This window comes from Mobula birostris, chromosome 1 (genome assembly GCF_030028105.1).
Source record: "Mobula birostris isolate sMobBir1 chromosome 1, sMobBir1.hap1, whole genome shotgun sequence".
In the NCBI taxonomy this organism is placed as follows: Eukaryota; Metazoa; Chordata; class Chondrichthyes; order Myliobatiformes; family Myliobatidae; genus Mobula; species Mobula birostris.
In genome coordinates this window covers 43,604,543-44,027,616 of record NC_092370.1, presented here as the reverse complement: position 1 = coordinate 44,027,616, position 423,074 = coordinate 43,604,543, and the positions used below count along the sequence as shown (strand labels likewise).

The following is a 423,074-nucleotide window of genomic DNA, read 5'->3' as shown; positions in this document are numbered from 1 at the left end:
ACACCAACCACAACAACAAACATTGGGGTTTCCGGCAGCATCTACGGTTAGCATAAGGAGCTGTTATGACATTGCTAGGAGCAGGAGATTCATCCATCAATACCCACCGCCACCTACGAGGCGACTGTACCAATAGAGCTTCCGGAGGGGTCCATCAAACACTGCACACAGCAATCTACTGGTGATTCCAGCACTGAAAGGGGCCTCCATTGACACCAGTGTAGAGCGACCTAGCACCACCCACAGCCACCAGCTGAAGCTAGTTTCAGTATTAAGAGCTACCAGTGCAGGGCAAAAATGAACCTACAAGGTTTCAAGCGGAGCACAGGTAGACTCCCCTATATCATCTAGCAGAGAGCAGGCAAACTTCCAACACCAGCCAACAGAAGGCAGACAAATCCTCCATACTAACCAGCAGAGAGTAGGCAAACTCCCCACTCTGACCAGTAGAAAGCGGACAAACTCTCCCACACCAATCAACCGAGGGCGGACAATATCTGCCACACCAACCAGCAGAAGACAGGCAACCTCCCCCATACCAACTGGCAGAAGGCAGGCAAACTCCCATTACAGCAAACAGGAGAATGGGCAGACAATGTCAAAGCTTTCTCAGGTAATGCCCCAGAACTGATGTTAATTTTCTTGTAGTTCAGTTTTGTAGGGTGTGAAGTGGCTAATGAGGTCAATCTGAGATATACAGATGGGGTACAAGGTGCCGGACAGGACAGTGGGTAGGTAGTTAGGGAGGTGATGCATTCTTTCTGCTCTTTTCACAGGGTCTTCTTGTGCATCCGATGTCCAGCCTTTCAGGTTCCAAATGCTCCTTCTCCACTTTGATGGTCATGGGCATCAGTTTCAGTGTGGATGTTGCACTTTTTCAAAGCCTTACCACATTCACATCCTCAGGGCTAAGGAAATTTGGCATTTCCCTAATGGCTGTCACCAATTTTTACAGATGCATCATAGAAATCATCCTATTCCAACACATCACAACTTGGGATGGCAACTGTTCTGCCCAATACCACAGGAAATTGCAGAGAGTTGTGAACACAGCCCATCATTACAAATTAGCTACCCCTCTGCTGACTCTGTCTATACTTCCCACTACCTCAGAAAAGCAGCCAACATAATCAAGCATCCCTTTCACCCCGATCATTCTCCCTTCTTCCCCTTCCCAACAGGCAGAAGATACAAAAGCCTGACAATGAGTGGCACCAGATGCAAAGACAGCTTCTATCCCACTCTTATCAGACTCTTGGACAAACCTCTTATAACTGTAATGCTATATATCCTGTATTCTGTTTTTCCTTTATATACTACCTCAATGTATGGAATGATCTGTTTAGATGGCTTGCACACAAAAGCTTTTCACTGTATCTTGCTATGCATGACAATCTAGCTTCCCCTCCACTGACTCTGTCTATACTTCTCACTGCCAATTTCCAGTGCTGTGTCTAAGGTCACTTACGGTGGTTTGCTAATCCATCTTATGAATTTGGAGGATTCTGTAGTGACAATGTCGGTACGTTTCCATGTTCTGAAATACCTGCTATATGTAGTTTATGTCTCAGAAGCAAATAGAAGGACAGGAATCACCGCCACCAGTAGCCCATGATTTTTGTGCAGGTTGCAGCTCTTGACCTTCATGTACCTTTTTCAAAGGCATAGAAGCTGGTGGTGAATTTCACCATCAATATCTACCTTGCTGAGAGGTGGCTCCTGAGAATAAGGAATGAGCACGCAGAAACAAAACTATCATTTGTATAGTGCAGCACAATAACAGGCTGGGTTGACCTTGGTTTTGGGGTATAGACACCATAGCTTTTCATTTTTTCTGATCCTCAAATACTATTTTCCTTAATTAACCAAAGACTGCACACATACTTTGAAGGTGATGAGAATTTTCCTCACTTACTTGTGTGCTGAGCGGTGGTCTTGAGATATGAGATGTTGCCCACGTTATCCAGTATCTCACCATGAACCAGTAAAAGCTGATAGGTAATCTCACAGAAATCTTAAAGGGTTAGCCACTAGAACCAGCAGAGTCTAGTGCAGATGCTGATGTCCACTCTGTCTATGCTTCTTAGAATTTGTACACCTCTGTTGGGGAGTTAGAAATAAGTATAAAATTAAAAACATTTCAGAGAAATGAATGAGATGAGATGAGATCAGAATGAGATGATTCTGCAAGACCTGATGACCTGCATATGACAAATTGAAAAAGGTGGCAACATAGATGGTGATGGACTGGAGATCGTCTTTGTAAATGCATCGATTTTTCTGTAGTTCTCAAAGCTTGGAAAGGGGGAAATGCAATCCCATTGTTTAAGAAAGGAGAGAGAGAAAAGACAAACAGTTAGTTTGATATCAGTATTTGGGATAATATACTAAATTTAAAGTGTTGTACTAAGAAAGTGATAACAATGCACAAGGAAACTAATAGGAAAAGGCAGAGTCAAAATGAATTTGTGAAAAGAAAATCACGGTGAACAAATTTATTAATTTTTTTGTAGTTGTTACTAATAGAATAGATAAGAAGGAACCAGTAGCTGAGATGTATTGCAGTTTCAGAAAGGTTTGATAAGATACCAAACAAGAAGTTATTATTGAATTGGAGCTCATTGAATTTGAGATGCTGGCTCAGATTGGGGATTGGTTAACAGACACAAAACACAGTGTAGAATAAATATGTCATTTTCAGGTTAGGAGACGATAACAGTGAGATGGAGGAACTGAGCGAAATACATGTTAGTAGGGAAGTGGTGTTGGGTAAATTGAAGGGATTAAAGGCAGATAAATCCCCAGGGCCAGATGGTCTGCATCCCAGAGTGCTTAAGGAAGTAGCCCAAGAAATAGTGGATGCATTAGTGATACTTTTTCAAAACTCGTTAGATTCTGGACTAGTTCCTGAGGATTGGAGGGTGGCTAATGTAACATAGGATCTTGCAAGGCTTTTCATTCGAGACACTCCTGGGTGAGTCTCATGAATTTCCTCCACAATCTGTGAACGGCCAGGGGGATGCATAATGACTCTCGTGCACCCCCCCCCCCCCCAGAAAATGCAGCCATCCTGCAGACTGAGATCTGTCTTGCATTTGGCATAATGCCTCAGTTCCTCTCCTTCCACGGCTCTGGGCCAACCTTGTAAAAGAAAAGTCTTGACTTGGGACAGGATTGGGTCCCTCTCTGTCCACTGCCTGATCTGGGTCGCCTTTACAGGTGTCTCTGACAACCTCTCCAATGAAAAGTCTCTGGAGGCACACATGTAGTAACAGGTATCTCAGGTAAAGGTAGTCGACTCAGTGCATCGGTGTTTGCATTAACCCCACCCACTCTGTACACGATAGTATACTGGTAGGCTGACAATGTAAGAGTCCAACGCTGTATCCTGTCTGAGGCTAGCGGTGGGATGCATCTAGTCTCACTGAACAGGCTCATCAGTGGTTTATGGTCCATATAAATTGTAAATACGTATCCATAAAGGTACTGATGAAAGCATTTGACCGCAAAAACAATGGCCAGACCTTCTTTGTCTTGCTGTGAATATTCCTTCCCAGCAGCTGTCAGGGTATGTGAAGCAAAACCAATAGGCTTCTCCGAACAGTCCTCCATTCCATGTGAGAGAACTGCCCCGACTCCATAGGGCGAGGCATTGCATGCCAGGGTGATCTCCTTGTCTGGGTCATAGTGAACAAGCAGCTTTGCTGAGTGGAGGAGTCCTTTTACTTCCTTGAAAGCTTTCTCCTGCTCTTCATCCCACTGCCACTTAGTGTCATTGTGAAGCAGCTTATACAGTGGGTCAAAACCCCTGAGAGGTCAGGAAGAAACTTGCCATAATAATTCACCATGCCCAAAAATGTGTTCCGTGACAATCTTGGGGCTTTGGGCCTCCTTAATAGCTCTCACTTTGTCCTCCACAGGGCAAAGCCCCTCTGCTGTGATCTTGTGTCCTAGGTAAGTCACACTCGATGCCAGGAACACACATTTTCCGCGTTTCAACCGCAGCCCTGCGTCTGAGAGCCTCTTCAGCACCCGTTCTAAATTGGCAGATGCTCTACCTCCGTAGCCCCCATGATCAAAATATCAAGGTACCACTGCTACGTGCGGAATCCCCTGCAGCAAAGTGTCCATTGTCCTTTGGAAAATGGCAGGACTGGACGCCACTCCAAACACCAGGCGATTGTACTTGAATAATCACTTGTGGGTATTAATTGTGACGTACTCCTTTGAATCCTCGTCGAGCAGCAGCTGTTGGTAGGTGTGGCTCATGTCCAGCTTTGTGAACAGCTTACCCCCTGACAGGGTCGCAAACAGGTCATCCACCCGTGGCAATGGATACTCCTCCAGCCTAGAGACCTGATTCACCGTAAGCTTATAATCCCCACATATCCTCACCGTTTTGTCTGCCTTCAAAACTGGAAGAATGGGAGCTGCCCACCTTGAAAACTGGATAGGCTCAATGATGCCCAGCCTCTGTAGACGTCCCAGCTCCTCCTTGACTTTTCTAGATGTTGTGTGGCTGCCTGAGCCTGTTGAGCTTTCCCCTGCCCAGGCTTAATCTTACCCTTTGAACTGCTGCACTTTTTAGCTAAATTTTTGCTACAAGCATGGCGGACAGTGTCTTTGAATTTGCAGTCATTTGCATAGTGCGTCCCTCCACACCGGAAACATTCCACCCGCTTTGCCTGTTTACCTGCCTCCCTCCTGACTTGGTGCACTGCTGCCAACTGCAACCCCCCCATGTCCTTTCTGGATATCCTTGACACTATTAGCAGCCACCTCCATGCCTTGGGCAATCTCTAAGGCTTTCTTGAAAGTCAATGGTAGGGTTTCCCCTAACAGGCGGCGTTGTACGCCGTCATCATTAATGCCGCATACCAATCTGTCATGGAGCATGTCTTCCAACACCGCTCTGAAATCACAATCCTCTGACAGCTGCCGAAGCTCGGCCACGAAATTGGCCACAGACTAACCTGGCTTCCTGAAATGACTATGAAACTTAGATCAGATTATGAAGACACGCAGCCCTCTTTTATTGTCATTTAGTAATGCATGCATTAAGAAATGATACAATATTTCCTCCGATGTGATATCACAAAACACAGGACAGACCAAGACTGAAAAAACTGATAAAATCACATAATTATAACATATAGTTACAACAGTGCAACAATACCATAACTTGATGAAGAAGTCCATGAGCACAGTAAAAAGTTCAAAGTCTCTCAAATGTCCCACATCTCATGCAGACGGGAGAAGGAAGAAAAACTCTCCCTGCCATGCCCGACCACAATCCGTCTCTGAGTCATCCGAAAACTTCGAGCCTCCGAATCAGCTGTTCGACACCGAGCACTGAGCACCATCTCTGTCTGAACGGTTCGACCTCAATCTCGGTCGCCAACAGCAGGCAAAGCCGGGGATTTTGAGACCTTCCCTCTGGAAGATTCCCGACCGCACAATAATGACAGCAGTGAACAAGCGTTTCAGAAATTTATCTAGATGTTCCTCTGTGCTTTCACGTCCGTCTCCATCAAATCAGAATTGTCCACGGCCCCTATTTAACGGATACGATATCATTTTTCACCAGAGGGCTGCACTCACGCGGCGCGCTGCTCTCTCTCCTCCCGCCGATGGACTTACGCCGTTGGACTATCACAGAAGGTTTCGGATTTTAGTGGTTCCCCACGAGCTTGACCAGTTTGTCATATGGAATGTCCTCTGGTTTCCGCAGCATGGCTAAATTCCTTATTAGCTTCGCCCCACACACACTCAGGAGAATAGAGCGCTTCTTAGCCTCCTCAGTAATTCCATTAGCACAGAAAAAGTGTCCCAACCTTTCCTCACACTCCGGCCAGTCCTCCGTTACTTCCACAAATTCACCAATAGTCCCAAACGTAGCCATCCAAATGTGAGGCCCCTTATTGGCACTGCTGCTCCTGTTCGAAACATCCACAAAACCAGTTAACTCGTCGCCAAAAATATGTGGTAACTTCTACTTTGAAAAAGGCACACTCGATAACTTCATGCCCAAAGAAACAACTTTATCTCGAACATCAAAACTGTTACGTATATACAGAGGCTTTCACAACCCATATGGCATGGCAGGAACACTATATACAAAGCACACCAGAAGTAGAAGAATGGAAGTAAAGCCCCCCATTATCCTAATTAATATTAACTTACTTTTAATAATGCTCACATTACAACATTATTGAAGGCCTTTTGAAAATCCAAATACACAACACCCACAGCCTCTCCCTTATCAATCTTATTTGAGATTACCTCAAAAAATTCCAATAGGTTGGTGAGGCAGGATCTTCCCTTCATGAAACCATGCTGGCTTGGACCTATCTTGTGAATGAGGTATTTCATAACCTTGTCCTTGAAGATCGACTGCGATAACTTTCCAACTACTGATGTCAGACTAATAGGTCTGTAATTTTCTTTTTGCTGCCTCCCTCCTTTCTTAAACACAGGAAATACATTTGCGACCTTCCAGTCCTCCAAAACCATGCCAGAGTCTATTGATTCCTGGAAGATCATTTCCAATGTCTCCACATCTCCAAAGCCACCTCCTTCAGAACCCGTGGGTGCACCTCATCCGGTCCAGGAGACTTATCCATTCTTAGTCCATTTAGCTTCCCAAGCACTTTCTCTCTAGTAATCTTAACTGTACCTAATTCTATTCCCTGAGACCTCTAACTATAAGGTATGTTGCTAATGTCTTCCACTGTGAAGACTGATGCAAAATACTCATTTAGTTCCTCTGCCATCTCTTTGTTACCCGTTATAATTTCTGCAGCATCATTTTCAATCGGTCCTGTATCTACCCATGTTACTCTTTTACTCTTCATATATTTAAAAAAAAACTCTTAGTATCCTTTTTTATGTTAATTGCCATCTTCCTTTCATAATTCATCTTTTCTTTCCTAACGACTTTCTTAGTTTCCTTCTGTAAGTTTTTAAAAGTCGTCCAGTCCTCAGTTCTCCCACTAATTTTTACTTCCTTGTATGCTGTTTCTTTTGCTTTTATTTTAGCCTTAACCTCTCTTGTTAGCCAATTTTGTGCCATTTCAGGGAGGGGAGGGGAGGAGAAGATGGTGGTGCAACGCAATGTGCGCGGCTGCTCTGAAATTATATCGTATTTGTAAGTAGGAAGCTGTGCACAATCCTGATTTGATGGAGACAGACATGAGAAGCACGGAGGAACATCTGGAGAAACTTCTGAAATTCCCACTTCGCTGCTGCTGCTACTGTGCGATCGAGAATCTCCGGAGGGGAAGGCTCCAAATCCTTTGCTTTGCCTATTGCCTGTTGCCAGGGGCAGGGTTGACACGCTTGGCAGAGATGGTGCTCAGTGTTTGGTGTCGGAGGGCTGGTTGGAGGCTCGAAGTTTTCGGACGGAGTCAAGAGTTGGCTGTGGCCAGGTGCTTCTAGGGTGCTGCATCGGCAAGTTTGCGGCGCTGGAAGCTCATGGCAGGGAGAGTTTTTCTTCCTTCTACCGTCTGCGTGAGATGATGGGACTTTCGAGAGACTTTGAGACTTTTTTTTTACTGTGCCCATGGTCTGTTCTTTATCAAATTACGGTATTGCTTTCCACTGTTGTAACTATATGTTATAATTATGTGGTTTTTGTCAGGTTTTTTCAGTCTTGGTTTGTCTTGTGTTTCTGTGATATCATTCTGGAGGAACACTGTATAATTTCTTAATGATACAATAAAAGAGGACTGTGTGTCCTCATAATCTAATCTAATCTAATCTAATTTTTCCATTCATGATTTTCTTTTTTCTTGGAATATATTTTTCCTGCACTTTCCTTTTTTCTTGTAGGAATTTCATCCAATTCTGCTCTACCATCCCTCCATCTAGCTTACTTTTCCAATCGACTTGGGCCAGTTCCTCTCTCATACCACGTAATTTCCTTTGTTCCACTGAAATATCGATACACCTGATACCAGCTTCTCCTTTTCAAATCTGAAACCGAACTCAATCATATTCTGATCACTACTTCCAAGGGGTTCCATTACCTCCAGCTCCTTAATCGCCTCAGGTTCATTACACAGCACCCAATCCAAAACAGCTGATCCCCTGGTGGGCTTATGGACAAGCTGCTCCAAAAAGCCATCCCGTAGGCATTCTACAAACTCCCTCTCCTGAGATCCAGTACCTTCCTGACTTTCCCAATCCACTTTCATATTAAAATCCTCCATAATTATCTTGACATTTTCCTTCTGACACACTTTTTCTATTTCCAGCTGTAACTTGTAGTCCACTTCCGGCTGCTGTTTGGAAGCCTGTATATAACTGCTATTAGTGTCTTTTTACCCTTGCCATTTCTTAACTCGACCGATAAGGATTCTACCTGTTCTGATCCTATGTCCCTTCTTTCTAGTGATTTGATATCATTGCTTACCATCAGGGCCACACCACCCCCTTTACCTACCTTCCTATCTTTCCTATACACTGTGTATCCTTGGACATTCAGCTCCCAATCACATCCATCATTGATGATAGTGGATAAAGACAACGACAATTTTAAGACCCTTTTAGATCAGGTACTGTGGGATCATTTCGTACATCGATGAGGTAATTAGATATGGAGGAGCTTATTGACGTGGCATGCAGGATAGACATTAGTATAAGATGACATTCAAGAATGTCCACCAGCTATAATATGGGATATAATTCTTACTTACTCACTTTCTCATTCTTTCTTGCTACTTTCAACAAACCCCACACAAGGACGCTCATCTTTCTCTTGCACACTTTAGAATTATGCTGTCAGATTTATTGTTCCTATCAAAACATATCCCTTCAAATTTCTCAGCATAATACTTCATCTGTCATATACCTTCCATTCCAGCAGCCTGTCTAGGGCTTCTTACAGTCTATTACTCTCATATCACCACTTTAAGTGCATCCATCCTTTCTAGTGCCCCATCATTAACAAACTTCAAGGTTCAAAGTAAATTCATTATTGAAGTACATATATGTCTCCATATACTACCCTGAGATTCATTTTCTTATGGGTATTCACAGTAAATATAAAGAAGCACATTGAATCAGTGAGAAACTACACACAAGGAAAGACAGACAAGCAACCAATGTACAAAATATATCAAACAGTGCAAATATAAGAAAAAAAACAAAATAATAATAATAATAATAATAATAATAATAATAATAGCAATAAATAAATAAATATTAAATACGCTTTGTATTAAGAACCTGAGTTGTAGAGTCCTTGAGAGTGAGTCCATAGGTTGTGCAATCAGTTCAGTGTTGGGGTGAGTGAAGTTATGCGCGCTGGTTCAGGAGTCTGATGGTTGTGAAGTAATAAAGTTTCCTGAATCTGGTGGTGTGGGACTGAAGGCTCTTGGACCTCTTTCCCGATGGCAGCAGCGAGAAGATAGCATAGCCTGGATAGTGTGTTCCTTGATGATGGATGCTGCTTTGCTACGGAAGTGCACCTTGTAGATGTACGCAATGGTGGGAAGGGATTTACCTGTGATGGACTGGACTGTATCCACTACTCTTTTAGGTTTTTCTATTCAAGAGCATTGGTGTCTGTAGACCAGTCAGAATTTCATCATCTTCCTTGACACAGACAACTATAAAGTACCCATTTATGCCACACTCTCTGCCTTCAAAAACAGATTTCCTTTTTAGTCTCTGGTCAGCCCCATTAATATACTCTCAACACTCTTTCTTTAAGCTTTCTTTTTGCTTCTTATTATGGCTCTGAACTTTCCATAAGCAGTTGAGATTGCTTGTGTTAATAATTGGGCATCAGAATCAGAATCAGGATTAATATCACTGGCATATGTCGTGAAATTTGACATTTTGTGGCAGCAGTACATTGCAATACATAATAATAAAAAACAATATATTACTCTCAGTACATATAAAAATAAATTAAATAAGCAGTGCAAAAATCAGAATCTGAATCACTTCATTGCCAATATGTGAAACATGCCAGAATTCGTTGTGGTTTGGGTTCCAAGCATAAAACACAGACAAAACAACAGACAGTTTACAAGACAATAGTGCAAACAGCCATGAGCAATCAACAGTTAGTATAAGTATCAAGAATCAAACTTAAATAAATGTGAACATATGAACAGACTAAATAATTATCAACAGAACAAGGAGGACAGGAAAGACCATTTAATGGATGTTGTGCAGGGACAGTCGGGGTATTACACCAGAGTGAGCTTTGTCGACAAGTTAGATAGCTACAGGAATGAAGCTTTGGAGATGATGTGTAGGCCTGGTGGTGATAACATCTTCCTGATAGTAAGCTGATGAATAGGTGACTGCTCGGGTGGGAGGAGTCAGCAATAATTTTTCCAGCTCTTTTCTTCACTCAAGCAATGAACAGGTCTTTTAATGTTCGTGGCTGACAATGATCTTCTCCACTCATTGCAAACTGGACTTGGAGATGGAGGAAGCAGCAATAAACCAAACAGTAATAGGGGTGCAACACACATCAAAGTTGCTGATGAACGCAGCAGGCCAGGCAGCATCTCTAGGAAAAGTACAGTCGACGTTTCAGGCCGAGACCCTTCGTCAGGACTAGAGGTGGTACAACACTCTCAACGATGGCTGAGTAAAAATTCATCAGGATATGCCCTGGGATGTTAAATTTTCTAAGCTGGCGTAGGAAGAAAAATCTCTGCTGAGCTTTCCAAGTCATGAGTGTAACGTGCTTGTCCCTCTCTTTAGCAAGGAATTGGTAAAGAGGGGGAAAAAGTACAGAGGTAATGTTCATGGGTTTATTGTCCATTCAGAAATCTGATAGCGGAGGGGAAGGAGCTGTTCCTGAAACATTAAGTGTGTGTCTTCAGACTCCTGCACCTCCTCTTTGACAGTAGCAATGAGAAGAGGGCTTGTCCTTGTTGATGAGGGTCCTTAATGACAGATGCCTCCTTTCTGAGGCATCGTATTTTGAAGATGTCCTGGATGCTGGGGAGGCTACTGCCTAGGAAGAATCTGGCTGAGTTTCAACTTTCTACAGCTTTTTCAGATCCTGTCCAATGCATACCAGACAGTGATACAACTCGTTAGAATGCTCTCCTCAGTACATCTGTAGAAATTTGCAAGTCTTCTTTGGTGACCTACCAATTCTCCTGAAGCTCCTAATGAAATAAAACCATTGTCATGCCTTCTTTGTAATTCTATCAATATGTTGGGCCCAGCATAGATCCTCAGAGATGTTGACACCCAGGAACTTTAAATTGCTCAGTCCTGATTCCTCGATAAGGACTGGTGTGAGTTCCCTCAACTTTCCCTTTCTGAAAATCCACAATCAGTACTACTGATGTTGAATGCAAGGTTGTTGCTACGACACCACACAACCATTCATAGGCTCTTTATTACTCCATCAGTTTGGTTGTGTAGAGAGCTCTGACTTCACTATTCCTACTCTTCTTCTTCATGAAAATGAATTTAAAGTGAAACATCTCCACTTTATCCAGGCAAGGTCTGTTCTCAGGCATTTTACAATTACTCTTTTTCAACCAATATTTTTCAATTTTTCTTGTTTTTTTTAAAAAATTTATTCAATTTCCTGGTCTCAGCTCAACTATTATTATGGATGTGGGTGAGGGAGAAATGAAGGAGATGTATTTCAAATGGGCTTCATTCAGGGTGGTCTAGCATCATATCCATGTGCAAATTAAGAGGAACTGGAGTTATAATAGTAAGAACTTTCATCTGTAGCAATGTCTGTGATGTTAAGTTTGAATTCCATATCATTCTACTTCCTAAAAGAGAAATTGCTGTAGAGTGGAATGAGTTAAGGCAGAAGGCAGTTTGTCTTGGGAGGCAGGGCCGCATCTTCTCTCTGGGCACTTTGCAGCTTGCAGGATTGATACTAACATTGAATCCCTCAACTTTAGTCACCTCACTTTTTCTGTATCAGAACTGAATATCTCTACCTGCCATAGTTTTAATTTAATTTTTTTTGGTTTTGGTTTGGCCTGCTAGATGTCCTTTACAGTCCTATCATTAGTGTTATATAAAGAAGCTTAATCTAATTTTAACTGCTACATTAAGTCATCTGGTCTCACTTTATCAAAGACATTTCTTTTCATCTACACATTTCCTATCCACCTTCTTTGCTACCTAAACTACAGTAGCTTTTATTCTCCTTTTCCCAATTCTGAAGCAGGGTTACACATCCGAAACGTTAACAGTTTCTCTTTCCACAGATGGTGTCAGCACGGCTGAGAGTTCTCAACATTCTACTCCTTAATGCAAAAAAATGTCCCATTTTAATATTAAGAATGAATAATAAAATAATCTAAAACAGAAATATTGGTTGAGGTGTGAACTGTAGTTAAGATACATAGAGAATTCCCCTCATTAGCTTCAATCAATAATTTAATTCCTCTGAAAGAAGAGACAGGGCTTAAGTTTTAAACATCTCATTCCAAAGACAATAAAACAGGCCTTGATACTGTCAACATGGATTACTCATTTTAAATCTGAGCATTGGGTTTGAACCAAAACAGTTCTGAATCAAAGGTAAAAGTACTACAACTAATTTGGTTCACCTTTCTGAATTATTCCAGATATTGCTTTCAGTACTGCAGATCATAACTTCTATCTCAGACTGTTCTCCTCCAGGGAGACACTATCATCATTATGTTCAGTAAAAACTGGCTCCCATGACAAGCATGTGCCCCAAGCTTTCATTGCTAATAAGGACCCATGACAGTGTTTGTATTCCTTCTATCAGTTACTGTTATATGATTTATTTTCTGATCCATTAATTTGTTAACTGGCATTTTCAATAACTTGTTTCAAGTAGGTTTACAGGAAATATAACTGACAATGGCAATACTGAAAGAAGGCATCTGATAAAATGATACAAATAAAATGAACAAATAGCAGGAAATACCATATCCACAAACATATAAAAATTGAATTTCAACCCTACATTAATCAGAAGATATTTAACTTATATCTAGGCCATAATCAGTAAATATATATATGAATTATTGACCTTTCACTGACAGATTGAAAGTGAAAACTAATATTACAGCTTTTTTAAATTAAAGAGATTTTATTTACCAGAATAAAATCAAAAGCAAAACTACATTTACAAGATCCTGTAACCTGCAGCAAAATAAGCAAATTGTTGGAGGAACACAGTGAGTGGGTATCTGTGGGGGTTCATGGACAATCAAAGATTTGGGGTCTAGACACATCAAAAGGACTGGAAGGGTGGAATGGAGATAGCCAGTAGAAAGAGGTGAGGTGAAGGGAGGAGAGAGAAGTGGTGGGACAAGAGTAACAATTGCTCAGGTGAAGAGGGGCTGATTTGCAGGTGGGATTGTTGGGAAGTCAAATTGGCAGATGTTCCAAAGGCTGGTGTTTGTACCTGTCCTCCTCCGGGTGCGTGGTAACTTAGAGAAGCAGCTGTGAAGAACAGCAGTGAACAACGTTTACTTTTAAAGCTTGGAAACTGTGCTGCTTAAGCTAACAAAACCAGACCCAATATTTTATATTAAAGGAAGTTGTCTTCTAAAACCCAGTTGTGATTGCAAGTTCTGAAAGAAGAGACTTCCACACCCCATGGTTGCAGCACCCATTGAGGGACTTAACTGTCAACTTGAGTCTTTTCACTGGCAAGTTCCAGCAAGCTAAGAAACAAGTACATATGAAGTTATATTTTTAAAAGCCCTGCTGAAATCAATCTCATTAGACAACTGGCAAATTGCACACAGCTTGATGCCTTCAGGTTAAATGTAGAAGAGGAACCACCCACTGTGCGGTCACTTTGAGTATTTTAACTTCTGATCCACTTCTAAACTTGCTCTCTTCCAGTGAGACCAACATACCAAAACATCATTGGCGAGTGGCTAATGTTGTTCTATTTTTCAAGAAAGGAACCAAGGAAAATCCTGGAAACTATAGACTGGCGAGTATCACGTCAGTGGTAGAGAAGTTGCTGGAGAAAATTCTTAAAGTCATAGAAAACTACAGCATAGAAACAGGCCCTTCAGCCGATCTAGTCCATCCTGATAGGGATAGGATTTATGAACATTTGGAAAACCATGGCCTAATTAAGAATGCCAGCATGGGCTTGTAGGGGGAAAATCGTGTCTTACTAACTTGATTATGTTTTTTGACAAGGTGACGATGGTGATTGTTGAAGGTAGAGCTGTGGATGTTGTCTACATGGATTTTAGTGAGGCGTTTGACAAGGCTCCTCTTGGGAGGCTTGTCCAGAAGATTTAAGATGCATGGGATCCATGGTGAATTGGCTGTTTGGATTCAAAACTAGTTTGCTGATTGGAGACAGAGTGTAGCCGTTGAAGTGGTGTTCCACAGGGATCTGTACCGGGACTTCTGCTATTGGTGATGTTTATAAGTGACCTGGATGAAAATGTAAATGGGAGGGTTAGTAAGTTTGCAGAGATGCAAGCATTGGTGGTGTTGTGGATAGTGTAGAAGACTAGCAAAAAATACATTGGGTCACCAATATGGATGGAGAAATGGCAGATGAAGCTTAGCCAGGCTAAATGTGAACGTCTGATCTTGGCAGGTTAAAAGTAAAGAGACAGTACACAGTTAATGGCAAGACCTTAACAATGTTGATGAACAGGGCAATCTTAGTGTCCAGGTTCATAGCTCACTAAAGGTAGCTATACAGGTTGATAGGGTGGTTAAGAAGGCAGCTGGCATACTTGCCCTCATTAGTCAAGGTATGGAGTTCAAAAGTCAGAAGTTATGCTGTAGTTTTTTTTTAAACTCTGGTTAGGCCACATCTGGAGTATGTTTTAGTTTTAGTTGCCCCATTATAGGGAAGATGCTGAGGCTTTGGAGAGGGTGTTGAAGAGGTTTACCAGGATGTTGCCTTGGTACGTACAGTAATGAGAGGTTAAACAGAGAAATATTGCAGCAAACTGTTGTGCAGAGTGACTTGGGAGTGCTTGTGCATGACTTGCATATGGCTGGTTTGCAGTTATAACAGATTATCATGAATGCAAATAGAATGTTGGTCTTCATTGCTAGAGAGTTTGAATTTAAGAGCAAAGAGGTAATGGAGGTTACTGGTGAGGCTGCATCTGGAGTTCTGAATGGAGTTCTGGTTTCCTTATTTAAGGAAAGATATACTGCCATTGGAGATGATGCAGACCCCTGGAGCCATCAAATGCCCCTCGTATGGTAACCTTTTCATCTCCAGTATCATATACAGGTGCACATTCCTTTATCCGAAATTCTGAAATCCAAAAAGCTCTGAAAACCAAAGTTTTTTCGCCAACAGCTGACGTCACTCAGGTGTGACATGGCAGCACTAGCAGAGGCCGCCAGACGTCAGTTGTGGCTCAGCGCTCGTACTGGTTACACATGCATTTGCTGTTCGCTGATATTTTGTGTTCACTGTTGACTTTGTGTTTAAGTTTACTGTGAAAATGCCAAAAAGAGCTGCAGATACCCTTACGGGTAACAATGAGAAAAAGAGAAGGAAACATCTATCATTATCAATAATGCAGAAAGTGGAGTTATTGCAAAAGTATGATTGTGGTGTGTCTGTGCGGCATCCTACTGAAGAAAATAGTGTTGGAACTACCACTGTATATGATTTAAATAAACAGAAAGACAAGTTACTGAAGTTTTATAGTGACAGTGACGTTCTACATTTATTTCAAAGTCATTTACCATATGTTTGATTCGGTTTGTTTGAAGCTGTATATTTTTATGTTTTATTGAATGTTTTTGTTGGAAATAAAATTTCTTCTTGTCATTATTCCCTAAACAATACAGTATAACAATTATTTACATAGCATTTACATTGTATTAGGTATTATAAGTAATCTAGAGATGATTTAAAGTATATGGGAGGATGTGCGTAGGTTTGGTGGGCCGCTGGGTCCTAAAGTCTACCTCATTGAGACTGGTTAAATAAGGGACTTGAGCATATGTGTTTTTTGGTATTGGGGGAGGGGGAGGGGGTGGGGGGGGGGTCTGAAATCCAAAAAATTCTGAATTCCGAAATGCAACTGGCCCCAAGGATTTCAGATAAGGGATTGTGGACCTGTATGTCTCTGGACCCGGTCTAATCCCAGCGCAATCTTCCTTAGATTAGGACCTAAAACCGCTCACAATACTTCAAAAATAATCTGACCAAAGCATTATAAAACATCAGCATTACATCCTTGCTTTTATATTGTGATCATCCGGAAATGAATGCCAATGTTGCATTTGCTTTCCTGACTTCTGATTCAACCTGCAATTTACCCTTTAGGGAAATCCTGCACTAAGATTCCCAAGTCTCTTTGCACCTCTGATTTCTGAATGTTCTCCCTGTTTAGAAAATAGTCTATGCCTTCATTCCTTCTATGAATATATATCACAATATACTTGCTATGCTGTATTCCATCTGCCACTTCCTTGTCCATTCTTCCGACCTGTTCTTTCTGTTTGTTTTTTAAAGCTACCCAATCTTCTAGCTTCCTGCTAAATTTTGCAATATTTCATGTCTTCCTTTCATGCTGTCTTTGACTTTGTCATCCTTCCTTTAGAATGTTGTTTCTTCACTGGGATGAAGTGATCCTGAGTCTTCCAGGTAAATTGCAGATACTCCTGGCATTGCTGCTCTACTGTCCTCCCCGCTAGGCTCCCCTTTCAATCAAATTTGGCCAGTTTCTCTCTCATGGACAGTAGTTACCTTTACTTAGCAACAATACTGACACATTGGATTTTAGCTCCTTCCTCTCTGCAGGGTGAATTCTACCATATTATGATCACTTCCTCTAAACATATCTTTATCTTAAACTCCCTAATCAAATCTGGTGCATTACACAACACCAGAACCAGAATTGCCTTTTCTTGGGATCCGGCGCCAATCAAAATTTCCCAGTCTAATTGCATATTTAAGTCCCCAATGATGCTGCAACATTATTTTTCTTATGTACCTTTTTAAAAATCCCCAACTGTTGTTTGTATATCACTTCCTAGTGACTCATAGAACATAGAAAACCTTCAGAACAATACAGGCCCTTTAGCCCACAAAGCTGTGCTGAACATGTCCTTACCTTAGTACTACCTAGGCTTACCCATAGCCCTCTATTTTTCTAAGCTGCATGTACCTACCTTGGAATCTCTTAAAAGACCACATCGTTTCCACCTCCTCCACCACCGCAGCCGGCAGCCCATTCCACGTACTCACAACTCTCTGCGTAAAAAACTTACCCTGATATCTCCTCTGTACCTGCTTCCAAGCACCTTAAAACTATGCCCTCTCCTGCTAGCCAGTTCAGCCCTGGGGAAAAGCCTCTGACTATCCACACGATCAATGCCTCTCATCATCTTATACACCTCTATCAGGTCATCTCTCATTGTCCGTCGCTCCAAGGAAAAAGGCCAAGTTCAATCAACCTATTCTCATAAGGCATGCTCCCCAATCCAGGCAACATCCTTGTAAATCTCCTCTGCACCCTTTCTATGGTTTCCATGTCCTTCCTGAACAGAGCACAGTACTCCAAGTGGGATCTGACCAGGGTCCTATATAGCTGCAACATTACCTCTTGGCTCTTAAACTCAATCTTCAGAGTCCTGTGTATAACTCCAATCGGGGTCATTTTACCCATACAGTTTCTTAACTCTGTTCTCAAGGATTCTATGTCTTCTGATCGTATGTCACTTGTTGCCAAGGATTTGCTAATCCAGGGAGGGCCTGTAAAAATCTGTCCCAAGTTGAGTTACTGGAGAAATTGCTGGTTATGTATATTCAAGTCTCCACTGTAATAGGATGGATCACCCAACCAATTCCAGTTCTGGAGTCTTTACCTTCACAGATGCTTCTGAGAACTCTAATATGACATTTTTAGTTTGACTACATTTCCCTGTTAAACTGAAGATCTCATTGCTTCTGAAACCAAGAAGCTGCAGTCAGTGAATTGCTATTGGTAATTGTCAGAGATGCCATACTTAGGAAGGGGAAGCTCTGGAAATTTACTCACAGGGCAATTCCCCTGAAATGGCACATGGCATGCTATTTCATCACTGGACAGGAATGAATTTAAGGGGCATACAAACATAAAGCCACTCAGCCCCTCATACTTGCTCTGCTATTTACAAAGATCATGGCTGATCTGATTGGAACTGCAACATCTCACTTCTGTCAACTCACCTTAGGGTAACTTTTCGCTCCTTTGCTTATCAACAATCTATTTACCTGAAAAATATTCAAACATTCATCTTCCACCATCAGCATGGAAAGAGATCCAAAATCTCAGAAGTCGTTGGTCTGATGCAAAGTTTAGACTGTTACACATTGTGTGTAGCAAGAATGACAGAGGGGTATATAACTAAGTGTTTTTACTGAGTCATATTAAGTGCAGTACATGTTGTGGAACTTACATTGTGGGAACTATGAACTGGGCCCGCCGAGAAGATAGACATGTACACTTGAAAGTGCCCAAAGGAGAGTGTCTCCCGCATGCTGGAGGGCCAGTAGATTCAATGCGTGATCGATCGGCGGTATGGACACTCGTCACATTCCTGCAATTGATCTGATACGGTATATCACTCCTCTCATAGGTGGGAACCACAGAGGAAGGGAATAAATGAGGTAAACTGAAAAAAATGGTGAAATGTCTATCCCGCCTGGTAACGATGAACTGGCCAGAACACTCTCATGGACCGCTGGAGGGTGCAACTACTCTCTCTGTGCCTTCCTGGTTAGCTGATGTCCATGGCAGTGGACTGAGAATACCTTCTCTTGATGAAGAGTCCATTGATTTATCTACTGGGATGCTGGCTTTTCAGCGGAGCTTTCCTAGGGCACCACCAGATCGCTGGCATATACGATCCAAATGACACCTAACAACCTGTCTGTCTTTCAGCTCAAGTCCTGTTACTTGGCTGGGACAATGCCAGAGGGCAGCCGGTAGCCAGTTTCACTCCTGCGAGATTCCACTGTTTCTGGCACCAAGCATTTGCGGCCTGGTGTACATAATGTGTTTTTGTTTGGCTTGCTGAAAACTTGCTCCTCGGCTGGCTGTATCACATCTGCTCTCGGTAGTTGGTCGAGTTCTCCTTCTCCCTTTGGGCCCACCCCATACGCCTCTGGGCCAACCATGGAAATCATCAGCTGGCAGTTTTCCTTAGCCACTGGACCGTGGTATTGACCCAAAGCACCAGCTTGGAAAACCTGCTGGTGCTTTTGTAATGGAGAATTCAATACACGGTAACCCTCTCCCCATCCGGTTGATACAAGGCAGCACCTATGGCATCAAATTAGACCATTGCTCTCCCTGACCACATGCATGGGTAAGAGAAACAGGTCCCCTGGTGAACCATTTCTGCCATAAAAACACCACGCACATCCACGCTCATTGCCCGTTGTAGATCCAGAACACCGGGTTCTGTGGTTGTAATTTTAGAATCTCATGCAAGTTGAAAGTATATCAAAGTACATACAGTATGTATGAAACCGCAGCTTCCTTGGACTGCGTATGTCTGGGGAATACACGCTCCAGTCCTGCCATTTCTGTGATATTAGGATAGCTCTCCCACCTCAAACACCGGTTTGTGTGAACTTTCCCTTTTCTGGAGAGAGTTTCTCCCCGGCTTGTCTCACAGGGACACTGGACAGTACCGTCGCCGGGAAGAGGTGCGCCATAGGCATCCCCCACCTGAAGGTGATCTCCCTCTCCGAGGTGTTCCTGACAATCACTGTCATCCAGTTCACCCGCCCAACCGAGGACTTCTGCAGTTCAGCCTCACCAGTACCCAGGCAGGTAAGCCTGACTCCTCTTTGTGGTCTTCCAGAGCATCCACCCCAAGAGGGCCTCGGCACCAGATATTCTGTGAAATCTGGGGTTTTCCATCACTCGAGCCACTTCCCCAGGCTGTAACACGACTGGTTTGAACTGAGTGCACCACATAGTTCCTTGTTTATGCTCACCATTCAGCCCAATGCTTCCTCAAAAGCAGCTCCGAACACAGTGTGTATGGACAATGTTTTCAGAACGCTCTCTCCAACTCTCTTGCGGGCTTCCATGAGTCTCCTCACAATAGGAATATTTGTTCCCACAAGAATTGAAACTCCGCCCTTCTTGAATGGGTCTGGACAAACCAGCACTAATGTATCAAGGACCTCAGCTACTCCCACATCTGCCTCCGAAAACTCCAGCTTCAACGACAAGTAACCTTCATACAGGTCGTCATCCGTACTAAGACCCCAGATCTCTCGTGCACTGAGTGGTGTCAATGGTAAATGTGTCAAATACTGGCTGTAAAATGAACAGACAGCAGAGTAACCTGAGGGATGGTGGCAAGTATGGCTCTAGCATAACTAACCTTGATCCATAGCAATACACTGGAGCTTGGTCCCACTAAGCCTTCAGGAATAGGTTCTTTTGCCTTAGGATGTTCCTTGATATATTGATTAGGATGTGTTCCCCCCAAAATGCCAAACCATTTCCTCACTGGGTCTCTTCTAGGTTTCTCAACGTCTCTCTCCACTTAGGTACCCGCAGACTCACTTCCGAAGGCTTTCCCAGCCTTCACACTCCCGCCTGAAGTGTCCCTCTTCCCCACAGTTATAGCAGACAATACCGGTCGCACCCTTCTTTCAGGACACTGTTCGCTAGCAGCTTCTGCTTAATCTGTCCCCTCAGTGGGTCCCACTCCCTGTCGTCGGCTTTGTCATGCACTGTGGCCGCACCCAGCGGTCACAGCTGGAAAACCTCAGTGCTAAACTCTGTCACAGCTGGGACACCTCAGTGCTAAACTCTGTCACAACTGGAACACCTCAGTGCTAAACTCTGTCACGGCTGGGACACCTCAGTGCTAAACTCTGTCACGGCTGGGACACCTCAGTGCTAAACTCTGTCACGGCTGGGACACCTCAGTGCTAAACTCTGTCACGGCTGGGACACCTCAGTGCTAAACTCTGTCACGGCTGGGACACCTCAGTGCTAAACTCTGTCACAAGCTCCTTTACCACCCCCAGAAGTGGGCTGTTAGAGGTCACTTCAGCAACGGACCCTGTTGATGGAGGCCTCCCGTGCCTCCGTCACATTCTCCTCCTCCCCTACTTCTCTGATCAGCTCAACAAATGGGGGAGGGGCTTGAGTCTTATGAGACAGATGGAGACTCCAAGCGATCAGGTTTTGGGACTGTGCACCTCTCGCCACTTGGTCCATTCTCAGCTGGTTCACCTCAGCTGTTTGAGTTGCTCCCCTACACCGCAAGCAACTCAGCTGTCTCTCTAGCCGAAACATATTGGTAAAAGTTTCTCCCCGTTCTCCTGAAAACACCCTCTTAAGTTCCATTGGGCTTCTGATTGTGCCAAAAACATTTTCTAGGGCTTGCATGTAGCCCGCAGAGGTAACAAAGGGGTTCTGTGTCTTTAAGGATCTCATGCACCTCTTTCCTGTCGGGGGTGGGCGTCATCCCCGAGAACATCCTAAGTTTATGATAACTCGAACATTGCACCTGGGCACTTTGCTATTTATTCAGTTTTCAGTTTTCGTTTATTGTCATTTAGAAATGCATGCATTAAAAAATGATACAACGTTCCTCCAGATTGATATCACAAGAAAACACAGGACAAACCAAGACTAAAACTGACAAAGCCACATAATTATAACATATAGTTACAGCAGTGCAAAGCAATACCATAATTTGATAAAGAGCAGACCATGGGCATGGTAAAAAAAAGAGTCTCAAAGTCCCGATAGCCTCATCATCTCACGCAGGCAGCAGAAGGGAGGAACTCTCCCTGCCATGAACCTCAAAGCACCACCAACTTGCTGATGCAGCACCATTGGAAGCATCCGACCGCAGCGGACTCTGAGTCCGTCCGAAAACTTCGAGCCTCTGACCAGCCCCTCCGACACAGCCTCTCCGAGCACCATCCTCTGCCGAGCATTTCGACCCCGCCCCAGCCGCCGAGCAACAAGCAAAGCCGAGGACTCGGTGCCTTCTCCTCTGGAGATTCTGGACTACACAGTAGCAGTAGCAGTAGCAGCGAAGCAGGCATTTCAGAAGTTTCACCAGATGTTCCTCCATGCTCTCACGTCCATCTCCATCAAATCAGGATTGTGCACGGCACCCTACTTGACAAATAACAGACATCACCACCGGAGTGGCCGCTGTGAGCTGCGTCGTGCCGCCATCTTCTGCCTTCCACTCACCTGGGAGGTTAGGGCCAGTATCAGCTCAGAATGCTCACCTCTCACTGGAGGACTCATTAAACCTTCCAAATCAGACCACTCCTTCCCCTTGCTCCACAGAAACAAGAGCAACTTGTCTTTAAAGTCTCCACCCCCAACTATGGGAAAATCTGCTTCCAATTCAGTACTCTCATCTACACTTCCCTCCTCCCGGAAAGTATGAACAGCCCATGGCCCCCCCTCTCTCGGGGCCAATAGTACCACTGCCATTACGTCAGCGCTAGTCTCAACTGAAACAAAGTCTTTGCCCGCCATTTTGTCAAACCTCCGCTCCATGATTGTGCCTGTTCCTAATACTTTAACGGTACTCAGAGTCCTAATCAACAATTCATTGGAGCTAGGAATGTCTACCCCTCTCAATACACACACATTTGTTACCGGTAACTCCATGGATTCGCACCACCACTCAACCCCTGCAGCGTCCATAACCACGTATCTTAATCACTTTACCAGTACACAATAGTTCAACACAGGCTTAGACACAGAACCCATTGGATCAGTGCTCAGGGCATCACATAGCAACCAACAAAATCAATCTGGGACGTTACCCCCACAATGAAAATGCAGTTTCCTTGGGCTGCATACGTCTGGGGAACACACTTTCCGGTTCTGCTAAATCCGTGAGACTGGAATGGCTCCCCCACCCCAAACCCCGGCTTGTGTCAATGCTGTGTAATTTGCTACCCTGTTACAATCTGGTGCCAAGAAATAACAGACAGCACACTGCATACAACTAAGGGAATTATGTTTATGAATGTTAACTTAATAGAAGGGCTAAATGAAAAGAAACGAAAGCAAGAAACAAAAAGGGCCCATTATAATTAAACAGTCAAATGTTGGAGCTCAAATCTTCCAAAAGTCATACATACTCACAGATCCTCAGTAGACTTCTGCTTGCTCCATCGAATCACAGTCCCCCACTGGGTCAAATAGATAGATAGATAGATAGATAGATAGATATACTTTATTAATCCGGAGGGAAATTTGGTTTCGGTACAGCCGCACCAACCAAGAATAGAGCGTAAATATAGTAATACAAAAAACCTCAGCAATCAAACAACAAAATGCAAACTATGCCAGATGGAAAATAAATCCAGGACCAGTCTATTGGCTCAGGGTGTCTGACCCTCCGCGGGAGGAGCTGCACATTCGATGGCCACAAGCAGGAACAACCTCCCGTGCCACCAAGTGTTGTATCATGCTGGAATGTGGCCGAAGTCCAACAGTAAAATGTTCAATATCCAGTCTGCAAACACGTTCCTCGATCGTAATATACCCTGGATGCACCACCCGCTGTTAACCAGATCAGTAAGCACGCAACTCCTTTACGCTTATCGCTTTCGGTGCACTTCCGGTCAGCCAGAACGGTATTACCCACTGAACTCCTCTTCTCCAAAAGTCTCTGTTGCCTCAACCCGGTCCTCTTTCCTCGGCTTTGTTACCCCCCTCTGCATTCTCTGTGTGTTTTCCTCCGGATTTCAGCAGGGGTGTCTGCCGCTCTGTTAGCTAACCCGGCCGGGATTTGCTGGTCTATGGATTACACAACGCGACCTTGCTTCTGTCCCGCGCGTCGGGAAATCCTATGACTGGTTCTCTCCAGCATCTTCTTTCTTCATCTCCCGCCAAAGACCCCAGCTCACACCGGTGTCAGGCACAAAAAAAACCCTGCTCCCCTGATTGAATGGCTCACATTCCCAAGCACTGGTTATCTCTAACCATAACCCAAACACTGCTTCTACAGAAAGACTATTACGTTAGCAGTGAAACCTTTACCGGGGCATTACATGTATATGTCACCATATACAACCCTGAGATTAATTTTATTTGCTAGCAATCACAGTAAATACAAGAAATACAATAGAATCAATGAAAGACTACACCCAACAGGATGGACAGGCATCCAAAATGCCATAAGACAACAAACTGTGCAAATATAAAAAGTAAGAAAAATATATAATAATAATTATTATTGTTGTTCATTTGGCAAGATATCTTGGTCTGAAACTGATCTGGAACATTTACAAAGAAAAAGAAGAACTGAAATGACCAATTTCAGAAAACACCATGTATACTCAAATGCTCTTAGATTAATACTTCCTAGGACAGAAAGGGGAAGAGGAATAACAGACATTGAAAATCTACACAACAGTTAGAGCACAACCCTGAGCAACGAAGAAATTATCACTATTAAAGAAAAAGTTAACCAGTGGAAGAGCATGAACCTCATTGAAGACATCCCCATGATCTGAGCAGACTAGATATTGACAAGGAAGCTTCGAATGCCTGGGTCAGAGTTGGAGACATCTTCACAGAAACAGAAGGTTTCCTTGTTGCAATATAGGACCAGGTGATTTACACAAAAATGATCAAAAACACATAATAAAAGCCCAACGAATTCAAGACGATAGATGTAGAAAATGCCAAGAAAAAATAGAAACAATTCAACACGTTACAGGATCCTGTAGCAGTTTAACTCAATTTGATTACTTACACAAGTGCAATGAAATGGAAAACTTCATTCACCAAAGTTTTGCTTTAAAATACAAGCTCAAAAAAGAAATCATACCTTACTATAAATACAAGCCTGATCCAGTTTTAGAGTCAGAATACCACAAATTACTTTATGACTGATCCATTATTACAGATAAGACAATCCATAATAACCATCCAGCTATAATAATACAGAATAAACAACTTACTTTGTAGTTATAGCCATTCCAAACACATATAACTTACAGAAATCATTAAGTTAAAAACACCAGAAATATGCTGAATTAAAAGAGAAAATTGAAAGAGTTTGGAAAATGAAGGGTATACTTTATATGCTCTGTCTCAGGATCTCCCAGTGGCCACACATTTTAATTCCGCGTCCCATTCCCAATCTGACATGTCTATCCACGGCCTCTTCTACTGTCAAGATGAAACCACTCTCAGGCTGGAGGAACAACACCTTATATTCCATCTGGATAGCCCCCAACCTGATGGCATGAACATTGACTTCTCAAACTTCCGCTAATGCCCCACCTCCCCCCGTACCCCATCCGTTATTTATTTATATACACACATTCTTTTTCTCTCTCTCCTTTTTCTCCCTCTGTCCCTCTCACTATATCCCTTGCCCATCCTCTGGGCTTTCCCCCCTCCCACCTTTTCTTTCTCCCTAGGCCTCCTGTCCCATGATCCTCTCGTATCGTACACACAAAATAATCTGCAGATGCTGGGGTCAAAGCAACACTCACAACACGCTGGAGGATCCTTTGTTCTATGCCTACCCTGAAGAAGTTTAAATCCTCTCTTCGACCCCAGCATCTGCAGATTATTTTGTGTTTACGATTCGCTACTCCGCTGTGAAGTCTCTTCGAGGTATGCCTACCCTGAAGAGCTTTAAATCCTCTCTTCATGGAGCCTCTGCCCCTTTCCCCTACAGTCCCGACGAAGGGTTCAGGCCCGAAACATCAACCGATCTTTTCCACGGATGCTGCCCGACCTGCTGAGTTCCTCTAGCATGTTGTGAGTGTTGCATCCTCTCATATCCCTTTTGCCAATCAACTGTCCAGCTCTTGGCTCCATCCCTCCCCCTCCTGTCTTCTCCTATCATTTTGGATCTTCCCCTCCCCCTTCCACTTTCAAATCTCTTACTAGCTCTTCTTTCTGTTAGTCCTGATGAAGAGTCTCGGCCCGAAACGTCAACCGTACCTCTTCCTAGAGATGCTGCCTGGCCTGCTGCGTTCACCAGCAACTTTTATGTCTGTTGAGGGTATACGTTATCCTACTAGTAATACCTACAACTGGTATCATCCACAATAGCATTAAACACTGAGGGCTAACAGCAATATTTATGTAAATGTTCAGAAAGCCACGATACTAAGCACCATTAGAATAGTCCAAAAGTTCTTAGCAATTGAGAAATGAGTTTGTTTGGTTATGCCCGCACCTTAGGTTTTACCAGCTTGAGCTGAGAAAACGTGTTTTAAAATTTTTATAATAATAATATTAATAATAATAATAGAGTCCCTAGCAATTGAGAAATGAATGTGCTTGGCTATGTCCATACCTCAGCTTATAGACCATTAGACCATAAGACATAGGAGCAGAAATAGGCTGTTTGGCACAACGGGTCTGCTCCACCATTCAATCATGTCTGATCCTTTTATCTCCTCCTCAGCCCCACTCCCTAGCCTTCTCCCTGTAACCTTTGATGCCTTGTCCAATCAAGAAGCTATCAAGCTCTGCCTTAAATACACCCAAAACCTGGCCTCCACAGCTACAAGTGGCAACAAATTCCACAAATTCACCACCCTTTGGCTAAAGAAATTTCTCCGCACCTCTGTTTTAAATAGACGCCCCTCTATCCTGAGGCTGTGCCCTCTTGCCCTAGACTCTCCAACCATGGAAAACATCCTTTCTACATCTAGTCTGTCTAGGCCTTTCACCATTCAAAAGGTTTCAATTAGATCCCCCTCATCCTTCTAAATCTCAGCGAGTACAGACCCAGAGCCATCCCTAGAATTATCCTTGTGAATCTCCTCTGAACCCTCTCCAATGCCACACGTTTTCTTAGACGAGGAGCCCAAAACTGTTCACAGTACTCAAGGTGAGGCCTCACCAGTGCCTTATAAAGCTTCAGCATCACACCCTTGCTCTTCTATTCTAGACCTCTTGAAATGAATGCTAACACTGCATTTGCCTTCCTCGCCACTGAATCTACCTACACGTTAACCTTAAGGGTGTTCTGCAAAAGGACTCCCAAGTTCCTTTGCATCTCGGATTTTTGGATTTTCTCCCTGCTTAGAAAGTAGTCTGCCATTTTTCAGTCGGTATATTAATCTCAAGTTCTCTTTCCCAGTCAGATTTAATTTTATTAGAGGCATCAGGACATAAATTCATAATTATATTATATACAATTGCTATTACACCTTTCTGAGAAAGATTTAAGTCTAAGATTTTTTCCAAAGTGTCCATTGGGTATGGGTGTGGAAAATTAGGAGAGACAGTAATTAAAAAGTTTCTAACCTGTAAATATCTAAAAAAGTGAGATCTGGGTAAGTTATATTTATTAGAGAGTTGATCAAAAGACATAAAACAGTTATCCAAGAATAAATTGTGAAAAGATATTATACCTTTGGTTTTCCAATCAAAGTAAGCTTGATCCATCATGGAAGGTTGAAAAAGAAAATTTGATATAATGGGACTTGCTAGAATGAATTGATTAAACCCAAAAAATCTTCGGAATTGAAACCATATACGTAAAGTATGTTTAACTATTGGGTTATTCATTTGTTTATATGATTTAAAAGAAGTAAAAGGAAGTAAAATTCTTCAGTTGGTAAATTCATCCTCTGTATGTGCTAAGCATAGGTTGATACAGTTAAAGTAGTTCACAGGGCTCATATGTCCAAAGATAAACTACCTCGTTATTACTCATATTAATCCAATATGTGACAGATGCCAGTCTGAGATTGCTTCTCTAACTCACATGTTTTGGTCATGTCCCTTGTTGGAGAAATATTGGAAAGATATTTTTGATATTATTTCAACGGTCCTAAATATAGACTTACAACCTCATCCAATTACTGCTATCTTTGGACTACCAATGATAGACTCAAATAATTTAACCTCTTCATCACGAAGGATGATTGCATTTCTTACTTTAATAGCTAGAAGGTCCATTTTGTTGAATTGGAAAGAGATCAACCCTCCTACAGTATTTCATTGGCTTTCACAAACTATGGTGTGTCTGAATCTGGAGAAAATTAGAAGTGCAGTTTATGACCCTTCTATTAAGTTTGAAAAAATTTGGAGGTCATTTATTCAGCATTTTCATTTGATGTAATTTGATCATTTCCAAACTGGTTTTATTTCTCTGTACTGTTGTTGGAGGGGAGTGGAGGCGTCGACTGAGGTTTTCTTCTTTTCCATTTTTAAGTTGTTAGTTTTGCCCAAGTCTTTTAGTTTAGTTTAGTTGTTTTTTTTTTCTTTTGGGATGGGTTTTTTTTTTCTCTTTTTCTTTCTTTTTTCTTTTTTTTTGCTTTATATTATCCGTGATCAGTTCTACATGTATGGGAGTTTTGGTAATTTCCACTATTTGGTTTTGCAATTACTCTTTTTTAAAATGTAACAATACATCTCATATTATCTGTATTATTGTTATGTTTTGTTTCTATATTTTGAAATTAATAAAAAGATTGAAAAAGAAAGAAAGTAGTCTGCACATTTTTTCTACTACCAAAGTGCACGACCATGTATTTTCCAACATTGAATTTCATTTGCCACTTTCTTGCCTAAGTCCTGTAGCCTACCAGTTTCCTCAACACTACCTGCCCCACCACCAAGCTTTGTATCTGCAAACTTGGCAACAAAGCCATCTATTCCATCATCTAAGTCATTGAGATACAGCATGAAAAGAAGCCCGACCCCTGCGGAACATCACTAGTCACTAGCAACCAACTAGTAAAGGATTCTTTTATTCCAACTCACTGCCTCCTCCCAACCAGCCATTGCTCTATCCATGCCAGTAACTTTCCTGTAATAGGATAGGCTCTTAACTTGGTAAGCAGCCTCATATGTGGCACCTTGTCAAAGGCCTTCTGAAAGTGCAAATACAACATCCACTACATCCACTTTATCTATCCTCCTTGTAATCTCCTCAAAGAATTCCAACAAGTTCATCAAGCAAGATTTTCCCTGAAGGAAACCATGCCAACTTCATCCTATCTTGTCCTGTGTCACCAAGTAGTCCATAATCTCATCCTTAACATTTGACTCCAACATCTTACCAACCACTGAGGTCAGGCTAACTGGTCTATAATTCCCTTTCTGCTGCCTTCCTCCCTTCTTAAAGAGAGGGGTGCAATTTTCTGGTCCTCTGGCACCATGCCAGAGTCTAATGATTTTTGAAAGATCATTACTAATGCCTCCACAGTCTCTACCACAACCACTTTCAGAACCCTAGGATGCAGCTTATCTGGTCCTGGTGACTTATGTACCCTTAGGTCTTTCAGATTTTTGAACGCCTTCTCCCTTGTAATAGTAACTGCACTCACTTCTCTTCCCTCACACCTTTTGACTTTTGGCACACTGTTAGTTTCTTCAGTAAAAAATGATGTAAAATGCTCATTTAGTTCATCTGCCATCTCCTTGTCCCCCGTTGTTATTTCTCCAGCCTCATTTTCTAGTGGTCCTATATCCACTCTCATCTCTCTTTTATTTTGTACATACTTGAAAAAGTTTTTCTCTATTCATTTTGATATTGTTTGCTAGCTTGCTTTCATATTTCATCTTTTACATCCTAAAGATTCTTCTAATTTCTCTCTGTAGGTTTTTAAAAGCTTCCCAATCCTTTATCTTCCTACTAATTTTTGCTTTGTTGTTTGCCCTGTCTTTTGCTTTTACATTAGCTTTGACTTACCTTGTTAGCTATGATTATACTATTTTGCCATTTGAGTATTTCTTCGTTCTTGGAATACATCTATCCTACATGATCCTTATATTTCCCAGAAACTCACACCACCGCTGCTCTGCTGTCATCCCTGCCAGCAGCTCTTTCCAGCTTACTTTGGCCAACTCCTCTCTCAACCCACTGTAATTTCCTTTACTCCACTGAAATACTGCTATGTCAGACTTTACTTTCTCCCTATCAACTTTCAAGTTGAACTCAATCATATTGCGATCATTGTCTCCTAAGGGTTCTTTTGCCTTATGCTCCCTAATCACCTCTGATTCATTGCATAACACCCAATCCAGTATGGTTGATTGCCTAGAAGGCTCAACAACTAACTGCTCTAAAAAGTCAACTTGTAGGCATTCAACAAACTCACTCTCTTGAGATCCATTACCAGCCTGATTTTTCCAATTGACCTGAATGTTGAAATCTCCCACGACTTTCATAACATTGCCCTTTTGACAGGCCTTTTCTATTTCCCGTTCTAATCTGTGATCCACATCCCAGATGCTCGTTGGGAGGCCCATATATAACTTCCACCAGAGTCCTTTTACCCTTGCAGTTTCTTAATTCAACATCTTCCGATCCTCTGTCATATCTTTCTACCAATTTGATACCATTTTTTACCAGCAGAGCCATGCCATCTCCTCTGCCTACCTTCCCCTCCCTCCGATACACTGTGTAATCTTGGACATTCAGCTTCCAACTACAACCATCTTTCAGCCACGATTCAACGATGGCCATAACATCATACCTGACAATCTGTAAAAGTGCAACGAGATCATCCACCTTATTTCTTATACTCCATGCATTGAGATAAAACACTTTGAGTACTGTATTTGCTACACTTTTTGATTCTGCATCCCTAATGCACTGATACTTGGCCTGTTGGCTGCGATCTTGCCCTGCCATCTGCCTGCCCTTCCTGACAGTCTAACTGCACGCTAGCTTTGCTTTTTTTTTTACCATCCTTGCTGTGCTGAGTCCCTTCCCTCTGGTTCCCACCCCCACCCCCGCCATATTAGTTTAAACCCTCCGCAACAAGCTTTGCCAGTTTAAGCTGTGAAAAAATGAAAATAATAATAAATAAATAAGTAATAAATATCGGAAACATGAGGTGAAGAGGCCATGAAAGTGAGTCCATAGGTCGTGGGAATAGTTCAGTGATGGGGTGAGTGAAGTTAAGTGAACGTAAAGGCAATCCGCTTGCCATGGTGACGGCTGATCCTGTATGCAGCTGACTTGTGTGGAGCTAATGGTTGAATTCTGCTGTTTTCTTATGGTGCATTCCTGAGGGAAGCGCACGTTTTCGAGACGGAACTGGCAGACTGTATTTGATGTGTGCAAGTGGGCTATTGGGCACGACTTTCACCACAGCAATGGTAACTTTGTGGAGGTGTACGTGATCTCTGTGGGAGAAGGCAGGGGAGTGTGGTTGACTGGAAGAATTGGATCAGCCCATGATTGAATGGTGGAGAAGACTTGATGGGCCAAATAGCCTGCTTCTGCTCCTATATCATATGGTCTTATGATGTCGCAAATAAACCACCTCTACAGGCTATTTTTATGTGGCTGTTTAATAAGCTAAGTAACCAGGATAGAGCTATCTACCTCTTTATTAAAGATATTAAAAACTTAGATAACAATGGTGGCTGGTACAATGATGATGTGTGGCTTCCGGTAATGTGGCAGGGCACTTGGACACAGCAGCCTCTCTGAGTCCAACAAATGGAGCAAATGTGTTCCTCAGAATGTTTCTTGTGATCAGAAGACCCTGTTGGACATTGATAATATAAGTTACTGCAAGTCCGGTTCTTTGGTTCATCGGTGACACCAACGGCATTGCCTGTTACAGACACCATGGGGGAAGGCACCGGAGGCAGGCGGCAGATGCGCCGGAATCTGTGCTGGGTCGGGGGCTGGCCCCTGTAGACCAGCACTCCTGTCTGTGCTACTCTTCAGTTTGCACTCTGTGTAAGACAAGCTGGATTGTGTTCATCTGCAGCAGAGCCAGCATGAGATGAGGAACTGCTGTATACTTGTTCTTGCAGAAACATGGCTCCAGGACAACAACCTATGCATCATCAATCTTCAGGCCGTGCCACTTAGAGATTTGTGCTAACGTTATTTTTTTGTGACTGTACATGCTGTGTAATGCATGTGACTGTATGTACTGTGTTATTCACCTTGGCCCTGGAAAAATGCTGTTTCATTAGCTGTACACGTGCATAGTTGAATGACAATTAAACTTGAAATTAAGTTTGATGTATCACATCACATGCTAGGCATCTCTCAAATCTCCTGTACTTCTGAGAGAGGGGGAATGTGAGAGAGGTGGAATGAGTGGGGTAAAGAAAGAGGGAGAGAGTGGAAACAGGCACCACCTGTGACAGTGGTTATGATCCTTAGATAAGGTTATAATATATTAATGACCACAGTTCATAAATTCTGCAGACTTAAGTAAATCTGTGCTGAAATTCTGGATTTTGAATTAGAATTGCACTGAGGCACTTCTCAATTTCTTAAACCAAAGAGATTCTGTAGATGCTGGAAATCTGGAGCAGCACACACAAAATGGAGGTCAGGCAGCATCTGGAGTGATAAAAAGGCAGACTTCCCTCTCCGTAGCAGAGCGATCTCACCAATAACGGGCACGTTGTTTGGCAAGTTAATGAACAGCACAGGCCTTCAATAAAGGGAAACCAAAGCTTATATATTTAATTGAGAGCTCTGTAAAACTGGATTCTAGGATCAAAATAGAGCAGTGCAGGTGGGTAGCTCATTAGTTGTGATCACATTGTGGGGTGGCATGGTAGCATAGTGGTTAGCACATAGCTTTACAGTATCAGTGACCTGGGTTCAATTCCTGCCACTGCCCCTGAGGGGTTGATATGTTCTTCCCATGACCACCTGAGTTTCCTCTAGGTGCTCGGGTTTCCTCTCACACCCCAAAGATATATCAGTTGGTCAGTTAATTGGTCATTGTGTATTCTCCCATGATTTGATTAGACTAGGATTAAATCAGGGTTTTGCTGGGCGGTGTGGCCGGAATGGCTGGAAGGATTTATTCCATGATGCATCGCAATAAATAAATTAAACATTGCTCAGACTAAAATGGATGGCCACATTAAAGGCTATGTTACATAATTTCTACCATAAATTAGAGGGCATAACTGATAACTGATTTGGCATGTCAACAAAAACACTCAAAAACTTCTACAAATGTACTGTGGAGAGAATTTTGACAGGCTGCATTACCGTCTGGTATGGGGGGGTGCTATTGCACGGGTCTGAAAGAAGCTGCAGAGGGTCCTAAATTTAGTCAGCTCCATCTTGGGTACTAGCCTACAAAGTACCCAGGATATCTTCAAGGAGTGGTGTCTCAGAAAGGCAGCGTTGGGACCACTTCTTTTTATGCTGTTTATCGATGATTTCGATAATGGAATAGATGGCTTTGTTGCCAAGTTTTCAGATGATATGAAGATTGGTGGAGGAGCAGGTAGTGTTGAGGAAACAGGTAGGATGCAGAAGGACTTAGACAGATTAGGAGAATGGGCAAGAAAGTGGCAAATGAAATTCAATGTTGGAAAATGTATGGTCATGCACTTTGATAGTAGAAATAAATATGGGGTCTATTTTCTAAAAGAAAATATTTTCTGAGATGCAGAGGGGCTTGGGAGTCCTTGTGCAGAACAACCTGAAGGTTAACTTGCAGGTTGAGTCAGTTTGAGGAAGGCAAATGCCATGTTATCATTCATTTCAAGAGGTCTAGAATACAAAGGCAAAGATGTGATGCTGAGGCTTTATAAGGCACTGGTGAGGCATCACCTGGAGTATTGTGAACAGTTTTGGGCCCCTCATCCTAGAAAAGATGTGCTGGCATTGGAGAGGGTCCAGAAGTTGTTCAGAAGGATGATTCCAGGAATGAAAGGGTTATCATATGAGGAAGATTTGATGGCTCTGGGTCTGTACTGGCTGGAATTCAGATGAGGGGGATCTCATTGAAACCTTCTGAATGTTGAAAGGCCCAGACAGAGTAGATGTGGAAAGGATATTTCCCATTGTGGGGGATTCTAGGACAAGAGGGCACAGACTCAGGATAGAGGGGTGCCCTTTCAAAACAGAGATGCAGAGAAATTTCTTTAGCCAAAGGGTGGTGAATTTGTGGAATTTGTTGCCACATGCAGCTGTGGAGTCCAGGTCATTGAGTGTAATTAAGGCAGAGATTGATAGGTTCTTGATTGGACATGGCATCAAAGGTTACGGGGAGAAGGCCAGGAACTGGAGTTGAGGATGAGATAAAAAAAATGGATCAGCCATGTTTGAATGGCGGAGCAGACTCGATGGGCCATATACCTAATTCTGCTTCTATGTCTTACGGTCTTATGGTCTTATATCAGTGTGAGAATTGGAAGAGAATCTGGTGATGTTGTGCATATACTTTGTTGGACCATAAGACCATAAGATAGAGGAGCAGAATTGTTGGAGAGTCTTGGGGGGTGTGGTGGAGTGAGTAGCACCCGAGGGTTGAACTACCATTTTAGGGAATGTTCACTAATCTTAATCATTCTGGTGAGATGATTCAACTTCATATGGCCCCATCTCCAAGTCCATATTGTTAAACGCCTGGCATTGACAGCAATCAGCTCCCACTGCCTCTGTGCCTGATACTGAAGGATTATCTGGCCCCTTATCAGCACTTAGCATTCCTTCAACACAGGCCTTGAAAGCAGCATCCAAAAATCTTGAACAGTGCCTAATTCCATGTTGCAGCAATTTTTGAGCAACCCACATAAAACGCTGGAGGAACTTCAGCATTTATGAATGGGAATAAAATTCAATGTTTTGGGCCATGAGCCTTCTTCAGAATTTTTCAGTTCCCCAGATCAGATTCACCCTCTGCATCAGCTACAACCTCAATGCACTCCACTATTAAGAAGTGCAGGCTGGTTTTAACCAAAACTAGCTATTCATGTTAATCATTCCTAACAGATGTATTTAGCCAATCAACAGCACCATTCATACTGGGTGGAGAATGGCAACACTGAACAGGTAGCACAAAGTTATCATGCTTCCAAATTGCAAATGGTATATTTGAGTTAACTGTGAGTCACAACTTCTATGTGCGCAGCCATTGGCTGATAAAGTTATAATTGAACTTAAAATCTTCATCATTCTGTTCCTGTCAATTATTTTGTTGGTTAGCAATCTTTCAAAATGCACTCCTCTAAGAAAATTAACTAAATTGGAGTGCAAGTTTTTACCACATCTAAAATGGTACTTTGCAGATATATGCTAATACTGAAATACTGGAACATATTAAAATAAATTGAAATTCTTTCAGATTAAGAGACATATATTTAATACAAATTTATCATCTGGAGGGCTGTATTGCTCTAATATATTTTCCAGTGTGGCTTTAATAAACCGAAGGAAGATTTATATCGTATTTAAATTAAAATGTCTCGTACTTCACATTCTATATCCCTTAATGAAATACAGTACAATTTAAATTATTAAAATTGGTATCAAAGGAAGCAAATATATTTTGCATAAATTGTGTAAAATACTATAATCTTTATTCATTCCTGAGATGGGGGGTGGGGGGGGCGAGGTTCGCGGGAGAATATTCATATGACGAAGGTGCTTTTGCTGTGCCATTAGGTGGAGAAAGTTAGAATTTTGACTGAAAAATATTTGGAATAATACTTGTTCCCTTGGGCTTGTTTTCTTGTCCTTCAAAGTGTTTGGAATTGTGTCTTTAGAGGCCTGCAGGTTCATGTCCCAGAACCTTATTGAGCCTTCAAGAGAGATAACACTCGTAGTCTTTTTCTGAGTAATAGCCCTGTTAGCTTAGTAGACAACAGCTTCCACCTGTTCTGTTTAAGAACATAGGCTTTGACTGGGTACACAATGAAAACACCTTCATCACATGAATCTCCTGTGAATCTCATCTCTCCTCAGATCCCAGGAGTGAATAAAGTAGTGTCTTACCTTATTTATCAAAAATGTACTTTGGTTCCTTTGATAGCAACCGGCTTTAAATTTGTCCTGTGTTTTGTGGACAGGATGCATTTATAACATTTTAAAAAATTTGGTTGGCTAGAAGCTGGTTGTGTCATTGTACTGTGTTCAACTTGCTTGAGCAGACTGCTGCAGCTTGATCTCTTAGACTCCTCAATGAGCCAGAAATTCCTCTGAATTAGCACTAAGTTGGGAGGGTAAAGGTTACAGAATATAGAACAGTACAGGCACAGGACAGGCCCTTTAGCCCATGATGTCTTGTTGACCTTTTAACCCTCCCCTCCTGCATCACCCTCCATGTGCCCATCTAAGAGTCTCTTAAATGTCCCTAATGTATCTGCCTCTACCACAATGCCTGGCAGCACATTCCACACACCCACCACTGTCTGTGTGAAAAAAAATTACCTTTGACATCCTCCTTATGCTTTCTTCCAATCACATTAAAATTATGGCCCCATGTATTAGCCATTTCCACCATGGGAAAACATCTCTGGCTGTCCATTCGATCTGCATCTCTTATGGTCTTGTACACCTCTATCAAGGTACCTCTCAATGTAGGGCCATGAGGTTAAGGATGTTGGTAGATAACATTCACTTGCTTCACTGCCCCTCGGTGGCTCATGGATGCAGAGTCTAGAGCTGTTGAATATATTCTGAATTGATTTCTTCTTGCGTGAAAGCCTAGAAGAAAGTTAGTTTCACCGTAACATTCAGCGTGGAAACAGGCCGCCCAGTTCAGCTCATCTGCACTGACTAATGGTTCTTTTTCCATATTCATCCCCTCTGTCATCACTTGGTCCATTGCCTTCAATTCCTAGGCAATTCAAATGGTCATCTAGATTCTTCTTAAATGCTGTCAGTGACCCAGTCTTAACCACTCTCTCAGGGAGTGCATTCCAAGTGTTCACTGATCTCTGAGGGAAGGAAGTCCTCCTCCTGCACCCTCTTAAACTCTTCCCCCTTACCCTATACTATGTTCTCTAATCTTATCTACCTCTGATATGGGGAAAGTCCTGCAGTCTACCCAGTCTATACCTTCATAATTTTATATATCTCAATAATGTCCCCTCTAAACCTCCTCCAGTCCAGGGAGAACAGAGCTAACTTCTTTAGTCTCTCTTATAGCTGAACCACCTCATCCTAGGCAACATGCAATATCCAATCAAACCTTCTAGCACTGTCATATCCTTCCTATAGCATGGTAACCACAATTGCACGTAATAGTGTACATAGGTGAGATTTGACCAATGTTTTATAAAATTGGAGCATATTTCTCTATTTAATGTCCTGGCTAATGAAAGTTGGTGTCCAATGTGTCATGCTAACCACATCATCTACCCATGTTGTCATCTTCAAGGATCTAAGGATGTACTACAAAGTTTCTCAATTCCTTAATACTCCCCTAGACCCTTCATTCACGGTGTTTGCCTCAGCCCAAAACACATTTGTCTGAATTAAAACCCATCTGCCATTTTAAAATTCGTTTTATGAACACATTAAACTCTCTACAGAGCCTAACATTACCACTATCAACAACTCCACCAATTTTGCTATCATGTGTTCTTCGGCCAAGTCATTCACCTATCTTATAAAAGCAAGTGTCCCAGCACTGATTCTTGCAAGACACCATTAGTCACAAGTATCCAATCCTGTAGAAACAGGCCTCTGAAATAAATATTTGTTTCCAAATGCCAAACCAATTTTTGTATCCAGTTTGTCAACTTGCCCTGGATCCTATGGATCTTAACATTTTGAACCATGTGGGACCTTGTCAAAGGTCTTAAAGTTCACAGTCGTGAACAATCTATAGTATTGAACCAAGTAACCAACGGCTTCTGAATTAGACTGTGTGAATGATGGTACTAAACTCTTTTTCTGGCAGTTCACAACGTGGGTTTGCTTCAGTATCTACACATGCTTGAAAAAAATAAATAGAAACATAGAAACATAGAAAATAGGTGCAGGAGTGGGCCATTTGGCCCTTCGAGCCTGCACTGCCATTCAGTATGATCATGGCTGATCATCCAACTCAGAACCCTGTACCTGCCTTCTCTCCGTACCACTTGATCTCTTTAGCCACAAGGGCCGTATCTAACTCCCTCTTAGATATGGTCAATGAACTAGCCTCAACTGTTTCCTGTGGCAGGGAATTCCACAGATTCACCACTCTCTGTGTGAAGAAGTTTTTCCTCATCTCGGTCCTAAAAGGCTTCCCTTTTATCCTCAAACTGTGACCCCTAGTTCTGGACTTCCCCAACATCGGGAACAATCTTCCTACATCTAGCCTGTCCAATCCCTTTAGAATTTTATACGTTTCAATAAGATCCCCCCTCAATCTTCTAAATTCCAGAGAGTATAAGCCTAGTCGATCCAGTCTTTCATCATATGAAAGTCCTACCATCCCAGGAATCAATCTGGTGAACCTTCTTTGTACTCCCTCTATGGCAAGAATGGCTTTCCTCAGATTAGGGGACCAAAACTGCACACAATACTCCAGGTGTGGTCTCACTAAGGCCTTGTACAACTGCAGTAGTACCTCCCTGCTCCTGTACTCGAATCCTCTTGCTATGAATGCCAGCATACCATTCGCCTTTTTCACCGCCTGCTGTACCTGCATGCCCACTTTCAATGACTGGTGTATAATGACATCCAGGTCTCGTTGCACCTCCCCTTTTCCTAATTGGCCACCATTCAGATAATAATCTGTTTTCCTGTTCTTGCCACCAAAGTGGATAACCTCACATTTATCCACATTAAATTGCATCTGCCATGAATTTGCCCACTCACCTAACCTATCCAAGTCACCCTGCATCCTCATAGCATCCTCCTCACAGCTAACACTGCCGCCCAGCTTCGTGTCATCTGCAAACTTGGAGATGCTGCATTTAATTCCCTCATCTAAGTCATTAATATATATTGTAAACAACTGGGGTCTCAGCACTGAGCCTTGCGGTACCCCACTAGTCACTGCCTGCCATTCTGAAAAGGTCCCGTTTATTCCCACTCTTTGCTTCCTGTCCGCCAACCAATTCTCTATCCACATCAATAGTTACCCCCAATACCATGTGCTTTAAGTTTGCACACTAATCTCCTGTGTGGGACCTTGTCAAAAGCCTTTTGAAAATCCAAATATACCACATCCGCTGGTTCTCCCCTATCCACTCTACTAGTTACATCCTCAAGAAATTCTATGAGATTCGTCAGACATGATTTTCCTTTCCCAAATCCATGCTGACTTTGTCCAATGATTTCACCGCTTTCCAAATGTGCTGTTATCACATCTTTGATAACTGACTCTAGCATTTTCCCCACCACCAATGTTAGGCTCACCGGTCTATAATTCCCCGGTTTGCTGCATGAAGTCTGCTGCATCTTTAAGTTGAAACTGAGGGCCCAAACATTATTGCCATGTATATTTTGAAATCAGAGCAGGTAGATTTCAAATCCCAGAACAATTTCATCATGTAGCTTGCAGAACTGTTGCACAGATATTATTACTTCAGTTCAAGACTTGGTTGTTACTTTGATTTAATTCTGCTTATTGAGACTGAATTTGACATACCTTATTGACTGCAGTTTTGTAGTGGTAAAAACTACGTTGGATATTAATAAAATCTGAAAATACTCCAATCAGAAACTAAAATCCAAAACATGAAGTTCAATCCCTACATCTGAGTCAGCCCACGTATGGTTAGCATACTCCAGCCCTACCCAGAATTAACCAAGGGGCTTTTTCTGACAATCCAGTAGTTTCATTATCACCATTGCTGGAACTAGCTCTTTAATTCCAGAGTTATTTAATTAATTATCACAGTTTAAATTCCCCAGCTACCATGGTGGAACTCAAACGTGTCCCTGGACCGTTATTCAGGCCAGGTGTTCATATTAACGGCTGTATTAGAGAGTTCAACGCATAAAGTTTCAGTCCTCCTTAAGCCATCTCCAGATTATAATGAGAGGAAAGCAGCAAATTCGTATTAAGGTAATTGAAATTCCTGGTGTTTTGAATGAGAAGTGCTAAAGAGGTAAAATAAAAAAGCTGTCATAATCCATCTGGTGCTTTAACACCCCAAGCTAAAGACGTCTGTTTCAAAAATAACTTCAGACATTGACTTGGAGCCAGTGTCACGTCTCATTTAATAGTCTATTAATTGACTAGAAAGTTGAGAGTATAAGAACTGTTAGTTACTTGGGGGATACTTCAACTGGTTGTACATTGGTTAATATATTTACATTCCTTTGTGCCTTATTTTAATTAGTTGTTAAACTGTTTAAAATAAATGAATTAAGGAATGCTAAAATAGTGCACAAAGGAATTCTAGACAAGCTCATTAACCAGTATACAGCCAGAGGACATTAAACTCCCTGAATTAGAATTGGTCCAATTGAATTAAAGGTGGAATACTATGTGGGAGTTTATTGTACAAGCCAAAAATTGGAGCCTGCAGAGCAGTAACCAGCTCAGTGTGTTCAAAACAATCTGAAACACAGTGTCAACAATGCTGTTCTCACGTTATTAATATAGTGGGATTGTCCCATCAGACTTCATCTTGTCCACACTTGTAGTCAAACTGAAAACATCACAACACTAGAAGAAAGATCTATGGTGATATAGAGAAGCAAGAGTAAGTGCCAATTGGCACCTTTCATGAAAAAGAGCTAATCTGTACATCTTGTTTGTCAATGGCTGTTTTCCCTTATGATAGATAATAAGCAATAAATGCCTAAACTTCAGATCCAGATGTTAATGATTTTTACATAGTATTTGATTTTTTATTGGCATAAACAATTTCAAACACACTATCATCTTTATCTAGTTCATACACGAACATACCTTATCCAAGAATGGCTGTCAGTGGTGCCATCACACCATCTCAGTAAATGACTGTCTCAGCAAATGAATGTTGTATAGACTAACACACTATGTAAGCATGAAATGGTCAGGCTGGGGTCCAGGTCATCAGACAAATTCTGTGAACCAGGTGGCAGCGTGGGGCAATATCGGATGAGCAATGTGCTACAGACCAGCTCCAAATACAAACCACCCTAGACGTGTGGAGAGGTGATTTAGCAACTGATGAGCACATTAACAACCTGGTCCCAGCAAGGGTGAAATTTGTTGCAGAAAGAGATACTTGTGGAACTTGAACGTGATGATGTGAAAGCTTGTACTATGACTTTTGCCCTCTTCTAGAGTGATATTTCTTTCATTATCATGCACATACTGAACTGACCAAGAAGCCACTGCCACAAAGAGGTCCTTGGTTTTTTTTCTTGGTAAGTATGAAGCCTACTGATGCCATGATTCATCTTTCAGTATCCAATGCCAACTGGCACTTCATTCATGCGAAATGTATGGTTTAGTCTTTGAATTTCATGCATTTTGTATAGAGTTACTTCAATATGAGCAATCTGCATTGTTAGACAGTTATTATCTAATCTTCAAGCATTGATAGAACTTGATAGATGAAGTTACCTGTTAATCTTCTTGTTGTTCTTCAAACTTTCTTTTTAAGATAAGGTTAGCTTTATCTGTCACATGTATATTGAAACATTGAAGCATATAGTGAAATGTGCTGCTTTTCATTAATGACCAACACTGTCCAAGGAGGTGCTGGGGGCAACCCACAAGTGTTGCCATGCTTCTGGCACCAACATAGCTTACCTACAATCAACATAGCTTGCCCACAATATGTATAAGGCTGGTATTCATCTTCATCTTTACCTTTATTCGCAGGGCAGTGTTTCCCAACCTTTTTTTAGCCCAGTGCCCCCCATGAAGCACGCGTAAAAACATCTCTACCGTATGCTAACATGAGAAAAATTATTCTGCTTTAAATTTTTATTTATCTTCAAACCTAGTTTACACAGTATCTGTGCGCTGTACAGCAGCTTCGATATCAATGTGATCCTTGAGCTTGATGGTCTTTAACAAGAACTGAAATATTTGGTTCAAGCTGTGACAGCAAAAGCCTTAAGTCCTCACGTGTAATAACGTCCAAGCAGTTTCTGTTTTCTTGTGAGTATGTGGTTCACTGCACTGAAGCCCCTTTCAATGAGGTAGGAAGGTGGAAATGCAATGAAGAGCAGTTTGGCTCTTCTACAAAGACCAGGAAACTTCATATGATAGTGTAGCCATAAACAGCAAAGCCGACAATTTTGTAAAGCATTTTGCTTCTTCATCATTCTGAATTTCGATAATTTCTACATGCAAGCTCTTTCCTGTTTTTCCACCTTGTAAAGACACGAGTTAATTACCCAGTCTGGAATTTCCAGATCGTTCAAATCCTTGAACTGATTCTGAAAATCCTTCTTTAGTGACTGCAGGTGTAAGCAGTACTCTTGCAAATCACCATCTGTGAAAGAGAATTCTATACTTTCCATATAGGGAAACTGTGAGAACCTGCTTCTCCCAATGTTTTGCTTATATATTTCTGATTTTCTGATAAAAGTGGACACTGTATTTTTTGCCTGGATTAAATTGAAATTCTCACCCTGCAGGTTCAATTGTCATACAGATCAGCTAGGTATGTCACATCTCTATGAGGAATTTCGATTTTGTTTCCTAAGTTCTTGTCGACTTTCAGTAAGTATTCAACTAAAGTGTCAAAAACATCAAAGAAATGTTTTAAGCAGCAGCCTTTTGACAACCAATGCACTTCAGTGTGAAAAAGCAAGCATTGTTATCTTGGCATAACTGGTGAAATATCCTACTATTTAATGGATGATTTTTAATTTTCTTGATAGCAGATATTACAAGAGTCATACCTGAAAAAAGTCGCTGGCTGAGGTTTTTGGCTGTGAGATGTAGATGACGAATTACACAATGGATTACAAACAGGCTTGGAATTTCTTTTTTCAATAAACAATAGACAATAGGTGCAGGAGTAGGGCATTCAGCCCTTTGAGCCAGCACTGCCATTCACTGTGATCATGGCTGATCATGGTTTACAATTCTCTGCAGATTACTTTGATCCTGTGCAGTAGCCAGCCCACCCCACTTCACGCTACCATATCAGACAGTGATGCAGCCAGTTAAAATGCTCCCCATGGTACATGTGTAGAAATTTGTGAGTGTTTTAGGTGACTTACCAAATCTCCTCAAAATCCTAAAGAAATATGTTGTACCTCATTTATAGAAGCATCGATACGTTGGGTCCAGGCCTGGTCCTCAGAGGTACTGACGCCCAAGAACTTGAAATTGCTCACATCTTTCCACCACTGATGCTTCTATGAGGGCTGGTGTGTGTTTCCTCGTCTTACCCTTTCTGAAGTCCACACTCAGTTCTTTGGTCTCACCGACATTGAGTGCAAGGTTGTTGCTGCGACCCCACTCAACTAGCTGATATATCTTGCTCCTGTCATCTCATGAAAGTGTCTAATTTGAGTAATTAGGAAGAATACTAATATATGGATCTTCTTCCCCCTTATCCCTGTCATATCCCAGCATCATGTTCCTTCATAGAGGGACACACACTGCAGCTTGCTAGCATACCTCCCTGTGACCTGCCTCCTGCTAACCCAAGCTGCACATGTCTCAAGTTGGCAGTCTGTGCTCTCAGAGTGGCCAGCAACAGCTGATTGTCAGAACACTCAGTTCTACTTTCTCATGTTCAGTTCTCTAACGTAGAAATGCACAAGGTGAATTCACACTGGGAAATGCCACTAAATTTCTGGTGTGACTTGAATTACCCAGAAATGGTTGTTATCACCTTTCATTCTTGGAAATGTCTGTTTTGAATTGTGTGGCACTGAAATAAATAGTGTTTTGTGATTGAATTTCACTTTCTCATTAACACACAGACACATGTGCCCAGCAGTTTCTTGACCTTCAATATGTTAGTATTGATATCTTGTACTCAACTATTTGATGTGGTTACCACGGCAACACACGATCCTTATTTTCCTTGTGTAAGGTGCTCCAGACAAACAGTATTTTGCCCATCACATCTTTGAGAATTGAGCTCTGAAGACCAGAGAAGAAAATTCCCAGTTTGGAATTCCCAAGATGTGGTTAGGCTGCTTCACGACAGGCAGCAGAAACACAGACCAGGTTTCCAAGAAACTGGCAGTTGCCAAATTTTGTATTCTAAATCGAGAATTTAATCAAGAAATACCCTTGGATTATGACTGAGTCCCCAAAAGGGGTTAAGTTGGCATAAATGTAGTTTACTTCTGTAGAGGGTACATGCTCTCCTACTTCAGCTTCTTTTACGCCACTGATTTAGCTGAAATCAGTTTGTGACCATGATGATGTTACAGGCTGAAGCTTTTACTTCACTGTTATTGCAACCGTTCTATTGGCATCATTTTCCATTTTCAGCCTCAACCACAGCCTCTACATCTATGCCATTGATTAACTCTTGTGCTATAAACAACCTTGACATTTGTCTCCTTACAAGCAGCCACAAAACAAAGAAACCCAATAGAACCCATTAAAAAAAGATCATCAAACATCCAAAATGCAGAAAAAGAATCGTGTGAAAAAAAGTAAGCAAGTAACATTCAGAACTAGAGTTCAGGAAAGTGAGTCCGCAACTGCAGCCATTACTGCAGCCAGTCCAGGAGCTCGTTAGATGTAGGTCACATCCTCAGTTCAACACAGAGATGAGTAAAACTCCGAGCAGCGAGCTGAACGTGGCTCTAAAACCCGACCTTTCCAATCTGATCTGGTGCTTAAATCGGCCAAATAGCGGGCATTCCTGTCAGACCTGGGCCCTGCTGCTTCGATACGATCTTGGGCCCAGGCCACGCCACCTGGACCCGGCTCATACCCAACCTTTCTGATCTGGCTCGATGTTTAATCGGTCAAACATCAGCTTGTTCTCTGCTTTCGGGCCCAGGCCCTGTCACCTCAACTCTGCCTTGCCTCAGTTCTGCCATTTTGAATTACCTCCAAGTCTAACTCAGCAATGGCCAAACATTGGCTCAGTCCCTTCTCTTGAGTCTGGGCCTCGTCACCTCAGTTTGGCTCATACACACCACACCACAACCCTCTGTGCCTTCAAAACTTCAGTTCACATCTTAGAAATGCCTGGTTGTACGGGTGGTTCGAAAGCTCAGCTCTGAGGGGGAAGTCACAGGCTACTGACTGCAGTGATCATTTTTGAGGAAAAAAGTGTGATTATTAAAGGAGTTAATAGTTTTATTTGCTGAAAGCAAGACTTCACTGTGCTTCACCAGCACCATCTTAAACTGGAAACATTTGAAAACTTAAAGCTACTGCCTTCAGCCTCAACCGCAGCTTCTATATCTTTACCATTGATGGACTCCTGTCTCAAGCTTATCCAAAATTTTGCTCTTACTTTGCAGCTGGCTACCTATAAATCTGCTCAGATTTCAATTTATTTGTTAAAACTCTTGGCTGTCCCTCCTCAATGTTCTAACTTTCAGCTTATCCAATTTTTTTCTGTTATACTGTACTGTGATGGTTCTAGGTTTGCTGTCCACAAAATACTGAACTGTAATGAAAAGCTTAAGTCCTATCTGATATACTGTAGCAATGGGTACCCTCAATGAAGGGAAGTTATACTTTAGCCACCTACTTTTCAAATGCTAGATCACTTCCCTGTTTTTCCTCCATGGTGAGTTTAGTTGACAATGTCCACTTTTTCAGTGGTGTCCCCACCAAGGAGGAGATACTTCCAGCTAACAAAATAGTCTAAACACAGTTAAATTTAGATAAAAATCCTAAAACACATTTAAAACTCTCAGAGAATTTATATCTTGTGAAAGATTTCCAAATTAGAAATGATTTCTAAAACACAGGTACCATTCTAATAAACTAAAAAGACATACTAACAAGTTGCAGATGAACGAGTCATCTGTCACAGAAATCGAAGGCAGATGAATGGACCCTAGTCCAACCCATCTTTTTGTCATTCTGCTTATCAACCATTGACCATTCGTAAATAACCTTACTGCTCACTTACATATATACTTTTTTTGCCACTTTACAGGCATGTGATATTTTTTCAGATGCCTTTTTCACATAGATGGTCTAAAAGCTTCTGGCAACAGAGATCCCAAACACCCAAAGGTAATACTTCGAATGCTGACTCTCTGAATACACAGATCTCTCAGCTATTGACAAATCAGCTATTTGATGTGTGATGTGATGGTATCGGTCTGGTCTGTAAACTCCTTTGAACTAAATAACTTAGCCAGTGTTGACTGGTTTGAACAGGCCAATTAATATAACCCCATTATCTTACAGGGTGGTGGGGTGGAGATGTATCTCTACCAAAGGTGGTGTAAGGCTCTCCTTCTCTCCATTAGCCTGCAGGTCACCCTTGAGCAAGGTGTAGCTTTTCTCCCCAATCAGGGTCATATGAAGCTATGGGTGCAGGTGGTGGAGGGTCATATGGGCAGCAGGTGCATATCACAAGTCCTGGTTGTATGAGCACTGACACCAGGCAGACAATCAGTGAAGAGCATTTATTAAGGCTGGGGTCAACCATCTTGTAGAGACACTGCCCAGATGGCAAACCACTTCCACCAAGACCATGATTGTCCACGTTTTATGACACATAATGATAAAGATGATTAGTTTACACTGGATCCCTAGCACAGTTAGCCGCTTGCTCTGAGTCAGTAGGTCCATGCTTTATAAAGAGTGATGTTTGTTTGCAAAGTTGTCTGTTTAACATAAGATTAATTATTGCCTGCAATTTACATTAAGAACTGAAGACTGGTTCTTGTTTACAGCAGGAAGTTGAACAAGAAATATTGGTTGGAAGTTTAACTTACTCAGAAACAACTCTTTGGTCTCAAAAAATGTCACCTGCTGTGTTATAAAGCTAAGCTTGGCAAAAAGGTCCCTCAGCCCGAGGTAGTGAATATCCAACAAGTGATTGGTACCAGAACCACTCATCATTAGTATTTTCTGAGGTGTACTTTGAATCTCTGACAGACATCTCAGATACATCCTTTCTTGTAATTTTCTATTCCTGGCTTTAAGAATCATCTCCTTGAACACCATGTTCCTTTACCCTTCTGCTATACCTAATCATGGGCAGCAGTCCACTCACTTGGCTTCTACGTTTTGGAAACCCCTTTTAAAATTTCATTCGCTTATCCAACTACTCATCCTTCTGCAAGAATCCCTTAAAACCAAAATACCTCCTTGGCTTGTATCCATGTTTAGCCATATCTTTGCTGAGCATTTGGGGACAATTATTTATGTAGGAAAATACATGTTTTGTTTGTTCTTATGTTTAAGCTGCATACAGAAAGGAGATTCATGTACAATCAGTAACTATGGTCAAATATTTTTCAATTCATTTGAAAAAGCAAATTTCTAATTTAAGCAAACATAGTACAGAACAAATTTCACCAACATATGCCAATGATATTAAATCTGATTCTGATGTAGATTTGCAGTTCAAAGCAAAATATTTTGTTCTATTTCATGTAACTATTTCCCTTACAATATTCTTTGCATGCAAATAATTGGTACTTTTAAAACATAATTAAATTTATTAATTGTAAAGGCATAGTCCTCTCCCTCAACTCAGAACTCAATTGCTGTTTGATACTTCTGTTCCTTGGAATGGCGAAGGATTTTTCAGTAACCAGGTAGAGTAACAAGTGTCTGCCAGCAGGGGGCACTCACATCTCATGTATTAAATAAATTAGAATCCAATAAGCACAATCAGGCTAACATTATATAATCAGCACCTTATCTTGTAAAATCTATTAACAACACTCAAGGGAAAACACATGTCATTCTTCTTAATTAACAGTTTGCCCACTGGCTGGTTTTGAAGTAATGGTTTTTCAGAGTTTGTAACTTAATAAGCTAAGCCTCCTGTGAACTATTTGTTTACATTGTTCAAAACATATTCTCTTGCCAGAAATGAAGAATTAGGAAAATATAGAATATTATTAACACTGCTGCAGTTAAAGGAAGTTATAAAGAATAATACAATAAACTTCAGACTGACTGCTCAAGGGTATGGGAACCTACTGTAGGGAAATGAACAGAGACAGCAGATGGTCAGAAGTGAACTGTACAGTGCATGTGGTCTCAAGTTGGTTTGAGTAAAGGATGTACAAGTACAGCAGAACCACAAATAGGCACTGAGTTAACAAGCCTCTCGTCCATATGCATCTGTAATCTATCCCAACCATCTGTTAGTTTTATACAAGCATATTTCCCTTCATACTTAGAAATTAACATGAAGATGTGTTGGGTTGCTATGAGGATGTTATCAACATGGAAAGGTAATGATCACCCAACCACACTGTAATGATGTTTGCCCAGGTTTCAAAGTTAGTAGGCAAAACATTTGCATTTTCTCATGCACAAACATGCAATTTATAGGGAGAGAACTGTGAGAAAGTGTCTTTTATGAGATTATACTTCATATGACAGGGGAATTGTAGCATGATGCTTTTCTTGCGAGGACATAGATCCATATCGTGGTCCATGGGAATTTGTTCACAGATTATGTATATCTTAGTTGTTGGGAAACAGAAAGTGTGCTGAAATAACTCAACCACATTGTGCAAAGCAGCCAGCAAGTGAACTCTGCTTCCATAATTATATAACAAACTTTACTGCTCCTCCCCCTTAAAAGATGGCATGAATTCTGGAAGTTCACCAATTAGCTAGAAGATAATGGAATAGTAAGAAAATGCTTTAATAGAGCGAATTACTATTTTGTCACATTGTCTACGTGGTGCATTCCAAAACACAATTACAGACTAAATCAACTTATCTTTGGACACAAAGTATAGTTCTACTCATAAGACAAGAGATGTCCTGCTCAAGTCAAACCCAGAAGAAGTGAAACACTTCTACAAAATAACTACATAAATCTAGCACATTTATAATTATGCAATACCATGGTTATAAAGGGTTGTTTTATAAAGAATGTTGGGTCCTAAAGTTGTTTTATAAAATGTTTAAGGCCTTAACGTTTTGGAGGTGATTTTATAAAGGAATTCCAGATTCAGATGGGGATAGACAGGTTTGTTACTGAGATGTTTCTTTTGGTGGGGGAATTTAGCACTAAGATGAATAATTTCAGAATTAAATTTGGTGCATTTAGAACAGAGAGGAGAAAAGATTTCTTCTCTCAGAGTGAACCTTTGGAATTCTCCATTCAGTTGTGGAGGCTGAATTATTGAATATAACCTAAGATCCTGATGGATTTGTGTACTTCCAGAGAGTCAAAGGGAATGGAGAACAAGCAAACAACAGGAATTCTGCAGATGCTGGAAATTCAAGCAACACACATCAAAGCTGCTGGTGAACGCAGCAGGCCAGGCAGCATCTGTAGGAAGAGGTGCTGTCGAGGTTTCAGGCCGAGACCCTTCGTCAGGACTAACTGAAGGAAGAGTGAGTAAGGGATTTGAAAGTTGGAGGGGGGGGGGATCCAAGATGATAGGAGAAGACAGGAGGGGGAGGGATGGAGCCAAGAGCTGGACAGGTGATTGGCAAAAGGGATACAAGAGGATCATGGGACAGGAGGTCCGGGAAGAAAGACAAGGGGGGGGGACCCAGAGGATGGGCAAGAGGTATATTCAGAGGGGCAGAGGGAGAAAAAGGAGAGTGAGAGAAAGAATGTGTGCATAAAAATAAGTAACAGATGGGGTACAAGGGGGAGGTGGGGCCTTAGCGGAAGTCAGAGAAGTCGATGTTCATGCCATCAGGTTGGAGGTTACCCAGACGGAATATAAGGTGTTGTTCTTCCAACCTGAGTGTGGCTTCATCTTTACAGTAGAGGAGGCCGTGGATAGACATGTCAGAATGGGAATGGGATGTGGAATTAAAATGTGTGGCCACTGGGAGATCCTGCTTTCTCTGGCGGACAGAGCATAGGTGTTCAGCAAAGCGGTCTCCCAGTCTCCGTCGGGTCTCGCCAATATATAAAAGGCCACATCGGGAGCACCGGACGCAGTATATCACCCCAGTCGACTCACAGGTGAAGTGTTGCCTCACCTGGAAGGACTGTTTGGGGCCCTGAATGGTGGTAAGGGAGGAAGTGTAAGGGCATGTGTAGCACTTGTTCCACTTACACGGATAAGTGCCAGGAGGGAGATCAGTGGGGAGGGATGAGGGGGATGAATGGACAAGGGAGTCGCGTAGGGAGCGATCCCTACGGAATGCAGAGAGAGGGGGGGAGAGAAAGATGTGCTTAGTGGTGGGATCCCGTTGGAGGTGGCGGAAGTTACGGAGAATAATATGTTGGACCCGGAGGCTGGTGGGGTGGTAGGTGAGGACCAGGGGAACTCTATTCCTAGTGGGGTGGCTTTGCCTCCAACTTTCACCCTGCCCTCAAGTTTACCCGGTCCATTTCCGACACCTCCCTCCCCTTTCTAGATCTTTCTGTCTCTATCTCTGGAGACAGCTTATCCACTGATGCCTACTATAAGCCTACTGACTCTCACAGCTATCTGGACTATTCCTCTTCTCACCCTGTGTCTTGCAAAAACGCCATCCCCTTCTCGCAATTCCTCCGTCTCCGCCGCATCTGCTGTCAGGATGGGGCTTTTCATTCCAGGACGAGGGAGATGTCCTCCTTTTTTAAAGAAAGGGGCTTCCCTTCCTCCACTATCAACTCTGCTCTTAAATGCATCTCCCCCATTTCACGTACATCTGCTCTCACTCCATCCTCCCGCCACCCCACTAGGAATAGGGTTCCCCTGGTCCTCACCTACCACCCCACCAGCCTCCGGGTCCAACATATTATTCTCCGTAACTTCCGCCACCTCCAACGGGATCTCACAACTAAGCACATCTTTCCCTCCCCCCCCTCCTGCATTCCGTAGGGATCGCTCCCTACGCAACTCCCTTGTCCATTTGTCCCTCCCATCCCTCCTCACTGATCTCCCTCCTGGCACTTATCCGTGTAAGCGGAACAAGTGTTACACATGCCCTTACACTTCCTCCCTTACCACCATTCAGGGCCCCAAACAGTCCTTCCAGGTGAGGCAACACTTCACCTGTGAGTCGACTGGGGTGATATACTGCGTCTGGTGCTCCCGATGTGGTCTTTTATATATTGGCGAGACCCGACGCAGACTGGGAGACCACTTTGCTGAACATCTACGCTCTGTCCGCCAGAGAAAGAAGGATCTCCCAGTGGCCACACATTTTAATTCCACATCCCATTCCCATTCTGACATGTCTATCCACGGCCTCCTCTACTGTAAAGATGAAGCCACACTCAGGTTGGAGGAACAACATCTTATATTCCATCTGGGTAGCCTCCAACCTGATGGCATGAACATCGACTTCTCTGACTTCCGCTAAGGCCCCACCTCCCCCTCGTACCCCATCTGTTACTTATTTTTATGCACACATTCTTTCTCTCACTCTCCTTTTTCTCCCTCTGTCCATCTGAATATACCTCTTGCCCATCCTCTGGGTCCCCCCCCCCCGGTCTTTCTTCCCGGACTTCCTGTCCCATGATCCTCTTGTATCCCCTTTTGCCTATCACCTGTCCAGCTCTTGGCTCCATCCCTCCCCCTCCTGTCTTCTCCTATCATTTTGGATCTCCCCCTCCCCCTCCAACTTTCAAATCCCTTACTCACTCTTCCTTCAGTTAGTCCTGACGAAGGGTCTCGGCCTGAAACCTCGACAGCATCTCTTCCTACAGATGCTGCCTGGCCTGCTGCGTTCACCAGCAACTTTGATGTGTGTTGTTGGAGAACAAGCAGTAATGTTGAGTTCAGGCCGCGACCAGGTCATTCCTGGGTTTATTAAATAGTGCAGCAAGTTCAAGAGAATGTGTGACCTATTCCTTCTCCTATTTCTTACATTATTGTATGTTGTTAAAACTTACTTGATCAATTGTATCTTCATTATCATAAACTCATTATGCACAGCAAGAGAATAGTCAGAACATCGTTGCTTGCTAAATTTTTAGGTCTTCATCTGTCAACAGCATTCCATTACCCCTTTCCCTATAGCCCTCTGAGAGTTTGCCTAGATATTTCTCCACAATGCTCTCACAACAGTCAGATTTGAGATGTTCAAACTGACTTGAATAATGGAGTCCTGATGAAGTGTCTCAGCCCGAAATATCTAGTATTTTATGTTCGTTCCTCTGGATCCCCAACATCTGCAGAACCTCCTGTCTTTATGAGCCATCAAGGAAGGTGTTGTGTTATATGAAACTATTGTCTCCTTCACTTGCTCCTTCGGAGATAGTGCTCTGAGTACCCAAATTTGGAAAAACTTGATATATCAAGCCAAGCAATTTGATTGTCATCACAGTTTGGGATTTGAGCAACTTGGAATTAGGAGTTCCGAACTTAACCAATTCTCCCAAATGGAGATGCTGGTCCATCAGGCACTTGTATAAATTTAACACAGTAGAGCAATATCCCATCGGTAATAATGAGAACAATTGGTTTAGAGTTTGCTCAGTATTGAAACCACTCTCAGTTTCTTAATATATCCAGATGACATATATGAATGTCTTGTCATGTACATTTGTTTTCAAATAATAAACCAAATGAAAGATTAAATTATACACTGCTTAAAATGTTGCCTACCTTTAGTCTTTTCTTGTTTGGGATAGCCGGCTTCAGGATAGGTATCATCTTTGTAATCATTCAATTAAGGATTATCTTATGGAAAGGGAAAAACACTTAGTTGAAATGGTAGCTACCAAGATTTAACAGGAAAGGATGTAAATTGATGGTAACATGTCGAGGTGTTTTCCTGAACTCAGTTAATAAATAAAGATGGTTGTGCAAGACATTTTTAAGCCTGGTCATGTTAGGTTTTGCTGCATTGAATCATCATATCAGAGCAGACTTAACCTCCAGTGTACGACCTCATCTTACAAAATTATCTGTTTTTGATTTAACTAGTATCTTTTGCAGTTAATGAATTTACATTTATTTATGTTTGAAAGATACAGATTCGTTTTAATCTAACCCAGCTTTTAGGTGGCTTTCAAACCAAGAATTTTTGGTTATATAGAGTTGAGGAGGGTTTTTTTGGGGTTCTTCAGATAGAAATCTTATCAATGGTTTATCAGCAAGTTATTTCTGCTCTATGTAATTCTTTCCTTCAATGAGAGCACTGTTTGTGGTGTAAAAAATGATGGCGGTTTTAGTCAAAGTAAGCAGAGAGAAATGTTTTTCCATTGACGGAAGGCTCTCTGACCAGAGGACTTTGAGTTGCAGTGATGTGCAACAGAAACAGGGGGTCTGTGATGTTTTTTTTTGCACAAAGAATAGTTGTGACCTGGATTTCATTGCCAGCAAGGGTGCTGGAAGCAGCCTATCAGGACCATAGGGAACTGGATAGGGAAATGGGAAATCACTGTAAAGTAACAGAAGAAGCATAGAAAATGAAGCTTGACTGGATTGTTCCCCGAAGAGCCAGTACAGACTTTACAGGCCAAATGTCTTTTTTGTTTGTTTTAACAACTCCATTGTTCAACTCCATTTGTTAATGCTCAAACAAGAAAAAATATTTGTCCCAGGAAAGGCCAAATTTAAGATTTTCAGTCTTATTCCTGCGTGTTGTAAATTGCCACTGGATGCCCTGATATTTCATCACACCATTTCAAGCTTGGACTTTCAGCAAATTCTGGCTGAAAGGTGTAGGGGAAAATTTTATAATTATCAGTGATGTATTTTACCAAGATCAGGCTCAATTACTTGACTAACTTTATCTCTCTTTTCAAACATGTTAGTTTCCTTATGTTATATTTTCATAAATTTCAGCGCATTTAAGGGTTTAAAATGTTTAATGGTTGTTACATGAACCAGCCATTACTCATTTGCAACATATAAGCATCTGTTAAACTCTTCAATTTCTGACCAGGTGACACAGAAGTTATTGGCACTTTAGGAAAGGTGTTAGTTGCTTCGAGCCATCAAGCTGAGGTTAGTTTGCTAGCTGACAATAAAGAAAATGTATTTAAACAGTAATAACTGCTTTTAATATGCAAGAAAAAAACATAACTCCAACTGAGAGCTTTTAATTATAAAAATGATTCTGTAATTATAAATTGCTTGTGTGTAGCAAATAATTAGGAACAATAAGATTGCTTCTTAGCAACATGTTGATGATTACTATTCAAAAGTTCATAATGTGAGAGAAGAACTTGCAGTCTTATTAGGTGGTAGAAAATTATATATAAAATCTGTTTCCAGAAACACATGGAAAATTACAACACAACAGTAAGCATGGGATGATAGGATGATGAGTTGAAGGAGGATATTAATGGATGGACATCTTGTTTTACAATCTGGAGCAAAAGATGAAAGGAAAGTTCCCTTGTAATAAATATCTATCAAATAGAGAAATGAAGAACAATGCTGAACACAAATGTGGAAATGTCTGGAGAGCAATAAACAGCGAGTAAGATTAATGAGGTTGTGAGGGAAGAGCTTTATGACGTATTAGCCAAAAATACATATGCACTAATTATAAGCAGTAAGTTACACACAGAAATATTAATCCCAAACACTTATATTGTAACCATATAAAGTTTTTGAAGTTTGTTGCACTTTTGGGACCACTTGAATATGATACATGGGACACTAATGAGAACAAAGCTTTCAAGATCAGATATACATTCTGTTCGTGTGTTTAATTGCTGCTGATCCCATTGGTTCAGTATATAAAAGACTATTACTGTATTCCACTTACAATGTGATTATTTATCGAACATCTTTTTTCCCTTGAGTCACCATGCTTTTGTAATAAATGGAAGATAATGAATACCTAAAGTCAACATTTACATCTTTAACTGGGCTTTCCAATCTTGACTGTAGTCCAGTGATTCCTCCTGAATTTTTTTTTATTTGCCCCAGTTTTGGATTTTGGGCATCAATGCAAGACCATAATTTATTGCCCATCCTCAGTTGCTCTTGAGAAGGTGATAGTCAGCTGTCTTCCTTAAAAGCTACTGCCCTGGTGTATGAATTTGAGTAGTCCTGCTAGATACAGGAAGTTTTGGGATTTGACCCAGCAATGGTAATGGGATGATGATATACTGTATAGCATATTTCCGAGTAAGTATTGCATGTGGTTCGGAGAGGAACATGCAGCTGGTGGTGTATCTATCCATCATAAATCCTTATCTTTCTTGGAAGAAGAGGTTAAGGGTTTGGGATGTGATATTGTAGTGGTCTAAGTACTGTAAGTCACTGCAGTGCATTTTATACATGGTGCACACAATGTAAAGATGGTAGAGGGAATAAATGTTTAAGGTAGGTTGCCCTCAATGAGCTGCTTTGATAGTGTGGAGGTTTTGGACTCTTGCTGGAGCTGCACTCATCCAAGCAAGTGGAGAGTATTTCATCACATACTTAACTTCAATGAAGAAGTCATTCATTTCTCAACAATTTTCACTCCTAATCTCACAGAACGCTTTGGGCTCACCACCCATAACAATATCCATCAATTAAGACCACTACCTATCCCCTACACCCTCACACACTGATCAGCACTTTAAATAACACAATCACATCTCACAGCTACTGTGCATTATGTTATTCAACTATGAAATGGATATACAGGTGTATTGAAGACACACACTTCCCTCTTTTCCTAGAGAAGGTTTTGTATACCACGTAACAGCAACAGTAGCTTGGTTGGCTCTGAGCAGGAATCCATTGGTTCATTGGCCTACAGGTGAGAGCATTGGCAACCACTGATGCAGATGTCAGAGAACCCATAGTCATTGTCCAGGTAGAGATCATTGAAGATGATGCTTTGTTTGTACTCATTTTTCCTTTTTTAGACCCATCCCCATATGAAGTTAGCATTCATAACTACTAACTCAGACACTATTCTAGAGATTGTGACCGTAAACTATCTGCGTAGAGTCACTGAACATGAGTTTTAAGCAGGCAGGTCAATGTATAAGGCTAACTGTGGCACAATTCCCTATCCTTAATTTCTCATATTAGGAACTCAGAGAAGCAACCTATATTTGGAAATTGGTGGAAAAGCATAACAAAATGCTACAGCCATTTGTAGGCCTGTCTAGAACTCTGCATGGTTGAATCCAACTTTGCGTGGATCTTGGAATCTCTTTTCCAGTATGGAGATGCTGCCAGCTGCACTTTAACCCTTACGAAGCCAACCATCTTCTAGTAACTGAGATCTATCTTCTTCCTCAATCAGAAGCTGCAGTTACCCTTTGTCTGGGAGTTGCAATGAAAGCATATGGTTTAAGTGATCATCCCCAAATAGAAGGTGGTGAAGTGGATAAGGAGATTAGGAGCATCTTGTTGAACCCCTGCAGTATGTTTATTCAAGGTGCACAGATACTGCTGTGAGGCAGAGATGGCATGATGTTAACCTAATGATGAGGGAGCAACCTAGAGACATGTCCAAGTCCAGCTGATGTCAGACTTGGAGAGTAATTTGTAACTCTCCATGAGCTACTGACTTTGACATATGTAGAAGTCAGAGGTTTAACAAGCAGACAAACAAACTGTACCACGTTCAATTTGTTGTTACTGTACACTTCAGTCACTCTATGTATGCCTGTGATGAAGAGAAGAAATGAGCGGTGGATCGATTACTGGCCAACCAAGCAGGCTACTTTGTCCTAGATGAAATGAAGCCTCGAATGCTGTTTTGAAAAGGCTTTTTTTTAGTTAGTTTGTTGAATTCTTTATTCCTCCTGGTAGTACATGTTGGCTCTGATGTACTCTTATAGCTGCAGGGAAGTCGATGTCAAACCCCAGCATTTAGATGTCTAGGGGTTTGGCAGCTGCATGATATTGTATGTCATGGAGAGGTGTTTAATATATTTCTTGTTGCTCAGTTTACTTACTTATTCTGACATAGAAGGAAGCCTTTCGCCCATTGAGTCCATGTTGTCTCCCAGCTGAGTATTTTAATGCAATCTATTCCCTCTCAAATACTCATCAAATTCCCTTTGATTCTTTTACCTACTAGAACATTTCTGCGATATGGGAGAAAACCCGAGCACCATAGAGAAACACAAACTGACACAGAGTGAATGTGGAGCTGGGTCCTGGAGTTGTGAGTAGGAGCACTAATCACAGGAAACAGTTGAGGCCAGTTCATTAGCTATATTTAAGAGGGAGTTAGATATGGCCCTTGTGGCTAAAGGGATCAGGGGGTATGGACGGAAGGCTGGTACATGGTTCTGAGTTGGATGGTCAGCCATGATCATACTGAATGGCGGTGCAGGCTTGAAGGGCCGAATGGCCCACTCCTGCACCTATTTTCTATGTTTTCTATGTTTCTATGTAACTACTAAATACTGAACCATGGTGCTGCCAAGTGATTTGCCACGTAGAGTGAGCTGCTAAAATATATGCTTATGAGTTGTGATGAAAAGTGGATTTAAGGTAACACCTATAGTTTGGAAATGTTGCATGTCTGGCTCAGACTGTCCATTTTTACATCAATGCACCTTGGTTATAATAAACTGCACTATTTTTGAAGCATGCAGCATCTTGGTATCAGAAGGCTATTACAGTTTAGGACCTCAGGTACACTCTGTCCACCAATACTCTGTTGGTCATTAGAGTTTAATAATGTGTTTCTTTAAATTTATTTTTAATGTGTTACCATATATTGTGCAAACCTATTTTCGGGTAAAAAGGAGCTTGATTTCAAAATGTAATTGATTTGTCAAAACCAATAAAGAAATTTACTCATCTGAGGTTTGCCATCAAGCCTTCAATTGCATTAGTCATTTAAAAATCATTTATGAGTTTCTATTGCTGTTTGTGCAGTAAATTCCTGACATGGTTTGAAAGTATTCTAGGCAACCACGTCATTTAACACAAGAAGTATAATCTTCCCCTGAGCAGAATGATAGTTAATTATTTCTTGCTGATCTAGATTGATGTGGTTCTGCAGTAGTCTTGGACTTATATAATTGGTTTTCCTACTTTTACATTCAGTACTGCAAGACTTTGAAATGGATATTCTTGCTCCTGGTAGACATAGCACTGCCGCTAATCAGGTTCGTCCATTGGTAAAATTAGTTTGGTTCAAAAAAGAAAATAATGCATATGTAAAAGCAGAATTATTTGGTGTTGTATATTGAACCTAACTTTTACTTGTTACATGAGAAGCTCAATGATGGAATGCCTGTGGAGTAATTTATATGGAACTCAATAAGGTTCCTCTTAGAGACAGCCGAATTTAAAGGCGTTGAAAGGGAGAGAAAATTATTGACCTGGTTAGAAGATTATTTAGGAAGATAGCGAGAGTAGGAATGATGGACCTTCACTTGGACTGAAAGAAATTGACTGTTGTTGACTCAGATTGGCTAGTTAAATATTTATTGACTTAGTAGTGATATTAACAGAATGATGATTAGCATGATAACATAACTGAGAGCTGGATGATAATACAAAGACTGGGGGTATTACAAATATTTTAGAGGGAAGTATATTTATTGATAGATTAATTGAGTAGGCAAATAGATTTGAAAACAAATAAGTATTCAGTCATGTATTTGGGACCCAAGATGTGTATACAGGTTTCGCCCGCTATCCGAAAGTAGAACGTTCCTATGAAACCTTTCGTAAGCCGAAATGGCATAAAACGAAGAAGCAATTGCCATTAATTTATATGGGAAAAATTTTTAAGCATTCCCAGACCCAAAAAATAACGTACCAAATCATACCAAATAACACATAAAACCTAAAATAACACTGGATGCCAACTAAAAGAGACCACTTTGCTACTAGTAGAACCAATAGTAACATCGACAGCTTTCAATGTTCTTTCTCTCTGCGTGTAATTAGTACGAATGGTGGACACAGGCAAGTTCAACGCACGCACAATGTCTTTATTTCATTCACCATGATCGAAACGCTTAATTACGTCCAGTTTTACGCTAAGCATAACACCCTTACAAGCTCTCTTAGGTCTTTCTGATACCTTAGGACACATCTTGTTAACCGATGCACAAAATAAATCGAGATAAAGCACAGATGCTCACAGACACAGTTCAAAGCTATGGGGCTTGGTGCTGAGATGCTGAGTGTAGTTCCCGGGGAAGGAGCTTGGCAGTGCCACTCTCGCTGCTCAGGGCGCGTGGTGCCTCTATAACGGCTCGCTGCAAAACAAATGCTGAATGCCATTTTCGCTTTTCACCTTTCACCTCGTAAAAGCAAAAATCCTCTTCAGATTTCTTTCGGTTAGCGAAAACAGGTACTAATGTAGACCTTTCGTAGAAGCGAAGTGGCGTAAAGTGAACTTTCGAAAAGCAGGGGATGCCTGTATCTGAATATTATCAAATGAGTGAAAATTTAGGGTGTTGATTCAAAGGGATTTAAGGTTCATTTAGACTGACTCATTCAAATATATTTGGTAAGTAGCAAAATAGTCAAGAAAGCTATTAGAAAGTCACCCTCTTAGTGAGCCTTCTTAATTGGAGATTATAGAAGGAAGGTTTGGTTAAACCACATCTTGAATATTATGTACAGTTTTGGCCATTTCACCTCAGAAATAATATTTTGGTCTTGGAAATAGTGCAGCACAGACTATCAAGGTATTCATGAAAAGACCATAATATAATAAGATCTAGGAGCAGAATTAGGCCATTTGGCCTACAGAATCTGCTCATTTATTATCCTTCTCAACCTCATTCTGCTGCCTTGTCCCTGTAACCTTTGACACCTTTACCAATCTCCTTGATACTTCCTTGATTGGTAATATACCCAAAGACTTAGCCTCCACACCCTTGTGGCAATTTATTCCACAAATTCACCTCCCGCTGGCTGAACAAATTTCTCCTCATCTCTGTACTAGAGGGATGTTCTTTTATTCTAAAGCTGTGTCCTCTGGCCTTAGACTCTGCTATTATTGGAAATATCCTTTCACTTCTACTCTAGCTAGGCCTTTCAATATTCGGTATGTTTCAAAGAGTTCCTCCCCTCATTCTTCTAATCTCCAGCAAGTACAGGCCCAAAGCCATCAAAAACACCTCATACATTAACCCATTCATTCCTGGGGTCATTCTTACATACCTCCTCTGGGTCCTCTCCAAACCAACACATCCTTTCTTAGCTAAGGGCCAGAGGTGAGGTGTCTGAGCCATCGGGCTCTCCTGGGGGTGGCATAGTGCAGTTGTCGCGATTGAAGATTTAAAATGGACTGAGGAGTCTGGACTGTATACATATATATTTGTCTGTTTGTGTTTTGTACATGTGACGACTAGGCCTCAAAACCAGGGTGTTGCCTAGTGGGTGTTGAGGGCCAGTCAACAGATGATATCGATGGGCTGGGATGTCTGTACTAATATCTATCTATATATATATATATATATATATATATATAATTTTCTGCATCATTGTATTTTTTACTGATATTTCATGTGGGTTTCTTGACTTGTATGCATCAAGCCGCAGCATTGCAGTGGTGGTGGGGAGGTGGGCCTTGGGACTCTTATTACGTGACTGTGATCTTGTGTGTGTTTACTGTGTATGACTGTTGGTAAAGTGTCTTTACATCTTGACTCCGTAGTAACGCTGCCTTGTTTGGGTGTGTTCATAAGTATTCATACGTATTAAACTTGAATTGAATTGAATAGGGGTTCCAAAACTGCTCATCTATACTCCAAATATCATCTGACTAATGCCTCATAAAGTCTCAGAATTTTATATCCTAGTCCTCTCAAAATGAATGCTAACGTTGTGTTTGTCTTCCTTACTATCAACTCAACCTTAAAGTTAATCTTAAGGGAATCCTGCAAGAGGGCTCACAAGTCCATTTGCTCCCCTAATTTCTGAATTTGATCCCCATTTAGAAAATTGTCTATGCCTTCTACCAAAGAGGAAAAATGTAGTTGAGAAGAGCTATACCTGGAAGTTTTGTGAGCTATGTGTCATCAGCGCCATCTTCATTTCCAATTTGCTTGGTATGGAAACAGCAATGCCCTTGAATGGAAAAGCCTAAAAAAGTAGTCGGTCCTGATAGTCCATCACAGGTAAAGCCCTTAGCATCATCGAGAAAATCTGCAAGCAGCACTGTCGCAGGAAATCTGCATCCATCGTCAAGGACTCCCACCATCCAGGCAATGCTCTCTTGCTGCTGCCATCAGGAAGGTGGTACAGGAGTCCCAGAATCCATACCACCAGTTTCAAGAACAGTTATTACCAGTCAACCATCAGGCTCTTGAACCAGAGGGGATGACAGCGCTCAACTTCATTCACCCCCACACTGAAATGATCCTCCAGCCTATGGACTTACTTCCAAGAACTCCTCATCTCATGTTTTTGATATTTATTTATTAATATTATTTAGTTTTGTTTTCTTTTTGTATGTGCAGTTTGTCATCTTTTGTGCATTGGTTGTTTGTCCATCTCGTTGTGTGTAGTTGTTCAAAGTTCACTTACTATCACAGTATGTATAGAGTATACAACTTAGAGATTTGTCTTCTTGCAAGCAGCCACAAAGCAAAGAAACATAATAGAACCCATTTAAAGAAAAGCCCCACACAACAAACTTGTGAAAAATGGAACAAATTGCGCAAACACCAAAAAGTGATAAATAGCATAGAGAACATTAATCATCAAACCACAAAGTCCCCGAAAGAGAATCCACAGCCACGAGCCACTGAGGCGAACGAAGCCGATCCAGGAGCTGATGCACACGGCCACAGTCACCGAGTCAGTCAGTTCGGTGCTGTGTCCCTCAGTGGCTTCACGGCACTGCCACAGATCCATTTCCACGCTGAGACACCTTGATTCTAATGTGTTTCTTTATATTTACTGAGAATGACCACAAGAAAATAAATCTCCTGGTTATATATGGTGACATATAAGGACTTGAATAATAAATTTACTTTAAACTTAGAACTTTGAACGAAGTGCATGACCATACATCTCCCGATAGGGTATTCCATCTGCCACTTTGCCCACTGCCCTACTCTGTTCAAGTCTTTCTGCAGACTGTCTGCTTCTTCAACACTATCTGCCTCTCCACCTATCTTTGTATCATCCAGCAATTTGCACACCAAGCCATCAATTCCGACATAAACCAAGTTTGTATTCCCTGGAACGTATCCAGTTAAGGAATTAAGGCAGTGATATTTTTAGGAATTTAAGAAGAATTGGCAGGATGCTGATGGTTAAATGTAGGACATAAGATTAAAATTATAAGACAAAACTTGGACTTTAAAATAGAGAATGATGGATTTCTGGTTAATAAGGAAATCAAGGGATATGGGAATACTGCAAAAAAAGATACGGATGTAGAAAAGCAGTCATGACCTCGATTCTCGTAGAACATACTTGAAGGGCCAGATAGCCTACTCTTGTTCCTAATTCTATTGCTACTGTACTATTCAGAGATTGGGAGCCTCATATCCCTAAATGGACAATGGCTTGCTTAATGGACTTTTCTCTTGAGTCAGACAGTAAATGGTATTAGTGCATTCCACTTGACCCCATTATCCAACTGATGCTACAAGAGATTATATTACTGGAATGGAATGGAGTCATGGGTAGTAATGGATGGAAAGCAAACAGCAGTCAGGCATTTTCTACTAGACTTCTGCCTGCAGATGCCTACAGAACAACTTTGGTTTTCCTTGAGGAATAGCAAAGCTTCCAATTAAGAATTGCTTTACATAGGGTGGCATGGTAGCATAGCAGTTCGAGGAATCTCTTTCCAGGACCAGCATTGACCGATTGGGGGTTCAATTCCACTTGCTATCTGTAAGGAGATTGTACGTTTTCCATGTGACCACAAGGGTTTTCTCACACATTCCAAAGTTGTATGGCTAGGGATAGTAATCTGATGCTGGAAGCATGGTTTCACTTGCAGGCTGCCCTCAGCGCAATCCTTGAACTGTGTTGGTTGTTGATGCAAAACAATGCATCCCATTGTATGTTTCGATGTTGATAAGACAAATAAAAACATTCCTTTTTTTTATCATTACGCTAAACTAAACCACTTACTTTCATCAAACCAGTCCTGTTTGGTAAAGATCTGGAAGTTTCTGTGAGGCACTTTCAGAGAAGAACAACATTTGACGGGTCCTTAAGAGCTTTGTCATTAATTTTTGCATGCAATATTTCTCTTGATATCCCATTTGGTAAAGATCTTGAAGTTTCTTTCTTGGCATTAATTATGGTTGACTTCAGGGCAGCTCAGGCTCCAGTCTTTGGGCATATTAACAAGTTGTCTGTGAGGCTATAAGTGAAACAATAAGTATTCCAATGCCATTTTTATGTCTATCCCATCATTGTTGACTGCTAAGAGAGGGATAATTCTTTGTACTCCATCTTTCAAATCATTTTCAGTCTAGTATATGTTGTACAATAGTCTAAATATAAGGGGATTTGCAAGCAAAGAGCAGCATACAGACAAAGGAAGCTTGTAGAACACAATGAATGAAGTTTTTGCAACCATCTATGTCTAAGGTTATGTATCATAGTAGACCTTGATGCAAGGTTGTTTTACGAATTAAATATTTCATAGAACAAGATTCCTTTTGTGGTAACCAAAGTGTACCTGCTGCAGGGTAGACTTCAGCATAGTTCTTGGAAAGAGATATTCCTTAGAATATAGCCTCAGATACAGATTTCACGAGAAAAAGCCCAATCTCTGCGAGTCCATCTTCACCGGTGGCTGAAGATGACCTGTCCTGGGTTTGGAGAACTGTGAATGTTGTGCAGGTGGGAGGGAGGTATGGGGCTTGTTTTGCTGTTATTGTTTTGTTTTTTGTTGTGGTTTGTGTTGCGCTGCTGAGCATTGTGGGCATGCTACGTTGTTGGCACCAGGATGTGTGGCAACACTTGCAAGCTGTCCCCATTACATCATTAGTTTCTATTAATTGTTAATGCAAATGACTTCTTTCACTGTACTGTATGATTTAATGTACATGTGATAAATGAGTGAATCTGGATCAGTTATAACAGCATGAAAGGAACATTTCTGGAGCTTACATAATTAATGATGTAATGATGGGAGCATTGTGAGCATGCTATCTACTTAGGAGTCACCCTTGACAGATGCCTCACTTTCAAGAACTACATCAATAAGACAAAGGCAAAAGTGAGTGCACGAAACAACATCCTGAATAAGCTCACTAACACAAAATAGGGAGCAAGCTCGAAAACTTTGCAAACCAGTTCACTTGCTCTTTGCTATTCCACTGCTGAAATCGCCTGCCCTGCATGGGAAAGGTCTACTCATGCTAAGAAGATGGATGCCGTTCTGAATGCAAGCAGCCGACTTATCACAGGTTATTTAAAACCAACAAACACCAAGAGCTTATATATCCTGGCAGGTATCGCTCCCCGATACAAGAAGAACAGTAGCCAGCAAGAAAGAATGACTCTGTCAAACATCAGATGAGAGGCACCCTCTACATGGTCATACACCTACACCCAGCCACCTAAAGTCAAGGAAGAGCTTCATGAACAGTGTTGTTCCATTATAATCAACCCCATCTGAAGCCCGCATCGCCTTGTGGAAAGACTGGCTCGCCAGTCTCAAACAACCCCCAACGATGGAAATCCTACCGGATGAAAGCCTTCCCCCAGGAGCTAATTGCAACTGGGCAACCTGGAAGTACCTTAACAGACTTAGGACTGGTGTAGGTCATTCAAAGGTGTCAATAAGCAAATGGGAATATACAACCAGCACGACAACTTGTGAATGTGGAACTGAGCCACAAACTATGCCACATCTCCTGCAATGCCCATTGCTAGAGGAACCCTGTATTGTTGCAGATCTTCCTGAATTCAATAACAAGGGGTAAAAATGTGTCCAGTTCTGGCTGGGCCGTGTACAGACTGTCTGTGGACACGATAAGAAGAAGGGAGCAAGTTCTAAATCATTGAATACATCACCTTGTTGAATGCCTTTGTGTACGACAATTATACTCAAGCAAGTGCAATTGTGTTGTATTGACGTGTCGTGGAAAGGATATTGACTGGCTACATCACAGTATGGTATGGAAGTGCATAAGCCCTTGAACAGAAAGTCCTATAAAAAGTATTGGGTATGGCCCAGTCCAACACGGGTAAAGCCCTCCCCACCATTGAGTACATCCACAAGGAGCATTGTTGCAGGAAAATAGCATCCATCATCAGGGACCTCCATCTCCCAGTAATGCTCTCTTATTGCTGCTACCACCAGGTTCAGGAACAGTTATCAAACATCAGGCTCTTGAACCAAGGGGGATAACTTCACTCAACTTCAATTGCCCTGATCACTGAAATTTTCCCACAACCTAAGGATTCACTTTAAAGGTCTTTTCATCTCATGTCCTTGACATTTATTGCCTATGTATGTATGTACTGTTTGTATGCACGCATGTATCTCTCTCTCTTTTTGTATCTGCACAGCTTGTTTTCTTTTGTCTACTGGATGTATGCCCAGTTTGTGCATTCTTTCATTGATATGATGGTCATTGGATTTCTTGAGAATGCCTGCAAGAAAATGAATCTCACGATTATGTATGGTTTTGTATATGTACCTTGATAATAAATTTAATTTGAACTTCGAACTCTTGAACTTTGTATTTTCATTTTCTTCAAAATAATTGCTCACACACGTCATCTGTCCTAACAAAAGCTACATTGCTGCTGCAACTTTCCTTGGAAGTCAATCAATAGAAGTGAAGGTAACAATGTCAAAACTAAACCTGAGAAATGATTTCAGAGTCAGGCCATTAACAATACACTTTGTGATGAGAGTAATCTTGTACTGTATACGAAAACACAATAATTATTGAGGTCCATGAGATTCCTTTTTTTTCTCTTCCTTATTCATAAGTGTTCTGTGCATTATATACAATCAATGGTAATAAATAATTTCCAGGTCATGGATTTGGAAAATGGAAAAAACCTCATTGGTAATTTCCAGAGAGAGGTGAACATTTGGATTGAAATTGCACTGTGTAATATTGGTAAACGATTACTTTTTCTATTACTGTTTTATCAAAACACACATCTATATATAATCACTTGAATGTGTTCATGACAAATATTCCATAGCATTATTCCAATCCTAAAGATAGAGCAGAAAAAGAGAGATTTATTTTGCAAAAATGCAATGTCTGACCTGGCTCTCTTTGTGCTAACACCGGAGAGTTGAAATACATAAAGGTTCTATTCTCCAGCACTAGCTTCCATCACTTTTTTGAGAACAAACAGATGAAAGTTTACATTGTGACTGGAATTTTATCATTTGCTTTTGTTACTGATCATCATCTCATTTTCTAACAAGTTGCAATAAGCAGACCAAAAATAGGTAGTGGCCCACATGCCCACACATTTTCAGAAATTGTTCATGAGAATGATTTTATATAATTTACTGTCAGTTGTTTTGAGTTATGTTTTATTTTACATCAGCGCAATTACGTAATGTTGATTGTGCAGTAGAAATAAATCATAATTATGAGTGTTTCTATATCATGATTTAAGATTAAGGCTTTTTTTCTTGTACTAATTTCATGTAATAATTATGCTAACCATATTCTACACATTTATCTTGTTGGCTGGAATGGTAAAAAGGCTATTTTCAGAAAACTGTGCTAGCTTTGATTGCCATTTGTAGCAGTTTTTGTAGTTTGCATCGAACTGCTGCAAAATGTGGTTTTCTCTTACATGAGGTGACTAACAGCAATACCATACTACATATAAATGTTGTTATTCTTATACCTTTAAACCACCTACGTATTTCCTGTGTTTCTTATCAGCACAACAATCAACCATGAACTGACATTTTAGCTTGTTAAACTTTATAGAATAGACAGAAAAAAAACAGAAAAAAAGCAAATGAAGGCGACTGTTTCTTTGCTGCCATTGGATCTGATTAAAGGCTCCCCAAAACTGCCATTCAAAAAAAATGGTGCCCAGTTGTATTAAAACAACTGGCAAGCAAAAGGATGTTAACCTGATTCACGGGAATGGCAGGTAGTTCTGGGAACATTGTCATTTACATATATATATTATATAAATAATATATAAATGAACTCAAGTCAAAACTAGACCATAAGACCATAAACTAAACCTTGCATTTTTAATTTTTTAATCTCCAAGACACCAGGTAGTCCTGTACTACTTCTAATAGTTTGACAAATGTAATTCATCAAGTGATAATTTAGATTTACCACTTTACCCACTACCCAGCTATTCTTGTCACAGAGCTAGGGAATTGATGCTAATCCAGCTGCCCATTCGGTAACATAACAGTCCACACCCGGGAAGGAAAAGGAACTTTTTCAAAGTAACATTTTTTTTTGTATAACCTTCACATGCTGATTTGTTCAAATGCATCTTTGTATATCTAATATAATTTCTTTGGATCAACGTGAATTTAAGCTTTAATTTTTTATTCTTCTCAAGCTCTCTGGTAAAACAATTTATTACATTTATATTTTGTCAACAAATACACAATGCACTTGATGTAGAAGCTCCAATCTTACTGTCAAGTTCAGGTATTTAAAGATCAAACCAAAGATGGGATAAAAGAAGAAAAGGTTTGAAACACTCAGCAAGATATGTAGCATATAGTGAAAGGTCGTAGTTCTGAAATATTAATTCCGTTTTCTCTCCTCACATGTTGCCTGACGCATCGAGAATTTCTAATGCCTTTGTTTTAAAAATTTCCAGATTTCTAGCATTTGACTTTAGAAAACCAAAGTTGGAATTTGAAAGATTTTGCACGAAGACATCAATCAGAGAGCTCAGAATCAAGGTAGTGATAGGCAATATGCTATCATGCTATGTCAACAATACAGCTAATAGTTCTTATAACTATGGAAATGGTGAGGTAAGCCACTCTCAGAGAGAATGTAGGGATCTGGACAGCCTTTCCCTACTGAGGTGGACCATGCAGGATTGGTGGCAAAAGGAACATTAGGTCTTTGTAGTTATAGAAATACACGTGTTTGTGAGAAATATCGTAGTGTTATAATTATAACTTTAGTAGAATATAAGAAACATACGTGCTATTTTTCCAATTTGCCTTCTCTGTTGCTGTGGGGGGGGGGTTGGCTTTTCAATTGCATATGAATGAATGGGAGGGTATGGTTCAATTGGTGCTACCCCCAAGAGATTATTGGAATGAGTTTCCCACTTGAGTGCTGTTGTGTGCTGTGAGAATTCAGCCAGGGACAGAATCTGAAAAACCTGCCCTTTCAAAGTAACTTCACTTGACATAGTAAAAGCAACACACACAAAATTCTGGAGGAACTCAGCAGGCCAGGTAGCATCTATGGGAAAGAGAACAGTCCACGTTTCGGGCCAAAACTCTTCATCGAGACAAGAGATAAAAAGATGAGTCAGAGTTTTAAGGTGGGGTGAGGGGGAGGAAAAAACACAAAGTGATAGGTGAAACCTGGAGGGGGGTGAGGGGTGAAACAGAGCCGGAAAGTTGATCGGTGAAAGAGATACAGGGCTGGAGAAGTGGGAATCTGAGAGGAGAGGACAAAAGGCCATGGACAACAAAAATGGAGGAGGAGCACCAGAGGGAGGTGATGGGCAGGTAAGGAGACAAGGTGAGAGAGGGAAAAGAATGGGAAATGGTGAAGGTGGGTGGCACTACTGGAAGTTCAAGAAATCGATCAGGTTGGAGGTTACCCAAACAGAATATAAGGTGTTGCTCCTCCAACCTGAGTGTGGCCTCATCATGGCAGCAGAGGAGGCGATGGACTGACATGTCAGACTGGGAATGGGAAGTGGAATTAAAATGGGTGGCCACCGGGAGATCCCACTTTTTCTGGCAGATGGAGCGTAGGTGCTTGGCGAAGAAGTCTCCCAATCTACGTCGGGTCTCAGCAATATAAAGGAGGCCACACCAGGAGCACTGGATGCAGTAGATAACTCCAATAAACTAACAGGTGAAGTGTTGCCTCACCTGGAAGGACTTTTTGGGACCCTGAATGGTAGTGAGGGATTGCAAGGATAAGTGCCAGGAGGCAGATCACTGGACAAGGGAGTTGTGTGGGAGTGATCCCTGTGGAAAGCAGAAAGTGTGGGGGGGGGGGGAAGGAGAGATGTGCTTGGTGGTCAGATTCCGTTAAAGATGATGGACGTTCTGGAGAATTACATGCTGGACATGGAGGCTGGTAGCTTGGTAGGTGGGGACAACAGGAACCCTATCCCTGGTGGAGTGGCAGGAGGATGGGGTGAGGGCAGACATGTGAAAAAATTGAAGTGATGTGGTTGAGGGCAGCATTGATGGTGAAGGAGGACATCTCCTTTGTTCTGGAATGAAAACCCTCATCCTGAGAGTAGATGCAGAGGAGACGAAGGAATTGAGAGAAGGGGATGGCATTTTTACAAGTAACAGGGTAGGAAAAAGTATAGTCCAGGTAGAATCAATGGGTTTATAATAGACATCAGTAGATAAGCTGCTCCACAGACGGAAACAGAAAGATTGAAAAAGGGGGAGGGAGGTGTCAGAAATCAACCAAGTAAATTTGAGGGTAGGGTGGAAGTTGGAGGTAAGTTTGATGAAGTCGATGAACACTTGACATAATTACTGGAGCTAACAAATTGTCCATTAGTCTTCTGATTTTTTTGTGCACTCTGACTAGGAGATGCTCCAGCAGTTATCTGGAAGCAAAAAGCTGAGACCATTGGTTAATTATATGCACATTTAATAAGTGGTCAGCAGGTCCAGAAGAAAGAAAATATTATTCTGAGTTGATGCAGATTTCTGTCACAACTAGGTGTGATACCCACATCCTCCAGAATCACACTCTATTATAATGGCATTGCCTCCAGTGTGTTCAAACTCTCTTTTGTTCAAGTTGGTGCTGAAAATCTGATATAACTCCACAGCAGGATATGTTTGCTGCTAACAATCATCTTGACCCTGATCTGAAGTCCAGTCATGTGTATCCATCTACATTCAAGTCTCATTATCCAACAAAGTACAGAAGTAAACCTTTATCCTCTGATAATGAGCACTGCATAGTTATGATTTAACTTGTTTCACTTTAATGAGTTGCCATCTTGAATTTGCCTTCATTTCAATGGCAATGACAAACTTCAGGATGTTCAGTTAGCATCTTAACATTTGAATACTTATTAAAATATTCTTAAATTCATTAATTTTATATATGAACATAAAGTAATGATTGACAAATAAAGTTCCTCCAATCTATCCAATCCAACACACACAACTTTCACAGTCTGGCACAACCCAAAAGGTCCTTAATAGAGGTGAAAAAATATCCCTAAGACAATTTGGGAAAAAATTGAGAACTTCCTCTAAAGCACATCTAATTAGTCAAACCTATCCCAGGAGATAATTCCGGTCCTTAATTTCCTGGAATCACTACCCTTGTTAATATGTTTTGTTTAAAGGAATGGGTATCTATCAATTGAGACCATATCCTGTTTTAAAGTCAGCTTCTCTCTGGGAAAAGAATTACAGTCTGCAATCCAATATGGATTTTATTTTGTATAACTCAAAATTGTGACCGTGATTCTTCTTGACCGATATTTGTAGGACAGATTGTCAACTAGAACACAGTCTTTTGCCATTTATCATCTATTAATGGCCAATTTTCTTGAGTTTTCTCTCAAAATTGTGAGAATTACAATCCACCTTCATTAGAGCCTGACAGACTTCAAGAGTGGATGTCAGGACAGTGGGGGTGGAAAGGGCAAAGGGTAGCTTTGAATGGCTAAGATCAGAATTCCATATGAAAGGAGTTTCCACTGTATTCATCAATCTGGGGGTCATATCTTAGAGCAGTTATAGCAGGGGAATAGACACACCCAATTTAGAGCCATAGAATCTTTGGCACTGTGCATGCCTCTTGGTAATAGGTTAGGCCTATGCCTGACAGTCAGGTAGTATTCACATTCACTGGCCGGTGGCTACTTTGTCCTCTAGGCCACAGGCAGCGCAAGCTGAAGCTTTGCCTATGGACCACCCTGACTGCTTTGTAACAGCTCAACTTGCACTAATGTTTTTGCATTATATCCAAATGTCCTTGATGATTAAATAGATTCAGAAATAGTTGGGAAAATAAAATTTATATTTTTAAAGTAAATATTATTAATGCAAAATAGTAAATTAGCTTAAATACTGAATTAGTTGAAACATTAATATTAATTAAAATAAACTGAAAACCGAAACCATTCACCTTTTCAATGAAGCTGAGTGGCCACCTTAAAACCAATAAGGCTGAGTTAAACATGTCAATTGGCATAATGCTGAGGAGCCTCCTGCGAAGTGTGTACGGGGTCTCTGTTTACGTTATTAAATTACTCCCCAGAATCACTGGTGAGACAAGGGTCAAAGGGAGCAGGCAGCCTCACTGCTTCTAATCTGAAGTACACATTATGTTTTCATAGTGCATTGGGTAGGCACTAAAATCTGGAACGTGTTGACACACTGGGAGCTGCCTGTTCTGTACTGAAGTGTCAGGAAGTGTAGAGGAGACTTGATCTAGACAAGGAGCACCTCCATTACTAATGGCCCGGAGAAGTTCGGATAGCAGAGAACGGAAGCGGTGGTGAAGCAGCCCAAGTTCCTCAAAATCCTGGTCCATGTTAGCGGACAAGTTTATCCATAAGATGCGTTTCTTAGTGAGGGAGGTGAGAGGAGTGGTGATTTGGCTGCAGTTTCTGATGAGCTGGTGGTAGAGGTCGGAGAATCCTAAGAAGTGTTGTAGCTGTTTGAGGGTAAAAGGTTGTGTGCACTTTCTCTGAGCTGATGATTATGCTTTGGGGTGAAAAGACATAACCCAGGAAGGAAATGACTGGGATGTGGAACTGGCATTTGTCTAACTTGCAGTACAGATGGTTTTTGAGGAGATGCTGAAGGACTGATCGGACGTAACAGAGGTGGCCTTGGGTGCCCTTGGAGAAGATCAGGATGTTGTCAAGGTAGATGAATATATACCTGTGTAGCAGGTCTTGGAGGATCAAGTTGATGAAGCCTTGGAACACGGCTGAACTGTTGGAAAGCTCGAAAGGCATCACAAGTATTTGTAGTGGCCAGTATGTGTTATGTATGGAGTCTTCCACTCATACCCTGGTGGATGCTGATCATGTTGTACGCACTCCGTAGTTCCAACTTGGTGAGTGTCTGGGACCTGTGGAGTGTTTCAAATGTGCTGTCCATCAAATGGAGATGGTACCAATTTTTAATGGTGATGCCACATGAGTCAATGCAGGGATGAAGACCCTTATCTTTCTTCTTGACAAAGGAGAATCCTGCATCGGCAGGGTATTGGGATGGTTGAATGAAGCTATGCTGTAGTCCTTCAGCGATGCAGTCATTCATGGCTTAGAGGGAGAACAGATGATCTTGGGGAGGGGTGGTGGTGGGGAGGAAGTTGTTTGGACAGTCGTGTGGTCTGTGAGGCAGCAAGGTGCTGGCCTTTCTTTATTGAAAACAATGACTAAGTCGTGGTATTGCTGTAGGAGTTTGTAAAGGTCAAGGATTTCCTCCTCCTCCATGGATTTACGGGGTGAGGTCGCAGGCAGGTGGTCCTACAGGTAGGTTTTCAACTCAGCAGTGAACTGGACGACTAGGTGAACCGAGGGTCGTGAGTGGAGTGCCAGGGGCAACTCAAGTTGAGTGGAGTGTTGGATGAGTCGATCAGGAAGAATTCGACAGGCTCATGGTGCTCTCCTATATTCAACTGCACAGGCCACATGCACACTCTGACCATCCGAGACATCAAGGGACATCTGTCAGTGGCCAAGATGCAGAAGGGGTGAGTGGTAGTCTTGGTAGGGAGTCTGAGTTGCACACTGAGAATGGTCCAGAAAGTTGCACCGGAATCCACCAGAGACTGCCGTTTGTTAGAGCCGTTGGGGTGTGGAGGAAGACAAAGAGAGTGAGTTGGGCTACGGTGCTGGAACAAGGAGTCAAGGGGAGCTTACCCGATAGAAATCCCCTTGTCTCAACTTAGTGGTTCCATTTTCCAAGACGTAGTGCCATTTGATGCATGGGTGATCAGCAGCACGCTCACGCTCTTGACGAGTTAATGTGAAGAGAGAGAAAAAATACAAATTGTGCAAAAGAAACAAAATGAAGCAAACAACATTTAGAATGAAAGTCAGTCCTCAGTCAAGAATCCCAGAGCAGCAGGAACAGGCCCCAGTCCCAGCCCCAGCCCCAGCACCGTGCAGCGCTGAGCAAACGTCGTGTAGCAGCAAGTAGAACCTGCCCAAACCTTTGGCCCCCTCACCCTGCCTTTTCAATCCATTTGGCCCAGCAATTAAATTGTCCAAACACAGGGTCACTTCTCGCTCCAAGATCTGGGCCCTGTCACGTTGATATGTTCTAGGCTTGGACCCCCACCGCCACATTTTGGCTCGTACCTGACCTTTCCAAATCAGCCTGGCACTTAGATCGATTAAAGCTCGCTCTTGGTTTAGACGGATGGGCCTCAAATCCACCTCCCTTCTGCTCTAACTTTACACCATTCTGTCCATCTCAACTTCACCTTGAATATGCCTCAAACTCGCCCCAACTTCACCTCGCACCTGCACACTTCGACCATATTAATACTTTATTAATAAGTGTTTAGTTGTATTCCTTTTGTTAACTGCCAGCAAGTATCCTCTCATCTTCAGTAGTGCCATCTTAAACTATTATATTTACCTCATGACAACAAACTGTAATCTGTATAGGGTCCATGACCTCCCTGCTGCACTGTATCACATTTGTAGGTTCTGTGTCTGTCTCTCCAGTAAATACAGATGCAAAAAATCCATTTAAGATCTCCCCAATCTTTTTTTGTTCCATGCATAGATTACATTCTGATCTTCCAGAGGACCAATTTTGTCCCTTGCTATCTTTTTGCTCTTAATATACATGTAGAACTCCATAGGATTCTCCTTCAACTTGTCTGCTAGAGCAACCTTAGGTCTTCTTTTAGCCCTCCTGATTTCCTTAAGTTTTCTCTTGCATTTCTTTTACACTTTAAGGGCCTCATTTGTTCCTGCTGAAGGGTATCGGCCCTAAATGTCGACTGTACTCTTTTCCTAGATGTTGCCTGGTCTGCTGAGTTCTTCAAGGATTTTGTATGTGTTGCTTGGACTTCCAGCATCTACACATTTTCTCTTGTTTCTTATTTGTTCCTGTCTACCTATACATGCTATGCAACTCCTATGTTTTCTGAACCAGGGCCTCAATATCTCTTAACCAGGGCTTCAATATAAAACCAAGCCTCCATAAACCTGTTATCCTTGCCTTTTATTCTTTCTTTTTTTTTTGAAAGCGTGTCATACCAGATATTCAGCCATTCGTGTCTGGCACGTGGTGTCAGGGTTAACCAGGTCACATTATGAATGTTCCTGGCTCGACCTTTGTATTATTTACGAGGCCGAGTGGCTAGCTGGACACTCAACCCGGCACGGATGGAAAGTGTGCTCGGGGGTGGCCCGACCTGGATTCGAACTTGGGAACCTTCGCTCTGGAGTCCGGAGCTGATCTCACTTTTATTCTAACAGGAACAGACAAACATGTACTCTCAAAGTTTCACTTTTGAAAGCTTCCCACTAACCAAGTACACCTTTGTGAGAAAACAACCTGCCCAGTTTTCACTTGCCAGATCCTTTCTAATACAAAAATTGGCCTTTCTCCAACTTCGAATCTCAACTCCAAGATCAAACCAATCCTTTTCCTTAGGTACTGTGAAACTAATGGCATTATGATCACCAGATGCAGAGTATTCCTTCACACAAATTTCTGTCACCTGCCCTGTCTCATTTCCTAATAGGAAAACAAGTATCACACTCTCTCTAGTTGGGACTTTATGTACTGATTAAAGAACCTTTAATCTTTAACGCCCACCTTTTCTATGTGGGCACGTGGCCAAGTGGTTAAGGCACTCGACTAGCGACCTGAAGGTCGTGAGTTCAAGCCCCAGCCGAGGCAGTGTGTTGTGTCCTTGAGCAAGGCACTTAACCACACATTGCTCTATGATGACACTGGTGCCAAGCTGTATCGACCCTTGCCCTTCCCTTGGACAACATCGGTGTCATGGAGAGGGGAGACTTGTAGCATGGGCAACTGCTGGTCTTCCATACAACCTTGCCCAGGCCTGCGCTGTGGAGAGTGAAGACTTTCCAGGCGCAGATCCATGGTCTTGCAAGACTAACGGATGCCAAAAAAAGAACCTTTGCTGAACACATTTGACAAACTCTTTCCTATCCAACCCTTTTACAATATGGGAGTCCCAGTCAATATGTGAAAAGTTAAAAATCACGTACTATAAAAACCTTATGTTTCTTTCAACAGTTTGTGACCTCTCTACAAATTTTCTCCTCAAAATCCCGCAGATTGTTGGATGGTCTATAATTTAATCCCATTAATGTGGCCGCACGTTTCTTATTCCTCAGTTCCACCCATAAAGCCTCACTAGATAAGCTCTCCAGTCTGTTCTGACTGAGCACTGTCATGACAGCTTCCCTGACCAGTAATGCCATCTCACCCCCTTTAATGTTTCCATCCAGGGGGTCAGTGTGGACATGGTGGAGGATTACAAATACCTGGGGATACGAATTGACAATAAACTGGACTGGTCAAAGAACACTGAGGCTGTCTACAAGAAGGGTCAGAGCCGTCTCTATTTCCTGAGGAGACTGAGATCCTTTAACATCTGCCGGACGATGCTGAGGATGTTCTACGAGTCTGTGGTGGCCAGTGCGATCATGCTTGCTGTTGTGTGCTGGGGCAGCAGGCTGAGGGTAGCAGACACCAACAGAATCAACAAACTCATTCGTAAGGCCAGTGAAGTTGTGGGGATGGAACTGGACTCTCTGACGGTGGTGTCTGAAAAGAGGATGCTGTCTAAGTTGCATGCCATCTTGGTCAATGTCTCCCATCCACTACATAATGTACTGGTTGGGCATAGGAATACATTCAGCCAGAGACTCATTCCACCAAGATGCAGCGCAGAGCGTCATAGGAAGTCATTCCTGCCTGTGGCCATCAAACTTTACAACTCCTCCCTTGTGTGCCAAGTGACAACTACTTTAAGGATTGAAACAGCTTATTGCAATAAATCGCAGAGCTAGCTAATGCTGATGGCCAAGGCTCCTCCCAGTTTGCCCCAGCTCAGACTCATTTGCCACTCATTTGACACCCTGAGCCAATGGGCTGGTCCTGGACTTATTTACTGGCATAATTTACATATTACTATTTAATTATTTATGGTTTTATTACTATTTAATTATTTATGGTGCAACTGTAACGAAAACCAATTTCCCCCAGGATCAATAAAGTATGACTATGACTATGACTAATCTCTCCCAGTTTCCTATATCTAAACCAACAGAACCTGGGACATTGAGCTGCCAGCCCTGCTCCTCCTGTAACCAAGTCTCACTAATGGTTAAAATGTCATAACTCTATATGCTGATCAATGCCCTAAGGTCATCTGCCTTTCCTAAAATAGTCCTTGCATTGAAATATAGGCAGCTGAGGACATTAGTCCCATCATGCTCAGCCGTTCAATGACTGATTTTGTATGTTGGCTAAACATCTTTCTCCACAGCCACTTCATTATCTATGCAGGCACTCTGGTTCCCATCCGCCTGCGACTCTAGTTATCAATCTCAGTGGTAAAATCTTCATATTGATTGCAAGTGGGGGTTTTATTGTCAGAGCTTACCCTACCCAGTCAAGAGAGAAATGACGAAGACAATCTTGGCCCGGTCCATAGAATACAGAGCTGGAGCTCGAAGCGTAATAGGCACTGGGGCAGGAAGTTGCAGCATCGGGTTGGGATTCTATCAAAGTGTTTGGGCACCAGAAGGTGTGGGGCTCCGAGAGAGGAGGTTGACTGCTAGTGCAGGGTTGCTGTACTGAGATGGTGAGTTGGTTGAGAGTGGTGAGCAGATGGTCGGAGAACAGATACTTACAATGACAAGGCAACAAGGTATCTGTAGATCAGGAGCAACTGGTTGAGGCTGTCTGGTTCATATGAGTGAACAAGGATTATGGATGAAAGCTGGGTTTAAATCAGCAATGGGTGAAGAAGTTGGAAATGAGTGGCAAATGAGTCTGAGCTGGGGGAAACTGGGAGGAGCCATGGCCATCAGCATTAGCTAGCTCTGCGATTTATTGCAATAAGCTGTTTCAATCCTTAAAGTAGTTGTCACTTGGCACACTTTTCATAATGTACACCAATAACCTGTTCCATTCCCACAGACGAAGTATTCCTGCTTCTATTCGAACTTTAGAAATTAAAGATTAAATCATATCTTCTATCAGAGAAGCATTATTTTTGAATTCTGTGAAAGAATGATTAGAAAAAAGAAGGACATTGTGAATGCACCAAGGACTGAATACTCCGACTGATAACCCGAGAAATCATGACCTTATTAGATCTCAGCTTCATTCTGTATATCCTTCAGGCAAAATATCAATACTGCTTAGGCAATCGCAGAGAGCATTTCATTTACTTGAACTGTATGAATGACATTCTGAGCTTTTTGATATTAACAGGAAAAGGTATTTTTATTAAAAGCAACCACCATGTCTTATAGTTGAGACCACATAGAAAATCTTATCACTTAGAAAGTAGAGAGTGGTGGGAACAGGTATAAACATTATGCAGATTTCAGGGAGATAGCTTCTAACCAAAATCTCTGTGTTGTTTGATGACTGCTACTTAAATGTGTAATAATATAATCATCCCATGACTGAGTCAGTAAAATGTTACACATAATAGTTCATTTCAGGCAGATTGAGGTTGATAACGCAACTACACAAAGTTTTGTTTTTTAAATTTTACTGTTAAAATCACTTTCAGGAAAGGACGCTGCTCACTGTAACCTCTATCCTCACCCCCACATGCTGGTAAATATGTAATAGACATTGCATTTAATCTCACAGAACATAAACCGAAGTAGGGCAAGAGAAAAAAAAACACATCTTTGATTTATTATAGATAAATCCTATTGTATTTCTCCATTTTCCTGTAAATGCCTGTATGCAGATGAATCTGAAGGCCGTAAATGGTGCCATATGTGTACTTTGATAATAAATTTACTCTGAACTTTTGAAATGATGATTTACCAAATCACTGATAATTCTAGCAATGTTGTCCAAACTCAGAAAGAATTATGTTGACAGTTGAAGGAAGTAAAGCTTGTCAATAGGAAGCTATCAACACAGGTAACAAAAGGATACGTTGTTAAATTCAAGTGATCAACTTTCCAGGAGAGGGCATTTTAATATGATCTGATATTTCTGAACATTCCATTCTAAGTATTTGTTCTGAGTAATTCAGCAGAGTTTCAGGTTTGGTCTTGGTATACCTCCTTATTCAAATCTAGATATACTCCCCCACAAGTACTTAGGGATGTAACACTCCAAAGAAAATTGAAGTTGCAGGTTTTTCACATACATTGTCCAAAGAAATACCTCAGCTAGTATTAAGGCACAGGCTGATACTATTAGCACACATTGTGGCAGAAAAGATGGCAAGAAATAGCAAATAGGCCGCCTTTACTAAGGAGAACGTTACATAATTCTCAGATGGTCTTTTTGATAAAAAGGCTAAAATTTGTTAGGAGTAAAATGAAACTTTGAGAGAGGAGCATCAGATTAAGCTGAAGGATGAATACCTTGTTAGAGAGATAGGGTGCATCTCTTCCAATATGGACAATAGACTGACATTTCCAAAGTTCAATGTTCAAAGTATATTTATTATCTAAGTACACATGTCACCATATACAACCCAGAGATCATTTTACATAGAAACATAGAAAACCTACTGCAGAATACGGACCCTTCGGCCCACAATGCTGTGCCAAACAGGTAGTTACTTTAGAAATTACCTCGGGTTACCTTTAGCCCTCTATTTTTCTAAGCTCCATGTACCTATCCAACAATCTCTTAAAAGACCCTATTGTATCCACTTCCACCACCGGCACCAGCAGCCCATTCCACGCACTCACTACTCTGCATAAAAAAAAATTATCCCTGACGTCTCCTCTGTACCTACTTTTACGCACTTTAAAGCTGTGCCCTCTCATGATAGCCATTCCAGTCCTGGGAAAAAGCCTCTGACTATCCACACGATCAATGCCTCTCATCATCTTATACACCTCTATCAGGTCACCTTTCATCCTCGTCACTCCAAGGAGAAAAGGCTGAGTTCACTCAACTTATTCTCATAAGGCATGCTCCCCAATCCAGGGAACGTCCTTGTAAATCTCCTCTGCACCCTTTCTATAGTTTCCACCTCCTTCCTGTAGTGAGGTGACCAGAACTGAGCACAGTACTCCAAGTGGGGTCTGACCAAGGTCCTATAAAGCTGTAACATTACCTCTCAACTCTTAAACTCAATCCCACTGTTGACGAAGGCCAATACACCGTATGCCTTCTTAACCACAGAGCCAACCAATGCAGCAGCATTGAGTGTCCGATGGACTCGGACCCCAAGATCCTTCTGATCCTCCACATTGCCAAGAGTCTTACCATTAATGCTATATTCTGTCATCAGACCTACCAAAAGGAACCATCTCACACTTATCTGGATTGAAATCCATCTGCCACTTCTCAGCCCATTTTTGCATCCTATCAATGTCCCACTGTAACATCTCCAACCTTTGTGTCATCAGCAAACTTACTAACCCATCCCTCCACTTCCTCATCCAGGTCATTTATAAAAATCACAAAGAGCAGGGGTCCCAGAACAGATCCCTGAGGCACACCACTGGTCACCGACTTCCATGCAGAATATGACCCATCTACAATCACACTTTGCCTCCTGTGGGCAAGTCAATTCTGGATCCACAAAGCAAAGTCCCCTTGAATCCCATACCTCCTTACTTTCTCAATAAGCCTTGCATGGGGTACCTTATCAAATGCCTTGCTGAAATCCATATACACTACATCTGCTGCTCTACCTTCATCAATGTGTTTAGTCATATCCTCAAAAACTTGTAGAATGCCTTAGAGTTTTCTTTAATACTGCTTGCCAAGGCCTTCTCATGGGCCCTTCTGGCTCTCCTAATTTCATTCTTAAGCTCCTTCCTGCTAGCTTTATAATTTTCTAGATCTCTATCATTACCTAGTTTTTTTTTTGGAACCTTTTGTAAGCTTTTCTTTTCTTCTTGACTAGCTTTTCAACAGCCTTTGTACACCATGGTTCCTGTACCCTACCATCCTTTCCCTGTCTCATTGGAATGTACCTACGCAGAATGCTGCACAAATATCCCCTGAACATTTACCACATTTCTGCTGTACATTTCCCTGAGAATATCTGCTCCTACTTCCAAGTTCCTGCCTGATAGCTTTATATTTCCCCTTACTCCAATTAACCGCTTCCCTAACTTGTCTGTTCCTATCCCTCTCCAACACTATGATAAAGGAGATAGAATTGTGATCATTATCTCCAAAATGCTCTCCCACTGAGAGACCTGACACCTGACCAGGTTCATTTCCCAATACCAGGTCAAGTACAGCCTCGCTCTTGTTGGCTTATCTACATATTGTGTCAGGGAACCTTCCTGATCACACCTAACAAACTCCACCCCATCTAAATCCCTTGCTCCAGGGAGATGCCAATCAATATTGGGGAAATTAAAATCTCCCATCACAACAACCCTGTTATTATTGCACCATTCCAGAAGCTGTCTCCCTATCTGCTCCTCAAAGTCCCTGTTACTATCGGGTGGTCAACATAAAAAAAACACTCAGTAGAGTTATTGACCCCTTCCTGTTTCTAAATTTCACCGACAGAGACTTCAGTAGACATGGCTCCCTCCTTTTCTGCAGCCATGACACTATCTCTGATCAACAGTGCCACACCCCCACCTCTTTTGCCCCCCTCCCTCTCCTTTCTGAAACATCTAAAGCCTGGCACTTGAAGTAGCCATTCCTGCCCCTGAACCATCCAAGTGTCTGTAGTGGCCACAACATCATAGCTCCAAGTACTGATCCACACTCTAAGCTCATCTGCTTTGTTCATAATGCTCCTTGCATTAAAATAGACACATCTCAAACCATCAGTCTGAGCGTGTCCCTTCTCTATCACCTCCCTCTCACGCTGCCTATAACCTTTCTTTATTTATGAGCCAACCGCCTCTTCCTCTGTCTCTTCAGTTCAGTTCCCACCCCCCAAGCAATTCTAGTTTAAACTCTCCCCAATAGCCTTAGCAAACCTCCCTGCCAGGATATTGATACCCCTCGGATTCAAGTGCAACATGTCCTTATTGTACAGGTCACGCCTGCCCCATGAGGTCACTATGATCCAGAAATCTGAATCCATGTCCCATACTCCAATCCAGCCACGCATTTATCCTCCACCTCACTCTATTCCTATACTCTCTGTTGCGTGGCACAGGCAGTAATCCCGAGATTACTACCTTTTTGGTCCCGCTTCTCAACTTCCTTCCTAACTCCCTGTAGTCTGCTTTCAGGACCTCCTCCCTTTTCCTGCTTATGTCGTTGGTACCAATATGTACCACAACCTCTGGCTGTTCTCCTTCCCACTTCAGAAACATCCCCAACCCTGGTATCTGGGAGGCAAACGACCATCCGCATTTCTTTCCTGTGTCCACAGAATTGCCTGTCTGACCCCCTAACTATAGAGTCCACTATCACTGCTGCCATCGTCTTCCTTTCCCTCCCTTCTAAGCCACAGGGCCAGTCTCTTTGCCAGAGGTGCAGTCAGTGTTGCTTCCCACAGGTAGGCCATTCCCCCCAACAGTACTCAAACAGGAGTACTTATTGATAAGGGGGACAGCCACAGGGGTACTCTCTAGTATCTGACTCCTTCCCTTCCCTCTCCTGACTGTTACCCACTTATCTCTCTCCCGAGGCCCCGGTGTGACTACTTGCCTAGAACTCCTCTCTATCACCTCCTCACTTTCCCTGACCAGACAAAGGTCATTGAGCTGCATCTCCAGTTCCCTAACCTGGTCCCGAAGGAGCTGCAGCTTGACGCACCTGGCGCAGATGTGGCTGTCCGAGAGGCTGGGAGTCTCCCAGACATCTGACACCCAGTACAAAACACCGGCCTCACAGACATACTTCCTATTCTTATTCTTCACAATTAACTTACCTCACCTTGACCCGTTATCACCGAAGCCCTCCTACTCTGACTCCCTCTACTCAGGTGCCTGCTCTATAAAGCTGCCTCCTTTTAATTTCTTCCCACCGGTCTAACTCACCGATGCCGATGCGCCTGCACAGTCATGCCTCGATCAAACCACCAAAGAAAAAAATGCTCTGCTTTTAAATTCTTCCCACCAGTCCAACTTGCTGACATCCATGTGCCTGCTCAGTTGTGCCTCGATTTCCTTGCGAGCCTACAGAGCAGTAAATCCAAGGAATATAATAGAATCAGTGAAAGACCAAACACAACAGGACAGGCAAATAACCAAGGTGCAAGAGACAATGAACTGCAAATACAAAGGAAAGGAAAAATAAGTAGTAATAATAATAAATAAACAAGCAAAAGATGTGGAGAACATGGGATGAAGAGTCCTTGAAAGTGAGTTAAGAAGTTGTGGGAACAGTTCAGTGTTAGAGAGAGTGAAATTGAGTGAAGTTAACCCCTCCGGTTGAAAAGACTGTTGGCTGAGGGGTAATAACTGTTCCTGAACCTGATGGTGAGAGTCCTAAGGCTCCTGTAACTTCTTTCTAATGGCAGCAGTGAAAAGAGGGCATAGTTGTGGGGAGGTCCTTGATGATGGATGTTGCTTTCCTGCGACAACACTCCATGTAGATATGCTCAGTGTTGGGGAAGGCGTACCCGAGATTGACTGGGCTGTATCCATTACTTTTTGTCAGATTTTCCATTCAAGGGCATTGGTTTTTCCATACCAGGCTGCAAGAGACTTGTGGAATAGGTGAAGGACAAATGAAATTCGGCATTACTTGGTGATACAGCTCTCCTCTATGTTTTCTTATTGAAAAATTTCCTTCCTTATGCAGATGTTACACTGATAACACTACTTACTATTTGCTGCAATGTTTGGATTTACATGCTGTTGCTAAGTGCTCTTTCTTCTGACGCAGTAAATATTTTGGTCCACTTTGATGGAACAGTGCCATTTGTGGTGATGAAACTGTTGCCTGAATTGAACTCTCTCTACTGCTTTTTGATTGTAGTCTACCGTCACATTTGTTCCTGGCAGTGGGTGGAGTTTTTTGGCAATCCTCATTGTTATTTCCACTGATGTTTTAATCTTATTAGACTCTGATGTTTAACAAATTTAACTGAAATTGATTTATCAATTAAGCCACAGATAAATCTATACGGCAGCTCAGGTTCAGATCACACTAAACATTGAAAATAGAATGTACAGCTCAGAAAGGGCTCTTCTGTTGACCTAGATAAACATGCTCCATGATCAATCTAACCTTTCCCTTCTACATAGCCCATAACCCTCCATTTTCTTACATCCACATACTATCCAAGAGTCTTTTAGTTGTCCCGATCATCAACCCCAGCAAGTGTTCCAGGCAGCCATGGCTCTCTGTGTTAAAAAAAAACTACTAATGACATCTCCCCTATCCTTTCTTCCACTCACCTTAAAAAGATGACCTCTGGAATCATGTGTTTCTTGTTGATCCCTTGTCTACCTCTAGTACAGACCAATGTCACCCTGGGGGGAAAAAGTTGCAGCTTCTAGAAAGTTTATTTAAATCCATGATAGCTGCCAACTGCTTTGTCCATTTTCTGATTCCATGTGCCATATATATAATAGTCTTCCATCTCATAGGCTGAAATAATCCCATGGCTACTGTACCATCTCTGTGAAGGGAGAAACTCATGACAGTCACAGGGCTATCAGATGACAAGCACACAATAAGTCTCAGGACAACTCCTTGTGAATAAATTACCTTTCTTTCACTCATCCACAGCAACCATTAGTACCTGTGCATTTTAAAAAAATCTACTAATGCAAGAATACTGATAACCAGAAGAAACACTTCCATTTTTTTCTCCCCACATTGTGCATGAATCATGTATTTCTTGTTGACCCTTAGGCAGCCTTGAACCACACTTTATATCAATTCCCATTAAATGACAATGGTGCATCAAAACACCTGCTGTTTAATTCTCCCATAATCAGTACTTATGTACTCCAAACCAAGGAGTAATCTAATTTTCAGTTTAGTTGTGATTGCCCACAGATTTATCAACTCACTGTATCCAGGAAATACTCTGATATCTGGTCATCCAAACTGAATTTAGTTTCTATGGTGTGTGGAGTATATATGTTTGCTTTACATGAATGATACACCATTATGTAACATATGTGCTGGAGATATATGTACACTCACTTATAGATATTCCATATGCTTTAAACTGTTCTTAGATATTAAATGGAATAAAATTTTCTTTACTATCATAAGAACATAAAGCCATGAGATATAGGAGCAGAATTAGGCCATTTGGATTGAGTCTGCTCCACCATTTCATCATGACTGACCCATTTCCCCTCTCTGCCCCAGTCTCCTGCCTTCTCCCCATATCACTTCATGCCCTGACCAATCAAGAATCTATCAACCTCTGCCCTAAATACACATAAAGACTTGGTCTCCACAACTGCCTGTGTAATAATTCCACAGATACATTTGACTTCAGCTACTCCTTCTCAAATTTCAGGGTGTATTTGATTATATTCTGATCACTTGTCCCGAAGTATTACATAGAACACAGAACATAGGAATCTACAGCACATTACAGGCCCTTCGGCCCACAATGTTGTGCTGACCATGTAACCTACTCTAGAGGCTGCCTAGACTTTCCCTAGCACATAGTGCTCTATTTTTCTAAGCTCATGTACCTGTCTAAGATGCTCTTAGAAGACCCCATTGTATTTGCTTCCATCACCGCTGCTGGCAGTGCATTCCACGCAGCCACCACTCTCTGCGTGAAAAAGTTACCCCTGACATCCCCTGGGTACCTATTTCCAAGCACCTTAAAACTATGCTCCCTCGTGTTATCCATTTCAGCCCCAGGAAAAAGCCTCTGGCTACCCACACGATCAATGCCCCTCCTCATCTTATACACTTAATTCTTTTGGCTGAAGCTATCTAATCAATTCTGGTTCATGGCACAACACCCATTCCAGAATAGTGATTTCCTAGTCTGCTCAACCACGAGCTTCTCTGACAAGTCATCTCGTAGGCATTCTAGAAATTCAGCACCAACGTGAGTTTCCCAATCTACCTGCATATTGAAATCTCCCATGACTATTGTAAGACTGCCATCTTGGCATGCACTTTCTATCTCCCATTGTAATTTGTAGATCATATCCTTACTACTGTTTGGGGGTCAGTATATAATTCCCATCAGGGTTTTTTTTACTTTTGCAGTTCCTTAGCTCTACCCACAATATTTCAATGCCTTCTGACCCTATGCCACGTCTTTCTAATGACTTGATTTCGTTTTTTACCGACAGAGCCATGCCACCTCTCTGTCTACCTGCCTGTCCTTCCGGTAGAATATGTACCCTTGCACATTCAGCTCCCAGCTATAATCTTCTTTCAGCCATGACAGGGAGATCTCATTGAAACCTACCGAATGTTGAAAGGACTAGATATGGTGGGTGCGAAGGGGATGTTTCTTGTGGTGGGAGGTATCCAGAACTAGAGGGCACAGCCTCAAAATTGAGGGGTCACCCTTTAGAACAGAGGTAAGGAGGAATATTTTTAGCCAGAGAGTAGTGAATCTGTGGAATGCTCTGCCACAGATTGCTGTGGAGGCCAAGTCCGTCGGTATATTTAAGGTGGAAGTTGATCATTTCCTGATCAGTCAGGGCATCAAATGATATGGTCAGAAGACAGGTGAATGGGGTTGAGTGGGATCTGGGATCAGGCATGAGCCATGATGGAATGTCAGGGCAAACTCGATGGGCTGAATGGCCTAATTCTGCTCCTATGTCTTATAGTCTTATGGATTTATCTTAGGTACTGTAGACTGTAGATAAGTTTCCCATCTTAATGTAGCTGCACTATTGTGAGGCACAGGTTTACAAATCAAGGCGATTTATCAAAGTTAACATGTCAGCTGAACTTACGACATAACAGTCGGACGTTTAATATGTATTTGGGACCCAACAAACCATGATGTTATGAGCATTGTGAAGATTACATCAGGAAGACCTCTGAGAAGAATTAATTGTTTAGTTACTATCCAAAATAGTCTCCTACAGTGAAATGAACTTTGAAATTTTGTTTATGCTTGTCAGGCAAATCTAATGGTTCAGGTAGCACACACAGAGAAAAGGATCCAACTAAGGATGTCTTTGGACTTTATTTGATTCTTCTGGACCTTATTGTCCCTGAGGCTTCATTCCAGCAACACATAAACCCATAGCCTCTATCAGCTGGCTGTGCAAGAGTAGCAGTGCTGCACATTGTTCCCCAAGTTGCCTTATTGGGTTCAGATTCTGCAACCTCTTACTCAAATATGAAATTGGTCAATAACAGTAGCACCTAATGTACTCAGAACAAACTGTCAACCCATTCAGTAACTAAGCTGTTTTTCCATTGGATGTTGTTGGAGGCATCATCCATTGACAAGAACTTTGTTATTTTGAAAGCAGCACTTGCCTAAGAAGACCATAGAAACATAGAAAACCTACAGCAGCATACAGGCCCTTCAGCTCACAAAGTTGTGCTGAACATGTCCCTACCTTAGAAATTACTAGGCTTACCCACACCCCTCTCTTTTTCTAAGCTCCATGTACCTATCTAAAGGTCTCTTAAAAGACCCTATCGTATCTGCCTCCACAACTGTTGTTGTCAGCCCATTCCACGCACTCACCACTCTTTGCATAAAAAACTTACCCCTGACATCTCCTCTGTACCTACTCCCAAGCACCTTAAACCTGTGCCCTCTTGTGGCAGCTATTTCAGCCCTGGGAAAAAGCTTCTGACTATCCACACGATCAAAGCCTGTCATCATCTTATACACCTCTATCAGGTCACCTCTCATCCTCCGTCGCTCCAAGGAGAAAAGGCCAAGTTCACTCAACCTATTCTCATAAGGCATGCTCCCCAATCCAGGCAACATTCTTGTAAATCTCCTCTGCACCCTTTCTATGGCTTCCACATCCTTCCTGTAGTGAGGCAACATTACCTCTTGGCTCCTAAATTCAATTTCACAATTGATGCCTTCTTAACCACAGAGACAACCTGCGCAGCTGCTTTGAGTGTCCTATGAACTCGGACCCCAAGATCCCTCTGATCCCCCACACTGCCAAGAGTCTCACCATTAATATTATATTCTGCCATCATATTTGACCTACCAAAATGAACCACTTCACACTTATCTGGGTTGAACTCCATCTGCCACTTCTGAGCCCAGTTTTGCATTCTATCAATGTGAGTGGGTGGGCCAGTGAAAGAGTGGAGCTTTGAGGCTTTGACTCGAGAGGCTTTGACAAGAAGAGATGGAGGACGAGCTTGCTCCCAGTTAGGCTTTGCAATGCCTCCTGAGATGGTGATGTGCCTCTCATGTGAGATGTGGCAGTCGTGGGGGAACTGCCCTCTCCCGCAGAGTCACATCTGCCAGAAGTGCATGTGGCTGGGCGATCTGGAAGACCATGTAAGGAATCTGGAGCAGCAGCTGGATGACCTTCGACTCATAAGGGAGAATGAGGCAGCCATAGGTGAGAGCTACAGGGAGGTAGTCACACCTAGGCTGCTGGAAGCAGGTCATTGGATGACAGTCAGAGGGGGTAAAGCGAAAGTGAGCAGACAGGTAGTGCAGTTCACCCCTGTAGCCATTCCCCTGAATAATAAGGTTACCGTCCTGGATACTGTTGGCGGGGACAATCGACCAGGGGTGAGCCACAGTGGCAGGGCCTCCGGCACTGAGTCTGACCCTGTGGTGCAGAAGGGTGGGATGGAGAAGAGGAGAGCTGTCATCATTGGAGACTCTATAGTCAGGGGAGCAGACAGGAGATTTTGTGGACGTGTGAAGGACACCCGCATGGTTTGTTGCCTCCCGAGTGCCAGGGTCCGGGATGTCTCTGACCAGGTGCACGACATCCTGGTACGTGAGGGAAAGCAACCAGAAGTCGTGATACATGTTGATACCAAAGACATAGGCAGGAAGAGGGATGAGGTCCTGAAGTGTGAGTTTCGGGAACTAGGCAGAAAGCTGAAGAACAGGACCTCAAGGGTGGCGTTCTCAGGTTTGCTGCCAGTGCTACGTGATAGTTATGGTAAGAATTGGAGGAGATGGCAGTTGAATGCGTGGCTTAGGGTGCAGGGGGCAGGGTTTTAGATTTTTGGATCATTGGGCTCTCTTCTGGGGAAGGTGGGAACTGTACAGATTGGATGGGTTGCATCTGAACTCGAGGGGGAACAATATCCTTGCAGGTAGGTTTGCTAGCATGGTTCGGGAGGGTTTAAACTAATTTGCAAGGGGGATAGGACCCGGAGCGATTGAGTGGTGGAAGAAGTGCATGGAGTAAACCAGATCTAACATATAAAGGGGCTTTGAGGAAAGAGAAGCAGAATAAACGGTACGAAGGTAGTAAGGTAGAAGGGCTGAAGTGCATGTACTTCAATGCAAGAAGCATCAGGAACAAAGGTGATGAACTGAGAGCTTGGATACATACATGGAATTATGATGCAGTGGCCATTACAGAGACTTGGCTGGCACCAGGGCAGGAATGGATTCTCGGGGTGGAAGGGAGAAGAGGTGGCATTACTGGTCAGGGATACTATTACAGCTACAGAAAGGGTGGGTAATGTAGCAGGATCCTCCTTTGAGTCATTATGGGAGGAAGTCAGGAACAGGAAGGGAGCAGTTACTCTAATGGGGGTATTCTATAGGCCCCCTGGTAGTAGCAGAGATACCAAGGAGCAGATTGGGAGGCACATTTTGGAAAGGTGCAAAAATAATAGGGTTGTTATCATGGGTGACTTTAACTTCCCTAATATTGATTGACTCCTGATTAGTTCCAATGGTTTAGACAGGGCGGAGTTTGTTAAGTGTGTCCAGGACAGATTTCTGTTACAGTATGTTGACAGGTTGACGAGGGGGAATGCCATACTAAATCTATTATTAGGTAACGAACCGGATCAGGTCACAGATCTCTCAGTGAGTGAGCATCTGGGGGACAGTGACCATCACTCCCTGGCCTTTAGCATTATCTTGGAAAAGGATAGAATCAGAAAGGACAGGAAAATTTTTAATTGGGGAGGGTAAATTATCAGGGTATAAGGCTAGAACTTGTGGGTGTGAATTGGGATGATGTTTTTGCAGGGAAATGTACTATGGACGTGTGATCGATGTTTAAGGATCTCTTGCAGGATGTTAGGGATACATTTGTCCCGGTGAGGAAGATAAAGAATGGTAGGGTGAAGGAACCATGGATGACAAGTGAGGTGGAAAGTCTAGTCAGGTGGAAGAAGGCAGCATACTTGAGGTTTAGGAAGCAAGGATCAGATGGGTCTATTGAGGAATATAGGGAAGCAAGAAAGGAGCTTAAGAAGGGGCTGAGAAGAGCAAGAAGGGGGCATGAGAAGGCCTTGGTGAGTAGGGTAAAGGAAAACCCCAAGGCATTCTTCAATTATGTGAAGAACAAAAGGATGAGAGGAGTGAAGGTTGGACTGATTAGAGATAAGGGTGGGAAGATGTGCCTGGAGGCTGTGGAAGTGAGTGAGGTCCTCAATGAATACTCTCCCTTCGGTATTCACCAATGAGAGGGATCTTGATGATGGTGAGGACAATATGAGTGAATTTGATGTTCTGGAGCATGTTGATAATAAGGGAGAGGAGGTGTTGGAGTTGTTAAACTACATTAGGATGGATAAGCCCCCGGGGCCTGACGGAATATTCCCCAGGCTGCTCCATGAGGCGAAGGAAGAGACTTCTGAGCCTCTGGCTAGGATCTTTACGTCCTCGTTGTCCACGGGAATAGTACTCGAGGATTGGAGGGAGGCGAATGTTGTCCCGTTGTTCAAAAAAGGTAGTAGAGATAGTCCGGGTAATTATAGACCAGTGAGCCTTATGTCAGTGGTGGGAAAGCTGTTGGAAAAGATTCTTAGAAGTAGGATCTATGGGCATTCAAAGAATCATGGTCTGATCAGGGACAGTCAGCATGGCTTTGTGAAGGGCAGATCATGTCTAACAAGCCTGATAGAGTTCTTTGAGGAGGTGACCAGGCATGTAGATGAGGGTAGTGCAGTGAATGTGATCTACATGGATTTTAGTAAGGCATTTGACAAGGTTCCACATGGTAGGCTTATTCAGAAAGTCAGAAGGCATGGGATCCAGGGAAGTTTGGCCAGGTGGATTCAGAATTGGCTCGCCTGCAGAAAGCGGAGGGTTGTGGTGGAGGGAGTACATTCGGATTGGAGGGCTGTGACTAGTGGTGTCCCACAAGGATCTGTTCTGGGACCTCTATTTTTCGTGATTTTTATTAATGACCTGGATGTGAGGGTAGAAGGGTGGGTTGGCAAGTTTGAAGATGACACAAAGGTTGGTGGTGTTGTAGATAGTGTAGAGTATTGTCGAAGATTGCAGAGAGACATTGATAGGATGCAGAAGTGGGCTGAGAAGTGGCAGATGGAGTTCAACCTGGAGAAGTGTGAGGTGGTACACTTTGGAAGGACAAACTCCAAGGCAGAGTACAAAGTAAATGGCAGGATACTTGGTAGTGTGGAGAAGCAGAGGGATCTCGGGGTACATGTCCACAGATCCCTGAAAGTTGCCTCACAGTTAGGTAGGGTAGTTAAGAAAGCTTATGGGGTGTTACCTCTCATAAGTCGAGGGATAGAGTTTAAGAGTCGTGCGGTAATGATGCAGTTCTATAAAACTCTGTTTAGGCCACACTTGGAGTACTATGTCCAGTTCTGGTCACCTCACTATAGGAAGGATGTGGAAGCATTGGAAAGGGTACAGAGGAGACTTACCAGGATGCTGCCTGGTTTAGAGAGTATGCATTATGATCAGAGATTAAGGGAGCTAGGGCTTTACTCTTTGGAGAGAAGGAGGATGAGAGGAGACATGATAGAGGTGTACAAGATAATAAGAGGAATAGATAGAGTGGACAGCCAGCGCCTCTTCCCCAGGGCACCACTGCTCAATACAAGAGGACATGGCTTTGAGGTAAGGGGGGGGGAATTTCAAGGGGGTTATTAGAGGAAGGTTTTTTACTCAGAGAGTGGTTGGTGCGTGGAATGCACTGCCTGAGTCAGTGGCAGAGGCAGATACACTAGTGAAATTTAAGAGACTACTAGACAGGTATATAGAAGAATTTAAGGTGGGGGTTATATGGGAGGAAGGGTTTAAGGGTTGGCACAACATTGTGGGCCGAAGGGCCTGTACTGTGCTGTAGTATTCTATGTTCTATGTTTAATGTCCCTCTGTAACCTCTGACAGCCCTCCACAATATCCACAACACCTCCAACCTTTGTTTCATCAGCACGTTTACTAACCTATCCCTCCACTTCCTCATCCAGGTCATTTATAAAAATCACGAAGAGTAAGGGTCCCAGAACAGATCCCCGATGCACACCATTGGTCACCGACCTCCATGCAGAATATGACCTGTCTACAACCACTCTTTGCCTTCTGTGGATAAGGCAGTTCTGGATCCACAAAGCAAGGTCCCCTTGGATGCCATGCCTCCTTACTTTCTCAGTAAGCATTGTATGGGGTACCTTATCAAATGCCTTGCTGAAATCCATATACACTACATATACTGCTCTACCTTCATCAATGTGCTCAGTCACATCCTCAAAAATTTCAATCAAGCTCGTAAGGTATGACATGCCCTTGACAAAGCCATGCTGACTATTCCTTATCATAGTATACCTCTCCAAATGCTCATAATTCCTGTCTCTCAGGATCTTCTCCATCAACTTACCAACCACTGAAGTAAGACTCACTGATCTATAATTTTCTGGGCTATCTCTACTCCCTTTCTTGAATAATGGAACAACATCTGCAGCCCTCCAATCCTCTGGAACCTCTCCTGTCCTCATTGATGATGCAAAGATCATCGCCAGAGGCTCAGCAATCTCCTCCCTCGCCTCCCACAGCAGCCTGGGGTACATCTCATCCAGTCCTGGCGACTTATCCAACTTGACGCTTTCCAAAACCTCCAGCACATCCTCTTTCTTAATATCTAGATGCTCAAGCTTTTCAGTCCACTGCAAGTCATCACTACTATCACCAAGATCCTTTTCCATAGTGATTACTGAAGTATTCATTAAGTACCTCTTCTTTTTCCTCCAGTTCCATACATACTTTCCTACTGTCACATTTGGTAGGTCCTATTGTTTCACATCTTATGCTCTAGTGGTGGAACGCGGTCACCTGCCTCAGTAACTATTGTCTAGTAGCACTTACATCCACAGTAATGAAAGGTTTTGAGAGGTTGGTGATGAAAAATATCAACTCCTGCCTGAGAGGTGACTTGGATCTTCTACAATTTGCCTACTGGTACAACCGAAGATGCCATTTCGTTGGCTCTTCACTCAACCCTGGAACATCTGGGTGCATACTTTATCGACTACAGGGCAGCATTCAGTACTATCAGTAAGATTCAAGACCTTGGCCTCAATACCCCTTTGTGCAATTGAATCCATGATTTCCTCACCTGCAGGCCCCAGTCAGTCTGGCAACAACATCTGTTCCACAATCCCCATCAGCATGGGTGCACCACAAGGCTCTGTTGTTAGGCCCCTGCTCTACTCACTTTATGCTATGACTGTGAGGCTAAATACAGCTCCAATACCATATTTAAGTTTGCTGACAACACCACATTCGTTGCCCGAATCAAGGTGGTGATGTCAACATATAGGAGGGAGATTGAAAATCTGGCTGAGTGGTGCCACCACAACAACATCTCATTCAACATCAGCAAGACCAAAGAGCTGATTGTTGACTTCAGGAGGAGGAAACTGGAGATCCATGAGGCTTGCCTTATCAGGAGATCAGAGATGGAGAGGGTCAGCAACTTTAAATACCTTGGTGTTATCATTTCAGAGTATCTGGCCTGGGCCCAGCATATAAGTGCAGTTACAAAGAAATCACCGAGTGCCTCTACTTCCTTGGAAGTTCGTGAAGATTTAGCATGACATCTAAAACTTTGACAAACTTTTATAAATGTGTAGCAGAGAGATTATTAACTGGCTGCATCACAACCTGTTATGGAAACACCAATGCCCTTGAATGGAAAATCCTACAAGAAGTAATGGATATGGCCCAGTCCATTACAGGTAAAGTCCTCCACAACCTTGAGCACATGTACAAGAGTGCCTGGTGCAGGAACGCAGTATCTATCATCCAGGACAACTGGCACCCAGGACATGCCCTCTTCTTGCTGCTGCCATCAGGAGGAAGGTACAGGAGCCCCAGGACCCACACCACCAGATTCAGGAACAGTTACTCCCCTTCAATTATCAGGCTCTTGAACTGGCGGGGGGGGGGGGAACTTCACTCAATTCCACTTGCCCCATCACTAAACTGTTCCCACAACCTATGGACTCACTTTCAAGGACCCATCTTAAGTTCTTGATATTTATTGCTTATTTATTGATGATGATGATTATTTTTTCTTTTGTATTTGTAATTTGTTGTCTTTTGCACATTGGTTGTTTGTCATCTTGGTGGGTGTGGTCTTTCATTGATTGTATTATGTTTCTTGGATTTACTGGGTACGTCCACAAGAAAACAAATCTCAGGGTTGTACGTAGTGACATATTTGTACTTTGATAATAAATTTACTTTGAACTTTGAACCTTGAAGTCAAAATGCAGCCCAGCAGTAGAAATGTAGTTTGCCACAGTGGAGGGTTGTTATATTATGGTTTGAGATATTTACACCAAGCATTTTGTCCAGACCTAGGAGAATGAAAGACCAGCTCGGGTTTAGGGAAAACACAATAAATTATAAAGGCCAGAGATTAAAATTGTCGACAGTCATAGCAGACTGCACTGACAGAGTAGCGTTATTAGCTAACGATTGCCTAAGAAAACAGGTGAATTGAAACAATATATTCGGTGTCCAAGCACATATTCTGAAATCATGCTTGAAAACATTGTTACACAAATCTGATGAGATCATTAATGATGTGTTCACTAGCATTACTGGCCATCAGGCAGATCAAACCTGATGTCAAACCAGGAGATTGAAAATCTCAAAGTCTGTCTTATTTATTATAAAGACAAGTGGAAGCAGAGCTGGACAAACAATAAAACACAGAGTCTTAGTGAAAATGACTCATAGTAATTGAGCGACCCCAATCATGTTAGTACCCGAGGCTGACATGACAGCTGGATTACATGGCACTATAAAATTTGTCTCTACAGGGAGTTAAAGATAAATTTAACTCATTCTTGACACTTCAAGAGCTCTGTACAGATTTGGAGGTAGTCACATCTTTTAAGGTTAGATCTGTTGTACTCATCCAATCTGTTAAATGCGGTTGAGAGCCAATGGTACCTCTCCCTGTGAGTGCCCCTAAGAGCTTGAACTAACACCAAGCTGCCGAAACAAAAGACATGCCTGATAGCAGCAAAGAGATTTGACACACTGTACGTTGTTGCCAATGTAACCAGGAACATCTTTTCATCACCAAGGCTAACACAGAGGATTACTTACACATTTTGGAGGAGGTTAAACGCCTTTAGCAGCACACTGTGAATTAAAGCAAATGTGCCTTCATATCTGAGTAAGTGTCAATGGGCTCCAGCTGGTGATGCCATTGTGAAGGACAGGTCACCAGATAGTATGGCAGCACTTCTATCCTTTTGGCAGGAGATAGGAGGGGATGGGAGTAGAGTTGTGTCAGCCGGGAGTGAAAATCCCACACCTGAAATCAATGTCGATATCACCTCTTGAGTGATGTTGAAGTGAGTCCACAGCAATATAGAAATGGCTCTATCATGCTTTCATATTCTATCCTCTGCACATCCCACAGAGAACTTAAGCCTCCGAGGAGAACAGAAAAGATTGGTTAATGTTTTTCATCTTTTCTATTCAGGGTGACACTGACAGGAGTAGGAGGGACACCCACCATAGGATGGGATCACTTTTGACTGGGGCACTTCACATCGCAGGAGGAAGGAATTCTGCAACCGATGGGCAGCAATGCCATCGAGCTCCAAACCACTCCATTGTAAGTGCACAATTCACAATCTTCTCAGCATGCTCATTAACGGCATGATCATTGAATCCATTTGACTTCATCAGCAGGAGACAACTTTATCACCATCTGTGCAACACAAGTAGATAGGGTAATAAAGATGGCATACAACATATACTTGCCTTCATTGTCAGGATGTTGAGTGTATCAGGAAGTTGTGTGAGAATGCTCAATTCTGAAATCAATGCCAAAATCCCATGACCTCTTGAGTAATATCAAAGTAAGCTTTACACCAATATAGAAATGCAGCCTAACTAAAGTTTAATATGTCTGCCACACGACTTCCTAACTTTCATCCCAACCAGTGAAGGTATGTATGCTTGCTTACCATATCTGCCTGTGTTGTCACTTCCAGGAAGCAGTAGATTTGCACCTCAAGATCTCCCTGCATATCAATACTCCTGCCATTTACTGTATAATGACTTCAACATCCTTGGCCAGTGGACAATTCAGACCTTCAAATGCTTGCAACATCAGTTTCCGCACAAGAGACTTATAAATAAGATACGGATGCATGGAGTTGGAGGAAGTGTATTGGCATGGATAGTGGATTGGTTAACCAATAGAAGGCAGACAGTTGGTATAAATGGGTGTTTCTCCGGTTGACAGTCTGTGGTGAGTAGGGTGCTGCAGGGGTCGGTGCTGGGCCCACAGCTTTTTACCATTTACATTCATGATTTGGAAGAGGGGACCGAGTGTGTAATGTAGCAAAATTTGCTGATGACACTAAACTGAGTGGAAAAGCTAATTGTACAGAGGATGTGGAGAGTCTGCAGAGGGATATAGATAGGTTAGGTGAGTGGGCCAAGGTCTGGCAGGTGGAATACAGCATTGGTAAATGTGAGATCATCCACCTTGGAAGGAATAATAGAACAGATTATTATTTAAATGGTGAATGATTGCAGTATGCTGTTGTGCAGAGGGACTTGGGAGTGCTTGCTCATGAATCGCAAAAAGTTGGCTTGCCAGTGCAACAGGTTATTAAGAAGGCAAAAGGAATGTTGGCCTTCATTGCTAGAGGGATTGAATTCAGGAGCAGGGAGGTCATTCTGCAACTATACAGGGTACTGGTGAGGCCGCACCTGGAGTACTATGTGCAATTCTGGTCTCCATACTTGAGGAAGAATATACTTAGAATCTGGACCACTTTTCAGCTGTCAGTAGCTTGTTCTGCTATGTTTTCTGGGTAATTGCTGCACTGTAATTAGAACGTTGTCCCAGGGATTACGGAAGGCATTAATGGGCTGTGGTCTGGCAATAGGTGTAGTGAAGCTAGAACAGGGACCTGTCAGAGGGGTGCTACATGCATCCATAATGCCCAAGAGGACTCTGATGAGGACCGCACTCCTAGTGTTTTCAGAAAAAAATTGACATGGATTCACATTGCAATTTGAAGTGTGTGGACAGGTCTGACTTGGCTGCATGTGAGAGCTGTGAAAGAACATAAAGGAGATTCTTTGGAGACCAAGTTTTGCTAGAGGTCATTGATAATGATACTGCCCTGTTTCTACTAGTACAGGCATTAGATGCTGCCTAACCTGTTGAGTTCGTCCAGCATTTTGTGTGTGTTGCTCTGGATTTCCGGCACCTGCAGAAATCCTCATGTTTATGATTTGCTGCTCCACTGTGAAGTCTCTTTGAGGGATGTCTACCCTGAAGAAATTTAAGTCTTCTCTTCAACAGGAGATCAGTGAGACCCTCTCTCACTGCTTCCCCTCTGTGATCTCTGATGCCCAACAACTGTTCAAACCAGACTTGCATGTATCATCTTCTAGCTATCCTCCTTCCTCCCCCCCCACCATCTTTCTATTCGGTCGCCTTCCCCCTTCATTTCCAGTCCCGAAGAAGGGTCTCAGCCTGAAATGCTGACTGCTTGTTCATTTCCATAAACGCTGCCTGACCTGCTGAGCTCTTCAGCATTTTGTGTGTGTTGCTTATTGATAGTTTGTCTACAATGAAGTACAAATTATTCTGAAGCCTTTGGTTGCTGCTAGAGATTTTTGTGGTTAGGATTTACTAGCACCACAGGACTAGTTTACACACCACCTCTACATGCACAACAAATCCATTGAGGATTATTGGATGCAGTTACTACATTCTTGATTTGCAGCAGCAAGGTAAGTTCATATTGCATACTTGTCCTGTTTATGGGCACTTTACACAGTTGGCACTTCAGCACAGGAGGGTGGGTGATAGAGCGCTAAACGTAGAAACATAGAAAACCTACCACACAATATAGGCCCTTCAGTCCACAAAGTTGTGCCAAACATGTCCCTACCTTAGAAACTACTAGGCTTACCCATAGCCCTCTATTTCTCTAAGCTCTATGTACCGATCCAAAAGTCTCTTAAAAGACCCTATCGTATCCACCTCCACCATCGTTGCCGGCAGCCCATTCCACGCACTCACCACTCTCTGCATAAAAAACTTACCCCTGATATCACCTCTGTATCTACTCCCAAGCACCTTAAACCTGTGTCCTCTTGTGACAGCCATTTCAGCCCTGAGAAAAAGCCTCCGACTATCCACATGATCAATGCCTCTCATCATCTTATACACCTCTATCAGGTCACCTCTCATCCTCCGTCTCTCCAAGGAGAAAAGGCCGATCTCACTCAACCTGTCTTCATAAGGCATGCTCCCCAATCCAGGCAACATCCTTGTAAATCTCCTCTGCACCCTTTCTATGGTTTCCACATCCTTCCTGTAGTGAGGCGACCGGAACTGAGCACAGTACTCTAAGTGGGGTCTGACCAGGGTCCTATATAGCTGCAACATTACCTCACGACTCCTAAATTCAATTCCACAATTGATGAAGGCCAATACATCGTAGGCCTTCTTAACCATAGAGTCAACCTGCGCAGCTGCTTTGAGCGTCCTATGGAATCAGACCCCAAGATCCCTCTGATTCTCCACACTGCCAAGAGTCTTACCATTAATACTATATTCTGCCATCATATTTGACCTACCAAAATGAACCACTTCACATTTATCTGGTTTGAACTCCATCTGCCACTTCTCAGCCCAGTTTTACATCCTATCAATGTCTTGCTGTAACCTCTGATAGCCCTCCACACTGTCCACAACACCCTCAACCTTTGTGTCATCAGCAAACTTATTAACCCATCCCTCCACTTCCTCATCCAGGACATTTATAAAAATCAAGAAGAGTAGGGGTCCCAGAACAGATCCCTGAGGCACACCACTGGTCACTGACCTCCATTCAGAATATGACCCATCTAAAACCACTCTTTGCCTTCTGTGGGCAAGCCAGTTCTGGATCCACAAAGCAATGTCCCCTTGGATCCCATGCCTCCTTACTTTCTTAATAAGCTTTGCATGGGGTACCTTATCAAATGCCTTGCTGAAATCCATATACACTACATCTACTGCTCTTCCTTCATCAATGTGTTTAGTCACATCCTCAAAAAATTCATTCAGGCTCGTAAGGCCCGTCCTGCCCTTGACAAAGCCATGCTGATTATTCCTAATCAAATTATGCAGGACCTCTCCACTCCACTCCCTTTGCAATTTTTGCTTATTTCATTCTGAATTCCTGCTAAAACATTGTTTACATTTACTTTGTACATTTACATCATTTATTATTATATTGTAATTTGTCCTTTACTGTGCCTGTTATCTTGTTTATTAATTATTGTACTGTCTTGCACTATTTTGCGCACTTTTTGTAGTCCCGTGTAGGCCTGAAGTCTAATGTAGTTTTGTGTAGTTTCACATAGTCTAGTGTAGTTTTGTGTTGTTTCAGGTAGTCTAGAGTAGTTTTGTGTTGTTTCATGTAGCACCATGGTCCTGGTGGATCGTTGTTTTGTTTTTACTGTGTACTGCAAGTCATTGCTGCAATCACCAAGATCCTTTTCCATAGTGAATATTGAAGTAAAGTATTCATTTAGTACCTCTGCTATTTCCTCCGATTCCATACACACTTTCCCACTGTCACACTTGATAGGTCCTATTCTTTCAGGTCTTATCCTCTTGCTCCTCACATACTTGTAGAATGCCTTGGGGTTTTCCTTAATCCTGCCAGCCAAGGCCTTCTCATGGCTCCTTCTGGCTCTCCTAATTTCCTTCTTAAGCTCCTTCCTGTTAGCCTTATAAACTTCTAGATCTCTAACATTACCCTAGCTCTCTGAACCTTTCGTAAGCTTTTCTTTTCTTCTTGACTAGTTGAAGGGCATATAAGAGAATATAGAGCAGAGAAATAAGTTGGAGAATGGAAGTTACAGAAGAAGGTTGGTATGTATGTATGCTGTAACCTGAGAGAAAACCAAGTCTATATTTAAGTCAAAGAACAGGGAGGAGTCCATTATCCACTTGGCCCAGGTGTTACTGCAGAGCTTGGAATTCATCTTTTCCATTATGGAATAATGGTCACTTTCATTGGTACTCATGCTGAACACAACATGTTTTAGGGTCTGATGGCTGAAGTTATAGCTTCTCTTGCAGAACAAACAGAATGTGCATTACTGTGCAACGGTCTTAGGCACATACTATATATATAGCTACGGTGCCTCAGACTTTTACACAGAATCAGAATCAGGTTTATTATCACCGGCATCTATCGCGAAATTTGTTAACTTAGCAACAGCAGCTCAATGCAATACATAATTTAGAAGAAAAAAATGATAAACAAATAAGTAAATTACAGTATATGTATATTGAATAGATTAAAAATCATGCAAAAGCGGAAATAATATATATTTAAAATGGGAGGTAGTATTCATGAGTTTAATGTCCATTTAGGAATCGGATGGCAGAGGGGAAGAAGCTGTTTCCGAATCACTGAGTGTGTGCCTTCAGGCTTCTGTACCTCCTACCTGATGGTTACAATGAGAAAACAGCATGCCCTCGGTGCTAGACATCCTTAATAATGGACGCTGCCTTTCTGAGACACTGCTCCTTGAAGATGTTCTGGGTACTTTGTAGGCTAGTACCCAAGAAGGAGCTAACTAAATTTACATAGAAACATAGAAACATAGAAAATAGGTGCAGGAGTAGGCCATTCGGCCCTTTGAGCCTGCACCGCCATTTATTATGATCATGGCTGATCATCCAACTCAGAACCCCGCCCCAGCCTTCCCTCCATACCCCCTGATCCCCGTAGCCACAAGGGCCATATCTAACTCCCTCTTAAATATAGCCAATGTACTGGCCTCAACTACTTCCTGTGGCAGAGAATTCCACAGATTCACCACTCTCTGAGTGAAGAAGTTTTTCCTAATCTCGGTCCTAAGAGGCTTCCCCTTTATCCTCAAACTGTGACCTCTTGTTCTGGACTTCCCCAACTTCGGGAACAATCTTCCTGCATCTAGCCTGTCCAATCCCTTTAGGATTTTATACGTTTCAATCAGATCCTCCCTCAATCTTCTAAATTCCAATGAGTACAAGCCCAGTTCATCCAGTCTTTCTTCATATGAGAGTCCTGCCATCCCAGGAATCAATCTGGTGAACCTTCTTTGTACTCCCTCTATGGCAAGGATGTCTTTCCTCAGATTAGGGGACCGAAACTGCACACAATACTCCAGGTGTGGTCTCACCAAGGCCTTGTACAACTGCGGTAGTACCTCCCTGCTCCTGTACTCAAATCCTCTCGCTATAAATGCCAGCATACCATTCGCCTTTTTCACCGCCTTCTGTACCTGCATGCCCACTTTCAATGACTGGTGTATAATGACACCCAGGTCTCGTTGCACCTCCCCTTTTCCTAATTGGCCACCATTCAGATAATAATCTGTTTTCCTATTTTTGCTACCAAACTGGATAACTTCACATTTATCCACATTAAATTGCATCTGCCATGAATTTGCCCACTCACCCAACCTATCCAAGTCACTCTGCATCCTCTTAGCATCCTCCTCACAGCTAACACTGCCACCCAGCTTCGCGTCATCTGCAAACTTGGAGATGCTGCATTTAATTCCCTCATTCAAGTCATTAATATATATTGTAAACAACTGGGGTCCCAGCACTGAGCCTTGCGGTACCCCACTAGTCACCGCCTGCCATTCTGAAAAGGTCCCGTTTATTCCCACTCTTTGTTTCCTGTCTGCTAACCAATTCTCCATCCACATCAATACCTTACCCCCAATACCATGTGCTTTAAGTTTGCACACTAATCTCCTGTGTGGGACCTTGTCAAAAGCCTTTTGAAAATCCAAATATACCACATCCACTGGTTCTCCCCTATCCACTCTACTAGTTACATCCTCAAAAAATTCTATGAGATTCGTCAGACATGATTTTCCCTTCACAAATCCATGTTGACTTTGTCCGATGATTTCACCACTTTCCAAATGTGCTGTTATCACATCCTTGATAACTGACTCCAGCAGTTTCCCCACCACCGACGTTAGGCTAACCGGTCTATAATTCCCCGGTTTCTCTCTCCCTCCCTCTTTACGACCCCCTGCAGCTTCTTTTGGTCTTGTGCTGTAGCCCCTCCATACCAGACAGTGATGCAGCTTGTCAGAATGCTCTCTATGGTATATCTATAGAAGTTTTTGAGTGTTTTTGTTGATGTACCAAATCTCTTCAAACTCCTGGTGAAGTATAGCCACTGTATTTGTCAATGTGGAGTAGAGAGGGAGTTTGCAATTCTTGCGGGAGCAATGGATGCTAAGAATGGTGAGGGAGGGGTGATGGGCAGGTGGCAGAGGTGTGTCCTAGGCAGGGGATGGTGTAGGTGCAGACACACCCAGCCCTGAGACACCAGGCAAGGTCATTTGATTCCAAACGATTGGTTTATTGGCTCTCTGGTGTTTCTTGCTCCCTCCCCTCTCTCAGTCCACAATAGAGACCCATATCAGAATCAGGTATGTCGTGAAATTAGCTATTTTTGTGGCAGCAGTCCAGTACAATACATAAAGTTACTACAGTACTGTATAATGTCTTAGGCACCCTAATTATATACAGCATATGTGCCCAAGACTTCGGCACAGTACTGCACCTTTCATTAGTGATGTGGCTGTAACTGCAGAAGTCACACTGCTGTTGCCACAGCTCAGGACACAAGGGATAAAAGGGGCCTGGAGGACCTTAGAGGAGTCCATTAACCTTAGTGGGACCGCTGGAGCATCACACCACAAAAGTGGCAATGAGTGCTAGGCATCACTTACATGATGGCAATATTCCTGCAGTCACCCTTCACATTTTGTTACCTATCTGCCAACCAGCACAGACTACAGCTACGTATTCCTAGATAGTGCTGTCCCAGGCCATACCCTCTGGAACATCGCTCTTTGAGATTGTTGCTATCTCCTCTCTTGAATAGTTTTCACCATCCATGCAGTTGGGAGAACTGCCTCCCAGTGAACTAGGGAAAGACGCAAAGGGAGTGATTTGTTTATTTTTAAATGCATTCTGTTCTTAATTCAACTAAAAACATTGATTGGAATGTGCATTTTGGCGATCTTTATCTCTGTGTTGTCAGAAAGGGGATGATGTAGAACATGGGGTCCTTAGATGCCTTGCATAATGGTATTTGGTCCATGGCATAAAGAAGGTACTGAACCCCTAATGTAGAGAAATGGTAAGGAGCATAGGACACTTGGTGAAAGGTGAGGTGCTGGTGAAGTTGCTGATTTCAATCATAAATGACTTGATTACATCGAACCCGGCAGAAAGTCAATGCTTACATTGTGTCATCCCTTTGTGTGTTTTTTTTTTACAATTTCTTTGCCTCCTGATGTTCTTCCTTCTCCTCACTTTCTTGTCTAATGTGGCAATGCCTGCAGAATGGGCAGAATGAGCAATGTGCAGTGAGCATCACCAATCTCAATATCACCTTGGTTGAAACGCTCCTCCCAAGACTCAATGAGGCAGAGAGGTTGCTTGAAGACCAATATACCATACTATATAAAATTCTATTTGGCAGTTTGGCTTTCAGGATCAGCTTCATGGAATATACACCTGCTATACTGGAGTAAGTTCACTTCCATCGGGTAGACCTAACTGGAAACTGATATTTATAAGAAACTTGCTTCAATATATGTTCTTAAATGAACAGAAAAGTGTATTGATACCAGCCAGACCACTTCTAGTGGGATACTCAAACTTTAGACAATTATGGTAAGCTTGCCAAAATATCAGAAATTGCGGCCTCAATCAGCAACTAATCTTTAAGTATTTCATTATCTCTTTAAGTGAACTTTGCAGGGAGTTCTTCATGCCATTGAATTTTGTGATTAGCTCAGCCAAAAATAGACAATGGCAGGGCCAGTGTCAAAGCATTGTTTTAACATCGTCATTAATATCATCAGCTGTTAACTTTGCACATTTCTGACAGCTGTTAAGTGTGTTTGTGTAAACCCTTAAAAATATAGTGACTTTTCATTTAATGTGAGGCCATTGTTCACACAGCTGTCTGCCTTGGAGTCAAGACAAAGTGCATCTGGACTCTCTCTTTGAGTCAGAATCAAGAGAAAATCTACAGATGCTGGAAATCAAAGCAACACACACAAAATGCTGGACAAACTCAGCAGACTGGGCAGCATCTATGGAAAAAAGTACAGTTGACGTTTTGGGCCTGCCGAACTGTGCTTTTTTCCATAGATGCTGCCTGGCCTGCTGAGTTCCTCTGGCATTTTGTGTGTGTGGCCTTTCTTTGAGTCACTGCTCAATGTTGTACTTAATGATGAATTCAGTGAGAATATGAACAGAAAGGTACACTGGTATTTACCTACAAAGTTTCTTGCTCATGTCAACGAGTACAGATCACCCCACAGTACATGAGAGTCTTCTTCTTGTTACCTGCTGAAGTGGCATCAGAACTGACAAGTAGGAGTGCAAATAAGGCTGGGGAAATGCCATAACCATTGATAGTATAATCACAGAAAACTCTTCCAATGTTGTCATGCACAGGAAGTATAAACAGTGCATTACCATGAGGAAGTTGCGCAAATGCATAGAAAATGTTGATAAAATTCCTGCTCCAAGTTTTATCTGCTACTTAATTTCATAAGATACAATTGTTCAGAAGGAAGTAAATAAAATCATAGCACAAAATCTGCAGATATAATAATTATTGATCAAATGTTATCTAATGTTTAAAATTATAATTAAAAATATACGACTGAGAAAAAAATTGAATTTTTAAGTTCTTCAGTTCATTGAGAACCCAGAATTATCTATGAGGAACCAATAATGCTGTTATGATGTAAACTGAAGAGTGAATAGACCTGACAAAGAGGAATGTGTAAAATAAATACCACAAATACCATCAATCATTTTCTGAAAAGGAGAAACCCAGATTTGAGTTTCTTATTTATTATTACTGAAGAAACTAATTCAATGTAGTAAGCATAATCACACAAATTGAGAAGGGTTGTGCCAACACAGTTAAATGGCATCCCAAAATATTTTTCAATGCTTACAAAATTACTTACAAACACCTCTATTTATTATTTCATAAATAGGCCCAACAGTTTCCATTAAAAAAGATTAAATATAGACATACAGTATGAAGAAACAATTATATATAGCCATATGTCAGGTTATAACTTAGCTCTCTCCAATCAGTTGCTGTATCTAATAAACACCAGAGAAGCATTTGGCAGTTTAAAAAAAAATTTACACAAACGTATAGAGTGACGTAATTACTAACCATGACACCATAGAAGATACAAAAACATCTATGTAGTACAAAATAAATGTGTTTTGCTTTTTAACACTTAAAAACTGTTCATGCTAGTCTATGAGACAATTTGGGGTGCTTAATAAAATTGTTGGAAGCAATTTTGCAAATATATAACTATGAAACTGTTTTCTTACAAATTAAGCAAAAAATACTAATCTTGCCAATCTGGTCCCATTAAATGATATAATTTCACTGGTCAGTGCCAGTATAAAGTTACATTTAGCTAGGAAACCGTTTTATCATTTTATACTCTAAGAGAGTGCAACACAGACCCTATTTACAAATTTGCTATGAGTGCTCTATCCATCAGTCAAAGTTTTCACTGGTTAACTATCAACAACTGATGGGAGGTCTAGGATCATGATCCCAGAATGACATAAAATTGCTAAGGCAGTTCACTACAGCAGCACTCCACAGCAAAACCAACAGTAAGCAAAATGATCCAAGTTTCCTTCAGAAATGAAGAGGGATGTTTGTCCAATAATAATCTTCGATGGAAAGAAGCAACATGATGTCTTGTAAATGGCCAATCCCACAAGCTTTAAGTGCAAGCTCAAAGATCTAAGTGCTTAGCGACTTGTTCTTTAATAAGACACAGAATTGCCTTGATACACTCCATTTTTGAAGACTTCCCTGCAGTCATCATAGGAAAGAAGGTTATATCCTCAGGTGAGGTACAACGTTTTATCCCTCTGCAAACTGCTACAGAGAAAAGAAGAGAGAATTATTGATTTTTGCAAGAAACAAATGGAAGAATAAAAATTAAAACCGTAGTACAGCTTTTTATGCCTACTAAATATGAAATCACCCTCAGATATCATACATTATAAAAGTTACTATTTGTCAAGAGAAAGAGTAGTAATTCAATGTTTGCTGACTGAACAGTTATACTTCCTTTTAAAATATTGACTGGGTTGATTCCATGCAATCAACTTCATATCATCTTTAAAACTTGGGCAAAAAATAAGAATTGGAAGACCAATTCATAATACAGGTTTCAGCAAGAAATCTACAATTGCAAAGTGCCAGCCAAATGAAGCAATGGGCTTCATTAATGTGAGTGCTCATTTATAGTTATAATGTCAAATCCAAAAACAGCATGTTAAATGTGCCAGGACCCTCAATGGAGCCCTTATTCACATCAAATTTCAGCATTATATTTGTATGTTACATCTGATGTATTATTCCACGATGTAATATTAACAACATTAATCAATGAAACTAATTTCTTATAGATTAAATTATTAAAATGATATTGCAAAGTCTTTCAGAATTCACTCAAACTTAGCAAACATAATTTTTGTTGGAAATTTTAACAACTGATCTTTTCCTTAGTATAGACATTTAATGAGTTTATAACCTATTTTGATGATGATGAATTTGAGGGAAAAATATTGAAATCTTCATGGATCTTATATGTCACATAATACGCAGAGATTTCTCACTTTAAAATTTCAACCAAGTTGTACTGTAGTTGTTTCATCATGTAACTGTGCCATGGTGCTTTCAAGTCAGCAAAGCCAAATTTGAGCTCGACTATGCAGATAACAGCATATGTTCTATTTGTATTTAGCTGCAGGAAAGCTCTCTTGTCTCTCTTATCCCCAGCATTTGGACTTTTTACAGGAAACTGATAGGTTTAATGCTGCAATTATTTGCAGGAATAGTGCCATTTTGTGTACAGAACAATAGATGGATTGAGACTATTTAAAGCAGTTTACTTGCCCTCTGGGATGGAAGATCAGCGCATTTCATTTTAAGGTTCCAACAAAAACCCACTAAAGTTTTAGCAATGCTGAATGATAGTGAGTAGGCAGGCAATTTAAGGCAAACTTCTGGAAGAGGAAAGAAGGTAGGATAGAATACCCCCGTGAGGAAAGAATTCTTTCCCTTTTTATCAATGTTCTTGCAAGAAACTGTGCAACAGAACGTTCTTACCGAAATAAGTCAAATGCTTCAACCATAAAATTGCAAGAGTAAATCAGGGCCAGAATCACATTGCCAGTAAGCTAATATACCAATCAGTCTTGATGCTTCTGAATTTTCGGGCTGGAATAATAAGCATCATCCACATTTTGGGGAAGTCACAAGCCAAGGATATTTCAGAAGGTTAACATTTATCTCATTCTCCCTTATTCTAATTCAGGGAGATTGCTGATCTGCGACAAGTGGTAAGAAAAGTTATTCTCTCACCATTTGAATGCAGGCTCCAGTGACCACATTACATTGTGAGTAAGTTCATCTGAGTTACAAGATACACCATTGTGGTGAGTAATTCCACTCCAAGAATGTAGACAAAATGCAAGGTCACACCCACCATATCATGATGGGCATTACTTCATATAAAAGTAGCAATCATGATACGTTATTCTCAATCAGAAAGATATGCTTTTCTTTTTCAGGGCCACAGCAAATAAAAGCATATTTGGGGACAAAAGGATATTTACGAAGGAGGGGCATAGAGTCAAGAGTTATTCTGTCGCCACTTGATGGCAAACTCCAGTGACAAAACCAAGCACAAAAGAACAAGGTATAAAAATGAGTCCTGAAGAAGGGTCTGGGCCTGAAATGTCAACCATCTATTCATTCTGTAGATGATTTCTAACCTGCTGAGTTCTTTCAGAATTTAGTGTGTGTGTTGCTCAAGGTATATTAATATGTTTCCTGCTGGTGTCTGCAATCTGATTAAGCAGCACACTGGCATCCTTCAGCTAGTACAGCCACCGCCTCACAGCACCAGAGATCTGAGTTCAGTCCTGATCTTGGGTGCTGTCAGCATGGGGTTTGCACGTTCTAAGACTAAGCCATTTAATTTATTCAGGAAAACAAGACTGTGTATAAATGATCAGCAATGGTCCAATGATGCTTAGCGAGGTACATGGACCTGGAGGCACAGGATTGAACTACTTCAGTTATGGAGAGCCTTTGGAGAGGCTGGCCTTGTTTTCCCTGGAATGAAAGAGGTTGTGAAATGATCTGGCAGAAGCAAATAAGATTAGGAAATGGATAGAAAGGGTTGGTAGTCAAAATAATTGTCCCTTGGTATGGCTATCAGAACCAAAAGGGCGAAGATTTAAGGTGAGAGGAAGTGAATCTGAGGGGTGCACAGTATGGTTGATATCTGGAATACACTGTTAGAGTTGGTGGAATCCAATACAACACTCTGGCATATCTTCTCTCCCTCTCTGGCTACAATTTCACATCTTGTGTTAATATTTAATTGCACATGTTATTATAAATGTTAATTCTATTGATAAAAATAGTGGGCTGAAATCCAATGTGACTTCATATGATTGTCTGAACTGAGAATCAGAACCAGGTTTATTATCACTAACAAATGTTGTGAAATTTGTTCTTTTGCAGCAGCAGTACATTACAGTACATGAAATATATTATACTATAAGTTACAATAATCATAAAATTAAAAAAAATTCGTGCAAAAAGAAAGCAAAAGTAGTGAGACAGTGTTCATGGGTTAATTGTCTGTTCAGAAATCTGATGGCAGAGGGGAGCTTTTTAATAGCAAATTGTGGAATCTTTATGGAATTTAGCCCACTCATTTGTATCAATAATTTTTCAGAAGAGTAAATCAATATGTGTATTATCAGTTGTGATTGTTGTGAATTCCATCCATATTTCCAGTGTTCTGTGAGGACGAAACTGTAACCCCTACACTGGATTGATGCTTGCTAACACTGAACCTCTGGTCTCCTGACTGCTTCACATCCTGGTAAACAAACTGCAAATATCTACAATATCTCTTGAAGATTCAGATCTTGTTTGTCAGAGTGTTCTTTTATCCAGTATAAAGGGGTTAAGGCATTCAAGTAAACACAAGCTGATTCAGTTGGATAAAAGCAGTTCAAATGGAATAAAAGCATGCACACTGGAATATAATGTAAATAAATACAACTTTAATATATAATGGAACAGGAAATGTATATAATCCATTGACAATGTAGACAAAAGGTCTGATTACATTTATTGATGTATATGAAAATATAGCAAATAAACCTGATGGCAGTTGGGATTGCACTACTAACTGAAACATGACAAAATAATTTTGTACAGAATTCCTACTTCTCTTCAGCATCAGTGATCAGCAGGGCTCAGCACAGACTGAGCAGACTTTGCTAATCATGTGACTTCTTTCCCAGCTTTCCTTTATGAGTTGCTTCTAGATGATAAAGCAAATAAGTGGAAAATGCTCCTTATCCATAAAGAATATTGTTTGTAAGCTTGGGCATCTTTTGCAATAAAAAATACATATATCAGGGTGAATTAAGGAAGCATATGAATGATAATTCCACGCGGCTGATCTCTAGGTTGAAAGGGCCAAAGTTTTACTTTGCATCTAAAAATATTATGATATTTAGAACTCCAAGTCATATGATAGTTACGGATCTGGAATGCCATTCGATGCATCTTATCTCATCCATTCAAATTGAACACTGGAGTCCCATGATTGAAGCATTTGTTACGTGGTATTGGGATTTTTTGCAACTTTTTCTGAGACCGCTCTCACCGTATGCATGTATATGAAAGAAGCCTTTCCACTGTCAGCCTGAAATTTGTTTTTTATTGATTTTAGCATAATTTCTAATATTCTATTGACACGGTTTAATTTATATTTCAATTTTCTAGGTAATGTGTGAAAAGAGAATAAACAGGCATTTTGTGTACCATAAATACAATTGTTGTTCTGAGTATTATAAACACGTATGCATTTTTCTCCACTTCGTGCTCACACATGGACGCTAGAACAAGCTGCAGTACTTTACTGCCAGCTGCCCATATGCACTGTATCTACCAGCATGTTTTTAAGGAAGTCTCCAGAGTATTTAAGAGTGTTAAAAGTCGGTCATCAGCAAATGAAGCAAGATTAGCTGACAAGAATCAGGTGGACCATTATATGGAGATGTAGCTCAATACCTATTTTAAAATAATTTCCTAGCATTTTCCTTAGGCTTCTCCTGAACTGTCATGGTAATTTAGGTGAAAAATGGCTGGAAATTCTGAATGAATCATATTGAATCTGCTGAAGCAATGGCAGTCAATGAGAAAAACCCAAAGGAAATTCCCATTAATATATTCTATGATTATATTTAGATTTCCATTTATTTTTATGCCCCAATTTATAACAGAAGCTTCTAATGCTGATAAAGAAGGTTCTAACTATAATATTTGAAGCTTAGAGAGTTTCCATTAAAAGTGTGAACAGAGGAAATTTTAACAGATCAAGTTGTAAGGAGATGAAAAGATATGTATATGTCATATTCGTACATGCATTTTAGTTATGCCAGCTCTTGTTTAAATGCAATCTTGCAGCTTTAATTGCAAGACATCACACAATAAAAGATATTGTCCTATTAAGTAGCATTTTCTCTTGCACTAATATCATTATACCTAATAATTCAAACTGCTCAAAGATTAAAAAAAGGGTGCTGCTTTTTTAAATTGTCCCTTATAATTCCAAAAAAAAGTTAGCAACTCTTGTGGATGACCTGCTTTTCCATTGCATTACCATATAGATATATTTACTCAGCTGATCCCAAAATATACTTGCCTTTAATTATAATCTTTTAAAATATAAAATTTCAACATATACCTATTCCTTTATACATGCAGAACAAAAAGTTAAGCATGCAGATATAACTCATTGACCCCATTTAAAAAAAGAAGCCACAGCTGTCATTTTATATGAAACCACTGGCCACTAACCCATTATTGCAGTAGTCATTCCAGTCAACACTCTGTGGTGGGGGATTTCGGCAAACTGAGCGGACGCAGTCCATTGTTGGAGTAGCAACAGGTGCAGCTGTAGATGTTGAGTTGATTATGTTCTGAAACTCAGATTGCAAGAACCCCTGAAGCAGAAAATAACATGGATTTTCAGGGTTGTCAGTCACAAAATAAAAAAAAGAGAAGTGAATTCACTGAGTTTTTAAACAAATAATTATTCTGAATAGAGTGGTGGGAGTGGAAGAGAAACAAATACATCCAATTTTATTTTTAGATAACAAAATATTTACAATACTAAGGGAATGCATGGATTACTGAATAAATGTTGATCTTTGAAGCATTAAATGCTCGCTATTTTCATTCTGTAATTACTTTTCAAGCACCATTAATATCAGATGTTATGTTATCCTAACGCAACATATTGGTTTACTATATTTGCTATTCTGTAGCATTTCCTCGTCTCCAGCTAAGAGAAAATATTTGATAGTGCTCATAAGCAAATCATTCACTATTCAGGGTGAACATTTAAAATTTCCATCTTAGTACTGAAAGCAAGTAAATTCAATTTAACAGATGACTTTATAAATAGAATAGTTTCAGTGAATAAAGCAATCTACTGATAACATTAATGATTCAAAGAACTTCATAGGCTTATAGAGTTATTCAGCACAGAAACAGGCCCTTCTGCCCAATTCATCCATGCCAACCATGATATCTATCAATTATAATCTTACTTTCCTGCATTTGGCCCGGGTTCCTCTAAATTTTCCTATCCATGCACTTGTCCAAATGTCTTTCAAATGTTGTAATTGTACCTGCCTCTACCACCTGCTCTGGCAGCTCCTTCCAGATACCTATCAACCTCTGTGTGTAAAACTTGTGCCTCAGATCCTTCTAAAATCTTTTGTCTCTCATCTTACACTAATGCCCTCTGGTTTTAAATTACTATATCCTGGGAAAAGACCATGACTATCTATGCTATCAATAAGCCTTATAATTTTATAAACCTCTATAAGTCAGACTTCAGTGTCTTCACTGCTAGAAATCAGTCCCAGCTTATCAAAATGACCATTAACCCGCAAGCCTTTCAGAACAAACAAAATTCCTGTTAACGTTTTCTCCAATCTCTCTAACTATGGTGTGGAAACACTACAGAATGCAATTCTTCATGTGCAGCCTGACCAACTATTTGTAACATTGCCTCCCAACACCTAAAATTAATGATTCAGTCACTGAAGAAAAGGATACCATATTACTTCTACACCACGCTGTCTACCTGTGTATTTGTACCCTTAGGTCTCTCTGTTTTATAACATTCCCTATGGCCATCCATTCCTTGCATATATCTTGGCTAATGTAACTTCTGAAAGTGCTTGTCTGAGTTAAATTCCATCAGCCATCCCCTTGTCCACTTTCTTATTTATACAACTTTCTCTGTTGTAACTTGAGACAACCTTCTTCTCCATCCACAGTACCGTCTGTAATAATGTATCATCTGCAAATTTCCAAATTATGACATCTTTATTCTCTTCCAAATCACTAAGATATATTATATAGACAATATTTATTTGCGGCCTTACAGAATCCAAGCTAGTCTGTTAACCTAATATGGACCTCAGATAAGTACAAAATAAATAACATAAAAGATGGCTCATAAAGCTTTCAAAATAAATACTGTATGTAATTCTGGAAAAGATGTTTCTTCCTGATTTTGACACCTTAGCTTGTGATCATCTGCTTTTGCATACTGAATTCATTACTTAGGTGTCAATGCCTTGGCTCTCCCAGTTTGTGGTATGTCTGCAGAGAGCAGCAAAATGATTTGAACATAGTAACTTGCTGCAGCACAATCAAGGCATACAGTCTTGCATAACCATGCCTATTCAAATAACGTCTCATTTCAACCTCTAGGCTACTCAAAGTTTGGGACCAATATTCTGATTATTTTTAAGCCTCTAACTTTTCATTTTCTGTCCAATTTATGTCTTTGATCAAGTGAATGGAGTGAAGAATTCTGTAGATGCACCTGAATAAAGGTTAGCAAAACTTTAGGGAAATGTTCTGGCAATGAGGTCTTCTCTGATGCATTGAAGCAGCAGGTTGGGTTAATACAATTAATCCATTCCAATGTATCCTGAATCTTTAATGGCATTATTGTATTGGACTTGCAAATAATAAACTGCTAAGAGAGTGTGTGTGTCATCACATAACCTCACTGTTTTGCGAGCGGCAGAATAACGTAGAAGTACAAATAAATGCAGTGTGTGCAATTTAATAACTTAGTCAAAACCAAAATATATTTTGCTCAGCAGAAAAACTGAGACAGAAAGAATTAAGCAAATAAACATACTCCAGTGCAAGAACTCTGTGTGAAATGCAAATGTGACAAATTGATAAGACGCAAGCTCATGTAGAAGTGATATTAAAATGTGATGAGTTCTCAATCTCATCAGATACAAAATATATTTTGACATGAAGCAAAAATAGGGCAAGTCAGTTTATGAGTCACTTTGAGCTGCTTTTTCAAAATTTCTGGTTTTGTGTTCACTGGATAGAGAAAGAACTGGATGAGGACTCTGCTTCTCAGGCTGACACTGATGATGCTTTTGTTGCAGATGGTAAGAGATTTGATGAAAGCAAAGACTGAAGAACTACTTTTAACACATTGTTTAGCTTCCTAATAAAATTTGCCGTTCATCACAGTTTGCCTAAAATGAACAACTCTAGTCATCTACTTATTAAAACAGAATAAAATATTTGGAGTTTTTGATTTTTTTATAAACATACATAAAGCACAAGTAGGTTAACAAACAATTGAGCTGAATCAACTTTAAGAGAGAAGAAAGGATGAGGTGGAGTGCTTATTGTATTTTTTTTAGCTGTCATTACTATTAATCTTGATAAATATAAATGCAATGGTAGTTAATCTCTGGAACATACATTTGGCTCTGGCTGAAAGAGCAGGCAGCAGGTGGCCGGGTATTTTATTTAACTCTATCTATTCATGTATTGTTCTCTAAATTACTCTCCTTCATTCACTCACAAAGGCACCATCTGCTTCTCTTTTATCTTCAGAGTCTCAACTAACCAAAATTCAGCCTAACACAGCTTTTGTTGGAAGTTCATGTAAAAGAAATACCACCAAAAGAAGACCAAAAATAACAATTCCATAGAAAGCAGAACAACAGAGAAAATATAAAAAGGACATAACTCTACATAGAAACATTACAAATCCAGGAAAACAACAAAAAACCTTACAATTACAGATAATTTTAAAAGGCATTCTATTTACTGGAGGAAAATTTGTTTTTAACCAAATGCACTTGAAGAAGTCACTGAACTCTTAAATATTTTATGTGCTGTAATGAGATGTCCTTCAACAGAAGTGAGATTTCATTCCTCAAAAGTACTTTTTAGTTAAATTATGTGAATAAATCCATGCCTGTTTGGTTCTATCTTGAACTCTTGAAAGATCAGAGTTATGGATTTAAATTTGATCATATCTTCTCCTTTTGGACAAGATTACAAATAAAATTGATGTAGTTTCTGCTCAAAGACTCATTCTGACCAAATCAGTTGTGCCAAGTAAACAGCAATGACTGTTCTCTATCAGTCATTCATGAAGTCTGATGAAAGATAAATTGAGCTGAAAAATTAATGCAAAGTAGTCTAATTACACAATGCTGGACACTTTACAGTTTGATCCTGCAGCAACAATTAACAGCTGGTTTTCTCTGATTGGTGGCATCCATGCCTAGAATTCTAAATTTCATTTTCATCTGCTAGACTGGAATCAAAAAGGGGGCCCAATAGAGATTAATTTGGTGTCAGAGGGGACATTTGCTCTGTAATTAGATTTTTGCGTCCTAGCAATTTGCTCTGCTGCTATACTAAGTCTTATGAAGCCTGCAGCAAAACAGAACACTGATCTTCATCTCTGCACTTTACTGTGAACTAATTTCATTTCCTGCCTATCTGAAGAGGTGTTTTCATCAGACATCAGGGTTTTTGTCTTCGTGGCTGATTTATTCATCAATCTCAATGTGATTTTGTTTCTTCTTACAACCTTGAAATTACATCCAAATCCACACACATCTGTTGATTACATGAGAAAATTGAAAATCTGTCTTTGTAATATCATACGAAAATTTTTCCACAAGGTTATACAGCAAGCCGACAGATATTAATGATTTCATTTTTGGAGCTTCTTTTCCTTGCAGTGAACAGAATAACAAGGAGAATTGGTTTATCTGAACAAATATTCCAGCCGTGTGATTTTAATGTCTTTGGATCTGCAGCATTCTTAAGCTTATGTGTAAACCCCTTCGGGATTTTTCTAAATGTTATTCATCATTTGTCAATACATTTTAATAATGATATATGACCTCGAAAGTAAATGCCCTGTACTAAATATTTTGTATAAGATGATTTTGGGCATGTTGACCAACACTCTGCTGTAAAACATTCTTTTTGTGCAACAATAATTATAATGATTGGAAATGGCAGTAGTACTGCAATGGTATTTCAAATGCAATTGTTTTATAAAAGATTTAGCATTTTGAAAGCTTAAATTATTATTCATATAGAAGTATTTGTATCTGTGAAACTAAGCCATTAAGAGTAGACAACTTCAGAACTGATTTACAACTAGGGCTTGGGGAGTCAGAAACAACTTTATCACCCTGAACTGAGTAGGAAAATAAAATTTGTCATGGCTCCATGCCACGACCGTCTTCAATGACTGATGGCAAAATGTATAAATATAGGAATGAGGTGGCACAGGTAAGATTTTGATTCCTCCCACAATTAAATATCTTACTACTTTTCACCACCCGAAAAAGAAATAGATTGCATAGAGGGAGAGAGAGCTTAAAAGAAGTAAGGGGTTAGTTGGCACATTTTGCGTCCCACAGTTCCCGATACCACATTGGATTGCACATAATTATACAATTGGCAAGATTCAATAAAAAGAAATTAGGTTTATGTGGAACGGCCAATGTGTGAGTGGGGAATTTGGGCGTTGGCTCATTGAGGCTTTGGCGAGGAGTCTAGGATGTAGGATGTAGGGAGATTTTCCTCATTATCTTTTCTTTCTTTATTATTGCACATTTAGAGCAGTAGGGTGCCAGATAGGATAGTGGAATGCTCTTCTTGTGGGATGTGGGAAATCAGGAAGACCGCCAGTGTCTCTGATGAATACACCAGCAAAAAGTTCATACAGTTACAGATTCTAACAGACCACGTTAAGGAGTTGAAACTGGAACTAGATGAACTCTGGATCATTTTGGGGGCTGAGGGGTTGATAAATAGGTTAAACAGGGAAGTAGTTATACCCACAATGCAGGGCACAGGTAATTGGGTAACTGTCAGGAGGGAGAAAGGGAGCAGGCAGCTAGTGCAGAGTACCCAGTGGCCATTCCCCTCAACAACAGGAATATCACCTTTGATAGCGTTGGTGGGGTGGGGAGACCTAGCAGAGGAATGCCACACCAGTCAGGTCTCTGGGGTTGGGGATGTCTTTAAACTAGAGTTGCAGAGCACCAGAGCAGCAAGTGGACTGATTGTGGAGAACGATGTTGTTAACACTACAGAGCCCGGAATCAAAAAGTTGAGCATGGTGGCACCAATGTTTTGAGCTGTATACGCTTCAATGCAAGGTGCCTTGTAGGAAAGATGGATGAGCTTGGGGCATGGATCAGCAAGTGGAATTATGACATTGTAGCTTTTAATGAAACTGGGCTGCTCGAGGAGCAGGACTGGCAGCTCAGAGTTCTGGGGGTTCTGTTGTTTTAAACATGATAAAGCAGGAGAGATTAAAGAGGGAGGGGTGGCAGTACTAGTCAGGGAAAATGTCACAGCAGTGCTCAGACAAGACAGACTGGAGGACTTGTCTAGTGAGGCTTTATCTGTAGTTTGTTGGCTCGTGGCCAAATGGTTAAGGCGTTCATCTAGTGATTTAAATGTCGCTAGTTCGAGCCTCAGCTGAGGCAGCGTGTGTGTCCTTGAGCAAGGCACTTAACCACACATTGCTCTGCAATGACACTGGTACCAAGCTGTATGGGTCCTAATGCCCTTCCCTTAGACAACATCAGTGGCGTGGAGAGGGGAGACTTGCAGCATGGGCAACTGCTGGTCTTCCATACAACCTTGCCCAGGCCTGTGCCCTGGAAACCTTCCAAAGCGCAAATCCATGGTCTCATGAGACCAACAGATGCCTATATATGTGTAGAACTGTGGAATAAGAAAGGGATGACCATATTAATGGGATTATATTATAGACCATCCAACACTCTGCAGGATTTGGAGAGGCAAATTTTCAGAGAGATCACAGACTGTCGAAAGGTTGTGATAGGAGGTGACTTAAGCCTGAATGGGAAACAGTTGGTCAAATGTGTTTAGGAAAGTTTCCTTAATCAGTACAAAGAAGTACCAACTCGAGAGAGTGTGACAGTAGATCTCTCATTAGGGAATGAGACAGGGTAGGAAAAGGAAATTTGTGTAATGGAGCACTTTGCACTTAGTGATAATAATTAGTTTTAAGGTAATTATGGAAAAAGATAGGTCTGTTCCTTGGGTTGAGATTCTAAATTGGAGAAAAGCGAACTTTGATGGTATCAGAAAGGATATTGCAGGTGTGGATTGGGGCAGGTTGATTTCTGGCAAAGGTGTGCTTGGTGAGTGGGAAGTCTTCAAAAGTGAAATTTTGAGAGCTTGTATGTTCCTGTCAGAATAAATGGCATGGCTAGTAGGTTAAGGGAACCTTGTTTTTTGAGAGATATTAAGGACTGGTTAAGAAAAATGAGTAGGTGCATAGCAGGTATAATTACGGAACAAATGACTTACCTGAGGAGTATAAGAAATGCAGGAGAAAACTTAAGGAGGAAATCAGGAGGCCTAAAGGAAGACATGTGGTAGCTCTAGCAGACAAAGTGAAGGAGAATACCAAGGATTTCTACAGACATGTTAAGAGCAAAAGGATAGCAAGGGACAAAAGTGGTCCTCTGGAAATTCAGAGTGGTGATCTATGCGTGGAACCGAAAGAGATAGGAAATTTGTTAAATGGATTTTTGGCACCTGTGTTTACCCAGGAGACAGACACAGAGTCTACAGATGTGAGGCAAAACAGCAGCAAGATCATGGACACTATACACTCCGTTAGCCGTCTTGAGGCAAATTAGGGTGAATATATCCCCAGGACCTGACAAGGACCCTGTAGGAGGCTAGTGCAGAAACCTTAGCCAGGGGTGAGGTGGCAGAAGATTAGAAGGTAGGTAATATTGTCCCATTGTTTATGAAAGGCTCTAAGAATAATCCAGGAGATTATAGGCCAGTGAGCCTGACATCAGTCATGGGAAAGTTATTGGATGATATTCTAAGGAACTGGATATATAAGTATTTGGATAGACAAGGACAGATTAGGGATAGTCGGCTTGGCTTTGTGCGCAGTAGATCGTGCTAACCAATCTTATAGAGTTTTTCGAGGAAGTGACCAGGAAAGTTGATGAAGGCAAGGCAGTGGATGTTGTCTACATGGACTTTAGCAAGGCCTTTGACAAGGTCCTGCATGGGAGATTGGTCAAGGTTCCGATGCTCAGCATTCCAGATGAGGTAGTAAATTGGATTAGACATCGGCTTCATGGGAGAAGCCAGTAGATTATTGCCTCTCTGACTGGAGGCCTAGATAAGCAAATGACACTAAGGTTGGTTGGGTAGTGGACAGCGAGGAAGACTATCAAAGCTTGCAGCGGGATCAGGACCAGCTGTACAAATGGGCTAAAAAATGGCAGATGGAATTTAATGCAGATAAATGAGAAGTTTTGCACTTTGGGAGGACCAACCATGGTAGGTTTCAAAGCTGAGCGATCGGGCACTGAGGAGTGCAATAGAACAGAGGGATCTGAGAATGCAGATCCATAATTCCTTGAAAGTGGCATCAGAGGTACTTAGATTATGGTCATAAAGAAAGTTTTTGGAATAATAGCCCTCATAAATAAATGTATTGAGTACAGGAGTTGGGATGCTTTATTGAAATTCTATAAGACATTTGTGAGATCTAATTTGAAGTACTGTGTTCAGTTTTGATCACCTACCTATAGGAAAGATGTAAGTAAGATTGAAGGAGTGCAGAGAAAATTTACAAGGATGCTGCTGGGAACTGAGGATCTGAATAAGTGGGAAAAATTGAATAGGTTAAGGCTTTATTCCTTAGAATGTAGAAGATTGAGAGGAGATTTGATAGAGGTATAGGGTCAAAATTACGATAGATAGGGTAAATGCAAGCAGGCTTTTTCCACTGAGATTGAGCGAGAATACAACTAGAGGTCATGGGTTAAGTGAAATGTGGAATGTTTAAGGGCAACGTCTTTACTCAGAGAATGGCGAGAGTGTGGAATGAGCTGTCAGCAGCGGGGGGAGCCGTGGGAAAGGTGGTGGAGAAGTAGTGCCAAGGGTGGGTGGTGGAGCATGTGCAGGCACACCTAGCCCTGAGACACCATGTTAGGTAAGTTGATTCCAAACAATTGGTTTATTGATTGCACAGAATATCTCTCTGGTGCTTCCCACTCCCTCCTCTATCACCCCCTTTTCCTAACCATGTTTCCCCTCTCCCTGCCCCCTTCCCACTCTCAAGTCCACAAAAGAGACCCATATCAAAATCAGGTTTATCATCACTGACATATGTTTTTACTTTGTGGAAACAGTACAGTGTAATACGTAAAATTACTACAGTAGTGTGTGAAAATCTCAAGCACCTAGCTATATACAGTACATATGCCTAAGACTTTTGCACAGTATTATATCACTAAATCATTGATGACAATGATTGTTCTTGAATGAAGTTGGTTAGCAGGTTGATAATTCTGTTTTTTTTTCCTCACTCTACCTTCCAGCAATTAGAAAACTCCACTACTTAATTCTCCATCATTTGTCTGTCTCCAAACTGGTGAAAGCTACTCAATAAATATTGAGACAATTTAGCAAGTACAGTCTACAATTTAATAGTTAAAACTCAGGAAACTGATTATCTCACCATCTCACCATTTGATTTACATCTGAAATACAAAAGTCCTTATTTACTTACTGCTGACAGTTACATTGCACTGACCTGCTGCATTGGTGGTGAATGCAGAGGAGGTTGAACCTGCATTGGTAGCTGGTGATTTCCTATTTGCTGAGACATAACAGAGGTCTGCTGTTGGTGAAGCTGGTGCTGCTGCATTGATAGCTGGTGCAGTGGTGGGCTGATCTGAAGAGATGGAGGTGGAGAGATGGTCATATTTGCTACAGAAACAGTCACTGGCATCTGACCATTGGGTTTGGGAGCAATGCTCCGTGACAAACTGGGATGCATGGTGGATATGTGAGGGTTCATACCAGACTGTTGATGATAGGCACCTGAACCAAGGTACATTGGAGATGGAGCTTGTGAGTGAGCAGAAAACACAGGCTGCTTTGAATTCATTATCTGAGAAGCCTGGGATGTCTTTGTATCAATAGGCTCACTGTAACTCTGCAGACAAAAATACCAAGAATGGTTAACCATTGCCTAGAAATATCAAAAAAAATACAATTTAACATTTTCATAGAATCAAGGGAAATATACGCACAGAAGGATGCTTTTTAGCTCACTGGGTCCATGCCAGTTTAAAACTGTTAATCTACCCATTTCCACGTTCTAGCACTGGGTCTTGCAAATTACAATTTGTCCAATACACATCTACATATTTCTAAATATGATGAAGTTTTTTGCCACTGCCACTCTCTCGGGCAGTAAGTTCCAAATCTCTTCCAAATCCTTGATGAAAAATCCTTTCTTCTAATCCTTCAGTCGATTTTTTAAAATCTATTCCCCATGATTTTGACACCTAAGGGAGTTAGGGCCTTTGCCTCTTATCCTATTTACATCGCTAGATTTTGATTTTCAGTGTTATATAGAAATATACTTTAAAATTATTTTAAAGCACAATGGATCAATTCCATAATGTTTTACATGTTACTGCTAGATTAAAAATAATCAACATGATTCAGAAATAACATTCTTGAATATATCTTACATGATTTCAACATATTGTTAGTTTCAATTTTGAGCCATTTTCCATTGAAGGCTTTTTTTTTGCAAATTATGTCCTTGCAAATAAATGATCAACCAATGATACTAGACAAAATCCAGAGGTTTTGCCAGTTGCATATTTTAAAGCCAAAGACTTAAAAACAAAAACACAAATATACACAGGAATATTCCAAACAAAACATTTACTAAAAAACCAGAACTTAGAACTATAAGCCATGATAAACTATAATTTGCAAAAATACATTATTTGCCTAATTCTAAACACATAGAGAAATAAGAACTTGATATTTCCTGAAATGGAAACATAACAACTAGAGTGACATAACAGTGATAGTGTGGAGGGTTGTTGTAGTTTGCAACAGAACATTGACAGGATACAGAGCTGGGCTGAGAAGTGGCAGAAGGAGTTCAACCCAGAAATGTGTGAAGTGATTCACTTGGAATGTTGAATGTGAAGACAGAATGTAGGGTTAATTGCAGGATTCTTGGCAGTGTGGTGGAATAGTGGGATCTTGGGGGCTACATCCATAGAGCCATCAAATTCCCATGCAGGTTGATAGGTTGATTAAGAAGGTGGATTGTGTGTTGGCCTTCATTAACGAAGGGATTGAGTGCAAGGGCCAGGAGATAATGTTGCCTCTCTATAAAGTCCTGGTTGGACCAACATTGGAATATTTTGCTCAGTTCCGGTTGCCCTATTATAGGGAGGATGTAGAAGATTTAGAGATGGTGTAGAGGAGATTTAACAGGATGTTGCCTTGATTATAGAACGTGGTTTATCTCTTTGGAAGGGAAGGAGGTAACTTGGTAGAGGTGTACAAGATGATAAGAGGCATAGATTGAGTGGATAGCCAGAGAATTTTTCCCAGGATAGATATGGCTAATATTGGGGGCATAATTTTAAGGTAATTGGAGCAAAGTAGAGGGAGGATGACAAAGCCAAGTTTTTTTCTACACAGAGATTGGTTGGGGCATAGAATGCCCTGCTAGGGAGGTGGTAGAGGCAGATACATTAGGGTCATTAAAGAAACTCTGAGATAGGTACAGGGATGATAGAAAAATGGAAGGCTATGTAGGAGGGAGGAGTTAGACAGATCTTAGAGTGAGTTAAAATGTTAGCACACATTGTGGGCCAAAGGGCCTGAACTATGATACAGAGTTTTATGTTCTATAAAACTTAAGCAGACTTTTGGATGCCATGTAGGGCAAGGGGAAAGAAAAATACTTGAAAGAATGACAGTGGTGTTACAGCACATTACCTTGGAAACCAGACTAGCTCTGTAAGCAGCTAACTGCTTGAGATACTCCTTTTTGGCAGCTTCAGTCTTCTTCTTGTACACCTGTAAAAGACAATATAAAGGACTATTAGCAGATGAAAGCATTAGCTGGCTACAGTACAAATTCAACAAATTTATCTTTCTAGCAGTAAACCCTAGAGGTGTCAAATTAGATTAGCAAACCTGTAATTTTTAATGAAGTCTTTGAAATACCAGCTAGTGAATTTATATCATACACATTCCTCTTAAGTTTTCTTATTTTTCAAAATTGTTAAAAGGAATAATCTTTGAATACTGTTATCCAATAGGTAAATGACTATAATTTGTCAGAAAAAATAACCTGTTGAAAAGAAATTTTATTCTTCATCATATTAAGTTATACCTGACAACAGCAATCTGAATTTGTTAATGCCTTTGGCAAAGTAAAATGTCAGAAGGTATTTCACAAGAGCACAATCAGACAAAATTTGACATATGTAGTCAAATCAGAGTTATTAGAACAGCAGTACAAAAGCTTGGTGAAAGAGGAGGCTTTAAGAAACATTTAAAGCAGAAAAGTGATTCAAGGAAAGACTTCCAAATCTTATGGTCTTTGCTGATGAAAAGAATTAAGACCAGGGCAGCAATTAATATCAACTGACATACAAACTCTCTGGATCGGTGGGTTTTAGAAACATAGAACATAGAAACATAGAAAACCTACAGCACAATACAGGCCCTTCAGCCCACAATGCTATGCTGAACATGTACTTACTTTAGAAATTACCCAGGGTTACCCATAGCCCTCTATTTTTCTAAGCTCCATGTACTTATCCAAGTCTCTTAAAAGACCCTATTGTATCTGCTTCCACCCCCGATGCCGGCAGCCCATTCCACGCACTCACCACTCTCTGTGTAAAAAAAACTTACCCTGACATCGCCTCTGTAACTACTTCCAAGCACCTTAAAACTGTGCCCTGTCGTGTTAACCGTTTCAGCCTTGGGAAAGAGCCTCTGACTATCTACATGACCAATGCCTCTCATCATCTTATACACCTCTATCAGGTCACCTCTTATCCTCCATCGCTCCAAGGAGAAAAGGCCAAGTTTACTCAACCTATTCTCAAAAGCCATGCTCCCCAATCCAGGGAACATTCTTGTAAATCTGCTCTGCACCCTTTCTATAGTTTCCACAGCCTTCCTGGAGTGAGGTGACCAGATCTGAGCACAGTACTCCAAGTGGGGTCTGACCAGGGTCCTATATAGCTGTAGTTTTAGGGACTTCTGGCTCTGGCTTCCTCCTGTCCTTTTTTTCTTTATATTTTCTCTATATTTATAGCCATCCAAATTGCGTACTGTCAGTTTGGGTGGACTATAAATATGGAGAAAAAATAAAGAAAAAAATAATTGCTTAATGTCAGTAAGGAATTGAAAAATTTGAAAAAATCTGCAGATACCAGAAATCTACAATAAAAACTGGAAATATTGGAAATATTGAGCATGATGCTGCCTAATTCATTGAGTGTTTCCAGCACTTTTTGTTTTTATATCTGACTGAAGAGTTGAATGCATTGATGGATGTGAGGTCACATACAGATGACATCAGGTAAGGATGGCACATTGCCTTCCCTGAAAGACAATAATGAACCAAGAGGAAGATTAATGACAATTCAGTAGTTTTGTGATTACTGTCATTTATTTTAATTTCAATTCCAATTGCTTTTGATTACTTGAGTATAACTACTACAGCAGATACAGTATGGTGGAAATCAAAATTACACAACTACTTGTAGATCAATGGTCCAGACCAGTGATTGCTTATCTAGGTACATGACCTCTTTGTTGTTTGTCACTTGAATGTTGTTGTTTAAAGGTGGACAAATATTGTAATTGGTGCTTTTTTATATAGCTAGTTCTGAGTTGTGTTAGGAAAACATTTAACTTGAATTAATTGTACAGGCCAACACCAAATACAATCTATATTTCACTAATTTAGGAGAAGCATTAATTTAGGTGAATGTTGTTTGATTGATTAATTTGAGCACATCTACAAAGAGTGCTGCCTCAAGAAAGCAACATTCATCATCAAAGACCCTTACCACTCAGTCATGCTTTCTTCTAGCTGCTGCCATCAGGAAGGGGGTATAATAGCCTTAGGTCCCTCAACACCAGGTTTAGGAACAGTTATTACCTTTCAACCATCAGGCTCCTGAACCAGAGTGGTCAATTTCACTCTCCCCAGTACTGATTCCACCACGTATGAAAGGACACTGCGATTCATGTTATCAATATTATTTATTTCTTATTTGTTATTGTTATTTGGTTTTCTTTTTGTATTTGAACAGTTTGTCATCTTTTGCACATTGGTTGTTCATCCATATTTGTTTGTGAGTAGTTCTTCATTGATTCTATTGTGTTTTTTTTGTATCTATTGTGAATGCCACAAGCAATTTGAAGTCACAGAGTCATAGAGGCAGAGAGTGGCAACATAGAAACAAACACCTCATTCCATTGAGTCCACACACCAGCCCATCAGCCCATTTCCAAGAAGAGGTCAGCTTTCTTTTCTATGTTTACTGTACATTGTTGGCTCTATTCTTCTCAGTACAATTTTTTCCTGAAGTACAGTGCTCTGCAAAGGTCATAGGCACACATATATACCTAGGGTGCCTAAGACTTTTGCACAGTATTGTATTTGTCGAAGTGGAGCACGGAATGAGTTTGTAAATCTGGCAGCAGCAAAGGATGTTGGGAATGGCGAGTGCGAAGAGCCGCAGGAGCGTTGTGGGACAGGTGGCAGGGGCAGAGGCTGGCGTGGGTGCAAACGTACCCAGCCCTGAGACACAAGCCAAGTTAATTTGACTGCAAACAAGTGCTTTATTGAGCATTACAGGATGTCTCTCTGGTGTTTCTCACTCCCTCCTCCTTCCATCCCCTTTTCTCAACCATGATTTCCCTCTCCCTGTCCCTTTCTACACTCAGTCTACAATAGAGGCGCATATCAGAATCAGGATTATCATCAGTCATGTATGTCATGATATTTTTTGGCAGCAGTACAGTGCAATATATGAAATTACTACAGTACTGTACAAAAATCTTAGGCACCCTATGTATATTTGTGCCTATGACCTTTGCACAGTACTGTATTTTAGAAAAAGAATTGTACAGAGAAGGATAGACCCAACAATGTACAGTAAGCTTAGAGAAGAAAGCTGAGCTCCTGCTGGAAATGGGCCGATGGGCTGCACTTTTGCACACTACTTCGTCTATGCAGCTTGTTCTCAACTTGTTCTCCATAAACTTCTAATCTCATCCTTGTCTTGTTTTTTTTTGTTTTTTTGTGTGCATTGATGAATGCCATGAGGCATTTTTATATTAAAATTGTAATTCTGCTTATAATGTAGCTATGGCTTGTACGTCCCATAGCGTTACCTATCTTCTTCCAAAATACGAACATACAATAAGAGATCCACTGAATATGGCCCTTGTGGCTAAAGGGATCAGGGGGTATGGAGGGAAGGCTGGTACGGGGTTCTGAGTTGGATGATCAGCCATGATCATACTGAATGGCGGTGCAGGTTCCATGGCCGAATGGCCTACTCCTGCACCTATTTTCTATGTTTCTATGTTTCTATGTTTTCTCAGTATCAGTCTTGAGCTTGCTCAGCAACAGAGCACACACAGAGGCCAACAGGTGGAGAGAGCATAGCGCTTTATCAATACTGAAGGGCTCTCGAGAGTGCAAAATCCAAAGTTCAGAGGTGAAAGTAAATTTACTATCAAGGTACATAAATGTCAGCATATACAACCCTGAGTTTCATTTTCTTGCAGACATATTCAATAAATCCACAACAGAAAAACAACCATAATAGAATCAATGAATGAATGCGTCAGCTGGGTTTTGCCTGTGATGGACTGGGCCGTACCAACTACTTCTTGTAGGATTTTCAGTTCAAAGGCATTGATGTTTCATACCAGGCTGTGATGCAGCCAGTCAAATACTCTCCACCACACATCTATGAAAGTTTCTGGAAGTTTCAGATGTCATGCTGAATCTTCTCAACTTCCTAAGGAAGGAGAGGTACTGCCGTGATTTCTTTGTAATTGCACTTACTTGCTGGCCCCGTGACAGTTCCTCTGAAATATTAACACTGAGGAGTTTAAAGTTGCTGACCCTCTCCTTTGGTCCTCCAATGAGGACTGGCTCATGGACCTGTAGTTTCCTCCTCCTGAAATCAATAATCAGCTCCTTGGTCTTGCTGACATTTTCACAATTGCACAAGGAGGTATTTAGGCCAATGTCTTGAAGCATATTGATTAGTTTTGAGGTTATGATAGTATTGAAAGCTGAGCTGCGGTCAATAAAGACCATACTGATGTATGTACCTTTGCTGTTCAGATGTTCCAGTGTTGATTGATTAGCCAATGAGACAGCAACTGCTGTTGACCTGTTGCGCTAATAGGCAAACTAGAGTGTATGCAAGTCATTTTTCAGGCAGGAGTTGATATGTTTCATCACAAACCTCTTAAAACACTTCACCACAGTGGATATCAGTGCTACTTGGCAATGGGCATTGAGGCAGGTTACCACATCCTTCTCAGGCACCAGTATGATTTGAAGCTAGCCTGAAGCAGGTGGGTAGCTCACACTGCTGAAGTGAGAGGTTAAAGATATTGGTGTACACTGCAGCCAGTTGATCAGAATAGGTCTTTTATGCTTGGCCAGATATGCCATTTGTGCTGGATGCTTTTCATAGGTTCACCCACTGAAGGATGCTTGCATGTCGGCCTGAGAGACTGAAATCACAGGATCACTGGGGTTTTGGTAGTTTGTGTTGATTACTCCATGTTTTGACCTTCAAAGCAAACATAGAAGGCATTGAGCTCATCTGGAAGCAAAGCCCTGTTGTCACCTATGTTGCCTGATTTTACTTTATAAGAGGCGATAGTATTCAAGCCCTGCCACTACTGTTGAGCGTCCTTCGCTATTCAGGTTTAGTCTGGAATTTCCACCACCCATAAGATGGCTTTCTGGATATCATACCTGGACCTCTTGAAACTTTCTTCATTGTCAGACTTGAATGCCTCTGATCTGCCCTCAGCAGACTGTGGATCTCATAGTTCACCTAGGGCTTCTGGTTGGGGAATGACACTGAATGATTTTGTGGGGACACACTCGTCTACAACATTTGTATGAAGTCCATGACAGCTATGGTGTACCATTCTGATACACAGAAGAGTTCTTGAACATGGCCTAATCCATGTTCTCAAAGCAATCCCATAGTTGCTGGTCTTCCTCCTGTGAACACCTTTTTATTGTCCTTATCTCTGGAGCCTTGCTCTTTAGCCTCTGCCTGAAAGCAGATAAGAGACGGACAACTAAGGGATCAGCTTTCCCGAAATGTGTTCTGGCCATGGAATGGAAAGCATACCTTATCTTTGTATATCAGTGATCTAGTCTGATGCTACACGTGACTGTGCCACTGATAGTTTGTATTTAGTTTTCCTGAGACCACAAGTCACTTTAACATAATGTTAAAACTGAAAGGGATTCTACAGCTTCATTCTGGGCATGGACACGGAGTCAGGACATGCTTGACAGCATAGCAACTTTTTGCTCTGTGGAGCAAGAACGGTCCCTCAGAAATATGAGTAAGCATAAGCTGGGCTGCTGACAATAGCAAAGACCCCCTGGAGAAGGCCACCCTGAGCCATGGTGGAGGAAGTCTGCGAAAGGTAGTGCTTGGGTGACAGTCAATGTGGTTGATTTGTCCAGGATGGTAATGAACCTCCGGAATTTTGTTGGAGCTGCTCTCTTTCCAGCAAGTGGAAAGCTATTCAAATGTATTTCTGATGTATAGTAAGCACTATGGGGAGTCAGGCAATGATTTGCTAGCCACAGAATCCAGATTCTCTCCTGTTTGAGTAAGCATTATATTTATGTGGTTGACCCAGCTGATTTTTTGATCATAATGACCACTCAGAGGTTGACGATGAGAACCTGGGGAAGCTGAATCCACTGAGATCCCAGGAAAAATTGTTAATTATTCTTTCAGAGCAAATGTTACTTGTCATTCCAGACCTTGCTGCATTTGGGCATAAACTACTTCATCATTTCAGGAATTGTGAATGTAATTAACAGGTCAATCATCATTGAAGGCACCCTCAAATGGTTTAGAATACAAGAGTAGGGATGTGATGTTGAGGCTTTATAAGGTACTGGTGCGGCTTCACCTAGAGTATTGTCTACAGTTTTGGGCCCCTCATCTTAGAAGAGATGCACTGGCGTTGGAGAGGGTCCCGAGGAGGTCACAAGGAAGATTTCAGAAGTGAAAGGGTTATCACACGAGGGAAGTTTGATGGCTCTGGGTCTGTACTCACTGGAATCTAGAAGGATGAGGGGGGATCTCATTGAAACCTTTTGAATGTTGAAAGGCCTAGACAGAGGAGATGTGGAAAGGGTATTTCCCATGGTGGGAGAGTCTAAGACAAAGAGGGCACAGCCTCAGGATAGAGGGGCATCCATTCAAAACAGAGGTACAGAGAAATTTCTTTAGCCAGAGGGTGGTGAATTTGTGGAATTTGTTGCCACCTGTAGCTGTGGAGGCCAGGTCATTGGGTGTATTTAAGGCAGAGATTGATAGGTTCTTGATTGGGCATGGCATCTAAGGTTATGGGGAGAAGGCCAGGAAATGGAGTTGAGGAGGAGAAAAAAAAAGGATCAGTTATGATTGAATGGCAGAGCAGACTCAATGGGCCAAATGGCCTAATTCTGCACCTATGTCATATGGTCCTATGATAGGAGTATGATTATTAAAGAAGCAATTAAAAATGGTTAGGTCAAATTCATTGCTATTAGGAACGGCTGCAGCAATGTTCTTGGGATAAGGTGAAAGGCATCCGGCAAACAATTTGCCGCTCTAACACACCATTTTTGTTATTACGTGGCAGGACTCCAACAAGCGTGGAGATTTCCCATTAATTTCAGTTTTACCGGTCTTGCTTGATACCACATTTAATCAGGTGCTGTATTGACTCTTTCATAATCTCAGGAATTCAGCTCTTTGTCTATGTTAAGTGATAGTACAGTCTGGAGCTGATTTCTGTTGATGAAATCCGCTGTGTGTATGGATTAACAGTTCAGTAGTAAGTATCACTTCATAGCATAGTTGACAAAACCTTCCAGCACTCTGTTGTTAGCTGAGCATTAGCCGATGGGGCAGTTATGGGCTGGAATGGATTTAGACTTTGTGGAAAATGGCCACTTTGACAGATATATGTCAATATTGCAGCTGCACTGGAGCATCTGCACCCTGTAGGCTTCAACATTTCTTGATATCGTATGGAGAGAATTGGACTAATCGAATAATGATTCTGTTATAGTGGGAACTGGGGGCAGGTCAAAGTATATCAAGCACCTCGCTCTTCTGGATGAAGATAGCTTTGGTTATTTTGGAACATCCATTCACTTCTGGTATTTGAAGACCCATTCATTTCTAGTGTTTGATAACTCCTTTGAGGTAATTTGATTTCTTATGGCACTCCATGCAAATTTTTGGAGCTTGACTCCTGATATTAATCTCCACGTCAATTTTTTCCCATTATATTCTAAGCATTTGTCTCTCTTTAGAAAGGGGAGATCCTTTCTAATTTGAAACTTCCATACCAAGCCTCCAATGTAGTACTTAAGAATTTTAGAACCTGTTCTCTTGCATCAGTCTTCAAAGATTTCACGCATGCTTTGGTTATAGATCATTTCCTGAAAGCTGGTCAAGTCAAAATAGGTTTCCTCTTTAAATAGAGAAGATTTGCTTTAAATTATGCTCAGTAACTCAGGTTACTGTATCTCTGCTGAAGTGGACAATGTAAATTATGATTAGAGCCAGCAAGTGACTGTAATCATATTGAAAATGATGGGTTACCTGTATTCCAAGGTACAGAATAGATTAATTCCATATTGTAATACCTGCATGTATCTTCAACAAATGTTGGGTTTATTCAGAAATGAGCCATTGACTCCGCTTGGACAGCAAGAATAATATAAAGAAATGATGCCAGGCAAAGGGGCTCTAGCTAGGCAGGCAAGAGGACCAGAAGGCCAGAACACACGCAGTAACAATGACAGCTTCTTGCCATCAGAGTAAGTAGCCTGTAACCCTTTCCTTTGCAGAAATGGGTTCTTCAACGTCTGAGACAAAGCAACAACTGAATCTGAGATTAGATCACATATTAAAGAGTTTTAAATTGAATTTATGTAAGGAGTGATCAAAATATTATACCGTTCGCTCTCTGCTTATCAAAAATATTGCTTTAGCTGCACTGAACAGCATTCTGCAAAAGCATTGTTCTTGCTCATAAAACCATAGCATTGTAATGTGCTTGGAGCCACTGTTGAAATGAGCAGGAAACTATCAGTCAAGAGTACTATTCTAATCGGGAAATTAAAGTGAGCATTGTTTTAGCATAAACTTACATGGCATTAGGTGGTGTGAAGGTGGTTGGGTAGAGACAATAGGACATGGTTTGCTGTAGAGCCATTTTCATGCATTAGGCCACCTCCATATTGAAACCGATTTAGCTATGTAACATGCAGATGATCCTTAAATGACTGATAATCAGAAGAATTTTCCTGCTAACAGCATTAGTAAAGTGCTCTTAGTAAGAAAAGCAGCTCTTCAGTATTTGAGAGGAGAATTAATTCCTTTCCTCAGACAGAGTGGGTGTAGAGTTAAAATTTAGCAGCCCGATTCCACACTTTTATTCCAAACACAAGAAATTCTGCAAATGCTGGAAATCGGGTCGACACACACAACATGCTGGAGGAACTCAGCAGGCTAGGCAGCATCTATGGGAAAGGGTAACCAGTCGACGTTTTAGGCTGAGACCCTTCATTCTGATGAAGGGACTCGGCCTGTAATATCACCTGCTTACTCTTTTCCATGGATGCTGCCTGGCCTGCTGAGTTCCTCCAGCACTTTGTGTGTGTTGCTCCCCGTCTCACTATTACTCCCAGGGCTTGTGCAAATGTTGTAATTATAATGTCCTATTGGACAGAGGGTGTGCGGTACATGTTTTATCAAATAAAACTTAATTGGTGACAGGAAGAGGACTAAAAAGATATATTAAATTATTTTAGTGGGGATAGAGGTGTGAAACAAGGTGGGTCTCTGGCCCTGGCTAAATTCCTGACTGAGCCATTTACCAATCCCTCCTACATTTCTGTATGTCGGATACCTGAAATCTTCTAGTCCTGAAGTTGGTGAGCTGCAATGGAAACCTCCAGAAGACATGCAATTCACCAGATGTGTGTTAATGAAATTGAGCACCTGGAATGATATAGTCCTCCCATAGGAGGAATTGGGCAGTCATTTCATTCACTACGCAAGCCAATCCTGATGGTTCAATTATTCCTGCAGCTAATTCTGATAACAATGTTAAAAATTCACCTTCAATAATGATGCAAAACTAGTACAAGCAGATTAACTAACAAGAGAAAATCTGGAGATGCTGGATACAAAATGCAGGTGGAACTCAGCAGACCAGGTAGCACCTATGTAAAAGAGTACAGTCGATGTTTCAGGCCAAGATCCTTCATCAGAACTGGAGAAAACGGATAAGAATGTGGGGGGAGGGGAGGAGAGGAAGAAGTACAAGATAGTAGGTGATAGGTGAAATGGGGGTGGAGGTGAAGTAAAGTGCTGGGAAGTCAATTGATGATAGAGATAAAAGGCTGGAGAAAGGGGTATCTGATAGGAGAGGACAGAAGCTTGGAAACCATGTGGTACAAGATGGCAGCGAGGACATGGTGAAGACAGGCTGCCCTCTAACTCTTCGACCATGTGCTCCCCCAGACCAGCTACCACAGCCACGTATCCTTCCTAGGAACATGTCTTTGCTGCCCATCTTGTACCACATGGTTTCCAGATCCATTTTCAAGCTTTTGTCCTCTCCTATCATATTCTCCTTTCTCCAGCCTTTTGTCTTTTTCACCAGTCGACTTCTCAGCTCTTTAGTTCACCCCCCCTCCTTCCTGGTTTCACCTATCACTTACTACCGGGCATTTTTACTCCACTCCCCCCACCTTCTTCCTCGGACTTCTCATCCTTTTTCTTCAGTTCTGATGAAGGGTTTTGGCCTGAAAGGGCGACTGTTTACTCTTTTCCATAGATGCTGCCTGGCCTGCTGAGTTCCTCCAGCATTTTGTGTGGTGTTGCAAGCAGATTAACTGCTCGTTATACTGTACACCCCACAACAGAATAATCAAACAGGTGAGTATTGGACAGATTCCCATATATTCCCTTCTACAAGGTAAATTTTACACCTAATGGCTGATTAATTTTTCTGAGATTGCATTCAAAATATTCTTTTAAGATGCCACCAGATTTGAAATTTTAAGTCTATTATCAAATGTTGTATAAACAATAACAGTGATTACCAGTGTCACTTTTGCTTTTTGGTCCAATAAAACAAATTTAATCACTGATGGACATTTAGTGCTGATGCTGATGTGAAGTGCTTATGAAACAAAATGGCTCAACATCACCACAGTGCTTTGCTTTTGTGGATGAACATGGATTTTGTCCATTTATGGTACCTGAATACACAAGCTCAATGTGTAATGGCCATATGTTTTCAATATTAAGTGTGATTAGTTGAATCACAGAAAACATAATTCTTTAAAACACTTGCAGTATATGGATGTTAAAATATATTGCAGTAATCATATATCTGATCTCAAGTAAAGCGAGTCGGTAGAAATAAAATGAGAAAGCTGTGATCCCTTGTCTGTCTGCTGTCTGAGCACCGATGAAGAGTAAATGATTTGATTGACTTGACTGGACATAATATTAATGGAATTACTGACAGCACAGAGAAAAAGACATTGGTTTCTGGGCTCAAAGGATTTGTCAGCTGCCTCAGAAGCATGATTCTAGCTCTTCACAATCTTGCTGCTCCTAATTCAGCAGGACAGGCACATAATTAAAGCAAATTAACTATTTACAAATGCCACTAGTACCAGGGGAAGGACAACATCAGCAGGAAGAATAAGTGGGAAATTAAATTCTTCTCACTCTGTCAGCTCTGCCCTCATATAGCATATTAGCGGTAATTTCGTGAAGTATCAAACGCTGAGTAAATACCATAGGTAAAATAATTAGGTTTTTCTATTGAGTTAAACTGTTTGAGTTAAGGTTACTGAATATAAATTACGCAGCTGAAAGCAAGCATATGCTGCAGCACTCAACAATTGCTGATGTTACCTGATCATTAATTTGTGGATCAGTAAATTAATCCATGGCAATCAGCTACTTCTGCAGCTGGTTTTATGGTTTGAAATAAAGAAAATCACAGCCTGTAAGAGGGGGAATGCTTTCCGATATGACCTTTAACTGGTTATCTGAAATAAACCACATCAACTGTATACTAAAGAATTTTTAATGGAATTAATTAGAAAGCATACTTCAAGAAAAATATGAGCTGCATTGGTATGACCACAGATCTCAGAAAAGAAAATGAGGAAGACAGCTAAAAAATATGTTGCATTATACATACAAGATGGAGGATAATGTGAAGGAGGAAAGAGTGAAGGAGTGGAAGAGACTGGAAAAGAAGAAAGTGATGGAGGAAAGGCAAAAGTGGAATGGAGTATTTGGAGGCCGTGAAAGAAATAGGTAATTGTGGAGAGGAGATAGAATTTGAAAAAAGTACAAATGTGGAAAGGAGTAAAGTTAAGAATTTGTTACAAATTGCATATTAGCAGCCGAGTGTGACGGATTGCCTATGCAAACCATTTTTTTAATACGAATGTTTATATTTGTTTTTCTGAACAGGGTACAAGCTGATTCAGTGAAGGATCTGTGACTTAAAATATGGATTTTCATTTGATTCTATCTCATGCTGCCTTTTGAGCTGATCCTAATTTGCTTTCACGTCGTGGCAACTGTCTGAATACTAGACAATTCTTCAGGGCAGCATTGTTTCCACTATTTTGTGAAAGCTGCATTTGATTCTCATTACTTGATTCAGTTTAATTAAAAACATAATTGTTAATATCAGTCAAATCTAACAATTTATATGACAAACAAAAGAGCTTTCAAAGCATTTTAACACTTTACAGTGCTTTACCCATGGTATTTATTTAGCCCTTTTTAGATTATCTATCTCAAAATAAAGGTACTGCACTATAATTTTGAAGGTGGATTATATTTTGTGTTTATTTGTACCACGTAAAATGCTCTACTACTTTTACAGTGGTTTACTGCATCTAGCTAATGTGGAGTTAAGCACACAAATAATGACTTAATTGTAAAACTGTAATACCAACATGATGTCTCACGAGCACAATCACAAGTTGCAAAATTAGGAAAACAATATTGCAATTTAATACTAACATTGCTAACAACAGGGCCTCACAATTTTCCTCCCATAAACTGTTTCTATAAGATGGAAAGAGTGTATAATTACATATTAGCTGCTTGAACTATTTTTCCCATGGTTTGGCTAAACTATGTAAAAACAAGGCAATTTAAATACATGGAACAGCACATATCAACATAGCATAGATCTGTCCAAATCAGAATCAAGTTTATATCAACGGGGAAATTGGATGTTATGTGGCAGCAGTACATTTCAATGCATAATTTATAAACTATACTTTATAATATATTTTATAATATACAGTATATACATAAAATAAATTAAGCAAGTAGTGCAAAAAGAGAGCAAAAAATAGTGAGGTAGTGTTTATGGGTTCATTGTCCATTCAGAAATCTGATGGCAGAGGAGAAGAAGCTGTTTCTGAAAGCATTGAATGTGTGTCTTCAGGCTCCTGTACCACCTCCTTGATGATGGTAATGAGAAGTGGGCATGATCTTAGTGATCAGGGTCCTTAATGATGGATGCCACCTTCTTGAGGCATCACCTTTTGAAGGTATCCTCGATGCTGGGGAGGCTCCATGATGGAGCTGGCTGAGTTTACAACTTTCTGGAGCTTTTTCCAGTCCTATGCAGTAGCCCCTCCATACCAGACGGTGATGCATCCAGTTAGAATGCTCTCAACAGAGAGCATTTACCACCGAATCTGCAGGGCAAACACTTATAAGTGATGTTGAGGTCTAATATGGCCTACCGTTAGTGGGCACATTCCACAGCGTAGATTACTGGATGTATTCATAAAGTTTTGCTCAACCTTGGCCATGAGCAGAATCTAAAATTGGAATGCAGATGGCTTTCCACTGTCAGGTCCTAGTAACAAGTTTGCATTTATGTTATGCTCTCCATTTTGCTGGTCTTTCAGTGCCAGCTGATCACCATGGATCTAGCAGCACTTTCCAGCGAGCTATTTCCTACTTGTATTTAAATTTGATTTGATAATGCTGCCAGTATAGTGCATTAGGACGTTCTGCCATAATAAAGGCAGACTAAGTTATTCTTGTTAACACGGCCTCACGTAAATCCTGGGGGAGCAGGAATTGTTGGTTTTTATATGGTTTTATGTCACAACAAAGGTTCAGAAGGTGGGCAACCTTGACATTTGCTGTTCCAGCAGACAACCTGTTCTTTTATCTTCAACACCTTGTAAAAGGCATTCGAGCATTTACTACCACCCTGGAAACAGGCACTAATCATGGATTTAGCATAATTAGATTCCAAGCTAGTTATCTCTGCTTTCATAAATTGTAGAAGAATACCAGAACTGCGGTGGATTACATGAATATTTCTTTACATTCAGGTGATGTGACAATAAGACTAAGACACAATGTTATTGCTATATTTTAACACATAAATAACTTGAAAAATTAAATGCTAAATATGTTTCAAAAAGCTTAAAACACTTCTATTTCTGCTAATATATCAACAGTGCACTGCAAACTTGTCAAAGCTGTCAAAAAGGAACACTTTGAGTGATGTTTGCCACACAGATTTTTCCAGGAACCAAGCCAATGTAGAACCTCCCAGAGGGGCTATAATGATGCGAACAATGCAATAACATAAGAAACCAGGAACAAGAAATGACTGTTCATCCCATCCAACTCATCTGCTGTCCAAATTTAAAATACAACCAGGTTAAATCATTTACTTACTTGCCATGCAAAGCACAGCGTTCCTTATTTTAAAGAACCTGCATTCATACTGCATTAGCTACAGTCTCTAAAGATTTCAAAATACTTCACATTCAATGATTTGACACCTACATATTCCTGCAATGTACACAAACACAACAACAAGCACGCAACAAAATCCTGCAAAAAAAGAATTAAATGGCCAACCAGTCTGTATTATGTTGGTTTTGAAATGGGCTGTAGGAGCTCTTATGCTCTTCCTCAAATAACGAATCTTATATTTTCCCCATAAGTGGGTAGGTGGGTGGGCCTTGGCTCAGAATTTTACCATCACTGAATGAACAGCATTTCCTCCCTACTACATATTTCTGTCATTTTGACTTTTGGAGTGAGTGTCCATGCACACAGCCATATTTCTTGGCTTAACATTTTGTTCTCCCAAGCATTTAGAGTGAAATATTTTTAAAAAATCATATATGGGATGTGGGCAATATTGGTTATTCATAAACACAAGAAAGTTAGCGGTTGCTGGAAATCCAAAGCAACACACACAAAATATTTTTTTTTATGGTTTGATACAGCCAAACATCAACTATGATGGTGTTGAACTGGATTTATATATAGAAAAAGAGTGGTGTATTTCCTTCAGTAAAGTATGGCCAATTGTACAATGTTTTAAAATGAATTCAAAGTTTCAGACTGCAATTGTGGGCCTTTGAACTGACATTCCTTGGATTTGCTAATCTTGTAATATAATCATAACACTACCCTCTCTAAAATAGTTTGAATCCATAAACTGAATTTAAAGGGGAGAGGGTCCTAATTGAAGTAAAGCCGATGCATCATAATTAACAACATTCAGTGACTGTTAGTGAGTAAACACAGCTGTGATGTACATGTTGGAACCTCCCACAAATGGTAAATAAAGTAAATGCTCGATTAACCATATTTTCAATAGGATCTGTTAATGTTGCAGTATTAACATGGGCAATTAATCTTCTAGCATCGATATCATAGGATCTTTGATTTTTAACTGTGAAGTATAGGTAGAAGTCTCATCTAAAGGTAATGAGTCTTGAATGAACCAAACCATGTTATTTGAGGCAGAAAAGTGGTACAGCTAGCAGACCTACTGCCTTGCAACTCCAGCAACGTGGGTTCAACCTTAACCTCCTCTGCTCTCTGGGTGAAGTTTGCACATTTTCTTTGTGACTACATAGATTTCCACTGGGTACCCCATAATAATCACATGTCCCAAAGAGAAAAGTGTGTGTAGGTTGGTTAATTGGCCCAGGTGAATTGAACCTAGTGTGTAGAATATTGGGGGAGTCGATGAGAGTGGGTTGCATAACATGTGATTAGTGTAACTGGTGGTTTGATGGCCAGTGTTGATAGCCCAAAAGAATTAAATGAAAAGCTATAGTTCCGAAGAAGAGAGAGTGTGATACTGAATCACCTTAAAACAGGGCAAATGACAGAAGTGTATGTAGGGGAACACTTTAGATCTAGTGATCACAATTCTATTAGTTTCAAGATAACTATGGAGAAGGATAGGTCTGGTCCTCGGGTAGATTCTAATTTGCAGAAGGTCCAATTTTGATGGTATCAGAAAGGATCTGCCAAGTGTGGATTGGGATAAGTTGTTTTCTGGTAAAGGCATGCTTGGTAATTGTGAAGCCTTCAAAAGTTAAATTTTGAAAGTACAGAGTTTGTATGTTCCTGTCAAAATAAAAGGCAATGCTAAAGGGTTTTTAGGGAATCTTGGCTTTTGAGAGATGTTGAGGCCCTGTTTAAGAACAGGAAGTGCATAGCAAGTATAGGCAGCAAAGAACAAATAAGGTCCTTGAGGAGAATAAGAAATGTAAGAAAAAACTTGGAGGAAAATCAAGAGGACTAAAAGAAGGCATGGCTTTGCTCTGGCAGACAAGGCGCAGGAGAACCCCAAGGGCTTCTGCAGATAGATTAAGAGTAATAGGATACCAAGGAACAAAACTGGTGCCCTAATGATAAGTGTATCATCTATGAATGGAGTAGAAAGAGATGGGAGAGACCTTAAATTGATTTTTTTTTGCTAGGGAAATGGACAGGGTCTATAGAACTGAGGCAAAACAGCAGTGAGATCTTGGAGTATATACAGATTACAGAGGAGGTGGTGCTTACAGTCTTGAGGCAAATTAGGATAGATAAATTCCTAGGGTCTGACAAAGGTGATCCCTTGACGTTGTAGGAAGCTAATGCACACATTGCAGGGGCCCTATCAGAGGTATATAAAACCTGCTTAGCCACGGGCGATGTGCAGGAAGATTGGAGGATTTCAAATGTTGTTCTGCTGTTTAAGAAAGGCTCTAAGAATAAATTGGGAAATTATAAGCTTGTGAGCCTGACTTGAGTATTGGGTAAGTTACTGGAAGGTTTTCTAAGGAACTGGATATATATTTGGATAGATGGAGACTAATTAGGGATAATCAACATGACTTTGTAGTTGGTGGGCCATAGCTAATCAATTTCATAGAGTTTTATGAGGAGGTTACGAGGAAAGTTGATGAAGGAAAGGCAGTAGATGTTGTCTACATAGAACTTAGCAAGGTCTTGCATGCGAAGTTGGTCAAGAAGATTCAGTCACCCGGCATTCAGGATGAGGTAGCCAATTGGATTAGACATTGGCTTTGTGGGAGAAGCCAGAGATTGGTAGTAGGTGGTTGACTCTCTGACTAGAAGCCTGTGACTAGTGGAGCTCCACAGGGATCAGTGTTGAGTCTTTTATTGTTTGTCATCAATATCAATGATCTGGATGATGATGTAAACTGGATCAGCAAATTTATGAATGATATCCATTATTGAAAGTGTAGTTAGCAGCAAGGAAGGCTATCAAAACTTACAGCAGGATCTGAGCCAGCAGGAAAAATGGACTGAAAAATGGTAGATGAAATTTAATGCACACAAGAGTGAGGTGTTACACTTTGGGAGGACAAATCAGGGTAGGACTTACACGGTGAATGGTAGGGCACTGAGGAGTGCGGTGGAACAAAGGGATCTGAAATGCATTGTGAAGAGAGCTTTTGGCATTGTATTTATTGTGAAGAGAGCTTTTGGCACATTAGCCTTCATAAATCAACGTATTGAGTATAGGAATTGGGATGTTATGTTGAAGTTGCATAAACGTTGGTGAGGCCTAATTTGGAGTATTGTTTCCAGTTATGATCACCTACCTACAGGAAAGATATCAATAAGACTGAAAGTATACAGAGAAAATTTATAAGGATTTTGTTGCGTCTTGAGGATCTGAGATATAGGAAAAGATTGAATAGATTATGTCTTTATTCCCTGAAACATAAGAGAATGAGGGGAGATTTGAAAGAGGTATACAAAATTATGAGTGGTATAGATATGGTAAATGCAAGCAGACATTTTCTACTGAGGTTAGGTGACTCTAGGAATAGAGATCATGGGTTAAGTGCAAAATGAGAAATGTATAAGGGGAACATGAAAGGGAAGTTCTTCACTTGAGAGTGATGAAAGTCTGGAACGAGCTACCAGCAGAAGTGATGGATGTGGGTTCAATTTCAACATTTAAGAGAAGTTGTGATAAGTACATGGATAGCAGGTGTATGGAAGGATATGGACGAAGAGGAGATTGATGGGACTAGGCAGAATAATAGCCTGGCATGGATTAGATGGGCAGAAGGGTCTGTTTCTGTACTATAGTGCTCTATGACTGTATCTCCTGCCCTAACATAAAGTTATATTCTCTATTCCAAGTTGAATCACAACTATTTTAAATATTTAAAAAACATTATTTACTTACTTATTTACTTTTATCTCTTTTTTTGTACTTGCTCAGTTTGTTGTCTTCTGCACTCTGGTTGAACACCCAAGTTGGGAGGTCTTTCACTGGTTCTGTTATGGTTATTATTCTTTAGATTTATTGAGTATGCCCGCAAGAAAATGTATCTCAGGCTGTACGTGGTCACATATATGTACTCTGATAATAAATTTACGTTGAACCTTGAACTTCAATTAGGGCAGGGTTTTTTCACTATTACCCAGATTTAGGTGAAGGTAAAACTAATCAGAGTGTAAAATCGGAACAGGACACCCCAGCTGCCGTACCCCTATCATTTTCCAACATCATCAGACAAAATGCAGGATATCACTTTAGGAGTGATAGGCATTCAGAATGTCTTTCCAAATATGAATGGTTTGACACTAAATCCAAAGCATGAAGCAAGCAGGACTTCCACTTAACTCGACTTCAACAAACATTTCTTTATTCCAGAGAAATAATCTGTACTTGGCCTACACACAGAAACTTCATGAATTATTTAGGCATTAAACATGTAAATAGACATGAGCTAAATACTAATCAATATGACAAAGCGTGTTCTTACTTGTTTTTGTTCTTCACCTAAACCATCCCACATTGAGGCAACAATCTTTGAAACTTCACCAAAAGTGGCATTTGGGTTTTGACCTTTGATGGCTGCTTGAGTATCTCGAAAAAATAGAGCATAAGCTGACACTGGCTTCTGGGGTTCATTTGGATCCTTCTTCTTCTTCTTTTTTGGAGTTTTGGGTTTCTTTCCCACATCGACAGCTGCCCGCTTTTCAGCACCATTCATCTGTTTTATGAAAGAATCAGAGACTTCAATTAATCAATAGGCCCATTTGCATTTAAATTGATACAATCTTTCTTAATATACTGAGAAGTAGATCAACTATTATCCAGTGACTTAATAATGATTTTATGGAGTTTCTTGGCGGTATTATAATATTTTTTCCTATTTTATGGAAAGTTGCTTATGAAACTCTATTAAATCACACTTACATGTTGTGAATTTAAGTAGGTAAATCAAGTTAGAAAATGTCATTAGAAAATGAGTGCAGTACTCTAAATCCAGAGTACGAATCAAATATTTTTATCTATTAATGTGTTTAGAACTATCCTGTAATCGGCTATGCAGATATGTTGCCATTAATTTTTTTAGTTATTCTGTCAGCTGATGATATAGAAAAGGTGAGGTAAGCATGCCATACATTCATATGATAAGTTTAATCAATGTAATTTCTATCCACAACTCAGTTTTGAGGTAATGTTTTTGTCTTGACTGAGCACCCAGTAAAATGGAATAAATCTAATATGACCTACCTATAAGTTCGCAGTTATAAATAGACAACCACATTGGTTAATTATGTTACAATAATGTTAAATTATAATTTCCTTCATTGCAAGATGCCAAACATATAGTCTACATATGGCCTATCGCTCTCTAAGAAAATGTGATGTTAAATATATAATCTACACAGTTGCAATTCTCTTCAATACAACATGAAAAATCAAGCAATATCTGTATTCATATGATGTAAACAATGGGTTAAAATTAAAACAATTTTATGATGGCAAACCTTCAACAGCGTTTACTATGACAACAATTTGTTGAATTTTCATGCAAAATATACTGTGAGATGCTTTGTTCAAAGCAACTGGTATGATCATCTCCTAACATCGCTGTTTTATTAAAAAATCTTTGGGATTACTGTCCATAAGATAGCAATGCTGCAATTGGGTGGTAATTATGAGAGAAAAACACATTCACATTTTTGCTTTTGCTCCAGTGTAACATTTCATTCTTAAAAAAGCGTGCAGCAGTTTAATTTAATAACTAAATAAAATTGAATGTAAATTTTTCATCAGAACAACAATGTTAAACATATCCTTTTAGTAGTATTCGCTTTGTTTTCCCTGTCTCTCCCCTTCCCCTTCTGCAGCTGAAAACTGACTTGTTTTAGCTCTTTCTCAGTTCTGATGAAGGGTCTTCTACTGGAGCATTAACTATGTTTCATTTTCTGTACATGTGGCCTGACCAGCTGATTGCTCTGACATTTTCTGTTTCATTGTGAAACCCAAACTATAGCATAGCAGATACACCATGAGTGTCACTCTTAGATATATAACCGCTGGTAGATAAATAAAATGTCATTTCCCTCCTGCAGCAGAATTTTGGAAAATTTCATCAAAATGTATATTGAAAGGTTTCCTTAGGATTTTCAAGAGTGGCAGAATATTTTCCAAAAGATCTGAAAGCAAACATATTAAGTAAAAGATCGAGCAATTTTAAACTCTGCCTCATTGAATATTCAGTGGGAATGTGTACATTTTCAGCCTGTGAAACCAAATAAGGTATTAGAAAATGCTGAACTTGGTCTTTACTATATATTGACACATGCTCTTTCATAAAGTCTTGGAAATAGGAATCTTGGCTACTTTTTGATATCTCTCCTTCTTAAGAACATTACTCTACTGTTGTAGTGGTAGAAATAGAGTTAATTGAGAAAATCTGGAATCCTGCAATTCAATGTATGAACATGCTCTGCTGTGCTTGAGTTATACTGTAAGGAGAGATTGGATAGGCTGGGGTTGTTTTGCTTTGAGCAAAGGAGGCTGAGGGGGGACCTCATGGAGGTTAGGTAGAGCATAGATAAGGTAGATAGTCACAGTCTTTTCTGTATGGAATGGGAGTCCAAAATTAGAGGGCATAGTTTTAAGGTAAGAGGGGAAATTTAAAAGGGGATAGGTGTATGGAACAATCTGCCAGAGGTAGTGGTAGAAGCAGGTATACTTACAACGTCTAAAGGAAATTTTGGCCGGAAAGTTTTAAAGAGATTGGACCAAACACAGGCAAATGGGGTCAAGATACAGCATACGTGTTGTATGGCATGGATAAGTTTGGCCAAAGGGCCTGTTTCTGTGTTGTATAACTCTGTGACTTTGTTTTGGTTGCCCACTGAGTTCTTTAAAACAGTTTCATGAAATCTAACGTCAGACATTTCTCTCTGAAATAAAATCAACATTACTTTAGGATGCTACACAGCTTTGAAGTCCAGTTGATACTTTTATTTTCCATGAAATAGAAACTCACACAATTTGAAAGGAGGGTAGAATGTGAGAAAAGAATGATAATTTGTTTTTTCTGGTTAAAAAAGCAACACCTTCCCATCTAATCAAGGTTCAGTTTAAGGTATTTTCCAACCTGCTGTACAATACTGTGCCAAACTCTTAGTTATAGCTAGAGTGCATCAGACTTTTGCACAGCACTGTAGTAATTTTATGTATTGCACTCTACTGCCTCTATATAAAAAAAACAATTTTATGACATATGTGAGTGTTGATAAACTCGATTCAGATACAGTTCTCTACTGTAGACTGAGAGTGGGAAGAATGCAGGGGCAAGGGACTCGTGGTTGGGAAAAGGGGAAGGGAGAGGGGAGGGAGTGGAAATCATCACAGAGACATTCTGTAATGATCGATAAGCTAATCGTTTGGAATCAAATGACCTTGCCTGGTATTTCAGTGCTGGGTGTGTCTACAACTGCACCACCCTCTGCCCCGGCATTCCTTCTCTGCTACCTGTCCTGCATCCCCCCCACTGAGCTCCACCCTTGCCATTCCCAACATTCTCTGCTCCCACCAGATTTACAAACTCGCTCTCTGATCTACATTGACCAATACAGTACCGTGTAAAAGCCTTGGGCACCCTAGTTCTATATATATACCTAAGACTTCTGCACAGTATTGCAGATGGTGAGGCAGCTTCTGCAGAAAAGGTAACAGTTAATCTTTCCCAGTTGTACCAATGAGAATCTGAGCCACAACTTGAAGTTGCAGAAAAAGTGGCAAGGGTGGGAGTAAATACGGCAAATTGAATACCTGTGAGAGGGTCAGACCAGATCAAATGAATTAAAGATGCACTTGGTTAACTTCTTTTTGAACATAACATCTGATTTTTTGTGTTTCTAATAATATTGCTGTGGAATATGCCCAACAAATTGGGCTGCACTACTGGAGAAAGAAAAAAACTGAGCCAATATTATTGTCTGACTTTCTGGGGAAATTCCACAACCCTGCTATTAGCAACACAAAATGGCCCCAGAAGTGTATTTACTCCATAATTGTCTCATTAGCCTATTTGTTATTCAGCTTAAAATTACCACCTTTATTTCTCCTTCTGATGAAGGGACTCTGAATTGAAACATTGATTGCTTCTCTTTCTACAGATGCTGCCTGACCTGTCCTCTGTTTCAGCATTTGCTGGTTACCTACTCAATGTATTGGTAATAAAATTCAAGATAAAGAATGAAAAAAATGACATCATGTATTTAATTGAAAAATATGATTTAATTGTGAAAAAAATCAGGTTTTGTTAGCTAAAACTAACACTTATCTTTACCCATTTGCCTTCAAATTTACTCTTTTTCCCCTACTAAACTTTATGTGGTATTCTTTCCTTATTATAATTTACTTAACATTCTCCCGCCATGGGGGAAGGGGGTTTGTACCATTTGAGATTAACATCATTTGATGATTTGTATTCTATTACAGTAAATATTTCAGTTTCACTTTGAAGTAGTTTAATTTCTCAATGCATTAGCAATACAAAAGATCAATTTTTCCACAGTTAATATCTGGTTAGCTGTCACAGTACACATAATAGCACTTGTGATAAGCAAACCAAAGCTAGGTAAGGTGGAGTACAGTGGAACTGGTTTCAAATACAAACAGATTTGGTATGGGAATCAGAAACTGTGCACAGATTTTCATGAGAGTAAAAAAGAGACAATTTTTATTTCTGAGTGCTCATTATGCACCTTATTTCCTCCCCAGCGATGGTTGATCTGATCTGCCAATTTCACAGCCCAATTACTTAAAACTGAAGTTTCAATATGGACTGTTCAAAATGAGAAGAGCTCTATTTTCTAAAACCAGCATCTTTGCAACTTTTAAGAACATATGTTTTTTTTTTGACTGAGCCTAAAATTCTAGACAAATTCTACCTTTCCTTTACTAAGACTAAGGCAGAGAACCAGCAGTAGAAATAGTGTGAGTCGCCACTTTCAGCTCTTCAGAGCATTTCTCTGCAAGTTTCTCACCAGAGCTGAAGTGGGAAACCATAAAAAAAAGCCCTACATAATTTAAATGTTATTCTCTTCCCATCGTCAAAATGAAGTAGTGAGCTCTCCAAACAGTAGTCAACAGTGAGCACCTGTTATAAGGAATGAACAGACAATTCAGGTTGCCTTATTCTTTATAGTGTTTCGCTTTGTTAAGTTGTTGGCTTGACTTTGGTCGTTGCTCAGCGTAATTACATAGTTTTCTCCATCTGCTGATAGAAAAAAATGGTCTTTTTTTCTCTCTTACGTTAATTTTATAACATTGCTAGATGGACCATGAGCCTTAAAATCAAACTCAGGATTCCAAAGACTACTTTAGCTTATTAAGTACAAACTTAATGTCATCAAGCTTTAGCATTCAAATAACTTTCAGGAAGTGATTTCAGTTATTATTTCTTTGTAAGATAGTCCATTTTTGGAAATTAATGTTTTTCCACTTCACACACTTCTGTGGTTTTCAATTTCCCATACGACTTTAAGAAATGTGCAGGAAATTAAATGTGTTACAGGAATCTATAAAAAAAACTGTTCTCTCCTTCACAATCACCAGTACAACAAAAGAAAACTTCTTATTAAAGCCTACTTGAGTTTAAAAGAAATATGAAAAACTAATTAAAGATAATTCAGCATATGCATTATTACCACAAGCATGTGGAATAAATTTTCATGTATTTTGTTTATACCAGTTTTATGAACAGCAGCTAATAATGAAGCAACACACACAAAATGCTGGAGAAACATCTATGGAAATGAACAGTCGATGCTTTGGGCTGAGTCGTTTCTTCAGGACTGAAAAGGAAGGAGCAAAATGTCAGAATAAAAAGATGGGGGGAGGGGAAATTGGATAGCTAGAAATTGATAAGTGAAGCCAGGAGGGTGGGAAAGGTAAAAGGCTGGTGAGGAAGGAACCTGATAGGAGAGGAGTGTGGATCATAGGAGAAAGCGAAGGAAGGGTAGGCGGGTGAGAAAAAGTAAGGGGCCAGAGTTTGTGAACAGAACAAAAGGAGAAGGATAGGGAAACAATAGTTTTACCAGAAGGAGAAATTTATATTTATGCTATCAGATTGGAGACTACCAGACCAAATATAAGGCATGGTTCCTCCACCCTGAGGGTGGCCTCATTGTGGCACAAGAGGAGCCCATGGACTGACATATCAGAACGGGAATGGAATATGGAATTGGTCACCATGGAGTTCTGCTTTTGGTGGATAGAGCGGAGGTGCTCGACAAACGGTCCCCCAATTTACGATGGGTCTCACCAGTGTAGAGGAGACCACATCGGGAGCACCAGATACAATAGATGACCCCTGCAGATTCTCAGATGAAGTGTTGCCTCACCTGGAAGGCCTGTTTGGGACCTTGATTGGAGGTGAATGGGCAGGTGCAACACTTTGGATGCTTGCAGGGATAAGTGCCGGAAGGGAGATTAGTGCAGAGGGATGAATGGACAAGGGAATCATGAAGGGAGCAATCCCTGTGGAAAGCAGAGAGTGGTGGGGTGGAGGTAAAGATGTATTTGATGGTCTGATCCCTTTGGAGATGGTGGAAGTAGCAGAGAATGATATGCTGGATGTGGAGTGGTAGGTAAGAACAAGAGGAACTCTTTACTGCTAAGGCAGTGGGAAGATAGAGTGGGCACAGATGTCTGGGGAAAAGGAGGAGATACGGGTGAGGGAAGCATCGGTAATGGAGGAAGGTAACCCCGTTCTTTGAACAAGTAGGCCATCTCTGATACCTTGGAATGAAAAGCCTCACCCTTGGAACAGATGTGGAAGAGACAAAGGAACTGAGAAAAGGAAATAAGCATTTTTACGGGTGACAGGGTGGGAAAATAGCCATGAAAATCAGTAGGTTTAAAAAAGGTCAACAGTTTGTCTCCAGAGATGGAAACAGAGAGATCTAGAAAGGGAAGGGAGGTGTCAGAAATGCACAAAATCCATTTGAACTACCATTTTTGTATGGCAGTTACAGGTTTTATTATAGTTTACAATAATTATATTTTTCTAAGGACAGGGGTTTGTCCAGCTTCTTTTCTTAATTTTAGATATTTATGTTTAAACAGTGAGTGGGAATGATACAATTAAACTGGTTTGGAACGAGGATGAAACTTAAGAAAGTTAAATTAACAAAGATGACTTCACAGATGAATGGACTTTGGACTAATGATAGTTCTCATCAGTTTCCAAACACAGTCTAGCTCAGTAACTCCTCCAAGTCATTGTATTGGAAGCTTTACGTAACGGAGCTTTACACACCTTGGATGTCTCATCCACTTCATCTTCATGGACTGAGCTGGATGGTGATGGAGTAGCGGACTTGCTTCCTGGTGGGGATGGTGAGCTGTGTTGGATAGCATTTCCTCCCATATTAAGACCAAGTTGTGCACTGAGTTGTGACTGGTTTATAGTGGTCAGCTGACCACGTTGCATTATTCCCGGGTGCCTGATATCTGTAGATCGGATAGCAGATCTCATAATTGACATCTGTGGGTGAGCACTGTAATGAGTAGTTTCTGTGTTTCCCAGATCATGCATCTGGAAAAGAAAATGATGGTGGTGGGGAAATAATAAATAAATAGTACTGAAGAAAAACACACATTTTGAATACTGAGATGGATGGTTTTGATTACGCTTAAATCAATCTTGTATGCTTTACTGGCATAAATCCCACATAAATTTCAAGTATGCAGTTTATTAAAAAATAATTTAAAATCATACAGTGAAAAGAAACCTATACAACAATTGTTTGCTTTCAAAGGAAGCATTAGCGATTAACTTCTGTTTAACTGTATCTAAACAATACGCAACTTTTCTGCAAATTGCACAATATTTTAAACAAGCTAACAGATGTCTTACAATCACCATCTTAGAACACAACAGCCCGTTGCCTGAGGTGATATTTTCCATTACACACACTTTCAATACTAGTTCTTATAATAGAAAAAACTAGAAGACTTTGTATTGTGTTTTTTGTTTACTAGATCTAGTGTAATAATGAGAGATCATTTTGCTCATGCATTTTAAAAATGATTTCGTGAAACACTGTTCATTTCACAGAAACATTTCAGAAAACAAGATGTCTAAGTGATCATATGTATGAAATAGAATATTCTCATATCAATTGTGATCATGTAAGTATGCCATTAAAAAGTAACTGCACATACAGTAGCTCTATTGAAATTCTAGTCATCCAGATGGAAGCAAACAATGCAACTTAAAGAGGTCACATGAAAACTACTTCAGCAATGATCTTATCTTTGCTACATACTCATGTTGTCCGGGTCAGTAATGACTCCAAGCCAACACTATATGCTTCTGAGAGTAACACATATAAAGTAGGGACACAGAAAAGCTCAGCACAGAAACAGGCCCTTCGACCTCCTAGTCTGTGACGAACCATTTAAACTGCCTACTCCCATCAACATGCACCCGGACCATAGTCCTCCACATCCCTACCATCCATGAGTCTATCCAAGTTTCTCTTAACATCAAAATTGAGCTCACTTACACCACTTATGCTGGCAGCAAGTTCCACTCTCTCATGACCCTCTGAATGAAGATGTTTTCCCTTTTATTCCCTTAATTTTTTCTCTTTTCACTCTTAACCCATGACCTCTATTTGTAGTCTCACCCAACCTCAGGGGAAAAAGCCTGCTTCCATTTATCCTATCTATACCCCTCATAATTTTGTACAGCCCTATCAAATCTCCCCTCAATCTTCTACGTTCCACGGAATAAAGTCCTAACCTCTTCAATCTTTCGTTATAACTCAGGTTCTCTAGTCCCGGCAACATCCTTGTAAATATTCTCTGTACTCTTTCAACCTTATTAACATCTTTCCTGTAGGTAGGTGACCAAAATTGCACACAATATTCCAAATTAGGCCTCGCCAACGATTTAAACAACTTCAACAAAACATCCCATCTCGTGTAATCAGTACTTTGATAGATGAAAGCCAATGTGCCAAAAGCTTTCTTTACGACCCTATCTACCTGATGAAGATTCTGATGAGGTCCTGACAAAAGGTGTCAGCCCAAAACATTGACAGTTTATTCCCCTTGATAGATGCTGCATGACCTGCTGAGTTCCTCTCAACACTTTGTGTGTTACTCTGGATTTCCAGCATCTGTAATAGCCCTTATGTTTATTACAATGTTATTGACTGCTGCTCTAATATAGCTAATTCAATCTTTTGTGTCATTGAGCTCAGCACTCAGCTTTATCTAACGCAATGTACTATTTTTAACTGTCTAAAGTTAATTATCACTTCCATTCACACTGATTCCCCCCAAAACACGTCTCAAATAGCATACAGATCATACACTGTAGTGCTGAGACTATATGGGGACTCATGATATCCCATTCCAAGAACCTTACAGCCACTAAATCTTCAGAATATATTTGTTGCCATTTTTTGTCAGTAAACAAAGGGACATAAACAGAGCCCTTGCTTCAAGTCTCATTTATGTTGGGTGAGCAGATTTCACGGGAAAATGAACAAAGCTGCAAGTGACCTTAATAAATAAAATTTGTGGTGGGAAGAGTTGTTTCATAAACATTCGTATACCCGTTGGAATGTGCACGTGTGACAGCATACAGCTCAGGTACCAAAGTTCTTTGCTATGATAAAACAGTTGTAAAATTCCTTAAACAATCGATATTCTTCCCTCATCCAATTTGTCAAAATGAAAAATAAGGTCTTTAATCTTGTGAATATTTGCTCTAAACTCAAATCACAGACATCTTCTTACATAGAGTGGCTATACTTCTCATAGCTACTTGAGCTGATTGTCAGTAGCCTAGAAATAACCTGACAATTTATTTATGCACAATGCAAATGATATAAAGAAAATAGAGGTAGAAGATCTTCTAGCTCTCAGTCTTTCAAAATGCTTTTTTCTAATATTTACGTCTATAATATTTCCACTAATATGGTGAGGCTTGTTTTGAATATTCCACAGTGAGGGATTATGGATTCTTTTAGATTAATTGTGATCACAAAAAAAAAGGACTCTGTCTTGAAGGAGATTTCCAAAATAAGATAGGAGCTTCAAAATTACATAACAAGACAAACAACATGGATAAAACAAACACCCATAGGATGGGTTAATTAAGGTCAACCTTCCTCAGACCCTGTTCTGTTGCTACTATTAGCAATGGTACCATATCAACTACATCCAACAACAGAACAGTAAATCTTCACAAAGTGCTTCACACAGGTGCAATAGAAACAAATTTTGACTCACAGTCATTAGTCATAGGAAGTGATCATCAAAAGCTTATTTAACATCAATTTTAGGGTGCTTTTTAAGAAGGTAAGGAGATGAAGATTCTTTGTTGGGCCTATGCTCTCACTCAGCAATGTTCGATCAGTAGATCTAAAACAAAACTTAGGATGCAGGAAAGGAGATCACAATTTTTTAATATAATTCACTGTTAAATTTTTAACCAAGATCTAGATTCTAACTGAAGTCAAGCTGTTCCAGTACACCAATTCTCTGATACTTATCCAGAAAAATTAAATATTACTCACAATTTTTCCATACAAATAAGCAAAATGAATGGGTGAAACACAGGATCTGATCATTGCAATAAACTGCACTGATTAGAGACTTTACAAAACCGTCTGGCTTGGGCCTTTGGTGGGGCAGCAATTCGAACTAGGCACTCTGAATGCAGTAGTCCTATTGAGCAAGCAAGCAAAGGAGTGCTCCTCCTGTTTCTAAGGCAACAGAAATTTAAAAAGACACACACACATTTTATTATTGTTTAATATTTGTTAGGCTGTCTCTGTTGGTGGATTCTATAAGCTCTGATTGGGCAGTTGTGCACCCAGCAAAGCTGAAAAGTGCCAGACATATACTGCCAGGCTCAAGCTCAGTGTGGTAGTATGGGTTTGAAATAGGTATTAGAACACTTGGTTAGCACAAGGATTACTACTTGTGTTAAGAGACTACCTTGGAGACTTGTAAGTAACCAGAAATGTAGAACTACAACTACAAATTCCAAATGCCGCCCTCACCCACATCTCTTCCATTTCATGCACATCTGCCCTCATCCCATTCTACCACCATCACACTGGGGATAGGGTTCCCCTTGTCCTCACCTCCTACCCCACTAGCCTCCCCATCCAGCACATAACTCTCTGTAATTTCTGCCATGTCCAATGGGATCCCACCATCAAGCACATCTTTCCCTTCTCATCACCACCGTCCCCATTTTACGCTTTCTGCTGGGATCACTTCCTATGCCCTCCCTACTGATCTCCCTCCTGGTATTTATCCTTGCAACTGTTAAAAGTACTACACCTGTCCCTACACCTCTTCCCTCACTACCATTCAGGTCCCCAAACAGTTCTTCCAGGTGAGGCACACTTCACTTGTGAGTTTGTTGGGGTTATTTACTGTATCTGATGCTCCCAGTGTGGCCTCCTGTATATTAATAGGACATCACTTAAATTGGGAGAGCACTTTGCTGATCACCTATGCTCCATCTGCCAAAAAAGCATGATCTTTTGGTAGCCACCCATTTCAATTCCACTTCCTGTTCTGACATGTCAGTCCATGGCCTGCTCTACTGCCATGATGAGGCCACACTCAGGTTGGAAAGAGCAACACCTTCTATTCCATCTGGGTATCCTCCAACATAAATTTCTCAAACTTCCGGTAATTGCCCCCCCCCTCACCATTTCCCATTCCACTTCCCTCTCTCACCTTATCTCCTTACCTGCCCATCTCTTCCCTCTGGTGCTCCTCCTCCTTCCTTTCGTTCATGGTCTTCTGTCCTCTCCTTTCAGATTCCCCCTTCTCCAGCCCTTTATCACTTTCACCAATCAACTTCCCAGCTCTTTACTTCACACCCACCTCTCTCCCGGTTTCTCCTATCACTCACAACTTTATACTTCTTCCTCCCCTCCCCCTACCTTTTTACTCCGACTTCTCCTCTTTCCTTCCAGACACAATGAAGGGTCTCGGCCTGAAACATTGAGCTTACTCTCTTCCATAGATACTGCATGGCCTGCTGAGTTCCTCCAGTATTTTGTCTGTGTTGCTTTTCATTTCCGGCATCTGGAGACTTTCTCATGTTTGAGAAATTCAGAGCTCATGCTCTCCCTGATAACTCTCCCAAACTGTCATTCCTGTTTAAAAGTAGAGGGTCTTGGCTCAAAATGTCACTCTTTATTTCTCTCCATAGATTCTGCCTGACCTGCTACTTTCTTTCAGCTTTTTATATATGTGTTACTTTGGATTTCCAGCATCTGCAGAATCTCCTGTGTTTATTCCTATTTAAAACCCCCATTTGTATAATAGCACTCAATAGGCATACATGCACACTTTGTGACTTTTTGCTGAGCTTAAACAGTATGGAAGAATGTCACTACAATTTATCAGCAATTCTCTTACTGCTGCTGATAGTCCACAGCCATTTGTGGATGTCCGGTATGGAAGTGCTAGTTCAGTTCTGAATTTATCCCATTTATTCCATTTCAAGTCAAGTAAAGTTTATTGTCATTTCGACGATAAGCTGCTGGGACAGTACACAGTAAAAACAAAACAACCTTCCTCCAGGACCCTGGTGCTACATGAAACAACACAAAACTACACTAGACTACGTGAGACAGCACAAGGCTACACTAGACTACGTAAAACAATATAAAAACTGCACTAGACTACAGACCGGCACAGGACTACATAAAGCGCACAAAGCAGTGCAGGGCAGTACAATAATTAATAGCATGGAGGTAGATCACACAATACGATGGAGTGACATGAAGAAGGCAGTGAGATTCCTCCAGATGTCCCAGTTTCCTCCCACATTCCATAGACGTACAGGTTAGTAGGTAAATTGATCATGGGTATAATCCAGTGCCGCAGGCTCATTGGACCAGAATGACCAGTAACTGTGCTGTATCTCTGAAACCTAAATCTAAAATATAAGTGGAACTTCACTATCGTGGAAAGATGCATCTCTATCCAGTAAAGACTATAAGTCATAGGAGCAGGAGTAGTGCATTCCACCCACTGAGTCTGCCCCACCATTCCATTATGGCTGATTTGTTATCCCTCAACTCCATTCTCCTGCCTTCGCCCCATAATTTTAGACACCCTGACTGATCAAGAACCTATCAACCTCCACTTTAAACACACCCAATAACTTGACCTCCACAGTTGCCCGTGGCAATGAATTCCATAGATTCACCACCTTGCTGGCGAAAGAAATTCCTTTGCATCTCTCTTCTACATGGACATCCCTTTATACTGAGGCTGTACTCTCTGGTCCTAGACTCATCCATTATCAGAAACATTCTCACTACATCCAGGCCTTTCAATGTTCAAAAGGGTTCAATGAGATTTCCCCGCATCCTTACAAACTCCAGCGAGTACAGGCCCAGAGACAACAAACGCTTCTCATATGTTACCCTTATATTCCCAGAATCATCCTCGTGCACCTCCTCTGAAACGGCTCCAATGCCAGTACATTTTTCTCAGATAAGGGGCCCAAAACTGTTCAGTATACTTACATTCCAAGTGCGGTCTGACCAATGCCTTATAAGGCATTAGCATCACATCTTTGCTCTTATATTCTAGTTCTCTCAAAATGAAAGCTAACATTGCATTTATTTGCATCACTGATTGTTGAAATCTCTCCCCATTTAAAAAAATAGTCTACACCTTTATTCCTTCTACCAAAATGCATGATAATATACTTCCCTATGCAATATTCCAACTCACAAGCATGAGGAATTCTGCAGATGCTGGAAATTCAAGCAACACACATCAAAGTTGCTAGTGAATGCAGCAGGGCAGGCAGCATCTCTAGGAAGAGGTACAGTCGACGTTTCGGGCCGAGACCCTTCGTCAGGACTAACTGAAGGAAGAACTAGTAAGAGATTTGACAGTGGGAGGGGGAGGGGGAGGGGGTGATCCAAAATGATATGAGAAGACAGGAGGGGGAGGGATGGAGCCAAGAGCTGGACAGGTGATTGGCAAAGGGTATATGAGAGGATCATGGGACAGGAGGTCCAGGGAGAAGGAAAAGGGGGAGGGGGGAGAAAAAACCCCAGAGGATGGGCAAGGGGTATAGTCAGAGGGACAGAGGGAGAAAAAGAAGTGAGAGGGAAAGAATGTACATATATAAATAAATACCGGATGGGGTACGAGGGGGAGGTGGGGCATTAGCGGAAGTTAGAGAAGTCAATGTTCATGCCATCAGGTTGGAGGCTACCTAGACGGAATATAAGGTGTTGTTTCTCCAACTTGTGTGTGGCTTCATCTTTACAGTAGAGGAGGCCGTGGATAGACATATCAGAATGGAAATGGGATCGGCAATTAAAATGTGTGGTCACTGGGAGATCCTGCTTTCTCTGGTGGACAGAGCATAGGTGTTCAGCAAAACAATCTTTCAGTCTGTGTCGGGTCTCGCCAATATATAGAAGGCCACATCGGGAGCACCGGATGCAGTATATCACTCCAGCTGACTCACAGGTGAAGCGTCGCCTCACCTGGAAGGACTGCCTGGGGCTCTGAATGGTGGTAAGGGAGGAAGGGTAAGGGAGGAAGTGTAAGGGCATGTGTAGCACTTGTTCCGCTTACAAGGATAAGTGCCAGGAGGGAGATCAGTGGAGAGGGATGGGGGGGACAAATGGACAAGGGAGTCACGTAGGGAGCGATCCCTGCGGAAAGCAGAGAGGTGGGGGAGGGAAATATTCCATCTACCAATTCTTTGCCCATTCACCCAATCTGTCTAAGTCACTCTGTAGACTCCCTGCTTCCTCAAAACTACCTGCTCCTCCACCCATCTTTGTATCAAGTGCAACCCTGGCCACAAAGTCATCAATTCCGTCATCTAAATTGTTGGATATATAATATGAAAAGGAGCAGACTATTTTCTAGATGGGGAGAAAACCCAAACATCTGAGATGCAAAGGGGCTTGGGAGTCCTTGTGCAGTACACCCTAAAGGTTAACTTGCAGGTAGAGTCAGTGGTGAGGAAGGCAATGTTAGCCTTCATTTCAAGAGGTCTAGAATACAAGAGCTGGGATGTCACGCTGAGGCTTTATAAAGCACTGGTGAGGCCTCAGCTTGAGTACTGTGAACAGGTTTGGACTCCCCATGAAAGAAAAGGCATGCTGGCATTAGAGAGGGTTCAGAGGAGGTTAATAAGGGTGATTCCCAGAAAGAAAGGGTTATCATCCGAGGAATGTTTGATAGCTCTGGGTCTGTACTTGCTGGAATTTAGTAGGATGAGGGGGGAATCTCACTGAAACCTTTCAAGTGTTGAAAGGCCTAGACAGAGTAGATGTGGATAGGATGTTTCCCATAGTCGAGGAATCTAGGTCAAGAGAGCACAGCCTCAAGATAGAGGGGCGTCCATTTAAAACTGGGATGCGGAGAAATTTCTTTAGCCAGAGAATGGTGAATTTGTGGAATTTGTTACCACAGGCAGCTGTGGAGGCCAGGTTGTTGGGTGAATTTAAGAGATTTAAGAGATTGATAGTTTCTTGATTGGCCACGGCATCAGATTTTATGGGGAGATGGCTGGGGAGTGGGGCTGAGGAGGGGAGAAAAGTATCAGCCATAACTGAATGGTGGAGCAGGCTCAATGGGCGAAATGGCCTAATTCTACGCCTACGTCTTACGTCTTGTGGTCTAATAGCATTTGACAACAGAGGTGGTGATGGAGCTTATTTGACAAAACTGGCAATTATTCCCTGGGTGGGCACCTTGAGCATCCTTAGTGCCTTTCCGCAGAGTTTAAGCTTGGTATACTCACGTCCCATTCAAGACAGATCTGCAGCTATATTTTAGTCATGGCTACCTGATATAACTTCCCAACTTGAATCTGTGGTTCCAATTTGTTCATTTAGTGAAAAGCACTAATAAATATCACTAGTTTCTGATTGTCCACTGCTTATTTAAAGTCTTAGCACCATGTGCAGAACACCCTGAAGGTTAACTTTAGTTTAAATAATTTTAACTAAGTAAGTCTTCCTCAAGTAGGCAGTTTCAAGGTGCTTCTCAAAATTTCATAAACATTGGCGTATAATTATTAATAAAAGACATTCAGCAATAAAACTGACATGAATATCTTGAGTAAAGCCAATAACAGACTTAAATGCTCAATTTTCTTCTGTGCAGCATAAGCGGTTTACTTATACACTTCCGCTAATTCACCACAACAGTAGATCAATGAAAAGTGAAACTTTATTCATACTTAATCATCGTCACAGAGATGGCATCCCAATTCAAACATTTCAAACAATACTTTAAGACCTCCATTAATTTAAAAATATCTTAATAAGAAGGTATGGAGAGACACACAATATTAATACTTCATGCAGTCCACTAAATTTTAAGTAGCTTCAGATGTCATTAAACTAGCTGATAAAGCAAATGATTTTTATGTACTGACCTTGAAACAGGCAATATGAAAAAGTCATATTCCATGTTTGGGATGGTTGTTTATTGTTTGTAACATTTCTGTTATAAGTTTAGTTATAAAACAATAAAGTGTTCTATTGAACACATCCCTTTGACAGTATACTAAATTTATTATCTGGTGGAAATGGAAACCTTATAAGTATCATGTTATTTTCATTTTAAAATCGTTGATTTTGATCTCATTGCATGTTTGCTGTCAGCATTGATTGGAGGGTAAAGGAGCATGATTCACTGATAACAAATTACCACACTTGAGAGGGTACATAATATAATTAATTCATAAGCAATTAACAGTAACCCAGAAAATGTGTCCTTAAAGTAAAACAGATTTTCTCAAGTGTTTACAAAGTACTTTGCAATTTTTTGTTTGAAGATTTAAAAACCCAAGCCTGGAAATTCTAATATCTGATTGCCCCATGATTCTCATGGGATGAAACATGCCTTATGGATCCTGTGTGCAAATGGCATGCTTAATGGAGGCACCTGAACCTGTACTGTGGCATTCAAACACGTTTGGATGTCACTTATTTAAATAAATTTTTATGCATGCATTGACTGAAATGGCACAGACCACTACTGTAAATGTTGTTCACAAAATATATGAGGCATTAAATGGGGCCTGGTTTCGTTGATTCATTGCATGGATTTTGAAGCTTGAATCACCCTATGTAAGAGAGATTCTACTTTACAGTGTTAGCTTTCTCCTTGTGCCTACCACATTCCCTGTGTGTCTACTTCCACCACATCCCTGGCCCAATCACTTTCCCGATCTTCCTCCTTCCAACAACAGAAGATCATAACATCACTCCACTCTCTATATCCCACTGAACCTTTGGGGTTCTGAACCCACTTTCCTGAAATTCCAATGTGCTCCTTACAACAAGACACTCTGTGATCCAAAGCTATTTGTGTTCTTCCCCCTCTTCTGCAATGGAAGATGGAAGAGCATTGTATATACAGAATGGACTCTGCCCCCACAGCACTGTGCATGCTCAGAGGCTTAATCAGTTAGTAGAGACTAATAGATCTGAAGAATTCCATTTTCAATCATTTAAGTAGAAAAATTCTACGGTAATATTCAGGTCAGAAACTCAGTGGCACAACGAGTAGAACTGCTGTCTTACAGTTGCAGTGGCCCAGGTTTCATTCCTATCTCTACAGCTGCCTGTGTAGAGTTTTCATGTTGTCACTGTGACCATCTGGGATTCCTCTGCATTGTCTGGGGTTTGTCCCACCTCCCAAAGACATGTGGATTGGTAGGTCGACTAGACCCTCGTGTGTAGGTGACTGGTCAAATTTTGAGGAGTTGATGAGAGTGTGGGGAGAGTAATCTGAGATTAGTGTACATGGTGGTTGATGGTTGGTTTTCACGTGTGTTTCAAAAGCTGTATCTCTTGAAGTATGCTGCATAAGTTACTTGACAAGTTTTAGCTACAACAGCATTTTACTGGCTGTATGTCTATTTTCAATTATTCATGTTACGCTAGTTTCTTCTTCTTCTTCGGTTGTCCATTGATTTCGATGTTGACTATGCTGAGAGTTTAGTCTCTGCAGGCACATTTATGGGCCACAAGACCAGCATTGGATTGATGCTGTCTCCCACATCGGTTGCATTTGTGATTTGACTGGTCTAGCACCAAATGTCTGCGTTCATGACCTGCTTCATATTTCTTCTGCCTTTTCTCCTCGATAGCTGGGATTGACTTCTTGATGATGCAGTGCCAACTTCTGCTGTCCAAAGCATCTTTCTCCCAGGTGTTGACATTCATGTCAGTGTTCCTCATATGGCGCTTGAGCGTGTCTTGGTAGTGCAGCTGCTGACCACCATGCTTCCTCTTTCCCTCATGTAGCTCGCCATAGAAAAGAGCTTTGGATAAACGATCATCATTCTTGTGACATGACCAGTCCAACGCAGCTGAGAAGCTGTAATGAGCGATTCTATGCTGACTACCCAGCACGTTTGAGCACCTCCACATATGGTACCCTCTCTTGCCACTTGATGTGTAATATTTGGCGTAAATGCCTGTGTTGTGTCTTGGTCAATTTCTTGATGTGCTTCCAATACAATGTGTGCTATGTTATGCTAAATGCTAATTACTACACTTCCTATAATGGTGTGCAGTAGGATCATGTAACCTACTGAGGTCTTCTAAGATCATTTAGCAAATGTTTGTCTTAAATGCATATGTAGACAGGAACAAATTCAAAAAATGCAAATCGATAAAGAAAATCGATATTATACTGGGGATATCGAATTCAGTACAGCTTCCTCATTCATTTATTCAATGTATAAGTTCAACCAAACCATGAATTTATTTTGATAAATTGCTCTCTGATTGACATGAAGGTCCAGGATTGATGGACTCCACAGCAATCAGAGGAGATCAGGAACTATTATATTCATCACAAGGTCTGGTGAAATGTATATGCAAAGTAGTCTTCCATAGTTGGCGAAGTTTTAAGTACAGTGATTTAAACATCACAGCTGATGTTTCACTAATTCCTCATGCTTGTGGCAATACTTTGCAAATGGCAAACACTTAAAATTACAAATTTCACTTAATTGTGTGCAATTAACTGCCATGTACTTCAAATATTCTCAATGTGTTCTTGTACTGAGGCAGAGTATTCAACAGTGTTCTTTTCCAAAAAAATATTGACAGAAACTACTGGAAAGCATATTTGAATATATAACAATGAAAAACATTATTAATCCTTTCACAGATTCTGATATAGAAATCAGAAATTTATATATCAGGACTGATCCCTGTGGTCATTGCCTGTTTGCTGGTGATGTATAAATTTAAAATTGTGCTGAAGTTATTCAGAAGATATCAGGAAATCGTATGTCGTGATTGGCAAAGATTTTGTAAAGTTGATCTGCAATCTATCCAGCTGCAGTGTTCAATTTGATCACGGTGGCATCTAGGGCTGTTTCTAAACAGGCAATATGAAGTTAATTTGGGAAGAAATTGGCAGTAAGCGGGTAGACTAGGAGGATTGATCCCTGTGATCATTGACTCTTTGCTGGTGATGTTGCCGTTGGTGAGAAACAGATGTTAATACAATGAGAGTGGAAAATATTGGAAACACTCAGCATATTAAACAGCATTACTAAAAGAGACACAGAGTTTATGCTTCAGGTCCACAATCCCTTCATCAGAGTCTCTTCTGTCAAGGAACCTCAAAAGTACCTTGAATTTTAAAAGGCCAATTTCAATTCTGAGAACTTTTCATTTTTGTTCAGACCTATCTGTATTACTGTTAATTTCAATATGATCTATATGAAAACATTTGCTTGGTGGCTTTAAGTAATAACAACTATCTTGCTGTATCTGTTCTGGCCAGCTGTTCCTTACTACTGCACATTGTACAGCAGTTGGTGGATGGGGAAACCACTATGGGTAGCCCCAAGGCTCTGTTTGTTAGTGTTATTTACCAGCTGCTGCCTATGTGGGGTTAGCAAGTCGGTTTGGAAATGTGCCAGCTTTCTACTGCAGAAGTGAAGATATCCCTGTAGCCTTCCTATTTACCCCTGGCTGTTTCCATCTGACACAGCAGTGGCGAGAGTGATCCCCAGGGCTACTGACAGACACTGCTGGAGTTTAATATAACTACTAACTACAGCTGTATTTACATGCTAAAAACCATGTACTACTGGCAGTGACCAAAGCAAAATAAAACTATAGGCACCATCACTGAAAATTTACTGACACATCAAATTGTCTCCAGCATGCAGCAATAGATAACACTCTCTATATTGTATTTAGAGGTTACAGGGATAAGTGGTAAGAATGGGGTGGGTGGCTGTTGATTATGGGGATGGGACTGGGGGTGGATGATCATAGAGGATTGGATAATTGTAGGGTGTTTACATGGGGTATTGATGATTAAAATGGAGGTTAAAGGTTTTTGCAGGGGGGAGTTTAGTGATTGAATTATTAGTTGTGATTACCAAGGGGTTGATTATTATAGGAGTGTCAATAATGACAGGAATCATGGTGAATACATTGGGGCTGTGGTTTTTGACAGCTACACAGCATTTTCTGTTCTTAGTTAGTTAAAGAGCAATGCAAGGACTGCAGAATCTTCTACAGAGGGGACATGAGCTTGCTGAAGCAGTAGGTGTATGTGGTTAGGTTGTAAGATGTCAGACTCCTCCTGCCACTCACATAGGACTTCAAGGCTCCCGATACCACCTCCAGTACCCCTGCTCCATCTCGAGCAGTCACACTCGGGGACTTTTTGGCTTTTGTATAAAAGTTATTTTTCCAAGGCAGCTTTGAGTACATAATTTGAATATTGCCCTCCTGGCTGGCCACCTAGTAATTTCTCTGCATAACAAAACTCCAAATAGAGGGTCAGGTGTTAGGCCTGTGAATGATGTGGCCGGCCCAATGAAGCCACACGTGATCGATGTAGCCTGCCTAACGAAAGCAACTAAATGCTGAGAATGTTTGCCTGCGGGAGATTTGCTTATTATTCTGGTGAATTTGGGAAATTTTCTGAAGACAGAAAAGGGCTACCTAGACCAAGGGATAATTTACTGTAACCAACATCAGTACACATCTGGCGGGAAAGCAGAACAGCTGGGGGAAATGCACACGGTAGCCGGGAGAACGTGTGAACTCCACATGGCCAGCACCTGAGATCCGAATTCCTGAAGCAGTGAGGCAGTTACACTAGCTGCGGCACTACCCTGTTACCCCACTTCTGCTTTCGTGCATGGAAGAGGCTGGAGGCTGCATTGTATGGCTCTCCGAAATTCACTCTTACAGACACTTCTCTGGTGACTCCTGCAATGAGAAGTCCCTGTTGAGAGAGACTTCCTACTGCCCGCAGTTCTTGGACTCTTTGCTGTTCTTCAACAGCCTGTGTAGGATGCTCTGCCTCCCTCGGAGGACTCTCACTCTTGTCCCCTCCCCATTCCTCACCAATATTCTCCACTGGGTGATCTTGGTTTTGGCCTGTCATCACAAAAGGTAGAAGAGCTTCCCATTCATTGTGAAGATAAGCTGTACTCCCAGGGAGTGTTTGTTCATGTTGGGGTGCAGCATTGTGATGAGAAATACTAATCAAATGCCAGGACTATTGTAGAGCCTTGCTTAATATGGGCTCCACTGAGGCTGCTCTGCCATTTCATCACGGCAGATCCAATTTTCCTCTCAGCCCCAATCTCATGCCTTATCCTTGAACCCCTTCCTGTCCTGACCAGTCAAGATTCTATTAACCTCTACCTTAAATATACATAAAGACTTGGCCTCCACAGATGCCTGTGGCAATGAATTCCACCACTCTCTGGCTAAGGAAATTCCTCCTCATTTCTGTTCTGCCTTTATAAGGACGCCCCTCTATTCTGAGGCTGAGTCCTATGGTCTTAGACTCTCCCACCATAGGAAACATTCTCTCTAAATCCACTTTATCAAGGTTTTTCACCATTTGATAGGTTTCAATGAGGTTACCCCTCATTCTTCCGAATTCTAGTGAATATAGGCCCAGAGCTATCAAACGCTGTTCATATGACAAGCCATTCAATCCTAGAATCATTTCATGAACCTCCTTTGAATCCTCTCCAGTTTCAGCACATCCCTTCTAAGGGACCCAAATCACTTGCTTTATAATGTTTCAACATTACATCCTTGTTTTTATATTTCAGTCCTCTTGAAATGAATGCAAACATTGCATTTGCCTTCCTCACCACTGACTCAACAAGCAAATTAACCTCTAAGGAATCCTGCACAAGGACTCCCAAGTCCCTTTGCACCTTAGTTTTTTGTATTTTCTCTCCACTTAGAAAATAGTCAACCCTTTCATTTCTTCTACAAAGTGCATGACTATACATTTCCCAATACTGTATTCCATCTGCCACTTCTTTGCCCATTCTCTTAATTTGTCTGTCCTTCTGAAGCTTCTCTACTTCCTCAAAACTACCTGCCCCTCCACCTATCCCCATATCATCTGCAGACTTCACAACAAAGAAATTAATTCCATAATTCAAATAATTGACACATAACGTAAAAAGAATCAGTCCCAATACAGACCCCTGTGGAATACCATTAGTCACTAGCAGCTAGCCAGAAAAGGCTCCCTTCATTCCCACTCTTTGCCTCCTGCTTCATCCATGCTAAAATCTTTCTGTAATACCATGGGCTTGTAGCTTGTTAAGCATCCTCATGTGCGCCACTTTGTCAAAGGGCTTCTGAAAATTGAAGAACACAACATCAAGTGATTCTCCTTTGTCTATTTTGCTCGTTAATTCTTCAAATAATTCCAACAGATTTGTTGGGCAAGATTTTCCCTTGAGGAAACCATGCTGACTGTGACCTATTTGATCATATGCCTCCAAGTACCCCGAAACCATATCCTTAATAATTGACTCCAACATCTTCCCAACCACTGAGGTCAGACTAACTGGCTTGCCTTGATGAAGGGTCTTGGCCCGAAACGTCGACAGGACCTCTTCCTAGAGATGCTGTCTGGCCTGCTGCATTCACCAGCAACTTTGATGTGTGTAACGGGCTTATAGTTTCCTTTCTTCTGCCTCTTGCTTCTTGAAGAGTGCAGTTACATTTGTAATTTTCCTGTCTTTGGGAACCATTCCAGAATCTAGTTATTCTTGAAAGATCATTACTAATGCCTCCACAATCTCTTCAGCCACCTCTTTCAGAAACCAGGGATGTACACCATCTGGTCCAGGTGACTTACTTACTTTCAGACCTTTCAGTTTCCGAAGAACCCTTTCTCTAGTTATGGTAACTTTACATACTTCAAGCTCCCTGACACCTGGAACTTCCACCATGCTGCCAGTGTCTTCCAGTAAAGACAGATGCAAAATACTTATTCAGTTCACCGCCATTTCATTGTCCCCCATTACTACCTCTCCAGCATTGTTTTCCAGTGGTCTGATATCTACTCTTGCCTCTCTTTTACACTTTATGTATCTGAAGAAACTTTTGGTATCTTCTTTAATATTACTGACTAACTTACTTTCGTATTCCACCTTTATCATCTTAATGACTTTTTAGTTGCCTTCTGTTGGTTTTTAAAAGCTTCCCAATCCACTAAATTCCCATTATTTTTTGCTCCATTATATGTTCTCTCTTTGGCTTTTATGTTGGCCATAGTTGTGTCATCTTTCCTTTAGAATACTTTTTCCTCTTTGGGATGTATACATACTGTGCCTTCTGAATTGCTTCCAGAAATTCCAGCCATTGCTCCTCTGCTGTCACCCCTGCCGATGTTCTTTTCCAATCAATTCTGGCCAACTCCTCTCCCATGCCTCTGTAATTCCCTTTGTCTAGGTCTAGGTACGTCGCATCCGGAGCGGACGACTTCCCTCCACGCCTGTCTGACATAGTGGGGAACCATGTACGAGGCAAGTTACAGCAGTGATTTGCTATTGCCTTCTGCCGGGTGAGTTTCCAAAGAGATCACCAGCTCGTAACCCAGCACGATGGAAAGCGTGCAGGGGAGCCGGCTGGATTCGAACTCGGGACCTTTCGTCCCAAAGTCCAGCACTGATGCCACTACTGTTAGCTTCTCCCTCTTAAATTTCATGGTGAATTTTATCATCTTATGATCACTTTCCCTTCAGAGTTCTTTTATCCTAAGTTCTCTGATCAATGCTGGCTCATTGCACCAACACCCAATCTAGAATAGCTGATCACCCAGTGGGCTCAACCACGAGCTGTTCTAAAAACCCATCTCGTAGGCACTCTAGAAATTCCCCCTCCAGTAATCTAGCATCAACATGCTTTTCCCAATCTGCCGCATATTGAAGTGCCATGACTATTGTAACATTGCCCTTTTAGCAGGCATTTCCTATCTCCTGTTGTAATTTGTAGGCCACATCCTTACTACTGTTTGGGGGTCTATATGCAACTCCCATCAGGGTCGTTTTACCCTTGCAGTTCCTCAGCTCTATCCACTATGTTTCAACATAGATGGTCACAGGGAGGCCATGCAAACTCCACATAGGCAGTACCTCAGGAAGAAACCCAGATCCCTGTGAGGTAGTAGCATTAAGTGCTGCACCACCACGCCTCTTTACTTGAGGAGGAGTTTTCAAAGTGTTCCTTCCACAGATGTTGATTGCCTCTCTGTCCTTTACCCCCTTGTCTTTCTGTGGGCTGTAGATCCCATGCACAGTTACTGAGTTATTGAGCTCCATATGCTCCTTCCATCTACTATCTGTTCCTTAGTTTTTCTGCTGGAGCTCTGCGTTTAGGTGACTCTAGTGCTGCCTCTGTTCCCTTGAAGAACACAGTCAATTTTACTGAGAGTGATTCTACGCTACCTGTTTCGTCTTTTTTGTCTTCTTGTAGCCTTGAGCTGGTTGGACTCTAGCTTCAGACTTTTACGTTTCACCCCCCCTCCCATTCTTGTGAGTTAAAAATCACTCCCACCTTTGCAAAAGCTGTTTGGCTTGCATGTTGATAACATTTATTAACTGGCACAACTTATGCAGTGTAACCAGTTACTAAAGACTGCCTGTGGTTTGAGAAGTTCAACAGTTTATTTGAATGTAAATGGTCCAAAAAGTAGGTTCCTGTTTATATTATGCAATTTAACCATGAGAACAAAAAGCTGAAATTGTCTATTTGAATTTGCAATTCTCAACAATGCATTGAAACTACTGCATTGATTATTTTCACTGTATAATTTCAATCTTTATCATGAAGGCATTCAACTGTGAAATTGAAAAAGTGTATGCTATTAAGTGAATGTTACCATCTTTCAAGAGACAAAAAAAAGTAACCGGCTTAACCACTAGAATATATAATGATAATGTCTTCAAAAGCAGTTGAAGTAATAGCTTTTTAAATCCTTAATGTGTGGTTGGAACAGATATATGACAAAGACTGTTCTGTTGCTTAAAGATTCTAGAAACTGTTGTATTGTTTCTCTAAAAACAGCAATGTTCATGGAAAAAAACAAACTTTTCTTCAGTGAATGAGGTATTGTACAATGACTAGAATTCTAACAACACACCAAATATGAATGACAGGTATGTTGCAAAGAAACTTGCACTCTGGGTCTTGAGCTGGAATTCCAAGAAAAACTACTTGAAGTTCAGTCCTGCCCAGAGAGCTCAGCGTACCATGCTTTCTATTCCTCCAAAATTCATTCTGATCTGAAGGCAAGAAGATAGGAGTAGAAGAAGACAGAACATAAAGCACACTGGTGACTACATTGTGCATTCATTCCCATTGATTGGGAATGAATTTTAAGGCAACTCTGCTTCCAAAAGGGCATGATATAAACTGTGCTATAAGAAACCCCGACTACCCTAGTAGGGTCAATATCATAGTACTGAACTCTTGAATATATTAGCATTAAATTGATAAAATACAGACTTATGAATGTGAGAAGTGAAAATTAATGCCAGTTTATTAACTATATCTCTGTGGTTGGAGTTAAGGTACATTGGAATAATGTGGAAAAACTGTTATTTTTTGTTGATTATAGAGAATTCATCTACACTCCACCTCATTCAGTGCTCTGTTCCAATGGGTGCCAAAAACAGAACAGCCTACATTCTCTCAGAACAAGTACTTACATTCTAAGTAACGGATAATCCACCCACTCTAAACTAACCCTGCAGAAGAATTGTGTGTGTTTGGATAGACTAAGAAAGTAATCAAACCTTGTCATTGTCTAAAAATCAGAAGCTACCATGGCTTGGTACACAGCCGGCTTTACTAATTTATGGATGAAAGCACAAATATACCAGACAATAAAATACAGGAAATAGGACCATAAGATCTAGGAACAGAATTAGGCCCATCGAGTCTCTGCCACCATTCCATCATGGCTGATTTACTATCCCTTTCAACCCCATTCTTCTACCTTCTCTCCATAATCATTGATGCTATTCTTTAGGAAGAACGTATCAACCTCCATTTTAAATATACCCAATCATTAAATAAGAGAAAATCAGCAGATGCTGGAAATCCAACCAGCACACACAAGATGCTGGACGAACCCTGCAGGCCAGGCAGCATCTTTGGGAAAGGGTACAGTCAACGTATTGTGCCAGGACCTTTCAGCAGGACTTCCAGCATTTTGATTGTGCTGCTTTTAAATATACCCAATGACTTGGCATCTGTGGCAATGAATTCCACAGAATCAGCACCATCTGGCTAAAGAAATTCCTCCATATCTCTGTTCTAAAGGACATCCTTGTACACTGAGGCTATGCCCTCTGGTACCATACTGCACCCCCCCCACCCTGCCCCACTATAGGAAACATTCTCTGGAAATACTCAGTAGGTCAGGCTACCTCTATGGGAAGAGAAACACAAACACAATGAATGTTTAAACACAATAAAGTACCTCTACAGAGAGGATTTGACCTGAAATGTTAACTCTGTTTCTCTTGCCGAAGATACAGTCAGACTTGCTGAATATTTCCAATATATTTTGTTTTTATTTCAGATTTATAGCAACTGCAGTTCTTTTTTGATTCTCACTATTTCATAGAATAATTTGTTTTGTAACCATATTCAAGACCAAAATGGTTATTTTAAGTAACCAGCTGCTGCATGTTTTTTTTTATCTGCATGGTTCACATTTCTGCAAAATAATGTTTTTAAAGTATTGTGGTGAAACTGAAACTTCTACAACTAACATTTAATGGGCTGTGGTGTTGTGTTTGACCTGGCCTTCACTTTGCGCTTATCCCCACATGATACCCATGGTCATATTAACCTTTTTCAGTCCCTTGGACCTGGTAAGATTTGAGTCTTCATTGCTGTCATCACTTAATTTATTAACTGCTACACCCTGTTATTTTGTGTGTAATGTACTCCGGTCAATCGCAACAACCAACATAAACTTCTTCATGGTTATCTACAGCATAGAGACAAAAGCTAGGCAACGTTATATGTTAGTATGCTGTTGGGTTGTTAATCCCTTGCAATAAATCAAGCTTTTATACTTCTGGTTATTATTTCCTGATTTAAAAAAAGTTACTGGAGTTATTCCGATTGCTACTTTGTCGCAGAAAAGGTTAAGTGTTGTGAGAGTAAAGAAAGGCTGAGAATAAAGCATGAAAATGAAAATCTTTACAATGATGGGTTCAGTAGAAAGTGACTGTGAAAACACTCATTTCCCTTGTCAGTCACACTGTCTTCAGAAATTGACAATATTTTCCATTCCCTGGGGTGAGAAGAAGAAACCACCTAAAAATGACATTTACTACCATTTATTATAGTTGTTTTACAAGATGAATAGAGAACTAGAATTATTTCACAGGAATCATACATTAAGGATGTTTTAGTATTCTGGCTTTAATTTATTATTAATGATTGAATGATTCCACCACAATCTGAAAAGATCTGAAAATGTTGAATCATCCTGAGGCTAAGCAAATTGTTAAATATGTAATTATGTTTGCAAGATCAATTATCATAGATTTTAGAAATATATTTATTGAGAATTAATTTTCTTTAGTTCCCAAGAATCCAGTTTCATTTGTGTAATAGCCCGACTTATACTAAGGAGGGATTCGGTACTAGTCTGGAGCGACACTAGAGGAACTCAGTAGGTCAGGCAGCACCAATGGAGGGAAATGGAGAGTCAACACCTCAGGTCGATGTAGGGTCTCAAAGGAATTCAGGGAGACTCTAGATTGTAAGAAATGATGGTTCTGGCTGTAGTGATTATGGTGGGGGGGGGGATGGATATTGGAAGAAGGGTTTTAAAGTTGCCAGCATGGGGTGGAAATCAAAAGTGTGAAGTTCAGTTGGTAAGTGGGTGGGTTCAGGGCATCAAGGGTTGGGGTATCAGGAGAGGAGTGGGTGGGTAGTCAGGGACATGGTCAGGTCAGAGCCTACTGGTGAGGCCCTTCAATATCTGCAGTGACGGGGAGTGATAGCAAGTGGCAAGTACAAATTTTCAAAGAGACCTATATATAGGAAGATCTATTCACTGTACTCAACGAACAGAGAACAGGTCAATCTAGCATAATTTTTATTAAGAAGTATTCCTCTGTATCACAGTCCTGCACCATGTTCAAGTGAACAACATATTATGCAGGTAACATCAAAATGTAGGCTGCATCCTATTTGATATCAATGTCCATGTTTGGTTAACCCTGTGCACAGTCATATCAAATATGTAGAACCTGGAACAAACCTAATATTCTGAGAACATTATAATCAGTAAATGTAACTGCCATTTAAGTAACTCTTGAGCAGTGCACAAAAAAATTGTGAAAGAAAGTCTAGTTGCTTAGGTTTTGTGGATTTTCTACTGCAGTCCACCCTCCCTATGACCACAAACTATAGTCATGCATACACTTTCATTCTCATTAAACCATTGTACTGAACAATTTTTTTGACCAGCAGCTAGTGTCATTGGTTTCAGATTAAAAGTATTAAGTAGTTCAGAATGGCAAGGCCACTCCAAAGAAATGACAGAAAGAAAAAAATCATATTTAATTAAAATACAAACAAAATAATTTATAAAACAAAATTAGAGACAATTTGGGAAGCACTGGAAGATGGGTGAAAATTAGCAATGTAGGATTATGCTAGACCGTTCAAGCCAGTGTGCTGTCGGCTCATTAAAATGATTGTAGTATTCAGGCAGAACTAATTGCACTGTTAAGTTGATTGTTGCCTCAACACCCCACCAGCAAAGACATCTTCAAAAGTAATGTCTCAAGAAGGCAGCATCCATCATTAAAGATCCATACCAACCAGGACATGCCCTCTTCTCATTACTAACTTCAGAGAGGAAGTGCAGAAGCCTGAAGGCACACACTCAATGTAATAGGAACAGCTTCTTCCCCAACACCATCAGATTTATGAATGGGCAAAGAACACATGAACACTACCACAATATTTTTGCAACACACACAAAATGCTGCAGGAACTCAACAGGTCAAGCAGCATCCCATGGAATTGTATAAACAGTCGACATTTCGGGCCAGGACCCTTCATCAAGAAAAATCTCGATATTTTTGCTCTTATTTTGCGTTGCACAGCTGCTGTAAAACAACATACGTCAGTGATGATAAACCTGAATCTGACTCAATATTGCGAATGACTATCTCTGATCTAGCCTGCATTTTTTGAAGGTATTGCACTGTATATTATGGCTTGTGAAGTGGTGGGAGTAAGTTAAGCAGTGGAAGCAATTTCTTTAACCAGTCATGGTACAAGATAAGATCATTGGGATCCACACTGTTCTGATAATATTCTGGAGACAAGTTAAGGACATGGAAAGAGGAGGCAACCTTTTCCACTGTGGGGCAAACTGGTCTCCATGCACACGTTGCATTGGAAGAGACAGCTGAATGAATGAATACACGTGTCCATTCACCAAAGAGCTGGATGCAGTTTCCTAAAGAAGTTCAGAGGTTCCACTTGTATGATTAAGGTTGGTGAATGCATCGTCAAAGGTAGCATTTAATACCATCAGTACTATATCACCATACTGACTTGCCTATGCCCTACTCTCCATGTTTCTGCTGGTAAACACTAATCATATATCGAAGAGCTCAACTCCTGTTACAAATGTATGTACATGTAGTGCACAGTGTGGCGGAATCAGTTTAGCATCGTAGTGTTTTAATGCACACTGAAGGCTGCTAATTTTGCTGCCAATATATGTAAACTAGTTCCATGAGAAAACACAACCAAACTGTTAGGTTTCATGGCTAATTAAGAGGATATAGAGATGTTTCTTGTAAGTATTTTTACTTGTAAGCATCCTTAACAAAGAATATTCCATGCCATTTCACAGAAGCACAGTGTAGCACCACTTTTTGCAGAAAAGAGTTGATTTTAACTTTGGTTGGGTGATGATGTTTTGGGAGCAGCAGCATGCAGTGAACTACTCAGACATTTTGCCCTCGGTACGGCTTGCAGAAAATGCACATTCTGATCACGTGACTGGACGTTCCATTCCCTCAGTTCTTCCTGGGTTTTGCTGTACTTGATGTCAGTCAGATGGAAATAGTGGGATGCAAGAGCTGAACGATGTCAGGGCATACATCGTCATGGTACTTTTCAAGCCACTTTCGCTAAGGATAGTGGAGGGAGAAGGAGAGCATGGGAGCAGTTAGAAGTGGGTATAAAAGTCAAAAGTAGAAAATCCAATTCTTTAGTGAAAAGGAACAGTGGAAATCTGGAATAAAAAAATGCAAAGTGCTAGAGATATTTAGCAGGTCAGGTGCCACCTATGGTAAGAAGAAAAGTTTAATGTTTCGGGTCAATGACTAGATTAGTGCTATTGATCTGAAAGGTTAAGCCTGTTTCTCCACATGTTCTGCCTGACCTGCTGAATATTTCTGATGCCGTCAGTTCTTTATTGAGTTCATTAGTACTTACATTTTAATTAGTATGTTCTTAAAGTGTACTTTGTGATTTGGCTGATCAAAGCAGCCCATATAATGACAGGCAGAAAAACTAGAATATGAATACAAACCATAACACATAAATTCCAGATTCCTTTAGAACACACATAAAATATAGAACATTTATTCAAATAAAATGCTTGTCCTTTCAAATTCAGATTAACTTATTACATGTACAGTACATGTTACCATACAGTTCGACTACTGTCTCTTGATGTCATCAGAATCAGAATCAGGTTTATTATCACCAGCATATGACGTGAAATTTGTTAACTTAGCAGCAGCAGTTCAATGCAATACACAATATAGAAGAGAAAAAAAAATAAATAAGTAAATCAATTACAGTATACGTATACTGAATAGATTAAAAACGTGCAAAAAACAGAAATACTGTCCATATCATGGCATTATCATTTTTTGTGATCAGAACTGTCCACTGACAAAAAAATACAACTGGTTCCTTTCTGAAGAAAATTCTGATAATTTAGCCTCTAATATTGATAATTTATCAATAATTTATAATTTAGTTTCTGAAAAGTTCTTTCAAGATATTGGCATGTTTGATTCACTGAGCAATCACTTGTCATGCTGATTAGAAAGGAGAAGCTGAACTGAACGTTTACATTTAATAGACTCTTGTCGTCATTTTAAATGAGGACACTCAAACAAGTTGTCCTCTTTTGGACTGAATGAGCTTATTATGCCATTTTTACCAAATATTAAAATCTGTCACTCAGTGAGGCTGCAGTAAAAGGTTTTCTATGAGACGATATTGGGAAGCACAAATTAATTAGTGAGATGACAGAAAAATTAGGCAATCACACATTGCTATAATAAAGCTTCTTTCAATGGTCTCAAGGAACTGAATTGTTACTTATCTAGTATAACTGCCAAAAAATTGATAACATAGCCACTGAGTTTGCAATGCTTTGAAGTTAGAGAAAATCTTAAAGATTTGCCTCACTAACACAGTAGCAAAACTGCTTGGTTGCAGGCATCATGGATGAGTTGGTATATGTATTACAAAATTATTTCACTAACTTATTGAATTTATTATTTTATTAACTTTATTTTGCTTTGCTATTACTTTATTGTTACTTTTTATTACTTTTTTCAAGTAGGAAGATAGTAAAAATTTGGGAAATCCCCCTTTATACCTTTTATATTCTAGAATAACACACACAATCTAGTTTTCACTTAACCTACCAATGTGCATGTGATTGGTTAGAGTGATTGAAATGATTATTAAAACAGTTTGAATATTTTGTTTTTTGGCCATGGTATTTCAATGATGTGGTTTATGGTGGCAAATACACTTTATTGATATAAGATTTTACAAAAGCTTATGAGATAGAAAAAAGCAGAAGATAAAGGTTTGATCACAATAAGCGTAATTTAACTTTAAAGTAGGTATGAAATAATAATAATAGAGGTGCATGTGATGAATTAGGTTGCTAATACATTTACATCAAGCCTTCATTTCTTCTCCAAATATTATGCAGAAGGAAAATTAATTGTAACTTTTTAAAAATGAACCTCATATCTTCTATAATCATTTGATGTTATATCCCCTTTCATTACTGTTGTGTTGAAGATCTACCTTCACACAGGAGACTCCAATGCATAAAAACAAGAATGTTCTGGTTGGGAAATAGTTTCTTCCCTCAGGCCATTAGGCCTCTGAGCTTCCTTCCGCATCACATTCAAAGTGTCACTGGTTAATCTGTTCTGTAGTTTACAATATTTAATTTATATACTTTAGTTTATTTCTGTATAATTCATTTGTAGATTTTATCTTTACTTTCATAAGTTATTGTGTGTAATGTTTGTTATGTGCACTACTGCGCTTTACACCCTGGTTCGGAGAAATGTTGTCTTGTTTGACTGTATACATGTACCGTATATAGTTAAATGACAATAAACTTGACTTATTACAGATATTTTAGATTTGTCATATGTAGTATGTTCAAACAAGAAGGGATTAAAGACAAGTCATCTCCTGTTACAAAATATAAGCAAAAAGTGCTGGAAATACCCAGCAAGTAGCATCTGCGAAGAGAAAATATATTTTGGGACTTATTTCATATACTGATATGAATCAGTGAAAAATAGTTGGGACTGGTGGAAATTCATCAGATCTGTAATATGCAAGTTAGTGCTTATTGTCAAGAGCTGGTCTATTTGCTTAATTTTTCATTTCTGCAGCTGAAAATAAGGACGTGTAAAGGGAGAAGTGATGTGTGCAGAAAACAAACTGCAGGTAAAATTTTACAGAACAGTTAATTAAAAGGAAATGGCTAAATAAGAGGACATATATTCCTACAGCCTTCAACTGCGTCTCAACAGATGAATGGCAAAAATGTTTGGGAACGAAGAGAGAAGGAGAGGAAGAAAACACAAAAAAATTTTTGATTTATTCTTTAGTCTTCCATTTAAGATATATAAACATATAACTAGATCCAATACATATTTCAGTTATTTAAGTACTGACATGTAGCATAACACAACGTTTCTGATAATTGGATTTCTGACACTGAAATTCAACTGTTTTTTTAACCCTAAATCCTAAAATCGTATGCACAAAAAATCTTTGAAATATAATAGCTTTATGTAAGTAAATGCCCATTAGGTTAATAAGTAATACCATTAAATTAGTATGTGGATATTACACAATTCTTACAAGGTAGATGAATTAAGGGTCTTATGTGTGATGTCTTAATTGGTATACAAAACTTTCAAAGAATACGCTCTGGCTGTTTTAACATTTTGAAATGTTATACTTCTTTCACTTTCCTAAGCCAAGCTTGTTGACCACATTCATAACCACTCAATGTTACAAATAATCATCTTTTTAAATCCCTCCCTCATGGGTCTTTTACCTCAATAGCCAACAGGTGTGAAGATATCATATAACCACCTAATACATGGTTTTATTTTTGTTCCCAAGACTGATTTCCTAATCAACACACACTGAATGCTGGAAGAACTGAGCAGGTCAGGCAGCATCTATGGAAATGAATAAATACTGACCGAAAAGGAAGGGGGAAGATGTCAGAATAAGGTGGTGGAGGGGGTATGGCAGATATGAGAAGACGATGGGTGAAGCCAAGTAGATGGAGGAGGGAGTTTGAAGTAAGAAGCTGGGAAGCGATAGGTGGAAAAGGCAAAGAGCTAGAGAAAAAGGAATCTGATAGGAGGGGAAAGTGGACCATGGGAGAAAGGGAAGGAGGAGGGGTACCGGGGTGAGGTTATAGACAGGTAAGGAGAAGAGGTTAGGGGCTAGAGTGGAGAACAGAAGAAGAGGGAAGGGGGAGGGAAAAATTATATTACCAGAATTTGAGATCCCAATTTGGTTGGGTTTTAGAAAAGAAAGAATGGAGGTTGTTCTTTGAGGTATGACTCATATTAGCTCAACGTTGGAGGATACAGATGTGGACTTCCATGGCTCCATACTTCCATTCTTCCAAATTGGGTATGACCATTTTGAACATAAGTGGTTTAGACAAAAATATTAATTATTTTTAACTCTTCAACCTTTTCATCCTCAGGGAAAGATTATAAACTCTGAATTCAAATGTTCAAGGGGTAGTCAATTTGAAAAAAAATTAAGTGGTACTTAGACCATAAAACATAGGTGCAGAATTATGGCTGAGTTATTTTCTCACTCAACCTCATTCTCCTGCCTTCTCCCCATAACCTTGGGTGCCTTTACTAATCAAGAACCCATCACCCTCCACTTTAAATATACCCAATAACTCATCTTTGGTAATGCATGCCATAGATTCACCACTCCCTGGCTAAAGAAATTCTTTCTCATCTCGGTTCTGAGGTTGTGCCCTCTGGTCCTAGACTCTCTTACTATTTAAAACGTCCTCTGCATGTCCACTCTGTTTTAGCCTTTCAATACTTAGTAGGTTTCAACCACCACCTCCCCAACTCCCATTCTTCTAAACTCACTGCTAGAAAATAGTCTACTCTTTTATTCCTATTACCAAAATGCATGATCATACAATTCCTTACAATGTACTCCATCTTCCACTTCTCGGCCCATATCTCTAATCTGTTGAAGTCCTTCTGTAGACTACCTGCTTCTTCAAGAGTGCCTGCCACTCCATCTACATTTGTATCATCCAAAAGCTTGGCACAAAACCACCAATTCCATCAACCAGATCATTGACACATGACAGGGTCATCGACAATTAACATTAACGGCTTTGGAATACCACTAATCACTGCCCTTTATTCCTATCCTTTGCCTTCTGTCAGTCAGCTAATCTTAGACCATAAGACAAAGGAGCAGAAGTAGGCCATTCAGCCCATTGAGTCTGCTCCGCCAATTTATCATGAGCTGATCCATTTTATCCTATTTAGTCCCACTGCCCCGCCTTCTCACCATAACCTTGATGCCCTGGCTACTCAGATACCTATCAATCTCTGCCTTAAAGACACCCAATGACTTGGCCTCCACTGCTGCCCGTGGCAACAAATTCCATAGATTCACCACCCTCTGACTAAAAAAATTTTTTCGCATTTCTGTTCTGAAAGGGCGCCCTTCAATCCTGAAGTCATGCCCTCTCGTACTAGACTCCCCCATCATGGGAAACAACTTTGCCACATCCACTCTGTCCATGCCTTTTAACATTCGAAATGTTTCTATGAGGTCTCCCCTCATTCTTCTAAACTCCAAGGAATACAGTCCAAGAGCGGACAAACGTTCCTCATATGTTAACCCTCTCATTCCCGGAATCATTCTAGTGAATCTTCTCTGTACCCTCTCCAACGTCAGCACATCCTTTCTTAAATAAGGAGACCAAAACTGCCCACAGTACTCCAAGTGAGGTCTCACCAGCACCTTATAGAGCCTCAACATCACATCCCTGCTCCTATACTCTATTCCTCTAGAAATGAATGCCAACATTGCATTCGCCTTCTTCACTACTGACTCAACCTGGAGGTTAACTTTAAGGGAATCCTGTACGAGGACTCCCAAGTCCCGTTGCATCTCAGAACTTTGAATTCTTTCCCCATTTAAATAATAGTCTGCCCGTTTATTTTTTCTGCCAAAGTGCATAACCATACACTTTCCAACATTGTACTTCATTTGCCACTTCTCTGCCCATTCTTCCAATCTATCCAAGTCTCTCTGCAGACTCTCCGTTTCCTCAGCACTACCGGCCCCTCCACCTAATCTTCTATCCGTGATAGAGAATTTGATGTAAATCCATGGGCTCTTATCTTGTTTAGCAGCCTTATGCGTGGCATGTTGTCAAAGACTTTCTGAAAATCCAAGTAAACAACATCCGATGACTCTCCTTTGCTATCCTACCTGTAAGTTCCTCAAAGAATTCCAACAGATTTGTCAGGCAAGGTTTCCCCTGAAGGAAACATGCTGACTTCGAGCTATTTTAAAGTGTACCTCCAAGTACCCAAAAAAGTCATCTTTGTGTGCATCCATGAACATAATAATTCATGCAGTGTCTTATTAACTCTCTTGCCTGAATAAATCACAATATGTTACATGATATTCTTTTAAAAACAAATCTCCAATATGTTTATTGGAGAGGTTGTGCAAAGAATTCATTTAGTTGGGAAATCACAAATTAAATGTAATTTTGCATTTATTAACACAGAAATTTGTTAAATTTCTTAATGAAGTTAAATAAAGCTTAATTATTTAGTTTCTACATGAAAAGCAATCAATGAAACCCAGTTTTTCACAAAATTATATTTCTGAATTAAAAACGTGTTGAATTCCTCAATTGTGACATCTATTAGTAATTTCTTAATGAAAATAAAATGTAAATATCAGAACCTACAAACAATATGTACATGTGTGAATTGTTTCAATTCTCTCATTCAGAAAGTAAGGAAACCTGAAATATATCATTTATGTTTTTCATTTCTTGTTGAAAAAAAATACAGAAGATGGTTCAACGCTTTCAGTTTTTCCATTACTTTCAACCAAACCCTTTTTATTACTCGTTTTAGTAAAACACATTAAAATCAAATATCTCTTGTAGCAAAACGATTCAAGCCCCTGGAACTCAAATAATTTTCTAATAAAAAATGCATGAGACAAATAAATGCACTTTATGTTCCACAAGAAAAGACAGTTTCAACAGCCTAATGCACAGAGAAAATTCATTTTATCAGTCATCCATTTCATTCTTGGCTGCTGCTACAAGCTCTCTACTGTTGCTAGGTAACCATAATTCATAGTAGCTCTTAATGGATACTCTGCTACCACTGAGAACATTTAGGTGAAGAGAATAAATGCCTTGGGTGAATCTTGGAATCTTTCATTATGCATGTCATTCTATTTTTGTAATGCTATAATGCTGCAATGTTTCTGCGGCAGAAAACTGAGTTGTAGTAATTGCATATTTCACTGTAATATGTTTTGTAAGCAGAGCAGCACGCAGTTGTCTAAAATGAGCTATTACAAACATGATTGAAATTGACCTTTTCTGCTCTTGAAGCCAGCAAATAAACCCTCAGCTGTCTTGCCATAAGCAACACAAAGAAATAGACTAGCTTGTTTTTATAGGTATATTCAAATTTAAAACTAAATAAAACGAAGACAAAGATTCACTGTTTCTACTGAGATTATTTAAAATATACAGTATTTGCTCAGCTGAAAACAAACTAAAATATTGAAAACTGCAATAAGAATTGTTGGAAGAAGGTTTACTGTATAATTAATGATAATGGTTGTATTAGGCAATGCAAAGACTTTGGTTTAAAAGATTTGATCTTCATTAATAGTTACAACTGAACAAATTTATTTTATTTTAAAGCTAGTATCCTGGACATAATGTTCATTTGACACATAAGGATTTTTTTCTGCTTTGCATGGAACACTATTCAGAAAGAAGATACAGATGTCCTAATGAGAATTTTAGCCATGTTTAAACATCACTGCATGTTTTCTATCTATTGTTGCACTAATTGTATGTCATGAGACAGTTTACACATTTTAATTACACAATGTTTATCTTTAGTCAAAAGAGACAACACTGTGAATGCTTTCCAAATCTCTTTTGTTGAGGGCCAGTGGGTTGTAACACGACCAGAAATGGAAGCAGTTCTCACCAGACATTCTAGTGGGGGTTCACTTGATAATTAGAACAAGCCAGAGGCCTAACTTTCTTTCCCATTCCTGATCTGGGGCTGAAGTGGATTGTGGGTCTCCAGAAATTGCCTGGGGCTCAGACCAGCTAAGTGGATACAGAATAGAAACCAAACTGTGACCTTAATTTTAAGTATTTAAATACATCAAGGTATATATATTACATATATGTAATGTTTTGTTGCACTTATCATTCTTAGTAGAAAGAAATACTTTATATTATTTATAAAATATATTATTCTCTGTTAAAGAGCATAGTTTTGTAAGAAGGTATAATGTTAGATCAACTGAATTATTGTTTATCAGAATGCAGAATATTGTAATCTGAATAACTACAGTCTTTCATTTCAAATATAATAAGCTTATTGAATCTCAAGATAGTAAATGGTAACATGTAAGTACTTTGATAATATATTTACTTTGACTTTTTGACTTCGACTTTGCTTATTAAAGTGTCTGAATTTTTTTAAATGTTTGAGCTGACGTACTGCTGTCTCAATGAGAAATATCTAGAAATAAAGGTGATCTTCAAAAGGGCATGATGGCCTAGATACTTAGGTATTTATATTCAATATTGCCATGCACCCATGGAAACCTTGTTTTCAGTCCAGTAACATATAACAGCAGGTACTTGTAAATTCTGACTTGGTTTGTAAGCTCTTATGAGTCCGTGTTATAAATCTATTCCTTGATTACCCAACCTTCCTTACATTATGACAACTCTGGAGCTCAAGTTGGGTTTAGATTTGGATAAGATGATCATCATTTGAGATCACCATTTTGCATTGTGCCACATCTTGATGCAGTCAATAATGTTATCATAAAATCCATGCTGAAAAAGTCATATTACAGCATGAAGTGTGTTTAATTGAGTTGTACATGTAGTTACCCAATATAACTACTTATTTTCTACATTCGGGTTGTCCCAACATGTTACATTCTTAGAGAAAGTTTCCTTCAATTATGAAGTTTCCTGCTATTTTCCTTCAATATCTATTATGAAAAAGTGTACAAAAGTCTTAACCAAACATAATTCTCTTAATTAAATGGATATGCTAATAAAAGCTGCAACTATATTGGTACGATGAGAGGAACTCAATATATGTCACCTGAACCAGATGGACTAGACCCCAGGGTTCTGAAAGAGGTGGCCGAAGAGAGTGTGGGGCATAAGTAATGATCTTTGAAGAATCACTAGATTCAGGAATGGTTCTGGAGGAATGGAAAATTGCAAATATCACACCACTCTTTACGAAGGGAGGAAGACAGGAAATTATAGGCCAGTTAGCTTGACTTCAGTGGTTGGGAAGTTGTTGGATTCCATTATTAAGAGTGATGTTTCAAGGTACTTGAAGGAACAAGATAAAACAGGCCAAAGCAAGCATGGTTTCTTTTACAGGAAATCTTGTCTGACAAATCTGCTGGAATACTTTGAGGAAATAACTGCCAGGTATTACAGGAAAGATACTAGCATGGTTAGAAATTTGGCTGACTGCCAGGAGGCAAAGAGTTGGAATAGAGGGGACCAATTCTGGTTGGCTGTGGGTGACAAGTGGTGTTCCACAGGGGTTGGAGTTGGGACCAATTCTTTTCACGTTACATATCAATGATCTGGATAATGGAATTGATGGCTTTGTGGCCAAGTTTGAAAATGATACAAAGATAGGTGAGGGGCACATAGGGTTGAGGAAGTAGATTCTGCAGAAGGACCTAGGCAGATTTGGAGAATGGGCAAAGAAGTGGCAGATGGAATATAGTACAGGGAGGTGCAGAGTTATGCACCTTGATAGGAGGAATAAAGAAGTAGACTATTTTCTAAATGGGGAGAGATTTCAAAAATTAGAGTTGCACAGGGAATTGGGAATTCTGGTGCAGGATTCCATGAAGGCTAACTTGCAGGTTGAGTCGATGGTGAGGAAAGTAAGTGCAATGTTAGCATTCATTTTTATAAAGACTGGTCAAACCACGTTTGGAGTATAGTGAGCGGTTTTGTCCCCTTATCTTAGAAAAAAATGTACTGGCTTTGGAGAAGGTCCAGAGAAGGTTCACAAGAATGATTCTGGAAAGGAAAGGGATAATGTATGGGGAGTGTTTGATGGTTCTGGGCGTGTACTTACTGGAGCAATGGAGCTTTGAAGAATGAGGGGAGATCTCATTGGAACTTACCAAATATTGAAGGGCATAGCTAGAGTGGATATGGAAAGGATGAGCCATAGTGGGTGAGTCTAGGACCAATATAGAGTCATCTATTTATAACTATATAACCATATAAGAATTACAGCATGGAAACAGGCCATCTTAGCCCTTCTAGTCCGTGCTGAACTCTTACTCTCACCTAGTCCCACCGACTTGCACTCAGCCCATAACCCTCCATTCCTTTTCTGTCCATATAGCTGTCCAATTTAACTTTAAACGACAACATCGAACCTGCCTCAACCACTTCGGCTAGAAGCTCATTCCACACAGCTACCACTCTCTGAGTAAAGAAGTTCCCCCTCATGCTCCCCTAAACTTTTGCCCTTTAACTCTCAACTCATGTCCTCTTGTTTGAATCTCCCCCACTCTCAATGAAAAAAGCCTATCCATGTCAACTCTATCTATCCCCTCATAATATTAAATACCTCTATCAAGTCCCTCCTCAGCCTTCTACATTCCAAAGAATAAAGACCCAACTTGTTCAACCTTTCTCTGTAACTTAGGTGATGAAACCCAGGTGACATTCTAGTAAATCTTCTCTGTACTCTCTCTATTTTGTTGACATCTTTCCGATAATTCGGTGACCAAAACTGTACACAACACTCCAAATTTGGCCTCACCAATGCCTTGTACAATTTCAACATTACATCCCAACTCCTATAACTCAATGCTCTGATTTATAAAGGCCAGCATACCAAAAGCTTTCTTCACCACCCTATCCACATGAGATTCCGCCTTCAGGGAACTATGCACCATTATTCCTAGATTTAGAACAGAGTGGAAATTTCTTTCGTCAGTGGGTGATGAATCTGGAATTTATTGCCACAGACCATGGAATCTAAGTCACTGAGTATATACAAAGCGGAGGTTGACAGCTTCTTGATTAGTCAGGGCATCAAAAGGAAAATGGTGTTGAAATGGATAATAAATTACCCATGATGGAATGAAGAAGCCTCGATGGTCCAAACAGCCTAATTCTGCTCCCATGTCTTATAGTCTATCTCCCTCAAATACATTGAAAATAAAAAATTGAAATAATAGAAACTATTTATTCAATACTTAACAGGAGACGGGGATGATTCAGAAACTGAAAATGACCAAAGCTTTCAAGAAGTCAGTTTTGAAACTGAAGGGAGGAAGGCCGATTGGAAATAAGATTGGTTGGGAATCTGGGAATGGAAACGTTAAGTGCTACTGCAGTTGGGGGTGGGAGTGGCAGAAGTTTGGTGAAGAGGGAGAAAGAAGCATTAGAAGACCAAAGTAGAGGAATGATGCAGAGGAGTGAGAGGTGGCTGAAGGCATCTTAGAGTATTGGCTTCTCCCCAACACCTCTTGGATGCCCATCTCTGAACCCTTGGATTCCTGCACAGTACCTGTGAATTTTACATCTCATTCCACATTGAATTGAATGCCCCAACTCTCCTGCACTAAACTCTTTTGTGCCTTGAAAGCCTCTCTCATGTGACTTCTGCTGGCTTATCTGAAGGCATACAAAGGTTAGCAGGATTTGACAAGCAGAGCAAGGGGCTATGTGGCCTCCTCCCATTCACATATTGATCCTATAACTTTGCATGCCTGACTACCTAAACTTTAAATATATACATCTTATGCCGCAGTGATTACTTTCTACTGGCTTCAGTACAGATAGCAAGACAGGACACTGTTGTAGAAGAACTGTGAAGAATGAATTTTGATAGCTCAAAAATTCTTTTCTTACCTATGATTCTTAATTTAACCAACCAGGCCTATGACTTTATTTGCCTTATTTACAAAATAATGCTAAGGCAGCCCTTGCACAGAGCCATAGTTAAAAATGTAATGGATACCAGATCGGCCTCTACAGCTACCTGAGGACCCACCCATAGACAACCCCTTAGGAGTATATCATACTCGAGGGATTGCACTACATAATTCTGTAGTCCTAGTCCATTTTATGCTTTTGGTATAATTTCACCATACTCATTCCTTGTTCTCTGAAGCTGCGAGATATCATCGACAACACCTGCGTCGGGCGGCAAGGTCTCGGCTCAGTTCGCTTCCAGAAGTGGGGAAACGCAAGCATAAGGAACAGGTGAGACATGATACAGGCAGAAGTACGGATCCGCGAGGAAGAGAAGCGGATTTCAAAGGCAGTGGAACAAGGGTCCCAGGGTGCCTGGACAAAATGGGATCTGCCCAAGCGCAAGATCTCATGGGCAAAGTTATGGAGACTGGAACCCTTCCGTATTTCCTTCCCCTTGCGATCCGTGTATGACACCCTTCCTTCACCATTACATCTATACACATGGGTGATTAGAGAGGACCCGAACTGTAAGCTCTGTGGTCAAAAGGGGACACTGGCTCATATACTGTCTGGGTGTAAAACAGCTCTAACTCAAGGACGGTATAGGTGGCTTCTGGCTCTTGCTGACACACTAGAGCAGGAGAGATGCAAGAAGAGGACGGCTGGCACAGATTTCAGGAAGGTCATCACCTTCATCAAAGAGGGAACTAGGCCTTTCGTGACCTAACAACCAAAGCCCAATCTGCTGCTAACGGCCACGTCCTGGGAGATGAGGGTTGATGTGGGAAGGAGGTTGCAGTTCCCGGATGTGGTGCACACAACCCTACGCCTGGACATTGTACTGTGGTCAACCGAAGACAAGAAAATAATTCTGGTTGAGCTGACTGTGCCGTGGGAGGAGGGATGGGAAGAGGCCAGACATCCCACCTCTCCCTGAAGTTCCAGGAGCCTCCCGCATATTAATAGTGGCTCCCTGATGCCCGCAAATTATATACAATATCACGGTAATCCATTTTTTTTAGAGAGAGAGAGCGAGGGTAAGAGCAAGGAAGCAAGCGCGAGTGAGACACACCTGAGAGACAGCGAGCGAGAGCAAGGGCGAGAAAGCAAGCACGAAAGCGAGCACGAGTGAGAGTGGCCATGAGAGAGAGAGAGCGAGAGAGTTCCAAAAACAGTCAGAGTGGCAGAGTGTTCCAAAAAAAGAAAATATAAAACGTATGTCACCCCAGACTACACTAAAGTATACCTCTGCCTAGTAGGGGTCAAAAATAATGACAGTGTTGCTTGCTGCACTGTTTGCAACAGTGACTGTTCTATTGCCCATGGTGGGTTAAGACTGTATAAGACATGTTGAGGTGAGTTTAACAGGGGTCATTCATTCATTAGCATAGCTAACGTTATTTAAACTAGCTGGCCAGCTGCTAAGGAGCTACTCTATTGCAGACATCCCTCCTCTCCCGGAAGTTCCGGGAGTCTCCCACAAATTGATGGTGCTACCTCCCTGAAATGAGTTTTTGCAGGGTGGGATGTCTGGAAGAGGCCCACGAGAGAAAGGCCTTGAAGTACCAGCCCTTAGTGCAGGAGTGTAAAGACAGGGGATGGCAGGCATGGTTGTTCCCTGTGGAGATTGGCTGCAGAGGTTTCTCAGCCAAGTCATCATGGCGCTTGTTGTCAGATCTGGGCCTGGACGAAAGGAGCAAAAAACAAGCAGCTTGTAGGATGGGCGAAGAGGCAGAATGAGCCTCTTGTTGGATTTGGAGTAGGCGAGAGGAGGGAAATATAGAAACATAGAAAATAGGTGCAGGAGTAGGCCATTTGGCCCTTCGAGCCTGCACCGCCATTCTGTATGATCATGGCTGATCATCCCGCTCAGAACTCTGTACCTGCCTTCTCTCCATACCCCCTGATCCCTTTAGCCACAAGGGCCATATCGAACTCCCTCTTAAATATAGCCAATGAACTGGCCTCAACTGTTTCCTGTGGCAGAGAATTCCACAGACTCACCACTCTCTGTGTGAAGAAGTTTTTCCTAATCTCGGTCCTAAAAGGCTTCCCCTTTATCCTCAAACTGTGACCCCTCGTTCTGGACATCCCCAACATCGGGAACAATCTTCCTACATCTAGCCTGTCCAATCCCTTTAGAATTTTATACGTTTCAATAAGATCCCCCCTCAATCTTCTAAATTCCAGAGAGTATAAGCCTAGTCGATCCAGTCTTTCATCATATGAAAGTCCTGCCATCCCAGGAATCAATCTGGTGAACCTTCTTTGTACTCCCTCTATGGCAAGAATGTCTTTCCTCAGATTAGGGGACCAAAACTGCACACAATACTCCAGGTGTGGTCTCACCAAGGCCTTGTACAACTGCAGTAGTACCTCCCTGCTCCTGTACTCGAATCCTCTTGCTATGAATGCCAGCATACCATTCGCCTTTTTCACCGCCTGCTGTACCTGCATGCCCACTTTCAATGACTGGTGTATAATGACACCCAGGTCTCGTTGCACCTCCCCTTTTCCTAATCTGCCACCATTCAGATAATAATCTGTTTTCCTGTTCTTGCCACCAAAGTGGATAACCTCACATTTATCCACATTAAATTTCATCTGCCATGAATTTGCCCACTCACCTAACCTATCCAAGTCATCCTGCATCCTCTTAGCATCATCCTCATAGCTAACACTGCCGCCCAGCTTCGTGTCATCCGCAAACTTGGAGATGCTGCATTTAATTCCCTCGTCTAAGTCATTAATATATATTTTAAACAACTGGGGTCCCAGCTCTGAGCCTTGCGGTACCCCACTAGTCACTGCCTGCCATTCTGAAAAAGTCCTGTTTATTCCCACTCCTTGCTTCCTGTCTGCCAACTAATTCTCTGTCCACATCAATACCATACCCCCAATACCATGTGCTTTAAGTTTGCACACTAATCTCCTGTGTGGGACCTTGTCAAAAGCCTTTTGAAAATCCAAATATACCACATCCACTGGTTCTCCCCTATCCACTCTACTAGTTACATCCTCAAAAAATTCTATGAGATTCATCAGACATGATTTTCCTTTCACAAATCCATGCTGACTTTGTCCGATGATTTCACCGCTTTCCAGATGTGCTGTTATCACATCTTTGATAACTGACTCTAGCATTTTCCCCACCACCGATGTCAGGCTTACCGGTCTATAATTCCCCAGTTTCTCTCTCCCTCATTTTTTAAAAAGTGGGGTTACATTAGCCACCCTCCAATCCTCAGGAACTAATCCAGAATCTAAAGAGTTTTGAAAAATTATCACTAATGCATCCACTATTTCTTGGGCTACTTTCTTAAGCACTCTGGGATGCAGACCATCTGGCCCTGGGGATTTATCTGCCTTTAATCCCTTCAATTTACCTAACACCACTTCCCTACTAAACATATATTTCCCTCAGTTCCTCCATCTCACTAGACCCTCGGTCCCCTACTATTTCTGGAAGATTATTTATGTCCTCCTTAGTGAAGACAGAACCAAAGTAGTTATTCAATTGGTCTGCCATGTCCTTGTTCCCCATGATCAATTCACCTGTTTCTGACTGTACATTTGACTGTACATTTTTCTACATTTGTCTTAACCAATCTTTTTCTTTTCACATATCTATAAAAGTTTTTACAGTCAGTTTTTATGTTCCCTGCCAGCTTTCTCTCAATCTTTTTTCCCTTTCCTAATTAAGCCCTTTGTCCTCCTCTGCTGGACTCTGAATTTCTCCCAGTCCTCAGGTGTGCCGCTTTTTCTGGCTAATTTGTATGTTTCTTCTTTGGAATTGATACTATCCCTAATTTCCCTTGTCAGCCACGGATGCATACCTTCCCTGGTTCATTCTTTTGCCAAACTGGGATGAACAATTGTTGTAGTTCATCCATGCGATCTTTAAATGCTTGCCATTGCATATCCACCGTCAATCCTTTAAGTGTCATTTGCCAGTCTATCTTGTCTATCTTAGCCATAAAGTGGAAGCCAGGAGCAGATGGGCAGTGATTTAGCCACCACTGCCGGCCCACCAACTGGAGAGTGTCATGGTTAAGGGTCGAAACTCGGTGAAGGTTGGGAACCACTTGATAACATCTGCTCCTGGCTGAAGGCTACGGTTATCTTATGAGGTAACTGGAGAATGCACCCTAACAGGTGTATGTAACAAGACCTTTCAAATTTTTCCTTCCTCATTACCTTCTGAGTTTTAATTCACTCAGCAGTATTGACTGCAAAAAAACCTGACAACAAATCACGAACTGGTAGCCTGTTATTCACTTGTTTTTATTTACTCTGCGATACAGTGTGGAGTAGCCCCTGCTGCCCTTTGCACCATGTCGCCCCAGCAACCACCGACAAACCCAATTAACACTAACCTAATCAAGGGACCTACCTGGCCCATCTTTGGAATGTGGGAGGAAATCGGAGGACCCGCAGAAAACCCACGCATTTCACAGGGAAGGTGTCCAAAGACTCCTTACAGAACGATGCAAGTATCGTGCTAATCACTATGCTACCCTGTTGTCTGTTTAAAGAGTGAATATCCTAAACGACTGAATGTGCTCTCTATGTTTACTGGACAATACTTTTAAAATTTAATCTTTTCTTCTTGACTTTACAAGATAATGCTGAACAATTTTCTTTACTATTTTTTTTCCAAATAATATCTGCTGACATTCTGCCTGCAAAAGCAGCCTTCTTGAATATTCCATAGGTCCTTCCTCTCCTTAGTTGTAAAGCATTAAGAAAAAAAAAATGCAGTCATCATTCATCTGAATCCGCTGATGTTTTCAGAAAAGATCTAAAGAAGCATTTCTCTTTCGTCCCTCCGTGACATGGTGAGCAACTACTGATGTGACAGTTGTCAAAATGATTTTATCGTTGACCATGTGTAAAAACAGCCCAGCCTACACAAGAGTTATACACAAAGCAGGAATGTAAGGAAAAAAATGTTTGGTATCAGTCCCCTGATGATTTACAACTGAAAAGGCTACCACTACAAATTGGCAAGAGTTATTCTTGGTTAGATTAGTAGTGCATAATGTTATTACATGCAAGGCCAGATTGACAATTTAGATAATTTCCAATTGCCACTCATGTGGAAAATGTTTTATTTTTGCCGTGATTAACTAGATATTGACATTTTCAGTCACACGCTGTAGATAAAGAAACAAATATTAGAATTTATTAATAGCTAAGTTTATGTTTAAATTGATACCAAACAACATGGAAAAATTGTAAAGTACTAAATGGCTAATGTTCATAGAGCCATGCAATCATGGAACCATTATGATATGGAATACGATTTGTTTCACTGAGTTTATGCTGCTTCAAGTAGGATAATTCTATCTTCCCCATTTCCCAGTACTTTCACCATTGACCTGCAAGTAATTCACTCTCAAGTGCTCATGACAGTCCCTTAAAAACCCCATCACCTCTGACTCCATCATTACAGGGAGTGAATTTGAGATCATAAATATTTCCTTTTAAAGAAGATTGTCTTACTTCCCTTTTGTGCCTTTTGCCCTAAACTATAAATCGGTTTGTGAAAGTTAAAAAGGACAACTGCCGATGCTGGAAATCTGAAATAAAAAGAGAAAATGCTGAAAACGGTCAACATCTGTGGAAAGTGAAACGGTCAACATTTCAGGTCTGGGATTCTTCATCAGTACTGGGAGAAAGGGTAACAAATCAGTTGAGGTAGCAAAGAAGGTAAGGGATGGCAATGGGTGGAACAAAAGGCATTTCTCTGATAGGATGAGACTGAATGACCAACAGACTCATTCAGTATCCTGCAGGGTTCTGGAAGTTCTCATAACCCAGTCCTGATGAAGGGTCTCAGCCTGAAACATTGACTGTTTACTCTTTTCCATAGATGCTGTCTGGCCTGCTGAGTTCCTCCTGCAATTTGTGTGTGTTTTCTGGAAGTTTAATCATTGATAGCATTTGTGGAAATATATTTTAGGATATTAGAATTTCAAGCAATATGGGCATGGGGCAGGAAAATGCTGTTGAGTTATAAGGTTAGCTGTGATCATAATGAATATGGGACAGAATAGCCTGTCCCTATTATTTCTTATGTTCTAATGCTTTACTGGTTTATATATACGCATTATCAAAAGCCAGGTATCCTGCTTCATCAGAGCACCAGTAAACCTATCAGGCATACTTGGATTTTTCTTTAGTAACTGATGGGGCTCCTTTGTTTTTCACTCAACTCCTCCCTGGACAAACACTGAAGCGCCTGACTAAGAAAATCATCTCACTCCCAAATCCCTCTCAAATATCCAGTTTTTGAATAGAGGAAGAGAAGGAGAGGACATAGTTTGTCTATCTTAACTTGTCTTCCTTTAGTCCTCTTCACACTCGCAATTTTCCAATTCCAATATCTACAGATTCCAAACTATGCCATTGTTCCATGAATATTAAATGATTTTACGATCTTCTTGTGACCTCTAGCTATGCTTTTTCAGTGTTTTAGTCTTGTTAACTAGTTCATGATACCACATTCTTTGCAGGGAAATTGCTAGATTTCAGCTTATGAGAAAATGGAATGTATCACTATCAATCTGCAGTTACTCATTATTTGGATAAGAGGTACAATTTGCAAATGTATTGATTATTGAAGTTTCCAACTCCTAGCGGTCTGGAAGGGTTCAATTGATGGCTTCCAATTGGCATTGATAATACAGCAGTTTCAAATTGTTACCTGTCAGGTGTAGTTGATTTACAAGATGTGTTGTATGTGTATCTGGCAGAGGGTCACGGTTAAGCACAGTTATGTTTAGTGCTATCAGTTTGGAGTGTTAAAAGATTGGCATTTATAAGGAAGAAAGCTAAGTTGATCCATTTGTCCCCTATCAAGGTCATGTCTAAACTCTGGGCTGGTCTGTGTAGACATATCTTGGAAGTTCACAGATCCAGGGCTAGGAATGGCCAAGAATACTTAGCAGGTTTAATGACTTTTGCTTTCCTGTAGCCTGAAAGAAGAGCTATTCCTAAAGACGCCACATCCTTCTCCACAATACTTTGGAATCATACGGCTCAACTAAATCAAGGCCCACCTGGCTCCATCATGTGGTACAGCATGGAAGTGTAGTGGGGGTGGCACGGTAGTGTAATGGTTAGCACACTGCTTTACAGTACCAGAGGTGTGGGTTCAATTCCCATGGCTGCCTGTAAGGAATTTGTAGGTTCTCCCCATGGCGACATGGGTTTCTTCCGGGTGCTCCAATTTCCACTCACAGTCCAATTTGTACCAGTTGGTGGGTTAAGTGGTAAATGTAAATAGTCTCGTGATTAGGCCAGGGTTAAAATGGAGCTACTGTGGCACGTGACTCAAAGGCCTATTTCACCTGTGTCTCAATAAGTAAATAATAAATATATAAAATACATTGGAGTCAACCTACTCTGATGTACAGCACCCTCTCTACTCTGATACGCGGCGCCATCTCCACTCTGATACGCGGCACCCTCCCTACTCTGATACGCGGCACCATCTCAACTCTGATACGCGGCACCCTCTCTACTCTGATATGCGGCACCATCTCCACTCTGATACGCGGCACCCTCCCTACTCTGATACACGGCACCCTCTCTACTCTGATGTACAGCACCCTCCCTACTCTGATACGCGGCACCATCTCCACTCTGATACGCGGCACCCTCCCTACTCTGATACGCAGCACCATCTCCACTCTGATACGCGGCACCATCTCTACTCTGATACGCGGCACCATCTCCACTCTGATACGCGGCACCCTCTCTACTCTGATGTACAGCACCTTCCCTACTCTGATACACAGCACTATCTCCACTCTGATACGCGGCACCCTCCCTATTCTGATACACGGCACCCTCCCTACTCTGATACACGGCACCCTTTCTACTCTGATACACGGCACCCTTTCTACTCTGATGTATAGCACTTTCCCCACTCTGATACACGGCACCCTCTCTACTCTGATGTACAGCACCTTTCCTACTCTGATACGTGGCACCCTCCCTACTCTGATATGCGGCACCCTCTCTACTCTGATGTACAGCACCCTCCCTACTCTGATACACGGCACCCTCTCTACTCTGATGTACAGTACCTTTCCTACTCTGATACGCGGCACCCTCTCTACTCTGATGTACAGTACCCTCCGTACTCTGATACACGGCACCCTCTCTACTCTGATGTACAGCACCCTCCCTACTCTGATACACGGCACCCTCTCTACTCTGATGTACAGCACCTTCCCTACTCTGATACGCGGCACCCTCTCTACTCTGATGTACAGCACCCTTCCTAATCTGATACACGGCACCCTCTCTACTCTGATGTACAGCACCTTTCCTACTCTGATACGCGGCACCATCTCCACTCTGATACGCGGCACCCTCCCTACTCTGATACATGGCACCCTCTCTACTCTGATGTACAGCACCTTCCCTACTCTGATACACGGCACCCTCTCTACTCTGACGTACAGTACCGTTCCTACTCTGATACACGGCACCCTCTCTACTCTGATGTACAGCACCCTTCCTACTCTAATACATGGCACCCTCTCTACTCTGATGTACAGCACCTTCCCTACTCTGATACACGGCACCCTCTCTACTCTGATGTACAGTACCGTTCCTACTCTGATACACGGCACCCTCTCTACTCTGATGTACAGCACCCTTCCTACTCTAATACATGGCACCCTCTCTACTCTGATGTACAGCACCTTCCCTACTCTGATACACGGCACCCTCTCTACTCTGATGTACAGTACCGTTCCTACTCTGATACACGGCACCCTCTCTACTCTGATGTACAGCACCCTTCCTACTCTAATACATGGCACCCTCTCTACTCTGATGTACAGTACCGTTCCTACTCTGATGTACAGCACCCTCTCTACTCTGATGTATAGCACCTTCCCTACTCTGATACACGACACCCTCTCTACTCTGATGTACAGCACCTTTCCTACTCTGATACGCGGCACTCTCCCTACTCTGATACGCAGCACCATCTCCACTCTGATACGCGGCACCGTCTCTACTCTGATACGCGGCACCATCTCCACTCTGATACGCGGCACCCTCTCTACTCTGATGTACAGCACCTTCCCTACTCTGATACGCAGCACTATCTCCACTCTGATACGCGGCACCCTCCCTATTCTGATACACGGCACCCTCCCTACTCTGATACACGGCACCCTTTCTACTCTGATACACGGCACCCTTTCTACTCTGATGTATAGCACTTTCCCCACTCTGATACACGGCACCCCCTCTACTCTGATGTACAGCACCTTCCCTACTCTGATACGTGGCACCCTCCCTACTCTGATATGCGGCACCCTCTCTACTCTGATGTACAGTACCCTCCGTACTCTGATACACGGCACCCTCTCTACTCTGATGTACAGCACCCTCCCTACTCTGATACACGGCACCCTCTCTACTCTGATGTACAGTACCGTTCCTACTCTGATACACGGCACCCTCTCTACTCTGATGTACAGCACCCTTCCTACTCTAATACATGGCACCCTCTCTACTCTGATGTACAGCACCTTCCCTACTCTGATACACGGCACCCTCTCTACTCTGATGTACAGTACCGTTCCTACTCTGATACACGGCACCCTCTCTACTCTGATGTACAGCACCCTTCCTACTCTAATACATGGCACCCTCTCTACTCTGATGTACAGTACCGTTCCTACTCTGATGTACAGCACCCTCTCTACTCTGATGTATAGCACCTTCCCTACTCTGATACACGACACCCTCTCTACTCTGATGTACAGCACCTTTCCTACTCTGATACGCGGCACTCTCCCTACTCTGATACGCAGCACCATCTCCACTCTGATACGCGGCACCGTCTCTACTCTGATACGCGGCACCATCTCCACTCTGATACGCGGCACCCTCTCTACTCTGATGTACAGCACCTTCCCTACTCTGATACGCAGCACTATCTCCACTCTGATACGCGGCACCCTCCCTATTCTGATACACGGCACCCTCCCTACTCTGATACACGGCACCCTTTCTACTCTGATACACGGCACCCTTTCTACTCTGATGTATAGCACTTTCCCCACTCTGATACACGGCACCCCCTCTACTCTGATGTACAGCACCTTCCCTACTCTGATACGTGGCACCCTCCCTACTCTGATATGCGGCACCCTCTCTACTCTGATGTACAGTACCCTCCGTACTCTGATACACGGCACCCTCTCTACTCTGATGTACAGCACCCTCCCTACTCTGATACACGGCACCCTCTCTACTCTGATGTACAGCACCTTCCCTACTCTGATACGCGGCACCCTCTCTACTCTGATGTACAGCACCCTTCCTAATCTGATACACGGCACCCTCTCTACTCTGATGTACAGCACCTTTCCTACTCTGATACGCGGCACCATCTCCACTCTGATACGCGGCACCCTCCCTACTCTGATACATGGCACCCTCTCTACTCTGATGTACAGCACCTTCCCTACTCTGATACACGGCACCCTCTCTACTCTGACGTACAGTACCGTTCCTACTCTGATACGTGGCACCATCTCCACTCTGATACGCGGCACCCTCTCTACTCTGATACACGGCACCCTCTCTACTCTGATGTACAGTACCGTTCCTACTCTGATACACAGCACCCTCTCTACTCTGATGTACAGCACCCTTCCTACTCTAATACATGGCACCCTCTCTACTCTGATGTACAGTACCGTTCCTACTCTGATGTACAGCACCCTCTCTACTCTGATGTATAGCACCTTCCCCACTCTGATACACGACACCCTCTCTACTCTGATGTACAGTACCTTTCCTACTCTGATACACGGCACCCTCCCTACTCTGATACACGGCACCCTTTCTACTCTGATACACGGCACCCTTTCTACTCTGATGTATAGCACTTTCCCCACTCTGATACACGGCACCCTCTCTACTCTGATGTACAGTACCTTCCCTACTCTGATACGTGGCACCCTCCCTACTCTGATATGCGGCACCCTCTCTACTCTGATGTACAGCACCCTCCCTACTCTGATACACGGCACCCTCTCTACTCTGATGTACAGTACCGTTCCTACTCTGATACGCGGCACCCTCTCTACTCTGATGTACAGTACCCTCCGTACTCTGATACACGGCACCCTCTCTACTCTGATGTACAGCACCCTCCCTACTCTGATACACGGCACCCTCTCTACTCTGATGTACAGCACCTTCCCTACTCTGATACGCGGCACCCTCTCTACTCTGATGTACAGCACCTTTCCTAATCTGATACACGGCACCCTCTCTACTCTGATGTACAGCACCTTTCCTACTCTGATACGCGGCACCATCTCCACTCTGATACGCAGCACCCTCCCTACTCTGATACATGGCACCCTCTCTACTCTGATGTACAGCACCTTCCCTACTCTGATACACGGCACCCTCTCTACTCTGACGTACAGTACCGTTCCTACTCTGATACGCGGCACCATCTCCACTCTGATACGCGGCACCCTCTCTACTCTGATACACGGCACCCTCTCTACTCTGATGTACAGCACCTTCCCTACTCTGATACACGGCACCCTCTCTACTCTGATGTACAGTACCGTTCCTACTCTGATACACGGCACCCTCTCTACTCTGATGTACAGCACCTTCCCTACTCTGATACACGGCACCCTCTCTACTCTGATGTACAGTACCGTTCCTACTCTGATACACGGCACCCTCTCTACTCTGATGTACAGCACCCTTCCTACTCTAATACATGGCACCCTCTCTACTCTGATGTACAGTACCGTTCCTACTCTGATGTACAGCACCCTCTCTACTCTGATGTATAGCACCTTCCCCACTCTGATACACGACACCCTCTCTACTCTAATGTACAGCACCTTTCCTACTCTGATACGCGGCACTCTCCCTACTCTGATATGCGGCACCCTCTCTACTCTGATGTACAGCACCCTCCCTACTCTGATACACGGCACCCTCTCTACTCTGATGTACAGTACCTTTCCTACTCTGATACGCGGCACCCTCTCTACTCTGATGTACAGTACCCTCCGTACTCTGATACACGGCACCCTCTCTACTCTGATGTACAGCACCCTCCCTACTCTGATACACGGCACCCTCTCTACTCTGATGTACAGCACCTTCCCTACTCTGATACGCGGCACCCTCTCTACTCTGATGTACAGCACCCTTCCTAATCTGATACACGGCACCCTCTCTACTCTGATGTACAGCACCTTTCCTACTCTGATACGCGGCACCATCTCCACTCTGATACGCAGCACCCTCCGTACTCTGATACATGGCACCCTCTCTACTCTGATGTACAGCACCTTCCCTACTCTGATACACGGCACCCTCTCTACTCTGACGTACAGTACCGTTCCTACTCTGATACGCGGCACCATCTCCACTCTGATACGCGGCACCCTCTCTACTCTGATACACGGCACCCTCTCTACTCTGATGTACAGCACCTTCCCTACTCTGATACACGGCACCCTCTCTACTCTGATGTACAGTACCGTTCCTACTCTGATACACGGCACCCTCTCTACTCTGATGTACAGCACCCTTCCTACTCTAATACATGGCACCCTCTCTACTCTGATGTACAGTACCGTTCCTACTCTGATGTACAGCACCCTCTCTACTCTGATGTATAGCACCTTCCCCACTCTGATACACGACACCCTCTCTACTCTGATGTACAGCACCTTTCCTACTCTGATACGCGGCACTCTCCCTACTCTGATACGTGGCACCATCTCCACTCTGATACGCGGCACCCTCTCTACTCTGATGTACAGCACCCTCCCTATCTGATACGTGGCACCATCTCCACTCTGATACACGGCACCCTCCCTACTCTGATACACGGCACCCTCTCTACTCTGATGTACAGTACCATTCCTACTCTGATACGCGGCACCCTCCCTACTCTGATACGTGGCACCCTCTCTACTCTGATGTACAGCACCCTCCCTACTCTGATACGCGGCACAATCTCCACTCTGATACACGGCACCCTCCCTACTCTGATACGTGGCACCATCTCCACTCTGATACGCGGCACCCCCCCTACTCTGATACGCGGCACCCCCCCTACTCTGATACGTGGCACCCTCCCTACTCTGATACACGGCACCATCTCCACTCTGATACGCGGCACCATCTCCACTCTGATACGCGGCACCCTCTCTACTCTGATGTACAGCTCCCTCTCTACTCTGATGTACAGTACCGTTCCTACTCTGATACACGGCACCATCTCCACTCTGATGTACAGCACCCTCCCTACTCTGATACACGGCACCCTCTCTACTCTGATGTACAGCGCCCTCCCTACTCTGATACGCGGCACCATCTCCACTCTGATACGCGGCACCATCCCTACTCTGATACACAGGACCCTCCCTACTCTGATACACAGGACCCTCCCTTCTCTGATACACAGAACACTCCCTTCTCTGATACACAGAACCCTTCCTTCTCTGATACACAGAACCCTCCCTACTGATACACAGAACCTTCCCTACTCTGATACACAGAAACCTCCCTACTCTGATACACAGAACCCTCCCTTCTCTGATACACAGAACCCTCCCTTCTCTGATACACAGAACCCTCCCTACTGATACACAGAACCCTCCCTACTGATACACAGAACCCTCCCTTCTCTGATACAAAGGGGCCACCCTGTCCAATACATTAAAAAAAAATCAAGAAAACTGCAGGTTGTTGAAATTTGAAATATGAACAAAAATTGCTGGGTTATCTCTGCAGGTCAAGCAGAGAGAAATAGTAAACTTTTCACGTCTAAAACCATTCTTGTTCTGGTGCGCCTGCCATTCTCCATTTTAAACTAGGCCTACTCTGATTCATAAAGTGCTAGACCTATCCTATCCAGGGTTTCCTCTTTTTCTGTCAAATGCAGCTCATCTAGCAATCTTTGTAACCATCTACCTCACTGTTTGAAACCTTTTGAGTTCCAGCCATGTTTCCTTCTTCCTGGAATCCCACTCCATTTGCCATTCAGAAAGCAGCCTGCTGAGTGGCTAAATAGACTTATATAAACTTACATACTCTGGAGAATCAGACAATTTCCACTCTGCCCTGATATCAACTACATGACAACTGCTGACAAGTAAAATATGCTTCAGGTAACATCCTTAAGTGCTTTACTACATCAAACTCCCACAAAGAGCCGTATGATAATTTTATTTTAATGATGCTGGATGAGGTATAATTATTCACCAGGAGCCTGGTGATACATTTCCCCTTCTAGCACCACCAATAGTTATGTCTTTCCTCAGCCCTGTACTGAAGTGGCAATCCATATTTTTGTGCTCTGTTTTCTTGAGATTTGAACACAGAACCTTCTGACACAAAGGGTAAGGCTGCAGTTCACCAACACTGAAAGGTACAAACATGACCTCAGCCAAAGCGAGATACATGGACTCATAAATTTGGATGTATATGCCACTTGAACCATTGAAACTGCTCTGTCAATTTATAATCTGATCTGAATTTAACCTCATCACTGTATTCCTATCTAGCCCTGGTAACTTTCACTAATCTTACTTGTTGTGAATCTTCCTCAAAACATTTCAATGACTCATCTCCCACTGTCTTTTGAAGAAGAAAATTCCTAAGATACACAATCTCCAGATACACACAAAAATCACCTCCTCACAATCTTAAATGGATGATTTTTAAACAATCACCAAGTTTTGTAGCATGGAAACAGGCCCCCTGGATTATCTGGTTGGCAATATTCGCGAAGCACCCATCTACATTAATCCTATGCTAAGTACATCTTATTCTCACCAACTCCCACAGATTCCATTACTCACCTACACATTAGGGATAATTTATAGTGGCCAGTGAAGCTACCAATTAGCATGGCTTTGGGATCTGGCAGGAAACCAGAGCACACAGAGGAATTCCACAAAGCCATGGGGAGAATATGCGAAATTGACGCCAACAACACTGGAGATCAGAATCTGTTGAGGCAGCAGCTCTACTAGTTGCAGTGCCATGCCACTGATGAGCTCTATTTCTCGACTCTCCCACATGAGGAAACATTTACCCTCTCTATCTACCCTCTCAAGTTCCCTCAACTTTCTATTTACTTTGATTAAGTTGTCTCTCACTTTTCTAAACTCCAGTAGATACAAACCTAACTTGTTCAATCATTCCTTGGTAAGTCAACTTCCCAAATCCTGATATTAATTAATTTAGTAAACCTTCACTTATTTACTTCCAGCAGCCTTTCTTAAAGACAAAAAACTGACACTGTATGCAGAACTTCAGATGATACCTTCCAACTGGGCCTTCTGGAGCTCTCAGTTGCTTCCCATTTTAGTTCCCTCACACATCCTACACTGACATTTTTGTCCCCAGCTTCCTTCATTGCTGGTGAAGCTTAACACAAATGAGAGGAATATTCTCAAATTCTACCTGGGTAGTCCACAACCTGATGACATGAACATCAAATTCTTCAACTTCAGGTTAACTGCACTTTCTGTCTCTTTTGTCTCTTCTCCGGACCTACCTAGTTGCTGCTACGTCCACCATCAACCTGTTTATCCCCTCCTCCACCCACTCCATCTGCCCACCCACCTCCCTTACTTAGATCCACACTCCCCCTTCCTTTCCTATAAGATTCCATCATCTGCACAACATTGTTGTCTCCACCTCTCACCTCCTCCCTCCCAGCCTCTGTCACTGTTTCCACCCTTCGTTCCTCCATTTGCCTATCAACCTTCCTCACCAGGATCCACCAATCACCTAACAGATCTTGCTCCACCCCTTCCCCTTTGCCTCTTTATACTGGCTATCTCCTTTAGTCCAGATGAAAGGCTTCAACCTGAAGTGTCCAATGTCCATATTCTTCACAGATACTGCCTCACCCAGTATGCTGTTCCAGCAATTTGTGTATTGCTCCAGATTCCAACAACTGCAGTCTTTGTGTCTCCATTCAGCCTAACATTTTACTTTTTTTTTAAAAAATAGAATTGACAGAGAATGGTTTTGCACTGGAGTACAAGCTAAAATTTCAGAGAAGTACACTTGGCTGCCACAGCACTTGACAATTTCACTGTTTGGATATTTTAACCTGATTTGAATGTGATGGAGAAATTGACAGATTTTCAGCTGACTTCTTCCCCAGAATCTAGATTTTGAATGCAAGGTGCAACCATCAGGGATACTTCAATCATCAAAGAAAAACAAGATATTTTCCTTTATTTGTTGTTTGAACTGAGTGACCTTGTAAACTTTGTCTAAATCTAAATAAGGGAAAAATTTAGTTACATTATTATTTTGTACCTCGATTCATATCACTTGTGCTTTACTGTCCCTATGACAGGTTCTTCTGTATAAGTGATTGCTGTTGCTGAGAGCTGAGGAACTGCATTCATTCACTTTTCATTCTTTGGAATCATTCTTTTCTTTTTGTGTGTTGTGATTATTTTGAAAATTTGGAAATTACTCTTTGATGGTAAATCAATTGAATGATATCCTGCACCATTTTAATAGACATGTTAATTCATTTAGTGTCTTTTCTGAAAGAATGTAAAGAGTAATATTTTGACTGTATTATTTTAAGATTTAACTTTGTTGAATTATATTTATTCAATTCAAGGGCAAATAAAACATAAATTTGATAATATTTTTCAGAAGGTCATGAGGTATTCCACAAATCTGAAAAATTACAAATATATCAAAATGACAGTGTCGTGCAATAAACATTGGAGATGGATTATCAATTACTTGGGGAACCACTGGCGAGCTTCATGATTAGAAAAAAATAATAAACGAAGTACCTACCACAGAAAGGCAGTTGGAAAGCAGAGCTCCATCTTGGCTTAACATATTAGACACTGTTATTGCAGGAAGATTCATGTTTTGTGGATTGAACTGAAGAATCCCATTCTGGGGCACTGAGTGGCAGACTGAATGGTAGCCAGAGTCTGTGTCAGTCAGGTGAAGGAGTGAATGGTCCGGCATTGAAGGAGGAGTAATTGGAGGGATATCAAAATCTTCATCTCCAATGCTTGGGACTGGGTATGACTGTGGAAAGAAGCAGCAATTTTTATATTTTAATAATGATTGCAAGTTTTAAAAAATGGTTTCCTCAGACAATTTCAGTACTCACTATAAATTTGACTGAGAGATGAATGGAACTCATTACAGAATTTCTAACCACCAGTTACAATAATTGCTATCAACCAGAATTTATCATTTTAATTTGGAGAATGTTGTAAAAGCACTCAATTCAGGCAGAATAGAGCACTGAAGTTTGAATGCAATGAATTCAAAGCTTTCTATATACAGATCAAACCACACAGTCTGGAACCCAGATTTAACTTTGTAAAGTAACAAGAAAACTGAAATTATAATTGGAAATATCCATGTTATTTTTTTGAACCTAATGCTAATGAAATTCATTTTAAAAGACTGATAATTAAATTAGAAATCTGAAAAGTGCTTTAGAACTGCCATTGGCAGTAACACGAAATAAGCAGTGGCACAATAAAGACTGAAGTGCGCAAAAGGCAAATTAATGCTGTTGTGTATGGCGATGACTGCCCCATCCTTTAGGATATATTCTGTCCTTCCTATGTGGTCCCATGGGATTGAGGATGACTTGTTTCCAATCAAGTTCCTTTGGCGCTGATGTGACTGATGAAGCCAATGAGAGACCCGCGGACCTTATCACAGATGGGACAGGAGTGGCAGGTGGATAGTTTGAGGTGGTGTGCTCCTTCTGCTGTTTGTAATTCAGATGAAGGTGACACTGACAGGGCCCAGCTGACATTGAAATGCCTGATATAGAACAAGGACAAACACTTCTGAAGGAAAATGGATTGAACATCAGGATAGTTATGGCTCCATTTTACACCAGTCATGGATACAAGGAATTAGATTAGGTCACATAAGCTAATTTATGGTGGTTATGGCAACACTATCACTTTGGTCTAGCGTGTGAGTCTATGAACAGCAGGACAACACACACTGAATGCGAGAGGAACTCAGTAGGCTGGAAAACATTCCAAGGAAAAGAATAAACAGTGGACGCTTTGGGCCTAGAACCTTCGCCAGGACCTGATGAAAGGTCTTGGCCTGAAATGTCGACTGTTTACTCTTTTCCATAGAATGCTGCCTGGCTTACTGAGTTCCTCCAGCTTTTTGTGTGTGTTGCTTTGGATTTCCAGCATCTGCAGATTTTCTTGTGTTTGTGAACAACAGTACAATTGCCTTTCTTGTGCCTGGTGTCAGTGATATGTGGATGTAAGGGGTAGGTACCTGTGCTATGTGCCTGTGACACTGCTCCAAGTGTTTCGTTGCACTTGTGCATGTGACAATAAACTCAACTTTAAGTTATGACAAAAGCTGGGTAAACGGGTTATATTCCAGCAAGATAAGCTGGTTTATGAATGATCTGACTCCCTCTCCCACTCATTCGTTATTGCTCGAGGAAGGTGCAGGAATCTCGGGTCTTGTTCAAGGTTTGGTCAGCGCGACTGGTGGATTGGACCCATTTTTATAAGACTCTGTGGCTGATGTTACATGTTATTCTGGTTTTTGGGTATTCTTTTTTTAAAAATGCTATTTTGATGGGGCATTTCAACATTGGCAGGCTCTGCAGCCTGCAGTCAACAAACGATACAGCGCTCAATTGAACTGAAATGAACTAAACCGAAACCAGACAGTTTCAAGGACTCTGTAGTTTGAAGTTTAATATTCTGTGTGTTATTCAGTTGCTTTTTTGCTTTTGGCAAAATTTGTCCCTTTTTTCACATGATGGGCATTTGATGTATTCTTTGAACAGGTTCCATGGTGTTTCTTTGTTTCATGGCTGCCTGTGGAGAGACGAATCTCAGGCTTGTACACTGTATACGTACTTCGATAATACATGTACTTTGAAATTCTGAGTCCAGTTCCAGTGAATCCTGTCCCTCTGAGTTCTTTCCAGAAACCTCCCCACTGCTAATGTAAGGTTCTTTGGCTTGTACTTCTGGTTGCCTCACTACAGAAAGGACGTCGAGCCCTGTGAGTGGGTGCTCAAGAGGCTCAGCAGCATATTACCTGGATTGGAGAGTATTAGATATCAAACGGATGGTGAAAAAACAAAGGTAGCGTGTATTTAGACTGTCAAGAAGGGCAGGCAGATGATAGGACAAAATTGCAGCCAGCAGGGTGAGTATCAGTGCATTAGGGATGCAGAATCAAAAGGGGTAGCAAATGCAGAACTCAAAGTGTTATATCTCAATTTGAAGACAGAATATAATATAAATGGTAAGACTCTTGGCAGTGTGGAGGATCTGAGAGATCTTGGGGTCCGTGTCAATAGGACACTCAAAGCTGTTGCACAGCTTGAGAGTGTTGTTAAGAAGGCGTATGGTGTGTTGGCATTCATCAACCGTGGGATTGAATTTAAGAGCCATGAGGTAATGTTACGGCTATATAAGAGCTTGGTCAGACCCCACTTGAAGTACTGTGTTCAGTTCTGGTCACCTCACTATAGGAAGAATGTGGACATTATAGAGAGAGTGCAAAAGAGATTTACAAGGATGTTGCCTGGATGGAGGGTGTACCATATGAGAATAGGTTGAGTATACTTAGCCTTTTCTCCTTGGAGCGACGGAGGATGAGAGGTGACCTGACAGAGGTGTATAAGATGATGAGGGGCACTGATTGTGTGGATAGCCAGAGGCTTTTTTCCAGGGCTGAAATGGTTAACAGGAGAGGGAATAGTATTAAGATGCTTGGAAATAGGTACCAAGGGGATGTTAGGGTTAAGATTTTCACACATAGAGTGGTGGGTGCATGGAATGCACTGCTGGCAGGGGTGGTGGAAGCGGATACAATGGGGTCTTTTAAGAGCCTCTTAAATATGTACATGGAGCTTAAAAAAATAAGAGGACTATGCGCTAGGGAAATTCTAGGCAGTCTCTAGAGTAGGTGACATGGTCGGCACAATATTGTGGGCTGAAGGGCCTGTAATGCGCTGTAGATTTCTATGTTCTATGTTCAATGCATGGAGTATAAGAAATAAGGTGGAAGATATTGTTGCACTTTGTTGTACAAATCATTAGAAAGATGTGAAATTGGATTGGAAGATGTTGAATCCTTGTGGGTTGTGTTAAAAAACTGCAAGGGTAAAAGGACCCTAATGGCAGTTGTACACCAGCCTCCAAACAGTAGCTGTGATGTTAACTATAGATTACAACTCGAAATTGAAAAGGCCAATGTTATGATAGTCATAGGAGATTTTAACAAGCACGTAGATTAGGGAGATCAAGTTGGTAATGGATCTCAAGACAGCGAATGCCTCCGAGATTTTTTTTTTAAGAGCAGTTTGTTGTTGAGCCGACTAAGGGATCAGCTATACTGGATTGGGTGCTATGTATTGAACTGGAGCTGATTAGGGAGCTTAAAGTAAAGGAAAATTTAGGAGGCAGGCATCCCAATATGATTGAGTTCAACTTGAAATTTGATAGGGAGAAAGTAAAGTCTGATATAGCAGTATTTCAGTGGAGCAAAGGAAATTACAGTGTTATGAGAGAGGAGTTGGCCAGAGTAAATTGGAAGGAGGTACTGGCAGGGAAGACGGCAGAGCAGCAGTGGCTTGAGTTTCTTGGAAAAATGAGGAAGGTGCAAGATAGATGTATTCCAAAAACGAAGGAAGACCCAAATGGCAAAATAGTACAATCATATCTGACAAAGGAAGTCAAAGCTAATGTAAAAGCAAAAGAGAGGGCATACAACAAAGCAAAAATTAGTGGTAAGATAGATTCAGAAGTTTTAAAAAACCTACAGAAAGCAACTAAAAGAATCATTAGGAGGGAAATGATGAAATATAAAAGCAAGCTGCAACAATATCAAGGTGAGTAGAAAAAGATTTTTCAAGTATATAAAAAATAAAAGAGATGAGAGTGGGTATAAGACCTCTAGAAAATGTGGCCAGAGAGATAATAATGGGAGATCAGGAGATTGCAGATGAATAACTATTTTGCATCAGTCTTCACTGTGGATGGCACTAGCAGTGTGCCAGGTGTTAAAGGGTGTGAGGGAAGAGAAGTGAATGCAGGCACTAATACAGGGGAGAAGGTGATCAAAAAGCTGAAAGACCGAAGGGTACATAAGCCGCCCGAACCAGATGAACTGCACCCTAGGGTTCTGAAAGAAGCAGTGGTAGAGATTGATAGAGATTGTGGAGGCACTAGTAATGATCTTTCAAAAATCATTGGATTCTGGCATGGTTCCAGAGGACTGGAAAATTGCAACTGTCACACCACTCTTTAAGAACGGACAAAGGCAGCAGAAAGGAAACTATAGATCAGTTAGCCTGACCTCAGTGGTTCCGAAGATGTTGGAGTCAATTGTTAATGATGAGGCTATGGAGTAATTGGTGACACGGGACAAAATAGGACAAAGTCAGCATGGTTTCCTTAAAGGAAAATCTTGTCTGACGACCTATTGAAATTGGTTGAGGAGATTACAAGTTGGATAGATAAAAGGGATGCAGTGGATGTTGTATATTTGGATTTCCAGAAGGCCTTTGACAAGGTGACACACATGAAACTGCTTACCAAGTTAAGAGCCCATGATATTACAGGAAAGTTTCTAACATGGTTAGATCACTGGCTCATTGGAAGGAGGCAGCATTGGTGGGAATAAAAGGGTCCTTTTCTGATTGGCTGCCAGTGACAAGTGGTGTACTGCAGGGGTCGGTGTTGGGATCGCTTCTCTTTATGCAGTATATCAATGATTTCGATGGTGGAATAGATAGCTTTGTTGCCAAGTTTGCAGATGATACAAAGATTGGTAGTGTTGAGGAAACAGGTAGGCCGTAGAAGGACTTAGACAGATTAGGAGAACGGGCAAGAGAGTGGCAAATGAAATACAATGTTGGAATATGCACGGTCATGCACTTTGGTTGAAGAAATAAGACCATAAGATATAGGAGTAGAAGTAGGCCATTTGGCCCATCGAGTCTGCTCTACCATTCAATCATGGGCTGATCCAATTCTTCCAGTCATCCCCGCTCTCCTGCTTTCTCACCATACCCTTTGATGCCCTGGCCAATCAAGAACCTATCTCTGCCTTAAATACACCCAATGACTTGGCCTCCACAGACGCTCGCGGCAACAAATTCCACAGATTTACCACCCTCTGACTAAAGTAATTTCTCCGCATCCCTGTTCTAAATGGACATCAATCCTGAAGTCGTGCCCTCTTGTCCTAGTCTCCCCTACCATGGGAAATAATGTTGCCATATCTAATCTGTTCAGGCCTTTTAATATTCAGAATGTTTCTATGAGATCTCCCCTTCATTCTCCTGAACTCCAGGGAATACAGCCCAAGAGCTGCCAAACGTTCCTCATACAGTAACACTTTCATTCCTGGAATCATTCTCATGAATCTTCTGTGAACCCTCTCCAATGTCAATATATCCTTTCTAAAATAAGGAGCCCAAAACAGCACACAATACTCTCAGTGTGGTCTCACGAGTGCCTTATAGAGCCTCAACATCACACCCCTGCTCTTATATTCTATATCTCTAGAAATGAATGCCAACATTGCATTCATCTTCTTCACCACCGACACCGACTCAACCTGGAGGTTAACCTTCAGGGTATCCTGCACAAGGACTCCCAAGTCCCTTTGCATCTCTGCATTTTGAATTCTCTCCCCATCTAAATAATAGTCTGCCCATTTATTTCTTCCACCAAAGTTCATGACCATACACTTTCCAACATTGTATTTCATTTGCCACTTCTTTGCCCATTCCCCTAAACTATCTAAGTCTGTCTGCAGGCTCTCTGTTTCCTCAACACTATCCACTCCTCCTCCTATCATTGTATCATCGGCAAATTTAGCCACAAATCCATTAATACCATAGTCCAAATCATTAACATACATCAGAAAAAGCAGCGATCCCAAAACCAACCCCTGGCAGCCAGCCAGCCAGCCAGAATAGGATCCCTTTATTCCCACACTCTGTTTTCTGCCAATCAGCCAATGCTCTACCCATGCTAGTCATTTCCCTGTAATTCCATGGGCTCTTACCTTGCTAAGCAGCCTCATGTGCGGCACCTTGTCAAAGGCCTTCTGAAAATCCAAGTACACCACATCTATTGCATTTCCTTTGTCTACCCTGCTTGTAATTTCCTCAAAAAAAGTAGGTTAGTCAGGCGGGATTTTCCTTTCAGGAAACCATGCTGGCTTTGGCCTATATTGTAATCTCATCCCTAACAATCTATTACCATAACTTCCCAACCACTGCTGTCAGGGTAATAGGTCTATAGTTTCCTTTCTGTTGCCTCCCACCCTTCTTAAATAATGGAGTAACATTTGCAATTTTCCAGTCATCCGGTACAATGCCAGAATCTATCGATTCTTGAAAGATGATCGTTAATGCCTCCGCGATCTCTCCAGCTACTATCTTCAGAACCCAAGGGTTCATTCCATCAGGTCCAGGAGATTTATCTACCCTCAGACCATTAAGCTTCCTGAGCATCTTCTCAGTCATAATTTTTCCTGCACATACTTCACATCCCTGACAATCTTGAATATCTGGTATACTGCAGATGTCTTCCACTGTGAAGACTGATGCAAAATATGTATTCAGTTCGTCTGCCATCTCTGCATCTCTCATTACAATATCTCCAGCGACATTTCCTATTGGTCCTATATCTACCCTTAACTCTCTTTTACCCTTTACATAATTAAAAAATGCTTTTCGTATCTTCGTGTGGACTGTTTTCAAAGCGGGGAGAAAATCCAAGCATCTGAGATACAAAAGGACTTGTGAGTCCTTTTGCAGAACACCTTAAAGGTTAACTTGCAGGTTGGGTCATTGATGAGGAAGGCAAATGCCATGTTAGCATTCGTTTCAAGAGGTCTAGAATACAAGAGCAGGGATGTGATGCTGATAACTTTATAAGACAATGGTGAGGCCTCCCCTTGAGTATTGTGAACAGTTTAGGGCTTCTTATCTAAGAAAAGATTTGCTGGCGTTGGAGAGGATTCAGAGTAGGTTCACAAGGATGATTCCAGGAAAGAAAGGGTTAGCATATGAGGAATGTTTGATAGCTCTGGGCCTGTACTCACTGGAAATTAAAAAGGATGAGGGGGGAGTGATTTGATTGAAACCTGTCAAATGTTGAAAGATGTAGATCTGGAAAGGATGTTTCCCATAGTGGGGGAGACTAGGACCAGAGAGCACAGCCTCAGGATAGAGGGGCATCCATTCAAAACAGAGATGTAGAGAAATTTCTTTAGCGAAATGGTGGTGAATTTGTAACCACAGGCAGCTGTGGAGGCCAGGTCGTTGGGTGTATTTTAGATGGAAACTGATAGGTTCTTGATTGGCCACTGCATCAAAGGTTATGGGGAGAAGGCCAGGGAGTGGGGCTGAGGAGGGGAGAACAGGATCAGCCACAATAGAATGGTGGAGCAGACTCAATGAGCCAAATAGCCCAATTTGCTCCTATGTCTTATGGTCTTATGTTCTTCTGGTAAAGGGACATCTGATAGAAGTATGAAAAATTATGAGAGGTATGGATAGAATAGATAGTCAGAATATTTTTCCTAGGGTGACAAATGCAAATACTAGAGGGCATATGTTTAAGATAAAAGTGGAAGGTTTTAAAGGAGTTTTGTGATTTTTTTTACACAGTGAACGGTAGGTGATGGGGAAGGTGATAGAAACCAATACGATAGTGTTGCTTAAGAGACACTTAGACAGACACATGAATGTGCAGAGAATGAAGGGATACAGACCATGTGTAAACAGATGGGAATAATTAAATTGGTATCACGGGCAGTGTAGACATGGTGAGCGAAAGGGCCTTTTCATACACTGTACTGTTCTATGGTTTCTGGGTTGCCTTCCCACACTTTCCTAAATAAAGATACATTAGCCATCCTCCAGTCTTTCAGAAGCTCACCTATGGCTAACAAAGTCACAAAAATCTCTTTCAGGATCCTAATGATCTCCTCTTTTGGCTCCCACAATGTCCCAGTACATATCTGGTCATACCCCAGGGATTTATTCACTCGTATGTGCATTAAGGCTGCTAACACCTCCCGTTTCATAATGTTGATATGCTCCCCCAAAATCACCAGCTTCTATGTTCTTCTCCATGGTAAATGAAAAATGTTCATTTAAATTTCACTCAACTTTTGTGGCTCCATACATAGCACCAATCTTTAAAGCAAACTACTCTCTCCCTAGATACCGTAGTTTTGTTCTTAATATATTGAGAATATGTTAAAGATTCTCATTTAAGATCTGCCAAAGACATCTCATGTTCCCTTTGAGCCCTCTTAATTACCTTATTAAGTATATATCTGCACCCCTTATTCTCCTCAGGTGACTCACTTGATCCAGCTACCTAAACCCAACATATACTTCCTTCTTTCTCCGGACAACAGCCTCAATATTCTTCATCAGCCAGGGTTCCTTAGTCTTGCCAGCCTTGTCCTTCACTCTAAAATGAACATGTTGGTCCTGAGGCCATCTTATCTCATTTTAAAAAGCTTCCCACTTGTCAGATGTCCCTTTAATTGCTAGCAGCCTCTTCCAGTCAACATTATCAAGTTCTTGCCTAGTGTCATCAATTTCTTCTTTGCTTGTAGACAAGTTCTATCTTTTTCCATAACTTCCTTTAATACTAATAGAATTATGGTCACTGATCCAAAAGTGCCCCTTCATGCCACATCAGCCATTTGCCCAGCTTCATTTCTTGAGAAGAATTCAAGTGTAACCCCTTCTCTGGTACAGACATCACAATATTACTGCAGAAAACATTCCTAGATCTCCTTAACAAATTCAGGACAATCAGTGAGGAAGAGGATGGTGACAAGTATGGGCTGGTGGCATTTGTGGAATGAGGAGGGTGGTGTTGCTTTGAATATCAAACAACATTCTTCACAAGAATCCTACTGTCAGAAGATCAATACTTCATATTTCCCAGCTTCCTCTCCCTGTAGATTAACTTTCAACAATTCATGTACATGGACATCCAGGCTCCTCTGAATACCACTCTTTTCAATCTCTTATCATTTAAGAGACTCTGCTTTCCTGTTTTATATTCCATTATGTTACACCTATTAAGTCATCATTGTTCACTTGCCCTCGAAACATCATGTATCCTCCTCACAACTCACAATGCCATCCAGCTTTGCATTATCAACAAACATGCCTACATCACATTCTCCCTCCTTTTTGAAGTCAAGGGTTACATTTGCTATCAACCCACCCATGGGAACAGTTTAGAGTCTATGAAATGTTGGAAGTGTGACCAGGTTCATCCAGCATCTCCAGAGATGTCTCTTTCAAAACCTTGTAACGCAGGTCATCAGGTCCCAGGGATTTATCAGTTTTCAACCCCATTAATTTCTCCATTTAAATTTGTACTAACGTTAATTTTTTTTACAGCTTCTTATTCTCTTTAGACCTGTTGGTCTGCATTATGTCTGGGAGGCATTTTGTATCTTCTTTTCTGAAAACAATTTCTCTGCCATATCCTTATTCTCCAATATTATTTTTCTTGCTCAGTCTGTAAGGGACTCACATTGATTTCAGTACTTTTTTTCTCTTTTTGTATGAGTGTATCTGTTTTCACAGTTGGCATTTATGTTTCCTGTTGGATTAGTTTTGGAATTTAATTTTCTTTTTTTAAAAAATCAATGGCATGGTACTCACTTGCTAAATTCTAAAATGTTCCCAATTATCCCATTTAGTCCTCTTTTTAGTAACATTATAAGCTTTTCCTTTGAAGTACTACCTTTAACTTCGGTTGTTAGCTACAGATAATTTTTGTTTTTTGGTTTTGTGCCTTAAGATGATGCATATTATGCAAAATGTGTATCAATTGTTTATATGTTGGTGTACTGCTTGTAAATGTAGTTTTCCGATGAACTGTTATTAGCACCCGCTCTACACATCCAGATTTTTCTACGTTTAGATTTAAGAATACATGTTTGGTTTGAACTAAATTGATTTCAATATTCATATGAAGTTGTATCAGGTTCTGATCATACTTCGCTAAAGGTCTTGTAAGTGTATGATTATTAATTAAACCTTTGTCATTTCACAGTATTAAATCTGGAATAGCCTGTTTCAATCTCCATTTAGCGTAGCTTCACTGAGATCTGCTTCAGTGAGATTTGCCTGTGATGTTTAATACACAAATTAAATTTCAAAGAGACACTGAAACTTCAAACAATCTGTTGGAGAAACCAGTAGGTCAAGCAGCATCTGTAAACTGGGATGGGGAGGAATTGTCCAAACACTGCAGTACAGGTAATCTGTCTACATATGTGAGTCACATGCCCTGAAGAAACTGCAAGGCCTACTTACAAAGACCCAGCCATATTTAGCTACTAGGTTTCAGATACAATTCATTTGTGTGACATAAAGGTATATTGACCCACTGAAAAGGATTCCAACTTCTACACCATCACTCAACCCTTTGTCCCCCTTGGATCAATCCATTCCTAGATACATCCATGACACTTCACACATTCTTATATGCCCCTGGCCTATTCCAACTACTAGGAGTTGTCCCTCTCCTCCACTGAGAGGTATTCTATCATTTGATTTCTTTTCCTGGCAATTAAAACACATCAGCTGGGACTCCATGCCAAGAATATAGAAACTGATTTTTATTTCTCTAATTGCATAATTGTCCACATGATTCATTTGCTTTTTCTTACAAATCTTTTTTAGCTTTCTCCCCATCATCCTTTCACCCTTCAGTCACCCTTCATAAATAATTGTCCTGCCTACTTCACAGACAGTCATTACTATGACTTAATTTCAGACCTCTCAAGGAATCTCTCAGCCTGTTCCTACTAGATTGGTGATCATTTGGTCTCAATTTCAATTTTCTTTCTGCCTGAGCAGTGATCAGTTTCAGCAATATGCATTACATCTGTGGTTGTTATTCACATAAGCAATGCAACATGAGCTTCTTCCTATCTTTGTTGTCGAATCAAAGAACCACAACTTATCAGAAATCTGGCATGAGAGTAACAAGAGCAGTCCATTCAACCCTTGAGCTCATTCCACCAATTATTACATGGTTGAACTGCATCTCCAGTTCATTTACTGTCTTTACCTTCATATCCCTATGTAAAAAAAAATGTCACTTCTGAGAAAGAAAGCTGTTAAGTGATGTGTGAAAATTGTTAGTTAAGGGAGAAATTCTATTGAATAGTGTAATGATATTGTATGTGACATGATGGATTTCTTTAGAAATACAAGAATGCTAAACATAATTAGGTAGTGGATTCAAGGCACATTGAGAGGCACATCCGAAATTAGACTTATATTCAGGCGTGGAATTAAGAGATATGTGCAGTGACGTCAAATAGTGTGCAATACTTCATTAGTTGTTCTGAGAAAGGATCTTTATCCTGAAACATTAACTTGATTCCTCTTTCCACAGATGTTGTCTGACCTGCTGCATGTTCTGTCTCAATTTCAGATTTCTACCAAATGAAGTTTTTTTATTTAATTTTTATTCAGTATGCAATACTCATCTTGAGGTTTCTTGCATGAAATATAACTGCAAACACCTACAAATGGTACAGCTCACAACACAGTGTAACAGGCCTTATATGGGGGACAGAGACCTGTTTTGGTGTCATTTGAAGGGCTTGACCTTAACTGCTCCACATCTATACCTTCACCTTCAACCATGAGGGTGCCTTAAGGTTGTGGGTCACTGACCACCTACATGCCTTCTAGTTTCTGACATTTACAGGCATTGCCCCTCAGTCTTTCAAAATCCATCTGATCAATTCCCTAACTTCCTCCCACTGTTCTTACTGCCTTGTCACTCAGGTTAATTTTGCAATCTGCAGATCACCTCCCTGAGCCCTTGCCTGATTATATCCTCAAGTCACACTCCATAATCATCTTCCCTGACAACATCTTCTTTGTTCAGAACCAAAGCTGATTCCTGTCTTGATCACCACCAAAACTATCTCTCCTTTCCACCATTCATTTCCAAAACCAACTACCCTGACTTAATTTTCTTCACAGTGTAACCCTCTTACTGTCTCTGAAGAATGAACCTCTCAATGAAGACTGGTGTGTTCTCCTGACTTCCCCTTCCTCAAGTTCACAATCAAGATCAGGCAATCAGATGTAAGTAGCAGCCTATGGAGTTTGCATTGTATTACTTACAGAAACTGTGGGAGGATGGGAATACAAGAAATGGCTTTTAGGAGACCAGGAACAGCTTCTTACTTCCTATGTGCTTACTTCTGAGGGACTTTCTAAAGCAAGGCCTTAGCATGGAAAATAATTGTTTAAGAATGCTGTGTTTGCTATCTCCACTTTCAGGAGAACGGTGTTGTACAACTTTCACATAATGAGAGAAGACATCACAGTGCAGCAGCGTCTAGCTCTTGAGAGGGTGATTATCCTTGGTGCATGCCACGTTGCAGAGCTGCACAAGAAATGTCTTAAATGTTTAGGAGAACACTTTCCCAATGTCAGGAAAATTATTGATAATTTGCAGTCAAGCCAAGGAAATTAATTAACTATGTAATTTGATTCTTCGTGTGCTCTAGTTGGGCAAATCAGGATTTTCCCCAATCAGAGCCCTGGATGAACAATGAAATCTGGAATCTGCTGAGAGCCAGATCAGAGGCATTCAAGTCTAGACTTCAAGAATGCTACAAGAGGTGCAGATATGATCTCTGGAAAGCCATCTCTTAGGCAAAGTGGAGATTCAGGACTAGACTGGAATCAATGAGGGATACTCAACAGCTATGGCAGGGTTTGAATGACCTAACCTCCTAGAAAGATAAAGCTTGTGACATGGGGAGAAAAGAGCTTTGCTTCCCGATTAGCTCAATGCCTTCTATACGTGCTTCGATCACTAGAACAGGGAGGAACCATCACACACCCCTATGCCTTCCAATGGTCCTTTGGTCTCATTATCTGAAGATGACGCGTGGGCTGCCTGCAAAAGAGTGAATCCAAGGAATGGAATTTGGATGGAATACCTGGCCGTGTACTGAAGACTTATGCCAACCAATTGGCTGGGGATTGGACAGGCTAGATGCAGGAAGATTGTTCCCGATGTTGGGGAAGTCCAGAACGAGGGGTCACAGTTTGAGGATAGAGGGTTCCGCCTTTTAGGACTGAGATTAGGAAAAACTTCTTCACACAGAGAGTGGTGAATCTGTGGAATTCTCTGCCACAGGAAACAGTTGAGGCCAGTTCATTGGCTATATTTAAGAGGGAGTTAGATATGGCCCTTGTGGCTACGGGGGTCAGGGGGTATGGAGGGAAGGCTGGGGCGGGGTTCTGAGTTGGATGATCAGCCATGATCATAATAAATGGCGGTGCAGGCTCGAAGGGCCGAATGGCCTACTCCTGCATCTATTTTCTATGTTTCTATCTTCAACCTCTCGCTCTAGGAATGTGTGGTACCCACCTGCTTCAAGCAGGCTTCCATCATATTAGTGCCCAAGAAGGAAATGGTAACCTGTGTAACTGACTGTTGCCCAGTAGCACTTGGCGTCCACAGTGGTGAACTGTTTTGAGAGGCTGGTTTTGAAGCTCCTGCCTGAGTGGTGACTTGGATCTGCTCCAATTCGCCTGGCAAATTTTCCAATTTAGCAAATTGTCCTTTACCAAAAAAAGACCAGGGTAACATACCTGAACAACTGGCGTCTTGTCGCTCTCACCTCAATAATAAGCAAATGCTTTGAGAGGCTGTTCAAGATTACATATGCAGCTTGCTACCACCAAAACTGGACCCCCTACAATTCGCCTACCGACACAACCGATCGACAGACAATGCAATAGCCACTGCTCTACATACCATCTTTGCACATCTGAAGAAGAAGGATGCTTATGTGAGAATGCTGTTCTTGGACTACAGTTCAGCATTCAACACCATAGTTCCATCCAGGCTCGACAAGAAGCTCAGAGACCTCGGCCTTGACCCTGCCATGTGCAGCTGGATCCTGGGTTTTCTGTCAGATTGCCGGCAGGTGGTAAGAGTGGGCTTCCTCACCTCCACCCCTCCGACTCTCAACACAGGAGTCCCTCAGGGGTGTGTACAGGGGTTTTACTCCCTGTGTACCCATGACTGTGCCGCCACCCACAGTTCTAATCTGCTAATTAAATTTGCCGACGACACTACATTGATTGGCCTTATCTCAAACAATAACAAGGTGGCCTACAGGAAAGAAGACATCTCCCTGACACAGTGGTGTCAAGAAAACAACCTCTCCCTCAATGTCGCAAGAACAAAGGAGCTGGTTGTGGATTACAGGAGGAATGGAGATGGGCTAACCCCTATTAACATCGATGGATCTGGGGTTGAAAGGGTAAACAGCTTTAAGTTCCTTGGCATCCACATCAAAGAGGACCTCATGTGGTCTGTACACGCCAGTTGTGTGGTGAAAAAGGCACAACAGCGCCTCTTTCACCGCAGACAGTTGAGGAAGTTTGGTATGGACCCCCAAATCCTAAGAACTTTCTACAGGGGCACAACTGAGAGTATCCTGACTGGCTGCATCACTGCCTGGTATGAGAACTGTACCTCCCTTAATCACAGGACTCTGCAGAGAGTGGTGCAGACAGCCCAGTGCATCCGTAATTGTGAACTTCCCATAATTCAGGACATTTACACAGACAGGTGTATAAAAAGGGCCCGTAGGATCACTGGGGACCTGAGTCACCCCAACCACAATCTATTCCAACTGCTACCATCCAGGAAACGGTACTGCAGCATAAAAGCCAGGGCCAACAGGCTCCGTGGCAGCTTCTTCTACCAGGCCATTAGACTGATTAAGTCATGCTGATTTGAGTGTATTGTATGTTACATTGACTATTCTATTTATTATAAATTATTAAAAATTTCTATTATTGCACATAGACAGAGAAGTAATGTAAAGATTTTTACTCATATATGTGAAGGATGTAAGAAATAAAGTCAATTCAATTAAATTCAAAGCAACAGGTCCACAGCAGGTGCTATCTTGTTAGCTCTTCACACAATGCTGGAACATCTGTACAGCAAAGATCAAGATCCTCTTCAATGACTACTGCTCAACATTTAGTATTTTCATCGCCTGAAAACTAAGCAGTGAGATTCAAGATCGTGGCCTCTGTTATGTCTGTGCAACTACATATCAATTAAATAAAAGCATGCACACAGGTGATGGCTTTAACTAGTGTATTCACATTGCAGCGAGAGAGAGAGAGAGAGAGAGAGAGCGAGCATGCAAGCACAATACGCATGTGTAGACAACAGATCAATGGGCATAGGGGAGTCATTACTCTAAATTAAATAGATCCATACATTACACTTCCTCTCCCTTTAGATTAATGTAGCATAAAACTGTATATGTGCAAAACATCCAACTTCCCTAAAGCAAACCATATTCAAATACTCATGCTTTCAAGATAACGGTCCATAACTAACTTCACTATACTAAAGATTCAGTCCACTTTTGGGTGGCGCTCTGTTTCTTTCAGGATAGCACCTCTGGACCTGTGGAGCGGCATCAGGTTTGGCAGGTGTCTTGTCAAAGACAACATTCTCGGTTGCCAGAGTCACGTTGCTGTCAGTGACATGATCATCACCAAGAGGTAAGTCTTGTGGCTGTAATGTGTCCGGCTTGTTGGATGCAGTCGACTCAGTCATGGTCTTCCGTTAAGCATCCAGTATCTGGTCCACATGATGTCTCCATGTATGATCTCCAACATCCACTGTGTACATCAGTGCTCCAGTTCTTGTATCTATCCTACCAGGTGTCCACTGTCTTCTTGGTAAGCACACGTTAGGACTTCTTGTCCAACCTCGAAGCTCCTTGTTGATTCACTTGTCAACTGACTGAACTGTTTATTCCATACTTCTCTCTGTCGATCTGGTTTCAGGAGGCCTATCTGACATCTCAGTTTCCTGCTTATGACCAGCATTGCAGGTGCTTGATTTATTGTTGCACGAGTAGGTCCGATACATAAAAAGGAAATTGTCTGCCTTCTGCCGTACAGAAGTGTCATCCTTGTCCATAGCTTCAATGGACTTCTTAAAGGTTTGAATAAACCTTTCAGCTAAGCTGGGTGGTGAGGAGCTGACTTAAAATGTCTGATGCCACTTTTCTTCATGAAGAGTCAAAATTCGTCTGACATGTATTGAGGGCTGTTGTCACTCACAGTTTGTTCAGGTAAGTCATTTCTGGCGAAGATAGTCCTCAGAGTGGAGGCAAACTTTGCTGAGATGGGTGGATATGGCATCAAAGGTTACGGGGAGAAGGCCGGGAACTGGGGTTGAGGAGGAGAAAAAAAAAGGATCAGCCATGATTGAATGGCAGAGCAAACTCAATGGGACAGATGGTCTAATGCTGCTTCTATGTCTTACGGTCTTATGGATATCATCGGTATGACCTCCGGCCACTTTGAATGAGCATCCACAGCAAACAGGAACCTGGAGTCTATGAATGGCCCAGCAGAGTCAATATGTACTCTTTGCCATGGTGACAATGGCCACTTCCATGGGTGTAATGATACCGGTGGGGATGCATTTTGAACTTTCTGGCATTCCAAACAGCTTTTGGCCAAGTCTTCAATCTGTTTATCTATTCTTGGCCAATAGCTCCGGGTGAGACTCTTCACCTTGACTGTACCCAGCTGTCCTCCATGCAGATATTCTAACACTCTGGTATGCATCTTAGAGGAAACCACAACATGAGATCCACACATCAGCGTTCTTTGATATACCGATAGTTGGTCTCGTCTCACTGAGAAATCTGGAAACGTGAGCTGGCCATCCTTGTTTGGTGATTTCATGGACTTTAGACAATGTCTGCTCATTCCCTGTTTCCCTTTGTATTTCGGGATTTGTTACCTGCAACTGGTCCACCAATGCGATGTGGAACACCTCTGCTCACAGTATGAAGACTTTGCTTCTTCACTTGATAACAGTGGAAGATGTGGTCCACCAATGTGATGTGGAACACCTCTGCTCACAGTATGAAGACTTTGCTTCTTCACTTGATAACAGTGGAAGATGTGACAAGTCATCAGCATTGCTGTTTTGTTTGGTACCCTTGAACTCGATGTCATAAAACAGGACTCCTTGGAACAGTTCCCAATGTTGTAACTGAGTAGCAGTCATCACTGGAATTCCCTTCCTGGAATTCAAAATGGACACTGGGGGCTGGGAACCTGTTAAATGTGTAAACCTACGTCCACAGAGGAAGTGGTAAAATTTCTTTATTCCCCAAACTACACTAAGGGCCTCTCGTTCAATCTGTTTGCGATTGTGTTCTGCACTTGTCAGTGAAGTTGCAGAACCTGGGCCTCTGTACTTCCCCCTGCAATTGGATCCCCAACTTCCTAACTGGAAGACCACAATCTGCTCTACCCTCTGTATACACATGACTGTGTGGCTAGGCATAGCTCAAATACCATCTATAAATTTGCTGACGATACAACCATTGTTGGTAGAATCTTTGGTGCAACGAGAGGGCGTACACGAGTGAGATATGCCAACTAGTGGAGTGGTGCCACAGCAACAACCTGGCACTCAATGTCAGTAGGACAAAAGAGCTGATTGTGGACCTCAGGATGGGTAAGACGAAGGAACCCATACCAATCGTCATAGAGGAATCAGAAGTGGAGAGAGTGAGCAACAACAAGTTCCTGGGTGTCAAGATCTCCGAGGACTTAACCTGGTCCCAACATATTGATGTAGTTATAAAGAAGGCAAGACAGCGGCTATACTTTACTAGGAGTTTGAAGATATTTGGTATGTCAACAAATACACTCAAAAACTTGTATAGTTGTACTGTGGACAGCATTTTGACAGGCTGCATCACTGTTTGGTATGGAGGGGTTACTGCACAGGACCGAAATAAGCTGCAGAAAGTTGTAGATCTAGCCAGCTCCATCTTGGGCTCTAGCCTACAAAATACCCAGGACATCTTCAGGGAGCGGTGTCTCAGAAAGGCAACGTCTGTTATTAAGGACCTCCAGCACCAAGGGCATGCCCTTTCCTCACTGTTATCATCAGGTAGGAGGTGCAGAAGCCTGAAGGCACACACTCAGCAATTCACGAACAGCTTCTTTCCCTCTGCCATCCGATTCCTAAATGGACAATGTATCTTTGGACACTACCTCACTTTTTAAAAAATATACAGTATTTCTGTTTTTGCACTTTTTTAATCTATTCAATATATGTAATTGATCTACTTGCTTATTTATTATTTTTAAAAATTTTTTTTCTCTCTGCTAGATTATGTATTGCATTGTACTGCTGCTGCTGCTAATTAACAAATTTCACGTCACATGCCCGTGATAATAAACCTGATTCTGATTCTGATCTTGAAGCAAATGCGATCGAACGTTCATATCCATCTTTCGTAGTGTGTGACAAAATGCCATAAGGGGATGCCTCACATGCCAGTCTGATGGGCAGAGATGGGTTGTAATGGGTGAGTAGTTGGTTCATCCGATGTTATTTGCCTCTTTGTTTCTGTGAATGCTTTTTCACATCTTTCTGACCATTCCTGCTTTGCTCCTGTCTGTAACAGTGCATTCAATGGATGCAGCAATGCAACACTGTAGCAATGTTTGGGAGAAACCAGTGGTAACAGTTTACAAGGCTCAAGTATGACCTGAGCTGTGCCACATTTTCTGGTTTTGGTGCCTGCGGTACTGCTTCAATCTTTTCTTGAGACTTATATAAGCCAATGACATGTCCACAATATGAGATTTCATTCTTGAAAAACTCACCGTTCTCTCTTTTTGTGTGCAGACCACACTCACGCAGCCTGGTAAGCACTTTACCAAGGTTCTGAAAGTGCTCTTCATCATTTTTGCCTGTCACGATGATCATTGTGTTTCTGGGATATCTTGGAGCACTTGGTCCATTGGTCTTTGCCAAATTGCTGGAGCTAATGCGAGGCCAAAGATGAGATGATTATACTGAAACAGTCCCTTGTGAGTTGCAAAAATGTCTTCTATTCATAGCAGGGGATACCGCAGTACTAGGCTGATACTCTTCTTGAAATCCCCACATATGCAAACGGCTCTAGCCCTCCCTTTCTTGTTCACCAGGACAATGGGCATGACCCAATCACTCCACTCAGCCTTGGTGAGAATTCCAGATGCCTCCAAGCTCTGAAGTTCAGCCTCCACTTTAGGACGTAGTGTGTAAGGCACTGGACACACTTCATGGAATCTTGGTGTTGCTGCTATATCCAGTTCAATTCGGGCCTTCATGCCTTTGAGTTTATCAGTACCCTTCTCAAACACCTTCTTATTAGCATTAAGCAGCTGTAACAGTCTCTGGTTAGTACTACTGTTTGGGCTGCAGTTGCCTGTTGATGACACATTGAGATCTTTGATTGTGTGTCAGTCTGGTTGGATATAACTCAGCCATTCATATCCAAGAAGTACTGGCCTTCTACTTTTCAACACAGAAATTTTTGTCTGCTTTTTGTCTGTTTTGCACACTCCCTCTATGTGAATTTGTCTGTGACACTTTCTGCAAACTTTTTCTTTGAACCAATAGTCATTTGCATCAGGGGAGGATTTGCCATATTGATAACATTTTTGGCTTTTTGTAACATTCAGGGACATATTGTGCATTTCACATTCTAAACGACTTTTCTGTAGTTCTGCTGCATCACATTCTAAACGACTTTTCTGTAGTTCTTCTGCTGCGTTCTAAGGTTAGGTCTCTTTCTGACAGTAGCTTCTTTTGAGTGCTTTAACTGTGCATGTCACATACAAGCCTGTCCCTTAATGCATCAGAAAGTCTATTTCCAAAGTCACAGTATGGAGAAAGTTTGCACAGTTCTACAATGTATTCAGAAATGCTTTCATTCTTTGACTGGTTCCTTTTGTGAAATCTAAATCTGTCTGCTATTATCAGTGGTTTAGAGCTCAAGTGATTTTGTAAAATTGCGACAATTTCGTCAAACGTCTTGCTTGCCAGGTTTTCAGGAGTTACTAAATTGCATAAGAGCCTGTATGTTTTAGCAACCATAGAGCTTTCTTTCCTTCATCCACATTGTTTGCGTTACGTCACAGTTCAACCCTCTTGATATATGACTCCCAGGCTTCATTAGCACTATGAAATTTGTCAGCTTTCCTGAGTAAAGCCATCGCTATATTATTTTCCCTTTAACTTTGCTAGTTGTACATCTTTCACTGTGTACTGTGCAGTTACTCATGTGCTCCTTTGTTGGTGTCCATGTCCGTGATGGCCTTCTTTGTACTGTTTAACTCTTTCCTCTCACTGTCTCATCCCATAGCTGTTGGTGCACTTGGTGATATTCTCGGACATTTAGGTTTGTACTCATCACTAATTTGTCGTGACTGTGCAACTACCTATCAATTGAATAAAAGCATACATGCAACAGATAGTTTTAACTGGTGTATTCACATTGCAGCAAGACAGAGAGAGAGAGAGGACAACGTGCATGCATAGACAACAGATCAATGTGCATAGGTAAGTAATCAGTGCATATGTAGTAATAAGGGGATCCATTAATTTAAAGGAGATATATGCATAGATCACAGCCTTAATACTCCCTTGTGCAATTGGATTCTGGATTTCCTCACTTGTACACCCCAGTCAGTTTGGATTTCCAAAAACATCTCCTCCAAAATCTCCATCAGCACAGGAGCACCATACGGATGTGTACATAGCTCCCTGCTCTACTCGCTTTACACTTATGACTGTGCAGCTAAGTACAATTCCAACACCATAGACGTTTGCTGATGACACCACTGTTGTGATCAGCTTAAAGGAGGGAGAAAGAAAACTTGGCTGAGTGGTGTAATAACAACCACCTCTCACTCAATGTCAATAAGACTAAGGAACTGATAGTAGACTTCAGGAGAGCGAAACCATGAGGCAGTAATCATCGGAGGATCAGAGATGAAGAGAGTCAGTAAATTTAAATTCCTGGGTGTCACGATCTCAGAGGAACTGTCCTGGACCCATCATATAAATATAATTGCAAGGAAAGCACGACAGCGCCTCTACTTCCTCAGGAGTCTGCAGAGATTCGGCATGTCATCAGAAACCTTGGCAAACTTCTATAGATGTGTGGTGGAAAGTGTGCTGACTGGCTGCATTACAGCCTGGTATGGAACACCAATGCTGTTGAGTGGGAAATCCTATAAAAAGTAGTGAATTCGGTCCAGTACAACATGGATAAAACCCCCCTCGATCATTGAGCACATCTGCACGAAATATTGCCATAGGAAAGGAGCATCCATCACCAAAGATCCTCACCCAGGCCATGCTCTATTCTCACTGCTGCCATCAGGTAGAAGGTACAGGTGCCTCGGGACTCACACCACTAGGTTCAAGAATGGTTACTACCCTTCAACCATCAGGCTCTTGAATGAAAGGGGATAGCTACAATCATTTAAGGACTCTTTTATCTTGTTATTTCATGTTCATTATTTATTGCTATTTATTTATTATCTGCACTTGCACAGTTTGTTTACAGTTTACAGATACCATTCTATAGATTTGCTAAATATGCCCGCAGAAAAAAAACCCAGGATTGTATGTGGTGACATGTATGTACTCTGATGATAAATTTTACTTTAAGCTTTGAACTTTGAAATTAATGCTTTTAGGAAGGTATGATCATTCTTATTTCATTTTACGTACAAAATTCTGACAGGGTTAGGGACACAGTATGCATGGAGAATGTTTCCATAGCTAGAAAGTCTAAAACAAGGGGACATATTCTAGGGTAAGACATATGGGACTGAGAAGAGGACAATTCACTGAGAGGGTGGTAAACCTACAAAATTCTCAACTATAGAAGCCAGTGGAGGCCAAATCATTGAATATGCATACTGAACTTAAGAAGGGGACAGAGGAATCACCAGATGCAACAGGTGCATGGGCACAGAGCTCAATATAGCATTGAGATATACAAACAACCTTGATTATATCGTATAGCCCAGCAGATGCAAATGGTCAAATAGACTCTGCATGCTACTATTTTCAATAGTTACTTGTTTTCATGGTACACCTTTCCAAAAGGGTCTCTGGTACTTTAGTTGGAAAGCCAGTATTGCCCATAAAGATCATTATGTCACTGATTCATTCACAGGAAAACAACAGGAATTCTGCAGATGCTGGAAATTCAAGCAACACACATCAAAGTTGCTGGTGAATGCAGCAGGCCAGGCAGCATCTGTAGGAAGAGGTGCATTCGACGTTTCAGGCCGGGACCCTTCGTCAGGACTAACTGAAGGAAGAGTGAGTATACAGGATTCTTGTCTTCCTAAAAACCTACTCTTTCATGGTTTCTTGAAGTGTTTTAAGAGCTTCTCCAGGGGTAGACTTTCAAAAATACCCAATGATGCTTTATGTTTTGAAATTAGTGGTAAAGTTTAACACTGACCTGCTTATTTACAATCACGTGCCACTTCCAATCCAAAAGTGATCATGTGCAGAATTGTACACAAAATCATTATTCAAAAATAATTCTCCTCAAAATTTCTGTCTGTCTGAGAGTATTAAGCACCCAATACAGGTGCAGCATTTTTATTCTCGTTCTTAAAGTTGTTCCAATGACTACAATGAAATAGGGCAGAAAACAATGTCCTGATGATAATACCAAGGGTGATTGATAAGTTCGCGGCTTAAGGTAGACGGAGTCAATTTTAGAAAACTTAGCACATTTACTTTTCAACGTAGTCCCCTCCTACATGTACACACTTAGTCCTGTGGTTGTGGAGCATACAGATCCCTTCTTTGTAGAAGTGGTCCACAGCAGGGGTGATTGATAAGTTTGTGGCCTAAGGTAGAAGGAGATGAGTTATTAACTTCAAACTTTCTGCATTATCACTGAAAGAGTTGAACTGCACGTGCATGTAACGAAAGCGTCTTGGACCTCCAGGTGGTCCACAGCAGGGGTGAATGATAAGTTCATGGCCTAAGGTAGAAAGCGATGAGTTATACAGCTCTTGTTATATGCACGTGCAGTTCAACTCTTTGACTGAAAATGCAGAAGGTTTGAAGTTAATAATTCATCTCCTTCTACCTAAGGCCACAAACTTATCAATCACCCCTGCTGTGGACCACTTTCTGGAGGTCCAAGACGCCGACTCCTACAAAGGGATTCGTATGCTCCATGACTGCTGGACTAGGTGTGTAAATGCAGGAAAAATGAATGTGCTAGGTTTTCTAAAACTGACGCCTTCTACCTTAGGCCACGAACTTATCAATCACCCCTCGTATATAGAACACTTCACACTGCTTTTGGCAGGTGAATACCAAAGCAAACATTCTTAAAACAAGCACTCATATTCAGATTGAACAATTGGCTGGTAGAATAGTTGTGCCTCTAACAGTTGAATAAATGTTTGCATATTATGTTTGAACAGCAGCCAATCAGAGACCACGAGTGAGAGAAGAGGTGACCACACAAGTTAGCAAGTGTGCATTAAAAAGCAGCATTTCGGAGTTTGATTAACAGCCAATCAGAGACTGGGATTAATTCGCAAGGGCAAATAAAAATAAGGCAGGTGCAAGTAGAGCGGCCGTTGCAGCAGACAGCGTTAGAGTGGGGATTTGAAGCTTTAGCTCTTTAAGGCGTCAGCAAGGAGAGGCATGAGTGAGAGAAGGTGAAAAGCTGTAGGTAGATATCTTTTCAGTTTACTTATTGTTTCCTTCTTTATAATTGCATAGTTAGAGCAGTAGGGATGCCTGGCAGGATAATTGAATGCTCCTCTTGTAGGATGTGGGAAGGCAGGGAGACCTCCAGAGTCCCTGACGACTACACCTACAAGAAGTGCACCCAGCTGAAGTTTCTAACACTGCACTTAAAGGAGTCGGAGCTGGAACTGGATGAACTCCAGATCTTCCAGGAGGCTGAGAGGGTGATAGATAGGATATATAGTGGGGTAGTTACACTTTAGGTGCAGGACACAGGAAGCTGGGTGACAGTCATGAGGGTGAAGGGGTTAAGGAGCCAGTGCAGAGCAGCCCTGTGGCTATCCCGCTCAACAACAGGTATATCACTTCGGATACCACTGGGGGCGATGACAGAGGAAAGTCGCTGTGGTCAGGTCTCTGGCGCTGGTTTGCTACTGTGACTCAGTCTCTCTCTCTGGCTATCCACCCCATAGGATGATGATCGTTCCTTTCAGTCAGTTAGTGGGGTTTAATAGAGGATACCCCACTCCTCAGAAAGGAACAGCGTGTGCGTGAGTGGATTTTAGGTGAGTAGGGGGTTGCACAGGTCTAGACCCACCTTCTCGACATCCCCTCCCGGATCCAGCGGCATGGTGGGGTCTAAGACAGCTGGGGGAAGTTCAGTTGCAGTGAATGGCCAGACCAAGCTTCGATGCAAGGGATTCCCTTTCCGTGCTTCACAGCACGTGTTTGCTAGATGGCCGTTGACCCTACAAGAGGGTTAATCCGCCCTTTGACAGGTCTTGTTTTTGGTCCTGCAGGGTATCTAGCCTCCCGACTCACCAAGCAAGCCTGGTGACCATGCAACAGGTAGTACTGGGTTACATGGTACCAGTAGCACTCAGACGAGTGACCTGACCAGAACTGTGACTCAGTAGGCAAGGGCAGAGAAGAGGCAGGCTGTGGGGATAGGCGATTTGTTAGTTAGGGGAACAGAAAGCAGGTTCTGTGGATAAGAACAAGATTCCCGGATGGGTTGTTGCCTCCTGGGTGCCAGAGTCTGGGCAATCTCGGATCGAGTCTTCAGCATTCTTAATTTTGAGTATGAACAGCCAGAGTTCGTGGTCCATGTCAGTACCAATGACATAGGTAGGAAGAGTGGCAAGGTTCTACAAAGTGAATTCAGGGAGTTAGATGCTAAGTTAAAGTACAGGATCTGCAGGATTGTGATCTCAGGATTGCTACCTGTGCCACATGCTAGTGAGGACAGAAATAGGAGGATCATACAGTTTAACAAATGGCCAAGGAGATGGTGCAGGAGGGAGGGCTTCAGATTTTTGGATCATTGGGCTCTCTTCCAGGGAAACCTGTACAGAAAAGATGGTTTGCACCTAAACCGGCGGAGGACTAATATCTTAGTGGGAAGGTTTGTCAGTCCTTCACAGAGAGTGGGGTGGTTTAAACTAGAGTTGCAGGAGGATGGGAACCAGAGTGCCAGAACAGTTAGTAGAGTGGTTGTGGAAACAGATGTTGTTGAGACCTCGAAGTCAGGAATCAAAAGATTGAGCATGGTGGGGCTAATGTTCTGAGTTGTATGTACTGTTTTTCAATGGAAGTAGTATTGTCGGACAGATAGATAAGCTCAGAGTATGGATCAACATTGGAATTATGATATTGTAGCCACTAGTGAGACTTGGTTACAGGAGGGGCAGGACTGGCAGCTCATTATACCGGGGTTCCGTTGTTTTAGCGGTGATAGAGTGAGAGGGATTAAAAGCAGATGGGTGCCATTACTAGTCAGAGAAAATGTCATGACAGTGTTTAGTCAGGTCAGACTGGAGAGCTCATCTTCTGAGGCTTTATGGATGGAACTGAGGAATGAGAAAGATATGACCACATTACTGGAGCTACTGTGTATTATAGACCACAAAACAGTCCACAGGATTTAGAGGAACAAATTTGTAGAGAGATCGCAGACTGTTGCAAGATTTTGATAGTAGGAGATTTTAACTTTCCACATATTGACTGGAGCTCTCATACTGTAAAAGGACTAGATGGGCTAGAATTTGGCAATGTGTTCAGTAAAATTTCCTTAATTAGTACTTAGAAGTCCTAATGAAAGAGTGTTGTGTGACACTTGATCTTCTAATAGGGAATGAAATAGGGCAGGTGACAGAAATTTGTGTAATTTGTGTAGAGGAACACCTTGTATTTAGCGATCATAAGCCATTAGTTTCAATTATGGAAAATGACAGGTCTTTTCCTTGGGCCAAGATTCCAAATTGGAGAAAGACCAATTTTGATGGTATCAGAAAGTGTGGATTGGGGCAGGCTGTTTTCTGGCAAAGGTGTACTCGGTAAGAGGGATGCCTTCGGAAGTGAACTTTTGAGAGTACAAAATTTGTATGTGCCCATCAGGATAAGAAAAACAAGGATAACAAGTTTAGGTAACCTTGGTTTTTGAGAAATATTGAGGCTCTGGTTAAGAAAAAAAAGATGCATAGCCAATATAGGCAGGTAGGAAGAAATTAGGTACTTTATGAGTACAAGAAGTGCAAGAAAACACTTAAGGAAGAAATCAGTAGGGCTAAAAAGAAGGTATGAGGTTCTCTAGCAGATGAAGTGAAGGAGAATCCTAATGGCTTCTACAGATATGTTAAGAGCATAAAGATCGCAAGGGACAAAATTGGTCCTCTGGAAGATCAGAATTCTAATCTGTGTCTGGAGGTAAAAGAAATGGGGGAGACCTTAAATGGATTTTTTTACCTTCTGTATTTACTCGGGAGATGGGCGCAGAACCTGTAGAAGTGAGACAAAACAGCAGCAAGATCATGGACTTGTACAGGTTACAGAGAAGGTGATTGCTGTCTAAAGTCCAATTAGGTTGGGCAAATTCCCAGGGCCTGACAAGGTGTTCCCTTTAATGCCGTAGGAGGCAAATTGCAGAAATTACAGAGGCCGTAGCAGAGATAATTAACTCATCCTTAGCGACAGGAAATTATAGGCTGGTGAGCCTAATATCAGAGGGTGATGAGAGTGTGGAACAAGCTGCTGGCACAAGTGGTGCATGCAGTTTCAATTTCAATGTTTAAAAGAAGTTTGGATAGGTACTTGGATGGGAGGGGTATGGAGGACTATGGTCTGGATGCAGGTTGATGAGACTAGGCAGTTTAAATGGTTTATCATGGCCTAGATGGGCCAACGGGTCTATTTCTGTGCTGTAGTTTTCTATAACTCTATTAGAATCAGGTTTAATATCATTCACATATGCTGTGAAATCTGTTGTTTTTGCAGCAAGAAATGTCATCATGAGTAAAATTAACTACTGCTTGAGAAAGAACTTGGACCACCTCAATTTTCTTTCTGGCACAACAGGTCTACAGCAGATACAAACCCACTGGCTCTCTATTTAGCTTTGGAGCATTTTACAAACATACATTAGACTGCTGGTTATCAATCACAGCTCAGCATTCAACACATTATCTCCTCAGTGATAATCTACAAGCCATAAAACCTGGGCTTATCTTTCTGTCTACCATAGCAGTTTCCCAATATATGTAAATGTACATGGTAAATAAAATTGTTCCTCGATTTTTGCTCTGCAACTGGATCCTCAGCTTCCTCATTGAGAGGCCACAGTTAGAGTAGATCGATAATAACGTCTCCTCCTCACTGACAATCTGTTCTGAATGGTCCATGAGTCCATGAAGAGTACTTCATTATTTGTCTTTTTCCCTATTCCTTTACTTTTTGTAATTCAGCAACTTTTATAGTAATTTTTACGTCTTGCACTGTACCACTGCCATAAAACAACTAATGTTATGACACATGTCAGCGATAATAATTCTGATTCTGATTTTGATTCAATAACTGTGGCTATCAGTACCTCATCTTGATCACATAGACAATGCCACTTTTCCAACGTAGTTTGAAAGACCTCCAGAGATGACACTGTTGGGGAGCATTCTAGAGTTATGTGAATATAGCAGATATTAATTCAAACAAGAACCAGGCTCCAGTTTTTATTGCAAATGCAAGTAAGTTCAGGAAGCTTGCAATTAGTCTTCAGTTGTTGTGTACACTGCAAGCAGTAAATTGAACTTAAAAGCACAGGCTGATCCACAGACTAAGAGATTGCATATACAAAGACCAACATTTAGGTAATGGGGTTGTGTTAATTGACTTGCATGAAACCAGGCAACAAGGCTAAGTTATTTGCATCATTGTGACTTGAGTACAAGCTGGCAGACCAGGCTGATGTTGTCACAGGTACAGGCAATCAATAGTTTTTGTGTTCTTTCCATACTGTATTTCTGTGCTCAGAGAAAGCCCTGACAACATTAACTTCAGGTGTCTGGTTCTCTGTCATGAAAAGTTTTTAGAATATTTGGGTTAATCAGTTTCTCCCAAAGGTATTTGGACCTTTGGTGGTGTCTTATCAATTACAATGTGCTTACATTATGTATCTCAAGGGAACATTCTGTCAGCCCAAAATATTGAAGTAAACAATGTTATTGTAACTACTGATATTGTATTGAATCATCTGTTGTTTCCTTTGACCTTAAGGGTATAAGAACGTGATAGACCTTTAGGTTTATGAGCCGCTACCGAGAGGATCTCCAGTGTGATGCCTGTTTGTTGTGCTGCATAAAGACTTCTACATCACCAGCTTCAGTGTCTCTCCAGTGACTCCGGTCACAGGCACAACACCACAATTTAATTTTGTGCACAAGTATAAACCCCAGGTATATTCATTTACAAAAACTGCAAACTTTCCTATACACTTTCTGCTGAGGAAGTGTATGTGTCAGATGTATTGCGATATGCACTTTGACTCGAATCAATTTTGCATATTAATCTTCAGAGGTAATTAATCAGTATCACCCATTATCAACTGCCTGGCTTATATCACCATGTAATCACCTAATCACCACAAAGGTAAAAACTTTTGTCACCAGCCGAGGACTCTCTTATTAAAGTGTGTGCATGAATGTACAAACACATTCAGACACAGACTCACACACAAATACTGTCACACACATCTAAACATCCTAAGTTGTTTACCATCTGCTTAGTCTCACTTTTCCCTGCTTGACATTAAGGTCCGTTTTCTTTCCCCACACAAACTCTCATCACCAGTCTATATTGTATCTGCAGGTTTTTATTCTAACATTATTTACTGCCTGGAATCAAGAAGTGAAGAGGGCTACTGTAACACATCCTCACTTTTGTTCCACTCTCCTTTTGTTCTCCTTTTTTTCTTCTTCTACTTCTTCTACTTATTATTATTATTGGACAGATCCCCAGAACCAAGGATGACTTGTTCACACTGTGTGTCAGGAAATGTAGAGCAGACTTGATCTAAATGCAGAGCAGCAGAGATGACTTAACGGTGAGCGATCAGTTTAATAATAAACTACAAAATAACAAGCCATGCGGGGCCACAAAACAAGAGAGAATGAATACTTAACACAACAAGGCAACAGGTAACTGAAGGCTAGGAGCAAGTGGTTGAGGCTGGCTGGTTCGTAAGAGTGAATAAGGATTGTGGATGAGAGTTCGGTTTAAACAGGCTGCAGGTGAAACCATTTGTGTACAAGTAACACACAGGCGCAATTTTTACAGATACTCTTGTTGATAGTCTATCAGATACGCAAAAGTATGGTCACCATTTGATATGGTGAATATACCTCTACAGTATTATATTGTGGAAAGTTTGACTGAGTGGGAGCTTTTCTCTTTGGACCAAAAGAAGGTGAGAAGTGACTTGATATAAGGCACCGATAGAGTGGACAGCCAGCTTCTTTTTCCCGAGTGAAGGAATGTTTAGGAGAGATGTCAAAGGTTTTCACAGAGAGTGGGAGGTGTCTGGAGAGCACTAGTAAAGGCTGATATGAAAGGGTTATTTAAAAGACTTTTAGATAGGCATATGGATGTATGAAAAATGGGGTGTTATGGACTGTGTATGAGGGAAGGGTTAGATTGATCTTGAAGTAAGTTTATGTTGGTCAACACATCATCATGTGCTGAAATGCCTGTGCTGTGCTACACTGATCTCTGTTCTATGAATAGCATCAAACACATGGCTGTTAAGAAAGAACAATTACTGAAAGTGAAGAGATAGATGAAACCAGTTCTGCTATTTGTAGAAATGGATATACATGTACGTCATACTTCTGAATTTAATAACATTATGGACATTTATTTGTATGCATGGGTGTCTGTAACTTGGGCATTTGTAAAAAAAATACAGATGATTTCATTGTGGAAGGACCCATAGGCTGTGACTTGTCCACTCTAAAGCAGGAAATTAATTTGGTGGTTTTGCTGCTCTGAATGAAGGCCCATTAATGGAGAATAAAATGAACATCTGTAAATTGTCAGATGGATAACAATGACGCCTCTAAATGATGGTGAAAGAAACCTTGAATCAAGTACAGTGATTTTGATACTAACAGTGAGACAGGGGGAACTGAAGTTGTGAGGAGTGTGGCTGTTGTTGGGAATAGGAAGAATGGGTTTCCTTCAAATCTTGCCAAAGATATCTTGTTTGCCTATCGTTGAGACATTATACTGCACACGGTGTCCCTGATGTTTAGCAGTCTGAGCCAAGGTTAGTAGTCATATTGTTCTTCATACTCAATTGACTTGAAACTAGTAAACCCATCAATCAACAAGGTATTACATTCTTTCAACATTATTTGTTACTTAAATTCACATTTGTGTCTTTGAACCTTTCAACTTCTCTTAAGCTTTGGTGTCTGCCAATGTTCCCTCGAATTTGTAATGACCAATGTGCACAAAAATCTTGTGCTGTTCTATTTTTTGCCCAGTGACAACAGCATCTGCGAACTGAATAATTTCTTCAATAAAAATGGCATAAATAAGCCAGTTCATAGTATCACAAACTACATTGTCAACACCGTCCACATCAGAAACTGGGAAAGGAAATGTGATTGTGTACGATCATGACAACCTTTGTGCGCAGTTTAAATTCCTTTACCCAGTAGTAGCAAAAGATCTGTATGCGTGCACACACACACCTTAGAGGGAACATTGGTGTCCGCCAACCAGTCCCTACCCTCATACGTGCTAAGAAAGTGGATTCCAGTTAATTGAGCCATTGGTTAATCTGGACAGCCACTTATTTAAAATAACCAGGATTTCCTTTGTTTATTTGGGATTCCCTGCCACTTACTTGAGACAGAAAACTTGTCAAACAGTTTCTAACTCACCTCAGTCGCATGCACTCGTGTGGCCATTAGACACTAACCTGTACTTAGTGTGAACAATTTTTAAATAGCATCAGTTGCAGGTGTTTAGGATCAAAAAACTTTGATTTTGTAGCTAAAATCAGCTAATAGATCTGGTGCTTTTGTGATCTCCTAGGGGATTCAGAGAGTTGAGACTGGAATGTGCACTGGTGGTCACTGATACCTGACAGTGGAATGCGAACCCATGGTTGGCTCCATTTCTCTGCACCCGTTAAAGTATCAAGCAAGATTAAAATTGATGAGGATGAGATTGGAAAATGAATGGCTGTTCAGCACCGTCTGCCTGAGTTTGACTGGTCTCCCACTCGCTGCTGCAAGTGGAAGGTGGAGGAGTATTGGGTCCCATGCTGCAAGGTTCGATCTTCTTGATGGCTCGTGGCTGTGGACTCACTTTTCAGGGATTCTGGTTTGATATTTCATGTCTTCAGTGCTGAACATGGCTTTTGAGGACTCTGCAGTTCAAGTGTGTTTTGCTTCTTTCTTTATGCAATTTAATTGAGGCTCTGCGGCCATTTCCAGGCGCTCTGCGATACTCTGCTGTTTGATAATTTTTAATGTTACATCTGTTATTTACTCACTTTTTAATATTTGCATGATTTCATTATTTTTTTTTCATGTGTTGGGTGTTTGATGGTCTTTGGTGTGTGGGGTTATTCTTTAGACAGGTTCTGTGGTGTTTCTTTATTTTGTGGCTGCCTGCAGGAAGACTAATCTCAGGATTGTATAGAGTACACATACTTTGATAATAAATGTACTTTGAAACTTTGAAAGTTAGCAAGAAATAAGCAGTAAGACAATTCAGAACCGTTTTGTTCACAATAGTTTCAAGCATTCAGGCTTGGATATGCGAGAACTGGCTAGGAGTGAAAGCAAAACAATTTCACTACTTCAGCAAGTTAAGAACTATGAAGAATTTCAAAGTATGAGCATTCATCTTGAATGTTACAATGAAAATGAAGATTTGAAGGATGCAAGTTTCTAACTAGTGTCAGTTGCATTCACCTGTAAGACACTATACTGTGCTTGGGAGCAAACAGTTTTTAAATAGCGTCAGTTGCGTATGCTTGAGTTATGTTATTCATTTGGGCCGACTGGGGCCGAATTAAAAAGCAGTGATTTTTGACATGAATTCATGCAGGAAGGCAAAGAAGGCAGAACATTATCTGTACTTGGTCTCTGCGCTGATTTTGTTCATTTACAGTCAATCAAACAATCACCACAGCATACACTGAATGAATTCCCCTGTCGATAACTATTAGAAACAACTAGTTTTACAGTACGGTATAAAACTGAGTCCTGCTGAAGGGTTTCAGCCTGAAACATCTTTTCCATAGATGCTGCATGGCCTGCTGAATTCCTCCAGCGTCTTGTGTGTGTCACTTGGATTTCCAGCATCTGCAGATTTTCTCTTGTTAGTACTCTAGTAATATTGGTAGTGCTCTAATTTGTTCTGTATTTCATTTAAATACATAATTTGTTACTTAGCTGGTCTTTTTCAAACTACTTCCATGAAACTTTGGCAAATTGGGGCAGCTGTTTAATTGGATCAAAATGTACTAGTCTTGATGTGTCCCAATTAACCGTAATCCACTGTATATATCTTCCCAATGCATGCTTTGCATTCCTAACCTTCGCTCTGCTCATTTCATGAGTGATTATAAAACATTCAAAGCCTCTTTGTCATCTACTTGAAGTTTGTTCTGATCACCTGTCAGATTAAAGACAGCTGCTATTTCAGCTAAATTATCAACAATGACCCCATAGCAAAAGGCAAATCCTTGTTTAGCATTAGCCATATGCCACACAAATTCACGTATACAATCAAATCTAGTCCTGAGGAAGAGTCTCGGCCTGAAACAACAACTGTTTATTCATTTCTATAGATGCTACTTGACCTGCTGAGTTCCTCCAGCATTCTGTATGTGTTGCTTTGGATTTCCAGCATCTACAGACTTTCTCATGTTTATAATAGTGTTTTATTATTCTCTATGTTAAACAGACATGATAAATGACTAGGAAAAGTACAGGTCAAGATGGACTAATTTTAGTTAGAGGTGATTATGCATTAGTCATGAATATCACACTTAAAAAGGATACAATTGATGAATTTCAAATAATCTCTCATAATCTATCGCTACCCAAATATGATTTTTTTCAGACCGGGGATCTTCTGGTTTTCCTTTCATGATTTTTTAAATGCAAGGAGCATCATGAACAAAGCGGATGAGCTTAGAGCATGGATCAATACTTGGAGCTATGATGTTGTGGCCATTACAGAGATTTGGATGGCTCAGGGGCAGGAATGGTTACTTAGAGTTCTAGGCTTTAGAAGTTTCAGAAGGGACAGGGAGGGAGGCAAAAAAGGTGGGGGTGTGACACTGCTGATCAGAGATAGTGTCACAGCTGCAGAAAAGGAGGTGCAGGAGCCTGAAGATCCACACTCAATGATTCAGAGACAGCTTCTTTCTTTCTGCCATCAGATATCTAAATGTTCCATGAGCCCAAGAACTCTACCTTATTATTCTTTTTTTAAGATTATATTTATTTCAGTAATTTATAGTTATTTTATGTCATTGTACTGTACTGCTACAATAAAACAACAAATTTCACATTATATAAGTCAGTGATAATACATCTTATTCTGATACGGTTTCTAATCGTCTCATGAACTCTTTACCTAGCAACTTAAATTAAGCATATTTCTGAATTCGTTTGCAATGATGAAGGTCTCCTTTGGAAGCTCAGATTCATAAAATTATCTTTACACCATCTGCTGCCTTCCAGTATCTGATTAAGTCAGGCAAATTGTCAACGTATTTAATAAAATTTAAAATGGCCATTTATTCTCTTGGTTCTTTCATGTTGAATAATCAGAAAGTTTGCCTCAAAGATAGCTCATAGTTGCAGAGATTTGATATGTCACCAAAGATTCTAGCAAACTTCTAAAGATGTACCGTGGAGAGCGTTCCAATAGATTGCATCACTATCTCGAATGGAGGGGCCAATGCATAGGAGTGGGAAAAGGCTGCAGAGGGTTGTAAGTGCAGCAAGGCTGTGTACTCAGCCCCCTGCTGTACTCATTGTACACCCATGATTGTGTAGCCAAGTTTCCATCAAACTCAATATATAGGTTTGCTGATGACACAACAATTGTAGGCCGTATCTCGGGTAATGATGAGTTTGAGTACAGAGAGGAAATTAAGAACCTGGTGGCATGGTGCGAAGACAGTAACCTATCCCTAAACGTCAGCAAGATGAAGGAATTAGTTGTTGACTTCAGAAGGAGTAGCGGACCGCACAACCCAACTTACATCGGTGGTGTGCAAGTGGAACAGGTCAAAAGCTTTAAGTTCCTGGGGGTCAATATCACAAATGACCTGACTTGGTCCAACCAAGCAGAGTTCACTGCCAAGAAGGCCCACCAGCGCCTTTAATTCCTGAGAAAACTAAAGAAATTTGGCCTGTCCCCTAAAACCCTCACTAATTTTTATAGTTGCACCGTAGAAAGCATTCTTATAGCGTGCATCACAACCTGGTATGGAAGTTGTCCTGCCCAAGACCGAAAGAAGCTGCAGAAGATCGTGAACACGGCGCAGCACATCACACAAACTAATCTTCCGTCCGTGGACTCACTTTACACTGCACGCTGTCGGAGCAGTGCTGCCAGGATAATCAAGGACATGACCCACCCAGCCAACAGACTTTTTGTCCCTCTTCCCTCCGGGAGAAGGTTCAGGAGCTTGAAGACTCGTTCAGGATTAATCAGGTCACGTTATGAGCGTTCCTGACTCGACCCTTGTATTTTTTATGAGGCCGAGTGGCTAGCTCCACACTCAACCCAGCACGGATGGAAAGCGTGCTCAGGGGTGGGCCTGACCTGGATTCGAACTCGGGAACCTTCACTCTGGAGTCCAGCGCTGATCTCACTGCGCCACCAGCCAGCCGGACTCCAGAGCGGGATCATTGGCACTAACCTCCCCACCATCAAGGACATCCTCAAAAGGCTATGGCTCAAAAAGACGGCATCCATCATTAAGAACCCACCCCCCCAACCAAAACATGCCCTCTTCGCATTACTACGATCAGAGAGGAAATATGGCTACCTGAAGACAGACAGACAGACAGACACACACACACACACACACACACACACACATGTTCAATAACAAAGTTTCTTTTTATCTTGTTTTGTGAACTAGTGGCTATCTTGTTAACAGGACTTCATTCCATTTATCCATCAGTAAAAGTACCTCTTTTTCATCTGTCTGTTCTCTTTAATCACCTTGAACAGCTCAAAATAAATCTTTTGTCTATTCAAGACAATACCAGCCCATGTCACCCTGGCCTTTGCTCACAAATCATCGCTGTCAAATCCAGCCTCATTCTTGTAAATCCATGTTGTTCTTTCTCCTGGATTGGATCAGTTAAACTGGCCACAGTAGGAGAGAAATTTTCTTACACTCCCGGCTACTGTTGGTGGTTTTCTTTGGTGAATAATGGTACACATCTACAATTTTTCACCCATCATAGTCAATGGAAGGAATATTTCAGCCTGAACACATCAAGTTTTCAAGCAAGTTGCCTGCTGTGTACAGGCCCCACATACCACGAGCTATTATACAAAATTTTGGTTACAGAATAACAGCTAGCAGAATATTTATGCTACAATGTAGGATGTCATATATATGTATTAACACTGTCATTCATGTGACAGCTTATGTAAAAGCACAAGAGAAATATCCTCAGTGTATTCAATCAACAAAGAAATTACAAAATATAAATTCACATGGCAATTTAAAACCTTTGTAGTAATTTTTTTAAGATATACATTTCTATAGTTCTTCAGTTATAATAAAGCATCTTAAAATTGAAGTGAAGCATTTGTTGAGATGATTTTATGGTCCTACCTAATCTCATTACCTCAAGTGTGTATCCTGATCCTACAGAACTTGCTTCCTTCCTAAAATCCACATTGGGCTGTCTCCTAGACACTTTGGCTGTGGAGTTGGGTTTCGTGATGCTTTTCCTTTCTGGCGTTACAGAAACCAATTTCCTAAACCTTTCAACAGGAGTTTTAGGTCAGATTTGTACTACCCCACAAACTGAATTGCAAAGTACCACAAAGATTTTCTGCTCCTGCCGTAAGTTCTCTCAATAGACAATGACAGTCAATTGTGCAATATCTACCTTTCCAAATTGGGTTGCATTCATCTGGCCAAAGCACAGTGTCAATCAAATGCAGGAAACCTGGTTAAATTGAATTTAGAGCAGGAAGAATTCCACTGCTATTCCCCATCCACCACTGCTCCCACAGTCTATGCTTTACTGGATTTCTTTATTAGCTGAGTATCCAGACACCAGGTGTCATTATGTGCAAGGTTCTCTTTGTCCTTGGTGTTGTGAAGTATGTGTCTTGCCTCACTGCCACACAATGTTCCATTCAGTTGGACCTTGCCACACCATCTTTCATTTGTGGAAAAGTTCCTTTAGAAAAATACCTTCGACCGCAAGTCCACCAGGCAGCTGTCAACATGGAACATCCCGCAAGCACAGTGAGGACACGATGGATCTTGTGTGATTGTTCCCTGAAAAGACTGCCAAGATGATTTGGCAGAATGCATCTTTGCCAGAACTCACTACAAGCATCGAGACCTCACTTGAAAGGGGACCTCCCCATCAGGTTGCAATTTTGTCTGCCTGAAACCTGTTGGTCTTTCAGTATAATGAGACGTCGATAATAGAATGCTGGTGAGTGATGCATGAAAGCTTGATGCAGCCAATGCAATGTCTTTGCAGGGAAGGTCTACAGTTACACAGTGAGGGTCTGGGTCCTGTGTAAAAGCCTCTCAAACATTTGAACTTCTGTATTACTCAAAGGCAGCACATGTGGGTGGCAAGGATGCTTTGTTCACATCTTTAGGAGAGGTGATTCTTGAATCAGCACTATTTCACCTCTGCTCAGGCAGAGAGCTCCTAAAGACAAAAGCTATTCTGATAAACTGCAGGATTGGTACTGCCTGGACACTCCAATCACAATAATGAGGTGAGAACGTGAAATAAACTGGGTCAAAGTGTTATGGATCACTCACAGATAGCAATTCCCTTGCATCAATTTCAGCATGAGTAATTTTTCAATTGGCTCTTGCACCACCAAATTGATAGACTTTCTCATTAAAAATGTTACAAAATTAAGCAAAGAAAAAAGTCCAACTGCAGCGGGTAGATGTTTACTAAGAAATGTCAACGTATTATACCTGGCTCTCAAGAATGGAAATTAAATCAAATAATAACTATTATGGAAAGATAGTTTTATAAGTCAGCTTATATCATTTATGCAACCTTATTGTATATTTACAAATCTTAGCTACAGATATTTTTGGATCATAAATAAAAGATTTCTACATCCAAGAAGAAAATAATAATAAATTTTACTGAGCTAATCACAAACTATAATAAATTTGAAATTGAATTTTAGCTATTTTTGTTTGCACAATTAGATTCAGTTGAAGAATGATGCAGAATATCTTCAGAATTTCTGGACTACTTAAACTGAATATGTATGAAGAAAATGCTAGTCACTGGATCATAATGGTAAAATTCAATACATTTCTCTTTCCAAAGACAGTCTTATAAAATAACAAGACAAACAAGTTACACGTTGCTGCAGTTCTCAAGACACTATGATATAAATGATACACAACATTTAATATGACAGCTGCCTTATTAGTGTATAGTTGGAACTTGAAAATAGAGTACAGTTGCTAAAGCTCGCTCTGCACTGAAGCATTGTAAAAGATGGTCCTTAGTATAAAATAGAGTAACAGGAATATTCTTTGAAATGATGTGCTCAGCTACTATAAAAATCTTGTTTTGAAATACTAATCATTAAGAAACCTTCAAACTGCAGTCCATATCTGTAACCATCATTACTGAAAGTGAGATCTGTCCATACTTTTTATAAAAGTATAAAATAAAATCCACAAGGCGATATTTTGCTTGCCCCTTCCTTAGAGAAATAAGTAATAATTCTATGATTAAAAGCAGATACTTATTTTTCTAACTGTTCCAAGTAATTGCAAAATAGAAAATGTAACAAACTTAAGTGTAATGTAAGTTGATTTATTGGGAGAAGGATTAATCACCAATTTTCACCTCAGACTTCCAGTTTGTTAGTCACACTTAATTTCCTGTAGAAATCACTTGGCTTCTCACTGCCATACTCGAGGCACAGAGAACATTTTTGTTTCACTTGTAATGAAGACCCCTGGGACAGTGTACAGTAATCACTTTGCTAAATTGTGGACTTGTTTCAGTAACTAGTACAGGCTTGTTGAGACGTCAGCCTGCATTATACTAACTTGATTAATCGAAACCTGTCAGCTCTGTTGTCCATAAGGTGAAAGATCATTAGGTTAAGCAGATTTAATTGGCTAGTTTGCTGCAGATTGAGATAAAGTAATAATAATTTGCTTCATTCAACCCAAGGAATTGACTTAAAGCTGCATTTAGACACATTTTTCCTCTTGATCTTAAATGTATTCAAACCAAAGCTATCTTGTTTTCTTTGTTTGAAAAAGTAGGTATAGAACAATTTATAATGCAAGTCCTCTTGAGAATACATTTTCTGAAAACTAAGGATAAAAATTTTGGAATTAAACAGGCACCAATTGGGAAGAGGGTGGGGACACTGGTAAAGACGGCACAAATCCATACAACTGGATATTTTTACTTGGATGGCAACTATAATTTTGTAACAGGCCTTTGGGGCTGGTTAAAGATAGGATCATTGAAAAGGAACCATAGCTTAATTTTAATTCAGAATACATTCTAATAAAGCAGCACATTTTTCTATCTGACATGAATTCTTCAAAAGGTACATTCTTTGAGAGTCTGGACTGGGTAAGTGTTTTAAACATGGACTGATTTTTTTCAATTTACAAAGTTATAGCATGACTTTACTCCTGAACTTTAAGGCTTTTCACAGTGATCAAATCTGTGGCATTTTAAAAATAAACTAGCCTATTTTTATTCTTTCTCAGAATATAGGGATGTTTGGAAGGATGTGCATTTACTTCTTATCCCTCTGTCTTCAGGAAAGTGGTGTGGAGCAATTATGCCGTCCGGATTGTGAATGAATCTCAGAACCCTGGTACATAAGGAGGTGCAGGGTTTCAGTCTTTATTAGCCTTGTGAAACTGAGAGTCATGATCAGCATGCAAGAGTTTACAGAGAGGCTGAGTGAGCTGGAAAGAAAATGACAGGTGGAGAGTAATATGGGAAATCTGAGGTTATGCAGTTTGGCAGCAATAAAATAGAAAAGCAGAATTTCTTTTTCATATTGAGAAACTGGTTTAGGATGGTGTGTGGAGCTTTGACAGATTTGTCAGAACTGCCCAGGATGTTGCTAGATGGTGGGGAGGCCAGTCTTCATTGAGGTGTCAACAGCTTCATTTCCAGGGGTGTGAGCATTGCAGAGGATTTATCCTGGGCCCAACATATTGATGCAATCATGCAGAAGGCATGCCAGTGGCTAAACTCATGAGGAGTTTGAGGAGATTTGATATGTCGCCAAAGGCTAGCAAATTTCAACAGAAGTATCATGGAGAGCATTTCGAGTGGTTGCATCACCACTTGCTATGGAGATTCCAATGCAGAGGCTTGCAAGAGGCTGAAGAGGGTTATACCCTCAGCCAGCTCAATTATGGGCACTGGCTTCCCTATCATCAATGACATCTTCAAAAGGCAATGCTTCAAGAAGGCAGCTTCCATCACTTGGGACCTTCGTCCTCTAGGAGATGCCCTCTCCTTATTACTGCAATCAGGGAGGAGGTACAGGAGCCTGAAGACACACATACCCTGAGCCCAGCCCATAGACACAATCAATTTCTCAACTTTCTTAGGAGTTTAAGGAAGTTTGGCTTGTCACCGAAAACTGCAACAAACTTCTGCAGATGTCCTTTTGAAAGTGCCCTAACTGGTTGCATCATGAGTTGGGTTGGCAATTTAGTAGTACAGGAACTTAAGAGGCTGCAGAGTATAATGGAATCTTTCAATATATCATGACGCATCCTTCTCGACCATTGGTAGTACAGGTAGTGCAGCACCCATTTTCCAAAATGTTTGGGGCAGTAAGTGTTTTGGATTTCAGATTTTTCCAGATTTTGGAATATTTGCATCTATATAATGAAATATCTTGGGCATGGGACTCAAAAACACAAAATCCATTTACATTACTTATACAGTTTATACATATTTACTGAAGGTAGTTTTATATAATATTTTTAATTACTTTGTGCATGAAACAACAACCTGTGCATTGAACCATTGGAAAGATAAGCTCGGCCACACAGGCGGAGAGTCTCTGGCTGTTTGGTATCGCTGTCATTCCCGACTTTAAATTTATGTGCTATTGGTAAGCAGTGTTTGTCTTTTATTTGTTCACCACACAAATGTACGGATGCAGCCACTCAGCTTGTTAGATTTTCATCAGCGTCGATCCTGGCAAACTCATTAATGAATTTCTCTGCTGCTTCGTGATCAGCAGACACTTTGTCACCACAGATCTTTGAAAATTTAATGCCACGCCTTTTCTTAAATTTCTGCAACCAGCCTGCTGAATATTCACAATTACCTTCAATTTTCAGTTCTTTGTGATAGAACTTTCCCTGTTTCATGATCAGCATACCATTAAGTGGCATATGTTCACTCTGATGCTGACGAATCTAACTCTTTCAATACACAACTGAGATCTTCCTTTTCAGTTTATGCAGTGTTTTTCTATCTTTCATTAACTTCTGTTCATTACTTTTGTGAGGTTGCTTCGCAGAACTGTCTGTGGTGGTGGAGATCTGCGCATTGTCCGGAAATCTACCAAGCGCCTAGTGGAATTTTCCATCTGTAACATCATGCCAGCGCTCAAAAGGAATTTCGGGGAAGGAGTGCTCAACCTTGTATCAACAGGAGGGTTGCCTCAAAAAGACAACATCCATCTGAAAGATCTCCACCATCCAGAGGTTGGGTGGGACTACAGCCAGAGGTCATAGGTTAAGGGTGAAAGGTTTAAGGGGATCATGAGGGAAACTTCTTCACTTAGAGGGTAGTGAGAGTGTGGAACGAGCTGCCAGCACAAGTGGTGCATTCAAGCTCAATTTCAACATTTAAGAGAAGTTTGGATAGGTACATGGATGGGAGTGGTATGAAGAGCTAAGGACCCAGTGCAGGTCAATGGGAGTAGGCAGTTTAAATGGTTCAGCATGGATTAGATGGGCCAAAGGGCCTGCTTCTGTGCTGTACTTTTTTACGACTCTAAGTAAGCTTTTCATTGCAGCTGTGCATACATGCTCTTGTACATATAACAATAAACTTGACAATAGACAATAAAGTTAAGTACCAATCTACCCAAGTAGAAACAGATGTATTCCCTTTTGAATTCAGGGGCACTCTGCAAAATGGATATGTAACTAATGTCTTCTGCAGTGATTTGGAAATACCAAAGGCAAAGAAATTGAACTCACTATGAACTCACTATCACAGTTCTTCAGGCACTATACAATGGTGGGCATATCATAAAGAGTTTGAATCTCCTAACGGCCTCTGCCCCTTCCCTCTACAGTCCTGACGAAGGGTTCCGGCCCGAAACGTTGACCGATCTTTTCCATGGATGCTGCGCAACCTGCTGAGTTCCTCCAGCGTGTTGTGAGTGTTGCTTTGACCCCAGCATCTGCAGATTATTTTGTGAATAAGACAGTGCTAGACCTTTGTAGCTTATATAACAATGCAGCTTACAAATCCATGTTGCGTGAAGTCTGACAATACTATCTGCTCCACTTTGCAAACTTGCAGTGTATCATCCTACCAAATGTTCAGAGTAGTGTCATTTAAACAAAACAATTGAAATTGAAAGCAAATGAGCCATGTGTCACTAAACAAAGGCATTTTGTTTAGTGCCAGAATGTTTAAATTGCTGTAATTTTTTCTTCTGTTTATTATCATTAGCTCAATCGTATTTAGAATTAGACATAATAATGCAGCACAACTGCATTTTTTGGCAAAATCACACATGTAGATATGCTGTTAACATAATCAATCTCTTCTCACTGCTCCCAATGGGAAGGAGGTACAGGAACCTTAGATACTGTGCCACCAAGTTCAGGAAAGGACAATTATTGCCCTTCAACCATGAGGCTCCTGAACTATAGTGGATAACTTCACTCACAACAACTCTGAACTGATTCCACCTATAGGCTCACTTTCAAGGACTCTACAACTCATGGTCACAGTACTAATATTCTCTTACTTTTTTTATATTTGCACAATTAGTCTTCTTTTGCAAGTTGGTTGTTCGTCAGCCTTTGGTTCTGTGTAGTTTTTCATTGATTTTATTGTATTACATTGTTCTACTGTGTATGTCTGCAAGAAAATGAATCTTAAAATAGTATATATGGTAATATATATATGTACTTTGATAATAAAATTACTTTGAACTTTAAACATTTAAAATTAACTAACATGAGTAAATATGTTAAAGAATCATCTCTCCACAGTTGTAATATTAGTAATTATAAGTGAAAAATCCCTAGCTCCCAATTTTTAGAAATGAGTCAAAGTCAAAATCAGAATCAGATTTAATATCACTGGTATGTTGTGAAATTTGTTATTTTGTGGCAGCAGTACATTGCAATACATAATGATATAAAACTATCAATTACTACAAGGTATATATAAATTAAATAAGTAGTGAAAAAAGAGCAAAAGAAAAGAAAAATAAAATATTAAGCTAATATAAGCAACACACATCAAAGTTGCTGGTGAACGCAGCAGGCCAGGCAGCATCTCTAGGAAGAGGTACAGTCGACGTTTCAGGCCGAGACCCTTCATCAGGACTAACTGAAGGAAGAGCTAGTAAGAGATTTGAAAGTGGGAGGGGGAGGGGAGGGGGAGATCCAAAATGATAGGAACAGACGGGGGGGGGGGGGGGGATGGAGCCAAGAGCTGGACAGGTGATTGGCAAATGGGATATGAGAGGATCATGGGACAGGAGGTCCGGGGAGAAAGACAAGGGGGGGGGGAGAACCCAGAGGATGGGCAAGGGGTATAGTCAGAGGGACAGAGGGAGAAAAAGGAGAGAGAGAGAAAGAATGTGTGTATATAAATAAATAACGGATGGGGTACGAGGGGGAGGGGGGGCATTAGCGGAAGTTAGAGAAGTCAATGTTCATGCCATCAGATTGGAGGCTACCCAGACGGAATATAAGGTGTTGTTCCTCCAACCTGAGCGTGGCTTCATCTTTACAGTAGAGGAGGCCGTGGATAGACATGTCAGAATGGGAATAGGATGTGGAATTAAAATGTGTGGCCACTGGGAGATCCTGCTTTCTCTGGCGGACAGAGCGTAGGTGTTCAGCAAAGTGGTCTCCCAGTCTGTGTCGGGTCTCTCCAATATATAGAAGGCCACATCGGGAGCACCGGACGCAGTATATCACCCCAGCCGACTCACAGGTGAAGTGTCGCCTCACCTGGAAGGACTGTCTGGGGCCCTGAATGGTGGTAAGGGAGGAAGTGTAAGGGCATGTGTAGCACTTGTTCCACTTACAAGGATAAGTGCCAGGAGGGAGATCAGTGGGGAGAGATGGGGGGGACGAATGGACAAGGGAGTCGCGTAGGGAGCGATCCCTGCGGAAAGCAGAGGGGGGGGGGGAGGGAAAGATGTGCTTAGTGGTGGGATCCCCGTTGGAGGTGGCGGAAGTTACGGAGAACAATATGTTGGACCCGGAGGCTGGTGGGGTGGTAGGTGAGGACCAGGGGAACCCTATTCCTAGTGGGGTGGCGGGAGGATGGAGTGAGAGCAGATGTGCGTGAAATGGGGGAGATGCGTTTGAGAGCAGAGTTGATAGTGGAGAAAGGGAAGTCCCTTTCTTTAAAAAAGGAGGACATCTCCCTCGTCCTGGAATGAAAAACCTCATCCTGAGAGCAGATGCGGCGGAGACGGAGGAATTGCGAGAAGGGGATGGCATTTTTGCAAGAGACAGGGTGAGAAGAGGAATAGTCCAGACAGCTGTGAGAGTCAGTAGGCTTATAGTAGACATCAGTGGATAAGCTGTCTCCAGAGACAGAGACAGAAAGATCTGGAAAGGGGAGGGCCGTGTCGGAAATGGACCAGGTAAACTTGAGGGCAGGGTGAAAGTTGGAGGCAAAGTTAATAAAATGAACCTCAGCATGCGTGCAGGAAGCAGCGCCAATGCAGTCGTCCATGTAGCGAAGGAAAAGTGGGGGACAGATACCAGAATAGGCACGGAACATAGATTGTTCCACAAAGCCAACAAAAAGGCAGGCATAGCTAGGACCCATACGGGTGCCCATAGCTACACCTTTAGTCTGGAGGAAGTGGGAGGAGCCAAAGGAGAAATGATTAAGAGTAAGGACTAATTCCGCTAGACGGAGCAGAGTGGTGGTAGAGGGGAACTGAGTAGGTGTGGAATCCAAAAAGAAGCGGAGAGCTTTGAGACCTTCCTGATGGGGGATGGAAGTATATAGGGACTGGACATCCATGGTGAAAATAAAGCGGTGGGGGCCAGGGAACTTAAAATCATCGAAAAGTTTAAGAGCGTGAGAAGTGTCACGAAGATAGGTAGGAAGGGATTGAACAAGGGGTGATAAAACAGTGTCGAGGTATGCAGAAACAAGTTCGGTGGGGCAGGAGCAAGCTGAGACAATAGTTTGGAGGACAGGCAGGTTTGCGGATCTTGGGTAGGAGGTAGAAACGGGAAATGCGGGGTGTGGGAACTATAAGGTTGGTAGCAGTGGATGGGAGAACCCCTGAGCGGATAAAGTCGGTGATGGTGTGGTAGACAATAGCCTGGTGCTCCTTAGTGGGGTCACGATCGAGGGGTAAATAAGAGGAGGTATCCCCGAGTTGTCGCTGTGCCTCGGCAAGGTAGAGGTCAGTATGCCACACTACAACAGCACACCCCTTATCGGCGGGTTTAATAGTAAGGTTAGGATTAGTGTGGAGGGAGTGGAGAGCAGAGCGTTCCGAAGGAGTGAGGTTGGAATGGGGACAAGGTGCAGTGAAGTCGAGGCGGTTGATGTCCTGTCGGCAGTTAGCGATAAAGAGATCCAGAGCAGGTAGAAGATCAGAGCGGGGTGTCCATGAAGAAGAGGAGGGTTGAAGACGGGAGAAGGGGTCATCGGTGGGGGTGGAAGAGTCCTTGCTGAGAAGTAGGCTCAGAGACGGAGACGGCAGAAGAAAAGTTCCGCTTCATGGCGAACATGGAACTTGCTGAGGTGTGGGCGAAGGGGGACAAAGGTGAGGCCCTTACTGAGGACAGAGCGCTCTGCCTCAGACAGTTGAAGGTCGGAGGGGATGGTAAAGACCCGGCACGGATGAGAGCTGGGATCGGGGGGGGGGGGGGGGAGGCTCGGGGTGTCAGTGGAGAGGGGAGGGTTGGGGTGAGAGGAAGATGGAGCCTCTGAGGACCCAGGAGCTGATGGTGGGATCTGAGGGAGATGGGGTTGCAGAGTGGTGGTGGGGGAAGGGGAGTCGGAAGTCACAATAGCAGCACATAAAGACCCGGCCTGGAGTTCAAGGCTGGAGTCGCAGTTGGTGGTTGTGCAATCACTTTGAAGGTGTCCATGGTCGTTGCTGGAGTCCGGATTTTGAATATGCCCTGAGGTGTTGGAGCCGGTGAGATCAATGGCAGGAGCCGCAATCTGAAGTTCATGCCTGCTAGTTTCAGGGCCAGCAGGCTCTGGAGTCCGTAGATGTAGGATCTTGCGATCTTTGCCTAACATGACAAAGTCAAAAAAACGGCGATTGCAGGCGTGAATCCGAGGGAGGATGAAATAACGGGTAGGACCATTACAGACGGCGAAGAAAGTGTCCCGAAGGTGTGGAAGGGTCTGGGATAGGGACACCAAGTACCTCCTCATGGCGGAGAGAGTCGCCTTCAGAGCTTGACGGGAGAAGCGGCGAGAGGCAGAGTCAATAAAATGTGAGTACCTGGAATCCTCAGAGGGTCCAAATTGAGAGGCTCGGAAACGAATCCTAAAGCCAACTGGAGTAAGTTGGCGACGGAGGCACGTTCCAAGAAAGGAAATATGGCTATGATAGCAAGTCTGACTCAAAGTGTGGTCGAAAAGTTGAAGAGCCGAAGAAATTACAGATGGGGAGCAGTGAGAGATGGTTTCACTGAACTCCCGTCGAAGAGAGGATCTAAACTTCTTCGGTGTAGGCAACACCGGAAGAGGCTTCGCAGTAGTGAATTTTAAAAACGCCAACAAAAGGAATACTGCAGATGCTGTTGTTGCTTGAATATTAAGCTAATATACTTGGGTTCATTGTACATTCAGAAATCTGATGGCAGAGGGGAAGAAGCTGTTCCCGAAATGCTGAATGTATGTCTTCAGGGTCCTCTACCTCCTGCTTGACAGTAGTAATGAGAAGAGGGCATGACCTGGGTAATGGGAGTCCTTAATGATGGATGCCACATTTTTCAGGCTTTGCCTTTTGAAGGTGTTCTCGATGCTGGTGTGTATAGTGCCCATGATGGAGTTGGCAGAGTTTACAACTTTCTGCCACTTTTTCTGATCTTGTACAGTGGCCCCCTCCATACCAGACATTGATGCAACCAGTTAAAATGCTCTCCATGGTACATCTGTAGAAATTTCCAAATGTATTTGGTTACTTAGCAAATACAAACTCCTAATGAAATATAGCCGTTGTTGTGCCTTCTTTGTAATTGTACCAATATGTTGTCCCAGGATAGATCTTCAGAGATGCTAACACACAGGAACTTGAAACTGCTCACCCTTTCCACTACTAATCCCTTGATAAGGACAGGTTTGTGTTTCCTTGATGTCCCCTTCCTGAAGACCACAATCAATTCTTTGGTCTTACCGATATTGAGTGAAAGGTTGTTACGACACCACTCAACCAGCCGATCATCATCTGAAATTGTTGTGCCATCGACAAATTTGAGCTGTGCCTGGCCACACAGTCATGGGTGTAGGGAGAGTAAAGCACTGGGCTAAGCACACGTCCTTGAGGTGTGCCAGCATTGACTGTCAGTGAGGAGGAGATGTTATTTCCAATCCACACTGACCGGGATCTCCTGGTTAGGGGTTCAAGGATCCAGTTGCAGCGGGATGTCCAGGTTTTAAAGCTTGTTGATTAGGACTGAGGGTATGATTGTTTTGAATGCTAAACAGCAGCCTGAGGTACATTTGCTATTATCCAAATGATGCAAGGCTGAGTCGAGAGCCAGTGAGGTTGCATCTGCTGTGGACTACTGTGGTGATATACAAATTGCAGTGGGTTCAGTTCCTTGCTTTGGCAGGAATCAATTCTGGTTATAACCAACCTCTCAAAGCACTTCATCACAGTGGATGTGAGTGCGACTGGGTGATTATTGTTGAGGCAGTTCATCCTACTCTTCTTGGGCATTGGTATAATTGTTGTCCTTTTGAAGAAGGTGGGAACCTCTGACTATAGCTGTGAGAGATTGAAGTATCATTATTATCAATGACATATGTAATGAATTTTTTTGTTTTATGGCAGCAGTACAAGCAAAACAAAAAACAAACTTTAAGTTATATGAGTTAAATAAATAAACAATACATTAGCTAACCAGTGAGGTTGTGTTCATGGGTTCAGAGATCATTCAGTAAACTGATGCTGAAATGGAAGAAACTGTTCCTAAAACATTGAGTGTGGGTCCTCAGACTCAAAATCCCCAAGTGTCTGATTTTCAGAGATTTTCTGCAAACAGAAAAGGAAAGATCCTAAGAATTACACAATAATAAACTGAATCTGAATCAGATTCATCATCACTGTCTTACATGGTGAGAAACTGTCATGTTAGATTTGAATTTTTTTTTGTGATTCACTGTTTATGTCTTGAGTAATTCCATTGCTGTTCAGTACATTTGTCAACTGACACAAACTCAAGGGATTCGACAGATGCTGGAAGTCTTGAGCAACACACCAAAAATGCTAGAGGAACTCAGCAAGTCAGGCTGTCTCTATGGAGGGGAACAAACAGTCAACATTTATAGAGGCTGCCTGGTTTGCTGAGTTCCTCCAGTATTTTGTGTGCTTAGCTCAAGATTTCCAGTTGAGTCTACAACCCTCTGCAAACTCTTATGATCCTGTTCATTAGAGCTTCCAAACCAGACTGCAATGCAACCATTCAGAATGCTCTCCAAGGTATATCTACAGAAATTTGCAAGAGTCTTTGGTGGTGTACCAAATCTCCTGAAACTCATAGCAAAGTAAAGCTACTGGCATGCCTCCTTTATGATTGCATCAATGTTTTGGGCCCAGGCCAGATCCTCTAATATGTTGACACCCAGGAACTTCAAGCTGCTTACCCTTTCCAACATGACTCCTCAATAAAGACAGGAGTGTGTTCTCCCAAATTTCCTTTTCTGAAGTCCACAGTCAATTCTTTGGTCCTGCTGACATTGAGTACGATATTGTTGCAACACCACTCAAAACAGTCAACCTATCTCACCATCTACCTCACACCTAAGATTTTACCAACAACAGTAGTGTCATCTAAGACTTTAAAGGTGATATTTGAGCTGTGCTTGGCCACGGAGTCCTGAGTGTAGAGAGCACAGGGCTGCGCACACATCTTTGGTGTTCAGGACGTGTTGATCATTAACAAGAAAGTGACATTATCACCAATGTTTACTGACTGCGGTCTTCCAATGACAAATTTGAGGATTGAGTTACAGAGTGAGGCACAGAAGCCCAGGTTTAGAAACTTGGTGTTTAATACTGACGGGATGAAGGTATTGAACTCCAAGCTATAATGGAGTAACAACAGCCTGACATATGTTTTGCTGTTATCTAGGTGCTTCAAGGCAGAGTGAAGAGCCAGTGAGATTGTGTCCACTGTAGACCTGTAGTGGCAGTTGGTGAATTGCAGCAGGTTCAGGTCCTTGCTCGTGGAGGAGTTAATTCTAGCCTTAACCAGTCTCTTGAAGCACTTCTTTACAATAGATGTGAGAACTACTGGTTGATAGTTGTTAAGGCCACTCATCTTGCTCTTCTTGGGTGCCAGTATGATTGCTGGTTCCCACCTTTCGAAGCAGATTCGAACCTCAGACTGCAGGAGTGAAAGTTGAAGATGTCCTTGAACAGTTGGTCAGCACAGCTTTTTAGTATGCAGCCAGGTACATCATCGGAGACTGACGCATTGCATTTATTGTATATTTAAATAGCCGTTCTTATTACATTTCTAAACTTTATATTTAAAAAATACAGAAATGTATTACCATCAATACTAATGCAGAAGCGGTTGCAAGTGTCTTAAAACTTTATTGACCAGTACAATACAATTGTTAAAAGATATTCTTGCTAACCGAATAAGAAAACATTTTCAGTAGGTTTCAATTATGTTGTCCTTCAAAGCAAGTGCATGCTCATCACACTTAAAGTTTAGAATTCAAATAATGTAGTAAATTCCACTGTCGTCTCAATGTAAGAGTAGTTAATTTACAGAAGATGTCAGGGAATTTCAAGGAAGAAAATATCAAAAATGTCAGTTGATAGGCAAATAGAATATGATGTGAAGAAATGGAAGTTGGAAGTAGCACAATTAAACAAATCAAGTTCAGGTTCAAATTCAAGTTTATGAACAATGTTTCTCTGGGCCACAGTGCACCCACAAAACATATCACACATGGCACATAAACCAAAATATTATCACAAATAAGGTAATAAAATATAATTCAAAATGCACGTAGTGTGCAGCAAAGGTAAATAGTAAACAGTTTAGTAATCAGTTAACAGCTTGCTGTCCTAGTGATGAGATCTCAGTGGTGGCAAGGTATTCATTCATCTCACAGATTGAGGTAAGAAGTTGTAACCCAATCTGGCACTCCTAGTCCTAATGCCTCTGTATCTCCTTCCTGATGGTAGTGAGTCAAAGAGATTGTGGGATGGCTGGTGGAGATGCTCAACAATGCTTCGGACTCTGTCTACAATACTCCTGGTAAATATCACAAGGAGGGGAAGATAGACCCTGATAATCGTCTCACCGGTTTTTACTATCTTCTGTAGGGTCACTTGATCTGATGCCTTGAAGATTCTGTACCATACAGTGATGCAGCCAGCAGGACACTCTCAACAGTGCTCCTGTGGAAAGTTGTTAGAATGGGGGTAGGGGAATGTCACACCAACGAACAGAGTGGAGGGAAATGTCACACCAATTCAACTGAATTCTAAGCCCTCACAGTTCTACCAAAATCCTAGGCTAAATTTGGAATATTACACAAAGCTCTGTCACCCATAGGCACTTCAGAATACAACAATGAAGAATGGCTTGAAAATCTGGAGCTTGAGAAAAAGAGATGTCTTATTGGGTTCCTAGTAACAGTGAAATAAAACTGAAAACCTTCATTTTAGGATAGGGAAAAGTAGCAAAAGTTCAGGGATGTACAGGTAACATCATTCTCAGAGTGATAAATTTTTCTCAATATGAGCCATATTTTTAAATTATTTTAAGAAATAACTATATGCAATAATGGGAGATTCAATGGAAAAATACAATTATTTGTGACAAAATTCATCTTACATATCTATTGTTATCTTAAATCACGACAATATTAAATTCTAGTTAAATTGTTCGTGAATGAAAGGAAATTAATCAGAATTCCTAAGCCTGACTGATACCGCTGGTAAAAAAGTACATCTGTGTAAATGTCAGGTATGCAGAAACTTCACGGAATGGTTTTCTCCGCAACTTTCCACAATGGGGTACATCTTAATGAGACTTATCAATGGCAGAGTTCTACAAACATTCTAAGTAAACAAGAAAAAAAACACTTATTTCCAAAGCTAAATCATTGCCCATTTTTTGAACACCTGTGTGAACCTCCATGATAAAATTGCAAGAATATTAATTTAAAACCAGTGTTTTACCTTACACCAGATTATAACAATACATGGTTAATTTCGTTCTATTATAGTAAGCACATTTGTCCAAAATCTGTTTTCCAATAACACCAGCTAATAAATACTTGACTACCAATTTTTTACCTAGATTAACTACAAACTTATTTCAGAATGCTTAGAAAATAATTCTTCTCCCTTCTGCACATTTTCAGTTCACTAATGTTAAATACTGACTGTATTTTTATCAATGCCTTTTTCCATTGCTATGAATAAGATGGTATCGCTTATGCAATAAATTAATGTAATTTAATTAAATTAATTTTGCATTTCAATAATTTTCTACCAGATGATTCCAGCACTCCCCTTTCTTCACACTACTGGCATATATCCAGCAGTGGCTTCACTGAAGTCATTACATGCACAGAATCTCTTTGCTTGCAGCTACAGTTCATGAAAAGCAATCCCACATATGTTGTTACTTACAATGAGCAACAGCCCTGAAGCATGCAGCATGATTTGATAATTTATCAGCTGTAATAATTGCTGTGTGCAGCTATATGGCAGAAGGGGGCTGTGATTCCTCTTTTCATGAAAAATGCAAGTGACCTGCTTTTATCGATAATCTTGAATTATTGATAAAATTGTGGAAGAACTAAAACATTCCACATCAATAGAAAAAAATATTATTAGCAAGAACAAACAAATATCTGGCAATCATTCTGTCAACTTTGTGCAGCTTTGAACATTTTTTTTCTTTTTGTGGAAGATTTTGAAATAAGCTATTTGTATGTCTTCTCTATGTGGCTTTAGAAAACAGGGCTGAAAAAAAATCTTCATATTGGCTGGAGTAGTTAAGGTATGAACTGAAACTAGCCAAAATTGTTTATTGAATGTTGTACCTCAAAGTCTATTTCAAATTAATACAAAGTTGGTTAATTATCAAATTCATGATCTACTGAGCCAGGTAAGTTCCCTTACATTATTCTCAGAATAGCATAGATTTAGCAGGGTATCTTCCCTTCTGACAGGTTACAAAGGAAAAAAAAAGGACAAGGGTAGTTAGTTAGTAAACTCAAATAGAAAGGAATTTGAACAAGTAAGAAGGAAACTATTCACTTGAAGTCAAGAATCAGACTAGCTGGGAAAGTTAAAAGCAAGAGACTGCATATGTTAGCATCTGGAACAAAAACAGAAGGCTGGATGGACTAAATGGGTGTAAGCAAAAGGTGCAAGTTAATATTTTGGGTCAAGACCTTGAATTGGGTTTAAGAGGGTAAAGGAAAGAATGCCAGTCTATAGCAGGATGAGGGCATGTTAGGACAGACGCTAGGAGCTGATAGGTGTGCAGATGAACCATATGGAAATCAGGGGCTTAGAAAAGGGAACAAAGCTTAAATGGTGATTGTGTCATTGTTAACTGGCTATTACAGTCATTTAAAATGTAATAAATTATATTTGGATCTTTAAAAGTATAAATTGCACGAAGTAGGTCATAGAGCAAAAAAAAACGGAAAGATATTGCCATGTAGTTGGATTGGCCATTACATGTAGTTGGAGATTATATAAGGAGTAAGTATACAGCTCAAATATTTCTTTGGTTGATTAGATTCAGTGTTATTACATGTCTTGGAAGGCTGTGGATGTAAGCCCCATTCCTGAGATATGACCCCATAATCCAGGCCAATACTTCAGTACAAATCTTTCTTTCAATTAAACCTCAGAAAGGAGATGCTATGCAATGTATGGATTTCCCATCAATATGTTCATGTACCCGTGACAAGGAAAAGAGCTTCAGATCCTTAACTTTAAAACTAATTTTAACTTCAGAGGAAATATCTTTGATATGTAAAGACACCAATATTGATTTACCTGAATTTTCTTCAGAGGACAAAAGTATATTTAGGGCTTTACCTAAAAGGGTAAAGAGTCAATTGAAATGTCATGAAGCACAACTTCCAGCCTTTCACCTCAGTTTTCCAGAGGTTATGTACTTTTGTCACTGAAAAGGAGCTGAAAAATATACTACTATAAATTGTCAAATGCATGGTAATGTATTCATAAATACTGTGCATTATAGGATTCTGTATAGAACAAGAGATGTGTCATAGCAGCAATTATATACTTCATTTATGTCCCAGCTTTGGTAGGTAAGTAAAATTGAGTTTTGAACTTTTAAACCCTAGATGATCATCACTGTAGATGAAGTTTCGTAGGAATACCAAATACCAATTATCAAAGAAAGTTTCCATTCATTGATAAATATTGTGCATTGTGTTGTGGTACCAGTTAAAATATGTTAAAGAAAGTATAAAAGAAACATAAAGCTATATCCATGTATAGTTCCAAAAGTGAATCAACAAGCAGAGGCACTGTATGATCATAAACAAGGGACTTGTTATAGAATGGTCCAAATACCTTTAGGTTGCATTACTGAAGGAGACTGTTTAACATATTTGATGCCAACAAAAAATAGTTTGCTATTACTGTCAATCTACCTTTCACTGACACAGAGCTCAATGTGAGATATCTCTTGGTTTCTGACTCTGAAGCTGCAGGGCAGACTTTTTCCCCATTGCATTAATACTTATCCCATATAATAAAGCCTTCAATCTTTGCTTTTAACAATGCTGACAGTTAATTAATTGTTCTGTAACCTTGATCCAGCTAAAAGCATTTTTTCTATTTTGTTTTCTCATTATCAATATTTTCTCTCAAAGTTGTGATTCAATTAGACGCAAAAATGTTTGACAACATAAAGGTGAAATATCTTTAACTTTTTGTAATCAATTGTATGTTATTCTTTTCTGATGTATGCTCATTTATCTTCTTCACAATTTACCAAAGATTTTTAATACAACAAGTCATTCCCCAGCCAATTCTACATAAATTGGACTATCTTGCACTGTAATAGAATACATTATGCAAGATAAAAGCATGTTATCTCAGAACACTTAGACATAATCCAATATATAAATGAGGTTAAATCACACTGTGCAAAACGAAAATAAACACATTACTGCCTAGTTCATAATTCTTTCCATTTTTACAAGACATTGAATCAACTGAAGCAGACATGCTTGTGACACCTTTGTTAATGAAAGAAATGTACGAGTGCTTTATATACTAACACCTACACTGCAAAATCATTACCAAATACTCTTAAACTCACTTACCTACATGTGATCAGCTTGAGCTGGTGTCCAAGCATGCCAATACACTACAGAGAGCTGAACTTGTCTGTTACCTGAGTATAGTGCCTGGTGTACTCATGCTATGTTGCCAGCTGTGCCTCCGGCCCAGGTAAACAATAAAAGAAATGTGTGCATCGAGCTCCACTCCCCAGCCATTTAATTTCCAATATTATCATTGAATGGACAGCAACAGTGATTTGTTTCTATTTAAAGGTTTCTAACCATTGTTAAAGTGCTGTAATTGCATCTAAGAATGCTTAAAACCTCAAGCAACACACATCAAAGTTGCTGGTGAACGCAGCAGGCCAGGCAGCATCTCTAGGAAGAGGTACAGTCGACGTTTTGGGCCGAGACCCTTCGTCAGGACTAACTGAAGGAAGAGTTAGTAAGAGATTTGAAAGTGGGAGGGGGAGGAGGAGATCCAAAATGATAGGAGAAGACAGGAGGGGGAGGGCTGGAGCCAAGAGCTGGACAGGTGATTGGCAAAAGGGATATGAGAGGATCATGGGACAGAAGGCCTAGGGAGAAGGAAAAGGGGGGGGGGAAATCCAGAGGATGGGCAAGGGGTATAGTCAGAGGGACAGAGGGGGAAAAAGGAGAGAGAGAAAGAATGTGTATATATAAATAAATAACGGATGGAGTACGAGGGGGAGGTGGGGCATTAGCGGAAGTTAGAGAAGTCAATGCTCATGCCATCAGGTTGGAGGCTACACAGATGGAATATCAGGTGTTGTTCCTCCAACCTGAGTGTGGCTTCATCTTTACAGTAGAGGAGGCTGTGGATAGACATATCAGAATGGGAATGGGATGTGGAATTAATATGTGTAGCCACTGGGAGATCCTGCTTTCTCTGGCGGACAGAGCGTAGGTGTTCAGCAAAACGATCTCCCAGTCATTTTGGATCTTTTACTAGCTCTTCCTTCAGTTAGTCCTGATGAAGGGTCTCGGCCCAAAACGTCGACTGTACCTCTTCCTAGAGATGCTGCCTGGCCTGCTGCGTTCACCAGCAACTTTGATGTGTGTTGCTTGAATTTCCAGCATCTGCAGAATTCCTCGTGTTTGCATGCTTAAAACCTCAGTATTTTATGCAGATCTGGAAATAAGTTACAAGTTCTGCAAGACCCAGGTAATGTGATAACATCCAAAAATTGGTATTCAGCCCAAATTAGTCAGAGATCTCAAATACACATTTGAGCTCAGTCTTGCTGAGATGTGCTAGAATTGACTCATTTGATTTAACTTTTTGCTACAGCATTATCTGATTACCCAAAGTGAGCCCAACAGGACCTGATTGTGGAAAGGGTTTGGCGTACTGTGTGTTCTGATTTTACACTCCATGGGCTTTAAACTGGATCTGGCTGTGTGGACTGACCCAATACAATACTGTGACTGCAAGCCTTTTTTTCTGCCTTTTTGCAAAAGCCTCCCAATATTACTTTGGTTTTATTAAAATTACTGATTGGAAGCAACAGTGTGCTTGAGATTATAATATTTATGGCAGTGATTTAAAGGCCTTGGGCTTTATTCATGATTAGATTAGTTGGGTCACATTTTTATAGATATCATGCCCCAAACATAAAGCAATTTTTTAATTGATTTTTTTTTTAAATACCATACTGAATGCTAAATGAAGCTTGGACTAGAGATGATCACAGTAGAAGCAAAAATTTCGTAAATAGAGATTCTGTCCATTACTTCAACATTCCTTACATTTTCAAATACTCGTGAAGGATTTAAAATGCAGATACATAAAGTCTAAAGGACCAAATAGTCTGTTAATTAATTAAAGTGTTAATTATGCAATGGTAACTTAATATCTATGAAATATTCATGTAGAACTCATGTAGCAGAAAAAAAATTCTTGAAATACTTTAAGGCTTGTTTTGGTTGAGAAGCAGCTTAAAGTTATATCAGTTCTGGTGATCTCCCATGTTTGCAATAGATAAAACTGGATAACCTGTAGAGACACACTGGTCCATTGCCAACAGTTTCAATTTTAATCACACATGCATGATAGATCCTATCAGTTTCATGATGATAATGATTGTTGTTATGCTAGTAAATCTGTTGCAACCCTATGGGCCATCACAGTGAATAAAATAACTGAATGAATAAACTTAGATCCCAACCGAATGACACCACAACTTCTCTCTTAACTGAGAGTTGACTTTGCAGCTGCTCTATCTGTTTGAAAGAATGCTTTAAGGAAGTGCATGATTAGACCCGAGGACCTGGAAGAGGTTGTTGCTGACTATACCACTTGTTGACAGCTGTGTAGGGACGGGGTTCGTATTCTGCAGATAGAAAGGACAACCAGGAGACAGCAGAAGAGAGCCAGGAGAAATGCAGCCATCGTTGCCACCACTACCACATATACATGTCCCACCTGCAATAGAGCTTGTGGGTCCAGGACAGGACTGTATAGTCATCAAAGATCTCACCGTTAAAGGAGTGGACGTCGTCATCGGATTTCGATGGACAACCAAAGAGAAGATCTGTTTGAAAGACTCAGCGACACTCCTCCACTGATCTGACTTCTGCACTAACAGTCCTGGCTGTCCATATACATCCAGATACTGCATTTTTTATTTCTCTGTTTTACTTTTAACACCCCTCTTCACTTTCATCCTTCTCTTTTGTGATACGTTCACACTGAGCCCGAAATTGACTCATGTAGTTAATATGCCTGCCTCTGCCCCGCTCCTGCAGCATTTCATTTTCTTTACCCCCGCTCTCTCTCTCTAACTCTTCCCTGCATAGGTAACTGTATAGGTAATTTCACATTTTGATATCCAATCCTCCTAACCTACGTGGTGGTTCAACTCAAAACAGGTTCTTGGACCTTTTTTCTCCTTTGAGCTCACCCAGGGATGCCAAAAATTTTCATACATTAAAGAAGATAAAGTAAAGTTGCAAGTTTGAATTAATTAGTTTTTGCATGTTCATTTACCTAGCCTAAGTTAGTTGATCAAAGAAAGGGTTAACAATACCTTAGAATGAGGCATATGAGTACATTGTGTGAATCATTATTTGCTTTTGACAGCAAGTAGCTTAAGTCAGGAATAAAATTTGTCAATCTGATCTTTAGTTATGTTCTATTTTTTGACTGAATAAAGTTAGGATATTTGTTGATTTGTATTTTATATGAAACTAATATTTCCATATCTTTGCCTCCAATTAAAATAAATTGGCTTAATTATTATTTCTGTACAGGTGTTCAGTGTTAGTTCTGCACTCAATGATCAAACTAGTTACAATTAAAAATCTCTTAATAAGCATATGTGAGCACACTTTACAAAAATAAAATAGATTTGCCTTTAAAGATCATGCCAACAAAGTTATTTGATTACTATGAAAAAATGCACTAATTGCAATGTTGAATGTTTGCATCTAAGAATCATCCAAATATGACATTTGTTCAAGCTACATCTCATTAATCCAAAGCACAGTTTAAATGCTTTGTTTGCAAATTATAATTATTTTGATTACACTAGTTACTGATAGCAATGCTTATTTGCAATGCATCCTTTGAATTTGTCTAATTACATCTTAAAACACGGTGGAGAAGATTAATTAACCCACCTGGCTTCCTGGCATGAAGTCCTGGCTTGAATCTGTCATACTCATGTACATGTTTTCACCATCAAGCTGTGAAAAGAATAATAAATATTCAGAGTGCATCCAAACTTAAAATCTGGCCATAATATACATGATAATTAAATGTAGATTTTGTTGAAAAGGTTTGTTTTTGGTTTCATATTGCTGGTCTTTGATGAAATTCTTTCCATCTTTATTGACCCTGGATGTCAGTGATTTGAGGTAATTAGTTCAGTAGTAATTACATCAGGAAGGCAAAAAAATGAATGGTTTCCTTTCATCTGCAATCTGTTATGAAACAAAATGGCTCATTCTCTGCACCATGCATACACATTGCCATTAGTTTTAATGAATTGCTAAATGAATGACACTGTTTCTGGCAGGATACAAGAATGATGAAGCGTACCTAAAATGCACCCTGACTCGCCTCCAGATCTCAAATTTGCAATGCAGTTATAGAATGTGCATGTGTTATAATACAAAAATTCTTTAATCTTTCAGTGAAATTCTAATGTTTTTGAAGGGCTGTGACAATATGCCCAATGTAAGCTCTAGAAATGCTACTACGAAGTGCAATGTTTTCACACACAACAGCAACTCGTTAAAAATCTAACTTTATATGCAAATAGATTAGTACATGGGTGAGAAGTGGATTGAGAAACTCCTAGGTTGGTCCCTGAATTTGTCAAAAGCAGCAAAAATTCTCTAATCTTTTAATCTAGATTTCAGATGTATCAGAAGAACTGTGACAAGCAAAAGAATTCAAAAGACCCAAAGTAAACATATACACCTAGAAATTCTTCTACTTACTGCAATATTTTATGTATATTTTATAGAATTTTGACATTATATGCAAGTAGCACACTTCTGCATTTTAGATCCGAGCAATACATAAGATGTGTCCTATGAGGAAGCTGAGTACATTTTCTAAACTGAAGCTGTTCACTGTATTCTAGTGTATCATTTTAGTCGGAAATATGGTTTCAGAATATGTCTAATTGTAACATTGAGTTTAGAAGAATGAGGAGGGTGTCTCAGTGAAACATATTGAACAAACTAGACTGAACATGGAAGGACATCCCTTTATATCAGAGAGGAAGAGGAATTTACTTAGCCAGGTGGTGGTGAATCTGTGGAATTCATTGCATGGATGACTATGGAGGCCAAGTCATTGGTATATTTAAAATGGAGGTTGATGGGTTCTTGATTAGTGTCAAATGTTATGGAGAGAAGGCAGGAGAATGGAGTTGAAATAGATAATATCTTAGCCATGATGGAACAGTGCAGCTGACTTGATGGGCCAAATGGCGTAATTGTACTCCAATGTTTTATGTTCTTATGGAATCCGTCTATTTATTTATGCCAATTGAGTTGGTTTCCATGTGAACATCTACACCACCTCTTCATCGTATTTCCTGATTGATGAAATAGAGTAGACTTTGTTAAATAGCATTTTGATGGAATAGCTACTTTAACAAGAATCATAAATTGTGTTTTATTATATTTTAAAGAGATGAAACAGATAGTAACTCAATTTATCATTTCAGAGACTAGAACTACCTGCAGCACAAGCTACTTTATTACCTGCAAAGCAGAGGAAAGATAACGCTGGCAAGTGCAAAAGTCATGAAAAGATAAGCAAAGCAACATCATTTTCTCTCCCAGGACAACATCACTCAAATTGTTGCCCACAGGGAATGTTTGGTAGAGCATACCTTTCATGTGCCCTAACACCAGGCTCCTGTAAAGGGAAGAGTTTGTCAGGTGGATAAAAGAAAAGATTCAAGGATCAGTTCAAAAATGCAACATCCACATTGAAGGCTGGGAATCTTCAGCCCATGACCACTCAGAGTGGACTAGGAGCATCCAGAACAGTATTGAAAACTTCAAAAGCATATATCTGGTGCACTATCCACCCATCACTCCATCTGTAGAAGAGTTTGCAGTTATCACATTTGCCTTATCAGCCATAAAATGTGCAGTGGAAGTAAATTTATCTTTATTCCCGAGAAAGAGAAGAATAATAACGATGCATTATATAGTAATTAATTAACATGGCTCCTTTGTGCATTAAGATTGATGTAATATTACTGAAGATTATGAGCAATGACATTGTCTTTTCCTAAAACAGGCACGTGAAGAATCTACAATTTCCTTCAGTGAAACCAGTGTTGCAAAAATTCACAAGCCTCAGTCCAATACTACTTCTGTGGTCCTCATTCACTCTTCAAATTGCATGATATTATAACAAAATTCAAGGAAAACCATGTTTAACTGTTCTACTGTATGTACACATGAAAAAATTATAAAGTGCATAGACAAATAGAAATTTAAACTGTAGCAGGTATAAAACAGGTTGTTGATTTGCTATTCACTTTGACTTAAAGTCTGAATGGATCTAATACTTCCAAATCTACAAAGTCCATCCAGATTGTGATGCATAATTTTTATTTATACATATGGGACAAAGCACCCAATCAGGCAGTTGATGTTACTACAGTATAATCTTCCTGCATGTATGAAACTTGATCATCTCTTCAGCCTCTCTCCATTCTGATTTTCTTTCTATTCCTACCTGTTTTCCCCATTGATCTTCTTCTCCCTCTTACCTAATCTGGTCCACAAGACATAATTTCTTTCCACCTCAATTCTCCGCAATGGTGGCAGATTGTGGAGGATGAATTGACCTTTACCATGTTTTCATGTATCAGTCCTAACATGCCAGTCGCAATACTGTACTTTGGACTTGCATTGCTAAATAGAAACATAATACAAAATGTATATGATCAGAACCCCCTGAGCACACAGGAACCTCTTGGTTGGTATATTCATTTGGAATGACCTCTTGGAAATGGAAGGTATATAATCAATGATCACAGTCAAACACAATATTGCCGTTGAAGACTCTATAATATTCAATAAAAGTCAAGTCCTCAAAGGTGGCGCTGGAATGCACTATTACTGTTAGGGTCTATCATAATTAAATAAACATCAAGCAATAACATAAGACTCCTCTATCTAAAAAGTCCACCCTATCAATGGTCCCCAACACTATTGAGAAATTGCATACTTTGTAACAACTGTTACTTTTTTTTGGCGCGTGCGTGCGAGTCTGTGCGTGTCTGTGTGCATCTGTGCATGTGCGTCTGCATGTGCGTGCGTGCGTCCGTGATGATGTCTTTTTCATGGCTTTTTTACAAGCTGCAGAGCGAGAGAGAGTCTGTGTGGTGCACCACTCCTCACACAGATGTTTTCGCAGTATTTTTCCCTTTTATTTTACGAGGTTGAGTTGTGATCTCGACACTCAACCCGGCACGGATGTAAAGCATATTTGGGAGCCTACCCGACTGGCTTTGAACCCAGGAACCTCCGCTCCCGGGTCCGGCACCAATGTCATTGCACCACCAGCCGGCCCACAACAACTGTTACTTTTTAAACAAGTTTATAACCACAAAAGACCAAATTTCCTTCTGCTGAGAAAGCTTCCAATAAGATTTGTACATATGCTTGTCTCAAGCACTAGTTTCCAGTTAATTAGTTGATAGGATTTTGTTTTGAAATCATATTAATTTCATTATTCTAGTATGAATTATCCATGTAACCTTTTAGAATTAGGTTTTACTTTTACTTGATTGGTAAGCAGCTTTGAAATTATTTGCCATCATATTCAGAAATCACCACCCAACTTATTGTTACAAAATAATGACGATGCTTTGCTCTGAGCATTTTGATTGATTCAGACTTGGAGATAGTACTTTTTTTTCCATTGCTTAAACATTCCATATATTATAATGTTTAATTATATATTGTGAAAATATTTTTGTCCTTTTAAAATGTTAACTTCTTTTATTGTAGCACCTCTTGTTTTAGATTCCAGAAGTGATGTAGTAATTCAAACTAAAGGAGGGTTATATGTAGCCAGCTGTACTTTAACCTCTTTCATATAAACACTGTAATGATTTCCAAGATATGATAGCATTCCAATAAACTTACTGTGATTTTGGCAGGGCCTCAGCTCTTTCAAATACCCTAGATGGATTTTACCCACTTTTCAAGAGAACTAAGCTGAACATGTTTTTTCAGTATTTTTCTATCTGGGAATATTTCTTTTAAAAACACAGGAAAATCCACTGATGCTGGAAATCCAAGCAACACACACAAGATGCTGGAGGAAATCAGCAGGTCAGGCAGCATCTATGGAAAAGAGGAAACAATTGACGTCTCAGGTTGAGACCCTTCATCAGGACTGAGAAGGAAGAGCAAAAACCAGTGCAAGGAGATTTTGGGGGGGGGGGAGAAGTACAAGGTGGTAGGTGATAGGTGAAACTGGGAAGGGGAGGGGTGAAAAAAAGAGCTAGGAAGTTGATAACTGAGAGAAATAACGGGCTGGAGAAGGGCAAATCTGATAGGAGAGGATAGAAGACCACGGCAGAAAAGGAGCACCAGAGGGAGGTGATGGGCTGGTAAGGAGATAAGGATAGGATGTTGCTCCTCCAAACTATGTGTGGCATTTAAAAAAAATTTCAATAATAAAAACAGTACGCATTCTCTTAGAAATGTAAGAAAGTCTGTAGATGCTGGAAATCTAAAGCAACACACACAAAATGCTGGAGGAACTCAGCAGGGCAGGCAGCATCAATGGAAATGAATAAAGATTCAAGGTTTCAGGCCAAGACTCTTCTTCAGGACCCTTATTCTCTTTGCATCACTTTGGCTCCTTGTTAGGCTGGGTACAGAGTCATCGTATTTTTGGTGTTAATAGATTTGCCTTTATTGAATCTGAATTTAGGATTGCAATTAAGCCTTTTAATTCCATCTAGAAATAAATGTATTGCTACTGTCTTATGAAAGAACAAAGTTCAAGCTTGATGTTCTGTAACAGTTTAAGAGTATTAGAAAGCAGGATTATATATAAAAAAAATCAATCTCACAACCAAGTTGAAAAGTTATCATTATCTCCTTGTCCCAGATCTGCCAGTAACGTTGAACTGCAAGCGCACAAGAATCAATTTAATTGATTTTTCAGTAGTTTTCCTTGGTCAAATGTACATTTAGGTTTCTTGCCACTTTCCATTGGTTTAGTGGTAGCAATGGTGTTGGCCAAGTAAGAACAATGGGGAGGAAACCAATTGCATCAAATCTTAATTTATTTATGTACTTGATACACCTTCTGCTAGACTTTGTACTCTGTAGTTCCAGTGTGTTTTCCCAGTCACTTCAGCTCAATCAATTGGTGCACTTTTTGTGTATATTACGTAATGAATATTTCACACAATAAAGCCTCACAACTTTAAGCCAGAGAGATAACGCTTGCCCAAGTTTAAAGAGCAATGGATATATATCAAAAGAAATGGAACCTAATTCTGAGCATCTCATCAAAGAGATTTAAATAGTATTCCTATCAAAAAAGGATCTGGTGTTTTCCCGGCGTATATGATGAATAAACCCTTCTCCGGTTTCTAGCCAGGTACAAGAATCTTCATCAAAGATGATGCCTAGGCATGTCTAGTCTGCTGGTATATACACCCCGTTGTCTGTCCCTCCTGATTGGTTAGTTCTCATCCAAACAGGTTTCTAATGTCCCAACTTGCTTGCAATTGAATTCCAGTTATTACTTATAGCGTATCTATAATTGCTTATACGATAAGAGCTATAAACCTACTGACTTGCATGAAGTTACAGTATATGTATACGCATGTGAGCATATATCTCTTTTGGGTTCTGAAGAATTTAACTAACCATGCTAGGCAGCAACACTTCAGCTTTAGCTACTGGATCAGAATCCAAGCTTATGCCATCTTTAATATAGAAAATGAATAGCTCTTCTATCCAAACCCACAAAAATTACTGGATCACATGGATTGTATCTTCCCAAAAAGACCAGAACCAGGTTCCACACTTTTCGCAGCCAAAAGTACAATGTGTTTCAGAACAGGAAAGCTCTGCAGATGGCTTTGAAGGTTACAGCTAGGCAGAATTTTTATATACTAAGTACTTACTTACTAATAACCTTGGGAGATCCCTGTCATATCTACAAATGAGGAGGAACTTGTTGCTACCACCTGTATTCCCCATATTTCCACAGTTTCTGGATGGATCACCAGGACCCTAAAGAAATACCAGATTAATACCATCCACTAACCTGTAAGGAAGCTCAGGTCATAGCTTATGCGCGTCAAAGATTCCCTGTGAATGTGGAGCAGTGTATATCGGCCAGACAGGACACACAGTGGAAACCCGCATCAAGAAGCACAGAAGTTGAATCTGTTTGGGTCACCCAGAGAAATCAGCTGTAGCAGAACACTGCATTTGCAATGGCCGTAGGATTGACTTTGAAGGCACAAAACCACTGTGGCGCGCTGATGGTTTTTGGGACTGCCTGGTAAAGGAAACCATTGAAATGAAACTAGAGGAAAAGAATTTTAACAAAGACGAAAGTCTCGCTCTAAGTAAGAATTGAAATTCGACTGTAAACAAGGTGGGAGAATGGAAACCCGATTGGATGAGGACTAACAAATCAGGAGGGATATACTACGGGAGTATAGATACCACTGGAATAGACACACCCAGGCATCATCCCTGAAGAAGACAGCAGAGTTTGTCATTGAAACATCAGTTATAACCGATACTGTACTTGGCCGGAAGCCTGAGAAGAGTTTATTTGTCATACAAGTTGAGAATGTTCAAATTTGCACGATGCAGTTCAAGTACATTTTAGGTGCCAGGGTAAATAATTTTGTACATTCTTGTTTGGAAAGCACCCAGCAACAGAGAAAAAGACCACCGTTCCTGCCATATGGCCGGCTCGCATTGAACTTATTTGACAGTCTGGAGGCCAGACATGCTTGTTCCTAATCCCAAGGCAACTTCATTTATAAACGCCATGCACTAACAGTATTTTTATATTGTTCAGTCAGTCTGCAAACATAAGAATGGGCAGGTACCTGTTAACCTGGCAGCATTTAAGATCCTTTCACTTTATGACGGTGAGTGCTGCTGGAATTATTTAAAGGATTATGAATGCTATAAGGATGAGTGTGTGGATAACCAAGGGTTGCCATTACAGCTCAGGATCATGAAAACGAAGATTGGGTGGAAGTTTATTCGAATGCTTACAGTGAATGCATTGTGGCATAGTGATTGTATTTTATTCTATGCTTCAGCTCCATTGGCTGCTCTGGCAGGTTCATTGACCCCTCTGAACTTATTTCCTCATACCTCAACGCTAGGAGGGTTTTAAGACTTGCAGACACAAAATGTCTTATGAACCAACCACAGACAGTTAAAATATAAGAGGAACAAAAGACCATTTTGCTCCAATGGGCTTTTCACACGAATTTTCAGAATACAAGGGGTTGTACTTTAATTTTGTAGTCTCCCTTCAGCCCACTTACTCACAGGTCCTCTCGCAACATTCAGAGTCTAGTTTACAATTTGCTCCAAATTTGACAGTTGTGCAAAATATTACTAGATATATGGCTATATAATCTAGAGATTTTTTTATTTCATGATATTGGCAATGTAATAAAAATGGCCATAATACGAGGACTATGTTTTGCACTTCTTCAAACTGTAGAGTATTTTCTGGGCAGCTCAGAGGAAAGAGGGAATCTGAACTTCCAATCTGAAAGGCAGTGGGAGAATTTTAACATTGTCGCTCATAGCATCAGATAAGAGTGGGAGGGTAAATGGGAATAAAATCAGAGTGACAACCCAAGCCAGGAAGGACAGCAGTGCTTCTCTCCGCACATCACATTTAACAAAGTTCCCTGGCAACAAAGCACTCCTCCAAATAATACCAAACACCCCCTCTCTCCAAGGCTGGGATCATTAACAAGCTGTCACTGGAAACCCTCTTCCCTTTGGATTGAGCACCAGGCTGTCCCTGAAGTTGGGGCTCAGAAAACTCTACCTTCATCTCATGGGATTGATTCTTCACAAGTAAGAGATAAAACGGTTAAGTTTGAAGCTTCATCTCAATTCAAACTCCAGAGTATGGAGAAAATTCAAAACTCCTGTCTGAAACTACTAAATTACTACAGCAAACACCCAGTAAATATCTAAGCCAACGTATGTCCCTGACAGGGCTGCACCCCCCAGCTGGATTATATACACAAGGAATAAAAACAAAACAATGCTAAAATGGGAATTGGTTTATTATTGTCACATGTACCAAGGTAGTGAATAGCTTATCATGGGCAGTGTCCATACAAATTAAATCATTACACAGTTAATCAAGGTAGTAGAAGCCAAAACATTAACAAGATGCAGAATGGCGTACAACAGCAACAGAGAACTAGGTGCAAAGCAATAGTGAGGTAGATTGTGAGGCCAAGAGTCTGCCTTATTGCACAAGGGAATGACTCAATATTCTTACAAAAAGTGTCTTTGAGCCTGGTGGTACATATTTAAAATTCTTAATGGCTCAAGCAGCATCTCTAGACAGAGAGAAACAGTGCAGTGATACAATGGTTAGAGGTCCAGTGAACTTGGCTTGATTCTAACATCAGGAAGCTGTCTCTGTCAAATTTGTACGTTCTCCCTTGACTATGTGGGTTACCTCAGGTGCTCCAGTTTCCTCCCCGTTCCCAGGGACATGCTGGTCAGTTAACAGATGGCAATGCAGTGCCTCTGGTGAATGTGAGCATCATAAGAATGGACATGTGAGAGAGAAAGAGATGATAGGAAAATAAATGTGGAATAAGAATAAGACTGAAGTTCTGAGAGCTGACATAGATCTGATGAGCTGAATGGGCTCCTTCTATAACGTGGCAAAACAAAAAGTGCTGCTGCCTGCAAGATTCAGTAACTCAACTTCATTCCTGACCTCGGTATCTGCATGGGGCTTGCATGCTCTCCCTGTGACCGTGTAGGATTCTTGGGTGCTCCAAGTTCCTCCTGCATCTCAATGATACTTAGGTTGATAGATTAATTTCTCCTGGTTTGTAGGTGAATCAAGGGTAGAAGCAATGGGGGAGGAGGTGGAAGTTAGTGGGGAATGAGGGGAGAATAAACATAGGATTATTGTAAATGGGTGCACGATGGTTGGTGTGTACTTGGTGGCTCCAAAAGTCTTTGAACTGCACATTAACTTTTTCTCTTTCTATAGATGTTTCCTGATCTGCTGAGTATTCCCTGTATTTTCTAACATTATTTCAGATTTCCAGCATCTGCTGCTTTTTTTTGCTTTTCACGACATCAGAGAGGTCTTTAAACTGTAGCTTTCAAATAAGGAGCAGATCTGCTACAACTGGACCAAGGTAAATAACATACAGATCCATTTACACCAGTCGTGCCTTCCCACCACCAGATGATGCTCACATACACCCACAGAGCAAACAGTGAAGGGCACTGGTGGTAAAAGCTCTTTAGGCTATGGAACAAGTTCAAAGAATTTTTGACACTTAAAAGAGTTTAGCTGAACAAGTTACAATAATTACTTAAATCCAGAAATTGTAATGAGTAATATGCAAAAAAAAAAGTTTTTCACATCCATATTAAATTCAACAATCTTTAAATAATGTAAAACTACGTGTAAAATATTCCAAACCGGTTGCCTTCCTCAGTTTGTTAGTTTCATGTTCTAACCAACATTGCCACAGTACTAGCTTCTACACAGTGTTTTTTCTTGTTACCTTCAGCTCTGTTCATATCTAATTATTCTTCCTGCTTTTTGATAACATGTTAATTGGCACATTAACTGTTCTAGCTGGGATCCTTTCTACATTGTCACTTCCCTAAGAGAAGAAATAACAATCAAACTGATCTTCTTTACTTGAAGCTTGTTAATTTTATATTCGTATTTTCTACTTCAGTGCTCAAGCTGTCCAAATTAATTGAGTTGCCTGTACCTATGAAATCTATTCCCCTACAGATTACAAAAAAAAAAATCTGGATCTGTACTATCAAAGAAAAGCAATGAATTGCTAGTGGATCTTTTTGAGCTGCTGTGATTGCCCTTAAAACAGTAAATAGTGTTTATGCCACTTGTGCATATTTGCAGAGGATGAAATATGTGGAACAATATATTGGGGAATTGGGTGGTGCATGTACTGTATGGCAATATTCCCTCTACTTTGTATTGACCAGTGCACAAAAATCTTCCAGCTGTGCAATTTTTTACCTAGTGACAACATTGTGCGCACTGAATAATTTCTTGAATAAAAACAGTATAAATTAGCCAGTTCTAAAATTTGTAGACAAACCATCACAAACTCCACATTGTCATCACCGTCCACATCAGATACCAGAAAAGGAAATGTGATTGTGTATGACTGCGAAATATAGTTAACATGCCAATGAGGTAGAGGGTGACAACTTTTTGTGCACGGTTTAAATTCCTTTGTGCGCTAGTAGCAAAAGATGTGTGTACGAGCACATGCACACACCTTAGTGGGAACATTGCAGTACAGTCTACCGGAAGAAATTATATCGAAAGATCTGGTGGCTCTGCTGCACTTATGGAGTGCAGCTCATTAACTTTACATAACTTGCATTCTTGAAGATGTGCTGAGCATCCAGATGGAGCCCCCATTCGCTTTCCTTTCCCAGCCAGTGAAAGTAAGGCATCCCTCACAACGAAGTTAGGTGATACAATGGCTGAGCTAGTAACACTGTTGCCTCACGGCTCCAGTGAACATGACTCCTGGTGCTCTCTGTGTGCAGTTTGCAAGAAGAATCATGGGTGCTCAATGACATGCAGGTTGGTATGTTAATTGCCCCTAGTGTAGGTAGGTGCCATGAGAATAAAGGTGGTGATATTGGGCATGTGTGAGCAAATACAACTACAGAAAATAAGAGGGGGAATGAGATTGGCTTAGACATGATGGGCTGAGTGGCCTCCTTTGTTTCATAAGAAGTACAACATATGAAATATATTTGCTAATTGAATCCTTTTGATTACTGGTACCATTCAAAATGGCTTGTTGTTTTCATAGTTTTCTAAAATTGTACAACTTTGTAAAAGCCTTCAGAGGATAATATAACAGATGTTGAAGAATGTTTTTGTTGAATTCTGCATAAATCAGTTTCCGTAAAGCAGTGTGCAACACTAGACTCTCCGGTTGGAATACAATATCCCTGGGGAAATAAGAGAAGCACATCTCCGAAAGGATAAACTATTAGAAGTGGGAGAAAATTTGAGTTGGGTTCCCAGAAGGAATTTCCACCAATGTATTAAAGAATTAAGCCATCTAAATGAAACAAAGCAAAGCACTTCATTAAGGACATCCCTCCTGGTGCAAGCACACAGCAGCATCAGAACTAGGCAAGGGCTGCACTGCCAGAAGCTCCCTGGATGACTTTGTCAATGAACCTTTCTGCATCAGGCTCTTTCTGAGCAGGAGAAAGAGAGGTTTGTAACATTACACATTTTGCCATCCACCATTGTATGAGGATAAATAATGAGGCTCCCTATTCAACAAGAGGTGACTACAGTTTTATATTTGATTTTCTTGGCAGAGTTAGCAGGCAAAGAGCACATTAAAGACCACATGTTGCTTTGCTACAATTTCAACCACTGAACTTAGGAACAATACTTTTCGGCAGTCACGTGTCAACACTGCTCAACAGATCGGTGCCTTCATTTTGTACCAGATGCAGCTAACATGGAAAAAAACTAAAAGATAATTACTTGCAACAAGGAGTATCTGCTGACAATAGTGACTAATACCCCAGGCAGTATGTTCAGCATGTTTATAAAGAAAGTCATTTGCAAAAACTCTTTTGACAGAACAGACCAATGACGTGTTGCCTGGACCTCTCTGGCAGAGTTCTGCAACATAAGGCAAAGTGGGTGTCAAGATCTGTGCTGATCATTTGGAGGCTGTAACCACATTACTGTAAGGGAAGACCCTTAGTCATAGAGTAAATTTCAATAACTGAGGATCAGGTGAATGAGGGGAAAGTAGAGAAGTGGTGGAGATTAGTTAGGCAGCTCTTAACCTCCCAGAATTATTTGACTACGAAGTGGAGAGGGAGATAAATAGAAAATGTTTAAAGGGAAATGGGTCAAACACAGGTAAATGGACTAGATCTGACAGGGATCTTATTGGTATGGATGAGGTGGGGTGAAGCGCCTTTTCATTGCTGTATAACTCTACTACTCTAAAATTAAAGCCACCAGACTATTAAATTTCCAAATCAAATTCTGAAGTCCAACCACATTGAATATAAAAGTCCACTGATAGTTCATTTATTGATTTTAACTGAAGTTTCAATGAGCAACTCTGCCACCTTCAACAGGGATGATACCTGGCCATGTCTGGTCCGGTGGTATTTATAACCCCATTATCTGTCCCTCCTGATTGGTTAGTCCTCATCCAATCAGGATTCTGCTGTCCCACCCTGTTTACAGTCGAATTCAATTAGACAGTGGAAGCCTAATTGGATGAGGACTAACCAATCAGGAGGGACAGGCGATGGCAGGGGGGGGGGGGCATATAAATATCAGTGGACTAGATATGGCCAGGCATCATCCCTGATGAGAATGGCAGAGTCTGCCATCAAAACGTCAGTTAAAATTGATACCTGTACCCTGTAGAAGCCCGAGAAGAGTTTATTCATCATACATGCTGGGAAAGCAGTAGATCCTTTTTCACTGATAGTGCATTTCATTTCATTGCCTTAGTTCCTGTTTTATGCATCTATTAGGTTATCTTGGTTGGTGTTAACCTTACTGGAAGAAACAGCACCTCTGGGCTTAGAAGCCTGGCTGAGGACAGTATCACTCGCATGGATTGCAACAGTCTGAGCTTGTGGCTGTAAAGCAACAGACAAGGACACAAACTCAGTGTATTTGCTGGATGGCAGGTTGCTTAATGCTTGTTATAAAAATGCCAGAAATCCTGGAAACACTCAGTGGGTTCAAGCAAAATCTGATGAAAGTTCTCTATCCTGAAAAAGCAAAGAGTGAACATTTACAAGAAGAATTTGGCCACAACCTGGCTGGTGCCTAATCACTCGATTCTAAATAGGAAAGTTATGTTGTGTTACATCATGTCTACTTGTTTTCTCCTCTACATTCTCCTGACCCATGGCTGCTGATTGTTACTTGGGTGACTAAGTCTATTGCTTTACAACAGATTGCTACAGCATCCAGCAGTTCAACATAAATCTTGATCACAATAAAACTTTAAGCTTAGCTCTGCTTCTCCTTCCACAGATTCCACCTGACCTGATGAGTGTTTCCAGCTTTTCTGTTTATCATTTCAGATTTTTTGTGCTTAAAAAAAAACTTGCCATATGACTCTGATGCTCCACAAACCCCTTTGCCTAGTGTAATCCATAGCAATTCTTGCGGCAACTCAAGTTAGTCTTGCATGACAGCAGTCTGAATCTCCTCAATTTCCCCCGGTGGTGGGTGGCAGGTGTTCTTGTTTCATTGGGAGTTGCAGTGTTTTAAATTAGCCTCTATTATTATTGGGTCCACAAGTTTCAAAATACAGTTGTCTACCACTGTCGGAAAGGTCAGGCTCCAGTGCTTATGCTGAATTTTGCACTAAATGGATGTTGTATTCCTCTTCCTTGATATTGAACACAGGCTTTCTGGTAGGCTCTACCATGCATCTCATTTTATTGTGACAACCGCTTTCTACTATAATCTGCCCCACTGAGAAGCCTTTCAGGATCTCTGCAGCAGAACTAGTCATAGTCATAGTCATAGTCATACTTTATTCATCCTGAGGGAAATTGTGGGCTTGCCTTCTGTTGAGATGGTGCCTACATTATCCTTTCCCTTACTTTAATTGCAAGGAGTTCATTCCTGGTACTTCACAGATATTGCCTTTTTTGTTTTGCTTTTAATTGCCTGCAATATCATCATCTGTATACTGAGAGTGAAAACAAACAGTATGTAATCACCATTGCTGTCTTTTTGTTGTTCCTGTAATTAAATGTATATTTTGAGTACAGAGAATAAAACAGGTACAATGGTGCTACTGTGGTGCTGGAAGTGGAGAAAGTAAGAGGTGGTTGCTTGAGATAAATCAGAAATGTACAATGTGGGAGGTGTGTGAGGAACAGAATAACGTGGGTAAGTATCCTCGTCTTAATGATTTCAGCAGCATTCCTGATGAGGACTGAATAATGTTCAGACCCATAATAATCTACACCATTTCCTCAATGGGGTTAGGAAAAGCAAAAGCACTTTTCCTCCTCCAGTTAGTGCACTGCATTGCTCTGTAATAGAGAGGGAAATACATCAGTGAGTGTTGTGCAATATATTTGGCTGATATAACTGTTGTGGTAGGTAGTCCACAACCTGAGAGAATATTGATAAGCGTGTGAGGCGAAGGTGAAGCAGATATTAACAGGTTATGGTTGTAAGTGATAACTGATAGAGAGGAGGCGAATTTTCTATTTTATTTAGAGATAAAGTGCAGAGCAGGCCCTTCCTGTCCTTTGAGCTACACCACCCAGCAACTCCCAATTTAACCCTAGCCTAACACCAGGACAATGCACACTGCCCAATTAATCTATCAACCAGTAAGTCTTTGGACTGTGGGAAGAAACCAGAGCGCTTGGAGAAAACCCATGCGGTCATGTGGAGAAAGTACAAACTCCGAACACTGAGCCGATCTGCTCCAGCCACGCTGCACGTTTGGCTTTGGGTAGCAGGCCTGTGGTATCCCAAGTGAGCTCCAGTTATTGCTGGCCACTCACAATCCAGCCAGCCAGTTAACAGTGGGTTTGGTACTGGCTGGACGCAGATATACGTCAAACCAACAGGTACTTGGAGATGTCAATGTTTGTCATCTATTTTAGATGATGCGGCTATTATGGCTTCAATAGTGTTGAAGGTGTGTGTGAGCTGTGACACATGATTGTGGTGCTTGAAGCTGTTTTTAATGGTCAGGTGAAACACATGGAGGTTAGCTATGAGTGTTGATTGATAGGAGTTGGAGGTCAGTAAATAATGGGGATATTGGGAACTGAGCACTGTCTTGAAGGTAGCACTGCACATGGTCAGTGCAAAATTGCTGTCCTTCTGGCACTGCATTCTGGTTCACAGGATTTGACCCCTGGCATTGTCCTACATACCTGAGCTCATCATAGGGTCAAACATAACACAACTTACAAGCAGCTTGATACAGTTTTAAATAACTGCCCGAGAAGTGGATGGTGTCAATGACTAGGGAACAGAGCTTATGTCAGGGACTAAGGAAGCTGGTTTCAGTCTTCCAAATAGTTAACAGTACAGACCACTCTCAGTTACAAATGCCCAATTTATAGGCAACCATAGATAAGATCATGTGAGCTCATTCATACTTAACTCAAAACTCTGATGTATATAGTGTTATATGGTTATATAATATGGTTTTATGGTTATAAGTATATAACCATATGGTGTTATATAATCATAAAAACCATATATATTTATTAATTCCTACAAATGGCAGAACTAATTTTTTTCTCTTTCTACTTTCAGATATTGTTCTTTCTCATCAGTCCCATGTGTTTTGATGTCATTCATTGCAATACTATGGAGGCAAGGTTGAGTGAGTTTTATGCATTTTCTTGCATATGGACAAAATTGATTTAAGGAGGTCTATTAAAAACAGAACATGTTCGGTACCCGGATTCAGACAGTGTTGGGAAATAAAATCACACTTTCTCCCTTTTAAATGCAAATTGTAGTGCTACTGGGAGAAAAGTTTTATTTTTTTTTCCTTATTTTTTGTGTGATTTAAAGAAAATCCAGTCCAAATTTTCTCTTCTACGTGTGTATGTTTATTATTTAAAAATGTAAATAATCTATTTGAAAGGTTAATCAAACAGCTCCAGAAACCATAATTGAGATTATTTATTTATTTAACATTAAAAAATTGCTATAAATTTTATTGGAACTCATAGAAGCATAATTAGCAGCAGTAAAATGAAATGAGTGTATATTTTAAGATGGGCATTCCAGCTGTATAAACTTGGCTTGATAAATGTGCTGTTGGACTGAGTGCTTTGTAAGCCAACCATGGGTTTTAGCTCTGCTGAATTCAGTTCTGCCCTTTTACTGTCCGTAAAATGGGGGCAATCATGATGAATCCATGCTCCTCTAAATTTCAAGCTGTTCATATCATTTTTGACAAGCAGTTTTAAAACAATCCAAGTGGAGGTCTGAAATCATACCCTTTGTGAAAAGGGCACTTCGGAAAATTAATATTGCTCATTCAAATTAGGGCGCAAGCTTGTTGGATCAAAAATGTGGGCAATTTAAGAAAACATATCATGTGTATATTATTTTAACTGTTCAACATTTTCCTTCATTGTAAAACTCACAACAACAATTGACACTTATTGCCTTGCAACATGAAATTTCATCAGCATATCAATGGGTTGTTTCAACTGCTATTTTCCACAGTGGCACAGCTGGTTACATTTCTTGTAAAACTGATTTTTGTTTACTGTTTTAACAATTAAGGCTAATCCTATTAACCCACACATCCAAAAGGAGCAGTTCCCACCGGGTTCAATTAGAGGAAAACCCACTTTAAATTTAAATGTCAACACTAGCTGCTAGTAGACAACATTTACACTTGGTCCACATTTCCAGATTATTAGTTGTGCTTTTTTTGCTTACTGTGAGCTCTTTCTGATATTTATTAAATATGAGGATGATCTAACAAAGGGCATTCATTGTTAATCTTAGAACAAACCTATTTCTCAGTGCAACCATGCTGTACTGTATGCAAATTGAATTACAGAGATTTTTTGAACATATAGCTGAATAATAAACAGCTGAAAGTAGGTCAGGATTGTAAATGATGGACTAGTTCCCCTCCCCCAAACATATAATAGGGAAATGTCTGCAGCCTCAGAATGGAATTCATCACTTTATTACATTGTTTCTGTGAACCTTTTCCACTCTAATGTTTCTGGAGAAGACAAGTATAATTGACAAACTGCATTTCTTCAAATATGAAAAACTAAATTTCAATTCTTTCATTAATCCACCTAGCATACTGGCTGCCATAAATATGTTTTTATTTTGTTCTGTGGGGCAAGTTAGCAGCATAATAGGCATGTACCATGACTACTAATCCAGAGGTCTAGACTAATGATTTCAAGCTATAAATCAAAATCTCTACCAGGGCAACGGGGAAATCTGAAGTTGTTAATTAAATATATCAAAAAACAATACAAATAATAGCAACTAGGAAAGCTACTGAATAGTTGTAAAGAGATGCTTTTTTGTTAACATTCTTTGGTCTGTCTGATTTTTGTCGCTTAATAAATATGACTAAAGTTGGTTACGTGATATTATCTCAACACCGTTTGTAGAAGCTTACTAGGGGTAATTTGGCTGCCACATTTCCTACATTGCAGTACTTTGTACTTTATTGTCACCAAACAATTGATACTAGAACATACAATTATCACAGCGATATTTGATTCTGCGCTTCCCGCTCCCTGGATTACAAATCGATAGTAAATATTAAAAATTTAAATTTAAATAGTGACTGACTTCACCTTTGAAATGTGCTTTGCGACACTGTGACTGTAAGTCTTCTTTCATATGTAATTTGAGATGAACAGCAATATGATTGATTCCATACTGTCTTCTCAAATATTTGTAGCAAAGTGATCAGTTATATCAAAAGTGTTGTGAAAAACTATAGCAAGAGGACGACTGGACAAAACACTGAATTCAAAGGCCAAATCAGCACAAATAACTTGCAAATTCTTCCTCCCCTACATTTAATTTGTGCCATTATGAACTAATGAAGCAACAGCCTGATACGATCATATGTATGGAATCATAACTTGCAATGAACATAATATGCCCTTCTATAACACTTTTGCTACAACCTGTCCTATCTGAAATATGGAAACAGCAGAGCTGGAAATACGATACTCCACAATGAGGAAGGATCGTCCCGGCAGTTCTTAACGTCCATTTCAGAACCCGTGAAGTTTCAATGCATTAGACTGAACATTGTTAAAGATACCTCTAATTTCCACTAGCTACCCCTCAATTGACAAATCACCACTCCCACTACTGAAGACATCTTTGATAAGAATTGAGTACTGTAATGTCACAGGGATCAGTTTTGAATGGGAAATGTCAATGTTCATCACTAAAGAGATTTGGTAACACAACTAAAGCCCAAACTGACTGAATACTTAAGGATGTAGCAATCCAACTGGACTTCTGCTGGTGATTAAAAAGCCTACTTAATCTCATTCCCGACAAACTACTAATCCTTCATTGCATTAGTAGGAGTAATTACAACAGATTCCTTCACGTTGGTAATGCCATCAATTGTAATGCATTGCACCAACACACTAGCTGAACATGACAACTCAAAATTGGGTACTTATGGGATGCTATGGACCATTTACAGAGGAAAATAACTCAGCTAATGTTTCTAACTTTTGATGCAGCATAAACTCCGTTCTACCGTTGCCATCAGGCCAGGGTTCATATAAAGTTAAACAAGATGTGTGGAGGTACGTTCTGGAGACAGCATAAGGAATATTAAGCACTCTCCTGGTGAAACAACAACAGAGTACATGCATGCTAAACAATGGAAGCAGCATTCTATGGACAAAGCTAAACAACCCCACAACCACTGATCAAATCGAAGCTGTATAGTACTGCTCTAGTTATGAACGATGGTGGACAATTAAATAATTAACAGGAAAAGATCTCTCAAGGATGGAAACACCAGTTTGTGAGTGCAGAGAACAACAAAGCTCAAATTTTTGCATGGATCTTTAGTTAGAAGTACCAAGCAGAATATCTATGTTGGCTTCTCCTGGTGTCCATATGATCACAGAAAACAATTTTCAGTTAATTTGATTCATTTAACTCAAAATGACAATGGGCTCTCAAAACAACATGGATGCAGCGATCCAAAATTGTGCAGCTGCTCTGATTCAGCATAGAAACTACATTGACCATGAAAAACAGATCAAATCAACTGCAGCTAAATAGCACTGTATCAATCTCCATCAGAGTATTCTCAGTCACCAGTTATAGAATATAAAATCAATATTGCAGGTAAGGTGCACCTATTCTCTAATAACCTACTTACCATTATTTCCAATCTGCCAAGATGATTTGGCTCCAGGTTTTATTAGAGTTGAGACACACATATAAAAACAAAACCTGCTTTCCAGAGTTAAGCTTGGTGTGACTGCCCTTGACAATGTGGTAAAACTGACTGGGTGTGGCTTCAGCAGTGATAAAGCTGGCTAATCAGAAACACTTAACATTTTCTCCCCTAACTGGAATCATACCCAACTAAGTATCAGATGCTAATGGCACTGACAATCATCTCAGCCCAGAAAGATTACCACAGGAATTCCTGAGGGAACAAACCTAGGTGCTGCCATTTTCAGCTGACTTCATCAATGACATTTCCTCTAACATGTCAGAAGTGGGAAGTCCCTGATTATTGGACAAGTTCAGTTCCATTCATAATTCCTCACCCTGTGTCTGAATGCAAGAAAAAAATTGGATAACATGTTTCTTATGATGGTAAGTGGCACAAAAAAACATTTCCAACAAAATAGACTAACTGCTTCTCCTTGACATTCAATGGCACTACCAGCTTTGAACTTGTTGCTATTAATGTCCTGAGGTTAACTTGAAGTGGACCAGCCAAATAAATACTGTGGCAATAAAAGTCGATCAGGATCTTGATATTCTGCATTGAGTGACACAGGATAGAAGAAAACTATTGGGCCTTTGGAGTTTATGTCAGCTGCTAATGCAATAATACCATCAGTCTAATCCATTATACAGGGGGCCATTTAGGTAGTAGAGATTCATCCTTACAGAGTTCACAAATCTTTACCCAAAATTTTGTGATACAGTATAAAGTTCACTCTAACTGAACTTATGTGGAAAAATATAAAAAATAAATTTTGTGTATTTAATATTTCAGTAATATTTGACTAATATTGTAAATATATTGCTTGATTAAGCCTTCTTTGTTGCTTGCATAATTCATTATGTGTAAAAGCATATGAATGGCATAAGACATTATACCACCTTGTCATAAGTATGCACCTCGCTCAAGTATACATGCTTATCACTGGTTCTCCTATGTTTTTCTTTCGATTAGTTTTATGTTTTGGATTTACAAAACATAACATTGAACACTAAGTTTATCTTCTTCAACTTGCACTTCTTGACAGTTGTTGCAGCTTCACGTAATGAAAAATCATGATATAGACTGTGTCTTGGGAATGCAGCTCCCATCCCCCCCATCCTCCCCCCACCCCACCACCACCTGTACTGCAAGGATCATCTGTACTTTAAAGAATGAAAATCAAAAAAACTGCAGATGCAGCCAACCTGAAAATAACCAGAACATGCTGAAAATATTCAGGATTTCAAGCCATGGAAAGAGAAGGAGTGAAAAGAAAAAAAAGAATCCCTTATATTTAGTTCCTGATTTTTCGAAGTCTGACCACAGGATTTATTCAGGGTATGGTGGAATAATCTCCAGTTTCTGAATGAACATAGCTTGAATAATACTCAAGAAACCTGAGATTGTTCATGACAAAGCAAACCAGTTGCCTGATACCACATCCATTATCTTACATTCACTCACTTAATCCCTTCACAATCCAGGCACTGTGGCTTCAAGTGTATAAATTAGAAAATCTACTATAATAGTTTGCCAATTTTTTTTTAAAAACAGATCATCTGAAATCCACAATCTCAACCACAGAGATGCCGACTGTGACTACTACCTCCCCCCCAAGTCACATTCCATGTTGATTTAGAAATACTGTCCTTATCCTGTTGCTGAGTCAAAATAGTCTCAGACACATCCCCATTTTCTGAAAGCAATTAGAAGTGCACAATCAATATTTTGCATTGAATCCCCAGTGTACACGTGAGAAAATATTCATTGCCACCTTAACTTTTAACTGCTTTTTTTCAAATGCAGATATACCGATAACACCAGAAGGGGAGTTTGTAACCTAACTGTAAAAAGGAAAAACGAGCAACCACAACATCAGTAATGAGTTGAATGGAAAAAACATTTGGTTTCCTTCTGTCATAACTCTTAAATTTCTTTGCAGTTATTCAAAGAAATTTTACACAAATTCAGTTATTATAGATCACATAAGTCATATGCACAGTGAGAATTCAAACAAAATATGATATAATCAATAAACACAATTTTCACTGACAGCATCATCTGTACCAATGAAAACTGACACAAACACTGAAGCTTCATTGAACTTTAAAGAAATTTCTGTCCCTATCCTATAATTCAAAATATAGCAATGAGGCTTTTATAAAAGCACAAGATCAATAATTATTGTTATAGTTATAGATTTTAACAAACTTGCTTGATAAGGCAGAGTAAATTAAATACCTTATGTGAGGTATTAAGGGTTCTCTGAGAAGTACAGCTGCCAGAATGGGTCAGCAGCCTGGTAGGCCTCTGCCTGTAAGGAGTTTGTACGTTCTCCCCGCGACTGCGTGGATTTCCTCCGGGTGCTCCGGTTTCCTCCCACAGTCCAAAGACGTACTGGTTGGTAGGTTAACTGGTCATTGTAAATTGTCCTGTGATTAGGCCAGGATTAAATCGGGCGATTGCTGGATGGATTCCATGCTGCACCTCAATAAATAAATAAATAACATGAACTTGATGTCTTCCTCCATTAACATGTGGCAAGTGCATCTGTCCACAGCAGGATTGCTTAAAGAGACTTCTGCATCTTTTTGTGTAGTCAAAGTCTTGTCTTCATGACCTCCCTTGGGTTCTAATACACTGCAATTGTGCTAAATTTGTCACCTCCAAACTGGACATCTATGAGATCATATGTTGACCATCAGCAAAAGTGGAAATGCACAACACCACAATCTGTAGCCTCAGGGCCTTGCATACTCCTCACTCCACCAAACCTCTCCAAGTCTCATTCATTGTACAATACAGAAAGATATGTCAAAAGCAACACCAGATGTACTGTATGTGAAGCTATGTCGTAGGAGCATGTGTGTAACCAACAGCAAAAACCAACATACAATGACAGAGCTAAGCAGTCGCACAACCGACAGATCACATGTAGTCTCGGCAGTCCCGCCACATCATGCTGTGAATGGTGGTGGACTATTAAACAATTAATGGGAGGAGGAAAGTCTCCAGGAATATCCCCGTTTTCAGTGATGGTAAGCGCTGAAGACCAAACATTTGAAAGCCTGGCAAGACAAATGGCTGCAGGAGCTCAACAAGTCAGTCAGCATCCATGGGGGAAAATCAACAGTCAATGTTTTGGGCTGAGACATCTGGAATAAAGAAAAGCTAGTACAAAGTGGTGAGGGGAAGAGCTGGAGAAAGGATTGAACCTGAGTTTCTGGTATGTGAGGCAACAAGAACTGCCAAAGAGGATTGTGAGGTGGTGTGCTATTCCTACTGTTTAACCAGGGTGTCGGCGTGCTCCTGGTGTAAGCACTAGAGATTCGCAATTTCTCCTTTCCCATTCATGAAGTAAAGGGCCAAGACTTTTCCAGTGTCAAAGGATGCCCATCAGCAATCTTCTCCCTTAATGGAGCTTCAAATAGAACATCTGTTTTGGAAGTCTGGTTTTGGGTGTGCAGAATATGGAACCTGCCGAATAGTGTAGAATACACGTAACTAGGGCCTCAATGCCAGGGACATTGACTTCAAAGGAGACTGACTTAGTTTGCTTGTGCTTTCAATTGTTTTGGTGGACTTAGCAGAAAGCTGCAAAATCTGTGGCTTCTTTTCAGTGCCCTGAGGTGTCTAATGTCAGTGTTCCAAGTCTCCCAAGCATTCAGGAGGACTGGAAAGACTTTTGGCAGAGTTTATGTCAAGTTGTGTCTAAGCCAAGTCTCAAACACCCATTTCTTCAGTCAGTGCTAGTGCATTGATGGCAATAGTGAATTTCATCATTACAGTTTCTCTACAGGAACCTGGAAGGCACGAACCATTTCTCATCTTGGAAGCCATCTCTCAACAAAGACAGATATCAGTGATGAAATTGATTGCCCGGCAGGTTAATTAGGTTTCAAAAGAGAAATTTTCAGGTGTGATGTCATCTGTAAAAATTAGATCCCCATTTCATGTTCAATTATTAAAACTATGTACAGTGACTAGGAGTCATAGTGTGGAAGGCAAAGCAAGTTAGTTCTCATATATGAGCAATTGGTACATTAAAATAAACAATTTAATGGCATTTTCTTCAAATATAAAAAAACTGAAATCTGCAGACTAGTGAAAAAATAGCAGTCTGAATAAGCAGTATCTTAATGTTGAGTTTATAAGTCTTCCAACAAAGTACTTACAGTGGCATGCAAAAGTTTGGGCACCCCTGGTCAAAATTTCTGTTACTGTGAATAGCTAAGCGAGTAAAAGATGACCTGATTTCCAAAAGGCATAAAGTTAAAGATGACAAATTTCTTTAATATTTTAAGCAAGATTTTATTTCTATCTTTTACAGTTTCAAAATAACAAAAAAGGAAAAGGGCCCAAAGCAAAAGTTTGGGCACCCTGCATGGTCAGTACTTAGTAACGTCCCCTTTGGCAAGTATCACAGCTTGTAAACACTTTCTGTAGCCAGCTAAGAGTCTTTCAATTCTCGTTTGGAGGATTTTCACCCATTCTTCCTTGCAAAAGGCTTCTAGTTCCATGAGATTCTTGGGCCGTCTTGCATCCACTGCTCTTTTGAGGTCTATCCATAGATTTTCGATGATGTTTAGGTCAGGGGACTGTGAGGGCCATGGCAAAACCTTCTGCTTATACCTCTTGAGGTAGTCCATTGTGGATTTTGAGGTGTGTTTAAGTTCATTATCCTGTTGAAGAAGCCATCCTCTTTTCATCTTCAGTTTTTTTACAGATGGTGTGATGTTCGCTTCCGGAATTTGCTGATACTTGTTTGTAATTGAACTCATTCTTCCCTCTACCAGTGAAATGTTCTCTGTGCCGCTGGCTGCAACACAAGCCCAAAGCATGATTGATCCACCCCTGTGCTTAACAGTTGGAGAGGTGTACTTTTCAAGAAATTCTGCACCCTTTTTTCTCCAAACATACCTTTGCTCTTTGCGGCCAATAAGTTCTATTTTAACTTCATCAGTCCACAGGACTTGTTTCCAAAATGCATCAGGCTTGTTTAGATATTCCATTGCAAACTTCTGACACTGAATTTTGGCCACAATGAGCAAAGGTATGTTTGGAGAAAAAAGGATGCAGAATTTCATGAAAAGAACCCCTCTCCAACTGTTAAGCACAGGGGTGGATTGATCATGCTTTGGGCTTGAGTTGCAGCCAGTGGCACGGGGAACATTTCACTGGTAGAGGGAAGAATGTGCCCAAACGTTTGCATGCCGCTATATACAACAGATACTTGATGCTTCCGAACCTGTGGTTTAGAAAATCAATGGAAAAAGCCAGATTAAAAGGCAAGAGCTTTCTCAGCAGTTGTAACTGACTGAAAGTACAAGGGATAGGTGAGAATCTGTGAGAATTAAGGGAAGTATATCAAATAGGAATGTAAACTGCCTGGACAATCCCTGAAGACATTGCAACCAAGCTGATCATTCCCACAATCCTGATTGAGAAGCTGCAGAACCTGGGCCTCTGTACCTCCCTCTGCAATTGGATCCTCGAATTCCTAACTGGAAGACCACAATCTGTGAGGATTAGTGATAATATATCCTCCTCGCTGACGATCAATACTGGCACACCTCTGTGGTATGTGTTTAGTCCACTGCTCTAATGTCTATATACACATAAATGTGCGACTAGCCATAGCTCAAATACCATCTATAAATTTGCTGACGATACAACCATTGTTGGTAGAATCTCAGGTGGTGACGAGAGGGTGTACAGGAGTGAGATATGCCAACTAGTGGAGTGGTCCTGCAGCAACAACCTGGCACTCAACGGCAGTAAGACGAAAGAGCTGATTGAGGACTTCAGGAAGGGTAAGATGAAGGAACACATACCAATCCTCATTGAGGGATTAGAAGTGGAGAGAGTGGGCAGTTTCAAGTTCCTGGGTGTCAAGATCTCTGAGGATCTAACCTGGTCCCAACACAATGATGTAGTCACAAAGAAGGCAAGACAGTGGCTATACTTCATTAGGAGTTTGAAGAGATTTGGCATGTCAACAAATACACTCAAAAACTTCTATAGTGGTACTGTGGAGAGCATTCTGACAGGTTGCATCACTGTCTGTTTTTTTTTTGGGGGGGGACTACTGAACAGGACCAAAAGAAGCTGCAGAAGGTTGTAAATCTAGTCAGTTCCATCTTGGGTACTAGCATACAAAGTACCCAGGACACCTTCAGGAAGCAGTGTCTCAGAAAGGCAGCTTGCATTATTAAGGACCTCCAGCACCCAGTGCATGCCCTTTTCTCACTGTTACATAGTCATAGTCATAGTCATAGTCATAGTCATACTTTATTGATCCCGAGGGAAATTGATTTTCATTACAGTTGCCCCAACCAAGAATAGAGTATAAATATAGGAATATAAAACCATAAATTATTAAATAATAATATGTAAATTATGCCAGGAAATGTCTAGGGCCAGCCTATTGGCTCAGGGTGTCCGACCCTCCAAGGGAGGAGTTGTAAAGTTTGATGGCCACAGGCAGGAATGACTTCCTATGACCATCAGGTAGGAAGTACAGAAGCCTGAGGGCACACGCTCAGCGATTCAGGAACAGCTTCCTCCCCTCTGCCATCTGATTCCTAAATGGACATTGAATCTTTGAACACTACCTGACTTTTTAAAAATATACAGTATTTCTGGTTTTGCATGTTTTTTAATCTAGTCAATATACATATACCGTAATTGAATTACTTATTTATTATTTTTTAATTTTATTTATTATTTTTTTCTCTCTGCTAGATTATGTATTGCATTGAACAAATTTCACATCACATGCCGGTGATAATAAACCTAATTCTGATTCTGATGTATACAGAGCAACATATTGCCAGAACTACAGAACTGATCTACTTTTTCTCCTACTCCCTCTTTCATAGCAATTTTTTCCCCAGTTTTGTGAAGTTTCTACTCCTGCATATCACTGGTTACTAGAAGAATAGCTGATGAGGATTCAGAATATTTCATCATATCTTTGCAGCATAGTTCAATTCTTCAAACCAGAAAGGCAAAGTAACAATGAAAAAGTCACTTTGCTCTCTGCCCTTACTAAGATGTGGGTGTCTTGAAAGAAGACTCACCTCAATCCCAGAGGCAAATTATATCTTATGTAACCATCTACACCTCAAGCCTGAGAGGTTCTCAGACAGCACATAGAAGCCAGTGTCTTTACTTTCTTAGGAGATTAAAGGGCTTGTGATCAGCTTGGTCACTCTAACAGACTTCTACAGATGTACTGTTGAAAGTGTCCTAACTGGTTGCATCGAGGTGTTGTATGCCAATTCAGATCCACAGGAACATAGGAAGTTGCCGAGAGTAGTGGACTCTACCCAATGCATCATGGCTACATCACTACCCAATACTGGTAATATCTATAGGTGGCACTGCCTGAAGAAGCCACAATCAAAGAACCCCATCAATCTGGCCATGTCCTTTTTTTGCAGTTACCATTGGACAGGAGGTACAAAAGCCTGAAGTCCCATGCCACCAGGTTCAAGAACCGTTGCTTGCCTATAACCATTTGGTTCTTGAACAAGCCAGCACAAACTGATTCACCATGACCATGTTGATCACTTTGCACTAAAATCAGCTTTGTTTTCCTTCAATCTAATTGTGTTCTTTCTTATAAAAATAGTGTTTATGTTTTTCTTGTGAATGATAATTATATGTTGCTATGTGGGTCTGATGCTGCTGTAAGTTTTTCATGGCACTTGTGCACACATATATTTGTGTATATGAAAATAAACTTGACTTTGAGTTTGACCTGGAGTGTGGGAAACTCAGGTAATCATTTATTGCCTGCACTGAGAAAAAAGTTGAAAGTCTTTTGTAAATATTGAAATACTTGATACTAAGTATTTTTGGCAATTAGTTCTCTTGTACAATGGAGAATGGTAACACATTTAAGTTTGATTGGTGAAGCCAAGCAAATTTTGATGACAGTACAAGATGATATTATCCGATGTAGATGTCATGAATAAGTTTGACTCATCCCTGCGTCTATTTCCCGTCTTCATACAAACTTCAGCATCAATGATGAGAACATCAATCATCAGCCTTTTCATGATTGTAAAGCTATAGGCACATTACTACCACCACAGTTGGCAATGGGTTCATCTCATCATCATTCCACATAATTAGAAAGAGTCACATATCAGTTGTTCTTTGCAAGACCTAGTGGTTAGTTACCTTTGTATTCTCACCAACAGATGCCCTTTGTTGTTAAGTAGTACTGGTCCAAAGGAACATGACAGTTGGAGTGACAGGTATCATGTTCATTTAGCAACCATGCTGTCACTGAAATTGAGCTCACTGGAAGCTCCCAACACATAGGGAATTCACAATGCTGTAACTTACTGTAACAAAGCAGTTGTACATTTAGGGAAGTGAACCTTTAAAAAGCAACTGTCAAGGTTTGCATTTTGCAATACTACATGGCTTCAAATTTCTGAAAATTATATAAGTCCCGCAGTCATCTGTGTGAGAGCACTGTTGAATTATTCAAACTGAGATTCCTTACGAAAATGCCATGCCTCAGTCTGACAGCCTAGGTGTGCCAGTGTCCTCCAGGCACCAAAAGCTCCTCCTCTGCTTATTGTTTGAGTTGATTATTTTCACCTGCATCTTGTTTTATTTATCAGTACACCTGTGCCTTGTTTTCTTTATCGACTTAGGTTCCCTCTGTTTTGTTCATCTTTGCCCAGTCTTGAGCTTACCTGCCCTGTGTGTAGTGATTCTCAAGCTCCCAGCCTATGAACTAAGCCACAAGTAAAGATTCTTTGTTCAATTCCATTCTCATCTCTGGTCTCCTCTGCACTTTGGTCTAACTGATCTAAGTCTCCATTGGTTAAAGATATGGACCTCCACTGTAACAAACCTGGATCAAACCACCCGTTACATTCATGGACCCAGCAGAGTATGAGCACCTTTGATCAGTGCTGGTCGGCCAGGAAGTAACGGTGGGTAGACATCCTATGCTCCAGCAGATCTTGATCACCATGCGGTCATTCATCGAGACCATCCAGCTGAGCCAGCAAACCTCTGCTGCCACCTCAGCTCTCGCGTCTCCACCTAACATCACTCGTTTGTCCTAACTTGCTGGCTTTCTCTCATTGCCCAGTGTTCTCTGGCATTTGAGCTGTAATCCCCCAGGTTCCCCTCTGACTGCCTATATCATCTCTCTCCTCTCTGGCAAACCTCTCAGCCGCACTCCAGGTAACTCAACACGTTGTGCAGATGTATTCCTCTTCACCAGGGAGGTGACAAGGGTGTTTGACTAGCCAGTCAGTAGACCAGAGGTGGCCAACTTACTCCTCCAATTTTGTCAGGGTACCTGTAGTGTGGCTGACTACACTGTTGAGTTCCTCACCCTGGCAGCAGAGAGTGGTTGGAACATTGAAGTCCTTGTAGCCACACTCCACCACCGGTTATCACGTGAAATTAAAGATGAATTGGCAGCCAGAGACCCAGTTGAAGATCCTGATACTCTCCTCGATAGGTTGACGATTATATCCAGAAAACAAGAAGAGAGCACCACAGTGAGTGATTTAGGGTTGCTATTCTCCAATCCCCTCCAGACTCATCATCCTTGGTGCCATCATGCACTAGGATGGGTGGCTGTGAAGAAGTACATCCATGATCTCCCAAGCATCCAGTTCCATCCGCCCCTCCAAACCTTCTGCTGCTGCAGGCTGCTTCTTCATGATGTAAAAGGCTGATGGACTCCAACCATGTATAGATTATTGAGGCCTCAATAAGATTATGGTAAAGAACTGGTATTCCTTGCTACTGATGACCACAGCTTTCGAGTTGCTGCAAGGGGCACTGTCTTTACTAAATTGTATGTCTGAAATGCATCCAGGCTGGTCTGCATTTGGGAGGGTGGTGAACGGAAGACCACTTTTCACACCCCCACTGGCCACTATGAATATTTCATGATACTGATCAGTTCAGTTAACACCCCTGTGGTCTTCCAGGCCTTTATTAGCGATGTCTCCGAAGGATGGTACATCACTTTGTCTTCATGTACCTGGATAATATACTTAGATTCTCCAAGACCTATCAGGAGCATGTCCAACATGTTTAACAGGTCCTTTAATGTTTACTGCAGAACCAGTCAGCTAATCTTCACATTGGAGAAGTGTGAGTTTCATTATCTCCATAGTCTCCTTCCTCGAATCTGTTGTCTCAAAGGGGAAACTGCAGATGGAATCTAACAGAACGTATGGACTGGCTGCAACCCACCACGATGAAGCAGCTCCAGCAGTGTCTGGGGTTCACAAATTTTTGTCAGAGGCTCAGCTGCAAATTCCATTCCTTCACAGTAACCTTTACTGTGCTAAAGATAGGATCCTTTGTTCAATTTCACTGGACCCCACAACCCAAGGTGGTTTTCAGGAATTGAAGCATCATTTCACAATGCCTCACATCCTTGTTTTCCTTGACCCAGAGCTGCCATCCATTGTTGACGTTCGGGTTGGGGATATTCTTTCACCATGTCCGCCCCCCTCCCCATCTGACCTGAAGCTCCATCCCTGTGCTTTCTTCGCCAGGGGACTCTGTCCTGCAGACAGGAATTATGGTAAAGGAAATAGAGAGTTTTTGGTGGTCAAATTAGCCCTGGAGGAATGGAAACATTGACTGGAAGGAGCTAAACATCCATTTGTGGTCTGCACAGACCACAAGAATCTGGCCTATGTTCAAGAGGCAAAGAGGTTAAATTCACGCCAGGTTGGTGGTCTCCCTTTTTTCATACTTTTTAATTTTATCATTACTTACCATCCAGGTTCAAAGAATCAGCAGACAACACCCTCTCCAAATAATTTGAACTACCAGACCTTGTAACCATCACAGAGCCAAACTCTCAGGAGCCAGGTTGGTGACACCAGTCTGATGGGAGGTGAGAGCAACATCAGGAGAGCACAACAACAGGAGGAAGACCAAGGAAACAGCCTACTGAGTTAGCTTTCCATCCCTAACTCAGTCCATTCAGATGTGTTACTGTGGGCATGCATCACGTATCACAGGACAGCTGCTTGGATGGTGGAGTTGGTCAACAGGTGGTTCTGGTGGACGGGGATGGTTGGGGATGTCAAATTATACACGGCAGACTACCATATCTGTGCCCAAACAAGGAACCCACATCTCATCCACAGAGGCTGCTACACTCACTGCCCATTCCTTTGACCCCATTTCTTTTCAATCTTCAAAAATGTATTCTATTAGTCTTCAATACAGCTGGTAATCAAGCTATCTACAGTAAAGAATTCCAATGTTTCAAAATGCTCTTTGTGAGGAAATACGTATATTTCCATTCCAATGTTAAATGGCTCACAAACCATTCTGAAATTGCCTCCTGGTTCTAGATTCCCCAACTAAGCATTTCAGTATATTATATCAAGTCATAAGACATTTCACTTTTGAACCCGACAACACATACTCATTTTATACAATCTTTCCTCAAAGATAATCATCTTATTCTCCACGGGAATCTAGTATATCCTTCTGGTTGTCTAGTGCTGGAATGAGGTGGCCCTCTTCCTGTGCTATTTCTTTAAGTTTGTCTTCTTATGGGCTCCTGCTGTTCCTCCTTTTCTAGCATATATACTACCGTATTTTGAAAGTAGAATTCCCACTGGGAAGCCCATTATATAACTCTCTGGAAAGGAATAGCCAAGGCCTTCAGTGACTTCAATGGAGCCAAGAAGTGAAGTTCAACATGCAACAATTGTGTGAAGCAACAGGGGAACAGGATTGAGAGTGGCATCATCCTGTACATGTGGTTATCTCTGTGAGAGCACGTTTCATAAAGTCCTGATTTATGGGAGATTTCTGGGTAAGGGGTAAGGTCCTCAAACCCAAATTCCTGCCTATGATTTATCCCACTGAAGCATTTCACATGGCTTTTATTTATACAGAATCTATCCAAAGACACACAAGGCTGTGAAATGTTGTTTCGATGACATCAAAAGTCAGAGTATTTAGTGCTTAGCAGCTCAGCCTGCTTCTCAATTCTTTCTCTGTTTCAAAATAATAAATAAGTCAAGCAAAGAAAGATATAGTACTGTATATTGCACTGACTGATGAGGTGACTAATAATTATTCCCCAGCTAAGGAAACTGCTTTTCATATCCATTCCATCAAGTCCTCTAAGAATTTTATAATTTCATTTTTAAACCAGAGAACATATGGTATAAAGTAATCTTCCAGTCATTCTGACTTTAATGTTGACCAGACAACTGAACAGGGAATCAAAGAGATTGGTAAAGAGTTTGTTTTACTGTGTGTGGCTGCAATATGAAGAGGCCTAGAGGCCTGGAATTAAAAGAAGAGGTTGGGAATGGGTTTGGAGACATCGAGAAAATAAATAAATGGACAGATTCAAATGATATTGACAGTGAAATAAGAAAAACACTTCAGCTGGTGCAATCAGAGCTAAGGAAATTCATCAAATGCTGGAGGAACTCAGCAGGTCAGCAGTATCTATGGAGGGAAATGGACAATGTTTCAGATCAAGACTGTTCACTTGGGCTGAAATTCCAGAAAAAAGGTCTCAAGCTATCAAAGTTGACTGTCCATTTCCCCGCACAGATGCTCAACCTACTGAATTCCTGCAGCGCTTTGTGTGCTGCTCCAGATTTCTTTTGTGTCTCCAAGGGAATTCACTGCATTGTGTACATGCTGTGAGAAGAAAATATGCATGGTTGGGAGGAAAATAAACAGTCTTCTGGAGTGAATCATATGCAAGATTTTAAGGATCAAGGCAAGGCAGGACAGCTTGAAATTAAAAACAGTAAGACCTGTATATGCAGGAAATGTAAAATAAAAACAGAAAATTCTGGAAAACTTTTACTCCATTGTCAGACTTCTGGTTACTATATTCTTTCCTTTTTACCTTTGCAATTAGGCAGTCATTGTTTCAGATCTAATTCAATGCTTTCTTAGCAAATTATAAGTGTACTTATACACAGCAGCCAGTCAATCTCATATGCTAAGCGGCAACGACATGAAATTTTGTGCTAAGTTCCTTAATCCATTTGATCATCTTTTGCTTTCACTTTTTTTTCTCTTGTCTTCATGTCCTTAACTACTGTTTTACCATGATCAATTTTCCAACATGTTCTGATTTTGCATATGTTAATCCCTTGACATCTTGGTTTGTGCAATTGGTAGCAATGTAAAATACCCAGATAATCTTGAAGTCCTGAACAAGAGAAAATCTGCAGGTGCCGGAAATCCAAGCAACACACACAAAATGCTGGAGGAACTCAGCAGGACAGGCAACATCTATGAAAAAGAGTACTGTCTAATGTTTCGGGCTGAGACCCTTCATCAGGATTGGAGAAAAAAGGATGAGGTGTCAGAGTAAGAAGTTGGGGGGGGAGAGGCTATGGAGGGAAGAAACACTAGGTGATTTACCCAGGCAGATTCAAAGGCATGCCTCAGTCTTGAGGTCTTGATGGCATAAAAGTACAGGGTACTTAATGTGCTTAGTAGATCAGCTTGTCTCTCAATTATTCTTCTATTTTGAAATGATAAATAAAGTGGGTAAAAATAAATACAATATATTGTAGCGACAGATGATGTGAAGTATAGAATTATTTTAAAACAAATGCTCAAGAATCACAAATTTCATGACCACAGGGATTCTGTTCAGCTTTGCAATAATTCATCAAAATGGTTGTAAGAATATGCAGGTAGCACCAGAACATTCTCCAGATATGTCACAGTCAGGCCATAGCATTTCTGCTTTGGCAGTAGTTTCCCATTTAGCAAGTTTTCACTCAATGTCCAAATAACAAATTTACTTTCATTATCATAAACCTAAAATGTGTAATGGACAGCTGATCTGTCCATTATTAAACACCACCGGGTTTAATAACAGTTTCTACCCCTCAACCATCAGGCTCTTGAACGAAAGGATAACTACACTCATTCTTTTTCTGGTGTTCCCACAACCAATGGTCTCATTTTTAAGGACTCTTTATCTTTTATTTCATACTCTTTATTTATTGCTATTTATTTATATCTGCATTTCCACAGTTTGTTGTTCATCGATCCTGTTTACAGTTCCTTTTCTACAGATTTGCTAAGTATACCCACAGGAAAAAGAACATCAGGGTTTTATGTGGTGACATGTATGTAGTCTGATAATAAATAACTTTGAACTTTAACGTCTTTCCTGACAAGGGGGATCACTTTGCTTGGCAGGTGACACTTGTGGCTGTGAAACAATCTCAGGTTCTAGGGCCTCCTCTGTTGACTCTGGGACTGCAGGAAGTGGTTCTGACAGCTCTGGACACCTTTCTTCTCTAACAATTCACTCTGCCCTCCTCAACTAATTGATGTGTGGTCTCTAGATGATATCAGACACAATCTCCATTGTGCAGGCGTGAGCCAGTTCTGTTCTTAATCTTTCTAAGTACCTACTTTTGATAATCTCTGGGCTGCTTGTCCAGGAGTGAAACATCGAACCTCCTTGTTTAAAGATTCTTCAACTTGTTTCACCTGTTTGTCCTGCATACTTCTTCTGAGATTGGGCTTGAGGGGATCCAAGTGTGAGCGCAAGGGACAACTCAAGCAATTCAAGGAGGAAATTGGTGGGCTTCTGGCTCAATGTCAGTGTAGTGTGTTCTGCTGATATTGCTCACAGTCCATCTCTTAGACTCTGGACAAACCTATGCACCAAGCCATTTGTACCAGGGTAGTACAGTGCAGGTGTAATATGGCTTTTTTTGTTCACTTTCAGGAATGACTGAAACTGTTGTGCAACAAACTGTGGTCCATTGTTCTGGAACACCAATCCTTGTGCAAGGCTGTGTCGTGAAGGCTATTGGGAACACTTCTGGCAACTTTGTGGCTGCATCCACCACTACCAAGAAATTTGTGTCCATGAGTAGTCAGGCAAAATCTACATGAATCCTCTGCCAGGGCAATACAGGCCATTCTCACGGATGGAGAGATGCTGCTCTTGGCATCCATAGGGACTTGTTGGCACCTTGACCAGTGCGTGACAAACTGCTGAATTTGCTGATCTATCCCAAGTCACCAGACAAAACTTCGAACCAATGCTGTCATTTCGACCACACCTAGATGACAGACACATAGCCTCTCCAACACTTTAACTCTCAATCCCCAATTAAGGCAACCGCTGTCAAGGGCAAGTTCATTACGGTGCTGGTAATATGAGAAGACTGGAATTTCTGCTGCACATGGAAGCCATTTTGGATGGCCATGTAGACCTTTTTTCTGGTTTCCCTTTGGATTTTCACTGCCATAATGGGAAACTTATGCTTTGCATTAGGGAGAATACATCAAGAGGAGTGTCCTCTTTTGTAAATTTTTCAGGTACTTCATTTTCCCACGGCAAACAGGGCGATCCATCAGCATTTCTATGAATGGTTGTCCTCTTGAATTTGATCTTGCAATTGTATCCTCCAAGAAAGAGAGCCCATCTCATTATTTGTGCTTCTACTGTCAGTGGAACACACTTCTGTGGATTAAAAATGCACACTAGTGGTTGATGATCAGTAATGAGAGTAAACCTTCTCCGATACAAGTACTGGTTAAAATATTTTACACCTCATACCAGACTCAAGGTCTCTCTGTCAATCAGTGCATAATTTTCTCTGTAGCACTAAGGGAATCTGATTCAAAGGCTATGGGCTGTTCACTTCCATCACTCATGACATGTAACATGACTGCACCAATACCATAAAGTGAGGTTCACATGCAAGCTTCACTGGATGGTGTGGTTCATAATGTAGGAGTACAGCGTCTGAGGTCACCATTTCCTTTACTTTTTCAAAAGCCACCGCACACTGAGTTGTCCATTGCCATTTCTTCCCAGTCGGTAATAATGAGTTTAAGGAGTGCCAGGTTCAGCAGGAACATGTTGTAGTAATTGACAAATCCTAAGAAGGACCACAACTGTGACATGTCCTTTGGCCTCGTGGTATCCACTACTGCTTGAATTTTCTCAGCATATTTGTGTAATTCTTCTGTGTCAATGTTGCGACCACAGTTAGTGATGCTTGTTGCATTCTGCTCCAAGCCCACAATATTTTAACACTGTTTTGAGGTTTTGGAGATGTTCCTTTTCTTCCTTACTGGTAACAATGATGCCATCTAAGTTACACTGAGTACCTGGACAGCCTTGCAGCACCTGGTCCACAGCTTTCTGCCACAGTGCAGGTGCATATGCTACTCAAAAAATAAGCCTAGTACAGCAATAAAGCCCTTTCTGGGTGTTATGGTGAGAAACACTTTGGACTCTTCTTCCACCTCCATCTGTTGGTAAGCCTCAACTAAGTCCACTTTGCTGAAGTGTTTTCCTCCAGAAAGCTTTGCAAAGATGTCTTCTATCCTGAGCTAAGGGAATTCATCTACTTTCAGTACTAGGTTGATGGTGACCATAAAGTCACCACAGATCCTGACAGGCCTATTCTTCTTGGCTACTCGGACCACCAGCATTGCACATGGGCTCCACTCAACCTTCGAAAGAATCCTTTCAGCCTCCATGCGATCTAGCTCACTGGCTACTTAATCACAGATGGTATATGGAACTGGACAGACTTTGCAAAACTTGTGTATGGCATTTTCATTTAACACGATTTTACCCTTGATTTGTTTGGGTTTTCCCATGCCGTCCTTGAATACTGTTGGGCATCATCCAGTACCTTTTCTAATTTGCTTTCAGTTGACTCTACTGCAGAGGATGTTGTGGTATGCAAATTGTGCATGGATCTCCAATCAAGTTGTAGTTGTCTTAGCCACTCATAGTTCCACAATGCTGGCCCTACAGTTTTTAACACATACAAGCTCAATGTGACTTGCTGCTTATTGGATTTCACTGGTACGAACATCATTCCCACAGGAGTTATCTTTTCTCCAGTCTAAATTGGATATCTGCAGGCTTCACATCAGTATCTTTGAAATGCCGTTCAAACTCATTTTGGGGAATGACTGATACAGCCAAGCCACTGTCTCATTCCACCTTAATTAATTTGTCGTTCACTTCCGGTGCTTGTACTGGCTAGTTTTCACATTGTAAATCTTGAGGCTATCAGTTTGGTACCATTCTCATCATGATCAGATTTTTCACCAACAGCATGCAGATTAGAGCTTCTTTTGAAACTGCAACTTGACTCTTTATCTTCTCCTCTTTCCTGTGCAGTCCATTTATTTTTGTCTGGCTTACATGCTCTTTGTATGTGTCCTACATTGTTACATTTACTGCAAGTTTTGCCTTTAAACCTGCATTGGTCGCATGTATGTGAACCCCTGCCACAAAAGTAAGACAATTTATTCAGGCAGGCCAGTTTCTGTTTTGACATTTGGATTTTGTTCACACCCACTTTCATTCCAATTGTGTCTCCGTCTGCAGATTGCATTGTTACAGCAATTTCAACTGCTCTTTTAAATGTAAGTTGTGCTTTCTTGTACGATTCCACAAACTAAATGACCTCTCAGCCCATTATTAAACTGACAATCTCGTCAATTCAGTCACGTACACCAGTGGTCCCCAACCACCGGACCGCGAACCAGTACCAGGCCGCAAAGCATGTGCTACCGGGTTGCGAGGAAACGATATAAAACGATATGAGTCAGCTGCACCTTTCCTCATTCCCTGTCATGCCCACTGTTGACTAGCACCCTCCCCCCGGTCGGCTGGTCCGCAAGAATATTGTCAATATTAAACCGGTCCGCAGTGCAAAAAAGGTTGGGGACCCCTGACGTACACTGAAATGGACTCCCCTTCCTTTAGATTCCGATAATGAAAACTAAGGTATTCTGCAATCAACAATGGTTTAGGTTCTAAATGTTCCTCCATTACCTTCATGATATCAGCAAAGCTCATTTCAGTTAGTTGGTTGGCAAGTCAAACCTCTAAGCAAACTGTATGTCTTTAAGCCCAAGGTACTTGCATTTCATTGGCTATTCTATTTGCTTCAAATTACTGCTCTATTCACTCAGTAAACAATATCCAGTTAGCTCTTGTGTAATTGAAAACATCTATCTTTCTGATGTAGATCGCCATTTCTGCTTTTTTTAAATTTATGATTATAATCACCAGGTACTCACTGTTTATGAACCCGTGAATTTGTCTATTCTCTGCCTTTTTAAAAAAATTTGAACTTCTATGTCCCTTCTTGAAGAAGCACATGCTATGCTTTTTTAAAAAACTCTTCCATCTCACTACGCTTTTTTTAATCCAAAGGTTTTGCTGCACTTCAACAGGTAGATAGTCATCATGGGTTTGTTTAAAATTGCCTCATCACCACTGTTATGTTTTAACTCCAAAAGCATAATACTAATTTAAAGAAAACACAGACCTGGGATAACTCGTGTATGTTCTTAGTTTTAATTTTAACGAGATGCATGCTTATGACATGGTGGCATGATGACGTATGCCATTCATGTACTTTTACATTCAACCCTTAATGACTTGTGTAAACAACATATTCATGCTTAATCAAACTATATATTTACACTATTTTTTCAATTATTAATGAAATATTATATACTCAATAGCACTGTTTATTTTGTGTAACTTATGGTAATTTTTATATCTTGTGCTGTACTGCTGCCACCAAAACATCAAATTTTATGTCATATAAGATGGTGATAATAAATTCTATCCTGATTCCTGGGATAGACAGAGAAAAAGAATCCAGGATGTACTCAGACTCCATGAAAAAGTATAACATCCTGACCAATTCACATGAACACGCAAAATGGAGGCACAGCACTCTGGATGACATTTGAGATATATGTGCCTGTGCTTAGGGAGCACCCAGAAGCCCAACATATACAGTGGAAATGGTGCTGAACCTCTCAGACATCTACCAGCCCACTTTGTCAGCCACCTCTTGCCTCATTTGCAATAGTATGTGGTCCCCGTATTGGCCTCATTATCCCACATCTGAACCCACAGAACTGGAGTGGAAACAAATCATTCATGACCATAAAGGACTGCTCAAAAACAGTCCTGGTAAGCTCTGTGCCAGGTTTTGGTTTGTACAGTAGTACTTAAAATGACTTTTAATGTAACTCCCAAACAAAGAAATGAAATTACACTCCATTGTGTATGAATGAACTTGTATCATCTGATTTCACCAAAGTTAAAACAATTGTTATGTTTTCTATGACAACACAGATGGCTCAAATCAACCTACAAAGACCTGTTATTTCGCCCCTTGGGCTGCTACCTAATTGAGTAGACAGGATAAACTGTGAATTTATGCACAGGCAGTAAAACAATTGCTGAGCATGTTTGAGTATGGGCTGCTGCAGCTGAGCAAACACTGGACCTTGTTAGAGTTCAATTCAGCATTATATATTAAATATTTTCATATCATAGTATAGTGAATTATACATGGAGTTTAGCATTCTTCATATAATCTCATTTAATTTGGAGATGCCAAGGGTTTAAATCATATCGCTTTGACATCCAGGAAATTTTCAGTTTAAAACTCATCTGCTTGGTTGTTGAAGGGTGAATCCCTGGTCCTGCAAGGAGAATTTTGTTCCTTAAAAAGTTGCAGATGGAAATTTAGAGAAATTATATTAGGTCAGTGGCAAAGTCTGGCAATCCCATTTTGCATTATTTTTCAAATCAAAGGAATTTAAAAGGGTACCTGACTCTTGACCCTGGAGTGCCAACCCTATGTGGCCATTACTACATTTGGATTTAATTTGTATTTATGTATGTCTACAATGACATACAATGACGAATCTTTCTTTTATTATGTGCTGTTAAGGACACCGATATTGAAAGATGCATACATTTAATGCAATTTGATTAATTTTTACTTTCATCATAAATTTCCTTTTCAAAAATTAAATTCATAACATTGACAGCAAAGTCTAATGTGGAAGCACTTTTTAACCATGGGAGGCTGCAGATTCCAGTCTTGAGAAGATTTTATTCCCAGTCCTGTAACTTGGAATGTTTTATCATCATACAATGATCTGGAGTTTAGTAAGATTCACACTACATTAAATAGGCTAGTTTTAGACACTTTCATCATGATACTGTAAATTTAATTTGAAACAAAAAAATTAATTTCATTTCACGACCACTTTGAATATACTTTGGGTTAAAGTAGTCTTTCATTTAAACAGTGAAATGTATCTTATGCGATATTGCTTTATGAGATACCTAATATAATGTTCACATTCCTCCAAACCAAACATAAACAAGCTCCTTAAACTGCATAATTTGAGTGATTTGTTTTTTTTTAAACAGCATGAGATCACCTTATTCAAGTCAGCTGGTACTTTATTCATTGAAATGGTATAAGTAACTACATTTTTCAGGCACAAATTTGAAAATAGCAGCATTTTATGCAACATAACACATATGATAAAAAATGGTGTAAATTTTCAAAACAGAAACAGCTGGTAGTAAACAAGTCATAAACTGAATGATATGCAATGATCTCTCCCAAAACAGAATTTGCATAGTTTACAGAAAGTAATATCACAGCTAGCATCATTAATCCATTATAGGCAAATACACGCCGCAGCAAATACAACAGTTCTGTGCGAGCAGTCAGCCATGCAAAATAGCAACTTCGGGAAGAAACTATAATGAATTTCAATTTAAACAAGGTACGACTGACATCTTATATGTTTCTGCATTTGTATACAATTAGGAGAAATTTATTGTAGAATTTCACCATTGCTATAGGGCTGGTTTAAAATTTACTTTTACTTACTGAATGTAATGTTTGTATATTCAAATACCAACGTTCTATCGATGGTTTTCTATTTTTCTCAATTACACAAAGTTTACAGAAACAACCATTAACAAAATTATAGTAGTCACCTTCATTAAAAATTGTAGTCTCATGCCTGAGATGTAAAACAAACAGTGTCTGGAAACATTTTAAAAAACTACTAAAAACTTGGGTTCCAAATATAAGCAATGGATATATTTTAGATGTGTTAAAATACATAGTTTAAGTAAATTTGGAATTCTATATGAATGCATGGTTATAAACAGAATAAGTATTTTTTAAAATGTAAATGTGTCAGCACTTCACAATTGCAAATGAATCTGCCACATTCACAGAGTGAGTAATGAATGACATTAACCTGCCCACTTGCATTTTTCTCTGACATGACAGTGCTGTTGTGGACGAAGCTCAGTTTCTGCTGCTTTAATAAAAGACCGTCCAGTTGTTCTGAAATAAGCTTCAGTGAGCTTGAATACATGAATAGTAATTCTTTTTATATGCAATCCCAAAGTGTTGGTGCCTTTTATTATGTTAAGATCTAAGTACTCACATAGGGTGAAAAAAACATTTCTTTACAAAGAACGAGCATAAGTTGAAAGTCAGGCTGCAGTTATACGCCTGCTTTGGCACAGAAATTTCCAGCTGCATAATGACCTGAAAGTGGCAGGCTAGACTGGGTGTTCGATATTGATCAGATTAAAACTAAGTTGTCTGATAAACCTGTTAGAAAGGAATCTTACTCTGATTTAGGTTTTTACAGTTTACATTGTAACTTCAGCCCCACGTAAAACTACATTCTAAACAGAGAGTCATAAGGTGTTGCAACAGACCTCCAGCTCACATGTCTATACCATCAAGCAATCACCTCAGTCAATCCCATCTTTCCTCTTAGTCATAGTCATAGTCATACTTTATTGATCCCGGGGGAAATTGGTTTTCGTTACAGTTGCACCATAAATAATAAATAGTGATAAAACCATAAATAGTTAAATAGTAATATGTAAATTATGCCAGGAAATAAGTCCAGGACCAGCCTATTGGCTCAGGGTGTCTGACCCTCCAAGGGAGGAGTTATAAAGTTTGATGGCCACAGGCAGGAATGACTTCCTATGATGCTCTGTGTTGCATCTCGGTGGAATGAGTCTCTGGCTGAATGTACTCCTGTGCCCAACCAGTACATTATGTAGTGGATGGGAGACATTGTCCAAGATGGCATGCAACTTGGACAGCATCCCCTTTTCAGACACCACCGTCAGAGAGTCCAGTTCCATCCCCACAACATCACTGGCCTTACGAATGAGTTTGTTGATTCTGTTGGTGTCTGCTACCCTCAGCCTGCTGCCCCAGCACACAACAGCAAACATGAAAGCACTGGCCACCATAGACTCATAGAACATCCTCAGCATCGTCCGGCAGATGTTAAAGGACCTCAGTCTCCTCAGGAAATAGAGACGGCTCTGACCCTTCTTGTAGCCAGCCTCAGTGTTCTTTGACCAGTCTAGTTTATTGTCAATTCATATCCCCAGGTATTTGTAATCCTCCACCATGTCCACCCTGACCCCCTGGATGGAAACAGGGGTCACCAGTACCTTCATTCTCCTCAGGTCTACCACCAGCTCCTTAGTCTTTTTCACATTAAGCTGCAGATAATTCTGCTCACACCATGTGAGAAAGTTTCCTACTGTAGCCCTGTACTCGGCCTCATCTCCCTTGCTGATTGTGTTTCCACCTTTTGTGTTTCCACCAAATTTCCTTCTTCATCCCCTTCAATTCTACCATTCATACCTACATAATTTACAGCAGCTGTACAACCACCAACCAGCAGGAGAGAAGACAATCACGTGGTTGCAGAGAGAACATGAAAACTCCACAAATAGCCACCCAAGATCATGATCAAATGGAACTCTGGAGCTGTCAAGCAGCAGCAATAAGCCCTAAGTACGGCCTAGCAGACTAGTAGTCCAGCTAGGCATTTGACAGAATGATTTTAATATTATTATGCATGTAAGTGACCTAACTATGACCTGGAGGATGTGAAGCTCAAAGCATAACACTACATCAATTGCAATACAAAATGCCACAACATCACTGCACTCCTCCACAACTTCTACTTTGAAATTTGTTTCAGAATAGTAGGTGAGATATGAGCTTCCTCAGCAAAAGTTTCATTTAAAAAAATATATAGATTTTGAGGCAGTTCTGAGTAGTTACTAAGAATGATTAATGAAGGAACATTTCAATGATCAGTCGCAATCATTAGTTGTTTTTCTGGAGAGGCCAACACAATCAACTGGTTAGGCAGGTAGACAATGTGCAATTGAACTGTTGATGTAGATAGCCTTGCATTAATCCTAGAAGGCGATCTTGCTAGAATCTAAACAAATATTGTGCTGTAACATTGACTCATGCCTAAAGGGCAATAAAGGCAGCTTTTGAAACTGAGAAAACCTAATATTGATCCTGTCTATAATAAGAAAAATCCACTTTTTAACATTCTACAGTTTCAAGACATAAAGATTAATTATGACACTTTAATGACTTTGACTGTAATTGTCTGATTTGCGTACAATACTACAAAAGTTTAAGTATTTTTTTAAAATGTTGAGTCATTAACACAATTACATGCCAATTGATTGGTTTTCCAGTATTCATATCTATAAATTATTGTGGACAAATTTAAGATATAAATTACAGTGAAATTAAAATACAATAGTTTTATTTCATTGATAAAGTTACCCTGAAACATCTAATTGAATCACTACCTAACATGCCAGCATGTTTTCAGATACTGATGGATTTATGTACTTCCCAAATTTTCTATTTGTATTGCTTTTTATGGTTTCTTCTTTATATCAGCATACTGATAGAAAAGTAGTGAAAAAGAAGAATGCATGAACATTTAATCTAAAAATGACATATAGAGATTCCCTTCCCCATTAACAACAAATACATGCACAAACAGTTTTAAAATGTAAGATTATGTGCCATAAAAACTACGAAATAAAGATCTACATTTAATGCTTCACAATTCTTCTGAACAGGAGTATACAGAGATTATTTCTAATACTAGAAATAGTTGGAAGCTAAAAAGTGGAAAAGGGTAGCTCATCCTTTATGCACCAAGGGATGAAAATTTCTCTCCATTTAAATGGTAAGCACAGAAAGATGCCGTCTAACAGTTAATAATTAATTCCTTGTTCATCGACATTAATCATTGGCTATTTAGCATAATAGAATGCAGACAAAAAGGACAACTCTAGCAATATCTATTTTGCAAATGGACCTCTGATATCCAAACACAGACTAATTTATTCTCATAAGTACGTAAAGAAATAAATATCAGGAGAAGCTCAGAAATTGACCAAGAGATTAACAGAGAGATGTGTAGCAGGAAAAGGTAATGTTTGCGGGGTCGGGGTGTGTGATGGTGGTCAGGCAGGTTTTCAATCATCAAACCCATAAATCTGGGTTTTAATGTCACAGTAGGTGTCCTTTGCCCCAAGCAGCTTTCCTGCCTGTTTGTCAGCCTGAATGGTGAGTTGGCTTCCACATGTGCAGGGAACAGGCCACAAGATCAAGTTCAAGACAGAAAGCAGATGGGCTTGTGGTTTGACATAGGGTAAGTTTCCCTGCTTTCCCTAGCCTACAGACAGTGATGCAAGGCAACTATTTTTTCTGCAAAGCTTTCCTCACCTGTGCTTAGACCTGAAGTAAAACCTGAACAGAAATCATAAGAGTTTAAAGCCGTACTAACATTTAAAATATGAGACTGCTTGGTGGAAATGGGTTGGCTATCTGCCACTTTACCCATATTAAAATTTCCACCAGTGTCTTCAGTAGAAAATTTGAACTGTGGATTAGGTTTGATACAACATATTCAATGCTGGCTTGGAAGTCAGTTATCACCAATGGCATTCTTCAAGATTTTCTAACTAGTAATATTTTCAAATGAAGGCCATGGGATATAGCAATTTAAAATTAACCAACCCCTTTCTATTTCTGTTTGGTTATGTGAACATGCACATAAGAGTTTTTTTCCTACCTCAGAGGGCAGGCAAAGTAGCTGCTGTAGTAACAGGATTCATCCTGCTGAAACTCATACATACAGTACTGTGCAAAAGTCTTAGGCACATATATATAGCAAGGGTACCTAAAACCTTTGCACAGTACTGTATTAATCGTTTGTATTGCACTGTATTGCTGCAAAAAAAAACAAATTTCATGACATGTGTGAGTGATTAGAAACCTGATTCTGATATGGGTCTCTACAGTGGACTGAGAGTGGGAAGGGGGCAGGCAGAGGGGAATCATGGATGAGAAAATGAAAGGGAGAGGGGTGGGAGCGGGAAGCAGCTGAAAGACATTCTGTAATGATCAACAAACCAATTGTTTGGAATCCACTGAGCTTGCCTCGTGTCTCAGGGCTGGGTATGTCTGCACCTGCACAACCTCCCAGCCCTGACACTCCTTCTCTGCCACCTGCCAGCTTAATGTGAAAAAGACTAAGGAGCTGGTGGTAGACCTGAGGAGAGCTAAGGTACTGGTGACCCCTGTTTCCATCCAGGGGGTCAGTGTGGACATGGTGGAGGATTACAAATACCTGGGGATACGAATTGACGATAAACTGGACTGGTCTAAGAACACTGAGACTGTCTACAAGAAGGGTCAGAGCCGTCTCTATTTCCTGAGGAGACTGAGGTCCTTTAACATCTGCCGGACGATGCTGAGGATGTTCTACGAGTCTGTGGTGTCCAGTGCTATCATATTTGCTGTTGTGTGCTGGGGCAGCAGGCTGAGGGTAGCAGACACCAACAGAATCAACAAACTCATTCGTAAGGCCAGTGATGTTGGACTGGACTCTCCCACGGTGGTGTCTGAAAAGAGGATGCTGTCTAAGTTGCATGCCATCTTGGTCAATGTCTCCCATCCACTACATAATGTACTGCGTGGGCACAGGAGTACATTCAACCAGAGACTCATTCCTCCGAGATGCAGCACAGAGCGTCATAGGAAGTCATTCCTGCCTGTGGCCATCAAACTTCACAACTCCTCCCTTGGACAGTCAGACACCCTGAGCCGATAGGCTGGTCCTGGACGTATTTCATAATTTACTGGCATAATTTACATATTACTATTTAACTATTTATTACTATTTTTCTATTACTAGTTATTATTTCCATGACTATTACTATTTACTAATAGTAGTATTACTATTACTATTTATTATTTATGGTGCAACTGTAACGAAAACCAATTTCCCCCGGGATCAATAAAGTATGACTATGACTATGACTGTCCCACACCCCTCCAGCAGCACTCCACCCTCACCATTCCCGCCAGATTGACAAACTCAGTCTCTGCTCAATGTTAACCAATACAGTACTGTGCATCATCTATACTAGAGAATGAGAAGCCAAATAACACTTTGAATACATCCTACAGGCACAAAGAAATGTTCCTTTGCCTTCTTATTTGAATAGAGTAATAGAGACTTTTGGAGATTATTAACCATAATCTATTGTTCTTGAGTGTGCTTATCTTTGCCGCAAAGATAACAAGTTGGTAACTATTCTGTGAATAACACACATCAAAGTTGCTGGTGAACGCAGCAGGCCAGGCAGCATCTCTAGGAAGAGGTACAGTTGACGTTTCGGGCCGAGACCCTTCGTCAGGACTATTCTGTGAGATCAGTTTGAAAGACAATGCTCCACAGATCCAAACTGTCTGATTGCATTCAACAAGTTGGTGAAGGTAGTACTCTTCAAAGAATAAACCTATTGATGATAGAGTCTGCTGACACTACCATACTTCAGTTCTCACCAGCTGATGCAGATAGTACAGAGTTTAAGATGTTATCATTACAGCCCTTGCTTCTAATTGACCTATATTAGGTTGCTGCACTAGGCCCAGATGAAGGGTATCAACCCAAAATGTTGACTCGCCAATTTCCTTTACAGATGCTTGCTGATCCATTGAGTTCATCTAACACATTCTAGCAGCTTGTTTTTTGCTCCATATTCTGGCACCAGCGCGCTTATCAGATCTTCTCTTGATTCAAGAGACCCCATACAGTTCAAAATTTAAGATTGTTCAATGTTATTTCCAGTACACAAGTGTAAAGGAGAACAGAATAATTGTTACTCCAGATCTGATAAAGCATATAAAATCATGCTAAGATAAAGAACACAATAATTAAAAAAATACACAATAAATATAAATACACAAGGTAGCTGAATACAAATCCATGGATTGATTATACACACATAAAGTGACGCTAGGTACAGGAGTGTCTGTTCATAAAGTGACTGACATTAAACAATAATGTTGTGGTGGTGAGACGGTGTGGTGGGCCGGGTTAGTGAGTGGGGGTGTTGATCAGCCTTATTGCTTGGGGAAAGTAATTGTTTTTGAGTCTGATGGCCCTGATGTGGATACTGTGTAACTTCTTCCCTGATGGGAATGGGACAAACAGTCCATGAGTATGGTGGATGGGACTCCTCATAATTTTGCTGGTCTTTTTCAGGCATCTTTCTGTATATACAGTCGGCCCTCCTTATCTGCGGGTACTGCATGCACGGATTCAACCAACCACAGATCGGGAAAACCCAGAAGTTCTCTCTTCAGCGCTTGTTGTTTGAGCACGTACAGACTTATTTTTCTTGTCATTATTCCCTAAACAATACAGTATAACAACCAGTTACATAGCATTTACTTTGTATTAGGTATTATAAGTAAGTCGGAACAGGTACATCCAGTATTATTTAGCGTCAGTTAGTCAAACATTTGTCTTAGTATATTGTATATACTTTACCTTTCTATGCATATAAAACACTTAAGAAATGTATGTATTTCAATAATTAAACCATTGCATTGCTTAGTAATAATTGTAGCTTTCATCGGGGCAGGACCTTTCACATGCTCCATTATTTTCACTTTATCCTTTAAAATTGTTCTGATCATTGACCAACTGCAGCCTAACACTTTTCCAATGACTGAAGGCATTCCACCTCTTTCCAATCGCTTTATTTCCACTTTATTTTCAATTGTGACCGTTTTCCGTCAACGGAACAGAAACACTGTGGATTCAGCAGCAGCCACGGGCGGCAGGTCGCAAGCTCTGCCGGGTCCTAAAGTCCACTGCACTGAGACAGGTTAAATAAGGTCTGGAGCTCCGCTGGGTCCTGAAGTCCACCGCACTGAGACAGGTTAAATAAGGGACTTGAGCATCCGTGTTTTTTGGTATCCGCGGGGGGTCCTGGAACCAATCCCCTGTGGATAAGGAGGGCCAACTGTATATCCTTGATGGGAGGTAGGCTGATGCCAGTTTTGACTACCTGCCGTAAAGCCTTCCTTTCCACTGCAGAGCAGTTTCTCTATCATGCAGTGATGCAGCATGTGAAGATGCTCTCTACTGTGCATCTGTCGAAGGTCGTGAGTATTAATGTGCATAGTCAAGCTCTCTTCAGCCTCCTCTGAAAGTAGAGGCATTGGTGAGCTTTCTTGATTGTGTAGAATGTGTTCTGGGATCATGAAAGGTTGTGGGAGATGTGCAGGAGTTTGAAACTGCTTGCAGTTGTAAAGAGGGGTGTGAGTGATGTGAATTCTCCTTAGTCTTGTTGACTTTCAGAAAAAGGTCCCTTGCCTGGCACCAGGCTTCGAGCTTTGCACCTCCTCTCCAAAGCCCAACTGATTGTGCTCTGACCAAAGGCATGCTCTCAAAGGCAAGGTCTCAGTGGCAGTACCCTGAATCTTGTAAGTCATAATTTACCATTTGATACACCTCACCTTACATGTGGAAGGAGGAACATAAACATTCCTGCATGTGCTAATAGCATAATGCCACAAAATTTGATGATCAACTTCTCATGAAAAATATCATGAAAGCAGAATATTCTCTATCTGAGGCTTGGATACAATATTCACCCGTGTTTCCAGATTTCCTCAAGGCCATGTCCCTCCCTTGTCATTGTAATCTCCTCTGACTGTCCATATATTGGAGATGTCTGCACTTCCGTTTACTTGAGAATCCACAATTATGATGATTCCACCAATGATCACAGTGCCTTCAGCCGACAATTGGAAGTTCTAACGTTGGAAATTTCCTCCAAATTCCTTAGCCTCTGTGTTGGTAAGGCTTATGGTTATCTTTGCCATTATCACCTCATTGTGAAATCCTATTAGAAAAGACTTTTAAAGTATACCTTGGCATATTTTACAACGTTCTTTTAAACCCTGTCTCTTTCTTCTCATTTGTGACCATTGACACTGATGTTGAAATTTATTAGCATTACACAGATAAGTGAATGAACACTACTTGAGGTACTTATCATCTGAAAAAAGATGACTTGGACTCTTTCCTAGTTGATAAGAAATTGGGATTGCACCTACCTCTTGCTTTACTAAAGTAGGTCCCCACAAAAAAAAACATATAATTAGTTAAAAGCAACAAACCGTATACTGGAAAAAAAAATCATTGGATTGAGCAGCATCTATGGGTAGGGGTGGAGGGTAAGGAATTGTCTACGTTTCAGGTGGCAAATGGTGTTTCATGGCTGAAAAGAAGGGCTGAAATGTGATCTCCATGTTTCTGAATGGAACAACACTAAATTCAGGCACACACAAATCATAAATCACACAAAGTATTACGTGATCCCTACCCCCACCTCTTCTGCAGAACTCATACACCTCACTACAACATTCACTCTATACTCCCGTCACCCACACAGAGGCAAACCTCTAAAAGGTAGGCTAATGACGAAGTCACTCAGTATCCTTCATCTGTTCCAGTTATCTTAAAACAGTGAGAAGCAGGAGAGGACTGGAGAGGTGCACGCTCAAATTCAACTCCTTACTAGGCTGATAGAGGCAATCCTCCTTCCCCTCAGGAAGATGACCACAGAAGTACAAACCACTTTTCAAGCAGACCCTATATAAAATATGCCAGGTTTACTTGCTAACAAGGTTTCATTAGGATTATTACATCTATTTTGAATTGATTTATAGTATGCAACTTAATTAAAATGTGTTACATCCATTTTGAATTGATTTATAGTATAAAACTTAATTACCATGTGTGAGAGTTTGAAGGACAAGATGGCGCAGGTGAGACACGGTTATATTTTCTGGGCAGCAAACAAAACCACTAACTATTCTATTAATTATTCTATTTCTGGACTATGATCACTGAAATCTGCAGCCTGCAACTTTCCTCTGTAAGTTGTGCCTTTGAACCATCAGTATGACCTGCTGGTTTTATGGGATTTAAAGGATCCAGCAAACAGACTCTCAAGAATGCAGATACGGCTACAGCAGCCATTGCTGGAGGGAACATGGGGCTGGATTGAAACTTCGGGCCTGATCAAAGCAACAGGGCCCAGGCCTGAGAGTGGAAAACTAAGTAACATTTACTCGATTTAAGCACCCAGCCAGATTAAAAAGATGAAGGGTTCGAGGCCAAGCTGGTGTTCAGTTCACTTTGCCGAGAGGTTTTCCTCATCTCAGTGTGGAAGTGGCACTGTGGCTGTGGCCTGATGCTAGCAGGATCCCGGACTGGCTCCGCTGATCTGGCCTCCAGCCACTGGGTTCCTGGACCAGTTGCAGCACTGAACTGGCTCCATTTCTGTGTATTCGTTTTTTTATTGTTTGCACAATTTGTTCTTTTTATTCTGCACATTGAATATTTGATGAACTTTGTTTTTTAATGGGTCCTTTTGTGATTCTTTGTTTTGTGGCTGTCTGCAAGAAGACAAATCTCAAGGTTGTATATATTATGCATACTTCGTACCTTTGTACTTTTTTGATATATCACCACAAAGATGTTTTGGGCATAGGCTGTAATCGCAAAAATTTTATATTTTGTCATTGTACAACATGAGAAAAGCCTGACAGGAATACCAGGAAACAGAACAGAGGGAAGGAGGGAAGTGATGAGGAAGAGGGGAAGCAAATCGTGGTGATGATGTTGACACACCATTTCAGAGGATGAGGACCACAAGGGGTGAGCAGTTTAAGTTACAGGAACATGTGTGACAGGGAGATACATTAGGCAAAGTGAGGCAAGGCAAGAGTTGCAGGAAATCTGGGGCAGCTGCTTGCAAGAAGGAGGGGACACACACTTGTCCTGGCCCAACAGACTCAGATGATGGCCACAGTTATGATGCTTTCATGACAAGGCTTATATAGCTGCACAACAAAATGCTTAGCTCATTGCAGGCCTGTCTAGCTCCGTGCAGATGAAATATGGGGGGTGGAGGGCTCTCTCACTCAGCTCACACAGGAGGGTTTGTGGAGTCAGACATAATCTCCACACTTTGTATTTTCTTATTCAGTAGATTCTGGTCAACTGGACCATCCGTTAATCAGGGCAGCTACATAATTACAACAAATCTTAAATAACAAAAAATAATCAAGAAAATGGTCGTGATTCGCTTCATTTATTTGGGACACCATGTCGCTTAATTGGAACAGAGACTGTTGCTTAAGTGTCAATCATGTGCACTTGTGTGGCCGTTAGCTACCACACTGTGCCTAGAGTGAACCATTTTTAAATAAGATCAGTTCTGTGTGCTTGTGTTCAAAAAGCAGTGATTTTTATCACTGATAGTTGGCGGGAAATACACTGTACGACAATTCAGAACAGTTTTGCTCACTGTAGTTTCAAGCATTCAAGCTTGGAGATGCCAGAAATGGCCAGGAGTGAAAATGAAATGATGTCACTACTTCAACAAGTTAGGAACTATGAATTTGAAGGTATCAACAAACATCTTGAATGTTATGACGAAAATGAAGATTTGGAGGAGGCAATCGTTGAAAGCATTGTATGAAGGATAACCTTTAACTGCACTATTCATTTACAGTCAATCTAAAGAACATGACACTGTACATACTGGATGAATTCTGTCGTCGGTAACTACTAGGAACTATAGTTTTATAGTTCTGTAGTAGTGTTGTTAGCATTCTAATGTGTTCTGTATTTAATTTAGATACATAATCTGTTACTCAGTTTTTTTTATACCTTTTTAACTATTTCCATGAAACTTCCACTAATTAGGGCAGCCGCTTAATTGGGCCAAAACGTATTGATCTTGATGTGTCCCAGTTAACCAGAATGCACTGTATTTCCTTATAACTTTGAAGGAAACCATTTGACCTAATGAATCCATGCCAGTTCCAAAGCAATTCCATTTTCCTGGTAATATATTGTCCTCACATTCTCAGCACAAAGAACCCCACATCATCTACTCACTCACTTCTTTGTAAGGAATTGGCAAGAATCCTGCTTGGTCTGGTTGACAGTTGCTTAGTTCACACAATATTTTTCCGTCACTTTGCAGTCATAGCCTGATTTAGCCTGATCCAGTTAGAAATCTTAACTCTGCCACACGGGAGCAGCTTGAAGGTCTTAAACAACAATAAGGGGACAGATCCCTGTTTTCAATGTGTAGAGAGAATCCATGCCCGAGCAGATTGCTCTTTGCACTGAGCAGCAAGATATCATTTGCAGGCAGATTGCTGATCTCAAAAGGACAGTATTCATGAGCAGCTTACAGTTCTCCATGAATAGAGAGGATAAGAAGTCTTATCTTCTGGATATATATCCTACCCCAATCCCTTTGTCCATTCATGCCCTCTTCAACATAATCACAGTTCTGCACACAGGTGAAGACAGCAGGGAGAAGTCATCTATAATTTAGGGTTGGTCAGCCTGATCTTCTCCAGTTCGGAAATTGAGGCAATGATAGGGCACTTGGACTTCCAGGAGATTCTAGTGGCATTATCTATCCAGCGCCTTGACAAGTTGACTGGTGGGGAGGATCAAGACCCCATCGTTTCACTTCACAGTCACTTTGTACGACGGCTTCTCGGACAGCATGCTTATCTGTATCCCAGAGCTGGCTGATACATTTGAGTGGGAGCAGCACTCTGATGTTAGTTTATCAATGTCAGGTCATCAGTGATATCCACGTAGACTTGAAGGGCAAAGGAGGAGTGTTTGCAGAGCCGGACTGCAGCCACAAAGGGGACAACACTGTGGTGTAGAGCTCAGGCATGGAAATATACTTAGACATCCCTTTGCAACTGGATCCTAGACTTCCTGACCAACAGACCAGAAGCAGCAGTGATTTGATAGAGCATGCCCCAATTATCCTCGACCCTGGTGCCCCACAAGGGTGCAACCTCAGCTCCTTATAGACCCATTACTGCGTGGCCAGATTCTGTTCTCACTCCACCTACAAATTTACAAATGACACCATCAAATAACGATGAGTCAGAGTACGAGGATGAGACAGAGAGCCTAGTGGCATGGTGTCATGATAACACCTTTCCCTCAATGTCAACAAAACAAGAGAGCTAGTCACTGACTTCAGGAAGTGGCGGGGGGGGGGAGGGGGGAGGGGTGATGTATCCGCTCCTACTTACATCAATAGTGCTGAAATTGAGATGGTTGAGAGCTTTCAGTTCCTCTTTAGGCCCTGACAGTGTACTTGGTTGGGTATTGAAAACCTGTGCCAACTAACTGGCTGGAGAGTTAAAGGACGGCTTAAACCTCTCACTACTGTTGTTGGAGATTTCCACCTACTGCAAAAGGGCAACGATGTTACCAGTGCCCAAGAAGAGTGAGCTAGCTCTGATTCAGGCCCGGTAGCACTCACATCTACAGAGATGAAGTGCTTGTGAAAGGTTAATAATGGCTAGAATTTAACAATGAACTGCAACTACTGCAATTCACCTACTGCCACAACAGGTCTACAGCAGGCATCAATGGCTCTCCACTGTGTTCTATAGGATCACGACAACAGTCAAAGATACACCTGGCTGCTGTTTATCAATTACAGCTTGATGTTCAATACCATCATCCCCTCAGTATTACTTACCAGACTTGGGCCTTTGCACCTTTCTCTGCAACTGGATCCTCGACTTCCTGCATGGGAGCCCACAATCAGTGATAACATCTCTTCCTTGCTGATGATCAACACAGGCTCTCCTCAAGGATGCATGCTTCGCCTGCTGCTCTATTACTCCCATGACTGTGCAACTAAGCGGAGCTCGCATTCATCAAAAATAATAGCTTGTGCAGAGAAGTGCAATTATCATTGATCACAAGCGAATCTTGTGAGAAGACTAAAACTGTGCACTTCGATTGTTGAAACGTCATCAGTTCTTCACTATAAAATGATTGGTACAGCACTCATAATGAATTGTACTTGGGGTTCACAAGGAGCTTTTCATTGCTGAGTGAGAGCGGACTTCATTGCTTTGAAATGTTATCCCACTCTATGCTTCTTGCTAGCCATTCCTGCCAATGCATTGTGAATTGAGCATTAGCCATACCATTAAATAGCCAAAATAAACGTTGAACAGTATTATAAAGCATTCATGTTCTTCACCGCTACTTAGAGGTGTAGACTGGAGGTTCTCTGAAGAAAATGAATTTGTGTAGAGGATAGGATTCTACCTATCCATAGTAATATTGAAATGTGGCAGTAAGCCATTGAACTATTTAGGGAGGGTTTAAACAAAGCAAAATATGGGAAAAGAATGAGCTATCTAAAGTCTCCCTGCTGTGCTGACTTGGAAGTAATGATTGAAATGTATAGAGAGCCTTTTGATTTGCCTAGGGGACAATGATTTTTCAGGCTGCTTGAGAGCACAGTCAGTTCATTAGGAAGTAATTTATTGTCCATGCCAGGATGTTTCTACTTTCCATATTCTGGTATGCAGGCTGTCTCATACAAAATCTCCTCTTGAAAAGACAACACATTCTTCACTTCTGTATGAGTACTCATATCATTCTTGCTCCATCTCTGCTTGGCTGGTGTGCTTGAACGGTTGCAAGAAACCACTAAAATAGAAGGCATATTTGGCCCAGGTCTACTTCTCAGGGCAGTGCCAGCCCTAGTAAAGGAGTCATAAATGTGAAATTCGCCATTAAATATTTCCCTCATGACCAACAGCTAGAAGAACACCTAAAGTTTAGAAACTCTCTCTTCATGAAATGATTCATGTTATTTATCCGAATACTTAATAGCACACACGTGCAGTCAATGGCTATTTTCCTCCTCAAGGGTAGCCACCAATGCAGACAAATCCCAGAGGCCATGATGCTATTGAGATATTCATAAAACATGATTAGTCCGTTCTTTATAGTCCATGGGAGGATGTTTCTCTCTTCCATTTTCAGGATGCATACAGCAAGTATGCAACCCTGAGGAACCCTTCTAGTGCTGTCTCCAATGGAAAAAAATAAATGCACTCTGCCATGACCCAGGAAGTCCCTCTTCCAGAAAAGTCTGCGCCACTTGACCCTTACATGTCTTAGATTCATACTCTTGTACCCAGACTAGAGGCATATTTGTGATCTGGGATTGTGCTCCTTCAAATGGATACGTCATTACTTCCTGCCCGGAGTTTTGAAACCCACCATGTGGCAAGCTGCGACCATCCTGTACATAATAGGATGCGCCCAGCAGTGCCTCCCATTGTATGTACAGCTCAGCAGTTAAATACTGCGTACAACACTCACTTTTAGCTTTATCATACTTTGTGGATTCTGGTAGGCACTTGAGTGGTTTGTAGTTAGAGCTGAAGCTGCCCAGTTAGTGTCCTGATGTTAGCAGATTGCCACTTTAAATCTTCAGTAAAGCAAAAAATGTAGCAGAATGTGCTCCAAATTCTCCCGAGATTGCTCCACAATGGTTGTGTGGAGTTCTGAGTTCCAATTCATTTCAGTGCAGGTTAAAATTTGCTCTGCATGACAAATGACGTTCTTGGTTGCACATCCGATATTGGGAACACATCAGTCATGCTAATGTGGTCTGTGACCAGAAGTGCCCAGTCCAATTTTTTAACTGGTGCATTTCCACCCTTAAATGAATATTAATGCAATTTTTCCAAGGTTTTTGTATCACATATGCAATTTAATTTCTAGGCACTGATGCAGAAATATGTTTATGTATTAAAGTATGCTCAGTTTTTGTTTAAATATGAGCTTTCATACATTGTCCAGCTCAATAAGGGAAACCAATCTTTAATGGAAATCAAGGACAAGACAGGTTACTTCCAATATTGCTCCTGAGAAAATGGCAACAGCATTCCGATGGACGATTATGTAGCACCAAGAACAACTGGAATGCTTTGATAGCAGTGCTAGGCTGGACTTCTTTACCAGCTATTTTAGGGAAAATGGAAGTCAAAAACTCAGTTGTGATCTCAACACTGGGTTATTGAAAAATTTTTGTACATTGACATCTGTCATTGGTGACAAAATCTGGTAAACAAAATTATCTAAGACTAGATCAAAACCAACCTGGTTCACATCATCTGAGAAAAACTAAACAAACGAAGTGTAATGGTAATAAGGATGTAAAGCTGATAATAAAAAGGATTCTTTCTCACAAACTGCAAAGAAAAGAACCAAATTGGGCACATGAGGGCGCTATTAAATGGTGCGTAATATAACGTAGTTGGATGAATCTATGATTCACCACTTATTGGATCTAGAATTTCTCCATGATAAATATATCTTACCATGTGATACTATTTACTGATTAACCATTGTAAATATTATCATTTTAGTAAAAGGAAATACTATCTTCAGTTTAAGCATTTTACTAATAATACATTCAATCTATTTTACCTAGAACTTTTAAGTAATAAATTATTCTGCACTTGTAAACTTACACTGGGCAGTTAAGTTAGTGATAATTTATCATCTCTTAATGTATTTTAAGAGGCTCCTTGATAGGTACATGAATACGCAGAAAATGGTGAAGGGGGGAGAATATAAACCATGTGCAGGCAGAAAATATTATTTTAATTAAGCATCATAAGCTTAATTAGTTCAGCACTACATTGTGGGCTGAAGGGCCTGTTACTGTACTATACACCTTCTAAAGAACTACCCCAGGAAACATTTGCCTTTCTACATTGCTTCTCATATGCAGGACAATACAGCAGAGTAGAATCAGATCGATAACATCGTACAACACACAAAAAAAAACCTTTAGCCAATGTGTTTTTTCCAATCCATGAGCATCTATTTACGCTGATCCTATACTCATCCCATTTTACACTTTCACATTCAACTTTCCCCAATTCTCCAGCCATCCACTTACACCAAGGGCAATCTACAGTGGCTAATTAACCCAGCAAGCCGTAGTTTACAGGAAAAAATCCACTGAATGGCGCAATGAAGCGAAAAGAGCAATACGTAAGTGTAAGGAAGAGCTGAGCCCCGGTTAAACAAAAATATTATGGAAACTTCTGAAGGCAGCAGTGAAGTGAGAGATGGGTCTCGGTATGGTCCGGAGTGTAGAGGTAGAGTGGATGAGTGAACACTACTAATAATGGTGGATCAGTAAGTTTAAGAAAATAATGTTTGGTCTTTGAGGAATGAAGGTTGCCAATGAGAAAATACAACTGCAGGAGATCACTGAGGCAAGCTTGGCTCAGTCCATGGAAGAATCTGAACTACACTGAAATACTTCATTTTACAACACACCCTTCAAGTTACATTGCAAAATGAAATGCAGTTATCATTTCACCATTTGACAGTTTTCAGCCAAGTACATAAATGAAGAAACATTCGGCAGGTGTTGCTTCCTAAAAGGATTAGGTTTTTAAAATGTGGTTGCAATTTTCTGTTAGTACCTTTGTGTGAAATGAAAGACAGACAACAAAGAGGTAGGGCCTCTAGGTTCTAAGTGGAATCCAGCCAAAAGGAAAAGAAAAGGCTGGTATTTCAGCCATTGTGTGCACTCCTAAAGCACATTGCCAACTCATCTTCCAGCCCATTATATGAAATTTAATTTAACCTGCTATGCAATTAATTCAAATGTTCAGCTTATTTTTCTCATGGCAGAATCCCTCACACAATGCCTTATTTAAATATTAATCAGTCCTCTTTCAATTAGGACTAATTTGCTTCACAGGGTTTCTCTCATTTTATCATTGCTGGAAAATGGAGGTAACTTGCAGCATTTGAGCATAATTAACATAGTATTTTTATAATAGTGATACATCAAATGGGACCCTAATGACCCCTGCTGATTTCATTTAGTAAAGCCTGCTTCAAAGTTATAATTAAGACCAAAGCTGTCATCATTTCTTTAAATTGTTAAAATACACTGTTGAAAATAGAATCACTGCTCCCCATATAACTGCTTTACTTAAGGAACTTCTGCAATTTATTTAGAGATCCCAGAAGAACATTACTCAAGCAGGATCTCATGGCTTCCATACATTATTCTTTTCCCTTTTTTTTGCATTTTTTTGCAGTTTTTCTGTCTCAAGTCCAATTATGTACAGCAGAATATCTTCGGAAAGAAGAAAATTAAAAAATAGACATACACACACACACACACACACAATTCAAAACCAGGGGCTTTAGTCTCACTGAAACAGGAATTCTTTCTTTAATATGTTGATAAATCAGTGAATTGGTTTGTTATTGTCACGTACAGCAGTGCAATGAAGAACTTAGATTGCACACAGATCCATACAGAGCCTTTTATTACAACAGTGCATTAAGGTAGTACAAGGATAAACAATAACAGAGTGCAGGATAAGGTCTTACAGTTTACAGAGAAAGTACAGTGCAGACACATGATAAGGTGCAAGGTCATAATGAAGTAGATTGTGAGGTCAAGAATCCATCTTATCAACAGTCTTATAATAGCGGGATAGAAGCTGTCCTTTAGCCTGGTGGGGCATGTTTCAGGCTTTTGTACCTTCTGCCTGATCTGAGTTTGAGAAGAGAGAATATCCAGGGTCTTTTAGCACTATTCTCGACAGAACCCAACAATATGAAAGTACTATTAACATTCTCTAACTTTTCTTCATATTAGTTTAGCCATAAATTTCTCAAAATTATGCAAGTTGTTTTCAAGTTTCAACTTATATACTACAAACATTTGTAGATTCTGATTCTGATAAGAGAAAAACAGAGTAATCTTCAATATTATGTTCTCTCCATTGAAGTTCTGTGCAGGACAAAACTGATATAGAATCTACCCTGGTACTACCAGTGAAACCAATAAGATATAAAAATTAATTGTCCAAATTAACTTATTAGGTATTAAAGGCAGAGACCTATAAGCAATTCTAGGTTTTCTTGGCACCAAGCAGCACTGTAGACCATCTTGACTCTGTTTGTGGAAGTCAGACAGAAAATGACAACTGTTCACAAAACAACATTGTCAGGTTTCTCAGGACGCTATAATGCTGTACTGAAACAACACTGGTTTCATTGCTGCAGACCTTCCGATGTATTGCTAATTCTCACAGTTATCAAAATGTAGACCAACAGATGCCATCTTTGCAGCCAACATTTAAAATGATAGATCATAATCAAAATGATGCCTTTCCAGCTACAGGGAGATGCTGCTGCTGAATAAATAGGTGTCTTAATGATGGGGGGGGGGGGGGGAAGATAGGAGATTGATATGAAGGAGTGAAATGGACTGCAGGGGCTAGTGACAAATACCGTCCACAAGAGGCTTGTGCTTGAGCAAGCGATTCACAAAAATTCTGCAGAGCTTGGCCCAGCACTTTTGGCAGAAGATTAACAGGGAGATGTAAGTGCAAGCTATGAGAAGTTACTATAATTGAGCTTTGTCCAGAAATCAGTTGATGCAATCCATGGGTAGTCCTGTTGCTTGTGCCCAGTTTTCCTGTTCCGTAAGCTACAGAGAAAGTAAGATGGGGTCTTCCCTCCTCAAGTATAGAGTTTGGTAATCATCCTCAGTGTAGCACTGAGCTGGAAACTGTGAAATGTGTTCAGAGGTCAGCAGCAGCGCGATCAGAAGCAGCTTGAAGTAAAGAAACTGAGAGTGACCATGACCCTGACGGACGTGTAAAACTTTCAATGCAGTTATGTGAAGTTGCGTCATCAGATATCACTCACATCAACGTTGACAAAGAGTTTGATAGGTGGCCCTTTAAATTGAATAGTTCCAATATAAATTGGGGAAATAAAACCTGGTTATTCTGTGAGTGTATAAAAATGTTCTTTTTCAGATCAAGCATTTCCTCTCCCATTTAATAAGAGTTTTGGATTAATTTGTATAACCAGTGAATCCAATTAAAACAGCTGATATTATTTTTCATTCACATCTGTCTTGAACAATCTCACAAATAATTTCAATGCAAACAGAACAGGTTGCACTGTAACTTTCATGGAACTATTCTAGTTTTAACCGGCTTAAAATGTGTCTAAAAGCTCTAATTAAACTGAAGGAATGTGTTTTGCTCAGCTAAATTATATCGCTCTTCTGCACGTTCAAAGAAAAGCTAAATAGTCTCTCTTCACCACAAGCTGAGCTCTCCATCATTGCATTGAAATGTCCATCATAGCACTGAAATGTATTTTGAATAACCACAGTTTTTATACCTTTGAATGGAAAAAATAAAATTAACAATGAATATGAGAGATGCTGCCTGGCCTGCTGTGTTCACCAGCAACTTTGATGTGTGTTGCTTAACAATGAATATGTTGCTCTTGGTTTGTCCTCAAACACCTGCATTAAAAGTGCATATTAATTTAAATAGAGGAAAGATCATCATTCAAAGATCCAGAAACCCACGGAATTAAATGTCTGATAACATCAAAATCTTGGAGGATTTGTGTTCTAAGAAACAAAGTGATAATCAACATATAATGCTGCACTTAATTGGCTTCTGTCAGATGTACAAGTTAAACAAAAAAAAACATGTAAAATCACGATGGCTTAACATTCCATATACTGTATTCAAAAACAGGGTCCGCATTTAAAACTAATGCAATGATGTTAAAATTATGCCTTCGGCTAGGTATATGTTAATTAAACAGAACAATTTTTACACTTCACTAGCATGAACCACACCACCATCTCACATAGTTATTATAATTAAGCCATTAGTCCTCAAATCAGTCTCACAATATACTAAATCTTCAAGAAGATACTGCAAGAAATTCTGAATCACTATAGAAGGAACATCACAGAATGGCACCTGGCAGAAAAAAATATTGATTTGGAATTTGCAGAAGTAATGATAGTGAAATCGCCATTGTTTATCACAATTATACTGTAAAATTGACTGCAACTTCCCATTAAACATGAAAATTTCAAAAGTTATCATAGATGCTCTCTCCCTTCAATGATTGTGCTGTGGCAGTCCCTGCAGAGGCAATCAATCTGTATTTGACAATTTGATATGAACTTCAATTTTTTATGCATTATTCTCACTTTAAATATTAAATCTTGTTGGTAAAGTATAACTAGGTTTTTAACTTTCCACAGTGGTATAGTTATTATTGACTGATCACTCTGGCTTTGAAGAACTATTTTTATGTGTTTTATATTCACTTGGAATAACATTTTAAACTTCCATGGCTTTAAATCAAAAAAAATCACATATAATATTGAAAATATTTTTTTAGGATATTCCATTTTCTATCTTAATTCCATGTGCAAGGCTAAACTTCGTTCTGCTCTCTATAATTTTATTATAAAGCTATAATACTAATACATCATCCACCTTGCTTGCTGACCAGGCAGTATTCCATCTGCCTAGCTGTGGAGCCACCTTTGTAATATTAACATAAATCTGCTATGAAACTACCTGATTTCAAATCAGGTAAGAAAAAGAGGCATCCATGTTAAAAAAAACTTATTTGACCTTTGTGAAATAGTTCTCTGAGCTAAAGGCAGTTTTGGTATCCTCAGTGTTAGCCAAATTCCAAGCCATTAACTATCATTTTGGTTTGAGTTCTGTTGGCATTTTAGTTGTTAAAACAACATTTGTTGAAGTTATGTAGAAAATCACTGCAAACATCTACTAACCAACAAACTGACTAACAAATGTACTATTAAAATGGGAATAATTTACCCTCAAACTGGTAGGTTGGCTTTTGGACAGAGTTTTGTTTAAGTAGGTGCAATGTAGGTGAGATGTTCTACATTTACAGATGACCCACACGTTCTTTGGATACAGACTGAAAGTATTAGGAACAGATAGCTGTGAAGGTGAATGCCAGGAGGCAAGTTCAGGCACACGCCTTAAACTGTTTGTATCTGATCCACGTGCATGGATTACTCACTGATACAGCAATTTCTGCCCACTTGCCATGAGTGATGGTCTAAACTAAGCATTGTTGAGAGTGGAGAGGGTCAGCAACTTTAAATGCCTGGTGTTATAATATCAGAGGATCTATCCTGCATTCAGCATGCAAGTACCATTATAAAGAAAGCATGTTAGCACCTCTACTTTCTTTGAAGTTTGCAAAGATTCAACATGTCAACTAAAATTTTGACAAACTTCTTTAGATGTTTGTATTTCTATAGAGTCAGTTACTGTTTGAGCCAACAAAAAGGATTGCGGTGTAAGTGGAGCGGCCATTGTTCGAGTGGGGCGTGTTAGAGTGGCTCGGCTTTAGCTCAACAAGCTTCCACAAAGACAAGCACAGACTCAGGCCCTAAGTAAGTTTCCAGTAATTATTTTTTCTCTGTTAGTAGGCTGAGAGTGGGTTCAGAGTTAATGGTATGTTCCTCGTGTGAGATATGGGAACTTTGGGAGCACCACTGTGACATTTTCCCTCCCCCTCCCCTTGATAACAACACCTGCACAAAATGCACTAAGCCGCAGCTCCTTAGAGACCATATTAAGGAACTAGAGTTCCAGCTTGATGATCTTTGGTATTATAGGAACGGTGATAGCATGGATAGAGCATTGACTGATTAGCAGGAAGCAAAGAACAGGAATAAATGGAGCTTTCTCTGGTTGGTGGCTGGTGACTAGTGGTGCTCCACAGGGGCCTGTGTTGGGACCACTTCTTTTTACATTATATGTCAATGATTTGGATCAAGGAATTGATAGCTTTGTGGCCAAGTTTGCGGATGATATGAAGATAGGTGGAGGAGCAGGTAGTTTTGAGGAAGTAGAGATTCTAGGGAAGGAATTAGACAGATTAAGAGAATGGGAAAAGAAGTGGCAGCTGGAATATGGCCATGATAGAAGAAATAAAAGTGTAGACAATTTTCTACATAGAGAGAAAATTCAAAAATCTAAGGTGCAAAGGGACTTGAGAAGTCCTCTTGCAGGATTCCCTAAAGGTTAATTTGCAGGTTGAGTCGGTGGAGGGGGTGGGGTGGGGGGGAGAAGGCAAATGCGATGTTAGCATTCATTTTAAGAGGAATAGATCCTTTGGCGTTTATGCTTGCACCCAAAAAAGATGTACTAATTATGTACCAGTTACAATTTCTGTCTTATTTATTTATTTATTTATTTAGCAGTACAGGAGGGAGCAGATACTTCAGACGCTTTGAGCCATGCTGCCCAGCAACTCCCACCTTGATTAACCTTAACCTAATCACAGGACAATTCACAATGACCAATTAACCTATTCAGTACATCTTTGGACTATGGGAGAACACCGGAGGACCTGGAGAAAACCCATACATTCCACGGGGAGGACATACAGAGAGACTCCTTACAGAACAGCGCCAAAATTGAACTCCAAACTCCAGAAAGCCCCAAACTATAATAGCGTGACATTAACCACTAAGCTGTCATGTCCATATGTCGCTGTATTGTGCATTCCCATGACAAGTATTTCTATTAGGAATACGTTAGCAAGTCAGAACAAGATATAAAGGATGTGACTATGGACTGAAAATTGGAATGCTGTTATACCAAGTTTGATCTCTACCAGTGATACTTTATTATTGATACATTCTTCACAAAGGGACCAAATAAAACAACTATTACAATAAATTCATCTGCAATATATAATCAAGATCCATTGTGAACTTACGTTTTATTCTAACATTTAAGAATTTGCAATTTCGTTTTATCTTCTACAATCTACACCCACAATGCATGCAGTCTGTAAAATGAACAATGATTTCATAAGACATTGCAGGATACTAAAAACCACTTCAACGGTTGAATATAAAGTTTAAGTTTCCAACTCAAAATGTCATACTTTGATCAAATGTGCCCTTTCTATTCTTGAATTATACCCTGTTACTATAGAACTATTATTTTACATTGTTTTCCAATCAATTCACCATATTTTGATGATGGGAACATTAAAGCATACAAAGCTTAATAAGGCCACTTTAAGCAAAAATCAATAAAGGTTCACACTCCCATTGATTTGGTACCTGAGACTTTTGAAGCCTTTTGTTCAAGTAGTTGTTCTACTTCGTCCCTTTGTGATAGTCAGTATCGTAACAAAAGCTATTTTACTTGTGGAGATTAAAAATTGGTACACAGGAATTTCAATGTTCAGTGGACATCAATGTGGCCACTTTATGAATATCAACAGATCAAGCCTCCAAGTGTGGACATAAAGAGTTTCCACACACCTTTGTTTTCATCAGCTTGTTTATTCAGGAGAGTAAATGGAATACTCACACTTCTATATAAGGAGAAACAAGAGGAAAGCAAATGTAAATATAAAGATTTATCAAAGAAGTACCCTCATGGTATTGGTCCTTATTTATTTTTAAATTGATATGCCATTTTGATCAAGAACCTAAAGAAAACAATTTCCTGTGGAAGTTATATATACTACACTTTCATATACCATCAATGAGAGTATTAAACAATTTTGTCTTGCTTCTGTAGCAAGATATTCAATTACATTGAAAATGCGGGGTGCAGACACAGTTTTAAATTATCCTAAAGTCTGAAACTGAATGAAATGATTCTAGTTGTTGGACTCAGTTAATTTGCAAGTGGTGAAACAATATAAAATTTAGAAAGAGTCATCGCAAAACATTGCAACATCTAAGAGAAATTTGGATAAATACGAAGATAACAAGGGTATGGAGGACTATGGTTCAGGTGCAGGTCAATGGGACTAGGCGGAGTTACAGTTCAGCACAGACGATGGGCTGTAGTGCCATCTAACAAAATAAAATTCAATGGCATTGCAGGAAAGATACTGGTATGGATAGAGGTATGGCTGACAGGCAGGAGGCAGAGAGGGAGAATAAAGAAGGCAAATGTAATGGTAGCATTTATTTTAAGGGAAATAGAATATAAAAGCAAGGAAAAGGCAGGTGAATGGGGCTGAGCGGGATCCAGGATCAGTCATTATGGAATGGTGGAGCAGCCTCGATGGGCTGAATGGCCTAATTCTGCTCCTATATCTTAGGGGCTTACAGTCTGTTTCTGTGCCGTAGTGCTCTAGGACTATGATAAAAGGACTTTGCATAGTTTTATAATAGATGCAGATGACAAGAAATTACCAAAATTTGAAAAAAATACTTGTTGATTTCTAAAAGGAAAATAGTATTTATCAATCCTTATCAGAATCAGGTTTAATATCATTGGCATATGTTGTGAAATTTGTTCTTATGTGGCAGCAGTACATAAGGGGACACAAGAAAAAACTGTATATAAATATTCACACACATAGAAGTTAAAATAAATAAGTAGTGCAAAAACAGAAAAACGTAGAGTTCATGGGTTCATTGTCCATTCAGATATCTGATGGCAGAGGGCAAGAGGCTGTTCCTCACTTGTAGAGTGTGTGCGTTCAGGCTCCTGTTACTCCTCCCTGATAGTAGCAATGAGAAGAGGGCATGTCCTGGGTGATGGGGGTCCTTAATAAAGAATGCCAGCTTTTTGAGGCATTGCTCCTTGAAGACATCCTGGGGAGGCTAGTGCCCACAATTGAGACAACTGAGTTTATAACTTCTTGCAGCTTATTTCAATCCTGTGCAACGGATTCACCTCCTCCCTCATACCAGGTGGTGATGCAGCCCATTGGAATGCTCTCCATGTTACATCATAGATATTTGTAATGTCCTTGGTGGCATACCAAATCTCCTCAAACTCCGAAATGAAATATAGCTACTTTAGTGCCATCTTTGTAACTGCATCAATATGTTGGACCCAGGAGAGATCCTCAAAGATGCTGACACCCAGGAAATTGAAACTGTTCACCCTTTCCATTTCTGACCCCTCTATGGGGACTGGTGTTTTCCATTGTCTCAGTTCTTTGGTCTGATTGACATTGAGTACAAGGTTGTAGCTGTGACACAATTCAACTAGCTGATACATTTCGCTCCTGCATACTTTCTAATCACCATCTGAAATTCTGCCAACAATGGTTGTGTCTATAGCAAATTTATAGATGGCATTTGAGCTGTGCCTAACCACACAGTTATGGGTGCAGAGAGAGTAGAGCAGTGGGCTAAGCACACATCCAAGAGGTGTGCCAGTGTTGATTATCAGTGAGAAGGAAATGTTCTTTCCGATTCACACAGATCGTGGTCTTCCGGTGAGGAAGTCAAGGATCCAGTTGCAGAGGGAGGTACAGAGGCCCTGATCTTGGAACTTTTTGTTCAGACTTGTAGGAATGATTGTGTTAAATGCTGAGCTCTAGTCAACAAACAGCAGCCTGACATAAGTGTATCTGAATAATTCAACTTCAGGCCAAATAAACATCATAGCTGAATTATTCCTCACATCTCCAGCATCATTTGTACCCAGCCAAATGCATGATCAGCTGTGCACAAAAAATCATATTTATGCAATTGGAAACCAAAAATCTGCAGATGCTGGAAATCTGAAATAAAAATAAAATGTTCTGTAAATATTCCGACAGTATCTATGGAAATACAAATAAATTTCTGATGAAGGGATATCTATTTAAAATATTAATTTTGGTTCTCAATTCACAAATGAATGCTTTGAATATTTTCTGTTTTAATCTCATTTATGCAGTTCTCAGCTTTGTAATATGAATATAATGTATAAAAATTAACAGCTTTCTCTGGGAGTTTATTTCACAAAATACACGGCATGGCAAGGAAAAGCATATGTTAGTTTGTTTCACTGGAGATTTGTTAGCTTTGAACCTGTCTTCTGTAGGTCTGTTCATGAGTTAAATGTAAACAACCAGTTCGCACTCTCTCCACTGGAGTATTCTGGCAATATTTTTTTTACCATTATTTTAAAAAATAGAAACATAGAAAATAGGTGCAGGAGTAGGCCATTTGGCCCTTCGAGCCTGCACTGCCATTTATTATGATCATGGCTGATCATCCAACTCAGAACCCCGCCCCAGCCTTCCATCCATACCCCCTGACCCCCGTAGCCACAAGGGCCATATCTAACTCCCTCTTAAATATAGCCAATGAACTGGCCTCAACTGTTTCCTGTGGCAGAGAATTCCACAGATTCACCACTCTCTGTGTGAAGAAGTTTTTCCTAATCTCGGTCCTAAAAGGCTTCCCCTCTATCCTCAAACTGTGGCCCCTCGTTCTGGACTTCCCCAACATCGGGAACAATCTTCCTGCATCTAGCCTGTCCAATCCCTTTAGGATCTTATACGTTTCAATCAGATCCCCCCTCAATCTTCTAAATTCCAACGAGTACAAGCCCAGTTCATCCAGTCTTTCTTCATATGAAAGTCCTGCCATCCCAGGAATCAATCTGGTGAACCTTCTTTGTACTCCCTCTATGGCAAGGATTTCTTTCCTCAGATTAGGGGACCAAAACTGCACACAATACTCCAGGTGTGGTCTCACCAAGGCCTTGTACAACTGCAGTAGTACCTCCCTGCTCCTGTACTCGAATCCTCTCGCTATAAATGCCAGCATACCATTCGCCTTTTTCACCGCCTGCTGTACCTGCATGCCCACTTTCAATGACTGGTGTATAATGACACCCAGGTCTCGTTGCACCTCCCCTTTTCCCAATCGGCCACCATTCAGATAATAATCTGTTTTCCTATTTTTGCCACCAAAGTGGATAACTTCATATTTATCCACATTAAATTGCATCTGCCATGAATTTGCCCACTCACCCAACCTATCCAAGTCACCCTGCATCCTCTTAGCATCCTCCTCACAGCTAACACTGCCACCCAGCTTCGTGTCATCTGCAAACTTGGAGATGCTGCATTTAATTCCCTCATCCAAGTCATTAATATATATTGTAAACAACTGGGGTCCCAACACTGAGCCTTGCGGTACCCCACTAGTCACCGCCTGCCATTCTGAAAAGGTCCCGTTTATTCCCACTCTTTGCTTCCTGTCTGCTAACCAACTCTCCACCCACACCAATACCTTACCCCCAATACCGTGTGCTTTAAGTTTGCACACTAATCTCCTGTGTGGGACCTTGTCAAAAGCCTTCTGAAAATCCAAATATACCACATCCACTGGTTCTCCCCTATCCACTCTACTAGTTACATCCTCAAAAAATTCTATGAGATTCGTCAGACATGATTTTCCTTTCACAAATCCATGCTGACTTTGTCCGATCATTTCACCACTTTCCAAATATGCTGTTATCACATCCTTGATAACTGACTCTAGCAGTTTCCCCACCACCGACATTAAGCTAACCTGTCTATAATTCCCCGGTTTCTCTCTCCCTCCTTTTTTAAAAAGTGGAGTTACATTAGCCACCCTCCAATCCTCAGGAACTAGTCCAGAATCTAACGAGTTTTGAAAATTTATCACTAATGCATCCACTATTTCTTGGGCTACTTCCTTAAGCACCCTGGGATGCAGACCATCTGGCCCTGGGGATTTATCTGCCTTCAATCCCTTCAATTTACCTAACACCACTTCCCTACTAACATGTATTTCGCTCAGTTCCTCCATCTCACTGGACCCTCTATCCCCTACTATTTCTGGAAGATTATTTATGTCCTCCTTAGTGAAGACAGAACCAAAGTAATTATTCAATTGGTCTGCCATGTCCTTGCTCCCCATAATCAATTACCTGTTTCTGTCTGCAGGGGACCTACATTTGTCTTTACCAGTCTTTTCCTTTTTACATATCTATAAAAGCTTTTACAGTCCGTTTTTATGTTCCCTGCCAGTTTTCTCTCATAATCTTTTTTCCCCTTCCTAATTAAGCCCTTTGTCCTCCTCTGCTGAACTCTGAATTTCTCCTAGTCCTCAGGTGAGCCACTTTCTCTGGTTAATTTGTATGCTTCTTCTTTGGTATTGATACTATCCCTAATTTCTCTTGTCAGCCACAGGTGCACTACCTTCCTTGATTTATTCTTTTGCCAAACTGGGATGAACAATTGTTGTAGTTCATCCATGCAACCTTTAAATGCTTGCCATTGCATATCCACCGTCAATCCTTTAAGTGTCATTTGCCAGTCTATCTTAGCTAATTCACGTCTCATACCTTCAAAGTTACCTCTCTTTAAGTTCAGAACCTTTGTTTCTGAATTAACTATGTCACTCTCCATCTTAATGAAGAATTCCACCATATTATGGTCACTCTTACCCAAGGGGCCTCTCACGACATGATTGCTAATTAACCCTTCCTCATTGCTCAAAACCCAGTCCAGAATAGCCTGCTATCTAGTTGGTTCCTCGACATGTTGGTTCAAAAAACCATCCCGCATACATTCCAAGAAATCCTCTTCCTCAGCACCTTTACCAATTTGCTTCACCCAATCTACATGTAGATTGAAGTCACCCATTATAACTGCTGTTCCTTTATTGCACACATTTCTAATTTCCTGTTTAATACCATCTCCGACCTCACTACTACTGTTAGGTGGCCTGTACACAACTCCCACCAGCGTCTTCTGCCCCTTAGTGTTACGCAGCTCTACCCATATCGATTTCACATCTTCCCGGCTTATGTCCTTCCTTTCTATTGCGTTAATCTCTTCTTTAACCAGCAACGCCACCCCACCTCCCCTTCCTTCATGTCTATCCCTCCTGAATATTGAATATCCCTGAACGTTGAGCTCCCATCCCTGGTCACCCTGGAGCCATGTCTCTGTGATCCCAACTATATCATAATCATTAATAACAATCTGCACTTTCAATTTATCCACCTTATTACGAATGCTCCTTGCATTGACACACAAAGCCTTCAGGCGCTCTTTTACAACTCTCTTAGCCCTTATACAATTATGCTGAAAAGTGGCCCTTTTTAATGCTTGCCCTGGATTTGTCGGCCTGCCACTTTTACTTTTCTCCATAGTACTTTTTGCTTCTACCCTCACTTTACACCCCTCTGTCTCTCTGCACTGGTTCCCATCCCCCTGTAGTGAACTAACCTCCTCACGCCTAGCCTCTTTAATTTGATTCCCACCCCCCAACCATTCTAGTTTAAAGTCACCTCAGTAGCCCCCGCTAATCTCCCTGCCAGGATATTGGTCCCCCTAGGATTCAAGTGCAACCCGTCCTTTTTGTACAGGTCACGCCTGCGCCAAAAGAGGTTCCAATGATCCAAAAACTTGAATCTCTGCCCCCTGCTCCAATCCCTCAGCCACGCATTTATCCTCCACCTCATCGCATTCCTACTCTCACTGTCGCGCGGCACAGGCAGTAATCCCGAAATTACTACCTTTGCGGTCCTTTTTCTCAACTCCCTTCCTAGCTCCCTATATTCTCCTTTCAGGACCTCATCCCTTTTCCTACCTATGTCATTGGTACCTACATGTACCACGACCTCTGGCTCCTCTCCCTCCCACTTCAGGATATCTTGGACACGATCAGAAATATCCCGGATCCTGGCACCAGGGAGGCAAACTACCATCCGGGTCTCTGGACTGCGTCCACAGAATCGCCTATCTGACCCCCTTACTATCGAGTCCCCTATCACAACTGCCCTCTTCTTCCTTGGCCTACCCTTCTGAGCTACAGGGCCGGAATCTGTGCCGGAGGCACGGCCACTGTCGCTTCCCCCGGGTAAGCTGTCCCCCCCCAACAGTACTCAAACAGGAGTACCTGTTGTTAAGGGGCACAGCCACCAGGGTACTCCCTATTACCTGACTTTTCCCCTTCCCCCTCCTAACCGTGACCCACTTGTCTGCCTCCCGTGGCCCCGGCGTGACCACCTGCCTGCAACTCCTCTCTATCACCTCCTCACTCTCCCTGACCAGATGAAGGTCATCGAGCTGCAGCTCCAGTTCCGTAACGCGGTCCCTTAGGAGCTGCATCTCGATGCACTTGGCGCAGATGTAGACGTCTGGGAGGCTTGGAGACTCCAGGGCCTCCCACATCCGACACCGAGAACAGCAAACTGCCCTCACACTCATACTGCCCCTCTCCTCAAATAACAACAGAAAATGAATGCCAAACCTCCCTCGCCTCGCCCGTTTCCGCCTAAGCCCGTTGAGCCGAAGCCCTTAAGCCTTCACTCTGCTCCTGGCTCACTCCGCAGCCCGCAAACTATGCTGCCCGCTCTATGAGGCTCTGTTCCTTTTAAATCTGCCGCGCTGCACAGCCCGACGTCACACGCCTGCACAGTCCCGCCTCTCAGAATGCAGTTGGAGAAAAAAAAATAACGAAAATTTCAAAAATGTCTTTCTCGGCACTCCCACTCAGACTCTCAGACTCCTTCTTCGAATCAAACCCGAAGCAGGATGTCTGCCCTTTTAAATCTGCCGTGCTGCACTGCCCGACGTCACACGCCTGCACAGTCCCGCCTCTCAGAACGCCGTTGGAGAAAAAAAAATAACGAAAATTTCAAAAATTTTCCTGGATCATGTCTATCAATGTCTCTGTTTTCCCTTTCCCCTCATCTTCCCACCTTCTTTTCTCCAACGCAAAGAAGTTTGGCTTTGCAAGTATGACCCTAAGGTTAAGAATCATTTCAACAGATTTTTCTGAATCCCTTCTAGTACATCAATATACTTGTGAAGCCAAAGAATTCAAAAATGAAAACTAAACACAAGATAAGTCATTTTATAACTAGACCTACCAGATGCAACAGCATTATGTGGAGGAAACACTGTCCGACAAACTGATAGTCACATCGAGTCAAGCAGTACAGAACCAGGTCATCTAGTTCACTGACTCCATGCCAACATTAAGTATCCAATTAAAACTTTCTACACTAATCCCATTTCATTCACCCACATTCCCATTAACTCTCCCCATATTCAACTGCTTACCTATACACGTGAGGCAATTTGCATTGCCCAGTTAAACCAACAGATTCTCAGGTCTGCAATGTGAGAAGAAACCCATGCACTCCTAGGGAAAACATGCAAACTCCACAGACAGCACAAACTTTGAAAGCTGCATAAAAGTAGTGACGGAAAGGATGCTGGATTTATCATGCAGATACAGTGCAGAATACAGGAACAAAAAGCAGTTCCCCAATTTAATTCATGTTTATGATGCACTTACACAATATATCTGCCTTCCTCATTTTATAATTCTTTGAGTTAAAAAAAAATTATGTTAGAATTAATACTAATAATCTGACTAACTTCTATTTCAGTTGAATGTTCTATTTACCTTTATCATAGAGTCACAGAGACATGACCTTGGGCCCATCATGTCTTTGTCAATGATCAAGTGTTCCTTTATACTAATCTCATGTACCAGTACTTGGCCTACAGCCTGCTATGCATTTGTGATTCAAGTATTTGTCTGGGTACTTCTTAAATGCTGCGAAAATACATGCCTCCAGCACCCCTTTTCAGTGTAGAAGCATGCGCTAATTCAATATCTTTGCAAAATCAGTTTTAAAAAGTTGAACATATTTGTTTTCTACCTGTCAGTTGAGAAACAATCATGATATTTTATTTAATAGTTGAAAAGCAATAATAAATTGTTTTGTGTTTCAATATTTGTCAGGCATAATGAGGTATGTGTAGATCATTTTCCCACTTATTGACCAGTCATGTTTTAAGAAGGAATTACAGTCTAAGGATTATGATTTAGAAAAACTACCAACCAACATAAGGGCACTTGATTTAGCACTCATTTTGGGGTTACCCTGTCACAGAGAATGTACTTAAATGCCTCCAGAGAATGCTAAGAGTTGTGATTCCATAGCTACCTGAGATCAACACCAGAGGAAGACTTTGGCTTGAAAACTAACTGAAGCAAGTTGTGTAGGTAGAAGCAAACAGATTTTTCCCAAGTCCAAATTAAAAATCTGCTTACTTGGTATCCTGTGGAAATCTTACTCCACAACACACATCATGTTCCCCTGCTAAGATTTGTGTCTGGAAGTTAAAGCAATTTACAATTTTGTCCTTCAGCTGGGTATGCAGAATTTCGAAGCATCCTGCAGGACCAAGCATGGGCCATCCACAACCCTATATAGACAAAAAGGGGTTAATTCAGATCAGGTGATGCTAGGTTGTTTTATATCATAGAAAAAATAATTAATGTTACAGAACTGAGTTGATAGAGAGATTTGGCAATATCACCTATACAATTCAAAAACGGCAAATTACAAGGAGAGAATATTGAACATCCATAATGTAACCAAAGAGGAACAGGTCAAAGTTCATAGTTCAAAGTAAATTTATTATCAAAGAACATATATGTCACCATGTATTACATGAGATGAAAACTCCTTGAAAGTGAGTCTGTTATTGCACTTACGTACTGGGCACAAAACAGGTCCTCTGAAATACTAACACTGAGGAATTTAAAGTTGTGGACCCTCTGCACCTCTGATCCTTCAACGAGGACTGGCTCATGGACCTCTGGTTTCCTCCTCCTGAAGTCAATAATAGGCTGACATTGAGTGAGGAGTTATTGTTATGGCCAGATTTTCAGCCTTGCTCCTATATGCTGATTTGTCACCACCTTTGATTCTGCCTATGACAGCGGTGTTTTCAGTAAACTTGAATATAGCATATGAGCTGTGCTTAGCCATACAGTCGTATGTGAAAAGCGAGTAGAGCAGAGGGCTAAGCACACAACCTTGTGGTGCAGCTATGCTGATGGAGATTGTGGAGGAGCTGTTGTTGCCAATCTGAACTGACTGGGATCTGCAAGTGAGGAAATCAAGGACCCAATTGCACAAGGAGGTATTAATGCCAAGGTCTTGAAGTATATTGATTAGTTATGAGTGGATGATGGTATTGATTGCCAAGCTGACATATGCAACTTTGCTATCCAGATGTTTCAAGGCTGAGTGAAGAGCCAATGAAATGGCATCTGCTGTGGACCTGTGTCTCAGGTAGGCGAATTGGAGTGAACCTCTCCAAACACTTCATCACTGTGGATGGAAGTGCTACTGGATGATAGTCATTGGGGCAGGTCACCACATTCATCTTGGGCACCAGTATAATAGAAGCCTGCTTGAAGCAGGTCAGTACCTGAGACTGTCAAAGCCAGAGTTTAAAGATCTCATTGAACGCTCCAGCCACTTGATCAGCACAGGGTTTTAGTACTTGGCAAGACACTCTGTCTGGCTTCACCCTGCTAAAGGTTGCTTGCCTCGGAGACTAAAATCACAGGATCGTCAGGAGCTGTGGGAGTTCTTGATGGTTCCTCCATGATGGTCAAATGCAACATAGAAGGCACTGAGCTCATATGGAAGGGAAATCCTTTTCTCACAAGTGTATCTTGATTTAACTTTATAAGAGGTGATAGCATTCGAGCCCTGCCATAAATGTCGAGCATCCTTCATTGATTCAAGTTTAGTCCAGAATTGGCACTTTGCCTATGAGATGGCAGGGCTACAATCCGGAGATCATGCCTGGACCTCTTGTAACTTTCTTGGTTGTCAGACCTGATCTGGCCCTGAGCAGATTGTGGATCTCATGGTTCATCCAGCGCTTCTGGTTGGGGAAGATGCTGAATGATTTTGTAGGGATACACTCGTCTACAACTGTTTTAATAAAGTCCATGACAACCATGGTGTATTCATTCAGATCCATGGATGAGTGCTTGAACACAGCCCAGTCCACCAACCTGAAGCAATTCCATAGCCACTCCTCTGCCTCCTGTGACCACCTCTTTGATCTCCTCACCTCTGAAGCTTTACTCTTTAGTCTCTACCTGTACACAGGTAAGAGAAAGACAGCCAAGTGATCCGATTTACTGAAAAGTGGTCTTTTGGATGGAGCGGTAGGCAATCTGTATCTTAGTAAAACAGTGATTTTAGTGTGTTGGAACCTCTGGTGTTACAGATTATATGTCGATGGTAATTGGGTTGGGTTTTCTTTAAACAAGCTTAGTTAAAAGTTCCCAATTATCATTTGAAATGCTTAGGGAAGAACTGTTTCTTACTTGGAGATGGTACCATGCAGTACCTCAAGCACTTTATTATAATTGGCTGCTGGTGGTATGTAAACTGTGATCCGGATTATGGCGAACTCCCTCGGTAAACAGAATGGATGACATTTAACCCTTAGTTGTTCACGGTCGGGGGAACACAAGTTCAACAGAACCGTCATATCGAAGCAACACCAAGAAATCCCTTTTCTGAGAAATAAAAATGGGACAAACTATGGCTTTGTACAGGATTGAGAAATATCATTAGGCTAGGATGAGATCCACTCTGATTGTTTAAATTGATTTTCATGAAGGGTTTTTCCTAGCCCTTTATGTGACCACTGTGAAAAAGCCAGAAGCTTTCAGTATACAATCCCAATATATAGTCCAGCTCCAAGGCCGTTATATAATATTGGAAGCTGCAGAAATAAATCATAACTGAAATCACTAATTGTTTTAATTAAAGTGTTCTGTAGAACCTCTTAACTTTCGGAAAAATGTTGACATCTTGAATCTCAAATAAAAACTGATGATATTGTAAAGTGCATTTAAATATACCTACACAGTATCTAAGATATTGACATCAGTTTTTTTCTGAATCAATTGCCTTACATTGTGAGAATTTCCAGCATGTTCTATCTGTATATCAAATTTGTAATACTGATTTACATGTACATTAAATTCTCTTGCACCTGATATAATCTGTACATATTTATACTGTTAACACAAAATAATCTGCAGATGCTGGGGTAAAAGCAACACTCAAACACGCTGGAGGAACTCAACGAAGGGTTCCAGCCCAAAACGTCGACTGATCTTTTCCACGGATGCTGCCCCACCTGCTGAGTTCCTCCAGCGTGTTGTGAGTGTTACTTATACTGTTATATGAACATTAATTTTAACTGTCTCTGTCGCCAACATTGTTGTAAGTTTCCAGTATGCACATTTTTGGTTGGTCTACCCCATGTGAAAAGCTTTCTGTTTTGACTAGTTATTCCCAAGAAGAGCTAGTACAGTCATCACAGCTCTTAATTTTGAATGTCCAAATTTTGAAAATCATGTTTCAAATCTCAATCGTTAACTGTATGGTGTAATTTACAAGCACAGTATGAATGTACATAATTCTCTATACTGTGTCCTAAAAGATTTATTTTATTTCCCTAAGGATACACATTTATATTTTTAAAACTGGATTATTTGTCTTTATTTTACGTCTGCCTTTTATTTTGTGACCTGTAAAGTTATTATCTGATTTTTACACTAGCATGCATCTGATTTTAAAGTAAACTTTCTTTGTCACCTTTTTCCAGCAATGTAGTTTCCCTTCCTTGTCCTCTCCATAAATGCATGTTCGCCTAGAAATTCCAACCTCCTTCAGTAGTGCTGAATGCACTAGCTACTATACACAGCTCGTAAAATGTTCTCTTGACTTCAATATATCAACCAGGAATGGATTTCTAGTCAATATGCTATAACGTCTGTCCTAGCATAAGGTTTAATCAAAAGGTTAAAGAGAAAAAGCGACAGATAAAGTTCAAAGTACGAAGTAAAATTCATTATCAGATTACATACAACTCTTTATCCTGCAGGCACACTCAGCATAATCTATAGAATAGTAACTACAAACAGTTTCAATGAAAGAGCAAGTAGAGCAAAGGAGGCAACAGACTATGCAAATGCAAATATAAATAAACAGCAATAAATAAAGAGAGTATGAAATAACAAGAAAAAGAGTCCTTAAAGTGAGATAAAGGGTCTTGGCCTGAAACGTCGACTGTTTACTCTTTTCCACGGATGCTACCTGTCCTGCTGAGTGCCTGCAGCATTTTGTGCATGTTGCTTGGATTTCCAGCATCTGCAGGTTTTCTCGTTTTTTGAAGTGCGATCACTGGTTGTGGGAACATCTCAATAAATGAATGTAGTTGCACTCTTTTGTTCAAGACCCTGATGGTTGACTGGTAGTAACTGTTCTTGAACCTAATGGTGTGAGTCCTGAGGCTCCTGTACCTTCTACCCGATGGCAGCAGTGAGAAAGCACATGGCGGGGGTGGTGAGGATCTTTGACAATGGATGCTGCTCTCCTACAACAGTGTTTGATGTAGATGTGCTCTTATTATTATATGATATACATCTATCTTCTGATTATATAGGAGGGAAACTGAAAATCTGGCTGAGGAGTGCCACAACAACCTCTCACAAGACTAAGGAGATTATTGACTTCATGAGGAGGAAGCAGGAGGTCTATGAGCCAGTCCTCATCAGGCATTAAAGGTTTGACATGTCATCTAAAACTGTGACAAGCCTCTATAGATGTGTGGTAGGGCATATAGACTGGCTGCATAATGGCCTCATGGAAACATCAATGGCCTTATATGGGTAAGCCTATAAAAAGTAGAGGATATGGCCCAGTCCATCACAGATAAAGCCATCCCCATCATTGAGCACATCTCCATGGAGCACCGTCACAGGAAAGCTAATTCCATCAGAGGACCCCCGCAATCCAGGGCATACTCTCTTCTCGGTGCAGCCATCAGGAAGGAGGTACATGTGCCTCAGGATGCACACCTCCAGGTTCAAGTACAGTTATCACTCCTCAACCATCAGGCTCTTGAACCAGAGGGAACTTCTCTCAACTTCATCACCCCATTATTGAACTGTTCTTGCAACCTACTGACTCACTGTCAAGGTCTCTTCATCTCATGTTCTCAATATTTATTGTTTAATAATTTACTATTATTATTTCTTTTTTTCTTTCTCTTTGGATTTGCACAGTTTGTTATTTTTTTGCACATTGGTTGTTTGTCAGTACTGTTGGATGCGGTCTTTCATTGATTCTATTGTGCTCTTGAATCTACTGTGATTGACCGCAAGAAAATGTATCTCAGGTTTGTGTGTGGTGACATGTATGTACTTCGATAACGATTTTACTTTGAGCTTGGAACATCTAAGTTCAGAATCAGAATAAGGTTTAATTTCACTGGCATATGTCGTAAAATGTGTTGTTTTGTGACAGCAGCACTGTAAACGTAACTTTGCTGGATCAAATAACGACAGCACAAAAAGATCGTTACTTATTTTTTCACCCGTTTATTTCTTCGAGCTCAGCCGGTGAGTGAACTTGGACCCGACAGCAGGGAGAGACCCATTCTCATCTCCCCGGTGGTTCTACAAGTTCACTGCCTGATGTCAGAATTGTCAGAAGTTATAAGGCCACCGATACAAAAGAACAATCAGTTTGATAACCATTCAGGCCAAGTCAACGGACTACTGATACAGAGAACAATCAGTTTGACAACTATTCCGGCCAAGTCAATGGACTATTGATACAAACATACAATCAATTTGTTAGACACTCCAGCCACCTTAATTAAAGAAAGGAATGTCCTACCTGGTCTGCTGGAGCCACAAGTTAATTACAATGATAAGAACATCCGTCAAATTGATGCTTGAATTAAGAAAGGAATGTTCTGTCTAATTTCCATCAGGTACTGCTTTTTGTCAAAATCAAAAAGTGTGAAAAGCCCAGAGACAACTTATGTGGATCTGGGCAAACTTTAACCATTATCTTGCTCAAAAGAAAGCAGCTGTGAAACATTATTCAAACACACTGCAGTCACAGACATAGTCAGTACTGAATCCATTGTTTACAGGAATCTGAGAAACCCCCATTCCCTTAAACTTTATCAGCACGTTACAATACATAATGCTAAAACCATAAATTACAACAGTATATAAAATAATCAAATAAATAGTGCAAAAAGAGAGGGAAAAATACTCAAGCTCATTGTCCATTCTGAAGACGGATGGTGTAAGGGAAAAATGCTCAGGCTCACTGTACATTCTGAAGTCTGATGGTGTAAGGGAAAAATGCTCAGGCTCATTGTCCATTCTGATGTCTGATGGTGTAAGGGAAAAATGCTCTGGCTCATTGTCCATTTTGAAGTCTGATGGTGTAAGGGAAAAATGCTCAGGCTCATTGTCTATTCTGAAGACTGATGGTGTAAGGGAAAAATGCTCAGGCTCATTGTCTATTCTGAAGTCTGATGGTGTGAGGGAAAAATGCTCAGGCTCATTGTCTATTCTGAAGTCTGATGGTGTGAGGGAAAAATGCTCAGGCTCATTGTCTATTCTGAAGTCTGATGGTGTGAGGGAAAAATGCTCAGGCTCATTGTCTATTCTGAAGTCTGATGGTGTAAGGGAAAAATGCTCAGGCTCATTGTCCATTCTGAAGTCTGATGGTGTAAGGGAAAAATGCTCAGGCTCATTGTCTATTCTGAAGTCTGATGGTGTGAGGGAAAAATGCTCAGGCTCATTGTCTATTCTGATGTCTGATGGTGTAAGGGGAAAATGCTCAAGCTCATTGTCCATTCTGAAGACTGATGGTGTAAGAGAAAAATGCTCAGGCTCATTGTCCATCCTGAAGTCTGATGGTGTAAGGGAAAAATGCTCAGGCTCATTGTCCATTCTGAAGTCTGATGGTGTAAGGGAAAAATTCTCAGGCTCATTGTCCATTCTGAAGTCTGATGGTGGAAGGGAAAAAAAGGCTTAGTCTCATTGTCCATTCTGAAGTTTGATGGTGTAAGGGAAAAATGCTCAGTCTCATTGTCCATTCTGACGTCTGATGGTGTAAGGGAAAAATGCTCAGGCTCATTGTCTATTCTGAAGTCTGATGGTGTGAGGGAAAAATGCTCAGGCTCATTGTCCATTCCGAAGTCTGATGGTGTAAGGGAAAAATGCTCAGGCTCATTGTCTATTCTGAAGTCTGATGGTGTGAGGGAAAAATGCTCAGGCTCATTGTCTATTCTGAAGTCTGATGGTGTGAGGGAAAAATGCTCAGGCTCTTTGTCCATTCCGAAGTCTGATGGTGGAAGGGAAAAATGCTCAGGCTCTTTGTCCATTCTGAAGTCTGATGGTGTAACGGAAAAATGCTCAGGCTCATTGTCCATCCTGAAGTTTGATGGTGTAAGGGAGAAATGCTCAGGCTCATTGTCCATTCTGAAGTTTGATGGTGTAAGGGAAAAATGCTCAGGCTCATTGTCTATTCTGATGTCTGATGGTGTAAGGGGAAAATGCTCAAGCTCATTGTCCATTCTGAAGACTGATGGTGTAAGAGAAAAATGCTCAGGCTCATTGTCTATTCTGAAGTCTGATGGTGTTGGGGAAAAATGCTCAGGCTCATTGTTTATTCCGAAGTCTGATGGTGTAAGGGAAAAATGCTCAAGTTCATTGTCCATTCTGATGTCTGATGGTGTAAGGGGAAAATGCTCAGGCTCATTGTCCATTCTGAAGTCTGATGGTGTTGGGGAAAATGCTCAGGCTCATTGTCCATTCTGAAGTCTGATGGTGTAAGGGAAAAATGCTCAGGCTCTTTGTCCATTCTGAAGTCTGATGGTGTAAGGGAAAAATGCTCAGGCTCATTGTCTATTCTGAAGTCTGATGGTGTAAGGGAAAAATGCTCAGGCTCTTTGTCCATTCTGAAGACCGATGGTGTAAGGGAAAAATGTTCAAGTTCATTGTCTATTCTGAAGCCTGATGGTGTAAGGGAAAAACCTGTTCCTGAAAGGCTGAGTGTGTCCTCAGGCTCCTGATCCTCTTCCTCGATGGTTGCAGTTTGAAGGAGGCATGTCCTGGATGACGGGATCCTTAATGTGGATGCTGTCTTTCTTAGGCATCGCCTTTTGAAGGTGTCCTGGATGCTAGTGCCCATGATGAAGCTGGCTGAGTTTACAATTTTCTGCAGCTTTTTCCAATCTTGCACAATGCTCCCTCCATATCAGATGGTGATGCAAACAGTTAGAGTGCTCTCCATGGTTCATCTAGATATTTGTGAGTGTTCTTGGTGACATACTAATTCTCCTCAAATTCCTAAGGAAGTATAGCCGCTGTTGTGCCTTCTCTGTAATTGCATCAATAGGTTTGGCCCAGGATAAATCCTCAGAGATGTTGACACCCAGAAACTTCAAACTGCTCACCCTCTTCACTTCTGATCCCTCTTCGAGGAATAGTGTATGTTTCCTCGACTTACGCTTCCTGAAGTCCAGAATCAATTCCTTAATCTGAATGACATTGAGTGTAATGTTGTCATTGCAACACATCTCAGCCAGCTGATCTATTTCACTCCTGTACATCTCCTCTTTGCCATCTCAAAATCTGCCAATAGTTGTGTCATCGGCAAATAGATAGATGGTGTCTGAGCTGCGTCTAGCCACAAAATTGTGGGTGTAAAGTTAACCTTTTATCACGAGATTTTCTTCATCCATTTATATCTGGTATTTACTGTGCATCCCAATTACATCTATTATACCTTTATGTAGACTGGAATTTTAACCTTGGGGGTTAACCTTTGGAATGGACTAAATTTATTTCGAACAATGAGCAGGGAATTTCATGAGAATAAAATACTCAATAAAGTTTATGAATTGATTCAATATAACAGTCAACTTCCAAATAATTTGTGCTTTTTAGAATCATTCTACACATAGTTTCTTCCCTCATTTCTTTCTCTCTTCGCTTTTTAAAATTTTTTATGAGTTTCTACAACAAAAAACATCAGCAGAGATTTATACAGTGCAAAACAAACATGTCTAATATATAATTCATAACAATAAAGAAAAATCACCCAAAATAAAATCATATCAAGTTGGTATCCTCCCCACCCTCTTCTCTTCCCTTTTTACTCTTCTTCATTTTCCTCCCTCCGCCCCCATGACAAATCATCATTTTCTGGCACTTCTATCACCTCCTCCAATAGCATTCAGTTTATGTTCCTTATGACTTCTATTTTAAAGAGTCCTTATTTTTCTTTTCCTTGTACTTCTACCATAAATAAAGATAGGAAATTTAGAGTTCTATATAAGCCCAAAAATTGGTTCCATTTGTGCATGCTTCAGTTTTACCCAGGCTGATCGCGTCTGAGTGAAATCAAGAAATTGGACCAGTCACTTCTAATGCAATTGACAATTTCTTGCTACCATTTGCACACTTAATCATGACTCTGTAAATTTCACAATTGTTGCCATAACTCAGAAAAGATGGATGGAATTGGAACCTTTGCTGAACTCTCACTAAGAACAAGCAGCATAGTCATGCAGGGATCAGAAAAGACAAGTTATTTGAAGGGCTGATAAATGTCCTGTATAAAGTATCTGTCAGCCTCAGTTTTCAATAGTCCCGATTATGAACAAAAGTACATCAGTGGTGGTCCCTTCATTGGTCACAGCCTTTTTGTACAAATTGGGGCTGCACATTGCAATCACTGGCCCCTTAATTAGCTTGCACTTTGCAGAGACTTGGGCTCACTTACAGCACAGAGCAAGATCAAGGCAACTATCATGTGAGGGATGTCCAGCCACATGGGAAGTGCTGTGCCCTACTTTCTTTTGTTTCCCCTCATCTCCATGGCAGCCTTTACTGCAACTGTTCTGTGGCTGCCGTGGGGAATCTACAGTTTTCCAGTAATCTTCACAGCAATGACATGGTAGTTACAAACTCATCATGTAGTTCCTGATGGCTCTCACTGGGAAATCCTGTCTGCCTTGGGTATTCAAGGAGCACATCTGCCTTATTTATGGTTTATACAGTACGTTCACTTGAAATCTACCACCTACTGATGTCATATTCCAATGTTAAAGCAAGCAAATGTTACTGGCTCCGACATCAGTGATTTCTGGGATCTGTGAGGTGACTGCCAAAAACCTAAGATGCCACTCTAAAACCAATTTGATGATACTTCAGTAGATTAAAAAAAAACTTGTGTGGCAAGTATCACTGCTGGCTTTCACAGCAGCAGCTGATAAAACCAGTTTGCACAATGTTGCCCTCCCTTTCCAATTGACAGCTGCATTAGGCTTAAAGTAGAGGAGCAGCAAGCCTACTATTGCTGGGTGCTGAAAAGATCAACTCACCATAACAGCACTGTTAAATCTGTTTTCAATATCACTACCCCACCAGCAGATCAGCTTCTTCTTTCAAAAGACCATTCAAAATAGACAAGAGGTTAACAGCCCTAACATCTTCTTATTACGCTGAGTGGCTACAAAAAAAGGAAAATCTGAATTTAGCAGTAGCATTTCAACGAAGCATTGTCAGATCTCAGGTATCCCCTACAGATCTGCACTAGGGCTGGAACTAATCCTACCACACCAGCTACCACTATATGAGAAAATCTGCAGATGCTGGAAATCCAAGCAACACAGTAGTACTGCAACTGGGAGCAAATTGGATGTCAAGTCAGGACTGTAATGGTTTGCAGCAAAATAAATGTAAATGATGCATAAACTCTTCTCAGGCTTCTAGCCGGGTCCAGGCGTCAGTTTTAACAAGCACTTTGATGACAGGGTTTGCCATCTTAATCAAGAATGATGCCTAGGCATGCCTTGACTAATACAGTATAATCAACTCCCATCGTCCATCCCTCCAGATGGGTTAGTTCTCGACCAATAAGGTTTCCACTGCCCTACCTTGTTTAAAATTGTATTCCAGTTCTTAAGCGAGACCTTCATCTTTGTTGAAATTCTTATTTCAATGGCTTCCTTCACTAGGTGGTCCCAAAAGCAAAGTAGTTTTGTGCCATCAAAGTCAATCCTGTGGTCAAATGCAAATGATCTTGCAACTAGCGCTAATGGGTGCAAAATTTTGGATCGAGAATCCCGTTATTTCCAAAGTGGCTCTCAATATACTGTAGGTATGTGTACTTGTGCAATTAATCTTGCTGAATATCATCAGGGTGCAAAACCAACTTGATACCAGCATTGCCATTTGGAGCTCAACTGTCCAGTTAATGTCTTCGTTTAACCATGCACAGCTGAACATGCATTTAGCTGTAAGAAGGAACCCTACCCCAGATTCACCAGCACTTTTTAAAGGAGTCATTAACTCCTTTCAAATCAGCTGCTGATTAATATAGACTTGCTAATGTCACAGTTATTCAAGTGTTTACTGCATTCTCAGTTCTTTAAAGATGCTGAAGTTTAAAGGATTGATGTGGCAATTGAAGCGAGATTTAGTTTAGAATTGAAGAATACTGTGCAAATTAATTACTTACGGACATGAATGGACTAAGTGACATTTCCATTATTGTACAGCATGAAAGATAAAGACAGTGTAGTCAACACAGTGGGAGGTATAAAAGAAGAAGGAGTCCACATCTGCAACTAGGTTCAAGGGTCAAAAATATCTAAAACTCATCTATGACCAATGTATGAAGTGCCTGCTTTAAATTGGACAGCTGCTGCAATCCTAGTATCATACGGTCTTCAAGGTGAGTGTGCCAGGCTTCTGCTTGAAGCTGTAATGGAATCTATGACGTCAGCCATTCTGTTAGTTTCGGGAGTAGTGGGAATTACCCACTATTTTCAGGCGGAAAAGGATAGGCTCCTAATTCTCTTTCAACCCTTTCCCCGTTATTGGTTCTGAACATCTCCATGCTCCTTGATATTGCAAACAGGTTTTATGATAGACCCTCACAATGTACCAAGCATTTCATTCTACATGGCTTTTTCATTCTTCATTGAAGTACCAACTGGAGTACTGACCAGCAGAATTCATAAGAGAACTTTCCCCCTGGAAGCAGCCATATTCTCCACTACTAGAGCTGCAGGCCATTCAAAACCTGCATATTGCTACATACAAATCCTATATTATGTCAATTTTTTTAAAATTATGTGAGACATCCAAGCTAGTAGCTTCAAATGTGAAACTGACTGACAATATTTCACCATTATTTTCTTATTCTTCCACCAGTGCTTAGGCAGATTGTAGTGTTTGGGGATCTAAAAAGGAAAGAGCAGAAGGGTAGGGCTGTAGGTTTGTGAGAAAGGGAGAACAATGAAGTAAAAGATGACCACTACATCTAGCAACAGCTAAATCAGAAGAAACTGTGTGTTCAGAAGGAAATAAGTATATGAATTATTTTATTTTCTAACACTTCATTTTATCATATATTTCATTCAACACAGAAGGAGGACATTCAGCCTATCAAAATTATGCTGACTTTCAGAGCATTCCTATCAGTCCCTCTACCTGTCTTATTTCCTTCATTCTCAGCAATGGCCCAGCTAATGATGGCTGACATCTTCTGCTCTGTGGAAGTAAGATGATGCAGGCAATAGAGTCCTTTTCCACAGGGCTTGGCCTGACTCCTGTTGTGCTCCCATCTATGAGGTATTGGGAAGTATGGGCAATACAGTGTTGAGATTTGAAGAATCTCTAAGAAACATCCCATTAATTGCTAAGAGATTAATGGTAAGTGAATGTTGACGGTGACTGTATCCAGTTTCAAGGTTTGGATTTTTGGCACCTGCTATTAAAGTTATCCAGTTGCCTTATCTTTAAGGGCATATCCAGTGGGACTCCAGAATCCACCTTTCACTCCTCATTTAATATATCTTTCTATCTCACTCACTAAGTCACTCAGTGCAGCAGCAGGAAATTCTCGAATTGTGTCATCATATTATATTCTATATCAGAATGAGTTGCATTGTATCGCCATCACATCCTCCAGCCATTGTCCACAATCTGCTTAAAAGGGATACAGGCAGCACAGGAAAACTTAAATACGAAGCTAACCTCTCTCAATTTAGATCCCTGCTGAGATGTGTAGGCTGCACTCTGCTGATCTCACATCAATTAGCACAGAGTCAAAATCAGGGACATTAGCTAATTCTGAATTGCAATTTCCATCTCTGACTTCTAGGCTTATAAAATTTAGCTCTCATAATTTCCCCCTGCAGCCTGACTATAAATGTAGAGTAATTTAAAGGTTATTAGGGCCAAATAAAGTTACGAAGTTTTGTGGTGCTGCTATCTGTATGAAATTCAGCTGCTGCTATATATTTCCCATTAACCAGCAGAAAATTAAAGTTCAAAAGTTCAAAGTTGAAAGTAAATTTATTATTGAAGTACATATATGTCACCACATACAACCCTGAGATTCTTATTCTTGCCGGCATTCACAGTAAATCCAAGAAACACAATGGAAAAAATGAAAGGGCGCATCCAACAGGCCAGACAAGTAACCAACGTGCAACAGGCAAACTGGGCAAATACAAAAATAAAAACAAATAATAATAAACAAATAATAAATATTGTAAGCATGAGATGAAGAGCCCTTGAAAATGCATCCATGGGTTGTGGGAACAGTTCAGTGATGGGTCGAGTGAAGTTATCCCCTCTGGTTCAAGAGCATGATGATTGTTGAGGGGTAATAACTGTTTCTAAACCTGGTGGTGTGGGTTCTGAGGCACAAATTAAAGCAATTTGTCAAAACATAATGCTAAGAAAATTATTCTTACCTTATAATAATTCCTTCAAATATTTAGCACTGTTATATTTCCATTCAGGAAGGTGTAATTTGATAAAATTATTCACTTCTATCACTTGCTGTCTTTTTTTTTAATGCTTATTAGTTTGTAAAATTATCTTTCAAAATCCCTCAGCAATAATTGCCTGTCTTAATCAGATACATTAATTGGTGTTAATCTGTCAAAACTATTGAACACATGAGAGAAGAGAAGTAATTTTCCAAAGTGAATGTTTCCTCCTACTTTTTCACTCACCAAAAACCCAACCTTTTCTACATATAGTCTGTGCATGTGTTTCAGTTGAAAAGCCCTTAACCGAAACCACATATTCAGCCTAAAAATTCTTTTGATTCTATTAATAACAAAAGCTGCATGGAAGTGCCAGTCCCACAAATCTTAAGGATGTTCTATTTTCAACAAACTGCAGATGAAATTTCATTCCACTCGTATTGACAAAATATATCCTGTCCATTTCTTAATGATGTATTGTGGTACCATTTCTTCTCATGAATGTACCATGCAGTGAATTATGTTCCTGAAAATTTATAACATTTAGTAGACCCAAAACTTTAACTACTTTGCTATTATGTAAATTCCATGCTTGATTATTGAAAAGTATGTCATCTGCAGTTGAAAATAATTCAGCACAAGTTCTTTGCTTATGGATACCCTTTATCAGTTAAATTTTAAGATATGCAAGACTCAATGTTTTATTTCAGTTTGGAAATATTTAATTGATATAATGAAATTTCAGAAGTCAGTAATGGAATTTTATTAAATTCAAATGTTCCCTAGAGGAAACTCAACAATCTCATGGATTACAAAACCACTCTCAGTAAAACATGAATATTAGACCCATTCAATTGCCATTACTTCTTTAATTTTTTTCCTTCCCTTGGTGTCCATTTTCTAAAAAAGTAAAGAACCCTGTATAAATAAAGTTAAATAAAAGACACATTCTAATGGTAATTTAGATTGAGGTAGTATGCATACCATTCCAAGTTTCTAAAGGGGCCCATTTCAAGGGGCATTCGAAAAAGCCTGGAGCTCAACATCTTGTCTACTTTAAATCAAGCACAGTACTTACAGTGAATAAATTTAAAACTCACATGAATGTAGAAATGATAAAACTCCACTATTCTGATTTCAAAACTATTTTGTTTTCCCAACTTCTATTGAAATTAATAAATAATTATTCTCTTACTCTGATCAATGACAATCTCTGACTTACCCTTTTATTTTAATTACTTGCTAGGAGGTCAATGATTAGTTTGTTATTTGAATTAATGCTACTAATGTGAAAACGGTCAATGGGAATCATTGTCCTGTACTGTAAAGGAACCTAAATATAACCATTCCATACAATAATTCACCTCATCTTTTATGTAGGTTTTGCTCTATGAGTCCTTTCATACAAACTTGATCCAAATGAAATGGTATGTTTTCCAAAACCGTACACCATGGCAGAATATGCATTATCAAGTGTTTTGCAATTACCGCTTGTTTCTTTCCTTTGCATCATTTGTACCTATTTACTTTATTTATTAACATTGCCACTGTGTTCCGTCCTTTTTAAAGAGTGGCTTTGAACTGCTTGCTTGGGAAAGTAAAAATCCTTCAATGGTTGGTGTGAGAAACACTGTAGAATGTTTGAGTTTCACTGATGTATTGCTGGAGCCAATATGCACATTTGTGCTTTCACCTTCCTAACCCTTCCCCCATCATCCCTATCCCAACAACAACCTCCCCCCCCCCCAACACGCACAGCTGTGGAAGAACAACCACGTTTGAAATGCATTTAAAAGGAATTAAATCAATCTGAAAAATAAACTGTTCTTCAAGTCGTGTTGCATATATTTTTTCCAGTTTTAAGTCAATTGTAACAGGTAGAAACCTATTTTTTTTCAGCACAGCACAAGATCACCACTGACCAGTAGTCTGTATCTGATTTACCTATTTCAGCACATTGTTATAACATACGGGCATTCTAAATATCAGGCTCATTATAGGATTTATACTGGATGCCACAGGACAAACAATATCCCACTAAATATTACAGTTAAAATATTTGTTTTCTTAAATTGGTGCATCATTTAAGAGAAGGAGTTACATTATTGTTAAATGAAATAAAATCACAAATTATTTCCAAAATCTGTTTAATCATGCTTTTTGGATAATGCATTGGTGATGTTATAAATTCACTGCCTGAAAGAATGATAGAAGTGCATCGGTAGTGTAGGTGCAGTTAGTGCGACACTATTACAGCTTGGGGTATTCCAAAGTTCAGAGCTCAGTTCTGGTGCTGCTCCGTAAGGAGTCTTTGTATGTGGAATGCATGGGTCTTCTCCAGGAGCTCCGGTTTCCTCCCACAGTCCAAAGACATATTGGGTAGGTTAGTCGGTCACTGTAAATTGTCCTAGGATTAGATTAGGATTAATTGGGTTTGTTGGGGGTTGCCGAGGTAGTGGGGCTCGAAGGGCCGTAGGGCCTACTCTGCTCTGGATCTCTAAATAAATAAATAAGTATATTCAAAAAAAGCATGGGTAATTGCTTAAAGAGTCAATATTTGCTGGGCTACAGAGATGCAGCTAAAAGTATAATTAACTGGATGATTCTTAGAAAAAGCAGAGATGGGTTTGAAGGGCCTGGTAGGTTCTTTGAAACACTGGCTATAACAGCTAACTGTTGTAATAGTCAAGTAAGAAAGGCAGGTGCTGGATGGTTTCAAAAGACAAGACAATACCTGAAAGAGCTACTTTATGATAAGTGAGAAGAAATGAACAGGTAGAACCAAAAGGAGAGAGCAGTGAAGAATCAATGACATGAAGAAGTACCAAATGAATTTGTCAATTAGCCTTAAGAGAAGCTGTTGAGAAATACCAACAGATACTTGCGCAATTAAGTGACATTCTTGGAAATTGACCAATTAAGTGACATTCTTGGAAATTGACCAAAGGAGATGAAGTGACAAGATACTTCATGCAGCCCTCATAAAAAGAGTGGAAAGCATTCTAGGAGACAAAGTAAAAGAGTAATAATAAAGACTACTGAAGAGGCAAGGAGAGAAACGGAATAGAATAATTATCTTGAAAATATGAAAAGAAGCTGAAAGAGACCATCAGAACATTACAAGCAATCTGGCGAAAAGACTGAACAGTAAAATAGCTATCAAAAATACTTACTGATCAAATTCATTATATTAGTATTAATATGTACCGTATTTTGGTAAGCACAATAATTTTTATGGGTTCCCTGTTTATGAAAGAAATAGACAAAAAACTACATCTTAATTAATCTCAAGCTGATAGAATGGCATACAGTTTGAGCTACTGCAGTTATAACAGATCTTAAAGTATTCATGAGGTAGAGTTCCATAAGTCTCACAACCACATCCGTTGTTCAATGAACATTCACCTAAACCAATCCTGCCAAACCTATAACTGAACCATCAACACATGTTTTTGTTGGCACACCAAAAGCTACTATAAAAAGCAATCAAACCACTTTATATGTATTTGTACACCCTCCTCTAAATCCTCGCTGGTCTCTTATAGCTATGCAAGCATTTATTTTAAGATCATCACTGAATTTATTATGAATTTATTACTTTTATCCACAATTGTGTCTGAAGGATTTCAAATACTCCCTCTTAAATTAGATAACATAAATAGAAAAAAACTAACATTATTGGTTTTGCAGTTTAAGCTACAAAGTGAATAAAGCATGCTGTGTTTAATCTCAGTCAGTGCAGGGCACAGTTGATATAACCAAAGAAATGAGAAAAAAAAACTATGTCCTTCTCTGGATTAAGCATAGTTCAAGTTTCTGATGAGCATCCAGTGGCCTGTGTTACCATTGTGCCCCAGATCTGAGCTGAATTTTGTAGCCTCTTGTGGTTGAATATCCTGCTGATCCCCAGCATTCAATAGATTGAAATAAGGTTGGGCAGTTGCATAAAGTAGTGCACTCCAACAAGGATTCATTGAACTGTGTCCTTCGGGGAAGATGAATGGAGGGAAAAAACACAATGAAAGGAAGACAATGTGTTACAGTTAACAGAACTCTTAACAAGCTAAGGTTTTCATATTTAACCACCAGATTAAATGGATGAAACATACTGGCGGTTTCAGTTTGAATTAGTATGAATTTCTCTGACATTCAAAAAATAATCTGAGGCATTTTCAAACAATAGTATATGCTTCAATAGTAGCTACCACAGCCAAATAAACTAACACAAGTCAAAAGATCAAATTTGAAAATGAGATCACTAAATTTTCACAGCTTGATGGTTAAGTAATAAATAATGTTTTCCCATTCAGTCCCAACATTAAGTCTTTTATGTGGCCTGAAGGTACAATCTTTTGGCTGTGACTATTAAATGTAACCACAGTAACGGACACATTATTTCTTGGATTAGTGAACCACTGAAAATATTAAAGTAATAGACTAAATGGGGGTTTACCATTGTCTTTCGATAGGATGAAATTTTAGAAGTTCCAATGTCCTTTCGATGGAGTAAATATTAGATATCTTTAGAAAGTAGCCTGTCTCCAAATGGTAAGACCTATTAAATAACCTCAACTATTTAGATGTAGGTAAACTACTGTCACCCAACCAACTCAAGTTTTAAAATTATTTCACATCATTTGTAATAGTAGAAATCATAGTTAATGGTTTAAGAAGCACATGTTTTAAAGGATGTAAAGAAAAGTGGAATTTAGGCATCAATCATGACCTTTTCAAAATATCTCAACCACAAAGAAATAATACAAAAAGGTTCAAAAGTTGAACTACATTAAAGAAAACAATGTTCAATAATTACAGAACAATGAATTGATGAGAAAATTGAACAGTTTTACAATGCGATCTTCTTAAGTGCAATCATGCAAAGTTTCTAATAATTAATAACCTTTACATTTTGGATTATAAAACTCTGTTAAATTAATTATTAACAAATTCATATCCTATACATTAAGTTTATAATAGCTTATGTCTAATAAAGATTATTAGAGCCTTTATTTTGGCGGTACTGGGTAACAACCTTCAAGTAATTTAATGCCATATATGTTCCAAATTACTACTAACTACTTATGTTAATGAGTTTAAAACTGGAACATAGCACAGATATATTGGTTAGGAAAATAAAACAAAACACTTTATTTCATTAAATATGCTTTACTTGAATGAAGTATTCTTGGAATATTAAATAAAAATGTGAAAAGTAACATGAAAACAATACTCTCATTTTCTAATTAGTATGCTGGAAGTCATATAAAGTGAAACTCCTGGATGTTCTAGTTAAGTGACATTGTAAATAATTCCTACACTTCAAGCACCTGCTCAGAACTGCTGTTATCATTTCTTACAAGAGGATTCCTAGTCTTGAATGTGTTGCCCCTGTGACTGCTGTTTCCTATCTGCAACTCTCTTCCCCTTCCAAACCCTTTAAAATATTGTTTCTTCCAGATCCATGCACTTCCTTAAAACTCTTTACAGAATATTGTACATATTTGCACATACTGTATTTATTGGCAGACTAATTGTGGAGATTAATTGTGGAGGCTTGATGATTCTGTATACAATAATTTTACAGTTCTACATTTCTGGTGCAAAGATGAAATTGTAAATCTACTCTTGTGTTTTTGCTTCAAAGAAATCCACCACCTCCAGAACATAGCAAAATTACAAAGTCATTCAGTGTTTACATACAGGAAAATCACCAAGGGTAACCCTGGAGGGCTATATGAATGCATGCTGTTTTGAGTAGCCTTGCTATACAATTTCTTGGAGATTTTGATTTCAATAGATAATAAACAGGCCGGATCTAATTTAACTGTATCACAATGGATATTGATTCACAATAAAAGGGAGAGGGTCCATCTGCCAGATGAAATGTAGAACATGATCTCATTTGAACTAACAAGACTGTACACTGTTTTTCCTTGTATGCCTGACCCACAGCAGATGGAATTAAGATGTTTCCAACTGGACAATTGCGTCAAGTACAGCCATAACAAAATTTAACTCAATTGATATCAAACCACTATGGTTTGACCCTAAGAAAAAAGTGGCCTAGAAATTGCTGGAAAATATTATGGAGCTCACAGTATGCATCATCAGTGTGTTAAAATACCTGTCAATTTATGATGAAAAAGAGATGTACCATGAATTGTTCATAGCCATAAACTGTTGGATAATTTGCACCACTCTGCCTTTGGCGCTCCCAAAAGGAGAACTCACTGATAGCAGTGTCAAGGATTTGCTTGATTTTGCTGCAAATGAAATAATCTCAATGGAGCCACTTAGAACTGCTATTTCAAGTCATAAGGAACCTGTTAATGAGGTGTTTTATGACAATGACATAAACTTAATCTTAGAGTTGAGTAAAGGACCAATTAAAACTGAAGATTCTCACTATAACAAGTAATAAATTGCTCCTAGAGTCTTTTTGCTTTACATTTCTGCCTTATCTTTTTCTAATTTTTTAAGCCACTCTTTAGTCCACTCTCTAAAATATTCCTAAAACATATAGTGATCTGTACTTTTATCTACCTTGAAATTCCTCCTACACCAACGTATCTATCACAATGATTTCAATGTTGTTTTGCCTGTTCCTCTAGATGTACTTGTCTTCTCCAATCTCCAATAAATAATTTTTATTAAAAAAATTATTGTTTACAGAGTTGGTGTATTTACATCTAGCAGCTTTGGCATGCCATACTGTATTCCTCAACACAATCCTAATCTACTTGAAGTTCCACTTCCATTAGCACTACTTCCAATAAAACTTTCCCTTGACTCATTCAAACCTCTAATAACAGCCTAATATTTGGCTGTGCTTATGCAAAGATACAACAGCTTCTATTAACTTGTTTCACCAAATCTTCTATTCCTTCCTTCTTTGACTTTATTGTTGTTGACTTCAGGAGAGCACAGAGCGACCACTCTCTGCTGAACATTGACAGCTCCTCCATTGAGATCGTTAAGAGCACCAAACTTCTTGGTGGTCACCTGGTGGAGAATTTCACCTGGTTCATCAACACCATCTCCATAGCCAAGAAAGGCCAGCAGCGTCTCTACTTTCTTGAGAAAAGTCCATCTCCCAACCCCATCCTTACCACATTCTACAGAGGATGTATCAAGAGCATCCTGAGCAGCTGCATCACTGCCTGGTTCGGGATTTGCACTGTCTCAGATCGCAAGACCCTGTAGCGGATAGTGAGAAGATCACTGGTGTCTCTCTTCCTGCTATTACAGATATTTACACCACACGCTGCACCCGCAAAGCTAACAGTATTGTGAAGGACCTCACACAAACTCTTCTCCCTCCTGCCATCTGGCAAAAGGTACCAAAGCATTCGGGTTCTCACAACCAGACTGTGCCACAGTTTCTTCCCCCAAGCCATCAGACTCCTCAATACTCAGAGTCTAGACTGACATCTACATCATTTATTATTATATTGTAACTTGTCCTCTACTGTGCCTATTGTCTTGTTTATTAATTATTATAATGCCCTGCACTGTTTTGTGCACTTTATGTAGTCCTGTGCAGGTCTGTAGTCTAGTGCAGCTTTTATGTTGTTTTACGTAGTCTAATGTAGCCTTGTGCTGTCTCACATAGTCTAGTGTAGTTTCATGTAGCACCAGGGTCCTGGAGGAAGGTTGTTTCATTTTTACTGTGTACTGTACCAGCAGCTTATGGTCGAAATGACAATAAACTTGACTTATACCAAGCAATAGCTTCAACATCTTTCTTCCCACCTATGTACCAGGATGGTCACATATTATCTTCTACAAACTTCTAGGAGCACAGATTGGATTATGTGTAGCACAGATGGACCACACAAAGTTCAGAAAGGCCTAACACTCCTCTGCCAATAGTCAAGGCTGACCTCAGTAGGCAGAGATAATCTTGGCTCCCCTTTTCCACAATAATTCTCCAATTTTCCATTTTCCTTCCCCTGGGAGTCAGAGAATAGGAAGAGTACATCTGAACAGATATACACACTCTGATAAAGGAAAACACATTCATCACACCCATTCGCTTTCAAATATCACTTCAAATCATTTGTGACCATTTTCTAGCAACTTCTCTCCTACGTTGGAAGCGTAGTAAATGAGTGTCCACAGGCAACATGACCACATCAGATCAATTAATTCTTGCTATTCAGTTCTGATACTGGGAAGTCATAGTTCTAATAGGCCCAGTATTTTCATCCACCCCTGAAAAAAAAGTTCTCTGCAGATCTGAATCTTGAGAAGCTGCTGAGCTGATTCCACTTGACATTTGATGCTCACACTTCTAATGATAATGGTTTATCACCCAAGCATATAAAGGTCTATGCATTTATGCAGCAGTTGTAGATTTCTTCTTTCTAATCTTAGAAAAACTGCTTAACAGATCTATTTGCTCAACTTTAGCCACATCCAACAAAAAGCTGTTGCTATGTGAAATTACATTTCATTGCCAAATAATCTACATTGAAGATGCTATGATTGTTGCCTGAAATTCATCATATATTCAAATTTTCTTGTTCTAAATGTAGACCTTGATTCATTTAATAAAACTACCTATATGGCTTATCCTATGGAAAGCTCTGTAAGGTTTTGCTTCTGAAGTTGTCCTGAGATTAAAGATTTCAAAATTCAAAGTGACTCAGATGTATAGGCCTGATGTGAGAACTGCAAGATTATGCACTAGACATGAAAGGAGACAAGGGTGCATGTTCCAGTTCCATTTGTTATGCAATGAACTAATTCCTAGGAAGGTAGTACTGGAGTCTCAGGAGCCACACCACTAAATTCAGGAACAGTTATTACCCCTCAACCATCAGGTTCTTGAAACAGAGGTGATAACTTCACTCAACTTCACCCACCCCATCTCTGAATTGTTCCCACAACCTATGGACTCACTTTCAAAGTCTCTTCATTTCATGTTTTCCATAATTTTTTCTTATTTATTTATTATTATTATGATTTCTTTCTATCTTTCATTTTGCATTTGCACGGTACATTGCGTGTGGGCATGTGGCCAAGTGGTTAAGGCATTCGACTGGTGACCTGGAGGTTGTGAGTTCGAGCCCCAGCCGAGGCAGCATGTTATGTCCTTGAGCAAAGCATTTAACCACACAGTGCTCTACAACGACACTGGTGCCAAGCTGTATCGGCCCTTGCCCTTCCCTTGGACAACATCGGTGTCATGGAGAGGGGAGACTTGCAGCATGGGCAACTGCCGGTCTTCCATACGATCTTGCCCAGGCCTGCGCCCCAGAGAATAAAGACTTTCCATGCACAAATACATGGTCTCGCAAGACTAACGGATGCCTTTATTTATTTATTTTATTGTCTTTTGCAGATTGGCTGTTTACCCTTCCTACTGGGTGCAGTCCTTTATTGATTCAATTGTGTTTCTTGTACTTATTGTGAATACCCAAGAAGATGAATCTCAGGATTGTATATGGTGACATATATGCACTTTGATAATAAATTTGCATTGAACTTTTGAATCTTGAACCTTAAATCATCAACTGCATCATCAGCTTAGATGTCATGTTTGGACAAGAACGTGAAGGGAATTTCGCCTTCAGGATGAACTGAACCCCCTGAAAAGGCACCTGTGGTCCGTCAGCTTCTTAGTCAGAGACAAAACTTCAGAGTGACCATGCAAACATAATGAAACAAAATACTTACTTAATAAAACAAAATTCCTTACTAATACCATCAATTGGACAAACTCTTGATTGGCTATGTTAACCTCAGACGTTTTGAGCCAGCATAGAATATTTTACCATGTCATAGATGTTAAATAGACAGAAAGATAATCATACATATTTTACATCCAATGGCAAAGAGACAGCTACATTTGAAAACTGGCCACAAAGCTTTAATAAGCGTTGTGGCATTGATTTCCTTTATTACAATGTGACTTTCAGCATGGCATCAAATATTCAGTGACAAACAGAAAGAGTGAAGTGATCAAGCGGCTTGAACTGGCAAACAGACAAAGAGTTCTCACAGAGAACAAAACAGGAAGTAAGCAAGTAAAAGGCTCATAATAAACATTTACTCATTTTATAAATTACAAAATAATAATTGTGACCTACATATGGGATTAAGCTGAACTGAAGCAAGAATAAACTGTAATTACTTGAAAGATGGTTGTAATTTGTACCTGGAATAGATGGAAATGCACATCATATTGATTTGATCAGTTTTCCGGTGTCAAGAAGAATGTTTTAGCAACAACTATAACTTAGCATGCCATTAGAAATTCACTCATGCAGTAATGCGTAACATTTTCAATGAGAATATTTGTAGAAACTTGTCAATGTTCCTGTCAAGAGAACTGGTCATTGTTTTCAGGAAGCAGGGCATTGCACACACTCCTTTCTGGTATCAGCAGTGCTGAGGCTGTGATGGCGGAGAGCTTCAAATTCCTAGGAATAACATTACCAATTGCCTGAAATTGTTCAGCCACATAGAGCATAGCCAAGAGAGCACTGACTGCAGGGCCTCTACATCTTCAGAAGGCTAAAGAGATTTGGCATTGATCCACGGCAATTGTTATTGAAAAAGTGTTTTGATGCATCCTACCTGCATGTATTATGAATTCATACTCTGCCCGAAACCGTAGGAAACGGCAGAGAATTGTGGACGTAGCTCAGCACATCACAAAAACCAGTCTCTCCTCCATGGATTCTGTCTACATTTCCCAATTTGGTGGTAAAGTGACCAACACCAACTTCTCCCACCCCAGATATTCTCACTTTTTCCGCTTTCTTTTGGGAAGAAGATACAAAAGCCTGAAAGCATGTACCACCGTAATTGAGGACAGCTTCGATTCCACTGTACGATAAGATTGACTGTTGACCTCACCATCTACTTTGTCATGGCCTTGAACCGATTGTCTTCTTGCACTACACTTTCTCTGTAACTGTAACACTATATTCCGTATTCTGTTATTGATTTCCCTTATACTACCCTGATGTACTGACATGCTGAAATGATATGTATGGATGCCATGCAAAACAAACTTCACCACTCTACCTCGTTAGACATGACAATAATAAAAACTTTATGTCAATTCACCAATCACTGATTCTATACTCTTTACATTCACAAAGGGTGTACAACTTGCCCTCAAAGGAGGAGACTATCACTGACAGCAAATTTTACATTCTAACTACAGAAGTTACTGTCTGTACGGAATTATAGTGGCATTCAGGTCTGATAGTTTTGCTATCAATACAACTACAAAATCTGGGCCATTGTATAACTTTGGAACTGATTTACTAAGTGCTTTGTTCTTTATCTTATTTTCTACTTCTATAAACCTAATTGCTTTGTCTATCCTTAGCATTAATTAGGAGAAATTTGATCACATGTTAACTTAAAATACAGTTATTTGAAGTGGGCTTTAAATATAACACCCTAACAATGTCTTGCAACAAGCCAATTTATTACCAGGCTTGGAATGGTAATAGCATCAACTTTAAATTTTGCATCACATTTACTAATCTAGGAAAACAAACTGCCTTCTACTCTGAAATTGTCCACTACCATAATAGGTTATTTGCAACTAAATGCCTTGCCAAGTCCTAGGTTTGTGATATCACTGAATGAAAACTAAATATAACTCAGTGAAGCACCACTGCGGGTGTCAGAAATACATTCATGGCTATGAATCAATGATAAACAGACTTCACTAAGTAGCATTATTGAGAGCATAAAACATTCTAAACACTAATTGCATTAAAAACAAGTAATTTCCTCAAAACTCTAAATGAAATCTATTTAAAAACTGAAATTTGCTTTTACATCATTTCCTGCAATTTTCAACTTCAGCTAAGATTTTTATATTGAGGTAAATGTCATAGTTCATCATAAATACCAAATGGCTTCAAAGAATATTGAACTCATTTTATGTATGCTGTTAACGCACAAGATTAAAAATTATTGGGGTACTATTTTTACCTGCCTTCTATACAACCCATTAGGTGGCCAGCAGGTAAAATAGTGACAAATTTGCATTCAGTCCTGATTCCATCCTTGGAAATCTTAAAGTCCATTCTGATATGCTTACATTACCATTTTCACATTGATTGAGTATGGAAACAGCTGTGACTTCTTCAGGAGGCTGGATTAGCTGAAGAAAAATAATCTTCCTGCATTATATCATTTATTTCCCTTGTGGGCCAAGTTTCTCCACATGTCACAAGAGAAATGAAGGCATAACCATAAAACAGTGAAGGGCCAACTCAACACAATTTTTATGGTCAGGCAACTTCTCCCCCATCCCCGTTGGCCAATTGCGTCAGGATATAGAACATAACATAGAACATAGAACATAGAATAGTACAGCACAGTACAGGCCCTTTGGCCCACAATGTTGTGCCGACCCTCAAACCCTGCCTCCCATATAACCCCCCACCTTAAATTCCTCCATATACCTGTCTAGTAGTCTCTTAAACTTCACTAGTGTATCTGCCTTCACCACTGACTCAGGCAGTGCATTCCACGCACTAACCACTCTCTGAGTAAAAAACCTTCCTCTAATATCCCCCTTGAACTTTCCACCCCTTACCTTAAAGCCATGTCCTCTTGTATTGAGCAGAGGTGCCCTGGGGAAGAGGCGCTGTCTATCTACTCTATCTGTTCCTCTTATTATCTTGTACACCTCTATCATGTCTCCTCTCATCCTCCTTCTCTCCAAAGAGTAAAGCCCTAGCTCCCTTAATCTCTGATCATAATGCATACTCTCTAAACCAGGCAGCATCCCGGTAAATCTCCTCTGTACCCTTTCCAATGCTTCCACATCCTTCCTATAGTGAGGCGACCAGAACTGGACACAGTACTCCAAGTGTGGCCTAACCAGAGGTTTTTTAGAGCTGCATCATTACATCGCAACTCTTAAAACTCTGTCCCTCGACTTATGAAAGCTAACACTCCATAAGCTTTCTTAACTACCCTATCCACCTGTGAGGCAACTTTCAGGGATCTGTGGACATGTACCCCAAGATCCCTCTGCTCCTCCACACTACCAAGTATCCTGCCACTTACTTTGTACTCTGCCTTGGAGTTTGTCCTTCCAAAGTGTACCACCTCACACTTCTCCGGGTTGAACTCCATCTGCCACTTCTCAGCCCACTTCTGTATCCTATCAATGTTTCTCTGCAATCTTTGACAATCCTCTACACTATCTACAACACCACCAACCTTTGTATCGTCTGCAAACTTGCCAACCCACCCTTCTACTCCCACATCCAGGTCATTAATAAAAATCACGAAAAGTAGAGGTCCCAGAACAGATCCTTGTGGGACACCACTAGTCACAATCCTCCAATCTGAATGTACTCCCTCCACCACCACCCTCTGCCTTCTGCAGGCAAGCCAATTCTGTATCCACCTGGCCAAACTTTCCTGGATCCCATGCCTTCTGACTTTCTGAATAAACCTACAGTGTGGAACCTTGTCAAATGCCTTATTAAAATCCATATAGATCACATCCACTGCACTACCCTCATCTATATGCCTGGTCACCTCCTCAATGAACTCTATCAGGCTTGTTAGACACGATCTGCCCTTCACAAAGCCATGCTGACTGTCCCTGATCAGACCATGATTCTCTAAATGCCCAGAGATCCTATCTCTAAGAATCTTTTCCAACAGCTTTCCCACCACAGACTCACTGGTCACTGGTCTATAATTACCTGGACTATCCCTACTACCTTTTTTGAGCAAGGGGACAACATTGTCTTCCCTCCAATCCTCTGGTACCATTCCCGTGGACAACAAGCACATAAAGATCCTAGCCAGAGGCTTAGCAATCTCTTCCCTCGTCACGTGGAGCAGCCTGGGGAATATTCCGTCAGGCCCCGGGGACGCATCCATCCTAATGTATTTTAACAACTCCAACACCTCCTCTCCCTTAACATCAACATGCCCCAGAACATCAACCTCACTCATATTGTCCTCACCATCATCAAGTTCCCTCTCATTGGTGAATACTGAAGAGAAGTATTCATTGAGGACCTCGTTCACTTCCACAGCCTCCAGGCACATCTTCCCACCTTTATCTCTAATCGGTCCTACCTTCACTCCTGTCATCCTTTTGTTCTTCACACAACTGAAGAATGCCTTGGGGTTTTCCTTTACCCTACTCGCCAAGGCCTTCTCATGCCCCCTTCTTGCTCTTCTCAGCCCCTTCTTAAGCTCCTTTCTTGCTTCCCTATATTCCTCAACAGATGATATGTCATCAAGGCAGAACCATTCAATCAGACCTATGTTGCTACTTCCTGGAGGGACTGACCCCTTCCAAGTAAACATTCCCATCAGGAATTAATATTACTGTCAATATGTGAAAATCATACTACCTGAAGATCAAAGTTATACAGAAAGGTTAGGATTTTCATATATTTTTTCCACACCCAAGCCTGACTCCATAAACACCGTTAAATGTACAGGATGTATGAATGTTTTTAGGAAATACCAATATAATCAACCGACTCCCTGTTCTGATAGGGGAAATAAAATACTATCTATGTTTGTACATCTTTTCAGGAAATGCCAATATAATCAACTGATTGCTTATTCTGATAGTGGAAATAAAATACTGTCTTAATGAAATGATTCTGGTTTAGTCATGACCTCCCTTTGCACATCCCCTAAGGCAGTGAAGACCCACCTTACCCACCCTTGCCAATCTTTATCAATGTACCACAGAAAGCTTCCTACCCGGAAGCATAATGGATTGGTTTGGCAATTGCTCTGCCTGTGACTGCAAAATACTGCTGAGTTGTTGATACAGCTAGAAGGGGCCATGAGAAGGCCTTCACAAGCAAGATTAAGGAAAACCCCAAGGCATTCTACAAGTATGTGAAGAGCAAGAGGTGAGCCATGTGAGAATAAGACAATCAGGTGCGATAGTGGAAACATGTGCATGGAGTCGGAGGAGGTAGCGGAGGTACTTAATGAATACTTTGCTTCAGTATTCACCAGGGAAAAGGACCTTGGCAATTGCGGGGATGACTTACAGCAGACTGAAATGCTTGAGCATAGAGACATTAAGAAAGAGGATGTGCTGGAGCTTTTGAAAAGCATTAAGTTAGATTAGTCACTGGGACCGAGTGAGATATACCCCCAGGCTACCGTGGGAAGTGAGGAACGGGATTGCTGAGCCTCTGGCAATGATCTTTGTATCGTCAATAGGGATGGGAGAAGTACCAGAGGATTGGACGGTTGCAAATGATGTTCTCTTGTTCAAGAAAGGGAGTAGAGATAACCCAGGAAATTATAGACCAGTAAGTCTTACTTCAGTGGTGGGCAAGTTGTTGGAGAAGATCCTGAGAGGCAGGATTTATGAGCATTTGGACAGACATAATCTGAATAGGGATAGTCAGCATGGCTTTGTCAAGGGCAGGTTGTGCCTTATGAGCCTGCTTGAATTCTTTGAGGAAGTAACAAAACAAATTGATGAAGGTAGAGCAGTGGATGTAGTGCATATGGATTTCAGTAATGCATTTGATAAGGCTTCCCAAGCAAGGCTCATTCGGAAAGTAAGGAGGCATGGGATCCAAGGAGATCTTGCTTTGTGGATCCAGAATTGGCTAGCCCACAGAAGGCAAAGGGTGGTTGTAGATGGCTCATATTCTGAATGGTGGTCGGTGAATGGTGGTGTTCCGCAGGGATCTGGTCTGGGACCCCTCCTCTTTGTGATTTTTATAAATGACCTGGATGAAGTAGTGGAAGGGTGAGTTACTAAGTTTGCAGATGACACAAAGGCTGGGGGTGTTGTGGATAGTCTGGAGAGTTGTCAGAGGTTACAGCGAGACACTGCTGGGATGGAGAACTGGGCTGAGGAGTGGCAGATGGAGTTCAACCCAGATAAGTGTGAAGTGGTTAATTTTGGTAGGGTCAAATTTGAGGACAGAATATAGTATTAATGGTAAGACTCTTGGCAGTGTGAAGGATCGGAGGAATCTTGGGGTTCATGTCCATAGGACACTCAAAGCTGCTGCATAGGTTGACTCTGTAGTTAAGGTGGCGTATGGTGTGTTGGAATTCATTAACCACGGAATTGAGTTCAAGAGCCGTGAGGTAATGTTACAGCTATATAAGACTTTGGTCAGACCCCACTTGGGAGTACTGTGTTCAGTTCTGGTCACCTCACTACAGGAAGGCTGTGAATACTATAGAAAGAGTGCAGAGGAGATTTATGTTGCCTGGATTGGAGAGTGTGCCTTATGGGAATACACTGAGTCAACTTGGCCTTTTCTCCTTGGAGCTACGGAGGATGAGAGGTGACCTGATAGAGGTGCATAAGATGATGAAAGGCATTGATCATGTGGATAAAAAAAGGCTTCTTCCCAGAGCTGAAATGGCTAACATGAGGGGCATAGTTTTAAGGTACTTGGAGTTGGTACAGAGGAGATGTCAGGGGTAAGCTTTTCACAGAGAGTGGTGGGTACATGGAATGCACCGCTGACAATGGTGGTGGAGGCGGATACAATTAAGAGACTCTTAGATAGGTACATGGAGCTTACAAAAATAGAGGACTATGCGGTAGGCAGTTTCTAGAGTAGGTTACATGGTTGGCACAACATTGTGGGCTGAAGGGCCTGTGATGTGCTGTAGACTTTTTTCACGTTCAGCTCAGCACATCATGGAAACCAGCCTGCCCTTTATGCACTCTGTCTATACTTCTTGCTGCCTCAGTAAAGCAGACATCATAATTGAAGACCCCACCCAACCCAGACATTTTCTCTTCTCACCTCTTCCATTGGGCAGAACATACAAAAACCTGAAAACACGGACCACCAAGCTCAAGGACAGCTTCTACCTTGCTGTAATAAGACTATTAAATTGGTCCCTAGTACAATGTGATGGACTCTCTTCTTCACAATCTACTTCATAATGATCTTGCACTTTATTGTTTACCTGCACTGCACTTTCTCTGTATCTGTTATACTTTATTCTGCATTGTTATTGTTTTACCGTATTCTACCTCAATGCATTGTGTAATGATTTGATTTCTATGAACAGAATGCAAGACAAGCTTTCACCTTATCTCCATTCATTTGGCAGTAATAAACCAATACTAATAACCAGTGAGATCGGATACAACATCCTTCAATATATATTTCTCTTTTTGTTTGGTATTGTCAATAAGTCACATTATCCATTGAGTTACCAGGGAGGGATAAAGTTGAAGCTGCATTGAGATCCGATATTACTTTCAGTAACAGGGTTAGAATTGGGAGATAATATGGATGTAAGATTAGAATATTATTGAAAAACAGATTTAGGATAAGGGTCAGTTTTAGTATTGCTGTATTATGTCAAGACATGCCTTGTAGATGTACAGCGAACAATTTAAAAACCACTACTTTCTTTAAAAATAGCACATATTCATTTTGAAATGTTATCATCTATAGCTCTGAGTTCTGAAAGCCTATTTTCAATAACTCAATCTTAACATGAGTGATGAAATGCTTTGAGAGGTTGGTCATGACTAGACTGAATTCCTGACTCAGCAAGGACCTGGACCCATTGCAATTTGCCTATCACCACAATAGGTCAACGGCAGACGCAATCTCAATGGCTCTCCACATGGCTTTACACCACCTGGACAACACAAACCCTAAGTCAGGATGCTGTTCATGCTGACTACAGCTCAGCATTTAATACCATAATTCCCACAATCCTGACTGAGGAGTTACAGAATCTGGGTCTCTGTACCTCCCTCTGCAATTGGATCCTTGACTTCCTAACTGGAAGACCACAATCCGTGCAGGTTGGTGATAACATATCCTCCTCGCTGACAAACAACAGTGGTACACCTCAGGGGTGTGTGCTTAGCCCACTGCTCTACTCTCTATATACACATGATTGTGTGGCTAGGCATAGCTCAAATACCATCTATAAATTTGCTGATGATACAGCCATTGTTGGTAGAATCTCAGGTGGTGACAAGAGGGCGTACAGGAGTGAGATATGCCAACTAGTGGAATGGTGCTGTAGCAACAACCTGGCATTCAACATCAGTAAGACAAAAGAGCTGATTGTGGACTTCAGGAAGGGCAAGACGAAGGAACACATTCCAATCCTCACAGAGGGATCAGAAGTGGAGAGAGTGAGCAGTTTCAAGTTCCTGGGTGTCAAGATCTCTGAGGATCTAACCTGGTTCCAACATATCGATGTATTTATAAAGAAGGCAAGACAGCGGCTATACTTTATTAGTAATTTGAAGAGATTTGGCGTGTCAACAAATACACTCAAAAACTTCTATATTTGTACCGTGGAGAGCATTCTGACAGGCTGCTTTACTGTCTGGTATGGAGGGCTACTGCACAGGACCGAAAGAAGCTGCAGGAGGTTGTAAATCTAGTCAGCTCCATCTTGGGTTCTAGCCTACAAAGTACCCAGGACATCTTCAGGGAGCAGTGTCTCAGAAAGGCAGCGTCCATTATTAAGGACCTCCAGCACCCAGGGCATGCCCTTTTCTCACTGTTACCATCAGGTAGGAGATACAGAAGTCTGAAGGCACACACTCAGCGATTCAGGAGCAGCTTTTTCCCCTCTGCCATCCGATTCCTAAATGAACATTGAATCTTTGGACACTACCTTATTTTTTTTAATATACAGTTTTTCTGTTTTTGTATGTTTTTTAATCTATTCAATATAATTGATTTGTTTATTATTTTATTTGCTTTTCTCTCTGCTAGATTATATATTGCATTTAACTGCTGCTGCTAAGTTAACAAATTTCATGTCACATGTCAGCGATAATAAACCTGATTGTGATTCACTGTGTAGTCAAAACTTACCTAACCCATATTTCAAAGCTTTCACTTACAGTACAATCTGTAATCGCACAATGAAACTAAACAATATGGTTTAATTTCAATGCAGCATAAAAAGAATATCCACCAAAAAATGGTAAATACCTGTAAAAAATTTAAAAGTTTTGCAAAATACCTGGCCATAGATCAGAAAGAGTCTGCAGCAGATGACAAACACAAGAGATTCTGCATATGCTGGGAAATCTTAAAGCAACACACACAAGATGCTGGAGGAACTCAGCAAGTTGGGCACCTTCTTATTCTGGCTTCTGCCCTCTTCTTTTCCAGTCCTGATGATGGGCCTTGACCCAAATTGTTAACTGTTTGCTTCTTTCCATAAATGCTACCTGACTTGTTGAGTTCCTCCAGCATTTTGTGTGTGTTGCACCAAAATGTTTGACTGAATCAACAGCAGCAAAATATTCTTGAGTAATGCAGATGTTATCACCAAGTACAAATGCAAAGCAAATGAAGGCCACATATTCAAGACTATATGCTCCTTATCTTGATTGGCTGAATACGAACTTATTTTTTAAATTTAACAAATACTGAGATACAGTTAGTATTTAACTTATTTGCGGCATTGTTATATACTGATGTGTAGATATGGACCTCACTGGTAACAAAGTTCAGTAAGTTTTGGTAAGCTGGATTACATATATGATATTCAATTAAAATGTCCTTCCAGATTCTTATGAGGCTGTCAATCAAGAGAAAAGCAGTTCTTACAGCTCCCAATGAACCATATGCACCAACCACTCAACAGGAACTTAAAAAGCAACAGACTTTGTTACCAGCAGTTGAAAACTTATCCTGATAAGCTTTATTAGCAAAATATTTCTTTCTAAATGCTATTATGTTAGAAATATTTTAAATATTGAAATTTTACAGTAATATATTGTCAAAAGTTCTGTTTAATTTTCCTCATTCTGAACAAATGCTGAAACGAGTTTATTGTAATTCAATATTGTGTTTTAGATCAGAAATGTAAGTTTTTAAAAGATAAAAGTCTTTAAAAATACAAAAATCATGAAAATTTTATCAATATTTGTCATGATTTATTTACAAATATTCCAAAATACATGCTTTTTCTTTGCAAATGAGAACTCCATAATCTGCTATGTATTGTCATTCTATTGTTATTTTCCACTCTGAATGCAATATATCCTGACTCTTAATTCTTGACAAAGAGATGAATACTAAAGAACCTTAGCCATATTTAGCAAAATATTTCTGTGTAATTCTGCCTAGATGACAAAACTAAATTAGGAGAGTTAACTCCAAACTGGGCCAATGTTCACACAGTGCATTTATTTTGGTTGAAATAGCTGAAGTGTCACAATAAACTTCTTTTGTGACCTTCAGAAAATCATTAATAAGATGGACTGGGTGGTTCATAGCAAGTGGCTGATTTTACCTTTTGGCACTTAAAGTTCTCATTCTCTGCTAAACGGTAAAGATTCATACTTTTCACAAACACTGGCTATTTTATAGGTACTTAAGGTACATATAAAAGGCTTCATATATTCATGTGGAAGGTACAGATGCTCTTCCACTATATGGTGCCACTATATATGGTTAGGTACGACTTGGCTTAATTTGGAAGAAGTCTAACTCTAGCCTTTCTTCAGAGAGAAGTAATCTATCAGACATTCCACTTTATTTGTTATCAAAGGCATTTCATTAGTTTTTTTTGTGTAGAAACTAAAAGCATTCTAGCAAGCAATCAAATGATAATAGCTCTACTTATATTAATTTCCTGTGTTGGGGACAGCACACTGGTAAAGAATAGAACATGCATTTAACTCATTGGCAGTCAAACAACTGTTGCAAAAGGATCAATGATCTTAAACAAGTCACCAGCATTCTTATGAAACAACTGTTTATCCATGATAGCAATTTATGAGGCATAGCTTTGTTATTTTCTTAATATTATACTGAAATTACTAAACTCCCAAAGGGATCTTTGTATTACTTCCAATAGTCTCTGATACTGACCTCTCATCAAAGTAACAGAAAGCAAAGCATTGCAATTTGTCTGACCAGGACCACAATAAAAATGCATCTATTATTACATGAAGCACCTTCTATGTTATTTTCATCTCTGTTTCTGCCAATGTCTTATGCATCAATCCATGAAATTTCTCCTGTAAACCTTATGAAAAGATCCTAAATCTCGTAAGGTTAGTGTGGTATTCTCAGCAGTGTAGTGACTTGGTCTTCAATTCCAGTAGAAATGCTGTTCAATGGCGGCTGAGTATCTTTACAGTGAAATTGAAAAGAGCCTGAGTTTGCTATATAACTTTCAAATGTTCAGCTTATACATCAGAGTTGCTCTGAACCAAGAAAACCTTCACAGGTGCATATTTCAGATACTGTACTGATCCTCACTGGAGCCCAAAACATCAACACAAGCAATATGTCATGAACTCAGCCAGGAGTACAAAGAAATTTCCCTCCATGAATCAAACAGTTAGTTTATAATTGTCGTTATCCAAAAATTATGTACCGTTTACGGAAATAACAGCTGTAAATGTTACCTTAAAGTTTATTTCTCAGTACATGTTTTCAAACAATGCAACCTGCAAGCTTTTTGTAAGACAACAAAAACTTCTACTATTGGAGTTCATATTTTACTGTGTGTTATATTGGAAATAGCTGTTTGACCAGTTATGTCATGCTCCACAGTGACACAAACACACACACACACACACACACACACACACACTTTGGCGTCCCTGTTTTTAATCCTAACAACAATGACCACATTGAAAAGAACATTACAGGCTGCAAACCACTTTGGAATATGAAAGTCATTACATTTTTTTAAAAAGTTAGACTTTTTTCTTTGAAAGTAGTTATTTAAAGGTACTTGTTGATCAGCTTATTTTGTTAAATAGTTGGGTCAGAAAATACACAAGTACAGCCATCATCCTTAATTAAGTACAAGTGACATGATCTTAAAAAAATCTGTCTCCCTTCATATCATGTTTTCTAAATGAGGTGAGCACAGATGCATCTTACTGTAATAGTAGCGACAAGTACACACTAATGAGTGTCACATATGGAGCATGGCACTGCTGATCAAACTACTACTGCTACTACAACATGGACTGGAAAACATGAACTCCAACAGTGGACAACCCTGCTTTCTCGGCGAGAAGCCTGCAGGGTGCATTGTTCTGTTTGAAAACACATACTGAGAATTAAATTTTGATGTACTCAACTAAATTAAAATAACAGCAATCTTTATAAATATCATTATCAATTGAACCCAGCAACACTTGCAGCTCGTGGATTCGTAAAATGTTTTTTATATATATATATTACAATTAAATACTGAACATTTTGAAATTCAGTGCTGCCATATGGTCAAAATGTTTCTGTTGTTGAGTTTTTTTTTCAGATTGTTCCTAGTTTGCATTTTGCATTAGCAATTCTTTCTTTTGTCGGTTCCTTTGTCTGCGCAAAATTGGCTGCATTCCAGATTCAAAGTAGACCCATTCATTTGCTGACCATATAACCAGTGCCATTCTAGTTCACATCAGCCTGAGAGCTAAGCTCCACAGAGAATAAAAGGCTCGTTTCACCACTGACGAATGGTGTATATATTTTGCTCTGTTAAAAAAGGTAATACCATGTCTGAAGCTAACAATATAACTTATAATTTCGCATTCAGGAGCAGGCAGCTGCCAAAATACTCATCACCTAAAAACTTCAATAGCTGTCAAAGCAGCCCTCACACTAAAAACTATCATCATCATCCAAAATGTGACCTATTAATTTAATAATACATGTCAACTGTAGAAGGTTCAGGAAATAGAGAACAGATTTGGATATTGCACCCCTTAAATGCAAATCATTGCATTTAGGAAATTTGACTGCAAAGCACACTATCTCTGAGGAATAAACAAAATGAACTTATTCTTGCATTAGTTGGATTTCTACCACTGCCATTGCAAGAAAACTTAACAGTAAGCTTATCTGATTTAACCAGCTGTTACATAATATTCATTTTACATCTAGTCTTCCCCAAGAAGTCATTGGGGATTTCTTTAAAAGTTTTAATAGAGTTTGGTTACTCTTGACTTATAATGTTATGAAGACCATTGAAATAGAGTGGGCACATTGTCAAAGTTTGATCTTTATACATTTTTGATATATGACTTGTTTGAGAACAACATTTCAAACATGAGTTCCCAATCTGGCTCCACGGACCCCTCATTGAACGGTAGGGGTCCATTGCATAAAAAAGGTTCGGAACTCCTGATTTAGATGAAGAACGTTACCGAGAATGGGTTAGCAATAAAATAAATTTACTGTGGGAATTTAAATATACATCTATAAACAGTAAAATGAAATTCATAAATGAAGCAATTCTTAAACAATACAAATACAATTTTATTGTATTAATTCTTTTAGCAAAATATTGCATTTTTGCAAATTTTAATGACTTGAAGATTCATAGCTTAAAAAATTTTAACATCATATTTTTGTTGGATTTCCTCCTTTTCAAGTCTTCAGTTATTGCTGCTTCAAAAGTTGTTCTTGGCTTCTGTAAGCTTGGAACTCAACAAAATGATGTCAGAAATACTTAGGTTTCTGGGGTGGTAATATGTTATTTAGAACTAGATTAGTTTGTTAAGTGTTCTGAGGGTCACTTTGGGCCTGACCTCTTCTGTGTGTATCAGTCAGGCAATGATGTATCATTAACGCATAGCAGCTGTATCCCAATTGATGCCATGAGCATAACAGCTTTTTATAGCCATCAAGGGAGTGTAGATTGGGTTCTTTTATTAACCACTAAATCTGATTTTTACATTATATGACCTGTAGTTTTCTAAGTAGTCAGTTTGTTCAGATGTTAATTTTTTTTAAAGTCAATACATGCTGATACTATATTATTACCGAACCATCTTCTGTAGTTATTTGCCATATTTCGCAACAAGTTACAGGCTATTTAAAATACCAAAAATAAATGGCTTCTTACATGGTAAAGAGCGACCCTGAGCAACACACAATAGCTACTAATGATATATGGTTGACTGGAGAAAACTGCAGCCCTCACCATTTACTCAGAAAGGTCAATTTTTGCTCAGAATACTCAAAAGCTCACAAAGAAAATGATAATTTCATGAAAATAAATTGAATAAATCACCAGTCCTATATGAAACTGTGATTAAATCTGATTACAATTTCCAGGAAAGATAATACATTGGCAAGTTAACAATTGTTTGCTCATAACCAGGAAGGCGATAAATTTTAAGAAGCATAGTAAGTGAAAAATAATGGGCTATGAGTAACAGGTAACAGTTCTGTTGATCATCTTGATAAATACCACAGCGCAACAATGAACTTAGCACTCAACACCTTTCCATTTTTCAGTAAATTATTTTGTGAAACAATTCATTAATTTATGAATTATATATTTTAGTAATTCAAGTGAAGGCTCAGATAATATTAAAGATAATTGTACAGAAAAGAAAGGATACTTGCACTGCTGTAACCCATTCCTGGGGTTCAGATAACACCATAAACCCTGAGGCATTTTATAAATGTAATCTTATACATTTAAGACTAGAAAGCAGTCTGAAATACTTAGAGTTGTCGCTTTCACTTCTTAAAACACTGGTACTTCTCACAAACAATAATAGCTCAGTGTCTTTTTCATCGTAAAATTCAGCACTAAATGCTAAGAATTTTACAAAAACAAAGTTTAATTTACTTGATGTGCATCATTTGCCAGATATGGCCAAATGCTCTTTGAAAGCTGTAGGTAAATCAGTTGTAATCTTTCAAAAGGCAAGAAAATAAGAGTTCTGAAAATATGTTTGTTGTATACTGATATAAATGTACAGAAAATGCTGACCTGCTTTTAACTCAGCTTTTATTCAGTTACTTGTTTTAGCAGCATTTGTGCTACCAAAACCTAATGCTACACTTATCCTTGGGTCACTAAACTTCCCACACAAAAAAATCGTGAAATTTAGTTTTGATTATTACAAAAAAATCCTGCTTAAAAACCTCTACCACTATCAGTTTCACCAGAGATATTCACAAAAATACCCTATGTGCTGAAAATTAGCAAAGAATTTTAATTGGTAAGAATTTGCAAAATGAAACTTTTTGATGCTATCAGATGTTAAACTTGCAGTAAGCCACTTTATAACATTAATTGTATTTTAATGTATTCATTACTGCCCCATGGTCTAAAATTAAGTAGAAATTATTACATTCCACACATTGATATTCATAAGTTGATGGTCATATAACAGTAAACATTAATGTTTAAATGAAATATCAGCTGCTTGTGTGCAGTTTTACTCTTTAGAACAGGAATAAATGGATTTGGTTTGTTCTGCTTCTGTTTGGGAATAGACACAGATCATGCATATAGCTAACTAGAGATATCTGTTCAGGTCCTACACTCAGCTCCTGAAAGAATATCCCATGTTGAATTGTACTCTGACCTAAATACAACAATGTAGCATTAAATTTTGTCTGTTTATTCAAGAAATATCTCACACATTTGGTATTAACAGCTTTGTTTGAATTGCTCTCCTCAGTAACCACAATGATACGCTCAGAGCACTTTCCAACAGTAGATTTTATACAGCATCAAACTATCTTCAACTAATCCAACCTCCCATTACAAGCATCAACGTTATCAACGCAAGTAAACTGACACCATAATAGTTGATTCATTTTAATTGCACTCTGTCCGTCATCTAAAAAAAACTCTGTCAACTGAATCCAAAGCACATTTGAAAGTACAACCACTTGCTATGATGTAGACACTAACATCGGGACAGATCACTAGTCGGAAACATTTAGTCTACTCTTACAGTAGGTGCAAAGACTACATGTAGAAAAATAATTACTGAGAAAGCTGTACTCCCTGCCTAGCGATTTAAAAAAATATAAGAAAACTATGTCTGTGTTCTAACAGTGCAAAGACATGCGAATTATCGAACCTATTCAGTCACAGTTTCCGAGACAATGAAAGGAAATGAGTCGGAACTAGTTTATTCAGATCAGTGCAGTTTTACTACCATGCCACTCACTACTGTAAACATCCCACGATTTAAAAACTGTGGGGTGGCTGCAAAAAGCGAGGGAACCGTACATGGTCTCTCTCTAACATCCCGGCCTCAGCTTTCACTAACATGCAATACAATGCGCTTCGAAACTCATCAGTACCACCTTATTGTCCCCAGCCAAAAGAGCCAAGTGCCTACATAACACCACTGCGTCTCAGCCTTGCATTAGGCAGACTGCAGGTTTTGCACAAACTCCAGAAACATTCAAACAGACACAAGAGTAACAATGCATTAAATAAAGAACTAAAGTCAATCACCTTATTGCAATAGTATGGATCTAAGCAGGGTGAAGGTCCCAGGCAGGGAGTATCAGTAGAGATGTTAGCTGGAGCAGTCTGGAGATAAAACCTCACGTCCATTTCAAGGAAATTTGCAGTGTACACATCAAGCAGCTCCCCTGTTTTTCTGGTTTGTTCGTGAGCGCACAGAAAGAGAGAGTGAGAGTGAGAGGGAGGGAGAGAGAGAGACAGACAGACAGACAGAGAAAGAAAGAGAAGAAGCAAGAGAGGGAGGAGAGGCACCTTCCCTGCCTCACATCCGTTTGTGGTCTGCAGTGAGAGAACTCTCCAAAATAAAGCTGAGCAGCAGCCCGTAGTTTTCTGCCTCCAAAAGAAACCGCTTTGCGGTCCGGTGGTACTTGAAGGAAAATAATATATATATTTTTAAAAATCAAGTCAGTAAAATAGCTTCTTTCCACGAGTTGGAGGAGATGTCTGACTTTTCTCCCTCTCCCTCACCTTAGGAAAGGAGACTGTGTAGTTTTGGTCAGCCTTTAGCTGCTCCTAAGCGCGTCCAGTGTGACACGGAGAGCAGAGCGCGAGCGGCGCCAGCCTGCACACAAAGGGAAAGGCTCGGGCCGCAGCAGCGCGCAGTGGCAGCCAGGGGGCGCATGGACTGCCCCAGGCTGACAGAGCCACAGTCGGCACAGCTCAGCGGCACAAAGCCGCACATTATCCTGCCTGACAAATGGTTTGTTTTGATGTTCATAAAATGAACCATTAAACAATATGCCATCACTGTCATTCCAGGCATTATTAAAATGTCTTACCGCATCCCCCCACCCTAAACCTCAGACAAAAATAAACTAATTCATTATTCTTTGCCACAACAAGATTCTACACTCTCATATTCTGTGGCAAGCTTAGCAGCAAGTAGTGGCGATGGAAACATTACTGATTCTCAATTAGTTATTCTTTCGCAAGTTTAGTGATTCCTGGTGATCGCATAAGTAATAAAAACTTTTTGTCCCTTAAGTTCCCAGGACTGAATAAGTAGTTAAGCATTAATTGCACAACTAGGTAAAGGTTACAGAAAGTTTACTGGGATCACATTGCACAATTTGGACAGCACAATATCACAGCTGCCTCACACCTCTAGAGAGCCGATTTCATTCTGACACCAATGCTGTCTGTGTGGAGTTTGAATGTGCTCCCTGCCACCATACGGATTTCCCTCTGGCTTCACCATTTCCTTCCTCCCACATCTCAAAGATGTGTGGATTTATAGGTTAATTGGCCACTGTAAATTGCCCCTAGTTGGACGGTCATAGAATCATAGAGTGGTAGAGTGAAGACGAAGTTGACAGCAAACATGGAGAGAGTAAAAGGGAGAGCTTAGCATAAATTTATGTTTGTTGGTGAGTGCATACTTGGTGAACTGAAGGGCCTGTTTCTGTGCGGTGACCCCCATTCTAATTTATCACTAGGTTTATTGGATAATGTTGAATCAGCAAAACACGTTCGCTATTTACACATGGAATTTTTATGATGCTCGTGTGATTTTGCTAGGTTTCTGTAATCATCCATTTTATATAAGAGCTTTGCTTACACTTCAATCTGTTTTGCACATCTGTATGTAGAGATCTATAGATTTACAAAGTGTGAGCAAAAAATTCCTATTATATTAGACCATAAGTAAGAGGAGCAGAATTAAGCTATTTGGCCCATCGAGTCTGCTCTGCCATTTCATTATGGCTGATCCAATTTTCCTCTCAGCCCCAATCTCCTGCCTTCTCCTTCATGCCTTGACCAATCAAGAATCTCTCAACCTCTGCCTTAAACATACATAAAAACTTGGCCTCCATAGCTGCCTGTGGCAAAGAATTCTGGCTAATGGAATTCCTCTTCATCTCTGTTCTAAAAGAACGCCCCTATTCTGAGGCTGTGTTCCCTGGTCTTAGACTCTCCCTCCATAGGAAACATCCTCTCCGCATCGACTCTATCGAGGTCTTTCACCATTCGATAGGACTCAATTAGGTTACTCCTCATTCTTCTGAATTCTAGTGAATACAGACATAGAGCCATCAAACGCTCTTCATATGGCAAGCCATTCAATCCTGGAATCAATTTCGTAAACCTCCTTTGAATCCTCTCCAGTTTCAGCACATCCTTTCTAAGATAAGGGGCCCCAAACTGCTCACAATACGCCAAGTGAGACCTCAGCAGTGCTTTATAAAGTCTCAACATTACATCTTTGTTTTTATATTCTAGTCATCTTGAAATGAATGTGAATATGGCATTTGCCTTCATCGTCACAGACTCAACCTGCAAATTAGCCTTTACGGAATCTTGCAAAGGACTCCCAAATCCTCTTGCACTTCACTTTTTTGTATTTTCTCTTCATTTAGAAAATAGTCTACCCTTTCACTTCTTCTACCAAAACACATGACCATACACTTCCCAACACTGTATTCCATCTGCCATTTCTTCATCCATTCTACTAATCTATCCAAGTCCTTGTGTAGCCTCTCCACTTCCTCAAAACTACTTGCCCCTCCACCTATCTTCATATTGTTTGCAAACTTTGCAACAAAGCCGTCAATTCCATCATCAATATCATTGACATATAATGAAAAATAATCAGTCCCAACACGGAACCCTGTGGGACACCACTAGTCACCGGCAGCCAGACAGAAAAGGCTCCTTTCATTCCCACTCTTTGTTGCCTGCCAATCAGTCACTGCTTTATCCCTGCTAGAATCTTTCCTGTAATACCATAGGCACATAGTTTGTTAAGCAGCCTCATGTGTGCCACCTTGTTAAAGGCTTTCAGAAGTTGACAATATGCAACAACAACCAATTCCCCTTTGTCTATCCTGCTTGTTATTTCTTCAAAGAATTCCAACAGATTTGTCAGGCAAGATTTGCCCTTGAGGAAACCATGCTGACTACGGCCTATTTTATCATGTGCCTCACAGTACCGTGAGACCTCATCATTAAAAATTGACTCCAACATCTTCCCAGTCACTGAGGTCAGGCTAACTAGTCTATAATTCCCTTTCTCCTGAAATCTCCCTTCTTGAAGAGAGGAGTGACATTTGCAATTTTCCTGTCTTCTGGAACCATTCCAGAATCTATTGATTCTTGAAAGATCATTACTAATGCCTCCACAATATCTCCAACCACCTCTTTCAGAACCCTGGGGTGTACACCATCTGGTCCAAGTGACTTATCTACCTTCAGGCCTTTCAGTTTCCCAAGAAGCTTCTCTCTAGAAATAGTAACTTCGCAAACTTCATGACCTTTGACACCTGTAATCTCCACCATACTGTGTCTTCCACTGTGAAGACTGATGCAAAATACTTATTCCATTCATCCACTATTTCCTTGTCCTCATTACTACCTCTCCAATGGCCCAACATCCATTTTCGCTTCTCATTTATACTTCATATATTTGAAGAAAATGTTTGTATCTTCTTTAATATCATTGGCTAGTTTTCTTTTGTAGTCCATCCTTATCTTCTTAATGACTTCTTTAGTTACCTTCTATTGGTTTTTAAAATCTCCCAATCCTCAAACTTCCCAGAAATTTTTGCTTTATTAGAGAAACATAGAAAACTCACAGCACAATACAGGCCCTTTGGCCCACAAAGCTGTGCCTAACGTGTCCTTACCTGAGAAATTACCTAATGTTATCCATAACCCTCTATTTTTCTGAGCTCCATATACCTGTGCAGGAGTCTCCTAAAAGACCCTATCGTATCCGCTTCCACCACCATTGCCGGCAGCCCATTTCATGCTCTCACCATTCTCTGCGTAAAAAACTTACCCCTGATATCTCCTCTGTACCTGCTTCCAAGCATCTTAAAACTGTGCCCTCTCGTGCTAGCTATTTCCACCCTGGGAAAAGGCCTCTGACTACCCGCACAATCAATGCCTCTCATCATCTTATACACCTCTATCAGGTCACCTCTCATCCTTTGTCACCACAAGGAAAAAAGGCTGAGTTCACTCAACCTATTCTCTTAAGGCATGTTCCCCAATCCAAGCAACATCCTTGTAAATCTCCTCTGCACCCTTTCTATGGTTTCTACATCCTTCCTATAGTGAGGCAACCAGAACTGAGCACAGTACTCAAAGTGGGGTCTGACCAGGGTCCTATATAGCTGACTGGTCTATAATTTCCTGGGCTATCCCTACTCCCTTTCTTGAATAATGGAACAACATCTGCAACCCTCCAATCCTCCAGAACCTCTCCCATCCCCATTAATGATGCAAAGATCATTGCCAGAGGCTTAGCAATCTCCTCCCTCGCTTTCCACAGTAGTCTGGGGTACATCTCATCCGGTCCCAGTGACTTATCCAACTTGATGCTTTCCAAAAGCTCCTGCACATCCTTTTTCTTAATATCTACATGTTCAGGCTTTTCAGTCCGATGTAAGTCATCCCTACAATCGCCAAGATCCTTTTCCATAGTGAATACTGCAGTAAAGTACTCGTTAAGTACCTCTGCTATCTCCTCTGGTTCCATACACACATTTCCACAGTCACACCTGATTGGTCTTATTCTCTCATGTCTTATCCTCTTGCTCTTCACATACTTGTAGAACTCCTTGGAGTTTTCCTTAATCCTGTCCGCCAAGGCCTTCTCATGGCCCCTTCTGGCTCTCCTAATTTCCTTCTTGACCTCCTTCCTGCTAACCTTATAATCTTCCAGCTCTCTATCATTACCTAGCTTTTTGAACCTTTTGTATGCTCTTCTTTTCTTCTTGACTAGACTTACTACAGTCTTTGTACACCACAGTTCCTGTACCCTACCATCCTATCCCTGTCTCATTGGAATGTACCTATGCAGAACTCCACGCAAATATCCCCTGAATATTTGCCACATTTCTTCCGTACATTTCCCTGAGAACATCTGTTTCTAATTTATGCTTCCAAGTTCCTGCCTGATAGCCTCATATTTACCCTTACTCCAATTAAACGTTTTCCTAACTTGTCTATTCCTATCCCTCTCCAATGCTATAGTAAAGGAGGTAGAGTTGTGATCACTATCTCCAAAATGCTCTCCCACTGAGAGATCTGACACCTTACCAGGTTCATTTCCCAATACCAGATCAAGTACAGCCTCCTCTACTGTAAAGATAAAGCCACACTCAGGTTGGAGGAACAACACCTTATATTCCGTCTGGGGAGCCTCCAACCTGATGGCATGAACATCGACTTCTCTAACTTCCGTTAATGCCCCACCTCCCCCTCGTACCCCATCTGTTACTTATTTTTATACACACATTCTTTCTCTCACTTTCCTTTTTCTCCCTCTGTCCCTCTGAATATACCACTTGCCCATCCTTTGGTTCCTCCCCCCCCCGTCTTTCTTCCCGGACCTCCTGTCCCATGATCCTCTCGTATCCCTTTTGCCTATCACCTGTCCAGCTCTTGGCTCCATCCCTCCCCCTCCTGTCTTCTCCTATCATTTTGGATCTCCCCCTCCCCCTCCAACTTTCAAATCCCTTACTCACTCTTCCTTCAGTTAGTCCTGACGAAGGGTCTCGGCCTGAAACGTCGATTGCACCTCTTCCTAGAGATGCTGCCTGGCCTGCTGCGTTCACCAGCAACTTTGATGTGTGCAGCTTCTCCTCTTGTAGGCTTATCTACATATTGTGTCAAGAAACCTTCTTGAACACACCTAACAAACTCTACCCCATCTAAACCACTCCCTCTAGAGACATGCCAATCAATATTTGGGAAATTAAAATCTCCCACCACAACAACCCTGTTATAATTATACCTTTCCAGAATCTGTCCCCCTATCTGCTCCTCGATGTCTCTGTTGCTATTGGGTGGTCTATAAACAACACCCAGTAGAGTTATTGACCCCTTCCTGTTCCAAACTTCCACCCACAGAGACTCCGTAGACAATCCCTCCATGCCTTCCTCCTTTTCTGCAGCCATGACACTATCTCTGATCAGCAGTGCCACACCCCCACCTCTTTTGCCTCCCTCCCTGTCCTTTCTGAAACATCTGAAGCCTGGCACTTAAAGTAACCATTCCTGCCCCTAAGCCATCCAAGTCTCTGTAGTGGCCACAACATCATAGCTCAAAGTACTGATTCATGCTCTAAGTTCATCCGCTTTGTTCATAATACTTCTTGCATCGGTCTGAGTGTGTCCCTTCTCAATCATTTGTCTATCCTCCTTCTCACACTGTCTCCAAGCTTTCTCTATTTGTGAGCCAACTGCCTCCTCCTCCGTCTCTTCAGTTTGGTTCCCATCCCCCAGCAATTCTAGCTTAAACTCTCCCCAGTAGCCTTAGCAGACCTCCCTGCCAGGATATTGGACCCCTGGGATTCAAATGTAACACGTCCTTTTTGTACAGGTCACTCCTGCCCCAAAAGAGGCCTCAATGATCCAGAAATCTGAATCCCTGCCCCCTGCTCCAATCTCTCAGCCACGCATTTATCTTCCACTTCACTCTATTCCTATACTCACTGTCACGTGGCACAGGCAGTAATCTCTAGATAACTACCTTTGTGGTCCTGCTTCTCAACTTCCTTCCCAACTCTCTGTGGTCTGCTTTCAGGACCTCATCCCTTTTCCTGCCTATGTCGTTGGTACCAATATGTAGCATGACCTCTGGCTGTTTTCTTTCCTACTTCAAGCTATCTTGGATGTGATCAGAAACATCCTGGATCTTGGCACGGGAAGCAAACTACCATCCATGCCTCTTTCCTGTATCCACAAAATCGCCTGTCTGACCCCTTAACTATAGAGTTCTCTATCACTGCTGCCATCCTGTTCCTTTCCCTACCCTTCTGAGCCACAGGGCTGGACTCTGTACCAGAGTTGCAGCCATTGTTGTTTCCCCCAGGTAGGCTGTCTCCCTCAACAGTACTCAAGCAGGAGTACTTATTGTCAAGAGGAACAGCCACAGGGGTACTCTCTAGTACCTGACTCTTGCCCTTCCCTCTCCTGACTGTTACCCACTTATCTGTCTCCCCAGGCCCCGGTGTGACTACCTGTCTACAGCTCCTCTATATCACCTCCTCACTCTCTCTGACCAGTTCCCTAACATGGTCCCTAAGGAGCTGCAGCTCGATGCACCTGGCACAGAAGTGGTCGTCTGGGAGGCTCAGAGTCTCCTGGACCTCCCACATCAGACACCGAGCACCTGCCTCACACACATACTTCCTGTCTGTATTCTACTCAGGCAACCTACCTCACCTTGACTCGTTAATGCTGAAGCCCCATTGAGCCAAAGCCTTCCTACTCTGTCTCCCTCTACCCATCGCCCGCTCCTCCGATGCCCGCTCTATAAGGTGTCTCCTTTTAAACTCTTCTCGCTATTCTCACTGGCTGACGTCCACACACTTGTGCAGTCACACCCTGATCAACCCACTGAAGAAATAACCGTCTCCCTTTAAACTCTTCTTGCTGTTCTCACTAGCTGACATCCACACGCTTGCGCAGTCGTGCCCCGATCAAACCACTGAAGAAATAACCTCTCTTTGCCCTCTCTGTCTCTTATGTTGGCATCGACATTTCTTGTTAGCCACAGTTGTGTCAACTTGCCTTTAGAGTACTTCTTCCTCTTTGGGATGTACGAGGGGTGATTGATAAGTTTGTGGCCTAAGGTAGAAGGAGTCAATTTTAGAAAATCTAGCACATTTATTTTTCAACATAGTCCCCTCCTACATTTACACACTTAGTCCAGCGGTCGTGGAGCATATGGATCCCTTCGTTGAAGAAGTGGTCCTCAGCAGGGGTGATTGACACGTTCATGGCCTAAGGTAGAAGGAGATGAGTTATACAGCTTTCATTATGTAGACCCCTGGTAAGCCTCAGGCTCGCTCAGCTCTCTTTCGTCTAGGGGGAGTAGCCTTCGGCCAGCCAAACTGGGTAATCAAGTTTGGGTAGATGCTGTGTGATTTACCACACTCTGCCAAAAAACAGACAATACACCATATGCGATTAAATGATTACATTTTATAGATCTTACTGGAACTATGTAATTAATAGAGATAAAATATAAAAGGAAAATAAAAGGCGCCAAACTTATCAAAGTTCAACCACTTGGTGCACAACCAGTTGGAGCTCAATTAATGGAGTTTCCTTTCCACCACTCGATCCCCTCCGACCTCGTTGACCCACCCGCCTGGGACCAACCACGGAAGTCGACCAGATGCTCCACACGAGTCTGTCTTCATCTCCTCTCCTCGCCGAAGACCCTGGGCCTCGGACTCTCGCTCAGGGTCGGTCCCATCACCCAGGGTCACAGCATCACGTCTCCTCTCTCTGTCCCCATCACGCCTTCTCCCCCAAAGCCTGCGAAACAATAGCTTACAGCCACACAAGAAAGAATAACATCTATCCCAATTGGTTAGCAAATGAATACAATTCTCTTTATAAACCAAACAAGCTGCTAGAGAGAGAACTTTCTCAGCAGTTATTATTACAGAAAAGCCATTTTAATTATAACATAACAAAGAAGCCATTTTGTTAGCCTTCGCAGTAACATAAAAGAAGAAACCCCTTACAGTTATATGCACGTGCAGTTCAACTCTTTGAGTGATCATGCAGAAAGTTTGAAGTTAATAACTCATCTCCTTCTACCTTGGGCCACAATCTTGTCAATCACTCATGCTGTGGACCACTTCTGGAGGTCCAAGACCCCGACTTCGACGAAAAAGGGATCCGTATGCTCCACGACCGTTGGACTAAGTGTGTAAATGTAGGAAAAATAAATGTGCTAGGTTTTCTAAAATTGACTCCTTCTACATTAGGCCACGAACTTATCAATCACCCCTCATATATATCCTGTGCCTTCTGAATTGCTTCTAGAAATTCCAGCCATTGCTGCTCTGCTGTCATCCCTGCCAGTGTTCTTCTCCATTCAATTCTGGCCAACTTCTCTCTCATGCCTCTGTAATTCTCTTTATTCCACTGTAATACTGATACATCTGACTTTGGCTTCTCCATCGCAAATTTCTGGGTGAATTCGATCATATTATGATTACACTTCCCTTAGGGTTCTTTTACCATAAACTCTCTAATCAATTCTAGTTCATTGCACCACATCCAGTCCAGAATATCTGATCCCCTAGTGGGCTCAACCACGAGTTGCTCTAAAAAGCCATCTTGTAGACATTTTATTGGTATTGAAATCCCCATGATAATTGTAACTTTATACTTTATACTTTATTGTCGCCAAACAGTTGATACTAGAACGTACAATCATCACAGCAATATTTGATTCTGTGCTTCCCGCTCCCTGGATTACAAATCAATAGTAAATATTAAAAACTTAATTTGTAAATCATAAATAGAAAATAGAAAAATGGAAAGTAAGGTAGTGCAAAAAAAAACGAGAGGCAGATCCGGATATTTGGAGGGTACAGCCCAGATCCGGGTCAGGATCCGTTCAGCAGTCTTATCACAGTTGGAAAGAAGCTGTTCCCAAATCTGGCCGTACGGGTCTTCAAAAACTTTGCCCTTTTGGCATGCATTTTTTATCTCTCATTGTAATTTGCAGTACACATTCTTACTACTGTTTGGGGGACTGTATACAAGTCCCATCAGTGTCTTTTTACCCTTGTGGTTCCTTACCTCTCTATCTACAATGATTTAACACCTTCTGCCCCTATGTCAGCTCTTTCTAAAAATGTTATTTCATTTTTTACTAATAGAGCAACGCTGCCCCTCTGCCTACCTGCCTGTCCTTTTGATACAATGTGTATCCTTGGACATTAAGCTCCCAGCTATAATCTTCTTTCAGTCATGATTCAGTGATGCCTACAACATCATACCTGCCAATCTGTAACTGTGCTACAAGTTCATCAACCTTATTCCGTATACTGTTCGCATTCAAATATAACACCTTCAGTCCTGTATTCACCCTTTTCGATGTTGTCTGCCTTTTACGTTACAACTCATCTTGTTGACTGCAATTTTGCCCTATCAAAAGCCTCTCCTCACTACACTTTACCTCTGTTTATAAACCAGCTACCTCATCTTCAAGCCTATCAACTGCCTTTCCTATGACACTTCTTGTACTGAAGTATATCCAGCTCAGGACACTAGTTGCACCTTGTTAACCTTTTGATTCCTAACTTTGTCTGAGGTCTTACCAACATTTGCCTCCACAATCTCTCCATCAACTGTTCTGGCTCTCTGGTTCTCATCCCCTGTTACTTTAAATTAAACTCCACCATGCAACATTAACAAAATTTTCCTCTAGGATATCAGTCCCCCTCCAGTTCAGGTTCAAGCTGTCCCTCCTGCACAGGTCTGACATTCCCTGCATAAGAGCCCAATGATCCAAAATTTTTATGTCCTCCTTCCTACACCAACTTCTTAGCCACGTATTAAACTGTATAATCTCCCTAGTCCTGGCCTCATTAATATGTGGCACTGGTAGCATTCCTGATATCACAACCCTGGAGGTCCTGCCCTTTAACTTAGCACCTAACTCCCTGAACCCTCTATGCAGAACCTTGTCAGTTGTCCTGTCCGTGTTATTGGTAACTCCATGGACCACGACCACTGGCTGTTCACCCTCCCATTAAGAATACTGAGGACTCTATCCGAGATGCCCTAGGCCCTGGTACCCGGGAGGCAGGGGAGTGGGGATGATTGGAAGAATTGGATCAGCTCATGATTGAATGGTGGAGCAGACTCGATGGGCCGAATGGCCTACTTCTGCTCCTATATCTTATGGTCTTATAGAAACACAAACTAGTCCTCATAGAGGGATTACAAGTGGAGAGAGTGAGCAATTTCAAGTTCCTGGGTGTCAAGATCTCTGATGATCTAACCTGGTCCCAACATATTGATGCAGCTATAAAGAAGGCAAGACAGCAGCTATATTTTATTAGGAGTTTGAAAAGATTTGGTTTATCACACTCAAAAACTTCTATGGATGTGCCATTGTGAGCATTCTGACAGGCTGCATCACTGTCTGGTACGGGGGTGTGGTGTGGTGTGGTGTGGTGGTGGGGGTGTGGGGTGGTGTGGTGGGGTGTGGGGTGGTGTGGTTGGGGGGTGTGGGGTGGTGGGGGTGTCGGGTAGTGTGGTACGGGGGTGTGGGGTGGTGTGGTGGGGGGTGTAGGGTGGGGTGGTGTGGTGGGGGTGTGGGGTGGTGTGGGGTGGTGTGGTACGGGGTGTGGTGTGGTGGTGGGGTGTGGAGTAGTGTGGTACGGAGGGGGGGTGGGGTGATATGGGGGCTGTGGGGTGATGTGATACAGGGGGTGTGTAGGGTGGTGTGGTACGAGATGTGTGGGGTGGTGTGATACAGGGGGGTGTGGGGTGGTGTGGTACGTGTGTGGGGTGGGGTGGTGTGGTACAGGGGGTGGGGTGGTGTGATACGGGGGGGTGGTGTGGTGTGGTGGTAGGGGTGTGGGGTGGTGTGGTGGTGTGTGGGGTGGTGTGGTATGGGAGGTGGGGTGGTGTGGTGGGGGGTGTGGGGTGGTGTGGTACAGGGGATGGTGTGGTGTGGTGGTGGGGGTGTGGGGTGGTGTGATGGGGGGGTGTGGGGTGGTGTGATGGGGGGGTGTGGGGTGGTGTGATACGGGGGTGTGGGGTAGTGTGGTAGGGGTGTGTGGGGTGGTGTGATACGGGGGGTGTGGGGTGGTGTGGTATAGGGGGTGGTGTGGTGTGGTGGTGGGGGTGTGGGGTGGTGTGGTGGGGGGCTGTGGGGCGGTGTGATATGGGGGTGTGGGGTAGTGTGGTGGGGGGGTATGGGGTGGTGTGATACGGAGGTATGGGGTGGTGTGGTGGGGGGCGTGGGGTGGTGTGGTACAGGGGATGGTGTGGTGTGGTGGTGGGGGTGTGGGGTGGTGTGATGGGGGTGTGGGGTGGTGTGGTGGGGGGTGTGGGGTGGTGTGGTACAGGGGATGGTGTGGTGTGGTGGTGGGGGTGTGGGGTGGTGTGATGGGGCATGTGGGGTGGTGTGATACGGGGGTGTGGGGTAGTGTGGTAGGGGTGTGTGGGGTGGTGTGATACAGGGGGGTGTGGGGTGGTGTGGTATAGGATGTGTGGGGTGGGGTGGTGTGGTACAGGGGGTGGTGTGGTGTGGTGGTGGGGGTGTGGGGTGGTGTGGTGGGGGGCTGTGGGGCGGTGTGATACGGGGGTGTGGGGTAGTGTGGTGGGGGGGTATGGGGTGGTGTGATACAGAGGTATGGGGTGGTGTGGTGGGGGGTGTGGGGTGGTGTGGTACAGGGGATGTGGGGTGGTGTGATACAGGGGGCGTGGGGTGGTGTGGTATGGGATGTGTGGGGTGGTGTGATACAGAGGGGTGTGGGGCGGTGTGGTACAGGGGGTAGGGTGGTGTGATACGGGGGGCGTGGGGTGGTGTGGTACGGGATGTGTGGGGTGGTGTGATACAGGGGGTGTGGGGTGGTGTGGTACAGGGGGTAAGGTGGTGTGATACGGGATGTGTGGGGTGGTGTGATACAGAGGGGTGTGGGGTGGTGTGGTACGGGATGTGTGGGGTGGTGTGATACAGGGGGCGTGGGGTGGTGTGGTACGGGATGTGTGGGGTGGTGTGATACAGAGGGGTGTGGGGTGGTGTGGTACGGGATGTGTGGGGTGGTGTGATACAGGGGGCGTGGGGTGGTGTGGTACGGGATGTGTGGGGTGGTGTGATACAGAGGGGTGTGGGGTGGTGTGGTACGGGATGTGTGGGGTGGTGTGGTACGGGATGTGTGGGGTGGTGTGATACAGAGGGGTGTGGGGTGGTGTGGTACAGGGGGTAGGGTGGTGTGATACAGGGGGTGTGGGGTGGTGTGGTACGGGATGTGTGGGGTGGTGTGATACAGGGGGCATCGGGTGGTGTGGTACAGGGGGGAAGGTGGTGTGGGGTGGGATGTGTGGGGTGGTGTGATACAGGGGGCGTGGGGTGGTGTGGTACGGGATGTGTGGGGTGGTGTGATACAGAGGGGTGTGGGGTGGTGTGGTACAGGGGGTAGGGTGGTGTGATACAGGGGGTGTGGGGTGGTGTGGTACGGGATGTGTGGGGTGGTGTGATACAGGGGGCGTGGGGTGGTGTGGTACGGGATGTGTGGGGTGGTGTGATACAGAGGGGTGTGGGGTGGTGTGGTACGGGATGTGTGGGGTGGTGTGATACAGGGGGCGTGGGGTGGTGTGGTACGGGATGTGTGGGGTGGTGTGATACAGAGGGGTGTGGGGTGGTGTGGTACAGGGGGTAAGGTGGTGTGGGGTGGGATGTGGGGTGGTGTGATACAGGGGGCGTGGGGTGGTGTGGTACGGGATGTGTGGGGTGGTGTGATACAGAGGGGTGTGGGGTGGTGTGATATGGGATGTGTGGGGTGGTGTGATACGGGATGTGTGGGGTGGTGTGGTACAGGGGGTAGGGTGGTGTGATACAGAGGGGTGTGGGGTGGTGTGGTACAGGGGGTGGGGTGGTGTGGTACAGGGGGTGGGGTGGTGTGGTGGTGGGGTGTTCTTACCCTCCGCCATCCGATTCCTAAATGGACATTGAACTCATGAATACTACCTCGCTGTTTTTATAAATTATTTCTGTTTTGCACTATATTTAATCTACAGCAACTAATTAATATAGACATTTATATTTACTGTAATTGGTTTACTTTTTTTTCTCTTTCTATATTACCATTGTAATGCTGCAAAGTTAACAAATTTCACAATACATGCTGGTGATGATAAACCTGATTCTGATTCTCAGTCATACATGCCCTTCTGTTTCACTGGATTATTGCCAATTTAATGCAATTTTGGGCTGGTAATTTGTTCAGTTAAATTCATCATTGTAGGATGAGGTAAGAATAATTTGCCAAGCCAAACTTATTGTGACTCTTTTTCAATGTGTAGATTTTGATTGAACAGCAACAGGCTTCTTTTTCTCAGTTAAACATTTATGTGTGAAGCCTCTCACTATAGATACTCAAACACATAATCTAGCCTGACATTTCAGTACAATACCTTGGGACACAGACGATGCTTTTTGACTGATGAATTAAACTGTGGCTTCCTCTGCCTTATCATTTGGGAATAAAACACAATGTGGCATGTTTTGGAGATAAATTCAATTTTGAAGATAAGTTCTGGAGATATCTGGCATAAGAGATGTCTCTCAGTCAACACCACTAAACTAGATAATGGGACCCTTCTGTGTTCACATTAATTTCTGAATCTCCTTCATTACAGCAATGATTATGCTGCACAAAATACTTTGTAAGTTGTGAAACCTGCAAAATGTCTTGAAGTTAGGAAGGGTCTTGGCCCGTAACGTCAACTATACTTCTTCCTATGGATGCTGTCTGGCCTGCTGCATTCCACCAGCATTTTGTGTGAGTTGCTTGAGGTTAGGAGTGTTTCTTTTCCTTTGATTGCATAAGAGATAAAATCACTCCAACACTGCTAGTCCAAAGTGTGTTTACAATCTAAGAGTGTTATTGATCAGCATTTACTTCAGTTACATCCTGTTGAAATATATAAAGAATTAATTATTATATCTTGTAACTTCAAAACATTAAACTAATTCAAACAACAACCCGTGAGTCCAAAACGTGTATGTAACTTTGTGTTTACTTTAAACGAGGCATGCACATATCATGTGGTAGCGTGAAGATGCATGCCGTATATATATATTTATACATATAACCCATAATGAATTACTTAAAGAACAAGGATGCTTAATCAACCAAGATACATACAAGATTACTCAAATATAACTGAAATATTAAATACACAACCCTCCTCTCTGCTTAGCTATAAATTCCACCTCAACGTAGAAGGCATCTTAACTATATACACAGTATATGATATAATATAACTACTATACACAGACTTCCGCAGAAGAGTAAATTTAAAATTGTCTCATTCAGTCCTAAAGATTTAAACACTGTGGAAGATTTCATACTCTTGTGGGATAAGGTCTTTCCTCACAAGGGGGAATCATTCTGTTGACTCTGTGAGAGCAGAAAATGGACTGATAGTGTAACCATCTTTCTTCTTCCTTTTTCTTCTTCTAGTTTGTGCATTTTGATCTTGGGAAGGTACATTTAGTTCGTTGGAGTAGTCTCTTATTAATCTGTCTATTGCACCCTTTATGATGTGATCTCTCCTCTTGGTTTCCTCACCCACACCATCATAACACCATAAGATATAAAGGCAGATTTAGGCCATTTGGCCCACAAAGTCTGCTTTGCCATTTCATCATTGCTGATCCATTTTCCCTCTCAGCCTCAATTTCCTGCATTCTCCCCATATCCTTTCATGCCCTGACTAATAAAGAATCTAACAACCTCTGCTTTAAATTGGCGTCCACAGCCACCTGTAGCAACATATTCCACAGATTCACCACTCTCTGGCAAAAGAAATTCCTTCTCAAATCCATTCTAAAATGACATCCCTCTATTTTGAAACTGTGTCCTCTGGTCTCAAACTCTCCCATCATAGGAAACATCCTTTCCACATCCACTCTATCAAGGCCTTTCACCATTCGATAGGTTTCAATGCGGTCTTCATATAACAAGCTGTTCATTCCTGGAATCATTGTTGTGAACCTCCTTTGAACACTCTCCAGGGTCTGCACATCTTTTCTCAGATAAGGATCCCAAAACTGCTCACAATACACCAAATGAGGCCTCACCAGTGCTTTATAAATCCTCAACATTATGTCCTTGCTTTTATATTCTAGTCCTCTTGAAATGAATGCCAACAGTACATTTGCCTTCCTTGCCACAGACTCAACCTGCAAATTAACCTTTAGTGAAACCTGTGCAAGAACTCCCAAAACTCCTTGCGCCTCAGAGTTTTGAATATTGTCTCCATTTAGAAAATAGTCTACCTTATTATTTCTTCTACCGAAGTGCATGACCATGCACTTCCTGACACGGTATTCCATCTGCCATTTCTTTGTGCAACCTCCTAATCTATTTAAGTCCTGCTGTCGCCCGCCTACTTCCTCAAAACTACCTGCCCCTCCACCTATTTTAATATCATCCGCAAATTTGACTACAAAGCCATCAATTCCATCAACCAAATCATTAACATAAACATAAGAAGCCGTGGTTCCACCACAAATGCCTGTGGAGCACCACTAGTTACTAGCAGCCAACCAGAAAAGGCTCCATTTATTCAGACACTTTGCCTCCTGCTCATCAGCTACTGCTTTATCCATGATAGAATCTTTCCAGTAATAAATACCATGGGCTCATAGCTTGTTAAGCAGCTCCTAGTGTGGCATCTTGTCAAAGGCTTTCTAAAAATCCAAGTACACAACATCAACCGATTCTCCTTTGTCTATCCTGCTTGTTATTTCTTCAAAGAATTCCAACAGATTTGTCAGGCATGATTTTCCCTTGAGGAAACCATGCTGACTATGGCTTGATTCATCATGTGCCTCATAGTACCGTGAGACTTCATCCTTAAAAATTGACTCCATCATCTTCCCAACCACTGACATCAGACGAACTGGCCTATAATTTACTTTTTTCTGACTCTGTCCCTTCTTGAAGAGTAGAATGATATTTGCAATTTTCCCATCTTCTGGAACCATTCCAGAATCTAGAGATACTTGAAAGATCATTAATAATGCCTCTACAATTTCTTCAGTCACCTCTTTCAGAACCCTGGGGTATACACCATCTGGTCCAGGTGACTTATCCACCTTCAGACCTTTCAGTTTCCCAAGAACCTTCTGCCTAGTAATGGCAACTTCACACACTTCTGAGCCTTGACATTCTTGAACTTCCATCATACTGTTAGTATCTCCCCCTCCCACTTTCAAATCTCTTTCTATCTCTTCTTTCAGTTAGTCCTGACCAACGTTCCCACTAATTTTTAGTAGTCAGTGTGCGCAAAAATTTTACGTTGTGCAATTTTTTTCCTGTGACAAAAGTATGTGCACACTGAATGCACACATGGCACAGTTTATGTAAGTTTACAAAATATTTGACATAAAACTGCACAGAATAACAACAAAATAACATACATATTTAAATCACTCAGTTATTTTTTCTCTCTCCTGTCTTTGGCATTTACCCATTCTTTGTAAACTCTATCTAGACTAACAGAACTTCAATCCAATTGATAGGTTTTGATTCTCATGAACATATCCAAATGACATTCAACTAAATGGTTTCTCAGCTTGTTTTTGAGTTGATTCATTAGGCTAAAACCTCGCTCACAGTCTGCACTAGACGCAAGAAAGGTTCCCCCAATGGCCATCAACTGTGCAAGGTAACAAAACTAACAAAAGGAATTCTGCAGATGCTGGAAATTCAAGCAACACACATCAAAGTTGCTGGTGAACGCAGCAGGCCAGGCAGCATCTGTAGGAAGAGGTGCAGTCGACGTTTCAGGCCGAGACCCTTCGTCAGTTGTTGCATCATACTGCTAGTGTCTGCCACAGTGAAGACTGATGCAAAATACTTATTCAGTTCTTCTGCCATTCCCTTGTCCCCCATTACTACCTCTCCAGCATCATTTTCAAGCGGTTTGATATCCACTCTCACCTCTAATTTACATTTTATGGATTTGAAGAAACTTTAGGCATCCTGTTGTAATATTGTTGGCTAGCTTACTTTCTTATTCTATCTTTTCCTTCTTAATGACTTTCTTAGTTGCCTTCTGTTGGTTTATTAAAATTTCCCAATCCTCTAACATCACATTAATTTTTGCTCTATTGTATGCACTCCCTTTGGCTTTTATGTTGGCTTTAGCTTCTCTTGTCAGCCACAATAGTGTCAACTTGTCTTTCGAATACTTCTTCCTCTTTGGGATATATATATCTTGTGCCTTCTGAATTGCTTCCAGAAATTCCAGCAATTGCTGCTCCACCATCATCCCTGCCAGTGTTCTTTTCCAATCAATTTTAGCCAGCTCCTCGCTCAAGCCTCTGTAATTCCCTTTAGTGCACTGTAATAATGATATATCTGTCTTTAGCTTCTCCTTCTCAAATTTTATCTGTCTTTAGCTTCTCCTTCTCAAATTTGAGGTTGAATTCGATCACATTATGATCACTTTCCTCTAAGGAATCTTTTACCTTAAGCTCTCTAACAAATTCCAGTTCATTGCACCACACCCAATCGAAAATAGTTGATCCCTTAGTGGGCTCAACCGCAGGCTGCTCTAAATAGTCATCCCATAGGCATTCTAGAAACTCCTCCTCTTGGAATCCAGCACCAAATTGATTTCCCAATCTACCTGCATATTGAAATCCCCGATGACTATTGTAACATCGACCTATATCTGATGAATCCTCTATTTTTGTATCTCCATTTACTTCTTTCTTTTTGGCATTCCATTCATCCAGCTGGGCTTTGGTCTTTGCATCTTCTTTCACAAACAACTTTTGGTCTCCCACTTGAACTTCATGCAATAACTTTAACACATACAGAATAGATTCTGGTTCTTTATACTCACAAAAGACAAATGCTTGCAACTTTCCTAAAGTTCCTTGAACTCTGTTCCAGCTTAAAACCAACCCACATTTCATAAGTAACTGCCTGATTGACATATCAGAAGGTTTCTCAGACAGGATGACTACAAAAACTCTTTAATCGGTTTCATACTTCCTCTGAGTAGCATGGTCCTTCCCTGCTCCTATATGCTTCCCAACCAGAGGCACAGAAATTGGGACCAACATCAGTGTATGGGCAACAGTTCATGGTGTTTGGCATGGATACAGCTATGTCATCATCCAATAACTGTCTTAATTCACTTTCAGTTGGCTTCTTGCAGTGAATGTTGCATGCAAATAGTGGAAGGATCTCCAATCAGGTTGTAATTGTAGCCACTCGCATCCCTACGTTGCTGGTCCTCATGTTTTTACTACATACAACTACAGTGTGGCTTGTTGGTTGTATTTCATTCCCATAGCAGTTATCTTTTCTCCAGTATAAGTTCTTAGTAGGATACCTGCAGGCTTCAGTTTAGTCTCTTTAAAATGTCATTCAAACTCATTTTATGGAATGACTGAAACAGTTGAACCAGTGTCCAATTCCATTTCAATTAATTTGCTGTTCACTTCTTGTATAAGCTGTATTGCTAGTCTATTATTAGTTTTCATATTGTGAATCTCAAGGCTACACAATCTGTATCACTCTCCTCATTATCAGATTGTTCATCAGCACCATGCAGATTGGTGATCTTTTTGAAACTGCAACTTGACTTTTTAGCATTTCCTTTTCTCTGTGCAGACCATTTACTTTTGTTTCCCTGACATACTCTTAGCATATGACGAACAAGAGAAAATCAGCAGCTGTTAGAAATTCAAACAACACAGACAAAATGCTGCAGGAACTCAGCAGGCCAGGCAGCATCTGTGGAAAAAAGTAAACTGTCAATGTTTCAGGCTGAAGACCATTCATCAGGATGAGATTCCACAAACTAAAGGATCTCTCAGTGTATCATTAAGCCCATTACCGAATTGGCAATCTCAGACAGTTTCTTCAATTCAGCCACATATGCTAAAATGGACTCCCTTTCTTTTTGATTCCACTTATGAAACCAAAAACATTCTGCAATCAGCAATGACCTTGGTGCTCATTGTTCCTGCATTACTTTTACAATAGCAGCAAAGGTCAATTCTGATGGTTTGGTTGGACATGTTAAATTTCAAAGCAAGCTAAATGCCTTTAAACGTAATGCACTTAGCAAAATTAGTACTCGCTTTTCATTGGCTATTGCATTTGCTCCAAAATACTGTTCCAATAGCTCAGCATACACCCAGTAGTCACACTTTATCAACCCTGAATTCTTCCATTTATGGCCTTTTTTAAAAACTCAATTATGTCTTCCCTTCTGAAGAACACGTGCACTCTGTTTCACAATTCCTAGCTTCCTAGCTGCATTTTTTTTAGTTCGTATGTCTCGCTGTGCTTGAAGGAGTCAATGCTCATTTCAGGTTTGTTTAAAAAAATACTTTGTCACCAGTGTTACGTCTCGTAACTTCAAAACATTAAGGAAGACGCAGGAGCCCAAAATGCAGTGGTAACTTTGTCGTAACTTTAAGCGAGGTACACACGTATCACGCGGTAACACGATGATAGGTGCAATTCATATATTTGTACATATAGCGCATGATGAATTATTTAAAGAACAAGAATGCTTAATCAACCAATATATACAAGATTACTCAAATACAACTGAAATGTTAAATACACAGCATTAACTATTTCCAGTCTGCACTGATAGATACATTCAACTTTAATTCCTTATTTGCTTATTTTACTTACTTCGTCAGCATTTCCATGTACGTGATGTCATGCAGTGTTGAAGAATGATGAATAAGAATTAACATTTATATTGCATTCTTCACTTTTCCTCAGGGCATCCCAAAGTGGCACACCAATGACAAAATCTTTCTGAAAAGCAATCACCATATGGCAGATAAACTTGGCAGCCAATTTGAGCTCAGCAAGACTCATTAACAGCAAAGCGATGAAATACTGGTTAATTTGTTTTGAACTTCGGAACTTGGATTTAGTGTCTCAACCAAAAGAAAACACACCTTTGGCAATATTATCTTTTACCATGAAATCTTGACTTAATTTATGACATTAGCTTTAGAATCAGGAAACTTTGGATTTAGAAATAACCTAAAATTGAACACTTATACCTTAATATTAAAGAATAAAGTACCTGACGTTATTACTGTAGGAGTTTTTGGCAGATTTGTAACCTAAAGGGGGCAAGGAAGCAAAAAGGAAATTATTGACCTGTTAGCTTGACATCGGTGGTTGGGAAGTTGTTGGAGTCGATTGTCAAGGATGAGGTTACAGAGTACCTGAAGGCATATGACAAGATAGGCAGAACTCAGCATGGATTCCTTAAAGGAAAATCCTGCCTGACAAACCTATTACAATTTTTTGAGGAAATTACAAGTAGGCTAGACAAGGGAGACGCAGTGGATGTTGCATATTTGGATTTTCAGAAGGCCTTTGACAAGGTGCCACACATGAGGCTACTTAACAAGATAAGAGTCCATGGAATATGGTAAAGTTCCATATGTGGATAGAGCGTTGGCTGATTGGGAATAAAGGGATCCTATTCTGGTTGGCTGTCGGTTACCAGTGGTTTTCCACAGGGGTCTGTTCTGGGGCCGCTTCTTTTTACATTGTACATCAACGATTTGGATTATGGAATAGATGGCTTTGTGGGTAAGTTTGCTGATGATACGAAGATAGGTGGAGGGGCCGGTAGTGCTGAGGAAACTGAGAGTCTGCAGAGAGACTTGGATAGATTGGAAGAATGGGCAAAGAAGAGGCAAATGAAATACAATGTTGGAAAGTGTATGGTTATGCACTTTAGCAGAAGAAGTAAATGGGCAGACTATTATTTAAATGAGGAAACCATAGAAACCATAGAAACTACAGCACAGAAACAGGCCTTTTGGCCCTTCTTGGCTGTGCCGAACCATTTTCTGTCTACTCCCACTAACCAGCACACGGACCATATCCCTCCATACACCTCCCATCCATGTATCTGTCCAAATTATTCTTAAATGTTAAAAAGGAATCTGCATTTACCACCTCGTCTGGCAGCTCATTCCATACTCCCACCACTCTCTGTGTGAAGAAGCCCCCCCTAATGTTCCCTTCAAACTTTTCCCCCCTCACCCTTAACCCATGTCCTCTGGTTTTTTTCTCCCCTTGCCTCAGTGGAAAAAGCCTGCTTGCATTCACTCTATCTATACCCATCATAATTTTATATACCTCTATCAAATCCCCCCTCATTCTTCTACGCTCCAGGGAATGAAGTCCTAACCTATTCAACCTTTCTCTGTAACTGAGTTTCTCAAGTCCCAGCAACAACCTTGTAAACCTTCTCTTTCAACCTTATTAATATCCTTCATGTAATTTGGTGACCAAAACTGAACACAATACTCCAGATTCGGCCTCACCAATGACTTATACAACCTCATCATAACATTCCAGCTCTTATATTCAATACTTTGATTAATAAAGGCCAATGTACCAAAAGTACATCAGGGGTGTGTGCTTAGCCCAATGCTCTACTCTCTATTTACACATGACTGTGTGGCTATGCAAAGCTCAAATACCATCTATAAATTTGCTGATGATACAACTATTGTTGGCAGAATCTCAGATGGTGACGAGAGGGTGTACAGGTGCAAGATATATCAGCTAGTTGAGTGGTGTCGCAGCAACAACCTTGCACCCAACATCTAAGACCAAAGAACTGATTATGGATTTCAGAAAAGGTAAGATGAGGGAACACACACCTGCCCTCATAAAGGGATCAGAAGTGGAAAGAGTGAGTAATTTCAATCCCAGGTGTCTATATCTGTGAAAATTTATAGTGGGCCCAACATATCGACACAGCTACAAAGAAGACACAATAGTGGGCTATGTTTCATTAGGAATTTGAGGGGATTTGGTATGTCACCAAAGGAACTCACAAATTTCTACAGGTGTACCATGGAAAGCATTCTAACTGGCTAAACCACTGTCTGGTATAGGAGGCTACTGCACATGGATTGAAAGAAGGTACAGAGAGCTGTAAACATGGTCAGCTCCATCGTGGACACTAGCCTCCATAGTATCCAGAACATCTTCAAGGAGCGATGTCTTGAAAAGGCGGCATCCATCATTAAGGACCCCTATCACCCATGACATGCCCACTTCTCATTGCTACCATCAAGAAGAAGGTACAGAAGCCTGAAGGCACACATTCAGTGATTCAGGAACAGCTTCCCTCTGCTATCTGATTTATGAATGGACATTGAACCCGTGAAAACTACCTCACTACTTTTTAATTTTTATTTTTGCAACACTTATTTAATTAAACTATATATATATTTACTGTAATTCACTTCTTTCTCTATTATTATATATTGCATTGTGGTGCTGCTGCAAAGGCAACATATTTCATGACTTATTAAACCTGATTCTGAAACACTTCGCCAATTGAGATATGGTAGGAATCTGGAGCGTTTGTGTGAATCCACATTGTCACAAGGCGAATATGCAAATTCCGCATACTGTAGATTAAGATTAAATCTGGGTCACTGTAGGTGTAAAACTGCTGCACTATGCCAAATTTGGGGTCATGGAAAAGTATCACTAAGCCTGGCTCTGCATACACCTCTGAATTCACTCAGGACAAGCGAAACAATCTCAGTGTTCCTTTCAAGGACAATATGCTCACTACTGAGGCCCAAGTTACACTTAGTGACTTGTGCTGGTCGGCTATGTCACTTACATGCTCCCAAAATACACCCTCTGCTCTAAACTCTGTCACGGAAGGAGATTATGAGGTGGGCATAGGAAAAGACTGAAAAACGTGCTCAAATTCTCCTTAATGAAATGCAACATCTTGGTTGTATGTATGTACAGTCAGATGACTATAAACCTGAAGCTGACTTGACTTGATTTCACCCTTTTTATTTGTTTACATAATTCTGCGAAACTGCATACGTAATTTAGAAACTAATTATATACGAGAATTGATGCACTTTCATATTACTGACAGCAGTGAGTCTGAGTTACTGTTGCTAAATTTAATATAATCAAAGGTTTAAAAAATCTGCTGGAAGCACTCAATAGAATCAATGGCTCAGGCAGCACCTGTGAGGGAAAAAAGATGGTTAATGCTTTTGGTCACCATTCTGAATCAGGACTGATCGTGTCCTGGAAGGGAGCCAATATATAGCCCTGAGAGGGAGGGGTGAGATAGCATTTTATAGGTGGAAGTATGAGAGATAACAACAAAAAATAGGCAAGTGGAGCCAGGTGTGTGAGGGGAGAGGAAGGGTAGAGAGAGTGTTCTAGCTAATAGGTGGAACCAATGAAAGAGGGAAGATAGGCAGACTGAGCCAATTGGGTGAAGATAAACCAAGAGAGAAGATAGATTCATGGGTGATGGGCAGGTGGAACTAAGATGGGGAGGGTGATAAGTCTGGATATGTCTGGAAATGAGGGAGGGGGATGGAGGGATGAAAATGATGGACAAAGGGAGAGAGACCTAAGATGGACTGGTGGCATTAGGAGAGGAATACAGGGCAACAGTTTACTTGAAATTGATATTTCAAATACCACCATCCATAGGCGACTCAAGTGGAATATGAAGTTTATTTTTATTTAGATATAATATTATAAGCATGGTTAATGCACTCACAAAAATTGTCTGCCTGGCACTATAGTCAGTTGTTCCATTTTCGTGTGCTCCATTCAAGTGTCACAATCTGTTGCCATGCACTAACTTGACATTATATATCACACTGTTAATTACCTTACATTTCATATCCTTCAAACAGCAACCCGTAACATATAGCTGCAAATGTAGCAAAAATCAAGTTGTGTCAATTTCTTCAAAATACTTTCCACAAATATCTCAGCATCAAGTAATATTAATAAAATATGAATAAAATACAATAATAAAGTTAAATATACCTATAAAACTATATTCCTCTCTCTCAGAGGCTTCAATTAAAAATTTACCCTGCTGTTCCAGTCTCTTTCAGAGGTATGAAATCGCACTTGCTATTTAGAATGATCATCCTCTCAACTGAAGGGATTATCATCTACACCCATGCCCAAATTTTCCAAGATTCTGTACTCTGCAGACAACATGCACAATGCACGAGCATGCATAGTTCCCTGCAACAGGGAATATTTAAGTGTACTCTTTCCATCCATTTTAATGGATGGAAATATGTCACAGTGAAGTTTTTATAAAATTGACTTCAAAATTCTTCATATTCCACTGGGTAAGGAAAATGCATCTATTTATATTCTATACCCTAAAAACCCAGAATTTGAGTGGGTATGCCTCCTGAAGTTACCATTCCATCAACTGAACAGAGTTATGAAATATACACTTCTATCCAAATCCCCTGATGCTGTAGTCTAAGAACGTGCTGCGTGCAAAAATTTGAACATGATGCTTTCTTGAAGCACAGTTTTTCACAGGCTGTAAGAGTAATTATACAGTTGCTTTTCTTCAAGTTATTTGAAAATGAACTGGAACATAAATTGCGGAATGTGTTTGAGGAAATGTTTGACAGAGGTACTTACAGAGCCCTAATTTTTAAATGACAGCTGCTGAATCGGGAAAGGAAAGGATAGAGATCTATATTTCTTAACCAAAGAATTCATAAGACTTTACTTGTGCATTTGGGACATGCCAAGTTTTCGCAGCTACTATCAGGTAGGAGGTACAGAAGTATGAAATCCCAAACCACTGAATTCAAAACAGCTACTTTGTAGGATAATGTAATGGGTGACATTATGTCACATATTGTTCATAACAGAAACTGCTCTACATAATTCACAAACACAGTCATTGAGTTATTATGTTCACTTTGAGAGATGGTGTCTGACATAATGACATTTGTGTAAGGTGACTGCTTTTGGTAAAGGGCTGCAGCTTTTGTTAAGCACGTAAAATGACTCTCGCATATCTTATTCACAAAATCCTACGTTGGTGACCCCATCGCTCTCGAAAGATTCCATTGTTATTCAACGAAGTGTTGACCAACGCAGTTGCTTTGTAGCTGCCAGGGTTTTACGAGAAATCACCATGGACAATACCAAATTTTACTACATCGAAGCATCACTAAATAGTTCCACTGCAGAAAGAGTGGTGAGTCTGAGCACGCCAAACAGTTGCTCTCTTAGTCCACCATGTGTGATGCTAGTTCTTGAAAACTAATGGAGAACATGTTATCTTTCTTAAGCAATCACCATCCTTGTTTTATTTTTAAAGAACTCTTCATGCAACAAATGCATGATCAAATTTGCACAGCTCTTGTTAATATGCCTGTAAAGGACTATAGGGAGGTTGCAAAAATGGCTGATAGCCCACGTTCAGTCAGGCAGAGGTCCATAGTTCCTAATACCTTTTAAAAAGCTCTGTCAGCATAGACTCCAGTAGACTCACACCTGCGGCTCCGAGCCAAACAACACAGGTCTATGTTTTTACCATGCACATTTCAGCACAAGCGCCAAAAAGTGCTAGCCATCATGCAACTTTGACAGTGCCAGCACCTTGGGACATCGGGGGTCTGTGAACACTGTGGGTTCCAGCTGCCAGGGTCATTTTTTAAAATTACAGACAATCTTTCAGGGCAATGCTTCCCGTGTGACACGGGTACTCAAGCGAATGTGCTGCCAGCATCACCCATTATTGCAAGTCGGAGAGCGTTGGACCCTCACTGGAAGCCGCTAATGGCAGCAGGATCCTGACTTATGGGACACGACAAGTGACGCTCTGCTTCAGTGGATGACACTACATATGGGACTTTGTCTTGGCTAAGATTGCTAGTCCTCTGCTCAGCACAGATTTCCTGTGTGCCAAAGGACTGTCAGTAGATCTTAAGAATTGCTGGCTTGTGAATGCAAAAGTAGTTGGGTCATTACTCTGTCTAGCGCATGCACCATCACATGTGAGTTCACTCGCCTGCTGGTTGAATTCCCAAACCTCACCAAGCCTAAATTTTCCAGTACAGATACAAAGCATGGGGTTGAGTGCCACATTTCCACAGCTGGCACACCGGTACACAACCGTGCACATAGACTGGACTCAGAAGGCTGAGTTTTCTAATATGGAAAAGTTCAGCATTTTGCACATGTCTCATAGCCCTTCACCCCTCCACATTGTCCATGAGCCCGATGGTGGTTGCCAATCTTGCGACAATTAGCACTGCCCTAATGAAGCCACCACACCCAATTGTTGCCCGTCTCACATATTCAAGGCTTCTCTGCATGTTTAGCCAGAAAGATGATTTTTTCTGAAGTGGACTTAGTCAGGGGCTACCATCAGTTGCCTGTATGCACTGCAGATGTTTCCCGTTTGGCCTGTTTGATTTACTGTGTATGCCACTTGGGCTGAAAAAAATGCAGCACAGACTTTTCTGTGACTACTGGATTCTTGTGAGAAAAGATGTAAATTTTCTTTTTGTTTACCCGGACAACATACTTGTTGCCAGCACATCCGAGCAATTATCCTGATTTTATTGAAGGCTTAAATCAACCACAGGCAAAGGAGAAAAACCATGAAGGGGTGACAAAAAAGATACAGTGGGACCACATTCCAGATAAAACATGCTGAAACGGTGGAGCAGACTCAATGGGCCAAATGGCCCAATTCTGCTGGTACAGCTTATGTCTTATGAATGCAGTGCTCCCAACACTCCTCTAATAGTGCCAATACTGGATGACCAACTTTGTGTCCTCTTATGTTAACCCAGTAAACCATTGCAAGCTTCAACGTAGATGTAAAGGTACCTTACCCATTTCTAAGACAGATCTGATTAAAGCAATATACATTTGCTTAAGTGACCTCCTACTTGTACCCAATCACACCCAACTAGGCACCTGAGCGCATTAAGGGAATTTTTTACAATTCTCCAGATTTCTATTCACACGCACCTTCCATGTCAGCCCTGTGTCCATCAACATACCTGGAATCTTTACCACTGACACTTGTTTAAGAGATTTACAATATAACAAGATTAATTGTAGGTATATTGCTCCTTTTAGAAAAACAAATGACCTGAGCTCTTGCAACAGAAAATTTAAACCGCCACCGATGTCCCCATTCTTCTACTTCATCAATGTCAGCCTGTATTTTCCTAACTATATAATTTATATTCCTGCCTCTCTTCCACACTGCACCATCATCAGCACACCATGATTGGGAAATGTCTGAGCTCCTGTGTCACTTCCTTGTGTAGTCCCATTCCCTATCTCATACTCCCTAGAGAATGTTGTTCCCACCCTAACTTGAATCTGCATGTCACATAAAAAAATTCAGTTGAATATTCTACCACCTATTCCCATCTTCTCAAGTTTAAGCAGCATCTCTTGAGTCCATAACATATCATAAGTTTTCTCTACATCAAAGAAAACTGCTACAACTGATTCTTTATTAACTTGGGCCTTATGAATATCAGATTCCAAACTCAACACCTAGTCCATGGTCATTATCCCTTTGTGAAATCAGGATTGGTATAAGACCATAAGACCATAAGACATAGGAGCAGATTTAGGCCATTCAGCCCATTGAGTATACAAATAATTTTCCACTACTTATCACGTTACTTAGCTACCATTTATCATTAATTAGATTTAGGTTATACATCCACACACAACTCTGTACTTGGAATCTGTTCTGGGAATCAATTAGAGGATGATCTAAAAACTTGCTTATAGGGATTTTTTTCTTTGCAATTCGTCCATACTTTAAATGTTCATACAATTCCTTTCAATTATTGTGGTTTAAGCTCTCCAGCACATTTAGCCTTGCTAGAAAAATCAAGCAACATTTCATGAAAATAACAATGCTAGAGTATTTTATTCCCTTTAATTTTTGACAAGTTATAAATGGCAACAAAACATCCAGCTTGAAACAGAACCATACATGACCTGACATCTAACATAAATAAACCTTTAGGCCACCTACAATCAGATTTACTTAGGTTAATCTTCTGCTGGTATAGCTCATATTTCTACTTTACCAGTATGTTCTGACTTCTAGCTATTACATCAAAGTGTTCTTATTGAGGACGCAACAAGTTTAAGTTAACAGAAGTAAAATTCACCAAGGATGCTCCTCACCACACCTAAGAGGCCTAAACTGCAAAAAAGGTTTCCTTTTTTCTACTAGAGAACCTGCCAAAATATGCCCTCACCCAAACAAATGTTTCCTTATCATACTCTGAGTCTCTAACACCAACATATATTCACTCTTCCTTTCTACACATTTCTGCTCTTACCACCTAAGAAAATATTGAAACCTGGCAAAAAAAATTGCCCAGGACTATTGTGCATTTTCTAAAACACACCATTGGAAAATAAGCAGTATAAAACCCTTTCTTAACAAAAGGCTGCAAAACATAATTGCAGCAACTAAAAGTTGAGAGTCCTTTGTGGCCCTGATAACAGGTGTCAAACGTCATATCTTACGCAATATCTGCTTAATGCTGCTTAAGCAACTCCCATGTATTCATATTTAAAGTCTACTCTTTATATGATATTTATAAGATTTATTTGTATTACATTATAATTGGATGAACAAAGGCAAATAGTTCACCTTCATGACCTCATTATACTCGTATAATAATGGACAATAACAATTTATATACTAAGCGCATCTTTCCCTCCCCCCCTCTTCTGCGTTCTGCAGGGATCACTCCCTACGCGACTACCTTGTCCATTCGTCCCCCCCATTCTTTCCCACCACTCTCCCTCCCGGCACTTAATCCTTGTAAGCGGAACAAGTGCTACACTCCCTCACCAACATTCAGGGCCCCAGACACTTCACCTGTGAGTCGGCTGGTGTGATATACTGCATTCGGTTTTCCCTGTGCAGCCTTCTATATATTGGTGAGACCCAACACAGACTGGGAGACCGTTTCGCTGAACACCTACGCTCTGTCTGCCAGAGAAAGCAGGATTTCCCAGTGGCCACACATTTTAGTTCCACGTCCCATTCCCATTCTGATATGTCTATCCACGGCCTCCTCTACTGTAAAGATGTTGGAAGAACAGCACCTTATATTCCGTCTGGGTAGCCTCTGACCTGATGGCATGAACATTGACTTCTCTAACTTCCGTTAATGCTCCTCCTCCCCTTCTTACCCCATCCCTTATCTATCTATCTATCTATCTTCTTATTTATTTATTTATTAATTATTATTTCCTTTTTTCTCTCTCTCTGTCCCTCTCACAATAACTCCTTGCCTGTCCTTCATCTTCCTCTGGTGCTCCCCTCCCCCTTTCTTTCTCCCTAGGCCTCCCGTCCCATGATCCTCTCCCATCTCCAGCCTTGTATCCCTTTTGCCAATCAACTTTACTGCTCTTAGCTTTATCCCTCCCCCTTCTGTCTTCTCCTATCATTTCAGATCTCTCCCTCTCCCTCCCACTTTCAAATCTCTTACTATCTCTTCTTTCAGCTAGTCCTGATGAAGGGTGTCGGCCCAAAATGTTGGCTGTGCTTCTTCCTATGGATGCTGTCTGGCCTGCTGCATTCCACCAGCATTTTGTGTGTGTTGCTTATATACTAATCTATTCTCTTCCAACTAGCAGGGCTCATGGTTCTTTTAGGGGTTTAGCTAGTGTCATTGTTTTGATCATTGGCAGATGTCATTTTGGTTGATTTCTGTTAGAGCCAGATGTGCAGACATATGCACTCATCAGGCTTGAAGAAAATAAACACTTTCCCTAGAGAATGAAACTGAGGCTCCAGCTTTTTATGTCTCTTAAGATATAAAATCAAGCCAGTCAGCATCTTAGTTTCACAGAACATTTGACTTTGGTGCTTCAGATGAGATGCTAGCTACTCATAGCCTGATAGTACCTCACTTTGTGTTCTGCTATAACATTTAGATCAGTTTGAGTTGGGTTGTTCTGTGCCGTACCAGTTTAGCTCAGGGCTTCCCACAGACCAGTTTGTTTTGGCATCCCTTGATCAGAGAGCAAATGAAAGCAGTGGCACAATAGGAGGGATATTACTGGGTACTGGCTACAAGGCAGATTTACAGTCAGTGGCAGGGAGTGAAAGGTGTGGAAAGGGAGCATTGCTTGGGATTTGGGTGAACTTTTCCAGGTTTTGTCATGAAGTTTCCTTCAGTACCATGGAGATAACAGCCACTTAGAAAGGATGGAGGAAGGGCTGTGGGCTTGATTCACCTTCTCAGGTCTGCTCCAAAATCAGTACCAGGGCACGATAGATTGAAAGTTCCTCAGACTAGGTTCGTCGGATCAGTAACATCCAGGTCACCTTTGGCTGAGATTCATTTTTACAATAACCTTTGAGCCATTTTTGAGTGGTTAAATATAAATTAACTCAAAAGGAAGTAGTCCATAAACATCACTTTGGTCATGATTTGGATTTTTGCCGTTGGGAAGCTTGGCCACTGATTTTGTCCAAATTTAGAGATTCGATGTTCCACTAATTCTCCCCTTATTTTTCAGGAAATGGCAAATGACTATGAACCTTGCGGCATTGTAGAGCCAAATGATAAAACGAAAAGGAAAAAGAAGTATGTGTAAAGTTTAGGAAGCTGAAATCTTGCAAGACCTTTGATGAATATAAAAGAAGTATGAGATAACTTAAGCAGAGAATTGGGGGGGGGGGTGTTGCTAAAAGTGGCCATGAGATGTCTTTGTAAGGAGGATTAAAGTGAATCCGCCTGCATGTTCTACATTCTTTCTACATCCAGTCAGGGCTGAAATAGGATGATAGCACTGGTGCAGGGAGCAAGGTTTCAGATTTATAGATCATTGGGATCTCTTCTGGGAAGGTATGACCTGTACAAAAAGGACAAGTTCCATCAGAACCTGAGGGGCACCATCCTTGTGGGCAGGTTTGCTAGAGCTATTGGGGACGGTTTAAACTAATCTGACTTGGGGGATGGGAACCAGAGTGATGGGGCTGAGGATGGGTATCTGGTATACAATAGATGCAGTACGCAGTGAGACTGTAAGGAAAGACAGACAGATGATAAAGCAAAATTGCAGTCAGTGGGAGAGATTGCAGTGTCACATGGGAGCAAAATCAAAAAGGGTGATAAGTACAGCACTGAAGGTGTTATATTAGAATGTATGTAATGTATGGAATGAGGTAGATGATCTTGTAGCCAAGTTGGTAGGAATGACATTGTGGGTATCACTGAGGCATAGCTGGAAAGAGAACATGGTTGGGATCTTAATGTCCAGGGATACACATTGTATTAGAAGGACAGCAGGTAGACAGAGGGGCTGAGGCGGCTCTCTCACTAAAAAAAGAAATCGAATCCTTAGAAAGAGGTGACATAGTATTGGAAGATGTATCTAGAATCCTTGTGGGTAGAGTTAAGAAACTGCAAGGATCAAAAGACCCCGATGGGAGATATATATAGACCGTCAAATGGTAGCAAACATGTGGGATATAAATTACAACAGGAGATAGAAAAGACATGTAAAAAGGGAAATGTTACAATAGTTACAGGTAGACTGGGAAAATCAGATTGGTGCTGGATCCCAAGAGAGGAAATTTGTAGAATGCCTACAAGATTGCTTTTTAGAGCAGATTGTGATTGAGCCCACTCAGGGAAAAGCAATTCTGGATTAAGTGTTTTGTAATAAACCAGATTTGATTGGAGAGCTTAAGGTAAACGAACCCTTCGGAGACAGTGATCATAATATGATAGAATTCACCCTACAACTAGTGATGGAGAGGATATAATCATATGTATCAGTATTAAAGTGGAGTAAAGGGAATTACTGTCAGCGCATGGCCAAGTGGTTAAGGCGTTGGTCTCATGATCTGAAGGTTGCTAGTTCGAGCCTCAGCTGAGGCACGTGTTGTGTCCTTGAGCAAGGCACTTAACCACACATTGCTCTGCGATGACACCAATGCCAAGCTTTATCGGCCCTAGTGCTCTTCCCTTGGACAACATTGGTGGCGTGGAGAGGGGGAGACTTGCAGCATGGGCAACTGCCGGTCTTCCATACAACCTTGCCCAGGCCTGCGCCCTGGAAACCTTCACAAATCCATGGTCTCAGGAGACTAACGGATGCCTATTAAATGGAATTACAAAGGCATGAGAGAGGAGCTGTCAAAAGTTGATTGAAAGGGGACACTATCCAGGATGATGGCAGAATGAGAATGGCTGGAGTTTCCTGGAGCAATTTTGAAGGTGCAGGATAGATACATCCCCACAAAGAAGTAGTATTCTACAGGATGACACAACTGTAACTGGGAAGAGAAGTTGAAGCCAACATAAAAGCAAAAGAGAAGGCACATAATGGAACAAAAATGAGTAAGAAGTTAGAGGATTGGGAAGTTTTTAAATACCAACAGAATGCAACTAAAAAGCCACAAAGAGAGAAAAGGTGAAATACTAAGGTAAGTCAGTCAATGATATAAAATAGGATACCAGAGATTTTTTCAGATATATAAAGAGTAAGAGAAAATGAGAGTGGATATGGAACCATTGAAAAATGATGCTGGAGAGGTAGTGATGGGGACAAAGAAATGGTGCATAAACTTATTAAGTAGTTTGTATCTGTCTTCAGTGTATGAGACACTAGCAGAATGCCAGATATTAGACCGTGACAGGGCAGAACTGAGTGAAGTTTCTATTACTAAGAGAAGGTGCCTGGGCCGCTATTTTGGATGGTGGCCCTCTGCAAATTTTGCATTGAATAGCTTTAACAAGGTACCAAAGTAGAATGGATGATCAACTATTGCCTAGGAATTGTCCCATGCTGTGTATGGAGTTAGAACAATATTGCAGGTCATTTTAATACCGTTTGTGAATGTGACAGAAAACCTCAGTCATGTGGTTCACAGAATGACGGTAACAGGCTTCTGCTCCACCTTCTTTACTGAAGTGTTGCAAGCACGTTCATTCCCCTACATGTAGCACAGCAGCTGCAGTCTTTGCAGGCAGTTCTTAAAGGGACTCTCCACAATGCTTAATTGTACCCCAGTTATGGGGAAGATTCTGGGGAACAGATGGTTGGCAGGGGAGTGTGCTTCCATGGGTCAGAGGCCTCCCATGAGCTGGTAGTGAATAGAATTCACAGGAGGCATATTCCTGTGTAGTTTGATGGGGATTTCCTACTGCAATAGCCATACGCACCAGGCTGAAAGTTGCCTCAGAGGTCTTTGTAAGGACATAGGTGCAGTCCACAAACATCTATATTTTGGGAAATATTGCAAATGTCCCATCCTGTTCTGCCTGCTCCTGTGGATGAAATCTTTTCTTACCCTCATAAGTATGGAGCTCGATTATCTTCCTTATCATTTAGATGCCAGTGGTTAATGTGTCCAAAAACAGGACAAATTTAGGATTGTTAAACTACTGCCCTATCTCTCTACTCTCAATCATCAGCAGACTAACCGAAAATGTCACAGAAGTGCTGTGAGATATCACTTTGTGCTGTGTGTGTGGTCTGGAGGAACATCGTTTCATTTTGTTGTATATGTGTACAGTCATATGATAATAAACTTGACTTGGCTTGATTTGCTCATCAATAACATGATGACTAATATCCAGACCCGGACTGAGTGAAAATAAAGTCATAGGCAGAGAATAGTAAACTCTCCAAAGGTTGGAGTTATACCTTACACTTGAGAAAATTTGTTGGAGGATAATTACACCAATCTCACATCATCCCCATCAGAATTCCTCAGAAAAGCGGCGTGTGCCTAACCATCTTTATCAATGATCTTTTTAGCATTATAAATTTAAGCCAATGCAGTTCTCTAGGGTGCTGGCTTTCTAAAGTTCACAACCCCCTGAAGAAGAAATTCTTCATTACTTCCATATACTCAGTAATTCTGAATTCTCCTATGAGGCATAAACTTCCAGCACCTACTGTTGGGATCTTGTATGTTTCAATAAAATCACTTTTCACTCTTCTAAATCCCTTGAGCATATGTCTATTCAGTGAACTTTTATTCTTAATTCAATAGTTTCATACCAGAATCATCCTAGTGAAAGTCCTCTTAAACTGCCTTCATTGTAAGTATATCCATCATTCAGGGAGATGAATATCTCAGTATACACAGTATACCAAATAGATACCAACCAGCCATTTGGTGGTACCAAACAGTTGTACTCTCTCTCCGAGTTTGAGTCTGAGGCCTCTGTCGGTCAGAGTTGACCATGGATATTGTGTCTTAGTTGTCTAGATATGCAAGCCTGGGCAGTACGATATGGAGAGCAAACTGTTGCCCATGTAGCAATCTCCCCCTCTCTACGCAACTGATGAGCCCAAAGGAACAGCAGAGACTGATACAATTTGGTACCAGCAGTGTTGCAAGAGTTGCCAGTCAACACTGATCTCAATGTAGGACTGCTTCAGGGACTCCAGCTCCGGATTTCTCCCTCCGGGTTTACTCCCAAAGCCTTCCCTATGTGTGGGTATAGCCGCAATGCAGCAGAGGTTTGAGATCTGAGTTTTCCTTCTCCTAGATGAGTTGCCAACCACAGCTGAGAAGCCCCATCTGCCTGAAAACTATTGCACTAAAAGCCATCATTTGATTTGTCTTCCTGCTGCAAAGTTGCTGTTTCAGATGTGACTCTGATAGACTTAATCTGACAGCTTCAGTGACAAAGTCATAGAGTCACAGAACACTGCAGAACGGAAATAGGCCCTTCAGCCCATTTAGCCCATGCTAAACTAATAATCTGTCTAGTCCCATCAACCTCCAACTGGACAATACCTCTCCATATCCTACCCATCCATGTACCTTTCTCAAATATCTCTTAAATGTTGAATTTGAGTCCATAACCATCACTTCCACAAGCAGCTTATTTCACACTCTCACAACCCTCTGACTGAAAATATTCCCCCTCATGCTCCCTTTAAACATTCCACCAATCACCCTTAACCCATGATCTCTAGTTCTAGTCTTACCCAACCTCAGTGGAAAAAGCCATTTTGCACTTACCCTATCTATAGCCCTCATAATTTTGTATATGTCTATCAGACATCCCCTCATTCTTATATGCTGTAGGAAATAAAGTCCTAACCTATTCAACTTTCCCTATAATTCAGGTCCTCAAGCCCTGGCAACATCCTTGTAAATTTTCTCTGCATTCTTTCAATCTTATTGACAGCTTTCCTATAGGTAGGTGACCAAGACTGCACACAATACTCCAAATTAGGTCTCACCAATGTCTTATACAATTTAAATATAACAGCCCAACTCCAGTACTCAGTACATTGATTTATGAAGGCCAGATCCCTCTGTTCTATCACACTTCTCAGTGTACTACCCCTCACCATGTAAGTCCTACCCTGGTTTGTCCTCCCAAAATGCAACACTTCACACTTGTCTGCATTAAATTCCGTCTGCCGTTTTTCAGCCCATGTTTCCAGCTGGTCCAGATCCCACTCCAAACTTCAATAGTCTTCATCGCTGTCCACTATATCCCCAGTCTTGGTGTCATCTGCAAATTTATTGATCCAGTTTACCACATTATCATTCAGATCATTGATATAGATGACAAACAACCATGGACCCAGCACCAATCCCTACAACACACCACTAGTTACAAGCCTCCAGTAAGAGAGGCAACCTTCTACAACTATTCTTTGGGTTCTTCTTCAAAAATAATGCCTAATCCAATTTACTACATCATCTTGAATGCCAAGTGACTAAACCTTCTTGACCAACCTCCCATGCGGGACCTTTTCAAAGGTCTTGCTAAAGTCCCTGAAGACAACATACACTGCCTTGCCTTCATTAATTTTTCTGGTAACATACTTGAAAAACTCTATAAGATTGGTTAGACATGACCTACCACATGTTGACTACATTCAATCTATCTCTGTGTATCCAAATACTTATATATACTGTACAGTCCCTTAGAACATTTTCCAATAACTATCTAACTACTGATCTCAGGCTAATCCGCCCATAAATTCAGGTTTATTCTTAGAGCCTTTCTTAAACAAAGGAACTACATTTGTTATCCTCCAGTACTCTGATACCTTTCCTGTCACTAAGGATGATTTAAATATCTCTGCTAGGGCCCCTGTAATTTCTGCACTTGCCTCGACAGGGTCTGAGGGAACACCTTCTCTGGCCCTAGGGATTTGTTCTCCCTAAATCTCCTCAAGACAGCAAACACCTCCTCCTCTGTAATCTGTATAGGGCCCATGATCTCACTGCTGCTTTGCCTCACTTCTCTAGAATCTGTGTTTATCTCCCAAGTAAATATAGATGCAAAAAAAAAAATCCATTTAAGATTTCCCCATTTCTTTCCCCTCCATACAAAATTGGTCCTCTGATCTTCCAGGGGACCAGTCTCTTCTCTTGTTATCCTTTTGCTCTTAATATATCTGTAAATGCCCTTGGAATTCTTTTCCCCTGGTCTGCTAGAGCAACCTCATGTCTTCTTTTAGCCCTGATGATTTCCTTCTTAAGTGTTCTCTTGCATTTTTTATACTTCCTAAGTATTTCATTCACTCCTTCCCACCAATACCTGCTATGCACCTCATTCTTTTTTCCTGACTTTGTATGTGGGCTTAGCAGCATCTTTCTCCACAACCACTCTGCTATCTGCTCTGGAACTCAGATTTGCATCCTCCTGTAAATCTAGTTTAAACCCCTCTCCTCCACCGTGCGTCACCAGCAAACCACCCTGAAAGAACATTAGTTCCCCTCCAGTTCAGGCGAAAACCATCCCTTCTGTACAGGACCATCCTTCCCTGGAAGAGAGCCCAAAGATCCAAAAATCTGAAGACCTCCCTCCTGCACCATCTTGTTAGCTACCTGCTAAAGTGTATTATCAACCCATTTCTCACCTCGCTATCACATCGCACAGGTAGTATTCTTGAGGTCACAACACTAGAGGTTCTATTCTTTTACTTAGCAACTAACACCCTGATCTGACTTGCAGGACCTCATCATCTTTCCTACCCATGTCAATAGAACCGACATGGACAATGACATCTGGGGGTCCACCCTCTGATGAAAGAATGTTATGGACTCGATCTGAGATGCCCCTGACGCTAGCACCTACGAGGCAACCAAACATCCAGGAATGTCATTCTCGTCCACAGAGTCTCCTTTCTGTTTCCCTAAACAATGAAACCCCTATCACTACAGCTCACCTCTTCTCCCCATCACTTCTGAGCCATAGAGCCAGAGACCTGCTTGCTGCGGCTTCTCTATGCCACCCAACATAGGGGTCAGCCACCCAGCAGGATACTTATTATTCAGGGGAATGGCCGCAGGGGTACTCTGCACTAGCTGCCTATTCCCTTTCCCTCTCCTGACAGTCATCCAGCTACCTGCCTCCTGCAACTTAGAGGTGACTACTTCATCTCCCTGTAGCTCCTACCTATTACTTTCTCATTATCCTGCATGAGTCTAAGATCACTGAGCTGCAGCTCCAGTCCCTTAACACGGTCTCTAAGGAGCTGCAGCTCAGTGCACTTCATACAGATGTAGTTATCAGGGAGACTAGAAGTCTCCCAAATTTCCCAATCACCCAGTTACCTGTGCTGTGCAGCTTGGTTGTGACTACCTCCCTGTATATCCTGTTGATCAACCTCTCGGCCAACTAAATGATCCAGAGTGCATCCAGCTCCAACTCCAATTTCTTAACATGGTCTGAAAGAAGCTGCAGTTTGATGCACTTGCAGGTGTACTCACAAGTGACACTGGAGGATTCCCTGCCTTCCAACATCCTGCAAGAGGAGCATTCCACTCCCCTGCCTGGCTTCCCTACTGCTCTAGCCGTACAATAAAACTGAAGGTGTCAGGCAGGCACTTTCCAGTCTCCATGCGGCTAACAGGAGTCACCTGCCACTCATTTCCAATTCATCACCTGCAGCCTATTAAACTCTCCTCTCCTCCATTATCCCTTTTCACCTATGGAACCAGCTAGCCTCAACTAGTTGCTAGCCTTCTGTTACCTTGTTGCATTGTCATGTTGAGTATCAGTTCCCTTCTGTTTTGTGGCCCCTCATGACTTGTTATTTTGCAGTTTATTATTAAAGTCATCACTTATCACTAAGTCACCTCTCCACCCCTCTCCGCTCATCTTTCCCTCTCCACTCATCTTTCTCTCTCCACCCCTCTCCACTTTCCGCAGGGATCGTTCCCTCTGCAACTCCCTGGTCCACACGTCCCTTCCCACAGATCTCCCACCCGGCACTTATCCCTGTAAGCGTAAGTGCTACACCTGTCCCTATACCCCCTCTCCTGCCACCATTCAGGGCTCCAAACAGTCCTTCCAGGTGAGGCAACACTTCACTTGTGAGTCTGTTGGGGTCATCTATTGCATCCGGTGCTCCCGGTGCGGCCTCCTCTACATCGGTGAAACCTGACGCAGAATGGGGGACCGCTTCGTCGAACACCTCCGCTCTGTCCGCCACAACAGACAGGATCTCCCGGTGGCCACCCACTTCAACTCTGCTTCATATTCCCATTCAGATATGTCCATACATGGCCTCCTCTACTGCCATGATGAGGCTAAACTCAGGTTGGAGGAGCAACACCTCATATACCGTCTGGGTAGTCTCCAGCCCCTTGGTATGAACATTGAATTCTCCAACTTCCAGTAATTCCCTCCCCCTCCCTTCCCCCAACCCAGTTTCATTCTGCCCCCTCCTCCAGCTGCCTATCACCTCCCTCATGGTTCTGCCTCCTTCTACTACCCATTGTGTTTTCCCCATTCCTTCTTCATCTTTCCTGCCTATCCCCTCCCTGCTTCCCCTCTCCCACCCCTTTACCTTTCCCCTTACTGGTTTTTCACCTGGAACCTTCCAGCCTTCTCCTTCCCACCCTCCCCCCACCTTCTTTATAGAGCCTCTGCCCCTTCCCTCTTCAGTCCTGACGAAGGGTTCCAGCCCGAAACGTTGACTGATCATTTCCACGGATGCTGCCCGACCTGCTGAGTTCCTCCGGCGTGTTGTGAGTGTTACTGTACTGCTCTGCATTTGGGGCAAGCCTCCTCTACTATTCCTGACAGGATGGGTGGACCACTGAATGACCAGGCAGAACTTGGAAGTCATCGACCAACATGAGCACACAATCCAGAAGCTGCATCCAGAAGCTGCAGGAAACGAGTCTCAACCATCTCTCCATCTTGTTACAGCAACACCACGCTAGTCTACCTCCTCTCGGAGCCCCGGATCCAGTGCCCAAACACTTTAATAGATCCCCAACCCAATGCTGCACCTTCCTGTCCAGTGGGTCTAACACTTCGAGCTCCAGCCATACCCATATTCTAAAGAGCAAGCCAATATCATCTTCATTATCATTCTCTTTGACTAAGCGAGCTCTGACGAGGACAGCCACAAACTGGGCTAATAAAACCACTACTTTCAATAAACACGAGAAAATCACTGCCAGGATAATCTGGGTTTTCGACCACCTGGGAAGTGGAATTAAGGCAGTGGATCAGACTCAAGGGTCAAGGTTCACACTTAGTCCTGGATCACGCCATGGAATTCAGGACCCTTGTGGTAGGGTATGGTTGGAACGTGGAAGGGCTGCTGGCCCATTACAATCATGACCTCTCAGATAGTTGGAAAGGTGACCTGTCTACCTTTCCCACCAACCTTTAAAGCCCCATTACTCAGGCCCTCCAAGTCGACAAGCGTCTTTGGAACAACCTTCTAGATCACCAGCCAGGACCTTAGCTTTATTCCCAGAATCATTCCAGGCTGCAGCAGTGCTTCTAGAACCCTGCACTTGTGGAGATCTCCCTTAACCTCACAAGAGAGTGAGTGTCGGTGGAGAAATAACTTGTGTGCTTACTGCAGTGCAGCTGATCACCCATGCCCACTGCGTTCAGGAAACAATGCCACCAGGGAAAAATGAGGGGCCTTCTATCTGGTAAGTTCCCCCAGTTCCTCATTCCAGCACTATAGCTTAACTCACTCTCTCTGTCCTCCTCCACAGCCACTGGAGGTTCTGGCGCAGCAGACAACTTTTTGGAGCACACTGTGGGTGCAGCTTGGACTCACGACCGAGCCTGTCTCTTACCCCTTCTGCATCACAGCCACCGATGGACACCCCTTGGGGTCTAGGATGGTTACAGCATGCACACAGCATGTGTGCATTAGCATCAGAGAACATCGCGAGTCCGTCCAACTCCTGCCTATCGACTCACCCAACACTCCCCTCATCTTGCATTACCCCTGGTTCTCCACTCACTTTGAGTGGTCATCTGGTTCACTGGTGAGTTGGGGACTCGCCTGCAACTTCAGTTAACTTTACCCAGTGAATCCATGCAGAAGAAGGAAACCCTCAACCTCACCAAACTCTCACAGGAATACCATGACTAAGCCATCACCTTCAGATAAAGGGAAGCTAGCACTCTTTCACCTCACAGATCACACGACTGCATGATCAGCCTCCTCCTAGGCACCACCTCTCCCCTAGGTTGTCTATTCTCCCTCTCCCCTCCTGAGAGCCAGGCCATGAATGACTATATCACCGGAGTACTACGGCATGGCTTCATTTGACCATCCCAGTCCCAGCTGGGCCTGCAAGAGGACCACAACCTTGTCACAGGGTTTGGCGGCTTGCATGCCTCAATGACCCAGACAGCTATGTTGGATAGATTCAGGTCTTGTGCTTTGTCTCCTGGTAGGGTCATCCATGCCAAACAGGTCAAAAGTTAGAGGCCAGACCAAGAGTGGTCCACCGGTCATCCAGCTTGGAGGTTCAGCTCAGGACTAACTATCCTTAAGAACCAACTACCCTCTCCCCTCTCCCCTTGCATTTGAAACACTGCAGGAGGATCAGATCTTCACCAAACTGGAGCTATGGACTGTGACTGATCCGCATCTGCTAGAGGGATGACTGGAAGACGGCGTTCATAATACCCACTGGCTATGATGAATACACGGTGATGTCTTTTGGACTTTCCAACAGTCCACTCATTTTCCAAGCCTTCATTAATGATGTTCTCTGAGAAACATGCTACACAGGTGTTTGTTCGTCTACCTCAACCACATCCTCATCTTCTCTAAGGACCCTCAAGACCACATCTTCACATCTGTTCATTCCTTCTGCGTCTTCTTGAAAACTTACTGCACTGCAGTAAAAGAAATGCCAGCAGTTCTATACCCCAGTCAGCTCCTTCCTGGGTTACATCCTTACACCCCCAGGCAAACAATGGACCCAGAGAGATTGTCCGCTATCGTTGAATTGCCTTAACCGTGCTTCCTCAAATAGCTACAACACTTCTTGAGTTTCTTCAACTTCTACTGCCATCTCATCAGGGACAACAGTCTACATGCTACTCTTCTCACATTCCTCTCCTAGTCACCTACCTCAAGGATAACCTGGATAGCTACCGCCGACTATGCTTTCAAGGAGTTCATGAGACACTTAACCATCACTCCCATTCTCTGCTATTCAAACGCCTCTGGACATTTTGTGGTAGTAATGGACACATCTGACATGAGCACCAGGATTATCCTCTCTCAACAAAGACCACATGAGAAGACAAACCTTTGTGCCTTCTTCTCATGCAAGTTCAACTCTACACAGCACCATTATGGAGGAGGAGTCTGGGAGTTACTCACCATTATGTGGGCCTTGGAGGAATGGAGTCATTGACAGATAGGAAACAGAGTCCTTCCTGATCTGGACTGACCACCAGGATCTCATATCCGTACAACAGACCCACCAACTCAACCCATGTCAGGTTTGCTGGGCCCTCTTCTTTGAGCAATTTGACTTTACTATCTCTTACTGACCTGCCTCCAAGGATGTAAAGGCTAATGCCCTGTCACAACATTTTGACTGAGCTGAAATGGATGTCGACCCTCAGCCCATCATTCCATCCTCACAGTTCCTCACCCCAATTGTGTGGGATTTTGAGAACCAGATTCACTAGGCCGACACACACACCTGACAATCTCCTTTACACAGATACCCCACCTCTCCCAGAAGTTCCGGGAGTCTCCTGCATATGAATAGTGGCTCCCTGATGCCCGCAACTTATATACAATATCACGAAAATCAATTTTTTTGAGAGCAAGTGAGCGAGAGAAAGCAAGCGAGAGAGAAAGGGAGAGCGCGAGAGAGAAAGCAAGTGAGAGCGCAAGAGCGCGAGAGAGCGCGCAAGTGACCACGAGAGAGAGAGAGCGAGAGCGCGCCATGGCAGAGTGTTCCAAAAAAAAGAAAATATAAAACGTACGTCACCCCAGACTACACTAAAGTGTACCCCTGCCTAATAGGGGTCAAAAATAATGACAGTGTTGCTCGCTGCACTGTTTGCAACAGTGACTTTTCTATTGGCCATGGTGGGTTAAGACTGTAAAAGACACGTTGAGGTGAGTTTAACGGGTGTCATTCGTTCATTAGCATAGCTAACATTATTTAAACTAGCTGGCTAGCTGCTAAGGAGCTACTCTATTGCAGACAACCACCTCTCCTGGAAGTCTCCCGCAAATTGATGGTGCTACCTCCCTGAAATCAGTTTTTGCAGGGTGGTATGTCTGTCTACAGGTCGTAACAGAAAGAAAGAAAGAGAAAATAAATGAAAATGTTATCATATATGATTGAGTACAGTATATCTGGAAATACATTCATCCAGATAAGCGAAGTGTGCTCCATAACACTTCTGAAAGTTTCATAGTTGAGAATTGAAGAGCCGAGTTACTTGTTGCAGAATACCCAAAGTCCAACTTGCTTGTGTAGCAAGGACATTTAGTTAGTGAAATCATTTCAGTTTGGCAGTGAGCTCACAAAAATTTTGATGATGAAGGATTCAGTGAATGATAAAGAAATGTTGTTCGACATTTTTAATTGAAAATGGTCATTGCTTGGCTTTCTTTGGGGTGAATGCTTTTTTTCATGTATAAGCCCAAGCATGAAAGGTCTTTAGGTTCTGGTTTGCATGGGCATGAACTGACACATTATCTGCGCTGTTATGAATAGAACAAAACCTGCAATAATCAATAAGCATTCCCACATCTGACCTTATTGTGGTAAAAGTGTAATGTGTAGATAATTATTCACAATAAGCCATTTGAGCTTGCTGTATCAGAGACAGTCACTTTGTTCTTCAGGCTCTCTCTCTCTCTCACTTTCTTCCCTACTGCAAACTAACTTGTTTTTCTCTCTTTCCTAGTCCTGACAAAGAGTCATAAACCTGAAATGTTAACAGTTTCACCTTCCACAGATACTGTCAGACCTGAAGAGAGCTTCCAGCAATTTTTGCTAGTGTTTCAGATTTCTAGTATCTGCATTGCTGGATGACTGTTTTTCTTGATTTTGGAGTAAAATTTTAAGGGCTTTTTGATACCATGTCAAGTGCTGCCTTAATGTCTAAGAGAATATTTCTCACATCATCACTGGAATTCAAATCTTTTGATCAACTTTGGCTCAAAACATATAGGAGTTTTGGTTGTGAAATTATCCTGGCCAGCAGGTACGCTGGTGTAGCTTGGAAGGGTTTAAATGAGTTTGGCAGGGGATAAGAACCAGAGCACCAGGTCAGAAAGTGGAAGGATGGACAGGAAGGTAAATGTCAGGGCCAGTAAAAGCAAAGTAATTGATATAATAGGACTGGTAGTTTGAAGTGTATGTATTTTACTGCTTGGAGTATTATGGGTAAAGGCAATGAACTTAGAGCATGGATCAGTAGATGGAACTATGATGTTGCGGCCATTACGGAGACTTCGCTAAGGGAGGGACAGGAATGGGTGCTTAATATCCCAGGGTTTCAATGTTTTAGAAAAGATATAGAGAGAGGAAAAAGAGGTGAGGGAGTTGCACTACTAATCAGGGACAATATCACAGCAGCACTCAGAGGAACATAATGGAAGGTTTGTCCACTGAATTTGTATAGGTAGAACTCAAAAATATGGACGGTGCAATCACACTGATGGGATTGTACTCTGGACCTCCCAATAGCCATTGGGGCACTGGGGAACAGATATGCAGGCAGATTAAGGCAAGGTCTACAAACAATAGGGTTTTTGCCACGGGAGGACTTCAACTTTGCTAGTATAAACTGGGATCTTCTACGTCCAAGAGGTTTAGATGGGGAAGAGTTTGTCTGGAGTATCCAGAAGGGTTTCTTAAATTAATAAGCAGATAGTCCAACAAGCGGAGGGGCTGTACTGGATTTGGTAATGAGCCTCGCCAGGTGACTGACCTCTCAGTGGGTGGACAGTTCGGAAGAGTGATCACAAACCCTTGAGTTTTTAGATAGCTATAGATAAGAATAAAGATGGACCTTGTGGGAGAGTATTGAATTGGAACAGAGCAAATTATGAGAGCTTTAGGCAGGAGCTAGGGAGAGTTAATTGGGAAAAGCTGTTTTGTGCAAGTCCACATCTGACATGTGGAGGAAGGAAAGACAAGAATGACAAAGTAAGAGAACCTTGGATGTAGAGAGAGGTGAAAGAAGTAAAAGGAAACTGGAATCAAACAGAGCCATAGAAACCATAGAAACTACAGCACAGAAACAGGCCTTTTGGCCCTTCTTGGCTGTGCCGAACCATTTTCTGCCTAGTCCCACTGACCTGCACACGGACCATATCCCTTCATAAACCTCCCATCCATGTATCGGTCCAATTTATTCTTAAATGTTAATAAAGAACCTGCATTTACCACCTCATCTGGCAGCTCATTCCATATTCCCACCACTCTCTGTGTGAAGAAGCCCCCCCAATGTTCCCTTTAAACTTTTCCCCCCTCACTCTTAACCCATGTCCTCTGGTTTTTTTCTCCCCTTGCCTCAGTGGAAAAAGCCTGCTTGCATTCATTCTATCTATGTCCTTCATAATTTTATATACCTCTATCAAATCTCCCCTCATTCTTCTACGCTCCAGGGAATAAAGTCCTAACCTATTCAACCTTTCTCTGTAACTGAGTTTCTCAAGTCCTGGCCCTTGAAGATTACAGAGAAACCAGAAAAGAGCTCAAGAAGGGAATTCAGAAAGCTAGGAGGGGCCATGAAAAGTCCTTGGCAAGTAGGATTAAAGAGAATCCCAAGGTATTCTATACATACATCAAGAGCAAGGAGATAACTATGGAAAAGATAGGACCATTCAAGGATAAGGAACGGATATTAGAGGATAGGGAGATCAGTACCAAGCATATTGACATACTCGGGCATTTCAAAGTAAAAGAGAAGTTAGCATTGGTTCTCTTAAAGAGCATTAAGGCGGTTAAGTCCCCAGGGCCTGATAGGATATACCTCAGGTTATTGACAGAGGCAAGAGATGAGATTGCTGGGGCTTTGACCAATATCTTAATGTCCTCTCAAACCCCAGGCGAGGTCCCAGAGGGCTAGCAAGTAGCTAATGTTGTTCCATTATTCAAGAAGGGAGGCAAGGATAATCCTGGAAACTATAGACTGGTGAATCTCACATCAGCAGCATGGAAGTTTCTGGAAAGAATTCTTAGGGATAGGATTTATGAGCATTTGGAAAACTATGGCCTAATTAGGGAGAGCCAGCATGACTTATTGTGGGGCAAGTCATGTCTTATTAACTTGTTTAAATTCTTCAATGAGGTGACAAGGGTGACTGATGAAGGTAAAGTTATGGATGTTGTCTGCATGGATTTTCATAAGGCATTTTTCTCATGCAAGGCTCGTTCATAGAACCATAGAAACTACAGCACAGAAACAGGCCTTTTGTCCCTTCTTGGCTGTGCCGAACCATTTTCTGCCTAGTCCCACTGACCTGCACACGGACCATATCCCTCCATACACCTCCCATCCATGTATCTGTCCAATTTATTCTTAAATGTTAAAAAAGAACCCGCATTTACCACCTCGTCTGGCCGCTCATTCCACACTTCCACCACTCTCTGTGTGAAGAAGCCCCCCCTAATGTTCCCTTTAAACTTTTCCCCCTTCACCCTTAACCAATGTCCTCTGGTTTTTTTCTCCCCTTGCCTCAGTGGAAAAAGCCTGCTTGCATTCACTCTATCTATACCCATCATAATTTTATATACCTCTATCAAATCTCCCCTCATTCTTCGACGCTCCAGGGAATAAAGTCCTAACCTATTCAACCTTTCTCTGTAACTGAGTTTCTCAAGTCCCAGCAACATCCTTGTAAACCTTCCCTGCACTCTTTCAACCTTATTTATATCCTTCCTGTAATTTGGTGACCAAAACTGAACACAATACACCAGATTCTGCCTCACCAATGCCTTATACAACCTCATCATAACATTCCAGCTCTTATACTCAATACTTCGATTAATAAAGGCCAATGTACCAAAAGCTCTCTTTACGACCCTATCTACCTGTGACGACGCTTTTAGGGAATTTTGTATCTGTATTCCCAGATCCCTTTGTTCCACTGCACTCCTCAGTGCCTTACCATTAACCCTGTATGTTCTACGTTGGTTTGTCCATCCAACGTGCAATACCTCACACTTGTCAGTATTAAACTCTATCTGCCATTTTTCAGCCCATTTTTCCAGCTGGTCCAAGTCCCTCTGCAGGCTCTGAAAACCTTCCTCACTGTCTACTACACCTCCAATCTTTGTATCATCAGCAAACTTGCTGATCCAATTTACCACATTATCATCCAGATAATTGATACAGATGACAAATAACAATGGACCCAGCACTGATCCCTGTGGCACACCACTAGTCACAGGCCTCCACTCAGAGAAGCAATTCTCTACCACCACTCTCTGGCTTCTTCCATCGAGCCAATGTCTAATCCAATTTACCACCTCTCCATGTATACCTAGCGACTGAATTTTCCTAACTAACCTCCCATGCGGGACCTTGTCAAAGACCCTACTGAAGTCCATGTAGACAATATCCACTGCGTTCCCTTCATCCACTTTCCTGGTAACCTCCTCGAAAAACTCCAATAGATTGGTCAAACATGACCTACCACGCACAAAGCCATGTTGACTCTCCCAAATAAGCCCCTGTCTATCCAAATGCTTGTAGATTCTGTCTCTTAGTACTCCCTCCAATAACTTACCTACTACTGACGTTAAACTCACCGGCCTATAATTTCCCGGATTACTTTTCGATCCTTTTTTAAACAATGGAACAACATGAGCCACTCTCCAATCCTCCGGCACTTCACCCGTAGACAGCGACATTTTAAATATTTCTGCCAGGGCCCCCGCAATTTCAACACTAGTCTCCTTCAAGGTCCGAGGGAACACTCTGTCAGGTCCCGGGGATTTATCCACTTTAATTTTCCTCAAGACAGCAAGCACCTCCTCCTTTTCAATCTGTACAGTTTCCATGGTCTCACTACTTGATTCCCTCAATTCCATAGATTTCATCCCAGCTTCCTTAGTAAATATAGACGCAAAAAACCTATTTAAGATCTCCCCCATTTCCTTTGGTTCCGCACAAAGCCGACCACTCTGATCTTCAAGAGGACCAATTTTATCCCTTACAATCCTTTTGCTCTTAATATACTTGTAAAAGCTCTTTGGATTATCCTTCACTTTGACTGCCAAGGCAACCTCATGTCTTCTTTTTGCCATCCTGATTTCTTTCTTAAGTATTTTCTTGCACTTCTTATACTCCTCAAGCACCTGATTTACCCCCTGTTTCCTATACATTTCATACAACTCCCTCTTCTTCTTCATCAGAGTTCAGAAGATTAAATGCATGGGATCCATAGTGAATTGGCTGTTTGGATACAGAACTAGCTTACAGACACAAGGTAGTAGTGAAAGGTACTTATTCTAGCTCCAGTCTGTCCTTAGTGGTGTTCCACAGAGATCTGTAGTAGGACCTCTGCTGTTTGGGATGTACATAAATGACCTGGATGAAAATGTAGATGGCTGTGTTAGTAATGATACGAAGATTGGTGGTGTTGTGGATATAGTAGATGACTGGCAAAGAATATAGCAGGATATAGATCATTTGCAGGTATGGGTGTTGAAACGGCAGATGGAGTTTAACTTGGCCAGATATGAAGTGTCGCACCTTGATAGGTCAAATGTAAAGGGACAGTGCACAGTTAAAGGCAAAACCCCTGAACAGTGTTGATGAGCAGTCCAAGTTCACAGCTCCCTGAAAGTGGCTGCACAGATTGACAGGATGGTAAAGATTACATATGGCATTCACGCCTTTATTAGTCAAAGCACTGAGTTCAAAAGTCAGGAAGTTATGCTGCAGCTTTATAAATCTCTAGTCAGGCTGCATTTGAATTATTACAAACACTTTTGGTTGTCCAATTATCTCGGAAGGATGTTGAGGCTCTGAAGAGGGTGCAGAAGAGGCTTACTACAATGTTGCCCGGATTAGAGAGCACGAGCTATAACAAGAGGTTGAACAAACTTGGGTTGTTTTCTCTGGAGTGCTGGAGGGTGAGTGGAGATCTGATAGTTGATAGGATTATGAGAGGCATAGATAAACAGACAGTATCTTTTTCCAAAGGTTGAAATGTCTAATTCCAGAGGGCATGCATTTAAAGTGAGAGGGAGTAATTTCAAAGAAGATGTGAGGGCAAGTTTTTTTTTTACACAGAGAGGTAAGTACCCGGAATGTGCTACCTGAGGTGGTGATAGAGGCAGAAACGTTAGAGACTTTTAAGAAACATTTAGGTAGACACATGAATTTGAGGAATGTGGAGCATATGGGCATTGTGTAGACAGAAGAGATTAGTTTGATTAGCTATTTGATTACTAATTTAGTTGGTTCGGCACAACATGGTGGCTCTAAGGGCCTGTTCCTGTACTGTTCTATGTTCTATGTAAACACAAACCAGACAGATTATTGCCAAGAAGCTGACACTCAATGGCACTATTGATAATTTAGCATGTATCACAATGCTGGTGACTGATAGTGAATAGATAGGCTGGTAAAAGTACAGGTTGGATTTGCCCCACTTTCTGTAGTCAGGACATACCTAGGCAGTCTTCCACATGGTTTGCAAATGTCAGTGTTGTTGTTGTCTTGGAACAGACTGGCTAAGGATGTGGTTGATTTAGGATGACAAGTCTTCAGCACCTGAGAGAGAATTCTGACTGGGCTCATAGTCTTCACTGTTTTCAGCACCTCCAGTCTTGAGTTACATCATTTGCTGAATCATATTTTTTTCTGAAGATTGTCTTCTTTGATGGTGTGGACTTCAGGAGGAAGATGTGAAAGATTATCCAGTCAACACTGTATAACTGTGCCACCAGTTCTGACAACTTTATTTTGGTCAAACAGAATACACAATGAGGTCCGCATAAAGGAATTTAGTATGTTGACTGAAAGGTTTAATTCTGCAGTTATGACTATGCTAGGCTGCAATCCAGATACTACACCTTCCCTTTAACCTACTTTGAAAAGGTGCCTATCCAAATGCCAATGTCCGCCATAGTATATCACTAAATCATTTTTGAATCTAGCAACACATGCCAGAGGATTATAAACTCAAGTCACAATTTTATTAACTATAACAACATACAACATTAAAAAATGCCCAAGTACTGTGATGAGTATGTCCCCGCTGGGTTAATTACCCTTTGAGAGTATGCTTTCTGATTTATAGTCTCTAAATTATCAACTGCATTTCTAGGAAAATTCCTCAGCTGCCTATTCCAGTATAAACCTCTGATTTGCTAATTCACACTCTTTCCAGATCTTGTTTTTTCAGAACTTCATTCATTTCTCAATTCTGAAAATTAGGTCAGTATTTAAATTTCTTGTACATTTCTCTTAACTAATTGATTTGATGCAAAATCAAACAACATGTCATGTAATTTTTAGATTAACAATTCATATAACACCACATAAAAATAGGTCACATATTTCACACAGAAATGGATTATTGATTCACTTTCCTGAGGTGCAAGGAATTGTAATTATGGGTCAAATTTGTAATTAAATCAATATCTTTAGAAAGGAATATAGCAGATCTTTGTTGTGCAGATGTCTTACAATTTAAATTAATAGCATAATCTGTAAATTAAATTATTGACCAGCCTGAGAACAAAGTCCTCATTGAATATTATGGTTTTAAAGAACACAACAAAGACTTCATCAGGAGACATCATTTAGAGACTATTGTCTTGTTCAAGTAATAATGTTAATAATTAGTCAAGGTTCTATATTACTTCATGGTTACAAAATATTGTTGCTAAATGATGTTTATATAAAACACAACAATCACTAAGTTTGATTTGAAAGTTAATAGGTTAGTTTACTGATTTTATAGATTGCTTTCTTATCTGATTTACCTGACTTAACATCGCTCAGTACAAGAAAATAGAAATAAATGATTGTTGAATGTAAATTATAAATAGAAGAGAGAGCAGCATGCATGTTAGAGTTGACCCTTGGGGAAAATGTGCTCATGCCTGTTAAATTTCATAGATCCTAAGGTCTAGACCCCACAGCATCATCAATACAACTATAGGAGATAAACCTCTTCCATTTTCAAGAACTTGACATTCTTGGGCTAATTAATGTTCATCGAATTTGTCCTAAGGTTATAGTGATTTGCATATTATGCTATAGTTAATTCTAACAAATCTGCTCCTCCCAGCCTGATAAATGTGACTGAATAACAATGTTTAGAATGAGTTCTATTTTGCATTTAATTTATTTTATTCTCTTTAAATGACAGATTGCTTTTGTGGGCATATGACTACTTTAATTGGAAACTATTGAAAACTATTTGAAATAAAATCTACATTCTTTGCAGCCTCTTACCACAGTGTCTGGATTCAATTTGTTAATTAAAACTAAGTTTCTCCTAATCATTATTCAAGAATTTTCTAAGTAATTTTCAGAAGATGACACATGTTTAGAGGAAATAGATTTTTTTAAGTATCAGCACAGCAATAAGATTGCTGTTTCCATAATACTTCTACTTTGTGGACTGTATTAAAAACAAATGGTGCTTATCTCGCTACATGAATTTTAAAATCTAAAAGAGGAAAGGCCTGCTGTCCACACCATGGGATCTTACTGCTCTTTAATTTTCTTTAATTTGTGAAGTGAATAACAAAATACTCATAATACAATTAGTGGATAATCAGGCTTGTAATTATGATAATTGCTGGAGACTTGCATCAATCCTCCAGCAAAGTGATAGGATTTCAGGGGAGCTATTAAAACGAGAGAGAGAGTGAGCGCAAGCGAGGATAAATTGATGAATGGCTTAGTTCGGCTTATATTATTGGACAATTTCTTACAATGGCTCCTCAATGCAAAAAGCCTCAAGGGGTGACAAAGAAAGTGAGGTTTGTGAATCAGTGAACAAATATGTCTGATCTGTTCTTGTCATGTAAGCAGCACTGATAAACATCGTTATTTACTGTAATAAGCTTCATAATACTTAGATTTTGCAAGGATTGTATGTAGAAACTGAAGCAGTAGTGAGTAATTGTATGAACAGGTTTCATTAATCTGTGGCCTCTTGTGAACAACAGCAAGACATTTGTTCAAACATTAACAGATACCGCAGGGAGAATAAGTAAGGAAGACAAACTAATAGAGATTAAGCACTCAATTGGAGCAGTGCTGATGGAAAGGATTTAGTTTCATCTGGTTAAAGACCTGTTTTAGCTGGGTGGTGGTTACAGTACAGGTGTAATAATACATGCTGCAAATTTGATATGTGAATCGTGTAACATTCATCTGCAATGATTGAAATAAGACAGTTGCATTTTCAATAGGCAAAGAAACTGCATTCATCTTGAAAGGTCACAGGAAGCTGATGAGAAATGGCAGACACAGAGTCTGCTCTATTCATAATGTAATCAACCCTGCTTAAAAGGGCAACATCTGCCTGATGTGGGTTTTTGAACCCTCTTCTGCTGCCTCTAATTTAATACAATTTGGGCAGAAAGATTGTTCAGTGGAACAGTTTTGTACTTCAGAATACCAATGATGTTGATGAATTTGACAGTCATGCCTGATCTCTAACTTTTTTTGTACGTGAACTTTGTTATACATTTTCCCTTTAATTACTTCATCAAAATTATGAGGAGCAGCATTGCAGACATAAATAACAAAACAAAACTCTTATTTCTCTTCAAATATTCCAGGAATTAGAAAAAAATCAAATTCAATGGAAACTGATGTTGGCCAGACTTTTTTTAAAAATGTGTTCTTATACTGGGACACATGATTGCATATATGTATGAGAAATTATTCACCAAGCATGAATAATTCAGGTCCCAAATGTTCTCTCTGATGCTTTTTAACAGAGAAAGGAATTTCTTCTTTTTTGATGTTGTGTGAAAATCTCTCAGGTCCTTCTGTAGAAAAAAAATCCAAAATTATAACATGGATTTCATATGTAATCAAAATATAAAGTCACCTCTTATGACATGTGTCATTCTTAGCTGTGTTTAAATTAGAATATCACAGTTTCAATTTGTACCTCACAGGCTGATAGTTGAGTGAAATAAGCAAAATCTGGTCAGCTAATAATTCACATTTCCTGAAATCCTTATTTGCTATCAGAATTAGGCAGTTGACAACATGAAAACTAAAACCCAGTCATTTAATTACTTCACATCATTTTTCCAATGTTGCATTCTGACCGAACCTACTAGAAGACTCAAGACTTAATTATGATGAATTAATTAAAATAGCAGAAGGTCCTGCACTAAGTTTAATTGGGAAGATATAATCTTCTTTCTGGCACTAAGGGTTCAAATTCCATTTCAGTACAGGAGTTAATCAGTTCATCAGAACTGTCACTGGGGATGACTAGTAGATAGAAGTAGACCACATTGTTCGCAATGGCCCATGGGAAGTTGCAGCTGAACAGAGAAAGAGGCAGGAAGTTGGTTCTGAATTAGAAAGCTGGCAACAATTGGAGATGAATAGATTCAGTAACATAACATTAAGCTCAAATACATTTTCTTTCCATTGATAAGTTTTACTTCATAGCCTAAATTGATTATAGGTAAAAAAAAATAGAATGATACATTCTTTCTCTATGATAATTTACTCTAAAATGTGAAATTCCCTGCATATCTTGGAGCTCAGTCTTTGTAAACAAGGACCTTATTTGTTTAGTGTTAGAGAGTACTCTGGAATTAAGCGATTAAAGCAGATATTAATTCAAACAAGAATTAGTCTTTACTTCTTAACATGGACTGTAAATTGCAAGGAGTAAATTGAAGGCCAATGTCAAGCATGCCTTAGCTGATCTGAGCAATGGGATCAATATTCACAATCAGCGCACCCTAACGCCTTCACCATCGTTTTGGGAGATCTTAACCAGGCCAGTCTGAAAAAAATCACTAAGCAACTACCATCAACAGATCACTTGCAGTACCAGAGGAAACAACACACTGGACCGTAGGTACACCACCATCAAGAATACCTACTGTGCTATTCCATACCTTCACTTCGGGAAGTCTGATCACCTGGCTGTACTTCAACTCCCTGTGTATAGGCAGAGACCAAAGACTGCAGCACCAGCAGTGATGACCAGGAAAGTTTGGACAAGGGAAGCACAGGAACGCTTACAGGACTGCTTTGAATTGGTGGACTGGACTGTATTCAGGGATTTATCTTCAAACCTAGATGAGAATGCTGCAGTTGTTAGTGACTTCATTAAAACCTGTGTGGTTGAGTGTGTGCCTACAGATACTTACTGTACATTCCCAAACCAAAAGCTGTGCATGAACCAGGAGGTACTTCATCTGCAAAGGCTAGATCTGTAGCATTTAAATCCAGCGACCCAGGCCTGTACCAGAAAACCAGGTATGATTTGCGGAGGGCTATTTCAAGGGTGAAGAGACAATTTTGAATGAGGTCGGAGGCAACATCGTATGCACGACAACTCTGGTAGTGTCTGCAAGACATTACTTCCTACAAAGTGAAACCCAATAGCATGAATGGCAGCGATGCTTCACTACCAGATGAACTCAATGCCTTCTATGCACGCTTTGAAAGGGAGAACACAACTACAGCTGTGAAGATCCCTGCTGCACATGATGACCCTGTGATCTCCATCTCAGAGGCTGATGCTAAGCTGTCTTTAAAGAGAGTGAACCCTTGCAAGGCGGAAGGTCCCAATGGAGTACCTGCTAAGGCTCTGAAAACCTGTGCCAAGCAACCAGCAGGAGGATTCAAGGACATTTTCAACCTCTCACTGCTATGGGCGGAAGCTCCCACTTGCTTCAAAAAGGCAGCAATTATACCAGTGCCCAAGAAGAATAATGTGGGCTGCCTTAATGACTATCTCCTAGTAGCTCTCACATCGACTGTGATGAAATGCTTTGAGAGGTTGGTCATGGCTAGACTGAGTTTCTGCCTCAGCAAAGACTTGGACCCATTGAAATTTACCTATTATCACAATAGGTCAACAGCAGATGCAATTTCAATGGCTCTCCACATGGCTTTAGACAACATGGACAACACAAACATCTACATCAGGATGCTGTTCATCGACTGTAGCTCAGCATTTAATACCATCATTCCCACAATCCTGATTGAGAAATTACAGAACCTGGACCTTTGTACCTCCATCTGCAATTAAATCCTCAACTTCCTAATCAGAAGACCACAATCTGTGCAGATTGGTGATAACATCTCCTCCTCGCTGACGATCAACACTGGTGCACCTCAGGGGTGTGTGTTTAGTCCACTGTTTTACTCTCTATATACACATGACTGTGTGGCTAGGCATAGCTGAAATACCATCTACAAATTTGCTGATGATACAACCATTGTTGATAGAATCACAGGTGGTGATGAAAGGGCGTACAGGAGTGAGATATGCCAACTAGTGGAGTGGTGCCACAGCAACAACCTGGCACTCAACATCAGTGAGACGAAAGGGCTAATTGTGGACTTCAGGAAGGGTAAGACAAAGGAACACATACCAATTGTCATAGAGGGATCAGAAGTGGAGAGAGTGAACAGCTTCAAGTTCCTGAGTGTCAAGATCTCTGAGGATCTAACCTGATCCTAACATATCAATGTAGTTATAAAGAAGGCAGGACAGCGGCTATACTTCATTCGGAGTTTGAAGAGATTTGGCATGTCAACAAATACACTCAAAAACTTCTATAGTTGTACCGTGGAGAGCATCCTGACAGGCTGCATCACTGTCTGGTATGGAGGGGCTACTGCACAGGATCGAAAGAAGCTGCAGAAGTTGAAAATCTAGTCAGCTCCATCTTGGGTACTAGCCTACAAAGTACCCAGGACATCTTCAGGGAGCAGTGTCTCAGAAAGGCACTGTACAGTATTTCTGTTTTTGCACATTTTAAAAAAAATCTATTCAATATATGTAATTGATTTACTTGTTTATTTTTTTTTTCTCTGCTAGATTATGTAGTGCATCGAACTGCTGCTGCTAAGTTATCAAATTTCACTTCACATGCCGGTGTTAATAAACTTGATTCTGATTCTGAAGTTAAAAGCACTCCTTTGCACTGTCAATGAAGCATCGGCTGGCCCAGAGCCAAGAAATTACATATTTCAGAGGAAGTTCACAAAAATGACTTCAGG

At 40.9% G+C, this 423,074-nt stretch overlaps 1 protein-coding gene across 3 annotated transcripts; it reads right to left on the bottom strand.

Annotated features, from left to right (window-relative positions):
* Positions 1 to 103,913: 103,913 nt before the first annotated feature.
* tox (thymocyte selection-associated high mobility group box) lies at positions 103,914 to 367,804 on the bottom strand. 3 transcript variants are annotated; one of them, XM_072256787.1, is made up of 9 exons: positions 367,268 to 367,804; positions 255,969 to 256,034; positions 198,182 to 198,424; positions 146,655 to 146,933; positions 139,842 to 140,072; positions 121,394 to 121,474; positions 119,169 to 119,573; positions 110,045 to 110,190; positions 103,914 to 105,022 (listed from the first exon to the last, which is right to left on the bottom strand). In XM_072256787.1, exons 1-9 carry the CDS (start codon positions 367,367 to 367,369, stop codon positions 104,989 to 104,991), a joined length of 1,587 nt encoding a protein of 528 aa, XP_072112888.1. In that variant the 5' UTR covers positions 367,370 to 367,804; the 3' UTR covers positions 103,914 to 104,988. The 3 variants fall into 3 exon arrangements, with proteins under 3 accessions (XP_072112888.1, XP_072112800.1, XP_072112969.1); XM_072256699.1 differs by having other exon boundaries at positions 103,914 to 105,025; positions 367,268 to 367,803; XM_072256868.1 differs by lacking the exon at positions 146,655 to 146,933 and having other exon boundaries at positions 103,914 to 105,025.
* Between the last annotated feature and the right edge of the window lie 55,270 nt (positions 367,805 to 423,074).

Coding starts and splice junctions, on each gene's coding strand:
- tox (XM_072256699.1), bottom strand. CDS start 367,369: ATGGACGTGAGGTTTTATCTCCAGACTGCTCCAGCTAACATCTCTACT. Junction 140,073..146,654: donor AAGTGGATGAGACATCCAAG/GTGTGTAAAGCT, acceptor TTCATAAAACAG/ATGAATGGTGCTGAAAAGCG. Junction 121,475..139,841: donor TAGGTGAAGAACAAAAACAA/GTAAGAACACGC, acceptor TGTCTTTTACAG/GTGTACAAGAAGAAGACTGA.